Source organism: Acomys minous (assembly GCF_964271855.1).
Source record: "Acomys minous genome assembly, chromosome: 8".
Lineage (NCBI taxonomy): Eukaryota > Metazoa > Chordata > Mammalia > Rodentia > Muridae > Acomys > Acomys minous.
The window spans coordinates 116,617,839-117,194,554 of NC_140489.1; the positions used below are offsets into that span (position 1 = coordinate 116,617,839).

Below are 576,716 nucleotides of genomic sequence, written 5' to 3' on the forward strand. Positions count from 1 at the left end.
CCACCATCACCCGGCTAAAGGAATGTGTTTTTAAAAAGTAAATCTGGGCAGTGGTGGTGTATGTCTTTAATCTCAGCACTTGGGAGACAGAGTCAGGCAGACTTCTTTGGGTTCGAGGCCAGCCTGGTCTACAGAGTGAGTTCCAGAACAACCATGTCTACCCAAAGAAACCTTGTCTCAAAGATCCTAAGTAGGTAGATAAACAAACAAACAAACAAACAAACAAACAAGCAAACTAATCTCTTGTGAAGACAGTCGGCACTGTAATTCGGATTTGGAATCCCAGCCAGTGCAGGGGTTGAGCAGGCGTTTAAGATTAGTCTGGACAACATATCATGACTCTGTCTCAAACAAAAATACGAGACAAAATAAGCAAGGATAACTCTGTGATTAGACATTGCAGGAACTCCTACTAGAAAAGACAGAAGACTAAGGGTGCCGGAGTTGGGGCTGACTAGGAGGCAGGTGTCAGTCCCGTAGCCAGGAAGGGGAGCGATTTGAGGCCTTTCTTGGGGTTTGTATTGTGGTCTTCGTTTTGTTTGTGCTTGTCAAAATTGTGAAATAATGTTTTCATCAGTTTCATTGTGCTGGTTTTGGTTTCATTTTATCCAGGGAACATAGTGACCTTGCGTATTCTGTAAAACTGTGACTGTCCAACAGGCCACTCAGGATGACCTGTGATACCTCGTACCCTCTCTTCACCACCGTGAGGAATTATAGGGCTAGACTCATTCAGAGATCTTCTTAAAATATGTTTTTTTCTTTGGAATTTTCATATACACATACCCCAGTGATACTCCACCTGTGAATCACGACCCCCACAGGGGTCATAGGCACATCAGGTATTTACATTATTTTTCATAGCAGTAGCACAATTACAGTTATGAAGTAGCAGCAAAATAATACAGTCATCACAAACATGAGGAACCTTATTAAGGGGGCGCAGTATTAGGGAGACTGAGAACCACTGATACACGTACCTTCCCTCCTCCCTTCAATTCTTCCTGGACTGCCTCAACACATTCTTCTCCAATGTTATGTCTCCTCCTCCTCTTCCTCCTCCTCCTCCTCCTCCTCCTCCTCCTCCTCCTCTTCCTCCTCTTTCTCTTTCTCCTCCTCCTCCTCCTCCCTCTTCCCCTCCTCCTCCTCTTCCCATCCCCCTCTTCCTAGTAATGCACTGAGTCCAGTTAGTGCTTTCACTATGTGGATAAATGTTTGCAAATTCACTGGAGTGTGCTCAAGTTGCCAGGGACCAAGTCCCCAAAGGACAAATGATTCTCAGGAGCTCTGAAACCAGCATCTCCTCCTCTAAGGAGCGGAGCCTCCTAATTCCCTCTCCCAGGCATGGGGCTTTGACTGCCTTGATCTTGTGGAGGCCTTGAGCAGGTAACCACAGTGCTGTGAGTCTGTGGGCGCAATGGCCCACAAGGGAGACTTGCCACAGACATTTAGGGGTGATCTTATTCTCAGCACCATGAGCAGTAATGAGTCTGTGCCTTAACCTCTGCCCGATTGCCTCTCTGACCAAGGTTGAGAGCATCATTATCTCTGTGATGAAACTGAAATATTTAGAAGGCAGTGTGGCAGCATGGCCATTCCGCTAAACACCAACAGTTAAGTTCCTTCCTGCGAACCAACTATGACCTCGCCCATCAGTCTCAGAGTTTGAGAACTTTTGTTCTCTTTCTTTAATTGAGGATGCTCATGCCAAATGATGCTGTTCCTGCAGCTAAGGTAGGAGCTGGGAGAGCCCTGGATCCTAACCATGCAGCTGGAGGTTGAGTAATTGGAAGCAGTGTTCAAAGCCATCCCCGTGAGTGTGTGCCAGCTTGGGCTATATGAAGCTTTGTCTTAAGCAAGAAAAGAACTGGAGGATTTTGTTTTGCTTTTGCCCGCATTGGTCGGACACACCAATAATCCTAACGCTTGTGGTGCGGAGGAGGATGATTTGGAGTTTAAAACAGAATTCTCTCTCTAACAGGTGTGTCTAGTCTTTTGACACTGCAATGTAATGTTTTCATCCCCAAGGTTCATGCTCAAGTGCTGCACGATTGAATTACACACACACACACACACACACACACACACACACACACACACACACACACAAAAGTTGTTAAAATAGCCTATAATGTTTTAAGTAAGTTTACAATCTGGTGTTGCACGTCTTTCATGGTTGTCATGTTGTGAAACATGGCCTACTGGCTGCAGGTTGGACAGGCCTGCCATAGTTTCGATTCCAGTTCGACTTAGAACCGAAACGAATGATCTCCTACTTAAAAGTTTTCTTTTCAATAACATAGATGCAAAAGGCAAATAAAAGTTAGCATAATAACCTAACTGTAGAGCGACAACAGAAATGCTAAATATATTGGTGTAGAGCCAGGTGTGGCGGTACACACCTGTAATCCCAGAACTGTGAGTTTGAAGCCAGCCTGGTCTACAAACTGAGTCCAGGACAGCCAAGACAGAGAAATTCTGTCTTGAAAAAAAATCAGATAATATCTCAAGACAAGGAAAAATAATTGCAATAATGTGTAAAAGCAAGGCAAAAATGTGAATTTAGCCTAATGTCATATTAAGAGAGAAAATGATCTATGTGTAGAGAAAAAGACCTAGAGGTCGGGGAGACGGTTCAATCAGCAAAGTACTTATTATGCATTCTGGGAGACTTGGGTTCCCATCCCTGGCACCCACATAAAAATGGGGATGTGTGGCTGTACATGCTTTAATTCCAGAAACAGGAAGGTGGAGGCAGGGTATGTTTAGATGCTCATTAGCCAGACACTCCAGTCAAACTGGTAAGCTCCAGGGATACTGCCTCAAAAAATAAGGTAGAGAGAGACTGAAGAAAACATTGATGCTTGGCCTCCACATGTGTGTATTCACACACATATGAATATGCTACCTGCATACACAGTTTACAAATGAGGGGTTTAAGGTCATTTTCTTTGTTCTCTATATGTTTTACATGTCCTAATAAAAACACATTTATATTATTTTGTATAAACAGGAAATTAAATATTGACAAAATGTCAATGGTCACTTTAAAAAGGTTTTATACCAATTTAGTATGTAACAGAGTCTTTGTATTGATGTTCCAAATACCAGGTGACCCTGTGAATATGGTTAAATAAAGGAGAAGACATTAAAAACAAAGGATGCAAGTAATTACTTTTTCATTTCAATCGTTATTCCAAAATGTGGTCGCCAAGTCATCTTGAGTCACTTCACTGAGAACCTAGCCTCTCGTGTGGTCCCTTCTCGTGGTTACATTTTCCTCTTTTCATCTGCCTGTGCCTCCAAGATTTCTCCATGGATATCTGCTGCTTTTCAGGTAGTGTTTCCTGCAGGCTTCTATCAAGCACACCAATCTGTGTAGTGTAACTGGTACCTTTCATTGAACTTGTCAAGTTACTAAATGCCTCCACGGCGCCCTCCACAGGCACTAGGGCAGAAGAAAACTTTGGACAGACATTGCCAATTCTGTTGTGGTGGATCTTGCTCAACACCGCAGTGTCAGCTCTTAGGTCAGAGATTCTCAACGGAAGCTACATCTCCCAACCTAGGGCTACTAGGATGGTTCAACCTCCTTTATAGACACTACTGTTACAGTTATTTTATATATATATATATATATAAAACTGTGTTTATTTCTCTTAGTTTATCTCTTAACCCGGCCATCACACAAAAATCTGAGACTCTTTTATATTCGTTTATAAAGCTTTACAACACAATCTTGAGCCGTTTAAGTCTGTCCTTAACCCTCTATGTCATCGTGAATCTATCTTTGCCAAGATCCCCATGTTACTAGCTTTCTAGTTCTTTCTTTGTTCCAGCTGGATCTTCTTCGTCTCTCCTGTGCATCTGTGGTGACTGAATCCCCCGCTTTCTCTTCTAACTCCTCCTCCCCTATGTGGCAGGAAGTCCGGCCCTATTCTCTGCCCTGGTCAGCAATTGGCTGTAAGCTGCTTTACTGGCATACAAGGAGGCAACTGGGGAGCAGAGTTTATTGAGACAGGAGATTCTCAGAACAAAGCTTGCAACCTGGTGTGGGGGATACAGAAACCAGCATTTGAATTACACATTATCCTATGCCAACACACTGCTACAACCATCACCAGCTCCTCCACATACACTCATGCCCATAGCTGGATGCTGTCCCCGCCTCTGATACTGTAGCAACGGGGTCCTTTTGATTAACTAAACTTTGTTTCAATTCAGCCCCCATCTCCTCACTTGTCAACATTTCCCCATGTTTCTTAAAGATCCTGTTTATTTTACAGTTGTTACACAGAACATTATAATATTCTTATGATGTTCCTTTCTAAGTATCAGACATTGTTCGGGGACACTGTGGTCAGTTTTGTTGTGTTTTTTTATTTGTTCTTTTTCTTCTGGCTTAAGCTGTAGTGTTATGCAACACAAAAACACAAGGAACGGCTTTCAGTTGTCAGCTAGAGTAAAAATCTCTGCACTAGAATGTCTGCCTCTGCCAGCGAGGAGGTACCTAAACATTCATCATCTACTCACACCGGATACTTAAAAATATCATTATGGTGTGTGTGTGTGTGTGTGTGTGTGTGTGTGTGTGTGTGTGTGTGTGTGTGTACATGACATCTGTGTGAGTAACAGACTTGTATAGAGGTCAGAGGAGGACAACTCTGTGGATTTGGTTCTCTCAGTTCACCAGGAGTGCTGCAAATAGAGGTCAAGTGCCTTTATCTGGTGCCAGCCCCACATTTGATACTTCTATACCACTGGGCTCTTCTCTCTCTCTCTCTCTCTCTCTCTCTCTCTCTCTCTCTCTCTCTCTCTCTCTTCATCCTGATAATACTCCCTTCCTTCCTTTCCTCCTGGTCCCACCCTCCCTCCTCTTCCTCCTCTCCTACTCCTCAGAGAAGAAGACCCCCACACCAACAACGCACCCCAGCACATAAAGTTGCATCAGGACTGAGTGAATCCTCTTCCGCTGCCAGAGGGTAGTGAGCAGGCAACAGAGTCCGTGTCAGAGACAGCTCCTGCTCCCCTTACTAGGGGACCCACATAAAGACTGAACTGCTATTTTCTTATGTTGGCTTTCATAGGCAGAATCTTAAAACAAATAGGAAAACCCAAAAAACAACAAAATGCCTTTACAAGGAAACCATTGCAGACTATGTCTCCACGTGATAAACAATTCTCCTTTATGCAATTTCCTGGAGATAGTTGATGCTCAGTTTACCCTTACTCTTCTCTCTGCCCTCTGTACCGACTTGTTTTCTCTAAGGTCTTACTAATGCCCACTAAACCCTCTCGAGCTTTCAAAGTTCTGAGTGTGGCGTGTCACCACCTATGGGTGCTGCTGACAGACACAGTGACAATAGGGATCCAGCTCACCCAATGGAATGAGGTCAGAGAGAGTCTTGCCTCCATTGAAACCCAAAGGATTGAGAGATCCATCATGCCCAGGCACTGGGGTACAGTGCTATACTTCAGGTATGGTTTGTCCCCCAGAGTTCATGAGCTAGAGGCTTGGTACACAGCGAGGTGGTGCTAGTGTGGCTTAAGAAATGGGGCCTGCTGGAAAGGTCATTAGGTCATAGAGACCTTTCCATCATGAATTGTCTCAAAAGAGGGAGGTTTGTCAGGTGTACATGAGGTTCCTCGAGGATGGCTCATTTTTGAAGAGTCTGACATTTCCCTGGTCTCATGCTTTCTGTCTCACATAACTTCTTCCTCCCTCACACACTCCCACCACGATATCATCTGCTATATTTTGATATATCCAGCAGTAATCTAATCTCTCTTCTTTAATAGCATCAGAAACGTTCACAATATACACAGTCTGATATCTTGCCACTGAAGTCCCAAATTGGAGTAAGATGTACACTAAGCAAACTGTCTTCCTTGCCCATCCACTTGGAGAACCATGTTGGTTGTCCCTTCCCTTGCTTTTTTTTTTTTTATTTTAAGATAGTTCATAGCTCTGGGCAACAGTCTGGTCTCTGAGAGAAAGGGTTTGAGGTAGCATTCGTTCATGGTACATGGCAGGGGGCACATGCCATCCAAAGCACATGTGTTGTGTGTTCAGAGCCAAAGCTTCAGTGGGGCTGAGAAGTGCCACCCAGGTGAGTGCTCCCAGGGGAGTGCTCCCAGAAGCACCTCAGATTCCTTCTGCTTTTGATCTTGATTTCACTTTTGGTTACTATACTTTTAGAAATCTTTCACTGTCACCGAACTTTTTTTTTTTTTAAGATTATTTATACAGTATTTTGCCCGCATTTGTGCCTGTAAGCCAGAAGAGGGCACTAGTGCTCATTGTAGATGATTGTGAGCCACCAGGTGGTTGCTGGGAATTGAAATCAGGACCTTTGGAAGAACAGTGCTCTTAACTTCTGAGCCATCTCTCCAGCCCTACCGTCGCCATCTTTTCTTAACCTTCACATTTAGTTACATGGCCCCAAATGGGAGTATAGCCCACGGTTTAGGAGCTGCGGTATATCTATAGCATAGTTATGACACTCCCATACAATGTGCATCCCAGGAGTTTGCTAGTTCCCATCCCAGACCATTGACCCTGAGTCTGCATTTTAACTCAGATCCGGGTACAGCCTGAGAAGTCTTTTCCTCACAGCCTCATGTGGGACTGGCTCCTTCTCCTTCCAGCCTCTTTTTTAAAAAATTTAAACATTTTAAATTAATTTATTCAGATTACATCTCAATTGTTATCCCTTCACTTGTATCCTCCTGTTCCTCCCTCCCTCCCTCTTTCACCCTATTCCCCTCCCCTAGGTCTGTGACAGAGGGGACCTCCTCCCCCACCATATGGTCACAGCCTATCAGGTCTCATCTTGATAGCCTGCTTATCCTTTCTCTGAGTGCCACCCGGCCTCCCCACCAAGGGAAAGTGGCCAAATAAGGGGCACCAGAGTTCATGTCAGAGTCAGTCCCTGCTTTCCACACAACTGTGGAGAATGTCCTGCCCATTGGGTAGATCTGAGTAGGGGTTCAATGTTTACTGCATGTATTGTCCTTGGTTGGTGCAGAAGCTTAAGTAGACACCCCTGGGTCCAGATTTGCCTGTCATGATGTTCTTCTTGTAGGTTTCTAAGACCATCTAGGTCTTTCTATTTGCCCATTCTCCCATGCTTCTCTCACCTAGAGTCCCAGTAGGAGGTCCTCACATGTATCCCAATCTCCTGGTAGGTGAAGACTTTCATGGGACATCCCTTTTGGTCTAGCCATCCTCTCTTGGTATTCCCCACCTCCCTCTGTGCTCTTGACCCCTTGGCCCTCATTCAGTTCCCCGGACACAGTAGTCTCTTATTCATTACAAAGCCTGGTACCTGCTATGTACCATTACCCACAATGCTCTTCCTATCATCCCTTTTATTGTTCCTTGTTAATGCTCTCGGACGTCATCTCAAGAATCACGTAGAAAGGTGTTCTTGGCTTCTGAACATGGAGCATCACCTGCTTATTATTCAGCTGTGTGATGTCATGGGAATCCCCGTCCAGCACCTAATGGTGTATGGGTTCTGTGAACACTCATTTTTTTTCCCTACAATGAAACTCCATGAAGACAGAGGATCTGGACTGATGTGCTTTGAGCTCACCTTTGTATTTCTCACAACCTACTACAGAGCTTGGAATATCACAAATAGCCAATAAAACGCATCCCTTGCTGACTTTGTCAATCATTCAATAAGTATTTATGATGTATCGTCTATGTGCCAGGCGCTGTGCCACATGCCGTGCACACACTAAGATGAGGACCAGTGCTTCTGCTCTTATGTCACTTATGGAGTAACAGAGGAAGTGGGCAATCACATTGCCACAGAAAACTGAGTATAACTACCAAGGCAAAGAAGTGAATAAGGGACACACTTCTGTGAGCATTTGATAGGGGTGACTGGGGATTTTCTACCATCTACTTAGTAAAGAATACAAAACATGTAAAAGTCTTTTTTAACAATGGTGTGTGTGTGTGTGTGTGTGTGTGTGTGTGTGTGTGTGTGTGTGATGCATGTGTGCCTGTGGGTGCATGTGAAAACGCATACCTTTGTGCATGGAGGCCAGAGGTCAACATCAGGTATCTTCCTTGCTTTCCACTCTATGTCTTGAGACAGTCTTGTACTGAACCTGGAGCTCACTGATTTGGTTGGCTGGCCACTGAGCTACAGGGATGTACCTCAGCATCCCCAGAGCTCAGGTTATAGATAAGTACCACCCTTGCCCAACTTGTACATGCCTGCTGGGGACCCAGGTCTGGGCACTAAGCCATCCCTTCTACCCCTAAAAATACCTTTCAGTTGTAACTCATAGAACACACAACCCACCCATTTAAATGATATGCGTTCATGGCTTTCAGTGTAGTCATCACAATTTCCAAATCACTTTCATTGCTCCCCAGATCAGCTCTTCTCAGCCTTCCTAACGCTGCAACACTTTAATACGGTTCCTCATGTTGTGGTGACCCCCGACCATAAAAGTATTCTGTTGCGAATTCAGAACTGCAATTTTGTCAGTTATGAATCACAATGTAAAGATCTGTATTTTCCAGTGGTCTTAGGGGACTCCCGTGCAGGGTCACTCAACCCCCAAAGGGTCACAACCCACAGGTTGATAACCACTGCTCTCGACTACCACCCGCATCCTTCTCAGCCCAGGGTAACCACTAATCCACCCCTGTGGACTCACCTATTCTGAGCATCCTCTATTTATGGAATTATACACTATTTTAGTTTGTGATTAGCTCTTTTCATTTAGCGTATTTTCAAAGGTGTAGTCAACAAGTAGCCTGGCTTCTTTCCCCCATCACCCTGTCTCCTGTTTCATGTAGGCCAGGCTGCCCTCACACAGATTCACTACGTAGCTGATCAGGGTCTTCACCCTTCTACCCCCAGATCCCAAGTGCTGAGACTACAGGCTTCCCAGTCTCCACTTTTAAAAAAAAAAGTGCTTAATAATATTCCATTATATCAACTATGGCTTGGGGTTTGTTTGTTTTTGTTTTGTTTTACACATCTGGAAACAGAATGCTATTGAACTTTTTTTTTTCCCTTCATAGCCAAAAAATTCAGTTTGCCATGTTTCTAGAAAAAGGTGCCTATAAGTGGACACCAGCCGAGCCCTTCAAGGATGGCAGCCATGTTTAGAAGGCTGCTTTTTATGAGTGAATTGACTCACTCAGCTCAGCTAGTCTACTTAATATTTCTGACTCACAAACGGAAGTGATTTTATTTTGGCGTCCTCTGTCTTTCTCTTGCTGGGTCTCTACTGACTTGCTGTGTTACATTATGCAACTTACTTTAACTGTTTACTTAACTCCTGCGTGCTCTGCAAAATAAGCCCAGTCCAGCCTACTTGTTTGCCAAGACTGTTTGGAGACAATTTTTCATATGATACGCATCATCAGCTCCCACAGAAGGCAGAAGGAATTTGATGTGTGGGGGTTGTCTGGGATCCACTCCAAAATGAGTGCTCTGGAAGAAATATGGACGCCTGATGCTTGCTTGCTGGCCTTATTTGTTTGCACTTATTGCTTTCTCTCTAAGGAACGTTGCAACTCTTTATCAGTTTAGTCATTTTTTTCCCTATATAAGGTTGGCGTTTCCTTTTCTAAAAAGCTTGAAGTGGAAAAAGCCTTCTGACCCTTTCTATTAGTTAGCTGTGTATCAAAAGAGTAACTTTCTGACCTAGTTTTGTGACCTGGGGAAGGATTTCCTCTAAAACCCAGAATTTGTCCTCCCCTCCCCTCCCCTCCCCTCCCCTCCCCTCCCCTCCCCTCCCCTCCCTTCCCCTCCCCTCCCTTCCTCTGCCTTCTCCATCTCTCCCAAGACTGGCCTCTCTAGGCCTCAGCTTGGGATGTGGAATCCAACCAAATTTATCATTCGTGTCTTCACACAATATGCTGTGTGCAATATGCTGAAGAGGAGGCCAAAAAGGAACAACACACATCTTCTCTTTCAAATGCTCTCTGGCTGATGGTTACAACAGTAGAAGATCAGGAAAACGTGTGCTCGCCAAGAGCGGCAAGGACCTGGACGATCTGAGGGCGAACACAGGAGCCGAGGTTTCCGCTTTGTGGGGTGGCCTGCACCTTCAGAAAGAGACTGCGACCGCGGCCATGCTGAGAGAATAGATAGAACTTTTAAAGGAAGGGCAGGAAACAGCCTGTCAGCCTTCCCAGCTGGATTCCTCAGGCTGGGGGCATACATGGACCACAGTCTCTGGAGGTGTGAACAGCAGCTGTGAAAACTAAACTTGCACAAGTAGGAGGGAGGCTTTGCAGGCTGCACACGGAAATCTGTTCTTGGCTGTTTAAGCATCAGGAAGACAATAAAGGCTTTTGGCAAACTGCACACTTAACTCTACACACTTACTCCCAAGTAGAAAGATAGATGAAAGATCAACAAGAGGATAGAGTTCAGGCCTAGAGAAACTATGCAAGAGGGTGGTACACAGGTCCAGCCGAGGCAAAGGGAATGGAAAAGAGGTGACTAAACGCTACAACAGGCCTTGAAGTCTAGGTGTGGGGAAGGCAGTAGAAGCACCTCTTTGGGTCAGAGCTCCTTACTCAGAGGGGCGCCAGGAGGAGCCAAAGATAAACACCTCCTCCAATGACGCCCGGTGGTCGGCCGCCGCCTCCGATTAGCTACTCCAGCCGCCAATCCCGGAGGAGGCGGTGCCGTCCCCGGCCCACTCCGGGCTCCGAGAGCTGCCGGCGCGGGCTGAGAGCCGGGGAAGCCGGCGGAGCCGGGTAGCAGGCGAGGCCCGGACATCGGTCGCCGCGGCAGAGGTAGGCAGGTGGGCAGATCGCAGGGTCCATCGGCCTCGGGGACCCTGCCCTCGGGGACCTGGCTCCGGGGGTCCCTCACCCCGGGACCACGTCGTCCCGTGTAGCCGGCGAGGAAAGGGGCGGTGGTGGGGCCGGCGAAGCGGGACGGGGATGCAGTACAAGACACCGCGCGCCCGGGCTCGGCCTGGGTCCCGAGTCACCCGCACGAGCCGGCGGGGGTGGCACTACGTACCCTAGGCTCCTGTGACGTTCTGTTAGAAAAGCCGGGCCCGGGCTAGTGGCACCACCGGGGGGTCGTCGGGCGGGCGCGCTGCTGGGCAGCCCCGCGTCCCCGCATGCCGTGGGTCCCATCGGCGATGCTACAGTTCGGCCTGCGCTTCTGGAGAGCTGTGCTGTGAAGGAACTCCGGGACCAAAGTTCTCCAGCTTTTCATGTTTAACACCTACCTCCACTTGCTCGACCGCCCGACGCCAGAGCGCCCTAAGGTGACAGAAGTACCCCGAAATAAAGCTGCCTCTTTGAGAAGTTGAGACATTTTGCCCCACGAAAAGTTAAGACATTTTGCCTTGCAAACTGTGCTCATGCCGGACTACCTGCAGGTCACTGGCTTCTTTGTGAAAGTTTCAGGCTTTGCGAGCCTGGACCTTACAGCTCTGTGTGTGTCCTGAAGGAGTGTGTGGAGCCAGGAGCAGGCTGTTCTGGGCAGTGCCGCGGAAGGGCAGGCGTGGTCCAAGTGGGTCTAGGTGGTGGTAGGGTTCTTTAAACAAGGCATGTTTCAGTCCAGTTAAGAAAGACATCTTTTCTGCATTAGGGGGAGGGGAGGCGAAGACAACTCACAGCCCAAACTGTTCCTGGAGAAAATGAAGGTTTTAGGGGTTTATCCAAATTTCATGACCATGAGCGAAGGTAGTATCCTACGTCCTTTCCTCTCTCGTTTTCTTCTTCTTTCCCTCTTTCTTCTTTTTCTTTTTTAAAACCTCCTCCCACCCCCTTTTAGGATTTGGAAAAGAAACAGGAAGTCAGAGATTCAGAGAAAAGAGCGTTCACTTCACAACAGTAAACAGTTTACTTTGTGTCAGTAAATATTGACAAAGTCACTGGAGGTCTTGGAAAAATCTCAGTTTTTTTTTCCTGACTCCCAGCAGAGAAGGTAGATCCCCTTAGAGTTCAAAACTTAGGCCATTTTAAGAAGAGAGTGATAGCCCCAAAGCCATACAGTTCGGTCACTATGGGTGACAAAACTGTTGAGAATCCACATTCTTAACTGCTCAGAGTGGTGCTTTCTTTCTTGTGTGTCACAGCTGCCTTCTACCTAGTTACAGAACTGCAGAGTGACACAAGGCGATCACGTGTCTAGACCTTGGGCCATCACAAAACCAAACTGAAGTTTTGAATTCCTCTTACTATGGCTTAGTTATTGGGACTCAAAGATGTCAAAAAAGCATGTTTGATAATCTTAAAGCTCTTCTACTTCATCATACAAATGTATAATTATTACAACTAAAGAAAAGCAGATGTATTTAACTTTGAATTTTCTCATATCACTTTTCATAGCAAAGTTCTAGGTAAAGAGATATGTACTAAACTTTTTCATAGTTTAGGTTAACAGTTAGTAATCTATTATTTGAATTATTGGTGAGATTCCTGGCAGGGATAACTACTCCTATTGAATGGTTAAATCTGTAAATGTGGTCCTAGTATATGCCCATTTCCTTTATTTGTATATATACTTTTAAATTGAGATATAATTCACAAACCATAAATTGATCCTTTGAAAGCGTATAGCTTAGGGGATTTGCAAGTTTGTGCAGTCACCACAATACAGTTTTGGAATATTTTCTTTATCTCTCCAAGAAGCTATAAGCCAGTGGTGCTCAACCTATGAGTTGCAACGTCTTTGGGAGTTGAACGACCCTTTCGGGGGGTTGAACGAACGACCCTTTTGGGGATTGAGCAACTCTTTCACAGAGGTCACTTAAGACCATCGGAAAACACAAGTGTTTACATTACGATTCCTAACAGTAGCAAATTGCAGTTATGAAGTAGCAACAAAAATAATGTTGTGGTTAGGGTCACCATGACACAAGGAGCCATATTAAAGGGTCACTGCCATAGGAAGCTGAGGACCACTGCAGGCCTATTAGTAGTGAGTCTCAATTGCCGTCTCCTCGTCTCCTTGGCAACCATTGATCTGCTTTCTATCTTTTTTGGACTTGGCTGTTCTGGGCACTTTATATACAACATGGGACCTGGAGTTGTGGACCGTAGGATGACTTTATAAACACCTGAGGAGCTGTTTAACCATGCCATTTTTGCAGCACCAGCGACATCTAAGAGTTCTAATCTCTGCACAGCCTCATCAACCCTCGTTAGCCCATGTGCTTTTCCATTTCAGTATGTTGAGCCAACGTGGGGTGAAATGGAATGTCATCATGATTTTGATTTTTCACTTATTCTTTGACTTTTTTCTTGCAGTTAATGATGCTGGGAATTTTGTGTGTTTATTGACCATTTATGTATTTCCTTTGAAGAAATGTCTGTTCTAATTGTGTGTGTGTGTGTGTGTGTGTGTGTGTGTGTGTGTGTGTGTGTGTGTGTGTACTAGTCAGCTTTCTATTGCTGTGATAATTACTATGACCCAAAACAGCTTTGGGGAGGAAGGGCTTTATTTCAGCTCACAGTTTGTAGTCCTTCATGTACATAGGTCAGGGCAGGCACCTGGGGGCAGGAACTAAGGCAGAGACCATGGAGGAGAGCTGCTTATCATCTTTCTCCTCACGCTGTGCTCAGACTGCTTGCTTCAGGAACTGCCCAGAGGTGGTACAGCTCCCTCTGTTGGCTGGGCATGCCCAGGTTTTTGGTTTTTGTCAACCTGACACAGAAACCTATCACGGTTAAACCATACCCTTTCCTCTCTTGCTGACCTCAACCACTAATAAAGGAAACGCCCTACAGACTTGCCTACAGGCAGTCTGGATGCAGACATTTTTCTCAGTTGAAGTTCCTCTTCCCTGATAACTCTAGCTTGTGTCAACTTGACAAAACCCAAAACCCAAAGCCAACCAAAACAATGGAGGCCTTGTCAATTTGACACAAAACACATCACTATTAAACCATAACCTTCTCTCTCTTGCTGTCCCCAAGATGTCATGTTAATATTAAAATCACAATATAAAACATTCCAACTTTTTTTTTTTTGGCTTTTCGAGACAGGGTTTCTCTGCATAGCCTTACTTTGTCTTTCTAAGTCTAGGTTGACCTAGACTTACTTTGTAGACCAAGCTTGGCCTTGAACACACATCGATCCACCTGCCTCTGCCTCCCAAGTGCTGGGTTCAAAAGTGTACACCACAGCACCTCGCTAAACATTCCAACTTTTTAAAAGTCCCAGTCTTTAATAAATTTTAACACTTAAAATTCCAAAGTCTCTTTAAAACATTGAAAGTCGGGGCCAGGTGTGGTGGCGCACGCCTTTAATCCCAGCACTCGGGAGGGAAATGCAGGTGGATCCCTGTGAGTTTGAGGCCAGCCTGGTCTACAAAGCAAGTCCAGGACAGCCAAGGCTAACACAGAGAGACCCTGTCTCAAAAAAACCAAACCAAACCAAACCAAACCAAACCAAACCAAAACCAAACCAACCAAACAACAACAACAACAACCAGAGAGAGAGAGAGAGAGAGAGAGGGAGGGGGGGAGACCCCTAAGAAGCCCAAACAAACAAACAAAAAAATTCAAAGTGTTTTAAGTGTGGGTACCTATAAAATACAAATTGCTATATACTTTGCTCCGAGAGGGAAGAACTAGAGCACAGTCACATCCCAAAGTCAGAGTCAGGCATGTGGCACTCACAATATTCTGGGCTCCAGAGGGCTTCAGCAGCTCCACCACTGTGGTTCTGCGGGTCACAGCACATGCGGCTTGTCTCATAGCTCGAGGCCAGTTGCACTCCATGGATGCTGCTGTTCCTTGGTGGTTGCCCCATAGTCCTGGCATCTCCAATATTCTGCTACAACTGAGGCTGTGCCTTCACCAGTGACCTCTCCTGGCCTCTCACAGAGCCAAGACTCAGCTGCTCTCCCATGACCTGCCCGCTCATGCTTTCAAAACCAGCACCATCTGGGTGACTCCTTATGCGTTACCAAGTTTGGCTGCCAGCATGAAACACAACCTTGGCCTTCTCTGGACCACATCTTCTTTGTGTTGACCCTGAGGAAATTTGTCTCAGAAAAATTCTACCTCAGGGATGCTGGTCTCTTAGTCAATGATAATTTCTCAACTTCAGCTAACCATCATTGATTGTCCAAGTAAAGCAAAGGTTCTGTTTCAGAGCTTCTGGTCTCTTCTATAACCACAGCTGGTTCTTCAGCCCCAGCTGCCCAGATTCTTAACACAAGGGATTAAATGACCCCAGTAAAGTCTTTAAGGTGCTCTCAAGCTTCCTTCTGGAACTTTCCAAGCCAGGCCTTTCCTGTCTTTAGCACTTTTAACATTATTACCTTCCATGTTCCTCAGGAACAGCTCACTGAGCTCTGAGCACCCAATGGCTTTTCCAGCCGAAAGTTCCAAACTCCTTGCACACTCCCTGCTTTAAAAAAACAAAACAAAACAAAAACAACAACAACAACAACAACAACAACAACAACAACAACGTAGCCTGGGAGCAGATGCAGAGACCCACAGCCAAACATTAGGCCAGACTTCAGGTACCCTGCAGAAGAGATGTCAGGAGGTTTGTAAGAGCCAAAGGGGTCAAAGAGTACAGCCTACAGAATCAACTAAGTAGGGCTCATAAGGACCCATAGAGATTGAAGCTACAATCAGGGAGTCTGTGCGGGTTTGAGCTAGGTCCTTTGCATATAAACTATGGTTGTGTAGCTTGGTGTTCTTACATACAATGGGAGTATATGTGTGTATATGGGGGTGGGTATCTCTCTGACTCTTCCGGTTGCTCTTGGGACCCTTTTCCTCCTACTGGGTTGGCTTGTCCAGCCTTGAGATGAGACTATGTGTCTAGTCTTATTGTAATTTGTTATGCTGTGTTCCACTGATGTCCCCGGGAATCCTGCTCTTTTCTGAGTGGAAGTAGAAGAGGAGAAGGAGCAGATCCCAGTAGTTGAGGGAAGGGACTGGGAGGAGCAGTGAAGGGAGGGGAAACTGCAGTTGGGATATAATATATGAGAGATGAATAAAAAACAAACAAAAAACATGGCAAGGTTGGTCATTCCCTGGTACCAATTTCCGTCTTAGTTGGGGTTTCTATCGCTGTGACAAAGCACTGTGACCAAAAGCCACTTGAGGAGGAAAGGGTTTGTTTCAGCTTACAACTCTCAGATCACACGTTCCATCGTTGAGGGAAGTCAGAGTGGAAAACTAAGGCAGGAACCTGGAGGCAGGACTGAAATAGAGGCCATTGAGGTATTCTTTTTACTGGCTTGTTCCTCGTGGCTTGGTTTCAGCCTGGTTTCTTCTATACAGCTCAGCCTGGTTTCCTTTTTTTTTTTCTTTTTTTAAGATTTATTTATTTATTATTAGGTATACAGTGTTCTACCTGCATGTATCAGAGGGCATCAGATCATATTACAGATGGTTGCGAACCACCATGTGGTTGCTGGGAATTGAACTCAGGACCTTTGGAAGAGCAGGCGGCACTCTTAGCCACTGAGCCATCTCTCCAGCCCTCAGCCTGGTTTCTTATACAGCTTAGAACCACTAGCCCAGAGATGACCCTGCTCTACCCCCATGGCCTGGGCCCACCCACGTCAATTAGCACAGAAAATGCCCTACAATCTGATGGAGACATTCTCTCATCTGAGGGTCGAATCAGGTTCTCATGCCTGTGTGGCAAGCACTTTACCATGTAATCCATCTCCCCAGGCCCTGATTTTGCCTACTTTTAAAATTAGATTTCCAGCCAGGCGTGGTGGCACACGCCTTTAATCCCAGCACTCAGGAGGCAGAGGCTGGTGGATCGCTGTGAGTTCGAGGCCAGCCTGGTCTACAAAGTGAGTTCAGGACTGCCAAGGCTACACAGAGAAACCTTGTCTTGAAAAACAAAACAAAACAAAAAACCCCAAAATTACATTTCCTTTTTGGTTTTGTTTTCAAAACAGGGTCTTACTATGTAGCCCTAGCTCTCAGGCTGGTCAAGAACTCACAGAGATCCACCTCCCACTGCCTCCTCCGTGTTGAGATTAAAGGCATGCACCATCAAGCCTGGAAGGTTGTCTTTTTTACTGATTGAGTTGTTTGGATCATTTCCATATTCTGGACACCCAATGTTCAAATAGTTCTTTACCCTTTTGTAGGTTATTTGTACAAGCTCTCCATAGTGTCCTTAGAGATGCATAATTCTTAAATTTTGATGAGGTTTCATTTATCTATTTTCTGATTTCCTCTTAGAGCTTTGGGTTACATTTTGGCCTTCGTTACATCTTATGCTACTTTGTGTATCTGGGATGAGGGAGGGGACCACATTCATTCTTCTGCATGTGGATGCCCATCGTTTGTTAACAATGTTGTTATCATCCCTGTTGAATGGTCTTGGTACTCTTGACAAAAACCAAAACGATTGTCAACAGGAGGTTGTATTTCTGGGCTCGACTCTATTCTGCTGACATCTTGGTACTTGCTGCAGTTTGTAGCAAGTTTTGAAGTTTGAGTCTATGACTCCTTAAGCTCACCAAGATTTGGGCCCTTAAATTTCTAGATGAATTTTAGGATCAACTTGTCAATTTTTGCCCTCCCCTCAAAACCCAGTTGGAATACTTACAGTTATTGCATTGCTCACCCATTTACAAGTCTCGTCATCTGAACAGATTGCAATCCATGAGCACACCATGTCTTTCTTTGACGACGTGTGGGATATTTTATTAATTTGGGATTTTTTTCTTTGCTAGTGTGTAGAACTTGATTTTTCATAATTGCAAAACCTAACACCTTTCTCAGTAGTTCTAATAGGTTGTGTGTGTGTGCATGTATATGTGTGTTTTTTAGAATTTTCTATGTACATGATCATATCCTCTGCAAATAATCCTACTTCCTTTTAAAATCTAGAACCTGTTTATTTTATTCTTGCCTTGGCTACATCTCTAGTATAAGGTAGAGCAGAAGTGAGAACAGATTTTTTTTGTCTTTTGCTGATCTCAAAGGGACGTGCAATCACTGATGCGCGTGTAAGTTGTCAGCTGTGGACTTTTCAAAATGTCCCTTACCACGGTGAAGAATTCCCGCTGCTAGTGTGTTGAATGCTTTTCTTAGGAAGAGATGTTGGATTTTGTCAAACTTTTGTCTGTGCTGTTGAAATGATCATGTATTTTTTGTCCTTTATTCTATTCGTATGATACATTGCCTTGATTCACTTGCATTTGTTGAAAAGTATTTATGCTATTTTAAAAAAAACCATAGGCTAGGTATGTAAACTATTGGCAAAGCACTTGTCTTCCCAGCCCAGAGTTCAAATCTCAGCAATTCAAGGCCAACACCTTACACTGTGGCACAGACAAGTTATTCTTACTGTAGAGGAAAACGTAACCCAGCATGAAATAGATTATATTGCCTGTGGTAGAACAACATCCATATTTTTCTGAACGGTTAAGAATTAAGGATGCCTATTTTCTTAAAGCTTTTTATTTTTAAGTATTTTATCTGCTTTCTTTTCCTGTGTTCCATCTAAAGCTAATAGAAAGGTGAAGTCACAACAGAATGGAAAAGTTTGTGATATCAACATGAAACATTAACAGTAAATGTTAATAAAGTGTCATCCACAAAGCTAATATTTAAAAAAAAACCAACCAGAAATCAGTAGGGGTGGATTCTATAAAAGCAGGAAAAATTTCTCCAACTCTTCAGTGGCATTTCTGCAGTTTGTGGCCAAGGAGTGTCTAAAGATCTGCAGTGGCTAGGGCTGATCGGAACAGAAGTTGCTGCCTTTGTAGAACAATTCTTTTCTATTTGTTTCCAAATTGTGGAACGATAATTTCAGTATTAAAGTGGAAACTGTCTTAAGCACAAATCATCTCTTCGTGCTTAAGGAAAGCAGTTTTCAGGCTAGTCTTCAGTAGCTGGCAGGGTTTTTGTTTGGTTGTTTGTTTTGTTCGTTTTCTTTTGAGATGGTCTATGTAGTCGTGACCGGCCCGGAACCTGGAACTTGAAGTGTAGTCAAGGAGGGCCCTGAATGTACCATAATCTTCCTGCCCCGGCCTGTCAAGTGCTAGAATTATAAAGGGAGCTTGTAGCATACAGTTTTAAAGTTTTGGTGTATGTTTAGGGAACAGGATATATGACAGTAAATACAGGAAAGTTCTGAATATTTATCATCATGTGTTCTCTTAGACTGGAGCGTGGTTCCTTCGGAAAATCCATTCCTAACTCAGATTTCATCAGTTCATGGCAAAAAGGTCATTCAGAAATACAACTTGGCCACTGAACATTAGTAAACATTCCAACTACTGTCATGAATCCCACCCAGAGCCAGAAGCATCCATGCTTCTGAAACCAGTAGTCCTTTAGACGTGCAAGACCACCTCTCCTGGCCTAGAGCTTCCTCCCTCCAGAAAAGCCTCCTCCCGCAATTAATCTTCTTCAGAAGAACAGCTAATATCATAGAAAACACTGAGTCTGCCATTTGGTGGTGGCTCGCCTTTAATCCCAGCACTCGGGAGGCGGAGGCAGGCAGATCTCGCTGAATTTGAGGCCAGCCTGGTCTACACAGTCAGTACTAGGGCAGCCTACATGTAGAAGCCCTACATCGGAAAAAAAACCAAAACAAAAAACAAAAAAACCCAAAACGAAACACTGAGTCCAGATTTACTAAATGTAGATAACTCCAGATTTCATCTGTATCTGTTTCCTCTTCTTACCTGAAAAGGCTTTCTGGCTTCAGAGACTTTAGCTTGGACCCAGACAAATCCAAAATGGTACCAAGTCATCATTTTACTGCAAATCTAAACCATCATCTTGGCACAGGTATGGTAATTCCATAGGCTATTTTGTCACATTACCAGCACAGCGTGGTATGTCTTCAAGTCTGAAGTGTGAGTTATGAGTGGATATTTTCAAGTCTTTACCCATTGGGAAGAGTTTATATACAATCGTCTGTGTCTGGACTTTGCCGCCTTGTACTTCACAGTTCTGTTGGAAGCAGCGTTGCTTCATTTGTTCCTCACAGCTTGTCCATGGAACGTGTGCTTGTTAGTGTCTCTCTCTTAGCATGGGTAAACTGAGACAGAAAGTTAAGCACCCCAGTGTGGCTTCCAGCCTTGGCTTCTTATCCGTCATTGAGATCTTTAAACTGTAGCAAGTGCTGGCTTCATCTCAGAATTTAAGACTAGTATGTGATGGCATCCATTGAGACAACTGTTGCATTATCTTCAGTGTTAATGTGTGTGTTGTTTGACTGTTTTCCCTCCTTTCTTTTTTTTAGGAGAAAGATGGCGGACCCCTCGGAGCCAGAAGGACCGGTAGATTGGAAAGAACGCTGCGTAGCTTTGGAGGCTCAGCTCATGAAATTCCGAGTTCAAGCAAGCAAGATCCGAGAGCTCCTAGCAGAGAAAGTGAGTGCTTCCGCAGAATTGATGTCACTATCAGTTACTGCACCCCATGTGATCTGTACTAATTAATCTTATTACCCCTGTGTGGGTGTAACCATTTTTTTTAATGATAATGAATATAGTTTAACTTTCTATGAAGTATTTGAAGCTATATTTGACATATTCTTTCACGAAATATGGGACAAAAAGCCATTTATTTGTGAGCACTAATGGAATATGGGAATATTACATGTTTGGCGAATACAGAGTTCATTCATTCCAGAAAGAAAGCTATAATTTATCTGACTTAATAAAGAAATTTAATAGTGTTTTGATCTGCTTCCTGTTGAAGAATATAATTTTAAGCCTGGTGTGGTGCCACAAGTTTGCAATCCCATCACTGAGGCAGGAGGATTACAAGTTTAAGGCCAGCCTGAGCCACACAATAAAACCCTGTCTCAGTGAAACAAAACAAACAAAAAGTGATTTAAAAGTAATTATAGAAGGAAACTCTCTGCTGACAGTAAATACACTGGAAGGAATGCGCCTGTCTAGGAGTTCCTAATTATATGTTTCAAAATTGTCATCTGGGCTAGAATTGAGGTCACTATAGTAATAGTCTTCTATCAATAGATCTAGTAATGTAATTAGAATTTTTGTCACTGGAAATGTATATCCCTGAGTCCTGGGAACTTGGATTCTAGGCTTTGCTGTCTGATGTAGTGCTGTGTTAACTTCCTTTCTATTGTTGTTGAGCACCATGGCCAAAAGCAGTGTGGGGAGGAAAGGGCTTATTTGGCTTTCGTGTTGGGACCACAGTCCATCATTGAGGGACCAGGGCAGGAAGTCAAGCAAGAGCAAGACCAGGAGGCATGGAAGGATGCTGCTTACCAGTTTGCCTTCAGGCCCATGCTGAGGTACCCCGTTCTTATGTTCCCCAGGGACACCTGCCCAAGTGGCACCACCCACAGTTAGCCTATGGCCCCCACATTAATCAACAAACAAGACAACGTCCCCACAGACATGCCCCACAGGCCAGGCTGATGGAGGCGAGTCCTTACTTGGGATTCCCTCTTCCCGGCTACTGCTGGTGTCCAGTTGACAAAACGAGTCCGTACTGATATGCCTGTGTGCTGCATGTCACTATGGCACATTCCAACAAGGCTTGTTCAGATTGAAGTCTGTTGCAAATGTAAAACACACCACGGATTTCAAAGATTTTATATGAAAGAATAAGATGAAAGAGTTTAGCAGTAATTGTTATATTATTGTATGATCAGTATTTTAAATATTGAGTTAATTGAGCAATTTTGGGGTTTTTTAGTGTATGTTCTAGAGATTTTAAAATTAACACATGGCTCTCATATTTCTAGATCATCCTGCTAATTGATTAGAAGAATTTATAGGTGATAGTTTTTTTAAATAAAAGATTTATTTATGTATTTATTACATATATACATATGGATTTATTTATCTGCATGCACATCTATCTGTACATCAGAACAGGGCATCCGATCCCATGAGACTACAGTTATAGATGGTTGTGAGCCACCGTGTGGGTGCTGGGAATTGAACTCAGGACCTCTGGTAGAGCAGCCCGTGCTCTGAATCACTGAGCCATCTCTTCAGCCCTATGGCTGTTATTTTAAACTTGAGTTCACATCCTTTTGGGATAGAGATTGATGCACATGTCACTGACTTCTCCACAGAAGTCCTAAATCTGTGCTAGGCAAGAACCCTTTAGGAGTGTCCTCATCAAATCCCATGAGATACCGGTTTGCTGAAGCCTCCAAACATCTCACCTGAGAATCTTTTAGGCGGGAAGACTAAGGTGGCCCTACTCGGCCTGGTTCACAGGTGACCCCGTGCCAGACTCTGTGGAATGAGTCCTTAATATTAACGTTGTCTGCTTGTTAGTTTCAGAGTAAAAATTACAGCTGAAAAAGATTCCAGTTTGAATACCTATAGCTGAGGGAAACTTAACTCAAAGATGATTATCATTCACCGAGTGTTTTCTCCTTTCAATATTAAAATCGTTTCTCATGCTGAAAGATGATTTAGCTACAGCCCCAACTACCTAGACAATGCTGGTGGTTAGCTTTACCAGTTATTTCCTCATTGCTAACCCTTGTCAACATGTCCGGGTCATTGTCCCTGCTTCTCAACAGCTGACACTGTTAACCAGTGAACTAAATAGAAGTTCTGTTTATTTGGGTTCTGATTAGTTAACCTTATTTTTTAATTTGTATAGCAAGCCTTTTACCCCCGCCCCCATGCACTCACTCTCTCTCTCTCTCTCTCTCTCTCTCTCTCTCTCTCTCTCTCTCTGTGTGTGTGTGTGTGTGTGTGTGTGTGTGTGTGTTTGCGTGTGCGTGGAGGCCAGAGAACAACCTCAGGCAAGTGGGTCTCATATCTGAAATCCTGTGTATCAGAATTAGATAGTTACATTACAATTTGTAACAGTAGCAAATTACAGTTATGGAGTCACAAAGGAATAATTTTATGGGGGGAGGGGAATCACCACAACTTGAGCATCTGTGTTAAAGAGTCACAGCATCAGGAAGGTTGAGAACCACTGATCTGTCCACCTTGGTTTTTTTTTTTTTTTGAGACAGGGTCTCTTCACTGGAACCTGGGACTTACTGACTAGTTAGGTGGGATGGCCATCGAACCCCAGGGGTCTTCTGGTCTCCCCCTCCCCAGTGCTGGGATTATAGAGCACACCAGCACAGTAGCTTTTTACATGGATCGGCAGGACCAGCCTTGGGTCTTCACACTTGCATGGCAAGCACTTTACTGACTGAACCGCCTCCCCAGCCCTTACTAGTTCTTTTAAAAGCCATTGCAGCAGGGTCCTTATGGAGATATTTAAGAAATGTATAGAAGTGTTATAAGTACAACTGTAAGTTGTTTTTGATTATTAATCTGCATGCTATTATATTTACTCTTTAAAAATTTTTTTTTCTGAATGAGCTAAACAAAAGGAACATTAGTTCAAAATCACTGTGGTTTCTTCTTTTAAAAAATGTCAAATTTAGGGGCTGGAGAAACGGCTCAGAGGTTAAGAGCACTGACTGACTGCTCTTCCAGAGGTCCTGAGTTCAATTCCCAGCAATCACACAGTGGCTCTCAACCACCTATAATTGTGATCTAATGCCCTCTTCTGTCATGCAGGAAGAGCACTGTATACATAATAAATAAATACGTTTCTTAAAAAAATGTCATATTTAGCCAGGCGTGGTGGGGCATGCCTGTAATCCCAGAACTCTGGGAGACAGACACAGGCAGATCTCTGTGAGTTCGAGGCCAGCCTGGTCTACAGAGCGAGTCCAAGACAGCCAAGGCTACACAGAGAAACCCTGTCTCGAAAAAACAAAAACAAACAAACAAACAAAAAGTCAAATTTACAACTCTGGCTAAAAGCCTTTAGAAGATCTAAGAGGTGGAATCACTCACGTGTTTTACACACTGGAAATATACATGTGTGCTAGTTACTCAGGGTTCCCTAGTAAACACACTCAGCACTACAGTGAGAGTAAAGATTTTCACAGTCCTTTTTTTTTGTTATATTCTATTATGAAATACTTTTCTCAGGGTTAAAAATTATTTTTGGTATCCATCACATTTTAATGAAAATGTCAACTATTTATTGACTTACTATATGTCAAATATTTTATAGGGAAAATGTACTAAGTTCATCTAACAACTTGTGAAGTTATAATTTTTTATCCATTTTATGGACTAGGAAACTGATGCTTAATATGACCAGTATGTATTTTAAATAGTTTATATATTTACTCTTCCCAATGATTTTATAAGGTAGGTACTAATATTATCCACATTAGGTACAAAAAGTTAATTAGCTTGCCCACGTTCATACCAAAAAGAAAGTGATAAAGCCAACATCTTTTTTTTTTTCCGAGACAGGGTTTCTCTGTGTTATCTTGGCTGTCCTGAACTAGCTTTGTAGACCAGGCTGGCCTTGAACTCACAATTATCTGCCTGCCTCTGCTTCCCAAGTGCTGAGATTAAAGGCTTTTTAGCCTGGTCTACAAAGCCAGTCCAGGACAGCCAATGCTACACAGAGAAAGCGTGTCTTGAAAAACCAACCAACCAACCAACCAACCAAACAAACAAACAAAAAAAAAAACCAAAAAAAGTTTTAAAGCCAGATTTTCTGTCTTTTAAAGCCTAAAGCCATTTGTCTGTCAGCTCAGGTTGCTTTCTGGTCTCTCTGCCAACTCTTTTATCCTCCCATACAACAGAGATATCCATCTGTGTGTGTGGTAGTTGTATATACGTTTGCGTAATATCTGTTTATGTAACAGCACATATTTCTCCATGCTGCATTCCTGAGACTAGTGGGTCCCACCTACACTTCTGGCTTTGTGTTGGGGCCGGGATGCTCAGAGCTCCTCCCTCATAATTCCTCTTCACACCTTCTCCCCACCTGGATGCTGCCCCAAGGCCAAAGATTCTTGAGGGAATAGTAATTTGTTTCTTTAGATCTTTGCAGAAGGTGTAGCCAATTGGAACAATTCTGGTTCTTAGCTTTCAGTCAGCGAACGGTGAGTGCTGTGGTTCTCAAGCTTTTACTATGGTTTTCAGCTAGTTTAAACCCTACGGGAGCTCCATGGGAGGCAGCTGTCACTGTCTCTAATCTATAGATCGTAACGTTAGGATTTGGAATAAATGATTGGTGTGTTCACTACTACACAGCTGACAAGCGGCAAAGCTGCCGGTGCATCGTGAACTTTTCAGATTTGTCGTGAGACAACTGAGAGTGCTTGGTGGGTGGAGATAGGCCACGCTTGCTTTCTCCCATCTTCCTGTCCCTTCCACTTCCTTTTCATGTTGGGAACTGAACCCAGGGCCTTGCAACATTAGCGGGAGAGCTCTGCCACCGATATAAACCCCTGGCCTTCCTTAATCCCTGTGAATAGATTATACTTGTTAAATTCAGCAAGACTTGAAGGTAGTTACAGATTAACACCAAAGATACCTCTGACACTTTTAAAGGAAATGCTATGAGGTAATGGCAAAGTAGCTTTATAATTAAATATGGATTTCAGATAGATAAGTCAATAGAATATGTGAAGGGTTTCCTTTTGTTTTGTTTTGGTTTTTCTTTTTTCTTTTCTTTCTTTCTTTCTTTCTTTTTTTTTTTTTTAAAGATTTATTTACCCAAAGGTTCCTAGAAACCTACAAGAAGAACATCATGATGGGTGGATCGGGACCCAGGGGTTCTGCTCAAACTATTGTACTAACCAAGAACAATACAAGTAGTAAACATCGAACCCCTACTCTGATCTACGCAATGGACAGGACATTCTCCACAGTTATGTGGAGAGAGGGGACTGACTTTGACATGAACTCTGGTGCTCCATATTTGACCACCTCCCCTTGGTGGGGAGGCCTGGTGGCACTCAAAGAAAGAATAAGCAGGCTACCAAGATGAGAGTTGATAGCCTATGACCATATAGTGGGGGAGGAGGTCCCCCTGGGTCATAGACCTAGGGGAGGGGAATAGGGTGAAAGCGGGAGGGAGGGAAGATTGGGAGGATACAAGTGATGGGATAACAATTGAGTTGTAATCTGAATAAATTAATAAAAAATTTAAAAAGATTTATTTAGTACTATGTATACAGTGTTTTGCTTGTATGAACACCTGCAGGGCAGAAGAGGGCATCAGATCACATTATAGATGGTTGTGAGCCACCATGTAGTTGCTGGGAATTGAACTCAGGACCTCAGGAAGAGCAGGCGGTGCTCTTAACCACTGAGCCATCTCTCCAGCCCTGGTTTGGTTTTTCAAGACAGGGTTTCTCTGTGTAGCCCTGGCTATCCTAGAACTTGCTCTGTAGACCAGACTGGCCTCAAACTCAGGGATCCACCTGCCTCTGCCTACCAAGTGCTGCGATTAAAGGTGTGTGCCACCATGCCCAGTATGAGTTTTTCTGTTTTTTTTTTAATTTTGTTTTTTGTTTTTTTAAGAAAGACTTTTTCCACCTATTTTTAAAAATCACAATTTTCAAGTGACTTAGGCTATTGAAGCTTGAGAAGAAACAAGGCCTTACTGAAGTCTCGGTCAAGTGCTTCTGTAACTGGGAGAGTCTTTAGAGGAATTTGAGGAATGGTGTTGGAAATATCCTTAGTATGCCAAATATAAACTCTTCAGGGAAGCTGAGATGAAGTCGTTCCTCTCCTTAACAAGCTAGTTTTCTGAGGCAGGGAGGGAAAGGGACAAGTTTCTCTTTGAGTTAAAGTGAAATGTTACTTTCTATGAACTAGTTTCTCAGTGAGAAGGAAAGATAAAATATGAAGCTTCCCCACCCCCTTCCATATCACCATGGTAACTGACTCCTGCTCTTACCTGACTCAGTGTCAGCGCCTCGTACCACTGGCCTTGTTTTCACGAGGCAGTTCAGGACCTTCTCCTAGGATTGAAGAGTCACTGGACAGCAGGACATATGTTTTCTTCACACAACAATCCAGGACAGCACTGCTAGAAGCCCATTTGAATATGACATCTGTTCCCTGACTCTTTTAGCTCAGCTAATGATGCACAGTGCTGACTGGAAATCCCACTTAGAATGGTGTGACCTTTTAGGCCACTTTTAATACCACTTTTGGGGGTAGTTGGTTGAAGATAGTATCAGAAAAAGAATCAGAATGTTTAATGATAGAATCTTTCATGGACTTGATAAGGAGAACCCAGAAAAGGCCAGCTGAGGGGTTGTGTCCACATCATTGAGTACAGAGGTGCTAAAGTATTCCTTCTGCCTGGATTAATCATGGGGCAATTTAATTTGTTCGCAGGGCCTATGACAGAGAGGATCTCTGAATATTTGTGTGGTAGTGTTATTATCCAAGTTCAATGGTAGATTCTTGTCTGCTACTTGTTGCTAAGTTCACCGTGGCTACAGAGACCATTTTTGGAGTAATAAATCAAGCACAAGGCTTAGAATTTGGTGCCAGCGTATAAAATGTTTAACTGTATTTTCAGTAAAACTTCCTATGGGGCACTTGATCGTTTCACACTGGCTTAGTATATGGCGGGTGGACTTGGAGTAATGACTACATTATAGTTTACACCATGAAAGTAAAATATTATGTGAATGTGTCCTGTGGGTTTTAAGTATTCTGCAAAGTTCTTTTCCCGCTCACTCAAATGATTATGAAAAGAAATACCCAAAGTGAAAATATTGCCTGTCAGTTTACTAGTGTGTTTGAACTGGCTTTAAAGTGCTATAAGTTTTATTGAATAGTTTGAATATATATATTTGCGTTAATGTAATGTGAAATGTTAGGTAATTATGGTTGGTAATTTAAATTGTGAATAGTAGCAATTTCCTTTTGTGAAAGTTTAGCCTCAATTTTAAATCTTTTTGAAAATTCAGTCATTCCTTTTGTTCATTACATTTGTTCAGCAAATACCTTTTAAATTTTTATTTATTTATTCACTTTACATCCTGATTACAGCCCTCACCTCTTCTCCAATTAACCCCCTCTATGCCTCTCTCTCATTCTCCCCTCTCCTCCTCAGAGAATGGGAAGGTCCTCCATGGGTACCAACCCGCCCTGGCACATTAAGTCGCTGCAGAACTAAGCGCATCCTCTCCCACTGAGGCCAGACAAGGCAGCCCAGTTAGGAGAACGGGATCCAAAGGGACACATCAGAGTCAGGGAGGCCCCCGCTCCAGTTGTTGGGGGACCCACATGAAGACCAAGCTGTGCATCTGCTACGTATGTGGTTCGGTCTCTGTGAGCTGCTATGGGCCTGCGTTAGTTGACTCTGTAGGTCTTTAGGAAACCTTGACCACTCTGACTCCCGTAATCATTACTCAAACTCTTCCATAAGCCTCTCCGAGCAGGGTGTGGTGGCGCATGTCTTTAATCCCATCACTCGGAGGTAGAGGCAGGTGGATTTCTGTGAGTTTGAGGCCAGCCTGGTCTACAAAGTGAGTCCAGGACAGCGAAGGCTACACAGAAAAACCCTGTCTCGGAAAAACAAAACAAAAGACCATGTCTCAAAAGATAAGATGGAGAACAATTGAGGAAGACATCTGTGGATTTCTGGCCTTCACACACACACACACACACACACACACACACACACACACACACACACACACACAAACAACCAACTATACCAACTAGCACATACACCACATATGCTAATTCTCCCTATTATGACTATTCGCATGACTGAGGGTTACTTCCTTAGTTTCTGTGCTGTTGCTGTGATAAAATTTATTTGGCTTATGTGTCCAGTGGTATAAGAACAGGAGCAACAAGCAGCAAGCATGGTGACAGGGAGAGGAAGCTGAGGGCTCACATCTTGGACTGCAAACACGAACAAGAGAGTGGGCGGCGAGTAGGGGGCAGCTTTAAGCTTTCAGCGTCTAAACGCAGTGATGTACATTCTTCAGCAAGGCCACACCCCTAAGCCTCCCCAAACAACAGCGCTAACCGAGGACCAAGAATTCACGCGTCTGTCCGAGACTGTGAGGGACATTTCTCAAGCCAACACAGTTTACTGGGAAGGAGTTCCTTAGGCTCAAAGAATACTGCGGGATGGAGCTAAATGCTAATGCTTTCCAGTTACGGGCTTTCTGGTTTTATGTTTGGGCGGGCTTTCCTAGGGCTCTGTAGTCCTCTGCTTTGTGTGTGGGTACTTTATGTACAGCTGCGGTTCATTGAAAAGAGCACCAGGGAGTTGGACTAGAAAGATCGAATGCCAACACCGTTGCTGGCTAGAGGCATAATTCTGCACAAAGCAAACTCATTCGGAACGCAGTTTCCTGTATTTTTAGTGGGCGTGGTTTCTACTTCACCCAGTGACCGAGGAATCGTGTCTTTGAAAGTTCTTGGTTCTAAAACATTATTACCATTTCTAAAACGTACACCCCATTCCCTTATCTTTCTTCCCTCTGAGATTTTTCTCCTCCTTCTGTGGTGGTTTCTTTCCTGAGCCGCCAGCTTCTCTCACGTGTCGGCTGATCTTTGGTGGTGGTCTGTTTACATTTAAGAATGAGCCAGCTGTGAACTTGTCTGGCAGCTGTGTATACATGGCCGTTGCTGGTCCGCTATCAACTCTGTTTTCTGGTAAGTGGGTAGGACACTGCTGTGAGCTCGTAAATGTGACAGTTGGTGGATGAATACGCTCTAAACAATTTATTCAGCTTTTTAAGGAAAGAACATTTTTAGTTTAGTTTTTTTTTTTTACAGGAAACGAATGCTTAGTTGATGGACGCTTTTCATGTGAGATATCTAAACAGCTACACATCTTCCATTACTATCCACCATTTCTCACTACAATACATATGTCCCTCTAGGCTTTGCAGAGTTCCAAGGAGCTACTGGCCTTCAGGAGGCTAAGGTAATCTAGGCTGTGCTTTCCATCAGACGGTACCTGCAGAGAACAAAGGCAGCATTAGAAGATAATGGGACAGAATTCTTTTCTAAAGGCCCTTGTGACTTTTTTGTTTTGTTTTTGTTTTTTGAGACAGGGTTTCTCTGTGTAGCCTTGGCTGTCCTGGACTTGCTTTGTAGACCAGGCTGGCCTCGAACTCACAGAGATCCGCCTGCCTCTACCTCCCTGAGTGCTGGGATTAAAGGCGTGTGCCACCATGCCTGGCTTCTCCTTGACTTTTTAAATTGATGTGTGTGTGTGTGTGTGTGTGTGTGTGTGTGTGTGTGTGTGTACATGCATATCACATGCGTGTATCATGGTGCATGTATAGAGGCCAGAAAGATAGCTTGCAGCAATCAATCAGTTCTCTCCTTCAACCCTGTGGGACCTGGGGATGGACCCCACTGAAAGCACTGAGGCCATCTTTCCCCCCACTGAGGACCCCACTGAGCCATCTTTCCCCCAACTATGAACTTTGAGAGTTAATAAGGATATTTTTAGTGCATGCAAGATACCATGTAATCTTTCTGAAGGATCTCAGGAGAATGTGTTCCATTAAAAGGAGGAAGTAAACTCAGGCTCCGGAAGACAGGGGATGGGAAGCAGGCGATCCGGCGCAGAAGAAAGCTGACCGGCCTTCCAAGATGACGGATGGGCTAGGGCAGAGGGTGGCAGTTCACATGGGCGTGTCAGGGGCTTTTCCTTTTGGCTTCAAGAGACATGGGTAAGATGCCAAAGTGTGAGTGAGAGCCCCGAGAGATAACTGAGACAGGCAGTGGTGGGAATTGGGAATACCAGAGCGGTTATTGGAGTTCCGTTCTGAAAACTACGTAATGAAGCAAGGCCTTTAATTCTAGGAGGAAAGCCATGCAGAAAAAGTAAGTCATGGAGCTGAACTTTGTATCAGTCACATGTGCGCGTCGCTCTCACACACAGTAATGGTAACAAGGATCCCAAAGTATGGATTAAACAAGGCACGGCACAAAGATACAGAGGGAATAGGAAGAGGGAATCCAGATTGACGGCAGGGGGACAAAAGGGCTAAATCTCCATTTTCCATTAAGGAAATACGTAGGAAATCATTTTTAAAAAGGAAGGCCAACAGAAATAGAAGCATGCTAAAGGCAAATATGAAAAGAATTGCCTAAAAGTGTCCACTATACTTATTAATAAATCCTTTGGAATTAGTTGATGTATTTGTATTATTTATAGCTTTGATAAATGTAAGAGTAAACAGAAAAACCAAGTTGTGAGGTAAATGGATTTGTTTAGTCTTTTGACAGGAAGTCTGAATATGTCCAAGATATTTGAACACAGTCATTCGTTCTGACTTCTCAGAATACGTGAACAAAAATAAAATCTTGTGTGACATGGTTTTACATATCACAACAGTGTACACACACACACACACACACACACACACACACACACACACACACACACGGTTTTCTCCCTGGGGTAGGGTTGGAGCAGAGAGCCTTCCACTTGGTAAACATTTGCTCCATCACTAAACTACCCCTCAGCTCTTCCATATATGTCTTGATGTTGGCACACTTGGAATTGTGATGAATTATTCCATTTATAATCGACCGTATTTATTACTCATAAAACTTTCACACACACACACACACACACACACACACACACACACACACACACACCTCTATTTTATATTGCTTTTAGTATTCTTGGTATGTTTTCCATCAAAATTTTTGCAACCTTTTGTTTGTTTGAGACAGGTTTTCTCTGTATCCTGGCTGTCCTGAAACTCCTTCTGCAGACCAGGCTGGCCTCAAACTCAGAGATCTGCCTGCCTCTGTTTTCCAGATGCTGGAATTAGAGCCGTGCACCACCATGCCTAGCTCATGATACTTAAAGTATCATCTTTAAGTGTCTCTTGAAATACATCTGAAGTTATTATAAATATGCCTTGTTTTTATTTATCTCCCTCTACTTGTAACAACTGCCAGCTTAAAAGTAATAGATTGAGGAATTGGGGTGTGACAGGAAGACTTTGGGGGCGGTTGGCCTATGATGAAGAACTTGGTAGAGCAACATCAAGGGAAGTTGGTGAGGTGAGGAGAGGGGGTCCAGCGTGGTAGGGAGGACCCAAAGAGCTGCGGAAACGCTTAAGATGGTAGGCAGACGCTTGCCTGCCAGAAGGTGCTCTCCAGGAACTGAATGCATTTCTAGAACAAAGACTGGCTCTTGGAATTTAGGTAACGCTGTGGCTTTGTTGCAAGCTAGAAGACTCTAGACATTTAAACCCATTCAAAACCATAGAATGGAAAGACGCCAGACAATGACAACTACTAAAGCTGTCTTGTCTTGTCCTCAAGAAAACTAGTAGTTTTTCCAGTGTTACCACAAAGCCACGGGCTTTGACAGGCTGTGGTGGCTGGGGGTGGGTTGCACTAGGCTTGGGTAAGATGAGTAATACAACTGCTCTCTCCTTGGGAGAATAATTCTCTCATAACTGGGTTGTTATGGTCTTGCAGCAGCGAGACTGTGTGAGCGCACCAGAGACGGCATTAGGTTCTTTTTTTCTCCTTCTCCCTCCATATTATTTTATCTTTTGAACTGGCCTCTTCATTCAAGCTGAAGCTCACCAGTTCTGTTACTATCTGGCCATCGAAGTCTGGGAAGCATCCGGTCTCCACCTTCACACACCCCTTCCCCCCCACGCACTGGAGCTACAGATGTCCGCAGACACACCCAGCTCTTCATAGGTGCTCAGGATCCAGACTCAGGCCCTCGCGCTTTCATGGCAAGCCCTCCTCAGCATTTGCACAAAAGGAAAAGATTTAGATTGTCTTTCAAGAAAAACTTCTTAGGGATGGAGGGATGGTTGAATGGTAAAGGAGCCTTCCTCATCTTGCAGTGGATTCTGGTTTGGTTCCCAGCATCTAGACCAAGCAGTGCTTATCATCCTGTAACTCCAGTTCCATGGGATCCAACACCCTATGGTCTCTGTGGACAGTGACAGCATGTGGTGCAGATAGACTCTCTCTCTCTCTCTCTCTCTCTCTCTCTCTCTCTCTCTCTAACACGCACACACTAATAAATAAATAAATACTTTTTCTTTTTTTTAAATTTTTTATTAATTTATTCTTGTTACATCTCAATGGTTATCCCATCCCTTGTATCCTCCCATTCTTCCCTCCCTCCCATTTTCCCCTTATTCCCCTCCCCTATGACTGTTCCTGAGGGGGATTACCTCCCCCTGTATATGCTCATAGGGTATCAAGTCTCTTCTTGGTAACCTGCTATATTTCCTCTGAGTGCCACCAGGTCTCCCCCTCCAGGGGACATGGTCAATATGAGGCACCAAGGTTCGTGTGCAAGTCATACCCCACTCTCCACTCAACTGTGGAGACTGTTCTGACCATTGGCTAGATCTGGGTAGGGGTTTAAAGTTTACCGCCTGTATTGTCCTTGGCTGGTGCCTTAGTTTGAGTGGGACCCCTGGGCCCAAATCTGCCTATCATAATGTTCTACTTGTAGGTTTCTAGGACCCTCTGGATCCTTCTACTTTGCTATTCTCCCATGCTTCTCTCATCTAGAGTCCCAATAGGATGGATAAAGAAACTGTGGTACATATACACTATGGAATACTACTCAGCTGTTAAAAACAAGGAATTCCCGAAATTTGTGGACAAATGGATTGAGCTAGAAATGATCATAATGAGTGAGTTAACCCAGAAGCAGAAAGACTCAAACGGTATATACTCACTTATATCTGTATACTAGCCCAAGGGGCATGTCCCACGAAAGCCTTCACTTACCAGGAAACTGGGACAGAGGGGAGGACACCCAATAAATACTTTTTAAAAGAAAAACTTTTGACATTAACCTGCCATTGTTTCATCAATAGTTTATTGTATGTTTAGCCTGGAATGTATCCTAAAGGTTTAACATTTTTAAACTTAAAAAAAGCATTAGGAGGAGGAAATTAGACACAGAGTCTCACCTTAACCAAAAAGCTATTTGCAGTTGACACCCATTGGCAAAGGGAAACTTAGTTTTCTCCAATGGAGTGCTACTCTGTTTATCAACAACACTTCAGGGCAGGCCCCACGTCCAGCAGTAGCTGGTCAACACAAAAGGAGCTCCACTTTGTTTGTTTTTGTTTTTTGAGACAGGGTTTCTCTGTGTAGCCTTGGCTGTCCTGGACTCCCTTTGTAGGCTAGGCTGGCCTCGAACTCAAAGATCCGCCTGCCTCTGCCTCCCAAGCGCTGTGATTACAGGCGTGCGCCACTAGGTCCAGCTAGGAACTACTGCTTATTTTGCTTGACTTCTTGTTTCATTTTGGCATTTTTTTTTGTCTTGTTGGTCTTTTGCTTTTTTGTTTTTGTGGTTCTTTGTTTTGATTTTTTGAGTACACAGCTTAGGGAGTAGGGAGGTAGACAGGATTTAGGAGGATTAGGGAAAGGGGAAAGATCATGATGAAAATAAATTGTATGAGGTAGTTTTTAAATAAGAACATTCAGAAAGGGAGAGAAAAGCAGCACATGCAACTCCTGTTAATACATTTGGGGCCGGTACTTTTGCAGTTTATGGGAGGGAGAGTTGAGAAAAGCTCTGGGGTTTTCATGATTATACTTGAAGCTAAGGGGCTAGTTTCTTTGTACCACATGGACTGAGAGCTCAGAGAAAGCGACATTCCAAGAAGCTGCATGTTGAGATGAGAGTAGCTTTCACGGGAACAATGGCCAGAGATTAGGAAAAGTACCATAGGAATCTGGTAGTAGCCCTACAGACCTCTGATCTATAACACTCAGTAGGATAACCATGGGTTTTAGTTGTCCATTTGCTGCATTAAATGAAGAAAAAAGCCTGTTTCAAAACTTGGCGGCTTTATCAATCTGGGTATTCTACTGTGTGTGTGTGTGTGTGTGTGTGTGTGTGTGTGTGTGTGTCTATGTGTCTGTCTGTCTGTGTCTATGTCCGTGTGTCTGTGTGTGTATGCCTCTGTGTGTGTGTGTGTGTGTGTGTGTGTCTCTCTCTGTGTGTGTATGTGTGTGTGTCTGTGTGTGAAGGTAGATAGTTCATATGAGTTCAGGTCCCTCTGAGGCAAGAGGAGTCACATCCCCCTGGAGCTTGAGTTCCAGAAAGTTGTGAACTATCTGACATGGGGGTTAGGAATCAAGCTCAGCTCCTCTGGAAGAGCAGTGCACACTTAACCACTGAACTATCTTTCCAGCTCTGTAAATATAGCTTTTACCAATTAAGAAAGATTGTAGTTGCTTTAAAAGAACATTTATTCATGGCTCTACTGGTGGTTCTTCTGTGTTTGCTCTTTAATGGGGTCACTCATGTCATGGCAACCGGTTGGCGGATGAACTGGAACCTGGGTTCAGCAAGGATGCTGACATGATAGCGGTCTGGGACATTCGAGACAAGCGTCGCTGGCACCTTAGCTAAGAGTAACAGGATGTCTAGACACTGTCGCATCTCTGCCACAAGCTAGCGGCATGTTTTCAGTGGTGATGCAGGGTTCTAAAAACAGGTCAAAGCTGCAGATCTCTTCAGGCCCGGCCTTAGCAGATATGGTAGTGTGCTAATGGAGTCAGCTGCCCCGTGGCCAAGTGTTCCAGAAAAGGGGCTTACGTACTGCCTCACGTGGGAGAAGGGACACGAGACAGGAGCGGCTGGACCACCTTCTGAACACAGGCTTGTTTCTGTCTTTCGAGAAACTCAATTTCTTGTCATCTTTAAGTTTCCTTATCTAGTCTACTCTGAAGGTCAGTGTCTGAACTTCAAGAAGATGAACCCATCTCCTGGGAAGTTAGTCTCTAAATGTATTCAATGACCATAGCATTGAAAGATACTGTGCAGAGTGGCTTGGGTAGGCCAAGTAACGGTTTATATGATCTATTATGTGTTTTAAAAATAATATGAGGGGGCTGGAGAGATGGCTCAGAGGTTAAGAGCACTGTTTGTTCTTCCAAAGGTCCTGAGTTCAATTTCCAGCAACCACATGGTGGCCCACAGCCATCTATAATGAGATCTGGTCCCTTCTTCTGGTGTGCAGACATACATTTGGGTAGAATACTGTATACATAATAAATAAATAAATCTTTTAAAAAAATAATGTGAGGTTAGTCACTAATATGTCTTTCTTCTCCAATACCTACAGTTGTTTTTACTTTTAAGTTTAACACACATACACAATATGAATTAGCTTACATAGCTTAAGGTAATTCAGGAGCGTTTTGTTCCTTGTGAACAATGGACGTTGCATTCAGCTCTTCACTGACCGTCTCTTCAACTTTCCTTAGACTAGTATCTTGGATGTTCATTTTACCTTAAAAAAAAAAAAGTAAAGCATGCGGCTTTGAAATCGTATGGCACAGGGCACGGCAGGGGGCGTGGAGCAGGGCATGGAGCGGGGGATGGCATGGGGCACAGCTGTAACAGGTCAGCATGTTGCTCCTGTTAGTGACCCCCTTCTTCCATCACTCAACTTCTTCCGTTACCCCATGTTGTTCTGAAGTCCCGTCTGCTTGTATAATTGGCCCTTTCTTTTCTTTCCTTTTTTTTTTTTTTTTTTTTTGTGCTTTAGACTTTACTTTTTATGTTAGATGTTCTCTCTTCTTCTTTTCTCTGGATAGTTTGTTTGTTGTGTCTGCTTTTACTTACCTATTTTGTCGTAACAAGTCACTCCAAACGTGAAAACGCTCAGACAGTACCTTGCATAGTTTCTAAGTGTTGGAAGCCGTGGGAGGAAAGTAGCTCATCCCTTTGAGGCTGATTCAAATGTGTTTGTCTAGGCTGGCGATGAGGTCACCGTTTGAATGGAGCCACGCAGTCCAATTCCAAAATAGTTCTCCCAAATGGTTGTTGGAGCGTCGGCTGTTGACACAAAGGCTCGGCTGCTAAGCATGGAGACTCCTCAGCGGGGCTCCCGGACAGCAGAGAAAATAGTCCAAGGGAGTTCAAGGTGGGAGGCACGGAGTATTTTATGACACAGCCTCAGAAGTCACACTCCAACATTCCACAGTAACGTGCTGTCACAAGCTTAGCCCCGTGTAGGGAGGTAAGGAGGCAGACAGACTGTCACAGGGTGAGGACCTCTGAGGGTCACAGGGTGAGGACCTCTGAGGGTCATATGAAGGCTGGCCGCTGACTCTACTGGGCTTTGAGTTATTTTCCTCTCCATTTAGTCTTATTTGCTCCCTACTTAAAAAAAAAGTATTGTCCTTCTAATAATAGATCCCTGTTCTTTACTGTGCAACTACCCTAAACATAGTCTGAGACTTCTTACAATATTTCCATGTTTACTGGCTTTCTGAACATTGATTTTTTGTTAGCTTGCTTTCTTCTTGTTTCCTTTGTATGTTTTAGAATTTGAGGCTATTTGACATTTAAATTTGTGTGTGGGGGATCAGGTTGATAAACATATGGTAAAAATATACAACCAATTTCAATAAGAAATTTCCTGCACTATTATTGACAGTTTCTTTCACACGTTCTAAGTCTTAGAGGCCAGTTCTGTGCTTTCTGTCCTTTGCTCATGCTGTGACGGTCCAGAATACTAACGTCATTAAATATATTTGGATTTGATCTGTTGGTATTTTATTAAGGATTTCTGACATTGTACTTATGGGGATGTTAGTTAGTCCGATCTTTGGTTGTGACAATAACTGGCCTTAAAAAGTATAAATAATGCTTTTTGAGTTTGTATTCATTCTTATACACATCTTTCGTTGAATTCCCTAGCAAAGCTATATATATATTTTTTTTTCTTGGAGTTTCCCTTTTGTAAGGTTTTAAATAGTACCATGCATTTCTTAGATATAAGGGCATTACACTAACAATTATCCTTGAATAATCTTTGCTATTTTACGGCCTTAAAAGAGATTGTATGTTTCATCCAAGTTGTGCAATTATTCTTGCTCATAATATTCTGTTATTTCCCCCCTCCATGTTTCTGCAAGTCTATATTTGGGCCCCCTTGAATTCCTGACACTGATCATTTATGATTATCAGTCTACTAGCAATTTGTCAGCTGTCTTGTTCTTTTATGAACAGTAAATAATTTTATTATTTTTGCCTTTTCGCTTTCTCCTGTAGTCTTTATCAGCTTTCCCTCTTTTGTTAGAGTTTACTTTGCTCTTCCTACTAGTTAATTTAGTTTGCTCAGTCTCTTGACTGTAACGGCCACTGTGACCTCTTAATCATCAGTGGCTATTGTCTGACTGTTTCAGACCTGCCAACTCCCAATAATGACATGGCTACTTTAGTATTCCTTGTAGCTCAGGCCTTAGCTTAGGCTATTTCCCAACCAGAGGATGCACTTGGGATATATCTATAAACATGTCCATATATCTAAAACTTGATAATTCTCAACCCCTGTAACATGCTACCTTTTACAAAGTGCTGTCATTTAGATACTTAAATTATCACAAGTGATGACAATAGATATTTTATACCATTATTACTCATAAAACTGTAATATGAGCTACCTGTGTAATTTGAATTTTTCTAATGTGTATATGAATAATATGAGAGAGATTGAATTTTAATGATGTATTTTATTTAATGCAGTGCATTTCAAATATTTTAACATGGAGTTAATATAAAATTTATTTGGAGGTAACTTACATTTTTCATACTTTTTCTAACGATGGATGCTATTGAATGAAGTATGTATTTGATGTTTACACCACATTGTATGTTGGACTAGGCACATTTCAAGTGGTCCTATTTGAGGTGGGTTATTAGGCATTGCCTCTGCATTTTATATAACACCGCATATTTCAATCAGACCACCAGCTGCTTGTCAAGAGATAAAGTCCAAATTCATCTTGATCTGTACACTTTTGTGGTTCCCAAGAAGCCCATTTAGGCTTCTTCCCCAATTTTCTGCTTCAGACAGCTCTTCCTTCCAGTCACCAATGGAGACCTCCAGATGCTATGGTGTGGCCCACATAAAAGGGCTGAGATGCGGCCCTTGTCAGTAAAAGATATTTAAAAATTTCAGCGACAGTAGTGGGAAGTGCAAGGAAAATGCCAGTTGGAGTTGCCATTTTGAAAGACAAATTTGTGTACTTTATTCATCTGTAATCTCTTCGCATCGCTAACAGATAGAGCTTCCTCTTTACTTGCTTTGTCACAGTGTTTGGGCAAGTCTGTCTTTCTGTCTCTGTCTCTGTCCCCACCCCCACCCCCCAGCGCTCTCTCTCTCTCTCTCTCTCTCTCTCTCTCTCTCTCTCTCTCTCTCTCTCTCTCTCTCTCGTTACCATCTTCTTCGAGACCCTTCTGTTGAATGTGACTCTGGACAAGCATAGTTATCAAAGCCCAGGAAATGATCCCAGCCAACCAACCCTTTAAGAACGAAGCCTTGCTGGCTGAAACCATGCTCCCAGCATTGAGCACCCTCAGGTGTGAGAGCAGGAAGCCTGGGGTCTGTGCTGCGTGTGTCTGGCTGGCTCTTCTGGCAAGTGCTGCTTGGTGGGGACTGACCCTTCGGCAGCGGCCTGTGGTGCGGAGAGCTCGAAGTTTACCATGAGTTCTGGGCATCTCAACCAACAGTCCCAGAGGAGAGTGAAAAGTGAGCACCGATGTGACCACAGGCTGCTCTAAACTTGGTCAAACTACAGCTTCGAGAGAAAAAGACTTGAATTTCACCTCATAGCTGTGTACTCAACACCTGACACACATCCCTCTGAAAGGCTTTTCTATTGTACTGTCTGTGCTTATTTTGATGTTTGTGTTTAATCAGTCTTGTAGCTATGTCCCTTCCATCTTATACATATGACTGCAGGCTGCCTCAGCCTCTAGTTAAATATACCATTCGGTGAGTTTGTGAGAATACAAGCTACCCCGATTTCATCGTGGCTTAGTGGCTTTTTTTTTTTTTACCCAAATGCTAAATACAGCATTCTAAGTCTTATTTTTTATTGTTCTTAATATGTACTGAACAGTAATTTCTAGTCTATTGATGAACATTCCGGTGGTATATGAAATACTGAGTTGAAGGGACCCGTGAACCTTACCAATGCTGTGAACTGCCAAACAACTTTACAAAGTCACCAATTAATGGACTACAACGTAGTCAATGAATCAAGACTTCGGCATTTCATCAGTTTTTAAATATCAATTTTTATTTTGTTAATTCATATCCAATGGACTACTTAATTTATTTGTAAGGAGTGACGACACTGTGATATTTAAAGTCTTTTCCTAAAAGGCAAAATATAAATGTTTGTATTTTATACTCTTCTTCACTTACAGATGCAACAGTTGGAGAGACAGGTGATCGATGCAGAACGTCAAGCAGAAAAGGCTTTCCAACAGGTAGCGTATATTAATCTTTTCCTGCCTCTATGCATATGAAGATTGTTTGGCTCAAAATAGTAGGGCAGCTCCCAGCCTTCCTGAAATGTTTTATCATTTTGACTGTTCACGAGCTCAGTTCATGGAGTGGGGAAATTGAACACTCTTTTGTTCCTTTAGAGACTTTCCAAGAGGGAAAAGGACTTTGATTACAATACTTTATCTTTTTAGAAAGTCAAATGTGACTTGTAATAGCATCCTATCCACAATTAAGCTTTATGTATAAAACTCATATCAGCTTTATGCATAGTAATAAAGAGCAGAAAATGATATGAACTCTATATTGTAGAAGAATTAGTAAGTAAACTTAAAGCCATGAACTGTTAAGCAAATATTTCAAATCGTGTTACTGAAAATTAATAGAGAAATTTGCTTAGAATTATATTAGGATAATATGTACAAAACTGTATATTTCATGTATTAATATTTGTGGGTAAGGAAAGTCAAATCCATGAGTTTAAAAATAGTCTGAGAGGAAAGTAGAAATTTGCTTGAATTGTGCTATGAAGAACGATTAATTTTTCTGTTTTCATTCCTTTTTTTATATGCTACTTTGATTCTTTAGATGATGACTTGATAAGGCACTTAGCCCTATCTGGGCCCTGAGAACAATAAAGTGGCCAGCTTGGATGGGCACACCAGCCTGAATGTTCAATAATCTTTAAATCCAAAGCTTTTCATTTTATGAGAAGATCTGTATCACAGTCACTCAAAACAACCATCTCCAAAAGCTCCAGTTCAAACCCCTCTCTCAGAAACGCACAGTACAGCAGCTGCACTGTCCTGAGGTCTAATATCTTTCTTCTTAGGTTACTTTTGTTTGCTTGCTTTGGTGTGGTACCAGGCGTGTTTTCTCTTTAAACTTGAGACTAGATTAGAACATAGCAAAATGTTAAGAGTGGCTTAACAGATTTCTAAGCATCTCCAATTCAACCTAACCCTAACGTTCTTAGTTATATTTGAAAAGAAACCTTAAAATTGTATTCCATGAAACTTCAACCACCTGTAAGAGGAGAGAAAACAGGACAGTGGCGTCTGCAGGAGCTGGCTAGCTTGTGGCTCGTCCTATCGCGGCTCACTGGACTGCTTTGAAGAAGCCAGTACCAGAGATCATACAATTGCACCCATGAGTCCAGTTGAATGAAACCAAAGCAAATAATCTAAGAGAGTCTTACAAATCCCGACCACGGTAGCATTGGCATGTCAATAGTACTAGCAGAACTTTCCTGATATGACAGAGAACTAGACACCATTCAGAGCTCTCCCCAGGCATGTCATAATTGCTATTGCTTTTGTTTCTCTTTAATATTTACTTTGTTTCTAATTGTGTGTGTGTCCAGCTCCATGGTTTTGTTTTTTAATTGGGGTGAAGTTCATATAACGTAAAATTAATTATTTTAAGACAGACAGTTCACAATTATATAATACACAATTATATTACTCAACAATTATATATAATCAACATCTCTGTTTAACTCCAAATTATTTCCATCATTTCACAGTGAACCGTGTTGCCCATTAAGCATTTTCTGTCACTTCCCTCTCCCCTCAAGCCCTCTCATCCACAGACTTCTCTCTGTCTTTATGAGTTTACCCACTCTGGCTAGAAAGGCAGGGCCTCGCTATGTGGTCCAGGCTGGCCTTAGGCTTGTAATCCTCCTGCCTCAGCCTCCCTAGTGTGGGTATTACAAGTATGTGTCACCACACCTAGATTGGGTATTTCTTCCAGAATTATTCATATAATATGTGACTTTTGTGTCTCGCTTTAGGATAATTTTGACCATTCATGTTTTACACACACACACACACACACACACACACACACACACACACACACACACATACACACACACACGTTTTGTTTATTCATTCATCTATTGGTGGATATTTTAGTTGCCTCAGCCTTTTGGTTTAACAAGTGTATGTGCACATGTATTTATTTGAGAACCTGTTTATTTCTTACATTATTTTATAATTAATACAAATAACGTTTATTAAAATAGCATATATGTATATGTATGTGCTATTTTCCTCATTTCCCCAGCTACCACACAGGTTTATTCAAATGGAGGTCAGAACTAGATTGACACATTTCATTTGCATCTTAAACTTTATTCTATGTGGTTTTTCTTTCTTTTGCTTCAGTATTTGCTGAAGATGTCGGTTTAGTTTTTTCTCTCAAGCTTTCTGCATTCTGAGTTTTGTTTATACCTTCCCATGGTGCTATTTAGTACACTCTTCTCACAATTATTGTATAATCAGCATCTCTGTTTAGCTCCAAATTATCTCCATCATTTCACAATGAACCATGTTGCCATAGAATTCACTGCTATCAAGTACATTTAGATGTAAACACCTTACTTCCCCACTTTCATTTTACCCCTTTCATTCTTCATTTCTTCTTTCCAATACTGCCTCTGGGGTGGTATCGCACGCCCCTATCAGGAGTCACACAATGTCAAGCTCTCTTTTCCTGTGATATTAGCAGCCATTAATCATTTGTATACTTCCATTTTTGTGGATACGTGTTCTTATCTTTCCTGGTTACACATTGAAATTCTTATGTCACAGTGGGCAAAGTAATTCCTTTAGTAAAGGTTGGCAAACAGTTTCCTTGAGTGAATGTTCAGATAGCATCCCTACGGCACTGGATGGGAATTCTGAATGCCAACACCGCCACCGTTTGGCTTTGTGTTAGTTACTTTTATACAGCTGTGCTTGTTTTTCATTTTTTCTCTTAACCCTGCTAGTGCACAAATAATTGAGATTCTATTATATTATTATATTATATATAAATCACAGCACAAGAACTGAGCAGTATTACTCTATTCTTACCCTCTAAGCTAACCTGGCTCCCTCCCAGTGTACATCCCAGAGATACTTGCATTTTGTAGCTTTTCTTGTTCCAGCTCTCTCTCCTCATGGCTCTTCGACCTCTCCCATGGCTCAATCCCCTACTTCCTCTTCTAACTCCTCCTCCCCTGGCTTGCAGGAAGTCCAGCCCTATTCTCTCTCCTGTTCATCAATTGGCTGTAAGCTGCTTTATTGGCATATCAGGGGAGCAACGTTTATAACACTGAGACAGGAGATTCTCAGAACAAGGATTGCAACCAGATATGGGGGCTATAGAAATCAGCATTTGAATCACACAATAACCTTATGCTTATAGCATTACTATGCATTTTAATTTTTAGCTATTCTCGCCCTGCTAATTTGCAAAGAATGCTAATCTAAATTATCATCATTGGTGTGGTGAACAGAGATACACAAAACATTCCAGTTCTATAAGTCAAATTGATCTTGTTCAGAACTTAATCTCTTCATATCTTATAATGACCCTTGCCTAGAAAAAGAAATGTTCATCTTCTGAAAATGGCCCATCAAGTCTACTAAGGTAGGAGATGCATGTGGGCTATAACATGAGAAAGGCTGGTCTGACACAAATGTAGACATTCCTGTAAAACTGTGGTCCAGGCAAATACTGAGGCAAATTCTAAATCAGTTATTCCTTGAGGTTCTTGAAGAACAGTTTCCCCAATTTACATACAACAATGTTGTAAAGACTTAGGACGAAAACTCGGTGTTTGAGGTGAGCACTTTCTTTCTCTTCCCTTCCCTCCCTCTTCCCAGAAACACTGGAAAAGATGCAGGGGAGTATGAGACCAAAGGTTGCCAAGGGGGAAGTCTGTACAGTCAAAAAGAAATAAAGATGGAATTCATGTTTCTCTGCTTTGGGAACAGACATGTTTTTACCCAGGGTAAAAATCCAACATCTACCAACTTTTGGCTGAAGAACTTTTTTTATTTGAGTGTCAGGTTTGCCACTTATACCAGCATTGACAGCTGACAGCCTCTGTAGGCAGAGTGGTTAAAGAACACAGACTCTGGAGGCAAACTGTCAAGGCCGGTCAGCCTTCATCTCTTGAAGATTTGCTTCAGTTTTCTATCTACAAAATGTGGCGCAGTCTCGTGCCTGTCTCATAGGATTGTGTAGAAAGGGAGTACGCTGTTAGGAGCAAAGTACTTGGACTATTTCCTAGCACATGGGCATGTTGAGTAAGGATGAACTATTGTGAAGACTGAACCTGATTTAAATGAAGTGCCTGGCGTGCTGTCAGCCCACAGAGGACAGTGGTGGTGTCAGAAGCACTGTTAGCAGTGTATGGCTTTGTGCTGCTCCCATATGAGTAGGATTTAAAAAAAAAAAGGTAGCTCTGGGAGTTGTGAGTGGCTCCCCAAACTACGCTTGGGTTCAGTGAATTGTTGGAAGCATCTACAGGACGCAGAAAAATCACTCCTGGTTATATGGTTGTACACAGGGAGGGAAAGACATTTAAAATGGACAAATGAAAAGGGCATCATAGGCAGCATCCAGGAGCACCCAGGTCCATGTTCCTAGTCATTCTCTTCCAGTGAAGTCATACAGGGATGCGCTTTCTCCTCCCATCAATGTTGCACGGGCAAGATTTACAGAGCATTGCCAACGCCAATACCCACAAAGCTTGGTATGCCGGGCATCGGTCTTGTAGGCCTGACCTTAGTTACTAAGATTCTAGCTTCCCCCATCCCTCTGTCCCCTGCCTGAGTCACACTGGTCTAGTGTGACCCAAGACCCTGAGGGAACAGCAATGGATATTCACCATTGTACCGATTTGAGTGTGAGTACTCGTGTATTTGAACACTTGGTTTGCAATGGGTGGTTCTGTTTGTGGAGGCTTAAGAGGTGTGGCTTTGCTGGAGGAGGTATGCCACTGGCAGCGGGCATTGGGGTGCTAAGACCTCACCTTAAACCCCAGTTTGCACTCTCTGCTTCATGCTTGCAGCTCCAGATGTGAGCACTCAGCTTGCTGTCCCGGCCATCATGCTTGGCTGCTGCCGGGCCTCCCTGTTGCCATAGTGATGGACTCTTATCCCTCTGCAGCCATAAGCCTGAGCAAGCCCTTCTTTCTGTAAGTTGCCTTGGCTATGGAGCTTTATGACAGTGAAGGGAAAGTACCTGTCACATTGTCAAGCACGTTGTGGGGACCGTTCTGATGTCCCCCAGGTTGCTAGGTAGTCAAGGCAGTCTCACTTGTAAGGATGTCTCAAGGGGTCAGAGCAAACCAGCCAGAGGCCAGTCCTATCTTCAGGATCTGAGCAGCCCAAGGCTGCTGGGTCTAGGTATTTGACGAATCCCTAGCTTAGGGACTTGAGTATCCAAGAGCATTGGAGGAAAGGTGGAATGGTGTGCTGAGCGGAAGCAACTAGGAATTTAGCCAGAAGAAAGAGAGAAAAGTTCCCTGGAAGTATAACTGTTCCACACAGGAGGGCATATGTGTAGATATTTGTGAGAGTTTATTTAAACCAATGTGAATTTGTCATTACACCACCCCCCCCAAGACAGGGTTTCTCTGTGTATCCTTGGCTGTCCTGGACTCACTTTGTAGACCAGGCTGGCCTTTGACTCACAGGGATCCACCTGCCTCCCCTCCTGAGTTCTAGGATTACATGCATGCGCCACTGCACCCCACTGTCCCCCTCCTTTTAAATGAATTATTTTTATTTTGTGTGCATTGGTTTTGCACGCATGTCTGTGTGAGATATGTCTGTGTGAGGCTGTCAGATCCTCTGGAACTGGAGTTATAAGCAGTTGTGAGCTACCAGTTGGTTGCTGGGAATTGAACCCTGGTCCTCTAGAAGAGCAGCCAGTGCTCTGAACTGCTGAGCCATCTCTCCAACTCCATAGGTGGTGCTTGTCACTGGTCAGTCTGAGTAGCTAAAATTCTTGGATGGTTAAGGTTAAAGGCATGGGACAAGAGCTGGTTGTTTCCCGTGTGCTGGCAGAGCATCTTAAAAGGCTGCTTGTCTCCTGTAGACTGAAAGCGTTTCTTAGATGTCTTACTCATGATTACCAAGCATGGCTGGGAGTCCTGGACACAACAGGGCCAGCTGGCAGGCAGGATGCTGGTGACTATTTTGTGACGCTTTCAGGAAGCCGTTCATCCAAAAGTAATAGTTACTTTAAAACATTTCAGATGACAGTGGTTCATCCAAGGATCTTGGCTGTATTTATGTATAACACAAGAGCGTGTTCCAGGTCCTAGCTGCCCAGAGGTGTAGTCATACAGTAAATAACCTCTCCCAAGTAACAAAAGGGCAGTTTCAGGTGGTGACTAACTGTGCTTGCTCTGACTTAATCAAAGCAGACTATAGGTAAATGTCTGTCTCTAAGCTCACATGGTGCTGGGTGCTCAGACCTTGCGATGCCGTGACAAGACAAAAACAAAAACAAACAAAAACAAAAACCCTAAGAAAGAAAGAAAGATTGTTTTTTGGTTCATGGTTTCAAGTCTGTGGTTAGCTGGCTCCCAGGATGAGGCAAACATCATGGCAGAGAGTGCAGGTGAGAAGCAGAGGAGGGGAAAGGGGAGAGGAGAGACAGACAGACCAAGAAGCAGACACACAGCCAGCATGGAACACGCACTTCAAAGCCATGCTTTTGGATGGTCCCGCCTCCAGCCACGGCCCACCCTTCACCAGCAGTGGCATTAGATCACTAGACCATCAGTGGATAATTATTGAAGTCAGAGTTCTCAAGATGCAGCTTTGTCTCAATGGCTGCGTCTACAGGCCTAGAGCAAGTCTTCAACCTATGATGAGCACTTTGGGAGATACGTCATATCCACACTGTAAGGTCATTTGTATTCTGTCTACATTGTTCCTTTCTCTCTGATGTGTGTGCGCGTGTGTGTGTGTGTGTGTGTGTGTGTGTGTGTGTGTGTGCGCGCGCGCGCGCACACTCACGCGTGTTTGGAAATTTTGCAGATGAATACATGTAGCTAGATCAGATCCACCCATGCCAATTTCCAAACTCCAATTTCTTCTGGGCCTCCCCTCAACAACACCCTCCCCCCACCCCCCCACCCCCCCACCCCCACCCGCCTAAATCTGTGGTGTCGCCATTTTCCTCCCCTACTTTCTTTTTCTTCTTCCACCCTGAGTCCGATTAGTCCAGTTATACACGTGGCTGTAGGGCATCACCCACTGGACCATGAGCATCCAGCCGAGGGCCACATTACTGAAGTAAACAGGCTTTCTGTCTCCAATGGCCATCAACTGCCAATAGCTACTGAGCTGAGGTGGGGCCTAGTGTAGCTCTTCCTTCTTCATGTGAGAGTGCTGATTGGCTGGACCTTGTGGCAGCAACCACGGCTGCTGTGATAGGAGTTCATGAGTACAAGGGCCTGGTTATGCCCACAAGACATACTTTCACAGCAGTCTTCCCCTCAGCCCCCTCTTCTGAGCCGTGGTAGGAGGGAGGGGTGTATACAGATATACCCCAGTTCGGGCTGCACACTCTACAGTTACTGACCCACTCTGACTAGCTGAGACTCTCTTAACCTCAGACGCTGCAGGAAGAGACTTCCCTGGTGAGGTCCGTCCTCCTCCCATGCCCAGCTCTCATGTGGGTGCAGGGATCCGAACTCGAGTTTTCATGCATGCACAGCCCAGCACACACCTCAGCGACAGACCCTCCTAGCCTCACTTGTCTTCTGTGAGGTTTACTTTCTACTTTATTCTCAGAGACCAAATGACATATCTGGGTCTACTCTCTTTCTCCTTCTGTAGCTACGGAATATTCTGGTTATAACTGGAAAAATGTCTGGAGATTGAGTATTTACTCTCTGTTTTTCTCCTGTTGGGCTATTTTTCATGCCAGATTTCTTAGGTAAACCTTTGTGTTTGGTTTGAATTTTTATGGCTCATCTAAAAAAAAAAACCAGTTTTATTAAGGCCACTTAACTTTTGAACAGAATACATTTTCCTCCTCTGCTTTTGTTTTTCAAAGCTTCCAGCTGTGTGTGTGTGTGTGTGTGTGTGTGGTGTGTGTGCATGCATATATGTATATGTGTGTGTATCATATATATATGTGTGTATGTGTATGCATGTGTGTAATATGTATGTATGTGTGTATGTGTGTGAAAGTGTGTATATGTTTTGGCATGTGAATCCAAGTTATATTTATGCAGTGAATCCAGGGATAAAACCTGGTATTAATGCTTAAAAAATAAAACCAAACTGACCTTCACAGCTTTCTTCTAAAAGTATCCTGTAGTCAAACATGTCTAAATTTCAGCTAACTTTAAGGATTAAAATGATGGAAAGATTTCTTTTGTGTGAACTATCATCTCCAATTTCTCAAATGCATTCATATTTTTCTCCTTTATGCCTATAGTCACCGAGCTTCCGATAAAATTACATTCTTACCTACTTAGAATATTATAATGATATTTATTTATAGAATATTGTTTAGTGTTCTATTTTCTATCAGACCCTCCCACGAAGTCTCAGGGAGGCTTCCCACCATGCAGGGATGGGTTTGTGATCTGCAGAGCAGGAAGGGCACAGTTAGAAGGCAGTAACCGTAAGTCCACCTCACTGGGTTGGGTGGATTCAGTGTGTGGGGGTGAGCAGACACTTTGCACCCATGATCCTCAAAGATTCCTTATGCCTCAGCGTGCTTTGCAGAAGATCCGAGCAGAGTCTGTGTGTCTTAGACATGAAAAATGAGATAACACTCATCCGCCTGCCTCACACGTTACCGTTACTAACCATGTTCTTACTGTTGAGTTGGATGCTCTCTGATTATACTTACCATCTCTCACCTCCACTAGGATGTAACTTGATACAGGAAGAGATGTGCGGGTCTGTCTTATTCTCTGATGCCTTCCTGGCCTGCAACTGGAGAGTATCTGCTGCCTGTATCTTACAGTTTTGGTGTTCTATTGTTTGTAATGATTTTGCTATTTGGGCTTTGAATTTCTTTGTTCTTTTTTTCTACTGTGTCTTTTTTTTTTTTAATAAAAATTCAGTTTTTCTCCCTAAAACATGTTTGTTTGTTTGTTTGTTGAGACAGGGTTTCTCTGTGTAGCCCTGGCTGTCTAGGACTCACTTTGCACACCAGGCTGGTCTCGAACTCACGTCGATCCCCCTGCCTCTGCTTCCCCAGTGCTGGGATTACAGGTGTGCGCCACCACACGCGGCTCCCCAAATGTGTTATTATCCAGGCCATCTAATTTGAGTTTTATCTCACCACTCACTCTCTTCCTTTATATTCATGTCTAAATGTGGCTAGGAAGTTTTGCTTCCATATGAACACCTTGCATACTATCATTTCTGTAGTAGACACGTGCCATATCCTGTGTAACTGCAGCAGTCACAGCATTTGCCACACAGTCTTCAGATTTTATAATCACCATAATATATTATACCTTGCTGTTTAATATTTTCAGTTTGTGACTCTTTTTTTTTTTTTTTTTTTTTTTGGTTTTCGAGACAGGGTTTCTCTGTGTAGCCTTGGCTGTCCTGGACTCACTTTGTAGACCAGGCTGGCCTCGAACTCACAGAGATCTGACTACCTCTGCCTCCCGAGTGCTGGGATTAAAGCCGTGTGCCACCACGCCCGGGCACAGTTTGTGATACTTTTAAGAACCTAATGTTAAAAGTAAAACTCTATGCTTAAAACTGTGACTAATTAAGTATGGCGTAATGTCATCTTACCCTCTGACTTTAGGTACAAGTTATGGAAGAGAAACTGAAGGCAGCTAATATTCAGACCAGTGAGTCGGAGACACGGCTCTATAAGAAGTGCCAGGACCTGGAGTCTGTCATGCAGGAGAAGGATGACACCATTCAGAGCCTGGAGCTGCGGCTTGAAGAGCAGGTTAGGAAAGCCGAGTCGTCAGTTGCATTAACACGTGCTCGTGAATATGGAATTTAAGACATAGCTTAGATCCCTGAGTACGGAAAGCTCGTAGTCGTAGGATTAGGTCACATGGGTTGGTAAGAGGTACAGGGAAGATGCTGTTCCCTCCATGGCTTGGGTGACTAAGGCCTCAAGGTAAGATCTGGTACTTTGTATTACGTGTGTGTTCGTGAGTGTACACGCATGCATGAGTGTATATGTGTGCATGTGTGTGTCTGAGTGTGTGTCGCTATGTGTAGAGGTCAGAGGGTGACTTACAGGAGTTGGGCTCTCTCCTTCCACCATGTGGGTCCAGGTAATGGAACTCACATCCTCAGGCGTGGTGGCAAGTGCCTTTCCTCGTGGGACATCTCTCTGGCCCCAGACTTAGCTGATTTTTTTTTAGATGTGTCGCTGTTCTTTATATTCAGACTTTGGAGTTTAAATGCAATGTTTTTCATTTGGAAATATTTAGCTTATAATGGGCATAAAATATTTGCAGCCATACTTGTATAGTGGTGCATGCCTGTAATGCCAGATTCCTCGAGGCCGGCACAGGAGCATCATTAGTGTGAGGCCAGTCTGGACAATATAATGAGACTAAAGAAAAAATATGTGCAGATTACTGACATTTATGTCTGAACTAACCCTCCTGCTCAGAAGTGTACAGCTTTCAGCTCCTTTTATGAGCGTGTGGAGTACTGTCTGTCTTATGACAAAACTTCACTAGGGACTTCACTGTAACAGCTCATCCTCCGTTGGTCCAGCACTTGAGCAGCTGATGCAGGAGGATTGCCAGGAGTTTGAGGCTAGTCTGGGCTACACACTGGATTAAAGGCCAGCCTCTGGGTTACAGAGAGAGACCTTATCTCAAAAACCAACAAAAAATTGCATTAGGATTAAATGACTACATAGGTAGCCATTTAATACCATTTAAACGTGACTGCTGTGTTTGTCAAATGCATTAACATTTTCATTTGTTGCTCACTTCTCTGTGGGGCCAGTGTTTTCAGCTTTCTAGCAGCCGAATCCCCACCGTTGTGATTTATATGGTGTTCGCAGTCTCTGCACAACCTGCCCAGTGTGATTTATAGGGCAGTCTCATTCTCCATAGTCTTGTGACCAGAGCCAGGTTTTAAGGCTGCTATGTGAACTTGAGTTTCGCTGTGTTTGTTTTTCTGGGTTAAAAAAAAAATTTAGAGTTTGAGGGACTCCAGTCCTAAGCAGATTTGTGTTCTCCTCCCTCTCATCCTAGGAGACCCAATTCTGCTGGTCCAGAAATAGTTCGTTTTGTTGATCTAGTCAGAGGATTCGCTTCGTTGTATGTGTGTCTGAAAGAGGGAGGAATGCTGCTTGCAGGACTAGACAGGCACTTCCTGTTGCTCCCACAGAACACCTGACAAGAGCAACTTGAGGAAGCGTGGGGTGGCTTTACTCACAGCTTGAGGCTACAGTCTGTCACCACAGGGAGGACATGGCCTCTGCGCTTCAGGCAGCTGGCCGCCCTGTGTCCCCCGTCAGGAAGCTGAGAAAGACAAGCACTGGTGTTCAGCTCACTGTCTCCTTTTCTTCAGCCCATGGAAGGATGCTCTCTGCGCTTTAGGCGGGTCTTCCCACACCGATTGACTCAGTCTAGAAAATTCCTCAGCAGTGCCCAGGCCTTGCTTGACTGAAGCTCTTGAATCCCATGAAGTGTACAGTCCGTAGGCCTTTTGGTTTCTTTATCTATCTGCTGAACACTTTTCCCTTCCTTCCTTCCTTCTTTCCTTCCTTCCTTTCCTCTTCCATTTCTTTCTTTCTGTTTTTTAACAAGATCGACTACTGTCCAGGCTGGCCTAGAGCCTCCTGCCTCACCCCTCGAGAGCTAGGATTACAGGCAGGTACCACTATGTCTGGCAATTTTTGGCTTTTAAATTTTTGGTTGGTAATTTGGAGGTAAATATATAGAAGTAAACAGGTTTTTAGGTGGATTTGCCAAGGAGCTTATATTTGAACTAAACAAATTGTTGATGTTATTTCAGAAACAAATGCGAATACAAGAAGCTAAAATAATAGAAGAAAAAGCAGCTAAGATCAAAGAATGGGTAACAGTTAAGTTAAATGAGGTATTTATTGCTATGTTTTTCCTTTATTATTTTCTTCTTTTAATTAGTCTTCAGAATATGCAACCATGAATGAGACATAAAATTCTGATCAGTTGGTAATGGTCCTATAATTTTTGTAAACTTGTGATATATTGCTTTCATTTTAATATCCATTAAATTTTTAAAATTTAAAACTATTGATAGAGTCATATTGGTGACTGCAGCCATATTTCAATAGGCTAATTTAAAAATAATAATGAGTATTACATGTATGTGTCATCAAATTAATAGGGTCGGTATCTGAGAAGCACAGACTAAATTCTAAAATAGTTGTTTTAAAATTATTTTACAGTGGAAAATGTGCAGGGTTGAAAACTTTCAGCTCTAAACAAATAAATATTGATGACATAATTGTTAAGGTTGATAGCCAATGCTGCCGAGTTCACCAGTTTGCAGATAGCATAATTATATATTGTTATTTTCTAAGCTAAATTGTATAATTTATTAATGCATTTGAAAAATGTTGTTTTGGGGGTTAAAGAATATTGTTCTGCTCTTTTAGCTGGAAGTGGAGAATCAGAAGCTTCGGTTCATCAACCAAAACCAAACTGAGGAGATACGAGCAATACAGTCAAAACTGCAAGGTACAAATATTTTCACTAAGAGAGCTTTTTTTGATTTATTTTGCTGTATAGGAGTTTACTATTAGTGGTTTAAGGATCTGGTTATGAATGTCACATAAGATGCTATTGTCAGCAAATGAGAAAGACTTTCTCCATCCCACCAGAAGCCCTTTACTTACATGGTGTTGGACTAAAGAGCCAAAAGCAAAAAGATGAGTGATGACATATTCACTTACCAAAGTGACTGTTATGTTGGTCAGAAAACATGACTGCATAGCTGTTTGACCTCTCTCACCTAAAGGGCAATTCATTTAAGGTCCAAAGAATTCAATTTGCTAAAACTACTACATGTTAGTGTTAGCCTTGGAGTTCAGGGTCATAGGCAGCTGGTCCCAGGCTCTAATGGTACTAGCGTTTTGTTTCTTCCAAGTGACTGAGTGCTTCATCTCTCTGTTACCTTGACCGACTGGGAACGGTACCTATGAAGCCAAATAGTAGGAGTATTTGCATTAGAGGTTTGTACTTCAGTCTTCTGAGACTTGAACTTTGGCTTCAGGAAAGAATAAATCCTTTTAGAGGGGATTAACAAATCAGAAACGTAGTGTAGTTGTGCCCGCATTGAGGGCTTTCAAGAAGGCTCTGGCTTCATGCATGCCGAACACACCCCTGAGGGCAGCTGGGGGGTGGTTCTGTGGGTTCTTGGATACCTCCTCTGGTTGTTGTAAATGACACAAAACTCAGTTCACTCACAAATTATCAATGCCCCTAATCTTCCCAGGATTAAGTCTTCCGGGCAAGGATATTCTTGCCAAATGGGACTGTCCATTGACAATCCATTGATAATGCCAGAATTGTCCATACTAGGCCTGGCCTATTTAAAGAAGCATTCAACGGCCGGGGCTTCAGTTCAGTGCTAGAGTGATGGCACAGCATGCATGAGAGCTCTGGCCTCAGGCCAGCACCACAAACATACAGAAAAAGATGTTTTCCCCCCAAGAGATCGTTATAAGACTTGACTACTCCCTGCACTGAAGGAAGTGTCCTGTACCTGGTGGTGAGGGCCACCAGTCATTTATGACCACTGAGCACCTCACATATAATCGTTGTCACAAATGAACTGGGTGTAAGCTGTCTGTTCATTAGAATTTACTTGAAGTAGCTTTACCATGCTAGAGACTACCATTGTCAGACAGATAACAGCTAAATGTTACTGAATAACTCGAAAATGGTAATGCAGTCTTGAATATTTAATTTCAAGTACTTTTGCTTTAGAAAAGAAAATCAGTTATTTTCGGTTTTTGCTTCAAATGACTCTTTTTCTATTTATCCATTTTGTGTTATGTATAAGTGCACTCACCTGAGACTGTGGGTATGGAGGTCAGAGGTCAACTTCACTTACCTTCTTTTATCACCTCTTCCTTATTTTTGACACAAGGTCTCTCACTGAGCCTGGCTGACTAAGAGCCTTAGAGACCTACCTGTCTCTGCCCCCCCCCAACCCCACCCAGGGCCTGGTGATAGGCTTGTGCCACCACACTTGGCTTTTATGTGGTTACTGGGGACCCAGGCTCAGATCCTCAGGCCCAGCAAGCCCTTCGCCCTCTGAGCATCCTGTGTCATGCTTTTGGACTGTTATAGAAATTGGCACAGCCTGGATGTTCTGAGTAGAATTTTGGATATCAAAAGTCCTTTGTATTTTCCATTTGCATTCCCTTTAACTTTAAAGGCTTGTGTAGCTGTCATGTGACCAGAGGGTAGCACACCGTCCTTGTGGTAAGCATGCAGTGGCACACTTGGATGAAGAAGAGATGAAGCCACAGGTGTGTGTGTGACTGGTGCTCACTCAACTGAACTGTGTGATGGGTCCTCAGCTCTGAGACTCAGCCTCTACCTTGCTTCTTTGCATCCCGCAAACCTTGCATCCCACACAATGCACTAAGACCATACTAGTGTGACTGAAAGAACATGATCCTTTTCAAGAGAGGGTTTCTCTGTGTAGCCCTGGCTGTCCTGAAACTCTCTTGGTAGACCAGGCTGGCTTCACACTCACAGAGATCCACCTGCCTCTGCCTCCCGAGGGCTGGGATTAAAGGCGTGCGCCACCATGCCCAGCTGAAAGACAATTTTAATGTCCTACTACTTAATAACCATGTTATAGCTATAGAATATTTTCATATTAATAATATGATTGTGATAGCACTGGTTTCCTGAAGGAATATATAAAGTTGTTGATGAAAGGATATACTTTTTTGGTAGGAGACAGGGTCTTTCTCACTGTGTAGCCCAGGCTGTTCTGGAACTCAGCATGTAGCCCAGGCTATATCCACTTCCCCAGCCTCTTGAGTGCGGGGTTTCAGTTGTCGGCCACTACGCCTAGCAGGACACTCTGCTTAGATCATGTTGTCACTTGCATTCATTTCCTCCGAGTGACAAAATGGAGACACTGCCATAACTGATGGGAGCACCATATTTAGAACCAAGGTCTCCTGTGTTCATGACACTCACCCTCACTGAAGTAGGTTGGCTGTACCAATTCTGTTTCCAAAAGATTGCCAATTCCCCTGACAGCCCTGGCTTGCAATGCTAGTCGTCACTGACTAGCATTGGGTCTTTGGGTTTTATATACTAAGAGATTCTGATCCTTAGAAACTAGGCTTAGATTGGAGCAGAATTCCATAGATAAGCCAAATTTAATGTACTTTCACACATATTATAAAATATATACATATTATAAGATATGTATATATTGTACATAGTATAAATACAAAATATATGTATATATTACACACACATATACACACACACACACACACACTGTTGTTTGTTAGTATCTACAGATGATTGATTCCAGGATCCCCATGGATACCAAAATCTGAGGCTGCTCTAGGTCCTTACATAAAATGGCCCAATGTTTGTGTATAATGTGTTACACACATCCTCCTGAAATTTTAAATCATCTTCAGGTCACTACAGCGCCTAGTGAAAGGTAAATAAATATTGCACAAACATATGTTAGATTGTATTTTTTAAAAGAGACTCACAGTAAAATACCTGTACATATTCAGTAGAGACCATTTTTTTTCTGAATATTTTTGACCCACCTTTGTTTAAATCCACAAATGCAGACTCCGTGAACCTGAGGACCAACTGTCCGTAGTCATTACTGTATCTATTGTCAATCAGTTCTGCGATGATTAACATAAACAAATTTAAAGTACCTCTGAAGAATATTCTAGAAGTATTTGTCTTTACTATCAGTTGCTACTTAGTGTAGCCTACTTCACCTTCTGTTGCTTTCCCAGGGCTCTGAAATCAACTTGCTCAGAAACTTTTCTTCCTCCAACCTCCATGCTTTTTGGATCTTATGAGCAGCAACGTGAAAGAACCCTAAAGATGGACTAAACATGATAAGCAATCTGAGGCCTGAACTCAGGTCACCACGCTGGGCAGCAAAGCAACTTTACCCACCCACACCTGCACACAGACACACACACACACACACACACACACACACACACACACACACACACACAGATTTAGGGGTCTATGCTCTGCGTCGGAGCTTCCATTTACTATACCTAAGTATAAGATGAAATTCAGTCTTTTTTTTTCCTGGTGTTAGGATGGTTTATTCACGTCCGCGTGAGCTTGTGTTCAGTGTCTAACAAACAGCTATAAAAAAAACAACACCACCCCAACTCCGTTTTGTTGATGACCTTGCAGAGCTCCAAGGGAAGAAGGCACCCTGCACCTCCACACCGAAGCTCTCCGAAGGGCAGCGCCTGAGCAGTTTGACCTTTGGGTGCTTCTTGTCCCGAGCAAAGAGTCCTCCTCGCCTAGTAAGATCCGAGGAAATGAGCAAGACTGCGTCGAAAGAGCCTGAGTTGACGGAAGGGAAATGCGGAGAAGGTACTCAGGAACCAGAGCAATCTACCTCAGCATTTTTCAAAAAGCAGAAACATCCCTAACATTGTTCAGAACTTACCTTGGGTTTCCTCAACACCTCAGTGCCTCATGGGAATAGTTAATACGAGCCACACAACACCGAGCTTCCTGATCTAGTTATCTAGAGACTTATGTAGTTTTTTGTTTGTTTTTTGTTTTTTGTTTTTTGTTTTTTGTTTTTTGTTTTTTGGCGCCAGGGGCACAAAGATGCCGCTGATTTCCCCCCCTCCACCCTCATTTTAATGCTTTTTTTCTTTCGTGCAGCAAGTGGAAAGGATATTTAAAAATGTAAAAGGTTATAATCTTATCTACAAGGTCCACCTTTTAGCCCAGTTTCAGATGAGAACTCTGAATTTGTATTCACAACTTCTGGAAAATTTTTAAAAATTACCTAATATTAAACATGAAATTAACACGGGCCTCCCAGACACATAAAAGAAACATAAGAGAATACTTGGTGGGGGGAAAGTGGGGGGGGTACTTCGATAACTATTTTGATTCTTTGTTACGTCGTACAGGAAAACACTGCCTAGATAACCCGGCCCTGACCCTGTGTGAAGATTTCCACTCTTCCATTTTCCTAGCCTCCCTCTAAATTTTTCCTGTTGGTGCAGCTGCCAACTACAATGGCTGTCAAAAACACAGCCTGGCTGTAACACCCCCAAGGCAGATCCTTTTTTGTTGACTTCTTCCCAAAGTTCTAGGAGGCCACAGTGGACTCTAGTTTTCTTCCAACGCACTAGAAAAGTGACAACGCGGAAGCTTGCCCCTCGCCTTGGTTTTGACATCTTGGGAAACACTGCGGCTTTTCCAGTGGGAAGGCTGCCTTGATACCTGCTTCTTAATGTTACTCTTCTCTTTTCATCTCCCTTCACTGTCTAGCAGTCAGCTGAGTATCGCTGAGGTCACCCGCACTAAAGCTCTGGCTCACTTGAAAATGCAACCAGTACCTGCTCTAAAGCTGGAGGCCATGTTTGGTCAGCCCCTCATGCCTGGGCTGTGCGGGTCACATTTGTGTTCTCATAGCTCCTTTCCTGTTCAATCTGACGTTTCAAGTCATTATTTATGAAGCTGCTGGCGCATTACATTTCTTTCTCTCTCTCTTTCTTTCTTTCTTTCTTCTCCTCCTCCTCCTCCCCCTCCCCCTCCTTTTTAGGTTGTTTGAAACAGGGTTTCTCTGTGTACCCTTGGCTGTCCTAGACTCGCTTTTGTAGACCAGGCTGGCCTCGAACTCACAGCGATCCACCTGCCTCTGCCTCCCAAGTGCTGGGATGAAAGGCATGCGCCACCACGCCCGGCTTTGCATTACATTTCTCACGGTGCTAACAAAAGAATACAGGTCTAAAGGCGTTTAAAGAGGTTGTTCTGAGTATTAAAACACACGTTGTATTTAAGCAGAGAGCGGAGGAAAGCTGCTTCTGTGATTTTGCACGTTCCACGTATTGAAGGGTGAACACAAAGTTTGATTCTTAAATCATGGCTTCGTGCTTAGGTTAGGCTCGCATTATGATGACTGTGAAGGGCTGCCATTTTCTTTGCTTCTAAATTGGAATCAATGGCGTTCATTTTTTGGTGGCTTCTTCCTTTGATGGTAAAACGCACCCCACTTCACACTCTGCTCCTTTTCTCTTTAGATTGTTGACAACTTTCATTCCCCAACATACTCATTTGTTAAAAAAAACAAAACAAACAAACAAACAAAAAAACCAGTTTACTCCTATTACAATTACATGGAAGCACAAGGGTTTGTTTTTGTTTTTGTTTTTGTTTTTGTTTTTGCTGATATCAGTCCTGCATTTTTCAAACGTGCTTAAGAAGGCGTAAGCTGAGCTCATTCGCGCGAAACTGCCGGTCTCTGCTGTGTAGTTGCGTCAGGCAGCGCAATGCACACTTACGGCGTAGTTACGTAACGGTTTCATTGTTAAGGGCAACCTGCCAATGTCATGTATCTTCCTCTAGAGATGGAAATTGCAGAGAAGCCTGCTGATAACCAAGGCCGAGAGAACGGCAGAAGCCAGGGAGAGTTGCAGGAGACTTCTCGCTGCTCAGAACAGAACCGGAAAACGAGAGCAAGCTTTGGAACGGACGGTGGTACATCCCAGAATTCCGGGGTTCCAGTAAGTGACTGGAGTTCTGACGAGGAAGATGGAGGCAAGGGCAGATCCAAGCCCAGGCGCACGTCCACCCTTTCCAGCCACACGTCCGAGGAGGGCGTGCCGAGTGGCAGGATGGGCAGCGAGGCTTATCTCACTGCCTCGGATGACAGTAGTTCCATATTCGAAGAAGAGACTTTTGGCGTTACCAGGCCAGAGCACAAGACGCTGTATTCTTGGCAGCAGAAGGCTCCATGGAAAGCTCAGAATAGCCTCGCAAAGGGGAATTCTCAGTCAGGAGCAAAGGAGCAAGACAGTTCCTCAGATGAACTGAATAAAAAATTTCAGTCCCAGAGACTGGATTATTCATCCTCATCAAGCGAGGCCAACACCCCAAGCCCTATTTTAACTCCAGCTTTAACCCCCAAACACCCTAACTCACTCCCTGGGAAAGGAACCCAGTTAGTGCCTTCGGCATACCTGCCACCCCCAACGCTAAGGATCCCCAATGTTTTCAGTATAAGCGTGGCGCTCACCAAAAGGCACCTGAGCCAGCCCCAGTTATGTTCGGACCGGATGTTTGGCACCAACAGGAATGCCATAAGCATGATCCGGCCACTGAGACCTCAGGAAACAGATCTTGATGTGGTTGACGGCGACAGCACGGACGTTGTGGAGCACATGGACACGGGCTGCGAGGATGGCCTATTTTCCTATGACTCCCTGGATCCTCCGTTTGCAGATGACCAGGAGAACAGTGAGCCCACAAAGAAGGCCTCAGGCAGCAAACCCCCCACTCCTCCTCTGCACCGATTTCCCTCTTGGGTAATTACATGGCTGTGTGCAGTGCACACACAGGGGCCTTCTCTCAGCACTCAGTCTCAGCCTTCGTACCCCCTGTTGCTTTTCAAACCCAGCATTGTTCTGACAACTTCGAGTTTTTAGAATACAATTTCCCCTTTTCTTCCCCAACCGTGCTCTGAAAAATTGAGAAACAAGACAGGTGGAAATTCAAAATATGACTTTATTCATGGATAAGAGAATTGGGCGGTGGGGGGGGGGGAGGGGGAGGCGATGAGCTTTTCAATATTAGAATTTGGAAGGAGATTTGTTCACTCAGGCCCAAGCTGGACCTAGAGCATTCCGGCTTCCTCCTGGGGGAAGCACGCCCAGTTAGTGCCTTCAGCATTCCTGCCACCCCTAAAGCTAAGGATCCCCAGTGTTTTCAGTATAAGCGTAACACTCACCAAAAAGGCACCTGAGCCAGCCACAGTTATGTTCGGACTGCATGTTTGGCACCAGCAGGAATGCCCTGTTGGTGTTGGCATAAGTGAGGCCCTTCTAACTCCCCCAATATAAAGACGCTTGTTTCCTGTGGGAGCTTCTCCTCTAGGGAAGAGGAGAGAGGGTAGGTGCTGGGATGGGTGTGCCAAGGAAGTGACAGAGTAGGGGTAGGGGGTAGGAGTGCTCAGTGACTGGAGGCCCCACGACCCAGAAGGAGACTTGAGGGATGAGGGAGAGGCGTTCTATAACTGATGCTTCTGCCACACCCCGTGACTCTGTTGGTCCTGGGTCGCAGCTTTGCTATTTACTTGGTTAAGACAGCTTTCGCTTTACTCGCCATGGGCTTATACACCCCTTACCTCAGCTAAAGTGCCTTCCTGCTAGCCCGGAAGGGACCTGTTTTCTATGCAAGCACTGGCTGTGACTACAAAGCCTGCCCGTCAATTGTTGATATTTCTTAGGAATGAACATCTATCTACACTGCTTGATTTTTTTTTTTTTTTAAGAAAAACCTATCCTAATGGGAGGGCGAGCACATGTGGAGGTCAGAGGACAGAGCTGGCACTCTATTGCACCACGTAGGTCTCTAGGATCAAACACAGCTTGTCACACTTAGCCACAAGCCCCTTTGGCCACTGAGTCACCTCATTCGCCCCGAGATTCTATAGTTAAAGTTAAGTGAATTGGTCTGTTTTGTAGACGTATGTTTTCCTTTCCGTATAGGCACAATTTAACCTCTGGCTTCAAAAGAAATTCTCCTGGGTTGCCAGGTGTCTTGGGTGTGGGAGCCATGTTCTTGTCCTGTGGCTATTTTATTTAGTGGCCACTGTCACTGTAAGCAACTTGCAACAGCCATGGCTTCCCTAATATAAAATCAGGCTTAAGAGATGTGTCTGCTTTTTATTTACTTTCACGAGGACATTTTTTCCTTTTGGTATCCACATGAAACAGCCTCTTGTTTATTGCTAAATTCTACATGACACAAAAAAAAAAAAAAAAAGTAGAAGCAAATGGCATGTGGATCTCCGGAATTCTGGTCATGCCACCCTAAGGCTGGCTTCTTTTGTTATGTTGAAGACTTTCAAAGATTGATGTTAAGCTTTCAAGTTCATTTTATTTAGTAATTTTACCTTTTCCTTCCCTTCCTCTTTCCAAGCTATTTGGTCCTGGAAAAGTAGTATTGCTTCTCAGACTTTCTAATGTACTGATACGGGCAAAGGTCCATAGCATTTTCAGGTGTCCAGGAGATGCTCTAGCTAGCTCAGTCAGCGATGCTAACTCAAGGCGCAAGGTAACAGTCACTGTGATTCAGAAATACCTCTGATGGCCCGCTCTTTATAAGTGACCTGGTTTGGCTCAGCTTCCTGCTCGATCCCAAGCTCACATAGACGCCAGCTGCCTCGGACCTCCTGCTTAGAGTTACGCTCTGTGTGTGAGCCCTGCATAGGCAGAGAAAGCACAGCTTGTCCATTCTGTTTGGCCCTCGCTCCCATCATCAATGACCTCGTGCCAGTTGCTGTGGCCACTGGCCATCCTAATAGAAGAACATGGCATCAGTTGTTCTGGTCCAGGCAACTGTGTTCAAGTTTAGACCTTTTACAAAAAGCACAGCGCGGTCAATTAGGTCCTGGGGAGCACTAGGCTCCTTTTCCTCGTTAGCTAGCGATGCTGTCCTGGGGAGCACTGGGCTCCTTTTCCTCGTTAGCTAGCGATGCTGTCCTGGGGAGCACTGGGCTCCTTTTCCTCGTTGGCTAGTGAAGCTGTCTTTACAGCACCCATCAGAGATCTTCTTGGAGAAGAGAAGGAAACCTAATAAACTACTTTTGGAACAAGATAATAATTCCGGCATAATTCTCAGACCCATTTATTATTTGACCCGAAGTCTATTTTATTTTACTGAAATGTACACTGGAATAAGAAGGCAGTAATATTTAATGCTCTGCTGTGCTTCTGAATACAATTTTTTCCCTTTTCTTTCTTTCTTTTTTTTTTCTAACCATGGTAACGGATATTACAGAAGTTGCCTGTGTGTCATCAGTGACTAAGCAGGTTTTGGCTTCATGCTACAGCTGTTCACGTTTCCCCTTTAGCCACGTGCAGACTGTTGGAGCGTTAATGATGGTGTTTACCTGCTGTCAGCGACTGGGAGTGATCTTTCTCAGGCTTGTTCTTGTGTCTGTAGAAGATACCAAGCCGAAGTCTAGGAGCAAAGATAAAGGATGGACTAAGTAAGGAATGGGAGGAATCTCCACAAGTTTTCCACAGTGGCGTGTTTTATTGGTACTGATGCATTTTCTGATGACTAGAACGTTGTGCTCTAGTGGATGTTCTCTGAAGAGCAAATGAAAAGATAATTATGTTCCGTGCACTCATTTCTTGGCTGTAAGCACCTGGTTCAATCTCTCTTTTATCCTAGGAAAGCAGAATATACGCTATAGCCAAATCAGGCATCCGAATGTCTGAGGCCTTCAGTATGGAGAATGCTAATAAAAGTAAGTGCTCTGCATGCTGTGGTGCGGGTGAGCAAAGGCGGGATGCAGCTGCAGAGAGGCAACCAGTGACGGAAGCAGAGGACAGGATGATGGTCACCGGGCCTGGGAAATTGGGGAAGGGGAAATGCTGTTTAACAGGTTTAAAATTTCAGATGGAAAAATTCCAGAAGTCTGTTTTACAAGAAAATAATCTCTACCCTACGGAAATTATGCACTTAGAATGGTTAAAACGGTAACTTTTACTGCTTATGACTTCTTTAAAAATGATGTGATAAAAGGGTATTTTGAACTATATGATTTTATATTGCTGTTTCACTAGACAAGATGTTCCTAAATGTCTGATGTTACTGGAATAATGGAATTATGTAAGTGTTTGGGAAATGGTTGCGGATTTGCTCTAAAACTGATATTCATTGTATTTAGGAAAAAGGCACAAAAACATTCAGTCATGATACAGAATGTGCTTTACTATGTTTTTATCGCTCCCAAAAAGTAGAAAGACTTGGGCATCTATCCATTTAAAGCTACAAAAATTATAAAAATATTGGTTTCTATACCATTTTCCCTCCTTCCTTCAAAAAAATATTATAGAAACAGTCATTCTCACTATAAAAATAAATAAGGCCGACACTTGGTAGGTGGAGGCAAGAGGATCTAGAGCTAAAGGCTAACCTCATCTACATAGTGGGTTCAAGGGCTAGCCTGGGTTACGTGAGACCCTGTCTCAAAAACTTAAGGCAAAAAAAAAATCACCTAAGTGTCTAGAATAAGAAAAGAAAAACTTCTGTAGTTTCTTCCCATGTCCCACCTGTCTTCCTTCTGGTTCATCTGGAGAGGCAACACTGACGATTTTAGTCATCTTCTGTTCTTAATATTCAGGGAAGTATATTCTAATCTGTCAATACTGGAGTCTTCTGTCAGGGGTTAAGAATGACAGAAGAGACAGGGCTCAGAGAGCATCTTCAGCCAGTGGTCGTTTCTGCCTAGCTCTGCACAGCTAAGCATAGTGGAGAGGCCAAAGAGGTAACAGCATGGAGTCTAGATGGGGAGCTGGCACACATGAGGAAGTAATGTCCCACCAGAAACAGTGTTTGTAGGTGAGTATGGTGCCTCTAACCCCAGCCATCAGGAGGCATAGGCAGGAGGATCGCTGCTGGTTTGATGCTAGCCTAGGTTTCACAGTAAGACTCCATTGCCAATAGACAGAAATCAGAAAGTGTAGGTGTGAATCTGGAAACACCATAACTCATAAAGCAGAATAATACTAATGCTCACCTGTTGATCTGATTTCTCTTTAATATAGATTCGTAAGAAATAGAGCGGTGTGCTAGTTGGAAGGCTTTTCTTTAATGTTGTTGTTGTTGTTTTTTGTTTGTTTGTTTCAGATTCTGCAAACATACTTTCCTACTCTGCATCAGGCCTTTATACGTCTCTGATATACAAGAATATGACAGCCCCAGTGTACACAACGCTGAAGGGGGTAATGAGTGTGTTTCTTGCTGTTAGACATATGGTTCTCTTCAGGATGCTCAAGGAAACTTCCTTCCAAGCTCCAGATTCCACTCCTAATATTTTACATTAGATTTCAAAGTTCACATTAATAAATCATAAAAAAAAAAAGAAGAGACGGAAAGCCTGGAGAAGATGATTACGATGTCTTTCTCCTCACCCCGCCCCCCAATTCCCTGGCCCTTAGCACATTATTCATGATGCAATGGAAACTCCGAATTTAGAAAGGTCTTTGTGTTTCTGCCAGGGTCCCTTCTTTGCCAGAAGAAGCTAATTAAAACAAGGACAGTCAGATATGAACAGTCTTATGATTTCAGGAATCTTTTATAATTGACAAATTCCTAGCTAATTAGAGCCTAAGGTTTTGAAGACGGATTTTCATGATGTCAAAATACGCTATTATCTTGCTTTAAAAAAAAAAATGTAGCCGTGGCCGCTTTCTGTAAAGGACGGCGACTTTAGAGGTGGATACAGGGGGGTTGTTTTGCTTTTCTTTAGAAGGCGACACAAATAAGTAGCAGCCCTTTCCTGGATGATTCTTCTGGTTCAGAGGAAGAGGACAGCTCTAGGTCCAGCTCCAGGACGTCGGAGTCAGACACGCGCAGCCGCAGTGGGCCCAGCAGCCCCAGAGCCATGAAGCGAGGTGAGGGGAAAGCGCATGCGCAGGAGTCAGCGCCATCACGTTCTGAATATTGATTCAGGACTTACATCAACAGTAGGCTTTCTAAAAATACAGTCTCCAAAGCCACAGTGAAATGTGTGTTAGCCTAGGACTGAGCCATCTATAATCTAGTGGTAATTTCCTACTTATTCTCTGTGATTTCACACAAACCAGTCTTTCATCATCATCTTAATTAATAATGTTGTTGTTAGTGGTAGTATATTATATTATTATAAAAAGAAGTAATTGGCCAAGGTTAAGTTTCTTTTTTATACATAACCTTGTGGCCTGCTGACTAATTTGTGGCAAAGACTATTGTAAAAGGTCAGAAAACACACCTACAATTTGTGTCGGTCAATCTGATACTAACGTGGAAGATAACTTCATCTTTACTTTGTGCCTACACATAACTTTTAATAATTTTTTAAAAATTATATGTGTGCATGTGTGCTTACTACACACATGTGAAACTCAGAGGACAGCCTCACTGCTGCCTCCCTCCCACTCTAAGACAAGTTATCTTATCGTCCAGGCCGGCTAACTGGCCCATGAGCTCTAGGATCCTCGTGTCTCTGTGTCCCATCTTGTGCTGGAGTTACAGATGCTCACTTCCGGTTTCGTGTGTACCGAGGGGCTCTGAACTCAGGCCGTTGTGCTCTACCGCGTTTCTCTGTGGCCACTCGGGTTATGTCACATAGTTGCTGAGAATACAGGTGCCCTGTTCTTCATAGTAGCTGACAGGCTACTCTTTTACGTCTTTGATCTCATTCCCTCCTTTCTCTTCCCTGACTCAAGGCTGGCCTCGCCCGCCCTCTTGCTTACATTTTTTTTTAAATGCCGACTTTGTTTTGAGACACAATCTCTTGTAGCCTAGACTAATCTTGAGCTTGCTCTGTAGCCCAAATTTGCTTTACACCGCCTATCCTCTGGAGCACTAGGCTTATTCACGTGTGGGCACCGTCGTTCCTGACTCTCCCTAGCTGCCTCATCACTCCGCTCCAACATGGCCTCCCGGTGGGCTCCACGGTTCAGACTATGGTGCTTGCCCTTCTTCGGTCGCCTGCTCTTCCCAGATGCTTTAGTCGGCTCCGCATTCATTTTCTTGCACTTGCTATTGCCAGGCTTCTGTTTCCCCTCGTTAGGCTCTGTGCCAAGAGGACTCATTGTTTCTTTTCTTGTATGCCGCGACCGCAGCACCTCCGACAGGGCCTGGCACATCAGCCCTGCGCTTGGGATCCGAGCTTTGCCCTCCAAAATCACCACTGCCTAACTATTTGACTTTGCATAAATTCTGCCATCTCTGGGTCTTTCACTCCTTATGAGGACAGGAGCCAGGATGATCTCTGAGGTTTCTAATGTCTGGTGTCTGTGTCATACAGCTATTGTTTGAACAAGTAAGCAAAGGCTTACTTTTTTTTAATGCATGATGGCCTAAGTTCATGACTTCGCTTAGTATTTATCCATCTCCAGTTGTATCATCTGTATATGGCTTGTACCTCACAAGACGCTTTCTAGAACGTCAACTGAATTAGTGTGAAAATGTCCCATCGGGTCTTACTTCATAGTTGTTGGCAGATGAACTAGTATGTTTGTGTCTTTGAGACTTACTGCTTATCTTTAGTGGACTTTCATTAAAAATACTGTTGAGGTTCAACACCTGTTTGTCTATGTATCAACATAAAAATATGCATATAAACAAATCTTTACTAAAAGATGCACCAGTAAATCTTCATAATATTTTGTATATGTGAGAAAACTCATGGTTCCAATCATACCAAAATGTTACTAATGTTCTTTTGACTTTCTTGGAAATTTGGGTGACAGTCTCAACCCTGGCACTGGAAGTCTCCGTGGCCAGAGGAGTGGGTGGAAATCTTGTGAAGGGCGGTTTCTGATGGAGGAGTCAGTGCCGTCCGCAGGAAGACTCACGGCTGCCGTCGGCCCACGCCGGTATGAGATATTAACTCCACGTACATCTTTGTTTTCCTAGGCGTGTCTGACTCCTCAGTCGCGTCTGAAAGCGATTACGCCATTCCTCCCGACGCGTATTGCACCGACGCAGAGTGCTCGCAGCCGGAGCAGAAGCTCCCAAAAACCTGCTCGTCCTCCAGCGAAAACGGAAAAAATGTAAACGTTGGATCCAGCTTTGAAAAAAAATTAATGTATCTGTTAGTTTTTCCCAGAAGGAAACAAAAATCCCACTTTCCTCAAATGTTTTTTTTTTTCATTAGGAACCCCTAGAAAAATCCGGCTACCTGCTAAAAATGAGCGGGAGAGTCAAGACATGGAAGCGGAGGTGGTTTGTGCTCAAAGGCGGTGAATTGCTTTACTACAAGTCTCCAGTGAGTGGGCGGTGCTCGCCGTTGAGCCCCTAATTCCTCACACTGTAAAGCAGACTCCCAGCTGGTTTCTTACCCTGTAATAAAGAATTAATTATGGGGCCTGGAGAGATGGTTCGTGCTGGCTGCTCTTGCAGAGAGGGTCCTGGTTCCAGTCCCGGCACACACATGGCAGGCTCATGCCTGTCTGTCTGTAACTCCAGTCCCAAGGGATCTGACAGCCTCTCTGGCTGGTACAGGCTTTACATGCACACACGGAAGACATACAAGCAAGCAAAACATCCATACCCATAAAATAAAAATAAAGGTTAAAAATTAATCATGTATTAATGATACAAAACATTTCCTGTAATTCCTGCTATAGCTGCTAATCTCTCTGTGTTTGCTTTTCCTCCTTTTGTACAGAGCGATGTAATTCGGAAGCCCCAGGGCCACATTGAACTTAGTGCATCCTGCAGTATTTTAAGGGGAGATAACAAGCAAACAGTTCAGGTACAGGTCTTTTGAGTTCGCTTTTCTTTTGGCACCATGAAAAACAATTCTCAACTCAGATTCGATTGTTTGTTGCCCTTTTCATTCATTTCTAGAATCGGTTGATGCTCTAAGGAGTGTAATAACCCAAGACTGTTTAGTTAAGGCTGTACTACGAACTAAGCGTGGTTGTTTCCCAATGTTACCCTGCACCTTTCTTCCCCGTGGCCTTAATCTCCTGGGCTCTTCAGCTTTCAAAATATCCAGGTGTTTTAGGGAGGGATTATCCAATAAACGAGTTTCTGAGATGTTTGTGACACAAAATGCTATTGAATTCAAGAATGTTTGTATTTTAATATAGAATTGGACAGCGGCAATTAGTTCTCCCATGAACTTCAAAGAGGGAAAGCTATTGGTGGGCAGAGGCACTGTCCCTGCCAAGTGTCATCAAATTTTCTAGCAAGGTTCGAGGTTGATGCTATCAGTGGACTAGGGACGCCTGAGGTTAAAACAGATGAATCAGGGAGGGCGCCAATGCAGAGCACGGCTGTGAAGTCCTGAAACATTTGGGAAATTGTCAACGCAGTTAATTTAAAGTACTGTGACCTCCTCTTAGTCAGTGGTCACGTGTAGCACCAGGAATTGGTGCCGAATTCCTCGCATTTGTTTATAATTCACTCTCTCACTTCTGTCCATGGAAACCCCGTCTTGTTCTGTGGACTTTGGCCTTGTTTGTCATCACCTCCAGTCCTGTCTCTTTGTTTCAGCAGCCTAGATCCTATCACCCTGAGGGGGAGAAATTCAAAGTATGACATAGACACAAACCCACAGCCCTAGAGTTAATAGTGCGAGCAGTGTCAGACCCACTTGAAAAGGACTTTTAACTGAGTGGTTGTCATTCTCACAGAGTGGCTAAAGAATTCTGCATTTCCCTGGGAACAGAGATCCCTGTCAGGAATGACGCTTGACCTGACAAGGGCTACGTCCTCACTAGTGCCTCTCTTGTTGTTCCTTACCCGCTTCCAGCTGACCACAGAGAAACACACGTACTATCTGACTGCAGACTCTCCCAATATTTTGGAAGAATGGATTACAGTGTTACAGAACGTTCTCCGGGTACAAGCTGCCAACCCTCTTTGCCTGCAGCCTGAGGGCAAACCAACAGCAAAGGGATTGCTCACCAAGGTAGGACTGCCAGTGCATAGCAGCATCCGAGGCAGCTCTTTTGTAAGTTCTCAGCATCACAAATAGGAGGGCTCAGATAATATGTGCATTTAATATTTTGGGGGTGGGTGGGAAGGGTGTTTTTAAGTATAATGCCCAGGTAAACCCATGGAGATGAAAAAAAACCCATAAAATTGGCCACAGACAAAAATATAAATAAAAGAATTTGAAAAGGTAATTGAAAGGTGTGAAACCCAGTTAATATCTTTAATATGGAATATGCTTGGGCTGGCAACATAGCTCAACAGATAGAGTGCTTGCTGTCAGGCCTGAATTTGATCCCTAAAACCCACTTATTGGAAGGAAAGAACTGGCTCCCACTAGTTCCTCTGACGTTGATATTCATGCTGTGGTATGCACGCACACACGCACACACACACACACACATTAAATAAATAATGGGGTGAAAAATATTTAACAAGCCTTTTCTAATCAGTAGCTAACGAGTGGATACCAAAAAGCCATGGGACAAACAGTGGAAGAGAAGTAGATACAGCAGAACCAGGAAGAAACAGAAGAGATCAGCAAGTAGAGCAGAAACCAGTTTGCTAGCTCTAAGAATTTTTAACACACAAATTGGTATAATGGATGTAATGTTTACAATTTGCTCAAAGGAAAGACTTTGATTTTGAAACTTGGTATTGGAATAAACTAAGTTTGCTGGAGCGTTACTATAGAAGACAGTTTACCAGTGTGTGTGTATGTGTGTGTGTGTGTGTGTGTGTGTTTATGTGTATGTGTGTTTATGTGCATGTATGTGCTTGTGTGTATATGTGCGTGTGTGTGTGTGTGTATGTGTGTGTGTATTTATGTGTATGTGTGTTTATGTGCATGTATGTGCTTGTGTGTGTATGTGTGTGTGTGTGTGTGTGTGTGTGTGTGTGTGTGTGTTTGTATGCTAGAAGTTCATACCAAGGGTCTTCCTCAATCGTTCTCCACCTTGTTTGTTTGTTTCTCTCACTGAGCCTGGAGCTGACAGATTTTGCCACACAGGCTGGCCAGCAAGCTTGGGGGATCTTCCTGTCTCTGTCTCCCTAGTACTAGCACCGGCAAATATGCCTGCCCTAGCCTTTCCCACGTGTTGTAAGGGATTGATCTCAGGTTCTCATGCTTGCTGTGGCAAGCACTTTACTGAATGAGTCATCTCTGTCCTGTTTTTTCTTTTTTTTAATTTTTGTAAAATACTCTTTTGCCATGCAAACACTTAGTTAGTTGTTGAGAACTTCCTGGCATTGTGGAAAATACGCTTTTAAAAATGAATACAATGGCATTAAGTCAGGTCCAGTGATACGTGCATTTAAAAAAATGCCACAATGAAGCCCATATGTTATGTGCTGTCTAAATTTTTAATTTAAAAACCAACTAGAAAATAATAGCATGCCTTTAATCCCAGCACTTGAGAAGGCAGTGGCAGGTGAATCTTTTAAGTTTGAGGCCAGCATGGTCTACAGAGCGAATTCTAGGACATCCCGAGCTACACAGAGAAACCTTGTCTTGAAAAAAGAAGAAGAAGAAGAAGAAGAAGAAGAAGAAGAAGAAGAAGAAGAAGAAGAAGAAGAAGAAGAAGAAGAAGAAGACTAGCAAAGTGTCCATTCTTCAGATAGCTTCCTATCCTACTGAGAAAGAGGAGGTTGTAAGCTTATTTATAATAACATGGGGAAAGTACAGTTACCGATGTATCAGAAAGCCCTGGTGAAACAACTTGGGGTGTCGGAGTGATGACTTCTCAGAGCTTTGCCTGCATTGAGCACCAGAGGGGAGACACATAGTTATAGCAACTGTCAGTGGGCAGAGAAGCCACCCCATGGGGGCGAGGCACACACATGAGGCATGATGCAGCAGAGCTGCCTGGGCTGGCAACATTTGGCGAGGACACCAGAGAGCTCTCAGTTGTTTGTCTTATGGCAGGTTAAGTGCTTTGGACTTCGTGAAGGATGTCCAGAGCCCCTCAGGGTTTGTAATGGGGACGTGGACGAATGGATGCTGCTAACAGCTTGCTCTGTCGGAGAAGATGAGTTTGCAGGAGGCTGTCTGAGAGTGGCTGATGCTGTGACTCTCATGGCCACGAGGCTCTGAACTGTTAAGGGAAATGAGGAAAGAGGGTGCATTGAAGTGACGGCTGGTAGGAAAACCAGTTTGTTTGGAATGGGTGAGGCAGTAGACAAGGTTTTTATTTTAAGTGTCTAGCTCAGCTGGATATGAACACTCATGAGAGAGGAGCAGCTTTCGGCAGATGGACAGGCTGTTTGGGAACAGACCAGTGTTTTGAGTTCTGTATAGACATCTTACCTAAAGAACATCGTGAGCTAGCAAGATGACTCAGCAGGTGAAGCTGCTTCCAGTCTCTGGAACTCAGCTAAAGGTGACAATTACCTCACAGAGCTGTCCTCTGACCTCCACATGTGCATCATGGCTATCTCTCTCTCTCTCTCTCTCTCTCTCTCTCTCTCTCTCTCACACACACACACACACACACACACACACACACACACACACACACACACTAATAGCAACTAACTAAAACAAAGCCTAGCAGATTTCAGAGGACAGTCTGCACTGGATGAGAGAGCTGGCTGAGAAAGGGCGTGGGGACTCGGCATCATCTAAGTGACTGTTAGAACAATGAAAATGAGAGAAATCACCCAGAAAAAAAGGATAATGTAGATTTTTTCAGAGTACAGGATGGAGAATGGAACACTCCGAAATGTAGGGGATGTACGGGCATGGGTGGAAAATCCCAAGAGTCTGTCCCAGAGCGAGGGTTGGGTCTTAGGGTCCTGCTTGCTGTGCTTGGGGGAGAGCGGACATTGCAGTGGGAAGCACGTGCCGGGTGTGAGTTTACAGGGCTGTCTATACGCTCCAATACTCTTCAGCTGCGGGGCGTGGAGTGTGGGGTAGGGGGAGGTCAGACATGGAGTCAAAAGAGGATGAGGAAGACTTGTACCCTGTATTTATGAGCTGAGGGAAGAAGCCAGGAGACCTGGAAGATTAAGGGCCACAGTGAGTGGGTGGGAATCGGGAAAGGCAGGACGGAAGGGCTGGCCTGGGAGGAAGTGGGGAGGGGTGTGGATGAACATCTGCATTTGAGGGACATGGAGTGAGGTTACTTATAATGTCCTTGATTTTCTTGGTCTCCCTAAGACAAAGGTATTTGCTAAGAGTGGGGGAAGGGGTTGGGTGGACTCACTGAAAATGGGATGTAGCCAGAGACATTTGAGGTTTATACGTATTACCAAAGGCTTACGGAATTGTAATGATTGTTAGGAGCAGAGACTTTACAGCCTAGGAGCAGGAGCGTAGTGATGTTTCCTGACGTCTTACGATGTAACACTTCAAATATGAAACAGATCTGGAAGCATTTTTACATTAAGCACCTGTATTTCCATCACGTAGATTCTACAAATAACTTTTCACTTGCTTCACATTATGCTTGTCAGGGTAATGATTTGAAGTGTGTCTTTTATTATCAGATTTCAAATACATAAGCTCGAAGGATACTTGTTCCTTCACAGATGCACCATTGGTTTCAACAGTTGTTAACTGTGGCCAGTCCTGCCCACCTAGCATAGCTTTCTGCTTTCTCATAGCCTCCACTGGGCTATTTAAAGGCAAGTGGAGGTGACGTGTTGGTGAATGGATTTGTCGGAGCATAGGAATGCAATTTGGTCATGGGCCCTGGAGCAAGAATTGCTTTATGATCAAGCACGGCAGCCCAGGTTGGCAGAGAGCGAAGAGACCAGGCAGGAATGGAGAAAGTAGAAGATGCTTGGATCAGGGCATTGAGGCAGGAAGATGGTCAAAGAATAGCAAGGACGGAACGAGAGGGCCAGGGAGTCCGAGGCGGCGGTGCTCAGCGACTGCAGAGTGTAAACTACGGAAGCGAGCCCTTTCCCGGGGGAGGGTAAGGAGCTAGAGTGTGAAGACAAGGAGTGGGTGGGAAACGTGACGAACAGCCAAGTTTGTTGGAGATGCAAAGGGCAAGGTGAAGAGATGCTTCAGCTGAGGCAGCAGGGAAAGCGCTGGTGAGCCACGCTGCCTTGGCACGACCTCTCCTCTGTGACCCGGAATAAGTTACTCTCAGGCCCTGTGCCTCAGTGTCCTCATCTGTGAAGTGGGAAACAAGCATAGCAACAACCCCCGAGGGTGTTAAAAACATGAAATATGTTCCACTGAAACATGAAAAGTGTGTTCAGACAGTACGTGGCACATCAAAAGCACTCAAAAATGCTAGGTATTGTCAGGGGAGTTTCTCGTAGATAGTGATGTCAGCTATGCTGGTGACAGGATTTGCACTGGAGACACTACAGGGATGAGATGAGGGGAAGAGAGGGGACCAGGGAAGCTCTGTTTTGTGTGTTGACAAAGGCTTAGGGTGAAATCTATTGTTTGTTCTCTAACTTTTTTTTTCCATTTTCTTCTTTCTTTCTTTTTAAAAGATGTATTAGGTATACAGTGCTCTGTACTGCGTGTATGCCTGCGCACCAGGAGAGGGCATAAGATCACATAACACATGGTTGTGAGCCACCACGTGGTTGCTGGGAATTAAACCCAGGACCTTTGGAGGAGCAACCAGTCCTCTCAGCCTCTGAGCCATCTCTCAGTTTCTGTTCTCAAACTTTTATCATCACTGATATAGTTAGAAGGCTTTTGTTGTCAAAGCAAGACCAAACCCAGTTTTTAAATTATTCGGTTTGCCAAGCCTTTGAGGTTGCCTTTGCATCTCTGTACGGATCTGTCTAGTATGGTATGTTTTGTTAAAATGGCTTCAGATTCAGTTTGAAGAAATCCTAATATAAGATGTATGCATAAAGATGGATTGTGGTTTTGTTTTTTTGTTTTTGGTTTTTTTAAGCATGGCTTTTATAGTAGTTGGTAAAGGCGCCTACTTACTTTGGGTTTAGACAGAGCCATTGTTCTATTTTAAAAAGTAAATCATTTCCAAAGTACACGAATTATACTCCGGTTTTGAGGAAACTTCTTTTGGAGCTGCTTAAAGAAAGAGGAAACAGTTTAAAAGCCAAGGATATTCCTCTGTAAATATATGTTTCCAAATTTAATTAAACGGAGGCACGTAGTGCCAAATGAAACATTTTTGTTGTTATTGTTCCTCCAGGAGCATTTAAATCCATCAAAACATTAGAGGCAAGGATATTTGCTTAAACCAGAGCTTCCAATGCCGAAAGGCTAGCTGGCTTTGTGGGTTTAAGAGAGGCCATGTATTTGATTCTTTATATAGTGAGGAAGGAAGCATTTATTGCAGTTACTATTATATTTTAATTTATGAGTTGTCTCAATTGGCCAAACGATAGCTGAGAGGTGCACAATAATCCTATGTTGTGACAGGGTACATGGGTAAGTCACTTGCCTGAGGACACCAGAGAGTGCGTGAGTGTGTGTGTGTGTGTGTGTGTGTGTGTGTGTGTGTGTCTGTCTGTCTGTCTGTCTGTCTGTCTCTGTGTGTGTGTGTCTGTGTGTCTGTGTGTGTGTGTATCTGTCTGTCTGTCTGTCTCTGTGTGTGTGTGTGTGTCTCTCTCTCTGTGTATCTTTGTGTGTGTGTGTGTCTCTCTCTGTGTATCTTTGTGTGTGTGTGTGTGTGTGTGTCTCTCTCTCTGTGTATCTTTGTGTTTGTGTGTGTGTATGTCTCTCTCTCTCTCTGTGTATCTTTGTGTGTGTGTGTGTGTGTGTCTGTGTGAGTGTGTGTGTACGCACAAAATATTCTGGAAGGGGAATAAGAGGGCTTCATCTTAGGCTGGCCCACTGGTGGGAATAGGTTTCTTCATGTTCTTATAGAACGGAGGATGCAGTGAGGTCTGTCTGGTCTAGACCTTCAGTGCCTATGGCGGACTGAGCAGCACTAGCGCAGGCTGGAACTCACAGAGCTACAAAGGCCACCAAGTTCCGACCTCACAGTACTCATCCAAACAAATGATAGCGTCCTCAGCAAAGACTGAGCTCCTGCAGAAGGAGGCTGTGCCTAGTGCCTATCAGCTTCTCCTTTCACCCTCTGGCTCTGCACAGTCAAGGGCGACATCCAAACTCTGTCTCTGTTACTTAACATTTAGGCCAGTGGTCCTCCATCTTCCTAAACGCTGTGACCCTTTGCTACAGTTCCTCATATTGTGGTGAGCCCCGCCCCCCCCCCCCCCCCCCGCAACCATAAAGTTATTTTCATTGCAACTTCATAACTGCAGCTTTGCCACTGTTATGGATCGCAATGTAAATATCTGATATGCAGAAAATGTGATATGTAACCCCTGTGAAAAGACCATTTGACACCCCCCCTCAAGGGGGTTGAGATCCACAGGTTAGGAACACATGGAAGTGTTGCATGTGACACATAGCCGACTCTCAGGGAGTGTCGCATGGTGCACTGTAGAGCAGTCTGTGAGATGCTCTCAGCTGCCGTCATGGGCAGATCTTGGGCAGCTTTTGAGCAGTCCGCTTGGGGTATCACTTCCGGCTTGAGCAAACTAGACACCCATAGGACCTCACAAAGGATGTATAAACTATACGTTTTCCAAGCTTCTGAACCACATTTTAATCCACTGAAATACAATTGCAGGTGAAACATGGCTACTCTAAGAGAGTCTGGTGCAAGCTCATTGGAAAGATCTTGTATTATTTTCGTAGTCAAGAGGACAAGGTACGTACACATCTTGATATCCCAGTCAGAGGAAGACTTTTACTTTGTGGTAGCCAGAAAGCTTTCCCTTTTGGCTTTTCTGTTGTTAGGCAAGCCTTTAGAACTTCAGGTGAACTTGGAGTTACGATTAGTACTGAGGTAATAAGCTGCTTGGCCTTTACGTTTTGGCTCAGTCACTTGTACTTTCTAAGCACCGGGAGAACACCACCTCGCCATGCTCCACTAACCTTCACTTTGCCTCGATTCCCAGTGTTCTGGCAGATTAGAGGAAGCCAGGAGATGTGAACAGCTAGGAGGGATGACTGAGGGAGGAAAAGGAAGCCGGGCCGATGGGTCCTCGGATGCCTGGGTACCACTTACCTGCCATCTGTTTGCTGTCTGCTCTTCCTGCTATGTCCTGTCTGCTCATTTTAAAACTAATGCCCCCGTCACTCCCAGGAACTCGAGTTACCTTCGCCTTAAAAGTAGAAAGATGGGCTGTCTACCAAAGGTGCAGTGGCTACATGCCATTGTGGGCACTCATTCACCTTGGCATTACTATAACTACATGAATTTAGACAACACAGATGCCTCACTTGTATAAACTGATGATTCCAGATCCATAGAACCAGCCTGTGGCTGGTTAGTTAATGACCCTAGATTTGGTCCAGTGACCATGTTGGTCAGTTATTTCCCTGATCCTTTTGCACAGGATGTACTCTCAGGGCTACAGCTGCATTGTTCTTGGCATTGCTGGTTGCAGCCAATGGAAAGGATGCGCCCAGAGCAAGGGAAGAGCTTGCCAAGCGGTGCTACATGAAGCTTTAAGTCTAAGCACAGTGCAAAGCAGCACCCAGCATCCCCTGCTAACCCAACAGTCAGGAAAGTGGGCACTCAAATTTTGATATGAAATTGGGGGCACATGTGACTTTCAGGAAGGCTCAAGTAAGTGCATTTATGTTTAAAAGAGTTGAAGGAATAGAGGTCAGGGACGTGCTCCTAGTGACCCCTTCCTCTGGACACGTCCCACTTCCTGAAGTTACAGAAGCTCTAAAATGGCACACCATCTGGGGACCAAACCACAACATATCGGTCCTTGGGGATAATACTTCATATCCAAACCAGAGCATACAGTTAACCCCTGATGCAAAAATGACTATTAAATATTGAGGTGATGAAGACTAGGAATTCATAGACTTGCTGTGACTTTTTCTACCTTTCTTTCCCCCCCCAAAAGTGTAGATACAAACACACACACATAAAATAAAAATGTTTTTTTTAAAAAGAATGTCATAAAATACATTTCACATAGAAGTTACTGTTTAGTTAATCTTTACTTATTAATCAGATAGATGTTACCTCAGGAAGGTCTCGCTTTTCACCGGATCCTAAAGGAAGTCAAAGTGCAACCATGGGAATAGTGACAATATTCCAGGCAGAAGGAGCACCAGATGCAAAGGCCCCAAGGCAGGAGCATGCCTGCTATGTTTAGAAAGAGTGAGATCAGGGTGACTGGACTGGAACTCCTTAGGAAACGAGCCAGTGGGAGGTGACGTAAGGGATACGACAGGGACTGAACCGTACGGAGCCTCGGACGTCAAAGGAAAGATGCCGGCTTTTTAAGGGAGACGACATTTTACCTGTGTTGGCAGAGTTTTCAGTAGGCCTCAAACCAACATGGGACAGATTATAGGCAAAAGGTATACAAATGTATTGAACATAAGTTGTCTAGGAGACACGAGGCTTTGTCAGGAGTTGAAGACCCATAAGCACCTATGAAACTGGACCAAAGGGCAGTAACTTGGGAAGACAGGGGAAGGCCCCGGGGACAGACTGTTGTAGTCACTGGGCGAAGTGCCTGGCAGGACAGGCCGGGCAAGAGAGTTTCTGTGTCAGCTCTCCAGGGCCTCAGTTTCCCATCTCTATTTAAAGAATATTGTTTTCAGCCTATTGCCAAAAAGGCATCTTCCATATGGGAAGTTTTATCTCCTACCTTGAAAGAAAAAAGGGGGAGGGAGATCAGGATGCACCCTCACACCTGTGGGGTTTTCTGTTTCGAAAACATCTAGAGTACAAAATAATCTTCGTGCCAAAGAGATGTCTTTTGGTATGCCACGTTCTGTTGATGCTATGAGTCAGGACACGGCTGCAGGATTTTGAGCAGAGCCAGCACACAGTCCTACCCTGTCTAACAGGAACACGGAGCTTCTATTTTAGGAACAAGCTGAAGGGAACAAGGAAGATACTAATTAGGAGACTGTTGGGCTAATCCAGTCCAGAGACAGCTGTGGTGGAAGAGGCGACGGCCCTGATCAGAAGAGACCGTATTTTTCTGACGGTCTTGATGGAATTTATGTCACGGAAAGAACAGAGTCAGGGATGCTGTCAAGGTTTTTGGCCCAGGCTTTAGGAAAGATGAAGTCATCGAGTGCAGTGAGGAAGGCTGGGAGGAGCAGGTGGTTGAGGTAGGCTGGTCGAAGGGAGTCTGAGATGCTGTAAGACGTCCAAGTTCAGATCCTGAGTCTGGCTTTAGGCATTTGGGAGTAGCTAACGGATGCTGGGACTAAAGCCATGAGTGTGAATGAGATCACCCTCCGTGTGTGGAGGTGGTCAGGACGAGGGAGTCCGAGCACAGAGCCCTGGAATGCATCGTGAAAAGGGATGATAGCACACGTCCTTGTGGTTAGAATGGGTTTTTTTTTTCTCTCTCTCTCAAAGAATTGTAGCCAGGCATGGTGGTGCACGCCTGTAATCCCAGTACTCAGGAAGTTGACACAGGGAGATGATGGCAGCGAGGCAGTGTCTCAACACCCTCCCCCCCACAAAAAAAGTAATTCCTGCAGTTACAAACCTGGCCAAATATTTTAGAAGCTATAAACCTGATGAATGCTCTACAATGACTAACGTAGAAGACATGTTTATGTTAGTTAGTAAAAGAATAGATACACTTTGACAAAATGAGCGGTAGGGAGGTTTTCTTACCCTTTAAATTGCAACGGAAAGTGCGGCTGCCTCTCCCAGGGAGGTGTGACTCGCTTTGATAAATGGTCCAGGAACACTAGACACCTGTGGGGGTCTGAGGCGGCCTCTGCGCCAGCTGCCTGGTCATTTGCTCTACAAGCAATATGGAGCCCACGGCTACACTTCACCGTTAGCTCCACCAGCTCACCCAAATCACTCATCAGCTCCAGGAGGGAAGCTGGACCCACTGAGCATTTGCGCTGAAATCTAAATTGTATTCTTGGGCAAGGAGTTGGTCATTTGAGTCCGTTCTTGTCATTTTTGTCCTCCAACGTTAAATGTCCAGTGTTCCTTTGGTTGCTTTACATCGGGTTTAGGGTTTCTGCTGGTGGCCGTTACGTTTGTAACAAAGTGGCTTATCGGATCTCACTGAGGTACTGGCTTTTCAAAGCATGCCTTTTAAAAGGAAAACAGAAGAGGACCATTATAACTTCTCGAAGGAAAAGACCGAGACAGCACCTGCCTTACCACCACTAACCTTTGCTGCAGTTTCCTCTAGGTCAGATCAAACTCTGGGAGGCTCAGGTGGAGGAGGTGGACAGGTCCTGTGACTCAGATGAAGACTATGAAGCCAGTGGGCGCTGCCTGCTGTCCACTCATTACACCATCGTCATCCACCCCAAAGACCAAGGCCCAACTTACCTGCTGATCGGATCCAAACATGAGAAGGTATTTAACGGCTTCTTGCCTGGTCTGAAGGGATGCAGGCGTTGTGCTTGAGGGTATGGCTTGATTTCAAGCCCATTTTATGAAAATAAGAACAGATTTTGGGGGATGCAGGGGAAGCCCTTTCAATCTCTGTTTTCTGAAATTCTCTACGTCTCTGGAAAAAGCCTCATCTAAACATGCCAGCTGTTAACCTATTGACAAAAATTGTGTTGAGATAAAAACTAATGGTGACAGTGACCATCACAGGCTGGACATTTTTGGTGAATATAAGACCTCTAAGATTATTTAGTTATTTTTTATCAAAAACTTTGGTTTAGAAACAACAGAAAGTGAATAATTATATTTGCCATATGTATATAATTGTGTGTGATAAAAGGAGAATCACAATTTGATGGGAAAGAAATGAATTGTACATTTATTTTATGTAGTATTATATGTTTGTTATATTTTGATGAAATTGGCTTCTAAGGAAACCATTAATTTTTCATTTTACACGATTGTCAAAAATTAACTTCAGGATAAATTTAAAGAGCTAAAAGAATTTCATGAAGTTTTTCTTTAAAAAGCTTATATCTGGGTCAAAAGTGCTTTCTAAAAAAAAAATACACATGCTAGTTGTGGTGTCACACACTCGGGAGACAGAGGCAAGCAGATCTCTGTAAGTTCGAGGCCAGCCTGGTCCACAAAGTGAGTCCAGGACAGCCAGGGTTACACAGAGAAACCCTGTTTCACAAAATCGAAAAGAAAAAAAGGAAGAAAAAGAAAACTACACAGTGTAAGAAATTACAGTGGCAGTGGTTTATAAACTTGACTTTAAAACTTTAAAATCTAGGACTCAGGGCTGGAGAGATGGTTCAGCGGTTAAGAGCCCTGGCTGCTCTTCCAGAGGATCCAAGTTCAATTCCCAGCACCCACGTGACAGTTCACAACTGTCTGTAATGCCAGTTCCAGAAGAACTCACACAGACACACATGTAGGCAAAACAGGAATGCACATAAAATAAAAAGAAATATTTTTTAAAAAGAAAAAATATTCAGACTCAGCATCTAAGAACTTGCTGCTCTTACACAGGACCCAGTTTTGGTTCTCAGCACACACAGAGGCTCACAGCCCTCACAGCCATCCGTAACTCCAGTTCTGGGTGCTCTGATGCCCTTCAGTTCCGGGTGCTCCGATGCCCTCTAGTTCCGGGTGCTCCGATGCCCTCTAGTTCCGGGTGCTCCAATGCCCTCCAGTTCCGGGTGCTCCGATGCCCTCTCCTAGGCTCCAAGGGCATGAGGCATGCATGTGGTACACGTAAATAAACGCAAGCAAAACACTTATGCACGTAAAAACATAATTTTTAAAAATTAAAATCTGTCATATCAAATAAGATCATAAATGCAACTAGATCACACAGAGAAACCATGTCTCAAAAAATCAAAAGCAAACAAACAAACAATCTCCTTGATTTTATCATGCTTTTCCAAGAAGCATGGGTAGAATATGGTGAAAAGTGAGGAACGGTGTGAGCCTGGCTCAGGAGAGCGAGCCCTCCTGGCAGTTGGCTAGCAAGCTTGAAGACCCCAGAATTTGACCCCTGGAACCCACATGGTAGAAAGAGATAATCAACTCCCTCAAGTTGTCCTCTGACCTCCACATGCACGCACACCCCCCCCCCGACACACTCATATACACACATTAAAGTGTACAAATTAAAAAATTAAAGGAAGTGCTTTCTTTTCTGTCTCAAAGTTTGCGTTTATTGCTGTTGCTGTTGTCCTTTTGGTTGGTTGGTTTTTACTGCTTTTGGCAAGTAGTTTCTTCTCTTCAGATCAACCGGACATCTTGGCTAACATTCTGTTACCATGTTTTCTTTTGAAGGACACTTGGCTTTATCATCTCACTGTTGCGGCTGGAAGTAACAATGTAAATGTTGGATCTGAATTTGAACAACTGGTTTGCAAGCTGCTAAATATAGAGGGAGAGCCTTGTAAGTTCAAAGCACATAGACTTCGGAGTTCACGAAAGTGGGTCTCAAACCCTTAGCCTTATGGGGGTTTTCACACTGCAGTTACTCTTTCCCTCGCTCTTCCTGTAATGGGCCAGAATTCTTAGTCCAAGAGCATCAGCATCTTCCGTGTCCTGTCATGTCCTGTCGCCCCCTCTGCCTCTGTTACCTTGCTCCCTTTGTCTGGTGTGCCCCACCCTTGGTGTCTGTCCCTAACATGATGAAACCTAGGCTAGCCTTAGAAGATGCCTCAGCCAGCCCACTCCAGTGTAGAGTCTGAATCTCAAAAGGTGCTCCATCAGTGTTGAAGTTAAGTCCCAACTCACTTCCCCATTTAACACTTTTATAGCTTTTGTATATAACACATTTGTAGCTTTATATTGATATTAATTTTCTTCCAGCTATAGTGTATTGTTGCATTTCTTATTGCTGTGATCAAATACTTGACAAGCAGCTAAGTTTCTAAGTTAAGTAGGAAGCTAAGGAAGGAGGAGTCATTTGGGCTTGCAGTTTGAGGGGATACAGTCTACTGTGGTGGGGAAGGCACTGTGGCAGGAGTAAGAGGTGGCTGACATATCACTTACTTTCTCCTTTTTATTCACTCCAGGACCCCAGCCTGTGAATAGTGAGGTCCAGTATTGAGGGTGGGTCTTCCCTTCTCTGTTAAGCTATCTGGAAATGCCTCGCAGGCATGCCCAAAGGCATCGTTCCAAACCCTGTCCCCTTGAGGTTCAAGATCAGCTGTCACAGAAGGTTTTCCATTGAGACCCTAGATTCTGTTGTGTGTTTTCTGTATGTTACATCTGTACTGACCAGTATTTAGCAGTGATAGGAAACAGTCTAGAGCCTGCCACATGCTCAGAGTCCCCTGCCACTGAGCTCCATGCCCAGGGGGCAGGAATTTAATAAGTACTGGTTTCAGGAACGACGCCGTGTTCCTTTCTGTCTTCGTATCTCCTCTTCTTTGGCTTCCCTCTCGATCTTTCCCAGGATCCTTGTTAAAGTTACCTTCCTAGCTGGCTCACTACCCACTGGCATGTGTGAGCAGCACGCTGCTGTGTAGACTTGGGACAGCTGAGCCAGTTAGGACTCAACTCTTCTGCATTCACAGCCTCCAGAAGAAAACATGAGGGCTGCAGGGGCCTGGGGGCGAGAGAAAAGAGCACTTCAGGGAGGTTTTAGTTTGGGAGTTTTGTTTGTTTGTTTGTTTTTTCCTGACCCTTGGGAGACAATGAGCCACGCCTAAATGGGTTGGTTGCTGAAGGGTCAGGCTAAACAGAGCCAGGAGTAGGAATCCTCTCACTCTGCTCATGTGCTCTTCTGTGTTCAGCCTCCCAGATATGGAGACACCCCATGCTGTGTCACAGCAAAGAAGGGATCCTGTCCCCTCTGACCACACTGCCTTCGGAAGCTCTGCAGACAGAAGCCATTAAGTTATTTAAGGTAATACTGTTGGCAAGTCTCATAATTAATTGAATGTAATCATCCGTGTTATAAAGTTTGGGTCTAAGAAAATTCAAGCTGTGATGATGATGATGATGGTGGTGGTGGTGATGGTGATGGATGTTGTGGATGATGGTAGTGGTGATGATGGTGGTGGTGATGATGGTGGTGATGGTTGTGATAATGATGATGATGATGGTGATGGTGATGATGAGTGATGATGGTAGTGATGATGATGATGATGATTGTAAAGATGGTGGTGGTGGTGATGATTATGATGATGATGGTGATGGTGATGATGGTAGTGATGAGGATGATAATGATGGTAAAGATGGTGGTGGTGGTGGTGATGGTGGTGGTGGTGTGATGAGGATGAGGATGATAGTGATAGTGATGATGATTGATGGTGGTGATGATGATGATGATCATAATGATGGTAAAGATGGTGGTGGTAGTGATAATGATGGAGATGAGCACTCTGCCACTGAGCTACATCCCCCAGCCTCACTGCCTTTTGAGGAACATGTGGAATGATGTTTTATCAGGATGCTACATACTTTGTGTAGTAAAGGAAAATGGGCATTTTGACGGCAAAGGAAAGTATTAAATAGACCCAATCTGAACTTTGAGATGAAGTGACTAAAATGAATGACTGACAGGGCAAGGTAAACATGTATTTTAAAGCTCTGTTATTAGAGAACATAGCGTAATCATTGTGTCTTCCAGAAGTGACCCCTTTGCCATTATAAAATGACCCTCTTTATCTTTGACAAAATCCTTTTGCTCTGAGCCTGCCTGGCCTGCTATTACAGTAGCCACTCTAGTTTCTTTTGGGGGGGGGGGGTAAAAAAGTTATCATAATTCATCTTTTTCATTGTCTTAAATAAAAATTATTGCTTAAAAAACACAGAATGGCTGTGATTTGTGCCAAATAAACCCAATCATTTCTCACCTCGGCTGTATTCTCTTCCATTCAGACATGCCAGCTTTTCATAAACGCTGCGGTAGACTCTCCTGCCATCGACTACCACATCTCTCTAGCTCAGAGCGCTTTGCAGGTCTGCCTGACGCATCCCGAGCTACAGAATGAAATTTGCTGTCAGCTTATTAAGCAGACCAGACGGAGACAGCCTCAGAATCAGCCAGGACCACTGCAGGTGCGTATGGGTGCAATTTAAAGTCATGTCTTCTGATCGTAAGAAGGATGCACATTCAGTATAGACATTTGAAAATACAAAGAGTGTGAAAGGAAAAATGCCTATTGATATGCTGATGACTATCTTTTTGGTTTGTCTATCAGATCCTTGTATATAAGTATGTAAGGGGGCTGGAGAGATGGCTCAGCGGTTAGGAGCGCTGACTGTTCTTCCGGAGATCATGAGTTCGATTCCCAGCAACCACATGGTGGCTCACAACCATCTATAATGTGATCTGATACCATCCTCTGGCCTGCAGGTGTACATGCAGGCAGAGCTCTGTATACATAATAATAAATAATAAATCTTAAAAAAAAATAAGTGTGTAAGTACCTATTATATACTCCCACTTTTTCACACTGGAGTTAGAGTGTGCATATTACCTTCTAGAACCATAGAATATAATCATTTTTCCCGTGTCCTTAACCATACTTCAGAAACTAAAAATTACGTTTTTAAAAAAGATTATTTATTTATTTATTTATTATGTATGAGTGCTCTGCCTGCATGTACACCTGCAGTCCAGAAGAGGGCATCAGATGTCATTATAGATGGTTGTGAGCCACCATGTGGTTGCTGGGAATTAAACTCAGGACCCCTGGAAGAGCAGTCAGTGCTCTTAACCTCTGAGCCATGGGGACTAGAGAGATTGGTAAGAGTATACACTGCTCTTCCAGAGGACTGGAGTTCAGTTCCCAGCACCCAGATCAGGCAGCTCACAACCACCTGCAATAGCTTTGGAAGCTGAAGCACAGAATCTCTTGCTTTTCTCCACTTGCTCCGTCAGCTGTGACTAAATGAACTCTCCCTGTTCAACAGTGAGTGAGCAACACCCCCACCCTGTTCTGCAGATACATGGTGCCTTGCAGTGCTCTCCACCCGGCACCTCACACCTGGCACTCTTGCAGTGCTCTCCACCTTGCACCTGGCACCTGGCACTCTTGCAGTGCTCTCCACCTGGCACCTGGCACCTGGCACTCTTGCAGTGCTCTCCACCTGGCACCTGGCACCTGGCACCTGGCACTCTTGCAGTGCTCTCCACCTGGCACCTGGCACTCTTGCAGTGCTCTCCACCTGGCACCTGGCACTGTCCCTCTTGCATCCCTTTCTTCCTTCCCAGCACTTTGCGTTACAATCCATACCAAACTGTATCTTCCCAGTGAGTCTTTCATTGGTGCCTCAAGCCATTACCTCCATGTTATAAAAAATTAATTCATGATATTAGGATCTACTATAATTTGCTGAGGGTTTATATAAACTTTTCCTATTAGATTAGGCTTCTCAAGGACAAGACCCATTCTTCCCACCTTTTTATGTAATATTTTAAAAGATATTGACATATTTGTTTAATGAGGAAAAATACATAGAAAAGAACATATGAAAGAGAACACTGGTGGAAAAAAAAATCACATGTGGACCTGTTGCCAAAATAAATCTTTGTTGATATTTTATACTTGGCCTTTATATGTGTATGTATACTGTATAGGTGGGGCTGGAGTATACAATTTTTATTTTTGCTTTTTTGCTATTTTGTAATCTGCCTTTCTCAAAGTTATGTGCCAGTGGATACGTAAAAATATAAAGGAACAGAAGAGAGTGAAGTCCCTAATCTTTGTGTGTGACGTCAAAAAGAGTTACTGAATCTATCAGAAAACTTTAGTGCTGCAGTTGTAGATAGTAGGTACAATTGGGTGGTTCATGGATGTAACCCAGGGTCGAATCATTATGCTTTTAATTTAATGCAAATGCTCTGAAGAGGTTATGTGGAAGAGGCAAGCTGTGAGCAGTAAGAGAGTCTCTCGCTCTCCCACGCTCTGCCAGGCGCCCTGCTCTGATGTGTCAGTGCGGCTGCCATGGTCTCTAATGAGCGGTCCTTCTCCTTACCCAGGGCTGGCAGCTCTTGGCACTCTGCGTGGGGCTCTTCCTTCCTCACCACCCTTTCCTGTGGCTCCTCCAGCTCCATCTAAAAAGGAACGCGGACTCCAGGTATGCAGAACACTAGCTGAACTGTTTATGTGGCCTCGGCCGTCTACAGTAAATCATAAGAATTTAATAACTTGCCGGGTATAGTCTCCAGAGACCGAGCGAAGCAAATATTGGGACAGGAAGGCTTCCGTTATCCTTTATGTAGAGCCCGGAAAACATTGCTTTTGTTATGTTAAATATCTTATGCATGATTGCTAGGAAAGCTCTGACAAAGAACATTTTTAAGTGAAAAGACCGTGTGCGTTGCAAGTACGAGTGCCTTGGCATTCGTGGGTAAAAGCAGCTATTTTGCATTTTTAGTTTCTTCTTTCACTGTTCTTATCTGAACTGGATTCTTTTGGTGGAAGTCCCCTTTTCTCATGGTCTTCCTTTGTTTTAAAATAGTATTCAGAAACTCTGGTGCCTCATATTTCAACATGTCCCTTGGATGGAGATGCCTGGTGGCACTCAGAGGAAAGATAATAGGTCACCAAGGAGAGACTTGATACCCTATGAGCATATACAGGGGGAGGAGGTCCCCCTCAGACACAGACATAGGGGAGGGGAGGGGAGTAGGGGGGAAGTTGGAGGAAGGGAGGAATGGGAGGATACATGGGATGGGCTAACAACTGAGATGTAATATGAATAAATTAATTAAAAAAAGAAAAAATAAAAGTGAAAAAAAAAGAAAAAAATAGTATTCAGATTGCTTTGGTTTTTTTTTTTTTAATTCTCTTGAAAAAGATATTTAAAATCCGATTATTAAAATGACCTTTTTAGACTGGGGTCTAAAGCAGTTGACCAAGGCTTTTCCAGGTTCATCCTGTCAGCCGAGGGAGGGTTAGGTGAGGTGTTTTGGTTTGCTTGATTGACGGCACTTGGGATCAAACCCTGGGCCTTGCAAAGACTCGGCGAGCGCTCTACCGGGCCCAAGAGGCTCCTGTGCTAGACAGACATTAATAATAGCACAAACAAGCGCATACAAGGAAACAACACACCGCTCAGGACAACAGAAAAAAACTCCTCAGTCCATAATACACTGAAGAGAAGCTGTGACCAAGGTCATGTGACTTCAGTGCCTGAGGAGCCGCTGACAAAGGGTGACACCATTGAGTCTGTCTTGAAAGCACTTGAGTATAAACGTATTCAGAAATGTTAGTTTCTTTAAACAAAATGAAACTCGTGTGTTTAGTTTTATGCTGTGTATGAAGAAGGGCAGATACATTCTTGAGCCCACTTGTGTATTTATGTACTTGAATGGCTTTGCTTGGCGTATTGTCTATATGATAGGCATTTTGTATGAAGGCATTTTTCTTAATTTGTTTAACAGTGAAATAAGCTGCATGCTCTTCAAAAGAGAATGCTGGGAACCACGAGCTGTGGCTTAGAAGGGGCTACGCCTGAGGCCCGGAGGTCAATGTGGGGAGCTCTGCCCTGTAGCTTCGTTATAACATATTATTCTTGACACATTATCCTCTTTCAACGTGTTAACATTGATTATATATTGAGTGTATAATTACTGGCAATTTAAAATTCAGCTTGTGATTACAGCAATGCAGAAAGATGAAAAAAAAAATGCCATGGGGATGTTTGAGTCAATTGCAAAATTAAAGGAACTGACGTCCAGTAACATTCAAACAGTTCGATATTAACTGTGAAAGTTGCACGTGTTAGGCTGTCTTAATTAAATTTATTCTTAGATTTTTTTATCCGAAGTTTTGCATTACAGGACAGAATTTGGGAAATATGCCATTTACTGCCAGCGGTGTGTGGAAAGAACGCAACAAAATGGAGACCGGGAGGCCAGGCCCTCGAGGATGGAGATTCTCTCCACTCTCCTCCGGAACCCTTACCGCCACTCGCTGCCCTTCAGCATCCCCGTGCACTTCATGAATGGGGTCTATCAGGTGAGCTCGCATGCGACGAGACCAGACCTCTGAAACAGCCAAGTCCGAAGACAGACTGTCGCTAAACACAAATGATCCCCCATCGGTGGGCCTGCAGCGCACTGAAACTGTGACTGACAGAGCCCAGGCACACGTCTCATCCGTCTTGGGGTCTTCAGATCGTAGGAATCACCTGGTAACACATCCATAGGCTCTCCCAGTTCTCTGGTCCGGATGTTCGTTTGTTACCCATAAGAATCAAAGCTAGCAGTTACTCTTTGTACCCGTATACCCTTCATCCCGAGTTTCATGCCTAGACCCCACGCTCACAAGTTCTCTGGCTGTCAGTCAACTTGGTGTGACACATCTCACACACACACACACACACACACCAAATAAAACAAACATTTTAAATTTTTATTTAAAATAGTAATAATAAATAAATACATATAATAATAATAAACAAATAAATAATAAAAACAAATACATAAAGGTGTTCATTTATGAAAAGGACTGTGCTTTCTTTCATGTGCGTATTGACTGACTATTGTCCTGCATTCCTTACCTTACTTCCAATGGGTTGACCTAGCTAATGTCTCTCCACATGTTCAGGGCTGTCAAACAATCAGTCAGGTTTGAGTCCCTCTCTGCCTGTTGTCTGAAGCTGGAATTTCTGAATTCTCATAACAAGCTGACTACCCAAGTCGCCCTCCGTGTTTTCTCCAGCAGCGCACCAGACAAAAAGAGTTGAGGCTCCCTGAGAAACCCGTTCCCATTAGTCACGCATCGCGTGTGCCCTGCTTCCCCTGAGACCTGCCCAGCGCGTACGGCTTTCATTAAGGGCGTTGCTGTCTTTGTCTAGGTAGTCGGGTTTGATGCGTCCACCACAGTGGAAGAATTCCTGAATACTCTGAACCAGGACACAGGAATGAGGAAGCCAGCGCAGTCTGGATTCGCACTGTTCACCGACGATCCTTCTGGCAGAGACCTGGAGCACTGTCTTCAGGGAAACATCAAGGTGAAACCTGGTTCCTCACAGGAGCCAAAGCTAAGCAAATAACAAAAGACTCGTCTGTGCAAGTTCAGTTCAGGAATTTTCCAAAAATGCAAGAAACCTGATCAGCATAATTTTTAAGAATTGCCAAACTTTGACAAGTTATAGGATTCTCTCCTCCCCTCCCCCCTCCCCCCCCCCCGCCCTTTTTTGGGGGAGGTCATAGAATTCTTACTATGCAACTTGTGCACACAATAGAAGAAAAGGAGCAATAATTGTAATGGCTGGCAAGATGGCTCGGTGGGTGACGGGGATCGCTGCCAAACCAGCCCTGGAACCAGCAAGGTGAAGGAGAAAACTGATGCCCACAAGATGCGCTTTGACCTCCACGCATGCATACACACACAAACAAATGCAAGCCAAACAAAATGCAACAACGACAACAAAAATGAAGATGTGAGAGCCCAATTCCCCCCCCCCCCCCATCTCACAGCTGTTTCCAGTATCCCGAGGCCTAAGTGGAATCCTAAGCAGAAAAAACAGATAAGGTTTCTGCTCATGGGGATTTTTAGTTTGCTTAGAAAAGGGCAGATTTATTTTCCAATAATCCGTATACCACAATTGAAGGTGACAAGTGTTTTAAGAGGGAAATTTCAGCCTGGCCCTTGAGGGGGAATCTGAATTGCAATCGGGTAGGAAAAGAACCAATGAAAATAAAGAAAGAGATTTTTTAAAATGTCTTTTCTAGCACATGGTATAAAAAGAAAAACCCCAAGGTTTTCACAGAATGATGCCAACAGTTAGAAATAGTAATTACTGACCTGCGGGGACCTCAGAGACACAGTCCACTTACTTTGCAAATGAGGAAACAGGTCTTGGCCACACCAAGCAGTCATGGTCGAGTGGAGAGCATGCCTTCTGTCTCAGACTTCTTTGGGGTACCTTGTTCCAATCTTGATAACTCACAAGGCGGAAAAAAATGTTTCTTCAGTGACCAAATCATGAAAAAAAAATTCCTGGAATCTCTTTGTTTCCAACCCTATGCAGTCCCAGGTTAGATTCCTTCCTGAGTAAAAATGCATGAGCACAGTCCAAAGTTAATATGTGTCCAATTGGACAAGTGGCCCAAAGAAATAGTGTATAATCAGACCCTAAGCTCAGAGCTCTTCAAAAGCTAAAACTAACAAAACCAGACTGAGGGGGGTTTGTACGAACTGAGAGTTTTCAGTCTCACAGATGCTTTAAAATGTTTTTTTTTTTTAATGCCTGTGGATCTCAGCTTTCTCTTCCCTTTCTAGATCTGTGACATTATTTCTAAATGGGAACAGGCATCCAAAGAACAGCAGCCCGGGAAATGTGAGGGCACAAGAACTGTCCGGCTGACTTACAAAAACAGGTGCGGAATACCAGATCTGAACGCGGGGCTTAGCCTGCAGCTGGCTGCCAGCTGTGGGCCTGCAGTCTCGTCCCCTAGTCACTGGCCTTGGAAGCCACACTGTTAACACACTCAGGCTTACTTTTAAAAATAAGTAATAACTCTGTTCCGGAAGAAACTACCACATGGCATTTTGTCTCCAATTCTCATAATTTCCTAGGCCAGCCTCTCTCTCTCTCTCTCTCTCTCTCTCTCTCTCTCTCTCTCTCTCTCTCTCTCTCTCTCTGTGTGTGTGTGTGTGTGTGTGTGTGTGTGTATGTGTGTGTGTTCTGTCTTTTTCTCCCACCCTCTTCCATCCACCCCTCTGCCTTCAACTGTAAGCCAGTCACTTAGATAGATGCTCAGGATAAAATGGCGTTAGGAACAGACAGAGAGGCAGTCTCTGACCTTTTAGAATTTGCAAGTTAGTAAGGATGACAGTGGTTAAACATACATCCTCTCTAATAAACATACCATTAAACATTAAGCTAGCATAGCTCCCAAAAAAAGCACACAGCATGAGCCACAGCATGAGCCAGCCCTAGGCTCCTCTTTTTTTTTTTAATTTTTATGGTGTTGATACTAAGTTCAGAAAGGGGCTGAGTGTGGAAACTTTAACTACTGTGTCTGAAAGGGTGGTCAGTGCAGTGGAGGGCCTCACGTCCTGCGCTCTGGCATGTGGTTAGAAACCTGCTTTTCTTTCTTTTTCAAGTATTTTTTCTTAACCTTTTTTTTTCCTTTTTTTTTTTTTTAAGCAGAAGATAGTACTGAACTGACCACCTCACATTAAATGTACCTTCAAAAAAAGATATTTTTCTAGGTTTTGTTTTGTTTTGTTTTCGGAATCTCATAGTTCATAAATTAATCTATAAAATATCAGGCCAAGAACCTGGTGGAATTACTGGCATAAGGTCGGATTCTTTCAGAATTGCCTTTGGAAAGTCTTCAGAGCCTTAACATGGGAAGCGAAGGCATTATATAATATAAAAGAGCCTAACAGCCCTTTATCTAGTTCAGCATTTATTTTTCTAGCAATTTACCCTAAGAAAGACCCACATACCTGGGCAGGCTACTCCAGTGTGGCCCAGTATCTTCTTTCCATAATTGTGGAATAGTAAGAAATAATGGGAGTAAAAGAATGCTTGGACTGAGGTGATGAACTCATGTGTTAGGCTGCACCGCGCGCACTCAGCTACCAAGAGGGCTTACCATCCGCTTAGACAGACTCCTTCTGTATGAGCCGATGCCAGTTGCCGTCTGTCAGGGCCTCTTTACTCAGGAGCTTGAGAACTGTGATGTTCGCTTATGAGCAGCAAGGTGACCGTGGACTATTGGCTGCTATTGCTCTGAGATATATATATATATATACACATATACATATATATGTATATATATGTATGTATATATACATGCATACATACATACATACACATATACATACACACACACACACATATATATATATCACCACTGAAAGCAACTGGAGAAAGGAGGAGTTTGTTTTCATCCTATAGCTTATAGTCCGTCATCAAGGGAAGACAGGGCAGGGACTCGATGCAAGAGCTTGAAGCTGTTTCCCAGGCCCCAGGCTCTTGTTCAGCCATCTTTCTTTTAGGGCCCAGGCTCAGCTGCCCAGGACTGACACCATTTGCAGTGGGCTGAGCCCTTCGACATCAATTGGCAATTAAGAAGAATTCCCCACAGCTATGCTCAGATGATGGTTCCTTCAAGTGTGTTGGCAGCCAAGATTAGCCCTCACAATAGGTGTCCGTAGTCTCCGGTCATCTATCCCGAGAGATCTGCAGCATCCTTTAATTTATGGAGCACAAATAATAGGTTTTTGTTGAGGTCAGCCTATGCCGTACTCTGAGCTAGTCCGTACTGTGTAAGGTGGTGGTTTTCCAGGCTGTCCCTTGTCCCAGGAGACTCCATATTGACTCTACTTTGAGAGTAAGATGGTTACCCTTGAGTGGATGCTCGGACACCATCTACCTAGCACCATTCATGCAGCACAGACTGATGAATGACTTATTCCTGGGAGTAGGAAAGGTACCCCTGGGAATCAAAATTTATTATATTAAAATCATATCACAATAGTTGTACTGATGTTTCTATTGATGGCAGCCTTCATATGTGACTTTTTAGTGACTGTCACTTAAGAGCAAGCAGCGGGCTTAGATGAGTGCTGAAGCCTCGGGAGGCCACACTGTAGCCTTCATGAGATGTCCTAATCTGATGTTCCCATCCTTCATCTCTTTGTGGTTATGTTGGAATTCAGTTGGGACAAAATAGAAAGACCACCATGTGTCTAAGACAAGCCCTACTCATTAATACCTTATGATCAGTTAGTGCATTCTGGTTACAATGGCTACAGTTGGATGAAATGGACAAAGGCGTCTTGAAATACCTACAGATAGGAATAAAGCCTTTGAGGCCTCGGCACTAGAAAAGACCAAGAGATAGGTGGTAGTATGGTGAATTGACCTTGTTTAAACAACAGCAAACAACTCAAACAATAGGATTAGTGTTTACACAGTCTGAAAGGCCTAGAGGGGCCGTGGCTAAGAGAAAGAACGCTGTTTCTAAACATGGCCATGCTTTGCGCGGGCTTATAAATAGCTTGGACAATGAGCCCTAATTTCCAGTGACACAGTCAGGAGGGGAACTGCCTGTGTGTGACCTGTCCCGCTGCCAGGCATCTGATTCTTCCTCTGCCAACTTGCTTTGTAATGCCTAAAATGCCGATTTTTTCCTTCTTCGTGGACTCTTACATTTATATTTAGCGAGTTAAGGAATTTTAATTATTTGACTCAGGGATCAAAGGTCTAATTAATAGGCTTTGAACATGCTCTCAAGCACAATCACTTGGAAACTAGTATTTGGAGTCTAACTTGTTATGAAATGGTTCTTATTTGACTTGATTTCTTGCTGCGTGCCTGAGATTGCAAAAGTCAGGTGTGGTTTTAACAAAGCAAGCTGGCAAGGGTCCTTCCTGTGGAGAACGCTCTTCTTCCCCCTCCGTGAAATCAAGGATTATTTTTGGTAACACTTTGTAGTTGCCGTTTTCTGGGACATAGTTTAACATTCCCGCTTGCACAGTTAGCTAACTGTAAAACACATGCATCCAATTGGCTCCCAAATTGAAAAGGATCTTGAGAGATCAGCTAGCTTATCCTAATTCTTCTAGAGATGCCCACATTTTAAAGATTTCAGAATCAAGGCTTCTTTTCTTAAGGATAGGGTCTCAGTGTGTAGCCCAGGCTGGCCTTGAGCTCTCCTGTTGACCCTGCGCAAGCCGTGCTTGGCTGGCCCTCCTGCTTTGCCTTGTAGACTCTTTTCCTTGGTCACCTTTGGGATGCTTTCCTTGTTCTCCAAAGCTTTGTCCAGCCATAGGGGCCCAGGCTGTTTCTCCTACATACTGGATTCCAGGACTGGGCATGTCTGGGATTGCATTCCCTACTTTGTTAAGGTGTTTCACTTTTCTTTCCTAGCATGAGCCTTGTGGGCATGCTGGAAATGATAGAAAACACATCAGTCTCTTTCTCCCTGTAGAAGACCTGTCACCATTCCCATTGTAATAAGAGCTCTGAGCGGTAACACTTCCCATCTCCTCAGAGGTTGTAGGATGAGCAATGCAGTTCCTTACTTCAAGTGAGGAAATGAGCCCCGTGTAAAAACTTCCATTTTCAACCTTCCTTTTTATGTCATACCACTTTCCTCGTTATGTTTTACACTTATCGCCTATTTCTGTTGTCTGCTTGACAATCTTAAATATATATATTTTGTCTTCATAAAACCATGCATGGAAATGAGACTGTATTTGACTTCTAGAAAGAGCTCTGCTTGTCCTCTGGGCTTGGCAGGAGGACAGTCAGAACTGTGGGTAGGAGGAGCTTCACAGAGAACATCTGCCATGCTTCTCCAGATTGCAACCCACTGCCTCTCCTTCCCTGATGTTCAGAAAGAGATGCCCTAACTAAGGGAGATGTCCTCTCCTGGCACATGTGCACGTGAGTGCACCACACACACACACACACACACACACACACACACACATACACACACACACCTACTCCACCTCGCCTCTTTCTCACCACTGTGTTGTTCAGGCTTGTCCCACTGTTGCATACCTGCCTCGTTGTTTTAGCACTTTGTGTATCCATAACAAAGTGGCTTAGCTGAAACCCGGAAGCTTAGGCAAACAAAGGCCAAGCCCAGCTAATGAGGAAGTGGGGCTATCACTTGAGGCCCCCCAATACCAGATTCAACAACAAAGAGACCCCCATCTCAAAATAAACAAAGCCCAGCCAGGTGTAGTGGTGCATGCCTTTAATCCCAGTACTTGGGAGGCAGGGTCAGGTGGATCTCTGTGAGTTCAAGGCTAGCCTGGTCTACATATTGCTACACAGAGAAGCCTTGTCTCAAAAAAAAAAAAATCTAACCAACAAACAAAGCCAGTGTTCTGTTTCCACAAGGAATAAGAAAGTGTGTTGGATTTTTATATTTTAAAGACACATGTAACCAAAAGAGTCAAATAGACCTGAATGGACAAATATTGTCTTCTAGACAGCTAGTGAAAAGCCTCTCCTGACATTGGATGTTAATTGGAGTTGACTTTTAATTGAAATCTTCATTTCCTATTTAGTATGTTCAAGATGTTGAAAAAAGATTGTGTGTTGATAATTGGGTTTATTCAGCTCCTTGGAATGAAGAATTTGTTGTATCCTGCATTCCTTAAGGGGGGGGGGGAGTAAATGCAATGTCACTCAGAGTTTAAGCCTTTCTTCTTCCAGTTAATTTAAAGACAGACAGTCTTAGTCACTGTTCTATCACTGTGAAGAAACACCACGACCAAGGAAACTCTTATAAAAGAAAGCATTTGATTAGGGGCTTGCTTATTGTTTCGGAGGCTTAGTCCATTTTCATCATGGCAGGGAGCATGGCTACAGAGAAGCAGCTGAGAGCTACATCTATATCTGAAAGCAGTGAGGAGAGTGGGTTGAGGGAGAGAGAAAGAGAGAGAGGAAGAGAGAGAACATGCAACTAGACCTCACATAGGCTTTTGAAATCTCAAACCGCACCCCCAGTGACACACCTCCTCCAACAAGGCCACACCTCCTGATCCTTCTAATCCTTTCAAATACTGCCACTCCCTGGTGTCTAGGCGTTCACACATATGAGCCTATGAGGGTTATTCTTATTCAAAACAACACAGTGACTTAGTACTTCTGCACATTTTTCCCAATGGCAGTGGCCTATTTGTATCATGTAGTGGGCTGTTGAGAACAGTCCTGTGGTTTATCCTCACTGTCTTTCTTTATAAGAACATTAGTGAAGGGTGGTACAGCCCAGTGGCTGGGCACTTGCCTAGCTTGTGCCTGGTTCTGTCCATCATATGGAAAAAGAGGAGGGGGGCAGTGAGATGGCCTAGTGGGTATGGGTACTTGCCATAAGGCCTGATGGCCTGAGTTTGCGCCCCAGAACTAATACGATAGAAGGGGAGAATTAGCTCCTACACATTGTACACATGTTTTCTCTCCTTTTTTTCCCCCAGACTGTATTTCTCGATGCAAGCTCGTGGAGAGACTGATAGAGAGAAGCTGCTGTTGCTGTATCAGACGAACGATCAAGTCATAAATGGCCTTTTCCCTCTGAACAAGGACCTGGCATTAGAAATGGCGGCGCTTTTAGCTCAGGTAACTTCCGCGTTGTCTAAAATAGCCTAAGGAAGTGGTAAAGTGCTGGTTCCTAGTCACACGCAGTAAAACAGGATACCTTTGGCAAGACCTTAAACTCATTTTGCTGTGATTAAAAACTGCAGGCATTGTTACTACACTGCCATTATCTGCCCCTGACAGTGTGGTCACATGGAGCAGAGACACTGTATTCCCTAAAGGGAAAGACACTTCCTGGATCTTTTGAAAGTGTTGCCTGGGGCTTTGCATTTAATGAGGGAGTCTGAGTGTGGCGTGCAGGCACTGAAGACAGTACCTACAACCAGCAGTCTAACAGTCCTAGACGAAGCTAGAGCACTTTTTTTATTTACCAGTCGTATCCATTAGGAGTAAGTTTGGATTGCTTTAACACATACACACAAATTACTAGTGAATTACCGAAACAGAAGTATGTGTTATTCTGAGCTTAGTGACCACGTACCTGTATCTCCGCACTTGGGAGATTAAAGCAGGAAGATCACGTGTTGAAGGCCAGCCTGGGCTACATTAGTAAGAGCCTATCCCAAAAAGGGGCGTGTGTGTGTGTGTGTGTGTGTGTTGATTCTCACAAGGTAGATATTACATCCTGATACCTCTACAGAGCTATCAGGACTTTGTCTTTCTACCCAGTTCTGCCTCGCATTGGGTGCCATCCTCATGATCCTGTTAGAGGTCTGTTAGAGTCCCGGCATGGTCCAGGATGGGGCACTGAGAAGAACACGCCTTCCCGGCTTTGGGAAAACATCTCATACTTACATCGGCCTTCCTGTTTAAAGTGCCTGGTTATAACTGAAACATGGTCTTGCCTGGCTGTGCAGGGGGCTGGGAAGCAGGCCCCGCCAGGCAGCAGTGTGCTTGCGGGAGGGTGGCTGTAAAATGCGCCTGAGTCTGCGTGGATAATGGGGGGGGGAGCAGGGAAGCTTCCCTATGATGTGCCACGTGGACGGATGCTTGGGCCCTGGGTCTGCAGTCCATGTATCCTCATCCTACACTTCATCCCAGGGCATTCATTCCTTCTTTATCTCTTCCACCACCCGAGCTGATAATTCCCAATTCTTCTTACTCACTCGTGCCTGGTTAACGGGCTCCGTGGAATTCAGCCCATTGAAAAGTGCACCAGCTAGCTTCTCACTCCTCCGTGTTGTGTCATCGCCCCGCCTAGTCCTCCAGGGGAGCTTCCGCCCCAGCGATCCCAGCTGCCTTTTCCTGTCCCCTCTCCCATACCTCATCTTTTCACTTTCAACTCCTCAGGTTTTCCTCTGCTCACCGCTCTCTTCTGGCCTGACTGCCACGGCTGTGATTCAGACCCGCCTCACAGACTTTGTTTTCCAACCACTGTCTGACCGCATGCTCCCTTGATGTGGGTCCCCCCACAAAGTCATCCTTCCCACAGATACTAGTGGGACTTTCCCCGGTTTATCCACTGCTGCCTAACAAACGGTTTCGAGTTGAGTGTGGTGGGGATGGTTGCCTGCAGTTGGTGATCCTAGCTCTTGAGAGGCAAAGGCAGGAAGATAACAAGTTCAAGGCAAGCCTGGCTATGTAGCAAGTTCCAGCACAAACCGGGAACCTACCGAGACCCTGATGCAGAGACAAACAAAACAGAACGGCATACAGCATCCACAAGTAAAGACTCCAAAAATAACTTGAGCAGATATGCAAAAGGCGTACAGTTTCTGTGTCCCGTGGCTTCAGTTAGCTTAGCTTGAGGGACAGCTGTGACACCATGGGTGAGGGCTGGAATCATTGGCAGACTCATTTACTTGTATTTACTTGTGACGCTGGCTCTTCGTTGAGACTTCTGCAAGAACCATCCACTGCACAATATGATGCACTATATACATTACCTGTACTCTCCTCAAGGAACCATTTGAGTTTCTAACTAGGATGATAATTGAATGATCAAAACCTTACCCCAAAAGAGACATGAAGGAAAATCTTACATTTTCCTCAGGCCTGAGACCGGAAGCTGGCACAGTGTCACTTGTCCATGGAGAGTTGTTTCCCCAGCGTTAGTACCTGAGAGGGAGGCAAAGCAAAAACAAATGTCATCTCACTCATGCCCAAGGTCATTCATGATCTGCCCTGGCAGCTGCCTCTTCAGCTCAGCATCCCTAACTCATCCTACCTGGAGCTTGGGTCTAGGCAAAAACCCCTCACTTGTTTATGGCATCTGCCTCTTTTTTAGACTTTACTAATCTTTCTGATTTGTCCCATGTGCCTCTGTCACTTGCTAATTTCATCTTGCCCTTTAGCTTCCCTTGTGCGCACTGATACCAGGGTACCTTTCTGAATCCGCCCTGGTGGCTCAAATGGCCCTCTGGGGAGTTTCTGCAATATTCTACACATGTGTATCGCAGTCCTGACCTTGGGGGCTCATAATTCCCTGTGGTTCTGCTTTGCATCAGTGACTGGGGCCTCCCCAAGGGTCACTGCTGTCCCCGTCCCTCCTGCTTTCCCGTGAGCAGTTTTCCCTACTGCTCTCGGAAGAAGGGACACTTAGCCGCTGAGTTTACGTTTGGAGGGTTTTGAGATCGTCTGAGCTTGAAGGCATGCTGAAGGCCTGCTTGCTGCACTCTGAGGGAAGGGAGCAGGCCCTGGATTTCCAGACAACCAGAGGTTTCATGATGCCTGCCGTTCTAGGCGTCCGTACGCATAAATTCTTCATGAAAATCACTCTTGTCTCTACTAATATTTAACTTTATCTTCCTTCTTTAGCTTTTCATTTTGTCAAAAAAAAACTTCTCTAAAAAATTAAATCCAATTTTTTAGAGATTCTGTTTATTTTTACTGTATGAGATTTTACCTGAATGTTACGTCCCTGTGTGCCACATGCATGCTGGGCCCTAGGAGGCCAGAAGCGGCATTCTGGTATTGGAATTATAAACAAACGGCTGTGAGCTGCCATGTGGGTGCTCAGACTCGAACCTAGGTCCTCTGGAAGGTCAGAACTGGCCTGTGTCCCCAGCCCCGAATCCACCTCTTAAGGATGTGTAGTTTTAACATTTTTGAAATGGGTCAGAAAGAGGAGATCATATACTAAGAACATTTGGAGCATATGAATAATACTAAAAGGCACAGTGTGTCGCTGTATATATGGGAGAATTAGACACTTCTGTCTTTCTTCAGAGCACTGTTTTTGGAAGGAGACAGGTTTGTTGAGGACACTATAAAGACAGTGGCTGAGCAGCAAAAAGAATGAGAAGATAAAACATAATAAAGCAGCCACGCAATGTGGATGAGTTGTCTGTTCTGTCCCAGGTCTTAATCTGTGGGGTCTTGTTGATGTTGCATGGTTTAAAAGAGTTAAAACATTGAGTGAGTGAGAGTGGGTGAGTGAGTGAGTGAGTTTAGTGAGTGAATCAGAAAACAGTTTGCAGCTGGGCGGTGGTGACGCACACCTTTAATCCCAGCACTCGGGAGGCAGAGGCAGGTGGATCTCTGTGAGTTCGAGGACAGCCTGGTCTACAAAGTGAGTCCAGGACAGCCAAGGCTACACAGAGAAACCCTGTCTCGAAAAACAAACAAACAAAAACAACAGTTTACAGAGGTTGGTTCTCTCCTTCCACCGTGTGATAGGAAAGGCGTGTGCCTTTACCCACTGAGCTACCTTGTCAGCTCAATGCTGTAGCTTAGCTAGGGGGTTCCTGGAGTCGTTCTCTGTGCTGGCTACTTTTAGGTCAACTTGACACAAGCTGGAGTCATCAGAGAGGAAGGAACCTTAACTGAGAGAATGCCTCCATAAGATCTGGCTGTAGGGCATTTTCTTAATTATTGATGGATAAGGAAGGGCCCAGGCCATGATGGGTGGGGCCATCCCTGGGCTGGTGGTCCCGAGTTCTCTAAGAGAGCAAGCTGAGTAAGCCATGATGAGCAAGCCAGTAAGCAGCGCCCTCTGTGGCCTCTGCATCAGCTCCTGCCTCCAGGTTCCTGTCCTGACTTCCTTTGGTGTTGAATAGCAATGTGGAAGTGTAAGCCAAAGAGATCCTTTCTTCTCCAGCTTGCTTTTTGGTCATGTTGTTTCATTACAGCCACAGAACCGTAACTAAGACAGTCTGTCAGTTGTTACCGTGTCTAGGAAAGCACATGTGTAGGCCTGTTGGGGGCGATGCGAGTTGACTGTTGACTATCTCCAAACACTGATTGTGTTTATTCTGTTAGCTGATATGTTGGGCACCAGATAGGGAGATCCTGAACTTGAACAACACACAGAAGGCTCCCTAAGAGGTAGTTCACCTTGCATAGTCTGCTGTTGCTGGTAGCTGTTGTCCACCCTTCAGAGGCGACAGGCTGGTCTAGGCACAACTTGCCCTGCGGGGAGGATTTTGGTGTGGGTGGGTGGACAGCTTTTATATTCTGCGAGGACATCATGATTGTGAAGACAGGGATGGCTGGAAACCAGGAACAGTGAAAACTGAGAGCTGAAGAACAAAAGCCACAGCCCACAAAGAAGCAGAAGGAGAGGAAAAGAACCTAGAAAGTCATGCATAAAGGCTGGAAGGGCAAAGCTCTGCTAAGGTCCAGACAACAACCCGGGAGCTTACAGGTTAGGAGGAGGCTGGTTGTGTCTCAGCCTAAACTGGAGCAGGGAAACCTTTAAAATAGAGCGAGGGCACTTCGGGTAGGACCACGGGGGCTTAATGATGGTCCTCCAACTGCTTGTTGGAAAGTTCTGTAACTACAACCTTTAGTAGGGCATCATCCAAGTTTTCCCCATCCCATCTTCCTCCTCAAGAGCTCTTTGGTACCCTTGACAAGGCATGGATTATAGTTTATACCAGGTGGTAACAGCATTAATGTAGCATCCGACGTACAGTGGCATCTGGATATAGGTTTGGGTGCAGGGATTGGTAGGTGAGCTGGGAGAGGGAGCGTGATGGGCAGAGAAGTGGGGTGAGTGTGGGGTTTTTGTGTGGTCTGTAAGGGCTAAACATTCTTCATGCGGGGAGAGCAGGGACGAAGGGCTGTATTCCTAAGAGTAATCAGCTAATAGGAAGAGTTGGTGAGTTCAGAAACATGTGTAGAGAAAATCTAGGGGAAACGTGGTGAGACTCTGTAGTCCTCCCTACCATTACATGCAAAAGAGACCCTTAAAAAGTCCAACTAGCAACCACAGGGTGGCTCACAACCATCTATACAGTGATCTGATGCCCTCTTCTGGTGTGCAGGTGTATATGCAGGCAGAGCACTGTATACATAATAAACAAATATTTAAAAAAACATCTCTCATCATATACATAAAATAAATAAATAAATCTTTTTTTTAAAAGTCCGACTAATATTGTTGTAAACTTTCTTAGTCTTTTTCTCACCTCTTATTTTTAACTGTTATTGCACCTTACTTACTAGTGATTAAAATAGTTTCTTTTCTGTTGCTTCAATAGAATATTCTGACAAAAGCAACTGAAGGGGAAAAGGTTTCACTTGGCTCACAGTTCTAGTCACATGCTGTCAGAAGAATGCAAGCGTGCATCCATTGCTCTCTGCCCCTGATTACGGACATCACATGACCACTGTGGCTTCCCTAGTAAGATGGTCTGTAAAATGGAACTAACTGTGAGCCAAAATAAACCCTTTCTCTCTTAAGTAGCTGTTGTCAGAATATTCTATCATAGCAACATGGGGGGAAAAAAACAGGACAGGAGTTCCAATTAGAAATGTAGGGCTGGAGAGATGGCTCAGAGCTTAAGAGCACTGTCTCTTCTTCCAAAGGTTCTGAGTTCAATTCCCATCAACCACATGGTGGCTTATAACCATCTATAATGAGATCTGGTGCCCTCTTCTGGTGTGCAGGTGTATATGCAGGCAGAGCACTGTATACATAATAAACAAATATTTAAAAAAAAAACAACCCATACGTATGAGTACAAATTTTACGGCCACACAGTCATGACAAATAGACTTGTGTTTTACATTTGCAAAGAATGTTTCAAAAGAGCAAAAGTGATTTTCTTTCTGAAAGCTGTTCTCGATCTTGTTTTCTCTTTGGGGGAATGTTCTACCAGGTGGAGATCGGGGATTTTGAAAGGCCTTTCTCAACTCCAGCGGGGCATGTGACTAACAAGTGCAAAGCGAACCAAACCCTCAAACAGGTCATAGAGAAATTCTACCCGAAAAGGTACCGAGAAGGCTCCTCAGAAGAGCAGTTAAGGTAAGACAGGATTTCCAGCCTTTTAGAAGGCAGAGTGGCACTAGGAACTTAGCAAAAAAATTCTGTTTGGCTCTTTTTTCAGAACGTTTAATTTCAGTGTGGCCCAAGAGATTTTTTTTTACATATTTTAAGATGTCTTCAGAAACCGTAGAATCTTCTTGTCACCTACAGCATGATGCTTGCAGTATATATCCATCGTGTGATGACATAAATAAGCTTATATGGGTTTTTTGGAGGCAGCCTCACGTAGCCCAGGCTACCCTCAAGCTTGGTATGAGCTGAGGATAACCTTATGCTCCTGGTCCTCCTGCTGTTCTGCCCAAAATGCTGAAATCACAGATGTGTACCAGGAGTTGTCCAGTTTGAAACAACTTTTTAAAAGAAAAATTATTGTGATTTAGACTACCATTTCATCAGATCTTAATCCTGGGATAATTCTGGCCAGAAAGAAGGCTTTGCATTTGTAGTGCCTTTGCATTTGGCTGCCTCTGGGTACCACCTGAGAGGAAACTCACTCGACTTGCCTGCAAATTGGGCACCACTACTAGTGTTGAACTTCGGAACATGAGACTACACCAGGCACACTGACGTTAGCCGTGTAGTTGATAAATATTTACTTGCTAGGTTGTGTTGAGCACTTGACTGTCGTGGAGATTTTGGTGAAAATTTCCAGGAAGGTGAAGTGTGAATCAAAAAGGGTTGGGGATGGCTGGACAGGGCTTTGTCTGGAAGGATGACGTGCTGCCTAATGGGTTTGCTTTTGTGTCTTGTTTTTATCCATTTTTTTTTCCTTTTTAGGCAGCTTTACCAGCGATTGTCCACCAGATGGATGGCCCTCCGGGGGCACAGTGCTGCAGATTGCGTGCGCATTTACTTGACAGTAGCCAGGAAGTGGCCATTCTTTGGTGCCAAGTTGTTCTTTGCAAAAGTAAGAAAGAATGGGAGGAAGACACATAATAAAAGCCTATGTGTGCATGTCTGTCCAGATTTACCCCTGATGCAGCATGTTTGGTTTTATTTTAAAAATGAGGAAGTTCTCAGCAGGAGAAAGGGAGAAAGGTCCTTTCCTCTTTCTCCCTCCACTCACCCCACCCCTGCAACACACACACACACACACACACACACACACACACACACACACACACACACACACTAAATCATTTTGAGAGTCACCAGGACGATCAGGAAAGGTAAGAGCTAGCTGAACCTCCTCTCCCCCCCACACCCCTGCCTCCCCATCCCCCACCCACCCCTATTGCCCCCACCCTCTGCCCCCCCACTCCCCCACCCCCTGCCCACCCCAACCCTGAGCTTACTTCTCTTTGTTCATCCTCCCATTCACTCATTAACTCTATCACTTACTGGCTTAATTATTTAATGAGTATTTACAAGTCCTTTTTGGCAAGCATTGCGATAAGCTCCAGGGACCCATAAAGCAGTTTCGAATGGGTTGTACGAGACTTCAGGACAGTTCTCAGCAAAGCTCAGTGTTGCAACAGGCCCATAAACAAGGCGCTGTGTGGTGAGTAGCCTTTGAAGGGACCAGAACAGAGTGCTGCAGAAACACTGAGCAAGGCAAGGAGATGGCCCTGCCTGGAGGTGGCTAGCCCTTGCCCCAAGGGAAAGCCTATGCCTTTTCTTGTTTTTTGTTTTGTTTTGTTTTGGTACTGGGCATTGAATCCAGAACCTCTAGCATACTGAGAACAGGTTCTTCCCTCGAGCCATAGCACCAGCCCCAAACTGTGTCTTTTAGTTCTTTTTCTTTCCCTTAAATGGTGCCACTTGGGGACTCTCTTTGGCTCCAAAGATGCATCCATCCTGTCTTGTTCTGTTTTCCTCACTAGGGCATGCACACTCCTTGAGAGGATCCTACAATCCTCCTCTGCTGCCCACCGTCAGGGGTTGGCAGTAATTATCACGAAATAAATCGTTGCTGCTCTGAGCAGAACTGTCAGACTACCTGATCTCAGTTTTCTCATCTTTTAAGAAACAGTGTGGACTAGAAAAGTTACATCCCAGGAATCTTCTATCCCTGGCCTTTAGGTTAGAAATTACTTTGCTACTGGAACTAGAAGCCGTACGCTGAGATAAGAGAAAACTTGTTATGTCGTAACAGCTACACAGTACATTTGCAGAGGATTCAGGAGTGTTTGTTATTCTTGCTTTTCAATATAAAGATTAAGCCTGGCATGATGGTAGGCTCCATGCCCAGCTACTCAGGGCCTGATGCAGGATTACGTGAGACTAGTAGTTAGAGACCAGCCTAGGTAATATAGTGAGGCCCTGTCTGAAAACAGACGAAAAATTAATTGATAGACTTGAAATGTGAACCATTTTATAATGAATATTAATTCCAACTTCAGCATGGGCAGTGCTGCTAACACACACATACACACACACACACACACGCACGCGCACACACAGAGAGAGAGAGAGAGAGAGAGAGAGAGAGAGAGAGAGAGAGAGAGAGAGAGAGAAACACATACACATACATACACACACAGAGAGAAACACACACACTTTTCTGTGCCATCATTAGTTAATGGTGCTGTGTTGGATGTTGCAGGGCCAGCATTTGTCAGTCTTTAGAACAGGGAGGCATTTCCCTTGTTGGCTTCATGGTGCCCCCTTTTTTTTATATTTGCGGGGATACACATGACAAAAACCTGCTGGTGTAGCAGTTTTAAGAGGATGGAGCTCTATCATTAGGTACATCCACACAAATGTCCATTCTTCAGATATTCTTTCCTCTGTGTAGCCCAGGATATCCTGGAACGTGCTCTGTAGCCCAGGCTAGCCTCTAACTCAGAGATCCGCCTGTCTCTGCCTCCCAAATGCTGGGATTAAAGGCGTGTGACACCACTGACTGCCTCTGGAACGTTTTTATCTTCCAGCCTGACACTCTAGAATCACTAAATCACTAAATTTTTAACTTTCCATGCACTCCCTTGCTACCCTTGCTTCTGTCTATGAATTTGTCTACTCTAGGGAACCATGGACCACACATTATTATTTGCTGTACTTAGGTAACGTCTTCGGGATGCATCTGTGGTGTAGGATGTATCAAATGTTCCTTTCTTTTCAAGGACTGAATAACATCCCTCTCATAACCACACCCATGTACCATACTTTCTTTATCCTTTTGTCAGTGCATCCTTAATCAAGAGGAACTCACAATCCTCCGATAAAACATACCATCAGCCTCTTGTGTGGTGCTGGCGATTGAGCCCCGTGCCTTGTACAGTCTGGGTGAACGCGCCACACCAACCTACATGCCCAGCTCAGATCTTTCTGAGCTACTATTTGAAACCACCCTCAATAGAAACAGCGGTAACCCTGTGATTGAGATGTACTGAATCTTCATAATTGAGATTTATTGCAGAAAACGTAAGATTCGGCTTCCGTTTTTATCTATAGTTTTGATGCTCTTATAGAAGACTTAGGAGAAGTAGGTCAGTTTTTGCTAGAATTTCAGTTCTTAAATAAAACAATCACTGTAAAAATGCTCAAAAACAGTCTCAGATTTTGACTAGGTTTTTCTGATGGAAGTTTTTTTTTAAAAATTATTATTAATAAGGTTTTATTGTTTTGGCCATAAAAATGTATAGAAATCCCAAGACTTCTTATTCCTGTTTATCACACAATTTTTTCCTTTTTCTTCTGTTTCCGTTAGACACTGGCTATCAGGAAAAGTATGAACGTGTCACCACAATCCTTCACTCCTTCTAGCACGAGCACCTTAGAAATATTGATGCTGTGTTTGTTTAGGAGTGCGGTTGTCACAGAAGCCCTAAAACTTTTGACAACTATGAAATTTGTGAAACAAAAAAGAAGATGTAAGAATTAGTGTTCCTGTGTGTAGGATGAGAAACCTGAGCCCCTGTGGCATAAGAAGGTTGTTCAAATGGACACTAAGGAAAGAACTCAAGGCTGCAAGTTGAGCGGCCTGAAACAAGTCTGCTGACTGCCCCATCTCCAACAGAGATTTATCAATACGTTTTTGTTGGGTTTCTGTAATGGCAGATCTTACGTGCATTTAGATTGGAAAATGCGGCTGTAATTTTGTGTTTGTAATGCAGCATATTTCCCCTTCTCCATAGCCCATAACACCAGCATCCTTTGGCAACACGTTCGTGTGGCTGGCTGTCCATGAAAATGGATTGAGCATCCTAGAATACACCTCCATGGTAAGAGTAAACCCTGATATCTGTAATTGAATCTTCTGTTTTCATTGCTCAGGGTACAGCCAGCTATCCTGGGTAGTGCTATCATGGAACTGGTGGTGTGTTCTGAGTTTTTTTCTGAGCTTAGAAAACATTCTTCTTAATACGCTAATAATTATGTCACAACCCAATGTTTCAAAGTAAGACGAAACAGTCTATGTGTTGTATATGGAAGAATATTAAGATGCTATGATTAAGTTGCGATCATGGTTCTGGGGTGTGTGTGTGTGTGTGTGTGTGTGTGTGTGTGTGTGTGTATAAACTCAAGTGCAGATTAGAGGACAACTTTCTGGAGTCAGTTCTATCCTTCTACGGTGCGGGTTCCAAGGATCAAATTCAGGTGGTTATCCTTGGCAGCAAGCACCTGTACCCTTCGAGCCATATCACCAGCCCCCCTACATGTTTTTCTCTGTATAAAATAAGAATGTTTAATATATTAAAAAGTAGAAATTTACCAAAATGTAAATTTCAGTTTCACTTAAGTTTCTATGCGTAATTTGTATAGTTTTCTGTAATATCATCAGTTTTACTTACAGTAAGGTTACATAGCTACTAAAGCTTAGAGTGCATAATTTAAAATGAACTCAAGCTGGACAGTGTGGCACATGCTGGTAGTTCCAGCACTGGCGACCCTGAGACAGGAAGGTTGCAAGTTCAAGGCCAGTCTGGGCTACATTGCAAGATCCTGTCTCAATTATTCAAAATAAAAAAAGCATCAAACTATTCCTTTTGTGTGTTCATTTATTTATGTGGAGTTATTTTCTATCATGTTTCATAAGCTATTTGGAAATTTTTGTTGTTGTACTGGGGCCTCACACATGACTGGCTAGTGCTCTACCACCGAGCTACATCCTAACCCTAAATTTCTCAGTCTGGTGGGTGGGAACTACCACTTTAAAGATATAGTGGTAACTCCTTGTCTGTGGCAATAGTCAGAGAGCGCTGAACAATTTTTTAAATTTTGTTTTGTTTTTAAATGAAAATATAGTTGTATCATATCCCTTTTTCCTTTTTTCTCCAACCCTCCCATGGACCCTCACCTCCACTCTCTCAAATTCATGGTCTCCAGCTTCTTCTTCTTCAATTGTACACACACACACACACACACACACACACACACACACACACACTTCTTCAGCAGCCAGGATGCTGATTAAGATGGTGTCCACACAACTGTCTGCGGTCAGCTGCTCTGTAGGATATTGGGCAGTACGTATGACAGTGTTTCTGTTTTTATCAAAGTCCGCCCAGCAAGGGGAACAGTGGGTCTGCCAATACAGTGTTTGAGCCTTTAAAACGATCAATTTATATGGATTAACCTTATAGAGAGATCTAAGTGAACATATAAAAATATATTGATAGTGATTTTCTGCTGTGAATACACGTGTTTATAGTTTCTAATTTGAGTGTTCCAGGGTCAAATGTATACTTGATTGTATATGTTGATGACCCCTAAATACGCTTAGCACGACTAATATTTACATTAATCGTAATAGACTTTGGAAAATTTGATCTTAGAAAAATTATTTTTGCATTTGCTGTAATTCATCACTATCAGCGTTTTGCCTTCTCTTTTGAGTGCAAGCAGCACATAACAGCTCCTCTTCCTTTCCTTTGAAGAGGCTGGTGGTCAGCTATGTGTACAAGAGTCTGATGACCTTTGGAGGCTATCAAGACGATTTTATGGTGGTCATTAATACTCACTCAAAAGACCGGCCAACGGGGAAGTTGCTTTTTAACATGGCAAAACCCAAGGTGAGTGTGTGTATGGGTGGGGGAGGGGGGAGGGGGGAGGGGTGCCCTTCCTGCCAGTTTTTCAGCTGGCTGCTTCTTTGTGATGAGGGAGACTCTTCTTGCGTGAAGAGTTCCAGATGGACATGAGTATTGCTTTACCAAGCCTGAGTACAAACCCTGGCTTGCTCCATCTAACATGGCATGACACTACCTGCTTCTTTTAGCTTAAGAACTAAGTGAAAGCCAGGCAGTGGTGGCGCACTCCTTTAATGCCAGCGCTTGGGAGGCAGAGGCAAGCGATCTCTCTGAGTTCAAAGCCAGCCTGCTCTACATAGTGAGTTCTAGGACAGCCAGCTACAGAGAAACCCTGTCTCAAAAAAAGAAAAGACAAAGACAAAGTAGGAAGGAAAGAAAGAAAGGAAAGAGGAAAGAGACTAAGTAAAAACTTCCAAGTGGGCCCGTGCCTGGCAAAGAGAACTTTCGGAAGCAGCATTTGTCTGTCTGCATTCAGCAGCGCTACGGGGAAGGGCAGAGCTCAAAGAGCACATGTGGAGAGTGGAGTTACTGTGGGGTACGTCATAAGGTATTGCCTCCTTGGGGTGCTTGTTTTACAGACTCAGTACAGAGCTGAGTTGTGTAGTTAAGATGTACTTGTTCCTTTGTTATATTTAAAAAACAAAACTATGTAGTTCCAACATCTCTAAGTAAAGCAGATCTGGGCCCAGGGGTCCTGCTCAAACTATGGCACCAGCCAAGGACAATACGTGCAGTAAACTTTAAACCCCTACCCAGATCTAGCCAATGGACAGGACATTCTCCACAGTTGAGTGGAGAGTGGGGTCTGACTTTCACACGAACTCTGGTGCCCCATATTTGACCACGTCCCCTTGATGGGGAGGCCTGGTGGCACTCAGAGGAAGAATAGCAGGCTACCAAGAAGAGACTTGATACCCTATGAGCATATACAAGGGGAGGAGGTCCCCCTCAGTCACAGACATAGGAGGAGGGAGTATGGGGAAAATGAGAGGGAGGGAGGAATGGGAGGATACAAGGGATGGGATAACAATTGAGATGTAATATGAATAAATTAATAAACTATATTTTTTAAAAAAGTAAAGCAACCTTTTAAAAGACTGCATTCTAAGGTGGAGTTCAAGTCGGAGGCTGTAGCATAGTGTGGGAGTCCTGAGGTTCAAGCCCTAGTACCAAAAAAATAAGAAAGAAAAAAAAAAAAGAAAAGAAAGAATCTAATTTTAGTTTAAAAAAGATAAGAAATTGCTTTCCCAGCTGGGCGGTGGTGGCGCACGCCTTTAATCCCAGTATTCAGGAGGCAGAGGCAGGTGGATCTCTGTGAGTTCGAGGCCAGGCTGGTCTACAAAGTAAGTGCAGCACAGCCAACGCTTCACAGAGAAACCCTGTCTCAAAAAAACAAAATACAAAAAAACCACACATGGGTGCTGGAGAGATGGCTCAGAGGTTAAGAACACTGACTGTTCTTCTAGAGGTCCTGAGTTCAATTCCCAGCAGCCACATGGTGGCTGACAACCATCTATAATGTGATCTAATGCCCTCTTCTGGTGTGCAGATGTACACGTAGGCAGAGCACTGTATACATAATAAATAAAAAAAATCTTTTAAAAAAAGAAAGAAAGAAAGAAATTGCTTTTGACTTTAAGAAGTATTTTATTATGTTTATTTGTGTTATGTGTGGGTCGCTATGTGCACGCCACAGCAAGTGTAGAGAAGTGCTGTGCTTGGGGAGTTGGTTCTTTCCTTCCGCCGCTATATGGGTCTTCACCCCTGAGCCATTCTCCAGCCCTGTTTGTTTCATGGTCCCTATCTTTTCTAACTAAGTCTGTGCTGTAAGTGAGAGTGGCTAGCCACAGAGTAAGGAAGATCCCAGCACCTTCAGTATTTTAGGTTTAATAGAATTGGTACGTAATTCTAACTTTCTTTATGCTGGCCGTCATATTTCCCAGCATTGCCACTAAGCTTGATCGGGCTTTGGGATTCACGCTTGCTGCTGACTGAAGTAATAGGGAAATGTGGTGATGTCTTGATGGTGCCAGGCATGTTAAAACCTTACTGTTTGGGGGCCGGAGAGGTGGCTCAGTGGTTAAGGGCACTGACTGCTCTTCCAGAGGACCCAGGTTCAAATCCCAGTATTCACACAGCAGCTCACAGTTGTCTGTAACTCCAAGATCTAACGCCTTCACATGCAGGTAAAACACCACTGCACACAAAATAAAAATAAACACACATACACAAGGCACAAAAACAGAAACAAAATTTTAAAAGGTCAACGTCACAAGCACATTTGAAAAAAAGAAAAAAGAAAAAAAGAGAAAACCTTATTGTTTGATCCAGAGGAGTGGTTCTCAACCTTCCTAATGCTGCAGTCCTGTTGTAGTGACCTTCAGCTACAAAACTATTTCATTGCTACTTAGAACTAATTTTGCCACTGCTATGAATAATGTACATATCTGATATGTGACCCCCCCAAAGGGGTCGGGACCCACAGGTTGAGAACCACTGATCTGGAGCGCAGGGCATGGAGGTAGGCTGGGCAAATGCACCCGAGATCACTCATGGACAGTGGAAAGAACGCCTCTGGATCCTGACGGTACGGTTCTTCTCGTTTTAGATTCTTGAAATCACCCTTCTGATTGCCAGTTACATCAACAACTTCTATCAGCAAAAGGCAGCACTCCACCACCTCTCGGCGCCCGCACTGCTCTCAGCCAGGACCCAGGGACCCCAAGCCAAGGCCATGGGGAGCCAGCCCCTTCTCTCAAACAGCAGACCCACCAAAGGCCCCACGCTCCTCTGAAAGCTCCTGAGCCTGAACCTCCACTCCTCGTTCTCCACAACGTGGCTGTATCGGCTGCAGACAAGTGTTTACACACCCGGCCAGCCTGGCGCACACACCAGCACTCCAGACTTTAAGAGTAAAGGGTCGCTCTCTTATCTGACTCTTAAATATTTAAAGAGCAATAAAACATAAACGTGCCAACACGCTCACTGTGTCTTAGACAGAGCAGGTTAGAATTTGTTTCTCCCTCCCCACCATCCTTCTTGGCCTTGTGCAACGAGGGTTCTCATTTTGCTTTTAAATATCCTGGCAGTCTTTTGAAAGGGAGATTCCAAACACTCGTTGGGTAAACCAGTTGACTATCCGGAAAAAGCTCACTGCCAAAGAATGTAACTACTGTAATTAAATGTGCCTTTAGCTAATGAAGTGGTATTTGGAAAGGAGCGAGGTTTAGTGTAAGAATCAGCTGTGGGAACATAGGCAGGGGGTAAATTCTTAGAGTAAGTGCAATAAATCTTCCGAGTCTCTGAGTCATTACATCAGAAGGCAGGCGGTCGCTAACCAGAACCTCCCTGCGGTATTAGATAGTGTGTGTGTGCCCTGCTGCCTCTGCGCATCACTGGAGTGTGGTATTTAAAAATGAGATAGTGAGTCCCAGAATTCCTGCCTGTCAGCTCAGCGTAAGGTCACTGGAATAGTGCCCCACATTTTGCTGTGTTTAATGGTAGGCCAACTTGACCTTGTGTTGTTTATAAATAGTGTCTTTGGAAACAAAGATGATCCTCATGGCTTCATCCTTCATTCAGTCTTTTCTAATGCAGGTTTTAAAATATACGCCCAAACTGTAAGCTGTAATAGAAAATGCTTATGCCAAAGGAAGGACACTTTAGTTGACATTGTCTGGAGATGCCGCCTTACATCTGTTAGCTATCCCGTTGCTCTGGCAAAATACTTGACAAAAACAACCCGAGCAAGACAGGATTGTTTTTTTGTTGCTTCAGAGAGTTCTGTCCCTGGTGGCTTGGCCTCATGCAGTTGGGCAGGACCCCATGTTGGCCAGCACATGTGACATAAGGGGTTTCATCAACTCATTGTGGGTAGGAAGCAGAGAGCAAGGAAGGGACCAGGGGCAGGTACAACTTCAGACCATATCCCCAGGACTCACTCCCTCTAACTGAGTTCCAAATGTCTATGACCTTCCAAGCTAGTACCACCATGTGGGGGCCAACGTTCAGCCCATGAGCTTCTGGAACATTTCATAGTTAAATCGTAATGGCTACCTAAGTGGACAATACATTCCAGCTGTGTCAAAGCAGTGTAATTGGTATTCGTGACACAATGAAACTGTGATAAGATACGAAAACTCTATTATGAAAATGTTTAACTGTAGTGGTAATAACCACAAGTCTACCTAATTTTATTTATGTGTAGAATATTTGTATTTATTTTTAGACATATATTTATCACTATGTGTGCTGTATTTTTTTAAAAAACTAATTTCAGAACTTGCTAGCTGCCCGATTAATTGGTTGGCAGAGCCCTTGTAGTTTCGTCTTTGCTGTGGCAGTGTCCTGTTCTCAGACTGAATCTTGTAAATATGCCCTTACATATTTAAGGGCCTTTAGGAGCAAAGTCAAGAAGCATGTTGTTCAAAGTCATGTTGTACTGGCTTGGTAATGACAAAAACGCTTTTGAAACCCCATAGAAATATGTTTCCAGGGGCTGTTTACCCTTCCATCTTTGAACCACAACCGCTCATTTAGAATAAATGATTAATAATTTAGGATGACTTTCAGAGTGTTGTCTTTTTGTTTGCTTGGGCTTTTTGTTTGTTTGTTTTGTTTTGTTTTTTCAAGGCAGGGTTTCTCTATGTAACCTTGGCTGCCCTGGACTCAGTTTGTAGACCAGGCTGGCCTCAAACTCACAGAGATCCACCTGCCTCTGCCTCTTGAGTGCCGGGAATAAAGGCGTGCGCCACCATGCCGGCTCAGAGTGTTTTTGATTGGGATGAAGTAATGTTTTTGAATGGCCATAAAACCACTTAGTAGTCGTTAGTGGGTGAACCAGAGACTGGGACAGAGCTCTTACATGTGAGAACTTTATTCTCAGCCAACAGTGCATTCACCAACTGGTAAGCAATCCCATGTGCCATATCTTAAGATTTAAATATAGAGAACGCTCAGCTTAAACCGTGGTATCTTAGAATTTGCACTTGTTTTTGATAGAGCAGAAATAAAATATTTTGATAGAAAGAAGTCAATTTTCTATAACCAATGATGTGAAAATGTTATTTCCTGGGAAATTACTTATATAGCTACTTTTTAAATGCAAGTATATTATTATGATTGGTTACAAGAGAATAATGCTTTGTGTTTAATTGTAATATTTCCCACCTATCCTTTTCTTCCCTTTCAATCATAATAAATGGTTCACAAGACCCATTTTGAACATTAGCTTTTGAATAATATTCTAATCATGCCTCGTGTTTTCATTGTCAGCGCTGAGGTGAGCTGTGGTGGGAGTTGCACGTTTTGCCTCCTCATGCGTTCATTCTGTGTCTTCCGTGTGGCTTTGCCTCATTCACCTGAAAGGAAGCTGTTTAGACACATTGTAATTCTAATACATGCACATATGGATACACATAGGCTATGCAAAGAGGCAAAGACAATATAATAAACCCCTCAGGAGAGCTTATGTCATTTAAACAGGGCAAAGAGTTTGTCCAAATATTTATTTCTTAGTTGTTTGCCAGTGTTTTTCATAGGAAAAAAAATATGGTGACCAGGTTCCTAGAACAATTTGGTTTTAACTGTTAACTGAAGTGCAGCATAATCCTGAAGAAGTAACCATCAAGTCGGCCTGTACTTCTCCAGTGGTGGCTTCAGTGTCCCTGGGATGCTGGCTGCTCCACATGCTGCCTCTTGGCTGCCATGGAGTCTGCACTCTGCCCAGCCCTGGGCTGCCTTCTATGGGTCTGAGTGCAGTGAGGCCCAGGACGGGTCCTGTGGAGAAGCTCCTGGGCAGAAGCTTGTGTTGCTTTCAGTTCTCTTCCCCAAAAAAATAAATGGACTTACGGGCAGAAGAGGAACTTTTTAATCTCCTTAAAGCCCCACATTCAGCTGAGTTAACAGTGGATATTTAAGGTGACATGAAACGCATTCATATTTTCAAGCAGTCCCCAGATGTTCTAGGTTATTTAAGTTAGAAGGTGGGCTCCACAACACCGAGGTGACAGGCCGGGCCAGAAGCTGGCATGCGATGGGGTAACACTGGCTCCACATGAGCCAAATTTGCCAAATGTAACTTCACCTAAAGTGAACGGAGTGCGGTGCTCCCAGAGAGTGGGTGGCTGTCGTTAGCACCGATGCCTTACCCTCCATACGACATAAGGTAAGTATTGACCGTCCCCGATGGTCCCCGGCAGTCCATCCCAGTGCCCTCTCCAATTCCCAGTGCCCTCTAAACCTGAGTTTCTTCCTCTTTGACATCAACACCTAGCTAACAGGATTTTCCACCCATCTGCTACCCAAGAGAGAAGTGTCGACTTTTCTGCCTTCCCAAAACCTAACTCTATGCTCTAGTAACTGTATTAGATAATTTGGGGTGAATTTCTAAATTTCAACTTGAACTAGCTGAGAAAACTCACCTCTCGTTTTCATTACAAAGATACTAAGATGCCTCAAATAACCAAGTAAAGTCATAAGAAAAGGCCACAGGGGACCTTGGGAAAACCCTGGGGACTTGTACCAGGACTTTCTGTTCATACCAGTGTGTCTGCTTCGTGTTCTTTAACTCCCATTTAGCAGAACATACGGTGATTTTCTCCGAAAGGCAATGACCTGCTTTTTCCAATCATAATTTGGAAAATCCCCGGGAAGGACTCTGAAGAACCCAATTCATGTTTCGTGTTCATGCCAAAAGAAATCACGAAACCAGTTTTGTTAAAATGAATTTATACCTGATAAATGGAAATACTTGCATAAAATCCAGATTTTAACCACAGTACAGTCTTAACTCCAAGAAAAAGAATTAGATGTAAGACATCAAAATGTTGAATTTTTCCTTTTTCTGGGGTAAACTTATTTCACCACTGTCTTCTTTCCTACTTTTCATCTTTTCTCTCTCTCTCTCTCTCTCTCTCTCTCTCTCTCTCTCTCTCTCTCTCTCTCTCTTTCTAAGTGCTAGGGACTGAACACAAGGCTTCTCACACACTAGACAAGAATTCTAGCACTGAACCACATCCCCCGTTCTCCCTCTCTCTCTCTCTCTCTCTTTTTTTTTTTCTTTTTCCCCTGTATACCATTTTCTTGCAATGGTTCCTACAAGAAGTTCATATAACATTGAAAACAAAGGGGAAGATATAAAAATGCCGTCTCACTTCCCTGGCTATTGTTAATAGTGTCCACATGGTCTTCTAGATTCCCCAAAAATCCTCCACACAGCTGAAAAAAAAAAGTCTCACTGAAACACAGGACCAGTCAATGCATGCTTGTTTTAAAATCTTGCCTGCCTTCTCAAAGCCAATCCAGGCAAACCCAGCTCCTACACAGCAGTCCAGCCCACCTGGCCAACGTGTGCTTCTGTCTCAGGCCCCCATGCACAGTCTGTCCTCCCAGACAACACGTAACTCCCCAAACAGTGCCCTCGTGTGCCAGTAGCCCTCTGAGCTGCTGCCCATACTATATGGTACACAAAATAAAGCGTGTTCCTGTGTCATTACTAACTTCAAAATCCTTGAGACTCCTTGAGGTGATGTAGAAGGAGGCTCAAATCTTTTTGTCTCACGTTGCTTTCTGTTGCTGTGATAAAGACCATAACCAAAAGCATCATGGGAAAGGAAGGGCTTATTTATATGCCCCAATCTGTCAAGGGAACTGAGGCAGGGAAGGGACCTAGAGGCAGGAACTAAAGTAGGCAGAGACCATGGAGGAGTGCTGCTTACTGACTTCCTTCTCGTGGCTTCCTCACTTTCTTATACCACCCAATACCACCTGCCCATGCGATGGTACTGCCATAGTGGGCTGGCTCCTCTCACATCAACTGTCAACCCAGAAAATGCCCCCACAGACTTGCCTGTGGGCTAATCTGATGAAGACAGTCCTTGAAGTAGCATTTCCTCCTTGCAGATGATTCCAGCTCTGTCAAGTTGCTAAAGATCTAACCAGCACCCTTCGTTATAGCACTTGACCACTTGGCACCCAGGAGGCAAGTAGCGCTGTTTGCAAAGGTTTAGGAGCTACAGCTGAGGCGGTGAAGAATGCCCCTGAGAGAAGGCCGAGGGCATTTAAGGCTCTGATGACTTCTAGACAGCCCTCTCTGCTTTGCACTCACAGTGTAAAGTGTGGGCTCTTAGGTCTCTGTTCCCGCTGCCCCTCCTGCTGCTGCTCGCCACGCTTTCCCCCACCTCCGCCACTGTGGACTCTAACCCTCTGGGATTGTACGCCAAAATAAACTCACTTCGCTGTAAGTTGCCTCTGTCACAGTGTTTTATCCTAACAAAAGTAACTAATACAGCCATGCGCTTAAGAACAACACTCATCTGTAGAGGAAGGTCACTTTCTTCGCCCAAGTGTGACACCTCAGGATAAATAAAGGAACCAAAGGGAACTTGGCTGCCCAAATAGACCAATTGGTTCCTCCTAGGGTTAATGCTGGTGATCAGGGCCCAGACAGATCACGAATTCTTAACTTCCCAAATGGTGCGGCCCTTTAATATAGTTGCTCATGTTGTGGTGACCCCCAGCCAGCCAGCCATGATTTCATTGCTCCTTCAGAACCGTGACTTTGTTACTGTTATGATTCACAATGTAAATATCTGGTAAGCAGGATGTCTGATATAAGACCCCCATGAAAAGGTTGCTTGAGCTCCTCAAGGGGACCCACAGGTTGAGAACCACTGCCCTAGCTCTTCCTGCTCACCAGACCCCCCTCTTCCTCCTCCAACCATCTATCCTAGTTATCCAAAACAATTGTAGTCTTGCCGTGCTAGCGGTGCTGTGCAGGCAAGGAATACCGCCAGTAAGGTACTCAGTAAACGATGGTAGCTGTCACGACGGTTATCACACAGCGGTTACCAATACCTACCTGACTTCCTAAACAGCACGCAGGGATCGAAACACGGGAGCTCACATCATGGCAGTAACAGTAGTAGCTCACAAGCACGGGCTGGCTAGCCCCAGAGGACAGACGCCAATTCAGTGAGCAATGTGTCAGTCTTCTTTGAAACTGTTCTTCCAGGCTGGGTGGTGGTGGCGCATGCCTTTAATCCCAGCACTCGGGAGGCAGAGGCAGGCGGACCGCTGTGAGTTCAAGGCCAGCCTGGTTTACAAAGCGAGCCCAGGACAGCCAAGGCTAACACAGAGAGACATGTCTCAAAAAACCAAAATAAGAATAAGAAAGAAAGAAAGAAACTGTCCTTCCTCCACTGAATGCTTTAATTTTTAGCCCTTCTAAAAGTGCAACTGTCATCTTTTCCAGCTCCACAGTGCACCACCCTGCTGGGGAGATTTGTTCCCAAAGACTTTATCTGAAATGAGTGTTCTTTTCTCTTACTGGCATTTTGCTTCATTTCCAGGAATATGCTCCTTGTGTGTCTCCATTCAAATCAGCCAACAGCCCTGAGGGTGTAACTCATAGTGCAAGGCACTTGCCTGGCTTGCAGGAGGCTTTGGGTTTAGTCCTCTGTGTACTGGGAACCGAATCTAGGTACATCTTCCTTCAAATCTCAAGTTCTTAAATAACACAACATAGAAAGTGAGCCCAAAGCCAGACTGTTGAAGACACTTTCCTTCTGACATTCAGGGAGCTTGGGCCTTGGTCTAGTCAAAATTCGGACAAGTCAAATATCAAATCTGCCATGAATGTTTTGCCAACTTCTTCAGGCATGGTCACTTTGTACTTCTTCTACAATAGCCTGCTTACCTTGAATTATGACTGTACTTAGCTGTGTACATCTGCTTTAAATTTTGGATTCATATCTCATTCCTTACTCTGTATATATTGCAAAGGGCCCTGTATATGGAAATAGTCTATATAATTTTGTTGGGATTTCTGAGTATCTATGAAGAGTCCAGGAAGTTCAAATATAATCTACCTTTATAAAGTAAATTATGTAGGAGAGGCACACACTTCATTGACAATAATTATTAATAATGTACTGCTTCATAAAACACCATACAGCTAAATGTTCAAAAAACTAGGGGCGGGGAGGAGTTGCACACCTTGTTTTGACTTTAATGGTTGAATTTTTTTTTCTTCTAGTACCTTATAATAATAGCTCAACATTATTTCAGCTTCTATTCCCAAATCCTGGCAATGGGGTGGGGGTGAGTTAAAGATGAGAGAGCAGAGGCCTCTAGCATACAGTCGACACAGTAGAAATAAAAAATAAAAACCTTCAAGTCTCAGCGTTTTGATTTCAGATGCAGGAGGACGCTCACCATATCCACTAGGATCCTATGAGTTGATGCTGAAAAGTGAGATGGGAACAGAAGGTCGAGAACTACATTTCCCATGAGGCGCCTCTTTGGCACGCAATGACGTCATGACGTCGTTGCTATGGCAACTTAGGAGCCCGCTTTCTCTGGCCCAACTAAGAATCTTCGGCGGGGCCCTTCGGGGTCAGGGTCTTTACGCGGAGCCCAGGATTGAGAGGGCGCCACAGCCACCATGCCCAGGTATTGCTGAACCTGCCTGCAGGGTGCTCACAATCTCCCTTATTTCCCACCTGGATATGGAAGGGGCACGGGAGGATGGGGCGGAAGGTACCCAGCCCTGGCGCTGTGAATGAGACCCTGGATCTGGACCTCTGCACTCTCCCCCTCCTCACTTCCTCCTCCTCCCGCCCTAGCCCGCCCACTCGCTCGCCCCACATCCCACTCCCTCAACCCCCCACCCCAGGCTTAGAGCTTGATGATTCTGTCACAAATAAGTAGAAAAGTAGGGGATTAGGAAAGATCATCAATCCGTCCATTCGCTGACTGCAATGAAGTTTCTTGAGTGCCACATGCTGTTGCATAGGCGGTGGTGAACTAGACCCAGAACCCCCTCCCAGGGTCCCCTGGCGCCTCCTTGAAGGCGGAAGTTTGGGGCCTTGAGGAATACAATTGAACTCTTCATCTCTTCAAGGTCCCTTTAAAGTACCCAAACCTCTGAATGGCCTATAAAAATGTCACGGGAGAGGGCCAGGGGTCCACCAGATAGCAGTATAGATCTTTTGCCCCCTGCCCCCTTTCTGGATCAGAGGCGTAAGCTGCCTGCGGTAGAGTTTCTGGAGTTCAGGATTAAAAGTGAGTCAGCTTTGCATCGCGTTCTCATTGGTTACTGTGATGAAGCTATGGGCAGTTTTTGTTTCTTTGGCTGGTTGTTTTGTTTTTAGTAAGAGGCATAGCAGACTGAAGAAGCCTTTCCTTTGATTGGGCACTTGAGAAACAGATAATCACATTTTGAAGGAACAGTGTGTAAACAGAGCAAACATTTGCACACAGAATTCCTGGGGGCTGGCCTATGAAGTAAAATAGTTCAGTGCAGTATTTCCGGATTTCCGTTTTGACTTTGCTTTCCTTTGAAGTTTTAAAACATTCTCATTTTGTTTGGGGGTTCTGGGATTTGAACTCAGAGCCTGATGCGTGCTAGGCAGGCGGAATACCCCTTTAACTGTATCATTGGCTCTGTTTCTGGTTCCTGTCTGGTGATAACTATAGGCCATCAATAGCTTAAAAAGCCAGGGACGTAACAATCATTATGGCCCCCAAAGCAGATATTCTTTTTTTTTCTTTTTTTAAAATTGGCTTCAGAGACGAGAAACAGACTTGAGCCTAAAGATTAGCACAGAGGGTGAACGTATTACTTACTCAACCAATACTTGCTGGGAAAATGGCTCAGTGGATAAAGTGCTTGTTGCTCCAGTATGAGGACCTGAGTTTGTAAACACAAGGCGTGGGGCATTTGTCTATAAACTTAGGGGAAGGAGCAGAAGACAGGAGGAGGCCAAGAGCTTGCTGGACAACTGGTCAACCCAAGAGGGCAACTAAGCTAGCACTCGTTTTCTCTGCTATTGACCGTAGATATGAGTAGCTGAGGCAAGCTCCTGCTGCCGCAGCCTGTCTGCTGACTATGACATCTGGAACTGTGAGGCAAATACATTTGTCAGAGTGGTTTATCACAGCAGTAAAATAAAGGCTGGGGCACTCCACTATCAAGTCAGTGTTCCTCGGGAACCATTTTCAGGTGAAAGGTGTTAGAAAAAGCCTTCAGTGCTTTACCTAGATGTTGGCTCTCAGGAAATCGTATATTTATTTATTTATTTATTTATTTATTTATTTAAAGATTTATTTATTTATTATGTATACAGTGCACATTAGATCACATTATAGATGGTTGTGAGCCACCATGTGCTTACTGGGAATTGAACTCAGGACCTCTGGAAAAGCAGTCAGTGCTCTTAACCGCCGAGCCATCTCTCCAGCCCCCGGGAAATCGTATCTTTATAAATCTTACTGGAATAAAATTTTTCTGCTGGGAATGAATATTTCTAAGGATTCCTTTTGTTTCTCTGGCTTTTGTTTTTCTCCTTCTTATGCAGTGAAACTCTCTGGGAAATCGCAGAAGCTGAGGTGGAAAAAAGGAGAAACCATGGAAATGAAGGGGATGCAGCTGAAGTTGGAGAAAAATCTGTTTTCTTTATTGGCAGTAAAAATGGGGTACTACTTTAACATTTTTTCAGTTTTCACAGTTTAGCAATCAGTGATAAATTTTACTTTAGTACTTTGATAACAATCTACATGTTTTCAACTCTTTAATCAAATGTTCACCCTGGATTAGCATAAATTAGAAAGGGCTTATCATCGATTTGGGGAAAGTTATAACCATGAGCAAAATGTTAGGAAGACTTTTAACTCTTTATTTCATATTTAAAGCATTCAGAACTTGTGTTTTGATTGCACATAAAGGCCAGGAACCTCTTAAATGTCCAAGTCAACATCTAAGTGAGTAAGTCAGTATCTTAATAGCAGCCACACTGTGGACTCGGGGACGTCACTTTTAGTAATCTCTATGAAGGAATAATTGAATTGTGTTGGTGGTGTTTATCAAAGACTTAGTTGTGTAGGAAAATGTGAGGGGAAGGAAGTGGTGCTGCCCATTCTTTGTGAGGTCACTCGACCAAGTGCACGGAAAACTTGGGATGTGGCCACACAGCCAGAGCAGTTGTGTCATGTCCACACAGAGAGTTCCTGGGTGCAGGGAAGGGCTGCAAGTGGCACTGTCAGCAAATGATCAAGGCTTGCAAGCTGCTGGAAGGTAGAGCCCATGTTGCGTTGTACTCGTTTCTGTTTGAGTTTGTGTTACTATTCATTCACTGTGCTCCATGCATCCACACAAGGGCACTGAAAAATAGGAAGCTGGGCCTGGGGAGATGGCTCAGAGGTTAAGAGCGCTGTCTGCTCTTCCGGAGGTCCTGAGTTCAATTCCCAGTCAACCATATGGTGGCTCACAGCCATCTATAATGAGATCTGGTGCCCTCTTCTGGCTTGCAGGTGTACACTCAGGCAAAACATTGTATACATAGTAAATAAATAAATAAATAAATAAATAAATAAGAAAAATAGGAAGCTTACAGAAACCGGTGAGGTCACATGTTCAGTGGGTACCTGAAGACCCCTCATGTTTCACCATCTCCTCAGAATCACCTCCAGGACACTAGATACCCCAGTTGGGGTTTTATCTTCATTATTAAAAACTATATTGACATAAATAATCATATAACAAGAAACAAGTTGGGCCTAGAGAAACAGTTCAACAGTTAAGAGCACTGGCTACTCCTCCAGAGGACTTAGGTTTGGCTTCCATCATTCACATGACAGCTTGTAATTGGCTGTTACTCCAGTCCCAAGAGATCAGAAGCCCTCTTCTGGTGTCCTCAGGCCCCAGGCATGCCTTTGTACAGACATACGTGTAGACAAAACTCCCATACACATAAAAATGAAAGAATGAATGAATGATTTTAAAATTTTAAAAGAAAAAAGTTATGAGTTTTAGAAGAAAATAACATTAATTGAAAAAACAAGATATAAATTTTATATATAATTTGATCTGTTATATTAATGTGTTATATATTATTTATATATGTGTTATATATTAATTAATAAACAAGATAAACAATTTATGGATAGTATTTAATCATTATATATTCATTTTATTTTTAATTTCTATAATTTCCCAATGTTTTCTTATTGGCTCACTCATGGCACTTTTTAACTTAAATCTGAACATGCACACACAAATACATCCACCACAACACATGACACGTCAATAACACTGTCATAGGAATTATCTATGTTTGCCGTTTCTAACCCAACATACTCTGTGAGCATTCATGGAGTTGCCATCATGAGTAGGGTCATTTTCTTTCTTTTCAATATTTTTTAATTAACTGGAGTTTTGGAGACTGTCTCACTACAAGCAGCCTAGGCTAGCCTTGAGCATGCTTCAACTGCCTAGGGGCTGGAATTACCACACCAGTGGGTCTAATTCTTCAACGGTTTCCTGTTGGGGACACACACGTGCAGTAACCAGTGCTAGTCTGTGATCCAGAGAAATTGTCCTTGCATAATCTACTCTGAATAAAGAATGCCTGAAGGGCTCTGCTAACACCAGTGACTCTAGCCAGGCATGCTCCCATACTGGACGCGCATGCCACTGTCCTCCACATCACCCAAGGTAACCTTTGCTCTTGATCTCTTTCCTCTGTGACAGCCTGATGGGTCATGGTGTGACATTTGTGAAGTCACTGCTTTTTATGGTAGCAGTAAGTAGCCTGTATAAAACAGTTCTGTTCAGTTTCCCTAATGTAGACTTAAACCAGATTTTCTCTTGAGGAGTTAGAACTGTTACAGGTAGCGGTCTGTGAGAAAACACCTGGTTCTGGAATTGAATCAGAATATTAGTTTATTCTGAAAGATAAAGAGAAGAAAAGAATGCTTCTCTTGTTCGACTGCCAACTGCTTTGCATCCCCTTGTTAGCCTTCCCGCCTCATGGTCATTCTTACCGCAGGCATCTGTAGAGCATCCGCTGTACCAGCTCTCGGTCTGGGCACTGCAGCAGCGGGAATAGAGGGCACAGTCTCTCCTGTGAAGGTCGCGGAACTTATACAGCACGCATGGAAGTGCCATGGGACAGATCCTGTGAGGAGAACCAAGAAAGAATGAAGCTCAGCCAGAGAGTCTGAGAGACCTTGAAAGCCTCCGTGTCGAGTTCTTTTTTCTACTGTGATCAAATCCCTGACAGGAACAGCGTAGGGGAGTGGTGGGGAGGGCAGAATGGAACAGAGAAATTTGTGTCATGACAACCAGAAAGGGGCCAAAGAGACACTCCAGGGTCTACATCTCCAGCTAGGCTCCAACTCCTGCTGTTCACAGCCTCTTAATAATGCCATTGCATTGTGAACCCATCACGGGATTAATCTGTCTGCTAAGTCAGTCATTGCTCCAAAGCTCTGTCAGCTGGCAAACGAGCACCCAATCCGTGAGCCTAGGGGGAGCACATCATTCAGAACCTGTCAGCATCTGTTAGAGGGTGAGGGCTAATGCTCGAAAGGCAGCAAATAAGGAAACAGCATCGGTTCAGATGAAGGGGGTCAAGTGAGGGTCCTGAGGGTCCAAACAGTGTGTGGATGTAGGAGAAAAGGAGCAACGCTGGGTTCGTGATGGAGAGGAAGGCGATGCTAATCTGATGAACACGGTCTATGTAATTTTCCCCATCGCTCACTTGCAGGGATGCAGGCCAAGGGAGGGTGGCTGAGTTTCTCTAGAATGGGTATTTGCTGATGAGGAAGCCTAGGGTGCCAGTGGTGTTTGCAAGAGATGGTTATCGTGATAACCTGCTGCCTTTAGGGTAGACAACGAGTGTGGTGAAGGTAGCAAGAGCCCAACCGAGGACAAACGTTCTGGTCAGCAAGTTTTCAAGACCTTCACTGAGGCGGGGGTTGTGGTTCCTGCAGAAGTGGCTGGAGAATGTTTCTGCAGCTGTGATTTGGAAGTTGAGCCATTCCTAGTGGTGAAAGGATCTGAGATAAACCCGTGGAAGTGACATGTAGTGGGCACAGGGAGAAAAAACTGCAAACCTGTCCATTAGAAACACTCTTAACATAGGTATGCCCATCAGTGTATGCATGTGTAGACAGCAGATACATGTGTATATAAAGGAAGCAGGAAAAAGCATTTCAAAACTGACCTCTTATCATGTAAATGTATTTCTACATTGCCATACCTAATAGCTGTATATTTCTTGTGTGGTTTGCCTTAATCAATTTGTTTGGTACATTGAGGTCTCTAATGTTTCAGTTTTGTGTAGCGCCAGCCAGCCCTACGTCAGAAGTGTACGTTGTTTTATAGTATGCTAGTTATCAAATTACACAAGGTTCACTCAATCTGATCATGTTGCAGAGAAACTCTGGCGTGATTCATTACTGTCTTTTGGTAAAATTTGTAACTTTTGTACTTGGGGGTGGGGGAGGGAGAGGGAGGGAGAGAGAGAGAGAGGGAGAGAGAGAGAGAGAGAGAGAGAGGGAGGGAGAGAGAGAGAGAGAGAGAGAGAGAGAGAGAGAGAGAGAGAGAGACTTTTGGCAATCTAGGGTTTTCCAAGCTTTTCCTGGGAGTCCAGACGATCCTAGAGTGGGCTGTCCCTGCCTCTCCAAATGCATGGAGTCATTTACCTTTTTTTTTTTTTTTTTTTTTTTTTTTTCTGTCTTCACTGAACCAGTCTCTGGGTAGGACAGGGTTAAGTTTCATGGTTAGTGGCTAAAGCCTGTATTTCTTGACCCCTAAACAGAATTAAAACAGAGTGCTCCAGCAGGGCGTTTGAGCATATCCACAGCATATCTTTTATTTATGTGTTATCTTTTGTCTTTATTTCCACTTCATCAATCAGGATGGAAACATTTTAGAATACACTAATCAGGCTAACCAGTAATTAGCATTGCTGAGCAAAGAGAAAGTTTAAGACAGCTGTCAGGTGACCACTAAAGTGAGATGTGATTTGCTAGTATTTGTTATCTGTGGGACTTTATAATTATAATAATAGCAGTGTAGTTACATCGTGACAGAACGTTGACAGTTCACTTTTCCACTTATCAAACTTTCAAGTAATTCTGAAAGTTTCTAGTTTTTAGTTTCCAGGTAATTTATCATTCAAATGATTTTAAAAGCTATTTTTAGGCCACAGTCATACTAATAAAATTTTACATGTGCGTGACATTAACACAATATTCTTTCTTTTTAATTTCTAGGGAAAGACTACTATAATTCTACGATGTCTTGACAGGTAAGTGTTGTACCAACCTGTGTCAGACAGCATCCATGCCTGTTCAGCTACAAGAGAGCATGTGAGACCTCACAAGGCATAGGAAAGAGGAAGAATTTTGAGACCCAAAATATTTAATTCTCAATCTTGATTACAACCTTTAAAGATATTCTCAATATTGAATACAACATTTAAGAGTACCTTTAAAGATAAACCAAAAAAAAAAATTCTGGGTTGATACTAGATTTTTCTGTTCAAAGGAGAGATGTTACCACAGTTGCCTCCAGTGGCAGTTATGTTTTTTTGGGGCTTTGCTACTTTGGTATTTTACTTCTTTTTATTCTGCCTAATTTAAGACTGTATGAACAATGATTGTAATATGTGTTTTCTATAATAAGTCACCCAGGGTGACAGTTTAAGATAAAGTGCTATAAACTGTGACACTGAATGAAAATTGTTCATTTCGGCTTTCTTGTAGCATGCCCAGAAAAAGGATGATTTTTTTGAATTTAGGTTACCCATGTTAGACATTTTATTTTAAGGGAAGCATCTTGCTTCCTAAAAGAGTTATATCCTTAAGGAAATATGACCAAACAATATCTTGATATGTATATTGAGAATATCTTCCAAGATAAAGTTCAAACTATTCAGCAAATAGAAATATACAAATCACAAGATTTTAACTTGTGGGTTTTGTTCTACAGGCTTAAACTAAATATAAGATTATTCAACCTCAAAAAGGAAAGAAGTTCAGCAGTGGACAGCATTTGCTGTCTTTGCAGAGGACTCGGGCTTGGTTCCCAGCACCTACATGGTAGCTCACAACTATCTGTGAGTCCAAGGGATCCAAGTCCTCCTGGCCTCTGCAGGCACCTGGCATGCACATAGTGCACACACATGAATGCAGACCCATTCTCATCTATGTAAAATAAGTAAATCCTTAATTATAAATGAATAAATAAATAAAATAAGTAAATAAATTCCATCATACTCTGCAATGGAGGTGAACTCTAAGATCACTATACTAAGTGAAATGAGCTAGTCACAAAATAGACAAAGCTGTCTGCTTCCTTTTGTATGAGTACAGAGCAGTTAGTCTCACAGTAGCACAGGTGAGTGGGTGGTAGCCAGGGACCGGCAGAGGGGCATGGGGAGTTGTCCAATGCAGGTGGAGTTGCAGCTTTGCCTTTGAGAAGTCCTGAGGATTGGTTGCACAGCAATGTAAGTCAGTATACGTCATACTATGAACAACACACTTAAAATGGTATGCCAGTAACATTTATTTCATATATTTCTTACAACATTAAAAATGAATATACCATAAAATTGCTTACCAAACAATTTAAGCTGCATAAGTAGTTTGTTAAATCCTTTAGATGTTTTACAAATCTTTTGTTGCTTTTATGCCCTTGTTCATATCATTTTTTAAACTCTCATATATGAAATGAAGTACTGCATAAATGTCTCCCTCTAATGCCCTTAGTCGTTGACGGGCATTGGGTTCTCAGCTCCCACTCTGAGGATGAGCAAATGAGTTAGTGTTTCCCATATGGCCTGAGTTCAGAGAGCTGCTGCCCCAGCGTGGCCCTTGATGCTTCCAGTGTGCTGTTCTCCACAGGCCCCCGCCAGGCCCCAGCATGCCTTCCTGCACCTGCCACTAAAACCGATTAAGGTAGCTTTGAAGGAATAATGTCACTTTACCTCAGTGCTAGTGATTCAAGGTAACCTCTGTGCTAATAAAGTGATTAAGAGGACGTGGAAACGGGTAGAATTATAGCGGAAGAACCCAGCTCCACCGTCATGATATAACGTCTCCTTTAATGTACAGGGATGAGCCAGCCAAGCCAACCTTAGCTTTGGAATATACATATGGAAGAAGAACAAAGGGACACAACACAGTGAGTCCATTTTGGAGTCCTTTCTCGTGTCTCAGATGGGAAGCCATGATGCTGACACTGCCTCATGTTATCTGCCAACAGTAAGCATAGCCACTGCGCATGTCATAGGTATGTGCTTTAAACTTGACATGCGGTTCAGCTGATGGAAAGCCCACCTAATCTGCAGGAAGTGTTGAAAGTGATTTATTTACAGTCCTTGTCCAGTTCTTTGTTCACTTTAAGGTTGTGAGGACTTCCCCCTGTATGTGATACTTTTCCTTGAGGGTTTTGATTTGTTTTTCATTATGTATCTCAGCCTAGCCAGAAACTCATTGTGTAGCCCCGATGGCCCCAATTTTCAGTCCTCCTGTTGCAGCCTTCTGAGAATTGTCAGAATTACAGATGTGTGACAGCAGGCCCAGCATGAAATAAGATTTTTTTGAAATTTGATTGTATAGGGTTCTCTGCCTACTTATAGAAATTATATAGGTGGGATCTTTTTTCTATATTTCAGATGAAAATAACATTATTACTGCCTCCATTTTTGTAATTAAAATATTTTTTAGATTTGTCATACAATATAATGTGGGCGTACTTTCCCTCCCGCAGGTCCACCTCCACCTCCTATTCACTCTGCTTTAGAGTCTTCTTTCGATAGAGAGAGAAAAACCAAAGCAAACAAAACAAAACAAAGGCAAGAAGACAAAACCACCAAACCGTACCCCAAAAGCACGTGGGACAGCATGGGCTCGTTTTGTTTTTGTCAGTTAGTTGCTCCTGAGCACCAGGCCTGCCCTGGAGTGTGGTTGGTGTACCCAGCGGGACGCCACCGGAGCAGGCTGTTTTCCTCCCCTCCCAGCAGCTGTCATTGCAACGTTTCTTGGTCAGGAACTTGGTGGCCCTTCCCTTCTCCGTGTGGGATTTTATGTCACTATAGCTTATGCAGTCCTTGTACATATGTGTGTCAGCCCTGTTGTGTCTGGAAGATGTGTACCCTTAGGGGCATCCACCACCTCTGGCTTGTAGCATCTTCCCACCTCCTCTTCCAGTAGATTGCTGCACCTCGAGGGGAGGTTTGATAAAGACACCCATTTAGGGCCTCTCACTGTCTGCACACTGTCCAGTAGGTACCTACTATAGCACAGTGGATCTACTGCAGTAAAGAGCTTCTCTGATGAGATTTGAAAATATTGCTTTTATTTCCTCACATGATGAGATGAGGTGAAAGTCATACCCAAGCTGTGCTAATACACGGCTTGGGCTGATCCCACAGTGTTTAGTTCTCTGTTATAACTATCTGCAGGCCTAGGCCTGGAAGCTTCTAGCCTCTGTGCAATCTAATCTTCCCAGCTGACTGATTCAATCCAGCTTCTCTCAGCTTCTGAGTGAGTTGCTCTGTTTGGACTCATACTAACTTTGGTGGTATGTTTTACTCTTCCGTCTGTCTCCCCTTATTCTCTGGCCCGTTCTGTCTTCACCTGTGTCTAGCTTGTTTTCTCTGCAACCTGTCTCCGTAAAACTGCCATGTGCACACACACCACACCACCACCACACCTTTTCTCTTGCTGCTCTTAAGTAGCCTCTCTTTCCTGTCTGTTCTCTATTGGATGTCTGACTCATTCTGTCAGATCTTTCTCTGATTCGTCACTTTGTCTGCCCCTCAATTAGACATCGCTTTAAAACATGGCTGCTTCCTTCTACAAACTAACTTTACCGTCATTGTTAGGGACTGAAGGTGTGTGCTAAGGGCCTCGCACTATAATCCAGGGCATGGCTTCATTCTGGCTGCATCATATAGACCTAGAAAACTTTGGATGTGATCCCTTGCCAGAGCAGCCATGTTGCTAGATAAAAATTCCTTTATAGCACTGATATGTGAGTATAGCAGTTGTCATTAGGAGGCATTTTATGGCAATGTTCATTTATAAAAATAATAGCAGTAGGCTCTCCCTTGGTCCCATGACCCATCTGGTCTCATATTCATGTTCTCATTAACAGTGTCAGATATGGGCTTTATTTCATGGGTAGGCCTTAAACATAATCAGAACATGATTGGTTTCTGCCATTACCTCTGTGCCATTTTGCAGCAGTATATCTTACAGGCAGGTCACTGTTGCAGGGTTTGCAGCTGGTGGTATTGGTGATCACTACTCAGCCCCAACACTGTGACTATGAATCAGCAGACATGAAGCTTCTAGTTAAGCATGAGCTCAACTTCTTCATGTCCGATGACATCAGTAAGTAGTGTTTTCAGCAATAGGGCCTTAACATTCAGTTGTGGCAGGTAAGCAATAGTATTGGCAATGGCCTGTGGTGTTTGAGTAGCATGAGGCGTGGTCTATGGAACCCCTTTGGCCAGCAACTCAACAAAATGTCACCATTCTGGGTACTGGATGTTTTACTTGGTCACATATACTCTCTAGTATAATCTGGTCCCCATCCCCCACCCCCCAAGCACACACACACACTATATGGTAACTCTAAGGGTTTTTTTTTCTTTAATTATGTGTTTACATGTGTATCTGTAAGTATTTGCACATGAGTCAGGTATCGACCAGATGAGCGCATTAAATTACCTAATGTGCATGCTGGGAACAGAACCATATCTATTTTATGAGTTGCTTTTTATTTCTCTAAAACTCTTATTAAAAGGTAGGGCTTACACTGTGAAATTTCTGTGAAAATACACTGTTCAAAATCCAAATTATTAATGTTTTAAAAAATAGAGAGTTTGGAATATAGCTCAATGTTAGGGGGTTTGTCTAGCAGTCTTTAGTCCCTGAGTTCAGTCTCTAGCATTTTGAGAGGGAAAGAATTCTAAAAGTTGGTAGAACTGTTGAGACCATAGGCCTAACTGAGTCTATTTCCACCTGTTTTGTGTCTGTTCAGCGGATGTTAGAGAGTGGTCGGCGTAGAGAAAGAATGTAGAGTAGTGTGTGGTGTAGGGACAAACGTTCTTTTTTTGTTTTGCTTTGTTTTGGTTTTTGAGACAGGATCTCTCTGTGTAGCCTTGGCTGTCCTAGACTTGCTTTGTAGACCAGGCTGACATCAAACTCACAGGGATCCACCTGCCTCTGCCTCCCAAGTGCTGGGATTAAAGTCGTGCACCGCCACGCCTGGCTGGGGCAGGCATTCTTAAGTGTGATTGCTTCTGGAAGTCTTGTGGCAAAGGGGATCATTTGGTTGGTTGGTTGGTTGGTTTGGTTTGGTTGTGGCTTGTTTTGTTTTTCTGAGACAGGGTTTCTCTGTGTAGCCTTCACTGTCCTAGACTCACTTTGTAGACCAGGCTGGCCTCAAATTTATAGAGATCCACCTGCTTCTGCCTCCCCGGTACTGGGATTAAAGGCGTGCGCCACCACGCCCGGCAGGGGTGTGTGGAAGAGCAGTCTAGAGCAGAAGGTCCTACTAACCCCATCAAGAGGCACACTTGTATAGAATGATCTAGTTCAAATGCGTGCTCATTAGACAGTGTCTTAAAGGATGATGTGGCCACGCACGGTAGAGCACACACATGACCCCGGCACTTGGGAGTTGGAGGCAGGGGGATCTTTGTGAGTTCAAAGTCAACCTAGTCTGTGTAGCAAGTTCCAGTCCAGCCAGGACCATACAGTGAGAAATAAGAAAGAGAAAAAGAAATAAAGGGAAAAACAATGAAAAGAAGGAAGGAAGGATGGAAGGATGGAAGGATGGGTGGACTGTGCAACGGGTGAGTCAAGAATTGAAACTGCCTGCGATTGCTTTCAGGTTCTACCACTGAAAGTTGGTTATTAAAACTGAGAAACTAAAAGGAAACAAAAATAACATACTAAGATGCAGGAGAATCTTATTTTTGTGATTCACATGGTTTATGCTCTTCTTTTTATGGGAAAGTTGCAACAGCTCTCACAAACTTCACTTCTGAGAAGGGCTGTAAACCCTTTCTTTGTCACGTTGTAAAGCAAGAGAGATTTTTCCAGTGAAAAATGACTCATTCCACAAACATTATAGTGATTCATGTATCAACAATAGTAAAATGAGTTAGTCGTTATGAGCATTTGTTCCAAGAAAAGGAAAATAACATATATTCATCTAAAACGTACTTAACTGCCATCCACACCTCCTAGTCATGGTAGCAAGTACGTGAAAACCCATGTGACTGTCTGTCACCTGTTTTTCTTCTCAACTTTGGAGGTTTTATATATGTACTCTCAAAGCTTCACGTCTTTGTCAGATTAAATGTTTCATGATGAGTTCTGGATGCACAGGACAAGGGCACTTGAGCATCAGAGTGTTAGTTGACAATGGAAATGGCCCAGTGAGCAGTCCTAGGAGGTAGGCTTGGGTCATACTGTCCCAAGCTGCATGGCTACCTGGCCCTGTAATCCCCTCTTAGCTGAAGAGTCCTCCAAGCTGAAAGGCTAGCCTTATCCCACCCCCTGCCCACACCTGTCAGTACCAGTGGCACCTGCCGGGATCCTCAGGGCAATACCTGTGCTCAGGCCTACACTGTGTCATCTGCTGTGACCATTTCTCAGGTTTTACCTGTACAACTCATTCATTTGTGAGCATCTGTATTTCCAGATCAGAATGTCCTATTTCACTGTTTCATGTCCAGCTAGAATCCCAAACATGTTAAACTGAGTGCTTATGCGTAAATGTTATTTACATCTCTATTTCACGTGATATTAATATGTATAGAGTTGGGAGCACTGTGCTTGCCTGATATAAGGTCTAAGTAGGGTGGGTATTTATGTTTACAGAAAGACGTAGATTACTTTGTTCTTTGGAATGCATTTGGTGCATCTCAAAGCATGGCATAGAGGAAGCAAACAGTTTCAACTAAGAAGAAAGGGTTAGTTAAGGGGTGAACATTTTATACCTATAATTATCATGAATATATGTTAATTAAAGTATAACAAAACACTTAAAAGTTTAAAAGTGAACATTTTTTTAGACCCTCTATTTTCTTTCAGCCAAAAGACATCGCTCACTTTTGGGAACTGGGTGGAGGAACCTCTCTGTTGGACTTAATCAGCATACCCATCACCAGTGATACCCTACGGTGAGTGGGAGGTCATGGGTGTGTCTATGGGATGTCCACCTGTCACCAGTGACACCTTAAGGTGAGTGGGAGGTCATGGGTGTGTCTGTGGGATGTCCACCCATCACCAGTGATACCCTACGGTGAGTGGGAGGTCATGGGTGTGTCTGTGGGATGTCCACCCATCACCAGTGATACCCTAAGGTGAGTGGGAGGTCATGGGTGTGTCTGTGGGATGTCCACCCATCACCAGTGACACCTTAAGGTGAGTAGGAGGTAACCAGCATGTCTGTGGGATGTCCACCCATCACCAGTGACACCTGAAGGTGAGTGGGAGGTGATGAATGTGAGCCATCATTTTGAGACAGTTTTATGCTATCTGGAGGTTTGCAGTCCTTCCTTCCCATGAGCGTGGGCTGTAGTGCCTCCAGAGAAGTCTTGAAAGATTTGAGCTTCCGGCCAGGACTGAGTGAGATGCATTACTGCCAGCAATGTATTTTACAAGCCTGCTAGCGAGGAAAAATGTCAAATAGTATTTGGGTGACGAATTCGTTTTCGAGAGTATGAAAAGCTGAATTCCTTCCACTCTGTCTTAGTGTGGGTTAACTCAGCCCTGGGTTTTCCTCCAGCTGGCTGGGCTCAGTCTCCTGTGGAATGTAACACACTAAGATCATTGGGCTTCGTCCAGAGGATGAGTGTGTTGGAGAGGAAAGGTCTCTCCACTGACTTTTAAGACCCAAAACCAAGGGTAAACTCCAAACACACAGATACTCCCACGCATTGGTCACATCAGGTATGGAACTTGTGACACTTCTATGTTGCTGGGAACTGATCTTAGCCAAGAAAAATAAATTAAATCTGAAGTGTATTTCTTGCCCGAGATTAATATGAACATTGCTGTTGCTTGGACCAAAGATGGAGGACCCAGCAGGTACTTGTGTCATTTCAGGCATGAAGACCCTTAGGGAGAGGCTCATGTCTTCTTTGCAAGACAATTGTTTTTTTAGAGATAGCTGAGTACAGGTCAGACTGGCTTTGCTTATCCAGGGGTCTCTTTCTTTTAGTAAAATATTATTTATTTTCTTTGATTTTGAGACAGGGTCTGGCAATGTAGCCTCAGGCAGCTTCGAACTCACAGAGATCCACCTGACTTTGCTTTCTGATTTACTGGGGTTAAAAAGCATGAAGTATTTTTTAGTGTATGTGTGTACATGTGTGTGTGTGTGTGTGTGTGTGTGTGAGAGAGAGAGAGAGAGAGAGAGAGAGAGAGAGAGAGAGAGAGAGAGAGAGAGAGAGAGAGTTACTGTGCCTGTGGAGACCAGAAGGTGGCACCAGATCCCCCGGAGTTATAGTCAGTTGTAAGACATCTATTATGGTCTGGGACTCCACAGACTGAATTTGGTTTTTGTCACCAGGCTTCTACTGGACTTTGCAGTGGGAGCATGAAAATGGAAGTCTGGGCTGGTCTTCAGTAGATGCTGGAATTCCACAGAAGTAGGCTAACACCAGTGCAGGAATGGACTGAGAGAGCGAGAGCAAGCAGGCAAAGAGAAAGCCAGCTTCCTCCTCTCGTGCCTTCATATAGGCTGCCAGCAGATGGTGTGGTCCATGTTAAAGGTTGATCTTCCCTCTTCAGAGATCTGGGTGTAAAGTGGGTCTTCCCACTTAAAATGGTCTAAGCATGGTGGCTCATGCCTTTAATCCCAGCACTTGGGAGGCAGAGGCAGGCAGATAACTGTCAGTTCGAGGCCAGCCTGGTCTACAGAGTGAGTCTGGGACAGCCAAGGCTACACAGAAAGACCCTGTCTTAAACGCCCTCCCCTCCCCCAAAAAAGAAAAGAAAAAAACCAATAACAAAATAAAAACAAAAACAAAAAGCAAAAAAAACTCTGACAAGCATATCCAGCGATTGGATTTCAATTGATTCCAATTGTAGTCAAGTTGACAACCAGAAATAGCCATCAGGGACTCCAGGGAAAAACTAAGTTTTTTTAAAAAGATTTATTTATTTATTTATTTTATATATATGAGTGTTCTGTCTGCGTGTACACCTGCATGTCCGAAGAGAGCATCAGATCACATTATAGATGGTTGTGAGCCACCATGTGCTTGCTAGGAGTTGAACTCTGGACCTCTGGGAGAGCAGACAGTGCTCTTAACCTCTGAGCCGTGTCTCCAGCCCCGAGGAAACTAAATTTTCATTTGCAAGGTTATTAATTGGAGTTAGCTTCTGGGTTAGGGACGGGGCATTTTTCCACTTTTCCTTTCAGGTCTAGGACCCCGTCTGGTGCAGACCCACGCACAGGCCCTATGCATGCTGCCTCAGTCTCTGTCAGTTCATATGTGCATAGGACCTTTGATTTAGGGGACCTTGTTTTCTTGGGGCCCTCCTTCCCCTCTGGCTCCTAGTTTCTTTTTGTCTCCTCTTCAGTAGAGTTCCCTGAACCCTGATAAAGACAGCAGGTTTAGGACTGAGTGTTCCAAGGTCTCTCACTCTCTGTATATTGTCCGTTGTGGGTTTCCGTATTTGTTCCCATCTGCTGCAGGAGGAAACTTCCAGGGTGATGGCTGAGCAAGGCACTGGTCGATGAGTACAGCATATAGGAGTCACTTTACTGTTGCATTCTTTTAGTGGAACAGAGTATTTGGTGTTATCCTGCGTATCTGGACTATCTAATCTCAGGTTCTTGGTCCCCCAAGCATTGTTGGATAGGGCTTCCATCTCCTAGAGTGGGCCTTAAATCAAATCAGATACACGTCGATTGCTCCCACAGGCTTTCTGCCACCACCTCCCCAGCATAGCTTGAAGACAGGACAGCACTGTTGATGAAGGCGTAGTGGGCAGAGAACCTTCTGTGCCAAAGGTGCTAGCCCGCGGGCACGAAGGCTGATTTCTCTGTGGTCAGTGAGTTGTGCAGATGGGGTCTGTAGCAACGGGCCATCAGTTTGTGGAGAGCAACCTGTACTCTGGCAATGCTTGGTTGTCTGGGTATTCTCATGGGAGCCTTTTGGCCAACCATTCAATTAGATATAACCTGTTCCCAGTACTGGAAGTTTCATTTGGCCACAGCTGTTCAGTTAGGCTTTCTATATACATGCAAGTGCTAGCTTGTGCTTGTGACGACCTTTTCCTTGGGACAGTAAGTTTTTTTGTTTTGTTTTGCTTTGCTTTGCTTTGCTTTGGTTTGTTTGTTAAGGAACTTCATAGCTACACAGTTTTACATTTGACTGACTTTCTTTTGTTTGTTCACGGGTTCCTCTTTTTTTTTTTTTTTTTTTAATTGTTTGGTGGTGGTGATGGTGGTTTTGAGACAGGGTTTCTCTGTGTAGCCTTGCCTGTCTTGGAACTCACTCTGTAGACCAAGCTGGCCTTAAACTGAGAGATATCTGCCTGCCTCTGCTTCTAAATGCTGGGATTAAAAGCGTGAGCCACCTCCACCCACCCAGCTTTCACTTTTCTTTAACTGTCTTTCTTTAAAGGAGATAAGCCAAGCTCCTAGTTGACCATTGAGACGGGATGGTAGAGCAGGGGTGGTAGAGCGGGGGATGAGCTAAGGCACCATGCCACCCTGTGTGGCCAGGGGCAGGAGGCTGCAGCAGAGGTGGCTTTTGCCTGTGCTGAGTCTTGGCTCCTAATCTAGCCCTCACTTGTACTTGACTCATCCCCTTAATCTGAGGCCCCGGCAGACAGGCTTCTGGAAACTCAGGCTTCTACAGGAAGTGAAAACTTTCCATGTTTCTTTAACACCTCACTGTGTGGGGTCTGAGACTTCCTGTCCCTGGGCTCTACGGCAGCTGGAGACAGCCTTGGGTTGTAATGGATTAAGCCCAGGCCTGGGTCCAGGGTCGGCTGCGGGGTAGCAGGTGGGGCTGGAGGGGATTTTCCTTCATGTAGTTGCTAATCACAGAGAATTTTAAAACTGGAATGAGTTTGACACATAATTTCCTTATACTGGACAAACCTCAGCAAATTGAGAAACTGACATATGGCCACAAGAGATTACATGTTTACCTTTCACATGCATGTTCATAGAACAGTGTTTCTGCAGACTTTGGATAATTGGCAATAGACCATTTCCTGTGGTCTGGTCCCACTTTAATAATTTTAAGCTGCTTCCTTTACTGTCATTTGCCATAGAGAAGGTACAAAGCAACACAAGGAATAGAAACAAAAACTTGGGTAATCCATTCCATTTTTGCCTATTTTCAATGTTAAAACTACTTATATTATATTATTCAACCACAGTAAAAAGTTTGCATCGGTCTTTTAACAAACAAAAGTATAAAGTCTAGTATACTAAACGCTAAGGGTGAGCTAGTGCTTTGCCACTGTGTGGTCCCTGGATGAGTCTGTAGTGAAGCTGACTGTGTATAAGCTCAACAGGGTGATGCAGAAAAGACCGGCTGGACAGGAACTGTGCACATACACATGTTAATTAGTATCTAACTGATTCTGAACTGAGACCATGGGCACAGACTTTAGATACTGTATGAATTTCTATGAGTTACCCAAAATAACTGGTTTGACTGGACACCACAAAATAACTAGATAAATAGCATCGTTTTGTCTCCCAGCAGAGTATTTGTCAATTGAATTAGAATGTTGGCTCTGAGCTGGGCGTGGTGTCGCACACCTGTAATCCCAGCACTCTGGCAGCAGAGGCAGATCTCTGTGAGTTCGAGGCCAGCCTGGTCTACACAGAGAAACCCGATCTCAAAAAAAAAATTGATCATGATTAAATGTCTGTACATTATGACCATTTTCTAAAGCATTCCTCTCTTTATATGTGTGTGTATTTGTTTTTCAGTTGGTAAAACACACATAACATAAAATTTACCACTGATGCCACTTACTAATGAGTTATTCTGTGGCATTAAGTACATTTCCCCTGTTGTACAGCCACACCAACACATCGTTCCTAGGGCCTTCTCGTCTTCCTGCTGTGACGTCCCTGAGGCTGTGAGCAGTTTGACACCATGGGGCCTTATATAATGGGATTCTATAGTATTTGCCTTTTTGTAGTTGATTTAACTTAGCATAACATCTTAGCGCGTGTGAACTTCCTCTTCTGTGAAAGTGGGCGTCCTCCATTGCATGCATGTACTAGTTTGTTCATCCATTAACCCATGCGTGGACGTGTGAGACATGCTCCCTTTTGACTGCTGTGAATGGTTCTGCCCCAAGCATAGATGCCCACATGCCTCTTCAAGCACGGTTCCCCTCTGGACACCGTGCTTGTGCCTAGAATCCCAGCAACCTGGGGCCTAGGCAAGCAGATCATGTTGGGTTCAAGACCATCCTCGGCTACGTAAGTTCCACAAGAGCCAGGGCTACAAAGTGAGTCTCCTTCTTAACAAACAAATAACAAAAACATTTTAGCTTCTTCACAATTTGGGGCATAGACCTAGAAATGAAGTTGCTGGATCATGTGGTAATTTAGCTGTTGTATTGCTTCAGGAACTGCCACGCTGTTTTCCACAGCCGGCTACACCATCTTATATCCTCACCAGCGATGCACAGAGACCTAGTGTTTCTGTATTCTCAGCGGCACTTACGTCCTATCCACTTTTCTTCAGTAGCAGCTACCCTAATGGCTGGGAAACCATGCTCTCATCATGCATTTGCTTTATCCTTTCATCATGATTGAAATTGTTGGGCATTTTTTAATTTTTAGAAATTTTATGTATATGGGTGTTTTGCCTGCACGTATGTGTACCTGGGCACCACATGCATGCAATGCGTACAGAGGCCAGCAGGGGGTGTCAGACACCCAGAACTGGAGTCACAGATGCTTGCGTGCTGGGAATTGAACCTTCATCTTCTGGAAGAGCCATCAGTGCTTTTAACTGCTGAGCCATCTCTCCAGTCCTTACGCATCTTTTCATAAGTTCCTTGGCCAGCAGCATGTCTCTTCAGAGTTATTTGAATCCATTTTTAAGTGGGTCATTTTGTTGTTTAGATTTGTGTTTAATGTGTAGAAATACATATTTATTAAGATTTCAGATCCACAAAAAGGGCATCATCACCTCTTCTAGAGAGGCTCTCATAAAGGCTAAGTAACCCCATTGATGTGGCACAAGGCTCATCAGTGCATCTGCTTCCTTCTGTTTACATTGCATTGCTGCTAGCATCGACTCTGAGAGTTTTGCTCCTCTTCTCTGGAGCACCAGGTAAAATTAGGTCTAAACATGGCATCATCAGGACCATTTGCTCTCAGCTTCTCTGTCTAAACTGGATTGTTTCCCGTTGTAATGCTGAATAACCATAAGGAAGAACGCCAGAGTACAGAGGCCATAATGAGCTCTCACTCTCACTCCTATGTTAGAATAATGCATGCTGGGCTTTTCTTGAACTGTGGTAGCTTTCAGGGCATTCACATCTCAGAGCAGTCACTGTTGGTCAAACCTGTTTTCATTTCTTTAGGACATTTTCTATTGTCCTTGTTTTGGATCTTTCCAAACCTAATGACCTTTGGACCACCATGGAAAATCTGCTGCAGGCCACAAAAAGGCATGTAGACAAAGTGATAATGAAGCTGGCGAAGACAAACTCTAAAGCCGCCTCTGAGGTGAGGCAGAGGATGTGGAGTGCTATGCAGAAGGACCATCCGGTGAGTTGATCGGTTTGCTCTGCCGTCAGTGCCACTCAGAGTAGAGCTGGCATCACACCACAGCCTCCTTAGTTTTCTGCATGACTTAGAACCCATTTAATGTAGATGAACCTGTCCACTGGAAAGTCATAGCAATTTCATAAGACCTCAGTGAGCACAAAATGAGGAGAAGATGGCGTCTTCCCGTTAGGCGTCTGCTGTGCTTATTATGGTACGTATCTCACCAACCAAGACAAACGGGTTTTAGAGTAGATTTTTTATATTGATTTTATAATCTCTGTAAAATGAAGATGAAAATCCAGCTTGAACTGGCAAAGACTGGCTGAAGCTACAGATTAAAGCAGGAGCGGGGTTTGAAGCGTCTTCCCCAGCACTGCGTCCTACATACATTTAGTGTCACATGTCACGTGTCATCAGGCTCCCCCATCATCTCACGACTGCTGAAGCTACAACGTGACAGCAACACAAGTATATTAAATACAGTCTGGAATGCTGTCTTCTAGAAAGCTAAAGGAAGCAGTTCATGGTGTCCATAGTCTTGTGAGCATGTGTCTCACATAGTCTCAGAGCAAAACAAAGCCAAGCTGCAAACAACATAAATCAGAAACTCCATAAAGATGATGTGTGTGCAGGAAAGCAGAGCAGGAGCCGGATGGTGGTGGGGCATGCCTTTCATCCCAGCACTTGGGAGGCAGAAGGTGAATTTCTGAGCTCAAAGCCAGCCTGGTCTACAGAGTGAGTTCCAGGACAGCCAGCGCTACACAGAGAAAGCTTGTCTCGAAAAACAAAAACAAAAACAAAATTAAAAACATAAAACAAACGAACAACGACAACAAAAACCTAAAACAACAGAAAAAAAAAAGAACAACAAAACAAGGAAACGAAGGAACACTATGGTATTTTGGGAATTGCTGTTTCTGACTTTGCACTTAGAATACAGAATGAAGTGAAACTTACTATTGTAACAAGCTCTTACAACAGCAGATATGGGGGACGTCCATGCAGGGACTAAAAATGGTGGTTTTGAAGTAAGTAGATATTCCTGAAGGCTTAGCATTACACAAGTATAATCAAGTTAATTTATTCATTAACAGGATCGTGAATTAATTGACCCATTTCCAATACCTCTGGTCATAATTGGAAGTAAATACGACGTTTTTCAGGTAAGTGCTTCCGTTTCACTGGGTGTGTGCAGCTGTGCTTTATGGGGAGGAATAAAAATAATGAAACAAGAACAAAGGTTGTGGCTGGGACAGGCTCAGAGACACCCAGCTTAAAGATTTTAGAAGGGAAGATGCCGTAAGGAGAACCCAGGGAAATAAAGGAAATGAGTCCAGTGGTTAGAACAGCGGTGAAGGCGGAAGACTTAAAAAACAAATCTCCAACGCTGAGGGATAAGATTTACTCCCCAACTTTAAATTGAAGAAAGTAGGAAATTAGTTTCTTCTTATCTTGGCTTGTCAGAGAATCCTTAGGGTATTCCGCAGGATGAAATGCGTGCTTATATCTGGATTCTGCTAAGCCAAGTGTTTAAACACATCTGATAGCTGCGGCCCCGCGCAGTCTCTGTGGACATGAACGTGGAGGTGACCGAGCCCGACTCCTCGGCTTGGGGTTTAAAAACAAGCTTCTTCTCCCTGAGTGAGCTGCTGAGACCTCTCAGCTGATTTTTTCCTTTCAATCACTTTCTTCTACAGGATTTTGATCCTGAGAAGAGGAAGGTTATATGCAAGACACTCCGGTTTATTGCGCACTACTATGGAGCCTCGCTGATGGTCAGTGCTTCCCCTGTCATTTGGGCTTGCGTGGAGAGGAGGGAGAGTGGAGAAAGGAGCTGGCTGCACAGACGTGAATAATGGATGCTCCAGTATCACACTGTCCACACTTGCAGTCCCCGCAGGCTGTTAGGCAGGATCTACAGGCCGTCCTGTGCCTGGCCTCTCCTCCTGTATTGCTGGTATCTGAAAGCCCCGGCAAGCTTACAGAGATATGCTGGTGTATTCACTCATTTTTATGTTTCTCTTTAAGAATTAAGATCTATATTTCCCTAAAAGAAAATGCAGGGCGGGTGTTGGGGGGGTGCGAATAAGATTTTTTTTTTTAATGTAAAAGAGATGCTGCCGCAGAGGTTAAAGTCACGAATTTTGAAGTCATGCTGCCTGGGTCAGTGTCAGTGTGACCGCTTTATAGACATGTGGTTTTAGGCAAGTCATTTAAGCTCCCCCCCCACCCCCCTAACTCCCCCACCCCCGCCTCAGGAAAGCTGGACTGGAAACAGGGCTGTCTTCATAAGCACCTCACGGAGCAGCTGAGGGGTTTGTGAAGAGCTAAGCCTGGGGGCTGGCTAGTAAACATGGTGTTAGCCAGACCCTCAGGAGGCTGAGGCAGGAGGCAGTCAAGTGCAAGCCAGCCTGAGCTGCATGTAAGACCTGTCCCAAAACAACCCAGGAAGTGGGTAATTGTAACTGTCTTCTGTAGCAGGCCAGATTTTTGCCGCTTATCCTTTAAACAAAAGAGGAAATATAAAATAATTTTGCTGAAAAATACTACCTTAATTTCGGAACTGCTTTTGCTAGGCAAACTTAAAATGTACAATGAAACGATTAATTTTAGGACTTAAAGTAATCTGCCTTTTCCAGGCCTGTATAATGAGACCCTGTCTCAAAGAACAAAAACAAAGCCATCTTAGTATCTGAATACACACCTAACGGTCTCCTTTCCTCCCAATGCACTCATAGAAATGTAGAGACAGGGTGACTGAGCCCTTCGCTTTCATGGCTGAAAGTGCTGAGCGTTCTGGATGTTTTCAATTCTGTGTGTTTGGAGCACTTCACATTCCCGTATGTTCTTTCTTTGCCTGTTTAGCCTAAACTCTATGGTAAGTCGGGTGGACAGGATGCTTCGGGAAACATTTTTACCATTTTGAAAAAAAAAAAAAACCAATACGAAGGAGCCTTCTAATACCAATGCATTACTCCTAATCAGTGGAGAGGAACGCTGTAACCAGTTATTGTCTGAGGGTGGAATGAGCTGCTCTGGGCGAGCATGACCTAGCTCGCTGCACTGAGCTGACTCCAGAGGAGTTCAGCAGCTGTGTGTGGAGGCTGTTCGCGGGGCGCAGTTGCAAGTTAGGGAGAAAGCTTCTAGTGTCCTCCCACGCCCACCCCCTGTGAAACACACTTGTGCTTAGCTTTTCTCCTCAACCCACATAATAAAAACAAAATACCATAGAATTACCTAGTTTAAAATCAGTAACAATGTATTAATTATATTGTAATAAATATATAATTACATTGTAAAATTAAGTACAACAATCGATTTTTTATTAAAATTCTCTCTATTTTTAAATACATAATAAGCATGTCTCTGAGCTTTGTACCCTGGTGCTGCCTTTGAGCACTTCCTCTGTGAGCCTGTTCTTAGCCAGAATTAAGTTTGTCGTGTAGATCTTGCATGTGTATTTGCCGTTCTGGTTTTCAGTCACCCACTCCTGACTTCACACATCTCAGGCTGAGCTTGCCTTTGTCTTTAAACAGTGAGGTAGTCAGAGGGCAGACCGTGGCTGAAACAGTCTGTAGAGAAACCATGCATCCTGCTTTCTCCCCAGGTCAGAGCCTAGTTATTGGTAGAAACCACCTCCTTTCACGGTCTAAAGGGTCTAAAATGCTGCGATTTGATTCTCTTAACTTCCGCCTGTGAGAGTATTCAGTGACTCTTTTTTCAGGCTCTGCAGGCAGTTCAAAAACAAAGCTAAGAACAAACTTCAGGGAGCATCACTGTGACTGTCCTGCCTGCAGCTGCCACACAACTGCCGTGATGGCAGCAGGGCCCCTGCAGCTGCCACAATCACTTTTGATATATGTGTCGTATTGTTTAACCAACCCAATTAGATTAGGGGAATTTTAATTTAGAACATAGGAGTGTTTGTGACAACACACACCACAAACATTCCAGGCAAACACAGATGTGCAAATTGAAAGAAAATTCTGATCATTTGTGTAGGTGAAATGATTGGTCTGTTCCCAGGGGCCCTTTCCACATAATGCACACATGAACTCTGGAAAATGAGGCAAGCTTAGCAAGATTTCTTTATTCAGCTTCTGTTTTGTTTACTCAAATGTAAGTGTTTTGAGGCAAAGAAGCTGTAATTCTCTCACCGTCTGTGCTTTTCAGAACCATATTTTTACCTGTTACAGAGATTACAGAGCAGACTGTAATCCAAGATCCTGTTTGTTTTTAAGTTTGCCAGCAAATCAGAAGCTCTGTTACTGAAAATCCGAGGTGTTATCAACCAGTTGGCATTCGGTATTGATAAAAGGTACTGTTAAATATTTTCCAATCAATCAGTTGTTCTTGTTCCCTGATTTCCTTCCTTCCATCTTAGTGGCTTTCATTTTGTTATTATTTTTCTTCTATTAATTTTAAATGGAATTGAAAGTTTTAGCCTTTTTGGCCTTGTTCTTTCTCTTGCTTTGGCTTTACAATGGTGTTCGTTTGTACAGTCAACGTTCACAGGTCCATTTGGGTCAATGCGCTCATCAGTGACTTAGATAAAGCCTGGCCCTTGTATAGGAGAGTGTCGCAGCATATGCAATTGGTGAACTAAATTAGAATCTTTTCTTTCCCATACAGCAAATCAATATGTGTGGATCAGAATAAACCACTGTTTATCACAGCGGGATTGGATTCTTTATGTCAAATAGGTTGGTGAACTTATTAATATTGTTTAATCTTTTTAAATTGCTTATTGATTTTACTTCCTGGCTTCTTTGGTCTCTAGCACACCACCATTTCTGGCTTCATTTTCATGACAGTTACTTCATATGTATTTATTTGTATGCCAGAACTGATGTGGCCTGCAGCACACTGACATATTTGTTATAGAAGGTAGGGCACTGCACGGAGACAGAATTCTGATCCCTATTCTACTTTTTTTAAAAATGTATTTTCAGATTCTAGTTCCCTGAGTTTAGAAGACGTCAGGAGTCTAGGGTAGTCAGAGAACTCCAGAGCACATGATAATTAATGATCAAATATGTGAGATTGAGGTGGTAGGATAAACCAAGACCCATTAGATACTCCGTAACTCTCATCATAAAACAGTTTTTCAGTTGCGTGTGGTGGTATGTCTTGTGCACCAGGGAGGTTGCCTAAAACTCAAGGCCAGCCACACTAGACTGTATAGCAAGACTCTCTTTCAAATTTTAAGAAAGAGGGGCTGGAGAGACGGCTCAGTTAAGATCACAGTCGGCTCTTCCACAGGTCCTGAGTTCAATTCCCAGCACCCACATGGCTTATGACTATGTATACTGGGATCTGGTGCCCTCTTCTGGCACACAGATGTACATGCAGACAGAGCACACATACATAAAATAAATAAATAGATCCAAAATTTAAGAAAGAAAGCAAGACTGAATAGTTTTCCTTACCTACTGAAAAATGTCTTCTCAGCTCACAAATTCTATTGTCTATCGAGCTCCTTATCTTTCCAAGAAAGCGGGGTTTTTGTGAAGCTCTTTGGGCCCAGCAGTCCTTTAGGCACTGGGTGTGCTTTGACTTTTCACATGGCGACAGGCAGGTGTTCTCATGCTCTGTTACTCTTAAGAGCTAAGGTAACGGGGCTTCAACTGTAGGGACCTTTAGCGGTGAGGTGTAGTTTAAGTGCAGGGAATGGAATGGTGCTGTTGCCTAAGGAACGGTCGTAAAGACAGATTGGCATCGTTGTTGTTAGTGCCTGCTTAGTTTCAGGAGCACTGAGGATCACTGTGTGTGCTGATAGGGAATGCTGACACAGTTCTGTCTGTGAGGATCGTGGACTGATAATGCTGATGGAGTTCTTCCATCTGTGAGAGTAGTTGGCCGGAAAGGGCTTGCGAACTACTGAGTTTAAAAATAACAAGAACTTGAGCTGAGAGATGGGTCAGCAATTAAGAGCACTTGTACTCTTCCAGAGGATCCGAGTTTAGTTCCCAACACCACTGTTTAGATACACACACACACACACACACACACACACACACACACACACACACTCAAGCAGTGAATCAATACTTTCTCACCAAGATGGTAAGGAAACCCCTGAAGGCCAACAGTTAAACAGTTTGGGGGAGACAATAAAGATGTTAGAAAGAAAAATCTTAGGTTTTAGATTGAAAATTGCCAGAAAGGGACTAATTAAAAAAAATTTTTTTCATTCAACATTCATTATAACATTCAAGTTAAAATAATGGGGGCTGGGGCTGTAGCTCCGTCAGGGGTAGAGTGCCGAGCACGAATGAGGTCCCTGGTACAATCCCAGCACTTCAAAGGGAGAAAGAGGAAGCCGAGCCTCGTGTGTGAGGAGGACAGCCCTCATCTCTCCAGCACTCTGCATTTCCACACGTGTGTGTGTGGTCAGTCAGCATCATCTGAAGCTCTGTACTAAATGGACTTGCAGTGTGTCTGCCACCTGTAGTTCTAAGCAGTATTTGGTGGCTTCCTAGGGTTATGAATCATAGCTATGCATAATGGCAGGTCACCATCTAAAATGAGGAACTCAGGGTAGCGATCGCTTTTATGTATAATAAGTGGTGCTGTTGAGGGAAATCGCTAACACACACTGTGTTTCTGGAATTCCTGCTGATGGGGCACAGATACCAGTACAGAGTGGGAAGTCAGAGTTATAGCTCCCGCATGACTTCCTACTGCCTCTGCCTCACGTACAGCAAGCAGCCTAGGTCGGCGTCACCGTAATGGTGTCTGTAATACGGAGATGGAAAACAAGTGAGCTAAGGTTTGTCCTTTAATAAATGGCACCTGCTTTATTAACTTTATGATAGTTTAATCTTTGTTGTCATTTGGAGTAAACTTTCAATCTTAGGGTCTCCTCCTGTTCCCGATGGTGACATTGGAAAACTTCAGGCCCACTCACCAATGGAGCTGTGGAAAAAAGTGTATGAAAAACTCTTCCCACCAAAGGTGTGTGTTCCTCAATACCGGAAAGCTACAGTCAGCTGTGACAGGAAGTGCCCCCAAAGGTCCTACTATGAAACTCCATATCTCTCTCTCTCTCTCTCTCTCTCTCTCTCTCTCTCTCTCTCTCTCTCTTCTTCCAAAATGATAAAGTGTTTGTTAAGACTGGTGTAAACAAAGCACCACAGAAGTTAACAGCTGAGTAAGACGTGGCCCCTGCCCCCTTCCAAACAAACGTCTCTGGCCCTTAGAAGAGAGGGGAGTCTGACCAGGGCTTGGGGAAGGGGGTGGGTGCATTTGAGCTAATTTCCTAGAGTCTGATGAAAGCTGGAAATGGCAGAGCACTCTCAGCACCAGCCTGAGGGACCTTGGTCTCTTAAACAGATGCTGGCCATGTTTTGAAGTGTGGGTCATGGGCATGACATGACTTACAGAGTTGTCATTTCAGAGTATCAGCACACTGAAGGCAGTGCAGGACCCCGCCCGGGATCCACAGTATGCGGAGAGGGAAGTTGACGAGATGAGAGTTCAGAAGGATCAGGTATTTCCCAAGACTCAATTTCACCAAAATACAGTGTACATTGGGAAATTCATACATATTCTTAATTTTTTTTACTTGTAAAAATTGTTTAAGTATTGCATCTCTATAGAAAAATTCTGATATGCATATAAAGGAAACTGGAAAATCACCTGCCATTCCATCACCCAAAGATAATGTAAATGTTTTCAAACCCTTTTTCAATTTTGCAGTTTACTTGAGATGGGGAACGGCTGCCACACTCAGTGCCGGGAGACACTTGTGATGTTCTTGTGTAACACGTGTGCACACGTGTCTGTGACAGCTGTTGTTTCCCGTTCAACCATCAGATCCTTGTGCTAGGAAAGCTCCTTTGTCCAGTGAGGGCTCTACCCTTTTAGACCAAGCTGCACAGGCATAACTGACAGACTCCATGATCTCTGAAGAAAGTGCTTACAAGTAGACATGCCGAGATAGCCCATTGCAGTGTGCAGCTCTTACTCAGCACATGAGTGTTGGTGAATTCACCGTGACATAAGTACTGGACAGAGATATTGTCAGATCTCCTTTTACTGTCATAAAATGAGATGTCACACTATCTGTCCTCATAGGAGACACTTCTGTGTAGCACACTCAGCACACTGAAAGCCTGGCCACATCTGGGCGGGCTGTAGAACTTTGTAACTCTGGCAGTCGAGCTGTGGCAGGGGTTACTTGGAGACACTTGTCTATTGGGACTGGTGACCAGGGTATTTTTGTAGCATTCACCCTTTACCTTAACAGCTCCTAGAATTCAGTAAGCAAAATGTTTTATTTAAACATGTTCCAGGCAACTTGGAAATATCCTATGAATATTTAAATGGCTTTGCAGTTATGAAAAAATGAAATATGATGTGGGGACAATAAAATGACCTGATGTAACCCTTATTGTACATGAACCTTGGCTATAGAGTTTATTGGAGGTCACTTCCCAATTAGTATTCAAGAGTCAATTATTAACTGTCACTATCTGTCTCTATTGCATCGTGACTACTTTAATAAGGTCACATGCACAGGTGTTAGTAATGCACTGACGTTTATGGAACTCTGAATTTACACGTTGGAATTTTATTTTCTCTGACTTCACATTGAGGGAAAATGGAAGACAAGCCTCTGTGCTTGGAGCATTCTTCTTCAGCCGCTGTGTTCAGCCAACACATCATGACAGCTCCAGTCTCTTGGCAGACATATTTTTTTAAGTTATCTAAAAAAATTATAATATCTTCGTTTTGCCTAACAGCCAGTTTTGTTTGTGTTGCTCTGGTGGATAAGTTGTGCTGGTTTCAGATTGCCCACATAGAATCTTCGTGTAATTTGCACTTTTGCTGTAAAGGTACCACAAGGAATACCATTTGATGCTTAATTTTTTAATTGATATTTGATTCTAAAATTTGATATTCTGATATCAGTTTTTTTAAAGTCATGCATAGTGGCACACACCTTTAATCCCGGCTCTCATGTCTCTGATTGCTCAAAAGTCTCCCCTGTCAAATGTCACGTGGGCACCAGAAGCTGCTTCATCATTGTCCTCTGTGCCTTTCGGGTCCTTGAGCTCTAAGCCTTCCTCACTCTAGGGAGTGCGGGTGTGGAAAGTGCTTGCTTCATCCTTCTGCCTCTTTTCAATATTGTTGTTTAAAGGGGGTTGTCTCAGTTGGGGGCTCTGTTCCTGCAACGAAACACCATGACCAAAAAGGAAATTGGGGAGGAAACAGTTTATTCAGCTCACACTTCCACAGCACTGTTCATCACAGAAGGAAGTCAGGACAGGACCTCAGGCAGGGCAGGAACCGGGAGGCAGGAGCTGGTGCAGAGGCCATGGACGATGCTGCTTACTGGCTTGCTCGCTATGGCTTACTCAGCCTGCTTTCGTAGAGAACCCTGGACCACCAGCCCAGTGATGGCATCACTCACATGGGCTGGACCCTCCCCCATGGATCACTAATTAAGAAAATGCCTTACAGCTGGATCTCATGGAGGCATTTTCTCAATTGACTCTACTTCCTCTCTGCTCACCCTAGCTTGTGTCAAGTTGACATAAACCAGCCAGCCCAGGGATAAAAGGGGAAATGGTCATGGTGACACATGGCCTTAGTCCTAGCACTGGGGAGGCTGCGGTCTATGTACGGAGTTGCAGGCCAGCCAGGGCTACACAGTGAGACCTTAGCTTTTAAAAAAAAGAAAGAGAGGCTACAATTAAGGTGTAAAGTGATAAATAAATATTTTTTTTAAAAAGGAGTCAAGGGAGGGGAGGATTAAGTAAGTAATTGCTTTTACTTTTAAGGTCTTCTTGTTTAGCCATAGTTATCTTGTTTGAATCTCCAGTTTAAAACAACTCTCTGCTCCTAGGGCTGTAATTTAATTACACTGATGCCCTGACTCACATGGCTAGAGAAAACTGATGTTGCCCTCCTTTGCTGAAGATGCTCTAGCAGCTGTTAGAATATTATTATATCATATTATATAAGCGCAGAGTAGCATAAGCCTACAGACCGTGTGTCGTCAGAGCCATCAAGGATTCTTAAGGAAATCCGGGCCTGGGTGGGAGCATCTTGGCGCTTGCTTTTCAATGGCTCTGCAGGCAGCCATGCACTCAGTGTAAAGAGCCTCTGAAACACCGATTGCTCGAAGCTCATCTGATAGTGATACTGGAAATCTTACGGCTGTTTTGGGTCCTGGATCAACTGATTACTCCTTTTTCTTCCTTTGGCATGACCAGGTGACCAGTCCCTGGCCTTTTCCTCTGTGTGTTCTATGCAAAATATATACCACAGCCAGCAAGAAACTGCAAACCCATTGTCCTCGCCTGGCTTAAAAGCAATCGACCATTTCTAGTTAAAGGCAAAGCTTGAAGGGTCACTTTACCTCTATGAAATTGTTTTGAGACAAGGTCTAGCCACGTAGCCTTGGCTGGCCTGGAACTCACTACGTGGACTAGGCTGGCCTCAGACTCCTAGAGATCCCCTCTGCCTCCTGAAGGCTGGGATGAAAGATGGGTGCCACCACACCCCATTTCCTACTGTTCATAAGTTAACAGCCTTTAATAGTGTAACTGGAAAATAACTGGTAAACTGAATTGGGATTGTTTAAACATAAACCAGATGAAAACTGCTTTGGAGTCATTGTCATAAAGGCATTCTAAAGTACACCTCCAGCTTTGAAACTCTGCAACAGTTCAGTTTTAATAACTTCAAGTATAGCTTTGAAAAATAATCCACACTTTTTATGAACACAACGATGGGTTTTGTTTATACTGCCTGTGACCAGCAGTAACCTCAGCCAGTGGGCAGTGCTCACTTTATCTTGCAGGACAGCCACTTTTGCTTATCTAGAACAGTGCTACACTTTGTACAGTTGTTAGATAGGAACCAAGCGCAGAGGCTGCCCGGAGGTAATCCCTGGTGACGTGACCCATCACGGTTTCTACCTCCACTGTAACACTAACATGTCTAGAAAGGACAGAGTGACGGTCTCCTGTCTTCCTTCCACTTTGCTGTTTTCCAGGGCACCTATGTCTACCTTCGCTTGCACTAGGCTGCCCCGAGGCTGAGCATAAGCGAACCCTGACTTCTTAGTCCGTCCCTTCTGCAGACAGCTAAGGGTCCAGTTGTGTAGGCATTGCAGGAGCAGCGGTCTGTCCATAGCCCGTGTGCTTTACTATTGTTCGTTTTTTATTTGTTTGACATGGGTGCTGGGGATTTGAACTCAGGTCTTAAGCTCTCAGTACAAGCTCTCTTACCCACTATGCCATTTCCAAAGCCAATGTCTTTGAATTTCTGTGGCTTTTAAGTGAGCTGGTGGTGGCACACACCTTTACTCTCAGAGCCAGGGAGTAGTGGCACATGCCTTTAATCCCAGAACTTGGGAGGCAGAAGCAGGCAGATCTCTGAGTCTGAGGCCAGCCTGGTCTACAGAGCAAGTTCCAGGACAGCCAGGGCTACATAGTGAGACCCTGTCATGGAAAAACAAAGATAACCCCCTTTTTATTTTATAGTCTTTGGTTTTGGGGCTATTTGGTGTTTTTGTTTGTTTGTTTCAAGTCAGGGTCTCACTGTGTAGCCCTGGAATTCACTTTGTAGGCCAGGCCGCGCTCTGCTGCCTTTGCCTCCCAGGTACGGGCATTAAAGGCATTTGCCACTGTACCTAACATGATGATTGTGTCTTCTCAGTGACAGATTGCTAGGCAAGCACTCTACCACTGAGCTGCATAAGTCCTTGGGGTCTCAATGTGAAACACAGCTGACCTCAAACTCAATGTCCTCCAATGACTGCCTCCCCAGCGCTGGTCTTACAGACAGGCACCACCACACCTAGCTCAGTATGACAAATTCTTTTTTTAATTTTCTTTCTTTTTCCTTCCTTTTTGAGACAGGGTTTCTCTGTGTAGCCTTGCTTGTCTTGGACTCACTCTGTAGGCCAGGCTGGCCTCGAACTCACAGAAATCTGCCTGCCTCTGCCTCCTAGTGTTGCTGGGATTACAGGTGTGCACCACCGCCCCTGACTTTTTTTTTTATGTGTGTGTGGTTGTACATATGCATGTATGTCTGTGTGCATATTTAGCGCACAGGCCGGAAGAGGACATTGAACCCCTGGAACTGCAGGTGGTGGCGCACGCCTTTACTCCTCGCCCTTGGGAGGCAGAGGCAGGCGAATCGCTGTGAGTTTGAGGCCAGCCTGTTCTACAAGGTGAATCCAGGATAATCAAGGCTACACAGAGAAACCCTGTCTCAAAAAACCAAAAGAGAGGGGGAGGGGAAGAGAGAGAGAAGGGGAGAGAGAGAGAGAGAGAGAGAGAGAGAGAGAGGGAGAGAGAGAGGTGTAAATGCTCTGTTTCACTAATTGAAAGTGGCTTGCAAATTCTGTTCAGTAAATACTTTTGTCTGAAACTTTGCTAAATTCACCTCTGAGCGCTGCTTCCTCTGCTTAGGAGCTCTGGGGCTCTCCTCTGGACAACGAGTCATTAGTCACAGGAAGCCTTGAGAATGACAGCCAAAAGGCTGCACGGTGGCAATCACAAGTTCCTGTTGAAATTATAAATAGTTGGTCTGGAGAGATGGCTCAATGGTTAAGAGCACCACCTGCTTGTTCTTCCAGAGGTCCTGAGTTCAATTCCTAGCAACCACATGGTGGCTCACAACCATCTGTAATGAGATCCAATGCCCTCTTCTGCGGATAAAGCACTCATATGCAATAAATAAAATAAATAACTCTTTAAAAAAGAAGTTATAAATTGTTGAAATAATGCAGATCTTTTTTTTTTTTCAGGAACTAGAGCAATACAAGAGAAGCTCTTCCAAGACCTGGAAACAGATTGAGCTGGACTCTTGAGCCTGGTTTACTGTTGTGGGTTTCTGTCTTCTTTCCCAAGGTCAAATGAGATTATTTCCTTCTGTGGCAGCATGTGAAGAAAGCTGAGATGTGGAATCTGTTAGGAGAAATCTGTTCTTGCTCTGGCACAAGTTTCTGAATGTTCGAAAGTCTTTTAGAGAGGAACATATTCACTATATGTAATTCTTTTTAAAATAAAAGAATTTTCTATCACCTACTTGTAACATCTAAGTAGTATACATTTGTTTGGCGTGTGTAAGTTTCTGCTCTTATTCTCTAGAAATATGAATCAGGGTGTTTGCTACAAGCTTTCTGCATTTATATACATAGATACACATATATGCATGTGTGTGTGTGTGTGTGTGTGTGTGTGTGTGTGTGTGTGTGTGTGTGTTGGTATCTATGTATGGAGATCAAAGGAAAACTTTCAAGATTTCTCACTTTACCATTTGGATTCTGGATTCTGATTTCAAACTTAGGGCAGCAGGGTTGGTGGCAGATGCCTTTAACCACTGAGCCATTTTGTTGGTTCTGGTAGCAATTTCCACATAAAGCTAAGGGTCCGTGTTGGACAGTCCTTCTAGAAGGTGTACTCAGATGCAGCGTGTAGGATTTCAGGAAGGAGTTGACTGTCATGATCTCATCTTCAACAAGAGGTACAAAAGGCACCTGCAGGAGTCGTGTAAAATGCGCGTTTCTGGTCCTCACACCCAGAACTTTCCAATTATCTAGAATGGATCATTTTAGCAGCAACCTCCACCCTCACCTCTCCCCTTATCACCCCGTGAGACTGTCATATTTATCTTAAAAATCACCGTTTAAAGAACAGGCTAGCCTTAAAGCATAGCGTATCACTAAGCTGGCCAAAACTTCATGAGTCAGGGTAACATCCGGAATGACTTCCAGGTGGGCGTCACATACAAGAAGCCATTTCTGAGTTAGTGTGGCCATTATCACTAGTCAGTGTGTGTTCTTGTAACCTGCATGACTCTTCACAAGCTGTGGGCACAGCCTCGAGTAAGCCCGTTAACTAAGAACGTGAAGGCTGGTGAGGGGCGTGTGGGTGGGGTAGCCACCATCGGGTCATTTTGATGAAACAGGAGTCTGGGGGCTGTTGGTCTCGTACGTGGTTCTGACATCTGGCAACCATGTTCAGTGAGTTTCTGACACATGTTTGTGCTGTAGAGAAAGCCCTCCTGGGGCCAGCACCCTGGTGGCACCAACAGGCCGGGCCACAGCAGCAACAGGAACATTCGCTCTGTAAATTGATTTTCTTACATCACCGTCCGTCTTGTGACTTGAGACACAAGCTGTCAGGTGCCAAAAGCCACAGTGTTTCTAGGGTGCTATCACTAACATTTAATAGCTTGAAGTCACGCACATGTCAGTTTTCCAAATGTGCCTGAACTAGAATGAAATTCATCTGCATATGAATAATAGAAGCTGCTTGCACTTACCTTGTATCTTCAGTAAGTTGAAATCAGTGATTTCAAAAGAGGCTCCTGTGGGACTCTCTTTGAACTACTTGAGTAGATTATCATCTCTAGGGCTGCCTATAACTGATGTGACATATATAATCTGTAAGGCATTGTGTAACTATTATACCATAATCACCGGTGTCACAGGCCTTGTATAAAAATTGACAATACTCTAGTGGTAATGTACTGATGCCTCAGATCCTTAAATACAGGTCTAAGCAATAGGCTTTCACTGTGGCTCTCTTCTTACTGCAATGGGGGGGGGGGACCATTTCAAGTGCTATAATTTATCAGTCTTTACAAGCTAGGTCACAGTAGCGGAACAAGTTCATGTGCTCGCTCTGAGAGCCTTGCTCCTAGTTACCATAGTAACACTGAGAGAATTAAATTTCAGACTTGCTCATGAACTGCTTGCAGATCAATGAGGAAGAATCCGTTAGCTAGCAGAGGCTTCACTTTTAATAGCCCACACCCATCATTTCGTCCCAGCAAGTATGCACTGCGCGTACATGTTTGCTCTCATCAATTTCCTTCCTGTCTACAACTCAAGAGCATAAATCCCTGGTGGACAGGCCCGTCCTTCTTCAGGGGAAGCTGTTCTCCAGACTGACATAGCTCATTGTCAGTCATACTGTCCAGTTACATTTAAGTTTAAAAGGCAAGCTGTGCTAAATGTGAAAAATAACAAACATCCCTCAGGAGTTTGCCTTGATATGTGGCATTCAACCTTCATCTTCCTCAAGTTTCATTTGCCATGTATTGGTGTATTGGCCTGCTCACCAGCATGTGTCCAGCAGCTGTGTGATGGGGTCAGGTGACCCAGCCCCATCATGCAGACATGCACATGTGTGTAGGGGGTGGGGGTTAAATGGCAGCGGAAGCTCCTTACCCCCTTCTGTAGGAGGCTCACTCAGTCAAACCCAGAACATTTTTCCTGTATTGCTCAGTCAATAATTGTACACATTTTTGTTTTATAAAATTCTTTATCAAATGTAAACATAATTTTTTAAACGGGCCTATTTTTCTGTGTCTAGAAAAAACACATAGTCAAACTAATGCCCCATAGGTTTATGAATTATTGTTATTATTTACATCTTTGGACCAGGTCAGTCATAATTTCCAAGGACCACATTTGCCCACAAGCTGGAACAGCAAAGGACTCTGGGCCCTTCTCATTGCACTTGGGGATGCAGGTAGATTCAAGGGTCACAGATGGACTCGCGATTCTCGAAGACGGTACGTCTCTGTGGTCCACACAGGCACAGCTGCCCGTGAAACCCTTTCCTGGCCGGGACCTTGGCTATCTGCTGATAAGGTAGTCCCGGACTTTAAATACCACTATCCCTAGGATGATGAGAACTGGGATGAATGCATATAAGATGAGAAAGTTTGCTGTGAACCTGGATGTGGCGCCTGGGCAGGTCTTCTCGATGAACTGGATCCCCTGGGTGATGGAGCACAAGGGGTTATATGTCGTAGAGGTATTGGAGCTGGAGTCTCCTGCCGGGAGAAAGATTGACAGTGGCAGCTCTGATGAACTTCAGGTTTTCACTCAACGAATGAATGTTCAGAAAGGGTTCAGCACTCTACCTTTCTTCATGACAGACACACAATGTTTTGCGACCCCAGAATTACCAGTGAAATATGAAGCAAGTGTGAGTCTCAGGGATCCTGGCTTGATTTGAAGATGGAAAAGCATTCGCTTGTATTTTGGGAATAGATCCATTCCCCTATTTCTCATCTTTGCCTGCCATCAAATATCCTAAAGTAATTGGCATTGTCATGTGACCATATTTAACCACTGAACTCTGCCACGTACTGAGTTTTCCAGTGGCCACTGGCACTTGTGTCCCCACTGACATAGAAAACTGGGTTTACGATCTGTATTCTCTACACATTTTGTGGAACAGGAGGCCATGTGAGCTTGCTTTGGTGTGTTCAGTAGATAGGAGCTGAGCCTACCTAGAATACACTGGCAGATGTGCTGGCTGCCGCTTCCTAGGAGCATCAAGAGTGCCCCAAAGCTGGACCACAGAATATTTTTCTTTAAAAATCAGAGACAATGGGATGGAGCTGGAGAGATGGCTCAGAGTAAGAGCACTTCTCCTGCAGAGGACGTGGGTTTGGTCCCTAGCACCCACTCACTGCTTACAGCTGTGTGAAACTCCAGGTCCAAGGGACCTGACGTCCTCTTCCGCACCCTACCAGCAATCAGGTCCTCACACAGCATGCATACATGCATATGTCTCACAGCATGCACACATACATATGTACATATACAGACAAAATAAATATCTTGGCAGAGTTTGCCATCGACTCTGCCTGCATCCATGCTTGCCCTTTTGCAGGGAAAGCAAATCCTCAATAGTTCCTGCCTCACAAATATGTCTGTCAGACATATTGGGCCAGAAGGCCGAAGAAGATGTTCCAACGTTATAGAGAGTTTTGGGTGATTGCTCAGGCAGCAAACTCTCTCTGTCATCTTCTCGTTTGGGAAGCTACTAACCTGTAACTCCCTGTATACTCAGGCAATTAGTTTTGTTCCTTCTCAAGTCTCTGATGGGGTTGAAGACCAGATAGTTTAATTTTAAAATTAAGCTTAGTTGTTTAGGGGTTAAGATGTTTTTAGGTCTAGGTAGATGTTTTAAAATTGATAATGATGAGATATGATTTACATTCAATTTTAGACACACCAAGATAGGAAAGATGTTTTCTTCAAGGCTGCCAAATACAAATAGCCAAAACACTAAGAACATAACATTTATATAATTCCTGGTTGTTTCATGATTCTTCTTTCTGTAGGTGGTTCATTGTATATTTGTGTAATAATATAAATTATATGTGTAAAAATATTAAAAAGTATTTAATTTAAAATATCTTCTAAAATTGTTTTAAAAGAGAAAATGTGGGGTTTATTTCAAATCAGGGCTTGAAATAACTTATTATGAAAGTACAACATTTCTAGGAATTTGGGGAGATAGCTTAGTAAAGTGATGGCCACCGAAGCAAGAAGACATGAGTTTGACTTGCCCACATGAAATGTGGGCATGGCGGCACACAACTTGTAACCCCAGAACCGGGGAGGTGTGCGTCCCTGAGGCTTGCTGGCCAGCCCCGCTCTATCAGAGAGCCCAGGTCCCAGTGAGAGACTGTATCAAACAAGAAAGAAGGCGGCTGTGAAGGAGCAAAACCCAAGGTTGACTTCTGGCCTACACACACACACACACACACACACACACACACATGTACACACACACACACACACACACACACACACACGTACACACGTGCACTTACAGCATTTCTTCCAAAAATGCATTTCCCTAGGAAATTGCATACTTAGAGCAACATGTAAGAAGAATATTGTAATATAGAATTCTTACCACAAGTGAAATTCAGCCCATAGAACTCATTGACCGTAAGAATCTCAGAGCAGTATTTTTGGAATGTAAAATAACTCAAGATTTTTAAAGGAATGGGCATTTCTTCTATGTTTCTTAAGAAAAGAAAAAAGAAAAAAATTTAATAGGTTCTAGTAAATAGCCTACTAAATAAAAATTAACATTCTTTATGTATTCTAACCTAACTATAATCTTCTATACAAAATCTTCAAATAACACTGAAAATTGTAAACAAATACCATTACCCAGAAATAACTGTTAACATTTTGGTGATGTGTGTGTGTCTGTGTGTGTGTGTGTGTATGTGTGTGGTGTGGGGAGGTGTGTGTGTGTGTGTGTGTGTGTGTGTAGTATATTTATGAAACTCACACCACATGACTCTTCCAAAGGGATCTCAGTCATCCTCCAAGTCAGTGTGGTGCTCCATCATTTTGAATCTCTATCTGGCAGCCCATTTCAGTATAGTGAAGAACCTCTCATGACCATTTTGTCTGTCTGTCTGTCTGTCTGTCTGTCTGTCTGTCTGTCTCTGTCTCTGTCTCTCTCTGTCTCTCTCTGTCTCTCTGTCTCTCTCTGTCTCTCTCTCTCTCTCTGTCTCTCTCTCTCTCTCTCTCTCTCTCTCTGTCGCTCTCTCTCTCTCTCTCTCTCTCTCTCTCTCTCTCTCTCTCTCTCTCTCTCTCTCTCTTCCCCTCCATTACTTAAATAAGCATGCAAGAAGTCGCACACCCAGCACATAGCACATTAGAGGAAGTTTATCTGACATCTGACTGAGCAAAACCCTGAAGGTCCCCAGGGTGCTGTCAGGACAAGACTAGAATAAGGAAGAGCTGGGTGCTGTGGCGCACACCTTTAATCCCAGCATCAGGAGGCAGAGGCTGGGGAAGCTCGGTGAGTTCAAGGCCCGCCTGGTCCACAGAGTTTGGTCCAGGACAGCCAGGCCTACACAAAGAAACCTGTCTTGGAAAAAACAAGACAATACAAAGTTCAGAAAAATTGGAGGCTGGAAGCAGAAGTTTTTCACTTGATTTTTGTTTGTTTGTTTGTTTTCTTTTTGTTCCTTTCTTTATCCCTGTGAAAAACATGCTCCTTTCCATTCGGTCTCAGGAGAAACTTCCTGCCAATATTGATTCCCTCTTGGAGCAATGTGCATTGTATTAGTAAAAGTCTACTGTGGGACTGGTGAGGTGGCTCAGTCACTTAGAGCACGTTTTGCTCCTCCAGAGGACCTGGGTTCAATTCCAGCACCTACATGGTGGCTCACAGCCATCCGTAACTCTAGTTCAGAGGATCCAACACCCCTTCTGACTTCCTGGGCACCAGGCACACAGACGTACACACAAGCAAAACATTCATATATATAAATACATATCAAATAATTTCTCTTTATATGACTCTATTCCTAGGTGTTTTGATTTTTTTAAAGGTGTCCTATCCCTAAAGAACTCATAATACAGTTATGAACATAGAATATATATCCTCAATACCAAAACCATATCCAGAAGTGAGCCATTGGTACCAAGCGCACACAACCAGTATCATATGCTTGTTATGCCTTTACGATCCTGTTTGTTGTCCCTCCCAGTGTCCCCAAGCCCCATGGCTTCCAGTCACTGGCAGTCTTCCAAGATGAGAGACTGTGGACTGGAAAGGGTAGGGGGGGACATGGGAAGAACTTAGGGAAAAGAAAGGACACTTAAGGAGGCAGAGAAGGCTACTGCTCGGCTTGAGGGTTCTCCAGGCTAGAACAGAGGAAGTGACGTGGGAGGAAAGAGAGGTGAGCTTGGAATTGGCAGTGGAAACAGTATTTTCAAGGCCTTGAAATGAGTTGACATTGACTAACCATGGGAAAGACCGAGTTGAGATACTGTTTTTAAATGGATGTAGCACCAACAAGTAGAATGGACCAGAATAAGAGGAGACTAAGAACAGAAAAAAAGGGGGGGGGGGAGGGAGAGCAGGCTATGGAAAAAATTCAGGTATGAGATCAAAAGACCTGAACAGGGTGGTGGCTGAGAGGTGGGCTGTCCTGCCGTGTGTGAGGCCTCTTAGAGGCCGGAAGTGGATGTCCTCATCTCTCCTTGTGCACCAGGATAAACACAAGACATATCTCGGCACAGGCGCTTATACTTGATCCCCAAAAGGAAACCAACGTGGCCAGTGCCTGACCCCTGGAGCAGCCCAAGGAAAGTCATTCGTTTGTCCATTCAACCCAGCCAATGATTTTTGCACATTTAACTGCCTCACGGTCATGGGCTGGTCACTGAGAAGGACTGTAGTGATAAATGGGACAAACCGCTGCTCTCAAGACTGACAGCCTTAAATATTAAGGACAGGATGTGATGTAATATGGCCCTTAATGGGCTGGGCATGCGTGCATGTGTGTATGTGTGTATGGGGGGTGGGGGGGAGTGTTTCAGAGGGAGCGTCTTCTGCCTTGGGGCCAGAAGGCAGGTTTTGTACAGGTGACTGAGGGACAAAGTGGAAGGCTCAAGAAGAGAGTAAGATTCTATCACAGAAATCTTGGCTTTCAAGAGGGAGGAGCCATGTGTTGTTTGTTGACAAGCCATCAGCACTGTGTTGTTCAGTGGGAAGAGAGTATGCGTACGTCCCATTGGCCACAGTAGTATGATCTTATGTTTAAATAGATGCCCACTTTTTGTTGTTCCTTTGTGGTATGTGGGGGCTGTGTGCATGTGTGCATGTGTGTGCTCCTGTGTGCATGAGCACACATAGGGAGGCCAGAGGAAGACACTATGTGTTCTTCTGTCTCTCTCCATCCTATTCCTGTAAGACAGAGTCTCCTGATGAACCTGAAGGTCGTCATTTGTGGGTAGGTTGGTTCCAGCAATCCTCCTGTCTCTGAACACACTACCCTAAGTGCTGGGGCTATAGGCCATGCCTGACTATAATGTGGGGGAACCCAAACTCAGGTCGCCATGCTTGCAAAGCCCACATTTCCCACTGAGCCACCTCACCAGCCCTTTTAGCTAAGTCAACAAAACCATCACATTCCCTTAGGTTGTAGTTCACTTATTGGATCCCACATGTAGCGTTGCCTGGACAAATTTTACTCTTTACATTCTTTGACCCTTTCTGCTACTAATTGTAAAAAGTATGTGTGTTATATGTATGCATACTCTTGGTTATAAAATGATAAATGATATAAAAGTTATAAAATAAAATGTGATGAGAAATTAAACATCACCCAGAGATTCTTGGTGTTAACATTTGACACGTGTCCGCTAATCTTTATTCTTTCTTGAGTAGAACTTTATCCTAGTGGCTTTCTCCTTACTTGACTGATTTTAAGTCCAGAGTACCCATACTTGCCTCCTGTGAGTAAGTCCTTGCTGGCTAGTGGGAGGAAGGTGTAATTCTTGGCAGGGCAAGCCACAATCCTCCTATATACAAAACAGGGTTCTAAAGAGATGGCTTAGCAGCAGCTAAGAGCACTGGCTGCTCTTGCAGAGAGCCTGGTTCACTTCCCACTATCTGCACGGCGGCTCAGAACCATCTGTAACTCCACTTTCAGGCATCCTCTGCCCTAGTCTGGCTTCTATAGGCACTAACACAGACCATGGTGCACATACATACATGTGGGCACTGGTACATACGCATAAAATAAAAATAAATGTTTAAAAATGGGGACCGAGAGCTGGACTAGAGCCTCGCTTGTACAGGTAGACATGAGCTAGTGTGCACACTGCTTGGCTGTAAGTTGGCCTGGGGGTTTCCTAGGGAAGCTGGCTTGTTTCCTGTTTTATTCCACTCGCTTGTTCCACGCGAGTCACACCAGGAATGTGTTCACCTTGTTGTGGTCTGACTTCTAGTGAAAAGACATCTTACTAACAAACAGTGAACAGTTCAAATTCTAAGGCAGTAAGGGTTGGCAGGCAGTAGAAGCAGCCCAGGCTACAAAGTAAGAACTTGAGCCAGCCACTCAGCCTCGCAGTCGCCCCAGTCAGCACTAGGTGATCATCCTGGGCCACGAACCCGGCCAGACTAAATCTTTAGGATCATTTCTTCTTACCTGATAAATCCAGATCCAATAAGCAACCCAGAAATGCTCAGCAGGGCCACTATACTGTTGACAATATTGGGGTTTTGGACCATACCAAGCAGCACAAGAGTTAGAAATTCTCCAATTAAATGGGGGGCCAACACGGCAGCAGAGAAGTATCCAAATCTGGCAACTTCAGGATACAAGCCCAGAGTCCTAGGAAAACACCAGTCAGTAGCTTTCTCTGCAAGCACTATCATTTAAGAAAAAGACCACATTTGCCTCCTGTGAGTAAAGCCCTGTGGGCTAGTAGAGGGTGGAATTAGCCGGGCGAACCACATCCCGCTTTTTGTCAGCTTTGTCTTCTTTGGAACAAAGCCGACACTTGAGCCCACTCACTACCACAATTGTCTCCATTGACTTCAGCTCCGTGTGAGTTGCCTGGTATAGCTCTCTTAGCTCTCGTAAGTAGCAAAATATTACGTTGCTTCCACAACAATCAAATGGGCTGGCGTATGCGGGGCTGCTGAACTCTTGGCGTCTCTTCATAAATAACTGTGTTCGTCCTGCCATTCCCACCCGGACGCTGAGGGTTCGCCCACGGTGCTGCCTAAGCCTTAGCCCTGTGCCAGCACGAAGTCCCTCCCTACTTTGTCCTCCCACTCCGTCCCACTAGTGTCTTCTATTCTAAGAGCCCTGGTCAAGTCCTTGTAAACAAGCTAACCTGTGTCTGTGTACTTTCCTTGCATATGCCTTTCGTCAAATTGGCAGCCTTTTTTTTTTTTTAATGCAGTGCTGGGAACTGACCCTAGGGCTTTGTGCATGCTAGGCAAACACTGTACAGACTGAGCCACATCTGCTGCAGCCCCAGTAGTGTGTCTTAAGCTCTCATTAGACTTCGGGGCCCATCAGTTCACCTGTAGACTGTCTCATCTGTGCTCTCCCAGCCAGACTTAAAGGGTCCTCTTTCCCTTGCCCAAATCACCATGGTTTTCTATTATGTTAATTGTTTCCTCCATCATAGTCTTTTGGCTTTTAGACGTTCTGTCACCTTTGACTGTCTTACAGTAGGAAGACACGGACCCTTCTTTCCACCCCAGTCTTTGCCCTCAGTCTCTTTAAACTTTCTCAATAAGCTATCCACAGAAATGTCTCCGAGGCAGCAGGTCTCCCTCTCCTAGCCTCAGTGACTCGCTGTGTCTTACACTCAGTGGTGCTCGGAATCTTCCCCTTCCAAGAATCCAGGCATCGGTTTTCAAGTGTGGCCTCCGCTCGCCCGCATGTCCCCAGGGCTCTGGGCCTCAGCGCCTACCCGCTTCTGCCCTACTGGAGCCCTGCTCACTCCAGGATCAGAAGTGAACATGCATACCACCGTGCCAATTGGATCCACTCTCCCACTTTGCCACTTTGACTTAGCTGGCTTTGGGGTCCCCTAAGGTTTTCTCTTTACATTTTGGGGTCCAGTGAGAGGTCATCGTGGCTGTCGTAAGCCTCTGCTTTAAGGTACTTCCTCCTGTAGTGCCTCAATTTCATTCTTTTCTCCCTTTTCAGGAAGAGAACTTATTCCCCACTTTATGGATCTCTCTCTCTCTCTCTCTCTCTCCTTCCCACCCTCCCTCCCTCCCTCCTTTCTGCCCTTCCATGCTTCTTCCTTCCCTCCCCGCCTCTGTGTGTATGTGTGTGTGTGTGTGTGTATGTGTGTGTATGTGTGTGTATGTGTGAGTGAGTGTGTGTGTATGTGTGAGTGTGTGTGTTCCTATGTGTGTGTGTGTATATGTGTGTGTATGTGTGACTGTGTGTATATGTGTGTGTATGTGTGACTGTGTGTGTGTGTGTCTAGTTTCCTTCCATCTTTGCTCAGTGTGACAGGGCCTACTTGCACCCCTGATGCCACATTGTTCTAACATCCCTGTATGTGTGACTCTGTGTAACTACTTTGGGCTGTCTTTGTATCTTCTCAGAGTCTGTTTGCTTGCATGATAATTTTTCAATGCTAGAAAATTAAACTCGGGGTTCTAGGAAACCTTTCTGTCATAGAGCTACACCCCAAATCCTCAAACATTTCTTCATGGTTTTCCTTACCACGTTCTACGACAATCCTTCTTTAAGCCCAGCAGTTGTGGGACTCATTCTTTTCCTTGCTCCCCAAGTAGACTGGTGCCCTGAAATGCAGGTCACTGCACTAGGCATGGGTGCAGTGATCCAACCACTAGCTAGCTGCCTTTCCGTGTGTCCTATCATCGGAGCCTGGACCGGATGCCCCTGAATGCCACCTTACCAGTAACACACACTGCTGAACAACATCGTGGCGACGATGCTGAAGGGGAGTGCGTGCAGTACGTAGGCCAGCAGCATCTGCCACTTCTGGTACAGGCCATCCTGACTCTCCTGGTCGCTGACAGCTCTCAGCATGGGAACTGGTGAGAAGGCATGTTCCAAAACCGTCAGTCACTGCACCGCTAAGGGAGGAGGAAAGGCTACCCAAGCAGCACCCGAGGTCTATCGGGGCTGGATCAAGGCCGCCAGGCAGGTTCCATAATCGTGGAAGGACAAGAAGTCCTCCCACCGCAAGAATCTACACACTACCTGGAGGCAGTGTGGTGGCCAAGACCCCACACTTTGCTTTTTCTCTCTACGGTAATAAAGCACACTGAAAGGGGTGTGAGTGAGTGGCCTGAGGCCCCTTGTCCTCTCCTGCAGGATACTGTCCCCATCGTAGCCTGCGGGCAGGTGGCATCGGTTCCCAGAGGCCAGAGAAGTCTGGTAAAGGCGGAGACTTATCCTTGCCTCCCACCTCCATCTAGGGCCACCTTCCGGAAGCACCAAACTTCCCTTTTCCCTACAGTTGCTACTACATTTTGAAAATCCCTCCGATGCCTATAGTTCTGAGGCAAACTGCAGCACCAGGCAGCGCAGTGCTGCCTCTGAGTCCCCAGTGGGTTTAAAAATTAGGCGCTGGCCGGGCGTGGTGGTGCACATCTTTAATCCCAGCACTCGGGAGGCAGAGGCAGGCGGATTACTGAGCTTGAGGCCAGCCTGGTCCACAAAGCAAGTCTAGGACAGCCAAGGCTAACACAGAGAGACCCTGTCTCGAAAAACAAACAAACAAACAAACAAAATTAGGCACTGGCTCTTCCAAAAACAGCATCCAGCATGAAAACCGAGTCCACAGTGAACTAAAAAAAAATCCTAGCCCAACAGGAATGAGCTGTAGGAAAAACTCTTTCTAAATTCTGCGCCACCATCACCTGGGGTGCCCTGGATTCTTCAACCTTCAGAGATGTCCATTTGGTGCACCGCTTGTATCAAAGTGACCCTACAGTCAATCGTCTTCCCCTGGAGAACTGGGGGAGGGGCAGGTTTAGTTTATAGAAATACCTTTTTATAATGGTGCGCTTTTAGAAGGCAACCTATGGAGCAGATAGATTTTGGGGGGGGGTGCGCTTCCCACAAACAGGCGCTGACACGGGTTCACCTCCCCCACACAGGCACTTACACAGGTTCACTGCATTGAGCATTCCAGTGTACGGGGTGGAGCCTATAAGCTGGTACAGCAGACCCACGCGGTCCTGGACAGCACCCTTCAGCATGTTGTTCTGGACCCGGAGAAGGTAGAAAATGAGGAACAGTCCCATGATCAGATTCTGAACAAGGCGCATAGCCACCGCCTGCTTATTTCTCAGCAAGTTTCTTGTTACTCTCCTGAAAACCAAATGAGCCAGTTTTAATCCCATTTATTTCATTATTGGTCAATGACTGGAAAGATTTAAAATGGGTCTTGGCTGTGTTTGCAAGGTTCTTACCTCAAGAGGACACCAAGCTTACAGAACATTCCGGGAGGGTCTTTCGTTTTGAAGGGGACCATAGGTAAGGTTTTCATGTGTTTTGTTCTTTCAATATTCTCCAGAATTTTGCGATAGATCACAGAGTCTTTGAAGGCAGATTCGAGCATCTGGACACGCTTGTAAGTTTCTATTTCTCGTTCTCTACTTTGGGTATCCACTGACGTCAAGTCCACTGAAAGTTTTCCCCAAAAGATATGACTCATGTGTTTCTAAATGCACACACACACACACACACACACACACACACACACACACACACACAATGGCTAATGATACAGGTTCATCAATCCTTCTTTTCCCTATCTACCAGAGAAAGCTCTTTTTGTTAAAGACCACCTTGCTACATTTAAATGTCTAAAGTTATCCAGAAAGGTTATGAGAATCACATAAGGACTGCCTGGAAGGACTCAGAAACTCAACTCTGATGGTCTGAAAGAAAATCCCCCCCCCACCTTAATCTCTGGTGAGTCAGTAGTGGCAAGTTAACTGACCTGGCAGATCAACTCTTTGAGAAACAAAGGGAACATCAAAACAAACAAAAGCAAAAATAAAACTTACCAAAACAAAAACCTAGCACAGCCAATGCCATCTGGGCAGAAATCAAAGATTAGGGAAATTTAGGGGACACAAAATAGCTCAACACTTGCACCCAAGCCTGATGACCTCACTCTGATCCCTAGAATTCACATGACACGAGAGGACCAACTTGTCTGGTTGGCTGTTCTCTGATCTCTACATGTAGACCATGGCACAAGTGTTGTGCGCGTGACAGGGGAGGCACACGCATATAAACAGTAAAAAATTTAAATATTCTAGGGTTAGAGAGACCGCTTAAGAGCACTGTCTATTCTTCCAGACGTCCTGAGTTCAATTTCCAGCAACCACATGGTGGTTCACAAGTCATCTGTAATGAGACCCTGTGCCCTGTTCAGGCTTGCTGGCTTACATGCAGGCAGGATACTGTATACATAATAAATAAATCTTTTTTAAAAAATATGTCTAAACAGCATTGATAGTAAACATTAAAAAAAAGTACACTTACTGTAGAAATCAAAGGGATTGGAATGTTCAGGGCATGGGTAACCACAGTTACTGAAGAAGCCAAGCATTTCCTCTGGTGTACCACAGAACACCAACTCTCCGTAAGTCAGGATGGCAATTTTGTCAAAGTGCTGGTTGGACAACAGATGGTGTTAGTGGGTGCTTGGGCAATGAAAATGGCCCCCATGGCCTCACAGGGAGCAGCACTGTTAGGTGGTGTGGCCTTGTTGGAGGGAATGTCACTGGGGGGGGGCAGGCTTTGGAGGGAATGTCACTGGGGGGGGGCAGGCTTTGGAGGGAGTGTCACTGTGGGGGGGGCAGGCTTTGGAGGGAATGTCACTGTGGGGGGGGCAGGCTTTGAGGGGTCAGAAGCCAGGCCTAGTGGCCCCCCGTCTTCTCTTCCTCCTGCCTGAAGATCCAGACTGCAGATGTGGAACTCTCAGCTCCTTCTCCAGCACCATGTCTGCCTGCGTGCTGCCACCACGCTTCCCACCATGATGATGAGAACGGATAAACCTCTGAATTGTAACCCAGCCCCAAATTGTCCTTTCCTTCTGTGAAGTGTATATGTGGGTTCTTGGCCCCAGGATTGCCTGGTGGACTAAATGATGGTGGGGCCAAATGACCTAGTGTATACAAGATGTTTGTCGTGAGTTAGGTACTGAGAGAACCAGGCCCCTTGCCCTTTAATTACTGGGGTGTGCTCCTTATTCTACCCTGCCATCCCTGGTTCAAAACACCATACTCCTACTCCTGAGTTGAGTAGGGACAAGAGATGCATTCCCTTACATGGAAGAGCTCAGAGCGAGGCTGGTGGATGGTGACAATCACAATTCGATCCTTGCGAGCCAGCTCTGCCAGGAGGATGACAATCTGATTCGCGGTCATGCAGTCCAGTCCTGTGGTCGGCTCATCAAACATCATGACCTCTGCCGGCAAAGAAGGGGTCAGCCGTCTGAGCCACTGCCCAGCCTGCTCTGTGCTCCCAACTCAGTATCCCGACCGGTCCTTCCTTGAGCTGCCGCACCCCATCCAAACTGCGTAGCCGCACGGAAACTGGCTTTCAGCCAGAGCCGGGGAGAAAAAACCTGGCCTGGGAGGGTCCAGCTCTCAGCTCTGGGGCACACCTGGAGACGGGAGAGTGACCAGACCAGGCCTCTTCGTGCTCTGGACTACTTGGGCTCCATGCAGGGGACACTGGTAGACCACAAGGCTGGCGAGCAGACATTGGGGAAGCTAAGAAGAGTAGCTAACGTTCACCTAGCCCAACCCCGTTTCATACTTGGGTACTCTCCAGTATTAATGTGGTCTTAGCACAACAGAATAATGAAAGGAAGTCTGAGGTAATGGTGGATAGGAAGGAGCTGGGTTCTTTAGGAGCTTTATAGTTCATGTCTACCCAAAAAAAGTGACAAGGGCTTTTTATCATCTCCTGACCAAGCGCCATCAGAAGAGGCAGGCTTATTCTACCCCAGAGTAAAGAAAGAACCCAGGTACAAAATGCCCTCTCCCAGGCGCATGTAAGTGGTGAGGTTTGTCAAGTTGGGAGAATGACCAAACCAGGCTGAGGGAGGCAGGGGACCGGCCACCTCACCTTGATAGCCCCTTCCTCATGGCAGATACACTCTGCCAACTCATAAACACTTGCAGTCACGCCAGAACTCATTGGCCTTCTCTGCAGGGCATAATAGTACTGCTTTCAGAAGTCAGGATGGGCAGGGTGCACCTCCTGTTTATGGAAGTCTCTGGTGGACCACAGATGAACAAACGGGATACTCTTATAAGATATCAGAGCAAATGGTCCTAGTGACCCAGCAAGCAATGTAACCCATGGGTAAGTGAAAACATGGTATAAGCTGAAGATGCATTTAGCGCACCTAATGTCCATCCAACCTACTGAGCAACATAGCTTGGCAACACCACACACCCTAGCCCCAGGCTCCCCTTCATGGACAACAGGAGTGTGGCTCACTGTTGCTACCCAGCCATCACGGAAGAATGTATGCTACCATTTATCATTAGTCCGAGAAAAGATCAAAATTCAAAGTCCAGGTGAGTGTGTATCGCTTTCACGTCACCATCAAGTTGAACTGTGCTAATTTGGGTTTTTTTTTCTCAAGTTACAGACTCTTATCAGGAAATGAACGACATAGCATTTCCTGAAATTGGGGCCTCTCACTTGGAAACCTCTGGGATTTTCATCCTATACAAACCTTTTCTCACTGGGGACTGTGAGGGAAGGTCCTCAAGCACTGAAGACACACGGAGGAGACCCTGGTGGCATCTTTCCTGGGCCTGCGTCTCACTTACTGGGATCCTGAAGGAGTTGGGCTGCGATGGAGACTCGGCGCCGCTCCCCACTGGAGATCCCCCCAAAATGATAGTTGCCAATCATTTGGTCTGCCACGTGGCTCAGGCTCAGCTCCGCCATGACAGCCTCTACCTGTAAAAGACACAACACTCCAGGGCTGTCACCTGTTACTGTGGCTGATACTTCAGTTTATGGTCTGATGATGTTCCAGGGGAGATAACTCTTCTCTAGAGAGCAAGGGCCACGTTCAGACTCAACATACCCTGGGGAGAAAAGTCCATTGTGGTAAAAATCCAGTTTGGTTTAATACATAATAAATAGGTTGGATTTAAATAAGAGTTTTTAAGTCCCCATAGAGACAAAAAAAAATTGCTTATACTTACATCAGAGAAAAATGTGTCCCAAAGGCATAATTATGACATAGATTATGTTAAGTGTTTGGGTTTTGAAATTTTATTATCATAAATAATTTCTGTGCTTTAAAAAAAATCCAATTTAGTTTGAAGTGGCCCCCATATCCCCTTTGTAGCCCAAAAAAAGTCCTGGAGATTCAAGGGACCGGTCACAGTGTGGTTCCACATCAAAGGAATATAATCCAGCTCTCAAAAGTAATTAAAAGCCATTCCAATCTTTACTCAAATCTCTTCAAGAGACTTCAAAGAGGACCCAACATATAACCCACAGCCTCACTTCCAGGTCTCGAGTTCCCGTCCTTCCTGTTACGCCCTGCGGCTCCCTGGAGCCCCGCTTCCCAGCCTCCACTCCTAAGAAGGCCTTTCCTCTTCCCCTACTCGGCTTATTGCAGCCCCCAGAGAGCTTTGGAAAATCCTGCCTCTGCTTCTCCCTCCCTTACCCCTCCCTCCCCCCAGTCCGAGGGAAGCAGAGGGCAAACTGGAATAATATAGCAGAGAATTTCTTCCCAGCTGCTTCTAATGAGATTGTGCCCCTTTCAAAATTGAGGGTGGGAAGAGAAGAAAGAAAGAAAGAAAGAAAGAAAGAAAGAAAGAAAGAAAGGGAAAAGAAACCAGTGCACTTCTTTGAAAAATGCCGGAAAAGAGGGGATAACTGTGGAACAGAGTTCCAGAGGGGAGGGGCCAAAGCCACCAGCATAAAGGAAGCCCTGGCCCACAGAAGATGCAAAGTTGTAGTGGAAAGTCTTAGTGTCTTTTAAAAACTCAGTGATGTTATATAAATATGTTTTTGTTTTAATCTCAGGTGTGAGATATGGGGCTGATTCAGACTGTCCACAGGAGGAGACTATTTGCCTTGTGCAAACAGAGGAGCCCTTTACTAGCTGCGGATAGTTTAATTCTAAGGACTCTGGAGAGGGAATAAATGCCAGAGCCCAGAGAGGGGCTGTAGGGGTGGGGTGAGGTGGGGTGGGGTGAGGTGAGGAACCGAACACTTCAAGAAAGATGAAGGCTGCTGCTCTTGGTCTTCTTCCTGTATTTCATTTCAAAAAAGTTTGAGAGAATGGTTGAACAACTGGAAAAGTTGCATTTGGATATGAAAGGGGTCTGAGAAACAAAAAGCGGATGAAATAGAAAAACTACAAGTGTCACTCAATTCTCTTGTTACTGAAAGGACGGTAGCATTGGCTGTGCAGCTAGAGAGTTTGCTGGTAGCGATGGAAGCGCTTGGGAAGCAAAAAGGACAACTGGAAAAAGGAGAAAGAAAGCTTTCAGGCCTGCTAACAGAGAGCTGGAGTTTTCCACAATTGTGGCCTCATCCTGCTCCACACACTTTGGGTGTCAAGGTCCCCCAGCCCCCAGAGGAGCAGCCCTGGTTACTACGTTACCACCATTGTCTTTTCCGGGAGCCATTAAAAGCCTTAAATATCAAAATTCTCCGAGGCAGGGCACTGTGGGGGCATGCCTGTAATCCCAGTACTTGGGGAGGCAGAGGTGGACCCAGGTACATGGTACAGACTGAACTAAGCATTGTTTCCAACTAAGGTCAAGGTGGGCTTATTTATAGCCATCTCCAAAGTGGGTGCATTTAACAAACATACTGGAACCTAGAAAGAATGATGACCCCATAGTTTGCCTCCTTTGTGTGAGGCCCCTTCAAGATGAGATGGTCCAGTAGGTAAGGGCACCGGCTACCTGAATTCCAGGCCCTGAAGCCTCATGATGGACGAGGAGCAAGCACTCTAACAGACCAGGCTTGGCTTGGACTGGCCACATTTCAGGTGTGCAGACATCTCGTGGAGCTGCCACTTAGGAGCAGAATACAAGGGTGGAAGCAAAGACGAAAAATGGGAGGGCCAAGCGGTGGCCAGAGGAGGGGTGGCTGAGGTACCAGGTCTTGTCCCCTGGGGAGTGGTCTTCACTTCGCTTTAGCTTTAAGTACCTTCTTCTTGTAGAAGTCCGCAGAGCTGCGGCGCAGGGCCAGCATCGCTGTGTAGCACAGCGTCTCGCGCACAGTGAGACTGCTCAGAAAGACGTCACTCTGCAGGAAAGGGGCACATCAGGGTCACCAGAGCCCCGGAGGTGGGGCCCAGAGCGGAGGGCAGGCCAGGGCCAGGGACGTGCCCACCTGCAGGACGTAGGAGAAGCAGTCTTGGAACTGGTCCCTGTGCAGCCCGCGGCCGTTCACAAACACCTCCCCTTCCAGGGTCCCTGTGCGCCGCAGCCTCCCGGAGATGGCATCCAGCAGGGTGGTTTTGCCTGAGCCTAGGGGCGACAAGAGAAGACCCTGCAGGAGCCTCTTCATGACGAAAATGGGCCTTTATGCCTCAAAGGGACCCTAATTGTGCTTCTCCGTGGCCCCCTGGGTCCAAAATCCCAGAGTCTAAATAAGTGTCTCCAGTTTGTCCTCTGAGTGACAAGCCCAGTAACAGAGGCTAAACACCACGAGGAGGTGTCCTCTGGATTTGGTGACTTGCTCTTGTGTGCAATGGTAGGACTGGAATCCAGGTCTGAAGATGTTTTGTATTTATACAGGATGGCTCAGACAGTAAAGGCACTTGCAGCCAAGCGGGAGGACCTGAGAGTCCAGTCCCAGAGGCACATGGTAGAAGGCGAGAACTGACTACCAAAAGTTGTCCTCTGACTTTCCCCATACACGCATGACATGCACTCACCCACACACATACACACACATGCATACATGAACGTAGTGGGAGAAAATAGAATTAAGAAAAATACAGGTTGCTGGGCAGTGGTGGCCGTGCCTTTAATCCCAGCACTTGGGAGGCCTAGTCGACCTAGCAAGTTCCAGGACAGTGAGAGCTACACAGAGAAACCCTGTCTCCAAAAAAAAAAACTTGTTTTTTGAGGCCAGTTTGAGTACATAGAGAAGCCTTGGTTCATAGAAGAGAAAGAAGGGATTATGTGGCTACTTGCTGAATTGTAAAGCCACATTACACAGCACTGAATAACAAAGTTTACTTAATTTAGGTAAACTAAAAAGAATTCACATAGTTTTAATAGTCTCTCAATTTTTCCCCTTGCAAATGAACCCTCTTAATTCAAATGGATCTTTTTTATAAATTTTTATAGTAGAAAACTGGTGAGTTGGCTTATTTATTTATTTATTTATTTATTTAGTTTTTGTTTTTCAAGACAGGGTTTCTCTGTATAGCCTTGGCTGTCCTGCACTTGCTTTGTAGACCAGGCTGGCCTCGAACCCACAGCAATCTGTCTGCCTCTGCCTCTCGAGTGCTGGGATTAAAGGCATGCGCTACCACGCCTGGCTGGGTGGGCTTTTTTGTATAAATATGTATTTTTAGTCTAAAAATGCAAGGAGGAAGGAAGAAAGAAAGAGAAAAATACAAGTTCATAGTAGAAAAGCCTTGGAAGCATTTGGCCCCTAGGATATAAATTTCTTTCTGATCCTTTAGGACTGACCGGTTCTACCTGATTCTAGATGACATTGCCAGAGCCTTCTGACCTGTGGTCTGAGGCCTGAAAGTGTAGACTCTAAGACCCACCGACTATGACTCTGATTTTAACACGTTTCCATGAGCGTTAGAGTGTGAGAGACACTGGCTCAGAGGCCTTTGTGGGAAAGCAAATTGACCTCGGCACGCACCAAAACTTGGCTATAGCTAGCCAGTTGCTACCAAGAACATTCCTCCAGAGTTCTAGAGTAGAAACTGCCCGGTACTTGAGGTGACAGAGGAACACATTTCCCTTGTTTTGTTTTGTTTTCCTAAAGTCACATCACACACGTTAGCCTGGGTCCCAGAACCCCTGGAGACAGGACAGACATTTTCTGACTTTCTTACTCAAGGCTGCTAAACAGACTTACAAACGCAAACACAGGCAGGAGGCTCTAAACTACCTGAGAGCAAGGGCGTGGTGGTACACACCTTTAATCCCAGCACTCAGGGAGGCAGAGGAAGCATGATCACTGTGAGTTCGAGGCCAGCCTGGTCTACAAAGCAATCTAGACAAGTCAAGGCTACGCAGAGAAACCCTGTCTCGAAAAACAAAAACAAGAAACAAAAAAGCAGCCAGCATCTTTCCTAACCTATGTCTCACCAAACTCGGGACTAGCACACATGTTCAGGTGGACTGGAGCAGAAAGGAAAATGAACGCATCCTCTTAAAGGAACATGCTTTCAGATGTCATTAGTCATAAGCCCTGTAAATGTTGACAATACGTTGTGTACTACACTACAGTGTTCAGGAGTCCCACTCTGTGGCTTTTCTGCCCATGCATATTGTATAGTCTGTTTGCTGTTCTCTTCTGTGACATTAAAAGAATAGTTCATGTGGAGAAACTTTAGCACTTCCCCGCCTGTACTTAGGGTGTTAGCTCACCTGCTTCACGGTTGAAAAGCCTTATTATCACAGTTAGTGTATTTATAAACTGTCTGAAACTAAAGTGTAGGAATAAAACCATTTTCTTGTATTAGGAGAAAAAAAAAAGCAAATCGTGGGCTGGAGGAACGACTTAGTTGAAGAGCACTTGGTTCAACCTCCAGTGCCACACACAGAGGAAGAGGGGAGGGGGGGGCGGGGGAGAAGAGGGAGGAGGAGGAAGAGGAAGAGGGAAAGGAGGAGGAAAGAAGGAAAAGGAGGAGAGACCCAAGCTTGGCAGGATGAAGTTCTGACTTCCCAGCCACGAGCCCTGCCTGACCTAACCAGAGCCTCAAAGACCTCTGCAGGGTGTGTGGCCCCTCATTGGCATTTGCCACTGCCACCTGCGCTGTCTCTCTGTCTGTCCCCACAGCTGTTTAACACACCTACTATCAAGGCCGAAGCTTCTCAGCTCCACACAGAGACCCTCAGGTCCGTCCGCATGCCCCTCCTGCCCCCTCCCCCAGCTTCGGATGACTGAAGACTATCAAGAAGTGTGCTTAGAAAAAACGGCTGAGGGTCAGGGAGATGGTTCCGTTGGGAAACTGCCATTTGTGCAAGCATAAAGACTTGAGTTAAAAGCCCCAATCCATGTAAACAAAGCCAACATGGCAGGGCCTGCTCAGAATCCTGCCCCTGAAGAGGCAGAACCAGGGGGATCCCTGGGCCTCACTGGCTTGCCCACCAGCCTCACTGAACCAGAAGTTCCAGGTAAAAGTGAGAGACCTTGTCTCGGAAAACAAGATGGGAAGCCAATCGTGGTAGCATACCCGACACTCCACAGGCAGGAGCAAGCAGTTCTCCCAGTCTGAGAGCAGGCTGGCCTACATGGCAAGTTCCAGGCCAGCCAGGGTTACATAGTGAGACCCTGTCTCAACAAAACAAAACACAAAAAAAACAAACACAAATCTACCCACAAACAAAATAAGACAGAAGACACCCAAGGTTGATTTCTGGCCTTCACAAATATGCACTTGCATAGACACACACACACACACACACACACACACACACACACAGTGATTCCATTAATTAACTAAGCCATAAGATACTTGGGAGAGATCCCACAACTCTTCCATTATGTGAGATTAGAGCCAGAAAACAATTGCATAGGGATTGAATATAAAATGCCGCCCCACCCCCACCTCTTATATCCCCAGGTGGCAGTGCTATTAGGGAGGTTCTGGAATCTTTAGGAGGTGGCGACTAGCTGGAAAAAGTGGGTCATCGGCGGGGGGGGGGGGGGTAGCGGGGTGCTCCTTGGTGTGTCTTGTCCGATCCCTTCCTGTCTCCTCTCTCTGTTCACTGCTTATCATGATGCAAGCTGTTCTGCCGTGCCTCTCGCCAAGGGACTGATCTCTCAGAAACTGTGAGCCAACATAGCTCTCTCCTCCTTTCTATCATTTATGCCAAGCGTTTTGCCCATAGTAACAAACAGCTAACTCCCCAGCCCTCGATGCACGTCGGATCTGTCCAACCTTTGTCCTTGGGTGTGAGTCTGCTGCTCAGAAGTCACCCAGTATATGCTTATTTTCTTACAGTAACCCAATTAGACTATGACAGTCAGTGAGTTTGTTACCATTTAATATTATTATTGTTTCACTTAATCTTTTTTTGTGTGTGTGTGTGTTCTTAATTTTATTGTTTTTTAATTTTATTGATTTATTCAGATTATAACTCAATTGTTATCCCATCACTTGTATCCTCCCATTCCTAACCTCCCTCACTTAATCTTAATGCATTGTCATACAGCTGTGCTTAGATGAATGCTCATGAAGTCAATATGAGGCTGGAAATCTTAATCTGGTTTATATTGTTATAGGAAAATGCCTGAGACTGGACTCCTGAGGCTGGGTAATTTGTAGAAGTGTGCGCTCGCACGAATGAGGTGTTTTATTTTGTGTGTGTGTGTGTGTGTGTGTGTGTGTGTGTGTGTGTGTGTGTGTGTATGTGCTGGCCCACAGCCTTGGAGTTTTAGAGTTCAAGATGGGATAGCCTCATCTGTCCCGACTTCTGGCTACGTCACATGGTGGACTGTGAGACGCCACGTGCTGAGCGACTCTTTGATGAGACAGGACCCAGGGGGATTCAGGCATCAGGTTTTCTTGGGTACCAACTTTCTCTGGTGAGAACTCATTTGGATCCTGCAAGAGCTCCCTCATTGCCTTCAGAGGGTCACACCTCCATGGCCGCTCATCTCCCACTAGACCACAAGGCCTCTCATCGTTTGCACAGTGGGGAAAGCTTCTGTCACAGAACTTTGGGTGTCACACACAGCTATGTCCAAACAGGGCCATGCCTGCCTCTCACCACAGACTGTTTCTAGGGAAGAGCGAGGCCAGTGGATGTGGACTAAATGCCCACGCCCTGGGAGCAGCTGCTCAGTCAGGAGGGTTTATGAATCTAGTATGCCAGAATCCTGCAATTAATACAGGCAGGATAACTCAGTGTTGTGAACACCCAGAGCCCCTCATCTGGGCCAATGTACCCCTAGAAATATGAGGGTTTGCAGCTATAGGCTTAGCAGGAACAGGAGAGGCTAAAGACTGCTTGATGCAAGAACACAAAAGCAAATATGGAAGTCGTGTCCAAGTGTTCAGATTCCCCCCCCCCCCCGGAAAGAAGAGAAAGTCATAGGGAAAACACATGGCTGGGTCAGTGCAGTGCATGCGATGCTGAACTCCTGAAGAGAAAGGCTCAAAAAGAAAACCTCGTGTGCTGCTAAGCCCTGCTCTTAAGATGAATTCTTTTTTAGTATTCTCTACTCTCAGCTGTGTGTCTGATGACTATCAAAATGAAAAAAAGGCCACTGGGATCAAGAAGAGGAGTTAAATTCTGCCTGCTGGACACCTTGGCAAGAACTTGCCAGATGTGGAGATGCCAATTCAAAATACATCTGGGGCTGGGCTCTATGGTAAAGACTTTACTTGGCCTGCGCAAGACTCTGGATTTGATCCCCAGCACAACAAGCAACCACTCACAGGTCAGGCGGGGCTTCCTCTCTTCCCAGGGACTTTTCTCAAGGTTCCACTCACAGTCAGACGCGCCACTAGATTTCATCTGAAGCCAAAGTACATGGCCTCTGCTCTACACCTTCAACTTATTTCTTCACCATAGGGCTTAAGGCAAGCCAGGCCTCCCAGAGTCCTCCTTGGACGCGTAGAAGCCCTTCAGCCACTTACCTGAGCTGCCTAGGATGCACATTATCTGTCCACTTTCCATGTACAAGGAGACATCTTTGAGAATTTTCCTGTCCCACCGCTGCTGGCATGATTTGATGTTCCACCAGGGCCCGACACGGTTGCTTTAAAGTAAATCCCACAATGGCAAAGGCAGAGTTGACTCCTGGAAGAGGGTCAGACCCCTGTCCCCCAGCCCTCAGCCTAGCTCTACTCCATCCCTGTCGCTCCTGGAGAGGTTGGCAGTTCTAATTCAGCCTCCGAGGTCCACCCTGCAGTCCTTGGAGGTGTAGTGACTGTGGACTGGCTGCCACGTACTGGCTGCTCTGAACGCTGGCTCTGGCTGGCTGTAAGATGGTAACGTGCACACTGTTTGTTCTCGAGGGGAACCCTTTATTCCTTCAACGGGCTTCATTTTACCTTGTGCCCCCAGCGCTCTCACTTTCCAAGCCCTCTCCATTTACACAGGACAGTTGCTAGACAAGTCAAGGAAGCGGTGTAGGAAAAATTGGTAGGAAGCAGCAGCAAGCAGCGTCAGACAGGGCATGTTTTAGTGCCGAGGAGGCCCAGCCCTGGGCAGAGGGAGGAGCTACTCACTGTTGCTGCTAACTGCCTGCTGGCAGCCTTGCCAACTTCTACCTTGCTCTGCTAGACAGGCAGCCCAAAACCCCCAGGCCCACCCACCCATTTAGTGGGAAAAGGCAGCAGAGAGTGTAGGGAGCCTAGCTTTCCACTGTGGGGTCCCCTTACCTGACGCTGAAGGACACGTGCAGGACACCTAGACTGTGGCGAGCCTCCGAGTCCATGACAGAGGTTTCCTCCAGGGAACTCTGGGACCCTCTGTTGATGTGAGGTCCTCCGGCTGCCTCTGGACTCAGAAAGGGCAGCTCGCTCATGGCCAGCAGGAAACAAGTGCAAGTGAATTTTCTAGTGGCCTGTCCACCTCCAGAGTAGCTTCAACTGAGGAGCCAGTGGGAGTTCCCTGTCTGACCCTACCCAGCCCTGGAATCCCTCGTGAAACAGCAGCTCACCAGTTTGGTCATTGATGCCATTATCTGATGTACCTTTAGCCAGCGCGTTCTTATCTCGACAGCAGGCAGGACACACCGTGTTTGTAGGAGGGCTTGCCAGAAAGGAATGCTGGGAGAAAGGCTTGCGCGGAGGAGGAGGGCTCTGCTGGCCCAGCTCTAAGGAGCAAAGAGAGAGAGAGAGAGCACGGGTCTGGCCAGCAGCAGGGAAGACCTCAGGAGCCACAAACATGGCTGAAAAGACCCCAGAGGAGACCGGGCTGTGGAATGGGACTGTACTTCAGGATGCTTCTGTGAGTAAGGCTCGCCACCATGGTCCTGGGCTGGAGGCAGGGTGAAACTGGCCTTTCTTTGCTACCATAGGAGCTTTGGTCCTAATTCACCTCAAGTAGAATGGAAATGGGGTAGCAGGGGCCTGTCTCCCTATTGTTGGCAGGATGAGGGGAGCAGGTTCAGGAGCCAGGGGACCTCTGAGGTCACTTCCCACCCGGCATGCTCTTGGAGGAAGGTGATGCTCTTGTGGGTGATTGCGGTTGATATCAAGGTGACATTCCGTCACAGAAACTCTCACATACAGAAAATCCAGGGCTTTTCTGTCAGGCCAAGAACCTCAGTGGGAGTCAAGAAACAGAGTTGAGATAATGACAAGATGGCATTCATGGCGGCGTCAGAGTTTCGTGCTTGTAATTTTTGGATCTGGGAGAGAGCTGGAGTGAGCAGGCAGCAGCAGGTGGCCAGGATGTGGAGGTCCAAGGCCTCATCTAACTAGAGAAAGGTTTGCTTGATAAACGGCCTCGGTTTGGAGTTGTGCTTTGAAGTAGAAGGTGATATTGGAAGACAGAGCGAAAAGGTCCCACCCCCATCTTCCACATCCCGCCCACTTTTCTAGAGAGAAAGACAAGAATGAGATGTCCACGTCCAATAGGGAAGCCAAGGACGCTGTTCCAGGAGAGACAGTTGCCTGGAATTGACCAATCCAGGCATTTCTATCTAGCCAATTCTACTACCATGGCAATAGCCAAGTCTGCTGCCTGAATTCCCCATGAGCCAGACACTCGTGGGGAAACAGCTCCTACTATGTCTGTCCTTGGAATTTTGATGCTCACTTCCTGAACTATCAGAATCCTTTATCCACAAGTGTGCCCAGGTCCTGCCGCTTACAAGTTCCTCCTCTGCAGTCCTGCGCATGGTGCCCTGTGACGGCCTGCCAACTGCCAACTGTGGGGCTTGGGGCAAAAAAGCAATGAGGCTGACATGCCCTCTGCCTGCATACTTAGCTGCCAGTCAAGCTAAAAAAAGTTCAACGGTTTCCACCCTCTCATCTAGCATGGAAATTAGGAAAACTGAGTGTTTCTTGAGTAGCTGGCTTCTGGCTCGCACATGTCCACCCCCTTCTCTGCCCACCCAGCATTTAGCTCTATGAAGAACTCAGACAGGGCCACACCTTCTTCCCACTCACATTTTAGTCAGGCCTTCTGCACACAGCAGCTCCGCTAGCCTCTGAGCACTCCCTGAAGGGACACTGCCCACACTCAGAAAGATGGCCTGGGAGGAGGAATGGTGTCAGCGCGATTTATACAGGGAGTTCTGGCGTTGAGTACCAGGGCAGCAGGGCCTATGGTCCACAAACTCCTCACCATCACCACAGGAGCAGGGATAGGAAAGCCTGGGCCCTCAGCAGAGACAGGTGGGATCAGCTCTGGAGATGTTGGCAGAGGAACAGGCGTGTGCCTTGGGCTAGAGACTTCCTTACCCTTTCTGCCCCTGCCAGCCACAGTCGTTTGCACACTTCTCCGTGTGTGTGTGTGTGTGTGTGTGTGTGTGTGTGTGTGTGCGCGCGCGCGTGCGCGCACGCCTCAACGTTTCCCCATTTATCTGTGCATCTGACTCAGAAGTTAATACAAGGAGACATTACACTGTAGCCCAGCAGGAGCAGAGCTGGTTACCTACAAATAAATCCGCTTTTGATTTTTAGGGTGTCACCTGTCACAAATTCAAATGATGTTCTGACAGTCGTGCTGATTAAAGTGTCAGCTGAATAGATATTTAAGTATTTGAAAAATAGAGAGAGTTTGTCAAAACCTCAGAAGAGTCTAACAAATCCTTCCTGGGTGCCAAGGAAAATATTTTAAAATGGAACAGAAGTCGTCCACAAGCCAGACATGATTCCCAGCCCCCCCATCACCCCCCCTCCAGAAGCTGAGTTGTCTGTGTGGCTTCTGGAAAGCCAGTCTCTCCCCAGTGGCCAGGGTTGGTGGGCTTAAGCGAGCCAGAGTGGCCAACTGGGCACTTTTCAATGCCATCGCTGTCTTCCACTGGGTCCTCTCTGTCCCTGGAAACCCTAGGGTCTTCACACCTCTCAAGCCACATTAGCACAATAACCCGAGAGCTCACCAAAGACACACCAGGCACAAAATATCCAGCTCGCCTCCCACAGCAGCCCCCACCCCACCCTCAAACCAACAGAAACTTTGCACCGGTACAAACTTCTGCCAAGTTATTCCTATCTGATGCAAATTACCTAAGATCTCTCCTGAGGATAATTGTTTTGAAAATCCTGGGGTGGGGGATGTGGCTCTCAGGACAGTGCTTGGCCTAGCAAGCTTATGCCATGGATTGGATTCCCAACACACACACACACACACACACACACACACACACACACACACACACACACATATACACACATGGCATCCCAAATGTATCCCTACTTCAGAGAGCAGAATCCTATTACTAGGAGTGAAAGCAGCAGGGGAGGGCATGGTGGGAGGTCAGATCCTGGCCCTCAAAATGAGATGGAAAACATAACTCCTAGTGTTCTAAAGCACTGTGGGTGACCATAGTCTACACCATTGTGATAAGTAGATAGATAGATAGATGGATGGATGGATAGATAGATAGATAGATAGATAGATAGATAGATAGACAGATAAAGAGAATGGGGCTGGAGAGGTGGCTCAGATGTTGAAAGTACTTGCTGCTCTCCCAGAGTGGCCAGGTTTGGTTCCCATCACGCACAGGATGGTTCACAACCATCCTCTTTTGACCTCTGAGGGTACCAGGCACATGTGTAGAGCACATACACGCATGCAGGCAAACACTCATACACACAAAATAAAATAAAAGTTTTAATTTCAGAACAAAAGACCAGAAGAGAAGAATTTGATGGTTTCCAACACAAAGAAATGGGAAGTGGTGAAAAGAGGTGGAGGCGTTGAATGCCCCACTTGACCATTACACGTTACATACATGTATCAAATGATCACACTGGAAACAGCAATATATGTCCACTTCGACAATAACGGCAACATCATAGTCACTGTAGCGATGGATACTGGTGATGACAATAATAATGTGGGGGCTTCCTCTGAAATGTCCCCGAAGGATTCCCAAGACATTCATGGCACAAAATTCCTTATCGCCATAAGATAGAACTTTCTTTGGGGTGACATCTTCGGATACCCAGGGTCAGCTTGCTCTTGACTGTCTCTTTATCATGACTTGCCTGTTTGGCATGAGGTGATAAATACAGAAAGTGAAAATCAAAGCTCAAAGGATTACCTTGTACAGACCCATGCAGACCCTGTGCTTGCTGTTTCAGTCTCTGTGAGTTCCTGTGAGCTTTGCTCTGTTGTTAAAAAATAAAAGAACGTAGCTGGGCGTGGTGGTGCACACCTTTAATCCCAGCCCTTGAGAGACAGAGGCTGGCGGATCGTTGTGAATCAGAGGCCAGCCTGCTCTACAAAGTACGTCCAGGACAGCCATAGCTACATAGAGAAACCTGTCTCAAAACACCAAAACAAACAAAACAAACAAATAGGGGCTGGAGAGATGGCTCAGATGTTAAAAGCCCTGACTGTTCTTCCAGTCCTGAGGTCCTGAGTTCAATTCCCAGCAACCACATCGTGGCTCGCAACCATCTACAATGTGATCTGATGCCCACTTCTGGCACGCAGGCATAACACTGTTTACATAATAAATAAATAAATCTTTTTTAAAATTAAAAAAACAAGTAAATGAATGAACGTCAATGGGCGGGGGGTTGGGGGGGGGAATCAAGGGTTTCCTGGTTTCCAGTTCAGTCTTCCCACTGGAGTCTGAGTATCATTTGTCTTAAGCCTGACGCTGAGGGTCTCTGAGGCTAGGGCTGTTCTGGAGAAGCTCGGGGCCGCCCTCATTAACGCTCCCATTTTTCTCAGAGTGCTGAGGTACTGCCTGCATGAGGCCACCTCCTGTCAGTGTGGGATGCTGACCACATTGCCAGCAGCTGCCTGGGCCTCTGAGGTTCCCCTCCTGTCTTCTATGCCCTCAGTTGCCGCGGAAGGGGCACCTCACCTGTCGTGTCTCCCAGCAGGGCCTCCAGGACAGCTTGTTCTCCTCTGAAAGTGACAACAGCCTGTACTTCACCTACGGTGGCCGGTCTAATACTCTGGAGGTCAGAGATCTCACCTATGAGGTAGGGCCACAGGCCTGGGTTGAGGGGTGAAGAGTGGACAAGTAATGTTCAGGGGAAGGGAGGGTGAACCGACCCTATGGGTCCCCTAAGGCCAAGGATAAAATTCTGTCTACCCTGGGTGCTAACCCCACCTGCAGCTTCTAGAGGTGTGGAAAGGGATGGGGGCCCTTGTGGAGATGTTGAGGTTCACTGTGCAGGCCTGTGGGGAATGTCTCTGGAACCCACAACTTTAAAATTTGAAATCACTCTAAACATATATGTATGTGTGTGTGCATGTGTGTGCTTATCGTATCTATAAAATATATGTGTGTGTTTATATATATAAACATATATGATATAGCTAATATATATGATATATACTTTATATGTATAAATAATATACATATATATTTATATAAATAGATACATAGATAGATGATAGATATCAAAGGGGCTTGGGGGATGGCTCACTCAAGCAAGTGCCTGAAGTACTAGCCTGAGAGCCTGAGCTCAGACCTCCACAGCCCGCAGATGACAATCTGGCCTGGGCGGCACATGTCTGTGTTCCTAGAACCAGTGCATCCCAGTGCATCCCAGTGCATCCCAGTGCATCCATAGACCTCGTTCCACCTGGGCAAATCAGCGAGTCCCAGGTGCAGCAATAGACCAGGTCTCAGAAGTAAGGTAGTTAAGAGGTGCCATTCACCTCTGGCCTCCACACACCTATGTGCAAGGTGCCTTTTTATCCACGTGTGTATGTAGATATCTGTAGAAGGCACACATACCAAAACACAGTGTTTCCACATACCCCTTGGCCTGCCTTGAAGTCAACAGCTTGCAAACTACATGGTAATTATCAAAACCAAGAAATTTAGCATGCCTTTAACTAAATGACAGTTTATTGATATTTCATCTATTTACATCTATCTACTTATCTATCTATCTATCTATTGTCCATCTGTCTGTCCATCTATGCATCTATCTGTTGTCCATCTGTCTGTCTATCCATGCATCTATCTATCTATCTATCTATCTACCTACCTACCTACCTGCCTGCCTATGGTCTATTTTTTTTTTTTTTATAAAATATGGTGTCCTTTTGCTGATAAAACAACCAGAATGCATGTAACATGTATATAATTCCTGATTGTGTCATGGCTCTTTTTGCTACAGGTAGTTTATTGTATATATGTGTAACAATATAAATGTATATGTAAAAAATAAAAAATGTTTAAAAAAAATACCCCTTCCCAAAATAAACAACTTGGAAACAAAAAGCAAACAAACAAAAAAATCCAGAATGCAAAGGCAACGGTGAGGGTCTCAGGGTTGCCCTTGTCAGAAGTCAGAAGTTCTTTTCCCTCCACTTCCCTCTCCCCTGCCCCCCTCCCCCTCCCCCTCTCCCTCTCTCCCCCTCCCCCTCCCCCACAGGGGTAGACCACCTGCTGCCCAAATGGGATGATGAGCTTCAGGGTCAGAGCTGGCCTTCTTGTGGTTGTGGGTTAAACAGAGGCATGAGCTACTTTGTAGCCTTTCTCTGCGCTGCAGTGAGTAGTTACTCTGAGTAATTTCTTAATAGCTTTGCGCCTGGTCAGTACAGGACCCATGCCGTATGTTTGCAATTAACAGTAGATGTGATGACGTTGTTGTAAAGTGATCATGGTAACACCTTGCAGGTGGTAAACACTTGCTGTCTTCTGGTCCCCCTTAGCTCTAGACTTGAACGGGATGGTGGGGATCTCACTGTCACGTTCGGTCAGCAGCCGGGTGTCTCCTGTGAAAGGAGTGATACAAAACACAGGAGAGCCGTGCAGAAGCTGCTATGGCTCTGTGAGCCGTTCAGCTTCCCAAGGACCCGCTAACGTCTCCCCACAGGTGGACATGGCCTCTCAGGTGCCTTGGTTTGAGCAACTGGCTCAGTTCAAGTTACCGTGGTGCTCTCGCAGCAGCCAAGACTCCTGCCGTCTGGGCATCCGGAATCTGAGCTTCAGAGTGAGGAGTGGGCAGATGCTGGCTATCATCGGGAGCGCAGGTACCAAGAGAAGCAGTCGTGGGGCGGTGGCTTTTCTCCTCTGGGATACAGGCTAGCCGTCAGTCACGGACTCTGCTTGCAGAACTCTGAACTCTGAGTAATATGGCAGAGTGGCTGGGAGCACAGGTTCTGGGTCAGATGAGCCTGGGTTCAAATGTCACCTCCCGTATCCACTAACTCCCAGATGTTGCTGCCATTGTGACCTCAGTGTGGCCCCTTGTGCACCTGGAGCTGCAGCCACCGCAGTTCTTTCTGCAGCCTGCAGCTCCCACTGGACTAAGACAATACCCAAGCAACCTCAGAACATGGTGTTCTTTTCAGAGACTCCCCGGACCACAGGTGCTGGCTCAGGTCGTTCCTCCACAGGCAGAGTCAGGTCATGGTCAGACAATGACTCGGCAGGGCCCCGCCACCACTGCCCCCCTCCACAGTCCTGCCATAACCTTCAGCCAGCTGCAAAAAAGCCAGATCCGCGCAGTGTCATAAGCCATCACTGTCATGGGTCCAATCGGAAACTGCAGAACCTTGCAGTACGAGAGGGGCTCAGAGAACAGTTTGTTTTTCTTATTGGATTCTGCCTTATGCCCTTCCTGTCTGGAAGCATTTTTAGGAAGAAGATTTTTCAAATCATCTAGTCTTCCAGACTTCTCGAGTGCTCTTTGTGAATACGTGCATGTGTACACACACACACACACACACACACACACACACACACACACACACACACACACACACATTCATTTGGCAGGTGAGAACACTAAATCCAAATAAGCCGAGTGAGTCTGTCTCCCAAGGACATAAACTTAACCAACAGTAGATCTTGCCCTCCGCCCTGATTCTTCCTGGGACTCCTTTACACAGTATTAGAGGGCGTACTTTATACCTTTTAATTAATCATTTCCAGAAGGAAAGCTTGCTCAACACTTTGAACATCTGTTCCAAACTTTTACTTTCTTGTGATAGAGTTGTTTGCTGTCTAACCAAAGATCAAATAAGCTACAATATGTAAACGCACTTTGTAACTGAGACAACACGCACACTCATTCAGTCCTTTTTCACTCTGGCCCTGACCTGTGATTCTGAGCTAAACAAGCAAAGGGTATTTTGACTTCTAATGTGTGGTAGCTTTTCTTGTTGTGTTTATCTTTTTTGGGGGGGGGGGTCATCCAGGAGACACACAGGCCATTACTCAGTCATGATGGTGACCATTTGGTCCGTATGGCTCTCTAGCCAGCAGCAGCCCTGAGTTTTAATTAGGAAAGTGAATTTCAGAAAGGCTGAGCAGGATTCATAGTCAGTAATGTCCAGGGCTCAATTTTGCTTGGCTTCAAGATTCCTTGACTGAAATTGTTGAGTCTTTCTTAGAAGGATGTAGTCACTATACCTCCTCGATGTTAATGACTTTCACTAGTATCACACGGAGGGAAGATGAATATGTCTACTAGCCATAATAATATTTTTTAAAAAATATTCTAAATTATCAGCTCCAAGCACCCGGCTTGTTCTGTAGAATCAGCCATACGAAAGGATTCTCCAATGAATGAAGTTATTGCTGAGGGGATGGCAGCCAAATCACAAGACTCCTGAGCCGTGGCTCTCAGCGTTTGCCCAAGTGCACCAGGCACGCTCTGCCGGAAAGGCTGCCTCTGTCTTTTGCCACAGTTTTGCTTAGGAAATAGTGATCTTCCTGCCCTCTGCCTGGGGAATCCTGGCACAGTCCCCTTTCACTGCCAGACTCAGTGTTAGGCTGAACAGGGAGCAGAGCTGAACCTCCCTCTCTGGCACCTCTTGGGGATACGTTGTTCAGCCTAACTCTGCAGGAAGCATCCCACGCTGGCAGGAGGCAGGGTTTCTCTGTGTAGCCCTGACCATACTGGAACTCAACTCACTCTGTAGACCAGGCTAGCCTCGAACTCAAAGGTTCTGCCTGCCTCTGCCTCCCAAGTGCTGAGGTTAAAGGTATCTGCCACCCACTGCTTGGCTAGGTTGTAGTTTTGAATTCTTCAAAGCCTGTTTGGAGACAAATGACGAATGATGAGGCGATGCCAAGGTATTGTCAGCCAAAAAACAGCTACACTTTGTAGTATAATTAGACCCAGCCTTGCTTGGGAGATTAGCCACTTGTTAGCTAGAGAGTGCTCCAGGCGCAGAAGCAGGCTTCTTCCAGTCAGGACTCCAACCTTTTCCTGTCTGAAACCTCATTCTCCTGTCTCCTCATCACTCAAGTTGGTTATGGAAGAAAAGCCTGAAGGTGCACCTGCTGCGACCTCCCACCCAGATCTAGTAACAGTGCCGGGTTCCCTGGAGCTTGGTCGCTTCTGTAGAGCCCTCTGGGTTGGAGGGTGGTTGGGTAGGATTAGCTGGCAGGCTGCCCCCCTCCTCCCCCCCACCCCCCCCACCCCCGGCAGAAACTCTGCCCTCAGGGTCGTCTCTGACTTTGCAGACTGTGGGAGAGCCTCGCTGCTAGATGTCATCACAGGCAGAGACCATGGTGGCAAGATGAAATCGGGGCAAATCTGGATAAACGGGCAACCCAGCACGCGCCAGCTGATGAGGAAGTGTGTGGCGCATGTGCGCCAGCACGACCAGCTGCTCCCCAACCTGACTGTCAGAGAGACCCTGGCTTTCGTCGCCCAGATACGCCTGCCCAGGACCTTCTCTCAAGCCCAGCGTGACAAAAGGGTAACCAGTTGTCTGGGTGGTGATCCCCGCCCGGTGTTGGAGAGTTTCCAACCCACCCTAACCAGCCCACCCTAAATGCCAATGCCCATGGGTTCCCGGACCTTGTCAAGTGGGTGACAAGTGTGTGATTATTTGTGTCAGGGTTTTCTGGTGCTTCATATGAGAGGGGAGCCAACTATCTGGAACCCAGTCTGGTACCTAATCCAGGGCAAATCTACTCAGACCCTGGGGACATAACAGGGCGGGGGGCGGGGCAAATACTGCTGCAGGGAAATAGCGCAGGAGACACCCTCCTGTGCGTTAAGGAGTTTGTGCAGCCCCTGGAAACCCTGTCGTCCTCAGGTGGAGGATGTGATTGCGGAGCTTCGGCTGCGCCAGTGTGCCAACACCCGCGTGGGCAACATATATGTGCGTGGGGTGTCCGGGGGCGAGCGCCGGAGAGTGAGCATCGGGGTGCAACTTCTGTGGAACCCAGGTGAGGGCTGGGAACCTGAGGGGGTGAGGCCCTGAGCCTGCACTCTGCCCCGGCAATGTGGTCATCGGGCTCCCTGTGCGGTGTCCCCAGGAATCCTCATCCTGGACGAACCCACTTCCGGCCTAGACAGCTTCACCGCCCACAACCTGGTGAGAACCTTGTCCCGCCTGGCCAAAGGCAACAGGCTGGTGCTCATCTCCCTCCACCAGCCTCGCTCTGACATCTTCAGGCTGTTTGACCTGGTCCTTCTGATGACATCTGGCACCCCGATCTACCTGGGGGCTGCGCAGCACATGGTGCAGTACTTTACATCAATTGGCTACCCTTGTCCTCGCTACAGCAACCCTGCTGACTTCTACGGTGAGTGAGCTAAGGCCCGTGGCCTGTAACCTGAGGCGCAGCCATTTACTGACACCACCCTCCCCCTGCCTAACAAAACCAAAAACAAGCACAAAATACTTACTGGAAAAGATCTAGGGGGAGACACCATTCTGCTCGCCTCGGATGAGCATCCGAAGTGGGAACCTGGTCAGTTTGGCAGGGACAAATGCAAGGCGTGGGTGGGTACCACAACCTTCCACCACAAGTTGCCCCTCTGTGCAGGACAGGTTAGGGAGGGGTAGGAGTTTGCAGATGGAGTGGAGTAGGGGCACATAAGCCTGAGGCCTTGGATCTGTTTGTACAATTGTGGTCTTTATGCAGACTATAGGAAACTCTCTCTCTCTCCCTCCCTCCCTCCCTCTCTCTCTCTCTCTCTCTCTCTCTCTCTCTCTCTCTCTCTGTGTGTGTGTGTGTGTGTGTGTGTATGTGTGTGGTGTGGGGTGAGGGGGTGGTGGTGTAGGGAGGTGTCTGTGTGTGTGTGTGTGTGTGTGTGTGTGTGTGTGTGTGTGTTTATATATATATGCCCTTGTGCTCCACCAGGGGAGGCAGTGCAGGGCCAGCGAGTCTCTGACCATAGACTGCTTGATTGGTCACTGACTTACCTTTCCCTGGGGTCCCAGGTTCTTAAATCACACCAAGGACACCATGAACCACTTTATTCATGGGGAGCAGTGGCCTTTTCTGGACACTTGCTTGTTTAAAAAACAAAAACCCAAGAGTGCTGAGGAATAGCCTGGGTGCTGAACAAGTAGCTAGTTGTGCCAGAGCCTAGGAAAGTGGCAGCTGTAGGCAGTCCCCTAGGTACCCAGGAACCCCAAGTTCTTCCTAGGATGGCAAAGGGCTAGCCTTCATGGTGTCTCCTGTCAGATGCGCTGATCCCGCCCTGGCCTATTGTGCTCCAGGACAGCTGTAGGAGCAGAACCAGAGTTCCCATAGGTGTGCCCGACCCTCAGCCTTGACTCTGTGCCGTGCCATCCACTGTCATGGCAGCATCCTCAGATATCCAGGAGAAAAGGCCATTTCCCTGGCTCACTCCCCTGCCCTGTGAACTCACGCCCTCGATGAACTCCCACAGAGGTCACCTTTCCTCCCCGCGCTCAGGCTGCCATCCTGACTTCCGGGCCATGTGTCACGCTCTGGGCAGTGTCCTCAGATAAAGGGGCAGAGGACAGCTTCCAACCTGGCTGCCAGGGAAAGTTTGAAGTAAGCCTGGGAGGCTGGCCAAAACCAAGTGACTAGGGCTGACTTGAAGCCTTTTGTCTGTCTGTCTTTCTTTCTTTCTTTCTTTCTTTCTTTTTTTCTTTCTTTCTTTCTTCTTATTATTTGGAGAAAGTAGGGACAAGGTTCTTGTCTATTAGCCTTGAGGCAGGAGCTGCTCACAGGGGGCCCAGGGTACCCAGCACATGTGACATTTGAGCTATAGCTAGCACAGAGAAAACCTATGTGGTTCATAGGGTCCCTCCCACAAGAGATCTTTCCTTGTGCAATGAAAACAGAGGCTGCCTGGTAAAGAGGGGACCACAGCTGTGCATGGTCCTGGAGTCTCCAGGGGATAGCCTGTGACAAGTGGACCTTGTTCTTTCTGGCATTGAAGGAGCACTGGGTATTGGGGCGGAAGGAGGTGACAGAATCCCGTGAGAGGAGGGCTGCAGAGTGGGACAGTCAAATGCAGGGTGGCATCTTCTCAGATTCAGAAGGTAGCTCCCCAACTGGGTAGGCTGTCCCAGACTCCCCTGGGGGCAAAGTTTAGCATGGGCCGTAGGCTAGTCCCCAGCACCCTGGCCACTTGAGAGGCCAAATTATGAATTCACAATAACAGCTGGAGTTAGAGCCAGGATCTACCTGTGAGGAGGTATCTATCCCTGAAGGCGCCTGTACACTCTAGGGATGTCCTGATGCGTCTTGGGGTGTGTTAGAGCTGGAGCCTCTACTATTGGCCATTTCCTGATCTACGGCTTACCCAAGGTATCTGCATGTCTGGTCAAGTCAGGCAGAGCCAGGGACCAGGTCTCTGCCTCTCTGCTTTGACCACTGTATCACAGTTCCTTCTCGGAGGGTGGGGCGAGCTCCAGTGACCACCAGGCTGCCCATGACCCTGCATCTTCTCCTTACAGTGGACTTGACTAGCATTGACAGGCGCAGCAAAGAACAGGAAGTGGCCACCATGGAGAAGGCTCAGTCACTTGCAGCCTTGTTTCTAGAAAAAGTGCAAGGCTTTGATGACTTCCTGTGGAAAGCAGAGGCAAAGGAGTGTGACACTGGCACTGGCACCTATGTGGTCAGGTACAGTGGGAACTGTGCAGATACTGCCAGAGTGGGAAGGCCCTGTGGTGCCCCCTCCCTGACCCCAGGCTGACCACATACTCTTTCCTAACAGCCAGACCCTCACACAGTTCCCTGACTGTGCAACTGCTGCTGCTGAGTTGCCCGGGATAATACAGCAGTTTACCACCCTGATCCGGTAATATTCTCTCTCTGTCTCTGTCTCTGTCTCTGTCGCTGTCTCTGTCTCTCTTTCTGTCTCTCTCTCTCTCTCTGTGTCTCTCTCTCTGTCCTCCATCCCTTCCCATGCCTCTGAGTATCAAAGCAAAGCATTCCTATCCAAGGGGAATTTAAGTGAAGGAGCAAGCGGTGAAATTGTTTGAAAGCCAGCATCAGCAGGACCAGCCTAGCCCTCCTGTGTCACAGAGAGCTCCTGGTACCCTGACTCTCTAAACTATAAAACTGTATTAGTGGCAGCGATCATGGAAAGAGCCGTGTAAGAAGCTCAGAGCTGGGAAGGGTAGAGGCTCTACCGTTCCGTGCTCAGTGAGAGCTAGCTGCACCTGTCGCACTCTGTCTTCCTGGGTCTGCACAAACACAGACCTGGACCAGGCTCTCTGTACTGTTCCGTAACCTGCTCTTCAAACTAAGGGTCACACTCCTGCCTCCTTTCTGATTAGAGCCCTCTGGCTTAGTCATTTTTTTGTTTACTTCAGTCCATTTGCATGGTCCTTATTTGGGGGTTTTCACCATTATAAGACACACTGTGCCAGCACTTGGGAGGCAGAGGCAGGTGGATTGCTGTGAGTTGAAGGCCAGCCTGATCTACAAAGCGAGTCCAGGACAGTCAAAGCTACACAGAGAGACCCTGTCTTGAAAAAAAAAAAAAAAGAGAAAAGACACACTATGGCCAACATCTTTATGACATGCTTGATTTTCCCTGTAAGTAACATCATTACGGATGATGAAAAGCGATCATTTGCTGCGTGTTGTGGTGCATGCCTGAAACGCCAGTCCTGGGGAAGAGATGAGCCAAGACGAGCCCTCATGTTCAATGCCACCCTGAGCTATATAACTACAGACCCTGACCCCCCAAAAAAACAAGAAAGATACCTCCCAAATAAGAATCATATACTCAGCCCCAACTTTTGTTACTCAGTTGTCATGGACCACACTCCACATTTTACACGTAAGGAAATAAGGCTTTGCTGATGATGACATGCCTAAGTTTTGTAGGTTGTTCCTTTGACACCTTTTTTTTTTTTCTCCAAGTCGTCAAATCTCCAATGATTTCCGGGACCTGCCTACCCTGCTCATCCACGGGGCGGAAGCCTGCCTGATGTCTCTCATCATTGGCTTCCTCTACTATGGCCACGATGCCAAGCAGCTCTCATTCATGGACATGTCAGCTCTTCTCTTCATGATAGGAGCTCTCGTCCCTTTCAACGTCATTCTGGATGTCGTCTCCAAGTGTGAGTGTCACCCTCTCTCCTCCCCAGACTGTGCCGCAGCAGGTCACGGGAGGAGCCCAGCACTTGTCTGAGGCTAAACACTATGGTTCTCCCAGCACTTTGGGACAATGGCTTTATGGGACCACCTCATCCAGACTGTGTAATGATCGCAGTGATCATTTTAAAAGTTTGCACTCTGATACTAGCATGCGACAAAAAAAAAGCAAATCATGATGTCTTGGCTGTTCCCATCCAAGCAGGATTTATGCTTGGCGGTGACTTGTTGCAATAATACCTGGAGATCCCCAGATTCCCAACACCTGGAGCAGAATGACGTCACCATGCCTGTAATTTTAAAAAGCATATGAACGATTTAGAAAGTAGAACTACTCCCCAGCCCCCCACCCCCGGGGACCCCCCAGTGCTGGGCATTGAACCCATAGCCTTGTGCATGCTGGGCAGGCGTTCTGCCACTGTGTAACCCACCCAGCTTTATATCACCGCTTTCAGCAGTGTTACGAGAGACGCAGCATCAGTAACACCATAGATGACTTTCAGACATTCATTGCTCTCCCTTCCCCTGTCTTTAGGTCACTCGGAGAGGTCGATGCTGTACTATGAGCTGGAAGATGGGCTGTACACTGCTGGGCCATATTTCTTTGCCAAGGTCAGAGTTTGAGAGCAAGTGCATGGTACAAGGCATGGTACAGGCACTGTGGGAAGAAAGGGTTGTGCTGAAACACCCAGCCATGAGTTACCTGTGGCTTGTATCTAGAAGAGTTTCGGAGACTTGCTAGTCATCAGACTGTCCCCAGAAAGGCTGGGGCTGTGCAGAATAAATGATACTTTATTGGGCAGCCAGTCCCAAGAGAGGAAAAGGCGGGCGGTGTTTCCGGGAAGTTGTAAGACTCTCATAAAGCCACACAGGGGCTGAGCAGGAAGTGGGGGCATCAACCCGGCTCTTAGCAGAGCATATGCCAGCTGCCTCCATAGAGCACAGCTCCAGAACGTTCCTGCAGCGGAGACCCGGAGAGAGGTCAGGTTCTGAGTCTTCCCTGCCACCCCCTCACGGTGAAGGGACATTCGGATAATAGTAATGCAGGCATCGGTGCCATATCCTAGCGAGGGGCTGTGCTTTGCAGATCCTAGGCGAGCTGCCCGAGCACTGTGCCTACGTGATCATCTATGGGATGCCCATCTACTGGCTGACCAACCTGCGGCCGGTGCCCGAGCTCTTCCTTCTTCACTTCCTGCTTGTGTGGCTGGTGGTGTTCTGCTGCAGGACCATGGCGCTGGCTGCCTCCGCCATGCTGCCTACGTTCCATATGTCCTCCTTCATCTGCAATGCCCTCTACAACTCCTACTACCTCACCGCTGGCTTCATGATCAACCTGGACAACCTGTGGATAGGTGAGGCTTGCTCCCCTTTGCTCAGATGAGCGTCTGTGGGACCCTGTGGCTGGTTAAGTCTTCGTCTACTGGTGGAAGGTCACTAAGGTTTCTCTCAATGCCTCTGCTGGCTACACAGTGGGCTATGGGATGGATGGCACTTCCTCAAAGCCGTCACAAGCACTCAGAAGTCACCCTGACTCCCTCCCTCACCACATTCACCAGTGAGCCAGGCCTGAAATAGCCCTGTGGTTTTATCCCAGCCTTCACCCTCATCACTGAGCCCTGGACCACCATAATAGTCTGGCCTCTCAATGTCCACCTATGCAGAGTGAGCTTTCTGGGGGACACGCTCCTGTTCCTCTTTTGTTCAAAGTCTCTCAGAGATGCTAGTTCCTGATGTCCCCCCTCTCCCCCCCGCAACTCACCCCAACTCTTGTAAAGCCTCCAGCACCGCTACCTTCTCACTGTGGACCCCATGGGGCCACTTTCTGCATTCACCATTGCCCGGCCTCACTACTATCTCCTCAGCCAGCCTTTGATGACATCTGAGCAGGGCTTGCAGCTTCCTCCTCTCCTGGCAGATGCTCCCCAGGGTCAGGACTCTTCTCTGCCAGCGGATGCTCCCCAGGGCCAGGACCCTCCTCTCCCAGCGGATGCTCCCCAGGGCCAGGACCCTCCTCTCCCAGCGGATGCTCCTCAGGGCCAGGGCCTCTCTCCCAGCAGATACTCCCCAGGGTCAGGGTCTCTGGTGCTGAGTGCCTTGTGAAGCCAAGCATGCTCAGTATATAATGAAATGATGGTCCAGAATTGGTAGCAACCCAACATGTGGGTGACCCCTCATTGGCCTCCTCAGCACAGTGTCACCAGGCACAGCTGTTACTCCTTTGGCCCCTCTTCTCTTTTGCTCCCTGGTCCTCAGAGGACTCTTTTGGCCACAGGCAGCATGACTCCACTCTCCAGGAGCAGTAGGAGGCTTGGGCAGGCCATCAGAGACCGTGTGAATAACATAGCTCTTGCTGTCCTCAGTGCCTGCGTGGATTTCCAAGCTGTCTTTCCTCCGGTGGTGCTTCTCAGGGCTGATGCAGATTCAGTTTAATGGCTACCCTTACACAGTGCAGGTCGGCAACCTCACCTTTTCAGTCCCCGGAGACAAGGTAAGGAGTGAAGGCTGGGCATCCTAAATTCAAGTGCTTCTGTGGGGACCGAGACAGCCCTTGGGCGCTCACCAAGTGTTCGTGTGTGCAGCTGGTCAGTGCCATGGACCTCAACTCGTACCCGCTCTATGCTGCCTACCTCATTGTCATTGGCATCAGCTGTGGCTTCCTGTTCCTGTACTATCTGTCCTTGAAGTTCATCAAACAGAAGTCAAGTCAAGACTGGTGATGCTCACCCAGGCTTGCTCCTGCTGCTAGGCTGCTTCTCCCCCGGCTGGCTGCCCCTTGAAGAGGACGACCATGACACAGATCTCAGCAGCATCCACCTCTTGGTGCTGCAGTAGCATGGGTCAGCCACAGGATGGCAGCAGAATAAAAGACAGTTGAGAGGGATTCCTGCTCACAGGCCGGAGCTCGCGATGGGAGAGGACAGAACGAGCACTTGGAGGCACCTGCAAGGTTGCCCACTCATTTCCTTTGCTTACATCTTTATATCAACAACGTAGTATGGAATGGGAACCAACTATGTATAAATTGAGTAGCCAGGCTGTGCAGCAATTTCTGGAGCCCAGAGAGAATAGTGGTTTAATGGCAAAATGTTTGGCTCTCTCTTCCGTAGCTCTCATATCCTGTGTTAAAGCCACTCCCAGTACAGAAGGTGACCTAAAACAGACTAGACAAATGTTTATCTCTGTGTGGCTCCATAGACTCCAAACCCCAAAGTTGAACAACTAAAGAGTTTATTGAGGATCTAGTCCATGGTAGGGATGGCATAAAGTGTGGCATGTGGCTACTGACATTTGTTCTCCAAACAACCCACTGATAGGAGCAGCACCCTGCTTTATGGATGAGGACTGAGGCAAAGACAAAATTCAGTTGTCTCAGCTTACACAGTGGCCTCGTGATGGAATCAAAAAGACCTTAAAGCCTTTGGGAGTTAGCGAGCAAAAGACCAGGCCTAAGATAACTGGTTTTGGGTTTCAAGAAACCTTTAGAAACAGTTTGTAGAGTTTGCGTGAGCTCGTCCAGGCGTTGGAGTTGCATGCACCTGGCTGGGACACAGGGTCAACTTTGAATCTTTCACAGTGGCCAGAGTATGGATTGCCACAATCCAGGTTGTGAGCTTCATGCCTGTGTTTAGGACCACTTGACTCAAAGCACAGAGATGGGAAGGATTGTTCCCAGAGAAAGTTCCCAGAGAAACATCTGGAAGTGAAAGAAACAGTGGGAGGGTGTGTGAGGCCGGGAGAGATGCTCTCCACTAGCTCCCCAGATCCTGACTGTATCCTGTGTGGTCCCTAGCCAGCATCATGACGTCACTGGATGCTAGTGAGGTAGGCAGAATCCCAGGGCTTCCCAGACCCATGGACTCAGCATCCATGTATGTGTTCAAATTCCCCTAATGACTTGAGTGCAGACCCCAGTGTGAACAACAGCTCCACAGCACTCTGTCTTTTTACAAGCACCCACTAGCCCCAGGCAGTTCACTGTGCCCAGATGTCACTCAAGATCCACAGTGTCCCCCTCATCCAGAGCAGAGTCAAGGGCACCATTTGACTGTCATCTGTCTCTGGCTTCTTTCAGTTTGGAATAGCTCAACACCCCTGACTTTCTAGGGTAGCTTTCAATTGGGTATATCTGGTGTATTTCACAATTAAATCCGAGCTGGGTCCCTTTGGTCGGGCTATACAGAAACGGCATTGGTCCTTCCCCTAGTGTGCCCCATCCAGCAGCACACACGTTCTGCCTGTTGCATTGATGACCTTCAGTTTGATGGCTTGGTGGCAGGCATGTCTGCTGGACTCCTCCACAGTCTCCGTGCTCCCTGTTTTAATAATTAATAACCCTTTTGAATGCCAGTGCCTGGACCCGTGGGTTGCTCATCCCCCCTCTGGATTTCCAGATTTCCGTTTACTTACTGAGTTATGCCTAGAAACGATAATACTTGAAGAATCCCATCTTAATTTAGCAAGCTATAGTCCAGTGCTATCGTTCATTTTGGTGCTCAGATTGTTCCCGATTTGCCCCCTGAAATGAATGCTTAAGCTGGCTTCTGTTTCTTCTTCTTCTTCTTCTTCTTCTTCTTCTTCTTCTTCTTCTTCTTCTTCTTCTTCTTCTTCTTCTTCTTCTTCCTCCTCCTCCTCCTCCTCCTCCTCCTCCTCCTCCTCCTCCCCCTCTTCCTCTTCTTCTTCCTCTTCTTCTTCTTCTTCTTTTTTCATTATCTTCTTAATCATGTCCCTGTCACTCACTGAGGACTGTGACAGAACCAAGTGTGTTTTGGTCACTTTGAAGCTCCCCAGCCCAGGCCCGGAATTGGATGCTTCTGTGTAGACGCCTGAATCTCTTTAGCAGGAAATGATAGAAGGTCCAGGTGTGAATGACAGATCTGTTCTGCTGCTGCGCATTGCTGCTTCAGGGCTCTCAGCGGGCAGAAGTGAGCACGTGTGCCTGTGGTGTGTGCGTGCCTGTGTGTATATGTACACGTGTGTGCTGGCAGCCATAACTTCATATGAATTCATGTACATACTCTGCAGTTCCGAGCCAGCGCTCCCTCTTACAGCTCTGTCTTCCCCAGTGTCTGTTTGGGAGACACGTGCCTTCTGTGTCTGTGTCCCGCATCTGATGAGTCCCGCTTGTACTCTGCCTTTTGGCACTGCCTTCCCAAGTGGACATTCTGGCTCATTCTGCGCATGCAACTGTCCCTATATCTGCAGCACCTCCAGCCTGTTCTGCACTCCTCCCCCAGATGCCAGCCCACTGTCTTTAGGCCTGAATGGAGAAGCACGGAAGTAGAGGAAGGTTAGCAACCACTGAGAGATGTCATCTGACTTTGCCACTCAGTGTGCTGTGGTACCCAGAACTCAGGGCATAAGAGATACTGAAACTCGGGTGGCTGCGGGTTCCGTGGCCCTTGTCCTCCATCCTGTTTGTCCATGCTTAGGCCACAGTGTCAATCCACCCTGAGACTCTGAGACCACACAAAGCCTGGGAAGAGGACACCCAGTACCACCCAGTGACGCTCACTCTGCATTGCAAAGGGGAAGAATTTTCTTACGGGTTGCAAAGTTTTGCTGTTAAGGATAAATACTTTAGGTTTTGATAGCCATGTAGCCCTGTCACAAGCTCTCACCCTGCTGTTCCAGTATCAAAACTGCCTCGTCCGTAGTAGAGCATGCACAGCGTGGATGTGTTCCAATTAAACAGCTTACAGAAATACACAGCTGCTGGATTTGGCCTGAGGCTGCTGCTTGCAGACTCTTGATCTGAAGAACAAGGTTTTGAAATTTTTAAGCTCTCCAAGTTCAAGTTATGCTATTGATGGGGGGGGGGTTTTTGACTAAAATTAAACCAAAAATAATCACCAATGTGGACTCCGATATTTCTTGTTGTAATTTTTTTTAACAGCTCTTGTTCTTATGAAGATTATTTAAGACATAATCAATCTTTCCCTGGGTTGAGCCCAGTACATGGGTAGATCTCCTGCTTGCTTTTGTTTTTTTTCACTCACTCTTAAACATCTTCTTTTGATCTTAGATTAAATCACTCACACACAGAGGAGATATTCTATTAAACCCAAGTGGTAGCAGACTTGTGGCCAAGGGTCCTTCAAACACTGAAATTAGTTACTTAGCAGAGAGGCTCAGCCCACACAGGGGACCAGCTTCCTTGGGGCAGACCAATCGTGAGGCATAGGGTGGGAGCCAGCTGCAAAGCAAGCAAGCAAGCAAGCCAGCCCTTGGGTAGTTTGCTGCTGACAGGTGTATTTGGACAACACAGTCAGAGTGCATGTCTGAAAATGTCCTTATTTGCAAAGCTCCAGTCTCATCTCATATGCCACTTGATAAATTGGTTCTTCATCTAGGATGGCCCAGGTGACTGGCTGGGGTGACTAGCTTGGTGGCAGAGAAGGTAATTAACAGGTTAGAAGCCTTAGGCTCACACCCCAATACCCAAACCTAAAACAAACCAAAACTCAGGACCGGGGTCCAGAGCAACATGCTGGGTCTGTTAGGGAGGGCAGGCAGGTGGCGTACAGAGCAGCAGCATGTGTGGGGAGCAGCTTGTATTAAAACAGCAACGTTCAGGAAATGGGTTGAGCTTTCCCAGCATGTGCCAGCTGCCCACTGGCTAGGTGACATGCTTGTTTACTGTATATGACAGTCTTGTCTGTTGTAGAGTTGAAGTGTTGATCCTCCAAACTGAAAAACAGCTCTGCTGCTCCTTGCTAAAAAAGCAAGCCCGCCTCTCCTCCTCGCCCTCCCCTGCCCTTTCTGTTAACTGCATTGCTGCAGCACAGCATACTGAGCTAGGTCCAACTTCAGAACAGTTAGTTGAAAGGCTGCCTCCTCCTCCTTCGACAGTAACAGATATCTGAGGTCATCAACATATAGGAGATTTCAAATCATGACAAGTTGGCCTCACTGACGGTACTTTTTGTTTTGGAGGATCCTTGGGCCTCAGACCCACTCTCCCGACTGAGCCACATGGGAGGGAGCATCCCAATGTGCACAAACCAGGCATTTCATGAAAAGAACCTGCAATAGGGGGACGTGGCTTGCATCCATGTGGCTCATTCCACGAGACCCACTGAACCCACCAGGTGGGGCTGCAGAGCACTGGGGGGGGGGGGGGCGGGAACCCAGGGCCTGGGGATGAATAACCAGGTGAAGATCGGTTTTCAGTGGCTGCCCAGGGCGAGGTTAGGATCTCAGCCCCAGCCACTATGCACAGCAGCTGCAGGAGGAGCAGGGAGCCAGGCCCGTCTTCCCTGGCTCTGATGTTTCTATTCTTTATGCAGAAAAGAAGTGCCTGCTTTGAATTTGCTAATGCAGCCATTTTCTTTATTTGTACTAAGGCTGCATAATGTGGGCTTTGTAAAAGTCTGCTGGCCTGAAAGCAGGATATATTTCTAATGGAAACACTCCCACGCATGATTGTACAACAGCAAAGCGATAAATTACCGTGATTTTGGACCTCCTGTGGCTATCAGTTCTGCCACACTTGAGGAAATGTTGCTTTTGCTGAGAAATTCTACAAATATTTTTTTTTCAGAAAGGCAAATATTAAATGGAAATTGTTCTGAAAGCCACGAGGAAAAGCATGTAAATGTACATACTGCAGACTGGAGACGTGATTTATACCAGAAAGTGATTTGCAACATAAAGCTCGCTTATAATTTGCTGGGGCTCGTACACTTGATTATACCAGGCACTAGGTATTGGGTTAGATAGAAGAAAATGTTTTTACAATGTAAGGTATCCAGAAACTGGGAACACTGTATTAGTGTGAAGGGTGTTTTGTTGTTTAAGGAGTCCATTCCGACTTTTAGCTGGACTGACTTATTTTTGCATTCTCATAGGTCTTTTGTTTGTTTTTTCCCTGAGGCAGGGAGTCTGTGTAGGCATGGCTGGTCTTGAACTCAACACTTAGCTGCCCATGCCTCTGAAATGCTGGGATAAGCACAGGTACAACCATGTCCACAAGGAAATGACTTAAATTTTTATTTTATATTTGTTTTGCCTGCATTTAAATGCAGTGCCCAAGGAGGCCGGAAGGAGCGCTGGGTACTCTGGAGTTACAGATGGTTGTGAGCAGCCATACGGATGCTGGGACTGAATCCAAGTCCTTTGCAAAAACAGTGAGTTCTTTTAAGCATGGAACCCTCTCCAGCCCCAAGCAAAAAAAAAACAAAAACAAAAACAAAAACTTTACAAAGTCCTGGCCATCTGATTTCCTGCTGTGAACCTAAACATTTCGCCTTGTGCTAAGCAAACAGCAGCCATGGAGCTCACCACACATGACTCTCCTTACGGGATCTTGCAGGTTTGAGGACCTGAGTTCAGTCTGCCCAGAAGGCTATGTGAGAGGCACGCAGCCATGAGCCTTGGACAGGCCATACTGAGGGCAGAGTGAGCGCTCTGGGAAAGAGCAGTCATTTAAGATCCTGTGGAATGTTGAGTTTTAAACCATCTCTCCAGCTCATACAAGATACCCAGTGCCTCATTTTGAGTGTTAGCATAAATCTGAAGGCAATTTTTTAAAAAAAAATTGTTTAATTAATTTATTCAGATTACAACTCAATTGTTATCTCATTGCTTGTATCCTCCTGTTCCTCCCTCCCTCCCACTTTCACCCTATTCCTCTCCTGTAGGTCTATGACCGAGGGGGACCTGCTCCCCCACTATATGGTCATAGGCTATCAAGTCTCATCTTGGTAGCCTGCTTATTCTTTGAGTGCCACCAGGCCTCCCCACAAAGGGGAGGTGGTCAAATAGAGGGCACCAGAGTTCCTGAATGCAACTCTTTTTGTCTGTTGGGAGACAAGTTTCTCTGTGTAACCCCCGGTGTCCCAGAACTAAATATGTAGACCAGGCTTCCTGCCTCTGCCTTCAGTGCTGGGATTAAAGGTGTGCGCCACCATGCCTAGCTGTATTGCTCAATTCCTGGCAACTTTGTTCCTCAGAGGTATCAGACACAGTTTATTCTTAGCGCAGGCAACTGGTTCACTCACTGTTTCTCCACAACAAACCAGAAGACATATGACATGGAAATTCTTCCTGTGATGGAAGTCACCACACTTCTACTAAAAAAAAAATGCAGTTCACAAATACTAAAGTATGCTTTATTTGGAGAAATTTCCATTTAAATTATATTGGCTGGCTGGGGACTCTGCCAACACCCATATATTACTCCATGCAAATGTGATTGCACCTCTGGTTTCCAAAGATTCTGTGAAGCCCAGCTTGTGCTCCAAGGCTGTATCTCACCAGGGCGACTGGGATGGTGTTGATTCCTGGGCTTCCACAGGCAGACACTGGATGCAGGGGGATGGGTCCCACTCAGGTTAATGGCACAAACAGCAAAAGGCAGGTCAAGTCCTGCCCCATGACAAGGCTCTTGAAGCCAACTGTGGGAATAGCAGACACCAAGTTCAACTACAGGAGGAATACAAACTGGGGGCAATTCTCAAACAAAACATTCTTGATGACTGTTTTAAGTGTGCTTTAAAGTAATGTCTTACATGTAGATTCTGACAAGCCTAAGGAACAATACAGGGACTACTGCTCATTTCAAAATTTGATTACACACCAGTATTTTACTTATTCCCTACGAATCACATCTATACCGCTTGTAATTTTTCAGTAATGACTGTAGTGTAGCCTATAGCTTGTACTAACAAAATACTGAAACCAAGGATGTCACGACCAAGATGCCACATTAGAAGCTTCTAGAAACAGAAGAGGAAATTACTGCGGTGGAAAGGAGAGGCTCTGGGCTGCACCCTGGCAAACAGCATCCCGGGGAAGGCAAGGCCCAGCCTCTGCTCTCAGCCTCTCCCTGGGAAAGCAATGCTGGAAGCAGTGAGACTAGCGTAGCTCTCTCTATAGAAGAGAAAGGTCGGGACTCTGGACAGAAGGGTTGTTATGTCCCAGAAGGACAGGGACTGGAAAAGCCTGTGGGTGTCATCGTATTTAGTCAAGTAAGGGTAGGCCCTGGGATTTCAGAGACTTTATTTTACACGTAAAAACCACACAAACCACTTAATTTTCATTTGTTTATTTTTCCCTCAAGTACATTTTAGAAATAACACTTAGACACAGGCTCACGAACACGCACACAGGCATACACAGCGGTGCTGTTTCTTCATGACGGGTTTTCTTTTGCTTCCTTTAGCTGCGTTACATAAAACCTAAAGCTTTCCTGTTAAGGAGAAAACGAGAGAAACTACAGTTATGAGCAAGCAACAAAGCCTTTAAAACCACAGACGGGTGAGCACTGGTGGGCACGGCTGCTTAGTCCATGGCTAAGGACTTGCTCTTTAAGCCTGGGCATCCCTGGGTCTTGCGAAATGCCAAGGTCAAAAGCCTCAAGTTCTGAGCTAGATCTAGATCCAGGGCTGAGTCCCACCTCACACAGAAACAAGACAACTGCCTAAGAAAGTCTGATAAAGTCACACCTGGCTGGAGGTCTGGACCACACCTCACATTTACCCCAGGCTATTCACCCCAGCCTAAGGCCACCGCTGAGGCCCCAGCCCTCCCACAGCTCTTCAGAGACCTAATTCTTGGTAATTTATTAAGTATTCAACCCCCTTTCTCTGCACACTCTTCGTTGTGGTCTTAGGCACACAGAATGGGAGGGAGCGCTGTCTCACCGGGGGCTCAGGGAAGGGCACGGGCTCGCCAACACTCTTGAGCAAGGACGCATAGCGCTTCAGGAAGAGGTCGTTCAGCTTCAAGTTCTTGGCTGTCAAGTGTTCGTACAACGCTTTAGCAGAGGCCACATCTTTGTCCAGGACTGCAGGAGTCAAAGGAGAGAGGTGAAGTGTCAGGGAAGAGACCCACCTTCTCCGCTCCCCAGGACCCTTGGCTGACCAGGCACCCCAGGACCCAAGACCAGGAGAGGAGTGGCTCCAGCAGGAGGCCACCCACAATCTGCGGGGCCCATCCCTCCACACCCTGCCCTCCACAGTGCTCAGTGTGGGGGAAGGGAGGGGCGGGCCAGCATGTGAAGCCTGAAGAACAACATTACAGGTCCTGGACGTGTCTAGCTGAGGACCCATGGTGTAGCTGGACTGACCAACGTCTCAAGTACAAAGCGAGGCTGTGAGGAGAGCAGGGGCCGCCCCCAGTCCTCCCTGTGCAGACCTGTGCTCCTCCCACTTCTGTCCAGGGCTCCTGGTCAGCCTTGCTCCGCCGTCTCTTTCTCTACACCCCCCTAACACATCAGCGGCCCCCCTTTTACACACTTGATACTTTTTCTATTACTCAGAGGAGGTCTATGGCTTCAGCAGTTTTGAAATACTGCAGGCTACACGTGGAAACAAGGAGCCTCCATTTACTAGTGCTGACTGCTACGTCAACTGCTCTACTGTAATGTACTATAGTGAGCAAGGCTGTGGGTGGCACATGGTCAGGTCACGACGATTTGGAAATGACAGTATTTTAAGTTCTCAGTGAGAAAACTTGAGGCTAGCTCCCTTTCTCATGTGACTAACAATGAGGACACTCGATGGCCAAAGGACTGAACACCTGGGACAGGAGATAACCCTTGGTCACAGTGGAGGTAAGTGTGCAGGAATACAGAGGCCAGCATGGCTGCCTTGCAGGGCAGGCCTTGCGGAGGAGGAGCTGCTCCGTAACACCACACATCCAGACTGCTCGGAAGGTGCTCAGGAGTACATACATATATGTATCTATATATAATTTATTTATTTATTTTGGTTTTTCAAGACAGGGTTTCTCTGTGTAGCCCTGGCTGTCCTGGACTCACTTTGTAGACCAGGTTGGCCTTGAACACCCAGAGATGCGCCACCACACCCAGAAGGAATATTTTTTCATCTTAAAGCTCCAGAAATAATTTCATACTTTTCTATAGCTTAAAAACATATTCTAGGGGCTGGAGAGATGGCTCAGAGGTTAAGAGCACTGATTGTTCTGTTGTTCTTTCAAAGGTCCTGCGTTCGATTCCCAGCAACCACATGGTGGCTCACAGCCATCTATAATGTGATCTAATGCCCTCTTCTGGCTTTCAAACACTGTATACATAATACATAAAATCTTTAAAAAAAAACATATTCTAGAGCTAAATGAATGCATAATTATCTGAAATTTAGGATTATTCCTTTGAGCTGAACTAACAGTTGACTATATTTAGAAATATTTGCATCACTTGAATAATGTAGTTAAGATTAAAATTATTACCATAGCTTTTCATGCTGCAAGAATATGCTTCTTCCTTTTCACGTAATTCAGGAATCAATTCTAGTAAAGCCTTCAGAACGGGTGCCTAGGAAGATGGACAAAGGTAACACACTCAAAAGAAATTTACAGACCACCAGCATAACAGTACTATGATAATTACAACACAACCAACCACTCAACTTAATGGGCCATTTTCACTTTTGTGTATCTCAGCATTTGATGTTAATTTGATAAAAATCATCATGTTCCAATAATTAACGGCATTTCATTTGCATAGCTAAGCACTTTCAAAAATAAGATATAAGCAATAAAATCAAAGCTCTAAACACTGCTTTTATCAACTGCTAACTTACCACAAAGGAGGAAGACCAAGGTTAAAGAGATAAGTTATATTTTAAAGTAAAAATTTTCAGGATAAAATGTGAAGATTCAAAAACTCGTTTGGCGCATGATGAGGCACTTGTAGAGTCGCACTGGGTGGTCACCTGACTGTGTGCAGCGCCACACAGTCGGGAAGACAGAACTACTCCACTGCGTAAGTCAACGATGAATTCCGTATTACAACCCATTTCCACCTTACCGTGTGGTATCTGGCTTAATTACCTACTATAGTGTCAATGGCACTGGGGCCACCACTTAAAAGTCCTAACTCCCCTTTCAGCAGATTAATTTAGTCAAATCACGTGCAGATTCGAGGGTTTCCTCAACTCAGGACCTGGGACACACGAAGCAGGTTCTACCATCGGGTTATACCCCAGCACCCAAACCACAAAACAGGACCTGGTTTTATGTACATGTACGTACGTGTGTGTACACACACACACACACACACACACACACACACACACACACACACAGCCGTCCAACAGGCACTCTAACAGAGCACAGTACCTTTTTTGGTTTCTCAGCACTCCTGACACAGAACACCAACAGAACTGCGCTTTGCTCGGCAATGGCACCGCATCTCTACAAAGCAAAGGACTGTCAGTCAATAGAGGTTTTAAATAAGCAGGGCAAGGTCACCGTTCCCAGGTAAGGAAGTTCTCAGCGACACACTGATGCATCATTACCCCAGGAGCTCCCAGCCAGCCAGCTCTGTTTAGGCACAAAAGGGCGCACAGGTGCAAGCTGGGCACGCACTGGGAGTGTGGCTCTTTGCATCCATGGATGAAGTTTGTTTAAAAAGAAAAGGGAAAAATTAAACTAATGCTTCAGCAACCACAGAGCAAGGCTTAGGACTGCAGAGAAAGAGGGAAAAAAGAAACACCACTCCTCTCCAATTACTCTGCCAAGCATTCACAAGTGAGCTAGGGATCATAAGGTTAATTATACATTTAATAAGGTGTCAGGGAGATAACTGCTCGTTTCTTTATAAAAATTAAAATGTACAAAGCAAGTTCTCTTTAAAGTATAATTACCTACACTTATGCATACAAAAGGACTGATTTCAATCTCTGTTTTATAAAAGGCTTTCATTGCAATAGACAGCCAGTGCTTGAGAAAGAGACAAAAGTTAAACTAAAAAAAAAGTTTATATGACAGACCAGATAAATCAAGTGTCTATCCAACCTTAGATGCTTTAGTCAAATCAAATATGGCAAGACAATATTTTAGTTTACACTCATTGCAGATGCCATCCTCTAAGTTTCTGAAAGCACACTGCTCATTCAGAGCTTTAAAACTGTCAACGCTAAGATGAACAGTGTAAGAAGAACTTTTGGGGACGAGCAGAACATTTACATTATAAACTGATGTTTTCAAGTGAGGAAGAACAACACTTCACTGTTCGCCAAGCGCGGAACGGATGGAGCTGCTGCGGGAACAACACTGAGCCACCACCTAGAGCTCCCAGGTGTGGCCCCACGGCTGGAGGCAGCGCCCGGCGCAGCCCGGCTGCCGGCAGCTCCACTTCGACGGAAGGCATGCGATGATGGCGCAGACCGAGCCGGTCGGGAGAGCAATCAGAAGAGTGTGTTCAAGGTCACTGAGCGCCATCACAAGTGGGACTAGGCCACTGTGCTGACTGCCCTCGGCAGTTAGAGACATATGCAGGGTAAAGCATAAAAGAACATTCAAGAGAGAACAATCAAGAGTCTAATACTCCAAACCGAACAGCAAAACCTTGAGAAAGCAGAAGCAATTTGTCTGTGTTTGTAACTGTTAACTCAGAGGCACCTGCTAACGTGGGGCTGCTGTCAAGCTAGAGGAACTTGGATCAAACCTGGAGCTCAAGTCAATGAGAACAGCGTCACCTTCCACACCGCCGACTTACGCTACCTCACAGCTGCTAGGAATGTAAGTGAATAGAACACTATTTACTATCAGAAATTGGTCCCAGGGCTCAATTTGACACAGGGAGTCTACACAAACACAGCCGCTGGCGGGATCACCAGGCAGACTATTTGACTGCCACCTGCTGGGCCGGGGCTCCCCAGCGGTGCCTGTTTGTGTACACTGCCAGCAGCAGCTCCATCACCCACCGCTCCAGCGCACTTGGCGGCACAGCTTTATATTTAGAGCTGTTAAAAATGGCATCAATGCAGTTGTCTCCTTTCCTCAAGATTGCTAATTTAACTGAAAGTGTGGGCCACAGAGACCCACATTTGTCATTTAATGTGTCTGTGACACATAAGTGAATAGAAAGCAAATTCAACTCTTAATAAACCTTGAATAAGGCACTGAGAATGTTTGAGTATTCAAGTGAAACGCTGTACATGAAAAGCAAACATTTCCTACTTCTTGTTTGCAAACTGTGTTGCCATGGTGATTCACAGTATTTACAGCATTACAGAAATTAGGAAATGAAAGGAATTGTTGCTTTGCATTACCCATCTTCACAGAAACATTTGTCTCGTTTACCCACCCGACTCCTGTCTTAATTACGAGGACTTCCAGTCCTACCTGACATTTTTAACACTGGCAACCTGCAGCCCAGAGGGTTGTCATGTAGTTTTGATTCACACTGAATCTCATGAGTGTCCTCCATTTCCGGTCCACTCCTCACACTCCTGTCTAGTCATTTCTCAGTATACTTCTCGTGAGAGACAAGCTCCAACGAGTCGCTCATTACCTCTAAGAGAGCTCTGGCCTCGTCCACCTTGCCTGAATCCACCAGCTGCAGGAAGAGATCGGTGACTGGCTTGTAAAGTGCAAACTGATTGGCCAATCTCTCAGACATGATGCTTACTGCAAGAAAAAGAGTTAAGGAAACTGAAACAGGAGTATGACGCCCTTGCCAAAGGAATCCGGCCCAACTGGAGCCAAGAAGAAGGGCTTCTGTGTTCTCCAACAAGCGAACAACTCACATTTCTCTAACGCTGGTTCCATCCGTTCTTCTATTACTTTTCTGAATAAATAGGACAAACCAAAGTACTGATGTTCTATGGTTCGATTCTCTGATGTAAGCATGTGTTCAATGTTTTCTATGGCAACATCTATGTTATTACTGTAAAAGAAAACAAAATTATAATAAAACATTTGCTTCTGTAAAATTGTAGCCAGTATTAATTCATGTGAATATTCATGGAAATATTTCACAAAACATGAGCTATATTTACAAGCAACTAGATTAATAACAATAATTTTTAAAGCATATTATACAGTATAACCCAGTTATATAGGTATAAATGCTATTATTTTGGCCTTATAAACCACAGTGATCACTAGCTGTGTGACATTTGGAGATTAAAAAAATAAAAAGATCATGTGGTCAAAAGTTGTATTTTCACAGATTACAGAGATTTCTTTTTTGTCAGGCTCCAGACATTTGGAAAACATTCAATACTAGAATCCTCAGAAAAGGGTGCCTTTGCACTTTATTTTGCTGGCAGGGGGGATTTGGTGGCCTTCCTGAACAAAGTAGTAAACCGTATGCTTATCACTGTCATTTTGATAAGGTAACTTATAACTGATGTGTGCAGTTTTAGTGTGGTGCCATATGCCAATTTCATGTTGAAATTATTACATTGAAAGTAAGAATTCTAACTAAAAAAAAATCATTTGTTATCTCATTCTTATGGGCTAAGGTGAAAGAATTACTTTAAAGTGAGTAAAAACATGTTTTTCATATCATAAAGATTATATATTGTAAGTTTAAAATGTTCATATAGCTCTCATATAGATCTATTTTTTTTAAATCACATTTTCTTATTAAAAAGGAAGTCTTAAACTATTTCAGGAAATTGCTTTTAAAAAATGTATCTTATCTATATATGGCTGTTTTGCTTGCATGTGTATAAGGACATCAGGGCATGTGTCAGATCCCCACGGTTGGAAGTCCCCACTGTGTGAGCACAGGGAACTGAACCTGGGTCCTCTGGAAGACTAAGGTTGGCTCAGGGAGAGATAAACCCATCTCTCCAGCCCTCAGGAAACAGTTTAAAGGTTAAAGGCAAAACATTTTCTGCTCAAAGAAATAAAAATAAAGAAAAATACTCCTTGCAGAACAGTATTGTAGTATCATATCCGTACATCAGAGATTAACTATTAAAGAATGGTTCCCTCACAAGTGTTATGAAGATCAACTCTCGAATTATCCTTAGGACATTTTCTTCCTAAAAAGGTTTTATTACATAGCTCAGATGGTCATCACACTCATGATCCTCCTGGCTGGCCTCTGAGTTCTGGGGTTCTGGGCCTACTGTTATGTGCATTCTTACTGCTGTGCTGTGCCGTACCTGACAGTGGAGATGTGCCCAACAATCGTTTTAAATGCTTGCAACGAAAATCAGGGTGTTATGTTTGCTAACAGGTTCCCATCATAAAGCTATACATCCCAACCACGAAACTGTAGTTTTAACAAGCCTGTTATATCCTGTTTTACTATGTCAGTAGTGTGTTCAGACTCTAAAGAACTGCTGATTAGAAAAAGAAATCACGCTGGACATAGCGGCGCACACCTTTAACCCCAGCACTTGGGAGGCAGAGGCAGGCGGATCTCTGTGAGTTCGAGGCCAGCCTGGTCTACAAAGTGAGTGCAGGACAGCCAGGGCTACACAGAGAGACCCTGTCTTGAAAAACAAACAAACAAAAAAAAAAAAAAAAAAAGAAACAGAAGAAAAAAAATCACTTTAATTTTGTAAAAGATGTGTTTTGACAAGAGGCATATACGTATATCTGTGTATCTATTTTATACACATATGTACAAGTGTACATGAACACATACATATGGCTTATACATACATATGAGTTAGCAATTGTGAAATCTTTTATGAATTATAAATGTTTAGTCTAAGACTTAATTAAAGATAATATACATTTTAGTAGCCTGGCGTGGTGGGGTTACATACCTGTAATCCCAGCACTTAGGAAGGCAGAAGCAGGTGGATCTCTGAGTTCAAGGCCAGCCAGGTCTACAAAGAGAGTTCCAGGATGGCCACGGCTACACAGAGAAACCCTGTTTCAAAACAAAACAAAACAAAACACCCCACCCTCACCAAAGAAACATTTTAATATAATTAGTTTTAACAGTAAATAACCAACATAATAATTAGAATAAAAAATGTCTGATTGACATGGTTTCCAAACAACAAAAACATTTACAAGTGGCCATTTGAGATGACGGCCCTCAGCCAGGAAAGCTGAAAACACTCACTTCTTCATCTGAGCCAAAGCAATGTTATTGATGAAAACCATCTTTGAGAGGCCGATTGCGTCAAGTCCATCCACCATCTTCTGGATGGCCTCTATGCTGCCCAGGTCACCCCTCACGGCAAAGGCCTGGATGAGGCGGGTCACGGCTAGCTTAGAAGGAATCTGCTCCAGATCCAAGGCTTCTTTTAGAGTTGCTAGAGCCCCTAAGACAAAGAGCAGAGGACCGAGTTTCTGTTAAACTGACTTTAACACATCCTGAAAACCAGCTTTTAAAAGGAGCATCAAATGGCTAATTACAAAAAATATGAATAATTCACTTTAGATTACAGAAAATATTAACACTTCATGAAAAGTCTTTCAAAAACGACACATCTGACGGTGAGGTATGTGAGAGGAGCAGAGTTTGGCGAGAGGAAAAGGCGGTGTCCACACCAGCCGCGCTCCGCTGGGGACTGCCTCGTGACTAATCAAGGAGCTGGCAAGTTCTGAGAAGCATAAAAGGAAGAAGGACTTTTTAAAGCTGAAGAATATACTAAAAACAGAAACAAAAAGTAACTTCTATCCATATTAATATTTTTTTACTAACTCAAAAGCCTGCATAATTATAAAAATTTTTTTTAACATTTCATATTCTTTCTTGAAAATGGTCCAAACAGGACCAAATCACCCAAAGCCAGCCAAGCTGGAGCTGTCACTCATATTCCACATTAGCAAGTTTATTTCATAATTAGGCCCTTGAAGATATTTTCTGCATTCAGTTTTCAAAGAAAATAAAGCTTATTCAATTCTTAGGGCTACAGTCAAGGGGGGGGGGTTTGTTTACGTAAATACAATTACAAGTACTTGATCATGGATAAATATGGAATGCCTTTCTAATTTACAGACTCGAAAGCAAGTGCAGTGAAATCCTCGCATTACCTAGCGGTAGAGAGGAGGGGCTGCTCTGGCACTTAGCATAACAATCACCTTTACCACCAAGAACTTCCCGGGCTCTGTAGCAATTAAGGCGCTGTAACCTAGACAAAGCTGAGGCTCTCCTGGCAGCTTCAGAATGAGAGCAGCTTATCTTCACAAGGGAAGGGAAAGGGTAGTAATTAAACAGTCTATTAAAAACAAGGCAGTAAAAGACACGATCAATTTAGTCTTCCTTACTGAATAAACTATTGTAATTTCAAATTTACACATATTCCAGACCATTGACTGTCAAATACAGAAGTGGGAAAACAGTTTAAAGAGCAGTAGATGTTACAAATATGTACGCACAAATCAGAAACAAAAATGCCTATATACTATTTTAAAAATACGGCATACAGAAAATCAGCTTGATGGTATCTTGTTAAAGTGTGGTCATCCTGGGTCTCTGAGCACTTGTTAGGGATGAGCTTTCTGTTAGTGAATAAAGTTAAGACCGACAAAGATGGAGGGTGGCGGCTCAGACGGATTAAGCATTTACTGCAGTGCAGGCACGGGATCAGAAGCCATGCTCAAAGAACCTTCCAGAACTTAGAACCAATCTTACAGACCAAGGCTACAGTCGCAGAGCTGGGTGCCAACCTCTCTCCCGCCCCATTCCCGGTGCAGCACCTACGGGTACAGCAGAGTGGCGAGGCAAGCAGAACGGGCCAGTCTGCGCCTGCACCAGGGGAACCCAAGCGATTACCATCTAACCCACGCACAGTTTGCCATCCATGCACAAATGACCTAAGGAACACTAAGACCCCATCCTCGGGCCTCTTCTCCAAGTCTTCTCCGTCACTTAATTGCAACATTTCTCTCAATTACTATCTAATAGTGCTGAATAGACAGTCTACTAAAGTATTCGTTTATAAATTACTCTGAGATTTAATTGGCTGCTTTATTGCCATGGGTAAATTTGATTCAACAAGAGAGCGGATCTGAAGCACTGAAGGAAACCAGGTGCTCTCTTTGGCTACGTGGACACGTGGACATGGGAACAGAGGCCAAACCATTCCAGGCAAGGTGATGAGTACTGCGCCTGCGTCACCAGGTGCCAGTGAGGCGAGGCTCTGGCAGCGAGGGCTGAGGAAGTGGAGGGAGGGGTCAGTGGGCTCAGCGGTCCTCCATGTGTGCCAACACCTGAGAACAGATGTGCCACCACACCACAGCGGTCCTCCATGTGTGCCAACACCTGAGAACAGATGTGCCACCATACCACATACTTCCGTGTGATTTTCAGGGGGCGCCTAGTAAAGGCCTTGAGGCATACACACTTAGTTTCAAACTGAACTCTTAAAGTTAAAATAAAAAAGTCCTGTTCTTTGTGTCTACAGAAACATTAGCCATTTAAAACTTTAACAAGGAGCAGACTTTTAACTCCCTCTTTGTTTCTCTGAGACAGCCTCACTGTAACCCAGCATCTTGGCAGTCCAGGTTGATTCAGATATGAACAATCCCCCTGCCTCAGCCTTTCATGTGCTAAGATTACAGTGTGTACCACTAAGCCCAATTAAAAATTTCAGTGTCTTAAAATCTACATGAAAAGTAAACCTCCCAAAATCATTTCTATTGAAAACAAAAGCCTTTGAAAAAATTTAAAACAAGCCTTATTACACCTTCCAATTACAACTCAGACTTTCCAAAAGACTGCTTGCATACACAGAGTGCCAACTCTGAAATGCGGGAAGTGGTAACTGTCAGTTAGGAAGACAGCTGAAGACCAGCAAGCTTAGGCACTGTAGGTAACACTGAGGCACTGAGGGCACAGTCCGCTTCCGCTCAGGAGATGGAAAACTATTTGATGAACTGCAAAGCAAGGAGCAGCATTATTATCCCAGCCTGGGAAAGAAGCCGAGCACCATGGAAGACTGAAAACCTTGGCATCTCACCTCGAGGTCCCCTAAGTGGAGCTTTATCGCAACAGTGTTGCTATGCGGACTAAAATTCAACCGTGAACGTTAATTGGACCGCTTACCTACATCAGGAGTCACCCTGGCTGCCCTGAGAGCTAATCCACCCCCTGTAAAGCCATCAACAGGCTGCCCCACGGATCCACCAGCTCCCACGTCCCAGCCGTCCTCTGGTCTTCCTAGGGTTACCCCTCTACACTCCTTCAAAAACTCAACTCCAAACAACGCATTTTACTGTTCTTGGTTGTATTATGAACTATTAAAAAAGTATTGGATAAGGTTTTTTTAAAAATCAATATTACAATCATTTGGCGCACAATCTCACACACTTAACACTCAATTTAACTCATTTGCTATCTCATATACAAGTAACACAACATGCAAGAAATAACTGCTGGGAGTTGTCTCAGACCTCCGAAGTATGTTAATTTCCAAAGCAAAATGACTTGTGCCGTGAATTTTAACGCACTTGAAAGCCTGTACTTTCTCTCGTTCTGGAACACAAATTTTGCATGTCTGAAGAGCTGTGATTCATCTTAAGAAAACCCATCTTGTGTTAAATGGAATGGAAACTGGACTAAGTGGTCAAATGACAAGCACATTCATATTCAAGCTGTATTATAAATGCATGTACAGTAATTTACGTCTCTCAGCTACCACAAAAGGCTCTTGATAAGCAGGTAATTTGCTAAATGGACTCCTTTATCCAAGTATTCGAAGGGCGTTACAAGAAAAATCTGCAGAGGCATTAATGTGACGTAAAGGTCAAGCATTGTGACATACCTTTCAAATAATCCCGCCTAACTTGCGTTATGATGAGGAGGCTGTTGGCAGCATCGTTCAGTGTGAAGCCCTTGATGTGGGTCTCAGCGCTAAAAGAAGCAGACATTTAGAAAGGAATTACTGACATGCTTCTGATACGATAATAAATGGTTGAGCACCAAGGTGAAATTATAAAAACTACTGTTCGTATGTTAAAAATATTGCTGCAAAATATCGACCTGGAGACAGCTTTTGTGTTATCCTGTCAATGGTTATAGAAGGATAATTTTTTTTTTGCATTCTGACAGATGACAAAGTTGGAAATGAGCAACAAAAGAAACAAAGTACAAGATTTTTTTTAAACAATCGGTTCAGATTCTTGAGTGCTGACATATTAGGTGACTAAAATAACCGCATGCCCTGCATTGTTCGCTGGATCCTAAGCTGGATACTTTTTCCTCTCTCTCTCTCTTTACAGTCACCATAATTATAAAATGTAAAACTATTCTTCTAGCAACAAAAATGAACATTTTATTTTCAGCATCGTATATTTTAAATATAAACTAAAGCATATTACTAACCGACACTGTATCATTTGGTTGATTAATTTTCAAATTTCTGTCATCGAGATACAGTTTTAGAAGCTTTTAAACAAAACTAAAACCATTGTTACACTAAAATTCAAAATCTCACATAATCACAAACTTAAAAAAAAAAAAAACTTCCTAACTTTTTAAGACTTAAAAAGCAAAAAATAGGTTTACTTAGCACCAAATCCTGTAGGATTAAATAAAACCAAACCAACCAAGCAAACACCCTAAAATCTAATGGGAAGCAGTCTATTACACTGTTTGTACATCTCTTGGGATGAACTTTTAGCATCCTTAATGCCCCAGGGCTGAACTCCCAGGTAGGAAATATTCATAGGTTACAAGGAGCAGGCGCAATCACTGCAAACTACCTCATCAGCTCATCATCGACCTCACCATCCATTTCCATGGCTTGCCAACACAAGGCTAAGAACCCAAGCAGAGTACAAGACCACTATTCGTATCAGTCCAAGAAGACCAGCCACAGACACCACGCAGTGCCCGTCCCTCAGTCACTGTGCAGCCCCAGCCACAGACACCATGCAGTGCCCGTCCCTCAGTCACTCTGCAGCCCCAAAGTGAGTCTAGGGCAGCCAAGGTTACACAGAGAAACCCTGTCTCGAAGAAACAAAACAAAAGAACATTACTCACGCCACGCCTTTGATCCCAGTACTCGGGAGGCAGAGGCAGGCAGATCTCTGTTGAGTTTGAGGCCAGCAGGGTCTACAGAGTGAGTTCCAGAGCAGCCAGAGCTACACAGAAACCGTGTTTCAAAAACAACAATAAAAATAAGAGAGAGAATTACAGTCTAAAACCAGCCTGACATGGTTTGGTTTTGGTTTGGGTTTTTGTTTGTTTGTTTGTTTGTTTTTTTGAGACAAAGTTTTTCTGTGTAGCCTTGACTATCTTGGACTTGCTTTGTAGACCAGGCTGGCCTCGAACTCACAGCAATCTGCCTGCCTCTGCCTCCCAAGTGCTGGGATTAAAGGCCTGTACCACAACCACCCGGCAAGATTTATTTTGTATTTATTTATTAATATGTACATAGTGCTCTGCCTGCATGTATGCCAACACGCCAGAAGAGGGCACCAGATCACATTACTGATGGTTATGAACCACCATGTGGTTGCTGGGAATTGAACTCAGGACCTCTGGAAGAGCAGTCAGTGCTCTTAACCTCTGAGCCATCTCTCCAGCCCCCCAAGTCTCAAGTTTTGTTTTTTATCTAGGGTAGTTATAAAGGAGGCGGGGAAAGCATTAGCGATGTACAGTTACACTATAGTTTGAACTGAGGACCTTCTGCTTGTAAAGCAGAGGTGATAACCACTACACTATGGAGCCCCTCAGCCTGGTAACTCAAGCCTTTCATCCTAGCACTCAGGAGACAAAGGCAGATAAGTCGCTGTAAGGTTAAGACTACCCACGAGAAAGTACCAGCCAGCAAGGGCAACACAGTGAGACAAAGTGTCAAACCCCCAAATAAATACATCAACACAAATACCAACTAAATCTTGTCTTCTAACCTACAAGAATAAGCAATAAGCTTTTTGAAAACATATAACATAGTTTTAAATCTCTTCAAGAAGCTCCTTGTATTTGTTTCAAATTGAAAGTGGAGATTACTATAAGGAAAAAAAGTCCCCTCCCTTTGAACAGTAGAGAAGGACCAATCCCAGGGAGAATGTCCTCTAATTTGGCACAGAGAGAAAAAGTACAAGAGATTCACAGAAACGAGTGCCCTGGAACTGTTCACACAACACAAAGAAATTTAATTGTGGTTCCTAATTTTTATTTTTCAGTTACCGAAATGGAAGTATCTGTGCTGTTCAATGGGGGTAGTCACTAGCCATGGGAAGTATGTAATTTAACTATATTTCATTTTATACAATTTAAACAGTCACAATCAGGCTGGTGGCTACTGGAGTGGGCTATATAGAATTTCAGACCTTTTTTTTTTAACTGTCAAAATAAAAAAGAATTATGGGAAAAAAGGGTTTACATCTTATAACTCATACTTAAGCTCTTTTTAAAAAGATTTATTTATATGAATGTCTGTTTGCATGAACACCTGAAAGTTAGTAGAGGGCATCAGGCCCCATTAGAGATGGTTGTGAGCCACCATGTGGGTGCTGGGAATTGAATTCAGGACCTCTTAACCACTGAGCCACCTCTCCAGCCTCCTACAACCTACCCTGGACTGCAAACACTGATGATCTTCCTTAACTAAGGAAGACAGTGTTTCAAGGAAAATCCCATTTTCAGAGCAACGAATGTACTCCGGCTTGTGCTTGCATAGCACACATGCAAGACACTTGTCCATTGATGCTTCTAAGTTCTGTCACTCTGAGTTACAGAACTGGACAGCCCAGAGAAGGCAGTCAGGAACAGACTTAGCACCATTTCTAGACAGGACCCAGGAAGTGGTGAGGACACGGAAAAAAGCGCTGTTCTCACAGGTGAAGCAGGGCTGTTGTGAAACGTTCTCAGATGCGCAAGAAAACCACTGTGTTCCCGAGACACTGACTCGCTTACCTTAGTGTCATGGCTGGGGGGTAAGAAGACCAGTTATAGATAGCTACAGGCCATGGCAGCCCATGTGGTGGCTACCACAATAAAAATCAAGTGGCCTATACACACCAACCATATTTCTGAAAAATGATTTTATACGTGTGTGTGTATGTGTGTGTGTGTGTGTGTGTGTGGAGTCAGTTCTTTCCTTCCCGCAAGGGGGGCTTAGGGTATCAAATTGAGGTTACGGCTAGTACCTTAGCTATCTTCTAGCCCAACAAGCCCTTGTTTTTCACTCTGATAGCTGATATAGAGCTGGAAGAGGAAGAGATAGGCAATAAATGAATCCAAAGATGTTACCATGACATACTTCCAATAACACAATTAACTGCATAATTCAAATATTCCCAGTCCGGGGACTATCCTAGAACTCAAAGAGATCTACCTGCTTCTGCTCCCAGAGTGCTGGGATTAAAGGTGTGCATCACTACCTCACTCTTTACAAGAAAGGCACCCAACAGGTTTCAAGTTACAATCCTACATAACAAAGAACAACATTTTATTGGTTCAAGGTTAAGGCCTGTCATAGGATTAGTGCTCTGATGAAATACCTTATCCAAAAAAAAAAAAAAAGTTTGGGGGACTATCTGGCTTACACTTCCACATTGCTGTCCATCACTAAAGAAGTCAGGACAGGAACTCAAGCAGGGCAGGAACGTGGCGGCAGGAGCTGACGCAGCAGCCGCGGAGGAGTGCTGCTTACTGGTTTGCTGCCCATGACCTGCTCAGCCTGCCTGCTTAGATAAAGAACCCAGAACCCCCAGCCCAGGGAAGGCACCACTCACAATGTGCTGGACCCTCCCATATTGATCACTAATTGAGAAAATACCTTACAGCTGGATCTCATGGAGGCATTTTCTCAATTGAGGCTCCTTCCTCTCTGCTGACTCTAGCTTGTGTCAAGTTCACACACAAGTGGCCAGCACAGGGCCACGCAAGCAGTCCCCTGTTGAAGGCTTTGGATCTTGGATTCTCTTGGGTCCACAAAGCTATGTGGGGAAGGCAGCTACAGAAAAGCCTTGTAGGCTATCACAGCTGAAATGCCAGGCCTCTGAAGTGCACAGGAAGTCTCATATAAATGTGGAGTCGAAAAAAACTCAACTCAGAAGCAGAGAAGAACGGAGTTTGTCAGGGACGAGGGGAGGGACAACATGGAGACAACAAACAATGAATCCCGGCAAGGCAGCTCTGGAGCCCTACACAGCAGCGCCTCAGCTAACAATCCCGCTGAGAGGGGAGCGCATCAGTGTACTGAAAACACAACAGTGACAATGCGACGGTGAAAGAGAAGGTGGGAGGAGACCCCAGATGGTGATGGATGTGTTTACGGCCTTGATGCCGGGGGTAGTTTCATCGGTATATACTTATCCCCAAAGTTAATGAGATGTATACATTAAATATGTATATCTTTTAATATGTCAATCATATTGTAGAAAGGCTTCATAAAAACCTAGAGAAGAAAGAATATAAGCCTCCATTTTACAAGTTGTGGTGAAAGGAGACTACAAGGGCTATGCGTCCACCATGCAGGTCAGCTCCCTTCAGAGCAAGACTGAGGGCACAACTCCGGAACGTCTTGAAGTAATGACACGTGAGCAAATGCATATACAAATGCACGCAATGGAAATCAATATTCCACAACATGGAGTGCTTCGGTATCTTCCAGTCTATTTGATTTTTAAAAAAATGTTCTTTCTGCCCTACTAAATAATGACAACTGCAGTTTGAAACTATGCCAGGTCAGCCGCCTTCTTGGAGAGGTACACACAGCCCTGGCAGGGTGCTATGGTATGGACACATGGCACACAGTACAGATCACTGTGAAGGGCACACCGTCAAACGCTCCAGGTACACGACTCATCCCTCATCTGGGATGCTTGGGAAGTGCGCAATGCTTGGTCACTCAGAATCAGAACCGTAGCAGTGGAACGTGGTCTGATGGATGCAGAGGTCATTATGCAAAAGCCCAATCAAGGAGTTTGCATGTGCACATGCGTGCGTGTGTGCGTGCGTGTGCGTGTGTGTGTGCGCGCGCGTGCGTGTGTGTGTGTGTGTGTTATATGGTATACATGAGTGCATATTTGCATTATGTGTACAGACAGGCATGGATGTGTGTACATGCACGTGTAAAACCAAAGTCAGCATCTGGTATCTTCCTCAGTTGCTTTCCACTTCATTTATTGAAGCAGTCTCTTGTCGAACTTGAAGCTCATCAATTACAGCTCGTCTGTCCAGCCAGCTTGGCCATCAAAGTGTGGGTTCTGGGATCTGAACCCTTGTCTTCAAGCTTGCACAGTGAAGATGTTCTCGCCAATTCAGCTCCAAGAGGAAGGTAATTATGCTTTACTTTTGGGAAGTCTTCAGAGGATTTCTGACTAACTTTCAGGATTAAGTGAATTTTTAAAATATATTTTATTAATTTATTCATATTACATCTCAATTGTTATCTCATCCCTTGTATCCTCCCATTCCTCTCTCCCTCCCATTTTCCCCTTATTCCCCTCCCTTTTGACTGTGACTAAGGGTGGACTTCTTCCCCCTGTATATGCTCATAGGATTAAATGATTTTTGACTTGTTTTTTTTTTCTTTTTTTTTTAATATTTATTACATACACAGTGCTCTGCCTGCAGGTACATCTGTAGGCCAGAGGAGGGCATCAGATCACATTAAAGAAGGTTGTGAGCCACCATATGGTTGCTAGGAATTGAACTCAGGACCTCTGGAAGAGCAGTCAGTGCTCTTCACCATGGAGCCATCTCTCCAGCCCCCTTGTTTTCTTTCTTAAAAGTTTAAGTTTCCTACTTGTATTCATCAACACGAATTTCTCTTCTGTTTTCTGCCTCCCTGTCTTTCCAAATCACTCATTTCAGAGTACCTTTGGCTATGGTAAGGTGGTGCTCCATGGTAACTTTCTGACATAGTAACGTAACCCACACCCAAGACCCATGCATACAGAAGGCAGGTACCATTTAAATCCACACCCAAGACCCATGCATACAGAAGGCAGGTACCATTTAAATCCATACTTGAGGCCCATGCATACAGAAGGCAGGTACCATTTAAATCATGTTGTAAGGCATTAACTGAGTTGTAAACAAAGTCTATAGGTACATCATTAAATTTACAATGGAGTAAGTGTACAAGTTACATTGAATACACCCGGGGTCCAAGTGTGACTGTTGGTATTAACACACACATGGACTAGGCATGGTGGCAAACATGCCTACTATCCCAGCACTCAAGAAGCAGAAGGAATGCTGCAAGTTTGAGGCCAGCCTGGAAAACACAGTGAGACAGTGCTTCAAACAATCATAAAAGTCAGTACCCTTTACTGTTGCTTCGGTGGACACTTGAGCCATCTTAGGCAGCATTTGTTTCAAGTGACAGGTTTCACAGATGGATTCATACTCACAAATCTTTGACTTGCATGGCCTGTGTGAAGCTGTCCTTCTTCAGCAGCAAGCCAATCAAAGTGCTGTAAGTCTCACTGTTAAATACAATGTTTTCCTTCTGAGCTTTCAGGAAGATATCATAAGCTTCTGTAAGAGAGAAAATAGATAAAAAAGGAGACACTGTTATTCTGAACTAGCAAACAAAACAAAACAAAAAACCAAAAATATCCAGCTACCCCCTGTGACCAACTCTTAAGAGAGGGCCAGCGACCGCACCAGCACTCTTCAAACATGAGGACAAGGCCGGGGCAGTGCTACTACACTGAAAGGAACGGTGTCAGGAAGAGCTTCTTTGGGTCAATAAATTATGTTCTTGCTAATAAAAATGAAAATCAGCTCTTCTGAATTCTAAAGATGATAGCAGTTTCAAAATAAATCGCAAAATATGTGTTAAAGTCCAAATAAAGCAGAGGTATAATTTAGATTGAGGGGCGCCAAAGACTCACTCTCAAGCTATCTTTAATCTATAAGTGGGTGGTTACAATGGCTAACATTTCAACACAATAGCATTAAAGTGAATATAGCCTATAATTCTAAAATTAGAAGATCAAATTATTTGGCTACGACAGGACTTATACAAAAACATACAATTTTCAAATATACAGATACCTAACAAGTAAACTAGGCAACATTTGTTTGACTGATTAACAGTTTTATTTCACTTGTTCACAATAACTGTCAGCGAATGAAAAGACGTTACCAAAAGAGAAGTATCTACACTTTTCAGTCACTTACTTTTCTGAAATACAATTGCTTGTCTATAAAGAGCCAAGTGGAAATGCCATCCACTCTTGTGTGGATAAACATGTCACAACAGAGACCGAGTAAAACTGACCTATCACAGACAGCACTCTATGATACAAACCTCAGCTGGAAAGGAAGGCCAGGTGTTTAAATAGGTGCACACATGATGTGAGTGACCACAAGAACACTCTAGGAGTACCTGAACAGGCAAAAATAGTTGCAACTATGTGTGCAAGTTAGAAAAGTTTGTATTATCCCCTCAATAAAACTCAAGTGGCAACGTCCAAATCTTATTTAAAACTGAAAATTAAATTGGGAGGAAAAAAAGATAAGGTATGGCAACATTTATGTTAGTTATATTTTAGTTAAGATTAGGTTTGTGTGAATGAAAGCAATGGCCTTAATCAGATTTTAAATTAGCTTTCCAGAGCACAATCCTTTCTAGGTATCACATTACTAACTGCCTTGTGGCCCGTTAATGCCTACATGAACCAGGCACTAGAAAAAGGTAGGAACACACACTCAGGAAGTACTTAGTGCCACTGTATTTTACTAAGTAAAATGGGAGGAAATGAAAGCTTCCTCTCATTTCCTTTCACATATATAACATACTTTAGTCAAGCCCCCCACTTTTCCTGTCTTCTCCCTCACATATTCTCACCATCCCCGACAAGCCCCCCCACCCCACCCCCACTCCTTTCGTGCCATCACCACCGTTGGGTGTGTGGACGTTGCCTGAGCACGGCGTGTGAGGACACACTGAGGACACGACCTGCCCAGATGCCCTGGGAGACATGGGCCCCAGAAGTTATCTCTTGACTGCCAGAATCAACCCATCACAAGCTTTCAAAAAGCTTAATAAAATTTACTAAAAACAAATCATTTTAAACCATGGAACACACGAATGAAGCCACCCAAGAATCTACTGCTCAGGACACAATGCACAGGTTCTCTTTTGAACGGGGCTATAAGTTAGGATGAGACATAGTTATTGTCCACTTAGGTCACACAGTTTGGTACTAAGACTGAGGGCTGACGCTGGCGGAGGCCTGCTGGCTTCCCTGGGTAGCTGTGTAGCCGTTCCTGGCAGTGTTGGATAGCTGTATCACATACATCTTCTATAGCCTTTTAGTTAAAGAAGCAGCCCATTGATAGCTTGCACTTTAGAAAATGGCTGAGACACACCTGAAGAAAGATTGTGCAGACAGCACTTGGTGCTTCCTGCGATGCAGTGCATGCTTGGTGCCGTGTTCTCAGCACTGACTGAGGTAAACTAAGTGACTGAGTTTGAAGTGAGTCATTAGCTCTCATGACAAGATGGATGAGTTCCATGAACAACTGCTTCACCAAGACACAGTGATTATAATTAGCAATTTGAATTATGTCTTTAATTTAGGTAATATTTAATATCTTTATTATCTTTGCATATGTCTTGTGGATTGTCATCCTTTATGTTCTTTTAAAAAATATACTATTAACGCTTATTAATAAACTGTCAATTTTTTGTGCTTAAAAAAAAAGAATGAGGACTGAATAATAGAACTTAGTAAAATAAAACTAAAAAAATATTCCTGGTTGTTTTCTGATACCAAGTGAGCTACATGCACTGTTATCTATCAAGCTTTACGTGATCACTTCTATGTATCAGACCCATTAAGCCGCAACTACCTAACAGACAGAACTGTAAGCACTGAATTTCCAAAGCATTTATATCTTGCTGTTTGGATAACGAGACATATAAAATCAGTATATAACTCTGAATTACCAGGCTAAACAATGGGCTGAATGACTGTATACTATTAATCACTTATTAGATGTTTTCATTTAATTAAATAAAAACAACTTTTAAAAAGGTAATCTATCAGCTGGGCATGATGGTGCACCTCTGAAGGTCTAGCTCTTGCCCTAAATTGAGGAGGGAGGGTCGAGTCTGAGGCAGCCTGGGCTACATACTGAGACCCTATATCAAACAGAGTTCCCCACCACCCACGAGTGTTATCCTAAGTTCAGCCTTCCCTACGCACAACTGTACCCAACAATTAGTCTCTCTCTTCATTTTTCCAGAGGGTTTCTCTGTGTAGCCCTAGCTGTCTTGAAACACACTCTGTAAACCAGGCTAGTCTGAACCTCACAGCGACCCACCCACCTCTGCCTCCCTAGTGCTGAGGTTAAAGGCGTGCGCCACCGCTACCGGCATCTAACAATTCTTAGCATCTGACCAGATTTACTTCCTTTGCTCTTGTTTTTAATCTTGAAATACTTCATACAGATCTCAAAATTTCAGGACATTGGCTTATAAATTAGAGAATCATTATCATAACTAATACATTTCTTAGTATCATCTATATTACTGTGCTAATTTAAAGTACAAAGTGAGAGTGCGCAAGCTCACCTGCGGTGCACCTTGGCACGCGCAGCTCAGCCCGCACTCTGCTTCCTGTTAGAAACAATGCCTACCTTTAGGTTTCCTCAATCTGCAGTTCTCCAAAAGCATCTTCTCAGTACCGGTTCCCACTGCTGAGGGTGATGAAGAGCTCCAGGAAGGTCTGTCATCTCCAAACAACAACTTTAAAAGAAAAGTACTCAGTTCAACAAAAGTGGTTAAATGCAGCAAGCTTCACACTGTAAGGCTGGGCTAAGCTCGGTCCTAGAAACATATGGCAAAAAAAAAAAAAAATCTGTTAGGCTTATGCCACAGACAAATCACCTCGGGCACATCGAAGGGGACTTCCTGGTTGCTGGTTTTCAGGATTTCTGCTAACAGCCGCAGTGTCCTTTCACGAGGGATAATGTTTTCTTCTTGCATTTTATTCCAGACGGCATCAGCCCTTTGCCAGTCACTGTTCATTTCTGTAGAATTTGATTAGTCAGATATCAATGACCATGCTAAGCAGAGCTGGTAAATGCTTAGGACAGCCTTACTTTCTGTCCAAGCAGGCATTATTCAGAGCTGCTGTCAGGGAGAGAAGACACTAGTGGCTGTGGCCCAAGGGTGAGGAGACTTCTCTGTGTATCTTTTTAATTATGAGCCACAGAAACGCTTTCTCTGCCAAACAAGCAAGCTAGACAAAAATAGAAACCAGTCACCCCCAGGCTTTATCCAAAATCAAGTTTTTAGGGTAACTAAAAAACTGCCCAATTGAAAATCAAACTCAGAAACAAGTAGCACATGCCTTCTTCAGTATTTCCAGATGATAAATTCACGTGCGCTGCCTTGTGAACACCTATGGTTCTAAAATGGTGGAGTGCTTTGATGCGTGGCTTTTCTTACAAAGTGTCAAAGTTCCAGATACTTAAACTTGGGTGAGGAGAGGTGACTGTCCCTCACCTGCTGCCGTGAAGGGTCTCTGCCTCACAGAGTGTTTTTCTTATGGCAACAGGTGACACTGCTGACTAAGTGTTAGGGGAGCAAGAAGTGTCCTGTAACTAATGACCTAGTAACATCTGTGTCACGATACCTCGTTCTCACAGATAACAAGAACATCTTGTTTTGGATGTCCTTGTTTTAATTTGCACGTGTGTGTATAAGGAGCATTTTAGGGAGACAAGTGTGAGCACATTCTTTTAAAATCCATGAATTCATTAAGAAAAAAATATCAATTTTGGAGTTTCAAGGACAACAAAATCTTACTAATTATGAAAAGAAAATATAAGTATTTGGGTTTCCGATGAATTTATTTCATATCAGGAGTTAAATTTTAAAAAGGCCACAGACTGTAGGCTATTCAATCTAGAATTCAAAACAATCAAACTAGAATACAGTCAAAACAGTACGTGAATGGGGACTAGCAAAACGGACAGCTGCAAAGGACATCTTTGAGGCAAGGGAGTCTGCACAAAGGAACACACAGTGACATGTTCACACTCAGCTAGGAAACTATTATGCGGTGTGACTCTTTAGTGCTTAGAGTGCATCCATTTTACTAGTGTAACAATGGAAGAGGGTAAGGCCACACAGCAGGAAATGTCAATGCCTGTATGTACTGGAAGGTTAAAAACAAAACAAAACAAAACAACAGGCCAAATAACTTGAAGTAGAATAAAATATTAGGGAGATAAAACTTAAAAAGCCACAATCAAGGTATTTGCAAAATACCAAATCAAAGGCAGCTCAGCTGCTAAATGAATGTTTGCTTTTTATATATGAAGGCTGAGAGGCCCGGCTTTAGTGTACAAACTTCTGATCCCAGTACTCCAGGGGCAGAGCCAATCCCGTCTATACATCGAGTTCCAGGGAAGCCAAGGTTACAAACGGAGAATTGTCTTGATATAACAACAAAATAAAGACAAAAACAATACATTCAGACTGAAGTATCTTTAAATAAGAAAATGTTTGATACTGTGACAATAAATGACATTAAGGAAGCTTCCACTGAAAACATGTTCAAAAAGACAAAATCATTAACTTATTCACTATTTGATGATGTAAAACTGCCACCATAAAAACACACAAAATGATCTCTAACTTTACTATAGCGTGAAGACTATCAAAAGCTCTTTTAAACTCATTTTAAACAAATTCTTTCTCCTTTAGTAACCGAGGACCTCTGCCATCTCCCAGAGTCAATCAGGAGTTGGATAAAATAGAACAACAACAACAACAAATCTCTAACTACAAAAGCAAAAGGGAAACATCATTGACCACTCTGTTATTTCCCGACACTTAAATATCACAAGTACACCCAAATGTACGAGCTGCTGTTGCTGTAAACAGACCAGAGCATTATTTGGCTATAAAAACGAAATCCTCATCACTCTTCAACCTTAACACAAATACCAGGAATTCAGTTCAATGGAAATTAAAGATGAGAACCGAGATGTAGGCTTGTGGAAAACTAAAATCTATTCACAGAAACAAGGGATTGGCAAAGGATATCCAACCAGTTTGTTTGTACTTATAGATGATTAAAATGGAGGAAATGATTGTAGTATACACCTGAGTATAAGAAACTGTAATATGCTCATATGAAATCAGTTCTCACGCAGATGTGCGTGCTTCTATACAAGATGCACACCTGTGAGTTCATAGTTAGCTACTACAGGAGTGACTGAGAAAGCTTCCTCAGGATTTACACACAACAGAAGTGAACAGAAAGACAGAGCTCCTCAAAACAGCCCACTAATAGCAGTTCTATGGCTTTGGGTTCTTCTGTTCTGAGCTGGCGTAAAAGAGTTAGAAAACCCTTGTGTAGAAGCAGTCAGTGAGTTGAGTGAGGGGAGGTCAGCTTTACAGACGGAAAGAAACGAAACCAAGCAAAAGTGGAATCTCTTTGAGAACTGACTGGACTCACATTCAAGGCACCACGTAACAATGCGCACCGCTCAGCTTTCCACATACCCAGGCAGCATCTGGCATGCTGCATTTTAATTGTTAGGATGATCTCATCTTCAAGAATGAATACTATCATATGCACGTCCCAATCCTAGTGCCCGCCCCACCTTTGCTCACACAGGCAGGATGTATCCATGCGCACAGGGGCCTATAGGAGATCTCCACATGGGGGGGACTGTCAGCTGCAGGGCTGGGCTCTAAGAACACAGGAAGTAAACGAGTGAGCAGAGGATGGTCCACCTTCTCATTACCGCAGCAAGGACGTCAGCGTTATAAGCACCACACAGCATCTGACACAATATACTATTCTGCAGGAAGGCCTTCATTTTGGCCCGTCGACAACTCCCTCCCTGCAGATTGGAGCACCAGCAGGCAGAGAGCGTCACTTACTGTAGAGTTTCAGTAAGCTGTAGTACATCTGGTCTCTATCACATTCAAACAGCTTCTGGGTCAGCTCCACTAACTTTTCAAGAGTTTCAACCTTAAAAAGATAACACAGATTTGCAGTGTGTAAAAGCATACTTTACAGTTAATACGAGCCGCAGAACAGCCCTCTCAATCTGTTCCCAGAAGATAGGTTAACTTTACCAGAAGACTCAGGGTCAAGCCCAGCAGCTGGGGTGTGCCTACTTACCCAACCCCCACCCCACCCCAGCGCACTGACCCAGCAGTTAAACCAACAGTAACAAGAACTGTCAAGATCAAAAGAACACAGCCCGGGTAACTAAGTTAAAAGAGGCTTCAAAGAACATCTTGATGAAATACAGACTCTGAGGCAGAGAGCAGTAGTGAGCACTCAGGTGGGACAAGCCTCCTGGCAGTGTCAACAGACAGATGTGGAGAGCTTGGCGAGAGAAGGCACATCCTCCTGCCACCACACAGTGCCAGCTTGCTCCCACCGTAGAGGAAGGCAGGTGAAAACCTCCAGGGCCCAGACTTCTAATGCACCCGAGGAGCACAACACACTAGTATTTGTTTGGAGAAGCACTGAGGGGACACTGTGTCCACAATAACCTCTTGTAAACTCCCCAATGCTCATGATACTAACAGATTCGGAAGTGTGAAGTGCTTCAGACATCAGAAAGCAAATACTGGGCTGGAGAGATGGCTCAGTGGTTAAGACCACTGACTGCTCTTCCACAGGATCTGGGTTCTATTCCCAGCACCCACATGGCAGCTCACAACTGTCTACAACTCCAGGATCCAAAACCCCCACGTAGACAGGCATGTAGGCAAAACATCATTTCACGTAAAATAAAAACAAATAAATTATGAAAAATGAAAAAGAAAACAAATACCAACCTGATTAGTGGCAATGCATTTATCACAAAACCACTGAAGTCTTGCAGGTCGAGCTCTAATGCCTGGGGTCTGTAAAACAGAACCACCGCACAACACGTAAGACTTAGCTGAACTCTCCCTTGAAAACAGTATGTTCCCTCTAATGAATTAGCGGCCACACCCATGTGCTAAGACAAACTTATCATGCGGCCCCACAGTTATTGCAGACCTTTAACGGGGCCGGATCTAAGATACAGCTGAACTCACAGTTACCACTTGTCCAGAGGACTTAGGTTATTCTAGGATGCTGCTTCCCAGCTCATGTTCTTTGTTTGTTTGTTTTGGTACTAGGGATTAAAGCCAGGGCCTTGCACGCCACTCCCAAAGTCTTAAATAATACAGTGATTGCATTTTATTCAGTTCAACCCAGGAATATGTAATGATAAACTCATGCCCCATCCTCTACCAACCTACTTCACATCCTAGCAGAGACAGCAGATAAAACGTAACAATGTGCTATGTAGTTACAAAGAAATCTTAATCTGAATAAAACCCAGCAGCTTTGGAAGAAACATACGTGGATTAAAAGTACTCTACCCACCACTGGATGTGCTGCCTCGTGAATAAAATTAGCTATATATTTAACCTGAGTGTAGTCTTGGCTCACTCCAATAACTGAGGTGTTATGTTAGTTATATGCTCAACTAGAAATTTTGAAGGTTTAGTCAGTAACTCTGGCTCTGAGCACATATTTCACAATGTTGGATACTGGAATAAAAGACAAACCATTTCAACATAATTCCAAGGATTTGTACCTGTAATGATAGCATTTGCATCATCCGTAAGAGGGTTTCACCACGGAACACTACATTTCAATCACAGCGTCCAGATAAGACAACTACATACTCATCTGCCCTGGCTGCACGCCAACCTAGGAGACACCGCGCCTACGCTTGCCACTGTTGATGAAGCCAGGTGTCCCGAGAACGGGGTTTATGTATAAAGCCCAGGGCTGTTGGTATTTTCAGAGATGGGGTATTGCTCTGTTGCCCTGGTTGACCTCAGCCTCCCAGACTCACCCGATCCTCCTCCCCCAGCCTCTCCAGTAGCTGGACCACAGGAGCACACCGCCACACCCTGCACCCCAGTAATTCAAGTTAAAAACCAACACACTGCACGACGTTACTGAAGAGCCTGTGTATTGAGTACCATCTTGCAGCTTGCGTTGCAGGAATGAAAACTGGTAGAGTTTAAGCTGTGCGCTCTCATTATAAGCAGGCAAGTATTCTGGGGCAGGAAACCAAATGCTGAGTAAGCTGCCCACGCAGCCACACCTTCAAATATTAACCTCCACATCTTCAGTACAGGCATGGACTGTATTCAAGGACTCCCTCATATCTACAGTGCCACATACATCGTAACAAATATGAAATTAACATCAATGTACGTAGAAAGCCCTTGAAAAAGAACAAATAATCCTCTTTAGAACATGGCAAGATGCAAGAGCTACATTCACTTACAACTTCCAATGTTATTACTGATCCAAATCCACAAGCTCTGCACAGCGCAGCTCCACGCTAACTCTTCCTGTTGGGGCTGATTAATTCCTGTCGCTGGCCAGGAGAGCCGACTTATATGCTAGCTCTCCCCTATGTTTCATTTTGAAATTGAGAACTGTTTTCATATATAAATCTCAATCATCAAAAGAACATCTAGGTCAGATTAACTAAATCTCCTAGGCTGCTGGAACGGCCGATGCTCCTGGCTTACCTCTGAACATCTTACTGAATTTTAAACACTGCAGTTGAAAGCAGCAATAAAAAATGTAATAGAAACATGGGAAGAACCGAATCCTAATTTGGATGTTAAATATAACTTCAAAGGCCAGCTAATGTACATTAAAATCACAAGGTAACCTCTAGTTCCTTCTGATTTTTCTTACATATAATTTATTTAATGGGCAGCAAGGTTAATAGCTATGCTAACAGAAAGACTACCATGTTTGTTTCTACCCAAGCTACTACTGCACTGCACAGCTTTCTGCAGTTCTAATGCAACACTGGGCTCAACTGCATAGGTGGCGAGTTAAACAAAATGCTTTCATTAATCAGTAACTTCGTTACATCACTCTACAGGCACAACAGACATCTATGATGTTAACAAGATAAATATAAAATAATTTAAGTGGAAAAACATAATTGTTTTTCTGTGTTTCAACCTTCATATGAGCTTAAAATGGATTGAAACAGTGCATTTTTACTTGTTTTTGTTTTTATTGCCAATATTAATGGAATGGCGGGAAAAAGAACCCCTGACATCAATAAAGCATGCTCCAGGGTCAATCCCTGAGCTAGCGCAATAGAAAGCAAAGCTATGTGCACAGGGCTCTGCGCGAGTCAGCTCCTCTCTCCCTGCAGCTAGGCTAGACATGGGAGGACAATGGTGCCGTGCCACTCGGCGGCCTTTGTAAATCTTCAGCTGTGCACTTAAAGATCAGGTCTAGGAAAGAGCAAGTCACACGAACATCTGCTATCAGCAGTCACAGGCCTCTCCACCAGGGCTGTGGAGACACGTCAGAACTAACACTGTCATGAGATTCTGTAAGTCTGAGAGAACATTATTAGCTTTTCAGCACGGTGTATACGGACTTGAACTCTGGCCCTATTAAAGAAGGCAAGTGGGGATAACACTTTGGTTTTCATCAAGTAAAGAACAAAGAGTAACAAAAACTGCACTTGAATCCAAACTTCTAGTGTTAGCCCTGAAGCCATCAGAATGAGAGTCCCCCTGCAGAGGACTGCAAACCGACCTCACATTCGGTACCAATGGAAGGGAACAAGAGATGAGGAGAGGGGGAAACAAAGTTAGAGAAAGTTGTTTTGATAATTCAGAAGTTGGGGCAGGGTACCCAGAGAGCAGGAAGACGGATAGGGAAAAGCTGAGGGAGCCACAGAGCGTGGGACCCGTCCTGACTCCCTAACTCTACAGCCTGTATTCAGAACCTTTGTGTCTTTGCCCTCGCTGTTCCCCAGAGCTCCTGTGTGAGGCTCAAAGTCCCAGCTGTAGTTAGACGGCCTAGCTGGTGGTGTGGGCCTGACTCCTGGGGAAAGAGGTCAGAGGTAAGAGAGCGCTCATCTCTGAAGACAGCACTGCATCACTTGCCCTGTGGCCTAGCTGCTACTGAGTCACCCAGAAGGCTAAGCATGACGCTAAATGGCAGGTTTCCTCACCAAGCCCCTCAGAGCATGTAAAACTGCACACCATCACTGAGCCTTTCCCGCTGGCATATGCCATCTCTCTCTGGATTTAATTTTCAGTCTTGAAATAAAGCGGATGAGACAAAACACATCTTATTTTATGCTCTGTAATTAAGCCTGTGCCGGAAGGTAAGTATTTAAACTGCAACTGAAGGAATGAAGGAACAAATACCATCTTCTTTGACCATAATTTCTTTCTTTCTTTCTTTCTTTTTTTTTTTTGGTTTTTCGAGACAGGGTTTCTCTGTGTAACCTTGGCTGTCCTGGACTCGCTTTGTAGACCAGGCTGTCCTCGAACTCACACTGATCCGCTTGCCTCTGCCTCCCGAGTGCTGGGATTAAAGGCCTGCGCCACCACGCCCAGCCAACCATCATTTCTGAAAAGGAATGCTAGGCTAGAACTTGGAAGACCTGGTGTCTACTCAAATCTCGAGCACGGTGAGCCAGAAGTGGGGGTGGGTCTTCACCTACACCAACATTTCTGTCTCATTACCTCACTGGCAAGATACCACCTGAAGAAAACGGTCTGAAACCGAAGGCGCCGGGACATGGAGAGGTGGACAATGACAGCGCAAGCTGAGGAGCGAAAGTTTTTCTTGAGGGAGACAAAATGTGATCATTAAAATATTTAAAGAAGCCTGTAATGAATTTCATGAGGGAAATGAAGGAGTAGTTGATTACAGTGAAATATTAAGTACGATACATAAATCCATTAATTCCACTCATAACCGAAATAAGCAAATGAAGTAAGAGGACAGCAAGGCCACAGAGATGACTAGATGAGAAATAAAAATTGAGTCTTTCTACCTGACATATTTTAAAATAAGACCTATTACTTTTTGTTGTTGTTTTGTTTTCAAGACAGGGTTTCTCTGGATAGGCCTGGCTGTCCTCACTTTGTAGACCAGGTTGCCCTCAAACTTACAGAGATGCATCTGCTTCTGCCTCCTGAGTGCTGGGATTGCAGGCGTGCGCCACATGTCCAGCCCAAGATTTGTAATTTATACTTGGTTCTATATGTGGGCAGGGTGGGAGTATTAGAATAAGGCACAGAAAGTACGTCACCAACTTTGCCTTCCTGACAGAACCAAGTAGGCTGTAATATGCTCTTAGTTGTTTAGTTCATTCCAGAATGTGCCATAAGGATGGAGGAGGTGGAGTCTACAGAGGATGCGCTGGTAGAAGGGGCAAGTGCTCATCCAGCACAGGGAAGGACGGCACAGAGAGCACACTGACACTGAGTAAGTGTTGAACAATGCATGGACATCCTAGTTATCACAATGCTCATGTCACCTTGTAATGTTCTAAGAGGCCCAACAGAGGAGCGCGCACTCTCCTTCCATTGCACCTCTGCACTGCCGGCAGCTTCCTTGGCCTGGAATAATTTTATGTCATCAGTTCATCTTTTAGTCCTTCGCCCAGAGACAAATTCCTTAGAAATACCTAATCTAAAATAGTCCTCTTCTACAGAAATCTCCTTGGTAACCAATACGTTTGTTTGTTTGTTTGTTTGTTTGTTTTGGTTTTTCAAGACAGGGTCTCTCTGTGTAGCCTTCACTGTCCTGGACTCACTTTGTAGACCAGGCTGGCCTCGAACTCACAGCGATCCGCCTGCCTCTGCCTCCCGAGTGCTGGGAGTAAAAGTGTGCGCCACCACGCCCGGCTGCCAATACATTTTTTAAAAGGTCTATCTCAACAATGAGACTTTAAGACAATCAAATTTGTTAAGTAAGGAAGCTGCTTAGCAGGAGGTTTCAGATGACAACCACGGCATATCAACCACTCATGGGACGAGATGCCGTATTACATGTGAGTCAGCCTCCTTAGTTCAGCTGACTACTGCTAATTGACACCATTCCCCGAGGGCTACCATGGAAACGTCCCATGCCCACGTCCCTGAGCTCCTATTCACCTCACCGTCTCATGCCCCAACTCACCCAGATCCCCAGCATCTGTTTCTCTTTTGAGTTAGCCCCATCTCCTTACTCTGGCCTTGAGGGTTTCCAACGTCTGGAAGCCATCTATCCTGCCAAAGTGTTCCCCGCCCTCTGTCTGCTTCCTAATACTATTAAGTTTGTCAGTGCCTAAATGTCGCCATTTGTTCCACACCTATCTCCCCCTAAGAGCCCCCCAAATTCCTTATGGGGTGGGGATGACTCTTCCTAAATGCTCAGACCCCCAATATATTCCTCAAGTCAGTCAACACCTGCCTGCTATAGGCAGAAATTAACTTTCACACCAATGTCTGTTCAAGGAGTCTCACTTTAGTTCCTCAAAGACTCATACTTTAAATAGTATAGAAATAAAATACAAGTTTATGTTAAAAATACTATATATCACATAATATATGTATACACACCAGCTGATTTTAAAAAGATGTATTTATTATTATGTATACAGTGCATGCACACCTGCATGCCAGAGGAAGGCATCAGATCACATTTATAGATGGTTGTGAGCTACCATGTGGTTGCTGGAAATTGAACTCAGATCCTCTGGAAGAACAGACAGTGCTCTTAACTGCTGAACCATCTCTCCAGCCTCATATCAGCTTATTTTAAAGCAAATTATGCTATTTATAAATTCAATACTGCTTATATCTTTTTTCACTTGAAAACTTTAGGTATTTAACTTTAATATAACAAAGTGTTACAAATCCTCACTAAAACTTAACCTTCATTAGTCACAAAACAAGAACAAAAATAAAACAAGCTTGTCTTTCAGTCTTGTCGATGAGACAGGCCTTTAACATAGTGTCACCTATCACACTCCCCGCTGTCCCCTCTGCCCTGGCCAGTGCTGTGGTTCTAGTCATTTGTCACATGTCTGTGTGGAGTGCATGTGTGTTTTATGCAAATGTCTATGCCTGTGCTTGTATGTGTGGAGGCCAGAGGTTGCCTCCAGATGTCTCCTCATTCTCTGAGACTGTGTCTCTCTCTGAACCTGGAGAATACTGATTAGCTAGACTGGTTGGCCAGCAACTCCCAGGAATTCTCCTGCCTCAGCCTTCTAATGCTGGGATTGCAGGAAAATCTTACTATACCAGTGTTTTTAATGGGTGCTGGGGATGCAAAGAAAGCACTTTATCTATTCAGCCATCTGCTCAATTCCTACACAGAACTCACTATGCACTCAACAATTTTATACACACCCACTGTTTTTTAACTTTACAGTCTTTCCTAACTGATCCACACAGGCAAAGTTCTAAAGTATTAAAAGCCAGTCTTCTCTTGCCTAGTTAACATGATATTCGTGTGCCTCTTATTAAGCTTCAGACTGAAATCATGTAGAATAAAGGAGACAAAAATAAATAAATAAATAAATAATCCCTACCTTTGAGAGGCATAGAATTAATATTATTGATCACTTACTATAATCCAGGGACTGTGCAAGCTGCTTTACACACATTATGTGATTGAGTCTTAAAGACAGATATTACATTCCGTCTTGCAGATAAAGCAGCTTAGGAAAGTTTAATAGATGCCAAAGGAAACTCACTCTCATGCTTCTGCCGCTTTTTTGTTGGGTTCTGCTCCCACTGCGGGCTGAGGGCACAGACTTTTAGCCATCAGCGGCCCACGGACACCGAGGCACATGCAGACACTGTGCCACACAAACAGAGTGGTAGACCAGGAGGCAGAGAGGACACCCACCTTCAGATCTACTGAAACCGTTTTGTAGATACTACAAATTAACCATTTGAGTTTAGAAGCACAGTCTACGACACTGACAGGTATGCAGACAGACAAGACAGAGAAAAACCAAACAAAGTCCTGAATTAATTTCACAGTCTCCTGTACTACATTTTTCTCTTCTTTAAAACCATTTCAAGATGCAAGTCAGTCATTAAGGCCCAGGCCTTTAATCCCAGCAAATGGGAGGCAGAGGCAGGGGGATCTCTGAGTTCCAGGAACCAGAGCTATTATATAGTGAGACCCTGTCTTGAAAAAACAAACAAACAAACAAATAAATAAATCTGAAGACACAATGAAGACTTTTTGGGTCCCCCACCTCTATCTTCAGCCCTATGAACAGGGGCAATTTAAAAACCTGGTACCCTGTACACTTTTAGAAAAAGAAAGGGTAGCAGCAAGCCATGACTTGGAGCAATGTGGTTCCTGAGGGGTTAATAAAGCAATGTGGTTTCGATGGCGTGTCATCATTCTCCTTACAGCAGCCACGTCTACTTTCTATGGAGTGTTTTCTGACGAGACAGAGGACTGTTTGATAATGAAATTAATCACCATGTGGACAGGCTTTACATTAGCTTTTCTTTATTAATTCCAGTAAGAAAAAAATTCAGAGAAGCCTAGATAAAGTATACTAATCCTAAAGAGGCCAGGTTTGTCACCTGTTTCCTATAAGCTGCTTACCATAGTGGGGACAAAAAAAATAAAAACAAAAAATAAAAAATAAAAAGGAAAGGAAGAAAGAAAATTTAAATTAAATGCCAAACCACTGCAGACAGCACTTGTTGGGCTGATTAACTTGTAGACAAGCATTACAAATAAGTCTGAGCCTGGTCTGCAGCAAATTGAATTTTACTGCTTTTAAGAACAAAGAATTCTTTAGCAAAGAGGATTAGCAACTTTACACCCAGGAATACCAGGGTAATTTAATTGTTTCACAATTCAAGATTTAATATGCAAATATCATTTTGATATATAACAGTGAATTTAGCAAAGTGAGGAAACAAATTCAATATACAGCCAGACTGTCTTTTCTGAACTGTAATTATATACAACAAAGCTGGCCGAGCCACCCTCCTCCCATTATTGGTGGGACTGAATTCTATTAACATGAATCAGAACGAGGATACGTAAAGGTTAACATTTTTAACATGTATTGTAATTAAGAGTCTAAATAGCTGTACATTAAGATAGCAAAGTTAAAATTCCTACCTCAATGATCTTCTTGGCCTCTTTGTAATTTCCAGTCTGCAGGAAGGCAAAGAAGAGGTCGTACAGCATTGTCATTTCGCCTTGCTCTTGGCTTACGAAGTCCATTGCTGGACAGCAGAGAAGGAGAAACACACAGATCGTAAGAAAAACATAGGGAGATAGTATCCTGAAATTCTAGGTAGATAAAAAAAGAACAAATATGGAGACTAGTAAGCCTGTAGCTTTATCTATTTACAGTCACAGTCCTTGCCTGGCAGCACACACGGATGGCATTACATACTAAAGGCTAGCTTTAAAGAGAATGGTGAGGGGAAGACTAAACAGTGTATAGTCATAAGAGCAGGTCGCCAACAAGTGCACATCAATAGCAGAGAAGCAATATACCCCAGGGAACAGACATGACCACCAGAGGGTTCCAGACGCACAACTGCTTCCTTTGGGAAGTTCGACAGCTTCTCTGGAGGTGTTTGTCTGCTCTCAAATTTTCCTTTCCCGTCTCCACACTCAGATTAGAGATATAAGAAGAAAATGTTATTTGACAGGTACTAACCTTTTTGGATTAAATCCGTCTCGCCTTTCTCTATTAGCTTACATAAGACATCATGCATCCTGGGTAATATTTTATATTTTTCATGGCAGGCAATGCTGGCTTCAAGAGCAGCATGTAAATCACCCCTTGGAAAAATAAATTGACAATGATGAAAAAATTATCAGATTCACTTTAGGCTCCAGAAACAATGTAGACAGATATAATGAGTAAATAAACTGTCAACAACTAAACTTTAAGACAACAAACAAACAAACCAACCAAAAAACCAAAACCAAAAAGCTCAAATGGAAAGAATGGAAAGCACAGAACCACACCTGTTCAGGTGATAGTCACCACTTTCCCTATTTATTACTTTGCTTCCTAAATAGTTTTTCTTTGGGGAACAGCAGTGGGGGGGGGGCAGGAAGGGGAGGATGACAAGATGAAGGCATTCTCAAACTACTACGCACTGCTAACCTTTTTTTTTTTTTTTTTGGCCAGGCTAGGGGGGTGGTTTCGAGACAGGGTTTCTCTGTGCAGCCTTGGCTATCCTGGACTCACTTTGTAGACCAGGCTGGCCTCAGACTCACAGCGATCCACCTGCCTCTGCCTCCCGAGTGCTGGATTAAAGGTGTGCGCCACCACGCTCAGCTCTGTCTTTAGAAGGTAAACTTCAAAAATCTGCTTCGTTTTAAGTCATGGCACTTTTTTCAGATGTGGCACTTAAAGGATATTTTCACAAAGAGCATTGCAAGATATTTTCGTGGGTCTTCAAAATGCCTTTTTCCTTTGAAAGGACAAGTGGTAGTGTGAAGGGCCCTGCAAGAGCCATGGAGGGGTCAGACATAACTCTCATGGTCAGTGCCTTTCTTTTCTTTCTCTCGCTCTCTCTTTTTCTTTTCTTTTCTTTTCTTTTTAAGAGCCAATGAGGCCCCTAGAACCATGGCTTTGCCTGAAGAATAGGGTAAGCAGATGGTGGCCCGGAGGCAGGTTCCTGGACTTCCCACTCTCAGCCAAAGTACTTCACTGTATACTATGTTGTGAAATTACCACTGCTTCCGGGGAAATTATTTGTTATAGGAGAAGAGACTACACATTAAAAAAAGGAAGTGAAAGAGATGGACAGGTGGTGGTGGCCTTTAATCCCAGCACCTGGGGTGCAGAGGCAGCCGATCTCTGTGGGTTTGAAGACAGTCAGGACTGTTACACAGAGAAACCCTGTCTCAAAACAAAACAACAACAACAACAACAAAACAAACAGAGAGGGAGGGAGGGAAAGGAGGGAGGGAGGGAGGGAGGAAGGGAGAAAGAGAGAGCACTCATACGGCAGCTCACAGCTGTCTATGACTGCAGTTCCAGGAGATCTAGTGACCGCATACAGACATATATGCAGACAAAACACTAATGTATATAAACTAAAATAAATACATCTTTAAAAAACGCTACTTTTTTTAAAAAGAGGATGAAGTATTATTTTTAAAGTACAGTTCAAGATACAGACAAAAAGCCAGGCATAGTGGTGCACCCCTTTAATCCCAGCACTCAGGGAGGCAGAGGCAGTTGGAGCACTGTGAGTTTGAGGCCAGCCTGGTCTACAAAGCAAGTCCAGAACAGCCAAGGTTGTTCAGAGTCCTGAGTCCAGGACAGAAAATCTGTCTCAAAAATAAAAAGTGAAAATTATGCAGATAAAAAGTACACTTGATCCCAGCAGTCAGGAGGCAGAGGCAGGCAGATTGCTGTGCGTTTGAGGCCAGCCTGGTCTACAAAGTGAGTCCAGGACAGTCAGGGCTACACTGAGAAACCCTGTCTCAAAAAACCAAAAAGTCCATTTGGTGACAATCAGAAATTCTCCCTCTGGAGATACATTCTCTTCCACAAGCCAGCAGTTCTCACAGAAGAAAGCCTTTTATAGTTTACATTTTGCCCACTGAACAAGGGTTGTATTGCCCTGTATCAGATTACTATTTTTTTTCTAGATTAATATTGTAAGCTGTGCTAAGAGAGTAAACGACACAGAAGTGCTCCCTGTGACGATGCAGGGAGGTGTGAAATGAACCCGCCGTGAAGGGAAGTCTGCCGTACCCTGCACCAAGTCCTGTTTACAGTGCATCTTCTGGCACCCCACTGAGTCATTTGAATTTTTGTCATTTGGGGTGAAGACTAAATTGCAGGTTAATTTCAAAACCGAATGTAGATGTTGCAGGCTAGATTACTGTCATATGAAGGAAATGCTATAGTAGCTACCACATATGCTACAGAGCTCCATGTAATCAGTATTTTCCTTTGCTTCAGACAGAGGCGCAGTTATTGCCTTTCTACCGTTCTTCATGGAAAACTAGGAACACATCTGTAAGAGGTAAACTAACACATACCACTTTTCTAAATGGAAGATTTGCTTTTTCAGATGGACTCCTAAACTAGGACAGCACTGTCTCAACTCTATTTCCCCTACATTAGGTCAAAACTATCAATAAATGAATGAATAATTGTTCTGTCAATCAAAAAGACATGCTAATAGTCCTTGGTCTCCAAATATATGCTTCTGAGGATTATACATGCTTAGAACAACACAAGAGAAATGTGGAAATAATTCATACATTTGCCAGTAATTTTAGACACCAATGTTATCACTCCTTAGGCTCCTGACGGAGTAAATCCAGCCTACAAAACACTCCCTATAAATTGGACTTCAGACAGAGATAAAGTAAATGACTAGCTGGTTCCTTGCCATCTCTTCTACATGCACTTTGTGGGTGGTTGTGTCGCATAAAAGTTTACATTCCTCATGTCTTCCCTGTCATCCTGATGTTTTCTGGCAGAGCTTGAAAACAGGCGATGAAAATTAAAATGTGTACATCCACAGGACTGCAGACTCTGACCCTGCACTGAGAGTTCTGTACCAAGCGGGGTGGAAGGCAGGTCCTTCGGCTTCCCAGCTGCGTCTCATCTTTGCTGAGCAGGCTCACTTGTCATGTACATGTGTCACTTCAGCACCACTGGTGTTAGACAGAATGAAAGCTTTAAGAACAGCAAAAGAAAAAACTTCCTAGACAAATGTAGAATGGCGCAAGGCCAGGCAGCACACTGCGGCTCTTGACCAGCAGCACCTACTGTAGGCCTGCTGCAGCCGGCACACCAGGCGTGACTGGAAACGCACTTACAAATAACAAGCCTTTGAATGAAATCTTTTAATATGTTAAATCTATATTTAAAACTTTCAGTTTGTTACTTCAAGTCTGCTATGTCCCTTACACAATTATAAAGTTTATTCCACAAAAAACAAGTTCCAGCCATTGTTCTTTTTTCACAAACCAGATAACACACACACACACACACACACATACACACATGCGCGCACTATCTTTAATGACCAGAACCTTTTAAAATATATATATTGGAAGGACCACACAAAATAATTCTCATAGCTAAAACAGTATTTTAACAAACGTAAAACAAAACAACTTAAAAGTGTTACCAAATCATGTGAAATAAAGATAAAACTAGAAGAAAAAAATGATTCTTTAATTCTAATTTTTTTTAAAGGTTTTTCGAGACAGGGTTTCTCTGTGTAGCCTTGGCTGTCCTGGACTCACTTAGTAGACCAGGCTGTCCTTGAACTCAAAGTGATCCTTCTGCCTCTGTCTCCTGAGTACTGGGAATAAAGGTGTGCACCACCACGCCCATTAAGGACACATATACATTCCTAATAGGATACACATCTAAGAAGTAATTTAAAAACTTTAAAAAAAAAGAGTTGCATTTATTAACCAGAGTGTCCCACTCAATATTTATTTGAGTCTGTGTTTCATTTTAAGGAAATATGACTATGCATATAAACTATACATTTGTGTCAGTGTACAGAATTAAGAAGCGCTGTGATGCATGCCCACATGGCAAATCAATGTTGCCTATTACTTTAGTCTTTAATAGGAAATGGAAATGTGCTATAACATGAGCGATAAGCACACACACTCAATCAGGTGCACGCTTGCCGAACACCTATTCCCAGGAAGCACCTGACCCTGACAACTGTCTCCCTAAAGTACCAGGAGCCAAGTCTGGCTCCCTGAAAGACCTTCATGATGCTGTCATACACGAGTTCCAAGATTCTGAACCTCTGTGACTAGAAAGCCTGTGTCACTCTCTAGTCACATCTTTAGCTTTTGACTTGTTGGTCTCCTCAGGCATCTGTAGGAAGTAACTTTTGAATCCTAGGTAGATACATAATTAAAGCAACAACAACAACAACAACAAAAAGATGCCAAATATTGGTTTTTAATTAGAATAAAGTACTTTAACATTACGTATAAAGTACTAGTGAAGTAGTAATTTCCTGAAAGGCTCTCAAATCTGAAGTCACCAGAGACAAGCAGATCAAGGAGGCGGGAGGCTTTTAAAACAAACAAACAAACAAACAAACAAACAGCCAAACCACCTAAAAACAGCTATGTTCAGAATGGGGGAAGCCGGTCAGGAGGAACCATCGCCTTCCCAAACTCTGTTCTGACAGAGGACCAGCACCTTCAAAAAGCCAAATAAACGGCTGGGGTTTTTGTTGTTGTTTTCCCCCTGGTTCATCATCTACAGATGAGAAATCTTCAAGGCGACTGGTGTTGCAATTACAACTAATCCTCCCCAAAAAATTAACTGTGTTGAAGGCTTTGTAATTTCCCTAGGTACAATTTAGCTGTCACTTACTTTAAAATTTACTCAAACATGCGTTGGGAACAGCGCTAACTTCACATGTCAAGTGCTTTCCAGCCAATTGAGTCTAAACTGGAAGTCGGTGTTAAACAACTGAGTGATTAGACAAGATAGCTCATTTCCCTGCTCTTTTGTTCAGAGTAAAATGCCACATTTACATTATCAGGCTCAACAGGATTTTCTGACAGAGGGAGAAAAAAACCTTACTGCACACTGTCCGTAAGAAGCTCATGAAGCCTGTCATTTACCAATCATCCTTCAAAAAGCAGTAGCCATGAATGTAACTTAATTACGACCCAATGATCCTTGACGAAGAATCATCTTATCACTGTCCTGTCCCCCAGGGCATATGAGGCACTTTTTGTCCTGTGACACTTGGTGATGCTAAACTCTTAATTGCAATAATGGAGTAAAAGAGCCAAGCCTCTTTAGTTTCCTTTCAACATATAAAGAGTCTTACTCTGGAAGGCAAGCATTCCTACATATAATAAAAGTATCCAGTACAAATGAAGACCCTCACATTAAAGGGGAGGGTTTACCACGGAATAAGCAGCATTTTAGAAATGTGCCTCATTTATGTAACATATATGCAGCTAGGCTATACTGTTCCAAAATTTAAGTTTTTTACAAGCTCGTCTTAGGGAAATTGTGATGTTTATAAAGAACTCAACATTAATTTATCAAGAGCACTGGGAAGAGAAATGAACAGTATCCGTGCATCTCTAGATTATAGCACAAATCAGCACACACACAAACTCCTTAATGGAAAGCAGAAATCACAGCGCCTTCATCATCTGCCTCGGATAATTCGGTTAAGCAGCCTCAGGAGCTTTCCACATGCCACGGAGCCAAAAGGATCACACAAGGCATGTGAGTCTGCAGCGGCATCACACGTTCTTATTGATTTCCTTTCCTTTACTATAGCGTGAAGATTACTCAAAGGCTCTTTTTAACTCATTTTAAACAAGCTTTTTCTCCTTTAGTAACTGAGGACCTCTGCCATCTCCCAGAGTCAATCAGGAGTTGAATAAAATGGATAAAACGTACAATTCCTTGTAATTAAGCAAACATAGGACTATATCTTGGTTTCCCTTGTCAAATGCATATAAACAAAATGCATTGTTTCCAAATCCACAAAGCATTTTTGCAGCCTACAAGTAGCATAAGCTAACATGGTATCATTTCCTCTGTGTTTTTATCAAATATCAGAAAAGTCAGTTCAAAACGAAAGTCGACAGAATCTTAACAGCTTGCTTCACAACCGTGTATGAAAAAAAAAACGATATCCTCTTTAAGAGTCTCTTGTGGTGACATGCCAAAAAGAGTCTTGTCTTTAAATGAAAGAATGGAGATCTTTTAAATGTTCTGGAATTGTTTTCATAATTTTATCCTAAGTTTGAATAAATAAGGCTCATTTTACAGGTGAGCTGATAACCTGCTGGAGTAAATTCTGTGGTATTACTGAAAAGTGAATGTTATTAATCAAATAAAATAGTTGTGGCCACTGGGTAGCCTGGTGTAGTTAATCCTGGGACTTGTCATGATTCTAAATTAATTAGCTTTCTTCTATCAGTTGGGCAAGACATAACTGAATAAAAGTTTCAAAGTCGGTATTTTATCCCAGTTTTTCCTGATAAATGCTACCAGAGGGGTGGGGTGGGGGGGAGAGTAGCTTTGTATATATGACGTTTCCTTTGTTTGATTTTTATTATTCTCATGAAATCTAAAGCAGTCAACATCATGTTTTTAGTATGATAGATCAAACAGAAAGACCTTGTCATGGAGACTCTCTGTAAAGACAAAACAAAACAAAAAAACCAAACAAACAAAAAAAACAAACAAAACCCCAGAATAATAGAAAAAAATGAAGAAAACCCTCACACGGAAGGTAATAATTTCTCTAAGTGTCTGGATACAATGACACCATTTTTAAAAAGGTACTGACATAGACTTCCTCAGCCCAGCTGACAAAGACAGCCAAATGTGGTGGAGACAAGCCTCTGACTGTCCCAACACCCACAAGCACGGGGCGTGCTGCAGGGGGCGCCGTCGCACTGGCCGCCCAGCCCTCCTCACTCCCCCTGGCTCAGGACTCCTGGCTGCAGACCTCTTTTGCAAAACTTTCACGTCTTCTCCATCTTCAAAGTGTTCTGTTTGTAAGATACTTTTCTGCCATGACCTCGTTTTCTTTGTTAGTTATTTGGTTTTGCCCAGTAGTGTAGGAGGGCCTAATTCTTCTGGGCACTGGGCCCATTTCTTTCAAATCTCTGTACAGAATTCCACATGCAATTTGCAGAGATGGGCCTTTTAAACAATCAAAAAATTCCACCAGGAAGCATATTAATTATAGGATTTCTATTTAAAGCTGGCTGTGACTATGAGAACTCAGTAACACAGCAGTTGTTTGACTCACACTTCTTGGAAAGAATGTAACACCGAGACTGCGAAGGTAAAGGTCTGTACAGTCATCATCCGTCTTGGTAACTGTTTATGATCGGATGGCCATGTGCACATCCACTACAAATGCACATTTCCTAGCAGGAAGCTAGTCAGCAGAGACACGTCCACTCCCAACACTCTCACTCAGTAGGTACAATCACTACACTACCTAAGAAAACTAAAACTACCAGAAATTATGAGACAATGAAACCAATTAAAATATAAAGTCAGGTTTCTCTGGCATTGGTAGAACAATAAATACCACAGGAAAATTAGAAAACCCTAATCACAAAATAAGCAGATTACAAACCACATTACACCATGGAATAAGTGACAAGCAGATACGGTATAGGAAATTAAAGCATCTAGAATAAAAGGTAAGGGGTGCTTAGCCAATCTTACAGGGACTTTTCCTTGTTAGAAAGAACACTGACCTATGTATGACTTGTTCTTGCAAGTAACAGCTAAAACTAGGTACCAACTAAAGAGAGCACTGCAGAGGAAAAGAATTTCAGTCTCAGAAAATCTCACTTTAGCAACAAATTTATTGTTCCAGAAAGAGAAACGCTTCTCAGAGCTAGAGCACCTATCTGGTACACACGTAGCTGGAGAGCAGACAGAGAAGGAATGCCCCTAGACACTGTCCCCTGGATGACAGCCATGGGCTTAAGAAAGAAGTTCCACAAATCCTTGTTTCTTGTAGTCATTGAGCTGGGCGCAGTGGCGCACGCCTGTAATCCCAGCACTCAGGGAGGCAGAGGCAGGTGGATCTCTATGGTTTTGAGGCCAGCCTGGTCTACAAAGGGAGTCCAGGACAGCCAAGGCTCTGGGTAACAGGGAATCCCTGTCTCAAAACACCAACACCCCTCCCCCCCAAAAGTGAGTCTTATAGTCATTAATAACCAGCACTTACTATACTCAAGACTTAGAAGAAAACCTGTATTTACATATTTACTTCTTTAGAAACAGGGTTCTCACTGTATAGCCCAGAACTCACAGAGATGTGCCGGCCTTTGCCCCGCCGCCCCGCTCCCTGCCCACGTGCTGGTATAAAAGATGTGCACCACCATGCCTGACCTGTTTTTAGTTTTTGAAGTCAGGGCGTTGCCCTGTAGCTAAGGCTGTCTTACAACTCACTACATAGCCCAGACTGGTCTGAACTTGGAATAAGCTTCCAGCCTCAACCTCCAGAGTGCTGAGATTATAGGTGTGTGCCATCACAGCCAACCTCAGGGACCACTTCGTGTACTGCCATTATATGCTCCTTAAATACAACAGCAGTCGCCAGGGATCAGGCCGCCGGTGTGTGACGGGATACCTAGTCTACTTCAGTGCGCTTACTTATCAGCAAACGACCTTCAAGGCTCCCACATCAGAGTGCTTGTAGAGCAGACACCAAAACGAGTAGGTTCATTCTGGTAATTAAAACGTCCAACATCCAATTCACTTACTTTTCCAGGTGCACGGTGACCAATGGGAAGCTTATGTTGGTGGATGGCTGTGCTAACCCAAGAGTCACGATGGCTTCGTGCAACTGTTGGACTGTTTCAATTTCACCTCTTAAAGCCGCACCATTTAGGATGTGGAAAAAGGACAAGACTGTTGTATCTTTGATAACAACATCCTTCTCTTTCATCTCCTTTAGAATGTTAATAGCATCTACAATGAAGTAACACAAAAGACCCTTAGGTAATTTCATGTAGGGAAAACAAACTGCTATTAAAACAGCATTTCATGCCCGGCAGGAATGGAAATTCTAGTGTATAATGCCGATTTCAAGTTAATTACTACTTGCATTTCTAAACGAGACTACAATTATAAATCCACAATAGCATGGTTTTATCATTTCCCTGCAACTTTGACTACAAATTATAGATAGGGCCCGCGTGCCCACTCTGCACCACACAGCCCTGTATGGTGCGCCCTGTGGCTGTAAGATCCTCCTAAATGGATGCTTTTATCGTTCCGAGCTAACATCTGCTAAATCACACCATTGTTTCTTCAGCAGATGGCTTGTCAGGAGGCCAGATAATAAAGATGTGTTTACACTGTATATACAGCCAGACTAATGGTCTGATACCGATAGGGCCTGTTTGCTATGTCGATACTAATTAGCCAAGCAGAGCCAATGAAAGCTTTCCAAAAGACTGCACGTTAATACATTAGATTCATTAAGCTTCATTAGAAAGGCAGAAACAAACATTTTACGATATGGAATAAGTGCATTTTTATGTTTGTTCTCAACTATTACATAGACAAAATGTTTTGACCACTTCACAAAAAGTAATTTTAAAAAACAGGCTAATTTGTGTTAGAAAGACTTCCTAGGAAAAATGTCACCATTCAAATCAAGTAATTTCCCCTTCTGTCTCTTCTAAAAATCAAAGAAAGGGAATGTAAAGAGAATGTAAAGGGAATGTAAAGTTCCAATATAAAATGATAGGAACACCAAGAACCTGTAACAGGAAGACTATTACCAAGTGCAATTAATTATATTATTTAGCTTAGCAATTTTTCAACGAGGAAATTAGAGCATGCAAAATATCCGTGTAATCAAATTCTCTTTTCAACTAAAACAGACATTTCGTTAATGTTGCTAAAGGTTAAGACAAAACTGCACAGCTCAGATTCTTATCTATCGGGTCGTATCTGCAGGTTTTATGTTCAGCCTTCAGATCTTTTTAAGCAAAAACAAAGCCATTAGTGCAGGCATATAAGCAAATTGTGCCATAAGTCATGATCTTCAAACTCGATCCAAACGGCAATGCTAATAAAAACTAGCTGTAGAAACGCGAAAGGCACTGAGCTGTGCAAATGTAAGTGACAAGCTTGCCAATCCATTAAAGCTAATGGCCTGCACTGTCCAGGCAGCTCTGGTCCAATTCACATGCAAATCTGTATGCAAAGTGTTCAAGCACTTTGTAGGACATGATACGCCATTAATATCAATTCACGCGCTATTCCAGTGGCAGCGACTGGCACTGTGTCTTCCCTACGTCCTGGGGCTTACCTTGGAGCTTGCCATGCTTTCCCAGTACTTTCACAAGGCCCACGTACTTGGCAGTGTCAAGAACCGCAGAAGGATCTAGTCGATCACTATTTAAAAAGGCCACAATTATGTTACCCAACTACAGAAAGGAGAGTGGTGTGTTCATTTTACTACTTTACAAAAGCTAAGCAAACATTTTCAATTGTGATAATCACTTTGACATATAACATGTTCGGAACCAACATGTCCAAATTCAAAGGTAATTACAGTCACGACTGCAGAAGTAAAAATGCAGAACCACAGACGCAGCCTCACTACACAGGAAGATGCTGATGAGGACACACTCGGCCTTTACAGCTCTTCTCATGATTCTAGCTGTCAATGTAAACACTCAAATACATTTCCATATTATAAATCTATGAGTAAGGAAAACAAAAGATTCCTGGGAACAGACAGGATTTTGTATACAACACCACATAGAAAAGGAAACAGATTACATTCATAAGAAAGTTACCATTGCCCCTCCTTGGCTTGGAGAGCTAGAATGTTTTACTAAACTGAAAAGCCCCTGCAGAAAGCATGAGGTAATTAACCACAGAGCCCTTCTGGCACAAAACTTAACAAACAAACAAACCACTGAAAACAGAAGAATTTTTTTTTAATTACGTGAAAGTAACATTCGGGCCATGCAATCCACCCACGGCGTTAAGCGTCTGCCAGGGGACTTACAATTCTTGTTTCAAGTTCAGTGCGTCTTCTGCGTTGTCATGTCGACAGCACAGATTTATTAAAGCTGCATAGCCACCAATAACCATGTGTGACTCATATTTTGCTTTCACTTCAAGGGCCTTTTGCATATTCTAAAATAAAAAGATACAGTGAAAAACAAGAAAATAATATAAGGTAAAAATATGGTTTTTATTATGGTGTTCATATATGGTGAAAATATCACCTTTTTTGTTATGGTGTTCAGAGTTCAGAAAAAGTTAACAGTACTTTAAAAAAGATGGCTTTATACCCTTAACCCTGCCCCTAGAGGTGTGTGTACACATACACCCACCCACCCACCCATCCACCCACACACACATATAAAACAAGCATAAATGTAAGTACATACATATATATAAGCTTAAAAGATAATGTGATTTGCAATTAAAAATTAGACTATTTAAGTATTTCCTTAAGTCTGCCCTAACAATTTAATTTGCAGAGGTAGAAAGACACATAATTGAAAAGTGACAGAATCTGTTTTGGAATGTAACAGTGCCACGGTATCATCTCAAAGTTAGTTACAGTGTTTCCCCATCCAATCACAGGCGCAGGATCACCTGCTGAAGCAGAAACGTGCAGTGTGGGGTCCCCACAACCGCAGACTCACTGACACCAACACCAAGTGCGGCTGTGCGCCTGCTGCACACGGCCGAGGACCCTTTATCTCAGAAAGCTTTTTCCTAGTGGGAAAATGGAATTTCAATCCCTGCATTAACAAGCTCGTTAGATTTGACTTGCAAATGACGGCTGCATGTATCAGTTGCCTGACAATCTGGGTAGGAGAGACCGGAGCCGTGGCTTGAAAGGCCATTTGGCATGTATGATAAACCTATCACGGCTGCTCCTATCACTCACCCCGCAGATTATCATAAACAAACTACAGCAACCCGAAAACATGCCATTCAAGGTGTCGCAGAAATTAGTTAACCTTTCATTTAATTGCACTGCTCAAGCACGACACATAATAATAAAGTGTAAAAATCATAAACATTTTATTTGGCTTTACTTACTGTGGTCTATATAGACTATTCCACCCTAAGGGAGATGTGAAAAAGAAAGGACTGTTAGCGGTACCTCTTCTGAACAGAGCAGTAAGATGAGTTGCTTTAGGACGTCTCCTATAGGTTGATTTTCAGCTTTTAGTTTTTCAAGAGTTGATTCCAAATCAGATGAGGTATGTTGGGAAGTCTACATGGGAAAAACAAGTTTACCATGAAAAGACACTCCCAGTCGCTGTTGCCTCTAAGCTGCCTTTTCTGTCGTTATTGCTACTTGTCTCTTGAGACATTAGTAAATACTGGTTCTGTGGATAGGGTGGACTCCAAGATTATGTGCAAATATTCCTGACCCGTTAGTTCTTCTGAGACCAAATCAGAGTTATTCAAGATGACTTAACGGGGACACTATTTGGAATTGTCATTAGATGCAGTTAAAATACAAAACAGAATACTACTTACTTTTCGAGAATCTACCTTCTCTTTGTCAACCAGAATTTTAACATCCTAAAATTGGGATTTAAATTAATACAATGTTAGAAATAGAAAGCACAGGCAAAAAATGTGAGTGTCAAACACAAATTTTGCAAGCCCCACCTCATTTTAATGCTACCTTTCTAAAATTTTGCAGGAATTCTATTTATGCTTAATTAACCACTGTAATTAATGTTTTAGATGTACCCTTTAATATGTAAACAGTTTCTACCAACAATCAATAAAAGCTTTATTTTTGTGGCTGTTGTTGGAACAAAAAACTTGACCCTCTAAATTAAAGTTAAATAACATTTTAACAAGTCTCTACATAAAAATGAAACATTTAATAGAGTTTGATTCATTACACTCACACACCTTAATCAATTCAGGAACATGGTAGCTATCCAGCAAATTACGAATGCCTTTGTAGATGTTTTCAGGAACTTTAATACTCTGTGAGAAAGAAAGGAAGCAGGTAAAGAAACTGCTGAGTTTTAGGCAACCAAACTGAAATTTGTCTAACAGCAATTATCGCCGACATAATCTGAGTCTCTAACTCTTGCATGTCACTGAGAAGTGGTCCTGGCTGTGCTTAAAAGCAGCAATTGCAACCCTGATAGATATGTCAGGCAGGACGAGCATTATATAGCGAAAGGGAAACGGTACCATCTCCTGCAGCTGATGGAAGTATTGTCTCAAATGCTCCTCCTTGGCCTGGACCTCTGAGTCACTCATGCTGTCAATCAAGTTATAAAGAAAATAGCCAACAGCTTCTGTGGAAAAAAACAAGAGAAAGCATTCTACTAAAATTACTGAGACTGTCATGTTATCAAGATTAATTTATAAGAAATCATTTTGGTGTGAGATGTCACCCTGATGAGAGGCTCTGAAATGGCAGCGATGATCACTGAGGCATAGAGACTATGTGGTTTGGGAGCACATATCTAACTGGTGAGTGAAAGGAATATTAATTATTTTCAGGCCGAGTGACAGCTTTTCAGTACTGAATCTTACTTCAATCTATTTTTTTCCACCGCTCTGTGACAGGAGTGGTCATCACCCTCTCCTGTCCAAAGCACAGGTAGTGAGTGTAAATAAATGCTTTCACATATTTCTATACTAATTTTTTTGTGGACAGTATTTTGAAAATTAGAAATGATTGATAAATACTGAGCATAGAAAGTTAAAATACTGTTAATGAGCAGATAAGTAATCCCATGGAGAACTGCCTATTAGCCAATGAAAAACCAGGATTAACAAAGATGTTTTGTAACAACAGTAATTTTCTTATGCATTCAAGCATAAAATTCATAGGGCCATGTGTTAATGCCTAGAAGAGGAGGTCTGAACTTTCAAGAAAGGTACTTTCTTATAGGAAACTATATAGCCCTGACTTCATTAAATATCTTAATTATGTTTTTTTTAATTAATAAGTTATATTAAAGTGAAAAAAAACTAGGACCTTTTCCTACTTGATGCATAAAGTTAACCATTGTCGCGAAACCCTGACACCATCCAGATGCCAATGTGCATTGGTTTCTAACCCTATCCCCATAGATGCTATTAGGGATGTTGATTTATCCCTCAAGGGCTCCACATTCTGTCTTTAAAAAATTATACTAAGACCATACACCTTAGAGCTCTCAAGATAACAGTTATCACTATAGGTTATTATAACCAAATGCTTTCAATTTTCACTTTCAAAATCAGAGTGTTTACTGCTGTAATCCTTCTAGCCCGTCTTTACACAGAAGAATAAATAGGTCTGTGGGTAAGTTACAACCATCTAAGCAGAAACGCTACCCGTTGGTCCTGGAGGCTCTTTGCAGTAACGTCCATCCTTGTACAACAATTCTGTTATCTGGTAAGGCAGGAAATCCGTGCATTGTAGCAAGAGAGGCAAACAAAAACAAAGACAATATGAAATTGAATCTTAAAATAATAAAGCCTCTCCCCAGTGAGGTATTATTCCCTGTCACAGTGATCCCACCCCACCCCCACCCACCAGAGATCATTCGGTTTTTAAATACTAGGCTTGTCTTCTTAAAGCACACACACACACACAAACGCACGCGCGCATGTGCGAGCGCGCGTGCGCATGCACAAGTGCATGAAGAAAAACTGCAGTATTTTATTAAACTTCACAAAGAAAGGCTCTAATGTGATGTTTAAATTTGAATTTAAACTCAAAACAAATTCTTATAACCAGAAAATCTCTTACAGCACTGGAAAGTGTTATTTCTCATCACAGTGTTCAAAGTCTACTCAAAATGGATCAGTTGCTCTCCCTTTGAATAAAATATTAGGAAAATAAGAAATAAAATATCCAAGTGTATATTGTAAGATCAGAATTAATATAGACCTATGGTACTGACTTGTAACCATAAGCAGTGTATCCAAACGGTCAGGGTCAGGTCTCTGAACTACTCTGCACACATAATTAGTGTTAGTAAAAGTCAAATTTCAGTTATTCATATGATCATTTGTTGGCTAATATGGAGAACTGGACAAAATTGACCATATGGCACCATGAAAGGCACGCTTCACCAAATGCAATCCAGAGGGTAAGTAAGATAAAAAAGGAAAATGGCATCCTATAAGCTGTCTACTAAGCAACACACACAAAGACACCTAAGAGTAAATCCTACAGAAACTATAGTTGAACACAGGATATGAAATAGTTGTAGTATTTAGTAACAAAGGTGAACAGATACATTTAATGAATAAACCAATGATTGTCTCCTAGATCAATGAACTGTTTCAATACATAACCCAACTATACACTAAAATTAAGTATAAATTCTGGCAACCGTAGTAATGCTAGGTACAGAACTGAATGAAACTTTAGTTTTAAAAAATGTCTGTGCCTGATTTGCTTAGCATGTGTAAGTCCCCGAGTTCAACCTTGGCACCAGACAATCAAAGCTTAACAAAAGTTTAGCTAACAATATATATTCAGATCTTAGGATAAATTTTTTTATGCAATCATTAACTGTTCTTCTGGCATAAAACCCAGTTGATTTCTTTCAAAGGTAGTAGTGCTAGGTTGGTCTGCGTACCATTTGCATACAGAAATACATACAGACACACATGAATATCAAGAAACCTGGGCTAGAGACAAGCTCAGTGAAACAGCACTCACTCAGGAAATGTAAGGTCCTATCCCAGCACCACCCAAAAAATTATTAAGCCTGCAAGATCAAATGTCATCACAATAATTTTAGCATTTTGTTCTGAAAGATGAAAAATTTAGGACTTTATGCTTAAGTCAAAGACTACTTGACTGACGTTTTCCCTGATGTAGCAAAACTACGTGTATCAAAACTCTTAATCCATTAGCTTGTAATAATATATCAGAAATGTGTGAGGCTATTAAAACTCATTTATGATGAGTTTGTAATAATATATCAGAAATGTGTGAGGCTATTAAAACTCCTTTTTGATGGCTTTTCATGCACCACATTATGGTTTGCTGTATTAGGAATACTTACCTTGCTCCAAAGATCTGTATTCATAGACCTGCAGAGGGCAGCAAAGGATTAAAAATAAGCCTAGAGGTTCAGAAAAATTTTAAATCAAAAAGTACCAGTAATTAATTATGTAATCTGTAAAAGATCAGTGCCTTTAACAAGTAAATAAATAACAACCTGAACTATTCAAGGAAATCAACTTTAAAAGTTTCAAAATAAACTTTGGTTTAGATGATCTCTGTTAAACAGACATGTTGGGGTTCAAGTCTGAAAAAGTAAGCTTATTTGCAGGGGCCCCAAGAATGTGACGCACTTGTAAGAGAAAACAGCAAGTGACTACCCTGACCAAGTGACCAAGACTGCCATCACTGTGGGGGTGCTGGTAGATAACTTAACTCCCTCAACAAGCAATCTAGCAGGGGACAGCACTATGAGGTACAATCTCTAAAAAAAAAACTGCTAGTGTCATAAATGACAAAGCTTTAAAATGGAAATATAAAACCATATGTTCACTAAAAATAGCCCAGCAATGCTTAACTTCCTGAATTTGTTGCCTGTGTTGGGGTTACTTAGACAATATTCTTGTCCTTTGGATTACACACTGAAATGTGGAGGCGTAGAGGATAATAATGTAGTCACGATCAAATAATTTAGAAAAGAACATTTCTCTCTCTCTCACACACACATGACATATGTGATGGATGTAGGCAGTAAAAATTAGTGAGACAAAATGCTAGACTCTAGAGGGTATAATGTATGTGGCCTCTTTGTATTATAAAACCTGAAACCAACTCAATGAAAGGAAAAAAATTAGACTTAAATATGGCCTATTTGTTTTCATTTTTAAAATATATTTTATTAATTTATTCGTATTATATCTAAATTGTTATAAATATGGCCTATTTAAATGAGACATATTTTCAAAATAGGATCACAGATGAATGTGGGCTTCCCATGGCCCCACAAGCTCGTTCCTCAGTCCCAGAAGCTGCACATGTCCAATTCAGACATGAAGAGAGTGCTTGTGTGGCGATTTTACAATGTTAAGGATGCCTGCCTCCCAGGAAGGTACTAAGGATGCCCTCTACTGCAAATGAAGGAGTAAGGATGGCATGCACTGTGGATGCAGAGCTCCTTGCTGGACTTAACAGAGCCTCCAGGATGCAGAAGCAACAGGAAGGGAAGGACCACTCTCCCCACACGTACTGTCTACACCACAGGCCACCAGCACCAGGCACCTATTACATCTCTCTAGTGTAAGGCACTGATGCATCTGACTATTTATTTGTCCATCATGAACTGGGAGAACACTTCCTTCCCTCTCCACGCCCTGTACTTCAGGTGGATGACACATCCATGGAAGCATTTTCTTAAATGTTTGAGGAAGGCCACGGCAAGCTTACAGGAAGAGCACAACAGCCGCCACACGCCTGTATTTGGTCACAAGCTCTCCAAATATCTGAGCCTTCTGTTTCTCAGGAGTAACCTTGACCTATGCTCCTGACTCCCCAGAAGCAGCTTTTATAGAAGCTGAACCTGCCCCGCCCTGCCCCGCCCTGCCCCAGAAACCAGACTAGTCTCTGGGAGTCTGACACCAGAGTAACACCACTGCTTTATCCTATGGGCAGATTTCTGTTTAGTCTCTCAAAATTAGTTACATGTTGTTGATGGTGTATAAAAGCGGCAGACAGAAACTCAGGTAAATGATTTACATCATGTCAGGAAAGCAGGCAGCTTCAGCCTGGAACTGAGGAAGGCCATGCAGAGACCTTACAGTACCACTGACATTCTGTTCCTGATCTCAGTGGGGGGCAGGCACATTCAACATTGAGATACCCCTCTGGCTGTATAATACAATTCATCATTAAACATTTCCCAAGTCCTCACAACTAGTGAAACCCTGGAACCATTCTCAACCCAGAAAGCACAGCGGTGAACCTTGGCATTGGCTATTTAATAAATTAACGAATAATTCTTGCTCTGTTCCGGCCACAAGGAAAACAAGTCTCTGAGAAGGTAGAATTTTACAGGACCGCTGTACAGCACAGTCTGTTGTAGTTAAGGATGGTTCTGTTTGTTGTGGAGCAAGCAGAGGCCGGACGGCATGCTGGCACTGTTTCTACTGAGGACTGACTGCGGGTGTTAAGCAAGCTTTTTCTAGAGCATTAATGGAATTTGGGAGGCTAGCTTGTAACAAAACATTAACATTTGGATCCTGTTGATGGAGTCAAAGGAGTCAGGAGTGTCAGGGTGACAATGATGGTGCTGCTCTGGGTCCCGCCCAGTGCTGACAGCTCTCCACTGGCTCCTCCTTGGTGTGGTGAACTAGAAAGGGAGCTAGATCAGACTTTCTGATGGCCAAGAGGAGTGACAGTGAGAAATGGAAGCCTCTGGCTCATTCTCTGTACCAATTAGGAAGGAGCTAGGAGCAAACCCTGCATCTCATCTCTCTGTTCTGGAAAGGTCAGGACATCCAAGGCATCTTACCCACCATTTGCAAAGAGGACTTGAAGATCATCATTGAGTGACTCCAGCAAGGCTAATATCTGGTCTTACACAGTTTAGGTTCAAAACCCTGATCTTTCATTGGACACATGGCTGGCAGCCCTCCTTACAACACAGACACCTAGCGGCCAAGTTCAGATCGCTGCCCACGGAGCTCTGAAGCATGACGCCCTGGCCTGCCACCACCGTCCCCAGCCCTGTCTGTACTGCCTTCGGTGCTGTATCTGCCCCCGAGCGAGGGCTCAATGCTTTGGGGTGCTTCGGATTAGACATTCAAAGGACACTTTTCTCTTTTTCACTTAAACATTGTTCTAACTGTTAATAAAAGGAAAGAAAAGTCTCGTCCTAAACACAATTTCATCTTGACTTGACTGAGAACTCACTACCAGTCACTTCCAACTGTGGTTTATTTCTTTGTTTGACGACAGGGCCCCATACAGCCCACAGTGGCTCTAAGTTCACTCTGCAGCTGAGGATGGGCTGAGCTGCTGAGCCCCCTCCCCCACCTCCGGAGGCTGTGCTCACAGGACACATCATCCTGCTCATTTCGTGTGGTGCTGGGGACTGAAGCAGGACAAGCAATCGACTGACTGAGCTGTGTCTTGAAATCCCAAAACATACTGTATGTAGCTTCCCTTTTAAGAAAACCTATAGTAGAAAAATCTCTTTATAATAATCACCAAGAGACATTAAAGTTAAATGACTTATACTCAAGTACTTTGCCTGTATTTGTGATTAAACAATTTAAAAAATGAAAAACATTACACATACACACACACACACATAAATGTTTTTTGTTTTGTTTTTTAAAAAGACAGCATGTTTTAAAATGCTGGTTGTACCCTAACCGGTTTAAGAAGGTCCAGGCAGAACGCAGCCAGGTAAGTAAGTGTGTCTGTGTTACTCGCAGCAGGCATGGTCAGGGCTGATGCTCTAAAGCAACCATTTCCTAAGCTTCTTTCCACCTGAACATTACTCTCAAAAGACGAGAGAGGGCTGCTTTCAAGCTGGTTACGAATGCATCTCAGTTGGCAGCGCACATAAGCTGGAGGGGGTCGTGAAGACCTGGTACCCCAGCACCTGAGAGGTGGGGGGAGGGGCTCAGGCTCAGGCTCAGCCGAAGCCAGCAGGGGCTGGGCGGGGAGACAGACAAGAATCAGGAAGATGGCTCACAGGTAAGCGGGGTGCCTGTTGCCAAGCCTGTGACCCAGGTCAGATGCTCAGAACTAAGGTGAAAGGAGAAAAGCAACTGCTCTGAACGCCACAGGCAGGGTCCCCTACACAACAACAACAACAACAACAACAACAACAATAATAATATATTTAAAAAAGAATGTGCATTGGTTAGATTTTTGATAACTTGACACAAGGCACAGTCATCTGAGAAGAGGGAAACCCAACTGAGAAAACACCATCTGATTGGCCTATAGGCAAGCTGTGAGGGTTGTTTGTTTGTTTGTTTGTGATTGGTGACCGATATGGAAGGGCCCAGTTCACACCTGGGCAGCTGATCCTAGGGAAGTGTAAGAAAGCAAACCAAGCAAGTCACGGGAAGCAAGGCAGTAGGCAGCACTCTCCCATGATCTTCAGTTCCTGACCCCAAGTTCCTGCCTTGAGACCCCTTCTTGATGGGCTGAAATAAACTCTTTCCTTTCATGGTGTTTTGTAACAGTAATAGAAACTAAAACTGAACAAGAAAGGAAATCTGAGCCAAATTCCTTACAGCCCAAACAGGCAAGAAGCAACTGTCCAGTCAGGCCCTGGACCTACTGTAACTACTAAGGAGGTTTCCTTCAAGTTGCATAACGAAGTGCATCCACATTAGCTGTGGGCTTACCTAGAGTGACTTAGATAGTACAGTGATCCGTAGCTTCCTGGGTTGCTGAATACCGCGCTTCTGGCTGCCTTTTCTGTTTAGTGTAGGGGCTTCCTACGCTCTACCAGCAGCAGCATGGCTGATCCATCATGAGCTGCTGCTAAGTCAGGTGCTCTGTCCTACTTACTAGACAATTCTATTTGCTCACACACAGCATGACTATCAAAAGCACACAAAACGGTGACTTGACTACTGTACTGAATATTCTGAGAGATTTTAAAATACATTAGTATTTATTTGGACAACAAATTAAAGGCATGATTATATTAATGCTGACATAAAAGACTTTACCACACCTTCATATAATTTTGAAGTTTCGGTAGTTTTGGGGTAAAGTAAAAGGAAAGCAATGACCTAAGTTATAAATGCTTCCCATGCCCAGATCCTCATGGACATTACTACTGTAACCTAAACTTTTGTTTCCTCTACAACAAGCCACTGACAGGAAAGCCGATGGCACAGAAATACACAGCAGGAGCAGGGACCAGCAGCCAATGGATGCTCTAGGGGTGAGCGTGGGAGGACTGCGGTCTGTTCAGCCTGCCCCGGGCACTGGGCACAATGTTCCCTTTAGGTTCTCCCCCATCATACTGGCTTAGATTTACAACCCAAGTACTTCCAAAAGTCTAGAATTGATCAAATATGTCATCAAACTGACTAAAAATATTAAAATCAAAAGAATTATCCATGACTTGGAAGTTTAAGTAAAAATGTTAAGTCTTCCATTAAGGACAACGTGACTGTCATTTACATTTCACTCACTAACACAGCAGCATTACTTCTTAAAAGCCTGTTCTGTTGCAATTGTATCTGCCCAATTATAGTCTACGCTCTAAAATAATTTCTAAAACTCTACTGTCGCTGTGTAAGTGTGTTTGTATGTGTAGGAGGGTGTTCATGTGCAGAGGTCCAGGACAAGCTCTGTGGAGTTGTTGGTTCCAGGGACTGAACTCGGGCCACCAGGTGCCTCAGTGTTTTTATCCATTGAACCATCTCACTTTTTGACATTCTACCTTTGTAAAACTGTGTGTGTGTGTGTGTGTGTGTGTGTGTGTGTGTGGTATGTGTATACACCTGTTTGTGCAAGAACACACAAGTGTGCAAGCACATGTGTGTATGCATGTGGAGGCCAGAGGCCACTTCAGGCATCTTCTTCTGTCACATTTCCACCTTATTTTTTAAGAAAGGGTCTCAGTGGACGCAGAGCTCATGACTAGGCTAGACTGGATGGCCAATGAGCCTCAGTGAGCACAGTGAGCACAGTGGCTGACCTCACACCCAGCTCTACCCACGAGCACATGCCCGGGGAAGGCAGAAGACAAGTGGGTCCTCTCCTTCTCCCATGTGGGACCCAGAGACTGAACTCATATAACCATGCTCGGCAGCAAGTGCCTCTGCATAATGAGCCATCTTACTGGCCCAATGAACATCTTAAAATGGGAACGAGTGAGCATGGACTATGTAAATCAGAAGACATTATATTCAAGCACCGTCGCAACGTCTACTGGTGCTATGTCTACAACTTAAGAGTATATTAGCAAAAAAGAAACAAATGTGTATCTATGCATACAGTAGGAACAGAAGAAAGCAAGCAAGTAAATGCTGCAAACTAATCACTTGTGAAAATATGAAATAGGTAGGCAATAATTAATCTTCTTTTGGTTTTTCTGTGACTTTTCCTCAGCTTTTATACCAGAATGAGTTGTTAAAAGAGTGAGCCCAAACCCTAAGTTGCTCTGTGGCCTATCATGATGTAATGTGTCATCACGTGCTTCAGCCAAAAAAACTCTCAGCGGATCCCAATCGACACTGACATGTGCTAAAGGAAACCTTTTCTCTGTAAGGTCTGCCTTCCCCCACTTCACTATCTCAATGCAGTAACAGGTAATGGGAACACACAAGAGAAAGATTATTAATTTTCCTTGAACACATAAGAACAGAGTAGTCACACTATGGAATAAACTCATTACAATCGAATGCTCAACAGTGATCTGAATACGCACACACAGGGCTTCTTTCTGTGAACAGAGCTGCATCTGATGTCTCAGGAAAGGTCATGGAAAGGCCTCCCAAACCTAACTCAGCGGAGAGTAAGAGCTTGTCTCAAAAGTAGTTTTCATCATCAATGGATCACAAGGACAAGAGGAATCAGTCCAATGACAGAGAACAGTTAGGGTAATAATCTTACCTCCTAAAGCCTAGAATTAGGCTGCCTCTCAAAGAATTAAATGAAAAAGGCAATGCATTCGATTCCACTGCAAAAGAAAACAAATGTCAAAACACCTCAGGCCAGCAGACAAAACGACGCACACTGTGCTACAAATGACCTGGTGACACAGTTTACTTACCTTTTCACTTTCAACTGAGATACGTTACTTAAAAAATAAATGTCTCATTTAAAGTTACTTAATGGGGCAATACATACACGTGTAACAAAACACCCTTTAAAGCCTTTTGCTTTCATGAAGTAGCAAATTCATAATTATTCCCTAATATAAATAGTAATTACGTGAAGCACCCTGCTATGTAACTGTAAGTGTATGTTACTGGGCATTGTGGCACTGTACGGAAATTTGCTCACGTTCATCTTCACCAAAAACCAAAGAAAGTTATTTTAAGAGTTGTGATGGGATCAGAACCAGTGTCTGCGTCCACCCTAGAGCAGCAGGCAACCACAACAAAACAGGCCTTTTTCCGCTACACTGCCCGCCCCACTGCTCCGGAACTTTCCTGAGTTCTCCGGAACTACTCCGGAACTTGCTCTCCTACCCATGCAGTCCACAACCTGGAACTGTCTCAATGCTGACTGGTAAGCCTGATTTTTTTCATGTAAAACTTGCCATAAATACTTTAAAAAACAAACCAACAAAAAAGGGTATAGTCTAGTTTTTAAGTGGTAGACAGGGTCACTGTTGGCACTTTCTGCATTTGTTTGTTTGTTTTCCGAGACAGGGTTTCTTTGTGTAGCCTTGGCTGTCCTGGAACTCACTCTGGAGATTAGGCCGGCCTCTAACTCCGAGATCCCCCTGCCTCTGCCTCTGGAGTGCTGAGATTAAAGGTGTGCGCCACCACAGCCCAGCCTGAATGCTTTAAACTTCTTGTGCTATAAAACCCCCGGACAAGAAGCCTAAGTTTTCCATTAGTTCTACAGCATTTAGATATTTCGATGAAACAACTAAAAATCATTTATGATATATGACTGCCACAAAATTATTCAAGAAATTTGAAAATGGACACAAGCACATGCCTCTCAGTAGCCTTGAGTTTTGCCATGCCTACAAATAAAAGACTGTGTGTTACGTGAATCTGATAAAGAGAAAACATCTCCTCTTGCCCACAGTGTGGTACCCTCCGCACAGCTGAGAGCTGCGAAGGAGAGGAAGCAGCAGTTTCGGCTCCTCAGAGGCCTCTGACGTCCAAGGGAGAGGGAGCCTGGCCAGAATAAGCTCGGCTGGTCTTTGACCTTAACTCTCTAGCATCTTTCCTTTGAAAATTTAATAGACAGCTTCTTACAAAAATATTCTGGGACTGGAGAGATGGCTCAGCAGTTAAGAGCACAGGCTGCTCTTCCAGAGGACCCAGGTTCAATTCCCAGCACCCACATGGCAGCTCACAACTGTCTGTAACTACAGTTCCCAGAGAATCTGGCACCTTCAGAGACGTACATGCAAATGTTTTTAAAAAACTGATGCTCTTCAAAACAGTATTTCAAAAAACACTGTCAAGTGTTTTTCCTTAAAAAGGTGGCCAGAAACATTCAGGCAAACGGGATGCTGCTGACAAGAAGCATCGTGCTCCCTCAGCAACAAACAAGTCTGTGGGAGGGGAAAGGCGCCTCACAGCCCACACTCATCTGCTAATGCAAAATATCTACATTTTTATACAGTGGCGGGCACAATCAATACTCAAAAAGAGCGTGTAGCTTTCGTAGACAATCGCTGATACTACCCGACAGCGGACCCCGGGCCTCCTACCAATACTCACGAGTTCAGTTCACGGCCCGGTATGAATGTCCGAACGGGCATATGCTGATGATCTAATGATCTGTATCTACAAAGTTCCCCCATACACTCTGCACATACATCAATCAAAGTTTAAGAAGATCGAAACTGTCCTGTGCCGGGCACCGTGGTACACTTTTAACCCCAGCATTCCGGAGGCAGGGGGCAGGCAAATCTGTGAGCTTAAGACCATCTAAGTCAGCCACGTGTGGCAAAACTCCCAAATAAGCTAACAAAAACCTGCTATGTTTTAGTTTTAAGTGTTTTCCACAATCTGAATGCCTGACAAATAACATCACGGACAGGTTAAACAAAGATTTTAAGAAACATTTGTTTACTCAAAATGAAATATGCGTAAAAAGGCAAAGTTACAATCAGATTTTGATTCTGGCTGTTTGCTTCTGCTCAATTCTTAAACAGACCATTTCTCTCACTGCCCTGAAACTGACTTTATGTACAAGCAACGGACACTTTTAAATGTTCAGCAAGCATTAGATGTGCTTTCTGTTATCTGCATTGGGGAAGCGGCCTCCAAACACTTAGCAGGTGTCTCACCAAATTTCCCTAATCTCTACAAACAGGCTGAACATCTCAGATTCAGAACGCGGAAGAAGTACAAGTTAACGCATCTGTTCCACGTCATCTGTGAGCTAATCAATGACACACACGACGGTTTCTGGTTTACCACACGCCCAACGACCACTCTAAGCATAATGGTGTCTTCAAGCTCCTCCCAGCCTTAAAATTACCTCTGAAGAAGCCACAAGCTCAAGCCAAACACAGGGTGCTCAATATGACGTTCACATAACATGAAACTGCTCTGTTGCACTGTGTGAACTACTGTGTACATCCTCCCAACAGCAAGGGAAAGCAACACTAGTACTTCTTATGTGCAATACTTACAAAGTGACAAAATGTTCTGTAAGTTCCCGTTTATGGCTTCACTTCTCACTTCGGCTTGAGCAAATGTATTACTTTTAGGTAGACAATCATTCTCCTGGGGATAAATCATACATCAATACTTCAGCTAAGAGTATTTTGATATGTCATTTCAATTTCCTACATTTCATATATTTTATCACCATGTACGAAGATAATCTATTATCTTTTTATAAAATAATCTTCTAGGCCAGGCGTGGTAGCGCACACCTTTAGCCTCAGCATTCCAGAGGCAGAGGCAGGCAGATCGCTGTGAATTTGAGGACATCTTGGTTTACAGAGTTCCAGGACAGCCAAGGCTTCAGAGAAACCCTGCCGCAAAACCACAAAAATAAACGAAACACCGTCTAAAACTATACACAGCTAAGTATCAACTTGGCAAAAAGGAAACCATGCTACATGCCAACACCGCAAATAAGCGCTATGAAGCCAGGCGGTGTATTTACAAACTGACCACTCAAGACCCAACAAGCCTTCCATCTGCGCAGCTTCACCACAGATGACAGTGGTTACTTTCAAAGACATACACATTTTTATTTTATGTTCACTCATCTTTTGCTTGCATAATGTCTGTGTTATAACATAGATGCCTGATGCTTGCAGAGCCCAGAGGAGAGTGTCAGATCCACTGGACGGAAGCTACAGGCGACTGTGGGTGCTGGGAACCAAACCTGGCTCCTTCAAGACCAGTCAGTGCTCTTAACCACAGAGCCAGCCCCACTAAAATGGTATTTGATACATGTGGTAAAGAAAAGATCAAATTTATTTAACTTCAAATGACTGGTTTATCACCTGTCCCAACATTAAATAATGTAACTATATGAGGCAAAATTTAGTTGAAATTGTTTTCATATAATACATTACAAACCTCCCTGATAATTTAAGGCAAAGAATAAAAATTATGACATGTCTATAAAATAAAATATCTCAGAAGCATTAAAATGACTTGCAGAATTACATATTACTAAAGGAAGATAGCAAATAAAAATGTTAAGATGATAATTAAGTGGTTGTGCACACCTTTAATCCCAGCACTTGGGAGGGAAAGACAGGTGGATCTCTGTGACTTTGAAGCCAGCCTGGGCTACAGAGCAAGTTCCAGGATAGCCAAGAACACACAGATGTCTCAAAAAAGATGACAAGTTTTTTTTTTCAAAGAGTTCTTAAGCACACTCATGCATGAAAGGGAAAATGTTTTTAAAAAATGATTATCTAAAGAATAAGACTATCTCTATGGATAAGTTACCAACTGACTGGTAGTCTTCAATTTATCAATAGATGACATATAATACTGTCATAATCTTAAACTGATAAAAATGACATTTTATTTGTAGCTAAGCACTAAAAACCCTAGCAATACCATAAGGCCTATTAAACATTTGACACTGTGTTGTTTCTAAGCCAATAATACTTAATATTGAAATTTTAACAATGAAAACAAAAGGTAACTGAAATAATATATGTAATCGAAAGTCAGGCAAGTTTATAATTTAGGTCTAATTTTCCACTAAAAGGTGGACAGCTCAGAGGAAACAGTAGTCAGAAACAGCAGTGGAACTTCAGGCTGTATTTCTGCAAAGAATAAAGCATGCAAAAAGTCACTGTTTACAAAGAGCCTAACAGCAGTGCACATCCAGCATAGGTCAGCATCCTCTTCTGAGAACTAAAGGAGAGAGCTGCGCTGGAGCTCATTTGGCAGTTACTTCCTGGCAGCATCAAGTCCTGGGCTTGGGTACTAGCACACCTAAACCCACCATGGTAACACATGGCTCCTGTCCCAGCACACAGGGTGGTGTCAGATGGTCACAAGTTAGCCTGAGCCCCCATCTTCCACAAGAAAAGGAAGTGAGAAAGGCAAAGATACTCAAGATCCAACTTCCAATTTTTAAATGATTATAATTATGAAGTTATTTCAAGGAAAGAAAGGACATTCTTATTATAAAAAAAAAAAAATCAAGACATTGCGTAAGTAACTGTCCAGTCTACCTCTGTCAGGCAGTGTGTGGATTAGGATCCTGGTGCTCGGACTTGCTGCTCCTAACTGTACATACAGCACTTAGCTTTAAAGTTAGAAAATCAGTTCTTGTACGATACAAGTGTTTGCCAGCACTCATGTCTGTGTACCATGCGTGCCTCATGCCTATGGAAGCCAGAAGAAGTGTCAACTCTCCTGGTACTGGAGTTACACACAGACACGAGCTACCAGTGGGCAGTCAAAGCTGGGTCCTCTTGAAGAGTGGTCAGCGCCCCTAACTGCTGAGCCACCTCTCACCAGTCGGCTCTTAGATGACACTCATCAACAGCCTGCCTACCCTGGAAGGTTCAAGAAGCACGATAGAACACAATGTCTCAAAGTAAAGCAGAGATGATTTTCAGATGCAGAATAACAAATATCCTACTAACAATTTATTTCGGGAGAAATAAATTGCTTTCCAAAACACGAAAATTCCAGTTTCCAAGATGAGACAGGGGAGTGAATCTTTTTAATGTCTCCGCTCTCTGGACACAGTCCTATCAACACATAAGATGCTCTTTAGTTTTTTTATGTGAGAGCTGTTACACTGTTACATACACTAACCAGTGCATTTATAAAGCCTTAAAAACTGCATACCCAAGACCACACTGAGTTCGCCACTCGATGGTGCTTTTCTTTTCCTTTTTAAAGGATAATGAAACACTGGGGGAAAGGAGTGTTTTCTTCAAGCATAGCATTAAAAGCACACTTGTACCCACCTGCAAAGCAGCTCGGACCGACTTTACACTATCAAAGCATGGGAACACGTAATTCACATATGTTTCCTGGTCAGGATCTACTCCCATTTCCTTCATTATTTTGAGGATTTCCATTATTCCTGTGAGATACAACACAGCAGGGCTGAGGTGAAGAACTTGGAATTCGGGGAAGTCACAAGGTTTAGTCTGCCTGTTCTCTGAATTAGCAAAAAATTTCCTCAGTACTTTGTCTGTCTACAAAACAAAACAATTAACATAACCCAAACCCTAGAGAAACAGACATGATTTGTCTGGTCCACTCCACAACCTCTATAATCAATCAAATATGCTCACTTTATTTGGAGGCAAAATCCAATGGACACCCCCTCATATAAACAACTTCCCTCCATATTCTTGGTTGTTGGTGCGACAGAGTCTCACTCTGTAGCTCTGGCTATCCTGGAACCCATAGACCAGGCTGGCCTCGACCCACCTGCCACAGCCTCCAGAGTGCCAATTAAAGGGGTGCGGCACCACGCCCTGCTCAGCCTTTCACATTCTTTATTTTCATGCTTCCTAACTATATCAAACAAAGTTCAGGCCGGAGCTTTTCCTCTCACTTATGCCTGCTTGATGAAAATGTAATAAATATTCTAATGAGCGACTTTTCTATTTGTGCCACAGAGAAACGTGGTAGTAAAAGAACTCAAAAGAATCTTCTTGGAGATTTGTGATGGTGAAATTCCTGCCTCAAATTCAACAGATATACCATCTTCCTGTTATTGAAACCTTGGTTCAATTCATCCGACTTGTTTCCTGAGGGCTCTTCTCGTTCCTTATGAAACGCTCCTGGGCAGCTGCTGTGGCTGCAGCCGCCGCCGCCTGTCCACCAGCTTACCCTGGATGTCGACTGGACACAGAGCAGCTCCCTTTTGCTAGTGAGAATGGCGAGTTCTAGGCTGACATGAAGGGACAGAAACACACAGCCCTAGACTTAGACCTAAGACTGCACCGCACACACCGCTGTCTTCAGGACCTGCAGCAGAGGGGCTCTAGAGGGAGCAGACGGCTCTGAACAGCTCAAGGACAAGTGACACTCTCACGTGCCGTCACGCCACCACTAAAGCACAGGCTTCTGTGTTTTTACAAGTAAGACTTGGGTTGGTTTAAAAATCTTGTTCCAGATCTTAAGACATCCTTAATGTGAAACTAAGAATGCCGATAGTTACTGAGCAGATGCCGTGAAGCAGTATTTCAAAGCGCATAAGTCTTTTTGAATCCAGACATCCTAACAGCAACCTGGGGTCAGCCACTGAACCCCTTTGCCTCTCAGCTCCCTAAAAAACGAATGTGAGCTTTCAACAAAGCATCGTCAAAGTCTCAATTCTGAGATCTGAAGGGAAGACCAATGCAACATAAGCTCCTCTTCCACAGGCTCATCTCACTCCAGCTAGAAACAGCTTCCTTCTCTCACGTTTACTACCTAGGAACAATGCAGTAGCCAACTCGGCTGCAGACATTACAACACGGTGCAGTCAGGAAGCCTAGCTGGCAGACAGGCCTTTCAGAAGGCACCAGAGTGTTTTGCTATCTGTGTAAAGGTGGGTAATACCAGCATCCCCAGAGCCTGAGGTAAAGCTGTCAACTTTCTGTGATAGGAAGTAGCAGGTGAAAGGTCACCTCCTGCTTCTTCATAACTGTAGGGTATACAAAGAGTTAATCAACTCACATGCTGCTTTCACAAAGACTTTCCTAAAAAGGATTTAGAGACGTTTATAACCAGGAACAATTAGGGAATACTTGTTTTACTATTTCCTCTAAGCCATAAGATGACTATATATTTAAAATAAAATTGCAATGTGAAAGTCTGCTAAAAGCACTTTTTTGTTGTTTGTGCATTCTGTTTGTCACCCAGTGTCACACTAACAACCCTGCATCTCACTCCACAGCACATTACCCTGCGAGATAAAATGAAAAGGGACCATTTTTGTTTCCCCAAGGGGGAGGTACTTCTGTTAAAAGCCTCTTTTTACGAGACTACTTTTTCTGATTACCAGTAATGCAAACCAAAGAATTAGATCCCGTGCTCTAAAATTTAATATTTGTTCCATTTTATTCATATCCTATAGACATCCCATGTGTACAGGGAAAAGTCTACTAAATGCTTAAATGTACTTAAGAAGCTGCAAGAGTGAGCGCTCCGCTCTTCCATCACCAGGCTGTCAGGTGGCAGGCACACCACAGTGCCGGCCCGCAGAGGAAGTGGACACGCTCTGCTCTGTGAGCTCCATTACACAGGACGTGACTATGGCTAGAGACTGCTTACAGCTACACTCACAAGTTTGAATGTTTGTTTAGGAGTATTATTTAACACAATTCCAATTTCTCAAGATATCTAATTCTCAGAAATAAGTGTGCTCAAAGAATTCGAACAGACGTGTGTTTACTTGCAATGACTCTGCCCAATTATGACTCCAGAAAAAGACAAACCTCACCTTGGACGTTTTTTGTGTTCTGATGCCCAGCAAGCAGTGGCCAGAAGTAGTGAGTTCGGACAGGGAAGCCCTCTTCCTTCAGAGCCTGCATCACCGCTTTTGCCAAAGCTGGAAAAAAGAAAAAGAAAAAAAAATCTCGCAATATATCACCAAGGTACCTCAGAAAAGTTCCTGATGTTGGTCTTAACTACAAGCGGACAGTACCGGTGTTGCCTGCTAGTAGCGCACAATGGAGAGTGAACTGCAGCGAAGAGCTGTGCACCTTGGCTTCCTTCAGCCTCTTACAGTAGTCTATAAGCTTCTCAGCGGGCTAAGGAAAGAGACACAAAATCAGCCAAATGGCACGGTCTGATGCTTGATTTTCTACAAATAGTCAATCCCTTTGGCAATTAAAAAAAAAAAGAAGAAAAATCTGAATTTTTCCTTTTTATCCAGAAATCTTCAACACTAGGAAAGTTTTGTGTTGTTTATAATTTCACTCCACGGCTAGCCACACACTCTACAGAGTGCAAACAGGCGGAGTACCGTGTTCACAGTCACGCAGTGCCGCAAGAAGAAACTGCCGAAGGCGTTCCCTTGCTCCTCCTTGGCCACAGGCAACGCCAACAACACCTGGAACGCAGTGTCCTCAAGCTTCTCCGTGACTAAAAGCAGAATTAGGTTCATGGCATCTGAAAGAGAACAAGACACCTGTCCTTACTACACCAGCAATCCCTTTAAATTGTAATCAACAGGAAAGGGAAAATAGGGCCAGCAGCACGGCTGAGGAGATGCAGGTGCCTGTGCCAAGCTTTATGACACGAGTTCCCTCCCCAGAAAAGACCTGACTCCGGCAAGTCTCCCTCTGTGATTCCACACATGTTGTGTGGTATGTGCACACCCCAAAACACAAATAAGTGAATGTTTTTTCTACTTTTCCAGAAAAAAATTAAGAACTGCAAATGCCAAAAGGATATGATACATAAGATACAGTGGCACCATGTGTATACCATGTAAGGAATTCAGGTATTAGCAAAAGTCAGCAACGTAAGAATTCCACATACCTGGAATATATCTTCTTTCATAGGTAATTTTTTCCAAAATTTCTGAGACGTACTGAGGATATCCAGCCTTACTAAAGCTAACAATAACTTGCAACAAATCACGGTCCATAAGATAATGGTCCGACTTGTCCACTTTCTCCAGAATCTAGAGATGGTTGTAGTAATTGGGATGATAAAGTATTAGTATGAAAGCTAAGTAAAATAACAAGACTCAATATCCTAATCCAACAGGAACCATCATGTACCATCATCAAAGTACCAAACTAAGAATTTCTTTGAGTATTACTCTTTAAAAGGCAAAAGCTTTAGAACAGACACATGCTCAGCTGTTTGTTTTTGCTTCACATAAAGTGTCACACAGGCTCATTTAACGACTTCAGTACTGACTTGCAGAGCATGAACCATACCTGCTTAACGTGGTCAATGTCACCCTTCTCAGCATATGCGTTCAGCAAGGCCAGATACGTGTCTGGCCCGGGCTCAATGCCGGCCTCTTTCATCACTGTGAGAATATTTTCTGCATTCTCCATATCTCTATAAATTAGTTCAAAGAAGACATAAGATTGCTGAATATAATTAGTCAACCTAAAACATATTGCCTAAGCTCATTAAATCAATCCTTTTAAATAGTTGGAACCACACCCCCAGGGGACAAATGTTCATTACCCTGGTTACGCATTTCTGAAACCATAACCGCCTGAAATGTTTACCGGTAACTTCACCCCCACATGCAATAGTTTACAAAGGTATGAATTAAGGCTCCCTCTTTCACTAGGAATGCAAGGGTACAGGTTTACCTAGGAACATCAGAGTAGATTACTCGAGAAAAATAAAAATACTTCTTAGATCAGTGAACTTTATTATTTAATTACCTCAGATCAAGCCCAACTTTCAGCACTAAGTAACTGTAAATAATGTGTAACAAATTTCAGAGGACATTATAAAGATGCCATTATGCGCCACCTCACACCAGTGTTTGGAACAGTAAGCAACTGTGATCTGAGCTCTCTACAATTAACTCTCTAGGATGTAGCCCTCGCTGACAAACCAAAACCCAGGAGGACAGACAATTACCCAGCTCTGGCATGCCCCGTAACAAGAGCACTGAACACCGCCTCGGTGACGGGAAGGTCCTTCGTTTTCATGAATCCAAGAATCTTGCTGAAATAAAAGAAGTGACATTTATCAACGAGACCTGCTACGATGTGTGCATGAACTGGGCCCTAAGTTACTGCTGTTTAGCATCATAATACGTCCTTGTTAAAACAAAGACGAAAATGAACCAAACAAACAAACCATCAAAGCGAAAAATAATCCTCTTCTTGTGAAATTTTATTCCTTGGAGTATGAATAATTTGAATACTCTTGTTAAAACTACTAAGTAAACTAGGCCTACGGCTGAGTGGAGAGGCACGTACTTACTGAGGTCGTGTGAGAGGCCCTAAGCTCAGTGCCTAGCATGGCAAGAGGGAAATGAGGATTAATTTAGGGGGATCAATACACTGAGTCAAAAATAAGACTGTACGATTCCAACCCATTCCTTATTTCCTAAACTTCCATATTAAAATAGCAATACATTTCATTTAAGTAGAGAAATACTCCAACTGATTGTACCTGAATCAGCAAATAAAGAAAATATTCCTACTTTATAAACGAACAGTTTAAATGGCTGATGATAGTTCCCTTAGGAAGTAGGTTTTATAAAGGAAATTCCATTTGCATCTTAACAATTTGCATTTCTGTTCTGACCAGTTGCAACTTTTACTTCTTTCCCTTTAATACAATAATTTCATTTTATTTAAATCATTACTAAATTTGCTGGCCGTGGTTGCCCACACCTTTAATCTCAGCACTTGGGAGGCAGAGGCAGACAGATCACTGTGATTTCGAGGCCAGCCTGGTCTACAAAGTGAGTCTAAGACAGCCAAGGGTACACAGAGAAACCCTGTCTCGAAAAACCAAAACCAAAACCAAAACCAAAACAAAAACAACTAAATTTGCTACATTAAAATACTTCTGAAATAATTACCTTCATAAAGAACATAATTTCACACACAAAACAGATAAATGAAAATGAAACTGAAGATGGCCGGCATTTACAGGAAGACCTACCTGGCACCTTCGATATCTCCAGCATTACAATAGGCAGCAATCAGCCTCTGGTACGTGACCTGTGATGAAATGGGCTGCTTAACATTTTCATGCATAAACATTTCTTCTAGAAAATAACAAAAGTGGATATGGCTGCTTGCATCCACAACAGCAGTACCTACTCGATTTGGCTGGATGTTTGCTCCTTCCATCTTTGCCAGGAAATCAGTAGGTGAGAATTTGTATTCATTTTGAAGATACACTTTAAGTAAAGCATTGTAATGACTGACATCATACACAGTACCTATTAATGAAATGTAAACCAAATATTTAGAAAAGCATTTAACAGCCTATCCTTACTACAACTAAACTCTGCAGATACTGATGGACACTTCCTTATGAACACAGGACTGTCTTCATGTGCGAACTCGCTGGCAATCCTTTTGTATTTAGAAGCAACAGAGGCATTCCTATACAAAGCAATCCCTACAAGCCACCGATGACTACCATTCCTTTATAAAGTCTTAATCTTTACCAGGTCACCCAAAGCCTTTGCCAGGAAGACCTGCTCCTGCTTCCATGTGAACACCATGTCCGGCCTGCTAGCATTATTTACCCATTGTCTAACATCCTTGTCCTCTTCCACGCGGTACTGCCTAGGTCACATGTGAGGACGACCACGCAGCTTATCCTACCTTCAAATGACATCATGGTCATTCTATCATTCTAAGAGTGGTGTCCAACTTTTTGGCAGTGCAGTATGACTCTCTCACCTACTCATGTACTGGGGCTGTACTCACAGCTAACCTGGGATGCATGTGACCTTTAGGTCACAGACTGGGCACATCTGAATGGAATACCCATTGTATTTAACTTTCAGGAAATGTTTTATCCTTGGTCAATTGATTGTATACGGTCATACTGCCTGTGCTCATTATCTGGGATCAGTTTATAAGCTCCTAGGCAGCTGCAGTAAATAAACTCTTCCTTGTTTCCACTTTAATATATGCAGACACTTTTTCAGGAACTATGCTAAGTTGTCCACATGTAAATGTTTGGTTATTCTTCACAGCTTTCAGGGAAATAACACTTTACAGGTGAGGAAGATGACTCTTTCTAATTCTCTAAAGCCACCTACATGACAAGAGATTTAATTAAACCTCAGTAGCATAAACTGAGGCTAATCTCTTTTTATGTTGTCACTGGGTCTTGCTATGTACCCTCTGAATGGGTTAGAATCTGGTATGTAGGCCAAGCTTGCATCAAACCCTATAGTGAACCCTCTGCTTCTGTCGCCCAAGTGCTGGGATTTCAGGCATGCACCACCACAGAGTCTAATCTCTTTAGTACTGCAAGGGATTATCTTGATTAGGGTAACTCGAGTGAGAAGGCCTTCACCTGGGGACAAATCACCTTAATCAGGTTCACGGGGCTGGAAGGCCTACCACTGTGGGTGGCACCATTCCCTAGGCTGGGATCCAGGCTGTACAAAAGGGAGTTCAACAGCCTCACATGGAAACAATGTGACCAGCTCTCTCTGGATTCTACTGTCTTGATTACTCAGCAAATAATGACCTTTACTCTGAAATTGTGAGCCAAAATAAATCAAATAAAGTTGCTTCCATCAGGGTATTTTATCACAGCAAAAGAAAAATTAACTAATACACTAGGCATAATTGTAACTCTACTTTTTGAGAGGCATGGACAGATAATTTGCTAGGGCTTGCTGGCCATGCAGCCAGACATAACGAGTAGGCCAGATCAGAGAGAGAGAGAGAGAAACCCTGTCTCAACAAAAGAAAAAGTGGATGGTACCTGGTACATTTTAGGGTGACCTCTGACCTCCATACACATGCATACAATTGTGCCCAGACACCTGCACATTCATGTCCAACACTCCCAAGTACTAATCTTAAAATGTTGTGTTAAACTTATATTTAACTTATAATAGAAATGGGAGGCTGGGAATGACCTACTAGAATCTTTCACTATAAACATGACTGGTCATTTGGCTTCTGAACTGTTCATGTTTCCTATTTAATGGGCAGGCTTATGGAAATATGAATTCAACAAGTTTCTCTCAAGGGTTATTGCTGATGAAGAGCAACGGACTCCACACTCATCAAGGATCCATCAAGATGGCAACATCAAGGAAAATCTTTGGAAAAAATTACAACCAGAAGCAATATACTTGAGGTACTATTATTCCTGTTGTATATGGGCACTTTGCATTTTAGAATACAGTCAATTTTGCAAATATTTCTCCCATCTTAGCATGTTTTTTAATTATACAGTTAGTGTCACAGAATTCTGCTCTGTGTGACACCGAGACCTTTGCACATGCTAGTTCTTAGAAACTACCCTCTCTCCTCGCCCCCTTCTCACCCTTTTTTTATTTGTTTCTTTAAGACACGGTATCTCGCTGTCTTGTCTCAAACTACAGAAATCTACCTCCCTCCACCTCTCCAGTGCCATAACTAAAGACATGGCTAGCCCTAAAAATATACACATATGAGCAGCATTAAATGACCCAGCAGGTTGTCTTTATACAGTCATAAACTTCTTTTTAGTTGCCAGGTGCAGTAGCACACACCTGTAATCCCAGTACTCAGGAAGGCAGAGGCAGGTGGATCACTGAGTTCAAGGCCAGCCTGGCCTACAAAGCAAGTCAGTTTAGCCAAAGCTACACTGAGAAACCCTGTCTCAAAACCCAAAACAAAACAAACAAACAAAAAAACTAACCAACCAAAAACTTCTTTTTATACTTAAATTATTACCTCTTTTCTGCTGCCTTTATACTTAAAATTCTCTCCCATTGTGAAATCCAATAGATACATAAGTCTATTTTAGTTTTAAAGTAAGCAGATTCAGAGCTGTGGGTAAAGATCATTATTCATCCTACAGCTTTTCCTACAACTGTACAGCAAAGGCTAGCCCAGACGGCTCATGGGTTTTTGCTGTCCTTAACTAAATCCTAAGGATTTTATAATTAGAAAAGGTGCGGATTTCTCATTTAATATGTGCAGCTAATTACTATACATTAACATTCCAGGCTCTCAGACCAATAGAGTTAAGAACCTACAAGCTGCCTATCTCCCAGCACTGGGATTAAGGACATGTGCCCCTGTGCTGCAGTTGGGTCAGCATTTTAAAAGACAAACAAGGTATTTAGGCAGGCGAGTGGCACGCACCTTTAACCCCAGCACTGGGAGGCAGACCCTGTGAGCAGGTTCCACGCTGGCCAGGGCAGCACAGTAAAGCCCTGCCTGACACAGTGTCAGCAATGACAAGATGCACTGTTTGTCATCCGTCCAGACAAGGGACACTTCGGTGAGTGCATGCACATAGAAAACGCACTGCTTACGGATGGTGGCACACAGTGTGCTGTTCAGCAGCTGAATTCTTATGTCTGTCTCACCAATGTGTGAAGAGCCATGATATTCTATCACAGAATCTCCATCATTTTCTCCTCTGACCCCTAGTGACAGCACTAAGATTGATCCCAGCCCCCTGCTACTGTAATAAGCCAGAGAAAAGTGCATCTGGACCCACATCTTAACAGTACTGATATTGTAGGCTGAGTTACAACTGACAACTTATCAAATAAACACACTGCCAACAGATTACTGAATCAACAAGCCCTAGGATAAAATGAAATAGGTATTATAATACTTACGTGAAGAACACTTTTAGTGAAATGGGGGGGGGGGGGGAACCTACACCTTTACTCATGTCATGTGCTAAAATGATCATACCTAATTTCTGAAGTTTGTCCCATATCTTATGAGCAAATTCTGTCCTTTCTGCAAGAGTTAGCTCAGGCAAGAGCGAACCACAGCTGCGCAGCAGAAGCAAGGCTTGATTACTTCCTGGGCTACCTGCAGAAAAAAAAAAGTTAACAGGTCAGAGGCAACAGGATCAGTGACATGGAAGTAAATATCAAAGCTGCATCTGAAGTTTATAACTCACTTTAAAAGCTGCAAGCTTTTCAAAGAGATCAAGGAAAACATCCATTAATTATCTATGCATCTCCTGGCTCGCCAAAGACAAGAGAGCAGTACCCAAACACAACCCAGTCCCAAACACTGCTAAACATTACCACCGAGAATGTTAACAGTTGTCCGCTGTAAGAGCTACGACTGTCAAACGTACATACTCCGTAAGCCTGACGAGTCCAGCAAGCAGTGCACACTACAGCTCCAAGGCTAAGGCCTCAGCCGCTTATGGAAACGACACAAAGCAGACATGAACTCATCATCAGACTTAAACTTCACCTCCATGGTCCCTTCCAGCGGACGTTAAGATGAAACAAAACCAAGCACATATTCTATAACTCCATCTACAAGGGCATCCGGAGTAACGGGGCAGAAAACACACCTGTGGGTGCCTAGGATGGGAAAGGCGGGGGAGGGTGACTAGGGGTGACAGTGGAAAGTTGTAGTGACAGCTGAACAGCTCTGAGTACATCAGGAAGTTAGGGTCTTGGGTGCACGGGGCTGAAGTGTCACGGAGCCTCCAGTACACCTCCTGACAGAGCAGACGCCCGCACACGGGCTCTGGAAGTTTAGACTCTTTGCCTTTGTACTTGTGAGGAGATGGGAGGAGCCTGGGACTGCAGAACCTGAAGCTCCTGTGCGACTGTCCAGGTCAGGGTGAGCTACCTGCTCAGCAGCTGACTGGGACAGAAGGGCAATGGCGTTCAGTCTTCACCGTGGCCACCTCAGAAAAGGTGACACCACACAAGGGAAGACAAGGAAACCTGGTGCCTTCCTTCAACCAGAAAGCCACTCGAGAAACCAGGGGAAGTAAACCAATGTTTTTATTTGCTGACTCTGAAATGAAGTCTTAAACAAAATACTTTCATGTTACTTCAAACTGCCTGCAGGAGCTGAAGGTTAGCAGGCTCACAGTCAAAGCGGACACATCAAATGATGCTCAGCACACCGAGCTGCCAGGCGCCCACTAAAACGTCCCCCTTCAGAGAAACGGAAATACCTGAGTGGCATGTGCTCTCAAAGACTTTCTGCAGAAGTCCCTTTGTAATGCGGCCCGTTCTTCGGACAGAATTATCCAGCCTCATTAGAGCCCAGTCAAACTGACTGTTACTTCTTCCCATAGGAGCTGGCTCCTCCGAAAGAGCCCTCTTCTCAGCAACAATGGCATACAGCCTGGCTTGGCTCAGCAGCTCTCTGTAAGAGGAAATACAACTAATAAGTAAGTACACTGCTATCTAGACAGGGCACCATCTGTGTGAGCTTTATACCAAGTCCTGACGGTCACTAGGTAATTAAAATTGCCACGCAACAGCAAAAATACTCGGTTTTGATTTTGGCTTTTAAACACACACACACATACACACACACACACACACACAGCATAGCAAAACTCCTGGAGTGAACCTGGGTGTATTGATAACCTCCAACATGAAGCCATTTCAAACTAAGAAGCTAAAATGTTTCCTTAATGAAAGAAAATGAAGCAGCTTGTACGACAAACTCTTCTCTTCTGCATAAAGGAGACAAAGGGCCAAGGTGGACTTCAAATTCTAAAACAACCTTCAAGGTTTTTCTGGGCATAAGTTTATTATGAGCTTAAGATTATAAATCAGTTATTTAGCCTAGAAAAGGAAGTTTATTCCAAGTTAAAACTGTGCGTCTACTTTACCGGATCCCGAGCCCCATCATTTCCAAGCGTCTAAGTAGACAGAAGCATCTCAGTGTCACAGCCCTGCGCCTGTCAGCACGCTGTTTTCATACGGCCCTCACTCTCTATAAAGTAGTGACCGTCAAGGACACAACTCTATTTCTGGCCTTAAACATTATTATTTTTGAAGGTGTCAGATAAGAAACTAGCCCAGATGAGAAGAATACATGTTTTTACAGAAGGACAATGTTTTTTTAGTTTTTTTAAGGCAGGGTCTCCCTTAGTCCAGGCTGGCCTGGAACTCCCTATAGAACCAGCAATGACTTTGAACATCGGTTTCTCCTTCCGACTCTGATGGGATGCCAGGCCTGTGCCACAGGTTATACAGTAGAGGGATGGGGCTCATGCTAATCAACACCCTACAAACTGGGCTACTGCCATCCCCAAACAAGCACCTCTCTTCACTTAAATCAGTATTTCGATGACCCAGCCTACTACACAACTGAACTATATATAAGATGTGCCTACCAGAAGTGACTCATGCTACGGGAATAAATGCTGCACTTGCTTTACAAATATCAGACCTAAAACAAAATCCTTACATGTGAGGAATAATACTGACAGAAATCTTTGATTTTTAAAGGCTTTCTCAGAATTCGACGATCTCACTTTTAACATATGGTATCGAGGACCTACCCTGAATATATTAATTTTAGCTGCCACTAAGTTACACTAAGCATTATACCTAGAAATATGAATTCAGTAATGCTTTCAGGATGATAACCACATTTTCTGGCATGTAGACCTTTTTAGCAGTCAGCGGTGAGTTTACAAATAACACTGTAGGGGCTAAGTGCGTAACTGAGTGATGGAGCACGTGCTTAGCATGCAGCAGGCCCTGGGTTTGACCTCGGCGCCCCCAGAGCCACTGCTTTCCTATGCTATTAACAAGCCGTAAGTTGACTGGGTACGTGAAGTGGCATCAAAAGCTCTGTTACATGGTCCTGTAACCCAGAGCCTGTAATTGATGTGTAGAAGAATTATACTACAGAAATAAGTCAGAAACTATGGTAGGGGACTAGGGATATATCCAATAAGATGATATCCTGTCTACATGTGCATGTATGTGTATGTGTGTGCATGTCTGTGTGTGGGCATGTGTGTCCAAGTGTGTAGACAGCTGCTTGTTAAGTGACCAGAATGACTTAATGATGTTACCATCCACAAACCAAGGAAGATGCATATGTCCCATTCATCACAGCTCTCAATGGTTATTTGTTACTATAATAATCATCTAACACTATGGCCTTGCTAGTGTGAGGTAAAGAAAGCAACAGTACTTTTCACAGTTTGGTAGTTTATTTCTTTTTATGAATGTATAATATTTGATAGTGTGTATAATATTTGATGTTAAAGGCTATCGTGATTTTTGCCAATTTTGAATAAAGATGATATACATATCTATGTGTAAAAACATAAATGCTGATCTTATTTGGGTAAATACTTTTCAAGTGTCTATAAAACCACCTTTCAAAATAGTTATCCAGTGTTTACTCCTACGGCAGCCAATGAGAGCTGTTTCTCTATACAGAAGCCTACCAGCATTTGGAGCTATCAGAGTTAAAGATAAGGATACAAATACAGGGAAAAGCATACTATTAACAGCTACATTTTAACGCATGCTAGGTAGCAGTGAAGTAGGATAGTCCCCAGCCCTTATACATGAGAAAACTGACAAATATTGCCCAAATAATAGAAAAGGCTAGTTAAAGATGTGATGGCAGAACCAGTATTTGCATCTGTCTGACACAAGCCCATGTGGCATAAGAGCATCAGTGACATCACGCAGCTGCGATGCAGGAGCCACACTGCAGAGTGGTCAAAATGGAAACCTCACTAAGGACCAGCAGACAACGGGGCGTCTCTAACGGCAGGGGAGCGGGTAGTGTGGGGTTTATTAGGACTATGGACCGTCCTGGACAATACAGGAGCAGTGCCCTGCAGCTGCACGCTCAACTTGTTCCGTTATTCTATGGACACAGAGATCTTAAATTCATCTCTTAAAACCTCTCCTTCGCCACCTGACCGTGCTACGTGAGTTTCTGCTACGCTGTCAATATGGTGAACTATACCCACTGCTCTGAAATGTTCACCCAGCTTACACACGTGGCTGCACATTGCTAGGCTCACTTGAGTTTTAGTTCGTCAACAATTCAAAACTGCGGTGCCAACACGACCCTGGTATGTTCACCTTTCCCGTTTCTCCACTGCTGTCCACACTGCCATCCCAAATCCAAGACCTCAGCACAGTTACTTCACTGCTCTCTCACCCTTGCTGGAACCAGAATACAAAAGATTTTCACACAAAAGCCACACCCATCTTCTCCAAAATCATCTTTCTTTATGCCATTTAGGATCCTAAAATTGATTTTTGTTTTGTTTTCATGTTTGTCACAGCACACTTATCAAGTTCACTTGAATTTACAAGGCACCCTGTGTTAGTATCCTTACCCAGGCAGTGAGTCAGCTGATGACTCTCACTGCAAACTTTCAGCTGTAGTAACAGAAACAGGAGCAAGAGATTCGGACAGAAGAGTAACAGTGTCTCCTGTAGGTAAGTTTCAGACAGCTGTCTGAGCCACAAGGCAGAGTGGCACACACGCAATCCTAACACTCAGGAGGCTGGGCAGGTGGGTCCAGGAGTCCCAGGTCATCCTGGGCCATGGTAACAGCACTGGCCATTATCACTAGAGATTTTGGCCAAATTGTTACAACCTCTTCCACTATGGTTTGAATATTGTCCTCTCCCAAACTGATGCTGACATCAACTGCCAATGTAATGGAGGATGAGATAGAGCTTTGAGAAAGAGGTTCTCTTGCCTTCTGCCTTTCGCCATCAGATGACACCCAGAGGGAAAGAACAGGCTGGAGGTGGCTAAGAGGGTAACGGCAGCTTGCCACCAAGGCTGATAACCAAAGTTCAATCCCTGGGACCATATGGGAGAAAACAACCAACTCCTGCAACTGTAACCTCCTCTATCTGCAAGCCACAGTGCGTGTACACATGCCTTCATGTGTGTGTCTGTGTCTGTATGGTATCACACACCTTTAACCTCACTGTTTAGGAGGCACAGGCGGGCATTCAAAGCCAGCCTCAGCTACATTGCAAGTTACAGGCCATTAATGAAGACATATTGAGACCCTGTCTCAAAAGAAATGAAGGGAGGGAGGGAAAAATAAAGAAAAGAGGGGTTGGAAGACAGCTTCAGTGGCCAACAGTGTTTGTTGCTTTTACAGAGGACCCAAGTTTGATTCCCAGCACCCACACTGGGCAGCTCACCAATGTTTGGAACTCCAGCCCTGAAAGCGCAGGCCTCTTCTGGACTCCACAGATACTGGTATGCATTAGCGCACAGACAGACAGACAGACAGACACAACACCTTTTAAAATTTTTAAAAAGGGAAGACCTCATCAATGTCAACTTTTTAATATAGTATTGTAGGCCTCCAAAGCTGTGAAAAAAAATGAGTTTGGGTTTTTGTTTGTTTGTTTTGTGTCAGATACTCTCTAACAGCGTAAGTCTCTAAGCCTAAGCCTTAAGGGGCAGGAAGGAAATGGATGGCTCAGTGGTTAAGAGCACTGGCTGCTCTTCCAGGAACTAGGCTCAGTTCCCAACACCTACATGACAACAGCTCATAGTCAGCTGTTAAATCCAGTTCCAGGGCACCTGACACGTACTCTGGCCTGCATGGGCACCAGGCACACATGCGGTACACACATAACACACGTAGGAAAACTCTCACACAGTATTTCCCTCACAAGAGCCTTACTTGTAAAAAGTGACTGAGGTCCTGCAGTGAGTCTACAGTGCACTTCTAGGCAAGATGGTTTTGAGACTGCATTTACACAAAAGTGTTCCCTTTCAGTGGGTTTACTTTTTAAAAGATTAAAAAAATAATAACTATCATATCTAGTTCTTTTCTTATTGGTTTTTTGGTTAAGACAATATAAAGCTATAAAAATGTTGGTCTAAAGGCTCGAGTGACAGCTCAGTGGTTAACAACACTGGCTGCTCTTCTAGACTAAAGTTCAACTCCCAGCACCCACATGGTAGCGAACCATCTGTAACTTCAGTTCCAGGAGGCCCGATGCCCTCTTCTGGCCTCCAGGGGCACTGCATGCACACGGTGAGCAAATACACATGTGGGCAAAGCACCCATGCACATAAAATACAAACAACTCTTTAAATGTCAGTGTAAACCTAAAAACAATGTGAAGAAGATAGTAAATATATAAATAGGAAATACTCAGAATGGGCCCCACAACAAGTAAAATCTGCAGACAAACAAATGCCCTGCATTTGGGCAACACGAAGAAAGTGTCCCTAACGGGCCTGGCAAGTAAGCTTAGCGAACATAATCTAAAACTCTTGCTACAGCATTTTCTCCTTTATCAGTCAGAAGAAATCCTAATACCGCTTTCCAAAGTCTGTTCAAATGTAAGCTGTGCTGTGACAGCATGACTCGGGAGGTCATCAGCCTTCCCAAGCATCCTATTCCTCACCACAGAAGAAATGCCTGCCTGGAGATGGAGGCGCAGCTCAGTGGGAGAGCCCTGGCCCAACACGCACGAGACCCTGGCTGCTTCTTTGCTACACACACAGACCTACCTTGTGAAAACGGGGTGAGGGAGCCTAGTAATGTAACTCTTACCCCTAATAAAACAATACTCAACAAGTAATTGCTCTCTTGCTATGTGAAAGCACAGAGAAAACTTGTAGATTTTTAAAACATTTTGTAAAATTTCTCCTTGATGTATTACTGTAAAGACCATGATTCTCCAAAAAGTCTTGTCAAACTCGGCTTTCTCCCAACAGGGTTTCATGCCTTATGACGAGTCTTAGAGCACAGTGACACCAGCGGTCCTTCCAGCTGCTCTGTCCTGAGACAGCAATCCTTTTCGCCCCGTGTCAGGCTTCTCCCGTGTTTTAGCTATGGTAGGAAGTGCAGGAGAATGCATTAACTAGATCTGATGATATGAAACGAAGGACATATTTTTCAGAATCTATACAATCAGAATGGCATGGATTAGATTCTAAAGATCTCGTCCAGATTTCATATGCATTTTGTGCAACATTTTTATGGAGCTGAAAAGACAGCTCAGGCAGAGAGCTTTCTGCTGCAGCATACCCAAGTTAGGATCCCAGCAGCCATGTCACAAAGGTCACAACCACTTGTGACTGCAACCCCGGGTCCCCTGACACCTTCTGGCCTTCCTATGCAGCCAGCTGTACCAGTGTGTACATACATACACACTGTTAAAAAGAAAACCTTTTTAACATGAACGTTCTGTCTAGAAGCCATTTCCTTCAGCATCCAGAGCACACATGAGAACAGCCCAGAGTCAGGAGCGCAAGCTGAAAGATCTCCATCCCTAACTCACCAGCAACTGTGAGGATGGACTGTGGGCACCAGGCATGACAGGCAGGATAAGGTCTGTACAGACGGGAAATCTACTCTCTCCATCCTCCACCCTCCCCAATCTCCTGTGCTCTCTCCAGGAGAGGAAGACCTTCACTTCCGGACCACTAGTTGAGGCCCCCAATCTGCAGTACTGCTCCCCACTGCCCATGCTGCCCTCTTCTAAGTCTGCATAAATTTTGTCAAGATCCATCACACTCCAAATCCTCCTCTGGGCCATGACCCTGCCATGATCAAGCATGACGCTAACACGACAATCAACTGCCCCCTGCAGTGCCAGAGTTCACCACCCCACACAAGACAAAGCTTGGCTTCCAAGCCATGGACTTCTTTACCCTGCAGACACACGGAACATGAGCTCCCTCTTGGGTCTGGGAGGTGGCTCGGTGGCTAAAGGTGGCTACCAAAGACTGACTTGAGTTCTGTCCCCGGATCCTCATGGTGGAAGGAGAGACCAGGGTCTTCAAAGCTGTCGACTGACTTCACGTGCACACTGTGGCACGTGTACCCACACCCAGTAAGAGAACATGCGCACACTCTGTCGGACTGAGGGACAGGTGGTCAGACGGACAGTCTCCTTCCCAAAAACGAATGGGACGGCCGTTTGTGAAATCACCAACCGACCAACCAGGCGGTGGTGGCGCATGCCTTTAATCCCAGCACTTGGGAGGCAGAGGCAGGCGAAGCTTTGAGTTCGAGACCAGCCTGGTCTACAGAGCGAGTCCAGGACAACCAAGGAGGGCTACACAGAGAAACCCTGTCTTGAAAAAGAAAAAAGAAAACAAACAAAAAGAAATTCCCAACCAAGTATCACCTTCTTCTGCGCATGTAAGGCCACTAAGGGACTGCCACAGCCTTCTATGACTCACAGCCTACACACAGAACGCAGGGGCTGAGTCTTGCGTTTGACAAGCCAAAAAGACTTCGAGTCTTAATCACAAAGTTTTCTTATCTTCCAGTGACAACTCTCATTGAGATGTGTAATTTTCACCTTTGGGCCACAATCCTCAATCGAGATCAATTTCACACAGACTTCACTCTGCATTTATCTTTCTTCTGAAAGATAAACATGAGGATTATTCTAAAACAAACAAAGCCTCCTCACCCTCCTCATAGAGGTAACGGCCAGAAGAATCTTCCCTCACTAATGCCTACTAGTCTAACTCAGACACAGCACCTCTGGAGAGCAGAACCGGGGTGGCCGTGCAAAACCGCACTGCAGCAGAGATGTCACTAAGTGGCCCTTTTTAATCTTCATCCCATAATACCTCTCTTCCAATGTCTACTTGCTCCTTGGCTTATTCAACAAATGTCTGACACCTACTCCACAAACAGAATTAGACATAAAGGGAGGCAAGACAGCAAGATAAAGTCCTTGACTTTAAGGGCAGGTCTGCATGGCACATGTAATAGCACTCGGAGGTTACGTATGTGCCAGGACTAATGGCATTTTACCCATACAGGATCTCAGAGGACATGAGGAAACCCAAGTGCAAGAAGCAACTGAAAAGATCTATCAGAGGAAGCAGACTTCCCACCACAAGGAGACTGAGCATCACATTCAAAAGCAGAAAGGCATGCACCTTGTCCTAGTGGGGCCCTCCTGACCCACACCGACAGCACCTCTACCATCTGGGGGTTGTTAAAACACACAGAGCCCCAGGCCCTGACCAGACCTCATAACCACATTCTGCACTGTCCTAAGGTTACTAGGAAATTCAGCCCTCATTGTAGTGTTTGGTACGGTGAGGACTCAGCTTGCACGGAAAGACAGGAGGTGAGGCACAGCTTCCACGGCTCCTGTAAAAGCGGCTGTGTACATCGGAGCCAGTGTGCTCAACTGTGAACATGAAACGACACGATCACGTTAGCAGGAACTCTAGAGAGAGGGTGATGGGGGCTCGAGAGATGGGCATCCATTCTAGATGAAGTGGGACTCCCAGGACCTTATCACTTGTCAATCAAAGCGGCCGATGAGACCTAAGTGGAGAAAGAAGCAGATACACGTGTGGGCCCTTTCTGAGTACCAGAAACAGCAATGCTCGGAGCCCAGACTTGGGAGAATAGCTGTGTTGGGGCTGAAGTACCTGTAATTCAGCCAGAAGGAGCTAGCCAACTGACAGTCCACACCCAGGATGAACTATGCAGCCGCCTGTGATGGAGAGGCAAGTAGTGACGAAGGCACTGAAACTGAAAGGGCCATCTACAAGGAGGGACAAAGTGAGGAGACGTACACTGCCAGCAACAAAACTTCCAAGTATGTGGCGTGTGGTGGCACACGCCTTTAATCCCAGTACTCGGGAGGCCAGGCAGATTCTTTGAGACAGCCTGGTCCAGGACAGCCAGGACTGTTACAAAGAGAATACACACACACACACACACACACACACACACACACACACACACACACACACACCAAACCCTCCAAGTACACGACCATTTAATTCACAATCATGGAAAGAAACTGGAAGGAAGCAGCTGCAAAAAACTCCTGAGAAGCAAGAAGCTGGCAGCGCCAGGCAAGGGACGTCACGAAAAGCAAGCGAGAGATAGCACCACCACCAGATTCCAGAACAAAACACAGATCGCATAATTATGACGTCGTCTTCTGCAAAAATAAAGTAAAGCCAATTAAATGTCTCTCGGAAAGATAGACTAAGCGGTTAACAACGGCTCTCTCTGAATGATAGTTAAGGAAGCCGGTTCATGTTTTGCTCTGTAATTTAGGTATTCCTCAAGGAGCATGCGTTTTATGGTTTAAAAAAAAATGGGGCTGAAGAGGGGCTCAGCAGGTGAGAACACTTCCTGCTCTTCCAGAGGACTCACGCTCACTTCCCAGCACGCAGGCCAGCCAGCTCGCACCTGCATGTAAGTGCAGCTCTAGGGGATCTGACATCCTCCGCACACACAAACACATAAAACAAAAAGGATCTTTAAAAAAAAAAAAAGTTAAGGCTCTGGTCATGCGGCACCCACCTTAAATTTCAGCCCTTGGGAGACAGGCAGGTGAGGTTGAGCCAGCCTGGTATACGTCCCAAGACAGCCAGACCTACATATAGACATAGACACTGTCTCAAAAGACACTGAGGCCTCAACCAGGTATGAGAACATCGCAGAGAGTAAATGGGAGGTGAGCACAGGAGACAGCAGACCGCGGGAAAGAAGGAGTCCTGAGAAATGCTGTGGTTTTCAGATGGAAAAGGCGCAGGCAGGCTTACAAGCTGTGGGCTGGGAGACTGTAGGAAAAGTGTTCAAAGTCCAGAGAAAGAGAACAAATACAACATTACTGCCTGCTGTGGCCTAAACACAGCTCTTCGCGCAAGACCAAGCACTGTGCTCAAATACCTGACTTTCTATCTAGGAAACACAGACCGGGTAATGACACATGTTCACCATGAACAGACAAGACTCTGACGTAATAATGTCACTGCCTGCCTTTTTTCTTTTCTTTGGCGCGCGCGCCCGTGTGTGTGTGTGTGTGTGTGTGTGTGTGTGTGTGTGTGTGTGTGTACGTGTGGAGGTCAGCTGCAGGAGCCATCCTCTCCTTCCATGTGGATCCTGAGGAACAAACTAAGGTCATCAGGCTTGCAGAGAAAGTGCCTTTTTCTTCTTCTTTTTAAAAATGCATACAATTAAATGTGCAAGGGTGTTTTATCTACATTCATGCCTGCGTGAGGGCGTTGGATCCCCTGGAACTGTACTTACAGGCAGTTGTGAGCTGCTAAGTAGGTGCTAGGAATTGAACCCAGGTTCTCTGGAAGAACAGACAGTGAGTGCTCTTAACCACTGAGCCATCTCTCCAGCCACAAAAGCTGGCCCATAAGGTCACTTTTTGGATCATGTTAAGACAAAGCTTCTGAAGAGACGCCTGAATCCTGGATGACAATAAGATGAGCTTTTACAGTGACACCTGGCCCCTCTCCACTACAGACAAGCCTAAGGAAGGGTCAGAGGGGCTAGGTTCTATGCAGCAAGGTCTAAGATTATGAGCCAGGAAATGGGATCCAAAGCCGATGGACACCCAGACCAACAGTCCGTCACTAAAACGTGTTCCATTTCCCCCAAACACAAGAGTAAAGATCAGCGACAGCCCTGCCAACACTGGCCTCTGGCCTCGTGAATGACTTGAGGCAGTCACTATGAGAAAGTCAAAGGAACAGGCACTTCTCCAAAACGGAAGTTAGGGGGTGGAGGACGAAGAGACCGGGCAAAAGCAGGGGCATGAATTCTGAAGCCTCACTTGCCCAGGCTGAACACACAAAAAAAAAAGCCAGGCAAAGCCTCAAAGCACAAAGAAGCATCACTCCAAAGATGTGTGACTCAGCTGTTCAGGAACCACAAAGCATTTTCTTCATCCATTACACACAGTGCCAGGCTGGCCGGTGAAGACAGTGACGTCCATTACAGTAACAAAGCAGTTGCTGCTCCATGCCAAGCCCTGCATCTCAGGAAGTTCTCTTAACCGCAGTACCGTGTCCACCTGTGTACCCAAAGACACTAAAGCCTGGGCTGTTGGTGATTAGTCCAATGGCACAGTGCAAACAAACCGAAGCACCCTCAGTCCGTGGCACCCCACTCCAGGTCACTAGTTCTTCAATTTTTCTTGCTAGACCCCAAAGGTCTTTTGTGGGTCACTCACTTGTCAAGTTCTCTCTGGTACCTAAGTTTCCCTCTTCTTTTTTCTGGTGATTAGAACAGTCGTCAAATGGACACACTTACCTCCCTATAACCTCAATCCACGAGGGAGTACTTAGACAAATCCTTGACACTAACTGGGAATTTGACTTGTTTTTGAACACATGCGTAGATCCCAACAGAGTACCTTGCGTGTGCTCACTAATGCATCCTTCCGAGACAATGTCCAACTCAGGACGTCTGCGTAAATACTGAAGGAAAATTCCATTCAACAAAACGCAGACAAAAACCTGAACTGACCATCATCAAATGTCAAGCCCTGGGTTCACTCAAAACTTCAAACCCCACCCCCGGGTGGAGGGGTGGGGAGGGATGGGACCGAAGGCTCTTAGGACTACATGTGACAGTGTGGAAGAGCACCCAGGTAGCTTACGCTTCAGGGAAAGCATATTACCTGCCCCCACCGCAGCAACCCCCGCGCCCAAAAAACCCTTGCGCTTCCAGAGCGGTCCTCAGTCCGAGAGCAGGTGGCGGATCCCAAGGAGAAGCCGGAAGCCAGCCATGCCCTCGACCATGACCTTCTCATGGTCGCGCAACCCTAGTCACCCAAAACCACCTGCAAAGCGTGGGAGGCTCATGCCTGAGCTGCCGGGACCACAGAACTGGAGCGAACGAGCCAGACACCGGCCGGTCCGCCGCAGCCCGCCAGGAGGAAGGGGTCCGGTACTCACCCTGCAGCCGGCCGGCCAGCAGTGGCCGCCACGCGGGTGACGGTGGACAGCCGGGCCGGGCAGCTCGCCAGGAGGCGCAGGGACAGTGGGAGGCTCGGAGCTGCCGTGGCCCCGAGCAGCCAACGCGCGGGTCTCAGCAGGGCTGCCATGGCTCGGCGTAGCCAAGGCAGGATGCACGCTCCTGCCGGGGACCTGGAGGAACACGTGACGACCCGGGTCGCCCTAGTGGGACCGACCAAGGGCCGAGAGCGCCCAGCGGAGGGGGAGGCTGGAGCCTCGCTAAGGTGTCACTAGGGGAAAGCCGAGCTTCCTGGGGCACCTGGATCCGTCCTTCGTTTTTACAATATATCATCTTTTTGCTCTGCACGAAGCATCCCCGTTTCCATATCCAGCGGCCCCCGGCTCTCAGAGAGTTCAGCCACATCACCCCCTACACTTTGCAGTTGGTAGAGTCCCTAGAGGTCGACCCCGCCCACGCGCGCGCAAGGGCTTGTGGGAGGGGCCAACAAGAAGAGACCCCGAGGGTTGCCGGGAAGGGCCGACTGTGCAAGATCCCGGAGTGCCTTATAACGTTCCTTCCCTGCGTTTAGGCGGCGTCTGAGCGATGCCCTAGTTGCTCAGCGACGTGATTACTGCTGTAGCTCTCAGAAACGCGGGCCAGAGGAACCACCTTGATAAAGGAAACTGGAGGCTGTGGGCCTCCAAGTTAAATACATGCCATTTGTGTGATTGGGGCTGGGGATAGGGTAGACGAATATACAGACTCCATCCTAAGTGCCTCATTTCATGAAATAAATGGATTTTTAACAAAGGTCGTATAGTTTTAAAAGCCTAGATTGAACTTTTCTCTTTCTCGCTGTCTTGCTCCTCCTTTCAGTTAATGCACCAATACAGCTATTAAGGTAGTGGTGTGATTATCTGCGGGCTAGTCTGGGGCTAGTAAAACAAATTGTTGCCTACACGGGGCTTGCAGACTGAAAGGGTCCCCTGTGCACTGGCGTGAACCCGGGAACAGGCTTCCACTCTGTATTGCCAAGTGAACAATCAAATTCTCCCTCTCCAAGTATTCCCATCTGACCGTCTCTCCTGCTGGACAAGAAACTTCTGAGCACACAGAATGCGACCTCTTCCGTAGCGGAAGCTCTTCCTCAGAGTTGAGACATAACGCCCCGTGCATTGAGCATTTATTGAATGGATAATCCTTTAGAGTTAACTTGCCTTACCTTTCTTTTGGAGGGGAGGAAGCAATTTTTCATCCCCAGAAAAAGATGACTTTACAAAAAAAAAAAAAAAAGAGGGGGGGGAGGGGGCTGGAGAGATGGCTCAGAGGTTAGGAGTGCCGCCTGCTCTTCCTAAAGGTCCTGAGTTCAATTCCCAGCAACTACATGGTGGCTCACAACCATCTATAATGAGATCTGATGCCCTCTTCTAGTGTGCAGGTGTAGATGGAGGCAGAGCACTGTATAATAATAATAAATAAATAAATCTTTTTTAAAAAAAGATGACTTTACTCCGAGTTACACTACTGAGGGCCGTGATAGACTGGAGTCCATCCTCTCAGTTGGCACCACGACTATTTATTGAACACGTGTTTTGTGCCAGACACTGTTTAAGATCCTGGAGATAAAAAAGAGAAACAAACAAAAAACAAAAACAGAACAAGTCTTAACTTAGACGAAATTCCATACATTTAAAGAGACAGCTAAGAACTGTGATGTAAAAAAAAAAAAAAAGGAGTAAAGGTAGGTTAGTATCTGTGGTGATTAATCTTGATAAGATTTAGGGCCACTATGGAAACCAGCCCTTGGACATGTGTGTGAGGGAATTTTTATGTTGGACTAACTGAAGTGGGAAGAACCGCCCTAAGTGTGAGTGGCATCATTGGATGAGCTGGCAGGGCTGAATCAAAGGGAGAAAGCGCTGGGCACCACTAGTCGTCTCTGTTTCCTGACAGCATATGCAACACAACCAAGCTCTTGCTGCCTCTTTCCCACCACGATGGCTAAAATAAACCTGTCTCCTTTAAGTGGCTCTTCTCTGCAAAGTCAGAGAAAGTCACCTGAAGTGAGTGAGGAGCGTCTGGAGGGAAAAGAGAGCCAGCTCTTGCTTCAGTTTCAGACAACAGGAGATTCAAAACCCTAAAGCGAGACCCTCTGAAAAGCACTAGAGGACCAGAGTGAGCAGGGAGTTGGCTTGGATGAGGAAGTCATAGAGGTGTTTGGCAGGCAGTCCTGCAGGGTGTTAACCTTGATGACCTTTGCACTCACAGGGAGCTGCCTGTTGGGGTGTGGACTTCTGTACAGATGAGATGGAAAGCCGCTGGAAAAGTCGATGCATAGGGGGCTGGAGAGATGGCTCAGTGGGTAAGAGCACTGACTGCTCTTCCAGAGGTCCTGAGTTCAATTCCCAGCAACCACATGTGGCTCACAACCATCTATAGTGAGATCTAATGCCCTCTTCTGTCATGCAGGTGAACATGGAGGCAGAGCACTGTATACATAATAAATAATAAACCTTTCAAAAAAAAGTCGATGCATTGCTGTGATACAAATTCACTTGCATTTTTTTTTTAAGACTTATTTTATGTGTAGGAGTGATTTGCCTGAGTGTATGCATGTGACCACAAATGGTTCTGATGCCCTCAAAGGTCAGAAGAGGACTTTGGGTGCCCTGGGACTGGAGTTACAGTAGTTGCAAGGTAGGTCATGTGGGTGCTGGGAATTTGAACCAACCAGTACATTCAACAAAAAATGCAGACAGTCCAAGCATTTGTCACACCCAAGGAAGACGAGGGGTTTGCATACCAATGTGGAACAGGGCTGGTAGAAGTAATTGTGGCAATGGGTTTTCTAAGTATTTACTCCTGAAAACTCTACTCCTCGGTTCGATGGTTGGTCTTAATTGTCAACTCGAGGAAACTTTGAGTCAGTCACCTTGGCGGCAAATCTTTGGGAAACCTCCAGGGTGAGAAAACCCACCCTACGTGTGTTCGCATTCCATGGACTGGGATCCCAGAGTGGATAAAGAAGAGAAAGTGAGCCAAGTGCCAGGATCTCTCACTTGTGGCTGCCATGTGACCAGAAACCATGTGTTTACACAGCCATTCCTTCCCCTCCAGGATCCCACGCCTTCTTAAAGCAGACAGAGTAAACCCACCCTCCCTCCCTCCCTCCCTTCTTCTCTTCCTCCCTTCCTTCCTTCCTCCCTTTCTTCCTCCCTTCCTTCCTCCCTTCCTCTCTGCTTCCCTTCTCCCTTCCTTCTTCCTTTCCTTCCTCCTTTCCTCCCTCCCTCCTTCCCTCGCTTCCTTCCTCCCTCCCTTCCTCCCTTCGTTCCTTCCACTGCTCCCTTCAAGTATTATGCCACAGCAGCCAGCAGAGTAACATGGCATCAGTGCCCCAGACACTTTGTGACACAGTGCGGCACATGAACAGCTTCCAAGGAGGAGAGGTCTATTTTCGCTCACAGTTTCAGAGGTCTCAGTTGCTGTTTCCCTTGCCTGTCTCACTTGAACAGAGCATCAAGGTGACAGGAATTTGGAGAAGAGGAGGTTCTTTGCTTCATCTTGGGCAAGAAGTAGAGAAGAGAGGAAGGGACAGGGGACCAGGAAAAACCTTCAAAGGCACTGACTTAGTGGCTTGCTTCCTCCTTCTAAGCCAGTAGCTCTTAATCTTATTAACACTTCGACCTTTTTATACAGTTGCTCATGGTGTGGGTGACTCCCAACCATAAAATTATTTCATTGCTACTTCATTATTGTAATGTTTCCCTACTGTTATGAATAGTAATGTAAAAATCTGATAAGTAGGATATCTGCTATGTGACTTCTGTGAAAGGGTCCTTCAGCCCCTAGAGGGGTTGCGACCCACAGGTTGAGAACCACTGCTCTAAGTCCTGTCTCCCAAGGTTCCTAACATTTCCCAAAATAGCAGCACCGGCTGGGGACAAGGTGTTCAGTATATGAGCTTGTGAGGCATAAGTAAACCAGAGCATTCCACTCTTGGCCCTGAAGGGTCAAGGCCATCTCATAGTGCAAGATGGATACAATCCAACGCAAGAGTTCTCAAAGCCATGACAGTTAAAATATCTTCAGAGTCACTGCTGATTCTCAACACAAACTCTTAGCTGTGAGCCCCTTCTAAAAAGTTAAAGACAAAAGCAAGTTACATACTTCAGACATCAGAGGAAACAACTCTGATCCCAAATGAGGTAATGGGGGCACAGAAAAGAGGGGTGGGATCAAAGAGAGACCAAAACCCAAGAGGATAAACTTTAAATGCTGTAACGTCAGATCCAGCATCAAGCCATGTGATATGGCACAGTGGAAGATCCAACCATTTTGGGCAGGGTCAACAGTTGACCTTGTCATTTACAAGCTCAGTTAAAGATGGGGGGAAAGGGGAGAGAAGTGGGGAAAGGAAGTTAGGGAGGAGGGCAAGGAGACAGGTGGGGGAGTACGATAAACCCATTTTTGGTTCAGACCTTGTTGGTGTCTTCAAAGGATACCTTAGACATAGTCTAGAAGCTAGGGGTGGGGGCGAGTGGGATGGCGAGTGTGTATGTGTGTGTGTGTGTGTGTGTGTGTGTGTGTGTGTGTGTGTGTGTTGCAGTTCAGAGTCTGTTCTGAAGCTCTGATTGATCAGTAGTGGCTTGATTACAATACATTTTGCTCTCTCCATTGACCTAATATTTGAGTAATGTTGGATCTAAGCAGACCCCAAAAACCATCTCATGATGAGAAGGGAAAGCATCAGCCTCTGGAGACCAGAGAACAAGCGAAATAGCAGGCGTGGTGTTGAGGGGAGAACCAGGCAGAGGGAGCAGCAAGAGCCTAGACTGACAGCTTTCCTGTCTGCCCTGTGCACGCCTCTTTAGTCATAGAAAGGGAAGACCCACCCAACTCCCAGAGGTGTTCACCCAGAGGCCATCAAGGCAAGGAGAGAATCCTTAGCCCAGTAGTTTCTAATGCTCATAATAGAAACAATGTGCTCAATAATAGAAACAATGTTTCATAGAAGATACAAACACACACAATGCAAACAAGCAGGACGTTTTAGGCTGGTGATGTCCGTGAGTTCAGAGTTAGTCCACTGTGTTCCAGCCCTGAGCAAACTGGGTGTGGTGGAGCCAATTTATAATCTCAGCGCTTGGGGCATGCGCCACCACTGCCGATAAATATACCATTTATTTTTAGGGTTTCAGAAGCCCTGGAACTGGTGTGAGCTGCCATGTGGACGCTGGGAACAAAACCCAAGTGCTCTGTAGGAGCAGTCAGTGCTCTTAACCCGTGAGCCATCTCTCCAGCCTCAGTCCCAGCATTTGAAATGGAAGACAAAAGGATAAGAAATTCAAAGTCATCTTCATCTACATGGCAAGTTGAAGGCTAGCCTGCACTACATGAGACCCTGTCTCAAAAAAAAAAAGGAAAATATCAAAGAAAAATAGTTTTATTACACGTTATATCTTTGAATATTGACTCATCTACTATGTCTCACTTTTGTAAATGCTGACTGATCTTAGTATGAACAAACTAATTGTAATAGGACGTTTTGTTTGAGACAGAGTCTCACTATGTAGCCCTGGATGGCCTGGAACTCTTTGTGTAAACAAGGTTGGAGTTAAAGGCATATGCCACTATGTCTGGCTAGAAGATATTCTTGAGACATTCAAGGCAATTTGACTATACTGGATAGTTTTATGTGAATGTGACACAAGCTAGAGTCATCTGAAAGGAGGGAGCCTCAATTGAGAAAATGTCCCCATAAAATCCAGCTATAGGGCATTTTCTTCTCTTTCTTTCTTTCTTTCCTTAAAGATTTGTTTTACTTATTAATATACAGTGTTATGCCTGACAACCACAAGAAGTCACAGATCTCATTATAGATGGTTGTGAGCCACCCTGTGGTGGCTGGGAATTGAACTCAGAACTTCTGGAAGAGCAGCCAGTGCTCTTAACCTCTGAGCCATCTTTCTAGCCCAGCATTTTCCTAATTAGTAATTGATGTTGGAAGACCCAGCCCACATGGGTGGTGCCATCCCTGGCCTGGTGGTCCTGGGTTCTATAAGAAAGCAGGCTGAGCAAGCCACAAGGAGCAAGCTAGTAAGCAGCACCTCTCCATAGCCTCTGCGTCAGCTCCTGCCTCCAGGTTCCTGCCCTGCTTGAGTTTCTGTCCTGACTTCCTTCAGTGATGGACCATAACGTGGAAGTGTAAATCAAATAAACCCTTTCTTCTCCAACTTACTGTGTTTCATTATAGCAATAGAAACACAAAGATATTGAATTTGGAGTTTACTATGTGATACCAAGAGTTATTGGTGATTTTTACAGGTAGATAATGGCTTTGTGATTACAGGGAGAAAATTTGTTTCTTCCTTCCTTCCTTCCTTCTTTCCTTCTTTTGTTTCTTTCTTTCTTTTTTTGGAGGGGGGGAGTGGGGATCTATTGTCACTGGCCTATCTGTGGATTATAATAACATGACATCTGGAGTTGTCTTTATCCAAAAATGGGGAAAGGATATAGCTAAATTGGTAGAGTGGTTGCCTAGGATACACAAAACACTGGCTTTAATCCTCAGCACCACACAAACCAGGTGTGGTGGCACATGCTTCAATCCTAGCACCCAGGAAGGCTGAGGCAGGAGGATCAGAAGTTTAAAGCCATCCTTGGCTATATAGTGAGTAGGAAGGCCACCTAGGCTACATGAGACCTTGTCAAGAAGGACAAATATAACATTATGGGGACTTGGGGGGTTGTTTTCTTCTTTATAATTTAATGTGTTGGAAAAAAAATGTTCCTAGGGCCTGGGCAGCAGCTCAGAGGTAGAGCACTTGCCTACCACACAAACGTTCAGCTACTGATACTAAGAGAAAAAGTGGTTCATAGAGAACTTAGTTTTTGACTGTGCTTTTATTTCTCCACTCATGGTTGGAGCATGAGTCAGAGTTTTAGGAACCCTACACACAAGCAAGTCAGTGTACATGCAAATAGGTGCCTGCCTGTACCCAGGTGCCGCACGGCTGAGATGACTTTCCCAAACATCCAAACTTGCTGTTAAATCACTTTATGCAAACTATTCAGGAACTAAGATTTTAGCCTTCATCTTCAAAACTAAAGTTTCAAAAGAGAGAAACACCTTCAAGATTCTGATCTGAGCCCGATGGTGGCACACGCTTTGAATGCCAGCACTTAGGAGGCAGAGGCAGATGGTTCTCTAAGTTTGAGGCCAGTCTGGTCTACAAAATGAGTTCCAGGACAGCCAGGGCTACACAGAGAAACTCTGTCTTAAAAAAAACAAAGAGAGAGGGGGAGGGGGAAGAAGAAGGAAGAAGAAGAAGAGAAGGAGGAGGAGGAGGAGGAAGAAGAAGGCGTGGTGGCAGGCGTGGTGGGGCACGCCTTTAATCCCAGCACTCAGGAGGCAGAGGCAGGCGGATTGCTGTGAGTTTGAGGTCAGCCTGGTCTACAAAGCGAGTTCAGGACAGCTAGGGCTACACAGAGAAACCGTGTCTCAAAAAAGATAAGAAGAAGAAGGAGGAGGAAGAGGAAGAGGAGGAGGAAGAGGAGGAGGAGGAGGAGGAGGAGGAGGAGGAGGAGGAGAAGAAGAAGAAGAAGAAGAAGAAGAAGAAGAAGAAGAAGAAGAAAATGATGATAATGATCAGAGAAGAGGGTACTTTACACCCTAAATGGGAAATTTGCAGAACAGAAGATATTAATCTTATTTGGCTTTGATCAATAAATTTGTTTCTTGTCTTATAGTAGATTGCGAGACTCCCAAAGGATAAGAAAACAGCATTGATCATTCGTAATTTCATGTTGACATTTTGGAGTCGCCTTCAGTCTTCACACAAACACATCTAAAATAGTGTGAGTTCAGGAGCAAGTGATTGCCTGGAGTTTAAATGCCTGTTTTGCTTAGAAAGCCTTAGCATATTTTAATCGGCAAATCTCATGTTTAGCCAGAACTGGGTTTTCTCTTCAGGCAACTTAGCTGATGAGTCCAGAGCTTCTCCCATCTGTGACAACATTTTTCATATCCAAGTTTATTCATGTATGTAATTCTCAATTATTCAAAAAATATTCTGCTCAGCCCCTTGTTTGCATACAGCCCCGGGATTCTCAAGAGCCATCATAGTTGCTGCCTTCAGCCATCCTTCTGTCAAACAGATTCATCTGGAAGTGCACAGAGCAGGAAGACAGATGCGGGGTCATTTACTATGAGAAAATAACCCGGGCTGGCAACAAGGAGCTGTTGCTGATATTTTCCCAGTGTCTCCAAGTGTGAAGGCTGGCAAGTCTATGTGTTTCCCATAGGGCAGATAGTGTCTGGGTAAATCAATATAGAATGACGCTCAAATGCAGCGAGCATATCAGGGTGCTATACAGCCAACTCCTGTCAAGACAGGAGCTGGTGCTACAACACTGCAAACAAACGTTAGGAAGTCCTTATTGAACAAAATTTTGTTTTTGTTTTTGTTTTTTGGTTTTGGTTGGTTGGTTGGTTTTGGTTTTTTGAGTCAGGGCTTCTCTGTGTTGTCTGGGCTATCCAGGACTCTCCTTGTAGACAAGGCTAGCCTCGAACTCACAGAGATCCGTCTGCCTCTGCCTCCCGAGTGCTGGGATTACAATTGTGTGCCACCACGCCTGGCTCAGCAAAATTGATAATTACTAAAATGTGATGTGTTTCTCAGTCTTCTGGTTGACTGATGTTTTGTTTGTTTCATTTTGTTTCAATAGAGCTAGGAAATATATTTAATTTTCTCTGAGCATATGTAATGTGGACTTTCTGTTGTTCTCTCTATGAATTAAAAAAGTGATTTTCTGCTAGGCAGTGGTGGTGCACACCTTTAATCCCAGCACTGGGGACTGGGGAAGCAGAGGCAGGCAGATCTCTGTGAGTTTGAGGCCAGCCTGGTCTATACAAAGAAATTCTGTCTCAAAAAGCATCATCATCATCATCATCATCATCATCATCATAATGCCGGGCGTGGTGGCGCACGCCTTTAATCCCAGCACTCGGGAGGCAGAGGCAGGTGGATCGCTGTGAGTTCGAGGCCAGCCTGGTCTACAAAAGTGAGTCCAGGACAGCCTAGGATACATAGAGAAACCCTGTCTCGAAAAACCAATAATAATAATAATATTAATATTAATATTAATAATAACATTTGTGAACACTTTAATCCAAATTTCCTTCTGATAATTTCACCGAAGTTAAGGGGAAAAAAGGCCAAAAGATTTTGTTTAGTCTTAGAAAATAATATATGAGCTCTCTTTCTTATTTCTATTCTTCCCCCCCCCCTCTCTCCCCATGCTCATATAATAAACCCTTCAATATCTAGAGAGAGGGAGAGGGAGAAGGAGAGAGAAAATAATATGTGAAAGGCTGAAAATGTATCTCAGTGGTTGAGGACTCACCCAGCATATGTGAGACCCTGGGTTCAGTCCTCATAACTAGAAAGGAAATTGTTTTTTATTGCAGTAATTTTCAAGACCCTTATCATCTAGGCTTAATTAATATATCATCTTGGTTGAAGTAATGATCCTATAAATAAAATCTGGTCAATCAAAGTTCTACGGGAGCTAGTAAGGAAAGTGGGTCACAGTTCTGTTGCTGTGAAGAGGCACCATGACCAAGGCAACTCTTAGAAAAGAAAGCATTTAATGGCTGGGCGTGGTGGTGCACGCCTTTAATCCCAGCACTCGGGAGACAGAGGCAGGTGGATCGTCATGAGTTCGAGGCCAGCCTGGTCTACAAAGGGAGTCCAGGACAGCCAAGGCTACACAGAGAAACCCTGTCTCGAAAAACCAAAACAAACAAAAAAACAAAGAAAGCATTTAACTGGGGGTTTTCTTACTGTTTTAGAGAGCCAGTCCACGAGCGTCGTGACAGGAAGCAGACAGACGTGCATTGGAGCAGCAGCTGAAAGCTTCACATCCGGATCCACAAACAGCAGGCAGTGGGGGAGGGAAGGAGGGGGAGACTCTAGGCTTGGCATTTGCCATGGGGTTTTGAACTTCAAAGCACACCCCAGTGTGACACCCTCCTCCAACAAGGCCAAACCTCCTAATCCTTCCCAAAAAGTTCCTCTAACTGGGGACCAAACAGTCAAACATACAAACCTAAGGAGGCCGTTCTTATTTAAACCACAGCAGAGGGTGTTTTAGGCTAGTGCTCCTCAGCTGAGCTACAGTCCCCAGGGAGAGTGTTTTAATGCTTAAGGTCATGGTACCTGAAGACTATGAAGACCGGCCTATAGTCAGCCTCTTCTCTACTGTGTGGAGAGAGTCCACTTTCAAGGGCAGATACTAGCATCAGTATATAGGAGGATGGAGGGAGCGAGGGAAGGAGAGGGAAAGGGAGGGAGAGAGAGACAGAGACAGAGAGACAAGGAGAGAGAGACAGAGACAAGGAGAGACAGAGAGACAAAGAGACAAAGAGAGAGACAGAGACAAGGAGAGACAGAGAGACAAGGAGAGAGAGACAGAGAGACAGAGAGACAAGGAGAGAGAGAGAGACAGAGCAACAAGGAGAGAGAGAGAGAGAGAGAGAGAGAGAGAGAGAGAGACAGACAGACAGACAGACAGACAGACAGACAGACAGACAGACAGACAGAGAGAGACAGAGAGACAGAGAGACAGAGAGAGACACAGAGAGACAGAGAGACAAGGAGAGAGAGAGACAGACAGACAGACAGACAGAGAGAGACAGACAGACAGAGAGAGAGACAGACAGACAAACAGAGAGAGAGAGACAGAGAGAGAGAGAGAGAGAGAGAGAGAGAGAGCATCTAATGACCTAGATTGATTCTCTGGGTAGAGACCATGCAGTATCTGAATTCAATCCTCTAGTAAACCGAGGCAGCCTATCCCTGCTTGTTCCTGTACTCAGTTTGAATGAGGCTTTGTTATTTTCATCTGAAAGGGTCCTGACCAATGGAGACTCAACGTGGAGAAACAGACATCTACAGTGGGACTGCTATGATTAGAATATTAGAGAATTTCTTAGAATTAAAAAAAAAAGCCAGCATATAGAGAACACGTTGCACACATATGCTTTACTTATTTCTTTTGTTTGCTTATAACACACTGCCTTATACATGATAAGTGCACACTCTACCACTGGGCTACGTCTCCAGCCCTACTTGTTTGCTCAAGGACCAAGTTTCTTTTCATGCTATCATCTGAAACAGAAGGAGAATGTCACCTTGTGACATTTCACACCATGTGAACACTGTCCTCCATTACCATCTGCATCAGAGGCAGCTGTGACTACTCACCAGAGACCCTTGTGTTGGTCCCCATAGTCATTTTTTCATAGAAAGTGTAGCACACGGGGTGGGGGGGCGGTCATTAGATGCTCACGTGAGATCTTGGCCACCCTCTTATGTACCCCCTGCCAGCAATATGTAATTATGACCTGATTGCATGTGGCCCAAGGGTCTCAGGGAGAGCTAGAGAATACATAAGGCAGGCAGGTAACTGAAGGTGGGGACACCACCTGTGCCGAAGTTGTCATTCATGTGTGGCAGGACTTGTCTGTCATACAACTGTTCCGAGGTCACCTACACTCCTGATAGTAATGAGCCCCTCACCCATGCTACATAAATAAGCTTAACAAATTCACTGGCCTGCTGAGTCCACTGAGGTGGGCTCATATGTGGTCTGTTGTTGGTGCCCGTTCTGGGGTGAATAGGTGCTTAGTTTTGTCTCCCCAGAAAAAGTTCACACAACACACCTTTGCCAAGCAGCGGTCTCTCCAGTTGCCCCTGTGGATCTCTCAGATCCCTGGTGGTCTGATAATACAGACCATTGGCGGGTGTCCCAGATGAAACCTCAGCCTTACTCTAAATTTGCATGAAGTAGAAATCACAAGGTTTATAGCTGGAATCCAAGAGCAATCCAAGAATAGAGAGAGGTCTTAAGATTATTTTTTTTCCCCTGGCCAGGCGTGGGTGGCACATGCCTTTAATCCCAGCACTCAGGAGGCAGAGGCAGGTGGATCGCTGTAAGTTCAAGGCCAGCCTGGTCTACAAAGTGAGTCCAGGACAGCAAAGATAATGTAGAGAAACCCTGTCTTGAAGAAGAAGAAGAAGAAGAAGAAGAAGAAGAAGAAGAAGAAGAAGAAGAAGAAGAAGAAGAAGAAGAAGAAGAAAGATTATTTTTCCCTGACGGGGCGTGGTGGCACATGCCTTTAATCTCAAAACTGGGGAAGCAGAGGCAGGTGGATTATTGTGAGTTTGAGGCCAGCATGGTCCACAAAGTGAGTCCAGGACAGCCAAGGCTACACAGAGAAACCCTGTCTTGAAAACAAAACACCAAAAAAAAAAAAAAAAAAAAGGTAAATTTCTCCCAAGCCTTTCTATTTCCATACTTCTCTGATAAAAGTAATAAATCTCACCCCCTCAACTCCCCAACCCACCCCCACCCCCGTCAAGCACCACGCTCCAGGACCCAGCCCGGACTGGTCCGTACTGCCTCTATCTCTCACTGATTCATAGGTTGCCTTACCGGGGAAATACTGAGTTTCAGCTTGGAGGGCAGGAGGTCTGTTGGAGTGTGTGCTAAGAACTCTGGGAGGGAGAAGGAAGTCAGTTGATAATTCATTGGCAGCTGAAGCGAGCTTCGGACGTGAGAGGACCCTTCCAAACTACCCTAGCCTCAGCTGAGGCACTGGAGCCTTTAGATCCCTCACTGGGTTCTTATTGTCTTGGTGACCTTTCAGGGGCAAAGCACGGCCACCGGCCAGGTGAAACTTAAGGCAGTTCCCAGCTAATAATGTCAGCTGAGATCTATCAGCTTCTTATGCTCTCAGCATAGGAATCTCCCTAAAGGAATCTCATGGGAATCTCCCTAAAGAGGGATTCTGTATGACAAACAACATCCTCCACCACACGGGTCTATTGAGCCACTTCCTCCAAGGGACACACACACACACACACACACACACACACACACACACTTGTTTTTGAGACAGGATTTCTCTGTGTAGCCTTGACTGTATTGGATTCACTTTGTACACCAAGCTGGCCTCAAATTCACAGAGACCTGCCTGCCTCTGTCTCCCAAGTGCTGGGATTACAGGCATGTACTGGCTGGGACACACTTTTGAAGACTGTTAAGATAAGACCGATTCAGAGGAGGTAGCTTGACTAGATCTTTGCATTGGTTACTACCTTCTATGAATCCTACAAATGACCCAGTTGACTAGAGTCTGAAGGACAAAACTGAAAATTGTGCTACCAGGAAAGTTCTGACCCTTGCAAACATGGAGTCTACAAAGCTGGCAATCCTTGAGCCCTCTGAAGACATGAGGAGGAATCTTTCCTCCAGTGGCTTCAGATGTAGGCATGAAAAAGAGACCATTTGATCAGGTAAAACCATTGTAGCCAGATTGCAGATCAAGAGCCACTCCTGCTGGGCAACGCGGCGCACATCTTTAATCCCAGCACTCAGGAGGCAGAGGCAGGTGGATCTCTGTGATTTGAGGCGGACCTGGTCTACAGAGTGTGCTCCAGGACAGCCAAGGCTACACAGAGAAACCCTGTCTTGAAAAACAAGTGAGAAAAAATGAGAGGGGGGGCGGGCGGGAGGGAGGGAGGGAAGGAGGGAGGGAGGGAGGGAGGGAGAGAGAGAACCTGGTGACTCGGAAATGCTCAGGACTGTGCTCCTGTTGGCCAGTTTCCACCTTCGCCATTCCTACATCCTCCTAAATGTGATTTAAATTGTGATCATTTGATTTCCTTTCCACTTCTATGCCTTCTATGTCTGGGGGGAACAATCTATAATTTAGACATAGCTATTAGGTCCTGATGAGGCTCATCCAGTCTTGAATGGGAAGACTGCACAGCACCTGCAATTATAGGACGCAGAAGGATGCAGAAGTGATGCGTCTATCTTTAGGTTTCCTCCCACTCACTGGAGGGTAAGCGGTATTTTTCTAATTGAATGTGTTTCAGTTGAATTGTGTTTAAAAAAAAAAACACTTTTAGAACTAATTATGGAAGAAAGATATGCAGTTATTATTGTATATGGGAAGTCAAGGGATTTTGTCTTTTGTAATTGATGTTGAGCAATGATTTTCCTGTAGACATACTGTGTGTGTGATGTGTGTATTAGTAGGTGTCCACCTGTACATACATGTATGATGTGTGCTAGAGGTCAACAGTGAGTGTCTCCCTCAGTGACTATTTTCTTTTTGAGGCAAGGTCTCTCTCGCTGGTGCTGAAGCTCACTGGTTCTGCTAGCCTGGCTGGTAAGTAGACTCACAGATCTGCCTGGCTCTGCCTCTCCAACTGTGGGATCACAGGTAAGTGCTGCCCTGATCAGCTTCTTATGGGAGTGTTGGGTCTCATGCTTTCAAATCAAGCATTTTACTGAATGGCCCATCTCCCGAGCTTATAGATGCACTTTTTTGGTTTTGTTGTTTATTTGTTTTTGAGGCAGGGTTTTTCTGCATGGCCCTGGCTGTCCTGGAACTTGATTTGTAGACCAGACTGGCCTCAAACTCAGAGATCTGTCTGTCTCTATCTCCCAGGTTTGGGGATTAAAGGCGTATGCCACCATGCCAAGTTTAGAAACTCTGACTTCTGTTGTCACAGGCCTAGCCTATGAGAATCCTATCCCTTTGGCTAGGAATCCACACCGAATCAACTAGGATAACCCATCTGACGTTCTATCTGCACCTAGCGGGAAGGAAAGATGGCCAATCCCTAAGTTCCAAGGCATGAAAGTACAAACAGCCAACTCTCCCCAGACCCTTCATTTCCAAAACCTGCTATAGTAAGAAAATGAGGCGACCACCCAATCAGAGCCAAGGAAAGAGAAGGTGCTGACATCACCCCAGTTACAGGCTCTCATCAATTATTTAAGTTTAAGAGAAGGTTTTGCGGTTGGTAGTCGAACGGGGCCTGACTTAATACATGTTGAGATTGGGCCAGAACCACCATCGTCTCCTTTAGATTTATCCTTTAACGTCACGCCTCTAAGTGTGAATCTAAGCATTCGTTCCGCATTGTTTGTAACTGTCCCAGTTAGTCCTCTGCGTTCTCATGTGCTATTTTAAAGTCATTTTGTTGGTTGAAACTTCATTGTGTTTTTAAAATGATGCACTGAGGGCTGGTGGTAAAACCTGCTGAGGTGAGCTCCATCCCCAAAACCCACACACCACGTAAAGGTGGAAAGAGGAAAACAAGCCCACTAAGTTGTCCTCTGACCTCCAAATGTGCACTGTGGTACACACACACACACATACACACACACACACACACACACACATATTAGTAGTAGTAGAAGAAATGCACTGAAAATGGTGAGCCAGGCACTGGCACTGATAGCACACACCTTTAGTCCCAATACTCAGAGGGCAGAGGCTAGCCTGGTCTTCAGAGCTAGTTCCCGGACAGCCAACAGAGGCCCTGTCTTGAAGAGCTTCCCTCCAAAAAAAGAAATCTTAAAAAAGAAAATGGTGAAAGATTAAAAGGTAACCAAGCTCTCCTCCAGTGTGAGACAGCCACTGTTGGACTACCCAGACCATAACATTTAAGCCAAACTAGTGAATTCCACATATTTTCTTTAGAGATCCCGGCTGGTACAGGGAGCTCTGGGGAGGCAGAGATAGGTAGATACCTGGTCCTCACTGGTCTAGCCTAAGCTGCTTGGCAAGCTCCAGGCTGGTGAAAGAACCTTGTGAGCAGCCGCCTGTGAGGGACAATACCTAGCTCTATCCTCTGGACTCTGTGTGTGCGCACGAGTGCACACATACACATGCTTGCACACACACACGCACACACACATATCTAAATTTGCACACACACGTGCACCTACATGAGCATGTGTATACACACCCACACATTAATACACAAAATAACTAAGCTGAAAATAATACTCTAAAATGATTTGACATTAAAATTGTGCAAAAACTTATGACAAGGTACAGCCAAAGTAACATGACCTACCCACTAAATAGCTTAGACATCAGACATTCAGTTAATTTCTATGCTCCACACTATTTACGCCTCCCCAGAAAAAGCCACATGCTCTACAGGAATGAATCTTCAACTTCTGCAGATCCCGTGACCATATACTTCAGATAAATCCCCCAGGAAAGAATACTGCACACTATTCTGAAATTCTCCTGAGCACATTTTAGATATTATTTAGTTTCCCCAAGAGCACTGCAGACCTGCGCAGCACCAAGACAACCCAGGTAGCCCTCTGTGGTGTCTCAGGTGCCCGGACCCAGCCAAGAGGCTGTTCTGTCCCTGGTCTAGGCCTTGTGTGCAGTTATCTGGGGAGCCTGGCTCTCAGGACAGCTCGGTGGGGGTGACAGCTGAGGTGACAGATGGAATCGTGTTATTGGTTGGTTTAACCGACAGAGTGACCAGAGCATATAGGGCCAACCACAGGCCTGACCCTAAAGATGAAGATGAGGACCACAGAGCGGATTGTACAATAATGATGTCCTTGATGGGACCACATGGAGAGTTTCTAGATTATTTTGGCCCAAACACGAAGAATGCTGGTTCAATTGTTACACATGCGAGGTCTCACAGGAAAAAGAGGTATTCAGAGTGATGGCACGAGGTACAGAATTCCCTTGCCACAGAGGAAGGATCGCCCACAGGAGCCAGTGTATAGAACGCAACCTATGGGAATGGCCACCATGCCCTGGGGACGCGTTTTAGGTGGTAATGTCATCCTTGAGTTCGGCCAAGACTCTCTGACGTTGATAACCCAGCCTGTCATGGAGCCACCAAGAGTCTAAAGGGCCAGATTAAGCATGGCCAGTGGAGAGAACGGTCAGGACAGGCCCCCTGGTACATCCCCTTAGGAACAGGTACTCAGAGAGGTGTTGCTGCCTCTTGGACCTTGTTCACACGAACTATGACCTAGATTCCACAGAGAAGCATCATTTCTATAATGTTCTTGCTTTCTTCCACTTGAGAGCGTGATGGCTGATAGGCAGGGCAGGTTCTGTGCCATTCAAAGTTAATCTTGATACTGGGGGAGAGGGGGGAATTAGTCTCCCTTGTAATCTCATTGTAGGGCTTACATTTTGTTTCCCACCAACAGAGGTTGACTTGACTACTGAGGAGGAGAGGGATTCTGTTGTCTAGCTGTAACTGTTGGGTTCCTGCGTGTGTGTGTGTGTGTGTGTGTGTGTGTGTGTGTGTGTGTGTGTCTAAATAGCTAAGTTTTCAACACATAAAGTGGAAATGAGGGACACTGATCATGACTGTTATATAGTATATGTCCTCATGTTTTAAATTGTACTGCGTGTGAAATAAAGATGTCATCAGTTTCACAAAGGAAAAAAGAGTGTTATACAGCAGATTCTAATATTAACCCCATTTCATAAGAAATGGAGACACAGAAAGGAAAAGTCACTAAAGATCATCCTTCTGGGCTAGAGAGATGGCTCAGTGGTTAAGAGCCCTGTCTACTCTTCCAAAGGTCCTGAGTTCAATTCCCAGCAACCATATGATGGCTCACAACTACCTATACTGAGACCTGGTGCCCTCTTCTGGTGTGCAAGCTCACATGCAGGCAGAACATTGTATAAATCATAAATAAGTAAATCTTTGGGTAAAAATCACCCTTCTAATAAATGGTCAAGCCAGGTTTGAAATCCAGGTAGGCTGGTTGCGAGCCAATGCATTTACCTACTTTTGTATATTATTTTCAAGAATGACCTTCATACAAAGACACACTTAAAAAAAAATGGTGACCGTTGCACTCAGGTTAATAGAAGACAGTTGAGTTCATTGGACCTGTTATTATGTCCTCCTGGGAACCAGTATTGGTTTCTCTCTTTTCCAAACTCCTGAAGCACAGTGGATAGCCTGTACACCTAAGCGTTTCATCATGCCTCTTTTGCTTTTTTTTTTTTTTTGTATAGCTTTTGCTGTCGTGGACTTGCTTTTGTAGACCAGGCTGGTCTCGAACTCACATCGATCTGCTTGCCTCTGCCTCCCGAGTGCTGGGATTAAAGGTGTGCGCCACCACACCCGGCTCATCGTGCCCTTTTACTCTGCTCTTCACAGCTTCTCAGCTGTGTGAGCCAGGCCTCACAGAGCACAGAGGTCGGTTTTACGTCTCGCCTTGCTTATGAGACGTGGAACCCTACCACGTTCGTTGTCAATCAAATTTGGGTGGGCTAACTAAATTCCAGAATCCTTCGTGGGGTTTAGATCCGTTCCGCCCGGAAGTGACGTAGTTCGCACTCCGTTGGGTCAGTTCCTATGTGCTTTACCAGCTCCTCCTTCCTTCAGGAATCTTCTTGTTGACCTCCACGACTTGAAAGTCCACATTTATTTGTGCTCATCAGGTTGGGGTGGGGAAGGTGCAGGCTGTCCCCGAGGAGAAGCGCACTCCTGCAGAGATTTTTTTTCCCTTTCCCCAAAGCTTTTGTTTGTTTCCGAGGAAGAAACATGCTGGGACCAAATTACTTTATCCAGATGCCAGAGTGAAATGACGTTCTAATTATCTTTCAGAAGTAAATCATAAAATGTGTTTCAAAACCCATGTTGAGCTTCTAAGCATTTAGGGAAAAAAAGATATTTACCTGGTACCCACTAAAATAAGCCAGGTGCCTGGAGACGCTGAAGGCTTGATTGCACTGAATTATACATCAGTCATTACTAACTTAACCTCCGGGAGGTGTCCCGGTGACTGCTGTGCTCAGCCTTCCTGGCCACGCTGCCCACAGCAGAGCTGGCAATGATTTCCCTCTCAGCACAAGGGGACTGACTGCCCAGCCTTGCTGCCAACTCCACAGGGCTGTGCTTGCCCTCAGAGTCTGGAAATATCTAAGGTCTTAAGAAGCTGGAAATGTGTTTTTTCCTTGTCTTAACTGGCAGAATGAGCCTCTGGCATTTCCAAGTACTAGTCATTAGTGTCCGCCCCAGTGATGCTAATCTGTCTGTGTTTCAGTCTCAGGACATTTTCCAGTTGCTTCTGCCATAACAATCTCTGCCATGTCAGTGCTTCCGATGTCCCCTGTGAATCCGTGATGCTCCACAGTGCCGGCAGGATGTCACAAAAACAGATTACTGACCCGTCTTCTTCCTTTTTCATCTTTCAATGTCAGCCAAAGCCCTGAAGCTTCGTTTTAAAGTAGGGCTTTTGTTTGGCGTGTTCACATCTGAGCTAAGTCAAACTGTTATTTCTTTTTTTAAAAATCGCTAGAAGAGAGACTCAGGTCCTGATTTTACGGCTTTCACAATGCAGTCTGGGGGACTTAAACGGATAGTGATCATATTAAGGGGAAATAAATACTAGAAGAAAGAGATATGAGGTTGATGGAAAGCAAACAAAGCCAAGTTGAGTGTGTGGTGGCAAGGATGGTCCTAGTGACACTTGAAATGAGTGTGAGAAGGCCAGCGATCATGGTAGGGTGCTTAAAGGGCACAAGGCTCTGGTTCTATCCCAAACGTTACAAAAATAGATAAATAAAAATAAAAAGAAGGGCTGGAGAGATGGCTCAGAGGGTAAGAGCACTGACTGCTCTTCCAAAGGTCATGAGTTCAATTTCCAGCAACCACATGTTGGCTCACAACCATCTATAACAAAATCTGTATACATAATAAATAAATAAATCTTTAAAAAAAAAAATAAATAAATAAAAAGAAGTGGGTGATAAAGGGCTGCGGAGTTGCCTTAGTCAGTGAGCGCTGGGTGGGTATACGGGCATGGGGACCTAAGTTTGCTCCCTAGAGCCCAAATATATAAAGCCAGGTATGGAGAGAAAAGGTCAGGCGTGGTAGTGTGCATGTGATCCTGGCAGAGGGGAGGTAAAGACAAGAAGAGCCTGGGGTTTGCTGGCCAGCCCCTCCAGCTAGTTTGCAAGTTCTGGGGCGGTGAGACTGTTAGTCTGGCCAAGGCGCGCGCACACACACACACACACACACACACACACACACACGCATGCTCACACACGGTGGATTCAGTGTGAGACTTGTCATGACTTCTTACTCTTGTCCTGCTGTCTGAGCTGTGGTTTGGTAGCCATGGGAAGGGGAGGTGTATTTTTTTTTTCATGAGTTCTTTCTCGGCTCCCCCAATCCTTCCCATTTGTTAACATGACACGAAGCCAAGCTGAACAGTAGAGCTGGTGGGTGATTGTTTAAAAAGCCTGGGCCTTTTATTTAATTGTCAGGAAATCCAAAGCTCATGGGTGCTGGTAAAGTGCCAAATTGATTATTCAGAAACAAGTGCCTGAGATCGGACCAAGTATTGTCTCATTAGCATGCAATGTCCATGCTGGAGCCTGGTTAGAGAAACCACCAAGACTACAGAAGAGTCGACTAAAAAGGAATCGGAAGGAAAACAGCCCAACTGTCCCTATACTGTGCTGTGAGATCTTACACTGTCAGTGCATCCTCCTCCCCAGCACAGGGCCCTCTGCAGTAACGTGCCGGAGAAATGCAAGCCGGTGGTTCCATGCGTCTGGGCTCAGCCTGCCTTCCTCTTACAAGCCCTTGTGTCTGGGACGACCCTTGCATTTACACTCAGATCCACCTGTCTTCCTGCCGGCTCTGCGACTGAAGCCCTCTATTCTTCCTCCCTCCTCCTGCGTATTAAGCTGCCCCTCTCCGCAAAAACAAAAAACAAAAAACAAAACATGCATTGTCGTGTACTTTCTACCTGAGAAACTAAATCTCAGAAGGGTCTCGGACTCTACTTTTCTCTCCAGAAAACCCCCCAACCAGCTCTGTGTGAAATGTTTGAGAACGAGTTTTTAAAGCTGCCATTCACTCTTGACCGCTTTCCTTCCTGTCATTCTGTTTAGTGGAAGACTCCATGCGGCCAACCTAGGAGCACCCTTCCTGAGTTTATTTTGTTGGGTTTCCTGTTCACTTTCTTCCTTCCTTCCTTCCTTCCTTCCTTCCTTTCTTTTTTTAATTTATTACATATAGTGTTTCACCTGCCTATAACTCCTGCAGGCCAGAAGAGGGCACCAGATCTCATTACAGATGGTTGTGAGCCACCATGTGGTTGCTGGGAATTAAACTCAGGACCTTTGAAAGAGCAGCCACTGCTCTTAACCTCTGAGTCATCTCTCCAGCCCCCTTTCTTTCTTTCTTTCTTTCTTTCTTTCTTTCTTTCTTTCTTTCTTTTGTTTTTTTGTTTTGTTTTGTTTTCCACACTGGGTTTCCCTGTGTAGACCTGGCTGTCCTGGACTTGCTTTGTAGACCAGGCTGGCCTTGAACTCACAGAGTCTGCCTGCCTCTGCCTCCCCAAGTTCTAGCAATACAGGTGTGTGCCACAGTGCCCGCTACTCTTGTGACTTTTATGAGGGTAACAATGGAGATGCAACCTCGCTTCTCCGCTGAGGTCCAAATATCTTTCACTCTCCCAATTCCTCTAAGCCAAAGCCAAAATGTTACCTACTGTCCTCCTCTCTCCAGCACGAAATGTATCCAATACAGCAGTCTGTCAACTCCACCATGACAACATTGCACAACAAAACCACTTGTTACCACTGTGCCATCACCTTCTCACCCCTGCCGGCTCTCACCTGGACAAGAGGACAGCTTCCTGATTGTTCAACTGTAGTCTGTCTGACACACACACACACATAGCAGCCAAAATCATATCTTTTTTCCTTTTCTAGGTGTGGGTGGGGTGAGACAGCATTGAGACAAGGTGTCTTGTAACCAAACTGGTTTTGAACTTGCTCTGTAGTGAGGATGACCTTGAACTCTTGATCCTCCGGCCTCCACCTCCCAGGTGTTAAGATTACAGATATATACCACCATGTCCAGTCTCTAATGAATATTTTAAAATATATACCTAATGAATGTATTCTACTGGTCCAAGTGTGTTATGGCTTTGCCATCACACTTAAAAGAAAAAAAATCCTTGGTTACATGTGTCTTAGTTGCTGTTCTATTCCTGTGAAGAGAACATAACCAGAGCAACTCTTATAAAAGAAAGCCTTTAATTGGGGCTGGCTGACAGTTTCAGAGGTTTAGTCCATTGTTGTCATGGCGGGAAACATGGCGACACACAGGCAGACATGGTGCTGGAGAAGGAGCTGAGAGTTCCACATCTGGAGCCACAGGCAGCAAGAAGAGATAGCCGTTAGGCCTGGTGTGGGCTTCTGTAACCTCAAAGTCCATCCCTCAGTGACATATTTCCTCCAATAAGGCCAGGCCTACCCTCAACAAGGTCTCAATCCTTTCCAATAGTGCCACTTCCTGTTGGCCAAGCATCCAAATTTAACGTATGAACCTATGGAGGCCAGTCTCATTCAAACCACCACATCATGGCTGTGTGGGCCATGTGTAGCATGATGTGGGCGCTGATCGTTTCTCCCTCTCAGCAACCTGCTAGCTATGGATGCCTTCTTCTATTCAGGATAGCCTTGCCTTGGTGTCTCTGGTTGGTCTATCAGATGGCACGGTCCCATTTGCCATTACCACTTATTGAGCTCACTCTGTGTGAGCCAGTACATTGGGTACCTGACATAGATTGTGTGTGTGTGTGTGTGTGTGTGTGTGTGTGTGTGTGTGTGTGTGTGTTCCTGCATGCATATCCAGAAGTTGGTGCCCTGCATTTTCCTCAATTCTTTTCTACCTTCTTTTGTGAGATAAGGTCTCTCGCTGAACGTGAAGTTTACAGATTGACTGGACTGGCTGGCCCACAAGCCCCAGAAATCCCCAGCTCTGATTACAAATGTATCTACCTGGCTTTTTCCATGGGCTTCGGGGACCGGAAGTCAGGTCCTCATGCTTGTGCGGCAGGCATTTTACCAACCAAGCTAGTTACCAACCTAAACAGCCACAGCCTCCATGCAGATATCTGCCTTCTCTTCACAAATAAGGAAACTGAGGCCCAGCAAGGTTTAGGTGTTTTGTTCAAGGTAGCCGAGCTGGCCTGGGGGCACTGCCAGGATTCATATCCAGGTGTTTATGGTTTTAAATCTAATTTCCTTTCTTTCTGTCATATCACTTCTTATATTTATTTTATTATTTCATTTTTTTTTAAAAACAAAGTCTTACCACCTGGCCCCTGGTTGCCCGGAATTCACTATGCAGAAAAACTGGCCTAAACCTCATAGAAATCCACCTGCCTCTGCCTCCCAAGTTCTGGGATTAAAGGCATGTGCCACCACGCATAGATAGATCCTATTAGCTTTTTTAAAATGCAATGGTTTCTGTGAGGGGTTTATCCTTTTAGAAGGTGGGGAGTGCTGAGCTGATGTCTGATGCTGAGGAACTTCACCCTGTGTGAAACTTCCTGATCCAGAGAGCAGAGAGGAGGGTATCCAGCATCACATCACCTGAGTGACAGGGCCTGTGGATCTGGGAACAGCAGCCCCTGGCAAACAGCTGTGCTGAAGTCTCTTTTGTCTCCAAATGCTAATAGTTCTGGATTCAAAATCTTTTCTTTCTTTGACTGGACCCAGATATAATAAAACAAGAAACTTACAGCATATAATTTGGCATTTTACTGGTATGGTAAGCTCACAAAAATTTTGTTCTCCCTGACAAGGCTCAGCTAATTCTATCAAAATAAACCTCTGGAGGAAAAAAAAAAAGCTCTCTTTGAAAGACTATGAGAAGCCCTTTCAAGAACAAAAATAACACTTAAAACCGATATTCTGTGTATCTTCTTTTTCTTCTTTTTCAGAAGAAATCCTGCCCTTTCTGATAATAGGAAATAAAGAATGTCGTGGAAAATGTGTCAGCATTCAGCATGCTGTGAAGAGTGGAAATTTCCTCTCACTGCACTTTGAATTTTAAAGGGGTTGGGGTGCAGAATGTGTAGCAATCACGTTTCCACATCCACGTGTCACTTGCCAGTGCCCAAGGCTGTGGTGCTGTGCACTATTAGCTGGTAGTCAGACCTTGGCTGAGGAGCATACAAACATTTATCCTCATTGTGATAGCATCTGAGGTAGGACTGTGAGGGAGGTGACTCTTCCTGAAAGTGGGGCCCCAAGCAAATGAGATGGTGTCCTTAAGAGAGGCCAGAGAGCAGCTTGTTCTCTTCTCTACCATATGAGAGTATTGTAAAAAAGACAATGGTCTGGCTGGGCTGCGGTGGCGCACGCCTTTAATCCCAGCACTCGGGAGGCAGAGGCAGGCGGATCGTTGTGAGTTCGAGGCCAGCCTGGTCTACAAAGTGAGTCCAGGACAGCCAAGGCTACACAGAGAAACCCTGTCTTGAAAAATTAAAAAAAAAAAAAGACAGTGGTCTGCCGCCCAGGTGAGGAGCTTCACTAAACCCCAGCTCAGCTAGCACCCCAGGCTCAGGCTTCTAGCCTCTGTGAGGGAATTGTTTTCTCACTAGGCATAATGGCACATTTTGTATGTTTGTTCGTTTGTTTGTTTTTTAATGAGCAAAAAATTTATTTATTCATTTCTTGCATTTGAAGTACTCCTCGATGACATCCTTGGCCTGAGATTCTTTGCCATAGTCCTTAACCACTACACAACTGCAACCAAGCACTTTCCGTGGCTTCCCCTCTCGATTGATCTTACAGAGGCCTGCCCATCCCCCCAGTTTCTTGTTGTCATCAACCTTAATCAGGTTGATCTGATGCTCAGCACACAGCGCCTCCACGAGCTTGACGTACATGGGCTCATCGCAGTTGGATGCCAGCACACAAAGGCGGGCCTGGCGCTTGTCTAAGGCTTTGGCAGCTTCGCGTAGGCCACGTGCCATGCCATCGTGGATGAGGGCGGTCTTCAGCACCTCTTGAAGAGCAGTGTTGACGTCCATTACACCTCCAGCAGCAATGCTTTCCTCAGCCATGGCGGTGGATTACGGGTGAGGGCGAATCTTGAACACACCTGAGCCTCCGCCTCCGAGCAACTCGGCGGCGGCAGAGGAAAAAAAAAGCATATGTTTGTTTTTTTTGTTTTTTGAAACAGGGTTTCTCTGTGTAGCTTTGGCTGTCCTGGAACTTACTTTGTAAACCAGGCTGGCCTCAAAACTCCCAGAGATCTGCCCGCCTCTGCCTCCTCTGCGCTGAGATTAAAGACATGCACCAATACCAACCAGCAATGGCACCTTTTTTTAAAATCCTGACACTTAGGAGAATGAGATAGAAGGTTGTGAATTTCAGGCCATGCCAGGGCACTTAACTTATGTAATGCTTTATACCAAAAGAAAAGGAACTAGAATGAAAAAGAGAAAGGAAGGGGAAAGGAAAGGAAAGAAAAACTAAATTTTGTTGTTTATAAGCTATATAAACTCTGCCATTTTGTTAAAGATCCCAAACTGATCAAGGTGGATTAGACAGTGTCTTTCCAAGGGAGAAGTCTGCTATTAACTGGGAATTTTTAGTTTTTATAAATCTTTTCTATATAGGAATATACACATCACAATTTCTTATGCACTTAGATCAAAGTAATACATTAGTCTTAAAAACAAATGAAAGCCAGGTGTGGTGGCACACACCTTTAATCCCAGCACTCAAGAGGCAGAGGCAGGTGGATCACTGTGAGTTTGAGGCCAGCCTGGTCTACAAAGTGAGTCTAGGATAGCCAAGGCTACACCGAGAAACCCTCACTCGAAAAATCAAAACAACAACAACAAAACCAACAAAAACAAAACAAAATGTGCACTACTTTGACCATCTTAACATAAGCACTGGACTGACCTTCAGTTCCCAGAGTTCAAGGAAACAACCAAGTCTGCCTAGCATTGTTGTGTCAATACCATGGACAGCGCCATCAGCCAGCCAGTCAGGCTGAACCAGCTCCATGGAATGTTTCAAAGCATTTCAAGACTCTTACTTGGATTTCCAAGGGGGAGGAAGTCCCGCCTTTATTCTCTCTGGAGACTTGGTGCACACACACACACACACACACACACACACACACACACACACACACACACAACTTAAAGCTTTAAGAATGTTCATACTGGGGAGACTTGGTGCACACACACACACACACACACACACCTTAAAGCTTTAAGAATGTTCATACTGGGCCGGGCGTGGTGGCTCACGCCTTTAATCCCAGCACTCAGAAGGCAGAGGCAGGCGGATCGCTGTGAGTTCGAGGCCAGCCTGGTCTACAAAGTGAGTCCAGGATGGCCAAGGCTACACAGAGAAACCCTGTCTCGAAAAAAAAAAACCAAAAAAAAAAAAAAAAAAGAATGTTCATACTAATTCTGCTTATAAAAATTGAGGATGCTAGAGAGAAAGAAGTGATGATTTTAAAGTAAGTGCACTTCTGCCCTTCTGAAATCAGCCTTCCCTGAGAAGGTACCAAGACATGAAGCCAAGGTTACTGAGATGTTGGACAGAGGTGATAAGTAAACAAGAGACCAAATCCCATATCCTCATCTGATTCTTCCAACTCTTCTTTGGCTTCTGCCTTGGCTGGGGCTGCAGCAGCAGCAGGAGCAGCAGTGGTGGCTGCAGCCACAGATGCAGATGAATCAGCCAAAAAGACCTTGACCTTCTCAGCAAGAGGGAAGGTGTAGTCAGTCTCCATAGAGCAAGCCAGGACCCTCTTGTGCAACAGTCGGGTAACCAATCTGCAGACAGATGCTGGCAACATGTCGGACACCCTCTAGGAAGCGAGGGTACAGAGTCTGCTCGGTGATGTCAAGCACTTCAGGTCTATAAACGCTGCCCCTGCTGGAGCAGGGCGAGATGCTCAGGATGTTCAGCCATGTGGCCTTGATGGCTCCTACTTTGTCTCCAGTTCTTATCACCTGCACATCACCAGAATTTCAGTGGTGCCTCTGGAGATTCTAGTGGTGATGCCCAAGCCTGGAAGAGCGAGGTCCTCTCAGGCCCCACACCCATGTTCTGGGCTGGCACAGGGACCTCATATGGGGCAATGGCTCCAGCACGGGCAGCAGCATGTCCCTCATAGGCCAGCAGCATGTCCCTAATCTCTGTGAGGTCCTCCTTGGTGAACACAAAGCCCACACTCCCCCAGATGTGAGGCAGCAGCTTCTCCAGAGCAGGACTGTTTTCCAGGTGGCCCCTGGTGGCCCTGTACACCATGGTGTTCTTGCCAGGTGGCCCCTGGTGACCTTGTGCATCACGATGTCCTTGCCCATCAGCACCATGGCCTTCCTTCACAGGGACATGCACATCTGCTGCATCTGCTTGGAGCCTACATTGTCTGCTCCCACAATGAAGCATTTTGGGTAATTATCCAAAAGTTGGATGATCTTAAGAAGTGGCTTGATTTCTAGTTTGCCCTATTTTCCTTGGGCACCACAGCAGTGCACCAGGGATTGCCACACAGGGTTTAAAGACAATGTCACTCTAATGAGGACACCTGCTGAGAGGGTATTGGACATCTTAAGGCCAACTAGCTCTCACTGACTTGAAATGCAAGGCTTCCTTCTTGCTGAGCTGTAAGATATGAAAGGACAAACAAACAAACAAAAAAACATGCAGAGGCTTGGTTGCCTAATCCAAAAAGTGTATTTTTGAAGTTGCGTTGACCTTGCATTTGTCTCTTTGCTTATTTGTTATTTTTCATCTGTAAATGTTTTTAGAAGGCTTAGCTTGCCTTAATCCCAGCACTCAGGAAGCAGAGGCAGGCAGATTACTGTGAGTTTGAGGCCAGCCTGGTCTACAAAGTGAGTCCAGAACAGTCAAGGCTACACAGAGAAACCCTGTCTCAAAAAAAAAAAAAAAAAAGCTTAGTTTAGGGCTGGTGAGATGGCTCAGCAACTGAATTCAATCCTGGGACTCAAGTAGTAGAAGGAGAAACAACTACCACCAAGTTGTCCTCTGACTTCCACATGCATGCTGTGACACACACACACACACACACACACACACACACACACACACCCTGCATATTATAACTTTAAAATCTCTAAAGTTTTTTATTGAATTTTATATGTATGTGTGTCTTTCCTGCATGTACATCTGTGCACCACTTGTATGCCTGGCCCCTGATGGAGACCAGAAAATGGTGTCAGATGCCCTGGAACTAGACATGGGCGTGAGCCACTGTGTGGGTGCTGGGGATTGAACCTGGGTCCTCTGCGAGAGCAGCCCGTGCTCTTAACCACTAAGATAGCTCTCCAGCCCCCGCTATAACATTTTTAAACAAGGTAGAATAAAATTCTTAACTTAACTTTTAGCCTAAGTAATACTTCAGGGCAAGAGCCAGGATGGAGTATTTGCGGAAGGGGTCCAAGGAAAGAGTGCAATGAAGCCAATAATTGGATTTAAATTTGTAGCACGTCTCCTTAGAGTGGTGGTGGTGTGTTATGGTGACATCATCAGCTGTGCTGTCACAGGGGACAGTAACACAGCTCTAGGAGCATCGGTTTCTGATGGAGTTCTTAGTGCTTAGGTAGGCTTTGTTCTTTTTCTGTGTCTCTAAGGAGGCAGGCGTTCTTTAGATGCCTCCCTTGCTATCCTCTCGGGCTGGCTTCTCGCTCATTGGAAGTCCTCCTTTTTCATATAGTGGTTCATCCCTGTCAGGTATCAGGGGCTTTCATGCCGTGCCTTCCATGCCCCTCTGCTCGGAATGCTTTTAGTATGTAACACATTTGTTTCTTCCTGAAGATTTTACCCACTTTTCCTTTTCTTTTAATGTATACAGTACCCATTGGATCACGTTATAGATGGTTGTGAACCACCATGTGGTTGCTGGGAATCGAACTCAGGACCTCTGGAAAAGCACTCAGTGCTCTTAACCTCTGAGTCATCTCTCCAGCCCCTTTAGCCATCTTTTTTTTTCCAGCATTTCTCAGCATTTATTCTTTTTTTCTTTTAAATATATTTTATTAATTTATTCATATTACATCTCAATTGTTATCCCATCCCTTGTATCCTCCCATTCCTCCCTCCCTCCCATTTTTCCCTTACTCCCCTCCCCTAAGACTGTGACTGAGGGGGACCTCCTCCCCCTGTTGTATGCCTTTAGCCATCTTTTGAGGCCTTTGTTTTTCACTGGCTTTTCCTAATTCACCAATGGAAGAAGAGACTTTGCGGCACCTCCCACACATCGCCTAGCTTTGAATTTGGGTTATCTTGTTTGCACTAGATTGCAAACCCCTCCAGAGAAGTGCTGTCACTTACGTTGTTTGTAAGGAAAAACCCTCAGGAATCCATCTCCACCTGCACATCAGTCCTACACAGACCAGGAAGGCCGAGAACTTCCCGGAAGTGGAGGAGAAACAGACGGGGCTGGCATAGACGGCCACTGGTAACTCTCTTCTCTCCTGCGTTTGTAATCCCTTTGTAGTGACGAGAAGGCTGTGCAGACTCGCTCATTTAATCATCACTGCGGTTTTTGAGGCTCTTAAACATTAACTTTACCCTGATGCCTTTCTGCAGCGCCACTTGACAACAGGGTGCAGGCATTTTACATAACTACTGTATACTGGAGGTGTCTTCAATAGAAGGCAGTGATCAAAATCCGGGTCCTAATTATATCCCGTCAGTGTTTCCATTATAAGCTCTCTCCAGAAGGGTTTATTTCTCATTTGTTTAATTTGTATCAGGCTTCAGCCTGACATGCAAGTTCTGAGTCCTGCTACGTGTAGGGAACCTTTGTCTGCCTCGTACATACATTTTAGTCAGTGCGGCGACTCCGTGCGAAAGGCTGTGTTACTCCTGCTGCGCAAGTCAACCAGCCTGTGCTGGACGCTCGACCTCCGCACCACGCCGTGGTCCATCCCTGGGTGATTCTGATGGTCTGTGCTGTGGTATTATTCTTTGGGATCCCTGTGACCCGTCCCACGTACTGGGCATCGTCTGAGAACACAAATGCCTCAAGAGATCGGAAGAATAAAGAAAATGGAAAATTAAAGTTTGTTTTCAGTTCTTGCAAGTGTCTGGCAGGAATTCTGCATTAAAAAAAAAATCTATTTAGAAATTTTCTGCTCTGGGAATTCTACCAAAAGACTACTGGCGGAGCTCGGATCAATTACTTATTTCTTCAGGTGTCAAGGGAAATGATTTAATATTTCATGGGTCAGCCAATACTTATTGAACAAGCAAGCTAGACACAGACCCCCCTCCTTACAGTAAGAGATAATTACTGACAGTAGAAAAAAAAATAAGTGCTATTCAAAGAGAAATATAAGAGCTCAGGCCAAGAAAGTGTTAAAGGTGATTTCCAAGAGGAAGTTTGATCTGCGCTAAGACTTGGGCATGAGTAGGAGTGACTTGGCAAGGAAATGGGAAATAACAATGCAGAGAGAGTCCCTGACGCTGAGAACATGGCATTGGTGTACCGAAGATGGGACTTAGCCCAGGGCCAAGGCTTTCAAAGCATTTCTTCTTCTTCTTCTTCTTCTTCTTCTTCTTCTTCTTCTTCTTCTTCTTCTTCTCCTCCTCCTCCTCCTCCTCCTCCTCCTCCTCCTTCTCTTTCTTCTTCTTCTTCTTTTTCTTCTTCTTCTCTTTTCTTTTCAGCAAAATCATTAAGACACAATCACAAGGTGAAATAAAATTATGGTGGCCAGAAAAACCCACAGTGAATTTGATCATACTTCACATCATAAATAATAATGCCCATAAAATGAAAACAAATAAGAGTTTGGAGGGTAGCTCCACGGTGGAGCACATGTTTAGCATGTGTAGGGTTCTGGGTCCAAAACCCATCATCATCCAAAGGCATAAATAAGAATATGTATTACAGCCGGGCGTGGTAGCGCACACCTTTAATCCCAGCACTTGGGAGGCAGAGGCAGGTGGATCACTGTGAATTGGAGGCCAGCCTGGTCTACAAAGCAAGTCCAGGACAGCCAAAGCTACACAGAGAGACCCTGTCTCGAAACTCTCTCACCCCCAAAATGTATTACAACAAGAAGAAAAAAGCAGTAAGACGGCATTATAAACCCACAAATGTATTTTAAGGGTTTACATTTATTTATTTACTTGTGTGTGTAGGGAGGGTTACACATCTCCTGGTGCATGTGTGGAGACCAGAGGACAACCACGTGGAATCACACTCAGGGTGTCCGGCTTGGGGGCAGACGCCTTTGCCCACTGGACCATCTCACCAGCCCCAATAAATGCATCTTTAAAAGGATGATAAGATGTTTCCTCTTTGACCTGTTGCTGAATGCATAGTGACATCACAGCCACTGTGGAGATGTCATTCCTACGTGCTTGTCATGGACTGGACAAAGCCAGTGGTCTTTCCAAACTTCCACCCAACAAACAACTTAGCCCTTTCCAGATCCGCCTTTACTTATAGCTGATAAAAGTGGGTTTTTATTCATCTCAATTTTGAAAGTCTCTTTTTTTTCCTTAAGAAACAATGGATACGAAAATAGAAAAAAAAAGTCTTTTTTTTTTTTTTTGGTTTCGGTTTTCGAGACAGGTTCTCTCTGTGTTGCCTTGGCTGTCCTGGACTCACTTTGTACACCAGGCTGGCCTTGAATTCACATTGATCCACCTTCCTCTGCCTCCCAAGTGCTGGGATTAAAGGCATGTGCCATCACGCCTGGCAAAAAGAAGTCTTTAAATCAAAGATAAAGGGCTGGAGCAGTAGTTCAACAGTTAAGAGCTCTTCCTGCTCTTCCAGAGAACTGGAGTTCCAATCCTAGTACCATGTGAGGCAGCTCACAGCGGCCCTTACCTCCAGCTCCGGAACCAATGCTCTCTTCCGGCCACCATGGGCACTGCACACACACACACACACACACACACACACACACACACACACACACACGTACACACATGTACACTTGCACCACACAAATAAATAAATAGGTGTAATGATAAAAGTGTGTCCCCTAGACTTTACAGTCACGTGCTGTCATTGTAAGTGCACTCACAATCTATGCAGGTGCCTTGTGCTTTGTTCTTTCGGATGATCGCTCCTTCCATCAGAGTAAGCAGGAGAAAACACACGTAGCCTCAAAACCATCAAAAAGCACGGAAGGAGCTGGAGACCATGGAGAAGGGATCCAAACCGTCACAAGCTTCCTTCCTCTTTAGGTAAATGCATACAGTTGTGTCCACGTGCATATATATAATTGAATGTACGTACATGCTATATAACTGAATACATGCACACATCACATCACTGAATACATATACATACTATATAACTGAGTCTTTATACATATCATATAATTGAACACACATACACACTATGTGACTGAATCTGTACACAAGCTGTGTAACTGAATATCCCAAATATCCCAAACTAGTTTTTTTTTTTTTACAAAGAATCTATTTATGAAGAGATTAGTGATGAAAATTGAGCTAATATTAAATTTGTTACACTCAACTACATATCTCACTCCTCAATATCTTCTGTTTTTATGTTTTGCATCATAGAGAGCACTTTCCTAGAGTAGAAGATTATCAAAAAATTTCTGCCTTTTCCTCTGTGGACTTTTTTTTTTTTTTCAAGACAGGGTTTCTCTGTGTAGCCTTGGCTGTCCTATACTCGCTTTGTAGACCAGGCTGGCCTCAAACTCACAGAAATCCACCTGCCTCTGCCTCCTGAGTGCTGGGATTAAAGGCGTGTGCCACCACGCCCAGCAGAGATGCCCTTTCAAGGCAAGGAAAGGACCAGAGTTTCCTGAACGAGCCTCTTGACAAGAAACCCACAGGGCACACACTGAAGTGTGATGCCTAAGACCCTCCAGATACTGTCAGAGCGAGCAGAGGGAGAAGCCCAGGAAGTGACATGTTTAACAAGCACATTGTCATTGTTATGGTCTGGAAGAGGGGCACTCATTGCAGTAGGCAGGCGAATGTCCATAGTCGGAACTACGTTGCCAGAGGCTAGACCCTCTGTTGCTCACGGGGCCTGTGAACCTAAGTTTACCCATAATTCCTGCAGCCATGGAACCCAACCCAGATTTAGGCATCAACTCTGTCTCTCCCTGACTCTCTCTGTACCATTTTTTTCCTATCACTATCTCACATAACTTTGACTTGTCTGTCAATGGGGCTAGGAATTTTGTTTTTTTATTCACTGTTGTATCACCATCCTTATAATACAGAATGTGCAAAGCAATCAGCATTGAATCAATGAATGTTTCTGTGGTTGGAAGATCTGCTCTAAGACCTGCTCTGGTCTGGTAGCTACTTCTGCTTGAATGCCTTATGGCATAGCCACGATAGAGCTCATCACTTCTTTCACCTCAACCCCTCCCTCCCTCCAATATTTCAATGTTTTCCCTAAGGGCACTAGTTCTCTTCTTATGGCCTGCCTTCAAGCTATCTAGTCATTTCCCTGGGTTCTACTTCCTAATTCCATCATAAGGATGCTAGGGTGTCAACACAGGACTTTTAGGTAAGCACATTTAGTGGTTAGGAACTGTGGGTTACAAAGGGTGCTCAGGAGAGGGGTGTGGGGAGCTGGTGGTATTAACCTCTGTTATCCAGGGTTTGGTGTCGATGTAAATTGATACACCGCTCCCTGGCAAATTCTTCTCCTTTTTAAAGAGACTTTTTATAGCTGGGCGTGGTGGTGCATGCCTTTGATCCCAGCACTCAGGAGGCAGAAGCAGGCAAATGTCTGTGAGTTTGAGACCAGCTTGGTCTACATAGAGAGATACAGGACAGTTGGGGCTCTGAAGTAAGATCCAGTCTCAAAAAAAAAAGTATATATTTCCAATTGCCTCTGCAGGCAGGAATACACTTGCTATTAGAGCAGTGTAGGGCTGGTGGGTGGGTGGGTGGGAGCAAAGCTGAGATGGAAATCTTTTCCTTCTTGCTGCTATGGGACCTCTGGTTACCAGAGACTTCTTCAGAAGTGACCCTTCTTTTGAGCCAGGTTGGGGCCACCAGAAGTAGGTTCTGAGCTTACCTATGGCAGTCAGTGCATCTCCTGGTCACCGTGCTCATGGCTCCTCCACATGGAAGGGGGAAGAAATTCAGGTTAGGCAGAGAAAAGTGGGGCTGTAATAGCCTCCCAGTTAAGGCCTCTCTGACAACAAGTGACTGTGCAGAGTCATCCCCACACAGTTGCCCCAAATTGGGCTAGCCTTACACTCCTACGTCACTCTAGCTACTGCAGAGGACATGTGACCTTAGGAGGGAGAGTTTCCTTGCTTCGGGACAATTCCACTAGTGACTAAGGCCTGGGAGAATCCCCTGGTCATTACTGACATCACATCGTCAATACATCACAATATTCATCATCATAGCTCTCCGAAGTTGTAGAGGGCCAGATGAGCAGGGACCGGAAGGGTAGCTCAGTGGTTAAGGGCACATACTGCTCTTGCAGATAACCAGAGTTCAGGTCCGCTCCCAGCGCCCACATCAGGCAGCTCACAGTTGCCTGTCACACAGCTCCAGAGCATCCAACTTCCTCTTTTGGCCTCCACTGGCACCTGTACCCATATATTCACATGAGTAAAACTAAAATAAATCTAAAATAAATAAATACATACATACATAAATAGCCCTCAGCCAAATGACTGTCTTCCCTTTCTATCCACTTCTGCGGCCCAATCGCCAATCTGTTTGTGCCTCTTGTTTTTACTGAAAACATGGAAAACCTCTCTCAGCGGTTGGTCGACATGCAAAAGGAAAATAGACCGCCTAACTGGAGAGAAGGGTGAAAATGAGAGGAAATGAATTCACGGTCGACTGGGTGTTGTAGCTGATTGGGAAAGGCATCAGAATCCCATGATGGATCCATTATTGATCAGGGCTGGTGAGCGGGTACCACAGTCCTGGGACAGATGGAAAGGTCACTCCTAATTCCTCTTCTGGACACTGTATGAGCCTCTTAGACATATTGGGAAATTTGTTGTGGAAAAAGGATAAAAGTTGCCCTCACCCCTTGGCCATCCGTGTCCACCCAGCGGGCCCCCAGAGGCCCACTGTTCTAACCACAGGCCCTCCAGTGCACCAGAGATGAAAAAGAAAGAAAACATCACTGTAAAATGAAGATAATATCTCCAGTTTCTGCTCGCCCTAGAGGCTTATTTTGAAAAAATCACAGTGATTTAACTTGTTAGCAGTTTAATTCACTTTTAAAAAGATTAACCAGACTAATTATTCATCAGATTTCACCATCTTTGTCAGCCTCAATAAGGATCTTTTGTTACAGTGATTAATGTGTTTTAATTGTAGCTTCTCTCAGGGCAATAATTCGATCGCACAGTATTTGCCGAATCCATGGAAATCTTGGAAATGCTTTGACAGCTGAGCTATTCTTGGGAAACGTAAGTAAAGGAATATATGTACCTAACAAAAGTGTTTTATAGCATATCATTAATATGGATTTTTTTTTCTCTCTCTCTGACAGAACTTGCTCTCCCTCAGTCCATGGAGCTGCTTGCTGTGTAGTCAATTTCCCATCCCGAAACATCAAGACGAAGGGATCAATTAACACAGGCGGCTGGACTTTCTCCCATCAGGGTCCCCACATATCTGCTAGTGACAGTAATAGCCACAGCAAATACACATAGATCGCACAGAAAGTTAATCTATTAGCCAGTGTCCATACATAATCGCCCAATTAAGGGACTGGGCCCTGTGTTGTCTATTCAGTGTTCTGCATAATACCACTTCTTTGTTCATTAATCTCTAGCTGTGCAAGCTAAGAATCTTTACACCAAAAGATGTTTGTAGCAACTTGCCCAGAGACAAGCTATACAGACCACTACTAATTTCCATTTAAATTGTGGCTGATTATTATTATTATTATTATTATTATTATTATTATTATTATTATTATTATTATTATTATTATTATTTTGAAAAAGAGTTTCTCTATGTAGCCTTGGCTGTCCTGGACTTGCTTTGTAGGCCAGACTGGCCTGGAACTCACAGTGATCCACCTGTCTCTGCCTCCCGAGTGCTGGGATTAAAAGCATGTGCCACCACCCCTGGCTTTGATATTATTTTTAACTTACAGTGGTTCTGAAAATTTTGGAGTCAGACATATGTGGAGTTGATTCTTGGCTTTCCTATTAATTAGCTAACAGATATTGGAGTGCATTAATCACATGTCCCCTCTGTGAGCTTTATTTCCCCATTTTGAGAATCAGGTATAAAAGGACAAAACTCAGCCGGGCGTGGTGACGCACGCCTTTAATCCCAGCACTCGGGAGGCAGAGGCAGGCGGATCGCTGTGAGTTCGAGGACAGCCTGGACTACAAAGTGAGTCCAGGACAGTCAGGCTACACAGAGAAACCTTGTCTCGAAAAACCAAAAAAAAAAAAAAAAAGACACAACTCATTGTCAGGATTTAAATAAGCCATTGCTTGTAAGGCAGTGTGGTTTGGTCTATAATAAGGATAGATTCACTTTTGAGGAAACTATAGGCCTTCGTGTTTATGGAAGCCATGGCCTGGAGAGATGGAACAAGTGTGAGGACCAGAGTTCAGACTCCCAACACCCACATGAAAACTGGGCCAATGGTCAGTCTCACTTCAGCTCTTAAATGATGGAGACAGGATGTCCCCAAGGCCAGCAAGCTAGCTAGGTAATGTCACAGGCAGGAACACAGTGGTTACTCCACTATACTCTCTGGGTAGTTACATGAACGCTGGAGCTGTCAAGAAGCCGATGGCCGCTCAGTCCACAGAGCTAGACGCTCTGCAGTCCCACTGAAGGCATGGAGGATTCCTGCAGAGCTGCTGGTCTTCAGTCCCTTTCCCTCCTTCTCTCTCCCTCCCTCTCCCTCCCTCTCCCTCCCTCTCCCTCTCCTTCTCTCTCTCTCTCTCTCCCCCTCTTCCCCCCCCCCCCCCCCCCCGTCTCTCCTTCAAGACAGAGTTTCTCTGTGCATCCCTGGCGCTCCTGGAACTAGCTCCATGGACCAGGCTAGCCTTGAACTCACTGAGATCCACCTGTCTCTGCTGCCTCCTGGGTACTGGGATTAAAGGTGAGCATTACACGTGTTTGTTGTGAAATACTTTAATTTAAAAAAAAAATCTCTCAGAGGTGAGGCCAGATGCTTGTTTATTTTGGTTAATTCTAGATGAAGTCAAGTTGCCAAGCAAAAATAACCATCACGTTTACCTAAATGGTGAGTCCCAGAGTCAGAGAGAGACACTAGCTCAGCAAAGAGGTGAGCTATGGAGGAAGACTCCCCATGTCAGCCTGTGGCCTCCACATGCACACACACACGCACATGCTGTTGTGTTTACACACACATATGCACACCACACACATACACACTTGTAAAAAAAAAAAAGAATGTCAGGGCTGGGAGGTGGCTCGATAAAGTATTTTGCCTTGTGAGGACTTCAGTCTGGAGCCACAGAACCCACATGAAAGGCTGGGCATGGGAGAGCGCACAGGTAATTCCAGCCAAGGTGAGACGGGAGGTGGAAGCAGACAGCTCCTTGGGAGCTGGGTGGACTGCTAGCCTTCCCCACAAGCTGAGTTCTAGCGTTGTGAGAAGCCATGTCTCAAATAAATGGTGGAAGGTGCCTAAGGAGCAAAACGTGAGATTACCAGCTGACCTCCACACAAACCTTGCACCCGCGTTTATATGGGCATGTGCGCACGCATGTAACACCCGAAGAAGTCATGGAGCTAGGAATGGCAGCTCTCGTCTGTAATCCCAGAACTTGGGAAACAGAATCAGGCTAACCTGGGCAACATAGCCAGCCTTGTCTAAATAACAAACAAAGCAGGAAGTCGTATGCACCTCAGCCTTGGGATCGGCTTCTTTTTTTTTTTTTTTTTTTTTTTTTTTTTGAGACAAGGTTTCTCTGTGTAGCCTTGACTGTCCTGGACTCACTTTGTAGACCAGGCTGGCCTCGAACTCACAGCGATCCGCCTGCCTCTGCCTCCCGAGTGCTGGGATTAAAGGCGTGCGCCACCACGCCCGGCCCGGGATCATCTTCTTAACTCCAGGACTAGTAGAGAAGCTATGCTCTGTGTGTTGCTTTCAAAGAACAGAACCCGGCTGGGCGTCGAGGTGCACGTCTGTGATCCCAACGTTGTGGGAGTCAGATGTAGGTGGATCACTGTGAGTCTGAGGCCAGCCTGGTCTACAGGACAGCTACAGGCCAGAGAAACCCTGTCTCGAAAAAAATAAATAAATCCAAACTTAAAAGTACAAAACCGGGCACACAGAGATATGGAAAGTTGGAAACACAGAAGCACCTCCATTATTTGTTGACAAACATTAGCCTCTAGGTTGGGACGTAATAACCAGTGGTGTCAACTATAAGCTAAGCGTATTTAATTTGCAGGACAAACCTAAGAGTTGAATGACCTCATTGCCCCATTACTCCTGTTTACAGCTCAAGACACAGAAGCCGACAGATACTAAGTGATTGGTTTTAATGGAAGCAAACCCAGGTGTGCCTGACTCCAGGATCCGTGTCTTAACAACATGATATTCAGACAAAATGCGGGTTTTAGAAAAAGGGCTGTTGCTGGAGATGGTAGATCAGGCCTGCAGTTCCAGGACCTGAGAGACAGAAGCAGGAGGATTGCTACAAGTTTGAGGTCAGCTTGGTCTAGGCCAGGAGTTCTAGGCTCCCAGGGTTACACAGCGAAACATAATAGCAATAATAAAATGAATAAAAACTGAAGTTTTTAGTGAGACTTGCAAGTTCTTTTTTTTTTTTTTTTTAAGATTTATTTATTATGTATACAGTGTTCTGCGCGCATGTCCACTTGCATGCCAGAAGAGGGCATAATAGATAGTTGTAAGCCACCATGTGGTTGCTGGGAATTGAACTCAGGACCTTTGGAAGAAGAGACAGTGCTCTTAACCTCTGAGCCATCTCGCCAGCCCAACCTTGGAGTTCTATATGTTTTGTTGTTGTTGTTGTTTTGTGTTTTGTTTTGTTTTGTCTTTGCTTTTGAGACAGGGCTTCTCTGTGTAGCCCTGGCTGTACTAGACTCGCTTTGTAGACCAGGCTGGCCTCGAACTCACAGCGACCCACCTGACTTTGCATCCTGAGTGCTGGGATTACAGGTGTGTGCCACCACGCCCGGCTTGAGTTCTATATGCTAACCAGTAACAAGTATAACAGCTATGCTTGGAATTACTGCCATGACTCAGGCACACAGCTGGGAAAAAAGTTACCCATCTTAATAAACTCTCCCCTGGTCTTCACAGCACACAATTTGCATAGAGAGGCTCAGAAAACCCCATTGTGCCTGCAAATTGCTGTTATAAAGCTCGATTCCTCAACTTATCTTTGAATAGAAACTTCTTTATAGCTATGATCATCAAGAAGCCATTTGGGGGGTCGGGTGGAGGGATAGCCCAGTGATTAACCCCCAGCACCCACCCACATGGCAGCTCACAACTGTCTGCAATTCCAGTTCAGAGGGATTTGACACCTACATACCAATACACATCAAATAAAACGAAAATTTAAAAAAAAATTTAAAAAGAAGCCATTTAGAGTCATTAAATACCTACCAAAGCCAAATTTATTTAGTGCTTAGGCCATGCCAGGGATTGGAGTTCATACAGATTAACCCAAGCTGTAATAATCTTACGAGGCAGGCACTCTTACAGTAGTCTCTTGGGGTAGATGCTTCTGCAGGTCATAAGCTACTGTTTCAAGTGCAGCTGGGACCTGAGTGGAGGTTGTCACCCTAGGGCCTGGGTCTGCTCATCTTCCGGTGGAGATCTACTCCTACACGTCATGCTCAATGAGGTGCCATATATTTTTTTTTCCTAATTTAAACCTGGGACAAATATGCCACATCAAATTGCCATTTAGTTGCACTACCCCAACTAAGGGCAAATAACTGGACTTAACCCAGACAATCAGATTTATCTGATCTCAAAAACGGGCATTTAATCCTTGCCTTTTCCAGTCACAGACATCTGCCTCTATTTTGTATCACAGAGTGCTACGGGTTCAGTCTGTGCCCCTCCCCTGATTCCTGTGTGGGAACTTTAGTTCTTCAGCGGTATGGCATGGGACAGAGGAGGTCTCAGTGTGAAAGCGGAGCCCTCCAGGCTGGAGAGATGGCTCAGAGGTTAAGAGCATTGTCTGATCTTCCAAAGGTCCTGAGTTCAATTCCCAGCAGCCACATGGTGCCTCACAGCCATCTAGAGTCAGGTCTGGTGTCCTGTTCTGATATGCAGGCGTACAGTACATGCAGACAAAAATATTATATATATAATAAATAAATCTTAAAAAAAGAAAGAAAGAAAGAGGAGCCCTCACAGATGTGCTAATGGTTTGAGGTCCTTTCCGAAAGCTGAGGGGATTCTGGTGCTATTCTCTTTGACTTCCCGGCCTCTAAGATGACTGAGTTCAAATACCTCTTTTCTCTTTATGTTACCCAGTCTCAGGTGTGCTGTTATAGCAACAAAAGCAGACATAAAGGTACATTCTCTTGTCAGCTCTTTCTTCGGGAAGCCATCCTCTAAGCCATATGGATCAGAATCAGAAAAATAAGAGTTCTCACTCAAAAAGAATCATCACGTCTGAGCTGGAGAGACAGAGGGTTAGAGTACAGAGTGCTCTTCCAGAGAACCTGCGGTCAGTTCCCAGCCCCCACATCAGGTGGCTCACCTCACACCTGCCTACCTCTGCGGGACCCAACACCTTCCTCTGGCTTCTGCAGTCTCCCACACAGGCTGCTGGCATGCCAGAAGGAAGGAAGGTCGGACGAATGGGTAAGAAGGTATTTTCTCCAGCATGGCAAAGGGGCAGGCATTTTTCTTCTCATTCTTTTTTTCTTTCCTTACTTTTTGCATTTTAAGTGCGGAAGCGGTTGGTGGGGTGACAAAGTTTGGAATGCATTCACGGAACTAAAGATGCTGCGGCTTAGAAAAGGGACTGGAAGAGAAAAGCGATGGCCTGAAAGCTGTGGAAAGCCCCACATGAGCTTTCAGGGACCGCCAATGACAGCTTTTCTTTGATCTTCTCTCCCTACAGAGTGGCACTTTTTTTTTTTAAAGCATACTTTTCCAAGTTGTTACATTAACAAATTTGCACTGGTTTCTTGATCCTTGTCATTTAAAGACCACCTTGTTGGTGGATGGCGAACTTTTCCTTCATGCCAGGCCTGCTGCTCTGTCTAATGTCACAAATGTCTGCTCGCATTAGCTCCCGGAGACTGGAGAAGGTTCCGCATGGGGCCTTTCCGGCAAGTTGATTTGACAGAATGAGTCCCCATGCTAGCTCATGGCACTTATCCGTTAGTCAGCCTTCCTCGGGGACCAGAATTTAGAGTGCACCATATTCGGTTTCCAAATCAACTGCTGTCCCCTCAGGAAGCCCTGCGTTGCATTATTAAAAGAGATGCCTTCGACCACAGCACCATACTTAAACATTCATCTGCATTTAAGATAGAGGGGAAAGTGGTGGACAGTCTGGAGAGGACATCAGAGCTGTGTCTCCAACTTGTCACTCTGTTAACCCTTTCTCCCCAGGTTTCTTGCCTTTCTCCATGCTCACTGAAGAGCTTTGGAACTTTCTCAAGGAAGCAGGAACCCTTGCTCGTTTTTTAAATGATCCCTATTCACAAAGGGATACTACTTCTGCCTGCCTCTGTTGCCTAGGCAACATCCTCTTACCTTGTAAGGTCTGAGGCTTGAGGTCCCCATGCCTCTTCTCTGTAAGTTCCTATTGCACAGTTAATTCTGGGTGTTTAGCTGAAAGAAATAACAGTTGGTTTGATTGCATATATGTGTGTGTGTGTGTGTGTGTGTGTGTGTGTGTGTGTGTGTGTGTGTGTATATATTTTTTTTTTATTAGTTCTTTCATAAATTGACAGACCTGGAAATCAAGGGTTAGTAAGAATAACACCAGAACTCCAGAACTTTCTAACTGTTAAAAGTAAAACTTGTCCCCTTGTATCTTTATCTTTGCAAACAAGGAATTGGCGAGCTTGCTGGAGAGGAGATTCTTTTAAAAAGCTGCATGTTGATATAAATATGAAGATGGATAAACCGTGCTTCCAATTTCCAAACATGTGTACTTCAATGAATATTAAATGGCAAGCCCCTATCACCATTATGACTGACTGACTCACAAGAGTTTTTATCAACAGGGGCCTGGCATTGCTTCTGGAGCGTGAAAGGCCCCTGTAATTGAGTTTAGAGTGGGGAATCCACTAAACAGGCCACGGCCCCAGAGACACCCCTGAAACCCACCTGTCAGTTGGTGTTAGATCACTGCTCAGACAAGGCATGGCTGGCTGCTCCTGCTTAAATACTGCCATGACCAGGAAAAAAAGAAAAGGAGAGAAAGAAAAAGAAAAGAAAAGGGGGGGGGGGAGAGAGAGAGAGAGAGAGAGAGAGAGAGAGAGAGAGAGAGAGAAATTATCCCCCAGGGACTGAGACAGGCTAGGGGCAAATCATAGGGGGTGGGGTGGGGTGAGGGGGTCCGGAGACCTCTACAAACAGCTGCCCGGTGTCAGCTGGAATCAGAGTCTAAGGCTCAGCCTGGGAGAAGAGCTGGCTGGGCCTCCATCAGTATGGTGTCATTTCCTCATCTCAGCATCTGTGTACTGCAGAGCTCTCCATCAGGCCTGAGATACAGAAGGTCTGCATCCCGGAATGGGGGCAGTTTCTAAGAAACTGATCTTCAGGAGATAGTTAGGTATGCCTTAGTTGGCTAGAGCAGCCAGGGCAGGAAGAGAACACACCCTTTGTCCCATAGCTCTGTGCTTGACATTGAATTTATTAAGATAAGACACAGTCCTTGCCAGAGGCAACTTGACACACGATTGGGGGAAAACACTCTGTTTGACAATACCTTGTCAAGCTCTGCCTTAAAATAAGTTAGAAAGACTGTTGGAAGGAAATCAGTGGTGGACGTAGGGATTTTCAGAACGGCTGGGATTTGCCAGGCAAAGGAGCAAGGGAAGGTAGGCACCACAGAGATGGTGGGACCAAGGAGATCTGTGCTCTGTGGAGGAGGTACACTATCCAAAGGCTGGACTAGGTGATGAGTAGCTGGGAGGTGAGTGCATCCTAGCTTCCTGTGGGCATTTGGACATTTGTATATTTTCCAGGGGCTGTTCTAGAGTTTGTGGCAAAGCCTACTTTTTTTTTTTTTAAGATTTATTTATTTTATGTACACGAGTACACTGTCTTCATGCACACTAGAAGAAGGCGCCAGATTGTATGACAGATGGTTGTGAGTTACCACGTGGCTGCTGGGAATTGAACTCAGGACCTCTGGAAGAGCAGGCAGTTGCTCTTAACCTCTGAGTCATCTCTCCAGCCCCCAAAAGCCTACTTTATGCATGTGAGTGTGTGTGTGTGTGTGTGTGTGTGTGTGTGTGTGTGTGTGTGTGTGTGTGTGTGTGCTTATGCCCAAGGAAGCCAGGAGAGGGCATTTGATCCCCTAGAGCTCAAATAAAAGACAGTTGCTAACTCAGATAAAGACGAAGGTGACGGTATGCTAGGAAAGCACCTGCTTCGGGCTCAAGGAAAAAGGAGGCCCAGGTGAGGCCTCACACTCAGGAACTGAGGTCTGATCTCCACTTTTTTTTTAATTCTCCCCACCCCATCCTCAAGGCAGCCTTGGCCTGGGGCTCTGTCTCTCGTGGTTTTCTTTCTAGAGGCATAGTCCACTTATAGGCTTGTTCGAGGGACCAAATTTCTGCATCTTTGGCAGCTTTGTTTTGTCCTGTCCTGTGTGCCCCCCCTGCTAGCTGCACACCTATGCTGCCCTGGGAGATGCATTGGCCTGCTGTCCCCCTGCTCAGGGTCCCTCCTACTCTGAGCCCCTTTCCAACTCTGGAATTAGTTTTTTGTTGTTGTTTTGTTGTTGTTGTTTTTGTTTTTATTCTGTTGTTGATTTTTGTTTTTGTTTTTTTGGGTTTTTTGTTTGTTTGTTTATTTGTTTGTTTTGAGACAGGGTTTCTCTGTATAACAGCCCTGGCTGTCCTGGACCCACTTTTGTAGACCAGGCTGACCTTGAACTCACAGAGATCCACCTGTCTCTACCTCCCAAGTGCTGGGATTAAAGGCATGCGCCACCACCGCCTGCCTTCGACTCTGGCATTGGTTGTGAGGCTTCATGAGAGACCCAGTAGCCAGCACCTGCTTGCTGGATTTACCACTTGGTTCTGAAGACCACAAATAACTCCCTGGTGGTCTAATTAGGATTTGGCGCTCTCACTGCTGCGACCATGATTCATTTCCAGGTCAGGGAAAATAAAGAAAACGTTTAAAAATAAACAGGAATTTAGGTGCACACACAAATGTGGGTGTAGGTGTGGGTGTGGGTGCTTATAGCTTGTTTATTTATTTACTACTCTCAAAGTAATCATCCACCTTTAAATTATGGGGGAAATGTGTGGCTATTTCTTGCTTTTATTTCTTTATATTTCCATCAATAACCATTCAGTCTGGAATGACTTTTAGCTGGTTCTTGAAAGCAAGCCCATCCTGAAGTCAGGGAGGGGGTCTAGCATCAAAACAGCTTGCTTGTGCCAGACTGGGACACTAGATGGCAGTCTTGCATTCTGGATGCGAGCTCTCCACTTCCTAGCCCGGAATCCAAGGTTTCCTTGCCTCAGAGTCAATATCCTTCCAAGACCCAACAGATTCCCAAAGGTGCAACTGACCCCCTATTCCCTACACACACACACACACACACACACACACACACACACACACACACACACACACACACACACCATGTATCACACACCATCGCCTGTGGTGGGTCCCTGGAGGAGTCTGGTTTGGGAACCTTTGCCTGTCCTTTGCAGCTACGGTAGGATCTAGATTTGGGCCCCATCGCAGGCCAGATCTCCTGACTCTTCCATCTGTCCCAAGCGCCGGTTCTTGAAACACTTGTAGCTTCCCAGGGATTGGCTCATGTTGCAAGATCTTTAAAGCCACGTCTGGCATCTTCTCACAATATAATAAATGTGCTATGCCATGGGATGGTTTGCCTTTTCCTCAGCACATCCAGCATCCCAGAATATTCTTTAGCAGGTGGGTGGTGATAGGCTTTGCACGTGCACCTCTGGTCCTGGCTCTTCCCAGGCAGATAGGAGGGACGGGGGAAAGAAAGGCTTCCAGAAAAGAGACATGTTCACAGCTGGTTGTGGTGTGAACTGCCCTTCCATGTCTCTTCCAGAAAAACAAGGTCAAATGTGATGGCTAATAGGCTGACTCAGGCCCCAGGAGACAGAACTCTGGAGTGCTGCAAAAGCTAGCCTCCCTAAGAGGTTAGCAGGACCTTGGAGGCCTAAAGGTCATTCCGTCAACACAAATCCAGCTTATCAGAGAGAAGGCAACAGAAGAGGTTGCTTTTTAGGAGATTAGATTGGAGCCACGGTGCCTGCGCAAAAGCTGTGCGACCTGGGCATTACTGGCAGAGAGTGGAAGGAGGGAAGGGTAAAGAAGTGACAAGACAGAGCGGGTGAAAACTCTGAAGCGAAAAACACACCTCAGGGAATACATAAGTCCTGTGAGAATGGCCTGTTGAGGGGACGATGGAACAAAACGATGTCTCTGCTTCCTGTGCCACATTCAGTGGCAGGAAGTCGTCTTTTGAAAGCAGACTGAAAGTAATGCGTCTTCTCTAGGGTGGACTTCCTAGAGCATGGTGCAGGTAGAGAGGCCGTGATGAGTGGAGGAATTCAGTCAGACTTGGCTCTCCTGAATGTGAGGTCACAGGACATTTCCCTGACCCACTTTGTCTCTCCCCTTCCTCACAGTACCAGGGACCTCTCTCATCTCCCATAAATGTCATTAGGAAGGAGAGATTTTCTCCAACAGGAGCAGAAACAGAAGAAGCCACTATCTACTTAAAAAGAAAACATGTCTCTCATCGTGGCACAGACATCCAAAACGGAAGTAAGGAAAAGATAATACTGCTTAGAACCTTCCTTTGTCTGGCCTTTTTATGCTGTCTCTAATCTGCAAGGTAGCCTGGCTCAGATGAGGGAACTAAGAATAGTCCTATCTTTCATGATGTCTCCTAGTCAGAACTTGGAGCATTTCCGGTTTCTTCCTATCCCCAAACCTTGCCCCACTGTCTCACCCAGTTCTGCACTTGTGCATAGGTGGAGGAGGTTCGAGCCCTGGGCCACCAAAGGTATCTATGGAGCTAGGAGGTTGCCCTTTAGTGTTGGATAATACCTGTGCCCTAAGAAAGAACTAATCATGAACAGCCCAGAGAGCATCGTTTCTGTCCCCCTGTTTTCCCGAAGAGGGTGTTGTGAGCCAGTGGGGGCATTGTGTACTGCAAGTTTATAAAAATCTGATCAAATTCTCTAGTAGGGCTTATTAAATATATCAAAACCATAAAGGCCCGTTTTGAAACACTTTCCAGAGTTGGGGGTGTAGCTCAGGTGATAAAATACTTATCTAACATGCTCGAAGCCCCGAGTTTAATTCCCAGGACTGCTTAGAACTGGTGTAATGACACTTACCAGGACTCAGGAGGTCGATGCAGGAGGATCAACTCAGAGTCATCCTTGCCTGTATGCTGGGTTCAAATCCACCCTGGAGGATACCTAAGACCATGTCTCCAAACAAAACTTCCCAGCCAGGAGTGGCCATGGTCACCTGTAATCCAGCATTCAGAAGGCAGAGGCAGGAGGATTATGGCAAGCTTCAAGGCCAGCCTAGTAGGTTTGCACAGCAATTCCCAGAGCAGTTAGGGCTGGGGAAAGGAGAGGAAAAATAGGTAAGATGTGAGTCATAAGAGGAAGACCTGTGGAAGGTTCCCTTTGAGGGCTGAATGCTAGCTGTGGTGGAGGCAGTGCTCTGGGCAGAGGGCAGAGAGGGGGAGATGGGGCCGAGAGCAGGGGCCTCCTGAGTGCAGTGTGCTAGCGAGCCACTTGAGCGGTGAGCTGGTGGTTGAGTCTCAGGCGTCAGTGTGCAGGATGTGGGTACGCTAGATATGTGCAGTACTGATGCTTCCTGTGCCGGGATGTGGGAGCCGTTCTGCAGGGCACATAGGAGGAAGGTCTGTAGCTTCAGTGTGGTTTCCTTTGTGCTTCTAAGTTTCAGGCAAGGCAGTACTGTCTCACGTGAGATGCCTTTGAACAGGATGCATGATGCGTGTGTGTTGCTGGGGATTGAACGTAGGGGCCTCATGCCTGCAAAGCAAACAACGCAAGAAACACCCTAGCCCCCACTGAACAGGAAAATAGTGCTGGTGCTGGCACACTTTGTGATCTCAGGCATTTTTTTAGTGGGATGAAGTAAGAGGGAGGAGTCAAAAGGCCACAGTTAGTGAAAAACCACCTAATATTTGCCCACCGGCGTTCTCTGTACTTGCTACGTGTTACACTGGAGGAAGGCTGCTGTCTGTACTGTGGCTGTATGCTGCTCACTTCCAGAGGCTTCTCTTACAACCCGTGCAACTCCAGCTAGCACCTCAACAGGAAGGCGAGGACCCTGAGAGCAGCCAGTGAGTTCCTCCCGATAACTGGTGTGAAAAGGCTCTGACTCCAACAGCTGACAGAAGAGAAACACTCTGCCTGTGGCCCGGTGCTTCTGCAGAGGACAGGCTTTCAGGACAATCACCTCAGCTCTCAGATCCTCACACTTGCTTTTCTTAGCCTATAGTGTTTCATTTTGGTTAACATTATTCAGAGCCAACTTACCCAGTATGCTGCGCAGACAGAAACCACTGAGGGCTTGCACCCCAAACACCTTGCACCCCAAAGTCTAAGCTATCGGCCTCATTTAGTCTAACGAGATTTGCAATGGAAAAAACCTGAGTGTGATTAAACCCCAATGGGGGCTGGGGAGAGTGGAGATGCCACAGACCCTCACAAAGCTCACTCCACACAATAGGCTAATGAAATCATGTCCCTGGTACACAGTGTGTTTGCTGAAAACTGAAAGCACACTTAACATCTCTGCAGTTGACGTGCCAGGCATTTTCCCCCTATGGAGAAGAACATTAAATTTTTAAAAAATGTATTTGTTATATCTCTGTAACTTGCTAGGAAATGAGTGTGCCAGTGTTCCATAGAAAAGAATATACAGTTTTCCTAAGAGAAGTTCTAGTCCTTTCCTGGTTAGTAAGATGTTTGAAAAGAAGAATTAAATAGCATGGCTTTGATACTGGGGGTCGGGGGGGGGGAGGGGAAGAAGGGTTTGGGTGATGGGGTCACTGACTGGGCTTAGCATAAACAATAGCTGGCTTGGTTTTCTCAAAAACTTGCACAGGAGCCAGGCATTGGTGGCGCACGCCTTTAATCCCAGCACTCGGGAGGCAGAGGCAGGCAGATCGCTGTGAGTTCGAGGCCAGCCTGGGCTACAAAGCAAGTCCAGGACAGCCAAGGCTAACACAGAGAGATCCTGTCTCGACAAACCAAAAAACCAAAAACAAACAAAAAAACTTGCACAGGAGAGGCCTCTAAACCAGTCAACCTGTGGGTCATGACCCCTTTGGAGGGTTTAACCACCCTTTCACAGCAGTTGCCTGAGACCATCCTGCATATCAGGTGTTTACAGTAGTATTCATAACAATAGAAAATTACAGTTATGAAGTAGTAACAGAATTTTATGGTTGGGGATCACGACAGCATGAGGAACCATATTAAAGGGTCGCGGCATTAGGAAGGCTGAGAACGGCTGCTCTACAACATGCAAGCTCAGTGGTGGACTTGATTTTCACAACTTCCTGTTGTTGGGTGAGAAGAACGGGCTGAGTTAGTCAGTGTGGGTAAATATGCTCTGAACACAGTTGAGGGCCAACCCAGCATGTAGAAAGCTCTGAGTTCAGTCCCCAGTACCCCAACTGGGCATCAAAGTGCAGGCCTATGACCCCGGGACTGGAGAGGTGGAAAGAGGAAGTTCAAGGTCATCCTTAGTACATCTAAGGCTGGCCTGCGTTGCAAACCACATCTCAAAACAAAACAGCAGCCCCAAACCCTTCCGTGGCTCCTCCTGAAGCTGGTCCGGTTCAGGCTTTGCGTTTGCTGCATCATGAAAGTCTTGGGTTCCTGGTTCTCACCTTTCGAGATCTATCCATTCTAAAGGACCAGCAGTCCTGCTGTCCTTCCCAGCATTCTCCCCTGTGCACTGTCACTCACTCTTCCAGGTCTCTTGTGTCCTGTTCTTTGCCCTTCTATGTGGCTTTCTTATTCAGGTGTCTAACAAGCTCATTGGTACACTCTGAAGTAGACCTAATATCTATCATGCAAATTTGATTTCTCTGCATATGAGTGAATGCTCAAGCCAAAAGTCTTGTCATGTTTGTTTGTTTGTTTGTTTGTTTGTTTGAGACAGAGTTTCTTTGTGTAGCCTTGGCTGTTCTGGACTCACTCTGTAGACCAGCCTGGCCTTGAGCTCAATAACAAACTCTTTTAAAAGATTATCATATCACCGGGTGTGGTGGCGCACGCCTTTAGTCCCAGCACTTGGGAGGCAGAGGCAGGTAGATCAATGTGAGTTCAAGGCCAGCCTGGTCTACAAAGAGAGCGTCCAGGACAGCCAAAGCTGTTACACAGAGAAACCCTGTCTTGAAAACAAAACAAACAAACAAACAAACAAAAAAGTTTATCATTATTATTACCTATATGTCTATATGTGTGCGCCTGCTTGTCTGTATGTGCACCGTGTGTGCGCAGTGCCTGTGGAAGCCAGGAGAGGGCCTCGAGGTCCCTAGAACTAGAGGCACAGGCTGCCATGAGCCGGTGTAGGTGTTGGGATTCAAACCCGGGGCATCTGCAGGAGCACCGCGTATTCTTAAGTACCATGCCATCTCTCCAGGCCCTACAGTCAATTCTTAACCAAATCCTTTCAACTCTACTTTCAAAACTGAGCATCAGGGGCCAGAAAGACGCAGATGAAACATGCCTGCTGTACAAGCCTGGCAAGCAGAATCTGATCCCAGAGCTCACACAGGTAGAGGGAAAGAACTGAGTCCATGAAGTTGTCCCCTGACTTCTACCTGTGCACCGTGGCACATATTCCACACCACCACCACCACCACCAACACCAACAACAGCTAATCATTGTCATCGTCATTGATGTCGTCGTCATCATCATCATCATCATCATCATCATCACCATCATCATCACCTGCTATCAGAACCTATTCTTTCCTCAGCACACTCACAGACGTCCCCGGTTGAAATCATCCACGTCTTCTCCTGTGGGACTACAACAGCCCCAGCCTCTTCTGCTTCTACCTCTGCTCCCTATCTTGAAGGCTATTTTGTAACTCGATGGGTAAAAGTGTACAGGTCACAGCTTGAGTCAGGCCATAGGATTCAAACTAGAGAGCCTGATTTTATATTAATCCCAGCACTTGGGAGGCGGAAGCAGGCAGATCACTGTGAGTTCAAGGCCAGCCTGGTCTACAAAGCAAGCCTAGGATAGCGAGGGTGCCACAGAGAAGCCCTCTCTCGCCTGTCTCAAAAAAACCAAAAAAAAAAAAAAAAAATATATATATATATATATATATATATATATATATATACATCACAATATATAAAACAAGAGATGATGCTTTATTTTTCACATTTTATAACACAAATGTAAAAAACCCACTGTTTTTGTGTCATTTCACCACTCCAAACCTATTCTCACTCATAGGCAAGGGGAGAAAATCTTCTTTGTTGCTCTGTAAGAAAACAGAGTTGGGGGCTGGAGAGATGGCTCAGTGGTTAAGAGCACTGCCTGCTCTTCCAAAGGACCTGGGTTCAATTCCCAGCACCCACATGGCAGCTCACAACTGTCTGTAGCTCCAAGATCTGACACCCCTACACCAATGCACATAAATTAAAATTAAATAAAATATTTTTTTTAAAAGAAAGAAAACAGAGTCACAACCGCATGTTCTGGCGAACAAGACAAATAACATCTGATAGAAAGAGGCCTCACCTCTGTGCCCATCTGACTGGCACTACTAATAAGAGTCAAAGGGATACATCCTTACAGGTCTGACCATCAGTGACATGTGGTCTTCCATGGGTGGCCTCGTGCCAGGAGCAGGTAGGTCCACAGGCTCAGGAGGAAGATCCATCAGTGGCATCACAGGAGGGGTGCTGGCATCATACCAAGCTGAGGGAGGCCTGGGGTACTACTGGGGAGAGGTGGGATTGCTGTACCCTCAGGAGGAAGGGCAGAGACTGGAGCTCTAGCGCCCTTGTGTTGTTCATCAGGTTCTGACCTGCTCTTCCATCTGTTTCTGAAGGTCTTTTGGGTTCCCTCTGTGTTTCCTATCCCTGCCATGTGTCTTCCTCACAGATGGGAGAGTCGCAGGTGAGATACTTGTGATAACAATTTCAATAAAACTTGGTCAGTGCCTCTGGCTGTCGGCTACTCCGATTCATGGTGTCAGGAAATGGCTAGTCTCTGCCTCCACGGTCCTGTGGTCTGCCTCCTTCTGAGAAGGGCACGCTCCCCTTTAGGTACAGTAGCAGGAGAGAGCAATCAGGACTGCAGTGGCCTTGAGTAACAGGTAGGCTTTCATCTTAGTTAGGGCTTCTCTTGTAACAAAACACCATGGCCAAAGGAAGTCAGGTCAGGAACTCAAGCAGGGTAGGAACCTAGAGGCAGGAACTGAGGCAGAAACCACACACCGGTGCTGCTTACTGGCTTGATCCTCATGGCTCACTCGGCTTGCCTTCTTTCTCTCATTTTTGTTTGTTTGCTTGTTTGGTTTTTGTTGTTGTTGTTTTGGTTTTTTGAGACAGGGTTTCTCTCTGTAGCCTTGGCTGCCCTAGACTCATTTTGTAGACCAAGCTGACCTCAGACTCACAGTGATCTGCTTGCCTCTGCCTCCCAGTTGCTGGGATTAAAGGTGTGAGCCACCACACCCAGCTCAGCCTGCCTTTTTATAGAACCCAGGCCCACCAGCCCAGAGGTGGCCCTACCCACAATGCCCTGGGCCCTCCACACTCCCATTGATCACTAATTGAGAACATGCCTTACAGGCGGATGTCATGGGGGCATTTCCTCAACTGCAGCTCCTTTCTCTCTGATGACTTCAGCTTGTGTCAAGTTGACACACAAAACCAGCCAATTCAGATTTGATGGGCAAAAGAGAGCGTTGCATCATGGGAAATGCCGTAGGCAAAGTCTCCAGGACAGTAAGTCCATGATGGTTTGGATCTATTAGGGGTGAGGAGAGGGGACCTTCATAGTAGAGGCTACTTGAAAAGATAGGTGAGGGTCAGATGGCGGAGGCTCTTGCATGCTCAGGACTTTGGCCTTTATCCGGCATTTTCCAGGAAGCTTGGACATCCAGGGAGTGGGAGTAGGTCTGCAATTCACTTAGCATAGTTATCTCAGCTGCCTGCCAAGTAGTCTATTTAGTCCAATTCACAGGCAGAGCTTTGTTGAGCATTGAGAAGTCACTTGCTCCACGTGACTCCAATCACCACGGCAGGCACACCTCAAAGAGGGAACACACAGCCGCCTCTGAAAAGCCTGCCCCACACTCTGGCAGCTCAGTTCATGAATATGCTCTTCCAGCGCCTGACGCCGCTGCTTAGCAAAGATATTATGGGACAAGTCCCTGATTTGACCCTTTGTATCTCTATCCATCCCACTGTGCTAAAAGCAATTATGTGCATCTTGTGTGTGGCTGTTGGAATAGGGAGTCACTTAGCGACTGGTCCTTTTCACACCCCAACTGTCCTCCGGTTCATTCCTTTTCCTCTCTCACAAGGCCGGCACAGCAGGCCTCCACTGCTGCTTGGCAGAGTCTGAAATGGCATTAAGGCGGAGGCGAGCCTGGACGTAAACAGGTGGAAACAGTTGCTGTCATGATGATTAGCATTCCCCTTGGGCGGGCACAGCTATGGATGAAAGAACGGGTCTCTGAGGGGACAGGAAGGAGAAGAGGATGAACTCACACAAAAACTTCCTGAAGAATGAAGCCATCCTGGTGGCATCGGGGTGGGTGGCATTGGTCTCTGCTGGGGGGTAGATGTCCCGACAGATTTAGTCATGTTTGTGAGCGTGTGGCTTAATATGTGTGGAGGTACGGACACAGGGTAGGTGAGAATGTCTGCTTGTGACTGCATGTTAGCAATGCTTTCCAGTGTGAGTTCCCTGTGTGCTTCTCGTGCTTAGACGTATAGATACCTCACAGACCGTGTTAGTGTGTCTGCATGTATTAGGGTGTGTCTATGCGACAGGGGAGCACACACACAGGGCTGGGTGTAGGTCATTTCTGGATGTGGTACATTCCTCTGCGCATGTGTGAAGAATCAGTGTGTGCAAAAGAACTCCCCCATCTTTTCCTTTTTCTTTCTTTCTTTCTTTTTCTTTTTTCTTTTCTTTTTTTTTTTTTTTTTGAGACAGGGTTTCTCTGTGTAGCCCTGGCTGTCCTGGACTCTCTTTGTAGACCAGGCTGGCCTTGAACTCACAGAGATCCGCCTGCCTCTGCCTCCCACCACCACGCCCAACATCCCCCATCCTTTTTGAGGGAGCTGCTGGGTATGGCTCCTGAGGCCCTGGCTAGAGGGAGGAGTCCTGACCTAGACAAACAGTCCGAAATTCTGATTCTTCTTCTAGGACAGACACCCTTTGCTCAGTCACTGCCCCTCCCAAAATCCAGACCCCTGAGCTAGGAAGATGTCTGTCCAGGGATGGTAGAGGGAGAGAGCATGCTGCCCGTGAGATTCTAGAGAAACTGGAAGAAGACAGGTGTTAGGGTTCTGCTTCAGTCTGCCTACCTGTGATGTCATTGCCTACCTGCCATGGGGGCGTGGCCCTGCCCAGGGCCATGTAAAAGGACAGGCTTACCTCTCCCCTCTCTCTTCCTCTTCCTCTGTCTGTCTGTCTCTGTCTGTCTGTCTGTCTCTCTCTCTCTCTCTCTCTCACTCTGGGGCACCCCTCCCCCTTTCCTTCTCTCCATGCTCATTTAATAAACTCCTCTACAACATAATATCTTCTGCCTGGAACCTTAATATCTTATTGACTTATATCTTATTATAATTATAAAAATTGGGGCCTTTTTTTTTTTAAGTTTTCGGGTTTTTTTTTTTTGACTTGATTTGGTTTTTGTTTTGTTTATTTTGAGCCAGAGTCTCACAATGTAGTCTTGGCTGACCTGGAACTTGCTATGTAGACCAGGCTGGCCTTGAACTCAGATCCTTCTTCCCAAGTGCTGGATTAAAGGCACATACCACCCCACCCAGCTGTTAAGGTTTCTTTCATAGCTCAGCAGTGGTGGCGCACGGCCTTGAATGCCAGCACTCGGGAGGCAAAGGCAGGCAGATCTCTGTGAGTTCGAGGCCAGCCTGGTCTACAAAGTGAGTCCAAGACAGCCAGGGCTACACAGAGAAACCCTGTCTTGAAAAAGAAAAAAAAGACTCTGGTAATCAAGGTTCCTGAATAAACTGCTTTGAGAAGAAAAAAAAAAAAAGAAAAAAAAGACTTTGTTTGTTTGTTTGTTTATCTGTTTATTTATTGGGCTTTTTGAAGCAGGGTTTCTCTGTGTAGCTCTGACTATCCTGGACTTGCTTTGTAGACCAGGCTGGCCTCGACCTCACAGAGATCTGCCCGCCTCTGCCTCCCAAGTGTTGTGGTTAAAGACATTCGCCACCTCACCCCCGATTTCTTTTATTTTTAATATTCCCCCCCCCTCTCTCTCTCTGTGTGTGTGTGTGTGTGTGTGTGTGTGTGTGTGTGTGTGTGTGTGTGTGTGTGCAGGTCCCCCTAGAGGCCAGCAGAAGGTGTTGGAGCCACTGGAGCTGTAGTCACGGGCTGTGGACTGCCATATGAGCAGTAGGAACTGGATTTCGGTCCTCTGGAAGAGCAGCAAGTGCTCTTAACCACTGATCCACCTTTCCAGCACCTTCCTGAGCCTTTGGATATAAATTATTTACTCTAGGAGAGTGAGCTGGGCTCTCGGGCAGGAGGCAAATGTAGACAGTGAAATAACAGTGAGAACAAGCAAAGTGACTGGATTCCAGGTGAAACCCACTCCTGGCACAGAGGCCGTGAGACTTGACTTTTCTATGTTAATTCTCTTCCTTTTTCTCTGACAGAATACCTGGGAAAATCAGCTGAAAGAAGGACTAATTTACGTCGGCTCACGACCTCAGAGGATTCAGTCTGTGGACACGTGAGGTCACACACATCGTTTGGGACCTGTGGGGAGGCAGAGAGAGCACCAAGAGAGGGATGGAGTAAAGCTGCTTGCTTCTTGAGAGCCAGGCTTGCATTTTAACACCCCACCTCCAGCCCCGTTAATCTATGAATCTGGACATGGACTAACTCCTTTATGAGGCTACCTCCCAAAGGCTTCTGGTCACTGCTATACTGTCAATTAAACCTGCAATATACGGGTGTGTGTGTGTGTGTGTGTGTGTGTGTGTGTGTGTGTGTGTGTGTGTTCAGTCTGCCTACTTGTGATGTCATTGCTTACCTGCCACGGGGTGTGGCCCTGCCCAGGGCCATATAAAAGGACAAACCATTCCTGCAGGGCCCCCTTTACTCCCCCTCCCTCTCTCTCTCTACTTTCTCTCTTCTTCTTACTCTTCCTGTCTCTGTCTCTCTCTGGGGTACCCCTCCCCCATTTCCTCCCCCTCCCCCCATTCCCATTTAATAAACTCCTCTACAACATAATATCTGTTGCCTGGCATCTTATCATCTTATTTTCTTTTTATTAATCCTAACAGGGGGTGAGCATTCAAATCCAAGCCAGGAGTGACTGGATCAGCTCATCCCACCCCGATGAGCAGCCCTGATTGTAGATGCAGGAGCAGAACGGAAGAAATCGGCATGTCAGCATCACAGCTTAGTGTGCTACCCAAATAGAGTCGCAAGCAGTAATGTGCTTGGAAGCTTCTTGTCCCTCCAGCTACCAATCAGCCACCTGTGACCTGGCGCAGTCTCTGAACCCACTGCAGATCACCTTTGGGCCTCTCAGATGATTCCTGAAGCAGCAAGGGTGGGAGAAAAACCTCAAGGTCAAGCCATTTGCTTTTAAAATCATCCAAAGGGCTTGTTCAGTCAGACCTTCCCTGATTGCACCTTGATTGTTCATTGTCTGCAAATTAAAAGAGAAAACAAAATTGCCCATGAGGATACAGCCTAGAAATACCCAACCTGAGCACATCTCTGTGTACCTTTCCACACTTGATTCTGTATGTATCTGCATATGTATCTATAAATTAGTTCTCATTACTTTTTAATCTCAGATATCTTTTTATGTTACTTTATATGAATACAAGATATCCCATTGGATGGGCACATTGTAATTTATTTAACTATTTTCTTTTTCTTTTTTTTTTTAGTTTTTAATTATATTTTTTATGTGTATGCATGTGTGTTTGAGTGAACAACTCTGCACCATGTGTGTGCCTGATGCCTGAGGAAACAGAAGGAGTTAACTGGACTTACAGACAGTTGTGAGCTCCCATGTTCATACTGAACCTCCAACTCAGGTCCTCTGGAAAAGCAGCCAGTGCTCTTAACTGCAAATCATCTCTCAGGTCCCTTAGTAAAATTTTTAAAAATTTATTTATGTGTATGTGTGTGGGAGAGTGCATGTATGTGCACCACATGTATTTGAGAGCCCATGGAGGTCAGAAGAGGCCATCAGGTGCCCTGAAACTGGTGTTCCAAGCCACATGGGTGCTGGGAACCGAACTCAGGTCTCTGCAAGAGCAGTAAGTACTCTTAACCACTAGGCCATCGCCCCAGCCCTGATATTTAACTAAGGCTTTTGCTTGTTTGTTTTATGGGGTTGTGTGAAGATGTGCATGTGTTTGCATTCATATGTCTGCTCCTGAAGGCATGTTTGGGAGGTTAGAGGCCAACTTTGCTACTGTTTTTTTTTTTTCAGGCAACTTGCACCTTTTGAGGCAGGGTTTCTCATTGTTCTGAGCCCATATGCTCCAGGGGTTTGCACCTGCCTCTCTGCTTCCTGCCTCACCCCTGCAGGGGCTCCAGGCATGGGCAGACCCACACTCAGATTCTCATGCTTGTAAACCAAGCCCTTTACTGCTTGAGATAGCTCGCAAGTCTCTTTTGAGGATTACTTTTTAAATTTTGTTTTGTTTGGGGGGGTGGTGGTCCTGATTTCTTTCTTTCTTTTTCTTTTTCTTTTTTCTTTTTTTTTGACTCAATGGTAATTCAGGGGGAGCAATACCTCTATTGGAGATTCTATGAGGCTGTTTGACTGACTAGAAGTTCAGAGTCGTGGAGAGTTAGAATGTTGCAGATCCAAAGTCAAACTTTCTTCCCTTAATGGCTGTTTGACACGGCATCCTTCTGACTATCAGGTAAGAACTTTAATATGCATCCAGCACTCTCAAAGCTGGATGTCAGCAAAGAGCATGTGACACCTGTAACAGGCTTTTCCCGACTTAGAGCCACCCCACCTTGGGCCAAGCAATATTTACCAGATGCCTTCATTTATTACTTTTTTTGGGGGGGTGTCTATCACTAATAAAATCTCATGTAACCACTTTGGTGGTGGAACTTGTCTTTTTGGGCACCTGGGTTACGGTCACTCATATTTGACTCCAAATAAACCATCACGTATTCCCTTTAAGGTAAGAGATATGTCCTGTGGGAGAGGGATGGTTTTTGTTTTTGTTTTTAAACAAAGGATTCTCAATCCTTTCAAAGTTTCTGAGGCAGTGGTAAAGGTGATAGAGAAGCTGGGAGCTTGGCTGGGGGCCTCAAGTTGAGAATCACTGAGGTCTGGATGGTGGTGGTAGTGGTGCCCGCCTTTAATCCCAGTATTCGGAAGCTACAGGCAGGCAGATCTGAGTTCTAGGCCAGCTTGGTCTATAAAGCAAGTTCCAGGACAGCCAGGGCTACCCAGAGAACCACTGAGGAGTCTGGAAGGTGAGCTGTGGCTGGTAAGTAGCCCACAGTGCTACCTGGAAGCTAGAGTTTCCAGAAGCTGCGTGTAAGGATGCTGCCTGGAAAGTGCGTGTGGTCTGAGTGCACGTCCTGACTGTTATCATTAAGAGTAAATAGAGAGGGCTGGAGAGATGGCTCAGAGGTTAAGAGCACTGATTGCTCTTCCAAAGGTCATGAGTTCAATTCCCAGCAACCACATGTTGGCTCACAACCATCTATAACAAGATTTGTATACATAATAAGTAAATAAATCTTAAAAAAAAAAAGAGTAAATAGAGAGACACAACAGATCTGATATGGAGAGATTTATTGTAGAAGTGGGCGTGGCGGTGGGGGGAAGAGGGGAAAGGCACCCTAGGGGGACAGAGGGAGAGAGATAGACAAAGTGCAAGAGAGAGGGTAAGAGAGAAATGAGGTGAGCTGGTCCTTATATCGGGTGCCCAGCTGAAGTGCATCTGGCACACACCTGGAGGCCATGAGTGATGACGTCAGAGGTTGTCAAGCAACCTAGAGGCAGGTTGGGGTGGGGGGGTGGGGGGGCTGCCAGATGCTGACACTGACAGCATACAAACACAGTTGATGTCTATCCCCAGAGCTGTCGTCTGTCTGCTCTGTCCCTGTCTGCTGATGTGTTCACATTTGTTGTGTAGCTACCAGGGCTGGCTGGTACCCAGGGCTGGGATGCAAAAGTCAAACTGAGCTCACACAACTGTGAGGAGTGGAATTCGCTTTCTCCAACTGAGCCATCTGTAAGCCCAGCAGTAAGTAGGCAGAGACAGAGGGCTCCCGGGGCAAGCTGGAGAGTTAGACTGGGTAAAACTGGTGAGCTCCAGGTACAGACAGGAATCCTGCCTCAGTAGGTGAAGTAGTCAGCAACCAAGGAGAACACCCATATCCATCTCAAATCTATGCACACACATGGCCAGCACACGTGTGCTTCCGCCACAGGCAGATGTGCATGCATAAATACTACATATACACAAGCAAAAAAATAAGTTGCATATCAAACATGGGCCAGGTGTGGTGGCACACATTTTTAATTCCAGCACTCAGGATGCAGAGACAAATGGGTCTCTATAAGTTCCAGACCAGCCTGGCCTGTATATTGAGTTACAGGACAGCCAGGATTAGAGAGAGAGAGAGAGAGACCTTGTCTTAAATAAATAAATAAATAAATAAATGCCAGGCTGTGGTGGTTTCATGCCTTTAATTTCAGCACTCAAGAGGCCGAGGCAGGCAGTTCTCTGAGTTCATAGGATGAATTCTAAGACAGCCAGGGCTACATAGAGAAACCCTGTCTTTTGTTTTTCAAGACAGGGTTTTGCCCAGTGATGGTGGTGCACGCCTTTAATCCCAGCACTTGGGAGGCAGAGGCAAGCTGACCTCTGTGGGTTCGAGGCCAGCATGGTCTACAAAGCAAGTCCAGGACAGCCAGAGCTGTTACATAGAGAAACCCTGTCTCAAAACCAACAAACATCAAGACAGGGTTTCTCTGTGTACCCTAGACTGTACTGGACTCTCTGTAGACCTCGAAGTCACAGAGATCCACCTGCCTCTGCCTCCTAAGTGCTGGGATTAAAGGCGTGTGCCACCACCTGGCGAGAAACACTGTCTTAAGAGAAGGAGAGGAAGTGTGGGAACGCCTGGAACGGGCAGCAAAGCCAGACTGAGGTGAGCCGAGGAGGCTTCCTGGAGGAAATGCTACCTGAACCGAAATTGGAAGGGGCAGAAATCAGGCAGACAAGGGAAGCCGCAATATGTTAAAAGACCAGCAGGCAGATGAGAGCAGAGAAAGAACAGGGTTGACACTATGCCTTGAAGGGTCACAAGAGCAGACAGCTGGGGTGGCGGGAAGGCACTAGGCAAGTGATGGGGAGCCATATCACAGATACAGGCTGTATTCTTGAAGCCCAAAGATTTGTTCCCTTCTTCCTGCTTCCTAGTTCTGATATTTTTAAATAGGGTTTAACATTTGCAGGGAGAGGGGGGAAGGTCTTTTATTTGAAGACATAAAGATTTTGGTCCATAACCATGAGGCTAAGTGAGGTAAGCACAGAATCATTAAGAGGTGAGAGGGTACTTTATTATTTATTTATTGCTGAACGAAGACATCACAGTAAGACACAGCCCTTGGGTTGTCATGTGATGCCACCTCGTGCGTCCCGGAGGCACAGAGGAGATCGCTGTAGTGATCCAGCCGGAGGGGCAATGAATAGGGGTGCATCTGTGCATAGATGAGGCCGGGTGGGGTCCCCTAAAAGGAACGAGGGAAAAGAAGGTCTCATCCAGATTCATAAAGGCATGCTGACCTGGAGGGGACGAGAAATCAATATTGTTTTCTAGTGGAAAGTTTGATTGTGGATCAAAGTGCACAAGGATTGGCTGGCGTTTCTCATCAGAAAGCAGTTCCTCCATGCCTAGGCTTAGCTTGAATTTGGTTTTGCCTCCTGGGGCAGAGATTATAAGAGAAAATTTGAAGGCAGAAACATGCTCTGTTGCCTAGGGGGTTTGCATCAGATCTGGCTCTAACTTAGAGCCTGGCTGTCGTTACAGGAAATGGAAAATACAGGGCCACCAGGGCTCAAGCCCTGCTTGGCTTTCTCCCGCGCCCGCTGCCCAGCAGCGCTCCTGGGGCTGCCCACTCTGGCTCGGGTTATTTCTCCTTCAAGAGAAACGACTTTTCTCAACATATTTGTTTACATTTGTTTGCCTTAAATTGCTGAGTGCCTTCTAACAGGCTGGTGTCTTACCTACCCAGTTCTCACACTCTGCTGGGGGAAGGCAGACACATTCAACATTTACGATGTGATAATTGTCTTTTATAGAGAAGTGAGCGTGGAGCAACCGGAAGAAGAGAGAGGCCGCAGCAGCAACGAATCCTCAGAAGCGCAGTGCCAACACCCGATGCCTCTCTGTTCTGCTGCCAATAAGTGGACAAAGCCAGGGCCTAACACAGGAAAAAAGGGGGTGAAGAGTCAACACAGAGAGAATACCCTTTCCTGAGGGATGTGGGCGTCACCAGGCTCAGCGGCAAACTCTAGATTGCAAGTTTCAGTTGAGTTATCCACAGATCTTGGCTGCACACCCGTCTGTTCTCATGCTGGGATGCTAATATGGAGACTGCTGTCAATTGGGGGTGGGGGTGGGGGTGAGTCTCACCAAACCGACAGGAACTAGCGTGATGGTAGGGCTTGGTTATCGACTTGATCGGTCGAGCATATTTCTGATTTATTTGCACCAGTGTTAGTGGGGATGAATAGCGCGTGGGTAAGAAAATAAGGGGAAGGTACACCCCAAATGTGGGTGGAGGCCTGGGTGGGATAAAAGTCAGAAAAAAGAGGAAGTCCGTTTGTGTGTGAACAGGGCACGCCCCCCCCCTTCCCCCACACCCCGCCCCCTGCCCCCCAACCCACCCCCCCAGACTCCCAGTGGCCACCAGTGTCCAGCTTCTTTAGTCTTTGGCTATGAACGCCTGCCAGCCGCTCCCCAGCCTTGGTCCTGGACAGCCACTTCCAAAAGCTGCTGGTTTCTCTGGTTGCCTAAGACAGGCACATGAGACTATCCAGCCCTCCTTGATTGTGACCTACCAAGTTTCTCTTAGAACGACACACACACACACACACACACACACACACACACACACACACATTCTGTCGGCTCTGTTCCTTTAAAGCAGGCTCTCCCAAGCTTTTTCTACTTGCAGCCTCTTTGTGCATACAAATCTTTTATGTGCTCTCAGCTATATAAATATATAAAATAGATATATGATTCAAACATTCTTAATAATTTTTGAAGAAATTTATTTTAAAGGGATTCTTTGCTATACGCACAGCTTCACCATTTATTAAAGACAAGGGCAGATTGCATTATGAGATGGGTGTTCATATTTGTTGTTATATAAACAGATCTTGGCTGAATCTTTGATACTGCAGGACACAGGGTGTCTTAGCATTTTTCAGAGTGGATCGATATTTAGATTTTATCACTGCAAATGCTGAGAATGTGTAAGTATGGCATATAAAATAGCATAAGTGTGTTTAAAGCCATTGAAACCCTGTGCTAATTCCAACCAAAACGCATGTAACAGTTTCTTATGAAACTCAGATCAACAACTCATATAGTCATTTTATTTATTTAATTTTTGTGTTTATTAGATTTATTTTATGTACCTGAGCGGTTTGCCTGCATGAATGTGTGTGCACCATCTCCATGCCTGATGCCCAAGGAGTTCAAAAGAGGGACCCCCTGGAACTGGAGTTGGCATGGCACTCAGGAGGCAGAGGCGGGTGGATCGCATGTGACCCCAGGACACTGCAAGAACAGGGGCTCTCAGCTGCTGAAACATCTTTCCATCCCTCACACAGTCATTCTTAAAATCAAACGTTCTGGCCGGATGGTGGTGGCGCCCGCCTCTAGTGCCATCCCTCGGGAGGCAGAGGCAGGCAGATCTCTGTAAGTTTGAGGCCAGACTCATCTATGTAGTGAGTTTTAGGAAAGTCATAGCTACATACTGAGATCCTGCCTAAAGGGGGAAAAAAAATCTCATTTTCTAACACATTGCAATTCAAAAATAAACTAGTTTAATATTTACATGTTGGGGAATGACAGGAGAAAAATATCAAGTCTGTGTTTTCTATAATTAAACCATATGCTTTTAAATGTCTATTTTCAATATAATTTAAATAAAATAGAAATAAAATCTATTGAGCTTTCTATAATTAAACCATAGCAGCAGAAAACTGTATATGTGGTAGAAACACTGCTGTTCATAACACAACAATCTTGATTCTGCACATATTTGTTTCAGATGGTGTGGGGGTGGGCGTGGGACACTGGGCTCAGAAGCCATAGTTAAAATAATTGTCTCTAGTGCAGTGGTTCTCAACCTGTGGGTCACAGCCCTCGTTTTCACAGGGTTGTATAGCAGATTGTCCTGCACATCAGATATTTATATTCTGATTCATGATAGCAGCAACATTACAGTTATGCAGTAGCAATGAGATCATTTTATGGTTGGGGTCACCACACCTGAGGGACTGTATTGAAGGGTCGCAGCCTTAGGAGGGTTGAGAACCACTGCCCTGGAGGAGACTCTGAGACTCTGATGATTACAGGCGTGCGCCACCACGCCCGGCTCATTTCTTCTTCTCAAGAATCATTGTTCTAAGGCCGGGCGGTGGTGGCGCATGCTTTTAATCCCAGCACTCGGGAGGCAGAGGCGGGTGGATCGCTGTGAGTTCAAGGCCAGCCTGGTCTACAAAGCGAGTCCAGGACAGCCAGGGTCTCGAAAAACAAAACCAACCAACCAAAAAAACAAACAAAAGAATCATTGTTCTAGTTTATGTGATTGCCAGTGTCTTGAATGTGTCTTACACATATACACATGTACATGCGAGCGCACACACTGAGGAGAGAGAGGGAGGGAGGGAGAGAGAGAGAGAGAGAGAGGGGGGGGGGGGAGGGAGGGAGAGAGAACGAGTTTCTTGTGCTTCATATTGATCAGCAATAAGATCTAACAGGCTCCGGGAAATGTGTGCCAGCATTTCTAAAGCTGGATGGGGTGGTGGTGGCATACCATCTTAATCCCAGCACTTCAGGGGCTGACAATGAGACATGAAGAAGACAAGTTCAAGGGTAGCCTGGGCTATAGAGAAAGAGGCTCTGTTTCAAAAATTCAAATAAAGTAAAATAAAACACAAACTTTATAAATACTTGTGAATGCCTCATAAAAAAACAAAGAAAGCCAGGCACGGTGGCACACATCCTTAATCCCAGCATTTGGGAGGCAGAGGCAGGCAGATCGCTGTGAGTTTGAGGCCAGTCTGGTCTACAAAGCCAGTCCAAGACAGCCAAGATAATATAGAGAAACTGTCTCAAAAAACTAAAAACAAAAACTGTTCTTTGAATCTGGTACCATCCTCCTTCAATTTCTTATTTTTTATTATTATTTGTTTTAATTTTATTTTTTAGTTTTTCAAGACAATGCTTCTCTTGTTATCCTGGAACTCTCTTTGCAGACCAGGCTGGCCTTGAATTCACAGCGATCTGCCTGCCTCTGCCTCCTGAGTGTGGGGATTAGAGGTATGCACCACCATGCTTGGCTCCTTATTTTTTTATTTATTATTCTATTATTATTGTTGTTGCTGCTACTGCTGTTATTGTTATTATTATTAGTTTTTGGTTTTTTAAAATACTTTGTTTGTTTGTTTATTTATAGTGTTCTACCTGCATGTATACCTTCAGGCCAGAAGAGGGCACCAGATCTCATTATAGATGGATGTTAGCCACCATGTGGTTGCTGGGAATTGAACTCAGGACCTCTGAAAGAGCAGTCAGTGCTCTTAACCTCTGAGCCTGTTCTCCAGGCTGAATTTTTGGTTTTTTAAGACAGGGTTTCTCTGTGTATCCTTAGCTATCTTGGACTCCCTTTGTAGACTGGGATGGCCTCAAACCCATAGAGATCCACTTGCCTCTGCCTCCCCAAGTACTGGGATTACAGTTGTGTGCCACCACGTCCAGCTTCTATATCTTTCCCCCCTTTCTTCCTTCCTTTCTTTTGAGATTTCTTATGTATACAGTGTTCTGCCTGCACGTACACCTGCACTCCAGAAGAGGGCATCAGATCTCATTATAGATAGTTGTAAACCACCATGTGGTTGCTGGGAATTGAACTCAGGACCTTTGGAAGAGCAGCCAGTGATCTTAACCTCTGAGCCATCTCTCCAGCCCCTTCAATTTCTTTTTTAAAAACAAAAACTAGAAAGCTGGGAGTGAAGCTCACTGATAGGGTGTGTGCTTAGCACTGATGAAGAACTGAGCGCCCCCAAAAGGACAAAAGTGATTAAATACTGCTGTGACTGCTCACAGACTTTCTGAATCCAGAGTCTACAGTGTTAACAGAAGAATCTGATCATCACTGTCCTCTCTGATGAGCAGCTAAACAAAATTTCCTGAGCAAAGAGCTCTGGAGAAAGAGAATAATCCTAGCTCCTGTTTTATCTGCCACTTGTCTTGGTGGCATTGACATTGTCTCTGCTCTTGAGTGTGCTCTGTTCTATTTATGTCACAACTGCCAGCAACCCAGCCAAGCTAGGAGTAACGTGATGTCATAGGAATAGTATGTGGCAGGGCGTGGTGGCGCTCGCCTTTAATCCCATCACTCGGAGGCAGAGGCAGGCAGATCACTGTCACTTAGAGGCCAGCCTGAGCTAAAAATCAAGTTCAAGACAGCCAAGGTTACACAGAGAAACTCTGTCTCGAAACGAAACAAAAACAAAAATTCAAACAAACAAAAAATAAAAACAAAAAACTCCTCTGAATTTCCTACATATATTCCTGACATCAAAGTACCTTTCATGAGCTTTGTGGTTTTTGTTTGTTTGTTTTAGAATGCAATTGGGACCAACCTTGAGGTCATGCTGAAGAAAGCTTTGCTTTAAATTCCAAACGTTTCCTTTACATATTCCATGCAGGAGTCCAGGCACAAGTGGTACAGATACCGCACCACACCCTTCCAGTGAACTCACACGAAGAACTGTTCGCAGGCTCAGGAGGACCAAGGAACACTGAAGTAACCCAGGTAACAGAGCTGTGAGGAGGCAGGTTGCTTCCAAAGCTGCGGCAGCTCTGTGAGAACCCCGAGATTGGGACTAGAAATCTGAAGGGTTCAGAAAGGCTGACTTCGCGCTGTAAAAGCACCATCTCCTGTAGAGGACGCCTCTTCTGACAAACAGGAAGCACTGTGTTCCTTCTTCTGTCTTCTAGCCCCGCCCCCGGCCCGTGCTCCCTACTGCAAAATCTAATAGGAAGCCTGCTGACAAGAAAGAAACTAGTTTGCGGAGCCCAGGATAGAGCCTCGCAGGATGGCAGAAGAAAGAAGGTGGAGTCTTTGGGGAGACCGCCACGCACTCACCAACACCCCAGGGACTGACAGGGTTTTGCCTTCAGTTTTATGGATGCCGTCCTCACCAAAAAGAAGAGCAAGATCTAACGCCTGCTGCCGAGGGGAGCTGAACCCCCTGCTCCGGAAAGACGCCGTGTGGCCTCCGTCCCTTGGCTAGAGCTGGCATCAGTTAACTGGAACTAAGAATGAAGGAGAGGCCAGCTTTCCATCTGGAGTGATGGGGGAGGGGGGAGATTAGAGGCACGTGCGGGCGCTAAGCCTGCGTGCCGGGGCTGTGGAGAATGGCTCAGTCAGTAAACTGCCTGCTGTACCAGCATGAGTGTTATATATAAAAATTAAAGATTAAAGGCGGATGTTAGGATAGAAGGTACCAGGCAGATGTCATGTTATACAGAGTTTACTAAATGAGCACGGGGGGGGGGGAGAAGGAAAGGGGGCATTAGTACCCCAAAGAGAGAGAGAGAGAGGAGAGGGAAGTAGAGAGGTGAGAGAAAGGGGGAGGGGGGAGAAGGAGGAAGAGGAAGCAGGCACGTGGAAGGTGTCTTTTATATGGCTCAGGGCAAGGCCACGCCCCCGTGGCAGGTAAGCAGTGAGGCGGACTAAAGCAGAATCCTAACAAAGAGGACTTAATTTGGGGTCCTCAGCACCCACATGAAAGCTGGTGCAGTGGTGTGTATCTGTAATCTTCGTACTGTGGAGGCAGAGACGGGCAGAGCTCTCGGACCTGCTGGCCAAGCTCTCTAGCCTGACCTATAGTCCCACAGGTTCAGTGAGAACCCGTCTCAGTACCCATGGATCAACCCTGCCTTCTTAGCCTCACCAGCTTCCTTCGTTATAGCGTGGAAGAATCCGGAAGCTGGTTTACGCCATCTTTAAAGAAAGACCGGAAGCAGGAATGTGGAGGGGAAGGTCGAGTTATATCTCCGTAATAAAGGGCACCCCTGAGTCTGGCCTGCTTTTCTTCCCAGCTCCCCCCCCCCCCCGACTCCGCTCGGCCCCTCCCTCCCGCTCTCCCCCCCCTCCCCCCCCCCCCGGTCCCCCGTTTCTCTATGTAGCCTTGACTGTCCTGGGCTCACTTTGTAGACCAGGCTGGCCTCCAACTCACAGAGATCCCTCTGCCTCCCCAAGGGCTGGGAATACAGGCGTGTGCCACTGCCCTCTGGTACCCTAGTTCTTTTGAACGGAGACAAGGCCACTGGACCCTTGAAACCCCTCTGTTGATCGGTTGTTAGATACACCCCAACAAGTTCAGACTAGGTAGCTCACTTTGACCAAAAGCTGTATCTAACAGGAAGTAAGCTATGAGCCGCCCACACCCGGCACTCCTAGGGGCTCTAAGAGGTGCACTTCAGTGTCTATTGTGAGGGCCACCAGGGAAGGGGGTACAGGACCGTGGGTAGGAATGCAAGCTGGAAGTCAGCCAAGAGTTGCGACCTGACCTCAGAAGGTCTTTAGAGCCAGTGCAAACCGAGGTCCAAGCAGGTCATCAGAAGGAGGCAGAGGGGCCTCTCGGGGAAACGGGCCACATGACTCCAACCCAGGGATCAGAACTCGTTTTACAGCAGCTGTAGCCCAGCAACGGAGATGAAGGGGACAGCGAGGCATCTCCAGATAAGCTGGAAAAGACATTGCAGTGGGAAGACGGGGTGAACAGCGGGACCCCCTTCCTACAAGCCACGAGGCTCTGACCTACTCTTACCATAACCACCTTCCGTTTCTCGAGAGGGAAGAAACAGATCTGGTAGGGTGTGTTTGGTAGGCTGGAAAATTTGCCTTTGAAGATGAATTTCTCAGCTGAATCTGGGTTACCAACCTGACACCCCCACACCCTGCCAAATTTTCAAAGCCAGATGGGCCCTAATTACGTTTAATTAGGTTCAAATTGTCACTCGATCCTGGCCATGTGAGAAACGGGGCCTTGAGAGAATGACAAAGTGAGCTGTGGCCTTTTTCTTAGAAATGAATGTAGAGAGTGATATTCCGTGCGGAACAGAGCTCAGAGGTGAGATTCCAAGCCCGGCAGAGGACTCAGTGGTTCCCATGACAGAACAGGTCATTTCTATACTGGAGACACGGGGACCCTGTCTTGGTGTTGGACTTGGTCATTGAGCTGGGAGTCTGCCTCTGACATTATAGTAACTGGCCCGCTTGTAAAATCAGAGCTAGACACATCAATGGATGCTTAGGTATAGTAGAGGTCTAGCCTGGGCTATGAAGTGAATTCCAGACAATTTGAGCTGATCTCTAGGCCTCCTTCTCAAACAAACAAAACAAATGATACAAACTAGCACTGCCTTCTTGTTCTAACAACACATTTCTCTGTACTTAAAGAAAATGCGGATTTTCATGGATTCCTTTCTTTCTTAGATAGGGCCTCCTGAGACCCGAGAGTGAGCCTCACAATTAGACCAGACTGGCTGACCAGGCAACTCTGGTGATCCTCCTGGCTCCTCTCCCCAGTGTTGAGATTACAAGTGCTTGTCACCCAGATTATTATTATTATTTTATTAATTTATTTTTATTACACGTGTGTTAGTGTTCTGCCTGCGTGTATGTCTGTGTAAGGATGTCATATCCCCTGAAATTAGAGTTAAAGTTATGAGGTGTCATGTGGGTGCTAGGAATTGAACCTGGGTCCTATAGAAGAGCAGCCAGCGCTCCTAACTGCTGACCACCTCTCCAGCCTGTCACCCCAGCTTTTTTTTTCTTTTTTTCTTTGTTTTTGAGGCAGACTTTCTCTGTGTGACCTTGGCTGTCCTGGACTCATTCTGTAGACCAGGGTAGCTTTGAACTCAAAGATCCGCCTACCTCTGCCTCTTGAGTGCTGGTCTATCACCCCCACATCACCCCAGCTTTTTACATTGATACTGGGGGTCAAACTCATGTCCTTGGAAAGCACTATAAAGTCTGGGCTATCTCCTCAGACTCCACAGTGGGATTTTAGACTTGGTGTGAGGAGAACGTGAAACAGCTCACTGGCGGGCCAGCAGGATCCGAACACTTGCTGCACCCACTTGATGACCTGAGTCAAGCTCCAGAACCCTTCAGTCTTTTTTTGTTCTTTTTTAAAGGCCAGCATAGGTGGCACATCTCTCTAACCCTGGCATTCCTATGGTAAGATGGGGCATGGAGACAGGAGAATTATCCAGAAGCTCAGAGGCCAGCTAGCCTGGAGCATGCAACACAGAAGCAAACAAGGGAGCGCCTGCCTCAAGATCATCCTTTGTGAGTTCAAAGCCAGCCTCAGCTACACAAGCGCTTTCTTTAAATAAATTTTAAAAACAAAAACCAAAAAACCAACAACAGCAAAGCTTAGCGGTCATTTCCGTGTTGTAAATTTTCTGAGATGAATGTGCATTCTTACTCAGGGAAGGTTAAAGAGAAAGTTGAAGCTATTTAGTTACCAAGTAAAAGCGTTCTATTTTCAACTAAGCTCAGGAGCTCAATGTTGATTCTTTGCAGCTGTATATAGCATTTGCTGTGTTGTAGCTGCATACAGCATTTGCTGTGTTGTGTCATGGGCCCACTGGATCTAACAACACACAGGCCACTTGTGTTGTGGCATCTAACCACTGACTTTCTGTTTGTTTGTTTAAACTTTTTAAAATTAATTCTTTGAAAATTTCATACAATACGTTTGCACCTCAGCCCCCCCCCCCCCCCCCCCCCGCCCGCCCAAGCTCCTTTTAGATCCACCCAACCTTCCTGAGCTCTCAGCTTCTTCCGGTCCTCTTTAAGCTACACACCTAGTTCATCTTGTGCTTGGGCATGGAGATATCCACCTGAACTTAGTCGACTTACCAGGGGCCTTAAAGAAAACGGACACTCTTTCCCCAGGAGCCCCTGGCTCTCCCTCGCTCCTCAGTTAGGGGTGGAGCTCGGGAGCTCCTTCTTGCTTCCTGCTTCCTGCTTCCTCCTGCTTCCGGTTAGAACGTTAATCGTTAATCGGTTTGAGCACACACAGGCCTTGCGAGTGTGTGTGTAGGGTCCTGCCCTGGCCAGAAGACACTGTTTTGCTCAGCCCTCCCCAGCCCCCAACTTCTAGCTTTTACACACATTGCGCACCCTCTTCTGCCATGGTCCCTGATGCTGGGAGATAGGCCATTGAGGGCTGAGCATTCCACTAACACTTTTCTCTGCGCTCTGACCCTTTTGCGTATTAACCCTGAAGGAACATCTCTGGTGAAGTTTGAGAGTTGCGCTAAGCTTTAGCTAGAGAGCTACATAGTGACAGGGCAGTTTGATAACGTGTCCATTGAAAACAACAGTAGTAGGTTTACCTCTGAGGCCTGTGGGCTTCCCAACCATGGGTTCTTGGGCAGATCTACAGCACCAAGTATGTGGTTCTTCATGTGGAGTTGGCCTTAAATCCAATCGGGAGACAATCAGAACCTCTCACCCTATAATATCTGTTCTACTCTTGTACCTATGAACATAGCATGGGTTTACAGATGGATATTGCCCAGGTCCCCTGTCCCCCACCCCTGCCAGCAGCCTACACTGCACCATCCAATGCTATGAGAGCTATCACCAGCAAGGGAGCTTCGTGGTCAGTACCAACTCCATTTCTCTGTGTTCTTTTGTGTGGTGTTTTCAACACTAGGGTCTTACCCTAAGGTTCTGCTGGGCAATAGCCTGTCTGGATGAAAAAAAAAAAAAAAAAGAAAGAAAGAAAAAAAAAAAAGAAAAGAAATAAGAGAAAGAACATGACTGCTCCGAGGTATGGTGTAGAGAAAAGGGAGAGCAGAGGCAGAGGCAGGGGCATCTGGGAGAGTCCAGACTTGAACATGGACAGACTCGGCTGGGACTAAAATGGACAGGTAACCATTTTATTATATAGGTGCCAGAAGAGCTGGGAGAAGGGCAGGCCAGCCCCTGGGCTGGAGAAGTTTTGGGTAGGGGACAGAATATGACAGCTATACCCTATAGCAGGTAGGGACTGAGGGATATTGAGAGAGTCGGTATCCACTTGGATATGTTAATGGGCACCTCAGCCAGTTTGTTCCAGATTTGAGACCTAACATTGTCTTGTTTTGGGGTCTTCAAGACAACTCTGACAAATGCAAGAGTGGTACCCCACACCTGGTAATGGGCTTTTTATTTGTAAACCTATGGCTTCTGGGGAGGCATAGTCTTCTGTGAGGGGTCGTTGCAATTAAGTATATTATACGAATTAGTATATTATACTAATATACATCTTCATATAAATACATATTTATCCATATTAATATATTCATATAAACATATATTCATATTCAAACATCCTTACTGTTAGTTATTCCATGCTTGCAAACCCTAGGTTGGAGGGAGTGGGCTTGAGGGCCATTACAAGTGGCCATTTATTAAGTAATCCAATTCTCGCTGTCTGCCCCTGGTCCTTTCCCTGCCATGAACGGGATGGCGAAATTGCATCATGCTTCTTCCTGGCACAAACAGCACAGCAAGTGTTCCCTATATTTAGCCAACATGAAGTCACTGCAACCCTACGCCTGCTCCATGCAATCACTGCTTTGTTCTATGGCTTCTGTGCCTGATGCCCTGACTGCTCTACATGGTGTACGTCCTTAAAGGAATTTAATGGGGCTGAAAGTCTTTTGTTACTAGGAAATCTATGCTTGGTGAGTAACGATTAAAATCCTAAACCAAGAGTCCCCCAGAGAGGACACGGAAATGAATCTTTGACATCTGACAAGCAAGGAGACCTTGATGATCCTCTTCTTGGCTAAAGGGGGGAGATTCTCAGAGAGGGTGGGCTAGGGCAGGAGGCTCTGCCTGTATTCTCCACCCAACCACCGAGGGCATGGCTCCTGTGGTTCCCAACTGTGGTCTCCACTCTGCTCTTCCAGCAGAGGCCCAAAAACACAGTGCAGCCAGCCAGGCAGGCAGCCCAACTGGACAAAGGACAGGGAGAAGCACTGTTCACATGGCTTTAGAAAGTCAACAGCCATCTGCGACTGAGTCTTGTAGTCAACTTTGTTTAGCTTAAAGGTGACATTTGTGTGCATGTGTGTGTGTGTGTCTCTGTCTGTCTGTCTTCACAATAAAATTTTGAAGTCCTTAAAAAAAAGGCTTTAAAATTTGGTATTTGAGACAGTATAACCATGTAGACCACCAGGCTAGCTTCTTAACTCACAGAGGTCCATTTGCCTGCCTCTGTCCTCTGGAGCAGCACCAGGATTAAAGGTAGTGGTATCCTGCCCCGCCCCTACACACACACCCAGCTGCAACTTGCAGTCTTAATTCCCAATTTTTGTTTCTCCCTTTGGATTGCAGGAAAAGACTGGTTCTTACCAGAGGATCCCATTCTGTTTTGCTTCTTTAGGGGTAGGGACAACAAAAGAGGTCAGCATTATTAATGATAATTAATGTGACAAAGTTTCTAAAGGCTGAATGCCATGCAAAATTTGGAGAGGCCAGTTGACACCCCTGTTTGTTCTTCCAGAGTGTCACCACAGCCCTTCTGTCACTTGGAAATTTTCTTCTGCTCTTAAGAATAATTTATGATAATTTTTAAAAGGTACTGAATATCCTTTTAAAAAATAGAGGTTAGTAAAGTGTTTCCCTGGCATGCACAGAACCCTGGGTTCCATCTCTTGCACTGCATAAAACTGGCTGGAGGGAAATGCTTGTAACCTCATTACTTTGGAGGAGGAGGCAAAAGTTCATGGTCATGATCAGCTACATAGTAAACTTGAGACCAGTGTTGTAAAAGCACGACTCTTATCTTAGAGGGAAGTGCAGAGTTTATTCTGGAGCCATAGTTGAGTGAGTGAATGGTTGGGGAACAGATTTATAATTTACCTCAAATTCCGTGTTCTAACCTGTAAGCGGAGTCACAAAGTTTTTATAGTTTTATAGAACAAAGAAAGTTAAAAAAAATCAATTCAAATGTTTTGTTTGTTTGTTTGTTTGTTTGTTTGAGACACGGTCTCTCTGTGTAGCCTTGGCTGTCCTGGACTTACTATGTAGACTAGGCTGGCCTCAAACTCACAGCCATCCACTGGGATTAAAGGCATGCGCCACCATGCCCAGCTCAATTCAAGTTTAAAATACATTTAAAGTACATCAGAGAGGCGGTTATAGAAGGACGGAGGAAGCTTTCTATGGGCCTGAGATGCTGTCTGGTGACAGTCTTAGCGTTTGGGTTGGTGGAAGCCAGTGGGTCGGCTAAGGGAAAAGATCCCCAAGCTATTAGTCATAGCGTGTCGTCCACACAGGTGGGAAGGAATGGCAGTCGCAGGCTAAAGCTAGCCTGCCACGCCATTGCCTTTGTATGCACAGCGTTTCAGCCCCTCCCCCACCACTGTAGTCAATCCTTCTCTACAGACATGGCTTCTTTCCAGGAAGCCCCATTGACGTCAGTCTGGGCTAGTTGTTTCAGAAAGAAAAAGGAAAAATATTTTTTTAACTGCTGTTTTATAGCAAAGGCTACATAAAAATGAACAAATAATTCAGAAAAGCATAAAGCCTGACTTCATTCATTTTATAAATACAGAATCTATAAGTTTTAAATGTCCATTTACTCATTCATTCAGTAAATATTTATTGAGTGCTCAGTATAAATATTAGTATACCCTTCATTTGTTATCACTCTTTTATTAAATAATTTTTTGTTCATTTTTATGTTTTACTTTAATTTGCCGGGTTTTCATTGTATCTACTTACAAGGTACAAGGTGAATTTAATTTTACAAATACGATGTGGGATAATTAAGCCAACTATTTAACATATTCATTCATTCAATTTTTGTGCTGAGAGCAGTTGGACATTCTCTAGAAACTATGATTCCATCACAGTTTTTGTAATTTTATCAAAATATGTTTTCAGTATCACTTTACTTTAGTTGCCATTTGGATTTTCCTTAGTCAACCTTAAAAAGAAACTGATGCTAAGTATTGTGGTAGAAGCCTATAATCCCAGCACTGGGGAGGCAGAGGCAGGCAGATCTTTGTGAAATGGAGGCTAGCCTGGTCTACAGAACAAGGTCTAGGCTAGCCAGGGCTACATAATGTGACCCTCTCTGGAAGAAGGAGAAGGAGGATTCGGAGAAAAGAGGAGAGGGAGAAGGAAGGAGAAAAAGGAAAGCCATCAATAACCTCAATTTAAATGCAATCTAAGACAGTCTTGGCTTTTTTCTTTTTCTTTTTTGGTTTTTCAAGACAGGGTGTCTCTGTGTAACCCTGTCTGTCCTGGATTCACTTTGTAGACCAGGTTGGCCTCGAACTCACAAAGATCTACCTGCTTCTGCCTTCCCGAGTGCTACAATTAAAGGCGTGCGCCACTGTACCCACCAAGCATGATGGTCTTGGCTTTAGTGGCTCTTCTTTACATCCCTGTAGGCTATCACCTAGAATGATGTAGCCACCACACATTTGATTCCTCTCATAAAAGAAACACATAGGCTGGTGAGATGGCTCAGTAGGTAACAGGGCTGGCTACCAACCCTGATACCTGAATTCTATCCCTGGGACCTACATGGTAGAAAGAGAGGACCAACTCCTGAAGGCTGTCCTCTGACCTCCACATGTGTGTGGGTGTACCCCAACCCCAGCCTACTTCATATACACAAAACAAACAAACAAACAAGTTCCCTAGTCCCCATTTTTGTTTTCTCTGTGTAGCCCTGGCCATCCTGGGATGATCACAGCCCAGTGAAAAATGCATTTTGTACATAAAAGAAGTTTGAAAAAGAAATCTGGGTGAACTAATTTCAAGAGAAGCACTGATTTAGCTCAGATTAAGTTATTTCAAACTTCAGCACTTGTTATTATTAATAACAAGTTAATTTCCACATCCCCCAAACTCTAAGGAGAATGGCTGTGCTGGCTGGTTCCCAGTCATCAACACCTCAGTGTGAAGGGAGAGCTGAGAGGAGATTCTGAGAGATGAAGGAGGTGGGGAGAAAGCCAGCACAGTGGGCATTTGGAGCAGGCATGGACATCCTGGGGACACCATGTCCCTAAAGGTTGAGTTCTGCACAGGGACATCTCTCTCAGCGACAAGAGGAAATCCCACGGAATCCAGTTCCACTTGTTTCAAAAGCCACAGGACGCCAAGTTCTTTAAGATGGGGACCCAGATTTTACTTTAACTAGATCCTGGGATCCCCATTACTAATTACCAGGAGGGTAAAAGGAAGTTGGTTCTTTCCGAATTCATACATGGCGGTCTTTGAAGTCATCACTAAGATGGTTGGAGTGAGATTGGGAGCAAGTGTGTGCTATAGTCTTAAAAAGTGAAGCTCCCAAGCACTTGGGAGGCAGAGGCATGCAGATCTCTGTGAGTTCAAGGGTGACCTGGTCTATAGATCGAGTTCCAGGTCAGACGACGAGGAGTACACAGAGAAAACCCTGGCTCGTAAATTATTAATAGTTTTCATTACTATGTGTTAGGTTTAACAGGAGCCAATACATCTAGAAATAAACTTAAGCTGAACTATGGGAGGATTTCTTGAGCCTAGATAAAAGCCATCATTCCTTAGTAATTTGTGAAACTGCCAAAAGAAGCCATTTTCCTTTACTTGTAGTGAAAGGGACAGATGGCTACGATGCACTTGATATGGTTGCATGTCAAAACCCATGTGGACCTCCAGGCTCCCTCCGTCCTTATTCACCAGTACTGTACATTTCAAAGTCTCTGCCCTAGCATCCCGGCCCTTCTCATACGCCCAGGCTTTTCTCCTCCCTGATACCCATTTGTTCTCTTTCTAAAGGCAAGATGTTGGCCCCGACCCCCAACCCTCCAACCCCAGTGCGCATGCGCCCAGCCTGCTGGTCTTTCTTCCTTTTCTTGCAGATAGCCCTGGCCATGTCCAGACTGCTCTCTTTTCTTTTTACTTGGACTCTTCCAGATGCTTCCAGATGCGCGCTCTCTCTCTCTCTCCTTCCCTCCCTCCCTCCCTCCCATCCTCTCATTTATTTGCATACGCTATATTCAAAACGATAATTTAAGTGTTTTTCATAAAGATGCTATATTTTGGATCTGTATGACTTACTCATTAAGTGCTATACCCATTAGACAAATGAATGTGAATCTCTGCCTCTCTCTATGTATAAATTTTCTTCTCTTCTGGACACATTGAGGATGGAAGCTAGGTGAACGCTCTGCCACAAAGTGACATCCCCAGCTGCGTACGCTATGAGATCATCAACCCAAAGCCTAATTTTACACGGGAGAAAACAGGTGCGGAGATGTTCCAGGATGGGCCTCAGGTCGCCCAGGCACATCAGATGTGAACAAGGCAAGATGAGGTTGCAGCCCTCCCTGTTCCTCCCTGAGTTGCCTTGGGAAGGTTGAGAAACAGAAGAGGCCACGCCCATCTGCTCAGATCTCCCAGGGTCTGTGGTGGGACAACGCCCCCCCTAGGCAGCTTGGCAAAAAGTCATTACCTGCAGGGCAAAGTTTGTTTCAGGTGGATGCAAAGACCTGGCCTGCCATCAGGTCTGAATACTGCCACAATCTGAGTAGAAATCCAGATATGTAGACTTCTAATGGCCTAGCAACCACTCAGGTCCAGGACTCGCCAAATGTTCCCTACCCACAACTGATGACGTCAGGACAGTTATCTTGGGCATCCCTGTATCTGTTTCAGTATCAAAGCAAAACCTGGCGCTCTGGGGCCCTCATCTCACACACGCGGGATCTTGTTTTGAGGACTGAACCTGCAGGGAGTAGGTTTTAGAAAGTGGTTTCACTTTAAAATATATTAAGCGGCCAACGAGATGGCTCAGGTGGTAAGGGGCTCGCTCACCCCAAAGCCTGATGACCTGAATCTGATCCCTGGTGTCCACGTGGTAGAAGACACCAGAGTCTTCTGTCTTCCACATGCATGCTGTGCCGGTCCTGCCGTCCGAAAATAAAATAAATAAAAATCTAAAACACAGAACGAAACAACATTAACGCCAGCAGAACATGGCAATGCGTGTCTGTAACCCCAGCACTTGGGAGAGGAGGGCAGGAGGGTCAGGAGTTCAAAGTCATCCTCAGCTACATGTTGGGTTTGAACCCTGTCTCAAAACAAATAATTCCAGACAAGCAAAAAAAAAAAAAAAAGTAATATTAAATAGTGAGTGGTGTAAGTATTAACTGAATTTACCGATTTAAAAAAAAAAGTATGAATGGATCTTCTTTTTCACTATAAAGATGACCTCAGTTTCAGAAATACTGATTGGTGAGTCCATTTTGTGTGTGCTTCCTGAGCAGGCCTGAAGATGTTAATCCTGCCTGCCTTCGGTACACACATTCCCTTAAGAAGCTATGATAAGTTTAGGAAGCAACAGTTAATCACCACGCCCAGTTTAACATCTACTCTTATTTGCATGAGGCACTCTGGGCCTCCACTTACTGCCACTCTACCTTTCTCCTTTCTTCCCCTTTTCTTTCTTTCTTTTCTTTTCTTTTTTTTTTTTTTGAGACAGGGTTTCTCTGTGTATCCCTGGCTGTCCTGGACTCGTTTTGTAGACTAGGCTGGCCTTGAACTCACAGCGATCCGCCTGTCTCTGCCTGCCGAGTGCTGGGATTAAAGGCGTGCCCCACCACGCCCGGCACCCTTCCCCTTTTCTTATTTAGTTTTGTCTGAACCCTTTCTGTCAGCTGTGCTTCTAAAGGTCCTTTGTTTGTCCTCTTGCTGCCTCCATCACCTTTCACCGGAAATACGTCTCCCAGCACATCTTCTAACTTCCAATCCGAGTCGGCTCCTTCAATCCACCCTCACACTGCTGCCAAAAAACATCCAGTCTGACCCTGCTGTGCCCCCAGTGCACGGGCTAAAGTCCAAGTCACTCAAACAAGATTCTAAAGGCATTTGGCACTTGGCCTTGATCTCTGACAGAGTCGGATGCAGGCGTCTTTTTTTTTTTTTTTCTTTCCAAGCCTAGTGTCTTCTTTACGCATCCTACTGCCTCAGCATAGTAGTTTTCAGGCCAACATATGGTGCCTGGAGAAGCCACGCCTACAGGACACACCCCAGGATGTAACTGACCTGGTAGAGATGACCATATATATATATTTTTTGTTTTTTTGTTTTTTGGTTTTTGAGACAGGGTCTCTCTGTGTAGCCTTGGCTGTCCTGGACTCGCTTTGTAGATCAGGCTGGCCTCAAACTCACAGGGATCCGCCTGCCTCTGCCTCCCGAGTGCTGGGATTAAAGGCGTGCGCCACCACGCCTGGCTGAGATGACCATATTTTAAAGAGATACTTGTGTCCCTTGGTTTGGTTACATGATAGTTGAAATGATAAGACTCAGAGAAACTGGAATGCCCCCAGGAGTCCCATGAGGGGAGAGGAAAAAAAAAGCCTGAAGCTTGGAGTAGTCAGAGAGGACATCTCCACACAAAGAGATTTACAACTTTTTAGAAAAGAAAATCATGGGTCAATAGTGGGCGGGGCCACCCCTTGACAGAACTAGTTGAACATGTGTAACTTGACTGTCTACTTCAATCTTAACCTCACTTCAGGACCCTAAAGATGGACTTCCAAGGAGGTCACTGGGTCCCTTCCTCTCACTTCCCAACACAGCCACATAGAATAGATTTGGGGGGGGGGTGCCTTTTTTCCCATTAATTTGGCTCTTTTAATTGGCTTATGGAGGCTTGGTAACGAAACTTGGTTTGTGGGAGCACAGGCTGTGAGCCCCCAAGGACACAGAATGTCATCAGTTAGACAACACGTGGCTCAGGGTCTTGTATCATTGAATGCATGATGCAAGAGTTCATAGCTGCAGCCAGGAACAGTGAATACAGAAAAAGTGACAGTTGTATATTAGGCACCAGTACCGCATAGCCATGGCCTAGGCGGTCTTTGCTTTGGTTCTCTTGCAGGAAGCAGGTGGCTTGGCTCTGGATCCTCAGCAGCTGAGCTGTGACCTCCAGTTTAACCTTCTGTAAGGGGTGATGCTCTCCCTTGCCAGGGAGATCCTGGCCCCGGATATGGTTGGTTCAAAGGTCAGTGTCAGAAACCGGTTGAGAGTGAAATGCCCACCCGCACTCCTCACAACCATTCAATCCTACATGCCAAGCACCAGATTAATCTCAGATATTCAGAGGTATGCCAGTGAGCAAGACAGGTTTCCTGTACTTGTAAAATATGTATGTGATCTGTCTCGTGCAGTCCAGGCTGTCCTCAAACTCACTATGTGGCTTAGGGTGACTTTACAATTGTGATCTTTCAGTCTCCAGGTCTCATGTGCTGAGATTCTGGGTGTTCACCACCACACCCAACTTTGGAGGCGAACCCAGAGCTTCAGTGTACGAACTCAGCTCCATCCACAGCCCTATTTGGAGGTTGTTGTTGGTTTTGGTTTTTTGTTTTGTTTTGTTTTGTTTTGTTTTGTTTTTGCACTTATATGTCGGTCTAAATGCTTGCATTAGTTTGTGTGCACTATGTACATGCAGGAACTGGAATTACAGAAGCTTTGATTTGCCTGACACAGGCGCTGAGCAATAAACACTCTTAATGTCTAGGCCACACCCCCTGCCCCCCCCCAGCCCCTGTTTGGGGTTTTTGATTGGCATCTCTTCTCCCACCTGAATTCACCATTAGAACCTGCCTCAGGAGGCGGAGGTGGCTTTGGTCACCGTTGTGTGCTCTACACCTGGCACAGGCAAGGCTTGGCATGTGGAATATCTGTCCAGTAGCCAAATGGGTCAGCAAGGGATTCTAAATTTATTCTGGATTTATCTGAGGAAGAGGAGTGGTCCTTTGGGAAAGGGACTAGGAAGATCTCTTAGAGAAGATAAACAGTTTGGAGGACCAGGAAATATCCTGAAGGGTTTCAAGGAGGGAAGGGGACATTTTTGGAATAAGGGATAGCTTTATTTTAAAGTTCTTGTGCTTTGTAAGTTGGCTTTCCCATGACCTGCATTTAACCATCAGATCCTCCAATCTTCATTCTGACCTTCTGACTTCTGGTGATGAAGTAGAGGAAATGGAAAACAAAACAAAACAACAACAACAACAACAAAACTGGCAAACAATGCTGGTGATGGTAGCCAACGACTTTAATCTCAGCACTTGGGAGGCAGAGGCAGGTGGATCTCTGTGAGTTCTAGACCAACCTGATCCTCTACAGAACAAGTTCTAAGACAGCCAAGGTTACATAAAGAAACCTGTAGGCAAAAGGTTATTGTGTAATTTAAATGCTGATTTCTGTGCCCCCCCCCATATCTGGTTGCAGTTCCCCCCCCCTTTGGTTTTTGGAGACAGGGTTTCTCTCTGCTATCTTGGCTGTCCTGGACTCACTTTGTAGACCACGCTGACCACGCTCAGCTTGGTTGCAGTTCTTGCTCTGAGAATCTCCTGTCTCAATGTTGTGTAAAACCTGCTCCCCAATTGTCCCCTGATATGCCAATAAATCAGCTTACAGCCAATCACTGAGCAGAGGAAAGAATAGGGCTGGACTTCCTGCTAACCAGGGAAGGAAGAGTTAGAGGAGGAAGTAGGGGATTGAGCAGGTGGAGAGGTCCAGGAGGCATCAGGAGGAGTTGGAGCAGGAAAGCTACAATATGCAAGTGTCTCTGGGATGTGAGCTGGGAGGAAGCCAGATTAGCCTAGAGGGTTAATAATAGAGTAATAACTGCTCAGTTACTGTGTTGTGAAGCTTATTATTAAACAAATATAAAAGAGTATCAATTATTTGTGTGATAGCCAGGTTAAGAAAGAAACTGAGAAATATATTTTATAAAAATATCTTTAACAGAAACTCTGTCTCAACATGCTGGTGGTGGTCAGTCATGGACCACAAATAAACAGACAAAACTGGCAAACATCACAAACCCTGTCTTGAAAAAACAAAACCAACCAACCAAACATTAAAACTGGCAAACATCAATAAATATTGTAAATTATCCTTTTTTTTTTTTTTGACATAGAGGTTTTCTATTAACCCAGGCTAACCTCCACCTCAGAATGTTCCTGCTCAGCCTCTTGAATTCTGGGATGACAGGTGGGCACCACCACACCCAGTTAGATGTGCTGGCAACTGTGGGTGCCTTTCTTTTCTTTCTTTCTTCTTCTTCTTCTTCTTCTTCTTCTTCTTCTTCTTCTTCTTCTTCTTCTTCTTTTGTTGTTTTTGTTTTTCGAGACAGGGTTTCTCTGTGTAGCCCTGGCTGTTCTGGACTCACTCTGTAGACCAGGCTGGCCTCAAGCTCACAGCGATCCACCTGCCTCTGCCTCCTGCATGCTGGGATTACAGGCGCACACCACCACTGCCCAGCTGTTCGTGCCTTCCTATGAACATAACTTTGGCACAAGAAGCCACAAATCCCACATTGCTTCCCTTATTGCTCCTTGCAGCGCCTGAGTCATCTCTCAGCTGTGAAAGAAGGGCTGTGAGAGAGGGACACATGTCCCTTCTGAGTTGTTCCATCCGCTAATCACTCCACTTCTATGAGTTCCTGACAGAGCAATCACAAGATGGTGGTTCCTCTGTGACCTCTGGCCCAGATGGTCCATGACTGACCTATATGGGATTTTGGTTTGGATATGAATTATCTACCGTTATAATAAGCCACTGAGATTAGGGAGCGTAATTTAGATGCTGACAAATACATATTTGCGTATCCCATGAAAGAAATGATGTAACTGCATAGTCATGTGAGCCATTTAAGCCTGGGAGGGAAACATTTTACACCTTGGGGAGTACAGTTGCTTCTGTGGGGTGCTGGGGAAGGAACCCAGGGACTTGAGCATGTCATACATACAGTCGGCCACCAACTTATACTACCTGCCCTGTCTTACTCTGGAAGAAGAACTCACCAAGTTGCTCAGGCTAGCCTAAGTGGCCCAGATGTACTACCATGCCTGGATACAGGTTTTTTTGTTTTTTGTTTTTTAAACTGGAAGAGGAAAATAAATAAATAAATAAAAGCTGAATGTGGTACCTAGGACCCACGATTCCAGTCCTCAGGGGAGGAGGCTGGAGTAGGTGTTCAAGGCCCACTTGGGCTACATAATGAGTTCCAGGTTAGCCTGGGCAACAGTAAAACTCTCAAAGGCAGAAGGAAGGCTGGAAAGAAGGGAGAGACGGAGGGAGGGGAAGAGGGAGGGAAGAATAAAGCCCCTTCTAATATTACATTTACTGCTTTAACAACACATGACATTGCTTGCAATTCCTTACTCCCTCCCTGCAGAATTATGCATGGACACACTTGGCCCCAGGCCTTTGCAGGGCCTGCTCTCACTTGCCCCCACCCCCACCGGGACCCCTCCCCCCATCCGCCCCTTCCCCCAACCCCAGCTGTCTGCTTGGGACTTGCTGTGGTCAGTAGAGTGTTAGGTGATACAAGGCTAGGAGCGTCTTCTAGTTTTGCTGGGGTTGACTTGGGCCTTGAACACTGCACCCTCAGATGACGGGACAAACTTTCTTTCTGGCTCCTTTGCAGGAATGGAACCACTTGGAATCGACCTGTACAGGACCTTGAGCCTGGAGTTCTGCCTAATTGGGTAGGTCAAGGCTGACTTTCATGTCCACTAGCAAGAACAGCGTAGATATTTGTTGTCCTCAGCCGCTGAGATTTTGAGGTGGTTTGTAACAACACTTGGAGCAAATGAACTGATCTGGAAGTAAAGCGGGTCTCGCTTCCGTTTTCTGTTAAGTTAAAAGCTGCTCTTTGTCTTCCTTTTGTAGATGGTTTTCTAGGGGGAACAGTAATGTGCCTCTGACCTTCTCCCACCCCCAGCACATTTCTGGGGCATCTCCCAGCATGCCAGTTGTGTAATGCAGAAAAGCCGGGCAGCCTCTTTCTCACATTAGCCTGACAGGAAAGTAAATTAGGACCGAGATACTCCCTCCCCCGCCAAAGTCCCAGGGAAGGTTAAAGCTGCTCAGAAAATAGCCTTTGTCAGGAGCGAGACAGACCTCTGATACTCCCTGTAGCGTCTGACTGTTTTAAATGTTTATTTATGTATTTATTTTATCAAGGTTGTTTAGCTATGAAGACCCCGTCCCCACAGTTTAGCCCAAACGTTGTCTAGCTGAGTTCATGCTAGATTGCCCACACTTTCCTCCAGGTGGCAGTAGAGAGCCGCTGCCTGCCCAGCACGCTGACGTCACCTTGTTTACCCAGTTCCGGGTCATTTTTAGATCTAAGATCACAGGATGTTAATCGGGCCAATGATTTCCTATTCGTTTGGCCAAAGGCCCTTTTCATGGGCATCGGGACAAGTATGATGTCCTTTTACACAAAACAATTTTGCTGCGGGGAGTACTTATTTTCACACACTTGGAAATGTCATCTTTAGGAGATGGGGAAGCTGTGTTGTAGCCATTTGGGGTCTTTTTCCTTTTTTTTTTTTTTTTTTTTTGGAGCCTGAATGTGAGTGGTCTTAACTGAAGAGACAAGGAAAACTAGGTTTTCCTTCTCAGAAGCTCAGGCATCTTTTTGCTTCCTCTTTCCCTTTATTTGTATGGTATTCAGCAAGGAAGCGTTTGCATTTGGGGACTTAGAGGCAGAAGAAAAGGAGCTAATTTAGTCTGTATGTCCTGATTCTGCAGGAGACACCCTGGATCTTAGGGGTTGGGAGGCCCTTACCAGGAGCCTCAAGACACCCATATCCTACAGTGGGGTGTCTCACCCTCACAACAGTACTCGCTCTTCTCCTGCGTAACCCCTGAGCTAGCCAGCTTGAGGAGAGGCAAGGGAACCACAGTAGCTAAATGGTCGAGCTCACTGCTTCTTCTCGCAGCTGTAACAAAATTGAAAATATCAAAAGCATAGAAGGAGTTTGTGGGTGTGTGGGAGACAAAAGGGGTCGAGAGTTTGTGACTTTTTTATTTTTTTATTTTTTTATTTTTTGTTTTCTTTCTTTCTTTTTTGGTTTTTTCGAGACAGGATTTCTCTGTGTAATCTTGGCAGTCCTGGACTCACGTTGTAGACCAGGCTAGTCTCAAACTCACAGAGCTCCAACAGCCTCTCTGACTCCCGAGTGCTGGAATTAAAGGCATGTGCCACCACACCCAGCTGTTTGTGACTTTTTCTTTTTATGTATGCACTTATATTATTACAGATATATATATTACAGATATATAAAATAAACTACATACAGCAAGAAGAACCACGAAACAATTAGGAATTATATTAATGTTGTAATGTTGGCTATTTGTATTTGGCAACCTTGAAAAAACATCTTTCCTATTTTGTTGAGTCTAAAATTCTGAATGTAAATCAATATCTATCGTATCTCATCTCTATCAACTTAAAACATCTTTTTTTTTTTTTTTTTTTTTTTTTTTTTGGTTTTTCGAGACAGAGTCTCTCTGTGTTAGCCTTGGCTGTCCTGGACTCACTTTGTAGACCAGGCTGGCCTCGAACTCATAGCGATCCGCCTGCCTCTGCCTCCCAAGTGCTGGGATTAAAGGTGTGCGCCACCACGCCCGGCTAACTTAAAACATCTTAACCTCTAAACAACTAAGCTTAATTGTAAAACTAAGCTATCTGGTCTTCAACCCCATCAGAGACTTGAGAAGGAATAAAATTAATTACCTGAGTAAACAGGAAGTACAGGTTAGCAGCTTCCAAAGTGGAAAAAGAAAAAGAAAAAGAAAAATGACCGAGACAGTTTGCTGCCTGAACAGTCACTAAAAACTCTCTATAACGTTGGAGCACCATCTTCAGCCTTCTGGCCCAGTATATCTGACAGACATATTTGTGAGGCAGGAGCTATTGACTTTTAAAGAAGCAAGATAAACAAAATTCCTCATTTGCCTGGCACAGGCACAGTGGTGCAGGTCTGTAACCTCAGCTATGTTGGAGGCTAAAGTCAATCACAGAATCAAAGCTTATCTGGGCAGCAAAAACTGGCTTGGTCAATTTAGCAAGACTCTGTCTCAAAATCAAAAGTTTAAAAAAATGAGGTGAAGCCAGGTGGTGGTGGCATGTGCCTTTAATCCCAGCACGTAGAAGGCAGAGGCAAGTGGGTCTTTGTGAGTCTGAGGCCAGCATGGTCTACAGAGTGAGTTCCAGGACACCCAGGGCTACACAGAGAAACCCTGTCTCAAAGATGGTGGGGGGAATTGGAATATAGTTCAGAGCATGGGGTTCTAGGCTCAATCCCCTGTGTGGAAATAATAATAAAAGCCAAACCTGGTGGTACACACCTGAAATTCCAGCATCATAAATTGGAGGCAGGACAGAGTTCAAGGGTTCAAGGTCAATCTCTATTACATAGTGAGAGACAGGTTAGCCTGGGCTATGTGAGACCCTGTTTCAAAATAATAATAACGATTATTATTTTTAAAAGGAAATTAAAATTCCCCAGCTATGCAATCCTTTGCAAGAGAGCAGAAGCTGCTTAATATGAAAAGAGAAAACTCTGTGATGCTAAAAATAAGTGAGCCTTCAAATTTTTAAAGTGTCCGTCCCTTTTCTTTGTTTTGTCATTTGACAAGCTGCTGCTGTGGCCACACAGAACCCACCAGAGTCCAAAGTCCCTCCCTGAAGGAGGCTGCAACCCACTGGAGTGACCACACTATCCTGAAGAGACGGCTGGCTTTCTTGCAGGCAGGAAGAGAAGGTTAGTTGCAACACCCATTTATTGAACTCCGAATCTGACTCAACTCCTTGGCTAACAGTACAGCTTATAAAAACATGAGGTGACATGATTCCAGACACCATGGAACTTTGAGCCTATCAGGATTAATAGGTGTGTGGTAATTTGTGCTTCTTCTTCCCCCCCCCCCCACCCCCCTACCACCCCCAGACAGGGTTTCTCTGTGTAGCCTTGACTACCCTGGACTCGCATTGTAGACCAGGCTGGCCTCGAACTCACAGAGATCGGCATGCCTCTGCCTCCCAAGTGCTGGGATTAAAGGCATGCACCACCAAGCCCGGCTTGTGCTTCATTTTTTAATGTATAGAATGAAAAAGGGGGCGACTGTGTGGTAAGTGGCGTGGAAGAGCATTCTTTCACTTTGCTTCAGTATCTGCCTATGAGTGCATCTGTATTCCAGGTGCAGAGGGAGGAGAATCTCTGAGAGTTCAAGTCTGGTCTATAGAGAAGAGTTCTATTTGAAAAACAGAGAGAGGCCGGGTGTGGTGGCGCATGCCTTTGATCCCAGCACTAGGGAGGCAGAGGCGGGTGGGTTGCTGTGAGTTCGAGGCCAGCCTGGTCTACAAAGTGAGTCCAGGACAGCCAAGGCTACACAGAGAAACCCTGTCTTGAAAAACCAAAAACCAAAAAACCAAAACCAAAAACAAAACAAAACAAAAAACCCATCACTATCACTCTAAGGTTGTTGTTATTGTGTCCACTTTTATTTATTTGCTAGTTTATTTTTTTACAGAGCTATGAATTGAACCCAGATCCTTGTGCGTGCTAGGCATGCTCTCTACAACTGGGACCCCGATTCAATTATTATTCCCACTTCACACACAAATTGACAGAGAAGCTAATTAATTGTCCCAGGGTAGCACAGGACACAGGAGATAGTTGCTTGAGCTCGGGCAGCCAGGTATGGTGGCACACAACAGCTGGAATCCCAGCACTTAGAAGGCAGAGGCAGGGGATCTCAGCGTTCAAGATCATCTTTAGCTGTGTTGTCAACTCAACGTCAGCCAGGCCACCCAGGCAGGCCACAAGAAACTCTAGCTAACACACAAGCGAAAATAACACATAAGTAAAATTACAAAGTGAATAGTTTGTTTGGCTACTTCTGTTTGCTCTTCTAGGTCCAGTCTCCCTTCTCCGCTCATATTGAGGCCCCAGAGTCCAGTGACCCTGGCCTCTGCTTGGGTGCACTCCCGGGGAATCCTGGGTAAAGGGAAAAGGTCAGAAGCAGAACTGAGGTGTCACAGCCTCAGGCTGTCTCTGGCTTGTGGTCACAGCTGTTGTGAGGTGGAACCTAAACATGCAGGTCACACTCTGTAGGTTCTGGTTGACCGCACCTCCCCGTCACCCCTGCTGTCCTATGGATGGCCGTGTAGCTGTGGGTTACCCACATCCTGCCCACACCTTTGTAAATGGATCTTTATTCAACTCTCTTCAAATTACCCAACTTGAGTGTCCCATCTGCTTCCTGCGCAGCCCTGGCTTAGTATTAATAGGAGAGTGGGGTGCAGAGGCATTCCTTGTGGGTACAGAGCTAGTCACAAGTGGATCAGGACGACCTCTCCTTTGAAGGACCTCAGGACACTTACTCTGTGAGTGCCACCGCAGAGTGAGGTCATCCCTTCAACGTGGAGTGTCCTGGAGTAAGACAAGCCACTAGGGCAACAGTTCTCAGCTTGGGTCTCTAACCCCTTTGGGGTCAACTGGTCCTTTCACGGGGGTCACCTAAGACCATTGGAAAACACAGATATTTGGGTAATGATCCATAACAGTAGCAAAATTACACTTATGAAGTAACAACAAAAAATGATTTTATGGTTGGCGGGGTAGGGTGGGGGGAGGGGGGAAGGGGGTGTGTGTCAGAACATCATGAGGAGCTGTAGTAAAGGGCCACTGCGTTAGGAAGGTTGAGGGCTGCTGCTCTAGTGAGTCTATTGGCTAACAAATTCTTGCCTCCTCCAGGAGGTTGCACAGAAATAAACAGAACGTGCAGAATTCAAAGAGGCGAGCCCTACAAGCAAATTGCTTGCACCCAAACCCCAGTCCTTCCTCTTACCCAGCATGCAGAAGGGACGCTTGCACGCACCGTGTGAATCTGGACAGTTACTTAGCTTCTGGCAGGTCCTTTGAATGTTTTCATGTCTGAGGCTTCTCACGCCTAAGGAGGGATGATGAAGTTCCTAGCTTGTGTTACGGGCCCTATTGTTAAGGGCTATCTGACACAAACATATGAGCCACTGAAGATGAAGAGGCAGATGAATCATGCACAGCCAGGGGGGCTTAGCAAAGCCAGATGGCGCGTGCTGGAGCAGATCCCCACAGCTTGCTGGTCCAGAAGAGAAAGGCTCAAAGCATGGGAGGAAAGGCTCCTTCTGAGACCTCTTGGCTTCGGCTTGAATTACACAGCTAGAGGGCACGTGGTGTCTTTGCTTTTATTGTTGTGAAGAGACATCATGACCAAGGTAACTCTTTTATTTTATTTTATTTTATTTTATTTTATTTTATTTTATGTGCATTATTGTTCTGCCTGCATGCATGTCTGTGTGAGGGTGTCAGATCTTAAGAGTTATAGACAGTTGTGAGCTGCCGTGTGGGTGCTGGGAATTGAACCCCTGTCCTTCGAAAGACCAGTCAGTGCTCTTAACCGCTGCGCCATCTCTCCAGGCCCCTAAGGCAACTCTTATAAAGAAAAACATTTCATTTAAACAGTTTCAGAGGCTTAGAGTCCATTATCACCACGGTGGAAATCACAGCAGCATCCTGGCCGACATCGTGCTAGAGAAGCTGGACGGTCTGCATCCTGATCCACAGGCAGCAATGTGGGCAATCCTGCTGTTAAGGCCAAAGTCCAGCATTACCAGAAAGCCCTGAGCATCGTGCAAAATGGAGGACTCCCACTGTTGGCGAGACTTCCTCTACTCTGCTGGGAGGATGCCGGATCCCACACCTCCTACCTGAAGAATGTCATGATGTCATGTAGTCCTCAGGGAAATTACTGGTCCAACTCTCTTTCTCTCCATAAGAACACATTCAGCAAGCACCTGTGATTCCTGGAGTGCCTCCCCATGCAAATGAGGCATCTCAGTACATTAGCACTTCAGTCAATGATCTTTGCCCACTGTGGAAATCCCTACTCCCTCCTCAAAGTTCTACATAACCCTCCATCACCCCGAATAAAATTGATCTATGTTCCTGAAGCTGATCCTGAGAGGTCATTTCCACTCGTGTTCACTGGCCACCGAACCCCCAGTTTGTTGCTTTTGCTCCCTTGTTCCTGAGGACCGGTGGCCAGCGACCCCAGGGATGAGGGAAAGCCGCATTGAGCAAAGCTTGAGCATAGGAGAGGTCAAAGCCCACTCCCAACACTGACACACTTCCTGTAACAAAGCCACACTTCCTGTAACAAGGCCACACCTCCTAATAGTGGCCTTGCATTGAAACACGTGAGTCTATAGAGGCCAAACCTATTCAAACCAGCACACATGGAATAGGTGCCTGTCAGGGGAACAAAACAAATAAACCTATGTTGGAGCTCACACTAAATACTGGGATGTGACTCAATGGTAGAACCCTTGCCCAGGCACACAGTGGCTTGCAGCACCAAATAAGTAAGTAAGCACACAGAAAACAAACAAACAAAAACAAAATGCTCTCCTACTCCCCTCCCAAAGGCTTCCCTGTGCAGGGGTCATGTCTGCCTCCTGCATCACTCCCCTACATCTTTATGGGAATAGTCCACCAGTATCAAAGATGCTGGAGTATTTTTAATTCTCCTTTCATTGTCCAACCCTCTTCCACTTCTCTGGTTCCCTTCACAGCTCAAGTTCTTTTCAGAATCATCCATAGATGTGGTTTCCTTGTGTTTTCACTTCAACATGATTTATTATTCTATCAGTCCTGTCCACTAGCTGAATCTGGGCTCACCATCTCTGGCCTGCTCCATAGATAGCTTTACCTAATGGTCTCCATCCTATCTGTACCAACTTCTCCACCACCTTCGGCAATGGAGGACACTCCTCACGGCCACATGTCATTCTCCTTTGGCTTCTGTAGATCACCTGGACCGAGAATCTTCTAGCCTGTCACGAATCGCCATTCTTGGCCCGTCTGTCACTATTGTGGGTTCTTCTGTCGGCGAGATCCATCTCACCCATTCTTGGCAGCGCCTCAGAAAATGTGAAGACACTTCAGTCGCTGGGTGACCAGCCATTTGTGAGGAGGCTGGTGGAAGTGGGGGACAAGACGGGGCATATGTGAGAGGGGAAACACTGGAGCTGGTCCCCAGTGATCTCTAGTCTCCTGCATCAACAACCTTATGCTCTCACAGTAACCAGATGGTAACATTCACCTCCAGGCTTTTATGGTCAACAACCCTTAATACTTTATGAGGGAAGAAGTAATATTGGGAACAGTGTGGGGTTTATTAATTTCCGTAGCCAGGGTCACACAAGGAGAGGCAATACCCCGATGAGCACCTTCCCCACAGGCCTACTGAGGCGTCTGTGCCTGTGCCTTCACCTGGATCAATACTCCTTTGAGCAGCTCAAGATCATAACGGGCCAGAGCTTTGTCACGAGGGGACATCACCTCTACCCCTCTCCGTTTTCACTGGGCACCATGCTTCGTCTTTGGCAGAGAAATGGCAGGTGCAGAGCCGCAGTGAGGAAGAGGCAAGCGAACACAGGAAGCAAAGCTGCTTTTGATCTCACAGGCCAGCTTGGCCGCGCAGGTGAGCATCGGGATTTCCTGCGGTGAAGCTCGTGTAAGGGCGCCTTGTGTTAGGCTTCAGACTTCACGGATTGTACGTGCCACGGCACTATTCTTAGGAGCCCCCAAAACAAAACCCATTTGACGGCGTTTCCCATCCTTTCTTTCTGCTCCCTGAAGCAGCACCCAGAACCTCTGCCGACAGCTGCTTTGGAGGGGGACAGTGCCTTTACCACCCATCCAAGCAATTCCTTTCCCACCCACCCCCCCCAATCCCAAGCCATCAACCAACCACAGGTGCAACTTGAGTTATAATGGAGGTAGGTCCTGAAAAGATCACTGGAGGTTGAAAATACCACACACTGGAAATGCACTAAGTTTATGTAACCAAATTCGTGTCCTTCCTCAGCTGCACAGCGTGCTGTGGAATAAGCGACAGTTGTCACCCACTCACGACCTTGTCGCTGTATGGGAGCTCACTATTACTGCCCAGTGTCAGGAAAGAGAAACCACATTACATATCATTAGCCTACAGAAAGATGAAAACTGAGTTTGATCTGTGTTATGCTACATAACTAGGGGAATTATACAAATGCATTTGTGCTCTCAGAGCCTTGATTTCCCCAACTATAAAATACAAGCAATGAGCATCATTTTATTAAATTTTTTTGGGTTTTGGTTTTCGAGACAGGGTTTCTCTGTGTCGCCTTGGCTGTCCTGGACTCACTTTTTAGACCAGGCTGGCCTCGAACTCATAACAATCTGCCTGCCTCTACCTCTCAATTACTGGGATTAAAGGCGTGCGCCACCACGCTTATTAAATGTTTTAAAGTCAGTGTTTTGAGGGATCTGGTGCACAATGGATGCTTAGTCCTCATGATTCCACATAAATCCCTCCTATATAAAAAAGAGTTGCTATTCACTTCTGACCTTTAGAACGCTTTCAGCTGTGAGAAACAGAAAATCCAGCCGGCTAGGGTGGCACACACCTCCAGTTTTAGCATTTGGGAGTCTGAGGCAGGAGGATCATCAATTCAAAGCCAATCTAGGCTATAAAATGAGATCTTCTCAAAAGCAATACCAAAAAAAACAAAACATCAACAATAGCAACAAAGCAAGGCTGAAGCCACCTACAAGAACAAATGGATAATAAATGGACAGAGTGAGAAAGAAAATCATACCGAGACTGCCATAACCACAAGAAAGCATCCAGAATCTCTGCTGATAGCCTCACATTCTCAGTAAGAAATCTAGAGAAATCTTGAGGTAGCACAGCCACTATGCTGCCTGATGCATTCTTGTCAATGCCACAGGAGTTACCTGTCCATCTACCTCCCTGTTCCCTCTTCAATGTGTCTATTTTTATCCGCAGATAGTCATGATTTCATGCCTGGCATGGCTCTAATGTCATGTGGAAACAGCAACATCCAACTGCAGAAGGCTGTTTCCATCTTTGCTTTTTTTTTTTTTTTCTTCCAAGACAGGGTATCTCTTGAAGTCCTGGCTGCGCTGAACTCACTTTGTAGACCAAGCTGGCCTCAAACTCACTGTGATCTGCCTACCTCTGCCTCTTTCCTTTATTCCACGTGTATGAGTGTTTTGTCTGCATGTATGTATGTGTACTGCATGTGTGTCTGGTCCCTATGGAGGTCAGAAGAGGGCATCAGATGGCCTGAAACTGGGCTTACAGATAGGGTGACTAGCTATGTAATCTCAGAGTAGCAGCCAGAGCTCTTAACCACAGAGCCATCTCTCCGGCCCCGTGTTTGCCTTCTTAAGCAAGAGACACTTTTGAGAATCTCCCAGTAGACTCTTTCTTACCCCATTGACCAGAATTACCCTCATGTGCCCATGTTTGAGAAAGAGAAATACAATCACTTTACATTTGTTGTTTTGATTGGGTGTGTGTGCTGAGGCGGGGAGGATACCTTGCGCCCTGCTCCTCGCCAGCATCCAAAAACCTCTTCTGTGCTCAGGCCACGGAGTTTCATGTCAAACTCTACATGTATAGAATCAAAATGCCTGGGGTCTTGACTCCCAGGAAGAATCACTCAGGAAATGTCCTCTGAAGCGAGGGACCGAGAGCATCCCTGAGGTGCCTGGGCCAGGTTCGCCACCATGGATGGTCAGGAAGAACAGTTGCAGAAACAGGACTTGGCAAGAGGTGAGAAACGCCCCACGTTGCCCTGGCACTCAGCTCCCAATTACGATTCCAGAATTATTAGCTTTGATTCTGTGAGAAAGGAACACATCAAAGCCAGAATCGTATGAATTAAAACGTTGACTAATCGAGCTAATTATAGTTCAGTCATCTGAATTTTCACACAATGAACTGAGTTCTCATGAAAGCCTTTCCTTAAGCAGGCAGCTTTGATGATGTAGTAGCTATTTATGTCCTAGAATCAACCCCCCTCACTTGGCCGGGGACTCCTGGCTAGGGTGCCTTTTGCCCACCCAAACCCCTGATGGATTCAACCCCAGTTTCTTGAACACTAAGGCACGTTCCATGGAGACAGAGATTATGAAGATTCTGGGAGCTAGATGTTCTTCCTCGGGGACTATCTAGCCAGCATGTCAGGGTGTCACAGTGGCATTCTCAGTTTTCAATTTTATTCCAGATTTTTCAAATACTTGGGTAATTTACATAGCCTAATTATGCTTCGGGGAGCACCTTCTCTCTTAGTGCATCTTGGTTATCCAAGTAGTGTGATAACTTTAATCACAGTTCATCTGTCCCTTGCTGAAGAGCTAGAAATGTAGACTAAGAGTTTGATGAGCTAGGATGCTGAACTTGAGGTATAAAGCAGCTTCATCAAGAGAGAATTCACTCACTTCGAACACCAGTCAGGCACCAAGAAAATGATGTATTCAAGCATCTGCTCTCTTCCTGCACTGTCAGGGACATTTGTGATGTCTGAAGACATTTTAGGGGTGGAGGGACCTGTTGTGAGCTGCTGAACATTTTGGCACACAGTCTACTTAGCAAAGTTGGGTGTGGTGGCACATACCTGGCACATCTGCTCTCAGGAAGCTGAGGCAGGGGGATTTCTTTGAGCTCAAGGCTAGCCTGAGCTACTTAGTAAGACTCTTGTCTCACAGAACAAAACAATCAGCACCAACAAAATGCCCACAACGAAGAACTGTCTGGCCCAAATGTTGCTAATGTCAAGGCTGAGACTCCCTGCTGTAGGAATCACTTTCCTATTGCTGTGATAAACTGCAATGACCAAGGCAGCTTCTAGAACGAAGGGTTATGGTGACAGAGGAATAAGAGCACATCACTGTCACAATGGAAAGCTGCCAGCATGCAGCCCCCAGTGACGTACTTCCTCCAGCAAGGCCACACCTCTGAATCCTCCCCCAGACAGTGTCACCAACTCCAGGCCAATAATTCAACTGCCTGAGAACATGAAGGAACATCTCATGCAAATTACTACATGTATGTAAAGGGGGAGGGTTTTCATTTATACTCATATGTATATTACATTCTCATTATGTATCCAAAGTCACAGTATCTCTACTTAAAAGGTGTTACCTGTCACCAAGACCCATATTTGTGCAGACTGCTTTACACTTGGCATTTCCAAAAGAATGCTAGCAATAAGAAATGAATTGAAAGCCGGGCATGGTGGCTCACGCCTGTAATCCCAGCACTTGGGAGACAGAGGCAGGTGGATCTCTGTGAGTTCAAGGCCAGCCAGGTCTACAAAGTGAGTCCAGGACAGCCAAGGCTACACAGAGAAACTCTGTCTTGAAAAACCAAAAGCAAAAAAAAAAAAAAAAAAGTCCAGGTACAGTGGTATGTCTGTAATTCCAGCACTGGTGAAGACAGACAGGTGGACCATGGACCCATCTAGACAGATCAGCGCCGTCCAATGAGAGCCCATGTCTGTAACAAGAAAACAAAAGTGAATAAGTAAATAAATAATAAAGGGGAACGAAGTGAGGGAGATGACCACAGGCTTCCACACACTTGTGCACACAGGTCTGTGCATACCCAAACATACACACACCCACATGAACGTACACATACACTCTGTAATAGTTTTTCTGTCAATTTGACACAAGCTGGGGTCATCTGAGAAGGGGGAATTCAACTGAGAAAACGCCTCCATCAGATTGGCCTGTAGGCAAGTCTGTGGGACACTTTTTCTCCATTAATGATTGATACGGGAGGCTTTAGCCTGACGAGGCACAGAGGACCTTGTGCTCACAGATAAGCACCAGGAGAGCTGCGGATATTAAACACACCGGGCTGTTCCTTCACAGGGAGGGCTGTATACCTGTTATCTGCCCAGAAGGCTGAGAGCAGCCATGGTTAACAGCCTGGTGACCTTTGCTCTAACTGTGTGGCTGAGACCACACCAGACCCTCCCCCCGCGCCACCCCCCTTATCCCTAGCTTGCTTTTCTCAGTCAATCTATAAAACCCATCTTTATGGAAGGTGTCACGTGTCCTTTACAAAGAGTTTCGATGTAGTCACGTCTGACCTTTATCAAGGAGATTTATGTGTGCTTTTATTGTACACATGGGACTGAGTTTATTATCACCAGGAAAGTTTTTCCCAAATTGTGCTGTGCTTAAATATGCCCCAAATAAACTGCTTGAGGTCAGACTCCTGAAGTTTGGAGCAACACCTGCTAGCTACTTAGTCGGTCGTGTTGAACTGAGCTGCCTTCCTGCCGCTGATGTTCTTGGCGCTCTGCTGGCCTCGGTGGTTGCAGGGATTCCAGAGTTAGCCCACTGTGGATGACGTCACCCGTGGGCACATGGTCCTGGTATTATAAAAAAAGCAGGCTTAGCTTGGTGTGGTAGCACACACCTGTAATCCCAGTACTCAGGAGGAAGGCAGAGGCAGGAGGATCTCTGTGAGTACAAGGCCAGGTTGGTCTACAAATCGAGTACAGAACAGCCAACACTACATAGGGAAACCCTACCTCAGAAAAAACATAACAACAACAACAACAAGCAGACTTAGCAGCCTGTGGAAAGCAAGTCAGGAAGCAGCATTCCTCCATCGTCTCTGCCTCAGTTCCTACCTCTGGGTAGGAACCTTTTTGAGTTCCTGCCTTGACTTCCCGCGGTGATGGACTGTGACTTGGGACTTTGTAAGCTAAATAAACCCTTTTCTCTCCAAACTGCTTTTGCTTATGGTGTTTATCATAACAATAGAAAACAAACCAAAACACACCATAAACACACACACACACATGCAGTACACAGACACACATGCACACACACATCACACACATCACATGCATGCACACACTACACACACCACACGCACACACACACACACACACACACACACACACACACACACACAGAGGTGGATTTGCAGAACATAATTGACTAGACATGTTTTTTAGATAAAAACCTCTTATAGCTGAAGCGCACTTGAACTGATTCCTCTTTCTCTGCCTCCCAAGGGCTAGGACTATAAGCATGTGCCAATATACCTGGTCTGGCTAGAATAATTTATTTACTTATTTATTTTTGCTACGAGGTATTGGACCTAGGACCTTGTACATGCTTGGAAGTGATTTGCCACTGATCTACTTTCTCAGTTTTTTTTTTTTTGCAGCGTAATATATAACAATAAGAAATTCTAAAATCATGCAACACTCAAGTACAAATGAAGAGCTCTATTAAACTTAGCAGATGCCAATGCTTGTTTAAGTCCACTGTCAATCCTTAGGTCTCCTTGTTTCTTTTTTCTCCTTTCCCATGTTTCTTGACGTATTTGGGGTTTGAAGTTAATTTAGCATTTTCAACACTCTTGTAACTGTAAAGACCTTCTGTCCCATTTTTCCCTTTAGAAGAAAGATCACTTTTCAAGTTTTTTAAGTGAATAGATGCACACAATTAAAAAAAAAACATAATAGTATTAAAAGACTAATAAATCCGGGGACAGGGAGTGGGAACCCTAACTTGAGTCCCCGGCTCTCTCGGAAGCCAAGGCTGGAGGACTGAGCTTGAGGTCAGTCTAGGTTACATAACCAGGCCTTGGCTTTAGGAGAGAAGGGCTGGGGGAGGGAAACTGAGAGCAGGACCGGAAATTCAACAGTCTGATTTCTTTATTTCTTCTTTACATGTTGTCATAAGTTAAACATTATGCATACAAATTATTTCCTACATTACCAGTCTTTTTAAGTCTTCAAAGCCAGCTGGGTATGGTGGTGCACGCCTGTCATCCCAGCAATCAGGAAGGCAGAGGCAGACGGATTTCTGTGAGTTCGAGGCCAGCCTGGTCTACAAAGTAAGTCCAGGACAGCCAAGGCTACGCAGAGAAACCCTATCTTTTATATGTGGGTGTATATAGGTGTAAGGTGTAAAGGTGAAAGAAGGGAGTCAGCTCCACGAAGTTGCCCTCTGACCTCCCTCCATCCACATGTGTGCAGTTGGCACATGTGCACACTGCCCTGTGCCCCACATAACGCATAAACACAACAGTAAGTAAATAGTTTAAAGATAGATGTACTATTTTCCTGTAACAGTAAAGGAGAATTCCACATTCTTCATCCACCCCTCTCATTCTCCTCTAAATTTCTTTCAAAACAAGTTGTTTTTGCTAAATCAGTACCTAATGTTTACCCATGTAAACTACATAGCCTACTGTGATTAGACTTGTCGTTTCTTGTGTACCATGAGGTTAATAATTGTCTTGTTTTTCATTAGTGACTACTTTAAATTTCTTCCTTCGCAGTCACCTTTGGCCAAAAAATACTGTACTTGTGACCTAATTTCTCTTTGCAAAGGCCAAATTTAGCTGACATTCTGAGATTTTTAGCCCCTGGATGCCACATCTACCTTTTGACTCACTGCAAATGCAGCAGCCTAGAGGCACAGGCCATTTCCCATGATCAACTGCGTCTCCCCCAAATGGGTCATTTATTCAGTCAGAGGTCGAGTTTCACTTGAACACTGAACAGCAGTCAGCTTTATTAGCATGCACATGTAAATCCTAGCCACTTAACAAGGTTCAGGCAGGAGGATTGCTTGACCCTGGGAGGTCAGGGTGAGACTGGGCAACACACACCCATACACGCAGGCACACTAAATCGATCAAACTTATGAATAAAAATATATGCACAGTCAGCAGAGCGCTGCCTCGCAAGGGCTCCTAAGGTGCTGATCGCAGCACCCTGACTGAGCCGCTTTAAGCTCTGGACTTTGGGGGACTGGGGGGAGGTGTGCTTAATCACAGCAGCTTCTGGGTGGCGACTGGTGTTAGCCTGTTAAGCCTCTGTCTATCTCCGGCTCCCACTTTGGAGCAGAGGAGGGTGGAATTTCTTGTCATCCAAACCTGAGGCATTAAGGATAGACGTTAAGCAGTCTACTTTGTAAAATCACCAAGCATCCGGATCCTGCCTCAAATCTACTATTTCAGCAAACCAGAGGCACCCACAGATAACCGCAACTCCCTCGGTTCCGTTTCTTCAAGTTTGGCTGTGGCTTTCTGGGTGACTCTGCTCACTTCTCAACCTGGATGGAACACAGAGCCTTTGTGAGACTGACACAGTCCACAGTCCGACCTCACAGAATTTAGTTTTACAGTCAGAAATATACGAACCACTGGTATAGGAGGAATAGGAAGAGTACAGACCTCTCCATCTTTCAGGGATGCATGTCTCGTGTTTACTTTAAAAGGGCTCCAGGTCTCTGAGCACACAGTGCCTACTTGGAGCATGGAGGAGTGGCCCCGGGAAAGTTGGGATTAAAAATTAATTGTGCTCAGTTTTCAAATTAGATCATTGTAGGCAGATGGCTATGAATCTTAATATGATTTCATATTTAAATTTTTGAGGAGATTTAAACTCTATTATTTACCAACGGGGCAAATTATGAACTCACATTTCAGCTTGAATTCTAACTCATCACAAGTGGAATCACAGGTGAGGAAAATTCCACCAACTCTCATCAGTTGTAAAGAACCACACCAGAAGCCAACCAAAGCAGGAGGGATCCCTGAGCTGTTTTGTTTTGGTTTTGGTTTTGGTTTTGGTTTTGGTTTTTCGAGACAGGGTTTCTCTGTGTATCCTTGGCTGTCCTAGACTCACTTTGTAGACCAGGCTGGCCTTGAACTCACAGCGATCCGCCTGCCTTTGCCTCCCGAGTGCTGGGATTAAAGGCGTGCGCCACCACGCCCGGCTGCCCTGAGCTGTTTTTTAAGGCTTCTAATTTCAGGTATTCCAGCACTGTCTCCTTTGGGAGTGAATTGGGGTGCTCCCCATTTTCACTCAGCCTCTGCTATTGATCCTCTTTGTCCTTTGTGCTCCTTGGAGCTGGACTGAGAGAGCAGCCTCCCACCTTCTACCCCACAGGCCCATCAGCATCAGGCGTCTACACAGAGGCCATCCCGTCCTGTAAGTAAGAAGTCAACCATGCTAGACCCACCATAGCTGTAGGGAGACACAGGAGAAAGAAAGGGAACTGGGAGGGTGTGTGGGCAGTGCCATATAGCGGAGAGGGGGATGTGTGTGTCCCAAGCAGCAGCACTGATGTATGAAGCCGAGGCAACAGAGTTGCTGTTCTGAAAGACTGGAAAATTCATGGAATGCATCTGTAAATGAATGAGGGCACAGACTTTTTTTTTTAAGGGGGGGAAATGCTAAGAGTAAGTGTCCTGGTTATTCCTCTATTACTGTGAAGAGATACCATAGCCAAAGCAAGTCTTATAAAAGAAAGCTTGGGGGATTGCTTATAGTTTCAGACTTTTAGTCCATTAACATTATGGTGGGGAGCATGGTGGCGTGCATAGTCCTGAAGCAGTAGGTGAGAGCTTTGCATCCTGATCTGCAGGCAGAGGGGGGGGGGCTTGGCATGGGCTTTTGAAAGCCTATGGGGGCCATTTTTTATTCAAACCACCACAAAAAGACAAAACATCAGGATCCAGGATAAGATGAGGGGTAGAGAGTCCTCAAGTAAAGGGGAAAGTGGGTCTGCTTCTCGTGGCTACAACAGACACAGGTCTAATGCTCTCAGATTTACTGCTGGAATATAAGCATGCATCACCATGTCTGGCCGCACTTACTATGTTGTTGAAGTCAGTGACTGCCTTGACTTCCATTTCTAGAATAGCCTTGTTGACTTCCAATTTCAGGTCTCCGATGCAGGACTTTTTTCCTGGACTCCAGACTTTTATACCCAGCTGCTGCTACACAAAGCAATTCACTTTTGACCTACCTACACACACACACACACACACACACACACACACACACACACACACATATACACACACACATTTTTTGTTTTGTTTTGTTTTGTTTTTCGAGACAGGGTCTCTCTATGTAGCCTTGGCTGTCCTGGACTCACTTTGTAAACTAGGCTGGCCTCAAACTCACAGTGACCCACCTGCTTCTGCCTCCTGAGTGCTGGGAGTCACCTTGAGTTTTCCTTCTTCTCACTGGTCACATTTCGCCTTCTTCCATCAGCAGCTTCCTCAGCAGCTATTGCTCCAGATTCTCCCCCCAGCCCTCCTTGCAGGTTTTTTCCTCATGCTCTACTCCCAGTCACCATTAGTCTTCACCAGAACTCACGTCACAACTGGTTCACTCTTCTTCCTTCCATTAGTCCTGCTCTTCCTTTGTCAGTTCTTCCTCCTCAGTAAGTCTTTGACTTGATCTCTCTTTGTTTCCATTGTAACCCCCAGTAAGATTTAAAAAAAAAAAAAAGCAGATCACATACTTGCAACATACATCAGCACAGAATATATATTAATTACCGTTCTAAAAGGGAGCATAGTGGGGGAAGTTCTGGACCAAAACAAGGCCAAAACCAGGCAGGGCAAACTCCAGACTCTGCATCTCCATGTCTGACGTCAGAGCTCTCTTCAGGTGTCCCACTCTTTCCAGCTTTGTTGACTGCAGCACGTACCTCTCTGTCGGGCTGGCTCTACACAGCCCTTGACACGCGTCCCACAACTCTGGCATCTCCAACATCTCGGGGTCTCCATTGCAATCCAGGCCTCGCCTTCACAGCTGCACATAATGGCCTTTCCTGGCTTCTGTGAAGAGATTCCTGGCCATGCCCTAGCTTCCTCGACTTTTCTTACTCACAGAGGAAGACTCCACCACCCTGCACCCCTGATTCCAAAGCCAGAGCTGTGTGGCTGAAGCTGCCATAGTGCCGCTACCTTGAATTACATTTACACAATGAATTACATTTCCATTGCTGTTTAGGCCTAGGAAGTCTCTCAGGCCTTTCCCTTTCATAGACGGCAAACTTAGCTGGTCAGCTCTTGCCCTGAAGTGACTGCTCCCTTTATTCCATTTTTGAATCAAGCCTTTCCTAAAGCGTCTCATCTGCTTGGGCACAGAGCTTACCTCCAATATTACACCTCCTAGTGCTCTTTCTCTTCTCAAATTGTACCCATTGTATTTTCCTTTGCCTGCTTGCTCTTTTACGTTGTTGTTCCGCACAAGAGTGACCGCTAATAACCACGCAACACAGTCAATGCTAGGCCGCCTTGAAGTTGTCTCTGCCAATGACATTAACCCCAAACCCTTCGATGTAACCCCAGGCAAATTCTCCAGTCAAGGGCAAAACCCAGCCACGCTCTTTGCCAAAACACCACAACAATGGTCTCTAGACCACTCGCTAATATTCTCCCCCCCACTGAAACCTCTTGACCAGGGCCTCCCTGGGCCAAATCTTCCTCAGCATTATTGTCTTCCATGCTCCTACGAGGATAGCCTATTAAGCCCCACTTAAAGTGTTCAACTGCTTTTCTGGTCCAAAGTCCTTTGTATTTCTCCAGAAATATGTCACAGCTGGTACCCCAGATCCAATAGCAACTTCTGGCTTGCTAAGGAGCAACCCTGCAATGAGATCATGGGCTTTCGAATCACCAAGCCTGTCTGAAAGGCAAAACCTGAGGCGACACGTTTGTGCAGGATCCTCATCTCCAGGCCCCTGCCTCATCAGCTACAAAGTAGCTCACACTTCCTTGTAAGCCGTTGTGAGCTATAATCTGAACCCTCCGGTGCTGAACCTGACAGGTTTGCAATGCATCATAATGCCTGGAGGAAGAAAGAACAGGAAGAAAGGTGCAAATAAGCTTATGGGCTTGTGGTCGATCATGGGAGGGGGGGGGGATGTGGGTCACCATGGCCTTGGCAGAGAGATGACAGAGCTAGGTGGGGCCAAGGTCAGATTGTGGGTCTAGAGATGAAATGTTCACTCTGAGAGGAGCCAGGCAAGGAAGACTGAGCACGAGGTTCAGTGCTCTCAGGGAGGCTGTGCATTTGGCTATGGCACGCCTTTCCTGAAGCCTGGTACCCTGCAGACTTGCCAAGTGCCCTAAGCTAGGACCGGGCACTAAGAATCACATTTTCACCACCCTCACTCTGGAGCCTTAATGATAATAGATGTGGGAGAGCCCAGCTCACTGTAGGTGCTGCCATGCCTGGGCTGGTGCTCCTGGGTGCTAGAAGAAAGCAGGCTGAGCCAGCTGTGGAGAGCAAGCCAGCCAGTGGTGCCCTTCCACGGTCTTGGTGTCGCTTCCTGCCTCCTGGTTCCTGCCCGAACACCCCCTCCATGATGGACGTCATTGAGACACTTAAAGTGAAATAAGCCCTTACTCCCCCAAGTTACTTTTAATCACAGCGTTTTGTCAGAGCAATAAAATCCCTAAGGCACTGACTAAATTGAAAACATCTAGTAATAACCATAATACAGAAAAAGAAAATCTGGAAATACAGCTCAGTGGTAGAGCACCAAGCCTGGAATCCATTCCCAGAAAAACAACAGCAACAAATCGGCTGACATTTATTTGAAAACTGCTTGGTCCTCTACTCTGTGGATTTCCTATTTAAAAAAAAAATCCATTAGCATATATAACCGAGCAAAGTGACTTCATGGTGACCTTTCCATAAATGCTTATAAATGTACTTTGATCCTATTCGTCACTCCCATTACTCCCTGTTTTACCATAGACTTCGTGGATTTCTACAATCTGCATATTTGTTCTTTAAACAGTTCACCTCACAGTGGACAGGCGCTCCAAGGAGTGAGTTTATGACAAGGCTTTCAGGGACCGCTGACTTCTTTCTGTGTCCCTGCTTCTCACTTGGCCCTGAAATGTCTGACCATGCAAACAGGTCCAAATTTACCAATAGTTTGGGGCTGGGAGTTGGTAGAGTGCTTGCCCAGCATCCTGGGTTCAACTCTCAATACCATATAAAATGGTACATGCCTGTGATCTCATTATTGGGGAGGTAGAAGCCAGAAGGTTAGAAGTTTAAGGACACCTCTGGCTAACAGTGACTTCCAGGCCAGCCCGGGCCACAAGAACCCCTGTTTTTTTGTTGTTGGTTTTTGTTTGTTTGTTTTCTTTTTTGGTTTTCTCAGATAGGGTTTCTCTGTGTAGCCTTGGCTGTCCTGGAATTTGCTCTGTAGTAACAGGCTGGCCTTGAATTTACAGATATCTGCCTGCCTCTGACCATGTGGCACTGCCGCCCTGCAAGACTCTTTTATTTTTGGTTTTTTGAGACAAGGTTTCTCTATATTATCTTGGCTATCCTGGACTTGCTTTGCAAACCAGGCTGGCCTTGAACTCACAGTGATCCACCTGCCTCTGCCTCCCAAGTGCTGGGATTAAAGGCGTGCGCCACCACACCTGGCAAGACGATATTTCTAAAAACAAAACAAAAGAAAAGAAAATAAAGAGTTATTGATAACGAGTCAATACAATGCAAGCAGCATCTTTATCAACTTTGGCCTAGAAAGGGATTTTTAAAAACAGTGGCATGAATATGTAAAAAGTATGTATTTGCCAGGCATGGTGGCCCACATCTTTAATCCCAGCACTGGGAGGCATAGACAGGGGCATTTCCATGAGTTCAAGGCCAGTCTGGTCTACAGAGTGAGTTCCAGGAAAGACTGGGCAACACAGAGAAACCCCCACCCCCACACAAAGTACTTAATGCCATCAGTGCAGAGGCCTGGCAGGTTAAATGACAAACAAACAAAAGACAAGACAGAAGTCCTGGCCGTTGTGTGTCCTCTATACACACACACGTTTCCTGCCACCTTCCTCCAAAACCAGTTCTTACTAAAAATGATAGTGTTAGAGCTGGAGAGACCGCTCAGCAGTTAAGAGCCCCTGTTGCTTTTCCAGAGGACCTGGGTTCAATTCTCAGCTCTCCTAGGGCAACTCACAACTGTCTGTAACTGCAGTCCCAGGGGATCGAACACCTTCTAGCCTCTGTGATCACGCAGGCAAGCATACACACAGGCAAAACACCCGTACACATAAAAATAAACCTGAGAAAGAAACAAGAAAGAAAGCTCTGTGTTAATAGAATATTTTCCTTTCCCTCCAACTGGGAAACTTCATAAAGTGGTCCATGGTCCTCCTTAAAATTACCTAATTGTAAAAAGACTAAAGACTAAAGGGACTTCCGCTCCCTCTGGACAGAGAAGTGACAACTATTTTAATTCAATCATCTCTTCCTTGGAAATTAACAGTTCATGTCTCTACTGATTTAACACTCTGTCCCTGTGATTGGTGGGGTTTTCACAAATAATGAGGACAGGCTGTCCCGAGATTATTTAACCCTGCTGGTCTTCTGGTTCAGTAGATTTCTCTAAACAGTAACAGCCCATTACATGAAAAACTCCGACGGGGGAGGGGGGGGGGGGAGACACCAACATCTCCATCTCCCCCTGTAGTTTAAACACATGCAGGCTGGGGAGGCTGTAGTCTATGTGAGGCCCTGTTCCGTGCCTAAATCACATAAGCAATGGCCGACTGTAATTCCCTAAAGCCAAGGAAGGTTTAGCCTGTGCTGTTGCCTGTGCTTCTGAAACGTGAGGAGAAAGACTGCTGCAGGCCCTGGGTTTCTTTCCTGAGTCCTTGGCTCTGCGTTAAGAGTAGGCTAGAGCTGTGCTTGCTCAAGGCGGTATCATCTTGCTGTGGGTAGAAATTATGACAGTGGCCTAAATTAGGCACCATGACTTCAGTGTTGGGACAAGGGTGAGGGAGGGAGGGAGGGAGGGAAGAAAGGAGGGAGGGAAGAAAGGAGGGAGGGTGGAGCGGCTGTTTAAAGTACAGTAAGTGGAGAGTGGATCAATCAGTGTGGTGTCTGGGGAGTCTTCCTCTCACCTGGAAAGGGGGGGGGGTGGCAAGGAAGCCTTCATGTCCTTTATCCCCTGACATCTTAAGGACAAAAGTCTTGCAAATTGTGGAAGACACAAAAGAAAAGAAACCGCTCACTGAGCTGGGGGTGGGTGGGGGTGGGGGGAGAAGCCTGGAACTGGCAATGTAGGTGGCAGTTATATGGGTGCTGAGGAAACTGGTGCCCCCCCCCCCCTCCGCCGATACGGTCCGCGATGAACAGAGTTTCAGTGTCATCTGATTGCAAAGGCAACTGAAGTCGGTCTCTCGGATCCCCCTTGCCGCACCCTGTACAGTCCGGAAGGCAACCCTGTAGCATCAGCAGGATCGGGCCTGCCAGCTCCCCACCTGGGCCTGGCCTTCCGTATTGTTTGTTTCCTTTTTTTCACTTAAATTCTTCATGAACCAGATAGTGGAAAGGACATTGTTCGGCCCCCGTTGGCATAGTTTTGAGGAATCACTTCTTTCTTTTATCTTTTTGTGGGGTGGGGTGAGTAGGGTTTGAGGCACTGCCTCAGGTAGCCCAGGCTGGTCTAACTCTGTAGCAGAGGTTAGCCTTAAATTTCTTGGTCCTCCTGACTCCACCTCCCAAGAGCTAGGGTTATAGGCTTGGATGCCACACCCGGCCCATTTCATTGGAGACTCAAGTGTTCCTTATAATTCACAGCAATGACACTAGTGAGGATGACACAAAGCAACGGGTGTGAACACACTATGGCCCCTTTTACATAGAACACAGCACAGGAAGATGTTCCACTGAGTGCTGTATGGAACATACGGGTTTCACCCTCCCAACAGCCAGTAAGGCAGGCATTTGCTGCATCCCCGTGTGTAGTGAGGAAACAGACAGAGAACATGCATAACTTCCTGGAGACTCACAGACAGCTCGCGGGTCGGTACAGATTGAGTAGGGTTCCCTCTCACTTGGTAGGTGCTGGTACTCAGCCACACGGCCTCTAGGAACGCACTGCCTCTCTGAAAATGGGTGTCAAGAGAACAGAGCTTTACCAGGCTCATACTAAAGCACAGTACCCTATTAGACACAGTAGACTGTACCAAGGATCATAATTTACAGATTTAAAACAAAAAACAAAAAACCTCAGGACAACGAATCTGCGCCGATCTGCAATCTTCTATAGGTGAAAGGGAGCTTTGATGTGACTTTGATCCTCAGAGGCCCCACCCCCCACCCCCACCCCCACCCCCACCCCCACCCCAGGCTCTGTTTCCATCTGTTTTTGTTTTAATTTCCCTTCCTGGTAGCACTGTGCAGACTGGCTGGGAAAGGGGCTCTTTGCTACCGGGCTCCTTCGTGGTTACTGGGCCCTGCTCTTGACAGTTCACTGTAGATTCCAGAGATCAAGAGACACGGGGCTCCCGACCTCGGCTCTCTTTTAGTCCCATCTCTTGGTGCAGTGTGTCCAGTGTAATAAAGGAGACATATTAAATACCAACAATCAAAAAGGAATCAAAGAAATGCCTTAGGAAAGCACACAGGCTCGCTGGACACCCAAAGGCAATGGAAGTTTCACGCAGTAGAAAATGATGATGGCACAAAAGTAAGAAGAAAAGTTTGGGTTTTTTTTGTTGTTGTTGTTGTTTTGTTTTGTTTTGTTTTGTTTTTTATTTTAGTTTTGTTTTGTTTTGCTCGTTTTTCCCTCTTGAGGAAAGTCCTCAGTATGTAGCCCAGGCTAGCCTTGAACTCAGTCAGGATCCTCCTACCTCTGTCTTCTGAGTGCTGAGATTGCAGGTTTTGACAGGATTTGGAAATGATAGGAAAAATGTCCAGTGCTTGACTAGGCAAGGGGTCCGCAGGGGGAAGCAGACCATGTTCTAGAGGGGTTCATGAACTGTCACAAAAGAAACCGAGGGACCGAAGGTTGAAGCAGTGACAGCCATAAGACGTAGAATCTTGGGTACTTAGGAAAGGGCCATCTTACTCAGCCTTTTCAGGGTGAGGTGGGGAAGGCAGGGAGGTTAGAAAACCATCCGTGGAAGCTGGTAACACCGAGGGGATTGTTAGACACAGGGGACTGGCCCCGGAGAGTAGCCCTGCTTTGTGTCTTTCTCTCTTTTCTTGTGATGAGGCGTAGACAGGTAATGCAGCAAGGCTCCTGACACTAAGCCAGGAACTGATTAAAACCCACACCCCACTGCCTCAGGGCTACTGCCAGCAGGAGGCTCTGCGGTAGGTGACCAGACTTAGGGTCTTAGGGTTATTTCTTCCCGCAGAGACGAAACTGGCCGTCCCTCAGGATCAGAGCTTGGAGGCGTGGTGGTGCACGCCTTTAATCCCAGCCCTTGGGAGGCAGAGACAGAGCTGATGATTTGCCTCCTTTGGGGATGGTCGCTGAATAAGTCTTGGCTGTGGAAACCACACCATGCGTGTGCTGGGTGCTTGAGAGACTACGTAAATGCTGAAACAAATGGCCTCTGAAAGCACCGTGGCTTAAGCCCAATGGAAGTTTGCCGCTCTCGAAGTGTTTGACTATCCCACGAGCCTCAATTCTTTCCCTCAAGGAGACCCATGGTCATGTGAGGCTCTCAGGCCCTTGGGCGTTAATTTCTCTGTCTCCAGTACAGCAGGGACTAATGACAATGTGGACATTTTTAAAAAGGGCTATACTTAGGACTAGCTCACAGCGTTTCCCCTCATATGACCTCACACAAGGGCTGCTAAGAAATACAGTTGCACGCTGGCCAATGGCTGCTGGTCATATGCTATGGATAGCGTTTTCATCCCAGAAACTGGGAAAAAGAAGGTAAGATGACCAGTTAAAGACGTTTTAACTTAGAAAGTTAGGTGCCACAATGCCTCTCTAGCCAACTGAGAGTGGTGGCGTATGAATGCAATCCCAGGACTTGAGACATAGAGTCAGAAGATAAGAGAGTTAAGTGCTGGGCTCCTCTGGCCATGCTGTGCATGTACCACACATACAAGCAAATAAATGTAAGGAAAGCCTCAAAAACTCGTTTTAACAATACCTGAGTAGATAGAGCTTGTTAAAAAGCTTCAGCCAGGGCGCTGGAAAGATGGCTCAGTGGTTAAGAGCACTGGCTATTCTTCCAAAGGACCCGGGTTCAATTCCCAGCGCACCCACATGGTAGCTCAGAGCTGTCTGTAACTACAAGATCTGACACCCGCACACAGATACACGTGCAGGCAAACACCAATGCACATAAGATACAAATAAAATACAAATAAATTATTTAAAAAAAAAAAGCCAGGCATGGTGGTGCACGCCTTTAATCCCAGCACTTGGGAGGCAGAGACAGGCAGATTGCTGTGAGTTTGAGGCCAGCCTGGTCTACAAAGTGAGTCCAGTACAGCCAAGGCTACACGGAGAGATCCTGTCTCAAAAAACAAACAAACAAAAACGAAAAACAAAACAAAAGCTTCAGCCGGAAATCCAGCTGTAAATGGGCCAGGACTTAACTCATCATTAATGAAACCTATTTTTGATTCTCCTGAGCCATAGTTCCACTATCCTCCTGCCTCAGGCTCCTGAGTGCTGGGATTACAGGCTTGTGCCACCATACCTGGCTACTTTTATTATTATTTTTTTAATTAAGAATTTTGGTTGAGTAGTGGTGGTACACTCCTTTAATTCCAGCACTCTGGGGACAGATGAAGCCGGATCTCTGGGTTCAAGGCCAGCTTGATCTATCTATAGACTGAGTTCCAAGACAGCCAGGGCTACACAGAGAAACCTTACCTCAAAAAACCAGAAAAAAGGATTTTTGCAAGCAGTATACATAATATTAGTAGTAGTAAATCATGGGAGAGTTTCAAACTTTCTCAAACAAACAGAACAATTTAATAACATAAGTGAATATTGTTCATTGCTGTATATTTTGGGAGTGTTTGGTTTAAAAAGACCTTTTTTTTTTTCTTAAAAAAGACACCTGCACACTGTGGAGGTTTGAGTGAGAATGGCTCATATATTTTGAATGTTTAGTCACCAGAGAGTGGATTGAAAGGATTAGGAGGTGTGGACTTGTTGGAGGAAGTGTGTCATTGGAAGCACACTGGCTTTGAGGTTTCAAAAGCCCACACCAGGCCACGGTCTCTCTCTGCCTGCTCCCCGCCTGTGAATCAGAGTGGAGCTTTCAGCTGCTTCTCCAGCACCGTGCCTGACACGTACGCTGCCCACTGTAATGACCGTGGACTCCTCCCTCCGAAACTGTAAGCAAGCCACCAATTACACGCTTTCCTTTATAAGAGCTGCCTTGGTCATGCTGTCTCTTCACAGCAATAGACCAGTGACTAAGAGACACGCAAACGCAGTTAAGACTGAAAGAGAAGCAATTACTGTCAAATAGTACCACTGAGGGCCAAATGGGTTGTGTAAGAAAAAAAAACTCGGGCTGGTCAGAACGTACAGGGGGGTGAGGTGGGGGAGCAGGTTTGAGCAAAGATGCTGAGGCAGAGGTAAAACGTTGACAGGCATTATGCATGGGGAAGCACTACATCTTTGCAAGTTCTAGAAACAGAAGGGAACAAAGCAGCCGAGGGACAAAGTGGAGACCTTCGTGGGCAGATAAGTGTCTATGGGTCTCATTGCAGCACTGAGTCTTGATGGAAGGGAAGGGAGGGCCAGTTAAACTTGAGAAACAGCAGAAGCAGCAGGTAGCAGTTAGAAATGGTCAGCAACCGTAGACAGCGATGAGTGCATGCTTACTGAGCAAGAGATCTGCAGCAGGCCATGAAAGCAAGCTGAGCTCTCCTGAAAACCGGTTGTAAGATTTTATTCCAGGGCTGGGCATAGTGGCTCACGCCTGTAATCCCAGTGCTCGGGAGGCAGAGGCAGGGGGATTATTGTGAGTTCGAGGACAGCTAGAGCTGCTACACAGAGAAACCCTGCCTCGCGGGGGTGGGGGTGGGGTGGGGGGTGAGGGTGGGAGGAGATGACCTTGACAAACTGGGTATGAGTAGGCCTAGTGTGTCCCTGTCCCCAAAGTCTGGCAAAGGCTAGAAACAGCATTCCCAGCAAGCATTTGTGAATACGCGACTAAATAAACAAGACACGATTTTTAGATTTTATCAAGAAAATGTAACTTGATACAAGTGGAAATTGTTTGTTTATTTGTTTGATTGATTGGAGACAGGGTTTCTGTGTAACGACGGCTGTCCAGGAACTCACTCTGAAGACCAGGCTGGCCTCAAATTCACAGAGATCAGCCTGCCTCTGCTTCCTGGGTACTGGGATTAAAGCCAGTGCACCACCACCACCACCACCACTTGGGTACAAGTGGAAACAGCTTTAAAGGCACTGCAGACGTGGGGAAATTTGCTTTTCTCTAGTAGAGAGGGGGGATTGCTGGTAAATAGCATGAAAGTTTCCTACAGATGCCTACAACGAGGAGAGTCCATTTCCATAGATAAAAATTCTTTCTTCTTCACTTTCTCATTTCTTACTAAGGATGTCCTGAGCCCTCATGGGAACGTGCGATAGGGAGGAAGACAGACGGGGCTGGAGTTCCGTAGTCCTGGGTTCAAATGTCACCTCTGCCAACCACTGGCTGTGCTCCGTTGAACACGTTTTTGGTTTTTTTTCAGTTTCTCTGAGTCGTCTTCCACATTGTGTGAGAGTCAGAAAAGACCTCCTACATATGGATAGATGGGATAATAAGATGGAGGCACGGAGGGGAAATGGCATGCAAAACTGAGTCTAAAAGTAGCAGTCCTGTTTCCGAGTCCTGCCACTGAGTTTCCGCCAGATACCACGTGATAGTGAGAACGAGAGCGGAAGAGCAAAACCCTCAGCGGGCTTGGGGGTGGGTCTTTCCATTCCAGAGGTAGCATTTTGAAAGAGTTTGTAAGGTACTGAATATTACAAAGAAATTAATAAGCCAGCTTTGTTGCTAAATTTTCTTTAAAAACAACAACAACAACAAACAAACAAACTAGCGGAGGGACCAGCAAGATGGCTAAGCCAGTAAAGGCATTTGCCCCAAGCCTGAAGACCTGAGTGTGAAGCAGCGAAACTGCTCCCACCAGTTATCTTTCCAGTCTCCATATGAGTGCCATGACAGGCATATGCATGCACGTGTACACACACACACACACACACACACACACACACACACACACACACAGGAGGGATGGAGGGTTGGAAACATTTGCCGGGCTGGTGTTGTAGCTCAGTTGGCAGAATACTTGCATAGCTTTGCACAAGCCCTCTGTTGATCCCCAGAACCTCACCGACTCTAGTGTGGCGGCACGTACACACATCAGAAGGTGGAGGCAGGAGGATAAGAAGTGCAGAGTCATCCTCAGCTGTGTAGTAAGTTCAAGGCCAGCCTGGCTTTTGCTTTCAACAGACTTAATTCACTTTATTTTTCTTGTATAAAAACCTTTATGTGGTAGCTACAGCTGGAGCCTGGGTCCTCTGAACAGAGACTCTGGTGTGAGTTTTCACAAGGTGATCACTGAATTCCTGATAAGGAGACTTGATGAAGACAGTTTCTTTGCTGAGGTTGGGGTTCAGGTGTAGGTCTTGGAGATGGCCTTGGCAAAGTTGCCCAGGGTGGCAGTACAGGCCCTGGCTGATGTGTAGCAGTCATCAATACTGGCCATTATCAATAGCTTCTTGGTCATAGGAGCAGAGATGATGCCAGTGCCTCTGGGGGCAGGAATGAGATGCAACAAAACACAGCCACAGCAGCCTATTACCTTGCACAGAACAGTGTGGGGCTTGCCAATCTTGTTCCCCCCGTAGCCTCTCTTCATAGGGATGATGGAAAGCTTGGCCAAGATGATGTCCCCTTGGATAGCAGTGGCTACCTCCTTGGAGCACTTAACACCAAGACCAATATGACCATTGTAGTCCCCAATAGCGATAACAGCCTTGAACCTGGTCGGCTGGCCAGCCCGTGTCTGCTTCTGCACTGGCATGATCTTGAGAACCTCATCCTTTAGGGATGCGCCCAGGAAAAAGTCAATAATCTCGAGTTCCTTAATGGGCAGGGAGAACAGACAAATCTCCTCCAAGGACTTAATCTTCATGTCCTTACCCAGGTGGCCAAGCTTGGTGACAGGGATCCACTCCTTGTCTTTGGCCTCCATGAGCCCCACAGCCTTGATCATGGCTACTACCTTCATACCTAGGACAGCTGCCAAATCCTCCTCTGAGACCGCTGTGGCCTCTCCAGGTTCGCTTTTTTCCCCCTGCATCTTGTAGGTCCCAGTGATCCTCCTGTCTCCACCCACTTCAGAGCTGGGGCTTACAGGCATAAGTGCAATGCCTAGATTGTTACACGGGTGCTGGGATCCGAATCAGATCCTCATGGTTGTGCATCAAATGCTCTCTCAACGGCTTACCTATCTTTCCACCCAAAGAATCCCTGACTCTAAACCAAGCACGTGGCCGCACAGAGTCATGTTTATATGTCTAGCCTCCTTCACAGTCCCATGGAAATATGAAGATAATGGGAGAAAATTTCATCCAGAAAGAGGATGCTCATGGCTTGTCTGTGGATGCCTTCTGGCTTGGCTCTGGCTTGGCTGTGGATTCAACAGCTGCAGCCAGAGAAACCATCTGGGGCCTCAGTACTGAGGATGCTGAAGCAGCAACATTCAAGAATATTGATCCTTAACAATCCCAGACACCCTCAACTGCTTATGTTTATTGGGGAGACAAATAAACTTCGGTCTGCTGTTGCTGGGATGGAGGTTGTTGTCACCTACAGATGAAGTTAATCCTAACTAATACAAACCAAGCCTGACATACAAAACCCCAGCTGTCTTTGAGCTTTTATTGGAGGGTTTATGTCATAAAAAGTGAAAACAAGGGACTGGAGAGATGGCTCAGTGGTTAAGAGCACTGGCTTCTCTTCCAGAGGACATAGGTTCAATTCCCAGCACTCATGGGGCAGCTCACAACTGTCTGTGACTCCAGTTCCAGGGGATCTGACACCCTCACACAGACATACGAGCAGAGAAGAAGGAGGAGGAGGAGGAGGAGGAGAAAAGAAAAAGAGAAATGAAAACAGTGGAGGAGATAAATTATACATACAAAGCTACACAGAAGACAACTAGGAAGGAAATGTACCCAAACCTTACCTTACTGGTTTAGGGGTACAGACTTAGAGATAAGTATTTTGGTTTTGTTTGTTTCAAGACAGGGTCTCACTATGTAGTCTTGGCTGTCCTGGAATTCACTCTGTAGAACAGGCTGGCCTCAGAGTCACAGAGATTCTCCTGCCTCTGCCTCTGCCTCTGGAGTGCTGGGATTAGGGACATGCGCCACCACCATGGAGCCCCAGATAGGTGTTTTTGCTTGTTTGGTTTTTCTTTAATGCTTCATGACTGCTTCTTCCCAATTATTTCAGTGGGAAAAAGTACACCTTACTTCCACCCTTTTCCCATTGAGACAGTATTTTGTAGCTTGCTCTTTGCTACTAGAAATAGCTTTGTGTTCCCAGTTTTTCATAGTAGCTTTGGTGTGTGAGTGCTGGGCCTGGGGGTGGGGTGGGGAAAGATTATAGAGTGAGGGTCTTGAGCAGTAATCTAAATAATTGGAATTAGATGCAACTGTGCCGGGGGAGAGGGAAAGTCGTGAATTTAGGCAACACATTTTTCAGGATTTTTTTTTCCCCTAATGTTTCCCTTCAGATTGATCAAGAGTTTATTTTCATTGAAAATTATAATTTTGCCAGGCGTGGTGGCGCATGCCTATCTATAATCCCAGCACTCGGGGAGGCAGACACAAACAGATCTTTGAGTTTGAGGCCAGCCTAGCCTACAAAGTAAGTCCAGGACAGCCAGGGCTACACAGAGGAATCCTGTGTTGGAAAAAAAGAAAAGTATAAATCAGGATGGGCAAGATGGCTCGGCGGGTCGAAGGCTTGCCTCCCAAGCCTCATGGTCTGAGTTCGATCCCTGGAGCCATGGAAAAATGGAAGAAGAGAGCTAGCCCCACAAAGCTGTCCTCTGATCTCCACCAGTGTGCTGCGTCATGCACACAACCACAACCACAACCACCACCACCCACCACCACCACAACAATAATTGTCTAAAATGTAGAGTAAATGAAATGAAATTTTAATAGGCTATAAAATCATACGGGCTTATGATGTAAATAAAACCCACAAAGGGATCAAGAGAGCTAGAAGCATGTATTATTTTTAAAGAACAAAAATAATTTTTTATTTTTAATTAAATGTGAATAGAGTCCCAATTTCTGTAAAGGGATAAATGTATCTGCTATTATTCACATTAGGAGATAATGTGAATAATTGTGGAACTACTACCATTTGTTTTAGTCACATGCAAAGTTGTTTAGTTTTGTGATAAAAAGCAATAGTTTCAACTGATATCCTACATGCTCCCTAATTTTCAGGTCAGGCTTTTGGAACAGTGAATACTTTTATTGTATATCACATATATATATATATATATATATATATATATATATATATATGTATGCATATGTACATATATTCACAAATATAATGTAGTGCATATTTGTGTATAGTATATATGTACATCTATTATATACTGTATAAGATATGGTATATCACTTATAGATGATATATATATCCTGAATATATAAAATATATATAAAGCATGCATTATTTTTCATTATATAATTAATTTCTCCAATTTTATGGAATAGAGGGAAATTTGTTGAGATATTAAATGTTGAGCAGTGCTATAAACGCTATACTGAAGGTTGAACATAGCAGTACACATATGTAATCCCAAAATCTGGGAGGCTGAGAGAGAAAGGTCCTAAATTTGAGACCAGCCTGGCTTATATAGAAAGCCTCTGACTCAAAACAAGCAAACCAGCTGACTAACTAACTACGTAACTAACTAGCTGATCCGATGCATAAAACACTAAGTGAGTCCCTACCCTCCACTATTAATATAATTAATTAGTTGGTGCTATCACTATGCACTTTCCAGCTGAGGACAGGGATGTGCAGGTGAATTTGATTCTCCCATCAGTACAAAGTGGTGTGTGGTGGGTACCCAGGCAGCCTGAAGTCAACCTTGTTTGAGGAGAATGTGGCTTTTGCCAATTTCAAGAGGAAAAAAAAAAAAGGATGGGAATTTGGGGACAAGTAAAGTCCCAGAGTTCTGTGTAAACGTCAGCCACCTTAACTTGGGGCAGCCACCCAACCTCCTGGGTCCTGCAAGAGACTGCTTCTCATGTATTTCTCTTGGCAAGGCAAGACAAATGTCCCTGTCACACCTGGGGAGCAAACTCCAACACAGAATATGTTCAAACTGGAGCAGCCGAAGAGGTGAAAGCTAAGCGTTCTCTCCCTCCAGTTCCGCTCAAAACAGTATCACCCCATGTGGAAAGAAATGAGACACTAGAAAAGCCGAGCAGAACAAAAGAAGAGAAAACGAATTCACCTTCTTGCCTTAGCCACTGCAGGCTCAGGAATGAGTCACACCAGTTAGTTGTGTGGGCTTTCCCCGACTCCTTTTTAAATAGCCACTCACAACCACAGTAGGCAAAACACGGCACAAACACTTGAATAGCTTTAGAGGGCTAGTCAGCGTCACACCCATTCATGGTCAAAGACACTGTAGGGGACAGTGTGCTATTTTTCTCACAGATGGCTTAGTTCCAGGCCTGGGCTGGACAGAACTCCGGTTAGAGCTCTGATTTTTGCATCATGCTTTTGGTGTCAACCTGATCCGACGCAGTGTCATGTTGGATTCTCAAAACAGCTCCGTGAAATCAATAGGGTTGGTATTATTGGCCCCATTCTGCAGATAGGAAACTATTTTTAGGTAAGTAGGCCAAGGTATTACTGCCACCCTCGTTTTATGAATGAGGAGACCCACTTTATGCAGGCAGCGTGCTATGAATAGCTATGACGGGGACGCAGACCCGCAGAAGGCACACAGAAACTTGGGGGATTGCTTAAAGCTGGAAAACGAGTGAAACACAGTGCACAGCTGGGATACTCGTGGAGGATGCAGATTTATCACTGCTTTACAGTTACCACACTCTCATAAACTGTTCTGAAGCTAACAGGACACCCGCCCCCCCCCCAAGCCTTGGTATGTAAAGGAGTGATTGACAGGGCTGTCCCTAACACAGTTCCATGCGTCACCACTCACGTGGAGATGACGCCACCCCCGTAGAATTGGCTATGAGTGGCAGCTGTCCCTTAGACTTGTCAAAGGCTTGACCCTAAATCAGAGGCACTACGTCGACATTACAGAAATGAACCACGTAAATCTCTGGCTTTGTTTTGCGTCCCCTCGTCCAGGCCATCTGCCACCCTCTGCGGTGACTTCTGTCCTTGTCACCTTTCCCGGGTGTCCTGCTTTGCTGTTTGCTTATATTCTACTTTATTGCGTCTTTTTTTTTTTTAAAGATAGGATCTTATTGGTCTCAAATTCCCAGTGATCCTCCTGCCTCAGCCTTCCTAGTGCTGTTTCTGATCTTATAATTTATCTTTTTACATTAGTCTTCTGTGTTTCACCTTAGCAATTTGACTCTTAAGTTTTACATCCTTGCAAAGACTGTAACTCTGAGAACAGAACCTATTTCTATTTATTTTCTTTCTTTTGTTCTTTCTTTCTTTCTTTTTTTTTGTTTTGTTTATTTGTTTTGTTTTGTTTTGTTTTGTTTTTTTGTTTTTTGTTTTCCGAGACAGAGTCTCTCTGTGTAGCCTTGGCTGTCCTGGACTCGCTTTGTAGACCAGGCTGGCCTCAAACTCACAGTGATCCGCCTGCCTCTGGCCCCCGAGTGCTGGGATTAAAGGTGTGTGCCATCAGTGCCTGACTTAATTTTTATTTCTTTATGCTTCAAGCTTTCCTGTGCTTAGTGATAAGCCCAGTAGTTAACGTACAGTTTTAGTTTTCTTTAAAAAAAAACTGTCCATTGGCTAGATCTGGGTAGGAGTTCGAAGTTTACTGCACATATTGTCCTTGGCTGGTGCCATAGTTTGAGCAGGACTCCTGGGCCCAGATCTGCCCATCATAATGTTATCCTTGTAGGTTTCTAGGACCCTGATGAGGTATTTTCTTTTCTTTTTTAAAAATTTTTTTTATTAACTTATTCTTGTTACATCTCAATGGTTATCCCACCCCTTGTATCCTCCCATTCTTCCCTCCCTCCCATTTTCCCCTTATTCCCCTCCTCTATGACTGTTCCTGACGGGAATTTCCTCCCCCTGTATATGCTCATAGGGTATCAAGTCTCTTCTTGGTAACCTGCTGTCCTTCCTCTGAGTGCCACCAGGTCTCCCCCTCCAGGGGACATGGTCAAATATGAGGTACCAGAGTTCATGTGAAAGTCATACCCCACTCTCCACTCAACTGTGGAGAATGTTCTGTCCATTGGCTAGATCTGGGTAGGGGTTTAAAGTTTACTGCCTGTATTGTCCTTGGCTGATGCTTTAGTTTGAGCGGGACCCCTGGGCCTGATGAGGTATTTTCTAACAAAACCAAAACCCCTTATGCTTCATGTATTTATGTATATGTGTGGCACACATGTGTGAGTGTATGTGTGTTTGTATATGTATGTGTTTATATTATGTGTGTGGGTATGTATGTGTATGTGTGTTTGTACATACATGTGTTTGTACAAACACATGTGTAAGTATTTGTATGTATGTATCAGTGTGTGTGCTATGCTTATGTTCATTGATATATGTATATGCGTGTGGGAGTCAGACAACCTCAGATGTCATCCCTTAGGAAGTTGCCCACTTCTGTTTTTATGCCATGACTTCTCATCAGCTTGGCACTTGCTTTGCTGTGACCAGTGAGCTCCAGGCATCCCTCTGTCCTCATGTCCCCAGCAAGGGGATTCAAAGCATGTGCCTCTACCGATGTGTTTTTGTTTTTGTTGTTTTGTTTTGTTTTTGTTTTACATGAGTTCTGAGGATTAAACTCAGGTTGTCACACTTGCAAGGCAAGCGCTTTACCCACGAGCAGTCCTCAGCTCTGTTCATTGAATATAACATCCCCAAAGTAGTGTCAGATGGTGACCTTTGCCCATATCATTTTTTCTATACTGATAAAGAACTATATGTAAAATAAGAATATAGTTTCACATGAGTATTTTTAGTATCACTACTATACAGAAATATACTCAAATAAAAACAAATACTTAGTTTTACTAAGTCCTCCCCTTTTTTTTTTTACAGTCTAGTTACCCGTATATCCTTTGTTATGTCTCCGCTAAAATAAAAGTTTCGTGTCTAACTGAATAAGCAGCACAGTTATTTTTGTCAGAGTAATAAAAGTGAGTGCTTTCTCCATTTTTGGGAGTGGTGTAGTCTTTAGAAACTCCCAGAAGGCGTCATTCAGATAAGGTCACACCAAATAGAAGTTTGGCTCACTGGATTAAAAATAGATAGGCACAGTGACTCAGCAGGTAGCTCGGTGCTCTCGCCCACTGAGAACATCCTAATTCTTCCTTGTGCTACATCACAGAGGCGTGTTCCAGAGGCTTTGCGGAGATTAACTCATTTGGCTACTAGAAATAAGATCACAGTATATCTAGGACGTTCTGGGAGATGCAATGACCCCGAGACTATTTTGGGTCAGACTCTAGCTAAGTATACATAAATGTGCATTCAGCATACCTATGTGAGTCGCTCTTTTCTCTGACTATATTCTGTGTCAAATTCTGGGAGAAGTGTAATTAAGCCCACATTCAAAATAAGAATTTGTCGATGGTGTTATGCTTAAGCCGAAAGTGAACAGAAGAATCAGGTTACAGAGAGAATTTGACTGAGCTCCGATTTCTAGAACAATGCCCGCACTGTTTTCCCTACGTGACTGTCTCTGCGATGCTGGAAAGCTCACTGATGGACTGGGGACGTCTTGTAAAAGTGTCCCACTCTGACACCAAGGAGAGGAGAATGACACTGACAACCTGAGTTTTCTGAAACAACCCATAATTTCAAAGTCACTTTTCCAAAATTTACCTATAATCCTCTTTCCTTCATCTAGTCATCTCTCAGTCTACATCACCCTTAGGTGGTATATAAACCCACTGGTTTTTTTATGAGCCCTTTGGATGTTTGTTTCCTTTCTTGGTTAGGTTTTTTGTTTTTGTTTTTTTGTTTTTGTTTTTGTTTTTTTGTCAACTTGACATAAATTAGTCATTTGGGAAGAAGGATCCTCAATCGAGAAAACTCTCTCTTTGTATTGGCCTGTGGGTAAGCTTTCGAGGCATTTTTCTTGATTAATGATCAATGTGTGTTGGCTCTGTTTCTTAACAATTAAACTTTATTATACAATCCAACTAGCTTACACAAAAGGGAAAAAAAGGTTAAAGGGAAAAAATAGTGAACCTTCCGGTGTCCGTTCCACGGGACGGGTCCCTAGGTGTCTCTGGCCTGCGTGCTGGTCCAGCCTGTTTGCTGATCTTCTTCCTGATCCCCGTGCGCTCAAGGCCGGTCTGACCCTGCTGCTCCTCTCTCTGTCCCCTCTGCTTGCCTGTCTGTCATGTGCAAGGGGTGGTCTCCCTCTCCCATCGAGGGTCAATTAGAAACACAATAGTCCAGGTGGAGTCCCCAGGTCCGCTTCCTGAATTCCAGGCCCAGGATGGCTCCACCCAGTCTATCTCAAGGTTAATCTCAGGGAGTATCCGTGGTGTGTCCAAGGGCAAAGCCTGCCAAGACTGCTTTCACCTGTGACAAAGCTTACAATTCTTCCCACAAATGTGTGGTTGCCAAGCTCACTGTAAGTAGAGCCACCCTTGGGCACATGGTCCTGGGGAATATAACAAAGCAGGCTGAGCAAGCCACCAGGAGCAAGCTGATAAGCAGTGGTTCTCCTTAGCCTCTGCCTCAGTTCCTGCCTCTGTAAGACCCCCAGCACGGTGGTCTTAACGTGGAGACCCCCACCAAGAACCAGCGAGACCAAGGTTTCGGTTGCAACACGCAAGAGGCTTATTGCAGGGGGACGGGTACCCGGGCGTCTCAGTCTCTGGAGAGGCTGGCGCGCCGAGCGAGTCTTTCGGGGGGGCCTTTTATAGGGATTTTAGCGGGAAGCACGGGTACAGAAGCGAGAAGCATAGTTACAGGGCTCTGATTGGTAAATTTAAATGAGGCGAGGTTATGGCCCGGTTATCAGATGGGCTCTAGGAACAGGGGAGTTTACCCGTTCTCTGGGCCAGGTGGCCGACCATAAATATCTTGTTTGACAAGGACAACTGTTTTTGTTATCTCAGCCTGCTTTTATCTTTCTCCTCTGGGCCCCAGGCCTCATCTTATCCCGGGAACCTATTATTCTAGTCTTGCCTTGCAAGATAGCGTTACTGCTGCTATGCTTGCTATGGCGGGTGCACAGGGGAGGGGGTCTTACACCTCCAGGTTCCCGCCTTGAGTTCTTGCCCAAATTTCCAGTAGTAATTTAGTGTGACCCTGAGAATGATAAGCTGACGTAAACCCTTTCCTCTCTGAGTTTTTTTTGATAATGATGTTTTACCACACCAATAGAAATCCCATGACATTTTCTTTCCTTTTCTCCCAACAATCCCGGACAATCAGGGAGCATCTTACACATGAATAGAGAGAGTTCTCCTGAGAGGGACATGAGGAGAGGAAGGCACTATGGTTTGGATGTGTCCCCCCAAAGGGGCATGTCTTGGAAATCTGATCCTCCATGGGACAGTGTTGAGAGGCAGGGCTAGTAAGCAGCGAGTAGTCACAAAGTGTTTGCTCTCAGGAAGGCAGTGATGTGATCACGAGACTCTTTTTAATCCTTGTAAGAGCAGATTTGTTTCAGGAGTGGGTAGTGTCCTCTCTGGTTCACTGTCTTACTGTCTCTTGCCCGTTCACATTCCACTGAGTAGAGTGACACATCCTGAGAGCTTGTACCAGGCACCAGCAAGATGCTATTGGGCTTTCAGTCAAACATATTTCTTTTCTTTATAAATTCACCAGTATTTGATATACTATGATGGTAACACACAACAGGCTAACACAGAAGGCCCATTCTCCTTCCAAAACATCTCTCTGTAAATTATTGCCTCCTGCTAGGGCAGCGCTTACAGCTACTACTGATGTAGGTGAAACTTAAAGTAATGCATCTGATGTTGTGAAGGACTTGTTAACAGATTTGCTTAGGAGATGTCAAGTCACACAAGTGGAATTTAGTGAAGGGAGCACTGCCTCCAAAATAACAAAGACATGTAATGTGCTAACCAGGCCTGTTAGGGGTGAGGAAAATGTATTTACTCACCAGGATTAACCAGCCACTAGGCTCCATTCCTGTAATAAGGGACAGTCATTAGGACCCGCTCCCTGATACCTGTAATGGCAGCTCAAGGACAGCAGTATAGGGTCACAGTCAGCTACAGGTTCTGGTTTGCTATTGGGGTGCCCTGTGCTCAGGAGGAAAAACATAAATGTCCAAGTGGACAAGAAACTCTGGGTAATCACTATGGGGAAGAACACTGCTGTACTTAAAATCATTCTGGCAATAGGCAATAGTTTTGCTGTGTAAATCCCCTATCTGCCTAAGTGGCCAGACTTGCGTGTAGTCTCCCCTTTCCTTAAAATGTTGCAAGTGTAATGGGGGTCAGGACCCGAAAGTGATTTAAGGATGTCAGTGCCTGTGGAATATATGAGCCTATGACATATGTATGTAAGGACCATTCTGTATTAGAGGCTGACTCGTATTTGGGTGTTAGCCACAGTTAGCCAAGTGTACTAGTAAAGTGCTTTTTCTTCCTCTCTAAGTGTGCAGTGATTCTTCACCTACAAGGCACATTATTTCTATAATACTATTCTTCATCAACATTAGCACACCAGCACCCATCTAAAATTACCCTCTTGTTCTCAGCCTCCAGATGTTAAGTTCTCAGTCTCCAGATGTTAAGTGCTAAAGAGCCAAAGACAAGTGAAATTGAGTCTTGAGCCTCTTCGAGCTTTATTTAGTCTCTTACCAGGCCACCACCAAGCCAGCAGATAAGCAAGCTATGATAAGAGAAAAAAAAAAGTGGAGACTACAAGTCCTGCAGCAGACGTCCTGCGAGCCCGGAAGACGGAACAGCTTGAAGAAAGCAAGATGTAGAGGCTTTTGAGAGAAGAGAAGCACAGTGGGCCTGACATGGGCAGAAAACAAATTCTTTTATCATAGAACTTGCTCTGCAGGCCTCCAGGTATTGACCTAACTGGGCGGTGAGGGACACACAGACATATGTTCGGAAAAGATGGGATAAGGTGCTCTCTGTGGAGAAGCTGCACGTTTATTATATACCATTGACCAGGGCTGTGCTGTCATTGCTGAGTAAGGAGACTGATCTAGCTGATCTTGGCAGGAGCAGGCTGTGTAGGGGAGAAATCTTCAGACTGCAAATATCTTAAGTGGGAAACACCACTGTAGATAGTTTCTGCACGCACTATCGATATCTGTATACGGACCAGAACAAGGCTTTGCCACGCCCATGTGTCTGAGCACTGGAGTCTTTGACATGGCTGTGCCCATGCCTAACAATACACAGTCCCTCAGGACCTCACCTGTTCTCTTACCCTATGGGTAGCCAGGGAAACACTTCTTCTTAAGCTAAGCCTGTAACCAGACAAAGGGGGCTGAAGCTAACCTTCGGCAGACAGCCCATTTTCACTTTAGGCTGTCCAGAATTGTTGGATTTACCACAAATTCTCTGTTTCCTGTCATATGAGGATGTCTCCTTAGTCAGAGAGTTAGCCAAGAGTAAGAAAGATCTAATTAATAGAGGCTTACAGCCAGGCCTACATAGCGAGACACAGTCACAGTAAATAAATGCATAGATACATAGAACAAAAACAAAAAACAAAGCTTACAGTGAGTTCCCAGTGTTGTGAGTGGTGTCTTTAGGGACGGTCTCAGACCAGATTGTATCTACCTGTGTTTCTAAATCCTTGTCACTATTAAGAAAGAATTTAGGGATAAGGCGAAGGCAAGGAAGTTTAATGTTGGGTACCCAAGGGTGATTGTGGGCTTCTCAAGAGAGTGATTCATAGCTAGGATTTAGGGGAGTTCATCAAATAAGCAGACTTTAATGAGGGAGGATTATTCATGAGTGTGGGCTGGGGAGTGGAAGGCAGGAACTTCCAGGACTGGGTCAGGATTTTTTTTGGAACAGGGGTTGTGTCTCTTTTCTATCTTAGCATAAGTTTTTCCAGCTGCGACTTGGTATCAGCTGCGTGATGGGATCACGCAGCTTTGCAAAGCTATTGATAAAAGACGAGGTTATAATAATGCAAAGGACACTTGGCTACCAGTTTTGAGAGGCCTTGAGTCTCTATGATTGGAGTGGTCACATGACATCCTGCCACAATACAGCTCTGTGGTTGCATGAGGCTTTAAGCACGATGTAGTTCGTGTTCTTGCTAGTCTCTCAGGCCACCTCACAGTCTCATATCTGCATGTCGACACAGGCGTCTGGAAGGCTCATAAGGCTGTGCACAAGAGCACACCACAACCTCAATAGTTAACCTGTAAGTTATCTTTACATTAAGGCTCTGCCCCAGACTTCTGCAGCCTTTGGGGATGGTTTGAGTTTGTCTTTCCAGGGGTTGTGTGTTCAGAGTCTGGCGCTCAGGGTGACAATACTGGGATGTGGTGCGACTTTTAAGAGCGAGGGCCTAGCACAGTGCTTCCGTGACCTAGTAATTTCTTTGCTGTTGTTAGGAAGGAAAGCTTGACGAGCACATCGCACAGAAGCAGCAGGCTGGGCAGTAACTAGATTCTATTTTGACTTTGACCTAATGATCTCTTGAACAGTCTGCCTCTGGCTTGGGCCACACCTGTCAAGCGGTGTTTGAGAGGCTTGAAGCCAGGGCTACATAGAGGCACGCTGTCCCACACCAAAACCAACCAACCAAACAAACAAACAAACCGAAAACAAAACAAAGGCTCCTACTCTCAACATTCTGGCATCAAGAATAAACTTCTGACACAGAACTTTGGGAGACTCTTTAAAACCATAGTATCAGGCCTGGCGAGATGGCTCAGCAAGTTAAGGCTCTTGCTGCCAAAACCGTGCTTGGTTCCTGCTGGGATCTACATTGTGGAAACATAATACGGACTCCAGCAAGCTGTCCTTCACATGCACACACACACATATGCACACACACACACACACACACACACACACACACACACACACAAATACATAAACAAATAAATAAACTGTAAAAACATAATTCCCATAGCTGTAACATTAAGCATAAAAATATATCTTGGGCTTGGGGTTGCTTTGCTTCCTTTTGTGAGACAGACAGGGTCTCACCATGTCGCCCCGGCTGTCCTGGAACTCCAGGTAGAAGACTAGGATAGCTTAGAACTCACAGAGATCCATCTGCTTCTGCTTCCCGAGTGCTGAAACTAAACATGTGCACCACCACGGCCAGTGAAAAACCATAGAGTTAAGTCTATCTATGCATGATGGGAAACATGAACATGTGGGGAGGTGGCGAAGCGCAGAGCTTTGCACACGTCATCGAACATTCTATCAGAGAGCTGCACCCTGGTGCTCACATTAAAAGTAAATAAGTGACGAGGGAAGTGGGTGAAGTAAATCTGAGACCTTGGAGTGATTGTAAGGCAGGATTTAGGGTAAAAGCAAGAATAAACATTCTACCTGTTGTGAAGGAGATTCTTCATTTCTCTCAATCCCCGCATGATTTACTTCTCTGTCCTTTTCCAAAGGCTGCAAATCTTTTTAATGGCTAACCAAACCTCTGGCCAGTGTCCACAGTCAGGGATGTTTTCTGTAGACCTGGGAGCTCTCTTTGAAATCTAATCACTGAAGATGATGGCTCTCCACCCACTCACCAGGCCCTGAGGGATGCCTGGGCTTGCCTGCCTTGCCGTCTGACTGTGGAGCCTACCTAGCACTGGTCTCGGGTTATCTGCTTAGCCATAAGCAACATCAGATTCTTTTTGGTCTCTGCAAACCTCTCAAGTGAGCTGTGAGTTTGCGTCTCACATCCTGATTTAATGCGTATTCGGTAATAGAACAGTTCTCTTTCTCTTCTTCTTCAGGGAGAGATTTTCCTGGGTTGGGAGGGTTTGTTGGTAATTGTGTTTCCCCAGCACTAGTGTGGGCTGACCTTTTCTACAGCTGACGCATCCATGCTAAGCAGTTTTCAACCAAACCATTAATCTGCTCCACTTCATGTAATAACAGAGAATGTGTGTGGTGGTGTCTTAGTCAGTGTGCTATTGCTATAAAGAGACACCATGGCCACAGCAACTGATAGAGGAAAGCACTTAGCTGGGACCAGCTTACAGTTCAGAGAGTTAGCCTATTCTCATCACGGCATGGAGCATGGCAGCCTGCTGGCAGACCTGGTGCCGGAGAAGGAGCTGAGAGTTCTATTTCTGGATCTACAGCAGCAGGAAGAGAGAGGGCCTGGGGCTGGGTTGGGCTTTGGAAACCTCAGAGCCCACCCTCAGCGACACACTTCCTCCAACAAGGCCACACCTCCTAATCCTTCTCAAGTAGGGCCACTCCCTGATGATTAACTATTCAAATATATGAGCCTATGGGGGACATTCTTAGTCAAACCTCCTTAGACATAATTAGAAGTAGAAACAAACAAGTTTTTCATTTTCCTTCCTTTCTACCTATTAAAGTAGTAGAGGGATCTTTTTGCTTACTGAGCACTAGAAATTAACTTTAATCTATATCTTTCTGAACAGGTGTGCCTAGCTTTTCTCCCGTTAGGATCACAGTCTACACATGCTTATCTGTTTGCTGAGTTACAGCTAACAAGACACACTATGTCGGCTGATACGACTTCATTTCATTTTTTATGTTTATTTAGCATCTAGTAACAAAAACATCCCCGATTTTTTAAAACCATTTTCTTCTAGCTATTGTATTATTTCCAGATTTGACCCCATTTACACTGACTGTGCCGCTACATGCACTTGGAGAAGCATCCAATTTTCCAAGGAGGAACACTTGAAAATGGCTGCCTAATTCACACACCCACAAAGAGCATATGAACAGACATCAGTTTTATTATAACACTACCAATACTCAGAATCACTCATTCTAATTGTTGCCAATTGGAAAGGCCAACGATGTGCTGTTTTTTAAATTTGTATTTATCTTTTCGTATGTTTTTGTGAGCATCTGTGTTTATCATGTTTCTTGCCTACTCACACCCTTTCATTGACTGTCCTATGAAAGTAACTTTCATTCTCCTGATCTAATTGTCTTCTCAGAGGCTTACTATCCGATAACTGGTCCTTTAGGTCTTTCTGAACTCTGGCTGGCTGGCTCCATTCAGCCGTTCTGGCTCAAAACTCCTCTCCAAGCTGACTCAAACTGGCTTCTCTCAGCTTCTCCTGAATTGCTCTGCTTCTGAATTCCACAAACTCAACCGAACTCAACTGAACTACACTGAACTGTCTGTACTATACTGTATTGTACCAAAACCGACTCTACTGTCCCATCTCTCTACTGCACGCTGCTATATCGTCCTCTCTACTCCCTCTGCTGTACCCTGCTCTACTGTCCCAGCTTTACTATACTGCTCTTAAGTAACTTCTCTTTCCTGTCTGTTCCCATGAAAGTTGGGTGTATCCCACTCTGTCGATTCTTTCCCTGATTTGTCACTCTGTCTGTCCCTCAGTTAGATGTCGCTTTCAAACATGGTTGCTTCCTCCTACAAACTAACTTTACCTTCATTGTTTGGAATTAAAGGTCTGCACTTAAGAGCATACCTGTATTCCATCCGGAGAGATTAAAGGTGTGTCATTCCAGCTAGATGTGGTGGCTTTAATCCCAACACTCAGGGAGTGCTGCGAGCTCTAGGCCAGCTGGTCTACCAGCTGAGTCCAGGACAGCCAAAGCTACACAGAGAAATCTTGTCTCAAAAACAAAACAAAACAAAAACCCAAACCCAAACCCAAACCGTATGTCATTCCAGCCAGATCACATAGACCTAGAAGGTCTTTGCATGTGATCTCTTGCCAGAGCAGCCATGTTGCTGGATTAAAATCCCTCTACACTATCCTATTCTTCTTCCTCCACCACAACTCCTCTTTCTGTCTCTCTTCCTTTTCTTCCTCTCTTCTTTTCTTTCTTTCTTTTTTTTTCCCTCTCTCTCTCTCTCTCTCTCTCTCTCTCTCTCTCTCTCTCTCTTTTTGAGATGCTACAGTCTCTAAGCTAGCTTAGGACTTTGCATCCAAGACTGGATTTCAGCTCATGCTCCTTCCGTTTCCAGAGTGATAGTATTAAGTGTTTGTACCATCATATATTTATTTATTTATTATAATTTACAGCATAGATGATCATCCATGCTTTCCTACACTTCAGCTCTCCTTGTAAAATCTTCTGATTCCCCAGTGTTGGAGCTGGTCTCTCTATAACTGTATAACTCGAATCTGGTTGCCTCACCTTCATCTCTTAGCCATTTTGATATACTCCTTATAATTTTATGTATTTCTGCCCTGCTGAACTTTTTTTCTGGGGACCAAATCCAGGGACCTATGCATGCCAGGCAAGGGGTTAACCAGTGAGCCACACTTTCAGCCCCAAGGCAAATATGAATCTTAATTATGAAAAACATTATGATGGGGTGAAGCTAAAAAAAGTCTAGAGGGGAGCCGGGCATGGTGACAGTGCACGCCTTTAATTGCAGCACTCGGGAGCCAGAGGCAGGTGGATCGCTGTGAGTTCCAGGCCAGCCCCGTCTACAAAGCGAGTCCAGGACAGCCAAGATAGCATATAGAAACCCTGCCTTGGAAAAGAAAAAGAAAAAGAAAAGAAAAGAAAAGTCTAGAGTGATCCAGAAGAGCCATATATTTACTAATTTAACAGAGGGAGATTACACTCTAATGGAGGGTAGAAGACAGCAAGCAAAGAGATAACACATATTAGTGAAAAGAAACATTCAGTAGGGGGAGGGGACAGACTCCAGGGAGGTGCTGTTTTAGTAGGGTGGTCAGGGAAAGCTTCAGTGAGAAGCTAGTGTTTAATGGGGAGAAAATGAGGAAATAAACCTCATTTGAGAGAAAGTGTCAGGAATCGCTCTCTAGGCTAAGGAAATAGCAAGCAGGACATGTGAGAGCGACCTTGACAAGTTTAAGGACTGGAGAGGAGTCACCTAAGGTGGAGAAGAGTGGGGAAAGGGTGGGGTGGTGGTGAGAACTGAGGCAGACAAGAGGAGCCCCCATACAGGGAAAACTGTAGGTGGATGCAGTACATTGGCTTATTCGACATCTGGTTTTCTTCCTCCCAGAACCCTTATTTAAAAGTCTAATTTGGTTTTTTTGAGCGAGGGTTTCTCCATTTGGGCCTGGCTGTCCTGGAACTCACTTTGAAGACCAGCCTGCCTAGTCAGTGTCAATGGCAGCAGCCCCGTCTCTGTAGCTTGGTTTTGCCACAGAAGGAGCAAGTGTCCTTGGTGTGCTCACTGATTCGTTTTTCTTCACCATTGTCTGGAGAGAGGCACTGCAGTGGGGCTTGTGTTTATGAGGGTTCTGACATTCTTGGAGAACGAGCCATGTTGTGTGAGAAAACTCTTTCTAATCAATGTTCTTGGGACGCAGGGACCAGCCTTGTAGAAGTGGGTCAGTGGAGGGCTGGCCTTGAGGGAGATTTGCCCAATTCTGCTCCCAGCTCCAGTTTCTCTGCTTCCTGGTCTGCCCAAATGTGACGTATTTCAAACATACACTCCAAACACCAAGTAGGAACTCTACCATGCCTTCCACATCAGGGAGAACTGTTATCTTTCAAATCCTGAGACTAATAAATAAATCCTTATTCCCTTAAGTTGCTTCTTCTGGTATTTTAATACAAGACCAAAACAAAAAAAGAAAAATGAAGAAAGAAAGAAAGAAAGAAAGAGAAAAAAAGTAATTAATTAGCATGCAATTAAATAATGGGTAAAGGTCAAAGACCCTAGGAAATGTCATACAATGTACAGGACAGCCCCCATCACAAAGAATTATCTCATTTAAAATGCCAGTATGGCCCGATGGAGCAACATGGGTTTGAGGTAATGAGAAAAGATCCCAAGCAGGATGAAACGGTCAGACACACAGCACTGGGGAAGCAGGACACACAAGAGTGTGAAAACACATAGGCAGGGAAGACTGTAGCTTAAAATGGAGCCATCCCAAGGGGTCAGGATGAAGAACAGAGATGCCAGAGGGCATGGTTGCTTCCTTCTGAGTTTGAGGTGTGAAATGGACACCTCAGTATAGTTCCAGAAGTAAGGACCGAATTTTAGACATCAGTTCCCGCCCCCAGACCCATCCTATTTACTGGAGCACCTCAAAGTCTCTATCTGCTTAAACAGTCAACCACTTCCTGTCAAAGAGAGCCAGCCTTGTCCTCTTGTTTCTAAGGCCCCAAACACATTCTCAAACTCGACTCCAGTTTCTGGAACATTCTCTTCCTTTCTCCCTAAGACAATCTCCAGCACCTTGGAATTATTTAGAAATCATTGCCAAGGTCAGCCATCTGAAATCAGGAAGTAGCTTCTTGGGTTCTAGAGCACAGCAAGGTCGTGGCTGTTTCTTTGCCCAGGAGGAAGGATTGTGCCTGGGAGTTTTCATCCTGCTCCATCACTACCGGGGGAGCTGTGAGACCTTCTTCCATTGCAGGGTAGAGCTCAAGGATAAAACACTGCCCTAGAATAATTATACAACACCCACAAAAAGTCAACCTGACTTTTGTCAGAGGCCAACATAAACATTTAACATTCTGGTTATTGACAGAACCGCCAAAGTATAACATTTTTAAAAGATTTTTTTTTTAATTTTCATTTTACATGTATGGGCTATTTGCCTGTCTACTATGTATATGTACCATGTGTGTGCCAGGTGCCCAGGGAGGCCAGCAGAGGGTGCTGGATCCCCTAGACTGGAATTATGGATGGTCCTCAGCCACCATATGAGCACCAGCAATGGAACCCAGGACCTCTGCAAGAGCCACACGTGCTTGAAATTGCTGAGCCATCTATCTTTCCAGCCCTATAATCCATTGCCTATGTGTTTGGTGTGACTTCTCAGGCACACTCCAGAACTGTTACAGATATTTACATATTCTTGTGAAGCTGGTTTGTGTGTGTGTTGTTGTTGTTGTTGTTTTGTTTTGTTTTGTTTTGATGTTGGGGACTGAACTCAGGGCATTTTCATGCCAAGTTAAGTGAGCAAGTGTTCCACGACTGAGCCACTACCTCTCCCATCCGAATTTTCTCTAAAACTTTTACTTTGAAAATTATCCAACTCACGTGGGCATGGTGGGGCACGACTATAGTCCCAACTCTTGGGAGGCAGAGCTAGAAGGGTCATGAGGTCAAAGTTATCCTTGCTTATATAGTAAGTTCAGGGACCAGCCTGGGGTATGTGAAACCTTGCCTCAAAGTGGGGGTTAGAGGTGGGAATCAAACCTACAAAACTGTGAAAAAGTAGTACAATCAAGTGTATCCTTTACCCAATTTCCTGTCCTTTATGTCTATAACCTTGTTTCATCTTCCTGTCTGTTTCTACATTATTTTTTAAACTAAATCACTTAAATATTATGAGATCTATATAGTAAAACTTTATCCTTCAACACTTAATATACATATCCTAAGACCAAAGACATTGTTACCAAAAATTGTTCTCCCTACATTAGAATGACTGTCAGAATTATTTAATACATACTCAAACCATAAAAGTTGTTCCTCAGATGAAAAATTACTTTTTCTCAGCCAGGAGTGGTGGCGCACTCCTTTAATCCCAGCACTCGGGAGGCAGAGGCAGGTGGATCGTTGTGAGTTAGAGGCCAGCCTGGTGTACAAAGAGAGTTCTAGAACAGCTAGGGCTACTACACAGAGAAACTCTGTCTGGAAAACAAAACAAAACAAAAATAAACAAACAAAAACAAAAAACTCTACTTTTCCTCTAACTTAGAATTTAACCGAAGTTCATGTCCATCTAGACTTATCTAACTTATAGAAGTCATTTGTTTTACCTTCTTGGTTTTACTTATGATACTAATATTGTTTTCCTTCTTTTGCTCTTTTGTTTTTGTTTTGCTCTCCCCTCCTCCCCACAAACAGGTTTCTCTGTGTAGCCTTGGCTGTCCTGGAACGCATTCTGTAGACCAGGCTGGCCTCTGCCTCCTGAGTGTTGGCATTTAAGGCATGTTCCACCATTTCCTGGTTACTTTTTTTTGTTAATATAGAAAATAATGGGCTTTATTGTGGTATCTTTCATATGACACTAATATATATAATGTGTGTGTGTGTGTTTTGAGACAGGGTTTCTCTGTGTAGCCTTGGCTATCCTGGACTCATTCTGTAGACCAGGCTGGCCTCGAACTCACAGCTATCTGCTTGCCTCTGCCTCCCAAGTGCTGGGATTAAGGGTGTTTGCCACGACTGCCCGGTTGACACTCATATTTTTAAAGATTATTAGCCAATTCATTATAAAATGGTCCACAATCTAAAGTCAGTATGTTTCTCTCTGATCGGTTTAAGGTTAAAAGAAAGCTTGGTGTGGAGAGTCATGTCTGCTGTCCTAGCACTCAGAGCACAGAAGCAGGCCCTGAAAGCTCACAGCCAGCCAGGACTGTATAATGAGACCCCCATCTCAAAAACCTAAGCTGGGTGCTAGAGAGATGGCAGCCTTTAATCCCAGTCCTAGAGAGGGAGAGGCAGGAGGATCTCTGTGAGTTTGAAGGCAGCCTGGTCTACAGAGTCCAGGCCAGGGCTCTATTACACAGAGAAACCCTGTCTCGAAAAACCAAAATGAAGCCAAACACCTTCCTGAAGGTCTGTTACACAAGGTTCACGCTCAGCTGGAAAGCATGCTCCCTGGAGGCCTGCAACCTCAGCTGCTCAGAGAACTTGACGTTCTCCCAAATTAGTAACTCCCTTAGGCAATAGGCAATAGGCACAGCTTCAACCTGCACCTCAAGGAAATCTTGTGGATCAAATACCAAGGCTCGCCATCCAGCTCTGTCTGTCTGTCTGTCTCCCTCTCTCCCTGCCCCCCCTCTGAGTGTGTCTGTCTGTCTGTCTATGTGTCTGTCTGTCTGTCAGTCTGTCTTTCTCTGTGTGTGTGTGTCTGTCTGTCTGTCTATGTTTCTGTGTAAATGAGAGACAGACAGACAGAGAGCAAACAAACAAACAAACAAACCCAATAACACAAAAGAAATGAGGCACTTAGGACAAGCAAGGTCTAGCAAAAATAAAACAGCTTACTCAGATCAGTAAAGATGGCAGCCGCTGCAGTTGTCAGAGCCATCTAAGTTTAGGGCTAGCAACGGCTCAGTGACAGAAAGCTTGCCTGTCATGTGTTGAAGTCTAGGTTGAGGGATGGGAGGAGGGAGAAAGAAAACTTGCTGTGTTTAAGATACTGAAAGGGCAAAAACCCCCACAGGCTTTAAAAATATGAACGAAGAATATAAAACCGTGTCACTCACTGGGCACGGCTAGCTGTGCAAACTTGAGGTCTTGAGTTTGGGTTCCCAGCACCCATGGATGATCCTTGTTTGCTTCTGGCCAATCGGTCTAGCCAAATAGGCTGAGCTTCAGGTTCAGTGGGAGACCTCAGGCCTTCACATGCCTGCATGTTCACCTGCTCACTGACATCTACACACACACACACACACACACACACACACACACACACACACATACACATACACACAATGCATACATACCAACAAAATATGAAAAGCCGGACAGATATTTAGAGATTAAAAACGTTAAACACTAGGCTGGAGAGATGGCTCAGTTGGTAAGAGCACTGATTATTCTTCCAGAGGTCCTGAGTTCAACTCCCAGCAACCACATAGTGGCTCAAAACAAACAAACAAACAAACAAACAAACAAACACCATCTTGAAGACTAAAAGATGGACCAAGGGTGAGAGCAGACACAGCTTCTACCTCTTCTAATCTCATAGATACAGTTTCTGAAGGCCATTTCTTCCTTCCTTCCTTCCTTCCTTCCTTTCTTTTCTTCAAGACAGGGTTTCTCTATGTAGCCTTGGTGTCCTAGACTCACTTTGTAGACCAGGCTGGCCTCCAAGTCACAGCGATCCGCCTGCCTCGGCCTCCTGAGTGCTGGGACTAAAGGTGGGTGCCACCACGCCCGGCTCTTAAGGCCGTTTCTAAATCCCAAAACATGCTCAGAGCCCAGCCTTCTCTTGACAGTTCAAGCCTGCTTTGATCTTGGGTCCTCAAGTGGAGGGCTACCTTGCCAGCTCCACCTCTCCTCCCTGCCTCCTCTCTGTGCCCCCTCCTCTGATCCTAACTGCTCCATGTACCATAGCAAAGGGAGACCAGAGTGAAAAGGAAAGTGGCTGCTGTCACTGGGTCACTGGGCATGAGTGTGCCCTGGGCATGGAGAATGCCCAAACCTGGCCTTTCCTCTAAGATGTTTTCTCAGAGGTTGCCTTTCTCACTCAGCTGCTCTGAGGATAGCTGTCATGCACCCAGCACTTCTCTGGCTATCTGCTTTCCATGGCTCTCTCACCCTAGGTTTGTACTGGTTCTTTTACCCATGAGGTTCCTTTCCAGATGACCCAGGGCTACATTTTGTACGGATCCCCCACCATTCCTTGGGACTAAGTCTACTTTACTATTGTCATGAGAGTCCTGTTCACAGGCGACACCTTTGGGCATTCAGGCAACGCCTGCACTTTAGACTCAATTCATTCCTCAGACTCCAGTGGGCATTCTCTGCAGTCGCTCCCTGATCTGAGGCATCCAACCCTGTGCTCTGTGCACGGCAGGCAAGCAACTCGGTCCCCTGAGCTACATTTCAAGACATTTGACTTTGGTTTGAGGTGATGAGGAGCACCCTCCCTGCCCCATGTCAAAGTGAAAGTGAGAGAACATCATTTCCAAAGAAACCCCCAACTCCCAGTCTCTCCACCCACAGATTCCCTACATTCTAAAGTCAGTGTGGGGTTCACATTTGCCACAAGTGTTTACAATCCCTTAGCAGACCCAGAGGGGACTGATCACCTACTGTGTCGGTTTCATTTTGGGGTCACTTGTAAAACAAACATGGAAGAGTGCCGTTTGAGGGTCTTGTTTCATTGGAATTTATCCCAAATAACTGAAGTCATTGTGTGTTTAAGAAAAGCTTGGCAGTGGAAAGAATACATCACGATTTCTTCTGTGTAAAAAATTTGAAGATGAAAATGTTAAACGTGTACATGGGAGAGAAGAGACTCGAAATGGACAGCACAAAGGGTTTATGTTTAGAATCTATAGAGAATTCATAAAAATCAGAAAAATGTGGGAGGTGGAGTCTTAGACAGGCCCCGCATAAAAGGAGATGTTCAAATGACCAATGAAAATAAAAATGTGCTCAAGCTCATTTGTTATCAGGGGAAAGCACATTAAGATGGCCGCGGGTTGCACACACACAGAAGAATAGCTAGAGATGATAAGATTATGAAGAATCTAGATTTTTCTATCTCAATGGTGTGAAAGCTTAAGTTAATAAGCAAACATTCTGAAATACTTCCCACAGTGCTAAGTAATAGGCTATGTATACATGCCTGAAAACATAAATTATAATAACAAGTATACTAGGTGACAAAAAAGTCAAGGCTAATTTTATTGTTTAGATTGTTGTTTTTCAGGAAATGAACATATAGCTCAGTGGTAGAGCACTTGCCTTACATTCATGAGACGCTGGGTTCAATCCCTGGTTCTATAGAAAGAAAAAGAGAGGTAGTGGGGACAGAAAGAGAGAGAGAGAGAGAGAGAGAGAGAGAGAGAGAGAGAGAGAGAGAGAGAGAAAGACTCCCTAGCGATGGTCAGGATACAGAGACGTTTTATACTATTTAATCCTCATGAGTCACCAACAGATGTTGTACGCTATAGCCACACAGACATACAATTCTGCAAGACAAATTTAGAAGTCTTTCATGGCAATGAAATATCGGCATCTCAGCACAACCGCTGTGCCTCAATGGATAATTATAGGAAAGCTTTTTCCTCACTTTTAATCTGGCTGTCTCAGTTACAACTATTTTTGCTGCAAATAGTAACCAACACAAAGTAATTTAAGCAAAAAAGAACGTGGAGATGGCTTACAGGGTTCAAGGCAATGATGCTGCTGGGCTCTAGGAATCAGAGACACTGAGCCTTGAGGAATCCGGAGCATGCTTCCCTCTTTCCCTTCAGTCCTCCCAGGATGTCTGCGACTTTCTTCTCTCTCTCTTTCCCTGGCTGCAGCATGGGACCTGGTGGCTCTGAAATGGGTCCAGCTTGCAGCCTCTCCTCTCAAAAGACTGGTCCAAGCTGATGGGCATTTTCTCAGTTTTTAAAAATTTATTTTTATGTCATGTACATTGGTGTGTTGCCTGCATGTATGTCTGTGTGGGGGTGTCAGATCATCTGGAACTGGAGTTACAGAGAGGAGTGAGCTGCCATGTGGTTGCTGAGAATTGAACCCGGGACCCCGGGAAGAGCAACCAGGGCTCTTAACCTCTGAACCATCTCTCCAGCCCCATTTTCTCAGTTTTGAGTCAATATTTAAGGAGAAAAAACAGTTTGGCCTGTCTTGGGAAGAATGCCACCCTGGCCTGATCAAAGGGGCAGGAAAAAAAAAAGTGGGTTTTATGATGGGTTCAATCTCTGGCACAAGGAAAAAAGTAAATAAATGAGTGGGTTATGAGTTAGGAGGACACTCATGACAGCTGTTATTACAATTTTACACACAAATATTTTAACTTTAAATTATTCTTTCTTTTCTGTTCTTCCTCCTTAAAAAAAAAAAGATGGGGTCCTGTGTCTCAGGCTGGTCTTAAGCTTGGTTTACAGTCTAGGATGATCTCAACTTTCTGATCACTCTATCTCTACTTCCTAAGTGTTGGGGTTGTGGACATGCACCATCTTACCAAATTTATGAAGTGCTGGGGAGCAAACTCATTGGTGTTAGCTAAGCACTCTACCAATTGAGCCACACCCCCATGGCCTTTTCTCTTTCGAGAGCTTCTCCATGTAGCCCAGGCTAGCCCATAACTCATGAGCCCAGGTGCTATTTCTGTGTCAGCTTTCTAGTGTAGCTGATACTACACACATGGATTCTACATTCTTATTATTATTAACTTATTATTGTTATTGTTGTGGTAGTTTTTGGGGGGGGGTGGAAGATAAGAAGCAACGATGACCTAGTGTCTTACTGTGTAGCCTTGGCTGGCCTGGAACTTACTGGGGAGACCAAGGTCCCCTTGGACATGTGAATCTCCTGCTTCTGCTTCCACAGTGCTAGAATTATAGGAGTTCTTGTACCAGTCCAGTGGCCTGCCTGCTGTGGCTCCACCCCACTCAGAATGCTGCCACGACACATTATTCTTGAGAGGTGACAGCAAGCTGGGTCAGGGATTGCTATTATAAACCCACTACAAAGCAACCATGTTTCTTCTCCTAGACATTGAAAAGTGGGAGGTGATGGCTGGGTCAGTTTCCCATGGGGCAGGTATATTCTAGGCTATGGAAGGTCGTTGCTGGGGTAACCATGAGAATAGGTGAACAGTCAAGAGTAATTCACCCCATTAACACAATGAAAGTGAACAGAGGTAGAAAGAAAAGACCATACCACCTTCCAAGGAGACACTGGCTGGTCTCTAACCTTCCAGATGCTGGTTCGTTTAGTTTGAACTGCAAGTCTGCAATCGGGAGGCACGAAAGGCTCCTGCCTGCTGACTATGGACGCCCGTCTAGCTAAACCGACTTAAGTGGATTTATCTTCACTGTAGCCGGAGGATCAGAGAGAATTAAACAACATGGTGAGAGTCCCTCTCACCCACCTCCTGTTACTCGAAGTCATTGACCTTGAGCTCTGGCCACAGTTGTACAAAACCAGTTGTTCTTTTTGGATTTTCCTATAAATCATCGAGGAGACGGAGAGGGCCATCATGTTTAACATGAGGATGACAGCGGATATATGATACATGGGTTTAGTGTCCTGTTGAGAGGAAAATATGTGACACGTCTAAAACAATGGAAGACCGGTATAAAACAGTACATAATAATGCACTGCACCGTAAAGAACAAGGGCCGGTGATGGCTCAGATGGGTAAAGCACTGGCTGCACTGGAGTTCGAATCCCAAGAGCCCACACACGAGCCACGTGGCACCAGCCTGCAACCACAGGTCATGGAGGGCAGAGCCAGGGAATCCCTGGAACAAGCTGGCTTCACAGACTATCCAAAGCAGCAAGCTCCAGGGTCAGGACGAGCCCTTGCCTCAGTTGGTAAGATGGAGAGCTATGGAGGAGGACCTCTGACGTCAACCTCAGGTGTGTGTGTGGGGGGCTCTATACTCACGTGCACACACACGTGAACAGGCGCGCGTGCATGATCACCACACATGCAATATCAACCAAACCTTTATTAATTGCATAGCACAGAATCATTACAGCCATGTTTCTGGAAAGAGCATTAGATCCTTCAGAACGCAGTGGACAGAGACACTCGGGAGGCAGAGGCAGGAGGATCTCTGTGAGATGGAGGCTAGCCTGGTCTATATATTAAGTTCTGGGACAACCAGAGCTACATAGAGGAAAAAAAAAATCCCTCTCCTGAAAAACAAACGAACAAAGGGACAGAGAGAGGAAGATCAATGCAGATCAAAGAAGTTCAGTTGCTGTTGGTAAGAATTCCTTTTTTAAAAAAATGGCTCTGATTACTATTATAGTTAGTGTTGGGTCCTGTAATGGTGGGAAACAAGAGATTCTTTTTTTTCCTTTTTCTTTTCCCTTTTTTTTTTTTTTAAATTTTTGAAACAGTTTCTCTGTGTAGCCTTGCCTGTCCTGGACTTGTTTTGTAGACCAGGCTGGCCTCAAACTCACAGAAATCTGCCTGCCGCTGCCCCCTTGAGTGCTGGGATTATAGTCGAGCACCACCTGGCTTGGTTTACCTTTTAGACTTTTAATGAAGTCTGCTTTCATAGCAGCATCTCGATGTTGGGAGATTAGTGTCCTGGGTCCTATCAGCTATTTGTCATATTCGTGAAGTACTTTGAGGCAGACATTAACAATTCCATTTTATTCCTGATGTCGACTTTTTGACTATTCTGTGTCATCCTGACTGACAGCAAAAGAAGAGAAACACGATCACTGAGATAGTAAACAAATGTGCAACAATGTGCCTGACTCTCTAACCTGACCACCTTATCCTAAGCAAACAGAAGCAATCATTGAAGGCTACTGTAAAAGAAATTTATTATAGTAGTTGCACATAGTACTCTAACACACACACATACACGGTAGCCAGGAGAATGAAACAAAAATATATTTTTTTACAGCTTATTATTCTGTTATTATTGTAAATGTAGACGTGATCTATATAATTATTAGCAAGGGCCGTTATTTGGTGTTATCTTACCATGGCCCTACAAACTTTTTTTTTTTTTTAAAGATTATTTATTATGTACACAGTGCTCCACCTGCATGTACACCTATAGGTCAGAAGAGGGCATCAGATCACATTATAGATGGCTGTGAGCCATCATGTGGTTGCTGGGAATTGAACTCAAGACCTTTGGGAGAGCAGTCAGTGCTCTTAACCTCTGAGCCATGTCTCCAGCCCCAGGTCCTACAAACTTTTATTAGAAGCCATGAAGTGGTTGTTTTTTGTGGATACATAATCACTGTAAGAGACTTCGGGTCATCAATTGTGTTCAGAAAAATACAGTAAAAATGATGCTTTAAAGGGTGGGTATCCCTTCCCCTGATACAGCCATTTCCTGTACCCAATTCAGACTTAAAGTGCAAACAAGAATAAAAAAACCCTACTGGAGGATTTTTCACACACATCTATCAATTTTGCATGCCTTTTAAAATGGTGCCCGGAAAAGAATAATTTTCGTTTAATCTTTAGTGTCTTTGATCTTTTTACTTCAAAGATAATCAATTAGCTTTTAATTACTTTTTCAGAAATTATGTATCTCTTCAATTTCTACTTAGAATTAAAATATACAAAGGACCCACTTATTAGGTAATGGGAACACCAGATAGTAAAATTTGTTCAAAGTATATATTTTTATCTATCTATATCTATCTGTCTGTCTGTCTGTCTATCTATCTATCTGAGACAATGTTCATTCTGTAGTCCTGGCAGGCCTGGACCTCATTATGTAGCCCAGGCTAACACAGGACACATTTCTAGGAAAGAGTAGAGGGCTAGAAATGGAACCTTGAAAATCCTGGTTAGGAGAGTGGACTGGAGCGATATAGCAGACATGTTGAGGATTGAAAAAAAAAATGTGACCTGGGGTCCATTGTCTAGTATTCTTGGCTCTTTTTGTGTAGGGGTTTAAATTTTTCCTAATAAGTAAGTTTGAAACGGGCCCAGTGGTGTGAATTCACCACTTCGGCTGCTGAGAGACTGAGAAAGGAGGAGAGCTTCAGGAGAGCTTCAGGGGCTTAAGCCCTGCTGGGCAACGTACTAACTGTTCACCTCAGAAGCAAAAGGGAGTTTCAGACAGGCAAAACAACGCCCCAAATCCCACCAAGAAAAGGCTCCCATTTCCCGTGGTGGTGCACACATGTAATCCCAGCACTCAGAGAGGCAGAGGCAGGTGGATCTCTGTGGGTTTGAGGCCAGCTTGGTCTATGTAAGCGAGTCCAGGACAGCAGAGGCTGGCTACACAGAGAAACCCTGTCTTGAAAAAACAAACAAACAAAAAAGAAAAAAATAAATAAACCCCCCCCCCAAAAAAAAAAACCAAACAAAGTCTCTGACTTCTTTCTTACTTCTTTCTATTACTGTGATAAGATACCCTGACTTAGAGACTTGGGGACAAAAAGGTCAACTATAGCTCACAATTTCGAGTTACAGTTCACCATTGTGAGGAAGCCAAGGCAATAGGAACTGAAGCAGCTAGCCGCGTCATTCAGACACTAGCGGAGAGAGAACCAATATGTGCCAGCCTAGGGTTCAGCACACTTTCTCCTTTTTAAACAGTTCAAGATCCAAATCTAGGGAGTGGTGCTGCCCATTTTAGGCCACGTCTTTCCAGCTCGAACTATGTAAGCAAGACCCCCCCCCCCACCAACACACACGCCCATGGGCCACCTAATGCCTACAATCTTCCACTGAGTCTCCTTACCCAAATTATTTTTAGTTTAGGTCAAGATGACAGTTAAAGCTGCATCACAGTCCCAATCCCCAGGAAGCAGCTTCTAACTGAACTAACTCTTCAGTACCACGTGGATCCATGCCCCACCCCCGCATATAGGCCACGAATTAGACTGTGGCAGGAAGGAATCGAGAATTCTTAGCTGTCATCAAGGGTTCATTTTCAGGCAGTGCCTAGCACCAATCTTCCCTGGCTGTTGATCCAGGAATCTTCCAGAAGAACTACATCGTCCAGAGCCTGAATCTGTCACCTGTGAAATCCAGCCTTCCTGTGGCCTTTGAGATACTTCCTTTTGACCCATTACCTAACGGTTTGGGACTCCACTACTGGCCAGCCACAGGAGGCTTTTATCTAAAGGAGCAGAGATATGACCCTTATTAAGAAACCTTTTAGACTAATAGCATTCAAGTCCTGCATTTCTCTCTCACCATGAGTTTTTCATTGGTAAGTTTTCTTACAACTTTCCCTTGCTTGTTCATAGAAGAATCTATCTGGGACCTGATGTCCTCGCTCATCACTGTTGTGTCTACCTGGACCTCAGGTCAGCTTAGACTCTCAGAATCAGGACTCAAGTCCAGCCTCAACCTTGGGAGAGAAAGACAAGTAAGTGGGAAAAGAGAGGTTGCAGATAAAGAAAGGAAAAAAGGGGAAGTATGTTTAGATGTTCCCTTTTGGTTTTGGAGCTAAGAAAGGAAGGATGGAGGGTTAGCTGAGAGAAAGCATTTATTGTAAAAGAAAACAACATGTAGCAAAGTGACTGAAAAACGTAAATGAACTTGGCCATAAATGTCACACTCTTTACACGAGTGGCTGCTATTAGAGTTTTGCACTGCCAAGCCCTTTTAAGCCTTCTTGAGTTTGCAGCGTTTACCGTTGGGCACCCTGGGGAACATCTTTCTGGTACCGCCCACGCTGTCACAATCCTGATCTCAATCATCTCTTGTGCATGACATGAACTCTAAAACACAAGGAGGGGCTGCCTCTGGGGCAACTGGTTTTGGCCTCTCAGGCTATGTGGATTGCATGCAGGATGAAGATAGCTTGATCAACTTCCTGTCTTAGGAGGAAGAAGGATGGGGTGGGGGAGGCACACCCAGCCTTGGATGGTGGCTTTGAGGGAAGGGAAAGCATCAACACGAACTCCTTGAAATCCTCCAGCGGCAGTTCAGTCAACCGTTACTGTGCACCCACTGCATGCCTTGCACAAAAGAAAGGTGTGGTTGTTGAACTGCACATTACTGTGCACAGCAGGAGTGTTCTCATCCAGGCCTTTTGGTTTCATTTTGCTATGGAGTCTCAGTGGATTCCTTCTCAGCATTGTTGTTAAATACATACAGTTGTAAGATTACCAGGGGAACCAATGACTGCATTCAACAAACACATTTATGATATATATATTTGACCATTTATTGGTAGGGGTGGTGTTCCTTTTTTTCCGCAGTGCTGACATGAGAACCCTGGCCTTCAAATCCTCAGCCTTAACCTTCTCTATTAACACAGAAAATAAAAAGATCTAGTGGTGGATCTAGCAGATCCTACAATTTCAAATTAATTTGAACTGAATTTTCCGTGTGTGTGTGTGTGTGTGTGTGTGTGTGTGTGTGTGTGTGTGCACGCTCACATGTGTGTAAATCCCTGCCTTTGTTAAAGAGTCTAGAATGTTGATTAACTGATTAGAACTTGGTGTCTGTGGAGAATTAAATCCTCGCCACCACCAACCTGGACTCAGAACTATATATTTTCCATAAGAGAAAAAAAAAAGCGAGGAAAGAGACATTTAAATCTTGAAAATTTCTTTGACAGCTGGCATAATAGAAAGCACGTGGGTATGTTTCTGCATTCATTGTGTTACAATAACCATGTTGGGAAGCCCTAGGGTACTAGACTTTTGTAGAGCATACTTGTGAGGCAGGGAGTTTGAAAACCGTGTGGCCTCAGGCCACCAGACCATTTTCTGAGATTTTGATTTAGAAGTTTTCCCCAAATACTTGTTGCTGTTACAACGTGTATGCCCTTTAGCTGTGGAAAAGGAATAATTTGATAAAAGTAAATATTTTAAAAATGCAAATGAATATATATACATACATACACTGGCTACCTCCTGTCCCATTTCCCCCTGGCCCTTCCATCTTGCTCTGTGATCTGTAAGGCTACTATCAGGATCCTTCCTCTTGGATTAGTTACTTCATTGCTATGGCAACATACCTGACAAAAGCTATGTGGGAAGCGTTGGTTTTGGCTCACAGATCCATCATGGCCGGCGTGGAAGGTATGGCGACAGGAGCGGGATGCAACTGGTCACACTGAGTCCACGCCAGGACTGCTGGGATTCACTGCCCCCCCGCCCCCCCCGTGCCCCCCCCCCCCCCGCTCTTTCTCCTTTACATGGGTTGAGGACCTCTGTCCAAGAGTGGCGTTGGGTTTCCCCATCTCACTTGTCCTAACCTAGATGCTGTGTCATCCTCCTGACCCTGTCAAGTTGACAGTTGCTACAAACCATCACTCTGGGCCTTGGTTTCCAGGTAGTTTGGGCCAGTGGGTGACTCTAGCAGGTGATGATAGGGCAGGAAACGGTGAGGCTGGGAGGCGCACTTTCAGCTGAAGAGGGTTCCTTTTGTCTCTCATCGACAAATCAGAGTCCTTGGGAGGAGACCATCTGTACTCACACATCCTCTCCTCTCCTTTTTCCCCTCCTGTTTTTGCCTTTTGAACTCAAGATGAATCTCCTACCTTGACCTCCCAAACAAATGCCGGGAGGCGTGAACCACTGCTCCTGGCTACCCGAGGCCTTCCACCCCTGCTTCCGTAGCCTTTTCCTCCTCTAATGAGCGCTGACATGTAGCTCTGCAAAAAACACTAGGGTCTAGACTTTACGATTGACCTCTGCCTTGCTTGGAAATAGTCCTTCATTAAAAGCTGCCTAGTATTCCAAATCTGACTGTACTGTTCATTTCCTGCTGGGCTCTAATGCATTTGGTGAGGGGGTGAATTATGTACAGTGTAGTGAAAGCATTACCTGCAGCACTGGGTCCACTTGCTCTTAACAGAAGCTAGAAAGCATGAAACCTCAGAACCTCAGACCTTGAGGTTCTAGATGGCCCTGGGAGGAGAGGCCCAGCTATGTTGAACATAAACTGATGCCTGAACGGTCCAGCCATATTGATGGTACCTCTGTTTGGGTTTATTTCCATCTATGCTCATGAGTGCCAATGGGGCCATGTTCCTGGTACTGACATTATCAATAGCAGGCCATGGATCCTGGTAGCCCATGGCAGGGTGGTGCTGGAAATGGAACCCGTGGCCTCATGGCAAATTCTTTACCATTGAACTACATCCTCAGCCCAATCCAGAAGTGTATATACATACATATATGTGTATGCATGTATATATATATTAGAAGGTCCAAGAATATTCCTGTAGTTGTTCAGTCCGTGAGGCTGGATGTCTCAGCTGGTCTTCAGTAATACTGGAATCACAAAGAAGTAGGCTCTTATGCCAAGGAAGGAATGGACTTGCCCGAGAGGCTGAGAGCAAGCAGGCAGAGTGACAGCTGCCTTCTTCCGGGTCCTTTATATAGGCTGCCATTGCCGGCAGGTGGTGTGGCCCAGAGGAAACATGCTCTTCCCAACGCAAAAGGTCTGAATTAAAAGTGGGTCTTCTCACTTCACACGGTTTAATTCAGAAGAAACTCCCTCACAGGTGCACCCAGCTGCTCGGGTACTAGTTAATCTTAGATGTCGTCCGGTTGACAACCAAGAAGAGCCATCGCACCGGAGCAGAGCGCCAGCATCACCCCGGAAATGTGGACTCGTAGACCCCCAACGCTGAGCTATACAACCAGGAACTCCATCCCTGGAGTCTCGCAGTCTAGGCGTTAGGGACTCCTCCAGGCGACTCTGAAGCCCTGTTATCCCCAGGATCTGTGACCCAACACTTCCCAGACTTCCTCATCTGCTTCCGAAGTTAGGGATGGCCATGTGACTTTCTCACCTCGCCGCTCTGAAATCTCGGGATCTTAATCGACTCTGCAGTAAGTGTCCCTATAGCGCCTTTGCTCCTTGAGATATCATTGGCCACCAATACCAATCCCTAGCCAAGCAATTCCTGCCCCTCCTAGTGCTGCGGCCCTTTAATACAGCTCCTCGTGTTGAGGTGATCCCCAAGCATTAAACTGTTTCCTTGCTATTTCATAACTGTAATTTTGCTACTGCTATGAATCATAATGTTAATATCTGACACGCAGGGTATCTGGTAACACATAGGTTGAGAACCGCTGCTCTAGAGCTTTCTAGCTACTCTGCAGGCTTGCTATTACTCACAGTCAAATATAGTGAATATTTTGACCATTATTTATTTTATTTTATTTTATTTTTGTTTTTGACCACTATTTAAAATACTTCTAATATAGTATGGTTTAAAGTTTAAAAAGATATTTCTCCTCATGACGGCAAGAACTTAAATGTGATTTTAAATATTGTAATAAACACTGACATATGTGGGACTGAGAGCCAGTTTCTTATGGTTTAAAAACAAAACAAAACAAATTTATTACAGTGTGTGAGCTTTTGTCAGAGGCTAGAAGACGACACTGGGGATTACGAGTTGTGGTGTGGGTGCTGGGAATCCAACCCTGGTTCACTGAAAGAGCCATTTCTCCAGCCTCCTCTTAGGCATTTTTCTTTCTTGGTTGGTTGGTTGGGTTTTTCAGGACAGGGTTTCTCTGTGTAGTCTTGGCTGTTGTGGACTCGCTTTGTAGACCAGGCTGGCCTCGAACTCTTAGCAATCCACCTGCCTCTGCCTCTTGAGTGCTGGGATCACAAGCATATGCCACCACACCTGGCTGTCTTCTGAGGCATTTCAAAGGTAATGCTTTGACAGAATAGTTTACTGCTTGCTGAACGTCCACGCACCTAGCATTCACCCCCACAATTTTAAGTGGTTTCCCTTGGGAAATGCTGAAGCTTTTTTTTTTTTTAAAGGAGGGTTGAACATTTTTGCGAAAACAGAATGCCTCATTTATGATGGATTATGTATGTGAGCACAGCACTTGGGAGGACGAAGTAGCAGGGTTACTGTGAGTTTCAGGCCAGCCTTGGTTATAAAGTAAGCTGCAACCTGAGCTACACAGTAAGACCCCCTCTAAAGGCTAGAAATGCCTGTCATAGTACCAGACTCAGTGGATTCTGTTTTTTCCCCCCTGAGACAGGGTTTCTCTGCGTAGCATTGGCTGTCTTTTGTAGCTGGGCCGGCCTCAAACTCACAGAGATCTACCCACCTCTATCCTCCAGAATGCCACCATGCCCAGCTAGTGGATTCTTTTTGTTGTGGTTGTTTTGTTTGTTTGTTTTCATTTTTTTTTTTTTAAAGACAGGGGTTCTCTCTGTGTAACCCTGGCTGTTCTGGAACTTACTCTGTAGATCAGGCTGGAACTCAAGAGAGATCCTTTTGCCTCTGCCTCCCAAGTGCTGGAATTAAAGGCGTGTGCCACCACCGCCTGGCTTCAGTGGATTCTTGATGTGTAGTCAAGGATAGCCTTCAGCTCCTGATCCTCTTGTTTCCATTTCCCAGGTGCTGAGATTTCAGGTGTGTACCACCACACATAGACTGTGTGCTGCTAGGAGTTGAACTCAAGACTGTGCATAATAAAAAAAGGATTCTAACTGACTTACTCCTCCAACCCTGGAATGAATAGATATATGAGGAAAATAGACAGTAGACGAATATATATCCAGTTGCTGGTGGTTGAGTGCCAGCCTCCCATTTGTAAGGACTTAGGATCAACCCAGTATCTCGATGTACTCAAATCAGGGTACTTGAAGTGTGATACCAAAGTGCCTCAAGCAACCTCAGAATTTTTATGAAGCAGGCATACCAATTGATAAGATTTTCCTAATGAGAAACATATGAAGATTTATATTGCAAAGTAGACTGTCCTAGGTTGTGCTACATACGTATGATGCTCTATTTAAACTTGGGAAAAACCATGTGCTGTTGGAAGCCCTGTACCCAGGATGGTCTTAGGGATCATCCAGATTTGTTGAAAATTTGATGATCTGATATTTTATTTGCAAGTGTTTGCAGAATCATGTGAGTGGTGAGACAGGGTATTGTTCCTTAAGAATCAGCTCTCAGCAGGGTATGGTGGTCACATGCTTTTAATCCCAGCACTCTGGAAGGCAGAGGCAGGTGGATGGATGACTGTGAGTTCAAGGCCAGCATGGCCTACAGAGCGAGTTCCAGGACAGCCAAGGTTACACAGAGAAACTCTATCTCAAAAACAAACAAAAAACCCACAACAAACAAACAAAACAAAAACAAATCAGGTCTCTTACTGGTCTGGAGCACCTACATTAGGCTAGGCTGGTTGGCCAGTGAGCCTGACTCCATACCCTCAGTGCTTGGATACAACCCTACACCACCAAACTCAGCTTTTTATTACACACGTTCTGAGCATGAACTCAGATTGCAGTGCTTGGAAGGCAAGCTCTTTATGGCTGAAGGCATCTTCCCAGCCTTGACGTCTCATTTGAAAAAGAACCCCAGAGCTGGCTTGATGGTGCACACTTTTAATGGAGGCAGCACCCGGGAGACAGAGACAAGTGGATTGAATGAAAAAAATAAATAAAAAAGGAAAGGAAAGGACATGACTGCTCCTAGGTATGGTGGAAGAGAAAGTTTACTATAGACATGTGAGAGAGCATAGGCAGAGGCAGACACATCTGGGAGAGTCCACAGTGGTCATGACCTTTAATCATGTTGGCAGAGGGGAAGGGAGAGAGGGTAACCAAGTACAGTAGCCAGGAGGCCAAAGGTACAAAAGGTACAAAGATGAGCAGCCAGGCAAAATGTCTACGTTATATAGAATAGAGCCTCTGAGGGAAGGGCAGCCCAGCCCCTGAGCTGGGGAGTTCAGGGTACCCCACAACAGGTAGGGACTGAGGGGCTCTAGGGGAACCTGGAGTGCAGGTCCACTTTATATGTTAAACAGGCACCTCAGCAGCTTGTCCCTGATTTGAAACTTAACAGGATCTTGGTGACTCTGAGGTAAGCACGGACTACATAGGGAGTTTCAGGACCGCCATGGCTACATAAAGAGACCTTGTCTCAAAACAAACCAAATCAAATGCCCCCAAACATAAAGAAAAAGAGCCTCTAAGTCAAAACAATAGTCACCTTACACTTAGCATTATTTCAATTTGAAACGACAGACTGGGGAGTAATAGGAGTGTCTACAGCTCTGCATGTGGTTCTACGGAAAGGTATTGTGACTGAAGCAACCGGGCTCAGAGTGTGGTTATGAAATCATCTCAATACTAGGTAGTTGCAGAACCATTTTATGAGGGCACTCATTGCATATGGCACATCCCATATCTACAGAGATGCACACTACTGTTTAAAGTTAAGTCTCTTTCTGGGCCTTCTTTAAGGGTTTAGTGTTAAACATGAGTAACTCACACAAGATAGTTTTTGTGATCTCATTGTAGTCTTAGGGACAAACAACTCAGTATATTTTATTTTTACCAATTAAAGGATGAGCTGTATGTAATCATCATCAGCCCAGTTACATTACTGAACTTCAGATCGCTTTTTAGGGTATGCCAAAGCAAAGTGAGAGGGAAGCGAGCAGGGCAAGAAAGTGCTCTCACGTCCATCTGTGCTCCTCAGACAAGGGCATCCAAGGGTCTTTTTTCTTTTTTCTTCTTCTTTTTTTTTTTTTTAATCTTTAGCACAGTCCCTATTTGGAAAGGTGTGACTTAAGGAAACACATTCTACAAGTCATTTAAATAACACTTCCTAAGCTGGCAAAGATGGCTCTATGGGTAAAAGAGCATGCAATCAAGCTGATAGCTTGAGTTCTTCTCTGGGATCTACATGATGGTAAGAACTGACTCTGTGGTCCTTGGACTCCACTACACACACACACACACACACACACACACACACACACACACACACATATACACACACACATACACACACACAGACATACACACTCACATGCACACACACATACATGCACAATTCGCATTTATACACACATGCACAGACACACACTCACATACATATATACATGCATACACTCACTAAATGTAATTAAAACAAAAAGCTTTTGCTCCCATAGTGAGGGCCCTTGAAAAGATAGTGGGAACTATTTGGGCTTACTTCCTTTTCTTTACTGATGTTCACCCTACAGTATACAAAAAGAGAGAAAATTTTATGGCTGTCTCCAATTCTCAGTGCCATAGGGACTAAGAGTTGGTATGCCAAAAAACAAAACAAAAAGCAAACAAAAGCCCCCAAACAACAAAATACAAAAACAAAACCCAGCATCTAAAGAATTATTTTTAAAATTACCTTTTAGCTGGGCGGTGGTGGCTCATGCCTTTAATCCCAGCACTCGGGAGGCAGAGGCAGGTGGATTGCTGTGAGTTTGAGGCCAGCCTGGTTTCCAAAGCGAGTCCAGGACAGCCAAGGCTACACAGAGAAACCTTGTCTTGAAAAACAACAAAACAAATAATAAAATTACCTTTTGAAATTCAATCCCCAGAATCACAAGAAAGTAAACATTCACCTTTCTGAGCTTTCTCCCCAGAGTTCGGAGTTTTGTAGGCACGAGTGAACCCTGGAACCTCAGGAGACTCCGCTTGCCGGCTTTCCTGTATAAGCACCACCTGGGCTGCTAGATTGACACAAACCATAGTCACCTGAGAGAAGTCTCCATTGAGGAAATGCCTCCCTGAGATCTGGCTGCGGGCCAGCCTGTAGAACATTTTCTTAATTAGTGATTGCTGGGGGAGGGTCCTGCCCCATTGGTGGTGCTGGGTTCTATAAGAAAGCATGCTGAATAGGCCATGTGTGTGCAAGCCGGTTAGCAGCACCCCTCCATGGCCTCTTCATCAGCTTTCCTCTCCCGGTTCCTGCCCTGGCTTCCTTCAGTGAAGGACTACAATGTGGGTGTGTAAGCCCAATAAACCCTTTCCCTCTCCGACTTGCTTTTTGGTCATGATGTTCCATTGTGGCAACAGAAACCCTAAGGCACTGTGCTTAAACTTGAGCTTCCAGAAAAATCTGAATTGCAATCAAGTGTTTATTTCTGCCACTTTCACCGTGGCAATTGCTTCAGAAATATACCCTTCTCTTCCAAAGCCGAATTAGCACTCTCTTGGATCTAAGCTTAAATTGTCCCAATTAACTTTTTAACTTAGGTATGAATGAGGTCTAAAACGCCTTTCAAGGACCTGTGTAAATATGTGCGTCTTTAAATTTTCTTAAGGTAAATGTTTAAATACTCTATTACTTTCATATAGAGGAATTAATCTGGTTCACTTTTTTTTTTTTCCCTTCGAGACAGGGCTTCTCCGTGTAACTTTGTAGCCAAATCTGGTAGCTAGAAGACGGCTTTCACCACCTGCCTTGTAGAACACCTGCAGCTCATTCTGGATTCATCTCGGTCTTTGTGAAGCCTTCCTAGTAGTCATACCCGGAGGGAGAATCCTTTATGTCATCACTACTCCCTGCTCGTTTCAGCGATCACCTACCATGCCGGTCCGGGACTGTCTGCCACTTTTACTTTCGGATGTCCAGTTCTAGCCACTATGCTCAGCAAACAGCAGGTGCTCTTTAAGAGAGGAATGACCTAGTGAGTATCAACACTCTTAAGACCGGAGTTTTAAAATTCAGCGCTAACAAACAAAACACCGAACTGCCAACGGCTGAGAGGCAGGCCGGTCAAGGTAAAGACGGGAGAATAATCTGATCCGTAATAAAACCATCCTGAAGGGACTATCGGTCCCATTTTCTCAAGTGGTTTTTTTCGACCTCCCCAACTTCCCGCCCACTCTCCCCTTCTAGAGACAGGTCACGCAGGTATCCCCAACAATGAGGCTCTGATTGGCCAGAGATGATTTCATTGTTAGGGCACATCCGGGCCTTTTCCCTCCCAGTAACACCTCCCCAGAGCCCTACGCGCCCAGTTTTCCACTCCCGCGTGCGCCCCACCCGTGGCTGGAGCAAAACAACGCCTCTCTCTAGGTCTTTTTTTTTTTTTCCCGATCCTCTCTGTGCTCTCCGGTCACGTCTCTACGCCGAAGAGAGGCGTCTACCTCTCCCAATGAGGGCCCAGGGGCACTTTTCTAGCCAATCAGGAGCCGGTTCTCTCTACCGATAACTGGGCTGCCCGTTGGTTCCTAGGTGGCGTTCGCTTTCCGCGAGGCTTAGAGGTCATAGACGTGCAGGGCCGTAGACTCTGGGCTTGGCCATCTCCGAAGACTAGCCAATCACTTTTAGGATACTTTTGCGCGTTCATTTAAAAAAAAAAAGCCGGGGTGAGGGCTTGGAAATTGGTTTAGGGACGGGCAAGCAGAGGAAGCCAATAACCGGAGGGTCAGGCCTCCGTTTGGACCAATCAGACAAAGGGACCGGTCTCCAAGTGGGCGTAATTTGACTGACGGAGGACTCTACCAATGGCTACTAGGGTGGGCAGGTCGGTGACGTAGGGAGGTAGTGCAAAGCGGAGGCGGGGCTGAACAAAGTAAATGATAATGAAGGGTTGGGCCTCACTGGTGGGCGGTGTTTGATGGATAGTTGACCTTGCCAATTAAAGACGGGCACCGGCGCCCAATGGGAAATTAAAGTCTCAGAGGCGGGCCCGCGTGGGCGGGGAAAGCGAAGCACAGCGCGTACTGGGGGCCAGGCTGGGCGGGATAATGGAGATTGACAGGCTGCTCAGCAAACCGGAGGCCGCGGCGACAGGCGCGGCGTCCCAATGGGTGTCCGCAGGGGGCGGAGCCCGAGTAGGGGCGGGGAAAGACGGCGGTAAGGGGAGGGGGTTGCAGAAGGAGCGGAGCGGAGCGGCCGCTGCTCAATGGCGGAAAAGCCGCTGGTGCTCTGACCGCCTGGTTCCCCCCCGCCTCCCCCTGGCAGTTGCGGGGGAGTTTCCTGCCGGCGCGGCCGGAGTCTCTGTTTCTCCGTGTCCGGTGGCTGGAAGATGCTCCAGAGAGATCAGGCTGCGGCGGAGGAGGTGGCGGCGGCCGAGTCGGCAGCGGCGCTGGGTTGGAGGGAAGGCGGCGGCGGCGGCGTGAGGGGCCGGACGGTGTAAACAGCCCAGGAGGCGGCGGTGGCCGAACCCCCGAGGGCGAAGCGGCGGCGGCGGCAGTGTCGCGTCTCGGGAAGAAGCCGGGGGCCGCGGGCGGCTGTGCGGCGGGCGAGCCCGCGAGACCTCACCTCCCCACTTAGCCTCAGGTAAAGGCCGCTCGGTGCCCGGCGAAGCGGGGAACGGCCGTCCCGGTCCGTCCAGGCCCGCGCTCCCGAGTTGCCGGGCTAGGCCCCGGGCCGGGCCGCCCCCTCCGCTCGCGCTCGATGCTTCGGGGTGGGGGGGGGACACACTCGTGGAGGGAGTAGTTTGCCGGGTCGCGTGGAAGTCGGCCGCTTCCCCTCGCGCGGCGGCGAGCAGGCAGCGCCCTTGGGCGCGCGGGCCACCCCAGGCCGCGGCTCACCCAGCCCCGCACGCCGCGTTTGTAAACAGCTTTCCGCGTTGCTCTCCCGGTCGCTCTCTGCCTTCCCCTGTGCTCCGCTTCACTTCCTTGCGAAATCTTTCTGGCTTTTCTGTCTGTGCCTCTCTGGGCCTCTTTTTTTCCTCCTGTGCTTTAAACCGTTTCTCTTGCTCCTTCTAACCAGACTCTCGGGTCGTCTCTCTCGGTGCCCTCTACCCCCACCCACTGTCCGAAAATTTCGGGTGTCGTGCTTAACAGTGGATTTCTTAAATGGTATTACTATGAAACTCTATCTCAAATTTACCGGAGGGCCATTAAGAATAGTACGATCGGTATTATGTGGTGGGTCACACTTTTAAATTTAAAAGCCTTTAGGAAAGAAAGTCTCATTAAGCATAGTGAGAAAAACCCTGAAATAAATTTCTAAACGAAGGGCGTGATGAATGTTGGAGCCATCTTTTTCTTTTTTCCCCCTTCTTCTTTTCTGTTTTTTAAAAAGTTGACTGACCTCTAATACCAGTTTTAGCACCTTTAGGAAGTTTGCCCATCTTATTAAAAAAAAAAAGCTTCTTAAGTATTTGATAGCTGCCCAAATTCATCAGTATTCAAGCGCTTCTAAAAACAACTTGGAAACTTAAAAACAACTACGAGGCTGTTTTGGTAAGTCACAGAGAACTTTTAAAATAGGCCCCACATGTTTAATGTATCAAAATAAGGCTGGCTTGAGCCTTGCAAACGGATTATGAGGGAATTTGAGTTGTCTTCGTGTAATGTGCCTATTTTGGGAGAAACATTCTTTTTCTGTTAACAAAGGTTTACAGCTACTGTGATGTGAGAATTACTGAGGCTTATTGTGGGATTAGCATAGGAACTCTTTATATTTGAGCGGCTGTGTGGATAGAGAAGTGGTAGATTGTGCAGTGAAGAGAGTGTAAGTCACAGTATGTTCTGGGCAGTGGCAGAAACAGCCATGGCCACTGAATGTTCATAGGTATTATTTCATTTACTTTCTCTGTTGCAATGACCGAGGTCCTTTTGCCGGCCTGCTTTGAAACACACCATCTCTAAGTATGGAGGTTATTCTGATTTTTATAGAAGTTTCTAATAGTACAGACTTACAAAGATACATACTTGCAATAATACCTAGATGGTAATCTTTTCTTTAAGATATAATCCCCGCAGTCCTGAAACTCCTTGTGTAGACCCCACTAGCCTTGAACTCACAGAGACATGCTGACCTCTCTGTCTTGCAAGTCCTGAGCTTGAAGGTGTGAGCCACCACATCCAGCTTGATGGTGATTTTTTTTTTAAAGAAATGCTTTTGTAGTCTTTCCAAATAGACAGTGAGTGAGCGTGCTGTTGAAGGAGTTTTTTTTTTTTAACTGTCAAATATTTAGTGCAGCAGTCTCCTCACCCCCCACCCCCAGATTGTTAGAGATTTTTTGTTTTTTTCTTTTGAGACAGGGTTCCAAAATGAATTCATGCTGGCCTTGGGCTCACTGTGTAACCCAGGCTGGTGTCAAAGTGATTCTCCTGCCTCAGATTCTTGGGACTATAGTGTGCCACCATACTTGTCTCTCTCCTCTGCTCTCACATTTTAAAAAGATTTATTTTTCATATTGTTTGTAGTGTGAATGTTTGCTTACATTGTGTAATCGCTCCACACGCACCACCACATGTGTGCCTGGTGCTCCTGGAGGCCAAGAGGCAGTGAGGGGCCTTGAGATCTCTTGGCACTGGAGTTACAGGCAGCGTGATGTGCCATTGCGGTGTTGGGAGCAGAACCCAGGTCATCCAAAGACTAGCAAGCGCTCTGATTGCTCTCTAGCTCCAGAGCAACAATTTGAAATCTTCTGGTCCATTTTTGTTTGTTTTCAATGCTTGTGTTTTCCCTTCATTTGTTTTTTTTCTCTCTCAGAAAATCCTAAAACAGTTTGTGCCTGCTGCCTTGTTGGAGTCACCTGGAGTTTTGTTTTCCCTTGACCTTTCCTATTTTAATCAGTACTTCTCCACTTTCTTGGCCATGGCTCTTGAACTTGTTGGGTTGGTTATCCTCTTAAAAGTGATAGGCAGAGCTTCCAACACCTGTGTTCTAATGTTGGCTAGCTGGGTCTGTGATGGTCCCGTGAGGAAACACTTTTAGTAGCCACAATTACTAAATTAAATCACCAAAAGGAGTGAGAAGACATCTAACTAGCCGTGCTTATAAGAGCAGTTGATTCATACATTGACATGGCCAGAAAAGGGAGCTCTTGAAGCCTGGGATGTTTCCTATGATGTATATTTTTTTTGTGGATACCTTTCAATGACAGTCTCTTGGCAGTTTGCCATAGTATCACTTGGATATGGAGATTTATTAAAAATGAGCTGAGCCAAGAGTTGGAAGGTCCATGTCCGTGTACATGAGTTGGTGAATATTTCTTTTACTGTGTATGATACTGGGAGTGAGTATTCTCCCTTTCCTGCCGTTGATGTTGTAACATATGTAATTTATGTTTCATGAGTATATTATGTGAAATCATTTAAAAGTATATTGTAACTTTACCTTGCATAGAAAGTAGTAAAATAATATAATCCCGATAGTGGTTTATGCTCCTGGCACTCAGGAAGCTGAGGCAAGATAATTGCAAGTTCCAGAGGCTACAGAGGAGGACTACCTTAAAAAATGAATAAAATTAACTTCTTAGAGTATATATTTTATGTTTCCTACAAAATATAATTTTGATGATAATTGGGTTTTTAAAAAAGAAATTAGGAAAAAAACAATGGTTTATAAAAGGACTTTTGGTTATTTTTGGTTGTGTGTGTGTTTTTTAAACAAATTCAAAAGTTAATAGAACTTATTCATACATTAATTTAAGGTATGATTAATGGTAAGAGATTTGGAAGAATGTGATCATTTTAGGTTTTCAGTGATTCTTCCTTGTTGCCATTTTCCTTTTATTACTTTATAAGTGAGTGTGTGTGGCAGCAATGGGGAGTGTGTGTGAGTGGAGATCAGACTTAGGTTTATCAGGCTCGGTGCCAAGCTGCCTTTGCTCCCCAAGGCATCTCTTCAGCTCTTTCCTATCTTTTCCTTTAGGGAGCTGACTCAGTATTAGAATGACCCTGAGTACTGCTCCTTAAGGTTTTGTTGTAGAATATAGCCAGTAATGTTAGCAGAATTGTAGTAAGAGGCTTCATTAGCTGAGGATGTGAGATAAGATTCTTGGGAATTTGGGCAGACCCCAAATCTGTGATTTAGACTACTGTCCATATTACTGCTCTGTAAACTCAGTGAAGGTAAGGTAAGAGAGAATAAGTTTGGAGACTATTTGGATTTTTTTTTTAATACTTGATGAGTATATAAGACATTTTAGATTGACAGGAACTTAGCAGTTTCTAGCAGTTAAGTTAATGAGTACACATGAAAAAATTACAAAAAGGTTTTCTTGGTTTTTGTGTTTTGGAAACAGGGTCTCCTTTATTTCAGGCTGGCCTCAATTCTGAGGCTGTCCTTGAACTTCTGACCCTCTGCCTCCACCCCTGAGAGCTTAGGTTACTGGTGTGCACAGGCCTGTCTGGTTTGTGAGATGTGGCAGGAGATAGGAGAAGGACAAGGGTTTTGTGAATGCTGCGCAGGTGTTTGGTAGCTGTTACTTTTGGTGTTCTCACTGTACTAGTATCTTTAGGTAGTCATTTTGAAATCACTGTGTTTATGGCCTCCCCTTCCCCCCTCCCCTAATCCCTTCCTGTCTCCCTGTTTTCCTGTGCTCATGGTATGGAACCTAGGACCTCAAAAATACTAGAAAGTACTCTTCATCACTGAGCTACAGCCCCCCCCCCCCCGCCCTTATTTCCAAGTCTTTTTACAAGTAAAGCGTTTCTAGTCTGTCTCCATGTAGCTTCAGTTGAGACATTGATCTGTTCAGCATCCATCTCTAGTTCTCCCAGAAATAGCACTCTGTGCATTGGCTTTCAGTAGAGTGATTAGGTCAGTGAGTATAAAAGAACCTTTTTTGTTTTTGTTTTTCGAGACAGGGTTTCTCTGTGTAGCCCTGGCTGTCCTGGACTCACTTTGTAGACCAGGCTGGCCTCGAACCTCACAGGGATCCACCTGCCTCCTCCTCTCGTGTCCAGATTTTTATGTAATACTGTGTTGGAGATTTAATTATTAATTAATTATTTAATTTAATAACACCTAGTATCCTAGAAAACAGTGAGTATCATGTATCACTTTTTGTGGATTGAATTCAAAGTCTCATACATGCTAGACAAGCAAACCATCTATTACTGAGCTATATGCCCAGCCCATAACTTTTTTCCCTCCATATTTCAGAGTGCTGTATTTCCCTAATTTAATTTTTAATAGAAGCATGTTGCTTCTGAATTATTGTTGACACAAATCACATCTGAAGTAAAGTGACCATATGTATACTTTATCTTGGCATAACATGTACCTTTGCTTGTTTGTTTGTTTGCTGGGGTTTTCTTTCAGGAGTCCTACAGGGAGGGATAGCTCTCTCTTTCTGGCTGCCTCTAGAACTCCTAAGTAGACCATGCCTCAGACTTAACAGAGAACTTTCTGCCTTTGTCTCCACCTCCCAAGAGCTCAGATTAAAGGATGTGGACCACAAAACCCTGTAACAGTAGATTTTTAGTTTTGTTTTGTCTTTTTTTTTTTTTCAGACAGGGTTTCTCTGTGTAGCCTTGGCTGACCTGGACTCGTTTTGTAGACCAGGCTGACCTCGAACTCAAAGTGATCCATCTGCCTCTGCCTCCAGAGTGCTGGGATTAAAGGCATGTGCATGGCTTAACAGTAGATGTTTTAAAATGTTACTTTTAATAATTTAACTTCAAGAACTCAATAGCTTGATCAATTGTACTTTATACACTAGACTTAGTTTAATACTAAGCCTTGTGGTATTTGAAGGAGTTTACCAGTTTGAGGCTTTTATGACTTGCCAAATTCATCTGCGTGTGCACATGTGCATGTTACAGGGATTGAACACTGTCCTTGCACCAGTGTACTCTAACAGGGAGCCCATTCTGGGCCTTAAAATACTAAATACCTTATTATTAATTTGTTAAGATTAAAATAGATTCAATGTTTTCTTTTGGAGAATTTTGAAATGTCAGGTGTCAAGGCCAGTCTAGGTACATAGTGAGACTCTCTTTAAAAAACAAAACAAAACAAATGAACAAAAGAGTATCATCAAGATTGGGTTTTTTACTTTACTTTAACTTTTTGAAAGTTAAAAATCTTGACTTCAGAAACATCACTACCTAGCAACTTTGCAGAACTGGACCTCAGTACACAGGGTCTCCTTCTTGGAAGTGGTCTACAGTTGTAGGTGCTTTTAGGGATGGAAGCAATTACTGAGAGAGAAAGGGAGGACAGCATCTGCTCTAGGATGTGATTTTTTATTTCTTTAGAATGACCTTCACTACAGTGAAAAATGCATTGTATCATAGGAACAGGGAACTGTTTTAATGAAAAACTAAAAAGGTGGTTAAAACTTGAGGTTTATAAAGTAAAATTCCTAATAAAACAAAGTAAAGCAAATGGGTAGTTTTTGTTTTGATAGGTGATGTGTATTTGAGATGAAGCAAAATTGACAAAGAATACATAGATGAATTTTAAAAATATGTAGTAGTTCATGGGTAGTGGTGGCCCAGGCCTCTAATACCATCACTCTGGAGGCAGGCAGGTGGATTTCTGAGGCCAGCCTGGTCTACAGATCGAGTTCCAGGACAGCCGGGGCTTCATGGAGAAATCCCTCCCCCCCCCCCCCTCTCTCTCTCTCTGTGTTGGGAGGATGGGGGTGGACTTCAAAGTAGTTTTAAGTTTGAGGGTACTTAAATGAAATTACATTTTATTTCCTTGATTAGGTGTGAAGTGCTTCAAATATTGAAAAGAGATAATAGATGTTCTTATGGATTGGAGAACATAGGCCCTGATCAATTACTTGAGGGTATTTAAAGTTTCTGTGGGGTGTAGGTTCTACACCAAATAAAACATTCACCTCTGAGGTAAGGGCTGGTATTGCTACTGCTTCTAGGTTGTCCTTTATAATTTCCTACAAATGAGAAAAAAATTAACCCAAAATGATACAAGTTTAATATTGGGGACTCTTTCTGTTATTTTCATTTACTCTAGGCTGTAACTTACAGGATGTAAAAAGTTTCCAGTGGCAAAGTATTTAATACACAGCTCTGTAGTTACACAGCTCTTGGGTTCAGTGAGTGTGGGCTCAAGGTACTGTTTCAGGCCCGGATGAACAAAAACTCCAGAGTTCACTGTACTGCTGAACTTCTTTCAGGCTGGTTTCAAACATTCAGTGACTCTTCCAGGATGGATTATGTTTTCTACACACATTTAAGAACTGGTTAGAACTTTACTGGTTGTTTTTGTTTGTTCTCACTAGTTGCCTAGGCTGCCTTGGAACTCCTGGGCTCAACTGATCCCCCTGCCTCAGTCAAGTAGATGGGACTAAAGGTTTGTGCTACTGTGTCTTGCTGAACTTCACTAGTTTTCAAAAAGGAAGGGAAGAGTTTTTGTATAATTGGACAAAAATTGGAGTGTGTTAAGCAAGGGGAAGTTGGACTTGAGAGAGACACTGATTTCAGTTTAGAGTGAGACCCAGAGAGAGAGAAACTGTCTTTAAACTGGGAGCATAGACATTCCCACTTAATGCCAACCTTGAGAGATGAGTTTCTAGAAGGGAGAAATGGTAAGGTAGTGAGAAAAGGAGCAGTGGGTTGAGTGGGAGAGTGGTCTGCCTCGGTTGTAGGGCCCTGGGTTTGATCTTCATTCAGCACCACAAAAAGTAAATCAGTGGCCTGGGAATGTCTGTAAAGTGCATGGGAAGGGACCTTGTGCTCTTTCCGGTTTTTAGGTGAACATAGCTGAGTGATTAATGGCTCACCAGTGGTGTCTGGCAATACTGTCACTGATGTGGCTTCTACTTTTGTATCTCTGGCTGATAAGGCCAATTTGTTTTTAGTTTCGTGTGCTCAGATGATTTGTTTATCACTGCTCCCTTAATTCCATGACAATGGTCTATTAACTGAGCTGTCTTTGCGCTTTCTGTACTACTGATTTCTGCTTGAGGTTGTCCTACTCCTGCCTACGAAGCCGGTGCTTGCTTCAGGCTTTTGTAGCTGCAAGCTCTGCAGCTTTCTATGTACTGATAAAGTTTGGTAAAGACGTTTTTCTTGGGATTACACAAGCATTCCACATTAAGCTCGAAAGATCTGAGTTTTTGTTTTTATTTTGATTCATGATGATCTTTTCATTTGTTAGTGAAATTTTGTGGTCCTCATTGTTGCAGTGAATCAAGATTAGGTTTTTACTTTAAAGTGAATTTACTTGTATTTATTTACAGTGTAAAAATGAACATTAGTTGCATTTATGACATAAGAGGCCATGTTAATTTCATCCAAGTAAACCTTCACGTTCCCTTTTTTTGGGGGGAGGGGGCGATGGAGATAGTACTGGGTTTTGAGCTTGTATTCTAATATTGAGCTGCACATCCAGCCCTCTACAATTTGTTTAATTTAACTTATAGCTTTAATGATTGATGAGCCTAAACTTGGGAAACTGGCTTTTAATTGGGTCAGTAGTGTCTTGAACCAATTGTAAAGTGTAAGAACAAATTTTTGCTTAATATAATATTCTCAATTTTGCTTCATAAACAAAATCTAGTTTGTTAGGGTAGTAAGTGTTTGTAAGGGTCAATATTGACTTAGGTTGCTTTATTGCACTAAATCTATATCTTGACTCATTTCCAAGATAAGTCTATTTGTAGCTGAGGTTATTTCCTCCTCTGCTTTGATGCTGTAGTGTAGGGTTTTTTGTTTTTGTTTTTGTTTGCTTTTTGCCACTGTCTTTGCTCACATGATTTTATTTAAACATTTTTATGTGTATGGGTGTTTCTCCTGCATGTATGTGTATTGCGTGCGTTCAGAGCCAGAAGAGGGTATTGGATCCCCAGGAACTGGAGTTGGGATGATTGCTAGCTTCTTTGTGGATACTGAGACTTGAACCCAGGTCCTTTCTGTCAGTAGCCAGTGGTCGTAACCACTGAGCCATCTCTCCAGCCCTGCTTGATCTTAAATAAGGATGATCACCAAATTTGGACACACAGATGTCTATCCAGTAGTTCATTGATAATTTATTACAGGGTATTTAAAAATAATCTGTTTTCAGGCACTATGATCAACATATAAAAATTAGTGTGTCTTTCCAGAATTCCAGTGTATGGACAAATTATGAGAGTCAAGTATTATGTGTTTTGGATTTAAAGGATTGCAGCAGACTAGTTAATTACGAAGAGCCTACTGGAATCATATTGGCTTTCATTTTTAAAATGGTTAGGAGGATTTTATAGTAAATCTCAGTTTGGATTAACCCCATTTCAGATTCTTACTAGTCACATATGGCTGATAGCTACTGTACTTCATAGCTCTGTATTCTTGACTATAATTTGTTATTTCGAGTATCTTTTGTCCCTTCCAAAATGGTGAAAATGATTGTTTTAGTGTGGCTTTAATTTTGTGTTTCCTTATTAGGGAATTTGCTTTTATTTCCCTCCGAGGTAGTTAACATTCTCCTGTTTTCTTGGCCATACTTTCCTTTCTGTCTGTGTGCCGTTATCATTTGTCTCACTGCCTATGTTTCTGTGTTTCAGAAAGTGATTAAAAATGATTGTAGGTATATGAACATGCAAGTACTTTGCAAAATACAGGTGTTTGTTACTGTTCAGTTTTAGGGACTAATTACATTGTGTGTCTCTATAAAGTGCTGATGCTAATTAAAGATTTTTACCTAAAGATAGTTTAAAAGCACCCAGTAGTTAAAATACATTGAGATGAGTGTTTAGAACGATAGTACCTGAGTGTTACGTTAATTTAGTGTTTAGGGGTGGGAGGGCAAGGTGATGTCATTGTAACTTTGTATCTCTTTTCATTAAAGAAATTACTTAATTTGTTCTTAGTCTTGTCCCTAAAAAACCTAAGGATCCCTAAGAAGAGCCAGGCTGAATGGATTCTGGTGGAGAGCCAGAGCATTCTCAGAAACAGCTGTTGGGCCAAGAGCTGGGGTCAAAGGCGTGTACCACCACCGCCTGCTTAGAGTGTGTTTTGAGAAAACCAAACTGGTGGGTGTGTTAGATTAGAGTAACCCACTAGGGTACATGGTGGCAGTCAGGTTAGTCCACCGTTGGGCGCTGCTGCTGACCGTGGTTAGAATGGTAACGAGAGGGACGCTTGACCAGCAGTACCAGTGGAACATGGGGACTTCAGGAATAGGGGTTGGATTTGTATCCAAAAAAACTTACAAGAAGTTTGTCATTAATAATACCAGTAGGTAGGTTGGAATAGCAGGTTGTTTGGGTAAGAATTTTATTTAGTAAATTAGTAATTGGACAGGTGTAGCAGCTTTAAACTTAATATGTAAAATTTACAGTTCATCTGTGAAGTCAATAAGGGGTAGTTAGATCAGTGTGGTTGCAGAGGTAATGTAGGCTGAAACTTAAGTATTGTTTGGGGGCCCACCTCTCTGTTCAGCTTAGGAAAACAAAGTAAAATGAATAAAAATGAATGACTATAAGTGTTAGTTTCCAGAAGGGAGAATTAGCAAGAGTGAGGTGCTGTGCTGTGCAGTACCTGGCCTCCAGCCTCCCTCTGGGACCACCCCGATAAACAGGTTAATTCAGGCAAAGCAGGGCATCAATGTCCGAGTTACCTTCCTGGCAGACTATTGATTTAGAAGCTGAGATGGCTGTATTTTTTTTTTTTTTTTTAAATCATGAGGAACTTTCTCAGTACCAAATACATTAGCTATGCTGCACCTCGTACCGCTGTGTTCCAGGTTAAATTCTTTTGTGGTATTAGGACTGTCACCGTGCATAGATCGATTCTGTTCTTTCCCTCGTCACTCACTGCTTTTAAACAAAGCACCAAAATGGAGAGTCAGACCTACAAAACAACATTTTCTCTAAATGACTCATGAATCCTTTGCTTGTCCCCCCATTTTTTTTTTTAATAATTTGGATCTTTTCATCTGGGAGGGAAAAGATGACAGAAAGCTAGATTTCAGGCTAGTGCACCCCTGAACTTGTTTCACTATCATTCCTAATTGAAAACTGTTGAGGCAAGGAAGAGCAGTTTTTTATTCCTAGGCTTGGTGAAATTAAAAGGGTGATCTCTGTCACTGTTGGAAATCAAGCATGAAAACATGGTAGAGTCCAGAGTAGCGCTAGCCTTTGTTTTGTCATCCAGGTAGTTAAATACAGAAGCAAAACTATTTGGTTCTAATACTACTAGCTGAAAAAAAAATCATAATTCTGGGCAAGGGAAGGAATTTTTCCATTAAAATATTAAATGTTTAAATTTACTTCAAGCTTTTAATGTACACGCGCTGTTTGCTGATGGGTTCCTTGCTGATGGGTTCCGTATCCTTAAACTACTTTCTGGAGGCTTTGTTTCAGTCTCTTTAAATCCTGAAGTCATGAAGGCAAATAAAAAGGAAAGAAACAAGGCAGATGATGAACAGCATACATAGATCTCAGACGTATTGTGGGGATTGAAAGAAACCAGGCACAAAGGAGTGTGTGTCTCATCCATGAAATTCTAGAGGCAGAACTACTGTATTGAGAGCAGGTCACTGACTGCCCTAATCAGGGGAGGTGGGTTTGACCAGGGACAGCAGTACTTGAAAGGAGTGGGGATGCTCTAGTCTCTGTTTGGTGGGCACGTTTGTAAGAACTCATCAAACTGTGCCTAAAATGGACGAATCTTAAATGTTACAAGTCAAAGCCCAAGCAAGCTGTTCAGCAACGGGTAAATTGGACAGCAGAGTGGAACTGCACAGACTGGAGTTTTCATAGTGAACTCAGCACCTTTAACAGCAATGCACATGCAAGAGAAGGACCTTTAAGTAAAGGGACTCACACGCTCTCAGTAATGCTGTGATACAGTCTGCTCTTTGTTTCTCCTTTTTCCCCTTGGGTTTGTTAGTTTGGAAGTAAAATAATTTAAAGGAATGCTTAGATATAGTAGAACCTAGCTTAAAACACTCCAGGATAGTAATTTTAAACACTAGATTCCAGTGGACAGACATCACCTGTTCTCTTACAAGTTTGTTTTCAGTGGAAAAACACCACACACCCTTGCACAAGTTTGTTCTGCACACCCTTACACAAGTCTGTGGGATCAAAACCAAAACATGTTTACACCCACTACATTAGATATTTGTGAGGATAGTAGATTACATAGTCTGTAAGCTTTTTGCCCCTGTTTTTGGTATGAATAGGTCTGATCTTAAGTATGAGTACTTCATTGTAACTAAGTTGTGATTTATATATCAAGTACTGATTTAAACAGTTAACCTGTAGCATCATCAAAGTCTTTTTGTTTTGTTTTCTTTCTTTTGGCTTATGGTCTTTGGTTTTTTTTTTTAGAGACATTTCTCTTTGTAGCCCTTGGCTGGCTGTCATGGAACTTGTAGACAAGGCTGGCATTGAATTCACAGAGATGCACCTGCCTCTGCATCCTGAGTCCTGGGATTAAACGTACGCATAACTACGTCTGGCTTCTTTCCCCCTTCTGAGAGGGTCTTCATAGTTTAAGTTGGCCTGAGCCGTGTAGCAATTCTCCTGCTTCAGCCTCCCAACTGCTGGGATTACATGTGTGACTCACCATGCTTGTACTGCTGTCTCCACTCTCATGTTTAAGGCAATACCAAAGTTTTGAGAATTTAAGTAATTAGGCCAGAGTTACAGTCATTGAATTGGTCTTTTTCCTGGTCAGAGAGGAAGGGTGGCAATCTGATAGACAAGGATTTTTGTAAGATTTTGACCCACAATAAATGGACTTTGGTGCCAACGAATTTGAAATCTTTTCTTTTTATAGCTAGCAACAGCAGACATGGCTTCTTAGCTGATGGCCATAGTGACCTTCCAACAGGATAGCCTTTTGTACTCAGACATTTTCTTCACACCTAACACCCTAAGTCCTCATGTTATTTGTAAATTTTTGTTCACAAATCATTTGTAAAATTTGTTACAGATACTTTCTTTCATTGTATATTTTAAATATCACTTTTAATATGGCGTGGAACACTGCTGTCAAAGTTTGATGACAGTTTTATTCTCTTTCCTGTGTATCCAACTTGGTCTTTTTGCCTGAGGTGGAAAGGGTTTTTCTTTTTCCTTTCCTTTCCTTTCTTTTCTTTCTTTCTTTCTTTCTTTCTTTTTGTTGTTTTGTTTTTTGTTTTTTGAGACAGGGTTTCTCTGTGTAGCCCTGGCTGTCCTGGACTCGCTTTGTAGACCAGGCTGGCCTTGAACTCAAAGCGATCCACCTGCCTCTGCCTCCCGAGTGCTGGGATTAAAGGTGTGCGTCACCAGGCTGAGCTGGTTTTTCTTTTTAAAAATATAATAGTTTAGCCAGAAAATGTTCTAATATCTTTCCTGGGTTGGTGTACCTACCTTTCAGTATGTTGTTAAATTTCTCTTGACTTTAGTGTTTAGCATTTACTTTGTTACATTGCATTGATTTCTTCTTATCTGTGAGCTATCACATTGATACTGAGTCACCCCTCCTCACCCTCCCTGTGTGGAATTTCAAGAGTGCTTGGTTCAAACTACTGCTTCATATCATTTAAATACGAAGAGGGGCATATTTTCTAGTCCTGGGAATCAGGGAGATAAGTACTTTTATCTTGAGAGCTTTTTATTCCAGTTGAGAGTGGGAAAAGTGAGGCTGAGGGGTCTGACTTTGATTGCCTGAATTGATACCTTGTAATTGATACCTGTAATTATTAATGAAGAAGATATGTTAGTTTGTCTGGGTTCTACAGTTATCCAGATTATCATAGGCATTTTTATGGTTTCTTGACTAGTGACCCAGTGTATTGTACTAGATTGGCCTTTAATTTTTTTTTTCCCAAGGACTGGAGAGATGGCTCAGAGGTTAAGAGCACTGACTGCTCTTCCAGAGGTCCTGAGTTCAATTTCCAGCAACCACATGGTGGCTCATAATCATCTATAATGTGATCTGATGCCCTATTCTGGCCTGTAGGTGTACACGCAGACAGCACACTGTATACATAATAACAAACACATCTTTAAAAAATTTTTTTCATTTAAATTATACAGTACATACTAAAAGTTTTAAGAATTAATTTATTTTATGTGTATATGGGTGTTTTAGCTATGTGTGCATGTACATACATGCATTACTTCTAAAGGCCAAAAGAGGGCGCTGGATCTACTCAAACTGCAATTAGAAATTGTAGTGCTGGGAGTCAGAACACTGGTACAGTGGAAGAACAATCAGTGCTCTTTAACAACTGACCCTTCTCTCCAGCCATATAATTTTGATATCTATTTTCTTTTGGTTAATGAGGCTTATCCATATTCTTGCCTGTTTTAGAACCATATGTCCATAATTAAAAGACAAACAGTCTAAAAAAAAAAAAAAAGGTCCATAAGTGATGGTAAATCTTTGGAGAAATTCTCACTCTGTAGCTCAGGTTATCCTTAGGCTTACAGCAATTCCCTTGTCTCAAGCTCTCCCCAATGCTGTAGTTAGGGAGCCGATAACTAATTCTTGTTTTCTCACTTTCCTGTGTTGAGAAGTTCTAGTTTAAAATTTATCAGGCAGTAAAGTGGGTTTGGTTTTTGTTTGCTTTTTTGTTGTTTTGTTTTTGCTGTGGCTTGTATACATACATACATACATACATACATACATACATACTCTGTTCACAGTTCAAATCTGCCTGTAGTTTGAGTTTTAGACATACTATTCATAGCTAAACAATGATGAGACTCTTTTCCAAGTAAAATTTCTAGCAAAGCAGAATGCAACTGTCAGCAACACTGTACCTCTCTTTTATAGCTGAACTGATGCTTTCCTTAAAAGGGGTTAAAACAGGATTGCTCTTGCCCTGAATCTGAAACCCTTGGACACAATGTAAGGTCCATGTAGATGCTTGTCTAGCGTGGGTGCAGCTCTGGGTCTAACCCCCAGTGAAGGGAAAGTGATGCTGGCTGTGCTGTCAGACTAGGAAAAAGAGGCAGGCGTCCACCTTGTGCTCTGTCTCACATGTGAGGTGACTTCACAACACCTGCGACCTAATGACTTGTTTTTTCACCCCCAAGTTTCACTTTTGAGGAATTTTTAAAACTTCAAATGCTTTTATAACTATGAACAGTATTTGTTGGCTGTCAGAGCTGGGTGTGGTCAATGTCTACTTACCTAATTTATACAATAAAAGTGATACAATCATTTTATTAATTAATTGATTGTTCAAATTCTTTTGAACTTTTATATGATTATCTAAAAAATCCTAAGTAATCTTGCTGATATTTTGAAGAAAAATTACTTAAGCTTTAATACTAAATCATTAAAAATTGAAAGGCAGCCTTGGTAGTTCACTCCTGTTCTAATCCCGGCACTTGGAGAAGAGAAGCAGGAAGCTCTTGGGCTGACCTTTCTCAGAAGACAAAAATAATAAAACTTACTGTGCAATGCCTGCCCTTGTCACCAAGCCTGACTTCCTGAGTTCAGTCCCTGCACTCTGTATGATGGGGAAGAATCAGCTTCCACAAGTTGTCCTTTGACACGTGTGTGCACATGTGCACATGCAGATAAAGCATAGTTTTAAAAAGTTGATGAAAAGGATGAGACCAATTGCTTAGTTTCTGTGAGTTTGCTCGTAGAGGAGGGTATGTGTTCTTTTTCTCTGCTCTTTCAAGCAGTTGACAGAACTAGATTTCAGGATTAGGGCAGCCATTTGTGAACACTGTAATAGTAATAGCTGTTGATCTGTCTGGCAGCAGGTTGGAAGTAAAGGGCACTGGGCTAGATCATAGAAATATATCTTGATAATCCTTCATACATGGTCTCCTCAATTAAAATTTGGAACTAGAAAGCGGTTTATTTGTAAGAGTTTTAAAAATTCTCTAGCTCGGGGCTAGAGAGATGGCTCAGTGGTTAAGAGCACTGCCTGCTCTTCCAAAGGACCTGAGTTCAATTCCCAGCACCCCACATGGCAGTTCATAACTGTCTGTAACTCCAAGACCTGGGACTTTCACACCAATGCACATAGATTAAAAAAAAAAATTCTCTAGCTCTTTGTGGTATGTGTGTATCTGCATACAGACACACGTAATAAGTAAAATGCATTTTTAAAAAAACGGAGGAAAGAATGAAACCAACTGTTCAGTTTCTGTGATTTTACTGGTGTGGAGGTTGTGTGTTCTCATTTTATAGAAACTGGGTTATAAGAAAGGTTTAATTTGTCAATTAGCATGTAGATAATATGTGCATATCTAATATTCAAGTCCAAACAGACTGGGCCTAGAGTCTTTTTTTTTTTTACCTGAAAATGAGTAGATTATGAGAATAAATCAGTTAAGCAGTATTGATAGAGAAGTTTACAGACTTGATAAAAGAGTAAAACCTCTTATTGTGTTATTCAGAAAGGTCATGGACCTTAACCTCAAAGCAGTGTTTAAAGTGCTATGATCTCTATACGTGCTCAGTGTTATGTACACATGAACTAAATGAATACATTTAGAACTTCTTCTTGCACTCCCGCAGTTCACTGATGGTTTAGGCCAATTCAGAGACCTGGATCTGGGCCTGAGAGGTATCTGAGCTTGTAACCAGGGCCAGCTCATGACCCCACAGCCAGCTCTGCTGTCTGCCATAAGTGGCAAGGGCCGAGGGTGGGGGGAGGCCAGACAAGTTGTGGGGCCAGCTCTCCCACTCTCACACCGTTGGGGTCAGCTCACCTGTGTGCATGTCCCCCTGCGCAGTCAGGGTCAGCTGTACTGTGCTGCCCAGGTGAGGTGCAGGGACAACTTTCCTGCTCTCATGACACTGCTGTTATGTCCAGTTCTCCCACCCACTGCAGATGGTGAGGGCAAAAGGGAGGGGAGGTAATTTCTCTCCTGCTGATGCCACTGCACAGCCTCTGCAACCACTACATCCAGAGGTAGCTCTACTGTGCTGCCCAGGCCATGTGCAGGGCCAGCTCTTCCACTCTCATCTCCTCGGGGTCAGCTCCTACAGTGTGCTCCATGATGCCCAGAGGAGGGGTGGGGCCAGTTCTGCACAGCCCTCAGACATCAACATGTCCCAGGGCTGCCTCCCAGACCCAGAGCTGTTCGCCTGGGTCTTTTGTGGTAACAGATCTCTGTTACTGCCGGGCCAGGGACCCAGAGGTGGCGTCACCAGCTACTCACACCAGGCTTTCCCTCACTACCCTCGAGTCTCCTGTCTTTTTCTCTTTCTCTTCCATTTCTCCACCACTTACTGGCTCCTCCTTAGAGGTACCTGGGGTCTCTGACTGTCTCAGGAGTGCTGTGGCCCCTGCTCATGCATATGGCACTGGGCAGGTGTAATCTTGTTCTCCCCGCACACCCATCCCTGCCCCCTGCCCCCCATTTTGTTTTTGTCTTTTGAGACAGGGTTTCTCTGTGCAGCCTTGGCTGTCCTGGACTTGTTTTGTAGACTAGGCTGGCCTCAAACTCACAGCGAACCACCTTCCCCTGCCTCCTGAGTGCTGGGATTAAAGATGTATGCCGTTGTGCCTGGCAACATAATCTCATTCTTACCACCCAAGCACTTCTTAACATTGTAAATTATGTTTAGAAACAAATCAAAACTAGGCTGAGTATGTTGGCAAGTGCTTTTAATCCCAGAACTCAGGAGGCAGAGGTTATAAAATATGTTTTTTGTATACAATGATTTGCTGATTATAAGTTTGCAAATATCTATAAAGTCTTCTCCACTCCCCCTTTAAGACAGTTTTTCAGTATATACCCCAGGCTGGCCCAGAACGCCCTGCCCTTTTGTTTTGGCCTCCTGCTTGCTGAGATTATAGGCACATACCATCAGACCATCTTTTCTCATTCTTCTTGAAAGTAGTTTTAAAGAGCTTTCAGAAAATTGAGTAAGCAGATACATTTAAATGAGCTGATCTTTTGTTTGTAAGTGTTAGACCAGACTTCTGCTAAAACAGAAGTGACATTTATTTTAACTAAACAGTTTCTGTTCTACATATGTGTTTACATAGCATTTTCACACTCCATAATAGAACAGAACAAACACCCTTTGGAGGGTATTACTGTAAAATTTATCAAAGATACGGATATTAATGACTACTAGTGTACTAGAATGATATTTTACCAAGAGAAGAGTCTCTGTAGTAGTGTGTGCAGGCTATTTGAATAGTTCTGCAGCCTGGTTTTAACTTGAATAATGATCCATGATCCCGTTAACAAAATAATAGTAACGTTTTTCTGTTTGCATCCAGGTTCTATCTCAATCCTTCTCTTCCAAAGAAGTAACTACTACCAAGAACATCTTTATAGTCATTTTAATTTTTACACTAGTCAAAACATGTTTTGCATATTTTTGCTACATACTCATTTTGAAACTTGTTAGCTATAAATTTTCTTTACAGGGTTTCTCTGTGTAGCCTTGGCTATCCTGGAACTCTCTTTGTAGACCAGGCTATCCTCAAACTAACAGAAATCCACCTGCCTCTGCCTCCTGAGGGGTGGGATTAAAGGCTGTGCCATCTCACCCAGCTAAGTTTCCTAATTAAAATAATAATAATAACATTACACTGTGGCTTTGTTTTTAAGATTTATTTATAGTGATACGTGTGTGTATCAGCCATACTTTTAACTTCTGTAGTGTGTTACATTATGTATAATGTTTGCATTTTCTTGCCATCTATGAGAATTCCTTTGAAAAGACTATAGTAACAGTTCTGCAGGAAATTACTTGTATGTTTACCTGATAAAATTTTGGGGATTTCAGTTACTGTTTTGGTTTCTGGTCCAATAGTGTGACCTAGTTTTTTCCTTTCTCTGGGAATGTTTAGGGTTTCATCATTAGCGCTAGTGTTTTGAAACTTCACTTAGTTTTTGGTTGTGCTTCTGCTTTCAGTCTTCATTTGCAGTACTGGCTAGCCAGGGAAACTTCTCAACCATTTCTTTGATAAATTTCTTTCTTCCCCTTTTCTATTCTTTTGTAGTAGTTAGATATTGTACCCTAGTTTGATTGACAGCTTTCTTTTATTTTCTCCTCTTTCTTTCTGAGAGAATGTGGGGAATTGCATTTTGGGGGATAGTTTTCTCAGCCTGCCTTTTTTTCCTTTAAGACAATTTCTATCATTTTAATTTTAGCCCCCCCCAATTCACACATTAAAATTGTATATGCTTATGAGGTACAAATTTGTGTGTCTGTGTGCTTTTGTCTCTAATTCCCATATATGTATAATGTGGAATAGTTGGAGTAAGCTAATATTTATTACCTAAAAATACTTCTAGAAATCTTAATTTTATTTTTAAAAAGATTTACTTTATTATAGGCATGTGTTTGCAGATGTGTACACACGTGTGAGTGGGTGTGTACAGGTGAGTAGATGCTTGAGGAGGTCAGAAGCTTTGGGTCCTCTTGAGCTGGAGTTACTGTAGGCAGTTGTAAAGTGCCCAGCATGGCTGTTGTGAACTGCACTTGGCTATTCTAAGAGTAATTAATATGCGTTCCTAATCCGTGAGCCTTCTCTCAAGCTCCTATATTTGTTTTTTGTGAGGTAGGGTCTTGCTGGGTAGTTCAGGATAGCCTTAAAGTTATGTTCCTCCTGCCTTGGCCTCCCAAGGTGTTGGTTGGGATTATAGGCACACACCAGTGTAGTCAGTTTAAATACATGCGTCTGTCTGACTGGGTATTTCTATCCCTTCACCAATACCTCCCTGTCTTAGAGTCTCTATTACTGTGAAGGGGCACCATGAGCATGGCAGCTCTTTTGTGTGTTGGGGGATGGGGGGTTTCGAGACAGGGTCTCTCTATGTTAGCCTTGACTGCCCTGGACTTTGTCTGTAGACCGTGTTGGCCTTGAACTCACAGAGATTCACCTGCCTCTGCCTCCTGAGTGCTGGGATTAAAGGCGTGCGCTACCACGCCCGGCAACTCATGGCAGCTCTTATAAAGGAACATGTTTAATTGGGGTTTGCTTATAGTTTCAGAAGCTTAGTCTATTATCATGGCAGGAACATGGCGGCATACAGACAGTGCTGGAGGAGGAGCTGAGAGTTCTATATCTTAATCCGCAGGCAGCAGCAGGAGACTGTGCCACACTGGGCAGAGCTTGAGCATGCAGACCTCAAAGCCCACCCTTAGAGTGACACATTTTCTCCAGCAAGGCCACCCTTATTCTAACAAGACCACACCCCCTAATAGTGCTACTCCCTATGTGCCTATAGGGGCCATTTTATTCAAACCAGCACAGTCCCTGTCCTCTCTCTCACATGCCCCATCTACCATTCTACTCTGCTTCCAAGTTCGGTGGATTTAGATTCCTTACCCAGTTGGCCTCTGTAACCTGCAGGTTCTTCATCTCTGGATCCAGCTAACTCTGAACTGGAGATATCTGTAGGGGAAAATACCAGAAGTTCCACAGTCAGAACTCAGATTTGCTGCTTACCTAGCTCTGTACAGTTAATATTACAGCAGTGGTTTGTGGCATGCTGCTGGAGCCTCTCTGCAGGTGACGTACAGCCTCAGTTTCCAGTGATGCTTGTTTTGTTCATTGTGTACTATAGTGTGTCCTGTACTGGTGATATTTGTTCTGAATGTGCCCAGAACTTCTTTATTGGCATTTACTGCACAGTGCAGCACAATAACTATATAGTATTAATTACATAGTTACTATAAGCTATTTGTGCCTGGCATATTTCACTTGATAAAAGGTTTATCTGTGTTCTTATAAATAACAAGTTTTTTGTTAGTTGTTTTTTAAGGTGGGTGATATGCTGTTGTGTGGATTGGTCATATGTTCATCACTCGTGATGGAAGCTTGCATTTAGTAGGCTTCATCCCTGTGCCAGGGAAACTGGAATTCTAAGCATTTCATGGAGTGTTGTATTTAAGCAGTTTCTAAATCAGTCGTCTGAAATTACTGAATATTCTCAGTTTGTTACTTTCTTTAGGTTTCCAAGATTTCTAGAAGTTGAGTTACCAAAAGCATTTCAGTATTTACACATTCAAACTTATATACACACACATACATAACATACATACATACATACATACATACATACATACATACAAACAAACAAATAAACAGTGTCTCATGTAGTTCAGGCTGGTTTTGAACTCACTTTGATCTGTTGCCTCTACCTCTGTGGTAGAATTATACATGTCTGCCTTTGCTTGACTGCAAACTTAACTAGGCTTTTAGGAAGGCTTCTCACCTTGGTCCATAGCAAAATGTAGTATATGTGTATCTATATTCAGACTGTCTGTATATATTAACTCTTTTGTTACACACACACACACTTTTGTCTCTTTAAAAAATATGTTGGAGCCGGGTGTGGTGGCACATGCCTTTAATCCCAGCACTTGGGAGGCAGAGACAATTGGATCACTGTGAGTCCGAGGCCAGCCTGGTCTACAAAGTGAGTCCAGGATAGTCAAGGCTACACAGAGAAACCCTGTCTCGAAAAACTTTAAAAAAAAAAAAAAGTTGGAGGTTGAGCACAAGGCTTCCTGCATGCTCAGCATGTTCTCTCAACGAGCAACACCTGCAGATTTTTAATCTTGTCTTTTAAGAAATGGGACTTAACCTCCCTTCCCCTTGAATCTGATTAGGTCTAATAACTTGCTTGTAATCTACAGAATGCAGTACAAATGACACTAACTGCACAGTAACAGTAAGCTGCTCTATCTCCTGAGAATGTCCTCACAATGCGAAGGTCCTCAAAGGGGCCCACATGTATGTACTCCTTGGGGCAGTCCCTTGTGAATCCCTGGCTAACGCCCCTCATCCATTACCAGACATGTAAGTGAGCTTCAGGCGACTTGTCTCCTTCACAAATGCCTGTTTCTGTTAGTATGGGAAAACTCACCAGAACTGTTCAGCTGCACTTATTAATGAGCAAATGTTGATTTTTTTTTTTTTAGATTTATTTTTAAATGTGTGTGTGTAGGGGGGGAGAGAGCGCAATGTACACCATATGTATGCAGGTGCCGGTGGAGGCTAGAGGGTGTCATATCCACTGGAATTGGAGTTTACAGGTAGTTGTGAGCTGCCTGATAAGGTGCTGGGAACTGAATCCAGATACTGTGCAGGAGGAATAAGTGCTCTTAACTGCTGAGCTATCTCTTCAACTCCTTGACACATTATTAGCTGAAACCTGTAATTTATTCATATTTTATTATTTTTACCTAGCTCCATTTTTTTGTTCCAGGATCCTACATTATGTAAATATACCCCATTATGTAAATGTGCCAAATTATATAAATGTTCCACATTATATTTTAGTCATCATGTCTCTTTAAGCCTCTTTTTGCCTGTGACAGTTTATCAGACTTTTCCTCCTTTCTATGACCTTGACACCTTCAAGGAATACTGGTTAGATATTTGTAAAATGTTCCTATATTGTGATTTATCTATAAAATGTCCTATATTGTGATTTATCTATAAAATGTCCTATATTGTGATTTATTTACTGCCTTTCTTATGATTAAAGGCTATAGGTGTGTTTGAGGGAGAAAGACCACAGATGTAATGTGCTGTTTCATTGTGTATCAAGTGATGAACTTGATATGGACATGATTTGTAACAGTTGCTGCTGACCTTGATCACTTGGCTTATGGCGATACTTGTCTGCTTAGTAGTGATTGTGCTCCCCTCCCGTCGGTCTTGTCTCTTTGAGATGGGGTTGCTATGCCTACTCCACTTGTGATGGGGAGGAATGTAGTGCTTCTCTTCTTTAAGGACAGACTGTTATATGTATAAGGTTTCAAGATTTTGTTTTCCCCATTTATATTTGATTTTTTTTTTATCACTATGGATTTGTGGATACTTGTTTTATCTTTAGGGATATAATGCAAATACTATTTCTCAGATTGTTCATTTAAAAAATTATGTTTCATATACCCTAGAAATGGAATCATCCAATCAACAGTTCACACTTATTATGTAGATTCGTTTTGTACACCAGGCTGGCCTCGAATACACATCAATCCGCCGGCCTCTACCTCCTGTGTGGAGGCTGGCAGGCTGTGCATCAAAACAGCACAATCTGTCAATTCCATCCCATCAAGAGGATGAAGTGGTGTCAGGGATCCATCCCTCTGGCTCATGAAAAAAAGACTTCTTCCAAAGTTCTTGTTCTCTTCACTTGAAAATAATTAAGTAACAATAGTGATAGTTCCTTTGTTATAAATTCTAGAAGCCAAACACTATCAAGATGCATATATGTACCATTTAAGCCTAGTATTACAGGCATGCACCACCGCACCTGGCTTAATCTTGACATTTTTTAGGATAGATGTCTATGATGCTGTAGTGTGTCTGGCAGAAGCAGATGGAAGGGTTCATGTCCTGCTGGAGCTCAAGCCAGGGCCGCCTCATGCTAGGCAAGCACTTTGTCAACTGAACTGAATCCCCCAGCGGGCCCAGCATTTCCATGTAAAAAAAAAAAAAAAGCAAACTAGCAGTGTTAAAGTAATTGTAGACATACCGAAAAGTTATGAAGGCAGTGCAAAGGATTCTCAGACCTTTTAACCTGTTTCTATAATGTTAACTTTTTATATTATTGTGGTATAGCTGTCAAAACTACAAATACTATATTGTTAATATTCTGTTAACTAAACTTGAGACTTTATTTGGACTTTACCAGAGTTTTCTAGTAAGCTCCTTTGACGGCACTCCCCCTCACCCTTCACCCCGCACTGTACAATGACTGTTAAGAGTGCTGGAGATAAGATTCAGCAGTTATAAGTGCTTACTTCTCTTTCAGAGGACCTGAGTTTGACCCCTAGCATCCACATTTGGGTAACTTGTGGGCCAGGTGAGGGTGGTGGTACACACCTGTAATCCTATTGAGGCTCACCTGTTCTATAGCATGAGTTCTAGGACAGCCAGGGCTATACAGAGAAACCCTGCCCCGAAAGACAAGAAACAAACAAATAAAACAAAATTGCTTGTAATTCTAGCTCCTCGGGATCTGATGCCTCTAGTCTTGGCACTCATGGGCATATACTCACACAGAGACACATAATTAAAAATAACAAAATAAACAATATTATAAAAAAAAATGCTAACCTTACTGGGTTGTTACTAGGCTTAAATGATACATATATGCATCTTGATAGTGTTTGGCTTCTAGAATTTATAACAAAGGAACTATCACTATTGTTACTTAATTATTTTCAAGTGAAGAGAACAAGAACTTTGGAAGAAGTCTTTTTTTCATGAGCCAGAGGGATGGATCCCTGACACCACTTCATCCTTTTGATGGGATGGAATTGACAGATTGTGCTGTTTTGATGCACAGCCTGCCAGCCTCCACATGTTCCTCTACTACAAGTGTGCCAGCTGCAGGGAAAGGAGTTATGCACTATCAAGATATCTTTTGTTGAAGCTTTTTAAAAGTTTGCCTAGTGATATTTAATTAAATCTTTACTTACACACACACATACACACAAACACACACACGTATATATAATTTTTTTAAAGAATATAATTTAAAAGAGCTAGGCATCAAGCATTTAAAGTAATTCCTGCCGTACATAAGGACTACAGCAGTATTTACTTAATATGACTACATGTTATTTTGAGCATATGGCTTAAAATTAAGATATAGGAAGGCTGTAAATGCTTTCTTAGGTATCATGGTTGTCTCTGCAGAGATAGTCAGACAGGCCTGCTGCAGTTTGCCTCATGATGCTGTAAAGAGTGGTAAACAGTTCTTCTCCTTAGGCATATGTTGTTAAAAGTGGGAGTAATTTGTAATTATTTGTAAATATTTACAAATCGTAAATCATTTGCAATTATTAAGGAATAAAGGGAGAATGAAACTGTTTAAAAGGAAGCTCCCCCTCCCTGCACGCACACATTAGAAATTTAAATTGTCTAGGGCTCAAAACTTAAAGTATCCAGGTATGGTTATTCAGGAAGAGGGGATTTGGGCAAATCTAGACAAAACAGAAAAGGAGATTCATTCAATGTGGCCACATTGGGAAGATGAACAATTAAAGAAGTCCAGTGACATTGAGTCCAGTCTCAATGACCTGACATGAGATTTAGTTACAGTTTTGGTCAAGATATAGACTCATATTATTGTCTTTAGTCTCTGCAAGGTGAGCTAACAAGATGTCATAACTATGTGAGATAAGCTCTCTGTCTAATAGACTCTAGGACCCTGGCCTTTTCCTTCTACCAGCATGGACTCCTCCTAGAAATTCTGAGTTCTAAAGGCACAAGTGTTTCTGCTTAGAATAAGACAGCCTGATGAGTTGTTAAATTAACTATAAAAGCATATTTTTATGGAAGATTTCAGACATACATAAGATTCAAATAGAATGCATTGTGTTGGAGAGATGGTTCAGTGGCTAAGAACTCAAAACTAGTTTTGTAGAGGACCCAAGCTGGGTTTTCAGCACCCACATAGGGTGGCTCACAGTGACCTTTAACTCCAGCTCCATGGGATCCAGTGCCCTCTTTTGGCCCCCTCAGGCACTTTCACATATGTGCACATGCTAACAGACATACACATAAAAAGTGTATTGAACTTCGTTGTGCCTGTTACTCAACTCTTACAGCTATTGAGCTAGATAGACCTACTTGAAGAAAGTGGTTTATAGAGTCTCATAATTTCTATAGCCTCTTCACTAGTCATACAGCAAACTTGTTTGCATTTTTACATGGGCAAATCTTCTTTTAATATTTTATTTAATTTTAATTTATGAACGTTGGTGTGAGGGTGTCAGATCTTGGAGTTAAAGACAGTTGGGAGCTGCCATGTGGGTCCTGGGAATTGAACCCAGGTCCTTTGGAAGAGCAGCAGGCAGTGCTCTTACCTCTGAGCCATATCTCCAGCCCCTATATGGGCAAATCTTACTAGATTAAATAGGAATATAAACTTTTCATTCTCCTTTGTGTTGCCATTTTTATAAGTGGTATTTATAATCCGCTGTTTTAGTGGAGTAGTTAAATTTCTAATTTATATTCCTTAACCCTGTTCTCTTGCATACTCTATTTTTATTTCAGCTCAGAAGGATAATCATTTCTGTTATTGTTGCAGACAAAACAAAGTGATGCTTCTTGGTTTTCATGTATTTATAAACAGTAGGTGCATTCTGATGTACAGGCATCCATGGGTGTTTTAATTCATTTATTTACTCTGTGTGTGTGTGTGTGTGTGTGTGTGTGTGTGTGTTGTTGTGTTAGGGCTCAAACCTAAGCTAAGTGAGCGCTCTAATAATACTGGCCTACACCTCTGAGCCTGTTTTAAAATGGGGAGTGGGTCAGTATGTAAGTTAAGTGTCGGTTGATAGATGGTTGTGATTCTGTTTTTAGCTTGACTACATTCCTCTCTTTAGCAACCCTAAAGGTAGTCTTTGGGAGCTTGTGTGTCTTAGAGCAGTGGTAGAACCTTGTGTAGATGGTGTGAGGTCTTGGTTTGAGCCTCAGCACTGGGGTGGTTGAAAAGATCTCCATGTTAACTGCAACCCTGCTTTTTATCCAGGGATCTGCTTTCTGGAGCACATGACTAAGCCCAAGAGTGAAGTGTTCACCATCACTGCTGAAAGAGCTTCACTTTGAGCTTTTTTCTCACTCACCTCCATTCTAACGACTGTCTCTTCTTCACTGCCTACCTCCAAAAGATGTACTTTTTGATTTTCCAATTTCTTTTTTCTGTTTGTTGTTTGATACAGAGCCTCTGCATGGCCGTGGCTATCCTGAAACTCACTATGTAAACCAAGTGGGCCTACAACTCACATAAATCCATATACCTCTGCCCGCCTGGCGCTGAGATTAAAGGCGTGTGCCACTATACTCTGCCCAGCCACCTATTTCCCAAATAGACTTTCAGCCAGTCTGCCTGCCCTCTGTGTTTGGGGGAGGGCATGTGGTCATGGTGTGCTCTGTGGTGTGTTTGGGGGAGGGCATGTGGTCATGGTGTGCTCTGTGGTGTGTTTGGGGGAGGGCATGTGGTCATGGTGTGCTCTGTAGTGTGTTGGTCTTAATTCTGTGCATGTTTCTCCCTGCTTGTGTCTTGTGTATTTACAGTGCCAGTGGTTTAGTTTGGGGCATTAAGAACAACGGAATACGTTCTTATGCTTAGTCCTTTAAAAGTCCATTCCTTCGTTACCTGAGACGTTGTAGATAATACAGGGAGGCAAGCTAGGGTCAGGTAAAACTTGCGTTTTGATCTTTAGGGAGGGTTTCCTTTTTTTGTTTTTTGCTTAGTGTTGCCATCAGAATGTTCCCTGTTAAAGGCAGGTATGGTGGCTCCTATCTGTATTCTCAGCACACAGAAGGAGTTAGGGCAGGAGGCTCTGTGTCAAGATCCTGCCTCAAAACCTAAAAACAAAATTGAACAAGTTGGTAGCTTCTTCCCTAAAAAAAGCAAACAAACAAAACCTAAATCTGATAAATAGTTATGGTATAATAAACAAATTTAGCTTTGATTAAAGTTTCAGTAAGAAGGTTGGTTTGTAAAATACATAAACATAATTTAAAGCTGTAAATAGTTCATTTAATGGTCTGTGATAAACTATTTCTCATCCAGTGCAGGATGAAGATAAGTATGTGCCTTAGTATTCTTAGTGTTCATACAGTAAGGCACACTTGACGCCAAACATTGAGATATTTGTCTCAGGGTTTCTGTTGCTGTGATAAAACACCATCACCAAAAGGAGTAAGAGAGGGTTATTTCAGCTTAACAATCAAGGAAAGTTAGGGTAGGAACTGAACCAGAGACCACAACTACCTGCTCAGGCATGGCACAGATAAGTGAGCCGGGCCCTCCCACATCAGTAATCAAGAAAATCTTTATTTGAAGTTCTCAGGAGTCAAAGGCAGGTGGATCTCTTGTGATTTGAGGCCCTCTTAGCCTCTGTAGTGAGTTCCTCAGTAGTCAGGGTGTTATGTCCAAACCGCTGGAATCCCCCAAAGACACCACGAGTCTGAAGCCGTATGCAAAAGCAAAGTCCAGCATGCAGCGATGCCCATTGGGATCACCATTTAGACGAAATGGCAATCCCAAGAGGAGCTCTCAGGCTCTTTTTAAAGGCATGCAGGGGAGTTCCAAGGGAGGGGTTGGTGACCTTTAATATGATTGGAGCATTCAAACTGAAAAAGACTGGAAAGGTGTGGACAACCTTAATCAGTGGTCATGAGTTAATCGTAAGACTTCTAGACCGACAGTAAACTAACCTTGAGAAACCTTATCTTCCTCTGGCCAGGTGGCTAGGCCGTCCCTGATTGGCTGCCCGTTATCTGTGGTATCCCCAGTAACCACTGCGCACATTTCTGAAGAATGGAGGCTCAGGCCTTCTCCAAGCTAAAAAGAACCTGAAGCTTGTCATAGAGTCTGCTAGACTTAATAACCTCAGGGCTACATGGAGAAAAGCCAAAAATAATAGATGCGTAAGAAAAAGGAGCACTCCCCCCCCCCCCAGTCTCCCCCTCCCTCCTCCACAGGCTTGCCCACAGGCCAGTCTTATGGAGGCATTTTCTTCATTGTGGTTCCCTTTTCTCAGATACCCAGGACACCAGATTTTTTGCCATCATTGTGGGAACTAGTGTGATTTTCTTCTAGAAGCTGGGCATAGTTGCTCACACTTAGGATCCCAGCATTAAGGAGGATGAGACAGGAGGGTTGATGCAAGGGTAAGGCTGCCTTGGGCTGTAGAATGACATACTATCTTGAAAACAAAACAAAGCAAGCAATAGAGACATCTTTGTAAAATCCTTAATGGATTAATTAATTAATTGGGACTAGTTAATCAATTCACAGAATGAGTCAGTCTTTACGAAGCACAGGTCTGTTTAACTATGTTTCTTGTGAGCACTGCCCTCGTTGTGTACAGTCATAACTATTCAAGAGTTGGCAGTTCATTTATCATGCAGACTCTAAACCCAGAATCTCACAACAGGAAGAGATGTTCTTTTCTAGAAAAACAGATATTCCAGAGAGTTAGTAATCAGACTTAGTGTGCAGACATTCCTCTCCCTGTTTCCCACTGCTGGTTGCTGTGAGATGGTGTGCTAATCACATGTGTTTGTACTGTAGGGACAAGTACTATACATTTCGAAGATCTTTTGAATCTTTTAATCCTTTGAAGTTTAAATGTGTGTATATACTTTTGTTTTCTGGGCTTCCTATTACATTATAAATTTTAGAGTCATTTCAGAAAAATCTGGTACCAATAAGCCTTTTTAAAAAAAGATTTATGAGCTGGGCGTGGTGGCGCATGCTTTTAATCCCAGCACTCGAGAGGCAGAGGCAGGCGGATCGCTGTGAGTTCGAGGCCAGCCTGGTCTACAAAGTGAGTCCAGGGCAGCCAAGGCTAACACGGAGAGATCCTGTCTCGAAAAACCAAAACCAAAAAAAAAAAAAAAAAGATTTATTTACTGTGTATACAATATTTTCTTGCATGTAACAACTGCAGGCCAGAAGGGGGCACTAGATCTCATTATAGATGGTTGTGAGCCACCACGTGGTTGCTGGGAATGGAGCTCAAGACCTTTGGAAGAACAGCAAGTGCTCTTAACCTCGGAGCCATCTCTCTAGCCCCCAATAAGTTTTTTTAAAAAAGCATATAAATAAGTTTTCATACCCAAAATTTGTAAATGATGCCATGAAAAGGAAACTATCAGTGGTTAAAATGACTTTATGACTCTTAATAAATAACTAAACCTTACTGTGTACCTAAAAACAGAGTTAGATGTCATGGTACATTCCTTCAGGGTTCTAAGGCATAAGGAACAGGAGGTTCAGTTTGGGTTTTTGCTTATTTGTTTTGTTTTCACTGTTTGTTTTGTTTTGTTTAAGGCTTTTCAAGACATGGTTTGTTTTGTTTTATCACTTTACAGACTGATATCAACCCAGTCCTACCTTCACTACCCCCTCAGCTCCTCTTTCCCTCTTCCTCAGTGAAGAGGGGGCCTCTAAGAGATAGCAGCCTACTCTGGCACCTCAAAGAGCAGGACTAAGTGCAAAGGATCAGAGGTTTGAAGCCAGCCTGGGCAACACAGGATACTTGTAACCATAAACAAACAAACAGACAAACAAATAAAGCAGGCACAAGTCTCTTCCCCACCTCTCTTGATTAAGTCGATTTTATTCACTCTGTGGAGACCACTATATCCTACTGTTTCCCTTATGAGGGAGCCAGAGGTGTAAGACTTCGTTAATTTGACTCAAAGTAATTGAGATAAAATAAGATCTTTAAAACTTTTGTAAAAGGTAGAAGATATCTAAAAGGAAGTAAATACAGAAGTCAGATACCTAATGTAGTTTGTGCTTTTCTTGTGGGAATATACAACTTCCTTGTGTTATGACTCTCAGATTGCCTTCTTGTGGTACCTTTTAGCATGTTAGGAATTTGTTTACTTCAGCTCAAAGGTGAATGTGCCCATAAGAAATATATTGCATTTATTTAGAATGGAGTATTGGTTGCTTACACCACTTCTTTTTAAACTAATTTAAAAAGAAAAAAGTCAGCAGGTATGACAACACAAGCCTGTAATCCCAACCCTTTGGCACCTGAGGAAGGATTGTAGTAGATTTGAGAGCTGCCTGACCTAACAGAGTTCATTTGTCTCAAAACAAACAAACAAAAATTGTTTCCTAACATTTATTTAGTACTTGTGTACAGTGTGTGTGTGTGTGTGTGTGTGTGTGTGTGTGTGTGTGTCTGTCTGTCTGTCTGTCTGTCTGTCTGTCTGTCTGTCTGTTTTGGAAGGTGAGAAAAGGATAATTAAATATGTAAAGTGGTATAAGTGTTGGTAAAGTCTTGTACTTTTTATTTATTTGAAGCAGAGTCTCATAGTGTAACCCTGGCTGGCTTGGAACTTGCTTTGTAGACCAAGATGGCCTTAAACTCAAAATGATCTGCCTGCCTCTGCTTCCCTTGATGGTACCAGATGTTCCAGAAGCTCCAAACCTGGCTTTTTAGGAACCTTGACTTGGCAGAGGTAGAAAGGAAAGAGGAAAGAAAGGCAAGAGTTTTTTAAAAGAAAGAAAAAACGCATGGTGGCACACGCGTTTAATCCCAGCCCTCAGGAGGCAGGGGCAGAGGCAGGTGGATCTCTTGAGTTGGGACCAGTCTGATCTACAGAGAAAGTTCCAGGTTAGCCAAGAATACAATTTATTTACTTACTTACTTACTTACTTATTTATTTATTTATTTTCCAAGACAGGTTTTCTCTATGTAGCCTTGGCTGTTCTAGACTCATTTTGTAGACCAGGCTGGCCTCAAACTCACAGCCTGGGATTTTGAGTGCTCCAAATTGTGTTAAACAAAAATAGTCAACACTCTTGATTTTTGCATCTTTAAGACTCAGTTACATAAATGTTTAGTACACCATTTTTTTGTCTTTATGTTTTAAGTCTCTTGATCTTTAGAAAACAAAACCAAACCTATTTTTGATGTCCTCTTGTTTTCTACATTGTCAGTTTTATATGAATGTTTATAAATATAAACCACTTACAGCATAACTGATAAGATCAGCCAAAATCTGTCTTCAAGGCAAGAGGCTTGAACTTTATAGTTTCTGCTCTTCCTCCATTCCTCCCTCCCTCCCTCCTCCCTCCCTCCCTCCTTCCTCCCTCCCTCCTTCCAGTTTCTTTATGCAGTCCCAGCTGGTATGGAACTCACAGCGATACATCTGCCTTTGCCTCCCAGGTCCAGCTTCTGTCTTTTTTCTTTAAAGGAGTGAGTCACTTTTATTTTGTGTGTAAGAATGTCTTGCCTGCCGGGCATGGTGGTGCACCCCTTTAGTCCCAGTATTCGGGAGGCAGAGGCAGGTGGAGCTCTGTGAGTTTGAGGCCAGCCTGGTCTACAAAAGTGAGTCCTAGACAGCTAAGGCTACACAGAGAAACCCTGTCTCGAAAACAAACAAACAAACAAACAAACCAGAATGTCTTGCCTGCATGTATGTAAGGGTGCCGTGTGAGTGCATGGTTTCGACAGGGTTAGAAAGAACATTGGATCCCTGGGAACTGGATTTTCATGGTTGCTGAAAACACAACCCTCTGGAGCCATCTTTCTACCTAGTCTATTCATTTTTTAAAAAACCACAGTTACATTTAAATCATCCTTACTTAAAGCAGATCTGTGCTTCTTAGTGTGCCCTGATGATTTTTACTGTAAATGTCACACCTTAGCTGTTTATTCAGGTCAGCTTGGCCAGGGAAGTAAAAGTGCTTCCCCAGCAGCACAGAGCACTACCCTGTGGAAGAAGTGGATTCAGAGACGCTAAGGAAGGACAAAGGCCAGTGTGCAACTATACAAAGAAGAGTCAGCTAAGATTGGGTTTCTTATGTTTGGTTGTGAGTCTAGCCTTTAGCGGCTGAGCCGTCTCTCCAGCCCAAGATTAGGTTTCTTATTCTTTGTTAGAGAGCTTGTCATCAGTAATGTTTAGCTGTATATAGTTTTTTGTTTTTTTAAGTTGTAGGAACTTAGGTGGAAATGTTTCACTGCTTCTTTCATGTACAAGTTAATACATGAAAGACATTTTAAGCCAGAGCTCACAAAGTCCTGTTAGGGTATTGTCAGTGTGTTTCATTTTCTAAAAACGGTGACCTTAAAATTCGGTAAGGGTTTTGCAGTATTTATAAATTGAAGTGGAAGTGACCAAGACTGTGTAATTTACCACACAAAGTTCTTTTTGCTGTTAAAGAGGAATGTAAATTAGTGCTGCTAATTTGTCAGCAGTATGCAGATGTATTTGGAAAGCACAATACACTGTCTCAAGGTAATGGTTACTTGCTAGCAAAGTAATGTTTTAAAGATAATGGTATTGGAGAATACTTAGACAGTACTTGTTTGAGAAGTTTGTTTTATGGTTTTTAATGGGGGAAAAATCCTCTTCACTGTCAATTACATATTCTAAGTCCCTTCGTGAAGTATTGGCATTTCCTAAATATAGGTGTATATATCGTAGGGAAAATGTATACATGTACAACAGAATTGTTCCAAAACATTGTTATCTACAATAAGAAGAAAAAAGGAAACAGCTCCAACATTAACTGGTAGTGGAGAATACAAGCTGTGCTATAGGCATGCAGTTCAGTATAGTGAAGGAACGGAATCTGGCTGTGCCCGTGTAGATGGACATTGAAGGGCAGTGTGGAGCAAGAAGAGAGAACGCATCCTGTATAACTTCCTAAGCGTATGCAGCTAAGTTGTACAGGAATATGGTTCAACTTCCAGGAACACTAATTGCAAATGCAAGGTCTTGCCCACTGTGGATAGAAGAGTCCAGGAAGAAGAAAAGGAGCTTTCCTGGCCTTGATACACTTTGTGGTAGGGGCATGGATTGTATTGTTTATTATTCTTTAGCCACTTATGTACACATTGTATATAAAATAATAGTGAAACTTTATAATGCTTTAAAAATAGAATCCCAGCTTTAACATAAGATCAGTTTGGAATTTTATCAAAATGTTAATTTGTAAAAGAGTTTAAACTCAGTTGGGTGCTGCTCATTCAGAACTTCGAATCTAGAGCAAGTGCCTTCAGAGGGAAAGTAGGTTGTAAATCAATACAGTGAGGAACAGTATTGGCCCAGGAGCTTGTTTTGTTTTGAGACGACTCTTGGTCTTCCTGCTTTACCCTCACAAGTATCTGGGAAGATGTTACCGTGCTGACCTGAAGTAAAACAAAGCTTAGCCGAGTTGTCTTTGAGCTCGGCTGCTGTAGATTCTTTTAATTTTTTGAGGTGTAGTATTCAAGTTGGCCTTGAATCTTGATCCTCTTTCTTCCATAGTGCTGGATTACAGACATGCATCATCACAGTCAGTTGTATATTTTCATCATCAGTGTACTTTTGGGAAACACTGATATCAGCGGTTTTGTAGTTCACACCTTTAATTCTAGCACTTGGGAGGCAGAGGCAAGTGGATTTTTCTCTCTGAATTCTATTACATAGTAAGTTCCAGGACAGTGGGTGACATAGAGTTTACAGTCTTCTCTTCCAGTGCACACCCTGTGGGTTCCAGTTAAAATATAGAGTTTGCAGCCCGAGTGTGCTGCACAGGGTGTGCGTTGGAAGAGGGGGCTGCAAACTATATTTTAAAAGTTAAAGTTGGGGGTCATCTTATACACTGGAAAATACGGTAATTGGATTCTGTTATGTGCTTGATATAAAAATCGGAGTCTTGAAGGCTAGCGAGATGGCTTAGCAGTTATGAATACTGCCTGCTCTTCCACAAGACCCAGGTTCAATTCCTAGCCCTATGTGGCAGCTTACAGCTGCCTGTAACTGTAATTCCAGGAAGTCCAACACCTCACATTAGACATACATTCAGGCAAAACACCAATGAATGCACATAAATAAGAATAAAAGTTATTTTTAAAAACTCCGTGTCTTAAAAAGAACTTCAGGAAGCTTCTGTTATCCTAGTAAATCAGGTGCTGCTGAAAATGCACATGAAATGAATTGGTCCAGAATAAATGGAGCACTGTAGGTAAATATAAACATGTAATTTTTTTTTCTCTTTCAGATTCATTACTAAACATGGGTGCATTTTTGGATAAGCCCAAAACTGAAAAACACAATGCTCATGGTGCTGGGAATGGTTTGCGTTATGGCCTGAGCAGCATGCAAGGATGGAGAGTGGAAATGGAAGACGCGCACACGGCTGTTGTGGGTATCCCTCACGGCTTGGAAAACTGGTCGTTTTTTGCAGTTTATGATGGTCATGCTGGATCCCGAGTGGCAAATTACTGCTCAGCACATTTATTAGAACACATCACTACTAATGAAGACTTCAGGGCAGCCAGCAAGTCAGGCTCTGCCCTTGAGCCCTCAGTGGAAAGTGTTAAGACTGGTATCAGAACGGGCTTTTTGAAAATTGATGAGTATATGCGTAACTTTTCAGACCTCAGAAATGGGATGGACAGGAGCGGTTCAACTGCAGTGGGCGTTATGATCTCACCTACACACATCTACTTTATCAACTGTGGTGACTCCCGAGCTGTTCTGTGTAGGAATGGACAAGTCTGCTTTTCTACCCAGGATCACAAACCTTGTAATCCCATGGAAAAGGAGCGCATCCAGAATGCAGGAGGCAGTGTAATGATACAGCGTGTGAATGGTTCATTAGCAGTGTCTCGTGCTCTGGGGGACTATGATTACAAGTGTGTTGATGGCAAGGGCCCAACAGAACAACTTGTTTCTCCAGAGCCTGAGGTTTATGAGATTCTAAGAGCAGAAGAGGATGAATTTGTCATCTTGGCTTGTGATGGGATCTGGGATGTGATGAGTAATGAGGAGCTCTGTGAATTTGTTAAGTCTAGGCTTGAGGTATCTGATGACCTGGAGAATGTGTGCAATTGGGTAGTGGACACTTGTTTACATAAGGTATGTAAGCTTTTTTATTTGAACTATTGGTTTTAAAAAGACATGGTAAGTAAATTTAAGCAAACTTTAAATTGTGCACCTTTTACTGTTTTCTGTAAATAACTGTATTTCCAGATACTTCAAGGAGATTAAACCTTTTTGCCAACTTTACCTGCTCCAGCCTCCTAATTAAAAATTAAATGATAGCAAATATCTTAAATTTATTGAGCTTGAGTGTTTTATGGCTTGGTGATAGTTCAGAAGTTGCCATATAGAATGATGGCATCTGACCCATTTTTTTTTTTTTTTTTTTTTTTTTTTTTGTTTTTGTTTTTTGAGACAGGGTTTCTCTGTAGCCTTGGCTGTCCTGTTTATAGATCAGGCTGGCCTGGAACTCACAGTGATCCACTTGCCTCTGCCTCCCTGGGTGCTGGGATTGCAGGCATGTGCCACTGTGCCCAGCTCTGATCCAAATTGTTAATGTTGACAGTAGCCATCTTACTCCTGATTTTAAAACATTTATGTAGTAAAATTGTGTCATATTAAAATAACAGGAGCATCAGAAAATACTGGCAGACTTACCAGAAGCTATGCTAAGTAGAATTGTATTCTGATCTTCATAGCAGCTAAGATAGAAGCTAATAAGAATAAGTTGTATCCCGTTTTCTGTCAATAAGATCTAAGATGAGTTTACATCTAAGTGCAAGCAAAATAAAGTTAGTATATTACTTACATAGAAGGCAATCAAAATTCTTTTCATATAGATGTTACTATCCTCATTAAAGCCTAAAGCCTTGTGGAAAATGTGATCCTATGAAAGATTCTTTTGAAATTTTTATAATGTCTGAATTGTAATTTGATGCAATAACAACAACAACAACCAAAAAACCCCTAGATTTATAGATACTTAACCATTCTACCAAATGTCTTTACATTATTTAATTCTTGGGCCAGGTGTTGTGGTATACACAGGTACCTGTGAAGGTAGGTGGATTCCTGTGCATTTGAGGCCAGCCAGGGCTCTATAGTCTTTAAAAAAAAAAAAGGAGGAGAAGGAAGAGAAGGAAAGATCAGTTTCATTCATATGAATCTCTCAGCAGCATCTATATAGAAATTATTTAAAGTTTGAGTTATTTGGTGTCTAAATATGTGAGCTAAGTGCTCTGTGCTGAGGATGCTGAGGCATAACGGGCCTGTTAAAGAGTGTGAAGCTTTGATTCTGTCTGCTAGGCAAGAGTCTTTCTGTCCCATGCCATGTACAGAAGTGTAGGCATAGTCAGCAAGCCTGTAAGAAGGGTGTCTGACAGATCACTGTGAGGTCCAGGCCAGCCTGCTCTACAAAGCGAGTCCAGGACATCCAGGGCTACACAGAAAAACCCTGTCTCAAAAAACAAACAATGACAACAACAACAAAAAGGATGTCTGTAGCCAGGGAGATGACTCAGTTTGTAAATAAATCTCCAGACCCATGTGGTAGAAAGAGATAACTGACTCCCACAATTTTATCATGTGGCCGTCCTCCCCCCTGCCCTCAGGAACTTTTTTTTTTTTTTAAATGTGTCTTGGTCAAGAAATAGATAAAGGGAAAAATTTGAAGCAGAAGGAAAGGGGGAGGGAGAATCCCTGGAAATACCAGATAAGGGTGAAACACCTTTTTTTTTTAACCATAAAATGAGAAGAACCAGCTTCTAAAAGAGACAAGACTGTAAGACCACACTATACAGATTACAGAGTTTCAGTGGGAGTACTTCAGCTTCTATCATTTTTACTGTTAATCTTTTTTATTTCTTAGGGTGAGTTTAATACAAAAGCCATTAACACCTCTAAAAATGTCTCCTTAGGCTCTTCAATAGAAAGAGTCTCTACCTTGTACCTTTCCCTCCCCCTCCCTACCCAAATCAGCTGTACCCCATTATTGTGTGATCTGGTTTTTGTTTGTTTTTTCTTTGTTTTTTTAAAAAATGAGTTTCTTTTTGAAACTGAGTCATCATACTCACACTCCTGCACACATGCACACACACGCTCACGCGCGCCAGCTCCAAAATCTCCCTGCCCTCTCTATGGTATTACAGGTGTGTGTGCGGTCAAACACAACCATTTTACATTATGTACTTTTAATTGTTTACATATTTACATATTTGTTTTGTCCTGTGTGTACTTAGGTATAAATTTATCTCACACCCCCCCCCCCCACCCCGTGCACACCTGACAGTCAGGAGACAGCTTGATGGAATTGGTGCTCATTCCACCATTTGTGTCCTGAGGAGTCAAAATCGGGTCATTAGGCTTGGCAGCAGATGCCTTTACTCCCTGAGCCATCTTGATGGCCAACTTTACAGTTTTGTTTTGTAACCTGCCGGAAAGTGCATACTGTTTTTACTAAAGTGAGGTTCATTGTATGTGTTTTTATGCAGCCTGCTTTTTCCAGCAATATGTTATAGAGAGACCTCTCTTGTTAGGGTTATGAACTTTGTCATGACTGCAGAGCATTTTAGTATTTGAATAAGGTGGTCATGAAAGAACAGCCAAAAGTTTATCTGATGGTTTTAGTACAAAGTATTCTATCCCGAAAGTATGCTAGTTTCCAGGAACTGTGACTATTCTTTGGATGAGATGAATTGATGCTGGTGGTGCATGTTTACAAGATAGCGTTTATCAGTTTTAAAGAAACTTAGTATCTGTGGCCATGGTGTTAAAGATTACAGATGCCCTGGAGCCTTAGAGAGGAGTGACAGGAACAGACAGGAGGTTCATTCCACTTTAGTGAAACTGATGATCATCATAGTTTCTTTGAATGACTCTGCATTCAGATTGAAGTCAGTTTTGAAAAATGTGGTTGGTTTGTGGAAATTATAGATTTGCTCATTTTTTTCCTATCAACTGAAAGTTGGAATTAAGTTGTTTCCTTTTTTTAATTCCATGATTTTGTTACTGTACTTGTTTGTATTATAAAACAAAAGGTTAGCTGTATTGTAAAGAAGAATATTACTTGGAATGTAGAAAAATACATATGTTTAATTTAGAAGTATACAATTGTTACATATATTTAATTCCATAGCAAACAGAGATGCTTACTGCGTGTTGCCTTCTTTAAGTGGAGAGCCAAAGAAGATCCAGCTAAGTAGTGCTTTCCCCCAAGTGAGTGAGATGAAGTCAGTGTTTTCTATGCTGGTGATGTCTTAGTAACATACACACGCTTTTGTGTGATAAATCATTGTATTGGTTAGTGCTGTGAAGAAACCCTATAACCATGACAGCTCCTACAAAGGAAAAGGAAAGGGGGCTTAGTTTACAGCTCAAAGAGTTAGTTCATTATTGGCATGGTGGCATGCAGGCAGACACAGTGCTGAGAGTTCTACATCTGGATCCACAGACAACAGGAAGAGACAACAACATACTAGGCCTGGCGTGAGTTCCTCAGACCTCAGAGCCCTACCCCAATGACATACTTCTTCCAACAAGACCACACCTACTCCAGTAAGGCCCCTCCCCCCTCCCCCGCCCCCAATAGTGCCAGTCCCTATGAGCCTGTGCGTCCCTTTTCATTCAGGCCACCATGCTTAGGAAACTTAGGCTGTGGTAATCACCAATGGCAGAACCATAGCGGTATTGCAAAATCAATGTTTTCTGTGAGTCTGTGCTGTTTGTTCTTTGCACTTAACAGCTACTTTAGCCCAGTTAATTTTTACAGCAGCCATATGATGGTAGTTGGCTTTAGGGTTGTTAGTCATGAATCATTTTTCAGGTTGCCTTTTAGCAGAGTTAAGTTACAGGGTTAGATGTTGATTCTGGTTAGGTGTCATCTGACTTAAATTAGTCCCTGAGAAAATGGGCTTTCCATTTTATTGCTCTTCTTGGTGTTTATTGCCAACTAATTCAGGTTTCATAAAGTGTATATAACTGCCATTTGTGTTGCATTTTATGACATATAAGTCATATGTATTTAATCTTCACAGTAATTGGGAGAAAATTATTTCTAGTTTACAAGAAATTGAAGATACCATTAAAAGATAGTTATTAGTAACAAAGTATACTTACGTGGAATAAAAACCAGAATTTAAGTTTTCTGGTTCGAGTTCTTTTCAGCACTGACTATCAGAAAAGTTTGATTATATGTGTATATGCGTTTTGGTGCTTTGTGTCTGAAAAATTGTTTCCCAGTGTGGTGGGAGGATTTTTCCCCTTCCTCAATTGTTATAAGATTAGTAAAAAAATTTTTTTATATAAATACCAAAGTGTTTGGAAGTTAAGTTGCTCATCTTTACATCCCTTTCTAGTCTCATTGCGTTTAGGCTTTACCACTGCTTGTGGTTCTATCTGCTAATACATACTTATAAGCATAAAGATAGAGTTTTGTTTCTGTGTTTTACAGAAACAGATCATGATATGCTTGCTGCTTTTTCTTGCATTATAATAGTCAGCATTCCTGAGCTGGGCAGTGGTGGCACATGCCTTTAATCCCAGCACAGTGGATCTCTGAGTTCCAGCCAGGGCTACACACAGAGAGACCTTGTCTCAAAAAACAAACAAGAAAGTCATTTATTTCTTGAAGTCATTCTTTCGAAATATTTGATATCCTTAGATTCAGTTATGTGTGGACATTTATATGATTCAGAAACTTTAAAATCAGACTAGATCTAGTCATTTGGCAAATTTTAGGAAGTTTTTTTTTTTTTAAACAGGATCATTTTGATTTATTCCTACAACACGGAAAATAATTTTAGTTCTAAGCTCAGTACTTATTTTACTGTAATTTATAGAAAATATTTTCATAAAAAGTACAAAAGTAAACATAGAATGTTGGAGTGGGTGTAGTTAGCAGTTTCTTTTAAAAAGTTTTTTTACATTTTGTGTGTGTGTGTGTGTGTGTGTGTGTTGTGTGAGACAGCAGGTAGAGATTTAGGGGAAACATGTATTAATTGGCTCTCTCCGTCATGTGGTTTGAACACATAAGTCCAGTATAGCTTAGTTATATATAGAGATATTAATCCTTTCTTGGTCATGTTGCTATAATTTTTTCACAGTGCACCTTAGCCCAGATTAATTGTTAACCAGTTTTAAGTATTATGTGATTGCATTCAAACCTAATGATTCTACACTTTCTATTATAAAATATTTTTATTTTATTATTTTGAAAATGCACTTACTACTGAGACATGTATTCCTGTTGTGTATACTACACACCCTCTCAAACCTTGGGAACACTGGACACAGCCTCCTTATCTCCTAGATCACACTTATTTATTATGAGCATTTGCTTTCATTGTAACAGTCTCCTAAACTATCACACATGCTGTGTGAAGACATTTTTCTGGACTCTCCTTTTAATCAGGCAACATTCATTTTCAGAACCAAGGCCGGGTGTGGTGGCACACGCCTTTAATCCCAGCACTCAGGAGGCAGAGGCAGGTGGATCACTGTGAGTTCGAGGCCAGCCTGGTCTACAAAGTGAGTCCAGGACAGCCAAGGCTACACAGAGAAACCCTGTCTCGAAAAACAAAAACAAAAACAAAATCATTTTCAGAACCAATTGCATCAAAATCTCTTTGCCTAAATCTAGAAACCCTTGGGACAATACCATTTTTGACTTAAGTTGTTAGCTTTTAGTGCTCACATTCTTGAGTGTATTACAGCTATCTACTGAAGAAGTATTGAAGAAAATGTATTGAAATAAAGTTTTTAAATAGCCAATTATTTTTGTTGTTCAGGATAGATTTTTATAAAAACAAGTTTCACCCTTGTGCTTAATAATGAAAACTATACTGATTATGCAAGAATAGTTTGTCCTGTTAAAATGGGGAGGCTCTTTCTCAGTTGCTGTGCAAAAATTTTGAAACATTTGTATAAGTGTTTAGAGACAGTCATCTTTCTGTAGAAATAGAAGCAGTGTTGAAATCACACATGACTGAGGGCTAAGTGTAAATTTCTTTCAGTTGAGTTTTATAAATGATAGGGTCTATGTTTTGTAAGAATCAAGTGGAACATTTATAGATAGCATATTGATTAGGAATTGTTTAATAATATTCTTGGTGTTAAAGAATTGGAAGTGGGCCAGGAATGGGGATTCACACACCTGTAACCCCAGCACTTCCAGTGTAAAGGCAGAGGCAGGTGGATCGCTGTGTGTTCGAGGCCAGCCTGGTCTACAAAGCGAGTCAAGACATCCAAGGTTACACAAAAGAAACTCTGTCTGAAAAAACAAAATAGGAAGTAGTTAGAAGATACTTTTTCTCTAAGTGTTCATAAAATTGTCTTAAAAATCAGTCATGTTTGTTTTGAATATCTATTTATAGTTTAATTTTTTCAATAGTTTACCTGTATTCATATGATATACTTACTTGTATGTATAGTCATGTAACCAAATACAGCATTCTTAATAGTAATTCATAAAAGTTGGGGCTTTCATTGAGTAATTAAAGTACTTTGGCCAATGTTAGAGCCCTGGATTTCCAGACACTTTAGTACCTGGTTATGTATCTCCCAAATCTCAGGACTTCTGTAGAGAGGCTGAAGCCTAGAGAAGGCCTTTCCCTGCTGCAGACTTGCCCCATTGTGTTGGAAGGTGGGAGCAGGCGTTCTTTTGGTGGTGTCATGTTGATTCTCAGAAGGTGGCAGCTCTGAGCCACATAAAGCCAGTGTAAACTCTGGCCAGAAAGACTGAAAAGCCTAGAGTGGGTATAAGCTTGACTTCTCTACTACTCTGGGCAAACTTCATTCTCAAACAAAACTGATCACCACCATTGATGAATCTTTGAATGCTGAAGAGGAGAGGAACATGCTTAAAAGTATTTCTTAGGCTTAGTAGCACGTTCCTGCTATGTTGGTGCTTGTGAGGGAGAGGGGGAGGAGCATCAGTTTCCTGAGCAGCTTAGACTGTATCACATGGTGAGGTTATCTCAAAGACAAAAGCAATAGGCTTGACCAGTCGGCAGAGTTGTAACAGTTTCATGTTAAGATACTCAGAGCTGGGCGCACATCTATGGTTGCAGCACTCAGGGAGGCAGAGACAGGCAAATCTCTGTGAGTTCAAGGCCAGCCTGGGCTACAAAGTGAGTCGAGAACCATGAGGGCTACACAGAGAAACCCTGTCTCAAAAATTAACCAAAAATAAACCAAACCAAACAAACAAAAACTCAATTATACATCTAAAGAAAAGGTAGAAGATTTTTTAAAATTTATTGTTAAGTCACGGCATTTAGAATGTATTCTGTACTTTTTAAAAATATAACTTATAAAACCATAATTAAAAGGAGTAAAATTTATCCTTATATAAAACAAACTGGTTTTGTTTGTTTTTAAAAGATTTACTTATTTGTTACATATACAACATTCTACCTGCATGTATGCCTGCAAACCAGAACAGGGCATCACATCTCATTATAGATGGTTGTGAGCCACAGTTGCTAGAAATTGAACTCAAGACCTGTGGAAGGGCAGGCAGCGCTCTTAGCCACAGAGCCATCTCTCCAGCCCTTGTTTTGGTTTTTCAAGACAGGGTTTCTCTGAGTAGGCCTGGTTGTCCTTGAACTTGCTCTGTAGACCAGGCTGGCGTCAATCGAACCCAGAGATCTGCCCACTGACTGCTGGGATTAAAGGTGTGCACCACCACCACCCAGCAAAAGAGACTGTTTTAACTGCTCTCTAAAGATTCTGGGATTAAAAAGTTGTCAGTATTGACCAAGGCAGCACATGTCTGCAATCTCAGCACTTGTTAAGGCTGAGGCCAGAGGATTGCAAATTCAAGGCAATCCTTGAAACCCTTTCTAAAGCAAACAAAAATAGAAAACCCTGTTGCCAGGTGAAGTTTATAACTTGGTAACCCAAGCATATCCCACTGTTTACTGGAACTTCAGAACCATTTAAAACATAACTTTCTTTTTTTTACAAGCAATGACCATCACATTTTTTACATTTTCATTTATTTACGGGTGTGCAGTGCATGTGTCATGTCAAAGAATAACTTTTGTGAGATGGTTTTTGCAATTTCCAGCAAAGTTGAGTAGACTTACATTATGTGACTAGCATGAAATTTCTCCAAATGTTAAAAGGATGTTTTAGGCTTAAGCCACTCTTAGGATTATGTAATTTTGAACAGCCACGGAAAAAAACTTTAGAAGCTATAATAAGTATGAAGTTATCTTCACTTCTCAGGCTGTGAACTAGGGGGTAAAAATAGTTATACAGAGTTAAAAATCCAAGAATAACTTCATTTATTCGTGTACCTAGATACCTTTTAGGGTTGTATTTTAAACAGTTCTTTGAAGTAATAATATCTAAGATAAACATTCTGGATGACTAAATTTTAATTGCTTAAAGTAACTCTGGAACTAAGTAGTGGACAATTGTTGAACTATAGAAAAAATTCTTTTTTCTTTCTTTTAATATGCAGGGAAGTCGAGATAACATGAGTATTGTATTAGTTTGCTTTTCAAATGCCCCCAAGGTCTCAGATGAAGCAGTGAAAAAAGATTCAGAGTTGGATAAGCACTTGGAATCACGGGTTGAAGGTAAGGCAGGTGTTTTGCTTTTCTCTAGGAAGGAAAGAAAAGGTATTCTTCCTTCCTAATCAGATGATTCTTTAAAATTTTTCTTAGTGGAAGAAATTACATTAAAACAGAGGCTTTAGCAATAAACAACCCATCTGCCTAAGGCATGCTGTCTTGGGTCAGTGTGTCAGTGTAAGGAGAGTGAATTTTCTTGCCTTTCTAGCTGTCTGCAGTTATAGCCAAAACAGTATGTTTAAAGATGTGTGGGGCTGGGGGTAGAGATCAGTCTGTAATTTCTTGACTCTAAGTAAACCGTAAGCCCTGTGTATAGACCTGAAATAATCTTGTCGTCTCCTCTATCCCGCCCTGTATTTTCATTATTTATTGTGTTATTAATGCAGCTGCCAGATGGTAGTGGTGATTGTTAATGTACCAGGCTGCACTTGTTTCATTTGGGGAGATTTGTCTCTATGTAACATGTGACAGTGTTATAGCTAACTAATGAGTAAGAGCTCAGGGACAGCACTTTACATCGTAGTGTCTAGGACTGTCCCACAACAAAAAATGCCTGGTCCAGAATATAAGCAGTCACTACCCCCACCCCCTAAAAATGCCTGAGATAAGCAAGTTATAGAAGAAAATAGTTCAATTTCAGGAGCATTGGCCCATGGTCCACTAGCTCCATTGGACCCGAATGAACAAGGCAGAATAGAATGTGAAGGAAGCAGGAACGTGTTTCATGGACTGTAAAGCAAGGGTGCAGGGAGGTGGGTAGACCAAGTAAAAGATTATCCTTCAAAAAAACCACGCCCTCGGGTGAGGTGCTTTTTCCAGTTAAATAACCTACTCGTTGCTCATTTAATTTGAGTTTATATTTTATGAAAATGTTAGAATGAACATGTGTATGTCAGTGACTTTTTAAAAGTCTTGTTTCTAAATTTACAGAAATTATGGAGAAGTCTGGGGAGGAAGGAATGCCTGATCTTGCCCATGTCATACGCATTTTGTCTGCAGAAAATATCCCAAATTTACCTCCTGGGGGAGGTCTTGCTGGCAAGTAAGTAGAACAAAAAGAGCTAATTTTTATTTCATTTAAAGTTAGTAATTAAATCATTTTGAGTAAGAAATCAGAAGTAGATCACCTAGAGGTTAGAGACTTGATGTAAAAGATGGGAGTTTGTAAGAGGTTGGGTGTGGGCATTCCTGTGTGAGTGTCAGCACAAACTGGGCAGATTGCTTCTCAGCTTACATCACGTCATCGGACACTGTCATCCATTGAGCCATTCAACATTCTTTGAAGTCTTTTGCTTAATAAGAACAAGTAGATTTTGTAAGATTAAAAATTATTATGAGTAAAATGTGGGAATTGTTCTCTGCAAGTTCTTAGTGTGGCATTTGTCTCTGTAGTCAGGGCAAAGTATTTGAAATATGAGCTTAAACTACATAATAACAACTTATCTTTTTAGGCGCAATGTTATTGAAGCTGTTTATAGTAGGCTGAATCCACACAAAGACAGTGACATGGTAAGTTTTAGTTTATTTCCTAAATATTTAAAGTAAATTTATAATATAAATACCAGACGTGAATAATCCACATAATGATGTCTCTATATAATAACTGACTACTGTTTTTCATTTTATGGAGTCAGTTAAAGTTTTAGAAAATATATTAAAGCAGAGACATAAAATTCTGTTTTATGGATAGCTTTGCTGTCATTTATCTTTGTATCAGATAGTCTTTTTTGTTTGAGTTATCTCCGCTTTCTCCCTGTGTGTCTGCCTTTCTTCCTCTTCCTCCATCATACCTTCATTTTGAGGCAAGAATTTGCTTTCAAATAACTAATTTTTTTTCAGCTGCCAGCACCCAGAGGTGAGATAGTGATGCGTGTGAGTGTGTGAGTGAAGACCTGAGCTCCAGCCCTTTAGTTCCTACTCTGCCTGCCCCAGATGAGCTGTAGTTACCCTCTCCAGAGCTGTTCATACTCAGAGCCGACTCAGGCTCAATTTTAAAGCTAGTTAATCAGGTAGAATTATTTTCTGATAGGTTTTTCAAGTTTGGGGGTTATCTAAAAATAAGTGGTGTTTGGTTTTTTTCCTTTCTCCTTCCCCCCCACCCCCCACGAGGCAGGGTTTCTCTGTGTAGCCTTGTCTGTCTTGGACTTGCTTTGTAGACCAGGCCGGTCTTGAACTCACAGAGATCCTCCTGCCTCTGCCTTCCAGAATGGTACTAGTTTTAATACATAAGTTCCAAAGCTTTAAGCATTACCATACTTGGGAATGAAATTCCTTGAGAAGAAATAGACTCACCTTCATATCTGCAGTTTCACTTGGTCTAGCTAGAGAGAGTAGCTAGCACATAGAAATTTTTTTTCTTATTTTCATTGGTTGCTTTCCTAGGATTCATTATTGAATAAATACAGTATCTTAATAAGTATAATATCAAATGTAGTATATGCTTTTAATCCTAGCACTCAGGAGGCAGAAGATGATCTCTATCTGAGTTTGAGGCTCTGTATCTAAACAAAACCAAAACAAATAATAATAAAATATTTCACCATTAATGCAGTTCTAGTGAGTTGAATAAAAATGACGTTGCTAATAACAGTATACTTACACAGAAGTAGTGATTTTGAATCTTTCTTTTGTGGCTATCTCATAGTATTAGAGGATTATATCCAAAACAGTGAGCCTTAATGTGAAAATACAGATGTGAGAAATTCAGAGACACCTCAGTCAGATGTTTAGAGGATATTGACAACTGAAAGTCTGCTGTATCTGAGAAGTGACAGCCATGGCACATTCACCACTGTCAGAAATAAGCCTTCAAAATGTAGTCACTGACTGTTAGCCATGGACATTCTCCTATTTTCTCCATTATTTCAGAGTTTAACTTTGGTAGGAAGTCATTTAAAAAAAATTATATCCTTCTGAATTTTTTAATTCCTCAAGAAATCTTTTACTCCAAGACTTGGGAAATGTTACTATCTCTACATTTCTTTCTAGCGTATACCAGAGATGATTTGAATTTTTAAGGAGTAAATAACTATATGTGATTAATAAATAGACAACAGAACCTTGAGTTTAAGAGTAATGCATAAGCTGTAATACTTGCCTTAAGTAAGATTCTCTATGGCTACATAAATTTATGATTACATAATTATCTATGTATAAGCTTTCCATTGATTTTTAACAGACTAAACTCTGACAGTCAAGCATAGTGAATTGATGGAGGGTCCCATGCATATAGTCAAACCACCTTATACTTAACACACATACAAGTAAATATAAAAGGTATGCCTTGCAGTTGGTAAAATGACACAATGTAGAATTTGATGGGCTGGGGCTATTATGCTGGGGAAGAACATTTACTTAATACACATTAAGCTCTGAATTCAGTCCCCAGCACTCAAAACGTTTGAGACAAAAGTTAGCATACAAAGAGTTTGTATGAATCTATATGAGGAGATGAGATGAGGAAGATGGCATTTCTCGTGGAGGACAAAGGCACCTCTAACCAGCTAGAACAGACAAAGGCACCTCCAACCAGCTAGAACAGACAAAGGCACCTCCAACCAGCTAGAACAGAGAGCCGCTGCGCTGAAAAATAGCAATGGGAGTGGTGAGGGAATGGCCTTTTGGATTGTTGAGAGAACAACCCATACTATGTGTTAGGACTCTTGGCATGGTAGACTAAAACTGTCACATGTAAGCACTCCCCCCTGGTGTGGTGATTGAACTCAGGACCTTATTTATACATGCTAAGCGTATATAAATAGACACTGACCCTTTTTCTGGTTTTCGAGACAGGGTTTGTCTGTGTAGCCTTGTCTGTCCTGGAACTCCCTCTGTAGACCAGGCTGGCCTCAAACTCATAGAGAGCCTGAGTGCTGGGATTAAAGATGTATGCCACCACCTCTTGGCTCTAACACTGAACTATATCCCTACGTCATCTGTGGCAATTCTGTCATCTTAACATTTACTGTAGTGAATTGTAGATTCCAGACGTCAAATAGTTGTAAGATAATTGAATAGATAAGATAAATTAGTCTAAACTTATTATTAGGCGATGCTAGAGTAGTGAAACTTATTCAATCACTATAAAAACTGACTTTGCACACTTGAATCCTATTTTGGAAAAATACTACCATAGTCTTTCAGAGTAGCCACACCTATGTTGAACAGGTTGCTACGGATAAAAATATACTGAAAAACCAGAGAAGCAAGAGCGCAATGAAATCTAAGCATTTGAGCTCTCCTTAGCCCTAATATTGGCTAATAACAGTCCACAGGTAGGCACAGTATTCCATAAGTGTTTCTGTAGAAAATGTCACCAGGACTCAGAGGAGCTGGAGTCTGGTAGAAATACAGGAGAGTGTTTGAATTTTTTTTTATAGGGTAAGCTTTTTTTAGGATATTAAAAAATTGTTTAGAGTTAAAAGAAAGCTAATTCATAGTTAAGTCAGATTTTAACTTAACTATCAGAGTTAGAATTGTTCCTTTTCTAAATACTTTTAAGTAGTACCATTAGAAAGAAGCATTCTTTTCCTGCCCCCCCCCCATATATTTCATATAGGCTGGGTTTTTTGTTTGTTTGTTTGTTTGTTTTTGTTATTGCTAGCAGGGCCGTATGTAGCCCAGGCTAGTCCTCAAGTACTTAGTTGAAGCTACCTTGAATGCTTGTTCTTTGTACATGCCTTCTTCATCTCCTAGTGCTAGAATGATAGCCATGCACAACTATACCTTTTTCTTATGTTTTATATTTAAAGAAAAAAAGAAATAGATAATAAGTATATGCCCAAAAGTCCAGTTGGATATCAACCAGAGATTTAATAATTTAAAGATATTCAGAAAGCTTAATGAAGGCTTAAAGGGCTCTTAAGTTGTTTCCAAATGGTGTACTTAATGATTTATTTTTATTTTTTATGTGTAATGGTGTTTGGCCTGCATGTATGTCTGTGTGAAGTTGTCAGATCCTCTGGAACTGCTGGTATAGACAGTTGTCAGCTGCCATGTGAGTGCTGGCAATTGAACCAGGGTCCTCTAGAGGAACAGCCAGTGCTCGTAACCTCTGAGCTATCATTCCAGCCTCACAAACGGTGTTCTTTTAGTTCCGCGTTTTAGAGCCTGTTCAGTCTTAATAATGCAAACAATATTGATAAGTTCCTGACGGAAACAAAAATCTGTGAAAGAATCTGTAGGGAGTGTTAATCAGGGAGTTTGCAAATACCCAGAGGTTGTATATGTGTCTATTCTTTGTTAATGAATATATCTGTGGTTTTCCCCAGTTTCTCAAAGGAGCCAGTGTCCTCAACCCCTAGAATAATTGTCTAAAGGATTCTTCTTCCTTAGACTGTAACATCAGGAAGTAAAGTAGCCGGCACCTGAGATTGTACCCTTCCCTCTTTTCTCAAATGCCGACTGTGAGGTCTGAGCTGAGTCGGGTTTACTTTGCCTGTGACCTCAGTACCCACAGCAGTCAGTTACAGAAGCTCAGCACCCACAGCAGTCAGTTACAGAAGCTCAGTACCCACAGCAGTCAGTTACAGAAGCTCAGCACCCACAGCAGTCAGTTACAGAAGCTCAGTACCCACAGCAGTCAGTTACAGAAGCTCAGCACCCACAGCAGTCAGTTACAGAAGCTCAGCACCCACAGCAGTCAGTTACAGAAGCTCAGTACCCACAGCAGTCAGTTACAGAAGCTCAGCACCCACAGCAGTCAGTTACAGAAGCTCAGTACCCACAGCAGTCAGTTACAGAAGCTCAGCACCCACAGCAGTCAGTTACAGAAGCTCAGTACCCACAGCAGTCAGTTACAGAAGCTCAGCACCCACAGCAGTCAGTTACAGAAGCTCAGCACCCACAGCAGTCAGTTACAGAAGCTCAGCACCCACAGCAGTCAGTTACAGAAGCTCAGCACCCACAGCAGTCAGTTACAGAAGCTCAGCACCCACAGCAGTCAGTTACAGAAGCTCAGTACCCACAGCAGTCAGTTACAGAAGCTCAGCACCCACAGCAGTCAGTTACAGAAGCTCAGTACCCACAGCAGTCAGTTACAGAAGCTCAGCACCCACAGCAGTCAGTTACAGAAGCTCAGTACCCACAGCAGTCAGTTACAGAAGCTCAGCACCCACAGCAGTCAGTTACAGAAGCTCAGTACCCACAGCAGTCAGTTACAGAAGCTCAGCACCCACAGCAGTCAGTTACAGAAGCTCAGTACCCACAGCAGTCAGTTACAGAAGCTCAGTACCCACAGCAGTCAGTTACAGAAGCTCAGCACCCACAGCAGTCAGTTACAGAAGCTCAGTACCCACAGCAGTCAGTTACAGAAGCTCAGTACCCACAGCAGTCAGTTACAGAAGCTCAGTACCCACAGCAGTCAGTTACAGAAGCTCAGCACCCACAGCAGTCAGTTACAGAAGCTCAGTACCCACAGCAGTCAGTTACAGAAGCTCAGTACCCACAGCAGTCAGTTACAGAAGCTCAGCACCCACAGCAGTCAGTTACAGAAGCTCAGCACCCACAGCAGTCAGTTACAGAAGCTCAGTACCCACAGCAGTCAGTTACAGAAGCTCAGCACCCACAGCAGTCAGTTACAGAAGCTCAGCACCCACAGCAGTCAGTTACAGAAGCTCAGCACCCACAGCAGTCAGTTACAGAAGCTCAGTACCCACAGCAGTCAGTTACAGAAGCTCAGCACCCACAGCAGTCAGTTACAGAAGCTCAGCACCCACAGCAGTCAGTTACAGAAGCTCAGCACCCACAGCAGTCAGTTACAGAAGCTCAGTACCCACAGCAGTCAGTTACAGAAGCTCAGCACCCACAGCAGTCAGTTACAGAAGCTCAGCACCCACAGCAGTCAGTTACAGAAGCTCAGCACCCACAGCAGTCAGTTACAGAAGCTCAGCACCCACAGCAGTCAGTTACAGAAGCTCAGTACCCACAGCAGTCAGTTACAGAAGCTCAGCACCCACAGCAGTCAGTTACAGAAGCTCAGTACCCACAGCAGTCAGTTACAGAAGCTCAGTACCCACAGCAGTCAGTTACAGAAGCTCAGTACCCACAGCAGTCAGTTACAGAAGCTCAGTACCCACAGCAGTCAGTTACAGAAGCTCAGTACCCACAGCAGTCAGTTACAGAAGCTCAGCACCCACAGCAGTCAGTTACAGAAGCTCAGCACCCACAGCAGTCAGTTATAGAAGCTCAGCACCCACAGCAGTCAGTTACAGAAGCTCAGCACCCACAGCAGTCAGTTACAGAAGCTCAGCACCCACAGCAGTCAGTTACAGAAGCTCAGCACCCACAGCAGTCAGTTACAGAAGCTCAGCACCCACAGCAGTCAGTTACAGAAGCTCAGCACCCACAGCAGTCAGTTACAGAAGCTCAGTACCCACAGCAGTCAGTTACAGAAGCTCAGCACCCACAGCAGTCAGTTACAGAAGCTCAGTACCCACAGCAGTCAGTTACAGAAGCTCAGTACCCACAGCAGTCAGTTACAGAAGCTCAGTACCCACAGCAGTCAGTTACAGAAGCTCAGTACCCACAGCAGTCAGTTACAGAAGCTCAGTACCCACAGCAGTCAGTTACAGAAGCTCAGTACCCACAGCAGTCAGTTACAGAAGCTCAGCACCCACAGCAGTCAGTTACAGAAGCTCAGCACCCACAGCAGTCAGTTACAGAAGCTCAGTACCCACAGCAGTCAGTTACAGAAGCTCAGTACCCACAGCAGTCAGTTACAGAAGCTCAGCACCCACAGCAGTCAGTTACAGAAGCTCAGTACCCACAGCAGTCAGTTACAGAAGCTCAGCACCCACAGCAGTCAGTTACAGAAGCTCAGCACCCACAGCAGTCAGTTACAGAAGCTCAGTACCCACAGCAGTCAGTTACAGAAGCTCAGCACCCACAGCAGTCAGTTACAGAAGCTCAGCACCCACAGCAGTCAGTTACAGAAGCTCAGCACCCACAGCAGTCAGTTACAGAAGCTCAGCACCCACAGCAGTCAGTTACAGAAGCTCAGCACCCACAGCAGTCAGTTACAGAAGCTCAGTACCCACAGCAGTCAGTTACAGAAGCTCAGCACCCACAGCAGTCAGTTACAGAAGCTCAGCACCCACAGCAGTCAGTTACAGAAGCTCAGCACCCACAGCAGTCAGTTACAGAAGCTCAGCACCCACAGCAGTCAGTTACAGAAGCTCAGTACCCACAGCAGTCAGTTACAGAAGCTCAGCACCCACAGCAGTCAGTTACAGAAGCTCAGCACCCACAGCAGTCAGTTACAGAAGCTCAGCACCCACAGCAGTCAGTTACAGAAGCTCAGTACCCACAGCAGTCAGTTACAGAAGCTCAGCACCCACAGCAGTCAGTTACAGAAGCTCAGCACCCACAGCAGTCAGTTACAGAAGCTCAGCACCCACAGCAGTCAGTTACAGAAGCTCAGCACCCACAGCAGTCAGTTACAGAAGCTCAGCACCCACAGCAGTCAGTTACAGAAGCTCAGTACCCACAGCAGTCAGTTACAGAAGCTCAGCACCCACAGCAGTCAGTTACAGAAGCTCAGCACCCACAGCAGTCAGTTACAGAAGCTCAGCACCCACAGCAGTCAGTTACAGAAGCTCAGCACCCACAGCAGTCAGTTACAGAAGCTCAGCACCCACAGCAGTCAGTTACAGAAGCTCAGTACCCACAGCAGTCAGTTACAGAAGCTCAGTACCCACAGCAGTCAGTTACAGAAGCTCAGCACCCACAGCAGTCAGTTACAGAAGCTCAGCACCCACAGCAGTCAGTTACAGAAGCTCAGCACCCACAGCAGTCAGTTACAGAAGCTCAGCACCCACAGCAGTCAGTTACAGAAGCTCAGTACCCACAGCAGTCAGTTACAGAAGCTCAGTACCCACAGCAGTCAGTTACAGAAGCTCAGCACCCACAGCAGTCAGTTACAGAAGCTCAGCACCCACAGCAGTCAGTTACAGAAGCTCAGTACCCACAGCAGTCAGTTACAGAAGCTCAGCACCCACAGCAGTCAGTTACAGAAGCTCAGCACCCACAGCAGTCAGTTACAGAAGCTCAGTACCCACAGCAGTCAGTTACAGAAGCTCAGTACCCACAGCAGTCAGTTACAGAAGCTCAGCACCCACAGCAGTCAGTTACAGAAGCTCAGCACCCACAGCAGTCAGTTACAGAAGCTCAGTACCCACAGCAGTCAGTTACAGAAGCTCAGCACCCACAGCAGTCAGTTACAGAAGCTCAGTACGTGCTTTTGGGGGGAGGGGCGGGTGTAGATGCAAAGCCCGCAGCACAGTCCTCTTCTTGAATAGGGAAAGCCTTGTTCATTTCTAATAGTTGGTCTAAAATTCTTTAAAATAACCTTAAAAAGTAAGTTTGGAAAGATACCTTAATCATTAAAGCCTGAGGACCTAAGTTTGACCCATGGGGCATACATTAAAAATGGGACTGAGGTGCAGAGCCGAGGATCCTGGCAGCTTAGTAGCCGATCAGTGAGCTCCGTGTTCACTGAGATTAAAACTGAGTGGAGCATGATTGAGGAAGACACTAGACATTGACTTCCACCTACATCCATGCACGTATATAAAAACAAAAATTTTAAAAAAACACATAAAATAATAGGTGCTAAGTGGCCAGCTTAGTATAGTGATTGCCATGGAAGTGTGAGGATGTGAGGACGCCTTCATCCATGTGAAAATCCAGTTATGGTAGCACATGCATGTAATCCTAGCACTGGGGAGTTGGAGATAAAGAGGCCAGCTGCCATAGCATAGCCTGTGAGTCTCAGGTTCAAGGGACAAAATCCTTTCTCAAAAACATTGACATCATCTGAGCAGTGACACAAGAAGTTGACCTCTGTCCTGTACATACACCAAACAACAATAACAAAAAGAAGCTTGCTGGGCTGGAGAGATAGTTAGGCTATTAAAGGCCTGGCTTCCAATCAAAATGTCAAGAAGATTGCCCGTTGACATGAAAGTCTGTATTGTTTGTGTATTGGTACATAATATGTCTACTTGTTAATGCGGACATGTACAGTTATGCATGCATATGTGTACATACTGTGTAGGCCCAAGGTCACTGGTTAGGCAACTTTCCTCAATTGCTCTCCACCTTTATTTTTTGAGACGTAAAATTTAAGTCTCTCATTAAGCCTGAAGCTCCTCAGTTTGGTAGACTGGCTGGCCAGTTAGCTTCAGGAATTCACTTATGTTGTATGTGTGTGTCTCTCTGTCTGTCTATGTGTCCATCCATGTCTCTTCTGGAACCACCAGTCATGCTTAGCTTTTTACATGGGTTCTGAGGGTTCAAACTTGGGTACTTGTGTTTGCTCAACACCTCCTCAATCCAAAAAACGGTAGTTTGTTTTCTTTCTTTCTTTTTTTAGGGGGGGTGAGTGGGTGGGTTTTTTGTTTGTTTGTTTGTTTTTTGTTTTTTCTTTCTTTCTTTCTTTTTCGAGACAGGGTTTCTCTGTGTAGCCTTGGATGTCCTGGACTCACTTTGTAGACCAGGCTGGCCTCAAACTCACAGTGATTGGCCTGCCTCTGCCTTCCGAGTGCTGCAGTTAAAGGCATGCACCACCATGCCCAGCTAAGACTAGTTTTCAGAACTTCCTATTTCTATACAAAAAATGTTAGGATCTTTCCTAAAAGAAGGCTCATTAGTATATTATTGGCCAAGATAGCTATTTAAAGTGATTTTTCAAGAATGAAGTATTAATTTGAACTTCTCAATTCTTGTGCCAAATTGTACATGTATGTTGTGTGTATTGTTTTTACGTACGATAAGCACGCAGAGAAGGAAGCTGACTCCAATACTTTGTGTGTATCCGTTGATACACAGTTGTTATCCCTTGATAGCCAGAAATTACAGGGGCCTTGCTTCTTTCATGCAAGACAAATTATTATATAAGTCTCATGTTTCACTGTTTTGAAATGTTTTTTTAAAAGAAGAATAGTTTATAAAGTAGCTGAAATTAAGCATTCAAGTCCAGCCCCCTATCAGTTTTTAAAAATTCAAGGGAATATTTTAAGGAGTTAGGGCTCTAGCTAAATTGATAGAGTACTTGCTTAGAATGTCTGGAGCTTTGGGTTCTATCCCCTGTGCCACATAAACCTGGTACAACGGCACATGACCGAAATTCCAGAACTCAGCAGGTAGATGCAAGAGGATTAGAAGTTCAAGGTGATTCTGCACAGCATAGTGAGGTGTGTGTGTGTGTGTGTGTGTGTGTGTGTGTGTGTGTGTGTGTGTGTGTGAGAAGCTTCGAGCAGTTGTCTTGTCTTCGCTTTCCATCTCCCTAGGTGCACTGGTATTACAGGCGTGTGCTTTTCTGTAGATTCTGAAGATTGAAATTCAGGATGATAGGTCTGCAGCAAGTGCATCTACCTAAGAGTGAGCAACTCAGCAGCCTGCTAGTTAATCTGTTGAACGTGCTTAGATTTCATGGCCTTTTTGCATTTACTTTTATTTGATAGGAAAAGGGTTTGTGGGGGGGCGGGTTATGTGTTGTGTTTGTTCTCACAGAGGCCAGAGGAGTCTGTCAGGCTCTTTTGAAAGCAGGCATCTTAATGCATCCAGCACTAGCTTGGCAGGCAGCAAAAGCCCCAGCTACCCTCCTGTCTCTGCTTGTCATAGCACTGGGGTTACAGACATGCACAGGGCTATGCTCTGCTTTGCTGTGGATACAAGGGCCTGAACTCGGGTCCTTAGGCTTGAGCAGCTAGTGCTCTTACTCACTAAAACCTCCTCCAATGCCAACGATGTGGCTCTATTTGATTATTAACCTATGTTAGTCTAGATGATACAACCATTAGGGAAAGTTAATTTTTGTCTCACTATGCCTTAGATTTTTTGCAGACAATAAAATTTTACACACACACACACACACACACACACACACACACACACACACACACACACACACACACCTGTTTTGCCTATAAGTAAGTTCACCATGTAAATGCAGAAGAGGGTTGGAGCCTCTGAAGCTGAAGCTCCAGCTGCAGCGTGGGTGCTAGGAACTTAACCCCAATCCTCTTTGGTATAACAATTACTCTTAATTACCAAGCCATTTTTCCAGAGCTCCATAAATAATAATTATAAACACTTGTTTATTTTTGTTTTTAACTTAAATCATGGATGTTTTACCTGCATGTATGTCTTTGTACTACATGCATGCCTGATACCTGAGGAGGCCAAAGAAGACATTGGATCTCCTGGGACTGCAGCTACAGATGGTTGTTAACCGCCTCTATGTGGATGCTAGGAATTGAACCGGGTCCTTTGGAAGAACAGCCAGTTGTCTTTAACTACTGAGCTATCTATCTCTCCAGCCTCTTAAACATCCATTCTAAATAAGTATCTAGATACCTGGTACATTTCTCATGCAAAGTTGTTAATTCACCATAATGCATTCACTGGAGCATTCAGATGGATGTTTTTTCTGTGGGCACAGATCTGAACTCTATCCCTTATTAACACAAGTCTCTTCACTTGTTACAGTATTATTTTGAGGAGCCTGTGACCACTAAATGACCGTATAATGATCTAGCACAGATGTTGATTTTTCCCTCCTGAGTGGTATGAAGGATATAGAAAGCAGTAGGAGAGGAAAGTCCATTCTAATTAGAAAGACTGGGAAGCATACAAGGTGGAATTAGTTATTACAATAGGTACATTATAGGTGTACTGTATGACTTTTAAAAGTTCAAGTAAAGAAAGCACAACCTAGGTAATAGCTTCTTGTGATAAGAACTGTGAGATAGTTACAAAATAGTATTTTGAAAACTAATTGCTGAGGGCGATGTTTAAACCAGCTGCCTGTAATCTATTCAGAACAATGGGAAAATAAATTTCCCATCAGGCAAGATGATTTTTAACTAATTAATTTATTTACTTTACATCCTGACTAAATGATTTTTAAATATGATTAAAAATTTTTAGCATTCATCATTTTGGTGTAGTGAGTTTGTGATGGCAGGTATTATAAAGGGTCCTGTTGTGTGTATGTTTGTGTGTTTGTTTGAGACAGGCTTTCTCTGTATAGCCCTGGTTATTCTGGAACTCACTCTGCAGACTAGGCTGGCCTTGAACTCACTGAGATCTATGTGCTTCTGGGTCCCAAGTGCTGGGATTAAAAATGTGCACTCCCACCACCACCCAGCAGTCCTTTTTTTTTTTTTTTTTTTTTTTTTTTTAAATATATACTGATTTGGTTTAGTATATTTTTAAGAAGATAGCTACTCCTTCACCAGGCAGGGTTGGTACACGCCTTTAATCCCAGTACTTGGGAGCCACTCTGGTCTACAGCGTGAGTCCCAGGACAGCCAGGACAAAGGAAGTACTTTAACCCACTACAGTGGACTCAGATACAGCAGCCTGCAGTAGCCTTACCACAGTTTGACTTGAAATAGGCTTAGTTACCCATGGCTGTATATCAGAGTTACGAAATAGATGATAAAATACCTACAGTCTCTGAACCAGTGTGTCTGGAAATACAGCTTTGGCGTCTAGTTCATTTTAAAGCTTTGCAAATGATTGTGCCGTAGCTGCTCTGCATGTTCGTCATTTGCATACTTGAAACAGGTGTTTATTGATGTCCTACAATTCATTTTTAAAAATAATAGGCAAGCCTTTTGTTTATTAGGAATTTTAGTGAAATCTTTTACGAGGTCTTTGCGATGCACCATTAAATGGAACATTTCTTTTTGGAAGATCTGATTAAAGACTGACAGTGACTGAAATGCACTTATGGTATTCAATCATAGCCCTTCCTAAACACACTCAGATGGGGAATCTGGGGAGCACATTTTTTAGTAAAAGGGAGTGTGTGTGTGTGTGTGTGCGTGCGTGTGCACGCGCGCGTGTAATTTATGAAAATCTTAGCATACAACTTATTCCACAGAATAAAGTTAATTTAAGGGTAATTTGACAGTTAATATGCTTGTAGAAAATAGGAAAATCGAAAGAAAAAAATTATAACCCCCTACTACCCATTATTCTCTGTCATTTCATCATTATAGCATCGCGTTTCTTATCTTTCTAAGGACTTTAAGAACTTTTTTTTTTTTTAAGATTCATTTACTATGTATACAGTGTTTTGCCGGCATGTGTGCCTGCACACCAGAAGAGGGCATCAGATCTCATTATAGATGGTTGTGAGCCATTATGTGGTTGCTGGGAATTGAACTCAGGATCTTTGGAAGAGCAGGCAATGCTCTTAATCTCTGAGCCATCTCTCCATCCCAGGAACATTCTTAATAATATGAAAAAATCTTTTTGGGGGGTGGGGCTGGGAATTCAAGACCTAGGTTTCTCTGTTTCAACTCTGGCTGTCCTGGACTCGCTTTGTAGAACTAGGCTGGCCTTGAATTCTGCCTCCCTAGTGCTGGGATTAAAGGTGTACACCACCACACCTGGCTTTTAATTATTTTTATTTTATGTGAATGGGTACCTTTCTGAGAGATACGTCTCTGTATCACTTATGTTCCTGGTGCCTCGCTCAGGAGCCAAAAATGGTTTCAGATCTTATGGGACTGGAGCTATAGGCAGTTGTGAGCAGCCATGTGGGTGCTGGGAATCGACCCGGGTCCTCTGCTGAGCAGCGAGTGTTCTTAACCATTGAACTAGCTCTTGCGCCTCTCTCTTTGCATTTTAAAAATATAAAAATAAACAACTCAGAACACATAAAGAATTACCCACTGGTTCTTTACTTTTTGTCATGAGGATAAAATTTGTAAGCACTCATGTCTGTCCTCTTTATTCAACACTACTATTTAGTTTGTGGGCTTATTAATGCTATGTCTCCAAAGATAGTTAAGACTTAAAGCCTCTGTCAGTAACCTGTTTTTTTATTTTCCTAATAGTTGGGAATGAAAACTTTCAAATAGGTTAAAAATTGAAATGACAGTGGACACTATGTAGATTCCAATTTGCATTTTGCTCGCTTGCTTTGTTTATTTTAATGTCTGTGCATTTAAAAAGTGTCAGATCTTTTTGTTACTTTTTTGAAAACAAGTTAAAGACGGCACAATATTTTACATGTTAACGTTTCAGAGCATGGCTTATTTTTGAATGAGAACATTTTTCTGTATGGCAGTAAAACCTTGATCTTATCTAGAAAGATGAATGTTTCATAACACCATGAAATACCAAATCCAAATAGTCTGATTTGTCCCTGAAATCACTGTACTGTTGTTTTCAAACAATCTAGTCAATCATCTTGGGTGTGACTGTAAGCAAGCCTGCGTTTTTTGTGCTGGATGTCAGCTTTGACAAGCCTCAGCCAGCTTTCCTGTAGTCCAGCCTACTTTCTGGATTTGCAAGATTGTTTGCTCAGGATTCCTCTAGCTTAATCTGCATCCCTGTTCTCTGGTACTTAGGGAGTCAGCACTATTAGGTTCCTAGTACACAGTGTGGAAAGAATTCAGGACCCACTCATTTATGGTGTACATAAAGGGTGTATGTGTGTGTAAGGCTGCCCTGATGGTGCATGTGAGGGAGTATATGTGTAAGGCAGTCATGGTACGCTTGAGGGGACATGTGTGTAAGGCTGTCATGATGCTGGGTTACATGAAGGGGGCATGTGTATAAGGCTGTCACGATGGGTTATGTGGGGGGGGTACGTGTAAGGCTGCCTTGAGCTCAGTTCATCAGCTTGCTTACCTCATCAGCACAGATTATGAGATCCTTTTCTGCTAAGAAGCTTATGTAGACATAATTTTAGAAACTGATGGAATTTACAGCATTTAGTGTTTAAAGTAATTAATGTTTTATCTAGAGATGATTTTCTTGAAATAATATTTTAAGACAAAAATAATTTTATTTTCAAAAGTTTTTAAATCTCCAAAAGAATCAAGCGTAAATTTTTGTAGTATATCATTTGTATCTTTCCTCCTACTCACCACTTAGCAGAACTGAAGAAACTAACATTCTGTCCTTTCCTCGCTTAAAATACTGTTTTCCCTTTGAACTAAGTCATGTGAGCCAGCAATTTTTTTTAAAGTAAGCTATTTTAGGAAATGTTTGTGTTCTTGTTGAATTTTAAAAGCAAAGTAAATTACAGATCAAACTTCAAATGGTAATTCAAATCAGACATAAACAGCTCATGGTAATTGGCTAAATATTACTTGATGTTACAATTAAAAGTTTTTATTAATCTGCACAGGTAAGAACTGATACTTAATAAAAATGTTCTGATAATTATGTTGCTTGTGGTAGAAAAAATAGTGCTTTGTGTGATGTGTTATGAAATCCATGTGATATCCTAGTTTGTCTACTGACACTGGGGTCTTGAATCTTAAAAAAAGGCCTCCGAGGAAGCAGAGGAAAGTGGATCACAGGGGAAATTGGTGGAAGCTCTCAGGCAAATGAGAGTTAACCATAGGGGAAACTACCGACAACTTCTGGAGGAGATGCTGACTAGTTACAGGCTAGCTAAAGTAGAGGGAGCAGAAGGCCCGGCTGACCCAGCTGCTGCAGCTACTTCTTCGAACAGTGATGCTGGAAACCCAGTGGCAATGCAGGAAAGACACACTGATTCAGAAAGTGGTCTTGCTGAATTAGACAGCCGTAATGAAGATGCAGGGACAAGGATGAGTGGTGACAAAATATGACCTTTTTTTGGGGTAATATTTTTGTGATCTTGATTTGACAGTTTTTACTTAGGAAGTATAATGTGTGCATTTATATAACCATTTTGTTATTTGAATCTTGGAAAACTAGTTTTCATATATTCTTATAGCCTTGTTTTTTTTCAAGGCTTTTGCTTACACCTTTATGATAGTTTAAGATTGACTATTTATAGTATTTTGAATTTAATGAAGTTATATGTCATTTCACATTGTATGCTAGAAAATAGGTTGCCGTTATTAAATTTAGTTTAATTCTTAATAGCTAGGATTAGAGATTACTGATTGGAAAGACAACTATACATTGTGAAAAAAATTGTTAATGTAGAATTAACATTGCTTATGTTATATACTCATACTTGTGTAGTTAGCTTTGTAATACATTTGTGTTTACTTACTATTTTAGTTTTTCAAAGAATGGCTGGTGCTGGCCTATATTTTCTTTCAGAGCTGATATCTGTGTGTTGTTTGATTTGTTTATATTTTACTCCTCTGTAGTTTTATTTTTAGAAATTACTGAGATACTGGATGTGTGGTTATTTTTCCTTTCTCTGTATTCTTTATAAAACGTTTTTAATGAACTATGTATTCATATAGCTTTTATTTGTATATTCTGTATAGCTTACTCTACACATAAAAATGTATGTCAACCAAGTGTTTAGAATGAAATTATCAGTGTTTATGTCCAAATAAAGCATGTGATGTGGAATAATCTATGCATGTTGTACTTTTTTTTTTAGTTTTTATTTATTTAACAATCAGGTTTGGGATACCGGAAAACTCAAAGTTCATTTATAGTCCTATTAGTTAACTTTGGCACATCTTTTTTTTTTTTAAATCAAAAAAGAGAACAACATTTTAATTTAAAAATTATATAAGCCTTACTTATTCAAAAACAACTCATTCTGCTACCCCTTGTGTGGTGCAGAGTACTCATCTTCAGACAGTTTGGCACATGCAACTATTTAAGAAAGTTAACGCATGAGCAATTAATATAAGTATTCATCAGGTATTGATAAGTGTAAGAATCCTAAGCTATTATAAAAATAGATTTCGAGTTTGCCTTTGCTAAAATGGATATTTTAAGTGAAGAGTGGCATAAGTTCTCCGAAGAAAATTTTAAACTTTATTTGATTTTTTTGTTTTTGTTTTTTTTCTCCCCATACGTTAACTTATATATATCTGTTTCAAGTTGCTTAAGGTACCATAATTTAAAAGTTTGAAATCTTCGGATATTGTAGCTGATGTTTTGTTTTCATACATTTTTTCCAAACCAGAATATCTTAAGATGTTTTTGAGAAAGGGAGGCCAGTAGGTGGCCAGGGGAGGAGGAGATCCTAGCCTCTGTCTGTTAGACACATGCTCATGCACACACTGCACAGCACACACACCTCTCTGCTGAATGCTCTTTCCAAACAGGAAGGAAGGAAGGAAGGAAAGTCTCTTGTTCAGCTAAGTTGTTTTCTTTTGAAATCAGTCCACCCTGCAAGTGGTACAGGTACATAATAACAATATTCTTCCTTTTCTCTTCTTGTAGGGCGCTGGAGATGTAGAAGACTCATTGGTAGCCTTATAACCTTCTAAAATGCTTTTGATTCTGAAAATTGGGGGAAAACTTTTAATCACATTTTCTTCAATGCAAGGGAAAATATTCTTTGGATTCCCACTGTTTTGTGATATGAGCAGAAAACCTTTAGCATTTCCCATCATTTGTTCATATTTGTATTTCTCAGTAATTGCCATTCATAGCATTGCCTATACTCTACAGTATTTTTTTGCCAACCTCAGGCATCTGGTTACAATTGTATTGGATTTTTTACCTTAGCGGGGAAATACGGAATTATTTTACCACAAATCAACAAGTGTGCCTGAGGTGCATGGGAATATAGGTAGCTCTACTCTGAAGATACTTTATGGTTGTTTTTTTTAAAGCAAAACAAAACACGGCATATAAGCATGTAAGAGTAATGAATTGTAAGAAAAGTTCCAATTTTTTAGTTCACTAAATTGGAAGCCTTTTGTAGTTCTGTGGCTTGGAGTTTTATTTGATCAATTAACTATAGGATATGTATTTATTGTTATTTAAAGTTTTCTAATTTACTTGTATTACCAAACTGGGTTTTCCAATAATGTTCACATTGTAATGTTGCCTTGCTTCAAGACATGGCGTCTGGCAATAATATCAGCCCTTACAAATTTTATGCATGTGTCTACTACTACATCCTTCAACTCATACTAGAAGATCTTTTGAAACCAAATGAATTAATTTATGGCTATTTATAATTTGCTTTGTTATCTTACTACTTCAAATTATTTTAATTGATGAGATTTGCCTTTATAATGTAAATTGTGATTTTCTTTTTGTTTTACATGTGGGTTTCTATAGTTTTAATTAATTTTTTCAGCTTTTAAGATACAAGTTTTATGTAATTTGGTATAATTTTAATTGTTATTTTTAAAGCTCAGAATATCACATCAGAATACTATAAATACATTTAAAAGTATCTATTTTAGATCTAAGGAAATACAGAGATATTTTCATGGGTTTAGTACCTTTCATTTTATAACATTGGGCACGGTACAGAGTGGCTGTCACATAGGTACTTAAATTATTTAGTTATATTTTTACAATAACTTTGAATTCTTGTTTTGTTTTTTTTTTTTTATGTTTTGCATGTATTAAATTCAGTGCTGAACATGAAGAGTAAAATATTTATCAAAAGGAAGCTACTGGAGTTCGGGAAAGTAACGAATGTATCCATTTGTACATGGTTTACCTGTTGCGGATGCTTTGTAAACATTTTGCTATATGTTATAATTGTGTTTCAGCAGGTTGTAGTTGCCCTCGTGTGTACCTTGTGTGTCCTATGTGAAATGGAGTTCGTGGTATTTTCTCCATCATTTCCCTGAGGCTGTTTCTTGGGAGCCACACTTTTGAATACAGACAGCTTTCTTGTCACTTGATTTCTTGTGCACCTGATTTTTGCTCTAAGAGGAATTACTGCCACAATATATTTTATTTATTCTTTAGATTTCAGCCTTGTAAGTTAAAGTGCTTTACATGATGGTGTTAAAAGCTACTTGTCCCTTTATTGGGGAATGGGAGTTGTTTAAAAAAAATGGGAAATGAAGAATGCAGAATGGTTTATTGTTTGATCTGTCCACTCTGATCCGACCCTGTACGGAGAGTACCTTTCCAGTGTGGTATGGCGATGTTTCACACGACGGCAGTGAACATAACCACCTTGTTACCTAAATAAAGACTTGATTTTAAATCAGTGTGACACATTACTCTTTGGTGTGATTTTCAAAAATAAAAATGCAACTTTGGTTGTGGTTTTAAATATGTATCATTGTCATACTTGTGAAAATGTTGGTATAAACATAGATGAATTCTAACTGTAAAGAGGCATCAGACTGGGTAAGGCAGTGCTAGTGGTGAACTGTTCCGCTGCTCTAAGCACCTGTCAGTGCAACTCTTAAGTGGCTAGGGTCCTTGAAGTAGAAATGCTGTGCGTGACCTAGCAAGAGAAGTCCATGTTTAGTTGTGAACTTCACAGTCCAGGTGTTGCAAATTTTAATTTCAGGACTCATTTGTAGTTGTAAATTTCAAATATCCCAAAGAACTTTTTGCTTTTATGGATTCTATTGATACTTACTGTATTAGAACTTAAAGCAGGCATTTTTGTAACTTTAAAACTTCATGCTAGCAAGATAACATTGGTTTATGAAGTTAATTTTTCAAATGAAAACAATAACAAAAAAGATAAAATATGGCACCAGTTTTTACTTCAACATTGGGCTGGATTTTTCTATCAGCTTTTTAATGCCTTTTTTCTTTTGCATGCAGTTGGTCATATTGTGACTTGTTTACTGAAATCTGGCCTTACACAGACCTAGCTAGGAGAGAGAGTGTGAACTTTAAAGCCTTTCCTTTGAGAAGAGTGTGTGTGCTGCTAATGTGAAGTCTTAGCATTTTGTGCATGTTGGTCATATGGAAAATACTAGTTCACTGAGTTGCATAATGCTTTTGAATGCTGACGTTTGTATTACGTAAAATTTTTTTGCTAATAAAATTGATTTTTAAAAAAATATTTTAAATATTGGGAAGTGATCAAGCTCATGATGGAAAGAAATTTTTCAGAATTTTAATTTTCTTTTGAAAGGTGAGATTTTATCATTGGCAACAAATACTGTCAGTTTTCCTTAAGTGACACATTTGCTTCATTTATTGTAGAGGTGATGTCTCCTGACTAATCATAGCCTGTCAGTCATTCTTTCACATTAGCAATGTTTTTCCCCCATGAAAAGTGCCTAACTAGTCAGGGCGTAGCTCAAATAATAGTGCCTTAGAGCCAGGCAGGACTAACCATTTCATCACACGGGATATAAAAAGATGTGCGCATAAGAATAGAAGTTAATTTGTTTTGAAGTGATCTTGCTATATAGCCTAGATTGGCCTCAAATTTGGGGTCCTTTTCCCTCCTTACTTTGCTGGGATTACAGGCATGTGCCACTATACTGGTTAGTTGGAAAATACATAATTTTTATTCTAACTAATTTTTTGTTTTGTTTTGTTTTGTTTTTTTAATGGGATTTGAGACAAGATCTCTCGGTATAGCCCAGGCCTCAATCAAACCTGTAATCATTTTGCCTCAGCCTCCCAAGTATTTGAGATTACAACCATGCCACGCCACTTTAATGTGCTAGTTAAAGAGAAGGTATTTGATAAGATTTGGTGGAGGCAGCTCAACAGTGTTCATGAAAATTACATTGTAATTTTTACATAAACTAGGTGGTCCCTAGATGTGCAGCAAATCCAATATATTTAAAAGGTAGTCCAATATAGTGATCATTAGCACTAGAAGTTAAGTAATTTTATTTTAGTGTTTCTGATCTTCTCCCCCACCCTCACCCCAACTCAACCTTTCAGCTTTGGGAGGGTTCTTTTGTTGGTTGGTTGCTTTGGTTTTGGTTTTTAGAGATAGGGTTTCTCTGTGTACCCTGAACTCAAAGCAATCTGCCTCCTTGAGTGCTGGGGTTACAGATCACAGAGATCTCCCTGCCTGTGCCTCCTCCCCAGTGCTGGGATTAAAGGCATGTGCCACAGTGCCCTGCTTGGGAGTTTTTCTTTGAGCCCAGAAGAAAGACAGGTAAGTATTTTGGTTTATTTGTCCTCTGCTTTTGTTCTCAGGATCTTCAGTGTAACAGGAAAGAGCTGTGCTTAGTTACTCCTTCAGCATGCCGGGCGTGGTGGCGCACACCTTTAATCCTAGCACTCAGAAGGCAGAGATAGGAGGATGGATCTCTGTGAGTTCTAGGCTACCGTGGTCTACAAAACGATTGTAGGACAGGGTACACAGAGAAACCCTGTCTTGAAAAACAACACACACACACAGAGAAAAGAAAGTTACCCCTTCAGCCAAGGGCTTTGTTTTTTGTCCTCTCCCCCGTTTTGATGATTTATTTATGTCAGTGTGATATAGAAGTAAAGCTCAAGCTCTCCCCAGTGTGTCATAACACCCAACAACTGTTCCATAGATGCACATTCTGAACTCCAGTGCACCTCTGCTTTTTCCTATTCGAGTCTTCCTACTTAATTCTGCCTGGCCTCAAACACAGAGATTCACCTTCTTCTGTCTCCTGAAAGTTGGAATTAAGGGTGAATAAACACCTACTAATTTTGAGAAGATAGAAGTTGGAAGTCAGTTGGTGTAAGGAGTTAAGACAAGGCGGATGAAGTGAGAGATGTCTACTCCCTGACCACTTCCACTTGGTGGGGACGCCTGGTGGCACTCAGAGGAAGGGTAAGCAGGCTGCCAGGATGAGACCTCATAGGCTGTGACCATATGGTAGGGGAGGGGAATAGGGGGAAGGAGGGTGGAACAGGAAGATACAAATGAGATAACAACTGAGATGCAATCTGAATAAATTAGTTTTAAAAAGACACTCGGAAAAAGCACTTGTCTGAAGTGTGAGCAGTGTTGACAGTGATTTGACTGACTGCCTGGTATTGTGATCTGCTTGTACGTTGAAGGTGGGGAAAGAAAAATGGTGTTCTGGAAAGTGATAATCACAAGCTATTACTGCTGGGCTTGGCTGAGACCAGCTTGAATGACACAGTTGAGACTGTCTCAAATACAAAATCATTGCTCCTTCCCCATAGAGCCAGCCACCATGCTTTGTTTGGGTATGTTATGGAGAGGACCTAGGCTCAGGTCTAGACTTTGTTTCTTGTGTGTCCCTCTCTTCTAGAAAGTGAGTGAGTGGTTACGTGTTGATAAAAGCAGGCGTAGTATTTAGTCTTGTGACTGTACCAGTGTACTTATTTAGCACCTTGACCATTTAAGTATCAGTAATTTGCAACATCACCCGCCATCCTGCACATCCCCTTTGAGCATGTCCTAATACTGCCCTAGACTGGTGCTGCCAGAAGTAAGAAGCCTGGGTCATTGAGCACTCACATCTTCCGAGTTGGAAAGCATCGTACTAAAGATCCAGATGGGTACCACAGCCCCAGAATGTCTCCATCCCACCCCATCCTTGTCCAAACCTTGAGTTTTGCCAGTGAGGCAAGCATTCTCCAGTACCTCAGACAATTCGGATTCCATGTAAACATGTGCATTGGCCTTCTCAGTTTCTCTGCATTCAGTTTTCACATCCCTTCCAACGCTGTTCTTTTGAGTCAGCCTCTCCCATTTGCCTTTTTAACTTGATTACTAACCCTTGTTCTGTGAGTTCAAACTCTCCCAGCCTTTGTTTTCATCTTTGGTTACTTTGCATATAACTTCCCACATGTAACTTCTCATGATTTTTTTATGTTTTTATTTGTTGAGGCATAGTTTTACCTTGTGGGTCTAGAACTCAACTTTATAGGCCAGGCTGGCCTCAAGCTCATGACAGTTCTTAGCCTTCCCAATGCTGGGGTATGTGTAGAGCTGCTTGCCCAGGTCTTGGGTAGTTTTTCTATTTTGTTTTTCCTTTTGCTTAGTTTTAACAGAAGTGATGAGGGTGAGAAGGGTTAGTCCAGCAAGCTATAGTCAGCTGTTGGCAAGGCTTCACTGTTTCCCAAATCTTTCCGGGGGTCACTATTGCTCCCATCAGTCTTGGATGCCACTGTGAGAAAGTGGGAGGGCCCACTTGAATTCTAGAGGAAACCTTGACTATAGACAGAAAGGTGCCCTCTTTTAAGAGGTCTTTTTTCTTTTTAAATGCATGTACGTCCCCAAATTTTTTGATCAGTAGTTTTGATAATTTCTTTTCCACATAGCTGTTATATCAACACCATGCCTCTTGTCAAATACTGGTTATTCAACCATGCATGGCCCGTTTTTACCATCTATACTGTATTGACTTTTGCCTAAACTTGTCCAAATATCACACTATTGGTCACTAAAGCTTCAAGTGCTATTTCCTAGTGCTATGTGCTGTCTTCATTTTACTTGAATTTAGTTCTTAGTAAAAAATGGGATTAATTGTATACTCTCTTAATAAGTCTACTTTTGAATCTAAAAATGGGTACCTCCTGATGATAATTATATTTCTGTTGGTATATATGGGGTGTGTGGGTGTGTGTGTGTAGGCCTGCATGCCACAAAGTACACATGCAAATGAGGGGACATCATGGGGAAGTAAGTTCTCTCCTTTTACCATGTAAGTCCCAGGGATCAAACTCAAGTTGTCAGTCTCAGTGAGAAGCTTCCTTAGCTGCTGAGCTCTCTTGCCAGCCCCTTCTGGTGTGCTTTTGAGCTGTCATGTGTATGGCTTATTCAGTTTTTTCTGCCCCATGGATCCCTTTTTTCCCTGAGTCAGGCTTAGTGATTCCTTGCCAGGCTGTGTTACAACCTGGGGCAAAGTCTTAATAATCAAAGTTTGGATATTTATCATGGTTTTGTCTTAGCTTTTTATTATATTTTAAGAAAATATCCCACTTAATATATTGGATTCCCACCCCTTATCTTCGGGTCAAGTGTTCAGACCTAATCCCAGCTGATACATGTCAGTTCCTTTGAAGTGACTGTCTCTACCAAGGAAGGCTAACTCCATAGCATACTAGTATCCCTCGCATGGACCTTGAGTACCTCGAAGGAGGAAGGGCATAGTGGTGCTGCACCAATTTGGTCAGGCTTGTTCCTATTTCAGTTCATAATTGAGTGCTGTATACTGTTTGTACTACATTTGTTACAGTTAAGTACTGCTTAAAATTCTTTCTGAAGGACTAACCTGACTTAGCATATATGTGAAAGTCTAAGCCTTAGAAACCACTTAGAGTACTATGAAGTGAATTTTAGTAAAGCCTTGTTCTGTAGTTTATCTTTTTGTGGGAGGGTCAAGATCATGTTTCTCTGTGTAGCGTTGGCTGTCCTGGACTCACTATATAGACCAGACTGGCCTCGAACTCACGGAGATCTGCCTGCCTCTGCCTCGCTGAGTGCTGGGATTACAGGGGTGTGCCACCACACCTGGATTGTCCATCTTCTTTATGAAAACAAAAGAATGCATACAGTTTTAGCATTGGAGTATATGCACAGCTTTTGAATATATCGTGGACATACAAAAGTGCATTAGTACAGAAGCAATGCACATGACCTTTAGAAGACTGGCTACTTTGGTTGAGACAGGAACTTGCTGTGTTACCTTCAGTCTATGCCTCAGCCTCCAGTGTTTTGGGATTTCAAGGTGTGTGGTACCAGGCCCAGCTAGAAGAATGATTACTCCTTGGCAGGCATTGGGGAAAGTGAGGGTGCTATTACAGAAAAGGACAACGGAACATCAACACCAGTGAGATTTGGGTAGCAATTATAAAGTGAGTGAATGTTGCTTTCTGTAATTTTTTTTTCCAGTTCAAACTCATTTTCCTTTTTATTATAAAAGTCCAAGTTGCCATTACATGGTTTTATACTCAAGGGACAATGCATTCAAATAAAGTGTTGCCAGGTATCATGTTTTAGTCAAGTACCAGTAAATCCTTGGGAAGCTCATCACCAGGAGCTTGTACTTTATTGACGCCCAGGTCTGTGGGGTGGATATCCCCAGTTCATTTACAGTCGATCACATTTTTCTGCCCATGTACTGGAATTTTTAAAAAAGCATTTGAATGAGAACAAAATACAGAAAATTAAATGGTTCTGAGTTGTCTTCCAATCATGATGTCAATTTGTATGCCAGTAGTGTACAAGACTACCCCCCCCCCCTTTTTTTTTTAACTTCTCATTTCACACATTGCCAGTTTGGTGAGTGAGTATTGTATTTCTCTGGTTATTCAGTTATATAGTGTGTGAACTTACAGCCTTTTGCTAATATAGTCCATTAATGTTCCTTTTTCTTTATATTTAGGAAATTAACCATTAGTCTTACATACTAATGAATTATTCCCTCTATCTCACTGTAATGCTGTTTATGGCTTGTCAGTGTAGGATATTGAAGGGCGAAACTAAGAGGAAAGGTTACCTTGTCCATTCAGGAATAAGGAAATTTCTAAAATAAGCTTAGTGTTGCAGTGTCCTCTAATCTTAGATCATGCTGTGGTTTTCTTCTCCTTGGGTAGCTTTCCCTCGCATGGGATAAAGGCTTTCTGCTGTGATGCGAGCTGTGCTACAGAGGGCTAAGAGGCTCAGTTCTGAGCAGTCCAGCAGAGTTCACAGTGATCAAAAAACTTACCCTTGAGGTATTGTTTTGTTTTGTTTTAGCTTTTTGAGACAAGGTTTCTCTTGTGTAGCCTTGGCTGTGCTGGACTCACTTTGTAAACCAGGCTGTCCTGGAACTCACAGTGTTTCACCTGCCTCTGCCTCCTGAGTGCTGGGATTAAAGGCGTGTGCTGCCACCGCCCAGTGTGAGGTGCCATTTTTAAACTCAAACTTGGTGATGCTTTTTTGGTTTCACTCTAAAGTTTTGAAGTAATTTACATTAACTGCAAAGATCTTACATGTAAAACTTGATGAACTTTAAGGAGTCATTTACATTCAAAAGTTTTAGAATGTTATCATTTTCTTCAACAGTTAAATCAGTCTCCAATTGCATATACTGACAATGTTTTCCTATTATGAGTAAGTAAATACAGTTTTTCCTTTATGCCTTTGCCCTTTTTAGTAAATACGGATGTAAACATTTAATACAAGCGGAATTTAAGAGTCAGAATTTAATACAGCATCTTCCTATAATGCTTTCGTTATCCCCTGGTTCCAACTGTTGCAGAAGCCAGCCTTTTCTTATTCTGTATATTTATTGTTGCATTTGGTTGTATTTTATGGACATTCTTTGTCACTCTACTTTAGCAATATCATGTCATCTTGAATATCAGTTTTAGTATACAGTTGATGATCTGCCCCTCATTCTACTTTTCTTTTTTAAAAAAATGTTGAATGTTTTTACTCCTCAGGATGAGCATTGAGTAATGTGAGCAACACTTCCCTGTTGGCTGTGTAGATACAGATTAATTTGCTGGCTGGTGATATTTTGAGCAGGGATGGAGGTCCATTTCAGGAAGATGCTACATCTTTGTAGTTACATAAGTTACATAATATTCCTACTACACTTTCCCTTTCCTTTATATAGGATGTTTTCTTAAATTAATATCTTATTTCATATTTCTTAGTGCTATTATGAATGAACTATCCTCCTATCCCCAATGTAGGGCTTAGCCATTAGTCACTTAAAAGCGTATGGTCTCAATGTCTATCATTTCCACCAGATGGCAGCCTTGGGCACATCCATTTGTAAACTCAGCTGAGAACTCTTGTGACAAAACAGTGGCTGATCAACCTGACCCACCAAGAGCCCAGAAGTACAAAGAAGAATGAAAAATTTTGTTTTTGTATACTTGAAAGAAAAAAATAATTCCAGCGTTACATCATTACAGTATCTGTTCTGCTGTGAGCTCTAATTTTCTAGCCCCTCAGAGAAGGTGGAGGGGAACTCCCACCTTATCTTTCAAAACCTTGCTTTTCCATGTTTATGTAATAAATGCTTGTGGCTTCTTGGTAGCACTTGTGCTTTTATTCCAGGGACTATGGTAGTAAAAGTTTTAATCTGTCCCTAACATTTCCTTCCCCCACCTCCCCACCCTGTGCACCATTCAGAGCAGTGGAAGCACATCTTGAGGGGTTTGGTTTGTTCCATTCTTAGATCCTAATTCTCACCTCTTGAAAGGAGGCAGCGTTTGCATTTACTATGAAAGAAAGAGGTTTGTACAGGAGAGCAAGTCTTTACTGCAGGCCTTGTCTTAAAGACTTGTAGTGAGGAATGCAAGAAACAGAGATTTGCTTGCTCAGGCAAGTTATTTACTGGTGGGTACGCCTGCAAATTAATTAATTAATTAATTAACTTTTGAGATGCTGTATCAACCGGGCAACCTTTCTATTGCACCAGGGTTCAAGCCCAGAGCTTCACATGTGCTAGGCAAGCACTCTACCTCAACACACACACATTCCTATTGTGCGGTCACAGTTTTGTCAATTAGTCAGTGTTTTATACCTCCAGCATAATCATTCTGAGAGACGGAATTCCGACTCAAAATTGAAAGTACAAAAAAAGTCTGGCAAGAAAAAAAAAGCAGCACATTTGGTCACTGAGGACAAAGCAATACCAAAGCTAATACTGTTTTTTTCTAGGAACTGTGAAGCAAATTTTGTGACGGTGATCATCTCTTTGAGGGAAAACTGGGAAGGTTTCCTAGAGGTTTCAGATGTCTGGGTGATTGGGTTTTGGAGTTACACAGAAGAGCAAGCTTCAGTGTGATGGGTTTATTTCTGCATATTTAATCTGCATGGCTAACGGGTGTTGCGATGCATTTGCTGACTACACTTGGCTGGCTTTTAGTGTGCCCAGGTACATCTTTTAAGTGAAGCAGAATTAGAATTGGTTAGAATTAGCTGCCTTTCGTGTTTTGGCATGGAAGAGGCAGCCAAAAGCATAAAGCCACCGCCCAAATGCTGACAAGGTGGCCATATAAAACACATTTTAAAAAGAATTCCTTTTTTATAAAAAAGTTGAATTCAGCTATCAGGGCTCAAAAAGTCAAAAGGAGACAGTAAAGCGTAGATGTCATATGTAGTGCCTGTTTCAGCATGTGTGCTATTAGTTAAAAATTTTAGCCTCAAGATAGGTCACAGGTGAAGTTGCTTCTCACCAATCCTGATCTCTGTGTGTGCAATGCCTGTGACCCACATGGTAGGAGAGAACTGATTGCTCTAAGTTGCCCTTTGAGTTCTAAGTACATTCTGTGGTGGACATGTACACAGGCACACCCCACACACAAAGTAAATGTAATTTAAAAATTATTTTAGGGTTAGCAAGTTGGTGGTTAAGAGCACCAATTGGAAATAGGGTTGGTGGCACATGCCTTTAGTCCCAACATTCAGGAGGCAGAGGCAGGAAGGTGGACCTGAGCCTCAGAACAGGCAGCACTACACAGAACTCAGTCTTGAAAAAAATTCACAAAATAAAACCCATTGTCCAGAGTTCTAATCCCAGCATCCACGTGGTTGCCAGTCCTAGAGAGTCTGATAGTCCCCAGTGCTCTCCTGTCCTCCATGGGTACCCAGAGGGTCTGAGACTCCTCTGTGCTCTCCTGTCCTCCATGGGTACCCAGAGGGTCTGAGACTCCTCTGTGCTCTCCTGTCCTCCATGGGTACCTAGAGGGTCTGAAACTCCTCTGTGCTCTCCTGTCCTCCATGGGTACCCAGAGGGTCTGAGACTCCCCAGTGCTCTCCTGTCCTCCATGGGTACCTAGAGGGTCTGAGACTCCTCTGTGCTCTCCTGTCCTCCATGGGTACGGAGAGGATCTGACACTCCACAGTGCTCTCCTGTCTTCCACGGGTACCAAACATGTACATGGTGCACAGACTTACAAGTCAGACAGCACACCCAGTAAGCTTAAGATGGAATTTAAAAACAAAGAAACAAAACACCAAAACCTTTGAAATGTGAGTAGTGGGAACTGAGCTCCAGCCATGGTCTTGCCTGGCATGTTACTGCCAGCTGTCTCTACACATCTCAGCCCTCACCTTTTAACTTAGGTTTATAGCTGTTTAGTTTTGAGTGAATTTTTAACCACTTCTAATGTGTTCCCTGTATTGTCTGCTTATTGCCTTTGTTCCTTTTTCTACCTCTTGGTGTTAATTTGTAATGCAGATCTCTACACTCTGGAATGGCATGTGTCAGAGGTATTACAACAAATCTTTTCCTCCACGTGTGTGTGCTTTTCTGTTCCTGTCTTATTTCTGAAGAAGTAAAGCTTACTCTTTTTTTTTTTTTTACCCTTTATAGGCTCCAGTATTTATATTTTACATTATATTTAGGAAAACTTAGAAATTTCATGATTTTGTATTTTAAAATATACATAAATTTTATTTTTTAACTTTTAAAGTTGATATATATAGAAATTATTTTGTTCTAAGGAATAAGGTTAGCTACATAGCTTTATTATTTTTTACATATAGGCAATTGTCCAGCACTACTTACTGATCTTTTTCTGTCTCTGATTTGAATGTTGACTTTCTACACTTTAAGCTCTTTTATACTTCTTTATATACGTTTATATATGCACATATACATATAATCATGGTTCCACTTGTTTTTACCTTTTTGTTTAGTTGCAACTCTATTTTTGTGTAGTTTCTGTTTCAAAATATAGTAGGACTAGCCTCAGTTACCCTGAGAAATGTCAAAGCTCTTGACAAATTGACAAATTACTTCTTAGCCTTCATTTGTCGAGTTACATTGTACCCTTACTTGAACAACTGTTACTTTAAATAATTCTCTCCTAGTGTGATAGAAAAATGTTATTTAATCCTTTGATACAATGAACTGTTCTGTGTGAAATGTCCATTTAAACTATTCCAAGTTTGCTGAAAATTAATGTTTAAATTGATGGTATGAAATTCCATAATATGTACATACACATAAAATCTACCAGCATAGGCATGTCTTTCATCTTAAAGGTTAAGTGTTTTGCTGTACTTGTTGCCAGCATATTCCTCAACTTGTCTTTTGCACACTCAATAACTATGCCTTGTGATTCAGTAAGCTGAAAGGCGATACTCGGTTGGGTGAAACAATGATTTACTTTGTTGTTAAAAGCACCCTCCAGGCCAGACCCTATCTGTTTAGTCCAGTTCACACATTCTGCAAACTCAAGGGCTGTGGCTGTTCTCAGTCACAGCATGTGCTGTGACGTCCAGCTTTCTGTTCAGTGATTAGACACTGAGATTTCCTATTAACAGTTTTCCATCATTTATGTTAAACCGACTGAGGTAATGTGTGCCTGTAATCCTACTACTTACGAAGTATAGGAAGGAGGCTACGTGCTATATTTCTTCACAGTCTTCTTACCCCCTCCCCATAGTAATTGAATTCCAAGAATTGCATCCTGGAGATAACTGGGTTCTGATCCTGTCTCTTACGTCTGACCCTGAATTCTGCCAAAAGCGTGCTGTTTCCCCACAGGCCCAAACACTTAAGGTTCTGAGGTCACACCATTGCTGAGGAAGGTCAAGGCAGGAACCTAGAGGCTGAAGCTGATGCAAGCCATGGAGAAGTGCTTGCTTACTGGCTTGCTCAGCCTGCTTTCTTATAGCAGTCAGGACCGCTAGCCTAGGGATGGCACCACCCACAGTGGGCTGAGCCCTCCCACACCACTCATCAAGAAAATGTACCACAGGTAAGGGCATTTTCTCAGTTAAGATTCCCTCTTCTCAAATGACTTTAGTTTGTGTCAAGTTGCCAGAAAACTAGCCAGCAAAGACTGGAACCTTTAAAATTGTGGGTCAAGAGTCTGGAGAAGATGGCTCAGTGGGTCAGAATGCTTGCTGTGCAAGCAGGAGGGCCTGAGATCTTACCCCAGCACCCTAGTAAGAGGCTTGGTGTGACTGTGCATGTGCCAGTGACCCCAGCACTGTGGCAAGGCAGAGATGGATTCTGGGATTGCTGAGGCGCTCTGGTCACCAGCACAGCTCCAGCTTTTAGTGAGACCCTTTCTCCAAGGAATAGGCAACAAGTGATAGAGCAGGATACCTGAGGTCATTCTATAGCCTCAGTGCCTGCAGTTTTATATATATACACACACACAAATATTTCCTGTAAGGAAAGGTCAATTTGTATTGAAAGTGGTCATTATGTATTTGGTGGATAAAGCAGTATCAAAACATGAAAGTTCCACTTCTTTGATTAGCCACCTCTGAGTTCAAGGCCACCTCACCCGTCATAGTGACTTCCAAGTCAGCCAGGGATACACAGGGGGACTTTGTCAAAACAAACAGCATAAAGCTACTTTCAAGCCGGGCGTAGTGGCGCACGCCTTTAATCCCAGCACTCGGGAGGCAGAGGCAGGTGGATCACTGTGAGTTCGAGGCCAGCCTGGTCAACAAAGTGAGTCCAGGACAGCCAAGACCACATAGAGAAACCCTGCCTTGGAAAACAGTAACAACAACAACCCCCCCCCAAAAAAAAAGAAAGAAAGAAAAAAGAAACACCATTGTAGTAGATGTAGTTTATGAGGAGGGATTTGGTTTCTTTGGTTTTTAAAGACTATTAGACAAGATTACATAGCTCATTCCTCTATACTAAGTCATTCTACAGAAAACCCTTTAATGTTAGGCATCCAGTGTCCCTCTTTTAAAAGAAAACAAAGGCAGTGGAGACAACAGGGAGGAGGGGGAGCTGCTACTGAATTTGACCCCAGGTAAAGGTGGAAGGAGACAACCAGCCCATGGTGGTGTCCTCTGACTGCCTCATGTGCGCATGCCCACCCACCCCACACACAATATACAAATGATAATAAAGTTTTAAAAATAAAATGTTTCCTATGTAGTCAGATAGGCCCTGGAATGCAGCTGATAATCTCATTCTTGAGGCTTGGGGACGCTCCGAGCGCTCCAGCCTTTGAGCAGTTTCTCAGGACTTGTCAATGATTAAACAACTGTTTAGTGCTAGTATTAAGGACTGTTTGCCTGTAGTAAAACACTTGAACTTGCAAGGCTCAGAATCCTTCTCCCCCACCCTCTGGTAGTGCTTGCAAGAATGCTAAGTCACATTCTTTTCTGAAATCAGGATCAAAGGACCTGAGGTTGAGCTTAGCATCCACACTGGCTGACTGGAGTAGGCCTTAGCCTAGGTAAAATGAGCTTTAAGAACAAAGCGGTGGGGCTGGAGAGATGGCTCAGAGGTTAAGAACCCTGACTGTTCTTCCAGAGGTCCTGAGTTCAATTCCCAGCAACCACATGGTGGTTCACAACCATCTACAATGAGATCTAGTGCTCTCTTCTGGCAGGCAGGCACACATGTGGGCAGAATATGTATAAATAATAAATAAGTCTTTAAAAACTAAACACACCACATTAAAAAAAAAAAAAAAAAAAAGAACAAAGTGGTGAAGTTCCCTGCCTCCAGGGAGAATCTTCTGTGAGAATCTGTAGGAAGGGGGACCTTCAAACAAAAAGGACAGCCAGTTTCTTTTACTAAGTTCAGCATCATTTTTATACCTAGCTAAAGAAAGAAAATGTTAGGTTTCAAACATTGTAACAAACTTAATAACACTTACCACCATACCCATATCTTTAATATCTGGCTCAGGGACAAAGGACATCTGCATGGATTGTCCATCTCCAAAACTCATCAAAATCCCCAGGTGAAATTCTGTTTCCATTGACCAGCAGCTTCCCACAATACTTCCCAACCACCCAGCCACTGGTCTGTTTTCTGTTTCTATGGTTCTCTAAGTGGAACCACACAGTAGTGGTCTTCTGATGAGCTCATTTTCACTCAGCATAATGTCCCCAAGGCCCATGCATCATGTCACATGTGTCAGACTTTGTTTCCCCCTCTTAGGCTGAATAATACTCTCCTGTATGTTCATTGCATATTTTGTTTGCCCATCTCTCTGGGTCGCCTCCACCCTTTGTGGTTTTATGAACAGTGTTGCTTTAGGCAGTTGGTGCTCACACAAATAGCATCTTTCAGTGCTTGGAGCCCTGCCTCTTCTCCCCACTCTCCTCCCCAGGTATTGCTACTGTAGCTGAGTCAGCCACCCTGTGTAGAGATAATTTTTACACACACGGGCGAGCACACACACACCCCTGGCTCCCCTTTACCTTTATCCGTTCTTCCTTGGTTGGACAAAGTCCAGCCAAGATTATTTATAAACCATTCAACGCTTATTAACACACTACAGCACTCAGCAAGCCGCCTTTCCACATTGGTTCCTGCTGGAAAGCACCGGAAAGAGCTGCCCAAGGTAGACATGGATGAGGACAAAAGCAAGAGAGACTCCATCGAGATAAGTATGAAGGGATGCCAGACCAATAATGGGTTTGTCCAAAATGAAGACATCCCAGAACAGGACCCAGACCCAGGCTGCAGGGACACCCCACAGCCCAGTGTTGTGAGTACCCCTGCTCCGGAGGAGCCCCACCCCAAGGCCGTGCGGCCTTATGCGGGGATGCCCAAGGAGGTGCTGTTCCAGTTCTCCAGCCAGGCTCGCTACAGGGTGCCCCGGGAGATCCTCTTCTGGCTCACTGTGGTTTCTGTGTTCCTGCTCATTGGCGCCACCATAGCCATCATTGCCATCTCTCCGAAGTGCCTTGACTGGTGGCAGGCAGGCCCCATGTATCAGATCTACCCGAGGTCTTTTAAGGACAGCAACAAGGATGGGAATGGAGACCTGAAAGGTGCGTGTTTGAGCTCAGGACTAAGCAGAGGAGGGCGGGTTGTGCAGTAAGCACGTAACGGGATGGCGGGCACCCATGCCGCTGGGAGTTACTCAGGCACCACTCAGCAGAAGCCCCAAGTCTGGCCCTTGACGCAAGGCTATTTGCTGAAGGACTTAAGGCCAAAGACTTGTGTAATCTCTTGCTCACTGAACCAATGCACACATTCATTCACTTGTCAGTCCTCCTAAAAATCTCTGACTTTGTGGCTGGATGTTTTATCTGAGACTGGCTCTCCAGGTATATGGCGTAGCTTGTTGTCTAGCTGGGAGTTTATTAATAAATACATCATGTCATGTAGGTGTGATGTCGGTGGAAGGGGAAGGCTGTCTTCAAGTTTCACTCCTGAGAGACAAGACAAGGCTAGAGCCCCAACAGTGTGTTAGCAGTTAACCTAAGTAAAGGAATCTCTTAGAGCAATACACATCGTTATTAAAAAAAAAAAAAAAAGGAGCCAAAATTTTGTGTTTTTTTTTAGATTAAGCTAATAATGTTCTATATGTAATTTCTTATCTTAAAATTGAATGCTCCATCCAACCATATTAAGACTGAAACTGCCAGACAGTGGGTGTGAACTGGATTGCTTGATAGAGTCGCTCTGGTTTAGGACAGAATAAAGCTTGGTGCAATCCCTCTGGCCTGTAATATCATCACCAGGAGGCAGAAGAAGAGCATTGCCCTGAGGGCAGCCTGGGCTACTCCATCCACCCACCCAAAAATTTTCAAAACATAGGGAGAAAGAAAAAAAGGCAGAGACTGATTGAACACGGCCATGCCAGGGTGAAGTCCTTACTCAGGGCTTCTGACAGGAGATGCAGGTTTGAATAGAAGGCAAGAGGTGTATGCACAAACAAAGCAGTCCTGGCCGAAGTGCGCCCTGTCTGTAACTGACGCCTCATTCCATCTTCCCTGCTGCTCAGAGCTGGGGAAAGAAAGAAATCTCTCTCCTGGGGACAGACTCCTCCTCTGGCTGGGACCAGGCTTCAGGCTTTTCCTTCTCCCAGCCAGGAGATTCTGGGGGAATTGTTCAATTCCGGAAGGACCATCCTTTCAATAGTCTGATAGCCAAAGGGTCTCTAGACTGTCATTCTGCCAGAATGGTGCCACCAGGGCCAGGCGACTTTGTTCTTTGGTCTCCTCAGCCTCCTGCTTCCTTAGGTGTGTCATGCTTTATGGAGGCTCATGGAAAACACAGAGAAAACTACTGACTCAAGTCTCCAAATCAGCATTTAGGATCATGAACTAGAAGCCACCGCAGCGAGTCATTCTACAAGGTTCCATGTACAGAGCTTAACTTCTGGAGGCCTCCTCTTGCCAGCCTAGGGTCTCTTGTGAGAATCCCTGCTTTCCTACACAACGAACAAGGAGCAGTTGCTGTACAGACTGCCCGAGAGAGGAGCATGAAGCCCGGCCAATGCTGGCACACACCTGTCTTCAGCCTCGTGACTATGGCTTTATCTGGTCCTGCTATTCCAGAGAGTAGTTCTCACGGTTCGCTCAGTTATGTACTCACTTACTGTGCTAGAGCCCAAACTTACCCTGTGACACCACAGTCCACAACTTCCCTCCCTCCTCAGCGTCTCGGCCCCAGATGGTCAGAGCTAACAGGCTGGTCCATAAAGCACCTTGCACAGCTCTTCTCCAGACCAGGCATCATCCCGTTTAGGTCTCTTTATAAAGAGTGCTTTATAAACAGCACTGTGCAAGGATTTTTTTTTTCAAGGTGGCACTGGCTTTAACACTGTGTTTTGTGCAATGCAGTGCATTTTCTGTATCAATAGGTCAGCATAAAATACTGTTGACATATTTTAAATTCTTTCTAAAAAATCTGGTGTGTGTCTTCCCTTCCAGTACATCTCAACCCAAATAAGCCACATTGCAACTGTTCGGTAGCCACATGAAGCAAATCGCTTTGGTATGGGCCCGTGCTTTTCAAACTATCTGGCACCAAATGGTACTCAGTTCTTTGGCACCCAGCTCACTTAGCACCTGTTGGAAACCACCTACAATATTGGTTTTAAATATAAAAATTGAGAGCTAAGAGTGGAAGTAGCTCACTTGACAGAGTGCTTGCTTAGCTCTGGAGTTGATCTCCATCATTGCATAAACTCAGCATACTTGTATGTAATCCCAGCACTGTGTATGTATGCACATGTGCCTGCATATGCGTGTGTGTGTGTGTGTGTGTGTGTGTGTGTGTGTGTGTGGTGCCAGTTGTAGAGGTAGGAAGGATCATAAGCTTAAATTCATCCTGGGCTACATAGTAAGTTTGAAAACAGCTTGGGCTACATGAGTAAGTATGTGTGTACAAATACATACATACATACATACATACATACATACGTACATACATATGTATATAATATAGTAACAATTTAAAATATGTATTTTTATTAAAAGTAAAAAGTTTCTGCTAAAAGATTGATTTGATGTTATTAATGGGCCTAGGTTTTACTCAGATTCAATAAAACTGCAAATATTTTTGGCCTTTGATATAAAATTTTTATTTTACACATATTTTATTTTAAAAACTTTTAAATTTATGTATAGTAATGGTTTGCATGTTAATAACACTATAATAGAATGATTTAATATAGGTTTTGTGTGGGAGAAGGGATTTTGAGACAGGGTTTCTCTGTGTAGCCCTGTCTGTCCTGGAACTCTCTCTGTAGGCCAGCCTGGCCTCAAGCTCTCATCAGAGATCCACCTGCATCTGCCTCCCAAGTACTGGGATTAAAGGCATGCACCACCACTGCCCAGCAATTTTATATAGCTTTAAACAGAAGAAAAGAAAAAAATTTAGCTTATAAAATCCCATTCCCCAAAACAATTTTTGTAAAAAAAATCACTTTTCTAAGTGGGTCTGTCAGACACCTGTGTCCATAACTAACCATATCCAAGACCGTGTGTCTAAAGACAAGTGCGTGTGTAGATAGAGTCTGGACTCCACAAAGGGTTCTGAATGGTGGCACCCACCTTTAAGCCCAGCACTCGGGAGGCAGAGGCAGGTGGATCACTGTGAGTTCGAGGCCAGCCTGGTCTACAAAGTGAGTCCAGGACAGCCAAGGCTACACAGAGAGACCCTGTCTCGAAAAAACCAAAAAAATTCCAGTGCATTATTTCTTTGAAGCAGTGATTGTAAGAAGCAGGCCTGCCTGCTTTCTTTATTTCCTCTCCCTCCTTATGTTATTTTTATGTTAAAAAAAAAAAAGCCACGTTGCTCATGGCCTTGCCTCTTTCTTCAGGGATCCAGGAGAAGCTGGACTACATCGTCGCTTTAAACGTAAAGACTATATGGATCACTTCCTTTTACAAATCATCCTTGAAAGATTTCAGATATGCTGTCGAGGACTTCCAAGAAGTTGATCCTATGTTTGGAACAATGAAAGATTTTGAGAACTTGGTCGCGGCCATACACGACAAAGGTAAACGGAGTGAGACGTGTTGGGGACTAGGCGTGTAGTGAGACGTGTTGGGGACTAGGCGTGTAGTGAGACGTGTTGGGGACTAGGCGTGGGTAGAGGGCGCAGAGTCTCCGAGCTCACACGTAGCCATCTTCCCCCAACGGTCATCCCTCCAACAGTCTGTTCCTAACATTTGGAATGTTTTTCACTCACTAGGTTTAAAATTAATAGTCGATTTCATACCAAACCACACAAGTGACAAGCATCCTTGGTTTCAATCGAGTAGAACGCGCAGTGGGAAGTACACTGATTATTACATCTGGCACAACTGCACATATGACAGGGGTGCAGTCATCCCTCCCAACAACTGGGTAAGGACAACCGATGAGCAGAGAAAGTGGATTCCTCTAGACGGGCTGAGCTGGAGATGCGTGAAGCCCTTTAGGGAAACCGTTTCCCAAATGGCTCTTAGGTTTCTAACCTCACTGTTGAGCCAGTGTTCTAGTAAGTAAGTGGTCTCCTCACCGCTAGCATCCCCGGCCCCTCTGCCTTCACTCCCCACCTTGTCCAGTGTGGGCTCTGGGTCCCCTGGATGAACATGGGAAAATCACAGTCATGCTTTCTATCTTTTACCATTCTCCAGAGCCCTTTGCCTCTTTGGCCTTTGGCTCCCCTGCTGGACAAAAATCATAAGCATGGTCATCACTTTCTCCTCCTCCGGCACATCCTACGGTCATCATCCCCACCTGACTGAGCCATTGCCTTGTCCTGGGAGAATGAGTCCAGGGGATCAGCATGGTCTCATTCTCCTCCAACTCCCTGCTGCCCCCTCCCCACCCAACACTACCTACTGACCACAGAAGCCACCTTTCTTCCTACCCGCTCCACATGCATCAGGAGACCACATGCTTTCTGCTTAGGTGGCCAGATTTAGCAAATAAGGACCCAAGACATGCACTTAAACCTGAGTTTTAGATAAGTAGTGAATGAACTTTTAGTGTAAGACATTGTATGGGCCAGGTTCTGCATCTGCGTGCTCAACCTAATGTAAACTGTATATATATATTTGAAAAAAGCTTACAAAGGGGCTGAATTAGCTACAGACCATTAGCTGACCATTGTTTCTGAAAATACAGTTGCAGAGCCACAATTTAGCATGTACATTGTGCTAGGTGGTAAAAATCAATGCAGAGATCATAGGAAACATGAAAGACTATGTGTGAAAGTTATATGCAAATACTCCATTTTTACCTTTGGGACTGGAGCACCCACTGATTGGATGTCTGACAGCATCCTGGAACCAACCCCTACAGTAACTCTGAAGAATGGCTCTACTAAGATGCTACGCGCTGTCCCTGAAACGCAGGCTTGCTAGGCACTCTGTAGCCCAGAACGCTAGCCCGCTCCTGTCTCAAGTGCAGTTCTCCTGCTCAGGCCGGTTTCTCTCCTCCTTTCTTCTGAGTCGTTATTTACTTTAGCTTCTCTCGCTCCACTCGAACCTTCCCTCTTCTCACCCTGACCCCCTCTGCTGGTCTTTGGACACCAACTTTCAACCTGAGCACATTCAGAGTCTACACGCTTCATGGCTAACTGCGGCCTCTGTGTGACTGCCCATCCAACCAAGCTCAGTGCGTGCCTAGCCCGTGGCAGCCAACTGCACATCCTGGCAGGCGTATTGCTTTAACCATCCTCTCCAGACTGCCCCTTGTTCAAGTGCCATTAGCAAACATTTATTAAGCTGACTGTGTGCAGGCTGTTTGTTAGCGTTTTTACATTCATTAAGTCATCTAGCCTAACACGCCCCCTCCCCCGCATTCTGTGAGTTAGATTTTAGTTCCTGGTCTAGCGGACAGGCAGAGTGAGGTCATAGAGATGACCAGTGAAGGGACTAAGGACCGAGTCTGGTCAGGCCAACCCCACAGCCTGCTTTTAAAGCCTACCACCCACGCCTCAGACCACAGCATCTGTTGGCCATAGCCCACAGCAACGGCGGCTTCTTCTGCTATCACTTTTTCCATCCTTCCATCAGCTTTCCACTTGTTGGCAAGGTTGGTTTTTTTTTTTCCCCCTGAGGTAAAACGTTAACACAGAGCCCAGTGGTTAAGGGCACTGGCTGCTCTTCTAGAGGACCTGGGTTTAGTCCCTAGCACACACACTGGGTAGCTTACAGCCTACTCAGATGGCTCAGCTGTCAAGAGCACTGACTGGTCTTCCAGAGGACCTGGGTTCAATTCCCAGCATCCCATGGCAGCTTGCAACCATCTATAACTCCTGTCCCATGGGAACTGATGTCCTCTCCTGGCTTCTGTAAACACCAGGTACACATATGGTGTGCAGACACATATGTAGACAAAACACCCATGAACATAATATAAATAAGTTGAAAAGATTTTTTAACGAAACTCATATGATGTAGATGAAATTCTAGGTAATGCAAGCTAATCTATAGAGGCATGGAGTTGATGAGTGCTTATTTTTTTTTATTTAAGCCTTTTATTGAATTTATTTATTTATGTGGAGGTGTGAGAGCAGGGAGCAGGCATTCATGTACCTGTGGGGCTGAGATGGCACGGCATATCTTTCCATGTCTTTGCAGACAAGACCAGTGTAGGAATGAGTGAAGTAAGCATGCCTTCTTCAAGACTCAAATGGTACTCACTTATATCAGGACACTAGCCCAAGGGACATGCCCCATGAAAGTCTTCACTTACCAGGGAAGTGGGACAGAGGGGAGGACATCCTATTGCGTCTCTAGGTGAGAGAAGTATGGGAGAATGGGGAAATAGAAGGATTCAGAGGATCCTAGAAACCTACAAGGATAACACTATGATGGGCAGATCTGGGCCCAGGGGTCCTGCTCAAACTATAGCATCATCCAAGGACAATACATGCAGTAAACTTTGAACCCCTACTCAGATCTAGCCAACAGACAGGACATTCTCCACAGTTGAGTGGAGAGTGGGGTCTGACTTTCACACGAACTCTGGTGCCCCATATTTGACCACGTCCCCTGGATGAGGAGGCCTGGTGGCACTCAGAGGAAGGATAGCATTCTACCAAGAAGAGACTTGATACCCTATGAGCATATACAGGGGGAGGAGGCCCCCTTCAGTCAGTCATGGGGGATGGGAGGGAGGGGAAAATGGGAGGGAGGGAAGAATGGGAGGATACAAGGGATGGGATAACCATTGAGAGGTAATATGAATAAATTAATAAAATATATTTTTAAAAATCATGCCTTCCTCTGTCTGTTTGCTAGCTGAGTGTGTATGGAAACTCCAGTTGGCACTATGACGAAGTACGAAAGCAATGTTATTTTCACCAGTTTTTGAAAGAACAACCAGATTTAAATTTCCGAAATCCTGCTGTTCAAGAAGAAATAAAGGTGAGTGTGGACACCCACACAGACTTCTCCATTAGTGAGACCTGAGTGAGTGTGGACACCCACACAGGCTTCTCCACTAGTGGGACCTAATGATTATTTGAACTGCTCTATGTTGAGTGAAATTCTATGTAGGCAAAATCAAGGCGTGTCATTAAATTCTCAGGTTAAGGTGTCAAATGCAAATGCAAATGTTTATGTGAGTTACTGACTCCTGTCTTTATCTAACTCAATAATGTAACTAGCAAGGGACAGGGCTTAAGCTAGGGCTGCTCTTTGGCCTGAGGCAGTTGACTTGTGTGGGACGGAGGATGGGAACATGGCTTTGGGAGCTGGTTCCTGCATGTGCTGTCAGTCTCGCGGTGAGTTGTTTGCCTTTTTCTGCACTCAGATCCTCAACCTATGAGACGCAGTTGGTGGGATACTGTGTTTGTTCACAAGATAGGATGAGATATTGCACGCACTCAGTAAATGCTGCCTTATTGCTTGCCCTGAGGCAGGCCCTGCCCTGAGCACTGAGGATTTGACAGTGGGTAAACAGAAGCTCATCTCTCCCTCAGCTCGTCTCTGCAGTACTGCACGAGTGTGAGGTGATGCTGAGTGCTCTCTCAGGGAAGGGGAGCTGACATGACAGGGAGCACTTGCTCTTCCATAGGAGGGGGGAAGCCCTTGTGACAGATGCTGCTCATCAAAGAGATGGGGAGAGTAATGGGGCCTAGGGGTGAGAGTTCCAGAAAGAGAGAAAGATATATGTGTGTGTGTGTGTGTGTGTGTGTGTGTGTGTGTGTGTGTGTGTGTGTGTATGGTGGGGACACAGAGAGATAGAGAGAGAGACAGAGACAAAGAGATACAGAGAGATGAGAGAGTAAGATAAGAAGAAAAAAACCTCAAATTCAGAGAGAGACAGAGACAGAGATGCAGAGAGAGACACCAAAAAAGAGAAACAGAGATATGAGAGAGACACGTAAAAATTCCAAGTTCTTTTTTGTTTGTTTGTTTTGGTTTTGGTTTTTCAAGACAGGGCCTCTCTGTGTTAGCCTTGGCTGTCCTGGACTCCCTTTGTAGACCAGGCTGGCCTCGAACTCACAGAGATCCACCTGCCTCTGCCTCCCGAGTGCTGGGATTAAAGGCGTGCACCACCATGCCTGGCTTTTTAAAAAATTCCAAGTTCTAATGTGAGTTTGAGATGAGAGGGAAATATCCCAAGTTCAGTTTTAAAATTCAAATAATGAGTAATACAGTGGGATATGCCTACTGAAAGGTCATCTGTTGGTTACTTAAAATTAAATTTTAACTTTCTGTCCTGTACATTAACTGGCAGCCTCACTTATGAGCTGGCGAGACTGAAGGGTAAGAGGCGGGGAGCCAGAAGTAATAGATACAGGCTAGGCAGATCTGCAAGGCACAAGCCAGGCACTGAGGGCCCCTCTGTGGCTCTAGGATGGGAAGGGACATGTTGCCACGTAGTGATCCCACCAGGATGGCATAGGACTTTAGGGGACCTGGAGGGAAGTCAGGAAGAGATAGGACAGAACAGAAGGCTGTAGGCAATCCTAGTCGAAAATCAGCTTGCCATAGAAGCCTTGGTCTATTTCTGCACCTTTAATTCTGTTCCATTCTCCTATACCTCAGTTTCTATGTCAGAAGCACTGTCTGGTAAGTTTTATAGCAAGTCTTGAAATTAAGAACTGTGATTCTGGGCTGCAGAGATGGCTCAGAGCTTAAGGACACTGACTGTTCTTCCGAAGGTCCGGAGTTCAATTCCCAGCAACCACATAGTGGCTCATAACAATCTATAATGAGATCCAGTGTCCTCTTTTGGTGTGCAGGTGTACATGCAGGCAGAGTACTATATAAATAGTAAATAAATAATACAAAAAAAAAAATAAAAATAAAAAAAGAAGTGTGATTCTGCCAGGTGTGGTCATGCTCTGCTTTAATCCCAATGCTAGGGAGACAGAGGCAGGAGCATCTCTGTGAGTTTGAGGTCATCTTGCTCTATAGAGTGACAGCCAGGACAGCCAGGGCTACAAAGTGAGGACGACAAAGTGAGACCCTGTCTAATAAACAAACAAACAGAGAAGCATCAGCCCAGCTTCTTTTGGGACATTGCTTGACTATACTGAGTCCTTTGACTTCCATATTTGAAGCAGTGTCTCAGTTTGTGCAAAGAAGCCTGCTGGCATTTTAATAAAGACCACATCATATTGAACATTCCAGAAACCTACGAACATGGTATGCCTTTCCATTTGTTTAAGTGTTCTCCAACTTATTTCTACAATGTTTTATAGTTTCAGAAAAAGGTCCTTATTTCTGTTTTTTCTTCCTTCTTTCCTTTCTCTGTCCTTCCTTCCTTCTCCTTTTTCTTTTTTCTCTCTTTCCTTTTCTTTCTAGTTTTTAGTATTCTAGACATGTCCTTTACCACTGAGCTATACCTCATCCTCAGCTCTCTGCACTTCTTTCTTTCTTTAGGTATTTATTTATCTATTCCCATGGACTCTTTAGGCTTAAGGCCATTTTGACATGTGTGAGGTTTCAATGAATTGCTTAGGAGGCTGTTCTAGAAGCATCTTGGGCCAGAGAACACTTACTTCAGCAAGGTCAGTGGGAGGCGGCTTTAGTCAGCAGGCTAAGAGCTATTAGCTGTAATCTTGCTGTCATGGACTCTCTTCCACTGCCAAAGGTCACTGATATGTCCCTTGCCCCTGCCCATACTTCTTAGTCACTCACTACAGGACAAGTGATGTACCCAGCTCTGCTGAAGCTCATAAGCTATTATGGAGATGAAGCCCTTGAGAGGAAAACTGCTGCTTCTTGAGAGACAGAAAAAGGAGTCAAACCCAGGTTTGGGGACTTGAGTTAGGCCATGCTGACCACAGCCTGGGGCCTCTGTTGAGGCATTGTTTCTCTCGACATGCCTCTCTTCATTTGCAGTTTTCAGTTAGAAATTCGTAAATATGTCAGCCAGTCAGGTCAGCAGGCAGTGGACTCGCCTTCATCTGGCATCACTGTCTTGGAGTAACAGTGATGGATGTCTGGAGATGTTTAAACAAGTACTGCATATTTTGACACAAAGTGTTGGTGGATATATTAATGATTTTTGACTAACTTGGCTTTCCCTCACAGGCATCCAGGGATCTGTGACTAGAATTCCTTCTCACTAGTCCCCCAGAGTGAATGCCCACCCATCGGGGCAATTACTACCTTTATCCAGAGGTTAAACATTATTTGGAGGGCGAGTCAAGATCCACTATTAAGAGTAAATATGAAATGCCAAGAGGCTGAGATGCGAGCCTCCCAGAACGGACCTTTCTCAGAAGGGCACTGCCAACACCCTCCTGCTCCCCTACCCGCAGCTCTTAATCTGTGCAGGGGAGCTGAGCAGGTTAATAATTGGCGTCTCAGATGGTTAGGAGTGAGGGGGGCATCTGTATGGACCTTTGTTCACACAGCAACTCGAACCTCTGGAGCCTGACCCTGTTCTGCCCTGGCTGCCATCAGCTTTCACTGTTGCGCCACAGCAGAGTGGTACACAGGGGTCTTCCGGCACAGAATACCTTTTATCCCCCTCCTTGGTCTCTTTCATCCCCAGTGGCTGGCAGGACTTGGCTTGTGGCCTGAACTCAGGGACTGAGTGCTTTCACCTGGAGAAGTCAGAAGGCCCCAGAGGAGCTGGAGACTTACATTAGATAGTAGTGCTTTGTAGACTTCAGTCACTTTGGTTTCTACTTGACTTCCAAATCATCCCCATGTCCTGTTTTGATGGATGAGGAAACAGCAGGTACAATGACCTAGGAAAATAGCCAGGGCATTTAGGAAGGGACTCCTGGTTGTCTTGCCTCTGTCTGACTCAGAATGATCTTGCACCAGTTATCTGGGAAGCCTGTTCCCTGCAGGGAAGGAAATGGATCTTAGCATCTGGGGATGAGAAGCTAAGAGACACTCCCAGCTCAACATTAGAACCTACAGCCAAGTGTGGACTCTGCCCTGCCCCTAGTGAGCACAGGACTGCTGGAGATAAGCGTTTCAATTCAATACAGTTCTTTCACTACCTGCTTTAAGTGCCAGGCCCGTGGCTTATCGGTAATATTTGCATAATGCACTCCTCATGTAGTCATCTGATGTATGTGATGTGTTGGCTGTGGCCCAAGAGACAGTGGTCTCATCTGATGTGTGTGTGACATGTTGTCTGTGGGCTAGGCGACAGTGGTCTCACGTGATGTGTGTGACATGTTGTCTGTGGGCTAGGTGACAGTGGTCTCATCTGATGTGTGTGTGACATGTTGTCTGTGGGCTAGGAGACAGTGGTCTCGTGTGATGTGTGTGACATGTTGTCTGTGGGCTAGGAGACAGTGGTCTCATCTGATGTGTGTGACATGTTGTCTGTGGGCTAGGAGACAGTGGTCTCATCTGATGTGTGTGTGACATGTTGTCTGTGGACTAGGAGGCAGTGGTCTCATGTGATGTGTGTGACATGTTGTCTGTGGGCTAGGTGACAGTGCTCTCATGTGATGTGTGTGTGACATGTTGTCTGTGGGCTAGGAGACAGTGGTCTCACGTGATGTGTGTGACATGTTGTCTGTGGGCTAGGTGACAGTGGTCTCATGTGATGTGTGTGTGACATGTTGTCTGTGGCTAGGCGACAGTGGTCTCATGTGATGTGTGTGACATGTTGGCTGTGGGCTAGCCGATGTTGGGTGGAAGACAGACAGATGGCATAGCTGTCAAGGTGTTTGCATTCCAGAGGATAGGTAGACAACAGAACAGAAACCACAGCCAAGCATGATGGGTGTCATGACAGAAGGAGGAGGACAAACAGATACTCAAGCTGGACATGGTCCAGGTAAGGTTGGGGAAAGGGTTTGCAAGAAGGCAGTGAAGCTCAGTGGTCGGGCTGGAATGAGCCAAATGAAGAGGCACCGTGGGGAGGAAAACATGAGTGCTACATGTGTGGGGGGGGGATGTGGTGTACATGGAAGGACACGTGACTCAGCGGCACTAAGGGACCCAGAGGTCAGGCTATGAGCAGTCCCCAAAAGCCCTGGCAAGGATCTCAGTCTGAATATTTTCAGATAGGGAAAGATTTTTGACTTCATGAAAGGTTCAGGCTGGCTCTTGAGAAGGGGTAGGGGAGGGCAGCTGTGGAGGCAGAATTCGGGTGCGGTGGTCTGGAAAGGAATTCTGGCCGACGTGGGCCTGCAGAAGTTGGGGGCGGTCAGAGAGTCACCATGATTTAGAGAGGAGTCCAGTAGGACGTGTACCCTGAGCTGGGAGGGTGTAGCTGCCATGTTCTGAAACAGAAGACGAAGAGGAGGAGGATGTGTTGACTGTGCAGCACCAGAGATCTGTGGGAGACCCATGTGTCCAGTGGATACTTAGGCTTATCCAGGTATCAGGGACAGATGTGCTCTAGCGATGAAATGTAGCATCTGTTGGCATAGGGAGCATGTCTCCAGAGCTCAAGCAGGTGACAGGACAGAAGGACAGGTCAGAGGACAACTTTGTGGAATCGCTTCTGTCTTTTCACCTTTACATGGGTGTGCATGTCTCTGTGTCTGCATGCTTCCAGAGACTAGAAGGCGCTGTCTTGTGCCCTGGTGGAATAACAGGTAGTTGTGAGTTGCCGTGTGGGTGCTGAGCAGCTGAGAAGAACAGGGGAGCTGATTGTCTTAACATGGGAGTGAGGCCTAAGTGTTGGCAGGTCCTCCAATTAAAAAAAAAAAAAGTCATGAGGTGGTGGTGCACGCCTTTAATCCCAGCCCTCCAGAGGCAGAGGCAAGCGGATGTCTGTGAGTTCAAGGTCAGCCTGGTCTACAAAGTGAGTATAGGACAACCAACCAGGACTACACAGAGAAACCCTGTCTTAAAAAACCAAAACCAAAAAAAAAAAGCCTTCAAGGTGAGCAAGGTGAGCTTGTGATACAGAGTGAGACCCTATCCTCCCAAACAAACCAGCCAACCCACAATGAAATAAATAAGCACACAGCCCCACACGGGCCGGCCTCCTTGATTTGGGTGATGTGAGTGTTGGCTCCATTTCTCAGAGTGTTGTTCTTAGCAGAGAAGTTTCCCAGGGGAAAATGAGGGCGGCGTGGTCCCATGATAGCTGGAGAAGAGCCGAGGGCACAGCATGCTGTTCCCACACTTCCCACGGCTGGGTCACCCAGACCAGGTGGAACAGGCACCGTGCCCAGCTTAACATCCAGCACTGGAGCACTGGGGAGAGAGGAGGTTAAGAATTGAAATCTAGAGGCCTCTTACCTCGTTTAGCTGAGGGAGTAAGTAGCACGGGGGAACCACTTAAGAGCAAATTTTGGAGTCTATGGGTTGAAACCTTGGCAGGTAAAATGTCTCCTGGGCGCTGGGTGTGTGGCTCAGTGGCTCCGCACTTTTCTAACATTCCTGGAGTCCCCGGGAACCAGCACTCAGAGTCATTTATAAAACAATGAAGCAAAGTATGAGGGTACTTCTGGGGGTTCCAGGGACTCATTTCCCAGTCTGCCTTTTTTTTTTTTTTTTTTAGTTTGTTTATATTTTTTCTTGTGTCTGCACATGGGTATGTGTGTGAGGGCGGGTGCCCCTGGGGGCCAAGAGGCATCAGAATCTTTTGGCACTAGAGTTCTAGGCAGCAGTGAGCCTTCTGGGGTGGTGCTGGCAACCGAACTCAGGGCCTCAGTAAGAGTAGGATGTGCTTAGCCGTCTTTTCCAGGCCACAGTCTCATTCTTTACTGGAGTTAATGTGTAGCAACACTGAGATTCTGAAGGTGCTCATGAAGAAAGTAAGCAGCTTGACTCTGGAGAATCAGCACCCGCATGGTAATGTTTCCAGTAGCACAGCAGGTTGTGCGCACTCACACCTTGTCAGAAGTTGCTTGGGTGCCTCACAGGTACTTGTGCTTTGACTTGGCCAGTGTTCATGCTTGTGTGACAAGGCACCATGTGGGGCTGCACCTAGGTGGTGTGGCATTTGATGCTGGTAAAAATTGCGGGGGGGGGGGAGTAGGGTTCTTAGAAAGTAAGAGTATAAAAGTGGGGGCTGAAGAGAGACGGCTCAGAGGTTAAGAGCACTGGCTGCTTTTCCAGAGGTCCTGAGTTCAATTGCCAGCAACCACATGGTGGCTCACAACCATCTATAATGAGATGTGGTGCCCTCTTCTGCATGCGTGCAGAGCAATGTATACATAATAAATAAATAAATCTTATTTTAAAAAGGAGTACAAAAGTGAATATATACAAATGAGGATGTGGAGGCTAGGAGAGTCCAGGGCAAGAGTACAGCAGGAGCTTGTCTTAAGCTTAGTTCTAGTGAGTTGGTCCAGGACCCTCTGAGAGTCCGTTCCACAAACCAGCGGCCTTCATGTGCCCTGCAGGTTTGGCATTTGTGGTGTCTCTCTGTTGAGTTCCCCAACCCAAGCAGTAGCCAGTCGCCTGTACCCCCAGCTCTCTGCAGCTCCGTGGTCTGTAGACTCCGTGAAGCCCAAGCACACTTAGCCTCTTCATTGTTTTGACTTGCTCACACTCAAAGGAGCTTTGTCCACTCTGGCCATCGTTATCCATCCTGTCACGTCATCTTTGGCCCAGGCCCCCTTTCTCTCTCTATGGATTTGCCTATTGTAGACATTTTGCATAAAGGAAAATAGTCAACATTTATTCCTTGTGTTTAACAGAATGCTTCTAAGATTCATGCATGTCCGAGCATGTACCCGGACTTCCTTCTTTTCTGTGGTCAGGTAACAGTCATCATTTGACGGATTTACCGTCAGGTAGTTTCCACTCAAGAACCTTGCTACCGTGAACATTCAAGCTTTTGTTTTGATATATGTTTTCATTTCCTTTGGGTATGTGCCTAGGTGTGAAACTGCTAGCCATACGTCAACATTATGGTTAACCCTTTTAGTCAGATCACAGCATTATTTTTTCTTGAAACTTTCTAGGACTTTCCACCTATCCTTCTCAGTTCCAAGTTTTCCCCATTGACAATAAAGCTAGACACAGCAAGTCCAATTTGGGGAGTGGGCATCCTGTCCCTCTTTTTTTAATTTCCCAGGGAACCTGGCAACATTTCCATAGCTGAGCTCTGCCTGGAATGCTTGCTCACCAGCCCCAGCTCCTGGTACTGAGGGGACCAATTATGGGCCGAGAGTGTGAGGTTCTGCGTGGACCTATCTTGTGATGGTCCCTCTGCTGATGTCCTGGATATAGTTTGGAGTTGATGTAACCAAGTGTTTTGCTTCTTCATTTAGGAAATAATACAGTTTTGGCTCTCGAAGGGTGTTGATGGCTTTAGTTTCGATGCAGTAAAATTCCTTTTGGAAGCGAAGGACCTGAGAAATGAAATCCAAGTAAATGCATCGCAGACTCCGGTAAAGACCTCCTTCAAACTTTTTTTCTTTGCTTTATCTGAAAATGTTATCAGACTGTTTTTCAGTTTTTAAAATTTTGTTATTTTTAAAAATTATATGTATATGTGTGTTTGTATGGGAGTCTGTGCACAAGAGTGCAGGTGCCTACAGAAGCTAGAAGAGCATCTTCCCATCACCGCGCCTCCCCCGGAGCTAACTGGATGGGTACTGGTTACTAAGCAGGTTCTCTACAGGAGAGGTCCTGTGCAGCAGCGGTCCTGTGCAGCAGCGGTCCTGTGCAGCAGGGGTCCTGTGCAGCAAGGGTCCTGTGCAGCAGCGGTCCTGTGCAGCTGTGGTCCTGTGCAGCAGGGGTCCTGTGCAGCTGTGGTCCTGTGCAGCAGCGGTCCTGTGCAGCAGGGGTCCTGTGCAGCTGTGGTCCTGTGCAGCAGCGGTTCTCTGCAGCAGGGGTCCTGTGCAGCAGCGGTCCTGTGCAGCAGGGGTCCTGTGCAGCAAGGGTCCTGTGCAGCAGCGGTCCTGTGCAGCTGTGGTCCTGTGCAGCAGGGGTCCTGTGCAGCTGTGGTCCTGTGCAGCAGCGGTCCTGTGCAGCAGGGGTCCTGTGCAGCTGTGGTCCTGTGCAGCAGCGGTTCTCTGCAGCAGGGGTCCTGTGCAGCAGCGGTCCTGTGCAGCAGCGGTCCTGTGCAGCAGCGGTCCTCTGCAGGAGCAGTGAGCAGTCTTCACCTCAAGCCTCTCTCCAGCCTGGTGTTCTCTGCTTCAGTCCAAGATGCTGGTTACAGGGATGAGCAGTGTTTCCTTTCTAGTGCATGCATCTGGGGGACCCTTTCCCCTGTTTTTGTTTTGTTTTGTTTTGTTTTTGAGACAAGGTTTCTCTGTGAATCCTTTCTTCACAGAGGGGAGTTTTCTAGGTGATCAAGGTCATAGCCACAACAGAAGGGAATCAGCACTGAGTGCCACCAGGTTTCATCTAAGTCTCTCAACATGAACAAGAGAAGCTTTGGGAGGCTCGAGACTTATGCAGAGGTTGATAACAGAATCCCAGCAGAGCCTACTCCATTAAGAACCTGGGCTCTCGGGTCTCTACATTACTGGTCTCACCTCAAACGCACCTGTGACAGAGGGCGCGCCCAGGCTACCTCACTCTCTGGCTGACCACTCTTCTACAGCCAGCCTAGTTCCGATGGTCAAGTAGACGGTCGTTCCAACACACTCCAACATATTGTGTGTCATAGGATAGAATGTTGTATTCACCAAATAAGCAAATTGCAGCAGCATGCAGCGGTTGCAGTGAACCTTAGCAGTACTTTGTGTGGTTGAAGAGAATCTAAAATTGTTATGCACAGTACTTGCTCTTGATGAGGCCAAGTGAGGAAAGTGAATTCCACAAGGATATTTTATTATCAAGCTTCTACCTTTTGTCCTAAGCCAATTTGTGCATTCTTATCACTTCATTAATCACCTACCTACCTATTCACCTACCTACCTACCTACCAGCTCACCTACCAGCTCACCTACCAGCTCACCTACCTCCCTACCCACTCACCTACCTACCTACCTACCTAATAGTTGATTAGGTAAGAATAGTTGATTGTGAGATGAAGTCATTAAGCAAAGATTATAATTAAGCCTATTATATTTATTGTTGTTGTTATTATTATTGTTATTACAGAGGCTGAGGTTTTGATATTTGGTTAAATTTTGTTTTTTTAAAAAAATATTTTATTTAATTTTAATTTATGTCCGTTCGTGTGGGAGTGTCAGATTTTGGAGTTACAGACAGTTGTGAGCTGCCATGTGGGTGCTGGGAATTGAACCCGGGTCCTTTTGGAAGAGCAGGCGGTGCTCTTAACCACTGAGCCATCTCTCCAGCCCCTAAATTTTGTTTTTTAAAATGGGTGATAGAGAAACACTTTTCACGAGGCTTTTAAAAGTAATTTATTTTTATGTGTATTGGTGTTTTTCCTGCATGTATGTCACTGTGAGAGTGTCACATATTGGAGTTGTGAGCTGCCATGTGGTTGATAGGATTTGAACCTGGGTCCTCTGGAAGAGCGGCCAGTGCTCTTCACTGCTGAACCATTTCTTCAGCCCCTGTTCACCAGATTTTTAAAGTTACCAATTAAAGAGCTCATGCAATATTCAGGATTGTGGGTATGTGTTTCCCACAAGCCTCTTGTACACTGAACTTTCTAGGACCACCATTGATATCTCCTTGGTTCCAGCCGTTTGACAAGACTGTCTGAACTTAACGAGAGTCCCGGTGGGTGGTGAAACGGCACTAATTGTGCTCTCCTGCTTTTCTAAGGACACAGTCACCCACTACTCAGAGCTTTACCATGACTTCACCACTACTCAAGTGGGAATGCATGACATTGTCCGGGACTTCCGGGAGACCATGAACCAGTACAGCAGGGAGCCTGGCAGATACCGGTAACCACAGGCCTAAGTTGTTCTTAAAAAACCTATATAACTATAATTGTGTTTTATTGTTGTTGTTGTTGCTGTTGGTGTAGTGTGTGTATGCGTGATATGTAAGGGCACGCATGCCGTGGATCACACATGGAGGTCATGTGTCTCTCTCCATCTTTATGTGCGTTCCAGGAATGAAACTCAGATCACCAGGCTCTCATGGCAGTCTATGAGCCATGTTGCTGCCCTCACTTTTACATTAAAAAAAATTTAAATTTAACCTACACAATTATAATTTATAATATGGCTGTGCCAGGGTGTGAAACAGTCTCTCGTGTTACTTATCTTTGCTGATTTTGTAGAATGTTGAAAGAACATATTGGGTCTATGTTAGGCGTGCGCTTTAAAATAATATTTCTATTAATCCTTTGGGAATTTCATACAATGTATGTTTATTTTATCTTATTTTTTATTTAAAGATTTGTTTATTTATGTATATAGTGGTTCTGCCTGCAGTACTCCTACAGGCCAGAAGAGGGCGCCAGATCTCATTAGAGATGGTTGTGAGCCACCCTGTGGTTGCTGGGAATTGAACTCAGAACCTTTGGAAGAGCAGCCAGTGCTCTTAACCGCTGAGCCATCTCTCCAGCCCCGAATGTCGTTTTTGTATGTGTGTCTGTGCATAAGTTTAGTACATGTGAATGCAGGCACCTTGGCAGGCCAGAAGAAGGTGCTGAGCCCCTAGGGGAGGAGTTACAGGTAGGTCTGTCACCAGTGGGTCCTGGGAATGGAGCTCAGATCCTCTTCAAGAGCAGCACACGGCTGTAACTATTGAACTGTTCCTCCAGACCCACGAACTGTTATTTTTATCATTGTTGCTGGGGCTTGGTTTCTAGAAAGGTGGACACAAATATCCCAATTGACATGTCAACAGATCCCAGTGGTCAGCACATCTGCACAATCAAGGCGCTGAGGTGGGGCCCCACTCTGTAGCTTGGTGACCTTGGGGCTGGGTTTTCTTACAAATAGAAGAGTAGTAGTCACAGCCTTTGTGAGACTAATTGAACTAATAATGTATGTAAATCACTTAAAATAGCACCTGGCATGTAAGAAATGCTTTTAAATTGTAAGTTAAGAATCTTTAATGGTTGGGGATTTACCTCAGTGGTATATCACTTGCCTAGCAAGCACAGGGCCCTGGGTTCAGTCCTCAGCTCTGAAAAAAAAAAAAAGACAGAAACACTTTAGCCAGGTGTGGTGGTGCACGCCTTTAATCCCAGCAGAGGCTGGTGAATGCTATGAGTGCAAGGCCAACCTGGTCTACAAAGTGAGTCCAGGACAGCTAAGGCTACACAGAAAAAACCCCGTCTCGAAAAACCAAAGAAAAGAAAAGTAAAACAAGAAAAAAAAATCTTGAATGTGAGCATGTAAAGATTCTGGAGCATTTTGAATTTATAACTATGGAGGAGGAACTCTTATCCAGTAAAGTTCTATAGAAATATTATAAGAATATAAAAATCTTAGAAAACCTAAGCTCTATTTGGTTTTAAGAAAATTGGGTAAAGGGTCCTCACCTTGTGTTGCTAAGGAGCTCAGGCAACAGAACCAGTGAAAGCAGTTCCCCCATCTGGGTGAAGGCAGGGAACTCCCAGGAGATATGGCAGAGGTGGGGAGTGAACTGACAGATTAAGATGGTGGTGCATGCCTTTAATCCCAGCCCTTGGGAGGCAGAGGCAGGCAGATTTCTGAGTTTGAGGTTAACCTGGCCTACAGAGAGATGCGGATAGCCAAGACTCCACAGAGAAACCCTGACTTGAGGGGAAAAAAAGACTTCACTTTCCACTAATGTGCCACCTCACACAGCTAATGGCGGCACTGATGGGGCCATTTCAGGTGACCTTATCGTCCTGTGTGTTTTTCAGGTTTCATACCAATAGCAAGAGGAAAGCCTTACTTTATATGAAGATACAGACTGAAAATTCTAAGTGGATTGATGGACATCTCTAAGGAAGGTCTTCAAGATGTTAGAGTTTTAGTCAGGTGTAGAAGGCAGAGAGCAAATGGAAATAAATAAATTTTGTGTTTACATGTTGCTCTCTGGAGAACTCTAGCTGAGGATGCATACAAAGGGAATTTTTATTACTTCTTTGACAATTTCATACATGCATACAATGCTGTAGTACACACACACACACACACACACACACACACACACACGCACGCACGCACGCACGTCACTCCTGGCACACTCTGAGCAGCTGCAGACTTGCTCCCATTCCTTTGTCAGCGGCAGAAGTCAGCAGAGCTTTCCAATCTTCCAGGTTCATGGGGACGGCAGCCTCTGCCGAGAGCATCGAGAGAACCATGATGTACTATGGTTTGCCATTTATCAAGGAAGCGGATTTTCCTTTCAACAACTACTTCACCACACTCGAGGCTCTCTCTGGGCACACTGTATATGATGTGATCACATTGTGGATGGAAAACATGCCAGAAGGAAAATGGCCCAATTGGATGGTAAGCCTTCGTACACAGCACACAGCTGTTGTCTGCATAGTCACTTCTAAAATGATGTGGACCTTCATCTCTAAGTGACCTTGTTCAGTGATTAGGTCTGTCCTAGCTTCTGACCAGGATGGTCTTAGTCAAGGTTTCTATTCCTGTGACAAAACACCGTGACCCAAAAGCAAGCTGGAGAAAGGGGGTTTATTTGGCTTACACGTCCAAATTGCTGTTTATCGTTGAAGGAAATTCGAACAGGAACTCAAAAAGGACAGAACCCGGAGGCAGGAGCTGAGGCAGAGGCCATGGAGGGGGATGCTTACTGGTTTGCTCAGCGTGCTTTCTTATAGAACTCAGGACCAGCTACCTGCCTGCCCAGAGATGGCTCCACCCACAGTGGGCTGGGACCGCCCCATCAATCATTAATTAGGAAAATGTCCTACAGGCTTGCCCACAGCGCAGTCTTATGGTGGCAGTTTCTTAACTGAGGTTCACTTCTCTCAGATGACTTTAGCTTGTGTCAAGCTGATATAAAACTAGCCAGCACAGGCTGTTATCATGGAGGGGAGGGATTATCACAACTAAATCAATACTTCATGAGTATCTATCTATGCTTAGAACTCCACTGAGCTTGGTGAGGGATGGCTATCAAACCCCACACTCCACAGCTTACGATCCCAGTAAAGACAGGTTTCCAGTGTGGAAGGCGGCACGTCAGGGCATTTTTTGTGGCATAGAGTATCATGGGAGAGGCATTTAAAGCACAGTGATTCTGCAAGGCTCTCTCCCCTTCTGCACCTAGCCTGCTGCTCCTGGACTGTGGAGCAGGAGAGAGTGTGTCTGTAGTGACCGCTGGTGAGGGCTAGTGTGTGTAAACATGGGAAGGGCACAGCACAAATATGATGCAGAAGATAAAGACGAGGCACAAAGCTCCTCCCAGAGCGGAGCCTGCAGATGTGGAAGTTGCCCCGGAGGTCAGCAAGTGAGGCATGAGTGTGAGGGAACAGGACATTCCTGCCGACTGCGGTGGTTCAGTGTGCTTTACTACCACTGCTTTAAAACATGGTGCCCTCAGGGGGCTGGAGAATGGCTCAGTGGTTAAGAGCATCATGACCTGCTCTTCCAGAGGTCATGAGTTCAATTCCCAGCAACCACATGATGGCTCACAACCATCTATAATGTAATCTGATGCCCTCTTCTGGCCTGCAGATGTACATGCTACTGTATACATAATAATAAACAAACAAACAAACAAACATGGTGCCCTCCACTCGCCACGTTTACACTCTTTCTTCACTGAGAGATAATCTCCTTCATTTCTTGGTGCTTTTCGTTTGTTTGTTTGTTTGTTTGTTTTTGAGTGAGGGTTTCTCTATGTAGCCCTGGTAGTCCTGGAACTTGCTTGCTCTGTAGACCAGGCTAGCCCCGAACTCCAAGATCCACCTGCCTCTGCCTGCCTAGTGCAGGGATTAAAAGCATGTGCCACCATCTCCTGTCTAGAAATTAATTTTATCTTACATTCTCTTTGTACTATGCACTCAGTATTTTAAGACTTTTTGGCATTTGTAATAACACAGTATAAACACATTATTTGGCTGTACATTTTTCTGTGCATACTTTTTCTGGTATTATTATTATTATTATTATTATTATTATTATTATTATTATTATTATTATTATTATTATTATTTGTCTTACCTTTTCATCTTAAAAGTGAAGCCCCAGCCAGCTATGGTGGCACATGCCTGTAATCCCAGCATTCTGGCGGGGTGGGGGTGGGGGGCACAAATGCAGGCAGATCTATATGAATTCAAGGCTAGCCTGATCTACACAGAAACTTCCGGGCCAACCATGGTTACAGAGTGAAACTCTATCGCAAAGTAAAATAAAATAAAGAAGACCCACAATACCCTGGACTGTATAGTGTCACCATCTTCCACTTTCCATCTCTTGTCCAGTAGAAGGGTCTTCGGGGACAATGAAAGGCACAGGACTGTTCCGTTTTGTAGTAAGTGCTTCTTCTGAAAAACCTGTCAGACCTCCAGCACCCCTTTCCTGTCAGGTAACCTCAGCCGGCCCCAAACTTCCTATGCTGCTGAGATGACCCTGGGCTTCTGGTTCTTTTTCCATTTCTGAGTACAAGCATTTTAGGTGTGCGGCGTCGTGCTTTGTTTTACGTGGCGCCCGGATGGAAGGCAGAGCTCCCGCGCTGGCCAGCGAGCACTACCCGGATGGAAGGCAGAGCTCCCGCGCTGGCCAGCGAGCACGACCTACACCTGCAGACACAGCCCTGCTTCCCGCTTCCAGCCGCCATCGCTGGGCTTCTGCGCTTGAGATTTCTTTCGTGCACGGTTATGTGCATAATAGGTCCCACGGGTCTCAGGGACATCACTCTTTTTTCTTCACTCTGCCCTTTCCTGCTCTAGTTTAGACCTACTCGGCTGACCTGTTGTCAAGCTTTCTGCTTCCTCTTGCAGTTCAGACCTGCCAAGCTCTCTTAGGGGACCTCCAACTTTATTATTGTGCTTCCCAACTGCAAGCTTCCCGCCTGGTTCTCCTCACGGTTACCCAAATGCTATAGTGAGGCACGGCTCTCATGCTTGCAGCTCCTCAGATGGAGCTCACGTCCTCTGCACGCACCCAGACTGATGGAAGGACTTCGGTTTTAGAGACAGGGTTTCTCTGTGTAGCCTTGGCTGTCCTGGACTCACTTTGTAGACCAAGCTGGCCTCGAACTCATTGATCCGCCTGCCTCTGCCTCCTGAGTGCTGGGATTAAAGGCGTGCGCCGCCATGCCTGGCTCACGTAAAGGTTTTTTTGTATCCTGAATTTTATATATAAAACTAAAGACAATAACACTCTTTGAAAAATTTTTGTACTTTAGTTTTTCTTTTTATATATATATATATTTCAAGACATGGCTTCTCTGTGTATCCCTGGCTGTTCTGTAGGCCATGCTGGCCTTGAACTTGCAGAGATCTACCTTCCTCTGGGATTAAAAGCATGTGCCACTAAATCCAGCTTAGCTTGCTTTCTCTTAACCTCAGCAGCACTTCCCAGCAGCTTTCTCCACAGATACGGCCATAGTTTTGTTACATTATGTGTCTTTTACATTTTTATTATTATAGAGACCTGGTTATTTTAGGTAGTATTCTTAAAATCATGTTTTTCTTCCACGGTGTTTATTGTCTTATTCTTTAGTCAATTTCTTAGATGATTCTGTAGTCTGTGTTCCTGGTTTTGTGTGGCCAGGAAGGTCTCTGATTTGTTAATAACTGGAGATTCTTTTTAGAAAAAGGTTTTATTTTCCTTTTGATTTTAAATCATGTGTACGTGTGCAGGTCTGTTGTGGGTGTGAGCACACGTGCAGTGCCTATGGAGGCCAGTAGAAAGCGCTGGAGCCCACGGAGTTGACATTACAGGTACATGTGAGCAGCCTGCCTGAAGTAGGTCCTGGGAACCAAGTTCCGGTGTTTGCTTTTAGCCAGGGAGCCATTTCTCCAGCCTTGGGGAGATTCTTTAGATGCCTTGAACGTCCCTGCCATTGCTGAGGGGTTCTGTGTGCGCGGATAAGCTTCTAGTGGTTGGCAGTCACCTTACAACTCTTCCTTAGACTTTGCTTTCTGCGTGCGTAGAGCCTTAAGTCACCTGAAACATTGGGTAAAGCTTCCCAGGCCTTCCCCGGACAGCTGTAGGACCCCATCACACACAGGATGCTCATGGGCAGGACCCCGTCACACACAGGGATGCTCGTGGGCCTCTCTTGGGCATCTCACTCTTCTTCTGGGCCTTAGTTTAGCTCAGTTGGTACAATGTCATGGCCATACGCAGGCAAAGTGTTGTCACACGTGTTATGATGAACGAGGCTCTTGCTGTTTACATAGCTAGTTCTGCATCACATTAGATAAACACTCAAGCAAAATGAGCTCCAGCAAAGTTTACGCAGCAGCAGGTCCCAGGCAGTGCAGCATCCACTGGACTTTAAATCTGTCTATCCCCGCCCATGGCTGTGAGGCATCTGTTCTTTAGTTGCTGTTTGTGGGGTTCTTGAGCATATCTTGAAGAGAGGGACTTGAAGAGAGGGATTTGGGGAAATTAAAGCACTATAGATATGAAGCTCACTGTTTTTTTGCTGAATAAGTTAATTACCAGTGGCATGACCATGGCCTTTAGTTAATTTTAAGTGTAGATTTTTTGTTTTTGCCAACATTTTTCTTGTTTGGGACATTAAAAAAAAATCATTTTCTGTGGTGCTGGAGTGTGGACCCAGGGCCTTATGCATGCTAGGTGTGTGTTCTAGCACTGAGCGGAATCCCCAGCCTTTAGCAGCTGTTTTGAGATCCTTACCCTGCCAGTTGATGTGCCTCTGCTGTCACAGCTTTTATGATGTCGTTTTAGCAGTTACAGAAAGCATTTCGAGTTTCTAGTGCCTCTGTAGCTTGTAGGTGACTGGGAGTGTTCTCTGACTGGGAGATCAAGGAGACCTGTGTCCACTGCTTTGAACTGTTCAGGGAAAGATCTGCTTTAAACTCTAACAAGGGAGAACTCACTCTGTGTCCAGACGACTTGAGGCATCAGTTTGCAGAACAGTTAGAGAGAAGATGGGTGGCTGAATCTTCTGGCCATAGGACTAGAAAAGCACTTTATAGTGATTCACAAGGAGACTGTTATGGGGTTATCTTATCACATCGAAGGGAGAAGAAAGATGCCTCCTTCCCGGGTGGTAGCAGTCAAGTTCACAGTCAAAGGCTGCTTCTGTGTCATACTGTCACTTGAATCTACCCTTTCTCAAAGTTCCTTCATCTGTGAAATGGACACAGTCCTTCCACACTGTTGTGTGAGGGGTTAAGATAAAACATGGGTGTGAAAATGATCTGTAAGCAGCAAGTGCTGCACTCAGGTTCTGTGGTGTCGTGGGAAGAAAAGAATTGCCAGGTGCTTTTACAAAAGCTCCAAATGTTCTGATATTACCATATGGAAATCACATACAACTGGAGAACGCATCAGAAAATTTCTTAGGCTATCCACTCTATGTATTTATTTGGAGATAGAGTCTTATTTTTTGTTTTGTTTTGTTTTGGAGACACGGTTTCTCTGTGTGTAGCCCTGGCTGTCCTGGACTCACTATGTAGACCAGGCTGGCCTCGAACTCACAGGGATTCACCTGCTTCTGCCTCCCAAGTGCTGGGATTAAAGGCGTGCGCCACCACAACTGGCAGAGATAGAGTCTTATTATGTAGCCTACACTGATCCCAAATTCATGACCTCCGGATCTGGGCTACCTCCTCTGAATTGGGATTGCAAGTACAAGAAACCATGCCCAGATTTGTAAATTTCTTTTCAAGAACTAACTTCCCTTTTGTCTTGCATGTGTGTGCAAGTTCATATGTGGATGTGCATGTTTATACATGCATGTATATATGTATGTGTGTTTGTGTATGTGCCTGTATCTGTACAGGGAGGCAGGGTCAACCTTGGGTGTTGCTCCTTAAGACTTGTCCACTGTGATTTTTGAGAAGGTTTATCACTGGGCCCTGGGGCTCTCCAATTAGTCTGGGTTGTCTGGCCATTGCCTCAGGGAGGTGCCCATCTCCTCCACATCCCAGTGATGGGATTTCTAGGGTGTGCCACCAAACCCACCATTTTACATGAGCTCTGGGGATCAAATTCAGGTTCACATGTGTGCAGCAAGCACTTTACTACCCGAGCTATCTTCCCAGGCTCCCGATTTATCTCTAGAATTTGGTTTTGGATAGTTTAAATGTCAAAACAATAAAGATACATTAGATGGGCCCGTCTGTCTTTTGGTTTTTCAAGACAAGGTTTCTCTGTGTAGCCTTGGCTGTTCTGTAGACCAGGCTGGCTTTGAACTCACAAAGATCTGCCTCCTGAAGTCTGGGCTTGAAGACATGAGCCACCACCACTGGCTTTGGTCTTTTATCTTGATCTTCATAAATCTTTTAAAATGTATTACATGTGTATGATGTGTGTGGATGAGCATGTGCCTTGGTGCACACATCAAAAGCACAGGAAAACTTTGTGAGTCAATATTCTCCTTCTACCTTTAGGTAGGATCTGGGACTGAGCTTTGGCTCCCAGGCTTACTGGGCAAGCCCCTTTACCCACTGAGCCATCTCACTGCTTCTTGTCCTGCTGTTATGGAAAAGAAGAACTTGTTTCCTTTGCTGTTGACATTTATTATTCATATTTGAGAAAAGTGAATATGCATCATTTAAATGTCCTCTGAACTGCAGTACCATTGGCAAGGAGCACTCAGAACTGTCACCACTGCCTTCTTGTCTTACTTAGGGTTACTGTTGCTGTGAAGAAACACCATGACCAAAGCAATGTAGGAGGAAGAGGGGTACTCAGCTTCCGCATCATAATCATCATCAATGAACGCCAGGACAGGAACTCAAGCAGGGCAGGAACCTGCAGGCAGGAGCTGATGCAGAGGCCATGGAAGGGTGCTGCTTACTCCTGGCTTGCTCCCCATGGCTTACACACCCTGCTTCCTTCTTTTCTTCCCTTTTCTCTCCTCTCTCCCTCCCTCTTGAGACAGGGTTTCTTGGCTGACCTTGAACTAGGAGATCTGCCTGCCTCTGTCTCCAAAGTGTGGGAAGCAAAAGTATGCACCAACACCACCCAGCTCTGCTTTCTTATAGAACCCAGGCCCACTAGCCCACACATGGGCCGGGCTCTCCCACATCAGCCATCAATTAAGAAAGTGCCTTACAGGCTTGCCTGCAGCCCACTTTTGTGGAGGCATTTTCTCAGTTGATCTCTCAGATGTTAGGTTGTGTCAAATTGACCCAGGACTAGCTAGCCCACCAGCCAAAGTAGTGCATGGCCAGTTACATGGCGGATGGTGGGCTCAGGACCCACCTCTGGGCTTCCTAACACCAGCATGTCCACAGCAGCCTTCTGCCTGTGGGTCTTTCTATTTTAAGCAGGGTAACTCTTTCATGCTCTTAAAACTTATCTGCCTTTCAGACTGGTGGACCAGAAACTCACCGGCTGACTTCTCGCTTGGGGAACCAGTATGTCAACACCATGAACATGCTTCTGTTCACGCTCCCGGGAACACCCATAACTTACTATGGAGAAGAAATAGGGATGGGAGACATTTTTCTTACAAATTTTAATGAAAGCTATGATATTGTAAGTATAATACAATTTTTAGCTGTGGGCCATGGCTGCAGTGACAATTTCCTGCTGCTGTTCCACTGTGAACTGTTGACAGTAGGGTTATCAGCTGTCTTGGTGGCTGAGGGGCTCACTGAAATGCTACCTGCTGAGCCAAACAACTGACCAAAGAACCCACAGATTCTGAGACACGCTGAAATTTGAGGACCAGTGACTTACGTTGGATATTACGTTGGATCATTGTATTCTCCCTGAAATAGTTAGGGACTTTAACCTGCTAGATACGTGACCACAGCACACGCCTTGTCCTGTTGCTATTGTGTGGCTTTGTTTTGCTTTCGTTTGAGGTTGTGGTTCTCACAGTTGAGTGGCTGGGTAGATGGGCATCCTGACCTTTCAATTTGTGCAGTTCACTTTCACTTGTGTGAGAATTTCATTAAGATTTGGTTAACTTGACCTTTCCTACCAGAGGCTGTGTGTGGGTATTCACATAGTAATCAGGGTGGATAAAGGCAGAAGGGAGCTGAGTTTGGCAGTTTGTGACTATGCTATTAGTTTGTCACAGCAGGGTGGGGTGTCCTGATTTGCTAGTGGAAATCTTCTTTTATTTTCTGGGGGAAAAAACCCCAGCAGATTCTAAACACATAAAAGTTCAGTTTGGAAAACTGTATTTCCAACAGAAATGATTTGGCATCTTCAAACTGAAAGCTTGAAGCTGACCTGTGTACGTTGAGGCTTTTTCATCTTGAAGGCCAGGGCATGCTGACAGCAGTTCAGAACGGAAGGGGCGATCAGGAAGGAGCCAGGAAGGGCCCAGATGGGTTTCTTGTAATAACCTCATCATTGCTTTCTTTTTGGTCTTTCAATGTAGAATACCCTTCTCTCGAAGTCACCAATGCAATGGGATAATAGTTCAAACGCTGGGTTTACTGAAGGCAACCACACCTGGCTACCCACCAGTTCTGATTACCACACCGTGAATGTGGACGTAAGTATCGATGAGAATGGAACATTGATTCTAGGATAAGGAGTGAGTGTCCACCTGAATTACCAACACCCGGAGCCTGTGGGAACCTTACCTGAGACAGCGAAACCCATCACACACTAGTCTTGCAATTTCAATCTGTAAGGAGCTTAGAAACCATGTTTTTGGTGAACTCTGACCTGGTACACTAGTGCCCCAAATGAACATCATTCACAGTGTTTAGTTCTTCACTGAAATGTCTGGGCCTGAGAGTTCTCAGCTGTGACGGAAATCCTACAGAAGTCTTTACAGCAAGCCTAGCTTCTCTTTCTCTGGAACTTACTTGAAAGTGTTCATTACGTTTGAAGGGCTCAGGAGGTCAGATGTAAATGTGGGCCTTCTGAAGTGTCAGGGATGGGGCTGCATACCAACTGATCTGACGCAAGCCTCTCCCTCCCTCTCCCCTCCCCCCTTTTGGTTTTTCGAGACAGGGTTTCTCTGTGTAGCCTTGGTTGTCCTGGCCTCACTTTGTAGACCAGGTGGGCCTTGAACTCACAGCAATCCGCCTGCCTCTGCCTCACAAGTGCTGGGATTAAAGGCGTGTGCCACCACGCCCGGCTGACAGAAGTCTCTTAAAAAGAGAAATTCCTAAACAAAAGAATAAGATGAAGGAAAGATAAAATGAGGCTTCAGTAGGATGTTGAGACAAGGTAGTCATGTGTGTGAATGGGTGAATTCATGTTAAAAGATAAAAATATTCAGCTAAGATTCAGACAAAATCCAGATATGAGAGACAGCTAAAAGAAACCACTGCAGGCAACTGTAATGGAAAGAAAGCTTGCAATGTGACTATCAAAAGAATGTGCACTTTTTGATCTAGTAGTTTTTCTCTTAGATATCTGTATCGATGAATATCCATGTATGTGCAAATGACAAATATGCAAAGTCTTGCCCGTGGCACTGTTTGTAAGGGCAGAAGTGTTAGAAATGACTTCTGTGTCTATCCAACAGAAAAGCCAGTTCATTAGCTCTTGGGATTAAGATGTAGCTCTTAAGACAAAGAATGGTTGCACCAGTGAGAGGTCACTCTTTGCTTTTGAGACAGGGCTTCTCCGTGTAGCCCTGGGTGTCCTGAAACTCTCTGTCTGGATGAGGCTGGCATTGAACACACAGAGATATGGCTGCCTCTGCCTCCTGAGTGCTGGGATTTAACATGTTAAACTACAACATAGGATGGTGCCATGGTCTGTGTAAGATACCTACATGTGCTTGCAGAGGCACAGGCTACCATTAATGACACCTAAAAGAGGAAGGAATGCCATCAGCCATCATGTCCTGTCTGTCTCTCAAAGGAAATCTCGAAGAAATCTTTGTCTTGTATATATTCTTCCTGCAACTGAAGTTTATACCATGTGTGTGCATTTCCTACACAAACAATGACTTACAAAAGTGGGCTTAGAAATATTTAATAGCAGACAAAATAGAATTCAATATGAAAAGCATTATATGAGAGAAATGCAATTTTCAGACAGTGAAAAGAATTGAATAGTCCACTAAAGACCACAAATCTTTATGCATGTTAACAGAAGCTCCAAAACACATCAAACAAGTACTTTGAGAAATGCAGAGAAACAGGCAAGTCCACAATTACAGAGAAGGAGTTTAAACGAAAGTAGATGAAAAGAATAGCTCACGGGGCCTCTCCCGTGAGTGGCACTGACCCTGAATCTCATGCATTATCTAAAGCTACCGAGAGCGAGTGATGACACCGACACATCACATACACACACCAGAATGAACATCTTTAAATACACACCCATTAAATACACATTACTAAGCATCTACCCACAGGAACAAGAACAAGGAGACGATGACCACCACCGCCGCTGCCCCAGGAAACGCGGCCAGCAAGAGTGTGTTCAGTGAACATTACTGTTGATTTGGCCACAGCTACTAATAATTTGGCATTATGTATCGAATGTTCACACTCTTTGACACAGGCATTATCTGCCTGATAATCTATCTTCAATAAACATTATAAAATATGGAAGGAGGGTAGTGAAATTGTAAGATAATACTAGAAGTGCAAATGCTTACAAGGAATGGGAAGGGGAGCTACGGTAAAACTATTCAGCAGGTTATTCCCGGCGTTTCAGTGACATCGTGGTACGACAGAACAGAAACATGCTTATGAGAAAAAGAGAGGAAGGAACAGTATTAAATAGGTATGTTTTGTGTAGCTGTGAAATAAACCCAAATATTTAATGGGCAAAACCTATCTTGTATGGCTCGGGGGGGGGGGGGGGGAACAAAGGCAGAAAGAGCAAACGTGGCCTTCCTGACTTGCATCTTAGGCTCCACAGTTTGCAGTGCTCTTCCCATCGACAGCGGCCAGAGAATCCATGTCTGTTGGACCCATGATCTCTGCACAACAGTGCCCCTCCACCTTACCTACAGATGCGAGCAGCCAAGCTGCGCCCCAAGGCCCCTGTGACAGTGGCCTTTTGTACCTGACAGTTACAACTCAGCATAGTGACTTCATTCCAGCAAGTTAAATTATCGAGGGGGGGGGTCCAACCTGGCTTCTGCAGCAGCACTATGATGTGGGAGCAGTGCACACACCGAAGTGACTCCCAGAGCAGCAGAAAATCTGCATCTGTGATTCTTATCACTTTAGGATAAACTTTATCCTAAAAAGGCTAGGATAGCTTTATAATTTGGCAGCTATTTACTTATTTGGGCAGTTACTTTAAAGGTCAAATGGAAGCAACTTTTCTGGGGAGGGGGATAATTCTTAAAGTAAAATACTTATGTGAACATTCTTCTTAAAAATAGGTCCAAAAGAGCCAGCCGAGCTCAGCGCTGAGGCTGTACCAGGACTTGAGCCTGCTCCACGCCAACGAGCTGCTTCTCAGCAGGGGCTGGTTTTGCCTTTTGAGGGAGGACAGCCACTCTGTGGTGTACGCAAGAGAACTGGACGGCATAGAGAAAGTCTTCATTGTGGTTCTGAATTTTGGAGAATCATCAACTGTGCTAAATCTACAGGAAATCATTTCAGATCTTCCTATAAAACTGAGAGTAAGACTAAGTACCAATTCAGCCCTCAAAGGCAGCGATGTGGACACGCGCGCCATTTCTCTGGAGAAGGGAGAGGGAGTCATCCTGGAGCACGGCACGGAGACTCTCTTCCATTATCAAGCAGCTTTCCAAGACAAATGCTTTGTTTCCAGCCGCGCATGCTACTCCAGCGCCCTGGACATTCTGTACAGCCTGTGTTAGGAAGCTCCGCAAAGGATGGCCACCCTGCATCCTGCGGGCCTTAACGTATGTGCAGCTGCCGCCACCGAGTAAGCCTCGTGACGGCATCAGCTTGTAGATATTTCTGCAGTATGGAGGCAACTGCTCTAGGGAAGATTTTCCAATGTTTGAAAGAACAATAAAGTGTTTAAAAGCTTATTCCAAAACACTAAGGCATTTAAATATGAAGCATGCTATTCTTTCCTTAAAAGTAGAGTTGTAGAAGCTGCAAGGTGACTCATAGCCACAGTGCCTAAAAAAATATTTACTAGCAAAGAGGAAGGACACTGAATTGTAAACTGGCCAAAGAAAATGCTATTAAAAGACACGAGGTTGTTGTGACTGGAAGGGAGGCTTGCTCTCTGCTCCCCTGCCCCAGCCCTTCTGGCCCCTTCTCCTCTCCACCCCACCAGCGATGTACTGGGAGCACAGCCGAACCCACTTCCCCGGGCTAAGGCTGTGTGCTGGTGGGAACAGGACAAGTGAGATGCCCAATAAGCAAAATTTACATGAAAAAACAACTTTAAAAAAATCATGTAATAACTTAAAAAAAATCTCCCTTTTGCTAAACCAACTGGAAATAAGACTAGTTATTATTTCCACGTGTTTCCAGTTTCCAGCTGAAGGCGGCAGTTCAGAATTTCAGGTATTTCTTAAGATCCTCGAAAGCACTGGTGCTGTCAAGTCCAAGTTCCTCATACAGGAATTTCATCTGGGCTGTAATCTAAAAGAACCAGACTTGAGAGTTAGACAGAAGAATTAGAATCCCAGTGTTCCCTAGTCTGTCTTTAACCAAGCTAAGCTGACCCTGGAGTCTCTAATTCAGGACAAGCAAACACTTTGTAACAACAAGACCCAGTTATCCTTAGCAGAGCTCTGTCACGGGGACGAGGGCAGCCTGGGAGCACAGTGGCCGGGGGCGAGGGCAGCCCGGGAGCACAGTGGCCCTCCCTCCTGCATGCTCCTGGCATTTGGGAAGCAGTCCTGCCATGGCCGCTGAGAGCCTTGAACACAACATGCTGTCAGTCCATGGCGGATGGGGAGCATACCTTTTTGTGAGAATCCTCAATCACATGATTCCCTCCAGGCTGAATATCTAAAATAATGTTGGGGGGCTGATAGCCTGAAAGAGTTAACACAACAGCAGTCAGATCTTCTGAAAACTGAGACTCACTTTCCTTCCTTTTGAGTACTCTACTCAAACAGCAAAGGAACACAGAACCAAGCTGCCACCACCAGCACCACCAAAGAGATGGGAGGGCAAAGGGCAGGAGGCCAGGGCAAGCAGGACACCGAATGGCTGAGGAGTCCGGGTGCCTGGACTGGCACACAGAGAAGACTGTGATCTACAGCACAGGAGGGGTCAATGGCCTGACCTAGACGGGAGGTCAATGGCTGTGACCTGGGAGTGGGTCAAAGGTTGTGAGTAGGAGGGAGTCAGTGGTCTGTGGAAACACCAGCTGTAGCAACGAGGAGTGGGAACGGAGGTGTCCAGGAGACTTGGACTTATAGGTGGGTCCCTCCTAATTCCAAACCCAAAATGTATTAGGAGGCAGATTTCAGGCAAAAAGAAGAATTCTCTTTTTTAAAACGACTTTTTTATCTTTTGTTTTCAAGTGTATGTGACTGTGTAAATTTAAGTGTCCCACAGGCATGCAGAACCCCCGTGGAGCAGAAGAGGGCGTCAGATCCCCTGGGAGTAGAGTTACAGATGGTTGTAAACCACCATGTGGGTGCTGGGAACTGAACCCAGGTCCTCTAGAAGAGCAGCCAGTGCTCTTAACCGCTGAGCCATTTCTTCATCCCAGAATTCTTATCTAATGAAAATGAATGATCTTTTTTAAAGTTCTGTTTTTGTTTGTGTGTTTGGTTGGTTTGGTTTGAGACAGGGTTTCTCTGTGTAGCCTTGGCTGTCCTAGACTCATTTTGTAGATCAGGCTGGCTTGGAACTCACAGAGATCCTCCTGCCTCTGCCTCCCTGAGTGCTGGGATTACAGGTGTGCGCCACTGTGCCCGGGTGAAAACGAATGACCTGAAAGCAGCAACAGGATAGCACAGTAACTGTTAGATGAATGAATCTATGTGTGCAGACCTCCACGTTGACTTTTTGCCTCGAGTCCTGCCTGCTCTATTTTAACATCACTCCTGAAGAGGCGAGGCAGTTGCAGCGAGGTGGACTTTAAGTGAATAGTCCGCATAGGAAAGCTTGTTCTGCACTGCAGGCAGGTGATCTGGTCTGCACATGAAGTGCGCTGTGGCTGAGGGCACCCCCGTTAGCTCTTGGTTAGGCAGCCTCCTACCTTCACCTGCTTCCTTAGTATGCTCTGCAACGGCTTCCTTAAGCTTCTCAGTATAGCTTACGATTCCTTTCAGCGGTACTCGCTCGTCATTTTCATAAGCTGTGATATGAATTGAAGGGTAAGGCTAAAAGAGAAGAGATGCACAGAGTTTATATTCCTCCATGACTCCTTCCACCCTACAGACCATCTGTCCCCAGGTGCCGGGAGGGTTTGCTAATCCCATACTCTTGAGCAGGCCTCAGCAGTATGGTGTCAGGCTGCCTGGGACAGCCCTTTCCTGTCCAGGGAGACCATGACTGATCTGATCTCGTTATACTGGGCCAAAGGGGTGAGAAGGCTAGTCTCTGAGCAACCGTGGCGTGTGAGCAGTCATGACTCCAAACAATGACTGGGTATCCTCAGCAGAAACAGCCTCTTAGAGCCCCTCAAGTCTCGTCTCTGCCAGTGTGTGCCTTTCAGCTGTCTTCTGTTGCTTCAGGACAGCGAGGGCAGCGGTGTCCCCCTACCTGAGGCTTAATGTTCTGACAAGGACAGTAGCGCTTTATGTAGTTCTTGTGTGTCTCGTCAGACGATGGGTTCCCCCATTCTTCTAACTCTTCCAGCGTCAGAGGGAGTGTGGTGTCCATCATGGTGTTGAGGACATCCAAGAAAGGTGCCTAGTCAACGAAAAAGAGAGCCAGACCTACATATGGACTCAAAGGTGAAGTGAGCTTCACACGAGTTCCCCGTATACATAAATATCCAGGTGTGAGGGGACCCATCTTAGGCTTAACTATAGCTGGTAATTCACAGATGGCAGAGAGCTTTCAAACTTCTTAAAAGCTATTTACATAGCAAGAAAGAATTTACCTTCTAATTTCACAATTTTTGTTTTTAATTTGGTGCCTTTCCCCCCTATTTTTACTCACACAAAAGTAATGAATATAGTTCTGCATTCATTAGGATGGCATATATATAAAATATATATATTAATATTATACTATTAAAAACCTCACAATAATCAGACAATTTAAAGTTGGTGATGAGATGGAGAAACTGTACCACTTTCACACTGTGGGCTAGAGTGTAAATGGTTGTCACTGTGGCAAAAAGCATGGTGGTCCCACAAAAGGAACAAATGAAGGTGACATTTACCTTTTGATCTAGCACCTCCTTCCTAGAGATATGCCCCAAAGAGCAGGAGACAGGGTCTTAAAGTGATACTAGGACAGTGAACAAGCAAACTGTGGTCAAACATGTGGACTGGAGTCCAGGGGCCTCTGCATGTGGTGATGTCAGGGGCAGCTAAGTGTCAAAGATAAGTTCAGCATGACACCACTTACAAGAGGTGACCACACAGACAGGGCACTCAGGTAGTTTTAGGAGTTGGGGTCAATGCTATGTGTGTCAGTTTTGAAACACAACATTTGCGATCAGGAGACTGACTGCATAATATAGTAAATGTCTTAACATTCTTGAGCCATACACTAAAAATAGTTATGACACTAGATTTTGTCACCTAGAAAGTTTCAGAAGGGAGAAAAGCGCCAACAGCATGTAAAGTCCTTCTCCTGCTGGAATTCTGTAGCAAAGCTCATAATTAGTACTCTGGTAAGATCTGGAAAACATAAAAAACAACTACTGGCCCTAATTAGTACAGGAACATTTGTGAGGGGCTGGAGAGATGGCTCAGCAGTTGAAGAGCACTGGCTGGTCTTCTAGGGGACCTGAGTTCAAGTCCCAGCACCCACATGGTGGCTCACAACTGTCCATAACTCAGTTCCTGGAAACCTAACACCCTTTTGTGGTCTCTGAGGGCTCCAAGAATGCACGTGAGACACATATACACACAGACACATGCAAAACACCCACACACATAAAATAAAAATAAGTTAAAAGGCATTTAATTAAAGGACTGGTGCTTTTTACCTAGAGTTCTATCTACATTTTGGTGTACGTGCTTTCCAGCTTTCACTCACAGTGTCATTAGCAAGCATAGGGAGCGGTACTCCCCGGCCTTCGCTAGCCTTGGTAGGAGGGGCCCACTGTCCTGCACCATGGTGGATCTAATTTAAGAGACGCGGGCTGTCTCCCCAGTTTTCAGAAGCAGCAAAGGCAGTGTGAGGTGCTCTGTGCTCACCAGGGGCAGCTTGGCTGGGCCAGCTCTGTTCCTGGCTGTGCAGCCTCCAGGGCTAGTTCTGAACACACTCACTCTTACCTAATGCTCCAGTAAACACTTCCGGCTTCAATTAGCCATAAGTTTAGGTGCTTATAGTCAAAGGCTTTGGCTCATACACAAACATTTGGTGTTGAATATTTAGGCTATGCTTAATTCTTCACTGTAATGAGCAGCCGAGATAAATATCCGTACACATGTATTTCTGGTTATTCCTAATCTCTAAAATTCAAGGTTAGCTGCATTTTATATTGTGAGCGATTCTGCTATTATCTTTGTGGCTAGGTTTATTTCCAATACAAAGAATATGTAAACAAAACAAAACAAAACCAACAGATTTCTATATCAAATTATTTAATACTTATTTAACTTACCACTTCTTGTTCCACATGCACCCACCCACGGACGCACGCACCCTGAAAAGAATTACTCTGACCCGCCCCAGTCATTAATTTCCAGAGCGCCTAAGCAGGAGACGGGAGACGATGGATGTGAAGCCAGATGGCGTGGACAGCTTCACGGACTAGGGGAACACTGCAGGACACGTCCAGAAGTGAGTTCAAAGGACAGGCCTACACCAAAAAGACCAATGGAGTATCTACGCCAAGTGTGGCGGTAGTCTACACTTAACGTCTTGGTGCTTAGGAGGGGGAGGGGGAGACTCTGAGCATGAGACTGACTAGCTGTACAGCAAAAAATAAACAAAGCAAAATAACGCTGTCTAGAAAAAAAGTCCCTGAGTACAGGGATACAATGTGGCCGGGCTGCCTACTGTCACAGATGAGGCGTCAGAGGACAGTCACCTGGACTCACGGGACACTCCAGCAGACTTCTGAAGCCACGGCACACCTATGCGCTGTGGCTTTCTAAGTGTTCTGGCATAAAGAAATGGCTCACTGGGGACAGCCATCAGTCTCTCAAAGGAAATTCTGCAAAATCCACAAAGGTTACTGTCAGGGAAGATTAAGATAATTTCACAGGGAGTCACAGTTCATTTACATTTAAAGGCTTTGATACACCTTAAAGGGCCAACGGATCCCTCTTTGACAGTGGCACACCTGCCCGTCTGTGACCAGCACAGGACTCACCTCCAGGGTCACAGCTCTCAGGAGCTCCGGCTTGGAATTGCACAGCGCTCCCACAAGCACCCCTCCAGCACTGAAAGCGCTCAGCGTTGTTAGACTTGGCTGAGAAAAGCCTTGGCTATGAAGTGTCTTAATGCAAGCCTCTAAGTCAGCAAGGCCATTGAGTTTTTTTGTTAGGCGGCCATCAGCATGCCACTGGAGGCCCAGCTCACCACCACCCCTGTAGTGGAAGAAAACAAAAGCGATACAGTAGAGGTCAGCAAACTCTACCACAGGCCTGTGTGTGGCACGCAAGTTCAAAATTGCTGTCATGCTTTTCTTTTTTTCTTTTTTTTCAGCAGGGTTTCTCTGTGTAGCCCTGGCTGTCCTGGAACTCACTCTGTAGACCAGGCTGACCTTGAACTCAGAGATCTGCCTGCCTCTGCCTCCTGAGTGCTGGGATTAAAGGTGTGTGCCACCACTGCCTGGTGCGGTCATAACAGAAGAAATGAATATGCAACAGACACTGTGATTGGCCCGCAAAGGCCTAAACTACTAGCGTGTAGCCCATCCTAGGAAACAAAACAAAACAAAAAACTGGCAACTGTCAAGATAATAAAAAACTGATTCAATAAATATGTCTGAATGCCTACTGACTACTTCCCATAGACTGTTCAAGAGCAGACTTTAAACATACACATAAGCAGCCCGGCGTGGGGGCACATGTCTATAATCCCAGCACTCTGGAGACAGAGGCAGGCGGATCTCTGTGAGTTCGAGGACAGCCTGGTCTATAAAGTGAGTCCCAGTCAGCCAAAGCTACACAGTAAAACCTTGTCTTGAAAAACAAAAATCAAAAGAAAACCAAACAAAAAAACACATAAGCTCAGAGAGGCACAAGGAAAGCAGTCACCAGACCCCATGGCTGCTGCTGTAACATAAGCATTTGAACTTTAGCTGAGAGATGAAAGAGGTTAGGGTGTATGAGCCCAGAGGACCACTGCATGGGAAATGACACTTAACTACTTGTGAAGGAAACTAAGACCCAGATAAAACAGCATGTGCCAGGACACGGAGGGGCACAGCATGGCATCCGAGGGCACGAGGCCAGGGGACGCCCTGCAGAGAAGCCAGATCATGAGAATTTTACTGACAAGTTTGGATCTTGGTCTGGAGATAGAGAGGCGGAGAAGGTTTTAAGCAGAAATTAAATAAGGGTGTTTTGAAAACAGAATAAAATAGGAATTAGATGGGAAAAAAGAAGCCCAGCTTAAAGACGCCCTGTCAGAGAAGCCTACGTTAGCTGCACTGATGCGCATCACCTGTAATTGCTGCGCTTGAAGGGCCATGAGTTTGCGGCTACAAAGTAAGAGCCTGTCTCAAAAATTCTAAGAAGAGAAACCTAAATTCAGGAGACGTACATAGAAATAATAGAGGAAGTAATCAAGCACAAACACTGCTCCATCTATTCACAGGTCCTAAGACTACTCTGTTGTTATTTGGATCCAACAAACCTGCTGTGTGAGTCAAGACCCCCGGGCTTCGGAATATACACATCCAAATACGCACGGCAAAGTGAGCTTCTGCCCCTTAGTACACTGGGTTTTGCTTTGTTTGTTTGCTCACTCTGGTTTTTTAAGACAGGGTCTCACCATGTAGCCTTCAGCTGAGGTCCGCCTGTCCTTGCCCCCTGAGTGCTGGGCTTAAAGGTGCGTGCCATCACACCTGGTCCCCTACTATACTATTATTGTAGTCGTCATCGTCGTAGTCACAATGCTCTGACACTCATCTGCCAGGAGAAAGGTGCTGACTCACCTAACATGGCAATATGCTAAGATCCATCCGTCATCCACCAAGACCCGCCTCTCAGGCCTGAAATTCATTTTCAGATCCATTCCATAAGCTCCGTACACGTGCACCAAGAGGGGCTTCTTCTGCAAGTCCTCAGAATCCGTTTTGTGAAAAACTGTCATTGGCACTAACTTCCCGTCCTGGAATGAAGAATCATGGGCGGGTGAGGTGGCACCTTTGCTGTCTCTTCTCTGCACTGCGTGGGACCAGGACATATGCCAGGCAAGGCTCTGCCACTGACGTCCCCCTCGCAAGGGGAGTTGTAAAGTGGCTTGTCCCTAGTTTAAAGTATCAAGAGTGCACTCCGCAGCATGTTGCTTACTGGACACTAGCTTTGTGAGGTGATGGCATCTGTAAACATGGTTCGGGGCTTCCGCTCCCTGCTGGCCTATAATTAGCCAAGAGAGAGCTGCAGGGCTGGCGCGAACATTGGCACAGCTTCTCTCAGAGGGACAGTAACTTTGAAGGGCACTCTTCATTGCCCAGTACTAACTAAATTCCTCTGGGTCAAGCCAAAATGTCTATTCAGCTTGGAAATTTTAGTATAACATTCTGTCTATGCCTCAGGCTACATTGTGACAGTTATCTTTGAATATTTACAAATACGATGATTTAAAAGTCCTACCAGCTTCCATTTCCTCACTCCCAAAACTGTCTAAATGCTCAACATTAGTACATGAGCCCTCGTGCAGACCAAAGTGATGGCTATTGGCACCCTTCAAAGGCCTACAGAACTTTATTAATGTAAATAAAATTATTTACTTTATACGTGTGGATGTATGTCTGCATCTCATGTGTGCACCGCCCTCGGAGACCAGAAGAAGTCATCACATTCCCTGGGGCTGGAGTTTCAGATGACTGTGAGCCAACAAGTGGGCACTGGGGAGAGAATATGGGTTTTCTAGCTGAAAATAAACCCTTTCTCCTCTGACTGGTTATGGCCGTGGTGTTGTATCACAGCAACAGAAGCCCTAACTAAGGCAGCCGCGTTACCTGACACAGCGCTGCTTCAGAGAGGGAGCCTGACTTACTGCTAAGGTTCCTTCACCACGTTCCCAGTGGACTCTGCATGCTTGCCTTTGTAGCTGTCAATGCATTGCTGATGATTTCTTCAGCCTCTGGCACTACAGTGCAGCCTCATCAAGGCTGGACCTGTATTAGTCTAGTCTCCTATATCCAAGGGTTTGCTGTACTTTCAAAACTATTGCCATAACTCTATACCAACTTTGACTATTTACTTTTTATTAATTCAACTTTAAAATTCACAAATAAGTAAGTGAAGTGAAAGGCTTAGCATTCTAGAGATATTTTTTGTTGTTGTTACAGTTTCTCTTTTAATGATTTATTTTTATTGATGTGCATTGGTGTTTTGCCTGTATCAGGCCCTGTAGAAGAAGCTACAGACAGTTGTGAGCAACCATGTAGGTTCTGGGAATTGAACCTGAGTCCTCTCAAAGAGCAGCCAGTGCTTTTAACTGCTGAGCCATCTCTCCAGCCCCATACTAGAGACTTTTAAATCCATGTTAAAATTAAAACATGCCTGTTAAAATTAAGGGAAAATCTATGTTTTCCTAAAATCATCTGGACTTGATTTTGTAAGGGACTTGAGAAAAACGGTGCTGATGCGGCCCCAAAGCTGACGTCTGGCACAGTGCACTCTCAGTGTCTGTGAGGTGGAAGCAGAGATCGCCACACCTACCTTGCTTTTGGCTTCTATGCGTAAAACCCGACTAGTCTTTGTAATGGGATCTTCATGACCAGTTTCTTCAAACAGTTTGCCTTCTGCAAATTTGTATATGTAATACTTTGGGGGTCTTATTGGAGAGCAAAGCTGGAAGGGGCAGCTCTTTGGGTCAGAATTTGTATCCATTATGAATCCACAGGCCCAAGGAGGGAGCTGAAGAATAAAAAATGTTTTTTACTAGTTAATATTAAGTTTCTGAGTCTGGTCCAAACATGATACATCATTTAAGAATTACTTCATTGTGACAAAATAGGTTTCAAGTAAACAAATAATGCCCTGTATCAATTACAAATAAGATAAAAAATGCAGGAAGCAGGTTTATCTATCATGACTCTAGATTCACATGAAATTTCTCTGGCCATCAAGTTTATCTGGGGATACAAACTTGGGTGGCAAAATGACCAAATAGCAAATGGAACAGTAACCCTGGCTGAGCAGCAGCTCCTGGCCTGCTCTTTCAGAGCGTGAGGACCTCACGAGGATGCTGAGTGATTTTCCCACCAGTCCTCGGCCTGCTGCCTGGACAGCCAGTGATGAGAGTTATTATCCTAGGGCCACAAACGGGCGCAGCAGCACTGAAGCGTTTACAATTTGTTTCTAACTTTAGCTTCGAGGCAACCATTGTGCAGAACAAAACCTTTCCAGGCACAATGACTTGGAGAGACTCAGAGCTATTATGCTCAAGATTCTTAACTTTAAGAAAAAAGGCAAGGAATCAAAATTTATTCTCTTAGAGCAGCAGGGTCCAGCGTCAAGCCTTCCTCTAACACCCCACTTACACCTTTTAAAGAAGCCTGGTAAGCAGGTTGACAGAGTGCTCGAAAGGTACTGAGGGTAAGAATGGGGAAAGAAAATTGCCTTTCTTCTTGTGAGTAATTGTAGAAAGAGCAAATTCCTTAGAAAATCAGAGGTCTTGGCACAGCAACATCACTGGCGGGCACTACTGGAAAGGGAGGAAGGGCTGGGAGCATCGAGAGCAGACTTCCTCCTGCAGGTCCCGCAGCCAGAGAGCACAGTGGCCAGGCACATTTCCCGCAATTAACTCAGAGTCTATCTCAGAAAACTAACCAGAACACTCATTTGCAGCTGATCTCTATTTGAAAGAGAGAAAACTAACTGCGAGTGTAGGTACAAGATTCCTTGACCCACAGGGCCGCAAGGTTTGTTATGCCTTCAGGTATAACTTAACTACAACCATGAAATATGTTGTTTTAGTTTTAGGACAACTAATACCGACAAATCCAAGTGTGGGACTTTTTTCCAAAACCAAGGGACCAAAGTTAAAGCTTTAATGGTAACAAGAACTGTTCCAAGGATGTGGACTCTGAAACATTTGTCCAGTTGATACAGAAGTGTTAACTGTCTCAAGAGCATGTCAAGCCATGTTTTCTACTGAGCTGTAATGCACTGAAAGAAACCTGGCCTGGAAATCGACTCTCCTCAAAATATAGCTGATGACAGCATAGAGTAAAACATTTCTTGGGTTCAGGGTGGGGGTGATGTCTGGCTCAGTGGCTATGTTTATCCACTATATTCAAGGCCTTAGGTTTGCTTCCTAGTATTACAATAAACCATCCTCAATTTACTTCCCAGATAGTATAATAAAAAAAAATTCAGAAAATACTCATGACATGATGACCAACAATAAGAAGTAAATTTATTCCCAGCACTCAGGGAGGCAGAGCAGGTGGATTTCTTTGAGTCTGAGGCCAGCCTGGTCTACAAAGTGAGTCTAGGACAGCCAAGGCTACACAGAGAGACCCTGTTTTGTAAAAAACCAAACCAACCAAAGAAAAACAAAACACCCCCCAAAAGAAAAAAAAAAGTAAATACATGAAAAGTTGAACACTTTTCCTGTTGGAGATTGTGTCCACTAGGCTTAGATTTTATTATGTACATGGAGCTATGTTCCTAAACTACTCACACTGTGGCCTTTTATGTATAGCATGGTCTATGGATGTTTGTCAGGGCTATGCACATCACACAATTATAAAATTACTTTTAAGTGGCATCTGGTATGTATGAAAGCACTTGATTCTCTTTGACAATGACCTACAAAAGTATTCAGGGTACCTACAGTTTTGAACAGGTCAGAGAGGGAAGAGATATATGCTATACCTAAGGGCAGCATTTGTTGTGAAACAGCAAGGCGCCTACAAATAAGAATACATTAAAAATAAGGAAAAGTCATATTTACTTAGAAGTCTAGTCTGGGGGGCTGGGATGTAGCTCAATTGGTAGAGTGCTTGCTTAGCATGCAGAAAGCCTTGGGTTCAAACTCGGTACCACATAAATCAGGTGTGGTGGCCCATGCCTATGATCCCAGCACAGGGGAGATAGAGGCAGGAGGAACAGAAGTTCAAAGTCAGCCTGGACTATACCAGCCCTGAAAAGCCTCATCTTTTAGCAGAGATCGCTACATGGCTTTCTTGATATATAGTTGTCATATGTGGACTGCAGTGAGGGTGTATGTTCTCTGCCAGCTTTCCCATTGCAGCAGATGGAAAAATGAAGAAGGTCCTAAAGCAATAATCATTTTATTTCAGGGCACCTACGCACACACCCAAGAGGCTCAACACTAAACTTAGCACTGTGATTTTAGAAAACAATTCAAGACTTCTAGCTGTTACAGGCCCCCACTGTTTATTTGTATCTGTAGAACAGTCGCGAAATTCACCTCCCTGGTTCCTGTTTGCTCCAGTCTTCACTAACCCAGCTGCCGAATAATCTCAAGAAGTATAGTTCCAACAGCTCAAACCATCTCTCTGCTCAAAAACTGTTTCCTGTGTTATAATTTACACAGACTGCTGACACCTTAAAAAGCATTACACTGCCGGGCAGTGGCGGCGCACCCCTTTAATCCCAGCACGTTGGAGGGAGAGACAGGCAGATCTCAGTGAGTTTGAGGCCAGCCTGGTCTACAGAGCAAGTTCCAAGAAAACCCAGGGCTACACAGAGAAACTCTGTCTCAACCCCACCTCAAAAAGAAATATACCATAACTTCATTCTCTGGAAATAATTTCTGCGTTAGCAAAATAAATGTAAGGACTGGTTCCCTGAAGATACATGGAGCTCAGCTTACACATGTGTTTGAACGGCTTTCGCATTCTAGGCTGTGACAGGCTATTCTGCATATCAAATTCCCAGCCATCCTCTTTAGTCTATCACTAATACTAGACAGAAGCTTTCCTGAGCCTAGAACCCTTCCCTTCCCTTGAGCTCCATGACACATTTTGTTTTTAAAACCACTTATTTAAAACTAATTTACATTTAAGCTTTGTATTTGATATTTGTCTGATATCATGAAAACTTCACTCACTAAGATATTTTATTCTGTTTTACCATTCCACGATGCCGTTGATATTCACTTAAGCTGCTCTGAAAAAGGACAGTAAGGCTGCCATTCATTAATTTACCAGGTTCATGTCTGAAGGCCTTTGATCTTGCCTTGGCAGCCGCAGACAGTGTTAACTAGTTAGATATGGCACTATCACCCTTCTGTGTCATAGAGACCACCGACATCCACTTACTGAAAGGCAGCAGGTACACACCTCATCGGTGAGGAACCTGGCAAAGAGGGCGGAGGTGGTGGAAATACAAGCATGTGGCGGAAATCGTACAGGGCCATTGCTCTTCTGGGGTGTGGCCCTGGCAAGCAGCAGTCAGTGGCTGGGTGCTAGCTACCAGGTAGGTCTCCACCCCTCAGACTAAAAAGATGCCTGAGCACAGAGCTATCAAGAAAGAAAATTGTAATGACCCGAAACTATTTCTGAAGTCCATCTGTAAGTCCACTGGGTTAAGACTGCATTAAACACAGGTCTCTCAGCCATTCTAAAATAAGTCCAGGACCACCTGATAAAATGCCAGTGTGCTAAATCCACTTAAATTCCTTTTAAGAATTTCGGATTTCTCTCGTAAGCTAACCTGTGTTTTTGATGAGTACTAATACCCTGAGAATAGACGTACCTTTAGAGAGCGAACCGAGTCATCAGCCAGACCAATCACATTAACATAGAGGAGATTGCTGTGCTTCAGGAACAGAACGCAGTGGTCCTTAAACATGTCCAAGTCTACAACCTTGGTATTTCTCTTCATTGTGAAAAATAAATCCCAATTCATAATAGCAGGGGCATCAGCTGCTGTCCGCATCAGCTGTGTGAACAAGGTTAAGGGAGATCTAGGTGACAAAGCACTATGCATGGCCGTGACAATCAGGGCTGAGAGCACTGAAAAGGAGACCACACTCGCTGTCACTATTTTATGATGAGCTGTATCAGGGACAAAGTGTGAATGCCACTATTTTAGTCCAGGTTAGCATGCTGGGTGCTGAGACAGCGTGGTGCCATGCTTAGCTGATGGCCAACCAGTGGACAATGGATGCCCTGGTCGGCTTGCTGGAGACCAATCCAACTGCCACCTCAGTCAGGAACCAAGTTACATCTGTTTCGTTTACTAATATTTTAAGTACAGTTATGGTAGGTTATATATGTACACACACACACACACACACACACACACACACACACACACACACACACACGAGTCAGTTCTAAGGGAAGGGGAATAATGGAAGAGAAGTGGGACAGATAACAGACAGGACCGCAGTGCCAATCACACTTTAACCCCCGACCCACATTCTCTCTTAGAGCAAGGAAGGTTGGTGACAGAAAGCTGCCAGTTTTAGGAGCCCGTCCCAGATGGGAAGAAGCAGAGCCAAGAACTACCTTGAATTCTGTCGGCTCGCCAACATTCGTCAGGATGTATAGCTCGTCATCCCGATGTTCCACGTAGTACAGGACGCCTTGTATCCTCTTCTGGATGAGCACCGGCGGGTCCCACGGGCTCAGGCCGTCTATCAGCCACACCTCAGAAGTCGTCTTGTTCATAATGTTTAGGGTGAGGAAGCGACTATCTTTTGTAAGATAAAGGAAAACAAAATAGCTAGAAAGAAAGAAAAGCACAGGATTCATTGAGTTATTACTGTACTGGCTACCCACTGCGGTCTGAGTGGGAAACCCCACTTTCCCATCCTGGAATGCAGTTAGCTACATAAGAAGTAAGGCAGAAATGACTTCTCTGGATTTATATATCTGTGTTTCCACAAATATGTTTAACTCAGGGTTACAGTTAGAAGAAGGAAAAAGAGCTGGAGCTGAGCTATAAACCTGGCAGACATGTGGAATCAACAGCATCACTGGAAAGGGATGTCACTACCCAATCCTTGAACATCTTAGGTGAATTTTATAATATACTAAAAACTGAACAATAAATTTTGGGGGGAGCTAGACAGATGACTCAGCAGTTAAGGGTGTCAAGCCCTCTTCCAGAGGAGTTGGGTTCAATTCCTAGCACCCACATGGGACCTCACAACTGTCTCCAACTCCAATTCTTACAGATCCAGTGTTCTCTTTGGCCTCTGTGGGTCCTGGCACGCATGTGCTACACAGACACACGTGCAGGCAAAATGCCCATCCAACACAACAAAATCAAAATTTAAAAAGAACGAAGTGGCTTATTTGAGATCGATCTTACAAGCATCTATGAAGTAATTACCAGAACTTCTTTCAGGCAGAGTAGGAGTTACTCCGGGCTAATATTCTCTCTCTCTCTCTTTTTCTTCCCTTCCTCCCTCCCCTCCTTTTCTTTCTTTTGGGCTTTTGAGACAGGGTTTCTCTGTGTAGCCCTGGCTGTCCTGGAATCCACTTTGTAGACCAGGCTGACCTCAAACTCACAGCTGGCCTTGAACTCAGAGGCAGCCTGCCTCTGCCTCCCGAGTGCTGGGATTAAAGGCGTGCGCCACCACACCCAGCTCTAATTCTCTTTCTTACTGGAAGAGTTAGGCTCACACACTAACTAAGCGTCTGGTAGAGCATCTTAATCTCTAGAGCGTTTCTAAGATGTCAACAGTTGCTACGGGCACAGTACAGTCAAGGCTACTCTAAGCCCGTTTCCCTGGGATCTTGGGTTTGGAGCCCAAGGGTCAACAGAGACAGCGCCACTTTCCTTGCTTTTTAAAGTTAGACCTGTTCCTGGTGACCTGCTAAGAAAAAAGTGTGCAATGGTAGAGGTGATGGTGTGGGGGGGGGGGTGCAGGGGGTGGGAGGGTATTGACTATTCAGTGAATTAAAAAACAGATTTTTTATTTAGCGTGGATCCTTCTCTTCAGAATCTGTATAATAATACAGCTTTCAGTAGAGTGTATGGACTTTATGGCTCTAGAAATAGAAATATTTGAAAACAAAGAGTCAATTTTTTTTTCAAAGAGTCAATATTTAAAATGCTTGTTAAGAGTATATTAGCAGGAGCCGGGAGTGGTGGCACTTGGCCGACAGTGGCTCTTTTTGGCCATATTTATAGCTTTTCATAATCAGGAATCCCAAATTGATAAAATTTGGCAAACTCTGCAGATTAGTCCTAGGAGGTAAAATAACAGAATAATAATTTTCTCCATTGTCAACAAGATCAGTACTTTAAATACTGGAGAACATATTTTGGAGAAAGGCGTGTAACTGCATTATTCTAGCACCTTGGATCCTTTTCTGTGTAGAAACGTTCATTACGTTTGTTGTCACCAAATGTGGCTCGATAGACGTCGTGGCAGCGAAGGTTCCTCTGGAAGGTGTAGAACAAGACGTCTTCGTCTTCTTCATCCTTCACCCACTCTGAAAGGAAGGAATGAAAGGGTTAGGACACAGTTACCTGTAGGTCGCTTTAAAGCGGTGTAGTGCTGAACGCCAAGCAGAGATGTGTAAGCTCATCTCTGGACATCTACATATGGCATAAGCTTAACTGAATAAGACCTGCGTTTAAATAAACAGCACGACACTGTTCCAGGTTTTCACTGCTTAGTCTCAGGCTACTCAAGGACCTAAATAAAAATCCATGTTCAAGCTGGGTGTGGTGGCACATGCCTGTGATCATGGTACTCGGGAGGCAGAGGCAGGCGAATCTCTGTGAGTTTGAGGCCAGCCTTGTCTACAAGTCGAGTCCAGGACAGCCAAGGCTACAAGGAAAGAAGGAAGAAGAAAGGAGGAGAGGAAGAAGAAGAGGAAGAAGAGGAAGAGGGGGAGGAAGGAGAAGAAGAGGAAGAGGAAGAGGGGGAGGAAGGAAAAGAAGAGGAAGAGGAAGAGGGGGAAGAAGAAGAGGAAGAGGAAGAGGGGGAGGAAGAAGAGGAGGAGGAGAAGAGGAAAAGGAACAGGAGGAGAAGGAGGAGTAGCAGTCGCTGCCATATTCAGTGTTAAGGAAGACTACTGGTAAAGTCGCATTTGCTGCTTAACTCAGAAGCTAACTGATGGCTTTCTCTACTACTCCGTGTTCAGTGCCTGCTTCCAGGGAATAGGATAGCTCAAGCTACCGAGTGCATGTTAACAGAGTCCTTCTGCTCACCAGAACCTGTCAGTGGAGATTTGCACACAGCCCATCCTCACTGCCACCTGGCTGACAGCTGCTGGAAGTCACTCTATGTAACACGCACTATGACCTGAGAGGTTTGATGCACACATGCATTTCTTAGATTCGTTGTGCAGGGGCTGGGGAGAAATATGGGTACCAGGGTCTAAATCTCTAGCACCCACATAGAAAGCTGTGCATGGCTGTGCATGCCCGAAACCTCAGGAATTGGGGGCTGAGAGATGGATCAAAATGGGGAGCTTCTGGTCAGTGACAGAGCCTGCCTCTAAGCACCAAGGCAGGGGAGACAGCCAATAGCCTGTTCTGGCCTTCCCATGAGCAAGCATGGGCACACTCACATGTACGCAACATAGACCCACAGACACAGAGAATACAGGTAGCGATGATAAATGGTATTACTAAAAATGTCAGCGTCCACTGATGTCAGCTCAGCATGTCACAGTCTCTAGGAATGATTCAGAGAAATGCACTGGAATTGAGCTGCGTGATAATACGTAATAACAAGTAATCCAAGATTAAAGTTGAATAAATCATCAAGAAGCAAACTGGCCAAGAATTACTACTTCATTTAAAAATGTTTCATTTATTACCAGTGTATGGTGCATGTGTGAATGCAAGTGTATGTGTGTCACAATTCAGGTGTGGAGGTCGGAGGACAACTCTCAGGAACTGGCTATCATGACGTGTGTGAATGCAAGTGTGTGCATGTCACAATGCAGGCGGAAGTCAGAGGACAACTTTCAGGAATTGGCTGTCTCCTGTTACCCTGAGTTGAACTCAGGTCACGAGGCTTGTGTGGCAAATGCTCTTACCCACAAAGCTTCTGGTCAGTTCATGAAATATTTATTTTCATTTTTAAGTAAGTATATGTGTGTGTGTCTCCATGTGGGTCTCTGCTGGATCCTCCAAATACTACGTCACAGGTGGTTGTGGGTTGCCCAACATGGGCACTGAAAACTGACCACAGGTCCTCTATAAGAGTAATGGGCATGCTCTTCACCACTGAGCCACCTCTGTAGCCCCCCATGAGCACTGCCTTAAAGTGACCCACTTAGATACTTCAAGGAGGGAGTGTTTTGTAGTCAGAACTCCATAGGAAGCTGTGGAGTCCAGAGAGAAATGGAGCGGGCACTGACCACCATGGGCTGACGAGGCTCACCCGTGTGCACAGCTCTCCCTGGCTGCCTGTCAGCAGATCTGACTTGGTGGCTTACCGAAACTGGACACGTTTGAGAAAGAAGCTTCTAGCACAGGCTGGTCGCTGAGCTTCACGACTATGCAGGTGGAGGTTTCAGAGTCCTCCGTCCTTATCTTGGCAGCCACGTATTTCTCATCGGGAGCAACTCTGATACAATCAATGAAGGGCTGATCGAGTTTAAGTTCTTCCAGGCTGAATAAAACTTCATAATTATCATTGTCTGCTGCGTAAAGGACGGTAGGGAAGAGAGAACTTCAAAACATGTACTTGTAAATCATTTTAAACCAGACCTTAACATGGTAAATTGACAATTCTCCGAGGCTATATACTGATGTCTTTCTACAACTGTTATTTAAAGATATTTTATTCTACATATCTATCCATGAGTTGCTGTGATAGTTGAGAACAGTGGCTCTCAGCCCTCCCAATGCTGTGGCCCTTCCTCAAGCTGTGGTGATCCCAACCATAAAATTACTTCATTGTTAGTTCATAACTATAATTTTGCTACTGTTAGCAATTGTAATGTAAGTACTTTTATAGGGAGAAGTTTGCCAGGGGGTTGCAACCCACATGGCCTGTGGGTTGGGGTTTACAGAGTCTACAGAGAGGATACAAATGGCACGCACGCACAGCACGGCACGGCACGCAGACAGAACATATGCAAAGCATGCTGGACTCCAGCCATACTCTCCCTGGTAAAGTTCCGAGTGTGGGCTGGTAACACGCATCTACGCTAACCCAGATGTTAATCCAATCATTTCAGAAACAGTCTTTAAGAAATCTACTCTAATAGCACTGAGCAACTACTAGCAAACTTCCTGTTGAAAGTGTGAAACCTGCGAAGCCAGGACAACAGTAAAGAGGAAGTGGCCTTTACCTTCTTCATCTTTGGAACGAACCAAGCAGCAACCTTCTTGATAATAAACAAAACCACCATGCTTAATCTGTCGATAAAGAGAAAACAGGACTTATTTGATAATAACTTAATTGTTTAAGGTTTCTCTACTTGAGATGAGGAGATGGGACCCATCGTGAGAGTCTGATCTACTCAAGTACATGGATAAAATATGAAATGAACCATTTTTACAACACAGGTAGCAAGAGACAGCTTTCCTAAACTCAGAATTGTAGGTTTATTTCTAATACAAAAATGCAAGGACATAACAAAATCCATGCTTGTTCATCTAATATCTGTAGAGTGAAATTCAATTAATAATATCTAGTGGCATTGTTAAGATAAAAAAAATGATACAAACGAGAAAACTGTGGCTAGTTTGAAATGGCAATCAACATTCTGATATCCCTTTTTAAAAAATCACTGTCATCATCAACTGTGCAGTACTGACTTGATTTTATATGAAGCATGGCAAACAGTGTTTGAGATCAAGAAAATAAATATTAACAACAACACACACGCTAACACATGAAATGTAATCAACTGACTTCTCTGGTTTCAGGTGGCTTAGGACACATTACATCAGTGGCATATTTTGAATATGGAATTGTCACTGCTATTTGTATTTTACTATGTATATGACTTTCACTAATAATCTGTGGTCTGTTTTCTAGTCTTACTAAAATATTTCCATCTCTTTGTTCAATTTATTTAAATTGAGTATTTATGATTGATAATTATAAAATGATTAACTGTATACTTAGCTTTACTAAAGTAAACTTCCTTTTATAAAAATAGACACAATATGTAAATACTTTTGAAATAATAAATAGTTTTGATATGAACCTCTCCTTGGAATTTCTACAAATTTACCTCTTAAGTTTTAATTTTAAGAATTATATTCTCTTTATTGTTTGTAGTTGAAAATGTTTAGCAAATATGCGAGGCTATGTGCAACTTGATTTTGATGGGATGTTATGTCTATGAATTGTAAGGTGCCTCATTTGCATCTGAACGGACAACACATACAGTTCTCCCGGAAGACAACCCAGCTTACCTCGGCATTGATGATTTCATATTCTTCTTGGGGCTGGGTTTCTAATTTTGTTCTCACTTTTTCAAATGCATCCATGTTTTCAGAAAGGGGTTTTTCGTTTTCTGGCTTAATAGGCAAAAGATCCTAGAAACATTTTTGGTGGTATGATCAAAATCTTTTAAACTCAGGTAGAAAGTCTTTGCTTCTCAGCATTGTTATACTTTTCACACAGGTATTACAATGCTAGGTATGTATAAAATGTGTTTTACAAATCTTGCTCTTAAGCTCATCAAAAGAAAACAGACACTTGATGCATTATAAAAAGTATAGGAGTCCTTAAGATACTTCTAGAAGCCACCGGGAAGTGGTGGCATACACTTTTAATCCCAGGACTTGGGAGGCAGAGGCAGGTGGATCGCTGTGAGTTCGAGGCTAGCCTGGTCTACAAAGCAAGTCCAGGACAGCCAGGGCTACACAGAGAAACCCTATCTCAAAACAAAACAAAACAAAACAAACAAACAAAAAAACCCAGATACTTCTAGAAGCACTAAGAAGCCCTCGCCATGTTCAGAAATATTAAGTACAGTTAAGGAGGAAAGAGAAGTCTTTGAATTTTTATATACTTGTTTTTCCTGAGACAGGATTTCTCTGTGTAACAACAGCCTTGGCTGTCCTGAAACTCTGTTTGCCAGGCTGGCCTCAAACTCACAGAGATCCACCTGCTTCTGCCTCCTGAGTGCTAGTTGAAAGGCATGAGCCACCACTGCCCAGCTTCTCCCTTTCTGTTTAAGGGACAGTTTAACATAAAAAAGGAAGGAAAAGCAAAGGAACTTAGTGGTGAGTAGAGACAGGGAGGAAAGAGCTAGGGTCTGGGTGCCTCCTGGAAAGCAGGCAAGTACCAGACCATCATCAGCACTTGGGTAAGCTAAACCCAAAACTGCCGAATTAGAAGAACGTCCCACAATCCGACACTCCACTGCTTTGCCTTGTTTAAACAAGTTGTCTGACTCTCCAGTTCTCTGCCAGGGATGACTGACGCACAGAGGTGGTGCCGCGGGGCACTAGGCTGCGGGTAAGGACCCCCGGCAGCTGACAAGTGTTTACAGCCTAAGCACTTACATGGTACTTTACCAACAATGCTGAGAATGTAAAGCTACAGATTAGATTGCAGAGTTCACAGCTAAAGTACCAGAAAACAGAAAACTGATCAAAACGGACTAAATGGAAAATAATTATTTTTACAAAGGTATCTTTAAAATTTTAGGGGGTGCGTTAATGACTTGGATTAGACTTAGTCATCACAGTTGTTATGGTAGTCAATTGTGCCCCATCTACTTTCTTTTAGAAATCATTAGATATTTACTTATTTAATGTTGGGGGCACGGGGAGGTTAAAGAACAACTTGTGGGAGTCAGTTCTCTCTTTTCGGCCGTGGAACTTGAACTCAGGCCGCAAGTCTTGGCAGCAAGCACCTTTACCCACTGAGCCGTCTCATCTGCCCCTCAACTTCTACTTCCAATCATATTGTTAATTTTTGAGTCATTATTTGCAGTCAAAATAATGAAGGTCTGACACATTTACTTTCATTCATGTTTTTGCATTTCTATAGTATATTATAGCTAATATTTAGAGTAAAGCAAAATATACCCTCTAATATTGCCTAGAATGCTAAATGATAAACCAGAATATGACTAGAAATCTGTTTTGAAACTCTTAGCAAGTGAGAAGCCTTGAAACTGAGTTTATCCAAATCCTGCGATTATGACTATCTTATGAAGTTCCTTCCTTCCTTCCTTCCTTCCTCCCTCCCTTCCTTCCTTCCTTCCTTCCTTCCTTCCTTCCTTCCTTCCTTCTTTCCACAGAGTCTTGTTACTCTCGGGCTGCACTTACACTGTCTGTATAGAATGTGGAGACTGTAAATACCCGGTTCCCCACCTCTGGAGTGCTGGGGCCCCATGAGTGTCATCACAACCAGTTTGTGGCCTGGGAGTCTGAGGCAGGGCCTTGTGCACGCTATCAAATGAGCCATGTTCCCGTTCCCATGCCTGCTGAAAACTTTCTTCTTTTTCTTTCTTTTTTGAGACAAGGTTTCTCTGTGTAGCCTTGGCTGCCCAGGAACTCGCCCTGTAGACCAGGCTGGTCTCCAATTCATAGCGACCCACCTGCCTCTACCTGGGATTAAAGGCGAGCGCCACCACACTCAGCTGGCTGCTGAAATCTCACGGTTTCTTTTTTGTTTTGTTTTGTTTTCTCATGGTTTCTTATATACGACCACTCTTTCAGAAGCAAAAAGAAGTACTTTTTTTTTTTTTACCACTTTTCAAAGGGTCCAACAAAAAAAATCCACTTTAACAATTAAAGGTATTAATAATCAAATGTGCAACTTTATTATAGCAAAAATGTGAGGTAGAAACAATGAATGAAGATATGATCTTCATAAACGGCTAGTTTCAGATCTTGGCTAGGGAGAGCACAAAGTAGGATTTGCAAATCTTGTACCACAAAGGAAGTGTTCTAGGGATAACAAAGGCATGCCAAAAGGACATAAGGGACAGTGTCCACTTGCCACACGTGAGGTAATTTAAGCATCAAAAAGAATAACAATTAATTAGTTACAATACACCGAGAAAGCAAAATCCACAAATAAGCAAATGAAAAACAAATCCTTGTATCAGATAAAAATAAAAAGGGAAGAAGAGCTTTAAAGAAAATGTACAGCATAAAACTAGCTAAGAAATGTGGGAAGTAATCATTTGAGGGCCTCTGGAAACAAACAGGGCTAAATCACCAACAAGGTTAAGTTCACTGGGGCAAGCGCACCGCACACCACTCACACAGCACCAGCGTTACTGCTTGTACATGGAGTCAGGTCCCTTTAGCAGTGGAGACAACTGGCAGCTAATGCTTTAGCTAATGCAGTCATTCACAGTGGACAAACCGACCCCGTGTCCCAGTAGAGAAGACAGAAAAGCCCAAGAAGAGAAGAAACTGCACGGTTCAATGAAATTGCTTAACAAAGATATCAGAGAAGGACACAAGATTAAAAAAAAAAAAATCACTCCCTGTCCTCAAAAAACCTACTTAAAAAGACAAATGTACAGTAAAACTGATCAAGGAGAAGAAGACAAGACAAAGAACATTAGATAGGAAAACCACTGTATAGTTATGATACAGATTAAAAACTTTTTATTTTTAATAGATTTTGTTAATTACTATATCCTACACGCATATAATTGTTATTTTGATCATATTTTTTACCAGGTCTATCTTCACTTCTCCCAAGTTCATGCCCACCCCTCTATTTTATAGCCCTCTGAGTCCACATCTGTGCTGCCCATATACTCCTTGGTGTGGTGGGCACCCACCGGAACATGTCCCGCCTCACAGGGGCCACACCCTTCATGAAGATGAGCTTTCTCTGCCCCAGAAGCCATCAGCTCTCCCCAGCTGCTCAGCTAGGGAGGGAGCCTGTGAGCCCTTGCCTCCCCAAGCTGGGCTACTGACTGGCTGGACTCCGTGCCGGCACTGCAGCAGCTGTGAGTTCATCAGTGCAGTGGGTCCCAGACTGATGCAGGACAACAAAGAGCTATGTAAGGAACTACCATATTTTTCAGACCATAAGACACACTTCCCCCCAAAAAGTGTGTGTGTAGGGGATCAGGGTGCACCTTATGGTCTGATTGCTGTTTTTACTGTTTTTCTTCTCTAAAGATTGGGTGCGTCTTATAGTCTGAAAAATACAGTAACTACATGCAAGGCAATAACTATTTTAAAAATTGGGTAAGAAATTGTCTCCTTCTTGAAAAAAAAAAAAAGTCAAAGCCCAATGCTTTCAAAGCAGTTGCCTTGAACTAGATATGGAGGTGTGTGCCTACACTCCTAGCACACAGAAGGAGGAGACAGGAGGGTTTCCGGGCTGAGCCTGGGTCTGGACTACATAAACAAGTCCTGCCTCAGCCACTCCCACCTCTACACCTCCCTCACTGCTCCCCGTATTCAAAGGGAAAAATCAAACACTTATAGTCAATTATTTAAGAGAACAGGAACAAAGGTAAAATTAACCAGTTTACTTTATCAGACTAATATAACCTTGACACTAGTGACAAGACCCACTGAAGTCTCTTCTGTCTAAAGCTACGTGCACAAGATGTCCCAGTGGCTCACCTCTTCCCATCCTACTGAAGTCTACGCTCACATGCCATGCTGCCCTTGAGTCCAACCCTTACTGCCTTAGCTCACTTACAATGCGCTCTCTTCCATTTCCTGACCCTATTCTTTTTTTGTTCGCCACTGTACTGGTCACTTCCAACTCATTATTCCTTTTGTTTCAGAAACAAAATTTCATTTGGCCCAGGCTGGCATCGCATGTCCCTTTATGCTATGTAGTGGAGGACTGCCATGACACCTGTCCTTCTGCCTATGCCTCTTCAGTGCTACGATTACACGAGCTTGGCACCATGTCCAATTGTGCTGGCTGAACCCAGGGCTCCTGCATGCTAGGCAAATACTCTACCAACAGGGCTACATGCCTAGGCCTCACCAGATTATTCTTATATTTATTTTATAATGTCATTTCTGTTGAAAAAAATTCCAGCTCAATGAAAGCCGAGATCATTGTCAACAGCTGAGATCATCGGCTAGAACAAAACAAAAATCTAAGCAGAGAGAGGACAGACTTTTTAAAGGGGAAAAGTATGAGCTTTTGGAAAATGCTAGTGAGAAATTATGAGACTATCATAAGACAGAAGGAAAACACATTAATTTCCTCCCAGAAGGGGAGAAGAAAATCAATCTTGGGCTCATCTTAGAGCTTTTACTTGGCATCGAAGAGACCCTTGGTTCAGTCTAAACTACCCCCAAACAGCATAAACACAAAAAACCAATCTTAAGCAAAATGGGATCAACCTATTATTTTTAAAATTCACAAAACAAAAACACTAACAGAATTCCAACAGTGGGGTTCTTCCTAAGGATGGCAGGACGACCATCTTTGGAGAAGTCTACTGGTGCCCAGTGCCATCTCCTCTAACACTAATAAAGAGTAAACCCTTTCTTATTTTTCATTGACTTTTATATTTATTTATTGTATGTGAGTGCCTGTGTGTGTGTGTGTGTGTATGTGTGTGTGTGTGTGTGTGTGTGTGTGTGTGTGTGTGTGTTTGTGTGCGCGCACGTAGGTCAGAGAACAATTTACAAAAGTCAGTTCTCTCCCTCCACTGTATAAGCTCTGGGGATTGAGTCCAGGTCTTGAGTTTAGGATTGCAGTGAGTACCCTTATCTGCTGCGCCACCTCACTCACCTCAAAAGATGAATCTTGAGGCCTTCTGAATAAAGAAAATAACTCATAAATTTGAAAATGTACTGCAATCTTAAATTTGGAAAGAAACTCCCTAGACAGTTTCGGGTAGTTGCCTTATACAATATGTTAAAATTGTAATTAACATGTCTGAAAAAATACATATGTAAATCAGAATATAATGTAGTTATCATTTATTAAATACTATCAAGCTTTAAAATTTTATTTATAGGGACTAGAGAAATGGCTCAGAGATTAAGAACACTTCCTACTTGTGCAGAAGTCCTGGGTTCAATTTCTAGCACCCACAGCCCAGCGCACTACAGTCCGTATCACCAATTCCAGGGGCTCTGACACCCTTGTCTGGCCTCCATGGACACCAGGCATGGGCGTGGTACACAGACACACATGTAGGCAAACGCTCATGTGTATAAAAACAAGCAAGTAAAGTTGGTCCAGCCGTGTTTTAGAACTTTGTGACTTTGAGCAACTTAGAATGGTCCCTCCCTTAATCTGCAGGGTATAGTCTGTAATTAAATACACTGAGGTTTTAGAGTGGCACGTCCGTCATGTGGACTATAGACGGGTCCTCATAGCTTTGTGCCACCTTAGTTCAAGTTTTGTTTAAAAAGCACTTGCAAGGATTTCAGGATCTTAAAATGCAGACAGACAATGGGTCATCTCAGTGGACCGGGGACTGGACTGTGAACTGAAGGGTCATAGAGAAAGTCAAGTGTGGAAAGGAGCCGCAAGGGAAGCTCTGCCTGTGGTGGGGTCCCCACTCTCAATTCTCGCAAAACTGCAAGACGCCACTTTTTCCTAGCCTGAGATCTCCTTTACTGCCTGTCTTTGCTCCTCCCTTCTGACGATTTGAACCTGCTAGTTACCACTAGTGTTCTTAGAAGCTGTTGTTAACCAATCCAGAAGGCCGGAGCTGGGGGGTGGGGGTGGGGGAGGGGAGCACTCAGTGATAAAGCCAAGTGTGGTGCGGGGCTCCACCCCCAGCCTCACCAACACACACACACACACACACACACACACACACACACACACACACACACACACACTGACTGCCCCCACTGGCAGCACCTGTTAATCAAAAGACATAGGCAAATGACACATTTAATGGAAAGATTTAAGGTTTTTTGTTTTGTCTGTCTGTCTGTCTTTCTTTCTTTCTTTCTTCCTTCCTTCCTGCAGGGTTTCTCTATAGCACTGGCTGTCCTTGAACTCAGAGACCCTCTGCCTTCCGAGTAATGGGACTAAAGGCGTGCACCACCACCACATCCCTAAATTCTTTCTTATCTTTTGTATTTTGTTCAAATTATCATGATCAGGTATTTTTGAAGTTATTATTCTGTAGGAAGAACAGGGCAAGACAGTGTGGAAGGTAAGGAGCCCTGGTCCCTGCTCGGACTCTAGCTTGGAGTCCCACTGGCAAGCGTGAGTGCGATGGAGTAACTGCTACCATCCGGTTAGCCTGCTATGGGAACGTGAGGTACTGGCTGAATGAACTAGGGTTAGATCAGCAACCCTTATCACCCGGCGCCTCCACTTTCTAAATATATAGGTCAGTGGCAGGCAGGCCTTGCATTTCTGTTACCTAAGGAACCTAAGAAAAACCACTTCTGGCGGGATGCGATGCCTACAATCCCAGTTACCTGAGAGGCTGAAGCAAGAGGATTGCATGAACAATAGTTGTGGTCAACACAGAAAGATCTTTCCTAAAAAGGAAACAAGAGCCTTACTCCTCAGCAACAGATATAGTTATTAAACAGAAACGGGGTAAGATGGAATCTGCATTTCTAAAAAGCTCCCAGGGCTGCTGGCACATGTCTAGACTGGAAGAGTCCCAAAGTTATATGACAGTTTGTTGCCAAGGTAACAAGGCAGAGTGGGGTTTGAGTTTGCTGATTTTGTTTTCTGAATAGAGAAAATTAAGACCCCTGAGTAGTCCTCAGACATACCAAGTCTGTGTCGCTCTTCCCTCCCCTCTCTTGACCGTCAGTTAGTTTATCTAAGCAGTGGGTCTGTAAACAGAGCTGCTAAGGATCTTCTACTTCACTCCAACCTGGAAGAGTGGACGCGGTCGGAACTCAGAGGGACCTGCCGAAAGGAAGGAGCGTGCAGTTCTGTCCCCAGAGTATGTTCACAGGTGGGAGACTATCTTTAAAAAGTATGCTCAGGCGGGGTGTGGTGGCGCACGCCTTTAATCCCAGCACTTGGGAGGCAGAGGCAGGTGGATCGCTGTGAGTTTGAGGCCAGCCTGGTCTACAAAGTGAGTCCAGGACAGCCAAGGCTACACAGAGAAACCCTGTCTTGAAAAATAACAACAACAAAAACCAAAAATCCAAAATTAACAACAACAACAAAAATACAAACAAACAAAAAACCCCAACCAACGAACCAAAACAAAACAAAAACAAATAAAAAACAAACCTCCTCAGGTCTCAGGGAGCATACTGAATAGACAGCCCAGCATTTTGATCACTTCCTCTGTGATAAAAAGGGATGACGGACATGTAAGATGGGGGGACACACGGCTGCTGTCAGGGAAGCCGTCCCTAAAGAGCTTCTAGATGTAGAGGCGCTGTCAGGTCAGTTTCTAGGAGCGGGAGTCTAATGCAAAATAAAAAGCTGCCTCAGAGACAAGCGGCTCCAGAGCCAGCCTCTTGGCTAGGGCATGAGCTAATCTCACAGCTGCTACTCTGGTGGGAACTCCCGCTTACTATTTATAAACCAAGACAGAACGACAAGAGGTTCTGGTCATGATGCAAAATAAATCAACTCAAAGGCTTAGTGCAGTAGGTAAAACTTTAAACTTTATGAGTATAAAGTATGGTTATAGAGTCTACATTAAAAACAGATACAGAAAAGCAAAGCTTAGAGTTGCTAGGTGTGTAAAGTTAAGAATCATATAGCCTAGCTAACTTATCAAAGGAAAGCAATTTAGATGACTGAAATTTAAGAAGTCCGGGAAGAAGGCTGGGCGTGGTAGCGCACACCTTTAATCCCAGCACTTGGGAGGCAGAGGCAGGCGGATCACTGTGAGTTCGAGGCCAGCCTGGTCTACAAAGTGAGTCCAGGACAGCCAAGGCTACACAGAGAAACTAAACCAAACCAAACTACGCAAGCAAATACACACACACACACACACACACACACACACACACACACACACACGAAGTCCAGGAAGAGAAAGAGAGAGGGCTAACATGAAAAGACATATATGCGTACAAATAGTTAACTAAGAACAAAACCACCAAAAACTAAAAACAACACAGAGTTAGGTAAAACTAAAATTAATTGAAAAGATGGATAAACAGCATGTAGATTATGTAAATAGAGTATTATTTCTATAAAGAGGAATGAAGCTATGATACATGCTACGGCCCTGAGGAACCCGAACAACATTAGCAAAGTAAAACAAACCAAATAACAAAAAGGTAAGTACTGTGTGCCTCTGCTCATCCACGGTGTCAGATAGGCCAATTCATAGACATAGGAAGTGGAGTAGATGCCCCAGGGCTCAGGTCACACAAACTGTTGGGGGGGGGTATCTTGGGGAAGGGTTACATCATGATAGGGTTTTGGAAACAGTGGTTATTACAATACTGGGACTGTAACTAATACCCTGAGTTCCCCACTAAAAGAGGCTAAAATGGTCACTTTCAAAATATATACTTTACCACAATTAGAGGAAGCCAAAACAGACTACAAGAAATATCACTATGCAAGAAAATTAAAAGGGTAAAACAATGTGAAAATAGTGTAAGTTCCAGCACACCCAAGTGTAGTGGAAGGAGCCTCAGGAACATAGATTTAAAAACAGAGGATGTCTGGCAAAGAAACAACAGGGTAAACAGCTTGATTGTGAGCTAAGTACGATGACCATGCAACATGGCAGCTTAGGTAGGACACTTCGGAGAGGAGACACAGCGACAACAGGTGTACAGTGTGCCTGTCTCACGCTAGCTGGAACATGTGGCTATTCCAGTTCCTCAGGGCTGGACTCAAGTCCACAGTTCGGGGCCTGGCAGACGAATAGTCAGTATTTTCTTTCGGAACTTAAGTTGTCAAAAATGCACTATAGATAGCTTTCCATTCGTTTGTATAGAGGAATAATACACAACTACATGGTATTTATTGATGTTTACTAATCGGGATTTTATACAAGAATTAGCATATTACTAGGTTTTATTAAGAGGCATAATCTGATATTTTAGTAAATTTAGAAGGCTATATTTTAAAACACATTTGCAGGTACACTAAATCTTGAGATCAAGTCAGTTTTTATGAATCTACATATTTATACACATTATAGCTCTATAGGTTCACATACATTCTTTTGTACTCATATTGACTACAGATACTTGAGACTGAAAAAAAAATCTTAAAATCAAATTACAATTACTGAGACAATTAATAATGGACATCTTAGCCATTATTTATGCACTAATATTAATGGCCTACAAACAGATGAACTTAGATGGTCCATACCTTACACGAGAAGCTCCGATGTGGGATGTCTCTTGCTAACTCTGCTATCTTGTGTTTATTCTGCAGACTCTTGGTTAGGTGATATTTTTTCAATCTTATTCTATTGTAATAACGACCAGCGAAGTTACAGTAATTCTGTTTCTGCATGCATTTGCCAAGGTGAGGAATGCTATACTTCAAAGCTTGGAGGAATAATTTGGTCATCTGCTGCATGGTAGCAAAGGCCCTGGGGTTCTGTTCCCGTGAATGATTTCATATAATTACACAGCAATGGGATCTCAGGGCATCTGAGGTCACCACATCTTATCCCTCCCCTTTGGGGTCATGAGCCCTTCAGGTTACAAATAACCCCAGACGTCTGGTAATTTAGGTTAAAGAAACGTAAAAACGTGTATGCGTTACAGTCCACTGAAATCACACTTCTTGGCAGGCATGACTTGACCATGTCAGTTTCACTAGGTTCAAGCTAAGCAGCAATGGTTCTGGTGAAGTATGGACAAACTAAAACAAAAACAAAACAACAGAAAACAAGAGACAAAATAAAAATATGCAAATAAATAAATGGTCTCAATGAGACTCTCAGGAGCTCTGAGGGTGCTCAAAGCAAAACGAGTTAATCTTACACAATTCTGGGCATTTCATCGGAATGTGAAAGACAAGCGGAAAAGCTTGAATTATTTAATACAAGGAGGGTTAATAGTTGTCTTGTGTTCATTAGGTGCCAGGTACTTTCCATCTATCCGTCTGCTTTACATTTCTACAGAGCCGACCAGTGTACAGGTACTCTGACTGTGGATCTGGGAGGCTCAAGGAACTTCCCCAACTCACACGTTATAGCAAAAAGGCCAAATCTTTGGGGCTCCTCATCTTATACGTGGTTGGACTTAACCATATAAGGATAATTAATTAAAAAGAACCAGGAAGATGCACAAATAAAACATAGTCATCTTTGGTTTCTGCTGCAAGGTAAGTCCATTATAACCTCCATAACCAGAGACCCAGGTTCAGGACTTGGGCCTTGCATGTAACTGCATCTGGTTTCAAAGTCTTCACTTGTGAAACAAAAAAATAACCATACCGCCTACTTTCTGGAGGTTGTTTCGTAGCAAAACCAGACAATTTATATTATTATACTAAGTGTCAAGGACTTAGTATAAGTACCTGGCACACAGTAACCACTCAACAGAAGGTTGGTAATATTACTAGCATAGGTATGTTGAACACTGTTGGGTGTAATTAGAGAATTCTCTAACACGTTCTTCGGTGGCACAGAAACACCCAATCACTTTACTATAGATCCGATCAGCTATGACGCCCCCTCCCCCCCTTAATCTCTTATGTCGCAGCAAAATAATGGAGCAGCATCCTAGAACAAAAAAAAAAAAGCCCCTAAATCGCTAAATCTGTCCCTACAGCCTCAACCCACTCACCCACCATCCGCATGGAGCAAACGATAGGCTTGGGATACGGGTCCGGTAGACAAATGGGTGTTCCCAGGAGCACCTATTCGTTTCCCTGGGCAACTGTGCATCCCAAGGATGTGGTATTTTCAGTGAGAGAACGGTACCGTTTAGCTCGCACAGAAGAGACAGGGATCAAAAGGGGGCTCAGGGAACTGGGGAATGGCCGGAAGGTGGCAGGAAGAGGGATTAGAAAGGGGACCCTCCAGCAACCCGTCCATACGTACGCAAAGCGAAAGACAGGCAGGCTGAAGGCGGAGAAGACAAATACGGGAACCCGTAGCTCTCAAGAAGGAGCTCCAGTCACCTCAGCCCTGTGCACCCGAAGTCCGCGTTCAGCACCTAGCAAGAAAGACAACCTACCACGCGCCGCCCAGGGCTAGTTTGCAGCACGCCCGTCTACGTAACACCAATCCAGCCCCAGAAGGAAGCACGTTTCGCCATCTTTATTATGGTCAGCGGTGGGCTTTTCTCTTCCTGGATTCACTAGTCTTAACAGACACCTGTATTTTGGCTTTTTTTTGGTATTCTGACGAGCAAGAGACAAAGCGAGAAAGAAGAAAACAACGAGGAAACCCTCTCCCTGTAGCTACTCCACAGCTCCCTCCCACTCCGGCTCGCCCTCACTTAAGATGGCTACCAGAAAACTGGTGCAGTGACGTGACGCGGCTGTCCTGGTTGCCAAGGAGACGCGAATACCGGAAATGCGGGATTCGGGGAGGGTGCTAGCCAGGGCTGCGGGGCGAGAGGCCGGGCGTCCCAGGTCCTGACAGGGAAGAAGTTGGCAGGTCCTGCCTGGGGAGAGCTGTGGCGGAGGCACCTCCGCGTCCAGTGAGCTCTGGAGATGGAGTCGCAGCTCGCGGCCGCCGGGACCGGAGGGACTGAAGCAGTCGCGGACAAGGGTCCCGTGCTTGGCAGTGCTCGCCAGGGGTCGGCGGTCTCGGCGCCCAAGGGGGCCGTCCGGTGGAGGCTCCTGCGACAGGTAAGGGCGACAGCCCCGCTACCTTTGCCTCCGGCCACTCCCCTCTCAGTACCTGGCACGAGGCCCGGCTCGCGCTTGCTTCACCTGAACTGTCCCACGGAATACAAGGAGACTGGCGGGGTTGGAGGCGGGACAGCCGGAGCCGATCCCGGGAAATTCAGATCTAAGTCTGATGGGTGGGACCGCCGCTCTTCATGGCGTGCTGCTCCTTTCCTGTCACTTGCCGTGTTTTGCTTAACTCCCAGCCCGGTTATGGTCGCCGACTTCCTGGGGGCACTTTTTGGTCCTACGTCTCTGGGGATCCGCGAGGTTGACTGATGGAATAGTGACACTTTTGCATCCGTTTCCATGTAATATTTTAAATCAGAGAGTAAAGGAAGTAGGAAAAGCTACTGCTTTCTCTTTTCCCGCCATGTGAAAGTCAAGACGTTTCTCTTCTAAGTTTGGAGTAATTATGGAGAATACTCGCTGCCCATGGCGTGCCAACGAATCCAAATGTGTTGCCTAGTATTGCCCAAACTGCTCCAGTGAAGGCTGTTTCCCTGGTTATTGTGTCTCATCACATTAGTAGAAAAGTAACAAGACAGCGAGTGGCTCAGAGCACTGAGTCCTTAGTGTCGTATTTTACTTAGCTATTGCTAGTAACAACCAACCACGTGTCAGATGTCAGACAAGTTGTGTGAGCCACCTAGTCGTTACTGATAGAGGCAGGCATCACCTGGGTGGTTTAATAATATGTGCGTGGTCTGTATACTCCCAGTTCTTAGATCAGCTGCCTGGCATGTTCTCACAGTTAAGATCCCTGCTTAGATGATGTCTCTCCTTTTTTTTTTAAATTTTATTTTATTAATTTATTCATATTACATCTCAATTGTTATCCCATCACGTGTATCCTCCCATTCCTCCCTCCCTCCCATTTTCCCCTTACTCCCCTCCCCTATGACTGTGACTGAGGGGGACCTCCTCCCCCAGTCTATGCTCATAGGGTATCAAGTCTCTTCTTGGTAGCCTGCTATCCTTCCTCTGAGTGCCACCAGGCCTCCCCATCCAGGGGACGTGTAGATGATGTCTCTTAACATGCTGTATTACTTGCTTGTAGTATTATAGACGAAACAGTTTAAGAATGGAAAAGTTGGTTTTGGGACCCAGTTTGATGGTACAGGTTACAGCAGGAAGAGTCAAGGCAGCAGGACCCTAAAGCAGCTGATCACATTGTGTTAGCGGTCAAGGGGAAGAAAGCAATGGAAGAATACTGTATCGTTCATTTTCTTCTTTATATTTAGTTCAAGACCCAGTCTGTGAAATGATGATACCTCAATTAGAGTGCATCTCCCCACCTCAGTGACCTTAATCAAGGAAATCCTCTATAGGCTGTTGTATGAAAATACTGGTTATTAATATGTACTATAAATACCATATACTTACTCAGTGGTTATTATTTAACCCGCTACCATAGCAATGAAAGACACAGATACCTGTTAGATTTTAACATACCTTAAACTCTGAGACTGGGCAGAAACTACCCAGATCTTTTACCTCCCAGCCCCACATCCCATGCCAATTGCTATAATAACTCCTAGCTGAGCTACTTTCCACCCGATACCCCATGAATACTTGCACCTGTTTCTCGTCTGGGTCGCTTTCCTCCATCACCGATCCTCAGTCCACCCGGCTGTTTGTTCAGGATGACTCCGGGTGGCTCTGCCTCCTCTTCTCCTCAATCTCTCTCTCTCTCCTCTTCGCCTCCCGTGATCTTCCTCTTCTCCAAGCCTATTACGAACCTTAGCTCTGCCTACCTCTCTTCTGCAACTTTATGTAGCCAAGCAGGGTTTATTTGAAGGCAAGGCTCACAAACATCCTTTTGGATACATGTTGGCTTGTAGAA

General features: G+C 44.3%; 11 protein-coding genes, 3 long non-coding RNA genes and 1 pseudogene across 37 annotated transcripts in view; 7 read left to right on the forward strand and 8 right to left on the reverse strand.

Moving 5' to 3' along the window:
• The first annotated feature begins 10,579 nt into the window (after positions 1-10,579).
• PLEKHH2 (pleckstrin homology, MyTH4 and FERM domain containing H2) lies at positions 10,580-112,802 on the forward strand. Of its 6 annotated transcripts, none has more exons than XM_084791403.1 (30): positions 10,580-10,783; positions 20,205-20,334; positions 39,965-40,027; positions 49,620-49,769; positions 51,812-51,895; positions 52,437-52,518; positions 56,221-56,406; positions 58,402-59,360; positions 62,236-62,311; positions 63,697-63,791; positions 64,319-64,463; positions 66,472-66,608; positions 66,713-66,823; positions 67,226-67,312; positions 68,318-68,476; positions 75,078-75,158; positions 78,648-78,827; positions 80,691-80,799; positions 82,148-82,260; positions 83,238-83,417; positions 85,345-85,442; positions 87,151-87,328; positions 88,170-88,325; positions 89,600-89,697; positions 95,270-95,411; positions 101,435-101,580; positions 102,379-102,508; positions 105,681-105,767; positions 107,424-107,558; positions 110,182-112,802. In XM_084791403.1, the coding sequence occupies exons 2-30, from the start codon at positions 20,212-20,214 to the stop codon at positions 110,365-110,367; spliced, it is 4,476 nt and encodes a 1,491-aa protein (XP_084647529.1). In that variant the 5' UTR covers positions 10,580-10,783; positions 20,205-20,211; the 3' UTR covers positions 110,368-112,802. The 6 variants fall into 6 exon arrangements, with proteins under 6 accessions (XP_084647529.1, XP_084647530.1, XP_084647528.1 ...); XM_084791404.1 differs by lacking the exon at positions 10,580-10,783 and adding an exon at positions 11,072-11,268 and having other exon boundaries at positions 51,812-51,880; XM_084791402.1 differs by lacking the exon at positions 10,580-10,783 and adding an exon at positions 11,073-11,333.
• A 5,092-nt stretch (positions 112,803-117,894) lies between these two features.
• On the forward strand, positions 117,895-151,212 carry DYNC2LI1 (dynein cytoplasmic 2 light intermediate chain 1). Of its 2 annotated transcripts, XM_084792253.1 has the most exons (13): positions 117,895-118,025; positions 119,933-120,050; positions 124,635-124,669; positions 126,477-126,546; positions 131,478-131,566; positions 137,970-138,156; positions 139,251-139,319; positions 139,854-139,931; positions 142,398-142,474; positions 142,789-142,859; positions 145,016-145,113; positions 145,556-145,648; positions 150,926-151,212. In XM_084792253.1, the coding sequence occupies exons 1-13, from the start codon at positions 118,018-118,020 to the stop codon at positions 150,986-150,988; spliced, it is 1,056 nt and encodes a 351-aa protein (XP_084648379.1). In that variant the 5' UTR covers positions 117,895-118,017; the 3' UTR covers positions 150,989-151,212. The 2 variants fall into 2 exon arrangements, with proteins under 2 accessions (XP_084648379.1, XP_084648380.1); XM_084792254.1 differs by lacking the exon at positions 145,556-145,648.
• A 2,270-nt stretch (positions 151,213-153,482) lies between these two features.
• ABCG5 (ATP binding cassette subfamily G member 5) lies at positions 153,483-175,947 on the reverse strand (the record flags this gene model as incomplete). The annotated part of the gene is made up of 13 exons (XM_084792542.1): positions 153,483-153,966; positions 155,850-155,962; positions 159,898-160,083; positions 162,146-162,284; positions 163,364-163,569; positions 163,671-163,884; positions 164,755-164,884; positions 165,543-165,682; positions 167,064-167,196; positions 169,417-169,515; positions 169,603-169,739; positions 175,055-175,176; positions 175,802-175,947. 13 exons carry the CDS (start codon positions 175,945-175,947, stop codon positions 153,767-153,769), a joined length of 1,965 nt encoding a protein of 654 aa, XP_084648668.1. The 3' UTR covers positions 153,483-153,766.
• A 319-nt stretch (positions 175,948-176,266) lies between these two features.
• On the forward strand, positions 176,267-195,708 carry ABCG8 (ATP binding cassette subfamily G member 8). 3 transcript variants are annotated; one of them, XM_084791738.1, is made up of 13 exons: positions 176,267-176,372; positions 180,434-180,535; positions 182,390-182,546; positions 184,990-185,228; positions 185,571-185,703; positions 185,794-186,063; positions 188,199-188,367; positions 188,462-188,545; positions 189,619-189,818; positions 190,388-190,464; positions 190,940-191,207; positions 192,216-192,343; positions 192,435-195,708. In XM_084791738.1, the coding sequence occupies exons 1-13, from the start codon at positions 176,310-176,312 to the stop codon at positions 192,570-192,572; spliced, it is 2,028 nt and encodes a 675-aa protein (XP_084647864.1). In that variant the 5' UTR covers positions 176,267-176,309; the 3' UTR covers positions 192,573-195,708. The 3 variants fall into 3 exon arrangements, with proteins under 3 accessions (XP_084647864.1, XP_084647863.1, XP_084647865.1); XM_084791737.1 differs by having other exon boundaries at positions 176,309-176,372; positions 180,431-180,535; XM_084791739.1 differs by lacking the exons at positions 176,267-176,372; positions 180,434-180,535; positions 182,390-182,546 and adding an exon at positions 184,585-184,596.
• Positions 195,709-199,884: 4,176 nt separating this feature from the next.
• LRPPRC (leucine rich pentatricopeptide repeat containing) lies at positions 199,885-284,139 on the reverse strand. Its single transcript, XM_084792252.1, has 38 exons — positions 283,918-284,139; positions 272,423-272,616; positions 271,183-271,305; positions 267,610-267,731; positions 267,449-267,507; positions 266,411-266,497; positions 265,744-265,870; positions 265,337-265,481; positions 264,819-264,964; positions 264,498-264,603; positions 264,294-264,401; positions 261,820-261,938; positions 259,051-259,144; positions 256,335-256,401; positions 249,787-249,814; positions 248,099-248,156; positions 246,962-247,068; positions 246,671-246,748; positions 246,284-246,328; positions 245,901-246,014; positions 244,785-244,915; positions 244,077-244,162; positions 242,518-242,725; positions 233,945-234,069; positions 233,395-233,501; positions 225,258-225,326; positions 224,346-224,436; positions 221,331-221,473; positions 221,081-221,189; positions 217,840-217,966; positions 211,290-211,378; positions 207,641-207,842; positions 205,353-205,492; positions 205,118-205,233; positions 202,939-203,013; positions 202,048-202,132; positions 200,499-200,641; positions 199,885-200,044 (listed from the first exon to the last, which is right to left on the reverse strand). The coding sequence occupies exons 1-38, from the start codon at positions 284,064-284,066 to the stop codon at positions 199,988-199,990; spliced, it is 4,179 nt and encodes a 1,392-aa protein (XP_084648378.1). The 5' UTR covers positions 284,067-284,139; the 3' UTR covers positions 199,885-199,987.
• A 24,103-nt stretch (positions 284,140-308,242) lies between these two features.
• Positions 308,243-308,751, reverse strand: LOC311603479 (small ribosomal subunit protein eS12-like). Its single transcript, XM_084792424.1, has one exon. The coding sequence runs from the start codon at positions 308,669-308,671 to the stop codon at positions 308,273-308,275; it is 399 nt and encodes a 132-aa protein (XP_084648550.1). The 5' UTR covers positions 308,672-308,751; the 3' UTR covers positions 308,243-308,272.
• A 1,404-nt stretch (positions 308,752-310,155) lies between these two features.
• LOC311604150 (putative ribosomal protein uL10-like) lies at positions 310,156-316,578 on the reverse strand (annotated as a pseudogene). The gene is made up of 3 exons: positions 316,467-316,578; positions 313,468-313,610; positions 310,156-311,086 (listed from the first exon to the last, which is right to left on the reverse strand). The product of its transcript is annotated as a putative ribosomal protein uL10-like (transcript).
• Positions 316,579-323,207: 6,629 nt separating this feature from the next.
• Positions 323,208-328,771, reverse strand: LOC311603021. The gene is made up of 4 exons (XR_014780925.1): positions 328,698-328,771; positions 325,867-325,927; positions 325,288-325,365; positions 323,208-323,441 (listed from the first exon to the last, which is right to left on the reverse strand). It is a non-coding gene; the product is annotated as an uncharacterized lncRNA (long non-coding RNA).
• Positions 328,772-343,558: 14,787 nt separating this feature from the next.
• Positions 343,559-353,276, reverse strand: LOC311603892. 2 transcript variants are annotated; one of them, XR_014781313.1, is made up of 5 exons: positions 353,186-353,276; positions 350,824-351,000; positions 349,450-349,563; positions 344,236-344,428; positions 343,559-343,735 (listed from the first exon to the last, which is right to left on the reverse strand). It is a non-coding gene; the product is annotated as an uncharacterized lncRNA (long non-coding RNA). The 2 variants fall into 2 exon arrangements; XR_014781314.1 differs by having other exon boundaries at positions 349,394-349,563.
• Positions 353,277-354,872: 1,596 nt separating this feature from the next.
• LOC311604152 (uncharacterized protein) lies at positions 354,873-373,127 on the forward strand (the record flags this gene model as incomplete). The annotated part of the gene is made up of 4 exons (XM_084793666.1): positions 354,873-355,002; positions 365,763-365,823; positions 368,768-368,892; positions 372,979-373,127. Exons 1-4 carry the CDS (start codon positions 354,996-354,998, stop codon positions 373,125-373,127), a joined length of 342 nt encoding a protein of 113 aa, XP_084649792.1. The 5' UTR covers positions 354,873-354,995.
• A 57,155-nt stretch (positions 373,128-430,282) lies between these two features.
• Positions 430,283-433,457, reverse strand: LOC311603891. Of its 4 annotated transcripts, none has more exons than XR_014781309.1 (3): positions 432,959-433,457; positions 432,336-432,415; positions 430,283-431,556 (listed from the first exon to the last, which is right to left on the reverse strand). It is a non-coding gene; the product is annotated as an uncharacterized lncRNA (long non-coding RNA). The 4 variants fall into 4 exon arrangements; XR_014781310.1 differs by lacking the exon at positions 432,959-433,457 and having other exon boundaries at positions 430,283-430,531; positions 431,369-431,556; positions 432,336-432,668; XR_014781311.1 differs by lacking the exon at positions 432,959-433,457 and having other exon boundaries at positions 430,283-430,531; positions 431,152-431,556; positions 432,336-432,668.
• Positions 433,458-433,640: 183 nt separating this feature from the next.
• Positions 433,641-504,759, forward strand: PPM1B (protein phosphatase, Mg2+/Mn2+ dependent 1B). 8 transcript variants are annotated; one of them, XM_084793154.1, is made up of 7 exons: positions 433,649-434,037; positions 467,822-468,681; positions 477,050-477,167; positions 478,092-478,203; positions 478,613-478,670; positions 503,776-503,823; positions 504,468-504,759. In XM_084793154.1, the coding sequence occupies exons 2-6, from the start codon at positions 467,836-467,838 to the stop codon at positions 503,821-503,823; spliced, it is 1,182 nt and encodes a 393-aa protein (XP_084649280.1). In that variant the 5' UTR covers positions 433,649-434,037; positions 467,822-467,835; the 3' UTR covers positions 504,468-504,759. The 8 variants fall into 8 exon arrangements, with proteins under 8 accessions (XP_084649284.1, XP_084649277.1, XP_084649282.1 ...); XM_084793158.1 differs by lacking the exons at positions 503,776-503,823; positions 504,468-504,759 and adding an exon at positions 493,457-494,493 and having other exon boundaries at positions 433,641-434,037; positions 467,822-467,964; XM_084793151.1 differs by lacking the exons at positions 503,776-503,823; positions 504,468-504,759 and adding an exon at positions 493,457-494,493 and having other exon boundaries at positions 433,646-434,037.
• Positions 504,760-510,919: 6,160 nt separating this feature from the next.
• On the forward strand, positions 510,920-543,099 carry SLC3A1 (solute carrier family 3 member 1). Its single transcript, XM_084793150.1, has 10 exons — positions 510,920-511,440; positions 514,725-514,904; positions 515,100-515,254; positions 518,143-518,268; positions 526,509-526,628; positions 528,928-529,052; positions 531,353-531,548; positions 538,527-538,694; positions 539,551-539,667; positions 542,479-543,099. The coding sequence occupies exons 1-10, from the start codon at positions 511,014-511,016 to the stop codon at positions 542,920-542,922; spliced, it is 2,058 nt and encodes a 685-aa protein (XP_084649276.1). The 5' UTR covers positions 510,920-511,013; the 3' UTR covers positions 542,923-543,099.
• A 401-nt stretch (positions 543,100-543,500) lies between these two features.
• PREPL (prolyl endopeptidase like) lies at positions 543,501-574,234 on the reverse strand. Of its 3 annotated transcripts, none has more exons than XM_084793148.1 (15): positions 574,077-574,234; positions 572,390-572,890; positions 562,615-562,737; positions 561,540-561,606; positions 560,679-560,882; positions 558,581-558,716; positions 556,779-556,995; positions 556,021-556,206; positions 552,010-552,207; positions 550,275-550,450; positions 548,484-548,700; positions 545,747-545,896; positions 545,241-545,364; positions 543,990-544,063; positions 543,501-543,664 (listed from the first exon to the last, which is right to left on the reverse strand). In XM_084793148.1, exons 2-15 carry the CDS (start codon positions 572,600-572,602, stop codon positions 543,575-543,577), a joined length of 2,175 nt encoding a protein of 724 aa, XP_084649274.1. In that variant the 5' UTR covers positions 572,603-572,890; positions 574,077-574,234; the 3' UTR covers positions 543,501-543,574. The 3 variants fall into 3 exon arrangements, with proteins under 3 accessions (XP_084649274.1, XP_084649273.1, XP_084649275.1); XM_084793147.1 differs by having other exon boundaries at positions 560,679-560,885; XM_084793149.1 differs by lacking the exon at positions 572,390-572,890 and having other exon boundaries at positions 560,679-560,885.
• Positions 574,235-574,478: 244 nt separating this feature from the next.
• The window catches only part of CAMKMT (calmodulin-lysine N-methyltransferase), a 383,933-nt gene continuing 381,695 nt past the window's right edge, over positions 574,479-576,716 (forward strand). The window contains exon 1 of one of the 2 annotated variants that reach the window (XM_084793161.1): positions 574,479-574,831. In XM_084793161.1, coding sequence (XP_084649287.1) covers positions 574,694-574,831 — 138 coding nt within the window. In that variant the 5' untranslated portion in view covers positions 574,479-574,693. The remainder of the gene's footprint in view (positions 574,832-576,716) is intronic. The other variant, XM_084793160.1, reaches the window with a different exon arrangement.

Coding starts and splice junctions, on each gene's coding strand:
- PPM1B (XM_084793151.1), top strand. CDS start 467,836: ATGGGTGCATTTTTGGATAAGCCCAAAACTGAAAAACACAATGCTCAT. Junction 477,168..478,091: donor CTTGGAATCACGGGTTGAAG/GTAAGGCAGGTG, acceptor CTAAATTTACAG/AAATTATGGAGAAGTCTGGG. Junction 478,671..493,456: donor CACACAAAGACAGTGACATG/GTAAGTTTTAGT, acceptor TCTTAAAAAAAG/GCCTCCGAGGAAGCAGAGGA.
- LOC311603479 (XM_084792424.1), bottom strand. CDS start 308,671: ATGGCTGAGGAAAGCATTGCTGCTGGAGGTGTAATGGACGTCAACACT.
- PREPL (XM_084793147.1), bottom strand. CDS start 572,602: ATGCAGCAGATGACCAAATTATTCCTCCAAGCTTTGAAGTATAGCATT. Junction 558,717..560,678: donor CTCAAACGTGTCCAGTTTCG/GTAAGCCACCAA, acceptor CCTTCCTTTCAG/AGTGGGTGAAGGATGAAGAA. Junction 545,897..548,483: donor TGAGAGCTGTGACCCTGGAG/GTGAGTCCTGTG, acceptor TTCGTTGACTAG/GCACCTTTCTTGGATGTCCT.
- DYNC2LI1 (XM_084792253.1), top strand. Junction 138,157..139,250: donor CTATGCAGAAGGACCATCCG/GTGAGTTGATCG, acceptor ATTCATTAACAG/GATCGTGAATTAATTGACCC. Junction 145,114..145,555: donor AAAAACTCTTCCCACCAAAG/GTGTGTGTTCCT, acceptor TTGTCATTTCAG/AGTATCAGCACACTGAAGGC.
- PLEKHH2 (XM_084791403.1), top strand. CDS start 20,212: ATGGCGGACCCCTCGGAGCCAGAAGGACCGGTAGATTGGAAAGAACGC. Junction 52,519..56,220: donor AATACAGTCAAAACTGCAAG/GTACAAATATTT, acceptor ATGACCTTGCAG/AGCTCCAAGGGAAGAAGGCA. Junction 66,824..67,225: donor TGCTTTACTACAAGTCTCCA/GTGAGTGGGCGG, acceptor CCTTTTGTACAG/AGCGATGTAATTCGGAAGCC.
- LRPPRC (XM_084792252.1), bottom strand. CDS start 284,066: ATGGCAGCCCTGCTGAGACCCGCGCGTTGGCTGCTCGGGGCCACGGCA. Junction 248,157..249,786: donor ATACAGATCTTTGGAGCAAG/GTAAGTATTCCT, acceptor CTGCCTTACCAG/ATAACAGAATTGTTGTACAA. Junction 247,069..248,098: donor AGAGCCTCCAGGACCAACGG/GTAGCGTTTCTG, acceptor TTTTTTCCACAG/AAGCTGTTGGCTATTTTCTT.
- SLC3A1 (XM_084793150.1), top strand. CDS start 511,014: ATGGATGAGGACAAAAGCAAGAGAGACTCCATCGAGATAAGTATGAAG. Junction 526,629..528,927: donor TAAATGCATCGCAGACTCCG/GTAAAGACCTCC, acceptor TGCTTTTCTAAG/GACACAGTCACCCACTACTC. Junction 531,549..538,526: donor GAAAATGGCCCAATTGGATG/GTAAGCCTTCGT, acceptor TCTGCCTTTCAG/ACTGGTGGACCAGAAACTCA.
- ABCG8 (XM_084791737.1), top strand. CDS start 176,310: ATGGCTGAAAAGACCCCAGAGGAGACCGGGCTGTGGAATGGGACTGTA. Junction 185,229..185,570: donor AAGCCCAGCGTGACAAAAGG/GTAACCAGTTGT, acceptor TGTCGTCCTCAG/GTGGAGGATGTGATTGCGGA. Junction 186,064..188,198: donor CAACCCTGCTGACTTCTACG/GTGAGTGAGCTA, acceptor TTCTCCTTACAG/TGGACTTGACTAGCATTGAC.